This window comes from Macaca nemestrina, chromosome 16, assembly GCF_043159975.1.
Source record: "Macaca nemestrina isolate mMacNem1 chromosome 16, mMacNem.hap1, whole genome shotgun sequence".
NCBI lineage: Eukaryota > Metazoa > Chordata > Mammalia > Primates > Cercopithecidae > Macaca > Macaca nemestrina.
The window spans coordinates 40,564,374-41,141,089 of record NC_092140.1 but is presented as its reverse complement, the minus strand read 5'-3'; the positions used below and the strand labels follow the sequence as shown (position 1 = coordinate 41,141,089).

The window sequence follows — 576,716 nt, the reverse complement described above, 5'->3', positions numbered from 1 at the left end:
TAAATCTTTTAAGATTCAATTTGTCTAGCCTGCCATATAAGGCCTAACCTTGCTGGAGACTTAGAATTATGGCTTTATTTTAGTCCACAACTAAGCCAGACAGCAGATATCCCTTCAATGATGTTTTACAGTAGAATCAATTAGAAAATATTCTGATTTTCAGAACTAGCCCCCAAAAGTGATATTACTAAGGCAGGTATCTATCATGCCAATAATGTCTATAGCACATTAACAATGTAAACACATGCATTGTTCCTTTTTATTTTCGTATCTGTGATTATTTTAAAGGAATGATTAAAAATATTAAGTAAACTATTAGAACCTAAGAAATGTCTTAGGATTTAATGATTTTTTTTTAGCCTAACAATCTTTCTTCTTACCATCAAAAAAAAAAAAAGTCATTATCTTTCTCAAACAAATAAATCAGAACTCTAAGCACTATCTCCCTCACAGGAGACATGGCTTCTGCTTCCAAAATCTCTGCCTTTCTAATCAAATATTTCTCTCTAGGTCTTTCCTTTTTCTTGATACTAGTTTGCTGCTATAAATAAGATTCCTTCTAACTTTATGGAAATTAAAGAATTCATGTTTTTTCATTGCAAGTGTTAGAAATCTTCCTGTTATCGACACTTCTCAAAAGAAGACATTTATGCAGCCGAAACATGAAAAAATGCTTATCACTGGCCACCAGAGAAATGCAAATCAAAACCACAATGAGATACCATCTCACACCAGTTAGAATGGTGATCATTAAAAAGTCAGGAAACAACAGGTGCTGGAGAGGATGTGGAGAAATAGGAACACTTTTACACTGTTGGTAGGACTGTAAACTAGTTCAACCATTGTGGAAGACAGTATGGTGATTCCTCAAGGATCTAGAACTAGAAATACCATTTGACCCAGCCATCCCATTACTGGGGATATAACCAAAGGATTATAAATTATGCTGCCATAAAGACATATGCACATGTATGTTTATTGCAGCACTATTCACAATAGCAAAGACTTGGAACCAACCCAAACGTCCATCAATGATAGACTGGATTAAGAAAATGTGGCACATATACACCATGGAATACGATGCAGCCATAAAAAAGGATGAGTTCGTGTCCTTTGTAGGGACATGGATGAAACTGGAAACCATCATTCTCAGCAAACTATCACAAGGACAGAAAACCAAACACCGCATGTTCTCACTCATAGGTGAGAACTGAACAATGAGAACACTTGGACACAGGAAGGGGAACATCACACACCAGGGCCTGTCGTGGAGTAGGGGGAGAGGGTAGAGATAGCGTTAGGAGATATACCTAATGTACATGACGAGTTAATGGGTGCAGCACACCAACATGGCACATGTATACATATGTAACAAACCTGCACATTGTGCACATGTACCCTAGAACTTAGAGTATATTATTTTTAAAAAAAGAAATCTTCCTGTTATCTATTTTCAGGCAATGAGCTTTATTAAAAAATCACATTGCATATTCAACTACTGTGGAAAGAAGTCTGATGGCTCCAATTGAGCTACGTGTAGAACTTAAAGCAGCTCACTTATCCTATTTGGGTTCAATATATTTATCCCATAAATGACCCACTCCTGCATCAAGGAATGATTTAAGAGATACCACATATCTTTGAAATATTTCTATTTATGCATTACACTAAGCCTTTAGGAATATTAGCTATTGTTAAATTAGTGTTGATCTAATGAACAAAATCTCCTAAGTCACAATGTGTTTAAAATACAGGATATATCTCGAATACCTATTCTCAGACATCAGGAGACACTGGAAGTACAGAACTGAATCTGCATCTCACCTAGATGTTAACCCCTTGAGGGCAGGAACTAGACTTGCTTGCCGTCGGTCACCTGCAAAGGGCCCTGCACGTAGCAGACACTCTGCTTGTTGAGCGGATGTATAAAAGAACGTCCCCAGAGGTAACCACTTTGATACACAAAGGGAGGGGCTGCTTTCTGCTATGTTGAACGGTGAACACTGGCTAAGACACTTGTCCAAACAAAAAGAGGCTTTGAATTACAGAATAACCTCTGTTAACCCATACTAGGATGTTAAGCTGCTTTTGAAAGCAGGTTCCTTTGTTAACCACCCCCTGAGCCTAGTCCAGAGCCTGGCACACAGCAGTTGTTTGTTAAATTGAATTGACTCAGTAAAAGCCATTTAGTGTCGATAAAAATAAATGTATTAATGCAGTGCTCCAACCTGTTTTAAAAACTGCTTTCTAATTTCACATTATTTTTTAATTAGGTATTACATGCACATGATACAAAATCCAAAACGTATAAAGGGGAATATAGTTGTATTAGCCCATTCTCACACTGCTATAAAAATACTACCCAGGACAGGGTAACTTATAAAGGAAAGTGGTTTAAGTGACTCCGTTCAGCATGGCTGGGAAGGCCTCAGGAAACTTACAATCATGGCAGAAGACACAGGGGAAGCCAACACACCCTTCTTCACGAGGCTGCAGGAAGGCAAATGAATGCGGGGGGAGCTACCACGCACTTATAAAACCATCAGATCTTGCGAGAACTCACTCACTAACACGAGAGCAGCATGGGGGAACTGCCCCCATGATTCAATTACCTCCACCTGCTCTCTCCCTTAACACGTGGGAATCATAGGGATTACAATTCAAGATGAGATTTTAGGTGAGGACTCAGCCAAACCACATCAATAGTGAGGAGTGAGTCTCCATTACCCTCAATCCCGGGTATCCAGAACTCATCCTAAGAGAGAAAACCTGGAAACACCGTTTTATAAAGAAAGTGTGTTTTGTCGTAGTTATTGTTGTTGTTACTGTTGTTGTCTTAAGCAGCAAGGAAAACTAATGCTTTTTCTTTCAGCACTTTTATCCTCAACTTTTTCTTAGTCTATTTAGATCTGTAAAATAATTTCTCTTGTAAGACAAATAAAATTATACAAACAGAAATCTGCAAACAATATTAATAAGACAGGCAGCAAATCTAAAAGCCATCCACCTGAGACCAAACGGGCCTACTGTGATTTCTCCTCCAAGATCCACAGGAATCACACTGCTATCAGTATCACTGTGGCTAGCTCTTACCTCTAACAACCATATACCAATTAGCTGTGATATAAATTTGCATTGGAAGTTTTCCATGTTTCCAAGGTTATTTGTCAGAGAAAGCATCAGATGTCTAGGACCTCTCTTAAGCAGTAGTTTAAGGACCTTTTCTTAAGCAGTAGTTTTAAAAAATTGTGAGTGGTTTGCTGCATTTTCTAATCTAGTAGGTAGGGATAAAAAACTCAGACTACGAATAAAGATTGAGGATTAAGATCAACAACAGACATTTATATTGACAGCATTTCCTGGTGCTTCAAATCAGCTGCTCCTATTTTCTGTTTGTTTTGCTTTGTTTCATTAGATTTGAACTTTTCACCTATATATAGGAGAAAAATTTTACTAAAGCACAGAAGAAAATGTATGTTCTTGTCTGCTAAATAAACACAGACATACACACACACACACACACAAAAATGTTTTTTGGCCCATGGGAAAGCAGTAGCTTTACTAACACCATTTGTGATTTTACATTGAGTTTTAGTGACTTTAGTAAAATTCTATAGTGTTCCGTATACGTTCAGCAACCTTTAAGATGATTTTCAAGAAGGAAAACAGAAATGGAAAAGGAAGAAGTTAACATTAAAATATTTTGGAGACAATGACAAATGCATCTTATATGAAGATTTATGAAACATTTCATACCACGCCTGCCTGTTCCACACTACCCTGTAGCACTGGCCTCAACCAGAGATGATTATGTTTTAGGCATTAGATGGGCATTAAATTGTCTTTGGATGTATTTGAGGACCTGCGATTTCTCAGGTAACACTTCATGCTAAATTAAATAAGAGAATACTACAAGCAGATCATCTCAGACATTATGAGCTTGCAAATCAATTCTTCAACTCAGGGTGCTGTTTTGTTCTCTGAGCAGTTGGTGTAAAGTGCTACATAATGTGAACAATCACCTACTAAAACTTGCATGCACATGCCTAACGCAGATTTTTCCAAAATACGTGATAATGCATACTGTATATTAGAATGTAAGACAGAGCCCTTAACATTACCCCTGGGATATCTCTCTCTTTTTCTTCTTTCTTTCAGACAGCAATGGTCTTTGCTTCAGGTTCTCTAGTTTTAAAATGTTTTATAAATTATTTCAACTTTGAGAAAGCGAATCAGATTAAATCCAAAAAGGAAAAAGGGAGATAGTTGCATTTACACATTTCTGGAAACTGGCAGCAAGATAAATCCAATGCGACAAATCTCTGTGGGCTATTAAGTGAATTTTGTTATGGAAAGCACACATAAGGCATGCCTAATGAGAATATGTAGGGTGCTGGGTTTTAAGAAACGGGCTATTATTTATGAATACTAGGTGGTATCCAAAAGAAATGCATTTAAGGATTTAAACACTGATTTCTCCAGGGCCTGGACTTTGCTTGAGGCATTACTCAAGTTGGAAAACAAGAGACAACATGGTATATGTGTGAGCCTTCAAATAATCACGCATTTTATAGAGGACGATCTATAAGTCTTTAAAGCCTCTGGGCTTTTCATTTTACTAAACAAGATCCTCCTTTGGGATTGTCAAGGAGAAAATCTGTGCCATAATGGAAAGAGCTCTGTCCTGTGAGTCAGAAATTTTGAATGCAAATCCAGCTGCAGGGCCACAGTTTCTTTATCTATAAACTATGTACGATAATACTCATCCTGCTCACTTCACGATGTCCTTGTGAGGACCAGTGTAATCATGCACTGGAAAGAGATTTTGGACCTTGAGTGCTTTAGACATGTAAAATGTTAGCAGTACTAATATCTGGGAAATCATTATGACCATTTAGGATTTCCACTATGTCAAAATCACCACATGGCCAGAGTCTGGATGGGCAAGCTCTACTGGCCCAGGGGAAGCAGACAATCCAACTTCATGGATAAGAAGACCAATGGGGCAGAGCTGCCAGAATCATATTCATATGGAAGCTTTACTTGCTTCCACTAGATTGTCTGCAAATCAGATCCTACTTTGTTCATCTTCGTATCCCCCACGTCCAGCAGTTAACCCTCCCTCCAAATGACTGTGAATGAAGTTAGATGAGTGAGATGTCTGCTACGAGCTAAGAACTATGTTGGGTATTTTGATAGATACATGAATCAGAGTTCAAACAGAGAAGGAGAACCACTAGGAAACACATACATACTAAGGGATTTATACAGGGCTTTGGCTCTGCTTCATTGTGGGAGGATGTTAAACAGAACGCAGAGGCTGTTGCTTCTGTGTTTGGTGCTGAAGCCTGAAGTCGGCAGGACAGGCACACAGGAAGAAAAGACAGACAGCTGCAAAGAGGGGAACCGGGACAAAATGGAACCCATAAAGATGAGTGGAGTCTGCGAAGGTGGACCAGAAGCCATATCAGTGTCTCACCACCCCCAAGACTCCACCTTTAATGAGGAGGGTGTTCTGCGGGTGAAGCTTATCCTCATCCTGTAACTAAACACACACCTGCCTGGAAGAGAACGAAGTCAAAGAAGGAGACCCAGAAGACCCAAATATGCAACCAGGACGCCAAAAGGTAGGTGACAATGTGTGTGAGCTGCAACACCAGCCCCAAAAACATGACTGCAGTTTCACTTGTGTCTTCCAAATCTCATACAAAATGTCCCTCGAAGTCCACACACCATGCAGCGGAGGGAATTCTGGGAAGTAGGTGGGAAGCGTCTGCTAGTTGTCTGGCACTTTTAATACACCTTGGAATCCTACAACTCTGTAGAACTGTTGTTTTCTCTGTTTCAAAGGTGAAATCTCTATAATCCTGCTTAGGTAACCTTCCTGGAGCGCGGAGCACACCCATCTCTGGCTTTGCAGTTTATGCCCTTTTCCTACATTTCCATACCTACAGAGCAGCCAGAGTCTTCATACAAGTCCTCAGCTTGGCTTAAAGTAAAGAAACTGTAATACACACACACACACACACACACACACGTGTGCGTATGATGGAATACTACTGAGACATAAAAAGGAAGGAATTAATGGCATTCACAGCAACCCGGATGGGACTAGAGACTATTATTCTAAGTGAAGTAACTCAGGAATGGAAAACCAAACATCACATGTTCTCACTCATAAGTGGGAGCTAAGCTATGAGGATGCAGAGGCATAAGAATGATAAAATGGTCTCTGTGGCCTCAGGGGAAAATGAAAATAGGGGGTGAGGGATAAAAGGCTACCAGTTGGATTCAGTGTATAATACTCAGGTGACGGGTGTACCAAAATCTCACAAATCACCACTAAAGAACTTACTCATGTAACCAAATACCACCTGTTCCCTAAAAACCTATGGAAATTTTTTTAAAAGTATTTCTCAAGGCAGTGCTGAGGAAAATTCACAGCATCCAGAAAGAGTTTCTATCAGTTTCCCCATTCCCAACAGTGACATCGGGACAGAACTGACAACAGATTCTCGTTCACATTGTCCCTGCAGCAGTACCAGGGAGGAATGAATTAAGAGCCCTAGAGAGCACACCGTTGGAAGAGTGGAAAAAGGTGGAAACGGCTGATGGAGCCCTCCAAGCCTGCACTCTTAAAGCTGGGTTTTGATGTCTCACCTGAAAAGTTCTCAGTACACTCAAGAAACGGGTAATAAGGAGCCACTGTGTGCCTGCATTACCTGGCCATGTCTACACAGCAAGCAGGCTGCTGCCCCTTCGCAAGGTGAGCAGCAAGGCAGCATTATGTTATACCATCCAGAGGACACTTCTGCTTTACCTGGAGTCTCTCCAGCATGCTGCCTTCTGAGAACCAGCTCATTCTCCTTAGCATTCTAGTCACTCCTGCTGAGGCATTTTACAATTCCTGGGTTCTTCAAAGTACACCTGCTCCTACATCCATTTCCAGTGGCGATGCCTCTCTCAGGCATGCTCCTCTGGCATCTCCTTAGGCTAGCAGTTATTTCGGAAAGTCGCATTTAATTTCATCACAGAGTAGTTTTGTGGGGTTTTTGTTTTGTTTTTGTTTTTTGTTTTGTTTTGTTTTGTTTGAGACGGAGTCTCACTCTGTCGCCCAGGCTGGAGTGCTGTGGCGCTATCTCGGCTCACTGCAAGCTCCGCCTCCCGGGTTCACGTCATTCTCCTGCCTCAGCCTCCCGGGTAGCTGGGACTACAGGCGCCCGCCACAACGCCCGGCTAATTTTTTGTATTTTTAGTGGAGACGGGGTTTCACCGTGTTAGCCAGCATGGTCTCGATTTCCTGACCTCATGATTCACCCACCTTGGCCTCCCAAAGTGCTGGGATTACAGGCATGAGCCACTGCGCCCGGCCATCACAGAGTAGTTTTAAAGTTTGAATCTAACAATGAAGATAGAGAAGGTGCTGTGGGAAGAAAAATACATGAATCTGTGAATTTGAGGTTTATCAATTTTTCAGGAATTTTTTATTTTTAGATATACTTTGTACATTATATGTACGGATAGTATTCTACAAGAGTGTGAGTTTCAAAGTCTTTCACATACTTAAATCTAAGAAAATTAACTAAAATCTATGTCAATTTTTACATCTCTTTTTGCTGTTAATTGTGTGCATGAACTGAGTGAGAAATAGAATCAATTCTATTTCATTTTAGAATTACCATGTCTTCCTTCCATCCAAGACTGGCCTTGGGCAAATTGGGAAGTAGAGAAAGTTGAGTACTTCAGAGCTCTCCAAATCTGCATCCTGCCACAAGGCATTCTAGAACTCAAAAGCCAGAAACTTCTGAACCTAAATTTAATTTCTGCAGTGCCCAATCTCTCTGAGTCTCTCTATAACAGCAAAAAAATAGATTAATAAATTCATATATGAGAGTTTATAGTTACAAAAGCTGATAGCACAACTGCTTTAAACAGAAACTTACAAAGTCTTAACATAAGTAAGTGACTGGTAGAGGGTTTTCAAGATTTTCTGAAGAGCAAACGAGGTAAATGTTTTGTTAAAGGGGCCAAGGAAAGTCAGTCACCCAGACAAAAAAGAAATTTTGCATGTTTAATTAGGGCAAAAATGGAAATTATACAGAAAAGCATTGTGGTCATAAAGTAAATAAAATGCCTCTCATGGCAAAATGCACTTTTATGTTAGTCTCCTTTAGGTAAAACATTATTTCCATGCCGTAATATCTTTAGAGAAGGGTAGAAATCACCTTTTCCATTTCTATTCCTATTTCATGTTAGAGTTTTTTCCAAGGTCGTTAAAATGAAAGAATGACAGTAGACTTTCTTATCAACAGCTTGTTCCAACAGATACAATACATGGGTAGGGGATCAAAAAGAGCATGAGAAGCATTTTCTGCCAACATTGTAGAAAATATTGAACATCTGCTGTATCTGGGATCCTGGGAGTTGTAATTATAATTTTTTGAAATCTGTACACAAGAGTTATAAATATTAGAACTATAGCCTGTGAAAGCCATGAAATATTTAACTTGTTTGGCAGGCTTAAGCAAAACTCATAAACTTAATTTAAGCAAGCCAAACACTATAGTTTTACCCATTTTATATCTTTCATGTCATTAGTTAGATAAATTAAAGCAAGCTATAAAGCAGCATAGAAATTGCCAACTGGAAGTCCTGTGGGTATACCAAAAAAGATGTGTTTTAAGAACTAACTCATTTTACTAATAGTTTGCTTTTTACCTTTCCCAGTTATCCACCCATGCCCAAGACTTGACTCTTTGGTTTGGGGAAGCGGAAGGAGGAGCTGCTGGTAGGAAATGGCTTCCGGAGAAGTAAAGAGAAGTGCAGGCATCAGACACTTTAAGCAGGTTCACGACGGCCACAGTGAGACCCAAAGGCCACTGGTAATTTCTACATGTGTCAATTCAAATCTGTCAAAAACTCATATGCCAGCCTGAGTGAAAACCTTTCAAGCTCAAAAACAAAGGCCTGGTAAACAGCTCCGTGCTGCTGCAGAAGGTATCTCGAGAGACCAAGGGAGCAGAGGGGAGCCAGGTTTCCATCGTGTTAGTTCTGTGGCCTGGGGATACCTCGGAGACTTGTCCTCAGAAAGGAATACAGGCTGGAATATATCAGGCTGTGTCCACCATACAGATAGATACCTTGATATTTACCTGGGACAGTGATAACCAAGCCAATTTCAGTGCCTATTTCAAAGTTAAGAGTACTATCCAATTAGCCTCAAATTTCTCCATTTATACCCACACCATGCTCTCTATCCTATTCCCAACCCCAGGATGCTCCACAATGAGAAACTAAGGATAACAACATTCACATTTGTAGATTCTGCATGAGGAAAGTAATAGATGATGATACTATTTATTTTATATACTTTATTTATATATCTTTTTGCAATTGAACGTCAAAGCAACCCCTTTTATGTCTGTGCATGTGACTTTTGCAGATTAAAAAAATAGTCACAGAAAAGTGACAAAGTATGCCCATGACCACACAGCTGACAATACTAAGCCTGGCCCTGAGGTCTCCTGAGACTTGGACCAACGTTTTGGCCACAAGGGAGGCAGTCAATTCACAGAACATCTGCTCTGACAGGAGACTGAAGAAGGAATGAGTTAAGGGACTCCAAGTCCAGAGTAAGCCTGTGGATGGATGGTGCTTCCAGGACTCACAGCTTCCCTTCCCTCTGGCCCTTCTTTATGCCTTGGTGTTTTTCAGATTCAGTATCTCTATTAAAACTTCCTACTCCTCTTTCCTGGCCTTGTCTCCCTCTCTTAACCCCTACAAAGGACTGAAACTGGCTGTCAGCTCTGGGGCTTGCCACCATCATAGCAGCCTTTGTTAACAAGTTAAGAATCTACAGGAATCCCCTCTTTGCTGTCTCTACAATCTGTACAAGAGAGCAATCAAATGGATCAGCTGGAAACCCCTAGCTGTGAATGAATAAAAGAGCAAATGAATAGGAAAGTTCAAAGGAAATATTTCACTGAAATATCCTGCTGGTCCCACTTTATTCTGCATTTAAGAAAATAATACCCATGCCCAAACAGCCTCTTTCTCCCTGAAGTAGAGGGTTGATATCACACAGACTGTCTACACAGGGGAACCAATTCAAGGCAGAACTGAAAGTTCTAATTCAATCCAGTCAGCCCATGTCATGTGTCTGGGGCCAGTCCAACAGGGCTTAGAATGTGATTTGAAAGAGCCAATGTGAGTTGTCAGTGGCCACACAAGCAGGAATTGATGCCTCAGGTTTACTTGGATGGGGAGTGAGTATGAAGGTTTTGTGTCAGCCTCCTGTGTGCCAGGCATATATGTTTCTAAATTCACTTTGCAACAAACTCATCAGATAGATTTTGATATTAGTATTCTCTTTTAAACAGACATTCACCCATTTCTTTAAGACGAAAAAACCAGTAAGTGGAAAATATAAATATTGTGTGCAAATCTACAGCAAACATAAATTTTAGGGTGAATCTACCTTTTTTTTTTTTTTTTTTTTTTTTTTTTTTGAGATGGAGCCTTGCTCTATCACCCGGGCTGGAGTGCAGTGGCATCATCTCGGCTCACAGCAACCTCCGTGTCCCAGGTTCAAGAGATTCTCCTGCCTCAGCCTCCTGAGTAGCTAGGATTATAGGCATACATCACCACACCCTGCTTATTTTTGTATTTTTAGTAGAGATGGGGTTTCCCCATGTTGGCCAGGCTGGTCTCGAACTCCTGACCTCAGGTGATCTTCCTGCCTCAGCCTCCCAAAGTGCTGGGATTACAGGTGTGAGCCACCGCACCCGGCCTGAATCGATCTTTAACTCAGTTTTGAGAATGGTGATTTTCTAGGCCTCCCTTAATCTGGACACAGAGCTGTGGAGAAGAATGAGCTAATGAGGCTGTCTAGTTCTTCCCATAATCCTGGGGCAGCCAGGAAGATGCTAAAAACAACCCGAGTTCTAGTTCTAAGGGAATGCCCTTGCAGGGGTAATGTGGGCTGGAGTTCCCTCTTCAGTTCCCCACTCCAGTCCTCAAAAAGACCCACATACCACGGAGTGCATGGTCCCCACTCTAGCAACCGAGTGACAGGGAGCATGATAAGGCCGGAAGAACAACAGCCCATATCTTTCATCTTCTTTCTCATGAATAAAGCCAAAGCAGAAGCAGAATCAAAGCTCAAAAATTGCTATAACATGGAAATTAAAAGACCTAAGTGATGCGATTTGACATTATTTTTCGTTCATAAAGAAAACTTTGGAATTTCCAAACATCGGAAATGCCAAAGCATTCAACTCAGTGCCCACTCCTAGTTGAAACTTCATGTCGGCTGCCTGGTACTGAGTCTTCTCGCCCACAGGAGGGTATCGCCTCTGATTAGACTGACAGGTAGAACGTCTTGAGGGTCAGAGCCACTGGCAAGCTCCAGGAACAAACAGGGCAGGAGTTTTTAACAAGACCTGCAGCTTGTGAGCAGGGAGGCTCCTGGGCGCTAACACCTCGCCACTTTCATTCTCTGGCTGCACCCAGGCTGTGCAGACTCAGGGAATCTTTCCAGGGCAGTCGTATGAGAGGGAAAGCTGTTACCTCTCCAAGATTTCATAGTGACAGGAGGCAGCTCCACTAGGATTCCTGATCAAGCCACCAGGTCTGGTGGGAACTGCTTTTTCCACTAAGATTTCTGGGCTTGTTTACATGTGTTTTATTCAGAGCTACAGTAATCTGTTCACAAGAGACAGAAATCCTGGTAAATCAGTCCTTAAAGCTTGTTGACATTTGTCCACTTGGCAGATCATAAAAGCCCCTTGAAAATCACAGGAGTAAATGTGTAAACCGCTTTACCAAATTATATGATGTAAACGCCAAGTGAAAGAGTTCTGCAGGATAAGATCGCTGAATTGTGACTGTCTTCCGAATGTAACTTTATTTTGGTCTCGGGTTACATGTGAGGTGTTGCCAAAATCAACTGAAAGAGAGACAAAGACATATGAATTCAGCCCAAAAGCTGGCTTTTAAGTTCTCTGTCTTCAAAAAGACTGGAGATTCTTTATGAGATGTAGTTTTGCATAAACAGTCTTTGTTAACAAAAGTTTTCCCCAAATATCAGTTAAATTTTAACTAGTTCCCTGTAAATGTTATATGAGTGCCAGAAATAACCTCGGCATTTTTGAAGAAAAAAGTAGAACTAGAGAAAACTTCATGGCATAAACACACAGATAAAATACACACTGCAATCGTTGCTGGTAATCAGACCATAGGGGCCTGAGAGTTCATGATTACTGGCAACGCTTTCCGAAGACTATCTCCAGAGAGATTTCTCAGAAGACTGGAAGAGGATTGTCATAGAATAATCATGCATGAAAGCAATTACAAGTGCTCGGTCCTTGTGACAGCACAGGTAAATCTGCACCTGAAGCTATTCTGTCTGATTTGAGGTTTATTCCAGCATCTTTGAGAAATCGGGTCCAAAGTTTAAAGCCCTTTTTAGATATCATAATCATCTCTATAGATTCCACTTTAAACCTTTCACCTCCATTGCCTAACAATTGCTTGTATCTGAATCTTCCACAGAGACGGCACATTAGTTTCCCTACATCTTTCTAATTTTACACAATGTACTGAATATTTCGCTGGAAGTGAGAAGCGAGATCCAAAGAGGAAAGCAGAGGAAAGGTGGTAGGGAACGGGAGAGGGAGGAAAAATGGAAATACATTTTACAATGTATAGCTAGGTAAGGAATTCCGTTAATATTCATGTGTAACAGTAAAGCTAATGGTGAGGAACAGCGCCAGGTCTCCAGGTGATCAAGAGCCCTTCACATGTGGAGAGCTTTTGTGGACAGGAGGAATGTGAGATTTCCCGTGAGAGGAGCCTGGATGGGGCTTCTGACGATTCCCTCTTTACTGGGGTGAGGGTTATAAATGTTCTTAGGAAGTACATTTAGACATCCTGGAGGGGATACTAAGGGTTCTTAAGACCTGTGGCTCTGTTCTCCTACAATTTATGGACTGCGGGCACATGTCACAACACCACAGAATCTTACACTGATGAGGGGCCTTACGGGGGAAGCAGTTCAATATTCTATTGAGTACATACACCCCCTCCCAGCATTTTCACTCAAGCCTCCTTCAGCCTGTACTGTGGAGGTGGGGAACGCCCTTTGCCCAAAGCAGTCCTTTTTGTCTTGGATGGCTCGGACTCTCCTAAATCTATTTTTTTTCCTGAAATAATCATTGTATTTTCTACTTACTGGACTTCGTTCTATTTCCTCAAGAAACTGAAGAACAAATGCAATTCCTCTTCTTGCTGAAATGTAAAGCAGCAGACAGGGCTCTGTAACCAGCAGTCACGTATTATTTTGGTAGATTTTTCTTTGCCATTCTTTTCCATTAAGGAGAAGAGGGAACAGTGTGCATGTAGGGGACAGAGGGAGACAGTATGCATGTAGGGGACATGTATGCATGTAGGGGACATGCATGGGGACATGTATATATGCATGCATGTAGGGGACATGTATGCATTATGGGACATGTATGCATTAAAGAAGAGGGAACAGTATGCATGTAGGGGACAGAAAGAGGAGACGGAAAGAGGTTACCTAGGCACCTTGGTTTGGGGACTCTGTGTCATGTCTCAGCAATACCAAATCCCCAGGGGTCCTTATGGAGAAGAACCCTTTGCAGATTTCTAACATGTCAATTGCGCTACCTCTACTGACAGAAGAGATTTTTAATTTAGTCCAAATGATATGTTCCACTTACCCTCCATTCACTCCACATGTTTGCAGAGTGCCAAATATGTGCCAGTGCAGTTCTATGCTGAGTTCAGGAAAGTTTAATGGTGATTGAGACACAACCCTTGTCTTCAAGGAGCTGACTGTCCAGAGCAAAATCTAGATGAGTTAACAGACAGGTCTAGTACATCATAGGACCATAAGAGCCCATGGATAAGGCTCCAATTCAGTCATGAGTAGGCCTAGAAGAACTGTTGTCTGAGGGGAGAACTAAGCAGTAGGCAAGCAAAAGGAACAGTAGTAGAATACCTCCCAACGAAAGAGCCAAGCTTTCATAAAAGGCCAGAGATGGCAGAGAGTGTGACATATCACAGGTACTGTGTAGACCATAAGGTAGGTAGGAACAAGGGTTTGCCAATACCATACAAATACATCTCCGCCTATAGGACATGTGTGTGGTGTTGTAGTCTACACACAAGATTTTATGTACTAAATTGTGTGCTTATGTTTAAGTTATACTTGTATATTAAGGACTAAAATAAAGTTCACACATTCAGAAATCTGATCACTAAGATACAAAGTAGAATAAAGTGTCCTTGACTGTGAAAGTCACAGTCCAGTGGAAACAATATTTTTAAACTTGCATGTTGTCAGAAGCTGGTTATCTAGGTTTGTGAGAGAGTTTTAAATTGTTTGGAGTAATTGGGTTGAGTAGATAGATTTCTGAGACAGAAACCCAAAATAGAAGTCTCTAGTAAAGGTCCGCAATGTTTTCTCTCCTCTTAATCAAAAATAGTAATTCCTATCCTTTAATGGTAATTTAAAATTAAAATTCATTTTGATCAGTGATTAGCTCAATGACCATTTCTTATATTGACCTTTCAGTCTCCACAGAGCTAAAAAAGATAAGGAGTTGAACTGGGTTGCAGGGGAGGCTGATGTGCTTAGAGTGTGGAAATGGCAAGGAATGGGCTGTAAGAAGCTCTGTGAGAAAATTCTGAAAAGGAAGCAAGCCATCACTGGCAGTTAAATGTTTACTAAGAAGGAAGGGCTAGTAGATTCAAATAAGGAAGTACATTTGATTAAAGAAAATTGTTCTGAATTCTACTTAAACTTCTGCCTGCTCCAATTCAAGGAATGTTTTCCTGAGATCCTCTTAATTCAAACCAAGGTTTCTCACCTTGGCACTATTGACATTTTGGGCTGGATAATTCTTTGTTTTGCGGGGTGGGAGAGGGAGCTGTCCTCTGCATTATAGGATGTGTAACATCCCTGGCCTCTAGCCACTAGATTCAAGTAGTACTCCTACACATATATCAGTTTCAACAAACAAAAATGCTTCAAACATAGCAGGATGTCCCATGAAGGGGGTGAAAATTAACCCACTTTGAGAATCAGTGATTTTAACTAACAGGGATAAGGAGCCAGAACACAGTCAAAGAATTTAATGAGCTACTGAAGAAGATTCTTATTGCAAAAATTATTGTAATTCTGCTATGGTAAATTATAACTGTTTTCTAAAACTTTTAACATGAATAATCTACAATCTGTTTGACACACGCGCGCACACATACACACACGTGGATTTTTTCCTAGCCATCTTTATATTGTGTTAGTGCTAAAAAATAAGTTGTGCACTCTGTAATATAAGAGTTAAATGGATTTCCAAATCAGCTTCCTGGGGTTTCAGAATAATTTCATGTTACCATATCAGTGCAGAAAAAAAAAAATGTATCTCATCAAAACTATTCCAGAAGCACCTCATTTTGATAGGAAAGTACTTTGTGATGATTACCTAATAGGCAGCATTTGTTGAAACGCTTTTAATAGACCTTTTTTATCACATGCAAAAGAATTTCAATGCTAGTTCAGTCTCCTGTTTCATTCTGTCATGAATCAATTTGTAGAGACATTTAGAAGTCAATAATCCACTGCAGCTTTGATGACAGGTGATTAATTTCTACATTTTAGAGACATAATAAGATTTAGCAATAAAAAGGCCTTGAAGTAACCTACCGAACAGCTTTAATCTCAGTCTTGGGACTGTTGCTAAATATGAATGCTTGTACACAAATGTGAATGATTTAAGTTAGTAGGTTTTATTGCAGACTCCTTGTGTTTTCATATTAATCTTGCTTTACAATCAGGCTATCCATACAATCAATTCATGTTGGATATTTTTTCCCAACACAATGCTTGAAGGGAGGAGGGGGCTAACAAATTATTTACACACAAAGGGTTTGTTCTACAAAAGAAGTCATTTTACGTACTTATTGCTGAGGGGATGACTGATTTTATTGGTGTAGCATGGAAAAAGTAAAAAGAAGTGAAGGTGGCCTTCAAAAGATTCTGACAGATACGTTCAAGGAATGGCTGGTGATGAATGCTGAACCACAGCTAACACTTCCTTCCAAATAATCAGCTGCTCTCCCGTTCATAATGTCTTTCTTTTCATCTTTCTTATTTGAAAATTGACAGAGGCCTCAAAGTAGTTTCTAATTCTTATCAAACGATTTCTATGAATGTAAGCGCTCATAAAAAGAGTGAAGTTAATGTAATCTGAAAAGAAGGGTTTCTCTTCTGCTGCCACTGGGGGATGGTAAACACCCCAATGTGGAAGTTTATTTAAAAATAAATATATAAATCAAGGCAGATGAATTCAGTGTTCTACATAATTTATCACTCCTGACCAACAAATGGAATGTTCTTAGAAAACACTAAGTATTCCTAAGGCAGATGTTCCAGGTTCAGCCGGCTTGTGCCTGTGCTTGTTAAATCTTGGGAGCTTGAGGTTTTGCTTTGTTCTGACATGTTTTCGATGTCAGTGGAGGATCCTTGCTAAAAGTCTTCGTGGAAGACATTTTTTCTTTCAGAAGAAACTGACGAAAGAAGAGGTGGCTGCTTGACACACGTACAAAAACAGAGAAGACAGCGTGCTTCTGGGGAAGATCCAAGAACAGGACATGGAGGCAAAAATGAGACTTCTCAGAAGAACACCCAACAGAACAGAAACCAGACTCACCTCCCAGCGCCGTGCCCTCTCTTTCCTCAACCACCATGATCACGATCTTACTTTTCTCATTATTCTCCTTTTTCAAACATTAGACATCTGTTATTATCCATCATTATTTTCTCTTTTTTAATTTAAATTTGGCATGTCTCCTATTCAAGTGTTTCTTAAAACAGTTCCTTCTTCCATATTCCCTGAGTTAGGGCACCAAGCTAGGTATCTAACTAGGGAATCTTCACAGCTCGCCAAGCGGGCTTTGCTGCCTCCAGTCTTACCCTGACCACCCCCCATCTACCCTCAATGCTGCTGCCAGACTAACCTTCCCACAGGACTCCATGCTTGTCTGTTTGCCTTTTGTGTGTGTTCACACATTCCAGGAGCACATCTGAGCAATTAACACATGCTGGGCACTGTGGTGGGAACTGGGAGTTTGAAGATGAAGACATGGTGTCTTAAATTAAATAGCTCGAAATCTATCCAGAGAGACAGACACATAAATAACTAGCAGAGTGGTAAGTGCTATAAGATTTCTGTGAGTATGTACAGCTGAAGCTGTTATTAATACCTCCTAAGGAGAAGGCATCAGCCTGAAACCTGCCAAATTTTACCAGGAAGAGACGGACTATGCAGACAGAGCAAGCAATTCAATAAATACACAGAGTCATTCTTAAAATAGACAGAAGATAGATGATAGGTAGGTAGGTAGGTAGGTAGGTAGGTAGGTAGATAGATAGATGATAGAGAGATAGAGAGATAGAGATAAAGAATATCTTCTTGATTTGTTTTCTCTCTGTGTGTCTTCCTCTCTCATCCCATTTTATTCCTTATCTCTTGCAAATTTCGTGAAACACTACTCTCTCTGTTTGCTGCTTTCCCACTTACTCTCCAGTTACCACTTCACTAACACTCTTTCTCCACTTAGAAGGTAGGTAATCTCCTAGATGTCAAATCAAAAATATCCTTTTCCATTCTTATCTTCCTGAACTACTTTTGCATTTAAAACTCTTTATATATGTGTGTGTGTGTGTGTGTGTTTGTGTGTGTGTGTGTCCTCATTTTTAAAACTCTACTTTCTTGGCTTTGACACACACTCAAGTTTTCTTATATGCCTTCTTCTACCTCTAAGGCTCCTTTATGGGCCTCTGCTTTTTTATCTACCTTTAAAGGTTGAGTTTATGAAGGATCTATTCTCATTGTACACACCTTACTTTGGAAGGGAGGGTGGACATCATTCTTTTGGTGATAAACAGTACTCATTACCATTCTCCATCAGTCTCCAACCCAGACCTCCCTCCTGAAGTAAGAATCATTTTATCTAACCACCTGGAGAACAGCTCATGATATTGTATCTACCTATCCATAGAACATCTGTCAATGGGCCACAACATATTGTTTCTAAAGGGAAGGGTAGAAAGACAAAAATAAAAAATAGCTATAAGCATGTTTCATCTAGACTAATCAGATCCAGTAAGCAAAAACGTGGTCTGTAAAGCAAGGAACACATTCAGGAGTTACACAGATGTTCCAATGAGATACACTAGTATATATATCTAACTATAGTGTGTGTCTATGTAATCTAGGTATCAATAATAATTTTATTTATTAGAGTATAGGATTAAAAAGGTCTGGAGCCCACTAAAATGAAACACAGTTTCTATAAAGACAAGGCTGTGGGTTCAGTTGAGGTGGAGGGAATTATTTTACTCTTTAAATGACAAGATCTTCTATTACTAGGTTTTTTACTGCTCAAGAATCAAAAGCTCTAAATTCATATCCTAAACTTGACTGTTATCCTTTCTACATAAAACTTTATTTTTTTATTTCAGGATATCCTCTGAGTTGCAGAAACTAAATTGTAGAGATATCACAAAACTTGACAATCCCATGAGTATTTGATCCCAACACAAAATATTCAGGGTAACGCTCCACCTTCTCTCACTGGTCTTTCAACACTTCTTCTTGGCAAAAAAAAAAAAAAAAAAAAGTCGCTTTAAAGATACACAAACAGACAAACACACACACACATACACACAATTGATTATTATTATCACAACAGTTTTAGAGGAAACAGAGGAACAGAGAAAATAAGTAATTTGCTCAAAGCTTGTCTGGATTCAGATCAGTCCACCAGATGTCTCAGCTTTTACACAATTAAGAGAGAGAAAGAAAACAGAAGCTATAAACATGAGAATATACATACACTAAATTTATTCTTCCTTGGGGCCCAGACTAAAATTACATCTCCACTGCCCTCCACCCCTTACCCCAACTCTAGGGGAAGATTTCTTCAATATTTCCCTACATTCAGTGTTCATTCCTAACCCCAGTCCTTTGATCAATCTATTTCTACCACCCTCAAATGCCTTTTACCTTCTCTTCCCTGTCCAAATCCTTTCCTTGCTTCAAGCTAACTATACCTTGACTAGAAACTTCTTTGGCAATATGATAAATCTTACCATTTTTAGTTCCTTGTTCTTGAGTTATTTTCATGTATTCAGTTTTTCCCCACTACAGTGCAATTATCATGAAGACAAACAGCTGTCTTATGTGTTTCTTCTTCTCCATGACTTCATGACTGGCTATCTAATATATTATCAAAAAAATACTTGTCTGAATGGATAACTAGATGGAGGACAGTAAGGAGTAGTAAAATAAATAAATAAAAAATAGTAAGAAATAAAGAATCTTATACAAGTAAATTTTGAACTTATGGGTTAAAGCATTTAAAAAGCTCATCACATACAGATAGAAATAGGACTCTTCTAATAGTTTCAAAAGCTTCATAAAATAGTTTTTTTAATTGTCCCAGCCTCCATGAAGCTGATATAAATAAAGAAGAGAAGTTAACTTTGATAGAGCACTTACTGTGTGCAAGGCCTCCACTGTGTACTTTGAAATACAATATCTCAGTCATGCTGTACAACAGTCCTGCAAAGCATTATTACCCCACTTCTACAAGTGATAGAACTAACATTCAGAGAGGATAGGATTGAACATCCCCAAGATTAGACGGCCATTAAGTAGAGGAGCTGTACTTTGAACTCAGGCCCAAATGAATCCCCAGCTTATCTTTTTCTGTTAGTCTTTCTTTATACATTATAAGGTAACGTTTTCATCCCTGGCTGTTTTGTAAAGCTACATCAACACTAGCTCTGCTTTTCTAAATATATGTGAAGAGCAGAAGAACGACCACATGGTTCTTGTACTTCCTCTGGTGGTTTAACCATGAACAATCAGCATCAACATTCATTCCAATCTCTACAAATACCCAGAATCTCTGCACTCTGCACCTATCATTGTATATGCCAAGGTCCCACTCTGGAGGGTAAAATTGCCAAAAACGCATATACAATCCAGAGGTTACCGCTGCAGAGACACATTCTCCAATACTCAATATACAAACATAAGAAAATAGACTTTGTCTGAAGTTGCTTTAATGAAAGGGAGCATTGGAAACCATGCTGAGGCAGCTTCCTGAAAACCTTGGAAAGGGCCTCAATCCTGTGAGCCACTGTTTCCTCAGCTGTGACATGGGTAGAATAACTAAAGGTCAATCAAAATAATTTTTAAAAGGCAACTGGAAAATAGTAGGTATTTAATAAATATTGTTTTCCATACTCATTGACAGAAATAATTCTCAATAGACATAATAAGAGTGCATAAGAAGAAAACCAACACAAATTATTTGGTTGGTGTAAAAGTAATTGTGGTTTGGGCAGTACTGTCAATGGCAAAATTGCAATTACTTTTGCACCAACTGTATTAGTCCATTCTCACACTGCTAAGAAAGACATACCCAAGACTGGGTAATTAATAAAGGAAAGAGGTTTAATTGACTCACAGTTCAGCATAACTGAGGAGGCCTCAGGAAACTTATAATCATGGTGTAAGGGGAAGCAAACATGTCCTTCTTCACATGGTGGCAGTAAGGAGAAGTGCAGGGGAACGGCCCTTTATAAAACCATCAGATCTCATGAGACCTATTCACTATCATGGGAAGAGCACAGGAGAAACGTGCCCCTTTGATTCAATTACCTCCCACTTGGTTCCTCCCATGACACATGGAGATTATGGGAGCTACAATTCAAGATGAGATTTGGGTGGGGACACAGCCAAACCATATCACCGACCTAATAGAATGCAGACATAATTTGACTAAGGTATAACTTTGACTGTTACTATAATAGATGAAAGGGCTGGGTGTGTTGGCTCACACCTGTAATCTCAGCTACTCAGGATGATGAGGTGGGAGCATGTCTCAAGTCCAGGAGTTTGAGGCTGTAATGAACTATGATCATGCCACTGCACTCCAGCCTGTGCAACAAAACGAAGCTCCTTCTCAAAAAAAAAAAAAAAAAAAAAAAAAAAAAGAGATGAAAAAATCAGAACACGTATAAATATGATAGAATTATAGATTATCAAGAACTGTAAAGACAGAAAATTCTTAATTTGATGGGTATTGAAAGAATAAATTACTTGTTCCAACTTCTTGCTTTTATTCTTCAATTATGTGCTGTCATAAATGTATCATGTATAGATACAACATAGATAAGAGGCAAGGAAAATTATTTAAAAACATAACTAGCCTTATTGTCCACTCTTGCAATTTTTCCTGATTTTAGGTACCAAAAACATATAACAAAGATGAAAACGCCACTGAGACAAAAGGGTAATTGTTTGCTGTGTTAACTTCAAAGAGCTATTGCAGCACAGCAACATCTGTAATAAAACGACGGATGCCTGTTTTTTCACCAATGTCAAATCATCATAAAATACTGAGGAGAAGGGAGGAATCAAATCTTGCAGTCCTCGAAATCTGATATGAAGTCTATAACCAACCCTGTGCAAGATGGGTAGCTTTTACAAGAGGACAAACACATTGTAAGGGAATGAATCAAAGCAAAGGATTAGATAATTGAAGAGGTGACAGCACATCAGATCGCAGGTGGCAGAGTGAGGTATGGAACAGGAGTTGCCTGCCCAGTAACACACAAGAAGAGTTACGACATTTATGCATTTTCATTTCTACAGGTGGGAACCTCAAATCATTCCATGGGCTAGCCTCTGAGTACCTCTAATCCAAGCCTGCCAAGGATCAGTTGATATACTCCTGTATCGTCAGAGATGGACCCAACATATTTCCAACAATATTTCTTTGGTCCTAACAAGGCACATTTTAAGTCTAAATAACCTGTAAATTCAAACCTTATTTTTTATGGTTAAGATACATGCCCTTGCAGGCTCTATTGTACACAGCCATACATCCAGGAAATATCATTTGACCACCTACTCTGTGCCAGGCTGTGTAAGATAATTCTCCTATGATTTCCCATTCAATTTTAACAGGCATGCTCTGCTGTGCATGCTGTTGTCTATTTTTAGTAGATGAAGAACTAAGAATCAAAAACATTAAGAGACTTACCCAAGAAGATATACTTTAGAATGCTTTTCCCCCGTAAAATAGTAGGTTTGATTGCAACTGCAGCATCAAAAGGCAGCAGGGCTAGAATATGCTTACTTTGCACATGAGCTGAGAGCCCTAGAGCCAGAGCCTTCTCTTTCCTCCCATGCCTCTGGATAAGGATCTCACGTGCTAGAAGTTCTCAGCCAACCCTGGCAGCTTTCGGCAACATTTTTCCCATGTTATTTCAGACAATGGGTTTGTCCTTTTTAAAGACAAAATCGAATTTCTTATTTTCCAACTTTATATTCTGCTATATTTTACAATTTTTCAAGTTTTTCTTTTCTTAGTCATTAGCAAATGAAATAGCAGCATATGGCTAAAAGGCCTAAGGATAAGCTTTCACCCCAAAGAAGGACAAATAATCCTAAAAAAAAAAAAAAAAAAAAAAAAAAAAAGATTATTATCCCCTACTAACAGATCTCTATTCCAATTTTAAGTTATCTCCTTGACCTTAAAGACAATACTCTGTGGGAGTGAGAAACCTAAGACCAACGCTCTTCATAAGCCAGTTGAGTTATGAATTTAAAATTTCCCACAAAATGGCAATAAATCCAGATCTAAAGACAGTTTAAGAAAGTTACAGAAAATGTTACTCTCTCATACCAAAAGGTTTTCAGTCCTTAAATAATTTAATTGTTTAAAATCTAAGGTCTTCATATAATCCAGCAATCCCACTACTGGATAGATATCTACTCAAAGGAAACAAAATTCATATATCAAAAAGATGCCTGCACCTATATGTTTATTGCAGCACATTCACAATAGCAAAGATATGGAATCAACTTAAGTGTCCATCAAGAGATGATTGGGTAAAGGAAATGTGTCATATATACACAACGGAATATTATTCAGCCATGAAAAACGAGTGAAATCATGTCTTTTGCATGGCCATTGTCTTAAGTGAAACCACTCAGAAACAGAAAGTCAAATACCACATGTTCTCATATATAAGTTGGAGCTAAACAATGTGTACACATGGGCATAGAGTGTAGAATGATAGATATTGGAGACCTGGATGGGTGGAAGCATGGTTTGGGTGTGTGGGATGAGAAATTATTTAATTGGTGCAATGAACTTCTTTTTTTTTTTTTTTTTTTTTGAGACAGTCTCACTCTGTCACCCAGGCTGGAGTATAGCAGCACAAATCTCGGCTCACTGCAACCTCTGCCTCCCGGGTTCAAGCGATTCTCCTGCCTCAGCCTCCCAAGTAGCTGGGATTACAGGCGTGCACCATCACACCCAGCTAATTTTTGTGTTTTCAGTAGAGACGGGGTTTCACCATGTGGGCCAGGCTAGTCTCAAACTCCTGATCTCAAGTGACCTGCCTACCTTGGCCTCCCAAAGTGGTGGGATTACAGGCATGAACCACTGCACCCAGCCTAGCCAATACAATGAACATTAGTTGGGCACATTAGCTGGGCGCAGCGGCTCACGCTGGTAATCCCAGCACTTTGGGAGGCCCAGGCGGGCAGGTCATTTGAGATCAGGAGTTCGAGACCAGCCTGGACCACATGGTGAAACCCCGTCTCTACTAAAAATACAAAAATTAGCTGGGTGTGATGGTGCACGCCTGTAATCCCAGCTACTTGGGAGGCTGAGGCAGGAGAGTCACTTGAACCCGGGAGGCGGAGGTTGCAGTGAGCCGAGATTTGTGCCGCTATACTCCAGCCTGGGTGACAGAGTGAGACTGTCTCAAAAATAAAAAAAATTTTAAAAAAAAAGAGAAGTTTATTGACTTCAAGAGGCATCTGGGAGCACCTCACTTAATCTTAAAAAGGCATAAAGGGAATGCTACTACAGACTTAATCTTAAAGACAAAGTGCTCCAAATTTTTGGTAGGATTCAATGTAGGAAGTCACGTTGAATAAGAACCAAATCTTGAAATAAATAAGATAAAATTAGTACCCCTTCTACCTCCAATCATGCAACCAAAGACCTGCCACACATAACTGGGCACTTTGTAGTCTCACCTAAAAAAAACGTAAGATCCTTAACTGAGATATTTGAAAAATTCATGTCACGTTTTCACTTCAGAAGAAACCTTGTCCATCCAGCTTGTCCATCTTGGCTTCAGAACACATTTATCTAATAGTAAGCTCTTTTCAACTCATTTCATTCTGAAAGTCAGGTAGAAGTTGGCTGGAGTTAGGATAGTTTCTCCTTAGTCCTTAGGATTAATCTGGTCATTTTTCTGTTAGGAAAACATTCATTTCAATAGAACAGATTTTAGAACTTGATTCAACAACCCTAAAGCATGGCTGGAATTCCAAGATCCCTCTGGGGAAAAATGGGGCTTTATAATAATAACTTCAGAAGACAAGAGTAACTACTGTTTATCCATCACCTACGGGATGTTAGTGGGTGATAATATTGAATAGACTCACGGTGCAGTGAAAATGGGCCAATTTTGAAGCCAGTCAATAAGTGACTTTTTCTCTGCTATTTCCCGGAGAATAGAACAAAAATCTAACACATAGCAGGCCCTCAATACATATCTAAGAACAAATTAATGGATCTGTTTCAACCTCTTCATTTTACATACGACACACAGAAACTAAGAAATTTATCCTTGATTATTAACAAAGTGAAACTCAGAATCTCTAGATTTTCTTCTTTGTCACATTGTGACTTTACCTGTTTTTATTTGTGGGTTTGCTTGTTTTGTTTTTGACGTTTAGGAAATTTAAGCCTGTATTGATTTACCTCAAAGTGCCATAGCACAGAGCTTTCTAAATGTTTTGAATTACAGACGTACCTGGTGTGTGTATTAAAAATAAAGGTTCCCAGACTTCTACCTGGAGATTCTACTTCTGTATCTCTGACCAGGCAAGCCTGGGAAACACGACCTAGCCAGTTCTCTGGAGGAGAGGGCTCTCTGTTTGCTCATCACCAGCACACCTAGTTCAAGCCAGCGAGGAGAGGGTGAGGAGATACTCAGTCTGCTCAGCTGGATGTAGGAATACAGGATGCTTTGTTTATTACTGGTAAGTCAAAGGACACTGAAGAGAGCACCAAGAGAGGTGATTTTGAGGGCAGAAAGCACCTGGGAGATACAGCACTCACCTTTGATTCATTAATTAAATTTGCAGAAAGGCAACTGCCCAAGAGGTCCTGCAGCTGCACATGCTTCCCTCTACCTTTTCATGAGAAAGAAAAAATGACCTCAGGGCAGACTAATGGAGGGTTTGTCTTCTTCCAGAAACTAAGTTTCAGCACCACTGATCAGTATTCAGCCCGCTCTTTCTTTCCTTTTCTTCCTTTCTTCCTTCCTTTCTTTCTTTCTTTCTTTCTTTCTTTCTTTCTTTCTTCCTTCCTTCCTTCCTTTCTTTCTTTCTTTCTTTCTTTTTCTTTTCTTTCTTTTTTTAACAGAGTTTTACTATTGTTGCCCAGGCTGGCATGCAATGGTGCGATCATACCTCTTGCAATCTCCGCCTCCCGGGTTCAAGTAATTCTCCTGCCTCAGCCTCCCAAGTAGCTGGGATTACAGGCATGCAACACCATACCTGCCTAATTTTGTATTTTTAGTAGAGACGGGGTTTCTCCATGTTGGTCAAACTGGTCTCTTAACTCCTGACCTCAAGTGATCCACCTGCCTCAACCTCCCAAATTGCTGGGATTACAGGTGTGAGTCACCGCCCCCGGCCAAATTCAGCCACTTCCATGTTCCATACCACTGACATGGCCATGTTTTCCTAGCTACCATTGATCAGAAAAAGTTCAAATATAAATATTTATTCGTGCACGAATGAATGAGAAGGGTTCTGTCTTCTATCATTAGTACTATTGTATATGAATTCATTTTGATAGCCCTTTTCTGGAGTCAACATCCTTTCCTTTCTGAGATATGTATAATATAACCTGAATTATTGTGGATATTAGAAGAGAAAAACAAGAAGAAACAGTGACAAAATAGGAGTAAATACAGGATTTTGCATGCAAAAATGCTAAAAAGCCCTGAGAAAAACAAAACATCGTGAGGAAAATTAAATCAGGCATTATAATTGCAATCTAGTCTCTATCAGTGAAGAAGGAGGTAGATGTAAAGCCAGCAGATGTACTTAAGAGGGATTATTATGTTTTTATGAACTAAGCTAATGTAATCCTGGATTGCAAATTCCATGAACACCATAATTGCTGAATGCAAGTTTCATAAGGGCAAAGTCGATGTCAGCCTGTCACATGGTGGACACTCAATAAATATTGGATGGATGAATGGATGGATGGATGGATGGATGGATGGATGGATGATCTTGGATATTTGAGAGAAGGACAAGGACATCCCTGCAAATATTCTGAGCTCTTTCCATCTCCACAAGCCAAACTGTTTTAAGTCTCTGAAACCATGGTGAGATACAGAAGACAGTACTTACAAGGTGGAAGTCAGTATTCCTTTTCATAAAATCAACAATCAATAATACATTGGAAAACCAATGTATTATTCTATGAGGGCTGCTGTAGTAAAGTGCCAGAAACTTGGTGACTTAAACAACAGAAATGTATTGTCTCACAGTTCTGGAGATGAGAAGTCTGAGATCAAGCTGTTGGCAGAGTTGGTTCCTTGTAAGGGCTATGGGGAAGAATCTGTCTGATGTCTCTTTTCTGGTGGCTTGCTGACAATCTTTGGCATTCCTTGGCTTATATACACATCACCCAATCTCTGAGTTTTCATATGGTGCTTTCTGTGTGTGTGTGTCTCCACCTTTCCCCTTTCTTATAAGGACACAAGTCATATTGGATTACGGCCCACCCTACAAGACCTCATTGTACCTTGATTACCTTTGTAAAGACCCTATCTGAGGTTCTGACAATTAGAACTTCAGTGTGTGAATAGGGGTGGGGGGACATAAATCCACCCATAGCAACCAGTTACCAAAATAAGTGCCACATAGAATGCATAGCATCTGCAACAAAACGAAAGTAAATTATTGTTTAAGCTTTTCACTGAAGGGGAGAGGATATCCCAGTAACAAAGAGAGAGTAAATAAAAATTAGTACAAATAACTCATTGTTACTTAGCCATTTCTAAAATGCAATTCAAATTCTCTTCATTTAATTACTATTAGTTTAGTGAGTGTACTTTTTAAGAATATAAACACACAGTTCTAGTGCAAAAATATTTCTTAGTAGAATTACTTCCCATATCACTTCCCTCTCATCTTCTTTTATATTTAACAACTAAATTCCTCCAACACAGTGGTTTTTAAGAAGCTAGCTGCCATGGTTGGAAAATAAATATCACATATAGTATTGCATGTATTTTGGAGAGATGTCAATCCAAACTAAATGGAAAGTTCTAGCTTTTGAAAAGATAATGTTCTAAGAAAATTTACTTACCCAAACAGTTCATTTCCTGACGATGATGAACAACTGAGATTGTGCTATTTATAGAAGTGGTTTAACTGAATATATACAAATGATAAAGTTCAGCTCATTTTATGTGAGAAAAAGTACCTTTAGGAAGAATAAAAAGGAAAATACTAAAATAATATCCAACAAATTTTTTAAAAACTTAGATATTCTTTATAAGTTACATCCACTGGGAGTCTGGTAAACATCAAGAGTAAAAGATCAAATTCACTGTTATAGCAACAGTCATAGTATTTGGCATTTTTGCTCTATGAAAGGGGCATCGAACATATCCTCTGAGCATACTAGACTTGAAAAAGAGAAAATTAAGGGGGCTAAATGTTAAGTCCTACAGTTAGAAAGCTCAAGAGAAATATAGTTACAATCACACAGGCACACATTCTAAAGGGGAAAACAGGCTCCAAATGTGAAGAAGCTTTAGGGAAAAAATTTATTTCACTGTTCAACAATTATAATTCTTCCTGAAGGGAAGGAAAGAAGTTTAAATCAAGAAGCCTTTGATATAAAAATCAAGAACTCATGTGTAGTCACACTAATAAATAGAATTCTACAGATAGATAACCAGACAAAGGATTATACTGAAACAGAAAATACTCCTTGACCCTTTCTGGGTCCTCACAACAGGGATGCCTCACACAGCCAGCAGCTCCCTACCCCTCATGGGAGGAGGAGCACACAGGTGAGCAGATGCAAGAGCCAGAACAAGCACTTTTGGGTTACAGCAGGAGCAAAACTCCATGCAGTCCAACAGCAGCATCTAGGGAGTTACCCACGACCCCTGAAGCCCCAGAGGACGTGTGTTACAGTGTACTCCTTTACCTTTGCTCTCTGTAGACAGCTTAAGTGTTAACATCTCAGTGGAGTGTCAGTGTGACAGCCTTTTGTATCCACACCCGAGTCCTTGTCTGGCACCCAGGAGGAATGAGGTTGCATGAACAAATTAAAGGATGATGAATGCAAAGGATTTTATTGCCAATGAACATGGCTCTCAGTGGGAAGGGAAGCTGGAAGGGGGATGGAGCAGGAAGATGGTCTTCCCCTGGAGTCCAGTGAGGGACTCTTCTCCAAAGTCCGGATGTCAAGTCGTCCCTCCGAAGTCAAGCTGCTTCTCTCTGAGGTCCAGCTGCTTCTTGTCTTCTCTCTTTCTATGCCTTCTGCCAGTTGGGTCAGGGGTTTTTTGGGTACAGGATTGGGGGCAAGTCCAATTATTTTGGATGTAATATTATCTTGGTGATCCATGGCATACCAAAGTGAGTTTGAAAGTCAAAGATAATTCACAGGTATTCAATATTAAAGCAACTGGTGATAAAGAATAAAGAAGAATGGGTTTTATTTTTGTGTTCTCACTCATACGTGGAAGCTAAAAATTAAAACAATTGAACTCATGAAGATAGAGTAAAATGATGGTTTCCAGAGGCTGGGAAGGGCAAGGAATAAGAGAGAGTGGAGATAGCTAATGAGTGCAAAAATATAGTTAGAATGAATAAGATCTGGTATTGGATAGCACAACAGGATGACTAAGTCAACCATAATTTATTATATATTTTAAAATAACTAAAAGAGTGAAATTGGAATGTTCCTAACACAAAGAAATGTTAAATGCTTGAGGTGATGGATACTCCAGTTATCTCCATGGGATCACTATACATGTGTGCCTGTATCAAAACATTACATGCACCCCATAAATATATACACCAGCTATGTACCAATAAAAATCAAAAATTAAGGGGCCAGGCATGGTGGCTCACATGCCTGTAATCCCAGCACTTTGGGAGGCCAAGGAGGGCAGATCACGAGGTGAGGAGATCGAGACCATCCTGGCTAACACAGTGAAACCCTGTCTCTACTAAAAATACAAAAACTAAAATAAAATAAAATTAGCCAGGTGTGGTGGCACGCACCTGTAGTCCCAGCTACTCGGGAGGCTGAGGCAGAAGAATCACTTGAACCTAGGAGGCAGAGGTTGCAGTGAGCCAAGATCGTGCCACTGCACTCCAGCCTGGGTGAAAGAGCAAGAGTCCATCTGAAAAATAAAAAACAAAAATTAAAAAAAAAACCACACACACAATAAAAAGAATGAAGAAGGGTTTAGAGGGAAAGATTACAAGTTCAGTTGCTAGACCTTTATTTTGAGGGAAAAAATCTGCATTTTACATATTTGATATATTCATTACATAGTAGGGTTTACCACATGTATTAGCCCATTTTCACACTGCTGTAAAGACACAGCCAAGATTGGGTAATTTATAATATAAAGAAAAGAGGTTTAGTTGACTGGGTCCATGTAGCTGGGGAGGCCTCAGCAAACTTACAATCATGGCAGAAAGGGAAGAGGCACATCTTACATGGCAGCAGGTGAAAGAGTGAGCAAGAGCAGGAAAAGCTGCCTTTTAAAACCATCAGATCTTGTGAGAACTCACTCACTATCACGAAAACAGCATGGGGGAAAACGCCCCTATGATCCAATCATCCCCCATCTGGTCCCTCCCTCAACATGTGGGATTATGGGGATTGCAATTCGAGATGAGATTTGGGTGAGGACACAGAGTCAAACCATATCACCACATAACTCCATTTATAAGGATTCTTTAGCTTTAAAAAAGATTAAAAACATATGGATTTGAATGAAGGTTTTTGCATAGTTATTCCAATTCCATTTTTAAAAGGTGAAAAGGAGGTGCTTATACAGTTATGTGATTTTTATCTATATACCAAATCAGTGTCAAACATAGATATTTTAGGCTGTGGCTTGTGACCCTAGCCTTGTGCTCAGATCCCTTGAACACACATAGCAAAGAACATCATGAATCACTAAACTTCTAACCTGGTAAGGACCTTAAGTTTCTCCTAGTCCAAACCTTTGATTGTGCAAGAAACTGAGTCTCAGATTTTGCCATGGCTCCCATAGTTAGTGTGGTGACAGACGCCAGATTAGAATCTAAGAGGGAAAACCCTAATCTGGCATGAGGCCCACTGCTACAGCCCACCCCAACGTGGAATGCTAAATCTGGCAGTAAAATTGATAGCATCTGATGACACTTTGAAAATAAATTGCATTTTCTATTTTAAAAAATCAATTGTATTACTTTATTCAATCCTCATGACTTCATTAATTAGGAACAAGTTTCCCCCTGTACAGATAAGAAAACTAAAACTTACAGGAAAAAAGTAATCTGCCTAAAGTCACATAGCCAGTAAGTGTTAAACTTGAACTCAGACCTTGAAATTCCAAGGTCTTTTCTCTAATACCTCCAATTATAAGAGAAATAAAATTAAGCACACACACAGATATACTTCATTAATGCTATTTTTAGGAATTAAATGCTAAATTTCACATACGATCTTTTGCAAGACAGCAAAAAATAAACAAAATATACAAGGTTTGTATATCCTGGTAAAATCAGAATTTTAAAAACTGCTTACCTAATACATTTACCTTGACCTCATAGATTACCTTTAATACTACTCTTGCCCTGATATATTTGACCTCTATTCATAGAAAATGAAATGCAGCTGTATGGATTGATTTTTAGATCTCTTTATTCAAAGTAAAAGATGAGCCAAAATCAAATTTTAGTATGTCTAATATTTATGCTTGCAAAGACAGTCTAGCAAGTGTCAACTTTGGGTGTATATTAGCATTATGGAAGATCAGCAGGTATTGGGTGAAAAGGCCATCATCAAGAAGACAGTCCCATATAACAATAAACATAGCTCCAGAGAAGCATCATTTTAAAAGTACACACAACACTCAGACTTTAATTATATTCACAGTATTCTTTAAGTTAATTTTTCTAAAATGTATAAAACTAATTATTTTTCAAAACCAAGTTTCAGACAACTTTCTTCTTATTCATAGGTTGAGGTAATCAGCCAATATGGTAGAAAGAAGAATGAATGATATTCTAAGCGACATGGCTCATGTTATCACAGGCAAAGACTTAACAGTTACTTGTCTCCTTCCAAATCTGGCTCTATCACTTGCTATCTGTGTGACAGTGGCCCTGTCACTCAGCTTCATTATGCCTCAGTTTCCTCATTTGTTAAATAGGGATAGTAATAGTTTCACCTACCTCATAGAGTTGTTATTAGGATCAAATTAATATTCATAAGGCAGGCAGAAAAATATTTAGTACAAAGTAAGTGTTTGACAAGTGTTTGTCAATGAAGCAAGCTATGCAAGTGTAGACAAGTTACTTAACTTGTCTGGGCCTAGATTACATTCTTTATAATATGAAGAGATTGCACAGCCTCTAATCTGCTGAAGTTAAATCCTGATTAGTCATATATCTGAAACTATTGAATATCTTTCTCTGAATGACTAGGCAAATTTTGCTTCCAACATATGTGGATGTCAAGTCACCTCTGGGGAATAATTAGAGGAGGAAACGGTGTAATGTAATGAGAAAAAAGAGGTAAAGCCAAAGGGAAGAGTGGAGTTGTTGGAAATTAAATATTGGGAGGCTGGATTGTGGGGTTGTGCTTTGAAGCTTGAACTTTAGGGGCAGTTTGGCCTTGGTCAAATCCAGCTTCTAACCTGTATGACCACTGAGAGATTCCTTAATATCTCTGAGTCTCACAATCCACATGTCTATTATGGTACAATAGTAGTCCTTACTTCACAAGTAGTTGCTAATAAGAGTATGCGTATAAAGCATAAGGCTTGGAACTAGTAAAAATGTAATAACTTGTTTGGGTGGTGACTAAAATCATGATGATCGTGATGTCTGTAAGAAAATTTAGCAATTTTCTAACTAATCTCCTATCAATTCACAAATTGTTATAAATATAAAAGTTATATCAAGTGTGAGAGGAGAGGCTTAGCTCCACTGAATTCCTATTTCAATGGTCAAGTTTACCACATTTAAGTTATGTAAATATAACATGAAAGTAAAAAAAAAAAAAAATGCTATCACGATTTATCGCTTTCATTTAAAACTCTTTCATTTAAATATCCACAATTTTAAAGTTTTCAAATGGAATTTTTAAAATAACCAATAAGGTATTCAGTGATTTCGTTTTAAGTTAAAGAGAAACAGAGCGTTATGAATCACTTGAGGACGTGTGATTGCACAGTGACAGGAATCTAGTGCAAGACATCCAGTTCTTCAGGTGTGAAGATGCTTCTGCTAGGCATTATTATCAATGTGATTGGTGCAGCCCAAATAAATAGAATTACTAACAATTTTGCAAGCTGAAGAGATTTTACTAGGCCAAATAAGTTGTTTAACTATTTTCAAGGCTATCCATAAGCATTATATTAAATCCATAAGAATGTCTTTAGGGGAAAAAATTATGCTCAAAGCTAATTTTATATATTTATTTGTAATGCTTATGAAAGTTTTAATATTGTTTTCTATTTGGATTTAACTATATTACTCTTTTGGTAAAGTATGGTAAATGCTATTAAAAAATTAAATAATGTACAAAAGAAGATAAAAATTATTCCAAAACCTGACACACAGAAATAATCTGTTGACACTTTGAGAAATAATGTTATCTCTCTCTCAAACATATATGCACATATGAATTACGTGTGTATGGTTTTACATTACTTATATCATGCCAAATGGTATTCTTTAGCATGTTTTTCTCTCAAAAATATCATATGGTCCTTTTTCTTGTCACAATAAATATGAATCCATACCATCATTTTCTTTGCAATATTATAGCCACTAATACACATTAGCTACATTTTCTTAAATCGATCACTGATGAGCACTTAAAACATTCTTATGTAATCATTTTGTGGAACATGATTACCTTCTTTCTCTGGTAATCCTTCAGGCCAATTAAAAAGTATTTAAAGAAAATATTTTAAAAAAAATAAAGATCCCATTCATAGCAGCAATTTAGACATTTAACATGTTATATATTCACATAATACATATTTTAAAATATTTTTATTCTCCAAAATATATACATAAAGAAATGTCTAGATCCTACAATAAGAAAACTATAAAACTCCACTATAGGACAATTCTTGAAAAAATGGAAAAGTAAACCTTGTCTTAGACATGAAGATTCAATGTTGTTATAAAGTCAGTTCTACCTAAATCAACTCATAAATTTAGTATGATCCCATTTTAAATCCCAGAGGACATTTTGGTGATTTGAAATGTTATCTAAAAAATAAAGATGCTGGAATATTGAGAATATTTAAGACAATTCTTAGGCCAGGCACAGTGGCTCACACCTGTAATCCCAGCACTTTGGGAGGCTGAGGTGAGCAGACTACCTGAGATCAGAAGTTGGAGAGCAGCCTGGCCAACATGGTGAAACCCTGAATCTACTAAAAATACATATATATATAAAAAATTAGCCAGGCATGATGGTGGGCACCTATAATCACAGCTACCCCATAGGCTGATGCAGGAAAATTGCTTGAACCCGGGTGGCGGAGGTTGCAGTGAGCCAATATCTCGCTACTGCACTCCAGCCTGGGCAACAAGAGTGAAACTCTGTCTCAAAAGAAAAAAAAAAAGGAGTAGGAGGAAGAGAAGTAGGATGCAGACAGGAAAATGGGAGAAGAAAAAGCACAAGAACAAGAAGGATAAGGAGGAGGAAAATGTTTTATAAGATATTGGAATGCATTGTATAGTTATCGTGATTAAAACTATGTGCCATGTGGTACTGGCATAAGATTATGTGGTAAGATCAATGAAACAGAATACACATTCCAGGAAGTACATAAGTGATTTATTGTACAACAAAGGTGTCAATTCAAATCAAATCTGAACTATTCAATGAATAGGGAAAGTTGTAATTGTTTATAAAAAATTAAATTAAGGTAGATACCAACCTCATGCCATACGCTATAACACATTTCAGATAAATCAAATATTTGAATTTCTAGAATAAACCTACAAAAGTAAACTGTGATGAGCTATTACATAATTTTTAAATAGGAGACATCTTTTAAACATGTCACAACAGATGGAAATCGTAAAAGGAATGAATGTATCTGTTTGACCATGTAAAATTTAAATTTTCTGTATGACTTTTTAAAAAAACTAGCATTTATAATGTTGAAAGTCAAACCACAAGCTGATACCATTTGGACAGCATTTGTTCCTTTGAAAGAAGGCTTTTACCTACTACCATTGCCAAAAAGTTGTTTTATAGAGCCTCAAAAATCTCAATACAGGTGCACCCTTGACCCCACACCAACTATATCTGTTATTTTTTAAAACTGCTTGGTTTCTTCAGTTCTTCCAAATAAGCCATCACCTGTTGCCTGCTGTTAATGAATTGTTGTTTTAACAACTATATAACAATGTAAACCTATTTGATATAGTCTTATTTTATCATTTCAGTAAACCTAACATCTGACGCTGACATTCTAAAAAGGTATCTCTTTAGTCTCTTAAGAAATATTGAGAAAGGGTTTCTGTTTTACCTGAGATAAGCTTCCTTAAAGGTACAAGGGTCCCTGCTGTAGTTATTACTAACTGATACACAATTTCAGCACAAAACACTTCCTGGGCTGCCTCAACTCTAAGATAGAATGCATAATAGAAGAGAAAATAGAATAGCCTTTAATAATGGCTATCTATATTTTGTTTCCCCATCACTGGCAGAAAAAAAAGTCAATAATGTACATTAATATTTTCTATATTTTAAAGTTTGAGTGAATGCATGTAGATCATTTGAAACAGTGTTAGCACCCTACAAGCATCCAATAAATGTGGGTTGTTAATATCATCATTAGTAATTATTATTTATCCAAATCAAGACAGAAGCACCATAGAGGCAAGAAACGATTACCTACGCCCTATCAAATGAACAGTATATGTGTATCCATCGGAGATCGGCACTGAAGTGAGGAAACAGACAATGGCTCTGAGCTGCAGGTGCCAGGGGACAATTAATGGTGTCTCACCAGTAATATCATGGCACTGTGCAAAGGATTTGGGGTGGGGGTGTCCACTGATGTTCTTACCAAAGCATGTTTAAATTGTTCTCTCATGTCACAGTGCAATGCTCGTCATGACCAAGGGAGAATACAAGGAAGAGAACAGGGGCGCTCCGGGTGTAGAAACAATGGGGCCCAGTAACTGATAAGGCGGGCAACTAGCATCTTTAGGGCAACCAAGAAGGATGCTATTTAGAGAGAACTTTGTGCAAGTGAAACAGGTGGTCCAGGGCAGAGGGTGTGAGGCAAGAGCCATCTTGGGCTTTCCAATGAGACCCCAGGCTAGACCAAAACAAAAGCTATGTTTATATAGTCCCTTACTATGTTTATAACCCCCTTACTATGTTGATATAGGGTTAAAGGTCCTCATCTGTTCTTTATGGTAGAGGGACCGGAAATGAATATTAGAACCTACCGTATTTCATTTAGTGTATGTTATATATTCCGTAGAACTTGGATGTTTTTCAGAATGTAGTTTCAGCCTATCTCAACAGATCAAAACACCCTGGTCTTTTTCAAAAATCCCTGAATTAAAAAACAAATACAAATCAAAACTCTGGTACCCTGAATGGACAAAATCGAAAACAAGGACATACTTCCAAATGATAAGTTAACAAACTTACTGCAACCTGGGTATGCTAATATTGGATAAGGATCTCTTAATGTAAGGCATCTGGAAATTCCTGATGACTTAATAGATTTGTCTGGTTTTGGTCATACATTTGCTTCAAACTGTTCTTCTGTACCACAGATAAAGGAAGATTCCAGACACAATATTTAATTAGTACCTAATTAAGAGCATCAACACGATAAGTGATGCAGGTTCTGGCCCCACTGTTTGTACCTGGATATGGGTAAACAGTTCTAGTGAATCTTGGCTGTCTGACAGCTCTCAGCTGTCACTGGCACTACATAACCCAGGGAAGGTGCTGACGCTCCTTGGCAAGTGTACACTAGTAAACATTCAAAGCAGTTGGAGAAATCCAATCACACCAAGTAAACCACTGAAGAGAAAATATGGGAGTCTGGATCCAGCAACATATTCCTACATATGTGCTTCATATTCAGCCTAAGTCATTATTCCAGTCATCTGAGTTAATCAATGCCTTTCCACATGTAACTGAGGCATCAACTATTCCAAGGGTATCTTTAAGAATATGTTCACCCAGATAGAGTCAGTACAACTGCCAAAAACCAAATGCTATGTTCAACTGATGCAAGTAGAATTCTTGATGAACTGCAATTATCAAATTGACTTGCCTCTGGGGAGCAACCTGCCTTATTCCAAGCCGCCAAGGGAATAACATCACTATGACACCTTGAAATATCTGGGATTATTAATTTTTTTTTTTTTACCACTAACCAACTTTTTTAAAAAGGAAAACTGTGTGACTAAACTTCTTGTACTTTCTTACACACTAACCAATTGTGTGACCTTAGACTGGCCATCTAACCTTTCTGGACCTCAGTTTCTTCACCTATAAAATAAGAGAATTAGCCCGAGTACTTTCTATAAGCTCTTTCAGTTCTAAAATATGATTTGGTGCTACGTATTTATATAGCTTATTCTTTCTGCAGATTTCAAAATCTCTCCAGAGACTCTCATTAGTATTCTTAATATTGCGGTGAGGAAGGCAAGTGGCAAGGTTTATTATCCCCATTTTTTAAAAAAGAGACAATGAGACATTTTGCTGACACAGCACTCTTGACCAAGTAAGGACTACAAGTTAGGTGTCCTGATACTAATTAAGAACTCTGTTAAGCCACTTTGCTACTAAACTAAATAGAAAGGCTCTGATGAATAAAATATTCTGTGCTCATGGAAGGAAAATATAGTTTGATCATCTTACAGAGACGTAATGATTTAAAACAATGATTTCCAAACGGTAACCCATACAATATTCTGGGTAGTTTACTCAGGTCTCATTGCCATGTCGCTATACATATTTTCTCTTTTCTGAGACAAGTATCAAAATGTGAGTCTACTAACGTGGGAGCGTGTTAAAGAATATCTTCGAAAAAAAGTAAGAAGAGTGTCTGAGGTAATAATAATTAAATTTCCGATAGAATATTTGCAGAAAATAAGCTATATAGTCCATATTAATATATTGAAGTGTTAACTTAAACTCAATCATACATATCAATAGAATGAGATTATCATCCAATAAATAATTCAAAACATTTTTAATAATAGTATCTTTATTAAGAACTATGAAGAGTCTAAGATTTTACCATATTTGCATGCTAGCAGGTTAACCTGTCATCATTTCATAGATGCTGGCAGAAGACACAATACCCCTAGGTTAGAGACAAAGGATGTTACTATCAGTAACATCAATAGCCAGAGTATCATTATTTTTGCTTTGGTTTGCCAAATCCCAGTCCCCATAGAGTGATGCAAAGAGGGACAGGTGACCCTGCTCATGCATAACATTGCATTAGAGGAGAGAAGACCTCAGCTCAGGGATCCTGAATCATTTATTGTAATAAACAGTAAGCTTGTCTGCCCTTTTCTCCAGGAGGTGATACTATCTCTAACTCCTAAGGCTGTTCACCTATACAAACACGCCTGAAACGATAATCCAAAACAAAATCAGTCAACGCTTCTGTCTGCAAAAAGTGCAGAAGTACAAGAGACTCACAGAGAAAATCTCCTATTTTCTGATTTCATTGCACTATCTGTATATCTGAGAATTCTTAAGTACTCAACATAAATAATGTAAACAATATTGAGGAAGAATAGGATATCCCCCTCCCCTCCTCACCCCATACTCTTACTGGATGTCTCCTTGATTCTCCTCCATCCCGATAGTTCAAAAAATCCAAAGCCAAAAAGTAACTTCTTTGGTTCACACTTTTCTGCCTTACTTTCATTCATTTCCACTTATTAAAGCGGGAGCCACATGTGTGGTGGGTAAGCATGCCCTCTAGAGTCAGGTGTAGCAGAAAAATCCTGGAAATGCTGCCCACTAGTTGTAGGGTTTTGGCTTGGTTCTTCAAGTCCTCCGTATCTCAGCTTTCTCATCTGTAAAAGGAGGGTGATAACATCTACTTCTTAAAGTTTGGGGGAAGATTAAATCAGTTCTTCTATAGGAAGCTCATAAAACAGTGCCTGGCACATGCACATTTGATAAAGCTTCTGTTAATCAATAAACTTTTTTTAGGTTAGCTAGGAAAGCTTATTCATCAGCAAACTACTTACCAAATTGCCAAAGTTAACGATATATTACTAAATCATTGACAACATTAGGGGAAACATGTAGATAATGAATAGTGCACTTTTTTAGAATCTACATATCATTCCTAGTTTGTTCTTATGAACTGAGGGAGAAAGAAGGGAAAAAATTAATCTACTTCAAATATTATAAAGAAAATTATTTTAGAATAGTTTATTGTATTAGATATATCTCCTTAATAAATGAGCATTTCCTTCTGTGTTTGAGATTTAAAATTGCTAATTTTGTTTTTTAAAAGATTGTGAGATTATGATGCATAAGCTGTGACCTTCCTCTCTGTATAGAAAAAGTCTAGTTTCATGGAAATATAAATTATTATTTTAAGTGGAAATGTGAACGCCTTAAATGTGGTACAATGAGGAGTTTTTATTTTTATACAAAGAAATAGAAAACAAGAAGTAAATAAATGGCAATGACATTTTGAAAATGACATTTCAGAATATTTAAAGGACCACAAGAACAGTAAGTACATCTTGTGTGCAACTGTCTTTGAAGTTCTAATCTCAGTTCATGCCACTAAATCATCAAGGAAGATTATTTTTAACTTGTTATATAAAGGCTTTAGGAAAAAAATCAAGAACTGCTCTCTGAGTATGAAATGTCAAGCAGAAAGAAGTATTTGTACATTCTGAGTGTACTAAGGTGATATATGTGTGGATCATGGAGAATTAATTTGTCCCAAATTTTCCAAAAGAGTAAGAAAAGATTTACAGAACAGGAACGACACATTTTCCTAAACATTTTCTTTGAGATGCTTTGGAATATTTGCGTGTGGTTAAACCACAGTACAGATTTATCTAATCAACAAAATATTGTCACTGGAAACTCGACGTGAACCTGAGAAGAGGCCCCTCTGGGAAGAACACCAGCATCCCTATAGTCCCAGAGAAGAGCTTTAACACCAGACAGAGGAAGGACTCTGCAATCCCTCTGCAACCCCAATCGGTTTGCTCCTTTCTGCAAGTCTTTTTCCTCTCGCCTTTCTCTCCCACCTTTCTCACATTTTCCTCTTGCCACCTCTCTCAAGAACACACACAGATCTCTATATTCTTACCTCTCTTAATCTAATCTATCTCTTTGCCTACAATTAAAATTTTCAGGGTGCCTTCCTTTCACCTACAATAAATAATAACATGTATAATAAGTACTTTCTCCACATACTGAATTTCATCAAATTATTGGTCAACATTTTGACTATAAACATTCCCTTACTTTGGGTCAGCGTGAGATCCTGCATTCATCATCTTTCTTCCAAGAGAGTGAATTGCTCTTTCAGTAGTACACTGTCTACCTTTCTTTAATCATGTCTTGAAATTTTTATTTTTATAATGGGAAACATAAATGGTGCCATCTCTGCAGTTGGGGAGAAAATGGAAAGATCCAAATTTCTCTCACACTTTAATGTGGGTGAGCCATGATCTACTTGTTAAAATTCTTGGATTGCTAATAAAAGTCATAATATACCAAATGGTGGTAATTTGGATGAAACAAGCATATCAATCATTGAGGAATGGGCTCATGGCTCTTTATCTGGGCAGAATCATTAAGTAGAATTTATGATATATAATGTATACTATTAAGCAGCTTCCATTAAACTTGCCTGCCAAACTCATTCCATATAGAGACATTTCTGAAAGAAAGATGTATGCAAGAGCGCCACCTATAGTAAAACTTCCACATTTGTTTTACAATGTTAAAACCCACAAAAATACTAGATTTTGAAGAGAAGATTTTAAAGGCAAGAATAATATCCAAGAAATGAGATTTATGGTTTAATGTTTAAATAAAAAACCACCACAAAAAAAGAAATGGTAAAAAGTTTATTTCAATAAAAATATGAATAAGACAAGACTTTTTCTGTTTAAGGAAGAAATTGCTCTGATTTTCCCGATAATTTAAACCACAGGAATAGTCTTTCTTCTAATTTAAATAAATAATAATTCAAATACAAGCATTATAATTTTTACTATTTTTTAAATATTCTCTATTTTGCTTTGTAACTGTGCTTTTCGCAAACTGCTTTTTTTTGAAACCTGGAAACAATAGCTATTTAAAGCACAAGTAAACTTCTTTCTGATGTTTAATTTTTCAGAAAATACATCCCTTAAGCACTTTACTTCAGCATATATGTAAGAGAATGCTAAGGAAATGGTGACTAGAAGTACTGCTGGAGAAATGTCCTTTAGGAGTTGATATCCACAGAAATTTAATCTTAAATACTTGTTACTTTGACCTAAAAGCTAATTATGAGGGAGTTGAGCCAAAAAGTGAGATGAATAAAAAGAAATTTCATTGGTATTACGGAGATAGTTGCCAGAAACAGCTTACAAATCATGAATCTACGCAGAGATGAAAAGCTGAGTCTAAATTATTATTCGACTGGGTCCTTAAATCAATGGAGAGCAAAAAATGATTGCAGTGGACACTGAATTTTCAACTATAAAGAGTCAACATGGCGGCATGCCCAACGGTGTTTGACTGCGGGTCGTTGAGAGAGCGAGAGCTCTTTGCTTTTTCATCTCTAAAAAGAGTATGGTTTTGTGTTGTTGTTGTTTTTTTAAACAAACAAACAACAACAACCTAAAAACACCTAAGCTAAAATAAATCGTTGCTGCAGATCACATAGGAAGCTGCTCAGCTCTCTGACCAAGTGTGGCTTGGCAGGAAGCAAACCACGAGGGGCCGATGCCCTGCAGGTCCCCCTCATTATCTCACACTCGGGCCCTTTGACTTTTCGTGGGCCCATTGTTCATTTTGGTGAGGCTGGATTTTAAGTAGATTCAGGGCTCGTCAAGCAAGGTGCCAAACAGAACACTACAAACTGATGTCCTGTGTTTGCAGAGCTGGAGGAGCTGGGACAGCAGCCGCTTTCCCAGCATGCACTGAGACAGTGCTTCATCCTTGCCCTGGGAGGCCGCTTCCCAGGATGAGAGGGTAATTCTCTCACTATAGCCCATTCAATCTTCAGCCTCTCGGCTGACGCTGCCAACAGAAGTGCCAATTAATGCCAATTACAATGGTGACTTTTCTGATATGGGCACCTACTCATATAGGCCATCAAACAGCCATCATATATTAATGACTGTCAGTCATTACCAATATGGGCGAAGTTTGAACTAGTGACCTAGAGGAGAACTGCTCTTTATCCTACTTCCAACTCCCTGAACCGTCCAATTCCCCTCCCCCTTTCTTGGCCAATGTTCTTAATTATAGTTTTGTACCTGAATAATGAATGTGCTACATTTTGACAGTGACAATTGCTGAAACTGTGACAGCAGAAATGCAGTTACTGTCTGCCATTTAGCTATCCCTGTCACAGCCTTCAGGCCAGTGAGGTCCAGCTCACACCTTCAGGGGGCACTACTATGTCCTTTGTCATTTAATCGAATGCATTTTTTATTTGTCTTTACTACTCCTTAGAAATAAGGAGAGCATTTTTATGCAGATAAATGTGTCATGAACTTCCATGCAGATGCTGCCATTAGTTGTTTCTTATCTGCTCATTATTTTGTATAGCCTTATGAGACAGAAACTCCCCGTACAATTAAATATGCTGCAAATTAATCTGGAAGTGCACCTTTCTGTTTCAAAAAGGAAAAGCAAGTTAAACACAATAAACATCCTAAATGATAGAAAACTGTCCAGTTCCTTTTGTAAACACATCCCTTAACCTTTCTTTTCTTTAATCTCCTTTTAATCTAGTCTGGGGTGCAAACCCCTAAATGACCCATTGCTGTCTGCTGTCTGATGTGGGTGTTACCATGTTTTCAGAGACTCTGAGACTCACCTCATTTAATTCTCAGCACTGCAGCCTGCAGCAGTCAGGGCATCTATTTCATGTTTGCATTACTCCTAAATTTGGGGGAAAACATTTAGGAGAAAGAAACTGTTACTAAGCCCCTCACTCTACCTTCCAAGGAGCCAGAATGAAGACTCAGCAGTTGCCCACATACCTCACACGTCAGAAGAGCAAAAGAAGTAACCAAATGTAAAATACATCGTGTTTCCAACTCCTTACTCTTTCTCTGAAAGCAGCACCAAAAGAAAATTTGTGGAAAAATATTCTAGGATTATACTTAACTACTTTACATCCATCATATGTTTTTTAAAAAATAGTAATTCCTTTTAAAATATTTAATTCCAACACATCCATTTGGAGGTAAAGTTCATGTAATCTGCCCTGTTCACCTAGTGAGGTAGTGGCAAATTTAAGATTAAAACTCAAACCCAAGGGCTTTTAACTCTTTTCTGAGGCCATTTATGTTTGCAATCCCAGCAAGCGCTTCTGGGTACCACACATACATAATTCCATGCAATTGGCAACTTGCAAAGAAAATATAATTAGCATCGTTCTGCAAAGAAGGAAAGGTAAACCCCAGGGAGATAAGGAAACTGCCCAAGAGACCACAGTGTTTAAGTGGCAGTACAAGGATTGGAATCCAGGCATGGCTGTCTCCAAGGAACAGGATTATTCGACATATCACGTGACTTTTAGTCTTATGGCGATTTATTTGAGAAGCAGCTCAACGTTCCTTAGGCCAATTCAAATCACTGTGCAAAATCCTCAGGCAGCCTCTGAATCTTTGAGATGTAAAGTCACTCCAGGTTACCCTAAAGTAAATCAGGACAGGCAGCATCCAATACTAACCAGAGCGATGTGGTTGGGGCTGTGTCTCCACCAAAATCTCATCTTGCATTGTAGCTCCCACAATTCCCATGTGTCATGGGAGGAACCCAGTGGGAGATAATTGAATCATGGGGTCAGTTTACCCTATACTGTTCTTGTGGTAGTGAATAAGCCTCATGAAATCTGATTGTTTTATAAGGGCTTTCCCCTTTCGCTAAGCTCTCAATCTCTTTTTTTTTTTTTTTTTTTTTTTTTTTTTGAGACGGAGTCTCGCTCTGTCGCCCAGGCTGGAGTGCAGTGGCCGGATCTCAGCTCACTGCAAGCTCCGCCTCCCGGGTTCCCGCCATTCTCCTGTCTCAGCCTCCTGAGTAGCTGGGACTACAGGCGCCCGCCACCTCGCCCGGCTAGTTTTTTGTATTTTTTAGTAGAGACGGGGTTTCACCGTGTTAGCCAGGATGGTCTCGATCTCCTGACCTAGTGATCCGCCCGTCTGGGCCTCCCAAAGTGCTGGGATTACAGGCTTGAGCCACCGCGCCCGGCCGCCTCTCAATCTCTTGTCTGCCACTGTGTAAGACATGCCTTCGCCTTCCGCCATGATTGTGAGGCCTCCCCAGTCACATGAAACTGTGAGTCCATTAAACCTCTTTTTATTTATAAATTACCCAGTTTCAGGTATGTCTTTATTATCAGCATTAAAGCAAACAAATACATACAGGTAGCAGAAAACACTCTGGTTTACATTTTTGCTCAGTGTTGCTGATGCCATAAACAAAAGAGACTGAAAGGCAGGAAATGCAGTGTTGTGTTTTCCTTCAACACTCCAAGAACATAAATCCAAAAGGGCACCATCTAATAAGACTTTAACTAAAATATAGTCATATTATCACTATTATTAGAGACCATTCACTGTTGTCTACTGAGAGCTTTCCATACATTATATGCTATTAATTCTAACAAAATGTATTATTATCCTGTTTGATGGATGAGTAAACTGAGACTCAGCCAAATTCAGCAAGTTGGCCAAATATACTAAGCTTAAGTGAGGAGCTGGGCCCAGGATTCTCAAACTCCAAAGCTCTATTTCACTGCACTGCTTCCCAACAAGATTTTTGTTCACATAACTTTCTGCATTTATTTATTTTGGGGGAGAAGGGACAGAACAAAGTCCCAGGAAGGTGTTTCTAAATAGGCTAAGGAATCTATCTGCAGCTCAAGGGAATAACAGGTGGAAAAGTATACGGAAAAATATTCTTGAAAGCATCAACCACAGGAGAAAAAATATCAAAAATATCCTAAGATGACTCTTTTATCTTGGCAGCTTATTTTAAATGACAAAGACATTTCCAACCTTGAGAGAAGATTGGGTAAAAAAAAAAAAAAAAAAAAAACCAGTATACACACAGTAAACAGACTACAGAGGTCTAGAAAAATAAATAAATACAAGCAATCTCTGTCCAACCCCACCTGCTTCTCAAAATAGTAACTCCGTCAGCTTGCCTGCAAGATAGAAGAAACTTCCTCAAAGACAAGTCATTGGTTTTTGAAAACCACATGTTGAGCAGTCCCTTGTACCATGCAGAACAAGCCTAGACACAGCATTTCCTATAGGTGAAACATATTAAGACTCGAGAATCCCTCCAAGTATTGCATAAATATATATACATATGAAACTTTATAAATCATCCTGGAGATAACTTTTTCCTTAACACTAAAATGCTAATCCTTGATGAGGCAGAACTACTTCAAAGGGCACAGCATTATAGCACTATGAGACCATTCTGGACCAAATACAAAGAAGTTAGCCTGGAAGATAAGCAATTTTAAGGTCACAGTAGGAAAACATCTAAGAGTCCAGGGATCATAAATAGTACAGGGGTGGAAATGCAAAGTCATGAAAGATGAAAGGAAATAATAAAATGTTTGTGATTTCAGGAAATTTGACTTTGAGGAAATGTGCCACACCCTAAGGAATTCACTAATAAAAAATCCACTGCTGAAAAGCAGGCATTACTTGTTGGTACAACTGAAACCAAACAGCTTCTGACTTTGTGGGACACAATTTCAACAATTTCTGATATCTTCTCTTTAGCAATGACTAAAGATAGCTTTTAAAAGGACAAAAATTTTATTTTTATTTTTGCTTTCTTTTTTTTTAGTGACAGTCTTGCTCTGTCACCCAGGCTGGTGTGCAGTGGCATGATCACAGCTCACTGCAACCTCAGACTCCTGGGCTCAAGTTATCCTCCAGTCTTAGCCTCCCAAGTAGCTAGGACTACTTGGCCTGGCTAATTTTTTAATTTTTTATAGAGACACAGTCTCACTATAACAACAAAATTTTAATGTCTCACTCTTGAAGCCAGACAAGAAAATAAATAAGGATGGGGATTTTTTTTAAAGAACATCATGAAAAGATGGGAACATTGAGAATGAAAAAGAAGACTAAATAAGGTGCCAAACAAACTAGTTTAAATTTAAGACAAAAAATAAAATGTAAAGATTGAGCTGTGTACATGAGTCTTCTCTGTTCCCACTCGTAGGAAAACTAGCAATCCCTCATCTTTTAAGACCGTCCCCTAACTACAAATCTTATCTCAAAGAGTTTTTTCTCATTGGCCTACATTTTTCTTTCTAAATTTGACTGTATTTTCCTTTCTCTGGCTACATTTGGAATGCTACTATTTCAATTTTAAACAGTTTGTATGCAAGATGTTGTTTTATGTAAAGAAGGAAAAAGATTGACAAATCTAAACCAAACAGGGAAGAATTATAAATATTTTGCCTCACTATTGCAGCTTTCTCCATATGCCTCAAATGAACATTTCTAATCAAGCTCTGCTTCTGCAGAAAGCTTACCAACAAAATACATCTTTATTTGTATGTAACATGTGTAAATGTAATTAGCTTTTTTAAAAGAAACAATTGAAATACGATGTTTATGGAAAGAAACTGATTTTTTTTTTTCAAATGAAATCTGAAACTGCAGAAGATATTGACAGACTGAAGGCTGGGTCCGTTGCCAGAAGCTGGTTAGGAAGCTGGTATGAAGGTCACTAATTTCATTCTGTTTTATTTCAGTGGGACCTAGAAACAAAGAACACAGTTTTAAATAGACAGTGAGGAGGGATGGGTTATTAAACTAGTGCTTTACCATCAGTGTTGTGTAGTTTTTAAAAATAGAAAACAGTATTTTACCAAAACATATGTTCTAAATTTTATCATAAAAGTATAATGGCTGAGAACAAGATAAGGAAATAGCATTTGTAGCAGTGACTGGTTTTTATTTTTGCAATGTTTCTTGCATTTTCCTATTTCCCAAAACGATTATAATTTGTAGCAAATCAGCTGATGTTTTTTGACCTGAATGTCTGGGTTGTGTAGAGGGTACTCTGGGAAATTTCTGTACTTTCTCCACTTACTTCAACAGCCTCTCTCAGATATTGTCTTTTGTTTTGTCAGGTTCATTTTTCTCATTAATTAACAATGGAATCACACTAAGGCAATCCATTTCTCCACAACAGTTACTCATAAGTGATTTTTTAATAAGATTAACTTGTTTAGAGAAGGGAAAGAGTATTATACGTGATATAAATAACAACAAAACTATTTGTATTGTTTTTGTCTTTTATTAGAGCAAATAACTCGGAGTAAACTCATAAATGACCTGAGTTGTGTGATATGCATGAAATTACTACACACAGTAGAATTATAGTTTAAAGAGATGTCATTAAAATCTAAATACACAACCTTAGAACTTGTACTTAGTTTTCCTTTAAAAAATGCTTTTTTCAAACTGAGAATTCATTTTAAAACATACATTATCCTGCTGATACACATACACACCCACCCACCCACACACACACACACACACACACACACACAGGTGGACTGAGAGGATAAATCTAGTAAACAGCACAAAAGGAAATTAGCTGAAAAATAAATTAGTCAAAAAAAAACAAAAGAAGTTCTAAAGTGTTCTAGTGAATAAACACAAATCCAAAAGATAAGAAAGAGGCGTAAATATCAAATAGGACCTCCAAAGCTCCATCAGTCTCAAGTTGCCATAGGTTCTCTGTTACCTGAGTTACCACCAGGCCCGGGCAACGTCAAGAACCCTCTCATATTACCAGGGCCAAACCCAACCTTTCAGAGACAGTATGGCCAGCTCGGGCTCTAAAACTACAATCCACTGAGGGCCTGTCTTCCCCAGAAGAGAGAAGAGAGTGCCTATGTTTCCTTTTTGTCTAGAAAACTCTTCACTAAACAACTGCTTTCAAAACCACCAGTCAGAGAACAGCATTACCTGGTCCTATGGACTGAATGTTTGTCCTCCCAAAACTCTTACGTTGAAACCCCAATCCCCATTGTCATGGTATTTCGAGGTGGGGTCTTCAGTAGGTAATTAGGTAACAAGGGTAATCACTCATGATGGGAGTGGTGCTCTTTTTTTATTTATTTATTTTTCTTTTTTTGAGACAGAGTCTCACTCTGTTGCCCAGGTTGGAGTGCAGTGGTGCAATCTCGGCTCACTGCAACCTCCACTTCCCAGGTTGAAGTGATTCTCCTGCCTCAGCCCCCTGAGTAGCTGGGATTACAGGCATGTGCCACCACACCCAGCTGATTTTTGTACTTTTAGTAGAGATGGGGTTTCACCATGTTGGCCAGGCTGGTCTCAAACTCCTGACCTCAGGTGATCCACCCACCTGGGCCTCCCAAAGTGCTGGAATTATAGGCATGAGCCACTGAGCCCAGCCAGGAGTGGTGCTCTTAAAAGAAGATAACTTTGGCATGCTCTCTCTCTCTTTCACGCACACACGTACACACACACACACACTCTCTCTCTCTATTTTTCTCTCTGCTATGTGAGGCACAGCAAGAAGGTAGCTGTCTGTAAGCGAGGAAGGTAGTCCTCACCAAAACCCAACCATGCTGGCACTCTGATCTTGGTTCCCGTCTCCAGAACTGTGAGAAATAAATGTTAGTTGAGTATGTCACTCAGTTGATAGTATTCTTTTTCCAGCACCCTAAACTAAGATCTTTGGTTTGACACACCAGTGAAGGGTTAATTTTTAACCTATCTACACTATCCCCCACTACCAGCACTTTTTCAAATATTAGCTGAAAACTCCCTCTTGGCAGCTGCCAGACCTATGGGACATCTGGTGTTCTTGAGACTGAAGGCTAAGAATCACGGTTTCCCTTGTCCCTCACTGGGCTCAAGGCTGCGCTTGCTCCATGTTGTCCCAAGACTGTAACTGCAATTGCTGTAGCTTGCAGCAGTTCCTCTGACATAACTCCACCTTCCTGCTGTGTAGTTAGCAGAACTGAACAGTTCCTGGCACGACTCTTGCCACATAAGAGGGCTGGGTATATCTCTGTAGTGTTTGCTTTTTATGCTGATCCCACTGAAATCTTACATTCTCGTAGCTCCTTCTTTGTCCCCTCTTCTAATGACTCACTTCACAATGCCAGGATTTTTACTAGCCCAGATGAGGGGGCTTGCGGGGGGTGTTTCACTGCCTTGGAGGCAGCAGCAGAGAGAACAGCTCAGCAAGGCCTGCATGTGCAAGTTCTACCATCTTACTTCTTCTGGCTCTTAAAATCGTAAGGTACGATATTTACCAGCTTACTTTAAATAAGGACAAGCACCTATAAGCACTTTGGGAGGCCGAGGCAGGCAGATTGCTTGAGCCCAGGAGACCAGCCTGGGCAACATGGCAAAACCCCGTCTCTACCACAAAATACATAAAAGTACCCGGGTGTGGTGATGCACACCTGTAGTCCCAGCTACTAGGAAGGCTGAGGTAGCAGAATCACCTGAGCGCGGGAGGTCAAGGCTACAGTGAGCCAGGATCGCACCACTGTGCTTCAGTCTGGGTGACAGGATCAGACCCTGTCTCAAAAAATAATAAATAAATAAGGCTACCTTCCCCATCATATCTGTGGAGTACAAGGTCCCTTAGGCTTTCTTCTGCAAGCCCCTAAGCTTTTCTTGCTCCTGAAATACATTTTTATATGATCCCCAGAGCACCCCGTCACTAGCTTCGCTGCTCATCTAATCTAAGATAGCAGGCACATTCTGTAGGCCTCATAGCTCTGGGGTACCCAAAATAATTTATCTTCTCATTTTCTTCTGGTACCCACTTAGCTATCAGATTGCATGTTTTTACACAGGAATGTTAATCAATTTATTGTCCAAAATGTCCTTGCTGACAAGAAGAAAATGTCCCTACCATAGGGGAAAAATTCATCAAAAATTTTAAAGGATCCCAGTGCTTTTATAACACAGTTATATAACAGCTTATAACCTCTTTGGAAATTTACACACATGCACACACACACGCACGCACACACAAGGAACCATCACAATGCCAGTGACTAGAATCTATAATCAGCATTGATAATCTCTTAAACTTTTTATTTGTTGTATATTAAATTCATGAAAGAATATTACAGTGGCACTGCATCTCATGATTTTAACATATGAGGCACTCACTTACATATCTTGCTTTTCAGAATTTCTGATTAAATGTTTTAATTTAAATGGAAAATAATATTTAATGTAATATCCAGCCTAAAGTGTCCCTGAAGCTTCAATTGCAAACAATCATAATAAAGAATGTTCTTGTTTAATCTACAAAATAAGTACATTTGATTTTAATTACTTGGATAATGACCAAGCAAGTACATCAGGCACATCCCTTCCAAGAGATAATGAAAGACACAGAGGAGCAAACAATATTCCTGCGAACAGACCATCACATTCTGACTCTGAGGATGACTCTACTAATGAAAATCTGTCTTTACAAATGACTCATCTTCTGAAGACTGTTCTGAAGATGTTGGAAATCAGAATGATGCATGTGAAAATGAAATTAATCAATATGAAGATGGGGAACAGCAGTCTATCACAGAAGGGCTGTTTGATAATAATGAAATTGAGAAAACAGTCAGTGGTAGAGAAACAAATGAAAGCACAGGAAATGTCAATGATAATAATGAATGAGTAACTAATTCTTGAAATTCAAGAGGAAGAGTTAACAAACAAAGACAAATCATCATACAGGCAAATGACAAAGACATGAAACTACATTTGCTTTTGAGTTTATTCCAAGTTTCTAAGGATATCAAAACACTAATATGGTAGTAAATTTAACAGGAAGAGAGGTGTAAAATTTTCAGAACTTTATATCAACTGGAAAGCTACAAGAGTGTCCAGTTTGGCTGAAGCAACAGAGCATAAGACGCAGCAGTGGGAGATAAGACTAAAAAGTTCTACTGGATTTCCAGGAGGCATTTGAAATGTCAGTATGAATCCTCTTCTTTAATTGCCCTTGCTTGTTTTTAGATCACATTTGTTCCAAACCTACAGTCCTACCCTAGTCCGCTTTAGCTTGTCACAACAGTATGAGAATTCTGTCACTCTGTCTTCAGCTTCAGTTCTAAATGTAGAACTGAGTCTTTAAAATGAGTCTTTAAAACTTCAGTCTTTAAAATGTAGATTTTCAAGATCTCAATTGCATGGTGTTTATCAATTTCATCTCCCTCATAAGTTCTATTATTTGTAATACAAATGGAAAATTCACACAACTATGTAATGGTACCTGGAGGAGTTATAGTTTCCCTGCACATCTGAAAGGCAGATGCCTTTGGACTGTTTTGAACGCTGTCTACTTGATTCTTACATACCATGTAAATAATCTGTTCTCTATGCCATAAATATTCCCTTTTCTCACTACAAAATTCTACACTTCAAAAGAATCATTTGAAACCAAGGCTGTTTAGCCTAGTAAGCTATGGTTTAACTCAGCCATGCCCTCTAAATCTTAGGTACACTGGCCAACAGTTCCTATTTGCTCATACTTTCACAATTGCATATAGCATAGACTTTAGTTTTTTGTTTATTTCTTTTGTTTTTTTTTTTGTTCTCCAAACCTAACACATTACATTTGGATGTCATTTCTTCTTGTCCTATGACTGATTTCCTCAGGCTAGACTTCACTCAACCTAAATCCCAGCATTTAACAAGTAACAAGTGTAAAAAAGTGAAGGGAAATTACACTGGATCCCAATCAACATAGGAACTGGGATGGAGAAGAGAGAAGAGCAGTAGATAACCACATTACTGTGTGCAAATATGACTTTAATTCAATTATTTTAATTCAATTTTTAAAATACATTGTAGGAGACATTTAAATTAAGAACTGAAACATTGCAATTGGATTTGGCATTTAGATCATTTGTTAGATTTCCTAGGTCATTTCTGTGAAGTTGTAAAAGCATAAACCGGGTAGCAGTGTGTCCAAGCATGAATGAGAAGTGAAGGAGTAGGGATAGGAAGTATGGCCAACTGTTTCAGGACATTTCAAGACAAAGTAAAGAAGAGAGCTAAAACTGTCATTAGAAGATCAGGTGAGGACTTTCTACAGAATGAGAAATCATTGAAAGCATATATAAGCTGATAAGAAGAAGCAAACAGATAGAGAAATATTAAAGATACAAGGGAATGGTGAAGCAGATGATGGAACACTTCCTCTGTACCAGTCCCTGGAAAGGGTACTGGCTATTTAAGATGAATAAGCACTTAGCTGCCTCTAAGAAACTGAGGGGCTAAGAGTCGAGAAAGATGACATCTGTACAAGGTGTTACAAGAGCATGGAGGGCATTAGCACCGTCAAGAAGAGTCCGGAAATCTTCACAAAGGAAGTTAGACCAGTAGAGGACAAAAGTGAAGGAAAATTGTAGGCAAAGAAAATAGTAAGTGAAGGGTGGAGTGGAGTGGATGGATATAATATTTGGCGAATGTATTTAATAGAAAATAATCTATGTGGGTAAATGCTGAAAAAAATGGAGTGAAAAGATACATTGGGGCCAGAGAGTAAAAAATGTGTACGTTGTTTTAAAGAGTTTGAAATCAAGCTTACATTCATTTATTCTTGAAACATTCTGAGAAGGGGTACTTTCATGTTCCATTTTATTTGGCTTTGTGTAGTTTTTTTGGTTTTTGTTTTGTTTTGTTTTGTTTTGTTTTTTTTGAGACGGAGTCTCACGCTGTTGCCCAGGCTGGAGTGTAGTGGCGCGATCTCGGCTCACTGCAAGCTCCGCCTCCCGGGTTCACGCCATTCTCCTGCCTCAGCCTCCTGAGTAGCTGGGACTACAGGCGCCCGCCACCGCGCCCAGCTAATTTTTTGTATTTTTAGTAGAGACGGGGTTTCACTGTGGTCTCGATCTCCTGACCTTGTGATCCGCCCGCCTCGGCCTCCCAAAGTGCTGGGATTACAGGCTTGAGCCACCGCGCCCGGCGGCTTTGTGTAGTTTTAATGCTCACTTTGATCATGCAGTATTTATGTAATAAAATAGTTAAAAGAAAAATAAAATTAAAAGCATCTATCAAATTTCTACCATTTGCCAGGCATTGGGCAAAAAATATAAACAAAATGAAATCTTTACCTTCCAGAAAGAAACAATATGAAAGATAAATAGTCGGGCAGGACCAAGTGACTTGCTTTGGCCAATGAAATGTAGGTGGACAGGATATGTGACGTGTGCCCACGTGGAAGCATTTAATTGCCGCTGTTTCATTGTCCAGCCTACTCTTTCCTTGCCATAGAAAACAAGAGAGAGGGCTAGGCACAGTGGCTCACGCCTGTAATCCCAACAGTTTGGGAGGCTGAGGTGGGCGGAATACCTGAAGTTGGGAGTTCCAGACCAGCCTGGCCAACATGGTGAAACCCCGTCTCTACTAAAAATACAAAAGAATTAGCTGGGCATGGTGGCACGCACCTGTAATCCCAGCTAATCAATCAGGAGGCTGAGGTAGGAGAATCGCTTGAACCTGGGAGGCAGAGGTTGCAGTGAGTCAAGATTGTGCCACTGCACTCCAGTCTGGGAGACAAGGCAAGATTGTGTCTCAGAAAAAAAAAAAAAGAAAAGAAAAAGAAAAAGAAAACATGAGAGGACACTTAAATCAGGAAGAGATATAACATTAAAGCAGCCTGGAATGTTAGATCAACACTGGTAGAATGGCACACTTTGTATAAGTGAGAAAGAAACTATAGTGGATTAAGCCACAGAGATTTGGGGTTTGTTATTGCAGCATAACAATCTATCCTGATGGATACACTGGGGCAACATCTAAATCTTAGAGGTGATCTGTCCTATATTTTTGGCATGAAATTTGTTAAATGCTTCATTGGTTTTCACCAGTCATGAAGTACTCTGGATTTCTGGCAAATAAATATTGGAAACCAGTGTTTTTTCAATACATAAATCCTCAATTCATATAGAAGTTTACATTTTTTTCCAGACTTACAAACTTACAGATATTGCCAGAGTTGATATTATTGTGAGATACGCAGGGAATACTCACTTTAACACCAACACAGTCCTTAACCTTCCCTCTAACCTTATTTCTCACAACTCTCATCACAAACCTTGTGCTCCAGGAAACTAAACAAATGGATTTTACCACATATGGTTCCTTCTTCTGTTTGTTAATGTATACTATTTCTTTTGCCTAGAATGCCTTTTACCTATCATCTAATATCCAAAGCCAATAAATCACTTTTTTCATAAAGTATTTCCTTGCTCCTTTACACACATACACACACACACACACACACACACAGAGAGAGAGAGAGAGAGAGAGAGAGAGAGAGAGAGAGAGAGAGATTTCCCACAGGCAAAGGAAAGAAGAAATGATGAAATTAAATTTTATCCAATACCTCATTATATGCCTGGCACTATATGTGGTATTTGATGTACATCCTTGAACTCCTTGATCACTTTATCTGCTTCTTTTGTAGTATTTAAAACTCTATACCTAAATGTTATATATTTTTTTGTACCTTAATCACTTTCTTTTTTTTTTCTTTTGAGACAGAAGTCCCGCTCTGTCACCGAGGCTGAAGTGCAGTGGCGCAATCTTGGCTCACTGCGACCTCCAGCAATTCTCCTGCCTCAGCCTCTCTAGTAGCTGGGATTACAGGTGCACTCCACCACGCCCAGCTACTTTTTTTGGATTTTTAGTAGAGATGGGGTTTCACCATGTTGGCCAGCCTGGTCTCAAGCCCCTGACCTCAGGCAATCTGCCCACCTCGGCCTCCTAAAGTGCTGGGATTACAGACATGAGCCACTGCGCCCAGCCCTTAATCACTTTTAAGAATAAAATCAGTGTCATTTACAGAGACCAGAGTGAGAGCTGGCATATAGTAGACTCTCAATAACTTTTTTTAATGAATGAACTTCAAATATCTTTTTAAGGTCTTCTGCATATATTTATATGTAAGCTGGTTCTGAAAGGGAAGAAACCTGATTAGAAATTAATATAATCCTTTGCCTCTGCTATTATGCTTGATTTCCTGGCTTTCAAACATTCCAATGCCAGGCTGCAGGATTGATTTAAAACCCCATTGCCCAAAAAGAAGCAGAGGGAGCTGGGACCCAATAACCAAGGTCCCTTTTCCTTGTAAAGACATTTAGGGATTTTATCTGTTTCTCATATCTCAAGAACATGATTACTTAACTATCATAAAGTAAGACACACTGTACCAATGACCAATCAGAAGACATGGGTAAAATTGTGGGAGGAAGCCCAGGGAAACAGTCAAACAGCTTTAGGCTTCACAGGACACTAATTAATCATTTTGGCTAGAAAGCCCCTCTCCCCATGGAGCATAGTGTCTTCCAAAGAAGATTTGGATGAAACATTTCACCAGATGGATCCAGTACCTACATTAAGACTCTGCCACCCACACCCTTATGTATTCATTTATTTCTCCATAAAATATTTGAGAGTGTGTTGAGGTAGCAGAACCTGTACTAACAGTGGACTAAGAAATATGTTGTACGACAATTCGCCTCCAATTTTCATAGCTGAGTGTAAACGAAAATGGAGGCTCCTAATTAACGTTATGTCATCAAATAAACATCAAGCAATTCGGAGTGATTTAGATTTCACTTTTACTCTTTTTGACCTAAGAACTAGGGTGGCAGGATGACACTGGCACGCTAATCCTGCAAAAACTCAGGGCCTGTTTTGCACTGAGTTACTCATGTTTAGAGAAATAGACATCTGCTTGACTTCAAAATCACAGGGTCAAAAAAAGTCTTTAGAGTACACATTGCCTCTAGTCATTGCAGTGTAGTTAAATTATAAGTTACATAATAAGTATTGCCATTTTATAGACACCTACACTACAGGTATTATTTCCTCATTGCAGAGATGAGGAAAGTGAGGCTTCGAGAAGTTGAGTTACCCAAAGTTATTTGTCTTTTAGTGGGCAGAATTAATATTCAAATCCAGGTCTTCTATATCAAGAGCCCAGGCTCCTTCGAGAACTACACTTCAGCTTATAGCACAGTGCTGCATCCTAGGTTTTGTTTAGAAGTTACATACATATATAAATATTCAAGAAACAGGTTGGACTTATAAAGAAGACATACTTTTTTTAAAAAGATTTCAAAAACAACCTTCTGCTAAGAACAAACTGTGATAAAAGAACTCAGGCACAAAATTTTAGGTTTTTTTTACCTTACAAATTAATAAATATCAGCTTTGTTTTCCGGTCTTTATAGCAAAGGTTAAAATAAATGTTGATAAATTAAGACTATTAACACAGACTGGTAATAGCCTGGATAGCAATTTAGTGACATTACCATCTTACACTTTAATGAAATAAAAACTTGAATTGATTGTGTAAGGAAAGACTCTCTTGTTTATTCCAATCTTAATATTACGGTTGATAATTTCACCAGCAGCCCTGATGAAAATATACCTGATATAACAACACCACAGGAAACTAATGATTGTCATGAATCTGTTTGTCGCTAAGTACAAAGATACAGACTCATCAATCTTTTAAAAATTACTAAAAGCAAACAAGTGATCAGGACAAATGAATTATTACGTTATCATTGTTTCTATGTCTTCTACTTTATTTTTATTACCTTATTTCCTGGGGAAAGTGGCCAAAATATCTTTCAAATATTTGTATTTAATTTTAACCTTTACTATCTTAACTCCACAGAAGATTTTAAAGACTAAATCTCAGAAAACTGTCTATTGTCATTGTGAAATAGCTCTTTAATCTTTTATTTTCCTCTTCATCAAAAGATAATCAGTAGTCACCTGATAAATAATACCAGTATTATTTATCATTTCTTAACACAATGTTTTGCCTATTTTTAGGACTTTAAAACTTGACTGTAAATTATTATTCAAATTGAAAAGTATGCATATATGGCCATGTTTTTTTAAAATTTACTCCAGTAAATTATCCAGAAAGTTCTATTGCTCCCATCACCTCTGAAGAAAACAAAACTAAACAAAATCAAACAAAAACATCTTACTGAAAGATAGTTGCAGGCATTTAGCTAACTGCCTCTATTGTAAACTTTTCTTTTTTATGAATGCATAATCCAAATATAACCAATTTGTCGTAAACAGAAACTAAATCTATGCATGTTGCATTCAGATGAATAGGAGAGGCAGGTCATCAAACTACTGTTAAATGAAAATCAGAATATTTTTTATTTTATTACAATATTTATCCTTGTTGTTATAGAATTCAACATTTTCATAATCTTAGACTTGATCATGTTTCCTATACTCACGGGATAGAAAGCATTGAAATATACAGAATCTTCTCTAGTTCATTCAACTTCAATCACATTGGAACTAACAAGACTTCATAAGTAGAGTTACATAAAACATAGCATGACAGCAGTCACGAGTACAGATTTGGAGGTAGGGGACAGACTCCTCCCAATATGATATAGCATTTTAACATTTGGCTTCTAGTGTCAAATAAACAGTTTTGAAATCTAGTCATGGTAGTTAACAGCCAGGTTAAGTCACTTAACCTCTTTGCCCCTCGGCTTCCTGGTCTGTATCATGGGAATAGTAAAAGCATCAACCTCAAAGTCCTGTTGTGAAGATTAAAGGAGATAAGATGTGTAAGTGATTAGTCCAGGGCCTGGCAAATATGAAGCACCCAATACACATTAGTATTGTTGTTTCTAAAGACACAACCATGTGTGTGGACACAGTTAGAATTTCTTTTTCTTTTTCTTTTTTTTTTTTTTTTTTTTTGAGACAGGGTCTCACTCTGTCACCCAGGCTAGAGTGAAATGGTGCAATCTTGGCTCACTGCAGCCTCTGCCTCCTGGGTTCAAGCAATTCTCCTGCCTCAGCCTCCCAAGTAGCTGGGATTACAGGTGCCCAACACCACGACCGGCTAGTTTTTGTATTTTTAGTAGAGACGGGGTTTCACCATGTTGGCCAGGCTGGTCCTGAACTCCTGACCTCAAGTGATCCACCCACCTCAGTCTCCCAGAGTGCTGGGATTCCTCCCAGAGTGCACAGTGGCATGAGCCACCATGCCTGGCCCAACACATTAAGAATTTCAAACTGGGATTAGAGCCATGAGAATTTCCCTAATCTTAGTAAATCTACATAACTAGGACAGTTAAAATTCTGGCTAATTGGAAAACTCAGGAAAGGATTCTAAATTAGTGACTTTTGCAAGATTATTGATAACCATAACATTGCTCAAGAATTTGAGCCAAAAATTTAGTATTCTTATTTTGACCCACTGTTGGATCCTTACTCATTCCCACTACTAGTCAACTGCCATTTGTCTCTCATTTTAAAATTAGTTGTTTGGCTGTTTTTCCTTGATCAATCCAATGTTCATTTTTGGTATGTGAGATCCTTAATACTTACCTCACTAATTCTCAATCTCAGGGCTGTGAGACCCTGGGAGACTACTAGGTCTCATAAGAGAGTAGAAATTCCTTATGCCCACCCATGGTATTGTTCTTTAACTAAACAAATAGTATGTCTTCATATATAGGCACTATTTTTCAAATGTACATAGATGTTGCTTTGGTTGACAACGTATACTAATCCCTCTCTTGACAACAAAGTGGTCATGAATTCCTAAGAGTTTTAACTTTAGGAATGTCTCCTATTCTTCTGAACTTAACATGCAAAGATTCAGTTTCTGTTCATGACAAATTGGCTGTATTTGGATTATGCATTAATAAAAAAGAAAAGTTTACAATAGAGGCAGTTAGCTAAATGTCTGCAACTATCTTTCAGTAAGGTATTTTTGCTTAATTTTGTTTAGTTTTGTTTTCTTCAGAGACATTAACTTTAGAGACATTAGAGTAATATCTCTATAATCTTTCCTCAGTTTTCCATTCACACTGGTGCTGTCCTGAACCAGACCCTCACGTCCAAACTATACTTTTCCAGCATTCTTCCAACTGGTTCTCCAGACCTCAATATGGCTCAACTCTGGTGTGTTTCACATTGTCACTTAGTTCATGACTCAGTTCCTCCCTCTCAAAAATGAATTATAAATCTAGTCACTCACAAGATCATTGGGAGAATGTAATGAATGGATTGTGAAAGTGTTTTATATAAAAATCTCTGAAGATATTAATTATTGCTATGAGCAATTCTGATCTTAGCCAGGAGTGATTCATTTATTCAACGAAAATGTATCAATGCTTATTAGATATGTACAAAATGGTACGCAAAGTGCTAGTGACAAAAATATCAATGAAACACAGTCCCTAGCCTTGAAGAAGCACAAAATCAATGTAGTGGAAATCCTTTATAGTATATGTCCAGCCCAGGCACTGGTTTTCCCTGCCCTGAGAACTGTTCCACATTCACAGGGTGGTCCTGTACAGACAGATAGAGATTGTGTGACTCCGTTCCCCTGGACAAAGTGGACTGAACTGGGATAGACATCTGAAGCCTGATTGACCCACAAGCTGTGCTTTCTTTAGAGAATCTGAACTGAGATTCTGAGACAGCCAGTCAGTCACTGTCAGTGGTTAGAACTGCAAATCCTATAAATTTTGAGTTGTCATGTCTTGGGACAGAGAAGCCAAGAGGCTTCTTGGCAGAAAAAGAAGAATCAATCTAACAAGAAAAAAGATACCTGAGTTTCTGGAGATTTTTTATTACTTAGTTTGAAAGGCGGGACACAGTGACTCATACCTGTAATCCCAGCACTTTGGGAGGCTGAGGCAGGCAGATCACAAGGTCAGGAGATCGAGACCATCCTGGTTAACATGGTGAAACCCCATCTCTACTAAAAATACAAAAAAATTAGCCAGGCATGGTGGTGGGTGCCTGTAGTCCCAGCTACTCGGGAGGCTAAGGCAGGAGAATGGCGTGAACCTGGGAGGCAGAGCTTGCAGTGAGCCGAGATCGCGCCACTGCACTCCAGCCTGGGCGACAGAGCAAGACTCCATCTCAAAAAAAAAAAAAAAAAAAAAAAAAAAAAAAGCATATAATTAATACCAATCCAACACTACTATAATAAAGGCATATAGAACAAGCTTTGGAAGCCCAGAGATGGCCGCCAATAGCTGACTTTAGGATTGTTTTACAGAGGAGATGAGATTTGAGTTGCTATCTATTGCCATATCTTCTAGATTATGTGATCTGCCCACCAAAAGAGCCTTTCTCCAGCTCCCACGCTTCACTCATGCCCCACTGTATTAGTCTGTTTTCATACTGCTATAAAGAACTGCCCAAGACTGGGTAATTTATAAAGGAAAGAGGTTTAATTAACTCACAGTGCAGCATGGCTAGGGAAGCCTCAGGAAACTTACAATCATAGCAAAAGATGAAGGTGAAGCAAATCACCTTCTTCACAAGGCAGCAAGAGGGAGAAGTGCCAAGCAAAGGGAAAAGAACCCTTTTTTAAACCATCTGATCTCATGAAAACTCACTCATTATCACGAGAACAGCATAGGGGAAGCTGCCCCCATGATTCAGTTACCTGCACCTGGTCTCTCCCTTGACTCATGAAGATTATGAGGATTGCAATTCCAGATGAGATTTGGGTGGGGACACAAAGCTCGACCATATCACCTACCCTCATGAAATGGATAGTTCCAAGCCCTGGCTCGAGCATGCATTGTCACAACTTTTTTAATTGGACCATATCAACTTGAACTCCAATATGCAACACTGTCAAAAGACTTCTGACAAGCAAGAGGACTAGGTCACCAGTTCTGTTTTAATTACTTGCCCAAGATCATACAATCTTTAAGAGGTTTTGAACATAAACATTCTGATTCCAAATATACTTTTCCTGCCATTGTGGGGTAGTGCAGAGCTCCTGTGAGGAGGTCAAGTGGCTATGGAGACACAGATTGAAGAATCTTGCAGAGCCTCATTGTCTACAGACTCAAGTCCAAATGCTTTGGCATGGTGTTTAAAATCCTCCACAATCTGGTTTCGATCGGTCATTTCCATCTATCCCCACACATGTCCACCGCATCAGACGTTGGACAGCTTCTAAACTTGCCACCCATTTTCATGCCTGCCTTCATATTACTCTCTGAGAGCATGGCCTTTAACCCATTGCATGTATCTGCCAAGCCTTCTCCATCTACACACAGGCCTATTTCATTAGTCCCTACTCTGCCGACTTTGCACTTTAGTCATTCTTCTAAAATAGTAGTTAACCACAAGTTCTCATTCCTCATTAGATTGGGAACCTGTGCCAAATAAGCATCTCTCCAGAATCACAGTCAAACACATCTACCCAGGAAACAGGTAAAAGCAGAGACAGCCTTATAGAGAAAGAAAATGGGCATGATCTGAGGTGTTCCTAAAGACCATGCCAGCAGCAAAATATTCTTCCCATTCGAGTAGCATGGTGCCTGAAAATCACACTATTAGGGATTTATTTCTTTGGGTCTAGCATTACTTGGTCTTCAATTAATAAGAAAATGTTTAAATAATCTAAGTATAAATTAATTTAGAATACATTTCCTCTGTGACAAAAGGAGCTAAGCCATAGATGGAGCAGGTGCATAAGAAATGAGGTATAGAAAAGAGAGGAAAGGTCAAAGAAAGGGGACATTCAGATAGCAAAATAAAAATATACACTTGGCAGGGCTTAAGAGTCATACATTTAATTAATTAGAAAAGCAGCAACAGACATCACTATCACCGCTATCATGAGGATTTCGTTTCCTTCTCTCAAAGAATTTACTGCAATTGAAGGTTGAAATGTCATTTCAATTGATTTTTAATACATGACAACTTACATTTCCTTTTGCCATCTTGTTGTTGCAATTGAGAAGGCACTGGCAATAGCATTAATAGATGAGAAAGTCCAATATACCCATTTTGTAAAAATAATTTGATAATGTAATAGAAGTCAATTCAGTTTTTGGTCAGTTAGCACAAGAGACGCTAAATACCCATCACTTAGTTCCTCACGCTTACAAACAGCCTACGGTTCTTTTTTACAGCAGCAACATGAAATGTGATAAAGCCTATGAGACCAAGGAGAGAAAGAAGCTCAACCCCAGTTTTGCTTTGCCATTAACCTGGGATAAAATATCAATCACATTGTTTAATCTGTAGGTAGGTTTCTTCATCTGCAAAATTGGGGTAATACTCCTGTTCCCCTTCAAATATCAGAAAGTGAGACATAGCTAGTTCAGTGTTTTAACACATAGAAACTGACCAATTTTATGATAAACAAGGTGAGTAAGATACATTCTTGGTCACAAAATGGCCTCATGACAAAAACTGTTTTATAAACAAATATGCATAATCTTTAATTTTCTAAAAGAAGGCATATCAAAAACAGTTTTAAAAGCAAATACTGGCAAACCTCCAGCATGCTTGGGTCTGTGGTGACCTGTGCATTCCTACACTGCTCGACAGAACAGTATTGAAATAGTTGAGGGTTTGTCCTGCTCCATCCAGAGTAAGGTTATAGAAATTTCAGACAATTGCTTGAAAAAAATGGAAAAAAAAGAAGAAAAGAAAAGAAAACACACTTCATGACTTCACATATAAAATAAAGATTTGTTTTCATTTTATCTTTTCTTCTGGAATCAATGCTGGTTTTTTGTTTGGGTTTGATTTGTTTTCTTTAGTCTTTTCTTTTTTAGAGACAGCACCTGTTGCCCAGGCTGGAGTGCATTGATGCCATCATGGCTCATGGTAGCGTCAAATTCCTGGGCTCAAGCAATCCTCCTACCTCATCCTCCCAAGTAGCTGGGACTACAGGCATGCAGTACCATGCTCAGCTAATGTTTCTTGTGTTTTCAATGGGCACAGGGTCTTGCTTGTTGCCCAAGCTGGCCTTGAACTCCTAGTCTCAAGGGATCTTACCATCTCAGCCTCAATTTCAAGTTTTAACAGTTTCAATTAACAGTATACCAGTAGTAAATTTGTTTCTAGGACTATAAAGATCTAGCCTCATTACAGCAACAATAATAATAACAACATCAGGAAACAAAACATGTACTTTTCTCACATGATTCCATTTAATTCACACATTTAGTTTTACAGGTAAGGAAATGGGGAGTTAAAGAGTTTAAATAACTTGGTCACAGTCACACAGTCAGTGGAATCACAAAACTCAAAGCTATACTAAAGCCTCACTATGTCCAGCGTGGCCACAGTGTTTCTGTCATTGGTGGGCTTTCCTTCTGACCTAGGCTGTTAGAGAACACATATCTCAGCTAGACTCGTCATAGCAACTAAGATGTAGGCACCAGAGTACATAATACCAGACCAACCTGCCTTCCACTCCATGTTTTGTGGTGTTCAATTCCTAAGCTGACTGTGGGTCACATTATGAGCATTTTCTTCCAGAAACTACAGTTCTTCATTTCCAGGCACTATTCTTTTGGTATCTATTTCCAGCCTTTGTGTTGTAAAAGAATACCCCACTGCTGGCTGTGTGCAAAGGGAACTGTAAAATACATGATTACAGGTCTGAATATCAAACAAACTCCACGTGAAATACACTTTAAAGGAAAAATATGCACATATTAACCACCTATACAGAATTACAACCTTCTTCTCTTTTACAATGTTGGCTATTATAATTGACCAGCTATATTGCAACAGTATTTAAATACTGTAACATTCCAAGAACAATTCCTTTTCCCTGTTAGGTCCCTCTAATTTTTTGTTTCTGCCAGCACATTCCATGTCAGTTAACAACTATACTCTCTACATAATTCTAAAATATTGAACTGTATGCTAAATAAGTAAAATATTTTAAGATAATGTCTTGAGGGAATAGTATTTCATATTATAACTCAATATGCCCTAAGGTAATTATTCAGATATCAATATGCAAAATAGCAGTATGCTGTAGCGCCCTATATTTCTTTTTATTTTGCTTCTTTCTAGCAAGCAATAGATTTAAAGATACAAAAAAAAATTAAAGGAAAAGTTTGCAGTTGATTTTATTAACAAGATTGTTTGCCTAGGGAGAGAGAAATTTCACTTGGTCCTTTCCTAATTATTCATGTAAATTAAATTCTACAAGTGAAGAAAATTCATAAAAGTCATACTTACTCATCTGAGAGGGAGATATGGCATATGAATGGGGCCTATAACCTCGGAAGGTGAAATGTAGAAAATATCACAAGCAACTCCCACATTAAGTTAAGTGAACCAAAAAAAAGGAGATTCTTGGTGTGAAGGAGACTTCAAGGATATCCTCCCTAATCGCCGCTTAATAGTCTCAAATCTCTGACACAGGAAACAAATCAAGAATTCAGAGAACATGGAATTATAAGTCACTTATATTTGATATCAAATGTAAGCACTACTAGAAACATTTTAAATTGTTTAAAACTTTTAAATATAATTTTTGAAGAGAAAGCAAAAATTGTAATTTAAATTTTTAAGACATCTGTATGTTTCACATCCTACAAAAACTACGCATTTTTGTGTGTTTTCTGAAATTCACACTGTTTTTTCCTCCTAAACCTATGTTAGGATGAAATTAAACAATAAACTACTACAGACTTGTATGCTAACACTCAATACTCAAAATGAACTCAAATCATTCAACAAATATTTATTTAATGCCTTTTATGTGCAAGGCATTGTAGTAGAGAACACAAGAGCATTTCTCATTTAGATATAAACAGTTTAATCAATCTTTTCACAAAGGACCTAATCATTAAATGGAAAGTATGTCCACCATTCATGAGAATTTCAGTTTCCATCTTTTCAGGATACAGTTAACAACTGTGGGCTAGGTGCAGTGGCTCATACCTGTAATCCCAACACTTTGGGAGGCCGAGGTGGGCAGATCATGAGGTCAGAAGATTGAGACCATCCTGGACAACATGGTAAAACCCTGTCTCTACTAAAAATACAAAAATTAGCCCAGGTGTGGTGGCACACACCTGTAGTCCCAGCTACTCAGGAGGATGAGGCAGGAGAATCACCTGAACCCAGGAGGCAGAGGCTGCAGTGAGCCAAGATCATGCCACTGCACTCTAGCCTGGGCAACAGAGCAAGACTCTGTCTCAGAAACAAACAAAAAAAAAAGTGCAGGAAGAACAAAGCAGAACTGGTGAGTAGTTGAATATAGAGAATAAAGATAGAGAAAACAAAGATAAAGCCAAAGATAAAGTCAAGGAAAAAACTGAGACAGGGACAGAAATTAGGAGACAGCAATGAGACCAAGATGACAATTTAAGCATCATATATGTTGAGCCTGAAGTAATAGCCAGCTATCCCAGGACAGAGGTATGAGAGGTAGCTGAAGGTATTTGACAATACTTTTAGATATCTAAGAGATCATCTTAAGATAGATAGTGAGAAAGAAAGTACAGAAGTACTTACAGCTAAAAGACCACCATTGATTCTGACTAGAAGGACAGGACTGGTAGCTTTATACCAATGTCCAATATGCACATGAAAAGATGCTCTTCAGTAATCAATAGGGAAATGCAAATTAAAACCACAATGAGATACCACCTCATACTCATTACAATGGCAATTAGAAATATATATATATATATATATACACACACACACACATACATATGTATATATAAAATTTAAAAAGAAAACAGAAAACAACAAGTGTAATGGCAAGGATGTGGAGAAATTAGAACCTCGTGCAATGCTCGTGGAAATGTAAAATGGTATATCTGCTGTGGAAAACAGTTTGGTGGTGGTTCCTCAAAAAATTAAACATACAATTATCATATAATCCAGCAATTCCACTACAAGGCAAATCCCCAAAAGAATTGAAAAAACAGGGACTTGAAAGATATGTGTATGCCAATGCTCATAGCAGCATTATTCACGATAGCAAAAAGGTAGAAAGTACCACTGACAGGTAAATGGATAAATAAAAGGTGATGTATACATACAATGCAATATTAACTACAAAAATGGAGTGGAATTCTGATACATGTTACGACATGAATGAACTCTCCAGGCATTGTGCTTAGTGAAGTAAACAAGATACAAAATGACAAATATTGTATAATTCCACTGATATGAGGTATTTAAAATAGGCAAATTCATAGAGACAGAAAGAATAGAGGTTGACAGTTGTGGGGAGAGTGGAATGGGAATCATTGTTTAATGAGGACAGAGATTTTTTTTCTTTTTGCTATGACAAAAAAGTTCTGGAAATGGATAGTGGTGATGGTTGCATAACACTGTGAATGGGCTTAATACCAAGAGAGTTGGGGGCTGCACGATGGAGGAAGAACAGATCAGCAAAGTTGTGAGAGAAGAAACTAGACTACAGGGATCATGAAGTGGATATGTAAGAATGAACTGGGGTTCACACATGGTACTCACTTGAGAAACTGGTATACTCAGTGAACCTAACAGGAAAACTACAAATATTGCCCTCAAACACAGCAAACTATATATAATAAATCTTGTGAATAGAAAATGAGCATGTCAGCTAAACCCCCTGCCTGGACTTGGAGATACAGAGTTAATATTTGTGGTCTCTGCACTTAAGCGTTTACTGTCTGTTGGAGAATCCTGATCCCAGGGCCAATTTTATTTTTCCATTAATAATCAGCATTTACTGAGCACCTACTGTACATCAAGCCCACAGCTAGTCATTAGAGGTGATAGCGATTACGTATAAGGCAGATAACTATCAACAAGGCAAGACTTCAGGAGAACAGTAAGACTCCTTCCTCCTTGCCCAAATGGTATGGTCTGAATGTGTCCCCCCCAAAACTTATATGTTGAAACTTAATTGCCAATGTGATAGTATTATCAAGAGGTGGGGCCTTTAGGAGGTGATTAAGTCATGAGAGCAAATCCTTTATGAACAGTATCTGTGACCTCACAAAAGAGATGTTATGGAGCCATTTGCCCCTTCTGCTAGTAAGGATGCAACAAAGCACCATCTACAAAGCAGAGAGCAGACCCTTACCAGACACCAAACCTGCCAGCACCTTGATCTTAGACTTCCCAGCCTCTAGAACTATGAGCAATAAATTTCTGTTGCTTATAAATTACCCAGCCTAAGGTATTTCGTTATAGCAGCCAAAATGGACTAAGACATCAAGCCTCCTCAAAAGATAATTGAAGCCCCCAAATTATTAAGACTTTTAGACCACAATCATAATAAAAACTCAAAATTCGGCTGGGCATGGTAGCTCATACCTGTAATCCCACAACTTTGGGAGGCCGAGGTGGTACTTCACTTGAACCTAGGAGTTGAAGACCAGCCTGGGGAACATGGAAAAATCCCATCTCTACAAAATATACAAAAATTAGCCAAGTGTGGTAGCATGCACCTGTAGTCCCAGCTACTTGGGAGGCTGAGGTGGAAGGGTTGTTTGAGCCTGGAAGGTCAAGGCTGCAGTGAGCCACGATTGTGCCTCTGTACTCTAGCCTGGGTGACAGAGTGACACTTTATCTCAATAAAATAGCAATAATAAATAATTTTTAAATTTTCTCCTGAGTTACAAATGTCAGATATCAGGCTTCCTGAAAAACAAAAAAATTCAGAAGATTCTACTTTTCACTTTTACCCAAGGCTGGCAAAATGATTCAGCAATGTTTAAACAGTCTAAAAATTAAATGGCTGTGAAAGAAACTAAATTAACTATGCTAAATACTTTCTACATACTACCTCCTTTGATCCCTACAACAATCCTATGAGGTAGATATCTCAAATTTTCAAAATATCAAATTAAACACAATAATAAATAGCAGACAGCTACTAAAACATCTATTTTTCTTTGAAGAGTATTCAGCAGTTTCATGGATCAGAAGGGAACCATAATCTCAGCTCTCGTGTTTTGGTGTGCCACTAATTTCTTTCATACTCTACAACCTACTTGTTTTCAAAACTCAAACGACTGATATTTTTATAAAACCTTTCATTTTCGGTAAAAATGTAAGAGAATTATACTTGTTCTTTTTCCTTTTTTTTTTTTTTTGCATCCTATGTTTGCATTATTTCTTGAAAGTTTAGTGATAGACACTGCCTCTTAAAATTTAGTTATTCATTCAGTAAATTGTTTCTAAATAATTACTATTTATTTTTTCAAGGAACTTTCATTTCTTGAGCATCTACTATATACCAAGCACCGTATTTGATGCTTGGTAAGAGGAAATTAAGGGAGAGAAGAAAAGGCAATAGAGACAAAAAGAAAAGGCCCAGTCTTTCTTCCCTTAAGGATCTACCAGTTTAGTAAGAAAAATAGTTATGGCCGGGCGCGGTGGCTCAAGCCTGTAATCCCAGCACTTTGGGAGGCCGAGACGGGTGGATCACGAGGTCAGGAGATCGAGACCATCCTGGCTAACACGGTGAAACCCCGTCTCTACTAAAAATACAAAAAACTAGCCGGGCGAGATGGCAGGCGCCTGTAGTCCCAGCTACTCGGGAGGCTGAGGCAGGAGAATGGCGTAAACCCCGGAGGCGGAGCTTGCAGTGAGCTGAGATCCGGCCACTGCACTCCAGCCCGGGCGACACAGCGAGACTCCGTCTCAAAAAAAAAAAAAAAAAAAAAAAAAAAAAAAAAAAAAGAAAAATAGTTATGTATAGCTAGTTATAATACAGTGTGACATGAGCTGGAGCACAGAAATGTAAGTGATTATGGGAGCCCAGGGATAAAGTAATTAATGATCTCTATGAGAAAGGCATACTACTAGATATTGGGAGCTTCAAGGATGTAAAAGAATATGTCCCTGCTTTCCAAAAGCTTATAACTCTGTAATAAAATTAAATACATACACAAATAACTACTTCAAGTTGGTAGTTCTAAGAACCTTTAGAGTGATTAAAAAATAGAAGGTACTAGGATTGCCCTCACATCTGGTGAGGAGGAATAATAATACTGCCCTTTATGGAATACAAGCATCAGGCATCTTGCTGAAATCTTCATACACATAATTTTCAAATTGTGGGGGTTGACAACTGTAGCAGATAGCTTCTAATAGGGCTGCTCAATTATCCCCACCTTCTGAAACTCCATATTCTGGTGTGATTCTCCTCTGCCTGAGTGCAGGCAGTATCTGAGACTTTCTTCTAGTCATTAGAATATGGCAGAAGTGGAACGTCATTTCCCCAATCATAACATGTAAGATTGTAATATCGGTCTTGCTAGGAGAGCCTTTCCACCTTGCTGACTTTGAAGAAACAAGAGGCCACATGGTAAAGGAGCTGAGAGTAGCCTTCAGCCTCCACCAAGCAAGAAACTGATGGTCCTCAGGCCAAAAGGAACTGAATTCTGCCAACAATCATGTAAGCTTAGAGACAGATCCTCCCCCTGTCAAGCCTTGAGTGAGACCACAGCCCTAGCTGGCCCTTTGATTGTGGCTTTCAGAAGAGTTCCCAAAGCACAAAACTTAGCAATGCTATGTCTGGACTCCTGACCCAGAGAAGCCGTGACCTAATGGACATTTGTCGTTTTAAGCCATGAAGTTTGTGGTAATATTTCTATATAGCAATAGACATTAATACAGTACTGTTATGCCCTTTTTCTTCATTTTTTTTTTTTTGAGGTTATGCCCTTTTTCAAATGGAGGAACAAGTTTTGAGCGGCTGAGATCACAAAGAATCAGAAATCAAGCCCAAATCCATTCTGAGACAAACCCTATTATATAGCCTTACAGAAAATGTTATGAAAAAGCAGATATGTGCCCTAAGTCGTAAAGCAGGTAAAGATGGGGGAGGCCATTTCTGGTTGATGGAATGTTTTAAGTGAAGGTCAGAGACAAGGGCATATGTGCCATGTTTCACAATGAATGTTCCCTTTTACCAGAACAAAATACATCTATGTAACCATGGTTTCCCAGATTTCCCCAGTCTGTGGATAAAAAGGTGTTACTTTATCAGTAATAATACAAATATCACTGACTCTTGTCTACATATGCTGGACACTAAGCCTCCAGTTCACAGGCAAGTGTTTCTAGAACAACCAAGGGAATGTCCTCTTATGTTTTATATGTGCTTGTCTCTGAGAGTCACAGGGTCTTTCTAGCCACTGTTGGTACTCCACAGCAAGTGCTAAACAAAAGAAAAGAATGAATATAAAACACATTTCAAAGGAAGTGTAATTATGAATACGAACAGATTGAATATACAAAAACATGAAAAAAGGAAAAAGATCATTCAGATTTCAAGACTGGTGATGAAGAAGACAGTCAAGAGGAGAAGCTGGATGGAAAGGAAAGGTTCCAGCAGGATTGAGGTTCCAGCAGAATTGAGGTTCCAGCAGGAAATTCACAGAGAACCATAAGCCAGTAATTGGATCTAGGGCAAAGAAGTGAGAACTACTCCAAAAGGTTGATAGTTTTCTCAGTGTATGGGATCAACAAGGAAATGAGTTTAAAGAAGAGAAAACTATAAACTATAAATAATATGAGTCTATATATGCATATGTAATATGCATACACACACACACACACACACACACACATATAACCATAGGAAGATGAAAGAGAAAAAGATTTAGATTCCTGATATCTGTAATAAACAGGAACATTATGGTTAACTCTTCAACATCCCTTCCATCCCAGATGATTAATCGAGGCCACACGGACTAATGAATTCCCCTGGTAACTAATATACATTTTCTATATTGACTCAATCATGTTGAAGGGAAGAATTTATATTTCTAAGTTGGGAGAGGTTTTCTAGATAAGCCCAAAGCTACATGCAGCAACAATTATCATTAGAAGCCACCTTGCAACCATGAGTGCAGCAGGTACAAGCAAAAAGCCAACTCAAGTGGGAAGGAGAAAATACCAGTTTATGAGAAAGCAAAGTCACAGCTCTAACATGCTCTGTCTAGATTCTAGCCTCCTCTGGGCTTTTTCTTATATAAAATGATATGTTTTCTTATCATTTAAAACCATTTTCTGAAGACAAAATCTTTCTGACCAATAAAATTGTGCAATTAAAAGAATTCAAATATTGTAGACAAGGCCAACTATAAGAAAATTGGCTTTCACCAGTTGAGTAGACCGTATCCTGATTCATCATTATTTACCCCTGCTCCTCCTGAAAGAAGATTACATTTTCCTAGACCTTGGCATGTGACTGCCCGTGCCTCCTGCAACAGAAATACACATCGTACCTTGGATGTGAGTGGACAATGAAATGTCAGTGGATGGGCATATGTTACAAATGAGTAGGTACCTTAAGAGTCATCACAAGTTTTCCATGGTTTTCCTTATCCTTTCCACCTGCCACATCCCAAATTGGGGCTGTCTATCACCTAAGTTCTGAATGAGAAGACAAATAGCGAGAGCCCAACAGAGCTGAGGAGAGAGAGCCATAGAAGTAGCACCCCACCCACAAGTGACAATACATTACATGTGTAAAAAATAAATATTCTTTTTTTATGTGACTGATACTTTTAGGTGGTTTGTCACTGCAGCAAAGCTGCTAATGCACCAATAACAGACCCATAAGGCAGTCTTTCTATATTGGCTATGCCAAAAGGCAGATCCAAAGGGATTAAGAAATGATGGAGTGGGGAGGAGGGGGGATAGTTCCTCTTCCACTTAGAATGTTGAAAGCCCCAGAGCATGTCATTCACCCTAACAAAGAGAAAATCTTGACTAACATACAAAAGACATAACTTTCCTTGGGTCCATCAGAGAATCACAGGGCAATAATGTAAACTAGATTCAAAGGTTTACAGCCTCCTCCAATAAGAGACATGACCCACAAAAATTTGGCAGAGCAGGAGAGGAAGCAAGCAATAAGTGGGTGGTAGTAATGAGCTCCCCCAATTAACAATGGTAAGAGGAAAGCCAAGGCTCAGATGAGGAAAGCAATTGAAGCAAGCACCTCACTGCTCTACCATGTTCAGTTTCCTAACAGAGTAATTGTACTCAAGCATATTGAGAGAACTTGCAAATGGGATTTCCCAGCCACTGACAGGAATCTTTGCAAACAGATACCTCTTAAAAGAAGACATACTAATGGTCAACAAGCATATGAAAAAATGCTTAACATCATTAATCATCAGAGAAATGCAAATTAAAACCACATGAAGATATCATCTTATACCAGAGTAGCTATTACTAAAAAGACAAAAAACAACACATATTGGCATGGATGTGGGGAAAGGGAATTGCTTATCCACTGTTGGTGGGAATGTAAATTAGTAAACCATCTATAGAAAACAGTATGGCAATTTCTCAAAGAAATAAAAAGAGAACTACCATTCAAGCTAGCAATCCCACTAGGGGACATCTACCCAAAGAAAAAGAAATCATTATATCAAAAAGACACCTGCACTCATATGTTTATTTCAGCACTATTCACAGCAGCAAAGTTATGGAATCAATCTAAGTGTCCACTAGTGCTTGACTGGATAAAGAAAATGTGGTATATATACACCCTGGAATACTAAACAGCCATAAAGAGTGAAATCGTGTATTTTGCAGCAGCATGGATGGAACTGGATGCCATTACCCTAAGAGAAATAACTCAAAAACAGAAAATTATATACTGCATGTTCTCATTTATAAGTAGGAGCTAAACAATAGCTACATATGAACATAAAGATGGAAATAATAGACTCTGAGGACTCCAAAAGGGAGGAGGGAAGAAGGAGAGTGAGGGTTAAAAAATTACTTGTAGGGACAATGTTCACTATTTGACTGATAGGCACACTGGAACCCAAACCTCACCATTATGCAATAATATATTACAAATCTGAACATGTATTCCCTGAATCTAAATTTTTTAAAAGTTTAAAACAGAGAAGTTTAAAACAAAAGACAGTGTGACTTTGAATAATCAGAGAGAATGGAAAAGAGAATGTTCACAGAGCAGAGATGCAGATGCAAAATGGGGTACAATTATCAAAAAGAAAGGCAAATTCTGCAAACACTACAACATGAAGCATGACAACAAATCTAGGCAAGAAGCTACAGCAAGTGACTAAAAGGCTGTCTGAGAGTTCCTAGGATACAATTTGAGTTAACCAAGAATATATAATACTTACATCATTTCTTTATTGAATAAGATATACTAGTGGGTCAGCAAAATTCATTGATATACTTGAACTTTAAGGAAAGCATGTGACAAATTCTTTCCTGAAATTCACATGCATAAGATGGACCTATATGAACTAGAATAAGAAGAGTATAAGAGCTTCAAGAAACAGATTATAAGAGTTTGAAAGAAAGAGTGGTTCCTATTAAAAAAAAAAAAAAAAGATTCCAGGGAAGTAACTATGTATGGGGAGACGCCAGTCAATTAGGGCAAGAAATTAGTGTAATCACTATCAGGATAACCTTAATAACAATAGCAATAATGTGTTGAGCACTTATTACATGCCAGTTCTGGTGCTAAGCATTTCTTTCATACATTAGCTTGTTTAGTCTTCACCACAATCTTTTTAGGTAAATTTATTTTCCCTTTTACAAACAAGGAAACTGAGGCTCAGAGAGGTTAAATAATCTGCCCAAAATAATACAGCTAGTAGCTGCAAGAATGGAGGCTATATGCTGGGTCTTAGCCAAACAGTGTGCTATTAAATGTCATGCCATACTTTAGATAATGCTAGGCACATATTCCAAATAAGACAGAATAGTGCCAGGCAATGTGGAGAAACCAACATAGACCTGATCTGAAAAGGAAGAAGCCTAGAGAAACAGGAAGCAGTGGAAAGCCTCTGGTATAACAGGCAGAAGGAGTGGATGACAAGACTGAAATAAGCAAGGAAACAGGAGACAAGTTGTAGGGACTTTTTAGTGTGAGAATAGAGACAGAACATAGTGGTTTGAATTGTGGTTCATAAGGCAGATTAAAAGAATGGTGTGACTTAATTTTCTTCTAACAAATACATTTGAAATTGTACCTCCAGGCTGGGCATGGTGGCTCATGTCTGTAATCCCAGCACTTTGGGAGACCAAGGTGGGTGGATCACTTGAGGTCAGGAGTTCAAGACCAGCCCAGCCAACAGGGTGAAACCCCAACTTTATTGAAAACACAAAAAATTAGCCAGGCATGGTGGTGCACACCTGTAATCCCAGCTACTGGGGAGGCTAAGGAAGGAGAATCACTTGAACCCGGGAGGCAGAGGTTGCAGTGAGTCAAGATTGGACCATTGCTCTCCAGCCTGGGCAACAAGAGCAAAACTCTGTCTCAAAAAAAAAAAAAAAAAAAAAAAAAAAAAGTAATTGCATCTCTATGGAAGTTTGTACCAATCCAGTTGGCACCCTCAGTATTGCTGGAGGAAATAAACAGACTGGTTGGCAAAGAGTCTTCCAAGGCTGGTGGCATAGACATTTCTGCAGCCTTTCCTTTAAGAACTTTATGACGCTTACCAACCTCCTGATTAAACATTTGGTGTTCTTCACAAATCTCAAATTTTCTTCATCGATCAAACAAGGCAAAATATCATACAAAGGTTAACATTTTTCAATATGTACTCTATTAATCTTATTTCTTTCATTTATACCATTTAAACAGTGGCAATTTATTTGTATAAACTTTAAACTGTAAAAGATACTGCTACTATGTGTTGTGAAACATCGCAGTAACCTAAGCATAGAATTTTTTTCCAAACTTAATGTACAGCAATATATCCTATTTAAATAACAAATCTGGAATTTGAGGAAGCAATTAAAGTTTATGAGAGCAAATAAGAAAAAGTTCAAAAGCAACAGAGCTTTTTAAGTTTCTGTGGCAAATACACACAGATATTAATATGGTCAAATAATCCGAAGATAGCACTATAAATGGAGAGGTAATATTATATGCTTGTATACAATATAATGTGTGTGTGCTTTACAAATTTTGGGTTCAAACAGTGCAAAGGAAATGCTATTTTTATCTAAACCTATGGAAACAGTTGGTCACCTGCTGTGTCCAAGGAGAGCCTAAAGTTTTCTGTCATTTATAAGCAGTCTCTTGACTTAAATATAAAATCATTGGCTTACACAGTGAATCATTATAAATCTCTCACAAGCTTTTAAACCAATCAGTCAAGCTTAGAATGCGGTGATTTGGAGAATCATAGCTCTGAGGCTTTGGGGCCTCACTGTGCAAGGGTAATAAATGTAAATGATTTTGTAACTTGTAGAAACATAGGTTAGTTCGCTCCTTACCTCCCAAGGAGCAACTGGGTTTGACTAAGGAGGTTTACTGTGATCCCAGGGAAAAAAAAAAAAATCTATTATGTCATTTTCTTTCCTGAATCCTGGGGAAAAGAATAACATGAAAAGCAGTTAATCTGTTAAGCACACAAAGCTTACTATATAGAAAACTGCCACTCAAAAAAATCTGGATTCCTTATGTAATTTCTGCCCTACCCAGTAAGAAAGGAGTCTTTCTAAAGCAACAGTCTGTAAGCAGTGCTGTTTACCCAGTTTTTCCTGCTCCGGGCAACAGAATCTAAACTCCAACAATTAGAGACTATTCAAGTGTCAGCTCCATTCTCAACAACAACAACAACAAAATTATCTTGTAGTCTTCATGAAATAAAAGTCAAAAATTTGAAAATAAATCATATGCAGAGTTTGGATGATTAGTTTTTTCAATTTGAAGCTTAATTTCATGGGCACAGCAAAAGGATTTACTGAGAATAATAAAACCATTTAAAAATGAGAATTAGATACATACTATCATATAATTAACTAAAGCTTCATTATATACAACAAAACTATAAATGATGTAAAGTGAGGTTTTGATTGTACTTATTTCTCCTCACTAGAGACCTGGTAAAATCTCTTTATCCAAAACGGATAATAAAATATAGCCTTTGCAGGTCTGGTCGGGATTTGTCATCTGGTGTTGTTTTATTGCTGTTATTGGTCTTTGTGTCCATGGTCGTGCTCGGCTAGTGTCATCTGCAAGGTCATACTGTCATCGTGCAGAACACTTATTACTTAGCCTTTGTTTCCTTTCTCAATGTTCAGGTTTCAAACAAACACATTTCTCACACAGGCTTTGCCAAATTTTTTTCTACGCATCACCTCTGCCTTCACTAGTCCATCTGAGCCCTCAGGTGCCCACTGCTGCCTTCTGCATGCTTTATCTTCATGCAATGCTGAAGCAAAGAAGGCAGTTCTAATATCCTTTTAGTAGGATACCTAACTGAAGTCCAAATGGCAAGGAGGAAAAAAAAAGTCTGGAGACTCACAGTGGGGAAAAATATAGGTAACATAAGACGTTCTAATATAAAATGTCTTTCCCCACCCTTCACCTTCTCCTTGGCTCCTGCTGTACTTGTTTGGAGAATACTCCTGTTTAACCATTTTGTGTCCAATATCATGTAAGGTAAGCTCACAAATGGCAAAGTCTAAAAGGTGTATCGTGCTTTATTTCATCAATGATTTCTACTTTAACTGGGAGAAGAACGTTTGGAGAGGGTAGGTCCTGAACCAGCTGAAAAGGAGCATTTCAGGACAGTGTATGAACGACATTTAAAGATAGACATGTATGGTCATGGTGTATGAATATACAACACCCTCTCCAGTTACTACATTTTTCTTGATTTGCTTTTAAAACTATAATGGAACTTCTTATATTCAAGGCACAGAAGCTAGCATGACATACAATAAATCTTCATTCCTATAGAAAAATCAATATTGCCTATATCAAAATAAATTTTTTTCTTTAAAAAGTTGTTATAATGGTAGATTAAAAGTGATTACTACTAGAATGCAAGTAATTAAAAACAAGCAGAAGTTGAATGAAAATTGGTTCAAGAAAACAATTTAGCAAGGGAATTTAAGAATAAGATAGAACATTTGGGATACAGTCTTACAGTTTGACCTCATTTCCCTATTTTATCATCCCAAATGAAATAAAAAAATAAAAACTACGTATATTGGTGAAAACATTTATTGGCATATGAATGGTTGTCAATTTCATTGTTTATTGGAACCCTGAAACTTTGAAAAATGTTTTCTTAAGCTGCATAGATTACTTATATAAAATATTGATAATAGTAAACTTATTAGGTACTGAAAAGTCTATTAATGCTGCTTTTCCATCTATGCAAATATATTTCAAGAGAAAGTGGGTCCAAACAAGATCTTATGACAGATTCTCATTGAATAAGCAAAAAATAAATTGTCACTATGGTAAAACAATGGAATGAGCTTATAAGAAATTATGGAATGCCTTGTCTTAGAAATCTTTTCCGAAAGTCAATTTTTGTTTATTTTTTAAAAAAGAATAATTAATTTTCTGGAATTAATAAAATGCCTGAGCAAATGATTGCTCCAAGATCCCTCAGAAATAATTCTAGCATTGCCTTCTTTTTTGTTTTTGTTTTTATTTTGTGTATGTGTATGTGTACAGACATGGAGTAAATGAGCCCTAGTGTTTTTCAGTAGTTACATTATTACTAAAAGTTATATATATACTAAATATCCCACTAAGGTTTTATGTCTCTGAATTGAGCTTTACATTTCTTGGTCAAGTTTCCAACCATTATTATGTACAATGATCCAGTTACATAGTTTATGAGTTAATTTATTAACATTAATTATTGTTCATGTAAAGCTAGAAAATGCAATCTTTAAAAAAACTAAGTTTAAATATAATATTACAGAGCCAATATTTTAACAGTAACATGAATCAGGTAATAAATAGCTCCCTTTGATCATTGTTTTTAAAGTCTCTTGAACCACGCTTTGATTAGTTCTATTTAATATTTAACATCTGGTTAGTCAATTTCAATCTGCAGGAAACACTGCTGGAAAAATTCTATGCTGACTAAATACATTTATAATACTACAAAGCTGACATGTAATTGATTTTAGTTCCCATAAAAGGATTATGTTAACTTTCCTTAATCTATATGTTTGTATTTTGTACAATCTAGTGAATTCACACCAGGGATGCTAAGTTTTTATTTCTTATCAATATTTTATGTAAAACTGATAGGATTATACTTTAGTCTAAGTACCACTCTCCAATTTTTTCCTTGAAAACAAAATAACATTATAAAAAATATTACATCACAGCTATAGCACTAATGCAATAGTGGTTTACTGGCCACTGCAGTACCTCAATTCCTTGAAAGGAATACTACAGTGAAACATTTCTTATAGGCTATCAAACCCCAGAAACATTGTTACATTTAAAAACAAATGTTAAAGTTGTATTTCCCACAGCTTTGGGTTTGTTTGTTTGTTTGTTCAGTTAAGTATCGTGCAATGGGAAATTGAGGCTTTTGTCATCATTAAATAAAGCAATGTTTGGAAATATTTGTTTAAGTCCGTGTTTTGGCCATTAGTCATTTAATATTATTTTATATATTGCATACTTAGGTGTGTAAGTATGCCAAATTTCTAATGAATAGCCATTTCTAAGTAAGCTATTAATTTTATAAGAAAGAAATTGTGGTTTTATCATTGTAACATTGACCCTACTGTCAGAGGAGGTTTATTTTTTAGATAAGCAAAACCTACTTTTAGTCATTAGTTTTAAATGCCCATGTGTTGAAATTGGTGGGTTTTCTTTCAGTTTCTTTTGTGTGAGTGAAAGGTGGGTAAAAACAAAATGTAATACAGAAATTGTGAAGACAAAGTCCAAATCTCAACTTTCTCTCTAATGTTTTCTACATATGATCTCATTATAGCCATAACAAGTTTGAAAGACACTAACTATGGAAAGAAGGATTATATGAAGCAACATTAAAAGTGTAATAAAACATTCCATTCTAAAGAAAACATCAGCAGGGCACAGTGGCTCATGCCTGTAATCCCAGCACTTTGGGAGGCCAAGTCGGGTGGATCACCTGAAGTCAGGAGTTTCAGATCGGCCTGGCCAACATGGCGAAACTCCGTCTCTACTAAAAATACAAAAATTAGCCAGGCATGGTGGCGTGCACCTGTAATCCCAGTTATTTGGGAGGCTGAGACAGGAAAATCGCTTGAACCCAAGAGGCGGATGTTGGAGTGAGCCAAGTTCGTGCCACTGAACTCCAGCCTGGGCAATAGAGCAAGACTCTGCCTCAAAAAAAAAAAAGAAAGGAAGAGAGAGTGAGAGGAAAGAAGGAAGGAAGGAAGGAAGGAAGGAAGGAAGGAAGGAAGGAAGGAAGGAAGGAAGGAAGGAAGGAAGGAAGAAGGAAGGAAGGAAGGAAGGAAGGAAGGAAGGAAGGAAGGAAGGAAGGAAGGAAGGAAGGAAGGAAGGAAGGAAGGAAGGGTGGGTCACCAAAAATTGCAATATCTCGCATTAAATACAACAAGAGAAATAAAGATCTTTTGGCAATCACAGTGGTTGGCTTTCCCAACTCTACCCAGGTTTCAAACCATAGGTCTGCAATAAACCATGTGTTCTACGTGTGTCTTGGATACTTACAGTGTTTGAACCAGTACTGAGCATGGGCTTGATTAATAACTAACAAATATTATACTTGATAAATATTAATGGACAGGGTGCAGTGAAAGCTTGTATATACCAAGTAATTGTTTTTTAATGCACAGAGTAAAAGATAATTTAAGGTCAATAAATATTATTTATCTAAATTCAATATTTGCTTTCTTCTAATACAATTATAATATGTTGCTAAAATAAAATTGGTTATATTGCTGAAATAAAATCATTTTTTGTTGTAAGGACTTTGGCTTTTATTCTGGATGAAATAGAAAGTATTGGAGAGTATTGGAGAGCCAAGTAATGACATTATCTGGTAAATATTTTTTCACCATGGCCACTATATTGAGGATAGACCAAATGAGGCAAAAGTAGTAGAGAGACAAGTTAGGAGGCTATTGAAATGATCTGGGAAAAAGATGATCTTGAACTGGACCAGGGATGAAGTAAAAGAACTAAAACGTAGTTAGACCGAGGGTGAACCCTAATGTAAATTATGAACTTTGCATGATAATGATGTGTCAATGTAAGTTCATCAGTTGTAACAAATGCACCACTCTGGTAGTGGATGTTGATAACTGGGGAGCTACGCAGTTGTGGGAGCTGGGAGTATATGAGAAATCCCTCCACCTTCCATTCAGTTTTGCTGTAAACCTAAATCTGTGTTAAAAGCTAAAGGCCATTTTTTAAAAAGTGGTTAGACTCTGCATACATACTTTGCAGACAGCAGTGAAATATTTGGTCAGAGAGAAGACATAGATCAAAAGAGAGAGAGGAACTCAGGCTGACTCTGAGGACTTTGAACACACAGGAAGATTGAAATTGAGGTGTCTGGTAGGCATCAAGTAGACTGAGAAGGCAGTTGGACATACAGGTCTGGAGTCCGGGAAGCCACAACCAACTGTAAGAACTGCTGAACGTGACAGATCTGTGAAGTCTCACCCTTCTGGAAAGTTTACCAATATGTCTGGGGCCAAGGTCATTCCATACATCTAGAAAGCTTATACAATTGGTTAAAACATGGAGATATGGGTGGATACTATATTCACCTTAAACTATAATGACTGTCAATTCAAGTCCTAATTCAACTGTCACCTAATGTGTTGGTGTTCAGGAACCTCAAAACAGGAAAGCAAAAGAGAGCCTTTATTTATTTCCTTACTTATTCATTTGTTTTTAATTGACAAATTAAAATTATATGTATTTATCATGTACAACAAGATAATACTGTTTTAAAATATGTGTAGATTGTGAAATAGCTAAATTGAGCTAATTAACATCTGCATTACTTCCCATACTTAACATTTGTGGGGTGAGAACACTTAAAATCTATTCTCACAGCAATTTTCAAGAATATAATGAGAGCAGACATTTTTACACAGTTACATTCCTTCTGACATCTTGTGGGATTTTCTGGAAGTATATAAAATGGCAAATACATTTGAGGTAATTCCATTCTATTTTAACAATATTTATTGAGCATTTGTGATGGGATGGTTGCCAAGAGACCTACAAATTAAATAGAAATCCCATAAATTTTGCAAAAATATAAAATATTATAGCTCTCAAGATACCTATAGTCTAAAGGGGAAATATACACAAAATAAGGAGATATGCTTCAAAGGCAGTGGTTTTTAAACTTTAATGTGCATAAGCATCTCTGCGTCCAACCCCAGAGATTCTTTTGGTGGATCTGGAGAGAGGCCTAGTAATTTAACAAAATTCCATGTGATTCTAATGAAGATAGTCTGTGGCTGTAAATAATAGGACCAACTCTCAAATGTATCCAATGAAAACTATCCTTATTAATTTATAATGTTATATGTCTAACCCAGATACAAAGTGGGGGTACCTTATATTGGAGATCTCAGTAAGGTTGGCTCAAATTCCAAAGCCTGGCCCTATGAAAGTCTAAGACCCCCTTAAAGATCTCCATTTATTCTAAGGAAGTAAATTTTCACCCTTATGCTCAATTCTCCCTCTCAGAAATCTGACTCTATCTGTAGATGACCCTTGAACAACAGGGGTTTGAATTGCACTGGTCCAATTACAGGCAGATTTTCTTTTGCCTCTGCCACCCCTAAGACAGTAAGATACCAACTCCTCTTTTTCTTCCTCCTCCTCAGCCTATTCAATATGAAGACAGCAAGGATGAAGACATTCATGATGATCTACTTCCAGTTCATGCATAGTAAATATATTTTCCTTACGATTTTCTTAATAATATTTTCTTTTCTCTAGGTTACTTTATCGTAAGAATGCAATATATAATAGATATAAATAATATCCAAAATATGTGTTAATCAACTATGTGTTTGGTAAGACTTCCAGTCAAAGGTTGGTTATTAGTATTTAAGTTTGGGGAGGTTTAAAATTTGCATTCGGATTTTTGACTATGGCAGTGGCAGAGGTGGTAGCTGGCATCCCTAACCCTTGTTTTGTTCAAGCGTTAATTGTATACTGTTTCTTTTCTGCACCGTTTTTACAAAAATGTGAGCCTCCCTCCCGTATCACCCTGAAATATACACACACACACACACACACACACAGTGTTAAAAGGCAGAATAGACTTTACTAAAATGTTGGGGGAAATGTTGAGACAAAAAAAGAGTGGACTGTAAAAATGGTATTAACTTCCAATTCAGCATTAGATATCAGAAACTGGCTCCAAGCTTTACTAGAATTACATGATGTAATAGCTCTAAACCAGAAGTGAGTAATATTTTAAATTAATGTTTTATGGAGATATAGAAATATCAGGTTATTCTCTGGAATTATCTCTTACTAAGCTAATAGAAACAGAAATTACTGTGACTCCTTGGTCTTGAAGGACAGGTGACATTTTAGGACTTTTCTATTCTTCATCAGCATCTATGAATCTATGGGTAGTTACTACTGTTTGCTTAGAACTTTTCTCTAAGGCTCCCTAAAACAATATATTTACATATGATATGCCCTGAGCTTGAAACTTGCAGCAGTAAGCAGTTCATTTAAAATTTGGGGACCTAAGAGACTAAACAGGAAGTCAGAGGAGCCGTATGCTATGGAACTGCTAAACCAACAAAGGATAATTTCAGGAGCTTGTCAGAGAACTCTGTACATATGATACCCATTCCAGCCTAATTTACAGTCCCCAGGGCAAGAGAGAAAAGGTCTCCAGGCTCCTCTCTTTGGTATGGATATTGCCTCACCCTGATACAAAAAGCAATATAAAGTTATACTGCACATAAAAATATAAACACACCAACTACATAATCAAATTCAGTTATCCATTAGTGATCTACACAATGTGCTGATGTGTTATTGTTCTTCAAATGATTAGACAAATCAGGAGAGAGAGAATCCTTGGGAAGAGCTCCAGAGAGGAACAGAAATCTGAAGCAGAGAAAAGATGGGCATACATTTATAAGGAGAAATGGAGACTAAAACTGGAAGTTGATGATACACCGGTGAAGAATGACAGGGATATTTACCTGATTGAAGCACCTGTGCATTATTGACAATGAGGTTGGATAATTTGTAGAGATGCAAGTGGTTCTTCAAGAACGTTAGAGGTTTCATTTCAAGCACATAATTAGGAGACAGAAGATGATCATTTTAGAGCTTGGGGAGGATTCAATTCAAAATATAAAAGTGAGTAACTTAATTTTTAAAAGAAAGCTGCATTGTGTTGTAAAGGTGGACTAGTGGAATATGCTAGTGCCTCAATGAGACTAATGAACAATAAATGAATACACAATTATTATAGTTGTCCATATGATGATAATAGCTAATGTCTACTGAGAGTGTATTATGTGCCAGGCAAAGTTATAAATAGCTTTACATGTATCACCTTGCTTATTTCCCTCTACGACCTGTTCAGATAGGCAGCATTATTGTAACTTTTTTACTGATGAGGAAATTGAAGCATGAGGTCGTTAAATCACATACCTAAGTTTGCATAGTAAATGAAAGAACTGGGATTTGAACCCAAGCAGTCAGGCTCGTAAGTCTTATCTATTAGCTACTATAACTCACTGCAGGATGCATAGCAAAATATAAAGAGATAAAAAAAAATAGAGCTCATAAGCATTACCAACAAGAACTGTAAATATTTACGGGTCAAATGAGAGAAAGGAGCTGAAGATGACTCCAAAGTTTCCCGTGTAAAGAACAGGAAAGATTGATAGTGTGTTTGATTACTATTTAAGTTTTAAAAGAGTATTAGTGACACAATAATAGAGAGAACTGATGATGTATTTGTCAATCAATAGATGAAGATCATTTCTTTTAATGTAAAAATTTTTCCACATTGAGAAAAAAAAATAGATGAGGAGTTGATTGTGCCTCTTAGTAGGTATATTTAACGTACTGTAGCTATTTTTCATGTGAGATAATCCTCTGTATTTATGTAACACCCTTCTTCTAAGGAGCTCAAAGCATTTTACCACAATGCATTACCTTATTCATCCTCATAACATCCCCTTTTAAGAAAGGAAGTGTCAAGTATAATGACCACAATTTTACAGATGGGAACACTAAGACAAATGAAGTTTCTGACTTGCCAAGATCACAGACAACCCTGTAGCAAAACTAAGTATAGAATTTGTGCTTCTTGAAATTTAAAATTCTTTCCAATCTCTTCTCAATGGTATATCTTAAATTTGCCTTAACATTTAGCATTACTTTATAAATTCACATATTTGGAATCATGTTATAATCTCGTATTATATGAGTAGTGTGCATCATGAATTTGGTAATTAAATTTAATAACTCTATAAAATGCAAAAAATCAATGCTTCATCCTTTTACAAAATCAAAACTTTCCTTCTCAATTAGGCATTTAATATGCCTGGTTTAAACTCTAAAGAAGTTTTGATATGTATAAGAACCCTTTCTGAGAAAATGCTGTCTTTTTCTTGAAGAAATTTTGGCATTTAGAAGCCCAAAATTATCAATAAATAATAAAGATAAGATGATACACACAAACACACATACACACACACACACACACACACACACACACAGGTAATGGAGCAAAAAATTCAGTGGTTTGTTTAAAGGAACTTCCATATTTTCTCCAGATATAGGAGGACAAACACCAATGCCCTTAAATCTTAGGAAAATTTTTTAACTAAAAAATTATGTTACAGTACACTTCTATATCAATGAAGATTTCCATCTCTTTTTAAATTTACTTCATTATGAATATAACACAAAAGCAATTTATAATTATATATTTAGATGTTCAAGTCTTAAAAAAAGAGAGAAAAGAAAAAAGTGTCAACTTAATTTTTTTTAAAGCTGATAGAATATGTTCATTTTCAAAGTCCTTTAAAAACAATCCTTACATACACTAGTGAGTGGTAAACATGGTGTGTGGTTCAAGGTGAACTACATCCGCAAGACTACCTAAGATCAAAAGCTCAATCATTGGCTTACACAATTTAAGGCAGTTATGCATTTTACTTTTCCTCCTTCAGTTGCAGAAGCTCCACCCTTGAGATGTGTAAAGGCTTTGTTTATTTATTTTATTTTATTTTTTAACCAGCAAATACATATTCATAGGGTGCATAATGATGTTTTGATACATGTAATGTAAAGCTATCAGATCTCTATCAGTTCAAAAAATGAACTGGAATAGCTTTTTCAGTGACAACCTATGAAAAGAACAAAAATGATGAAAAACAGAAGATGTACAACTATGTGCTGAAAATTATGTCAAACCAGATTCACCATTATCCCCAAAGACAGAGGACTATTTGGGGAGCTAAGCTGTATTTCAGGTTTATACCATCTTCTATAACAAGCACAAGGCCCTATAGATAAATACCTCATATCTTTTTCTACTGTAAGACTGACATCAGGAACTCCAATTAACATTTATGACTAATGGCCAACCATTTCCTAAATCAAAATAAAAATTCTAAATAATCAATGTGAGTTTTCTGAATGAATCAAATTATTATTACATGCTTTGGGTTTTATAAAATGCCAAACTCAATAGTCTCAAAATTGGCCCTACGTAATAGGAACTTCATTTAATAACACAAACAACATAATGTAAATTCACTTTTTTATCCAACAAATATGTGTTGAACACTTGCTACATGTCAAGCATCGCTGAGAGCAATGAGGATAAAGCAATGAACAAAAATGAAGTCACTAATTTCTTGGTGCTCACACTCTAGAGAACGAAGATAGAAAATAATTAACAATTAAGTAATAATAATATGTAATATGTCTAGTGGTGACAATAGTTGAAAAGAAAAGCACACAGCTAAGGAATCAGGGTAGCAGAGGATGGAAATGGACATAACATCCTCGTGTTGCTTGAGTTAGGTCAACTCTGGAAACAATCTAAGGAAACCTAAGTTATTCAAAGAAACATTTTGTATTATACCTTGCCCTATTAGACAGCTCAGGAAAATACAGAATAGTTGGAAAAACACAACTGTTCTGCCATGTTGTTTGCTTCCGAAATTTCTTCCCTTCTTCCCCATGAAGATGATAACCATTCTGTCCTTTCATTCATTCTGTAAAAGCTTATTGAGGACCTACTATATTTGAGACCTATGTACAAGGCCGTGTGTTCAGGACTGTGTATGTTGAATGAGATCCAGATTTTGTCCTCAAGGCAATTGTACTTTCATGGGAAAAAAAAAAAAGACACAAAACTAATTTGATCTAGATATGTGACATAACTGCTACAAGAAATATAAAGAATTGAATAATTAATCTCACCTAAAGGATTCAAGAAAAGTTTCAGAGACAAAGTGACATCTGCATGGGGCCATGGAAGATGAGAAGGATTTAGGGCACATAAACAGCACAAGTAGAGATGTGAGAAAGACTGTGTGACCCTCGTTGGGACCAGAAGCACCGGAAATAGCTGGAGATTGGCCTGAGAAAGTAAGTTGAGGACAGATCCTGAAAGGACTCAAGTGAATCAATTTAAACTTTATCCGGTTGGCAATTGGTGATCCACCAAATATTTTTGAGCCAACAAAAGACACTAAGAAAAATGTCTCTGGCAGCAAGGCAGTAGCGGCATAGAAGAAAGAAAACAATACAGTGAAATCGAGTGTTCGCTCTTGCAGGGGAAATGATAAAGGACTAAATGGAAACAGTGGAAATAGGAATTGAAAGGATGGAATGACTGAGACTGAAACAAGTTGGTGACAAACATGGAACAGGGGAAATGTCTTTTTATACATGCAACAAAATATTCCAAATCAGAAGTGGAAACAAGTAAGAACCTCAAATTTTTTCTGGAATCAATTCAAATATAAACACGCTGCTTGGAAAGCAAACATAGCTTTCCACCTAATGAAGTATATATTGAGATCCTAATGGGATCAACCAGTGTTGAGATCCAACACTGGTAACCTCTGTTTGGAATGAAAATGTAAAGCCTCAAGCCAACCATTTCCTCCAAAATAAAATATAATAAGCTGCTGAAGTCAGTATAAAATGCAGAGATTAATTATGTAGCACAATCTAAAAATGTTATGGGGCACTCGTGATTAACATGAGCTCTTGAATAATTGGTGGACACTACTTAGCCCATCTTAGATTTAATATCTTTGACTTTTCTGTTCACGGAAATAGATGGAGAGTCAAATGACGGGATCAGTCTTTCCACTTACCTGAAAACAACTACTCAGTCAAGAATCATTTTCTCTCTAGTTTCAAATTCTCAGAAAGAATAGGTATTTTTAACTTCCTATTAGAAGAGTTTCCCAAAAACTAATGATTTTCAATGTCAAAGAGTTCTTCTGCCTAAATTACTCCTGGTAACTTACTCTTTTATATCATTTTAAATAATTCCACTATCACCTTTTTAACTTTCAAATATTTGTAGAATCTTATAATATACTCCGTAGTCATTACTTGCTGAGCTATATATTTGTCTACTTAAATCTTTACTTATAACTTAATCCTTTCCTTCTCTTAATCATCACAATTGCTTTCTCCTGGGCTAGCTCCAATTTTTCTTCAAATTATTGGTACTGGAATGCCTAAAGTCTAACAAAGTATTTCAGGCTTAGACTGTATCTAGACATTTCCTTTTTATTTATTTATCATTTTGCCTATGTATATGATTTGTTGTATACTGTTGCCCCTATACTCACTTGACCAGGGACAAATATACTTCATACCTTAAAGATAATCATGACTCCCAAATTTAATAAAGATGTTTATTTCTATACAGCACTTACTATTATGAGCCTTAAAACATCCACCATCTGCATTAGTGAAGTAAGTTAGTTGAACTTATTTCGTTTTTGTTTTCCTTCAATTTTATTTTAGCATCATATTTTCCTTCTTGGTCTTTGTAAAAATTGACTCAACTGAATTATTTTGTTTCCTAAAGTCTGTATCACCTGGTAGAAATGCATATGTTCCCAAAATTATTTTGTATGTTTTTCCTTTCATAGTGTATTCTGCCTAAATTAGTATATTGTGTCTGTTATGCTAGTTATTGTGGTTTAAAAATAATAGTATTTATTCAAGTTTTAACAAAATATTTGGATCTATTGCCAGCATTATTATTAATATACGCTATTATTTCAAATAGCAACCTATGCAAAGATGAAGACAGCATTTTCAGAAGGAATTTTTAAAAGAAAAAAAGCAGCCTTTATTTAGATAGTAAAACTTTCACACTTTCTTTTCTTTATTATTTTTCTTTCCATTTTCTCTGACTGCCAGGAATTTCATGTGTGTTAATGCACGTTTCTAAAATTGCTAGCCATTTGATAGTAGTAAATTTCAGACAGCAGTTAGCCAATTGGTGAAATTTGAATTGAATAAGCTCTGTAAATTAGATAATAGTGCTGTACTAACCGTTAACTTCCTGATTGTGCTAGTATACTGTGACTATGTAAGATAATGTTTTTGTTTTTAGGAAATACATACAGAAGCATTTAGGGAGAAAAAGGTATTATGCCTACAACTTATTCCCAAATGGTTTTGAATAAAACACATACATACATATATGTAGAGAGACAGAGAGAGCTATAAAAACAAACAGGGAGGTCACAGTGGCTCAGGCCTGCAATCCCAGCACTTTGGGAGGCCAAGGTGGGCAGATCACAAAGCCAAGAGATCAAGACCACCCTGGCCAACATAGTGAAACCCCATCTCTACTAAAAATACAAAAATTGGCCAGGCGTGGTGGCATGTGCCTGTAGCCCCAGCTGCTCGGGAGGCTAAGGCAGGAGAATCGCTTGAGCCCAGAAGGCAGAGGTTGTAGCGAGCCAAGATCATGCCACTGTACTCCAGCCTGGCGACAGAGTGAGACTATGTCTCAAAAAATAAATAAATAAATAAATAAGTAGACAGGGAATGGAGAGAATGATTAAGCAAATGCAGAAAAATGTGAACATTACAGAAATATGAGAATTCTTTATACTAATGTATGCAACTTTTCTGAAAGTCTGAAATCATTTACTATTATTTCAAAGATAACTTTTTAAAATAGTTGTATTTTGTTGGTAAGTTGTATTTATACAATGTTTTCATGTACTACACTATCTCACTAAATCCTTCTCATAGACTTTTTCTTTCTCTTTTTCCTAATAAAGGAAACAGGCTCAGAGAGTGTCAGAACTGGAAATAAAAGACTTCTAACTTGAAGTACATGGTTCTACACACCACTACGATTCTCTTTAATTAAAAAAATACTCAAATCAATTACCTTGAGGCATTTTAAGTGTTTTACATCATTAAGAAACATTTTGTAAATAATTCTTCAAATAAATGAATTCAGCCTTGTTTCTCCACATCCGAAGTCATCAGAGATTAAAAGCTTATCGAAAGCCTGTGGAAACTATCACAGTCTCATTAGATCCATCCACTCTGCTACTCATCTCCCCTCACTCTCATCCACATCCCCTTCCTGATCACTGTTTCCTGGACTGGGATCACAAAGATGCATATATTCAGATTCTCCGTGAAATCTAATCAAAAAGCAACTTGCAGGAAGAGTGAAATACAACAGGTCCTTGCATAATGTCGTTTCCCCCAATGTCGTTTTGTTATAACCTTGATGAGGGAAAAAAAAAACAAAATCAGTTTCCAACCAGGGCCACTGTCTGTGTAGAGTTTCATGTTTTTTCAATGTCTGCATGGGTTTTTCTCCAGGTACTCCGGTTTCCTCCCACATCTCAAAGATGTGTCCGTTAGGTGTACTGGCCTGTCTACCTGGTCTCAATCTGAGTGAGTGTGGGTGCGCGTGTAAGTGCACCTGCTGTGATGGGATGGTGTCCTGTCCAGGGCTGGTGCCCACCTTGTGCTCTGAGCTTACAGGATGGGCTCTGGCCACCTCTCCCCTGAACTGGAGTAAGTGGTTTGAAAAACGAATTAATGAATACATACAAATTATTATAAAATAAATATTCATCGTGTTCACAGTAATCATACAAATGCACGACAATAAACAAGGTGATACGAAAGCACTCAGCGAGCCCTCCATCGCATATTAATGTTTGTTTGTGAATTGTGTAGAGGGAGGAGGTGCGCCTGACAATGTTCTCTTTGCAAACACTTATTTCTTGTTTTAACCCACCACCAAGACCACCACCACGACTCACTGATTCACCAAAAATGGGATAATTATCTTACTTGTTTTTATTATTTTTTAAAAACCTATGTATGGCTCACATACATTTCAATGTTTAATTTTAGAAGTGTTCCGGGTCTTTATTTAGAAGTTTGGTGATGTTTCTGTGACCAGAAATATGATGTAGCAACTTAACTCTTGTTACATCAATTAGCCTTTGGTAAGTAAGTCATTCTGCTTAAAGTCGCAGTTTCCAAGTACCTATGGGCAACATCAAGTGAGGGCTTACTGTATATTAAATTGAGGAAGTGGCATTCTTCTGGTTTCTTTCTGACCCTAACATGACTGAATGGCATCCTAGTTTCTTGAAAGAATAGGGACTGTCCCAAGAGTGATCTCATCCAGGCTACTTCATACCCTTTAATTAACTCTGAGCTTCAGTGGCCTGAAAAAGTAACCACAACTCCACACGTCTCTCCAGGATTCATTTACACGCTGGAAGAATACATATAAATAGACTTTTACTCAGACTTACTGACTTTGGCATGTCATGCCTTAGTTTCAATAATTATTTTCATCTCTTTTTCCTGAGTTTTTCTATACTTTTTCTTTAACAATTTAACCACTTCCCAATCATTTCTTTTTTCTTTTTTTCTTTTTTTTTTTTTTTCTGTTCACTTTTTACCCAGTACACACTGATTCCAATAAGCTCAACTATCTTGGCATTTTACACACTTTGGAGGCAGAATAAATGATTAGTCCTGACAGATTGGATTTTATTACAAAGAAAACTACTTTTCTTCTGTTTAAAAACTACTCACCAGTTAACTAGTTAAAGCTCTTTCCTTTTCTCTCTAGAAGATTGACCCCGAACTGACAACAAAAACGTAGGTGAGATATTTAGATCTTAAGTGAGTGGTCAGTTAAGTGTCTGGAGAAGTAAAAGGACAGAGAGCATATTTGGTATGCTAATGAATCTATTTACTTCAGAGAAAGTGACAAAAACATCAATCAAATCAGAAGAGGCTATTAAGGACTGTTAACTCCCTTTCAGATGAGCAATGATTTCCACTGGGATTTAAATAAATATTCATGAAAAGGACCAATGACAAAAATTTCACCAAAAATCACACCATAGTAAGGTTTCTACACAGCTGATGACCTGACTTGCTTGGCTCCCAATTTTGTAAGAGTTTTGAATATTTCTAGCATGTTCTTCTTTAAAAAAAAAAAAAAAAAAAAAAAAGGAGATTGGCATTCTTTTTATATCTTAAACCTAAAATACCTTTACCTAAAATTATGCTCTTGTGGTATCTCTAATTCTCAAAAACTTGAACAGCATCTTCTCCAAACATAAAAATTGCACTATTGCTAATGCATTAGTATTAATCAGAGTGTACTATAATTTAAAAAACAAAACCTGGGGAAGAATAAGAAAAATAAGGAAGCAGTATAAAGCCATAATTTAAATTCATATGCAAATTATGTAAAGAGGAATTTTATTGAACAAGTCAAGGGTTGGGTGCCTTTTCCGTGTTTACCACCACCTGGTGACAGCTCTGTGCAAGTTTACTATAAATACCCCGAAATAAAATCCCATTAGTAAAGTCCAGTTCAATTCAGTTTATTGTAGTAAATATCTACTGAGGTACTACTATATTTTTAGGACTGGTGTAGACTGTTAAGAACACAAGAATATTGCATAGGGACCTTATCTTAAAAGGGCTTATAATCAAGATGGAAAGGCAAACAAATAAAAGAAGCAATTCTTAGGCAACATAGACCAACATTAAGTAAACACTAAATGTAAAAGAAAAAGAAAGAAACCAAATGTAGGCCTGAAGTTTCAAGTGTCTAGATGAAGAGGAACTTGAGATAGAGTTTAGAACAATTGGAAGAAGGTAGATTATAAAGGTAAATTAAAATCAAGAAGATGTTAGACTTGTTGTATGAGGTATTGGGAAGCCTGGAGATGTATTAGTCACATGATTAACATAACAAAAGTAGGATTTTAGGATGATTCATCCAGAAGTTTCCAATGTGGACAAGACCAAAGAAATGGAGACCATTTCAGAACTAGTACTCCAACTATGAAATCCTGAGGTTTGCTTTTCAGAAGTTAGTTGTTAACTGATGATAGCATTATATAGTACTTCTCTATTTTTAGTTCTCTACAAAAGAGTAGTTTCACCTCAAAGAAATCCTCATGAAAATTAGTCTTGATAGGAATTCATATTCAACTAATTGAGTTCCTTCTAACTGCCAGTCACACTGGTAGACACTTGCACATACATTATCACATTTAATTCTCATAGCAACTGCGTGAAGTTGTTTATCTAGAAATTCTAATTAATTATATTGTAATGAAAATGCAACTGCCAAATATTAATCAAGTATTCATTGAATTAATTAGACATATATTGTTTGATTTCTAATCCTATATTGCTCCACTGCCCAGATTCCAATTTTCCTTTTAATAGACATTAATAGCACAAAGTAACAAAAAGAGTATTCAATGTCAAATAATGCACATGAATAAAATGTCTCCGTGAAAACAGAAATATATTTTGGGGGATGGAAGAACCAAGTTACAAACTGAGCTCAACCTCAAGCAAATCACTAAATTTTCTTGAGGCTTAGTTACTTTATCTGTCACATGAATTAATTATTTTCATCAAGTCTATCTTTTGGGGTTGTCGTAGAGGTCAAACAAAGTATTGGTAAAAGTTATTTACTAAACAGAAGGATGCAAATTAGAGGTGGGACACTGTGGCTCATACCTGTAATCCCAGCACTTTGGGAGACTGAGGCAGGCAGATCACTTGAGCTCAGCCTGGGCAAAATGGCAAAACCCCATCTCTACTAAAAATACAAAAATTACTCAGGCATGGTAGCACGTCCTGTAATCCCAGCTACTTGGGAGGCTGAGGCACAGGAATTGCTGGAACCCGGAGGCAGATGTTGCAGTGAGCTGAGATTATACCACTGTACTCCAGCAAGACTGCCTCAGAAAAGAAGAATGCAAATCAAAGGTTTAAAAGAAGGGAAAGATGATATTTTTCTCTGGGTCCCTCTTCTTCTCCTTTCATTTTTAAAATATTTGCCTAAGAAGGCTCAGAGGATAAAGAGAGGTGGCAGGAAGAGGGACTCTCAGTTTCCATCACCTGGGAGACCCTATGGTCCTCATCAGTGTCCACCATCCATCCATTTTCTTCTTAGTTCCCCTAAGTCTATGCCCAGATACATCCCCGCACCTAAAACTGTCAACTTGCTATTAATGACTGTTTAATAGCAACTTGCTATTCATGATTGCTTAGTCATTAATAGCAAGTTGGCAGTCTTAGTTGCAGGGATGTATCACTATTATAACTCTTGGCTTTAGCCTTTAGTCACTGAAACTTGTCAGTGAATTGAGAAGTCCTTTAAACAGGCAGAAGAACATAGATTGAGCATATACCAGGATATTAACTGCAAATGTGAGTTGAGTTTACCTGTAAAGTCTACTTCTTTCAAAACAGGATCTTAACAAAAAGCTGTAAAGTCATTTGGAACAAAACCCACAAAGAGCTTACCTAACAGTTAATTGTACATGTCTATATCATTAAAAGTTAACCCAAGCATCACCAGAGCGTGGGTGTGATATTAAAGACCAACCCTTCATTTCTGGGAAACCAGTGAAGCAGTAACCAGCAGAAGCTCAGGTTATATCTCTGTCCTTGAACCTGGTCCTCTTTTTTTTTTTTTTTTTTTTTTTTTTTCCCGAGATGGAGTCTTGCTCTGTCACCCAGGCTGGAGTGCAATGTGCAATCTCGGCTCACTGCAACCTCCACCTCGGGGGTTCAAGCAATTCTCCTGCCTCAGTCACTCAAGTAGCTGGGATTACAGGCACCTGCCACCACACCTGGCTAATGTTGGCCAGGCTGATCTCAAACTCCTGACCTCTTGATCTACCCACCTCGGCCTCCCAAAGTGCTGGGATTACAGGCATGAGCCACCGTGCCCGGCCTGGTCCTCTTTTTCCAAGTCTTACTCTTGCTTATTTACCTAGTACTGTTCCCTTCTTCATTTCATTCTGGACAGCTCACTTCCATCTTGATGCTGGCACGTTAAAATTGGAGAGGTGTCAGTCTTTCTATGTGCAATTGCTCACAAATTTTTCTCTCTGAACCACACAAAGTTACTAATTGTATTTCACTGTTACTTCTGTTCAAATTCAATCTAATGAATCTGTGCAGTACAAGAACTATATAAGTTTCACCTCCCCTTGTTATTCTTTCAGTATAAATGCATATAAATGGTCCTTAAGATAACCTTTGGCCATCATGTCGCTGGGTGAGAAAGCTTGGGAGACCTCTGTAGCTTTAGGTATGCTAAGAAATATCTCATCAGAGGTTCTCATCTACCATTCAAGGTTTCCATCCAAGACTGTATGCTCCCCCATTCCATACAAGGGTTGCCCTGCACCTTCCAACTTGCTATGAGCTGCTAACCACTGAATGTTGCCTCAATTTGGCCTATAGCCAGGGTGAACTGTTCTATTTCACATGGATTGAACTATATAAAGGTTTTATGTATTTGGAACTGTGAAGTAGACCCCTTATCTTCCTCAACTTTACGTGAACCCTCCCACTGTCACTATAACAAATGCCATTTATGAAGCCAACACCTATGGTACTGTGCTTAAACCTTCCAAATATGAGATTGAACAACGTGGAATAATCATCTTATAGGCCAAATAGAGGCAATTTATTATGATCAACGTAATTTCTTTTATTCAAAACCCTCAACAACCATAAAAAGTAGCATAATCATCCCCATTTTAGAGCTGGAAAAACTAGAACCCAGACTGATAAGTAACTAGGCCATGATCAGACCCCTGGGGAAGTAGTGGAGCCCAGTTTAGAAATAACTACAGAGATTAAGATGACAGATAGGAGGTAGGACTAGCTTGCAGCTCCCCATCAGACAGAGAGAGCAGTGTGTGAAGACTCACACTGTGAACTTTTGCTTCAAGAACTACTGTAGGAACATACCAGGAAAGCCTAGAGAATCTACAGACCCTTTGAAGGAACTGGACCACTTCTGCAGGCTTCCTGAGACGCAAAAAACAATCTGTGAGTCTGCTTGCCTTCTCAGCAGGGAGGCTGGTGGTCTGGGGCAAGTTTTCAGCCCTGGTCACCAGCTGCCTGGAAATAGACTTGGTGCTGTTGGGAGGGCATAGTGGAAGTGATACTGGACTTTGAGGACTGTGGGCTGTGTGGGAGCAGGGTGAGGCCTGTGACTGCCAGCTTTCCCCCACTTCCCTGGTGACCCGTAGAACTCAGCAGAGGCAGCCATAATTCTCCTGGGAATATAATTCCACTGGACTGGGAGTCACACACCCATCCCCCACAGCAGCCACAGCAAGACCCACGCAGGGAGATTCTGAGTTCAGACATGCCTAGCCCTGCCCCCACCTGGTGATCTTTCTCTAGTTGTGCTGGTAGCCAAAGACAAAGGTCATAATCTCTTGGGAGCTCTATGGCCCTGTCCACCACCTAAGAAACCTGATTGATTACCTAACCAGGTGTCCCTAGGGCAAGTCTGCATCCTCCCTATAGGACTGCAGCTGATGCGCTCTTGAAAGTGCCACCTCCTGGCTGGAGGACAATCAACACAAAACTGGACCACTAAACAAAAACACAACCAAGGACACTCACAGAGTCCACTTCACCCCCTGTTACCTCCACTGGAACAGGTGCTGGTATCCATGGCTGCAAGACCTAAAGACAGATCACACCACAGGACTCTTTGCCATCACTCCCCAGTGCCAGCCAGAAGCTCGGTAGCTCCACTGGGTGGCTAGACCTACAAGAGCAAAACAATCACTGCAGGTCAGCTCACAGGAAGCCCTATTCCTAGGAGAAGGGGAAGAGCACCACATTAGGGAGCACCCCATGGGACAAAATAATCTGAACAGCAGCCCTTGAATCCCAGATCTTCCCTCTGACAGTCTCCCCAAATGAGAAGGAACCAGAAAAACAATTCTAGTAAAATGACAAAACAAGGTTCTTTACCACCCTGAAAAGATGATACCAGCTCACCAACAATGGAACCAAACCAAGGTAAAATCTCTGAATTGCCAGAAAAAGAATTCAGAAGATTGATTATTAAGCTAAAAGGAGACACCAGGGAAAGAGAAGTCTAACTTAAATCAAAAACATGCCTGGGTGCAGTGGCTCACACCTGTAATCCCAGCACTTTGAGAGGCTGAGGCGTGTGGATCACCTGAGGTCAGGAGTTCAAGACCAGCCTGGCCGACATGGTGAAACTCCAACTCTACTAAAAATACAAAAATTAGCTGGGTGTGGTGGTGCATGCCTGTAGTCTCAGCTACTCAGGAGGCTGAGGCAGGAGAATCACTTGAACCAGGGAAGCAGAGGTTGCAGTGAGCCAAGATTGTGAGACTGCACTCCAGCCTGGGTGACAGAGCAATACTTCATCTCATAAAAAAAAAAGAAATCAAAAACATGATACAGGATATGCAATGAAAATTCTTCAGTGAAATAGATAACATAAATAAAAAACAATCACAACTTCTGGAAATCAAGAACACACTTAGAGAAATGCAAAATGCACTGGAAATTCTCAGCAATCGAATCTAACAAACAGAAGAAAGAACGTCTGAGCTCAAAGACTCGACTTTCAAATTAACCCAATCCATCAAAGACAAAGAAAAATGAATTTAAAAAAATGAACAAAGCCTCCAAGAAGTTTGGAACTGTGTTAAAGGTCCAAATCTAAGAATAATTGGTATTCTCAAGGAAGAAGAGAAATCTAAAAGTTTGGAAAACATATTTGAGGGAATAATCAAGGAAAACTTCCCTGGCCTTGCTAGAGATCTAGATGTGCAAATACAAGAAGCTCAAAGAAGACCTGAGAAATTCATCACAAAAAAGATAATCGCCTGGGCAAATAGTCAGCAGGTTATCTAAAGTCAAGAAAAAGGAAAGAATCTTAAAAGCTGTGAAGCAAAAGCATCAGGTAACCTACAAAAGAAAACCTATTAGATTAATGGCAGATTTCTAAGCATAAACTCTACAAGCTAGAAGGGTTTGGGGTCCTATTGTTAGCCTCCTTAAACAAAACAATTATCAGCCAAGAATTTTGCATCCAGCAAAACTAAGCTTCCAAAATGAAGAAAAGATAGTCTTTTTCAGAGAAAGACTGAGAGAATTCGCCACTACCAAGCCAGCACTACAAAAACTGCTAAAAGGAGCTCTAAATCTTAAAACAAATCCTTGAAATACACCAAAATAGATTTATGCTCCTTAAAGCATAAATCTCACAGGGCCTATAAAATAGTAATACAATGAAGAAAAAAAAGGTATTCAGGAAACAAATAGTACAATGAATAGAATAGTACCTCACATCTCATAACTAACATTGAATGTAAATGGCCTAAATTCTCCACTTAAAACATGCAGAATGGCAGAATGGATAAGAATTCACCAAACATTTATCTATCTGCTGTTTTCAAGAGACTCAGCTGACACATAAGGACTCAAATAAACTTAAGGTGAAGGAGTAGAAAAATGTATTCCATGCAAACATGAGCAGGAGTAGCTATTCTTATATGAGACAAAACAAACTTTAAAACAACGGCAGTTAAAAAGGACAAAGAGGGACATTATATAATGATAAAAGGAATAGTCCAACAGAACAATAACACAATTCTAAACATACATGCACCTAACACTGGAGCACCCAAATTTATAAAACAATTACTACAGCAACACAATAATAGTGGGGAACTTTAATACTTCACTGACAGCACTAGGCAGGTCATCAAGACAGAAAGTCAACAAAGAAACAATGGACTTAAACTATATCCCACAACAAAAGGATTCAACAGATATGTATAGAACATTTTACCCAACAACTGCAGAATATACATTCTACTCATCAGCACATGGAACATTCTTCAAGATAGACTATGTGATAGGCCACAAAACAAGTCTTAGTAAATTTTAAAAATCAAAACTATATCAAGTACTCTCTCAGACCACAGTGATATAAAATTGGAAACCAACTTTAAAAGGAATGCTCAAAACCATGCAAATACATGGAAATTAAATACCTGCTCATGAATGATCATTCAGTCAACAATGAAATCGAGATGGAAATTTAAAAATTCTTTCAACTGAACGATAATAGTCACACAACTTATCAAAACCCCTGAAATACAACAAAAGCAGTGCTAAGAGGAAAGTTCATAGCATTAAATGCCTACATCAAAAAGTCTGAAAGAGCAAAAATATACAATCTAAGGTAACACCTCACAGAACTGGAAAAACAAGAACAATCCAAACCCAAACCCAGTAGAAGAAAAGAAATAACAAAGATCAGAGCAGAACTAAATGAAATTGAAACAAACAAACAAACAGATAAAAGCAATACAAAATATAAATAAAACAAAAAGCTGGTTCTTCAAAAAGATAAATCAAATTGATAGACCATTAGCAAGATTAACCAAGAAAAGGAAAGAGAAGATCCAAATAAGCTCAATTAGAAAAGAAATGAGAGACATTACAACTGATACCACATAAATAAAAATGATTATTCAAGGATACTGTGAACAGCTTTACACATATAAACTAGAAAACTTAGAGGTGATAAATTCCTGGAAATATACAACCCTCCTAGATTAAACCAGAAAGATATAGAATCTCTGAAGAGACCAATAACTATCAGTGAGATTGAAACGGTAATTTTTCAAAAATGCCAACAAAAAAGTCCAGGATCAGATGGATTCACAGCTGAATTATATCAAACATACAAGGAAGAATTGGTACCAATCCTATTGACACTACTCCAGAAGATACAGAAAGAGGGAATTCTCCCTAAATCATTCTATGAAGCCAGTGTCATGATAATACTAAAGCCAGGGAAAGACATAACAAAAAAAGAAAACTACAGACCAATATTCCTGATGAACATAGATGCAAAAATATTCAATAAAATACTAGTGAACTGAATCCAACAGCATAACAAAAAGATAATCCACCATGATCAAGTGGCTTTCATACCAGGGATGCAGGGACGATCTAACATAAGTCAACAAATGTGATACACAGCATAAAGAGAATTAAAAACAAAAATCACATGATCATCTCAATAGATGCAGAAAAAGCATTTGACAAAATCCAGCATCCCTTTATTACTAAAACACTTAGCAAAATAGGCATAGAAGGGACATACCTTAAGGTAATAAAAGCCATTTATGACAAACCCACAGCCAACATCATACTGAATGGGGAAAAGTTGAAAGCATTCCTCCTGAGAAATGGAATAAGACAAAGATTCCCACTTTCACCACATCTATTCAACATAGTACTGAAAGTCCTAGCCAGAGCAATCAGACAAGAGAAGAAATAAAGGGCATCTAAGTCAGTAAACAGGAAGTCAAACTGTCGGTATTTGCTGATATGATTGCATACCTAGAAAACCCTAAAGACTCATCCAAAAAGCTCCTAGAACTGGTCAATAAATTCAGCAAAGTTTCAGGACACAAAATTAGTGCACAAATCAGTAACTCTGCTACACACCAACAGTGTGAAAACTGAGAATCAAATCAAGAACTCAACACACTATAGCTGCAAAAAATATAAAATATTTAGGAATATACCTAACCAAGGAAGTCAAAGTCCTCTACAAGGAAAACTACAAAATGCTGCTGAAAGAAATTACTGATGACACATACATCAGTACGGAAACATATCCCATGTCCATGGGTGAATAGAATCAATACTGTGAAAATGACCATACTGCCAAAAACAATCTACAAATTCAATGCAATTCCCATCAAAATATCACCATCATTCTTCACAGAACTACAAAAAAAATCCTAAAATTCATATGGAACCAAAAAAGAGCCTGCATAGCCAAAGCAAGACTAAACAAAAAGAACAAATATGGAAGCATCACATTACCCAACTTCAAACTATACTATAAGGCCTTAGTCACCAAAACATGAGTATGATACTGGTATACAAATAGGTACAAAGACCAATGGAACAGAATAGAGAATCTAGAAATAAAGACAAATACTTACAGCCAACTGCTCTTCAACAAAGCAAACAACAAGATAAAGTGGGGAAAGGATACCCTATTTAACAGATGGTGCTGGGATAATTGGCGAGCCATATGTAGAAGAATGAAACTAGATCCTCATGTCTCACCTTATACAAAAATCAACTCAAGATGGATCAAGGACTTCAACCTAAGACCTGAAATCATAAAGATTCTAGAAGATAACTTCAGAAAAACCCTTCTAGACATTGGCTTAGGCAAAGAATGCGTGACCAAGAACCCAAAAGCAAATGCAACAAAAACAAAGATAAATAGAGGAGACTTAAATAAACTAAAAGACTTCTGCACAGCATATGGCCAACAAGCGTATGGAAAAATGTTCATCACTAATTATCAGGGAAATGCAAATCAAAACCACAATGCACTATCACGTCACTCTTGAAAGAATGGCCATAATCAAAAAATCAAAAAATAATACATGTTGGCATAGATGTGGTGAAAAGGGAACACTTATACATTGTTAGTGGGAATGTAAACTAGTACGACCACTATGAAAAACAGTGTGGAGCTTCCTTAAACAACTGAAAGTAGATCTACCATTTGATCCAGCAATCTCACTACTAGGTATCTACCCAGAGGAAAAGAAGTCATTATACAAAAATGAAGTCATTGTACAAAAAAAAAAAAAAAAAAAAAACTGCACACATACGTTTATAGCAGCACAATTTGCAATTGTGAAAATATAGAACCAGCCCAAATGTCCATCAATCAACAAGTGGATAAAGAAAATAGAATACCACTCAGCCATAAAAAGGAGTGACATAATGGCATTTGCAGCAAGCTGAATGGAACTGGAATCTGTTATTCTAAGTGAAGTAACTCAAGAATGGAAAACCAGACATCATATGTTCTCACTCATATATGGGAGCTAAGCTATGAGGACGCAAAAGCATGAGAATGATACACTGGACTTTGGGGACTCAGGGAAAAGGGTGGGGTCATGAGGGATAAAAGACTACACATCAGGTACAGTGTATATTGCCCAGGTGATGGGTGCACTATAATCTCGCAAATCACAACTAAAGAACTTATTCATGTAACAAAATATCACCTGTTTCCCAAAAACCTATTGAAATAAAAAACTAAAAATATTTTTTATATTTAAAATAAAAAAAATAGCTAAAAATCTAAAATAACTGCCAAAGCAGCAGCATCACACCTAAACCTAGAAAGATAGATTTTGCAGGTAGATGAAGGTGTAGGGAAATCCCTGAGAGTAACTATATGTAAAGAACATAAACCATATACTGAAAAATGAAACTGGACCACTACCTACCACCATGTATAAAAATTAACTCAAGATGTATTAAAGAATTCAATGTAAGATCTCAAACTATAGAAATCCTAGAAGAAAACCGAGGAAATACCCTTCTCAATATTGGTCTTGGCAAAGAACTTATGGTTCAGTCCTCAAAAGCAATTGCAACAAAAACAAAAATTGATAAATGGGACCTAATTAAACTAAAGAACTTCTGCACAGCAAGAGAAACAGACAACCTACAGAATGGGAGAGAATATTCAAACTATGCATCTGACAAAGGCCTAATTCCAGAACCTATAAGGAACTTAAACAATTAACAAGGAAAAAACAAATAACTCTATTAAAAATGGGCAAATGGCATGAACAGACACTTCTCAAAAGAAGATATATAAGTGACCAATAAATATATGAAAAACTGCTCATCTTCACTAATCATCAGAGAAACGCAGATCAAAACCACAATGAGATACCATCTCACACCAGTCAAAATGGCTTTTGTTAAAAGGTAAAAACATAACAGATGTTGGCAAGGTTACAGAGTAAAGGAGACACATACATTGCTGGTGGGAATGTAAATTAGTCCAGCCATTGTATGGAGCAGTTTCAATATTTCTCAAAGAACTAAGAGTTTAACTACCATTTGATCCAGAAATCCCATTACTGGGTATATATATAAAGGAAAATAAATCATTCTACCAAAAGGACACTGCACCTGTATGTTCATCACAGTGCTATTCACAATGGCAAAAACATGGAATCAACTGAGGAACCCATCAACGGTTGATGAGACAAAGAAAATGTGGTACATTTACACCATGGAATACTATGCAGCCATAAGAAAGAATGAAATAATGTCCTTTGCAGCTACACAGTTGCCATTGGAGGCCATTATCCTAAGAGAACCAATGTAGAAACAGAAAACCAAATGCTGCATGTTCTCACTAATAAGTGGGAGCTAAACATCATGTACTCATGGGCATAAAGATGGCAGCAATAGACACTGAGAACTACCAGAGGAAGGAGAGAGGAAGGAGGGATAGGGCTGGAAAACTACCTATGCTCACTACCTGGGTGATGGGTTCAATCATACCCCAAGCCTCAGCATCATGCAATATACCTTTATGACAAATCTGCACATGTAACTCCTGATTCTAAAATAAAAGCTGAAAAATAAAGAATATAGGCTAAAAACCAACACGAAGATGATAACACAGAGACAAGTAATAACAAACCTTAAGAACTCTTCTATGAATGACAAAAATACACTCTTCTTCCTCTCCACCTAAGACAGAACAGAAAGAAAAAGGAATAGATTACATTACAAAATTAGCTTGAAAATAAAGAAAAATATCCTAGCAATTTAGTTTTTTTTTTTTTTTTTGGAAACAGAGTCTCGCACTGTTGCCTGAGTTAGAGTGCCATGACGCAATCTCAGCTCACTGCAACCTCTGCCTCCCAGGTTCAAGCAATTCTCCTGCCTCAGCCTCCTGAGTAGCTGGGATTACAGGCACCCACCACCACACCCGGCTAATTTTTTGTATTTCTAGTAGATACAGGGTTTCACTATGTTGACCAAGCTGGTCTCGAACTCCTGACCTCATGAGGAAAGTCTTCTTTATGAAATTAGTTGACTCATACTCTTTTTCCTTTAAAATGGGTAATATCAGGAAACCTAAATAGAAATAAATAGCCAAATGACTTTTTAAAATCTTAATAGGCTGGCTTCCCAATACAACTCATAAGTTGGGACAGCAGAATGGGAAAATGTAGAGAGCCTGGGAACCTGTTGGCATTGCTGAGGTGCCATTCTGATCCTAACTTGTCTGTCCCATGACTGCCCCTAATAGAGAACTTACAATTGAGCAGTGCAGCTCTGGGGCAAAGGCAGAAGAAAAGAATTGGGTAAGTTAAGTCTATGCTGTGGGAGAAAACAGAACCCAAAAAGAGGAACATCAAGGTTAGAAAATGTAAAGGACGAATATCTGTTAAGACTGAATGAAAGTATAATATCTTGATAACGTCTAAATTCAGTGAAATGCTGGGCCAGTCTTCAGTAAGAGAGAAAGCAGAACATTTGACCCAGGCACTATGCTATGAAGGGCACAGGATTCTTTCTCAAAGCTACTATTAATACACTGAAGGCCACTGTCATGATGTCAATGATGAACTGCACACAAACACATTTCCATCTAATGAGATACTACACTTTCATTCATTCACTGTGCTTCATTCACTGAGCTTTCTCTTCTTCTTCTTTTTTTTTTTTTTTTTTTTTTTTTTTTTGAAAACCATAGAGATAAATTCAATTTTTTTTCTTTTTTTGAGATGGAGTCTTGCTCTGTCTCCCAGATTGGGGTGCAGTGTCATGATCTCGGCTCACTGCAACCTCCGCCTCCCAGGTTCAAGGGAGCTCCCAAGTAGCTGGGATTATAGGCGCCCACCACCATGCCTGGCTAATTTTTGTATTTTTAGTAAAGACTGGGTTTCACCCTGCTGGCCAGGCTGGTCTCAAACTCCTGACCTCAAGTGATCCACCCGCCTTGGCCTCCCAAAGTGCTGGGGTTACAGGCATGAGCCAACATGCCTGGCCAAATTCAAGATATTTTTTAAATGAAAAATCATCTATAAACATTCTGATCTAAACTAAAATAACTATTTTCATATTCTAAATTTCCTTTCCATAGTTAATTTGGGTCATTGTGACCATTGTGAACATAAAGCTTTCTTTCTACGTTTTTCTACTTATACCATAAACATATCTGTATGTTTATAATTGCCACTTTAAATGTTGTCATCTGCAAGGTTTTAAACTAGAAACTAGGGTTTATTCTGAATACTCAGCTGAACAATTGAAAGCATTTTTTTTTTATTTTTTTAAAGCTCTGAATCCCAGTAAAGAGATCTGTGGTAGGCATTTGCTCAGGATTCATTTGCCCTTCTGCAAGGACCATAGTACAAGAGCCATCTCCTTTTGGAACACCGACCTGCTCCTACCTAAGCCCATTTGGTTGAGGTAGGGTTGACCCCGGCCTAGGAGTTGGGTAGTGACTGGATTGGATGAACTGACTGCATGGGGGAAAAAATCATGTGACCCTACTCAGTCCAGTGAGAAACAATCTTTTGGAAGAAAAGTTCTTTATCTGCTGGATTTGAAGCTAGTGGAGTATAGGCCTGAATTTACTAAGGGTCACCACAGGCAAGTTTTTGTCTGGCATTCCAGTTAACATAAAAGAGTAGATTTGGACAAGGGTTACGGAAAAGGAGAAGAAAAAAAGGCCAACCTCTATTTGACCTTTTTTGAGTCACTGAATGCAGCTGTGCCTGATTTTTCAAATATTTGAGCCAACAAATTCCCTTTAAGGTTTAAGCTAATTTGAGTTAGACTTCTATTACTTGGAGCCAAAATAGTCTTGAATGATACTATATTTAAGAAACTAGACATGAAAACAATAATGAAGAGGCTATCTAAGCTTAGAGTCTTTCATGTAGGGAATATATAACAACCTTCTCTGTTCATACATTCATTTCACCTTTCACCAAGGACTATAGTTTGGATATTCATCCCCTCCAAAACTCATGTTGAAATTCGATCCCCAATGTTGGAGATAGGGCCTAATGAGAGGTGTTTGGGTGATGGGGGCAGATCCCTTGTGAATAGATGAATGCCCTCCCTGAGATGGGAGAGAGTGAGTGAGTTCTCTATTAGTTACCACAAGAACTGGTTGTTGAAAAGAGTGTGCCTGGCACCACCTCCTTCTCTTTCTTGCTTCCCTTGTGATCCCTGCACATGCTGGCTCCCCTTTACCTTCCACCGTGAGTGGAGGCAGCCTGAGGCCCTCACCAAAGGCAAATACTGGTGCCGTACTTCTTCTACAGTCTGCAGAACTGTGAGCCAGACAAACTTCTCTTTATAAATCGCCCAGCCTCAGGTACTCCTTTATAGCAACACTAAATGGAATAAGGCACCCAGATATAAATTAAATATGATAAATGGGTTCTAAAACTTGAAATTTATCAAATGCAGAGTTGTGTTATCTTGAGGTTCATCAAGTGACTGAGTGAGACTGCAGAGCTAGCTGGGCTATTCCAGGGTTTGGCTGCAGAATCCAAATCCAACCTTTTTCTAGCTGCTGCTTGCTGCTCCCTGCTCCCTGATAGGAGTTGTCCACTCTCCCTTACATATTGCGGGGACAGGATAAGTGGCAGTGATTTGAGGGTTCTGCTGCTTAGTTGGAAACTTTTGTTGATCTGATCCAAGATGCATGGGTTAGAAGAATACTGGGGATGCAGGGACCTGTCTAAGGACTCTCCTCCCTGACCCAGGCCTCTCCTCCCCTCCCTCCCTTTCTCCCTTATTAGAAAAGAATTTTAGTTGAGAACAGGACTGGACAGAAGAATACACCCAATTGGCTCTATCTCAGGGTTTTTCTGCTGTTGAATTTGTTATCTCTTATCCTGTTGCAGACATATTAAAAATATATATGTATGTGTGTACATATATATGTATGCATGTATATGTGTGTGTGTGTATGATCTAATTTAGTCCTAAGTTGATATAAGGCAAGTCCTATTCATATGGCCATTTTATAGATGAGAAAATTATTGAACATCAATAGAAATGACCCCGGATGCTCCACTTTGAGCCCCTCATTTTACACATGAGGACTGGGAGCCATGAGTGGTCACAGCTGGTCCAAAAACATCCAGCGAGTTGGTAACAAGCTCAGAGATTGAGCTCAGACCCAGGATTCTGTTCTTCTTTCCTTCCCTAATGCTCACTATGGTCTTTGTTTTTCTGACTCATAGCTTAAAAACAGATATAGAAATTGGGGGAAATTAATATTTGACAATGAAAAATAGAGATAGCATGCAAACTTCAAAAACAGTGAGGAAGGAATAAGAAATTGGGGGAACAGGCCATTTTGGAGTTCGGCAAAAGACAGGAGAGAGAAGATCCAGACAGACCCTCCTTGGAAAGGAGAAGAAACAGAGCTCATGTTCTTACTTTTGACTGCCATATTTATGATCTCCCCTTCCAGGTTCAAAAATAACCTTGATGGAGAAAATAACCACGAAAAAACAAACTCAAAGATGGTTAAGAAATGAAATTTTTACCATTGAAAGAAATGAGAATAAATGTCAAAAGAGGTAGTATTTTCCTGATTATTAAATAACTTCTAGCAAGACAGTCGGAAATAGGTAAGTGCAAGCAGTGGACTTACGATTGGGTAGAAATCAGGGATTATGAGATGAACGTGATTTTGAAAATCAAAATAACAGAGATAGTGGGTAATTTACTCACCTAATTAAGGCTCAAGTTAAGCTCAAGCCAGTACTTGCATGATGCCTACGGTGAGTGACTGGGGTCAATCTGTGTGCTCTCCTACTCCATCCCATCATAAGGAAATGCATTAAAAGAAAGAAATGGTCAGTTTCTCATCTTTCTTAATGCATCACACGGATCAGATCCAAGCACAAATCTCTCTTAAAGAGCTTGGGTAAGCACCACAGGGTGCCGAGTAAAACAGACACAAAGAACCCCAAGGTGGCTTATTTAACTCACTAATTGTTAACTGGTGGGAGGTGGGCAATGGCAGGGAGTGGGAATGGGCCCGCCTTCTGCATGAATGAATTCAGCACATGGAATTCATGTTCATATTTACATTTATAGCTTACAGAATTTCTATGTCATTGACCCCAAGCTGATAAACATAATTACAAAGTTCATTTTAATTTCACAGACTTGGCCAATCTCATCAGTCTCCCCATTAGGTTTTCATATTAAAAGAAAGAGGAGAAAAATGAGAAAGCATATGTTTATAGCCAAGAATAAATATAACAATAATAAAGGAAATAAAAAAGGAAAACGAATCTTGGCACAGTTACTTAAATTTTTCCACCTTTCTCATATGGATGGTTTCCAAGTTCTACCATTTCAAAGAAAACACCTCATCGAAGAACATGTAATTGCATGTTGTTTCCATTCTTTAAATGGGGGAAATGAAGCCTTTTCACATTCACATCATCAGCTGTGCCCCAGGAAACCTTCCATTCTTTCCAAATTAGTTTTTGTATCATTAAACCAATCAGCATTAGGTGCTTAGGATTATTTTCTGGAATAAACCCTGAATCATTACCTATACCATGTATGTAATAAAATCAAATAATGACATCATTATTAGCACATGAGCACTGACCCTAAGTGACCAGGACCAAAAGAAATCAGGGCAGTCCTAATAAGAATCAGGCAGGATGCCTAATGAAAATCAAACAGCAAGCCTAATAAGAAACAATGTATTTTGCCTCTCTTTCAAATTCACTTTTGATTTGCTTTTCATGAGAATCCCTGTTTGAAGTGGAGCTCCCACAGGCTAGAATTCTCAGGGCTAACTCTGAGATGAGTAACTCCCAGGTGGTTCTCTGGGCCATTTGATCTAAGACAAGAACCACTCACTCATGCAGCAAGTATTTGTTGGGCATTTACCATAACCATAGGATTCATCGTGGCTGTTTTTTATTCAACAAACTTTTATTGAGCGCCTAGTTCAAGCAGGGGAGGGCGCTAGGCTCAAAAGCAGAAAGAATAAGAGATGTCATAGACGTTACTTACAGCGTATTCATTGTATGCCAAACACAAATACATATTCATTACTGATTAATAATTTAATATTCCCAGCAGCTCCGTGAGGAAGTGCATGCTTTACCCCATTTTACAAGTATAGAAAATAAGGTTCATACCGATTAACAGACTTACCTGAGGTCATACTGCTAGGGAAGGGAGAAGGTGGTGGGGAAAATCCAATCTGTCACCATCTCAACCAGTACCTTAGATTCAGCTTGAATCATTTGTGATTGCTGATATTCCGCCTGTTTTGGACCTACAGATGACAATTGTATTCCCTCTCACCCAGAACAACTCAGAGTATGGTAGGGAAGATAGAAACGTAAACAAAGCACCAGAATAAAGGATGGCTTGCAGTCTGATGATCATCCATATCACCATATGCACGCACCAGCCCTCTCCACTATCCTGTGGCCTTATCTGCAAGGCCAAATATCTTCACTTTCTGTCCCCACCTAAAATCCAGCCATGATAAGAGAGCACATAATGCGCTCATCTGTGCTTGTCTTTATCCTATTCTAACTAAGACTCCAACCACCCTTGTCATAACTCTCATAGGCTAGGTACAGAAAAGGTGCAGGTTTGTCAGTATTTGCCCTGCCCAAGAACAAGATGCAAATATCCCAGACAGAAAAGACCTGGTGTGTGTCAAAGGAAACCAAGGATAAGCACATGGAAGATACCAAATAGAATTTTTGCAATATTATTTTATACAGAATGTTAAAAGCTTGATCATATGATCAGACTCCAGGTTCATGCCATTAAAAGTAATGGCAAAAACCACAGTTACTTTTGCACCAACCTAACTAAAAATGCATGAACCCTGAGGGAAAATCAGGAACTTATTTCTCTCTGAGGATGATTCCCTATATATGTTACGTGTGTAAAAATCGATAGGATTGGTTGATTACCATAATTATTGCAGAGACTTCATCTTTTGCTTTCAAGACTATCAGCCCCTTGAAAGCAAGGGCCATACCTTTTAATTCTGAATTTTTCACACATTAATTGCACATACTGAAAGTTGCTTGGTTGGTTTGAGTCTCTAACAGTATTTGTAACTACTAGAGAGATAAACCAAGTAAGAAGTTGTGCCTGTAGCCTTGATGTTTGTTAATCAAAAAAGGGCTGAGTTGCAGGAAACAATGTTTTATCAGTCAACCATTAAAAATATTCCACACAGTATTAGACCTATGCAGAGGCACAACTGACCAACATGAAATACTTCATCTCTTTGGACAACATATCCCGTAAATTATGGCAAGAAAATGGTATTTTATGAGAGCCAGGCAACCTCATTTTCTAGGCAGCACATTTCATTCGTATTGCAGTTATTAATAGGTCACTTACAGGATTCATAACTGGTGCCACTGAGTGAAGGTACCCACACATGAACAATCACCGTGGCAAAGAGTAGTATATCTCTGTTCTTTCCAGAGCAGTAACTTTATCAAAACTATCACAGATGTCCTTTGAACTCCACTCTGACATTCGCTAATTGGATTTTAGGTTGTGTTCGCCAGAGTTCCTATAAGACTTTTTTTTTAACTTGAAAACTTTCAAAATCTCCTTTTCAACTAATGAATTTTGCCTACCGACATTAGCATTTCCTCCATGGACTATTGCATGTAAAAGTGCCTGGTGGTGCTTTTGTAACTCTCACATCAGCTAGTCTCTTGCATGAGCAAACATATTCAATATGTTTAAAATTAGAAGTTGAAGAATACACAGGATGAGATGTCACTATAAAGTGAGCTAGGACAGATAATTAAGGATTAAAATCTAAACCATTACCTCTCGTGGAAGGTAGAGCAAGAAGCATGGATGTCTCATCTCCTTAGAGAAATACAGATACAATGTATCAGATAAGGTATTCTGTAGTTTTCATTACAAAGTTAATATTTATTTTACAGCATTGAGTTTATCTTACCAACATATCTCATTCAGAAATAGAAGAATTTCTTGATTTACCACATTAAAGTAAATATTGCTGTGAGATACGTGTTAAATTTTTAATAAAACCACCCTATCTTTGTTGGATCAAAGAAAGCTGCTTCAGCTGAGATACAAACAAAACCAAATAAAAATACATAATTTCAAATACTGAGCATCACCACACATGTTGACCAGCCTGCCCAGGACAATTGCAGTTTTATGTGGCTGAGCATTTTAGAGCTTCAACTAAGTTTATTATAAGTCATAATCTCAGAGCTAAAAACTTCCAATCACCTGTGCCTGTAATGCTGACCCACAGGAGAGCACTTCAGAACTGCATGTTCCTCGTGCCTGAACCATGCCCCCAAAAAGGTACAAAAGTGAAATTCAATTTAATTAGATTTACAAATATCATCCTTTGCCTGTGTGGGTATATTTGTAATACAGAAGATTTATTAGCATGGTGTGTTTTCTCTCTACAGGATAGAGTTAGATGTAAAAACTTAGTTTGTTTTCACTGATCCATATTCCTTAAGTTAGCAATAAAAATTCTATTACCAAAAAGCAAAAATAACTGATATAGTGATCCTGATTTTTCTCCTTGTATCAAGGAGAATGACGAGTCAGCAAGCCTAGGAAAGGCAATTATCCCCCTTTCCACCTCTTCATGAAGTGGTTCTCCAGCAGCCTATAGTTAAGTCTCATGGAATCTCTTTCTCATCCTGAAATATGGATAGAGGGTAGGTACAGCACATGACAAAATGATCACAGAAAAGAAGATTGCTTCAAATCTTCAGGTTTAGAAGAATAAAGTCAAATCTTCAAAATTACAGCACATAAATCAAATAAGTACATTTGGGACAATATAACACCTTGGCCTGGCCTCATCTCTACTGCTCCCTACAATAGAAAAGCACCATGACCTAAAACTACACACTTTGCCTCCAGACTACCATGCATTTGCACCTCAGCTCTGTCATTTATTAGCTGTGTGACCTTGAGGAAATTGTATAACCTCTCTGTGCCAGAATTTTCTCATCTAGAAAATGGAGATAATAATCATATCTATCTCCAAGGGTTAATATAATAATTAAATAAGTTAACGTTTGGTAAGCTCCTAGACAGAGTCTGGCACATAATAAATGACACTGTATAAGTTTTATTAAATAAAGTAAAATATTGGTTCTGCTGGCTCTCTTTATTTATATGACCAGAGAAATTCAAATATTGCCTCTTCCTCTAACTCCATGATTTTTCTGTCCCCCTTTGTCCAACTCATTAACATTTTAATCACAAGCAGAGATATTTTTTCTCTTAATTAAAAGAAAAGCTAACATTTCGTAAACATTCCATATGTGCCAGGCAATTATCTGTTAATTATCTCATTCAGTCCTCATAAAATCCAATGAAGTGGATGCTGTTATTATCCCCATTTGACAGATGAAGAAATGAAGGCACTGAAAAACTAGGTAAAGTGTGTATGATAACATACTTATTACGGAGCAGAATCAGGATTTGAATCCAGGCAGTGTTGAAATTTGTTTCACAGAAAGAATATATGCCACAGTACAAAAATATTCCCTAATGAATTTATGGTTTAAAGAATTACAAAAAATGTTTTAAAAATATCCCTTCTACACCAGTCAAGCTCACTGTGTATCAGCTAACACCCAGACAACCTGCAAATCCATTAGAATGATTGATCGTTGTGTTAAAACCACTGAATTTGGGGATGGCTTCTTTTACAGTATGCTTATAGCAACAGTTCATAAATACAGGATTTGTGTGTGTGTATATATACATATGTGTGTGTGTGTGTGTATAAATATATAATTTTTTTTTTTTTTTTTTGAGATGGAGTCTCATTCTGTCACCTAGGCTGGAGTGCAGTGGAGCAATCTCGGCTCACTGCAACCTCCACCTCCCAGGTTCAAGCAATTCTCCTGCCTCAGCCTGCTGAATAGCTGGGATCACAGGCGCACGCCGCCATGCCCCGCTAATTTTTGTATTTTAGTAGAGACGTGTTGCCCAAGTTGGTCTCAAACTCCTGAGCTCAGGTAATCCACCCTCCTCGGCCTCCCAAAGTGCTGGGATTACAGGCATGTAATCCTTTTGTATACTTTTGATAAATGAAACCAAAACCAAATTTGAAAATGTCTTGAAACAATGAAACAAAGAAATATTGAATGCTTACATAATTTTGGTAGCAAGAGAGAGATGTTATGTTGACTGAATGCAACACAAAGCTTTTCCTTAAAAAAAAAAAAAAATCCTTTTCCTCTTTAATGTCTAGTTCTGTATTTCAGTTAACACACTTTTGTAATCAACAACAAAGTAAAACTGCATATCTTACATAAGATCCAGAATTCCATGAAGTCAAAGAAAGTGCTTTGATAAAACTGTTCATACAGGTATGCAAAGACAGTAACCAAAACAAAGTTAAACCAGTCAACAATTGGAGAGGAGAAACATCAATAAGTATGATGACACAAGTGTTTCCAAAGAGACACATTCAAATGTCAAAGGCTTAAGGGATACTCTTGCAAAAACTGATAAAACTCTTGAGTAATTTTACAAAGATGACTTTTTTCATGATTGCACTATGCAAATAAACCAAGACAGCAACTCCTCCTCCAGGGGGCAGAGCTGAGCTATCTAAGCACAAGTAGAATTCTGTCCAAAACAGGGAAAAATTTGATTCATCTTTTGATATTTAGTTGAAAATAAAATTTATATTTGGTTAAATATAAGAACAATTGTGCATATTTTTATAATTCTTAATTTTCTTTTTTAAGATAAAGCCTCACTCAAGTCATTTTTTCCTAATCTGACTTTTGCCAGGATGTGTTTTTTTGTTTGTTTGTTTGTTTGTTTTTCAGGCTGGAGTGTGATGGTGTGATCTCAGCTCACTGTAGCCTCAAACTCCTGGCCTCAAGTGATCCTCCCACCTCAGACTGTCTAGTAGCTAGGACTTTAGGTGCACGTCATGACACTTGGCTAATTTTTTTTTTTTTTTTTTTTTTTTTTTTTTGTAGAGATGGGGGTCTTGTTATGTTGCTCAGGCTGGTCTCGAACTCCCGGGCTCAAGCAATCTGCCCACCTCGGCCTTCCAAAGTGTTGGCCTTAGAGACACGAGCTGCTGTGCGTGACTAACCAGCATTTTTAAATGGATTAACTTTCAGAAGACTTTTTCTCTCCAGTATCAATCATCCTCAGACAATGAGGTAAGGAGAACTTTCTACATTTCTTTGAGAGCTTCCAATAAGTAAGCCCATCTAAGTCACAAAAAGATTAAAACAAGAGTAATTCTGCTATCTGGTGGCAAAACAGATAAACAACAAGAGCAACAAGGGATTGGATACCAAAGAAGGGGTCTAAGTCTTTATTACATTTCTTTAAAATGACACAGTTTCTGATTTCAGCTAAAAAGAAACAACTTAAATTTTGTCAAAGAATTATTAACATTAGGGATAAAGGATAGAAACTGAAAGGCTAGAATATTATTAAATACTATGTGCTATGTACTCTGGAAACTTTGCATTTCATTTAAGAATAAATTTGAATCATTAAGACCTTCCTTCACCAATCAAGAACTCTCCAAACCAATTCAATTGCCACAAAGATAAACTGGCCAATTTTCCATTGTTATATAAGTATTTCTTCTGACTTAGAACCATACAAAATGAATTTTAGAGGAGGAAGAGATCTTAAACATCATCTAGGACATTCTTGTTTTACAGACGACAAGACAGAATCCAGAGTTAAGTGACTTGTCTAAGACCATACAACCTGTCAGAGTCAATGTAGGGTCTAGAATCTACGTCTCTCAACCAAAGGCCAACAGCATTCTTCCCTTTCTGTACGCTGAGAAATAGTACTATTGTTACCAAAGAGAATTCAGTCAAAGCCCATTTCACCTCACCTGTTCTCCTCAATGAGCCTATTTCTTCCATTTGAAAAGGGGTGGAATAGATATGTCAATGGTGAGTTTCATACTGTTTTCCATACTTAACAGAAGAGTGCCTTAAACCCACAGAGCAGGGCTGCAGGGAAAGCAGTCTGTGGATTTCATCCGCCTCTCACTGCCACAGCCAGCACTCCGGTGCTGAACGCAGACTACACAATGGTTCTCAAAGTGTGGTCCCTGGACCAGCATCATTAACATCAACGAGAATGTGTTAGAAATGCACATTCTTGGGTCCTATCTCTAAACTACTGGATGAGAGACTCTGAGAGTGGGACCCCTAACAATGTGTGTTTTAACAAGCCCTTTGGGTAATTCTGAGGCATTAAAACCTGAGAACTACTAGTGTATATAACCAATATAGTGGCTACCTAACTAGAGTCTGGTGGTGTTCCACCTGAGAGGTGGTGGCTGTGATATAGAAGTGCTGGCTTGCTTGGCAAGTGTGTTTTGTTACTTAAATTTTGAAGCACTCACACAAAACTTCCCTGATAGCAGTTGTTTCTATTTGCTAGTGGGAGCCCATTCCTGCTTTTATTCAAGATTTGGGGGATTTTTTTGTTTTGTTTTGCCTTATTCTCCACAGAATATGTGTCTTCCTATCAATGCAGAAATAGATGATCAGAAGGGAGGAGAAATGTCATAGGAGCGCAGAGACCAGTACAAAAGGCATCTCTATTGCCTTCTCTTTCTCTCCTTTTTCTACCTCCTCCACCTCTGGTTCCATCTCTGCCCTCTGAGCCACGACCATCTCTTCAACCACAATTGACTCTCTTGTCTCCATAAATGCTGCTTATGTGCCCCTGTTCCTTCAGCTCCCATGACCGCCACCTCTGCCCCTTTTCACTTCACTTTTTCACTGCCGTAATATTCACATTTTGGCTGCCAATTTGACTACACAATCACTTAGCTTCAGAAGATCGAGTAATCTCATTACCTACAAGAGACTTAAGCCTAGTCAGGTCCATCTATTACAGATCAGAAGACACCCAGGTTTGAGAAAGTTAAACAAATTATTTAGTATTATTCAGCTCTTCCAATTAGATAGATAAGGTTATATTTTTTTCACTTATGTAGATGTTTTACTTGAATCCAGCACTTTAGCACCTCAGTAGCATGTTAAAGCTTGGTTTTGTCCTTATATAGGTATTCTTCCTAGCTTAGATTCATCAAAAATTTTTTCTAAGCCTGCCTTTTATATTTTCAACCAGGATTTATTACGAATAGTCAGAAGCCTAAAGTACTTAGTCCGCCTGAGACTTTTTTTGAGGCCGAGGTGGGTGGATCACCTGAGGCCAGGAGTTTGAGAACAGCCTGACCAACATGGAGAATCCCCGTCTCTACTAAAAACACAAAAATTAGCTGGGCACGGTGGCAAGCACCTGTAATCCCAGCTACTCGGGAGGCTGAGGCAGGAGAATCGCTTGAACCTGGGATGTGGAGGTTGCAGTGAGCCGAGATCACTCCTCTGTCTGCACTCCAGCCTGGGCAACAGAGTGAGACTCTCTGTCTCAAAAAAAAAAAAAAAAAAGAAGGAAGGAAAAACGTAAAATAACATGTCAGATACCAGTAAGCACCATGGAGAAACTGAAGCAGGGAAGGAGAATACAGAGTGTTAGGGAAGATTACAGTTTTAAGTAGGGTGGTCAAGAAAGGTCATTAAGAGGGGTCATCAAGATATTTTAATATCTTTGGAGGCTCTCATGTGTTTTGCTAAAACGTCAAGCATGTGTTTGACAGCACTAACCTCTTAGGTAATTTTTGTTGAGGAGTCACTAAAAACCATTTGTTTAGCCATACGTTCTGGAATTTTCTAGAATTTAATATCACACTTATTGGCTTGTACTTTCCTAAATTTGCCCTTTATTTTCTCAGCATCTGTGGTAATATCAGAGATGCCAGTAAGAAAACACAACTACTGGCGTATAAAAATAGATAGAAAACGTAGTGTCACTTCAGAACTATTTGCTTCCCAATGCAGAAAAATACCATGGAAGTTACCATTTAGAAAACATGTTTTGCCCTTCTATGCCCTTATCTACTGAAAGAAAAAATATCAGTGTTTATTATTATTATAGCCAGCTTCACAATCTACTAAAAACTCAGCAATAAACTGTGAAATGGCCACATGGATAGAAGAGAAAAATTGTGGGAGGAAAACAGGCTGAACCTTTATAACATCCTTTACAGAGAACTGTATTCACCTTTTTGTCCCAGCCTCAACCAGTAAAGGCATAATTTATTTATCTGGAGCACCTCAAGTCAGATATAGTGTCTGCATTGTCCGGGAGATATCTTTTTATGCCGTTTTATGGCTTGGTTCACACAGGAACAATGAGTTCAAGTAATCTGGCCAAGGTCATATGCCGAGAGTTTCTGGTTTTGTCTATTTTGAAACAGGAGAACTTAATGGTTTCTTCTTTTTATTGTACTCACCAGAATCCATTGTCTCTCTCTTTACTTCTCTGCCCGATTTTACAGAAAAAAAGAAGAAAAGAAGTCTTGAAATCCTTAACTGCTTTAACTGTTTTGGTCATTTTAGTTCTTCCAAATTTGGCAGTAACACAAATTGCTTGACATCTAATATCACTTAGTCACTGTAAAATGTTTATAAAAATGAGGCATCATTGTTTCCAGAAAAAAAAAAAAGCGGGCGGTGGGGGGGAATGCTGTGGGGATGCTTGGTAAAACAAAAAAAAAAGTCCTGTAGAATAAACAGTATCTTTGAGTCAGATTTCCCAGGGATTTATGCAAAATTTGATGATGTAGCTTTGTTTGGAGAAGATTTCTGGTGATGAGCCAAAAAACTTCCAACTGTGCAATAGAAAATCTTATTTTTTGCTTTCTTTCTATTTAGCGATTTTTCAAAATGATTGCTTCTGATTCCTAATTGTCTAATTGTCTTACTGCACCAAATTAGAACCTTACTTCTAGAGTTCTTTCTCCAGTCCAAAATTCTCTCCTTTATTTTTTCCTGGTTTTTTAGAACTAGTCCTGGATTCAAATCCTGTCTTCTTTAGTTATGTGCTGGGTGCCGTGTGTGACATGAGCCAGTTATTTACCTCTCTGAAACTTACTTTCTGCTAAAATAGCCACAGATAGTACAAAAACTCTTTAGATGGGTTATTTTGAGAATCAGATAATAAATATGACATTACTGACAGTAATTGTTAAATCAGTGTTAGTTTCTTTCTCACCAAAAATTTGCCTCGTTTGCTTAAAACAATGTTTCCTGTTACAAAAGTATTATGAGATAATTGTCAGAAATCTAGAAAATAGAAATAAGTAAAATGAATAAAATTTAAATTATTCATATTCCTAATAACCAAGGATAATCAGGTTAACAGATTGGGTGTATCTTTCCAATCTTTTCTTCTACAGGTACATATAGTACTTACTTTTTTGTTATCACTACCTTAACTCATTATTAAAGTATAACATACATACAAAAAGTGAATAAAGCAATGACTTTTCACAGTGAACACACCCAATATCACTAGTTTTTGATGTGCTTTTGGACTTAATGCATGGGGGCCATGATGGTGTAGCAGAGGGTTGGAGCCAGGCTCTGAAGCCATAGGCCTGAGGTTGAATACTGCCCAGCAATTTCCTAGTGATGTGATCCAGGATACATTATTTAACTGTTCTAGGTCTCCGTTACCTCATCTGTTGAATAATCATCATTTCCCCCATTATGAAGATTAAATGAGTTAATGTAAATAATTTCCTTAAAATAATGTGAGACATATAGCACACATCCAATAGGGAGAGTAATTATTAATACTGTGCAATATCTGGAGAACTTTTTCTCTCACAATAATTAAACTTTCCCTCATGTGCATGAGAGTCATTTTTTTTCTTTAGGAATTTGGTTAGCTCCCTGAATATCTTCTCTGCTTTCCTCATTTGCAATTAGCTAAATAGAAAGCAATCGTGATCTCACCATAAGCCTCATGTTTACATTTGAGATCAGACGCCCTCACCCGGTACAAAGACCTCAAAGCAGCCCCAAATACACCCTAACCCATCTTTCCAAGCATAAATCCTTTTGTTGCCTTCTATAAGCGCTCCTAAATCAAATTGCTCACTTACCTTTAAATACATCTTGTTCTCTTCCATCTCTGGCTTTTAGGGCTTCCATCTCCCTGCCTCCTGGAAATGCCTTTTTCGATCATGTTTTCCAAACTCCCCACATCCCTTTAGGTAGAGCTTCCTCTCACCTCTGAATTTAGTATTGCCCCCAGTTGGCAATCCCCATGCACTGCCATATTAATATCGTAGCAGTTCACATGTGTATTTGGCACTTATAAAACACCTTCACATACAGAGTCTCTTTTGATCTGCCCAATAATCTGATGGGATAAATAAAGCTGTGATTATTATCCTCACTTTAGCATCAAGGAAACTGACTCTTTGTCATGAAAACATATCCAGCCTAGAATGAAAGTTCCTCCAGACTGAAGACATTATATTTCTCTTCGTTTTCTTGACCACAAGACATATTTACTCAGGAACTGATGATCTCCTACCCAAATAATTGTTATCAATACAAATAGCAAATTTTTTGTGTCTTCTGCATATCTCTGGGCTAAACACATACGGTTATCATTTATTTATTCAACAAGATGTTAAATGTCTACTATGCGCCAAGCACTGCGTTCCATCTGTGTGTGCTAGGGGCTTGTTTGTGTGCCTGTCTTCCGGTTATGTGAAAGAGTACTGGATTACATGCTAAAAGAACCAAATTCAACTACTACCTCTCTGACATACATACATGCAGACTTCCCTTGTTCATTTCTGGACCTCAATTTCCTCATCTACAATAGGAAGATAATAATCTCTGATCTGACTACATTGCAAGATTATTATGAAGATTATTATTATTATGAAGATTAAATAAGGTGTGCAAGTGCTTCAAACACTTTATAAAATATAATAGCATCAGTGTTATGCATTTGTTATGACATGGTCCAAAAATCCAGTTAAGAAGACAAGAAATGTACATAAGAAGACAAGTTACAACATAAAATGGCCTGTGCAAATGTTTAATAGAATGGTGGAAGGTGTAAATATATAACAACTTGGAAAATAAGAAGGTAACAACTGTGCCTTTAAATTCGGAAGATTAAAACATTTTTCCAAATCTTAGTTTGTCCTCCATTTTATTAATGTTTAAATCATGAAAATATTAATTATTCTTGTGGGAATTAACTGTCAACCAGAAATAAGATTGTCTATTTGGATTTTTTAAATGTTTCTAATACCCTGTATTACTGTGGCAGTACTTCACCCAGGCTCATTTCATTCTTCTACACCTATTCCAATGGAATTGCAAGAGTTATTGCCCCCCCGGACTTCCGAGGTGGAAAGAATAGGAGAAAATGTAAGGAAGCTGCTCTTTGATCTCCGCGTACATCAATTACAGGTAATAAATCCCCCAGCAGTTGAAGCTAAGACAGAATCTCAAAAGCACGTGGACTTTTCCTATTAGAAAATATAAACCAAATAGTGACTATTTGTTGTTTAGATTTATTTTGTGAGTAATGTAACTGAAGAAACAACCCAGCATTGAAGGATGTATCATTTTTAATCTCAGCACTTTTAGCTACTGCCAACACCAGATAGAGTATCTTATTGCAATAATTCAAGGATTTCTCTATTAGTTTCTCTAAGCCCTTAAAGCAAATGAAGCTCTTATGATATAAAACACCTTCTTTCGCTATTTTTTTTCTCAGCTCTCAAGCCTAAATGCATTTCAGGGTAGAATTTTAAATGAACTAGATAAATGAAATTCTATCTAACTGTATTAATTTTTGACACTCTTTTTATGATTCTTTTAAAAAGAACATAGAAACGAATTGCAGCTCGGGCTGCTGTACAGTCATGATGAATAGCATGCTACAAATATTTTTTTTTTCAAACTTTTGAAAGAACAATTTAGATTTTTAATCTCTTAGGTGGGTTTACAAACACCCTACATCGATAACTGACCAAGGAGCTATGAATGAGGTTTCTTAAACAAAGAAAAGCATTCGTCTACTAAAGGAAGCATTTTCATACTTTTTCTCCCTATTGTTTAACCTTTTGTTCCCATCACAAATATCTACACGTAGTTTTATCTCTGACCTTGAGGGACTGTGTAGTTTTATCGAGGCTTCCTTTTAGATCATAGATGACCTTCAGCTGGTATCATTGAGCTCTGACCTGCCTCAGTGATCTGCTCACACAAAATACATATGCTGAGCAGTGCTGGTGGGTGCAGTAGGGGTAAGTGAATTATTTACAAAAATTTGAGTTGACACCTTTTATCAAATGTGGAAAGATGAAGACAAAACAGCTGCTATTGCTGTCGTAAGCAATCTGCTGGTGATTGAATAAAAGTGTCAAGAAAATGGCTGCTTGATGGCCTTTTGTTCTCCCTCATCCAGCTTGATGTTAGTTTGAGCTGTCAGTTAGGAATCACGGCAGTGTGATTTATCAATAGACTGAGTGACCTTCTATTTTAGCTTGTGATAGAACTAGAAGACAGCACCCTCTACTGCGAATACACAGCACTTCCTCTTAGTGTGCCATTAGTCCGAGTGGTTGGTTTGCACTTGCTAGAAGCAACTTATCCTTATGATAATTACGGCTTTTAAATTTTTGTCCTGTTTCAATTGCCTCCACACATTTATTAAAAATTAGTAAAATCCAAAAAACCTTCAAGCATATTTCTATACCTTCCAGCAAACTAATTTAGAAAATCAGTATTTGAGATAAAATGCTTCCTCCTCGCTAATTAAACTGCAGAATAAGGAAACATTATCTTTGATAGCAAACTGAATCTTTAAACAGTGTTTGGATTATATTGATATTAATAACCCATTTGCATTAACTCAAATTGTTTTATAGTCTCTATATAAAGAAGGATTTAGACTTGGTTTTTTGCCATAATATTGTGAACTCCTCAGGGAAAGATATTATTACCAATCAGAGCTTTGTGGATCCTTGAGTGATATGAAATCATAGTGGACCAAAATCTTATAAATGAACATTTCTTCTGCCATCATGTAGAATATCATTATGCATTTTTAAAGTAGGCTTTTCTGTTTAGTAGATATTTATTTGTTCCCAACCTCAAATGAGGTGAAAGTAAATTACGAGAAAAAGAATATTATAGCAGCTATTGAAAAGGAAGTATTGAGCATATTTAAATGAATTAAAACAGTCTTGTCTGATTTCCAATAGCACATAATCTTTTAATGTTCAGATCTAATTTGCTACAATGTGTAGCAAATTTTAGTTCTTTAAAAAACTGTTTATATATTTACATACATGCTATTTCACATGCAGTTTTTTTAACATTTCATAGTAACTTTGTATTTTAACTTCTCATCTTATATTTTTAAATTAAATGTGAAAATCACTGTTAGTATTATTTTGTTGGCTGTGAAACACACTTAACTACTTAAAGATACAATATGGGACCATGTCTTTCTCCAGTCTGTCTGAGATGTAGTTTGCATTGCACCATAGATTAGAGCGCACCAGGTTAGGAGTATACAAAAATACATACCTAACTAGTTCACAAAATTTTCACTTTGTATTCAATGCCTTTCCTTCCCTGATTCAATTCAGACCATTAGGTATTTACCTCATTCTCACTTAAATCCACAGAAGCACTACAAACAGATCCAAACTTAGGGTTCAGACCTCAATTCTTCGCCTGAGCTTTGACTTTTTCTTTTCCACCCTGATATACATACACACCGTGACTTGTTCGTAAAAGCTCTGCAGCAAAGTTGAATAATATGTAAATTTTATGTTGTAATGAATTAGGTCCTAAGATCTCTAAAGGTCAGACACCTGGTATAATACATCACATTCTTTAATATCAACTACAAAATAACTGTAATAAATTTTTCCAACACCACATCCTCACACACTGTTACCCACAAGGAAGCACCAAAGGAAATGTGTCATTTGTCAAAACATGCAGAAAAACTGGCATGTGTACAAGTCACTTTAAAAGTAATGCTCAGGTTAGAAATAGCTTTCCAAATGACTGTTTTGTGGTTAAACAAAGAAAAACACATTAATACTTAACTAAAATTATCTCCTGATACGCAAAAAGAAAAATAAATAAATAACAATCTGGGATACACGATAAAATGGTTTTAATTAGTTACAGAATAATGTATAATTCACAGGCAAAGAGCCTTATTTGATTATCCTTAAGGAAAAATTTAACAGGTCTGGAAATTTACGCATGGATGAGTGAGTGAGCTATTATAAAAATGTATAGCTATCTGAGTTATAGAAATTTGATAGTTGCTATTAAAATAAAAATATTTATTTCTTTTATAATGCTATTTGCAAGCTTTAATTACAAGTCTCTATTATAAGAACATGTCCATTATCAAGAGAAGGAAAAAAGATTTACCTGCAAATAAAACAGACTTTGGGGATTTAAAAAAATACAAACTCATATCACTTCATGTTCTCATTCCCATCCACACCATGTCTGTATTCTCCAGTAGTGTATTTTGTTAACTTAAGATACAAGTGAAATGGGTGTGTATGCAGAAATGTCCCACTAGGATTTCTAGAGTGGATCCAGCTAGGTCTCTGATATGTTATTTTTAATGTTATTTAAGGTATGTCCTTAAAATATACACTGTAAGTGATTATTTTACATATACCCTCTGGTTTGGCAATAAGTTTTTTGATAGAGATTAAAACTGTATTTGCAAAACCACTGAATATATTTATCAATTTAAATAATATGTGTGCTTTAAACTTAAATATGCTTAGGGAAAGACTGTGACCACTTTAACAACCAGTTTCATTTTTTCCATTATATTCGATAATAGTTTTGTTAGCATGTACATATGGTATCAGTCAATAGTCACAAAATGAAGTGGAAATGTTGTCAAGATCATTAACAGGCACCCCATAAGTTAAAAAAAAAAAAATGAAACCAGCAGTTTTAGTATTTGAAAGTTCTGGAAAATTGCCAAAATCCCACCCTTTTTAGTGCATATACACAAAGTCAGCCAAAATATTCATAACCTTTATTGCCAAATCTAAAATGGACTTTCTGAGCTGGGGCAAATGTGTTGGCATGAACTCCCCCAACAAACAGCTGAACACCTGTTTTCTTGCTCCAAACAAACCCAAGGTAAATCTCATTAGACAAACTGAAGAAAGTAAAGAGATCAAGAGCGAACCTTCCGGTGTTTTAATTAATTTGTTCAAAATGGGCAAAGAACAAAGGAGCAATTTAAGGAAAAGAAACATATAGTAATCACAGGAAGGTAATTTAAAGTACATTGACCCCCCAAACATGTTTTAGACCATAACACATAACGCTCATGAAGCTGTAGTAAGAAGGACATGCTCATAGTTCGCTGGTAGAAGTATACATTTCTTTACCTTTCTGGAATGATTTAGTAGTAGGTATCTGCTAGGCAATTTGTCAGTAAGAGCCATTCGTTCTTTCATTCAACAAAGGATTATTAAGTGCTTGATTTGTGCCTGACAGTGAAGAAAACAGGCAAAAACTCCTGCCCTCGTGGAGCTGATATTCTGATGAGGAGATGCAGACAATTAACAAGCAAATAATTAAATAGCCAGCATGCCAGATGATGGTAAGAGGTATGGAGAAATTATTTGTATTTGCAGGGGAGGTGGCATAGATGTCTGGCTACTTCAAATAGAATGATTAAGGGTAGAATCAACCAAAAAGGTGTAATCTGAGCAAAGACTAGAAAGAAGTGAAGGTTATATTGAGGGGAGGAGCCCCAGCTATGGTTGATCTCAGAACCCTGCCTATACTATAGTCCACGCGATCAGCTGGGCGCATTGCTAGTCAGTATTGTCAGGGAGACCCCCAACCATCATGCTTTCTGCTCTGATGACCATATGGCAGATCTGCTACCTTAAATGTCCCTCTACTAGGGAACCCAATCCCACCTCAGTGGGGCAGGCATCCTGTCCCGGGGATGTCAGCAGTCCTCAGTGCTGACAGGTAGCCAGGCCACAGGGGTGGGGCAGACAGCAGGACATAGATAGCCATTTGTAAGCCTCTGGGCAGAGGGATCCCTGCCCACGATGACATCCCCATGAGACTGCAACTTGTCCTCACCCTTCCTATCATGGCTCTAGTGCTCTCGGAAAAAAAGTCACATTAGTGCTCTTCATCTATCCTAGTGAATTAAGCAGGAATCAAAACCAAATATGTTTGAAGTTATTAATCAGTTGTTTATACTGTAATAGAAATATTCAGTGAAAAGGCAGGATTGCAATTTGTATTTACAATTTTTACATATACAGATGTGCACGGAAAACAGATACAATAGAATGACACTAATGTATGAGCAATAGTTACGAAGCACGGGTCAGCAAACTATGGCCCAAGGCACCAAATCTGACCCAGTGTCTGTTTTTGTGCATAAAGTTTTATTGAAAGACAGCCCATTCATGTAACTGCTTTCGCGCACCACAGAGTTGAATTGTTGCAGCAGAGACTATATGGCTTACCAAGTCTAAAATACTATCTGGCCTCAAAAAAAAGCTTGCAGGTCCCTGGTCTGTAGATTTGGATTACAGACATTTTAATTTCCTCCCTATGTCTCTGTCTTTTCTGTCTTTTCTGCAGATAAAAATATATGGTGGTTATAGTCAGAAACAAAAGGTATATAAATAATTCTGTTCATTTCCATTGTTCTGGGAATATGCTATTAAAGAATGAATGGTTACTATCAAATCCAGTTTGGTCATCATCCATAGTTAAATAGCTCATAATGGGGGCTATAAAATTACCATTTATGTCACAAACATTTGTTGTTAGCATTACTATGTTTCAGGCACTGCTCTAAGTGACTTACAACTGTAAACTTATCCAATCCTCATAACAATTCTATGAGATAGAAATTATTATTATTTTTTAATTTATTTATTATTATTATACTTTAAGTTCTAGGGTACATGTGCGTAACGTGCAGGTTTGTTACATATGTATACTTATGCCATGTTGCTGTGCTGCACCCATCAACTCGTCAGCACCCATCAACTCGTCATTTACATCAGGTATAACTCCCAATGCAATCCCTCCCCCCTCCCCCCTCCCCATGATAGGCCCCGGTGTGTGATGTTCCCCTTCCTGAGTCCAAGTGATCTCATTGTTCAGTTCCCACCTATGAGTGAGAACATGCGGTGTTTGGTTTTCTGTTCTTGTGATAGTTTGCTAAGAATGATGGTTTCCAGCTGCATCCATGTCCCTACAAAGGACACAAACTCATCCTTTTTGATGGCTGCATAGTATTCCATGGTGTATATGTGCCACATTTTCTTAATCCAGTCTGTCACTGATGGATATTTGGGTTGATTCCAAGTCTTTGCTATTGTGAATAGTGCTGCAATAAACATACGTGTGCATGTGTCTTTATAGCAGCATGATTTATAATCCTTTGGGTATATACCCAGTAATGGGATGTCTGGGTCAACTGGCACAAGACAGGGATGCCCGCTCTCACCACTCCTATTCAACATGGTGTTGGAAGTTCTGGCTAGGGCAATTAGGCAAGAGAAAGAAATCAAGGGTATTCAGTTAGGAAAAGAAGAAGTCAAATTGTCCCTCTTTGCAGATGACATGATTGTATATTTAGAAAACCCCATTGTCTCAGCCCAAAATCTCCTTAAGCTGATAAGCAACTTCAGAAATTATTATTATCCTCGCTCACAGATGAGGAAACTGAGAAACAGGGGAGTTAAATAATTCACCCCTGGACACAGAACACATGCCCATTCATTGGAGCCAGTGTTCAAATCCAAGCCGTCTGGAGCCAAGTCTACACTACACCTTGTGACTGTTTAATTCTTGCATCACTTTCTTACAAGGAAGATGTTCTTTGTTTAGGGTAAAAATTAGTTTTCTCAAGTTAATAGCAAAAGTTCAAAAACTTTTGCGGAGGCTGAAAGGGGGAAGAGGTGAGTGGGAGAGAGAACAGAAGGAAGAATGTAGGAGATTACATTTTCATAGTTCAGACTTGTATTTATTTATTTATTTATTTATTTATTTATTTATTTATTTATTTGTGAGAAGGAGTTTCGCTCTTGTTGCCCAGGCTGGAGTGCAATGGCGCGATCTCAGCTCACGGCAACCTCTGCCTCCCAGGTTCAAATGATCCTCCTGCCTCATACTCCCAAGTAGCTGGGATTACAGGCATGCACAACCACGCCTGGCTAATTTTGTATTTTAGTAGGGACGGGGTTTCTCCATGTTGGTCAGGCTGGTCTCGAACTCCCGACCTCAGCTGATCCACCCGCCTCAGCCTTCCAAAGTGCTGGGATTATAGGCGTAAGCCACCACGCCCAGCCAGTTCACACTATTTTTAGGATAAGTCATGAAAAGGAGTCTGCTAAGTGTTCCCTAAAGAAAAAGAACCAATAGGATATGTGTGGAAAGACAGAGAGAGAGAGAGATACAGAGAGGGAGAAAAGAAATGAAGGAATTGACTCATACGATTATGGAGGAGACTGTCAGGTCTGAATTCTACAGGGTAGGCCAGCAGACTGGAAACCCAGGGAAAAGCTGATGCAGCTTGAATCCAAAAGCAGTCTGGAGGCAGAATTGCTTCTTTTTCCAGTGACCTCAGCCTTTTTCTCTTAAGGCCTTCAACTGATTGGACAAGGCCACCACATGATGCAGGGTAGTCTGCTTAGTAAAGTCTATTGACTTATGTGTTAATTTCATGTAAAAAAAACACCTTCACAGCAACACCTACACTGATGTTCGACCAAATATCTGCCTGCCATGACCTAGCTAAGTTTATACAAAAGTAACCATCACATCTGGGTAAACAAACCGGAGAAAGGGAAAGAAAAGAAAGAGGACAAAGGCAGACAGCTGTAGTGCAATGTGGGATTCGGGAAAGAAGCACACACTCCTCTTCCCTCAAGGAGTCTACAGGCTATTAGGAGGAACAGACAAGCTGGCAGGAAAGGTACAGCTGTAGGTGGGGTCATGCCGTGACTCTAAACTGGGATGTGGACACATCTGAGTATAGGTAGCCAGTGGGTGGACAGGCAGCCTGGGGAATTGGCTTGAGGGTTTAGCTTAGAGGTGAGGGGAGATGGTGGGTGGGGGAGAAGTTGGGAAGAGCAACAAGGAGGCCATAATCTAATCCCTGATCTTGTGCTGCAGGCAAAAGCAGAAAGCCCTGTCTCCAGAAGGCATTCCATGACCCTCCACAGCACCAGCCATGCCACTTTGGTGAACAGAGGTCCACGTCATGCAGAAGAGGAACCCGGGGGGCCCTTGCTTCAGCTCCCACGGTGAAGATTCCGAAGACCTAAACCACTTTTAGGTCTTAAGGGCTTGTAGCTTAGGGAGGTTTAGGAAACAAGACGCACTGCATTCTCACAGTAGTACCAGTGGGGTCTCAAACGAGTGTCAAATAGGGGTTTAAGCAACAGACGTGGCTGAGATCAGATGGGAGGTTACTGAACATGAGCACATGTCAGACTTACCTGGAAAATGTCCACAACAACTGATGAGCCTGTATGGAGCTTATTAGGGATTTGGGGTTGGTTTAATGCTCCTATCACCCCATTAGTACACATAGGCTTAGAAAACTTTGGTGATAGAGCACTCTGTGATACCTGTTTCTGTTTTGTCTTATTTTGTTTTGTTGTGGAGGTTTTGTTTGTTTGGTTGGTTCTGGGTTTTTTTGAGTCAAGGTCTTGCTCTGTCACCCAGGCTAGAGTGCAGTGGCGTAATCATGGCTCACTGCAGCCTCAACCTCTTGGGCTCGAGTAATCTTCCCACTTCGGCCTCCTGAGTAGCCAAGACTACAGATGAGTGCCACCACTCTTGGCTAATTATTTTATTTTTTTTGTAGAGACAGGGTCTTGCTATGTTGCCCAGGCTGGTCTCAAACTCTTGGCTGCAAGTAGTCCTCCAATCTCAGCTTCCCAAAGCCTTGCAATTCCAGGCGTGAGCTACCACACCTGACCTGTGATGCCTGTTTTGATGAACTCATGCACAGTGTGGAGCAGAGGCAAGGTGCCCTGAGAGGCCTTTGGAGTTTGGACAACTGCATGTAATTCTGGGGAACTTGAGCATGGAACATGCAGGGGAGTGAAGGCTGAGTGACAATCATTGCTTTTCTGGGTTTGTAGACCTTTTCAGATTGAGTTTTTGTATTAGTCCATTTTCACACTGCTGATAAAAACATATCCGAGGCTGGACAATTTACAAAAGAAAGAGGTTTATTGGACTTACAGTTCCATGTGGCTGGGGAAGCCTCAGAATCATGGCAGAAGGCAAGGAGAAGCAAGTCACATCTTACGTGGATGATGGCAGGCAAAGAGAGAGAGAGCTTGTGCAGGGGAACTCCTCTTTTTAAAACCAACAGATCTCATGAGACTTATTCACCATCATGAGTACGGCATGGGAAAGACTTGCTGCCACAATTCAATTACCTCCCACCAGGCCCCTGCCACAACACGGGGGAATTCAAGATGAGAGCTAGGTGGGGACACAGCCAAACCATACCCATCTTTTTCAGATTGAATCAACAAACTACAATGATTCTTCCTTCCCTCTCCTTCCACCCACTACTCTCCCCATTCCGTCACTGCAAATTTGTATTCCTTAATGTTCGTCCTACTCCCAGAGAAAATTTCTGTATTCATTTGCAGATCAGTAATTACCAAATGTGTTTGATTGGAAACAAAAGTAGAATGTAAGCACCATGTTGGTCAGGCTGGTCTCGAACTCCCGACCTCAGGTGATCCGCCCACCTCGGCCTCCCAAAGTGCTGGGATTAAAGGTGTGTGCGTCAGGGCAGGGATTTTGTTTTCTGTTGCTCACTATTTTACCCCGGGTTCTTGACAGAGAGTAGGCAGACAAGATATGTTGCGAAGACAAAAGAAAATAAAAGTGAGCTCAGTCTCCTTTTATGTTGGATATCAGTAACTACTTATCACACAGAGGGAAACCCAGAAGATGTAAAATTGCTTATCAGAGTGCCTGGCACATGGTAAGGTATCAGCAAATGCCAGCTGTTTTTACTTATATAAAGAAAAATAAAATCCAGAAAAAATATTAAGTTGCTAGGAATGTAGTAGGGGCCAGATTATGAGGGGTCTCTGTATTAAGATGTTTAAATTTTATCCAAAGGCATAAAGTGTTACTTTCAGAGAACTTTAAGCAAAGGAATACATGGTATGAGTTACATTTTAAGGTGACTTTTCTTGTAGCAATATGAAGACCAAACTGAAGTGGAATTTTGAAAAGTCAGGACAATAGAAAGACAGCAGATTGGAGAGGCATTGGGGAGGTAAAATCAGCAGGCGTTGTTAAGCAATTCAAGGAAAAGAAGAAAAAAGGCTCAGTGAGAGAAAATGCAGCATGAGCACTTTAGGCTTAAGAGAGAATTTCCGGGAGGCTGAGGCAGGAGAATCGCTTGAGCCCAGGTGGTGGAGGTTGCAGTGAATCGAGATGGCACCACTGCACTCCAGCCTGGACAACAGAGTGAGTGTCCATCGCCAGAGAAAAAAGAGAAAGAGAATTTCCACAAATATATAAACGGTTTACCAAGAAAGCTCATGCAATCTTCTTTCCTGAAGTTCTCTAAAAATGAGATGAAGCCCTCTTTCTTCCGTACCTGAAGGCTTGGGCTTCATCCAAAGTTGATGCACTCTTTTGATGCTATGATTTCAACAAAAAAAATCAAAAAGCAGGTATAACAGTGTATTGAAATAATGTGTAGTATTTGTAAGGCTTTAATGATATACACAGTTTGTCTTTACATCTCCATATATTGTTTTTATTTACTTACAGAACTTTTCCATTCACCTTTAAGTATGCTATTATTCTCTGCCCGTGATTTCTTTCCAATCATGTTCTCATTATATCTCATCACTTTACAACAATGACATTGCTGCACAGTGACTTCATTACTGTAAAGAAACAATATGAGTTTACAGCTGAAAAAATATATAATTAAAAGCATAAATTACGGCTGCTGTCAAGAAAACAGACATTAACACTGAAACTTAGAACATAATGCAGAAATAGGTTAGGTTCATGCTACCTGAAATCATTGTGAACCTTGAATGTTTTGTCTACAAATAACTCACCCAAAAGTTATTTCATCTTTTTAAACAATGAAACTGGGTGAATCACCCTATATTGCCTCTTTTCAGGTCTTTTCTCCTCCTAATACATGCCACACTGATATTAAAATATGTTATGAGAATTATTGAAGGCCACTGAAAGAGATTTTAGTATAAACTAGCTTGCGTTAAAAACCAAAGCAATTATAAATACATACACTAATAGAAGTCTTTAACCTTGTAAAAAGTCCAAGGAAACTTATCCAACATCTAAAATATATGATGTTTTAACTGCCATCTGCTAGGTAAAATTACAACCATATCAACTTTTTAATTGGGTACAATTTTAGTCCTGGGAATCTCTTAACAGACATATTTTTGCCTGAAATGATGGGCCTCAGAGACAGAGATCCAGGAGAGAGCTGTGTACAAATAAAGGGTGCTTGGCCATTTTATTGGGGATATTGGAGTGGAAATCTATAATTAATTCAAGGAGCTGGAATAGATGAGCTCAAAGATTACCTATCACTTAGAGATTTCCAAATCTATAGAAAACACACACACATACACACCCTGAAAACACCGACACTCCAAAATAACCTTCCTTCCCAAAACTTCAATGTTTTCTTCTGTGTGTATCTGTGTGTTTGTATCTATATCTACATATCTATATTTAGGTAGATACATGTAAGGACATATATATCTATATGACTTCTAGATTCTTGAGTACTTTAATTATACATCTATATGTATAAATAGATATACACATAATAAAATTGGGCACACTGACTCATCAATATTTCAGAGCTTTTATCTACATATAATCCTATAGGAAAATAAAATTATATAAAGAAAATGTATCTAAGAGCTTGTATTCCTAAATATATTAGCAAGATCAAGTCTCCTCTGCTCTCTGAGAACTGCAATAGGACAATCACTCTGGTGTGGTTCCAATATAAGAAAACACAACATTTTTCCATTGTTTTCTTTTTATTTGTATATAGTAATCTACTACATATTTCCTAATTATTGACGATTTTTGCAGACAGAAAACTAAGAGGATCATGGCTATCAGATACAAAGAAATATTTTCCTAATATCAAATACAGACTATTGTTCCTATATTTCATTATTTCACTGCTAAAGCATCTGCATATGTGATAAACAAGCAGACTCTTTGAAGAGTGATTTGTCATGTTTACCAAAACGTGAGGTCTAATTTCTGTTAAAATATTTTTCAATATTTTTAATGAATTTTAATAAAGGTTTATCAGGCGCTTGTTATGGTGCAGAACTTTTATTAAATTCTGTGATCCATAAAACGTTTTTTTGAATGACACATAGTTTAGTTTTTCATTTAGAGGCTATAAAAGTGTTCACAAAAGTTATGTTGAAAAAAAGTGATTGAAAGTGCTAAAACACTGTACAGAATATAAAATCCTTTCATAGACTTTTTATGACACATGAAACATGAGTCTTAAAGGTTTAATGTTACTGACTTTTATACAAGGCTTTTTAATTCTTGATTCCAGTTATGGTTCTGCAAATGAACTGTGACATTAAAAGGAATCAGGCTGGAACTGCCTGGGCTCACTTTCTAGATGAGCTCTGACTGGCCAAGAGGGGTTTGCTCTAGGACCCACCACCCACAACTGATTAACACCCACTTGCTTTTGTGGAGCAGAGGAGTGAGACTGCTTAACAGATTCCCTCCTACCTAAATTCAGTATTAATGTTGGGGAGGGCTCGTAGGTTACTATTAGCAAATACGAAGTGTGAAGGATGACCATGTCTTGATCCTTGTTTCTTTAATTCTGTACACTATTTACTGCTATCATTGTAATGTTGTCTTGGTGAAATATGGAACCGATATTGCTGTCTGTCCCGTTATAATAATGAATAGAAATTCAGTTTGGCTCTACCTTTGGGAGTTTCAAGTCAAGGTACTGACTGGTCCAGTACAGAAGACAAATTTACCATGTTCTGTTCATTTAAAGCATTGTATTCAACCAAATGAAGTTGCCATTTTTGTAGTTAAAACAATTAAAACCTTCAATTTCTTATGACTCACTTTAATTTTCCAACACTGAAAAACTACTGTTTCAAAAGCCACAGTGGTGGTTTGTGCTAAGATAAGAATAGAACAATGTGTGATGAATCAAATCACTATAAGAAGTTGATTTTGATCATTTAGATTAGATTTCAGAATAATATGCTTGACTTAAATTATCTGGAGTAGGAACTCAACATAACCCATCATTTTGTATATATAGACACCGTCCTTGTTGGTTAATTTCCTAAAGGAATCACAGAAACCCCCAGGTTCTATCTGTTGATATTGTACTGCAAAAGTCACTTAGGCAAGAGCTTGAATATATCGAAAAGAATGAAAAAAGTATGGTATTGAATAAGTCCATACCATAGAAACTCTAGACAGCAATAGTAGTTCTACAGTTCACCACAACAAGATTGCAATGATAGAAGTAAACAGTGTTGATCATGAAGGAAACAAGGATCAAGGCATGGTAATCCTTCACACTTTGTATCTGCTAATAGTAATCTATGTGCCCTCCCCAAAATCAATCATCAATGGTCTACACTAAAAGACTGAAATAAAATATCTGTGCCATATATGTTATTCATTATTCATCTGTTTGTTTTGATTTTTCCCTTTCTTATTTCAGAATTATTTTAATATGAAAAGGACTAGACATTGGATTTCTCAAAATGAGTCATAACTTAATATCCTGAATGTAACCAAAAGAATGATCAAATATAATAAAAATTTCTACTTCTTTGTAATCCGTGATGTTTCTAATACGAAGCATGTGATTCTAATTTAGCAAAATTTATAAAATAATTTCTTTCTCTCTACATCTTAGCAATAGACATTTAAAACCAAAGGCTTACACATTTTATAATACTTTTAGTGTACTTCAAAAATTATTGAAAGACATATTTTTGATACATTACTATATAGTGCATTAAAGACCTATTTTTTCATTAACTTACATGATTTTATGTATTATCCATTTGTAGCCCAGTTTATTATATATACTGTGTCTGTAAGATATTAAAACTGCATTTCAGCTAGAATATTCTGCATTAAGACTATACCTTAAGACAGATTTGCTGTTCTCTCAGGTATTCTAAATTAATATATGTTTACTAAATTGCCAAATGATTTCTATACTGTATGATCTTTGAGTATTCCTTTCTGTCTATTGCCCTAAAGATGCACAATATAAAATTCAAAATACTTAGTCCACTAAAGCCAATTGCTAACAAACAAACATCCTTCCTGACAGTCAAGAAACCATAAGAAAGCTGTCCAGAAGGAGAGAAGCTTCTGAGGTACGTGGATAGAACTTTAAGCAAGCCAAAGGGAGCAGGGAGGAGACTTTACAAGTTTCAGACATATTAAAGACATTTTTAGAGCCATCAAACATTGCTAATTTAGAAATGAAAAAGGATAAGCTAAATAAATGAAAAAGCTAACTTTTTGAAAAACAGTTTCCAAACAGATATTTTCTCAAAATCATATTTTAATCATTCAGTAGCTATTGTATGTATTTCTTCTTTTAGGATATTTTTATATGGCTACTGTTGGCTGTCACTGGATTTTAATATTATGAGTAGGGTGGCTCCAAGAGACCTGTGTTACTTTCAATTGGAGGCAGCAAGAGCAGATATGTGATCCTATGCGGCCATTCCCCATCAGCAGTTGTTTAGAAGCCACAGTTGATATGGCAGAGCTAACCAATGGAAGAACTCTGGTTCCTTGGGCCACTGCACGGCAAAGAACTGCTCAGAAGAGTCACCTGACCTACTTTGCAATTTGCATGAGAAAGAAATAAACCCTGTTATATGAAATCACTAATAGTTCAGGATTTGTTTCTTCTACTAAGCCTAGTTTATCTTGACAATACTCTCATACAAGCTAGATAACACCATCTTCAATTTCTTCCTCTTATTCACTCACTACATCACATCAGTCCACACATGCATTTAGCTTCTCTAACTACTGAGCTAAGTTCAACTATTGCTATTATAAACCTGGATAACATAGCAAGACCCCACTGCTACAAATAATTAAAAATTAGCCAGGCATGGAGGTGCACGCCTGTAGTCCTAGCTACTTGGGAGGCTGAGGTGGAAGGATCACCTGAGCTAAGGAGTTTAAGGCTGCAGTGAGCTATGATCACGCCACTGACCTCCAAGAGAAAGACCGTGTCTCAAAAAATATACTTTATTTTAATTTTTAAGAAATTGTCTTTATTTCTAAGTTGCTGTTATAATACTGAGACCTGTTATAATAGCCTCCTAATTGGTTTCTCTGCTTGCAGACATCTCTTGCCCTCCATTACCCTCCATATCAATCCCTCTAAGTGTCAACTAGGTTATCCTTCTAAAGTTCAAAACTAATTGAGCCATTCACCTGCTTAAAAACATTCCTGAGTTTACCTTTCTACCTCATTTCCTACAACATTGCCTTTTGTGCTCACCATGGAAAACTCCTCATCTTCCACAAACACGCCAAACTTTTCACACTTCTCTGGTTAGTGTCTACTCCCTCTAAACTGATGGCCCACCTCACTCTCCTTTTCTCAGCTTGGCAGCCTCCCACGATAAAGCATTTGTTGGCACAAATCGGTGGAATGAATCACACCTTCTGCTCGTGCTCTGCAAATCGCTCTGCTATAACAGTAGTAATAACTAATATTTATTGAAGACTTACTTTTTATCAGGCACTTAAACACTTTCTACATAGAGTGTTGCATTTAATTCTCACAAAAAGCCTATGAGGTGGCTATTACTATTATGCCCATTTTACAAATGAGGAAACTAAGGATTGGACTGAGTAGCCAACCCATGTTTTTACACAGCTAGTAGGTGATAGAACCGGCATAAGAACTTATCTCAGTTGGACACATGAATATCAGATTTATGCACTTAACCACTATGCTTCTTGGTCCCCATTCAAGACCAAAATGTCTTGGCCCAGTACACCGCCTCTAATCTCTTTTCCTACCTTTCCTCCCGTATACCCAGTAATTTAGCTGTATTAAGCATTCACGTGCTTAGCATATTATTTCCTCATCCCCTTTTCTCAATTCCTCGTGTTGAATGAATGCCTCCCTCACTGCTTCCTACACACATCTGTTGGAGCATGGACTACCCTGTGCCCTAACCATTGGTGCAATTTTCTCTTTTGCTCTCATCACCAAAGAGCTACTTGAGGGCTGACATTATGCTTAGTCTCTATCCCAAGCACCTGCCTTGTCTGGCTTGCAGCAAGCTCTCAATAAATGCGTTTGAGTGAATGAATGAATGAATGAATGAATGATGTAGATTTTAATATTCACATTTTATCATTATTAAAAACTTGGTCTTCCAAGTTGTTAACTTTTTATTTTTGAGTAAAGGACATTTTTTGTCCCTTTTAAATAACTTCCTGATGAAAGATTCCATTTGTGAGTTATATTACAATTCCATTCAATGTTGTATTTCTTAATTCATTATTTATTTCACTCATATATGAATGAGCAGATATATATTACAGAAAATTAAAGCCCCGTAGTGAGAATGAAACTGAAATTTTCTCCTAAACTTTTGATTAGAAAACTTAAATTTCAAAACTTAATCTTGAAATATAACATTTTCAATTTTATCATTTCTCTTGTAGTTTCCCAAAGGATCTAATAGTCACCTAAGAAAACAATAATCATCGTGATCTAAATGTATTGAGCTTATTATATGTGCCAATCTCCGTTTTCATGTTTTACATTAAGTAGTTCATATATTCCCCATAGCAACTCTACAAGATTGATGTTATTATTATCTCCATTTTACAGATGAAGAAACTGAGTAACTTTGAGATTAAGTAACTAATTTAATGTCACACAGCTAGTGAAAACAGAATGTGAAGGTTATTTTCAAATTCGAAGTCATCTTAGATGAGTATTTCAAAGATGAAGTTTTTCATGTTAATGCCTATACTTCCAAACTAATAAGAATGATAAAATGTAAGTAGCCCATATTTAAGCTATGAGAGAATTATAGGGGAGATAGATAAAAGATTCTCACATATTGCATTTGGTCCTGATTGCATATCCTATGATGTCTTGGTGTAGTGCACTCCATGAACTCCCCTCTCCTACAGTACACATATGAAAAGATAGATTTGTAAAGAGATTTCTTTCTTATTCCAGCCTCAATATTCACATTGCTGAAGCTTTTGACTAGTTGGCTGAGTTGATGGAGCTCGTATTCAGAGATTCAGGAGGACTAAAACCTTACGATTAATTTTATTATTTTGTGGATCACTCAAAATTATGGTGATTTGCTGATCATGCATTGTATATAAATACTGCCTCTGATCCTGTCTTTAAAGATCTTATGATCTAGCATGAAAAATAAATAATCAGAATGCAAGACACTAAAACATATAGGGTACAAGTAGAATTTCAGTTAGACCCTCAAGTAGAAGAGAAATTTCAACAAGTAACCATAGGGAATATAAATCTGGCCAAGGGCAATAAGGTGGAGGCTAGACACTTGAGGGAGAGCCAGAGAACAGATGGGCTGATACATGGAGTATGTGAAGGGAAAGACTGGAAATCAAGAAGGGAAGATCTTTGAGTCCCATTATATAGGGCCTTGAATAAGAAGCTAATAAGTTAATGGGACTCTTTAGGAATTGGAAAGTTGATGAAGGTTTCAGAAAGATATTTTCTGGCAAAACTATCTAATAGAAGAGTAAAAAGAGAAGCCAGAGACTAGAAATTATGAGGCTGTTGCAATACATCAAATTGTTCAATAATAAGGACTTAAAGGAGATGGGGAGAATAATCAAATTTACAAGATGGTGTGAAAACAGAAGCTATAGGCCTTGTAACAAATCATGTGTGAGGGAGAACACTCAAAGTTTCAAGTCTTGTTGATCTTGGGACTATTGATGGCTTTATTCAGAATAGAAAACACAACAGCAGAAAAAAGCTCCACGTGAAGGATGACTTCCATATCTGGACATGTTATATTCTGTGGGGCAGGGACTGTCCAGTGGAGATGCCTAAGTGGCAGGACCAGACTTCAGAAGAGAGTCCGTGCTAAAAATATACGTTTCTAGGAAGTGACTTGAAACCACAAGACCCTAACAGATGCCCAATAAAGAAAAGGCAGCTGATAGAACGCAAATGTTAAGGAAGTGACGAAGAAGCCTCCAGAAAAAGAGCAGGCAGCAGGGAGAAGACTAAAATGAAAGGAACAGAGTCACAAAAAACAAGGCAGTAGAAAGTTTACATAAGAGCAAACAGGGCACCATGGCTAACACCCTGTAATCCTAGCACTTTAGGAGGCTGAGGTGGACAAAGCACTTGAACCCAGGAGTTTGAGAAAGTTTACATAAGAGAGTTAAATTTTGCAAAAACATCTAGGGAGAATTATAAGGAAGATGTGAGTGAAATGAAGTGCGGATCAGATGGAACATGAGGACAAGATATAATCTGGGACTGCCTGGGCAAACCAAGGCATAGGGTCAGCCTTATTATAATTGAACAAGTAATTGGTGAATTGCAAGAGACTTTCAACTTGACAAAATCAACCAAAGTGCGATGTTTCTGGCAGCACTGGGTATCCAGGCTCTCTTGCAGAGCTCCTTCCCATTTCTTGTCCCTCAAAGAAGATGAAGATCTGGAAACAGAAAAATAAGGTAAAAACTAAGAAGTTGATATTAACTATTCTTTAAAGAAAAAGAAAATAAGAAATTTATCACTTCAATAGGAATTTATTGAGTGGTTGTCCTACGTAAGACTGTAGACAATACAAATTAGAATAAAAAGTGGTCTCTGTCCTTGGAGAACTAATTACCTATTTAGGGAAAGAATGTGCTTATAGTTAGAAATATAAGAGTCATTTAAATAAAATTCAGAAAACTAAAATCAATACAGAAAATGAATTAAAGAGAAAGGAGAGTTTTTAAATTATTATTATTATTATTATTATTGAGATGGAGTTTCGCTCTTATTGCCCAGGCTAGAGTGCAATGGCACAATCTCGGTTCACCACAACCTCCACCTCCTGGGTTCAAGCAATTCTTCTGCCTCAGCCTCCCAAGTAGTTGGGATTACAGGCATGCGTCACCATGCCTGGCTAATTTTGTATTTTTAGTACAGACAGGGTTTCTCCATGTTGGTCAGGCTGGTCTCAAACTCCCAACCTCAAGTGATCCACCCGCCTTGGCCTCCCAAAGTGCTGGGATTACAGGCATGAGCCACCGGGCCCAGCTTAAAAATTTTTTAAGAATTTCAAAATCATCCAAGCAGAATTAAAGAACATGTTTGAGAGAAAAATGAACAGGCCCCCCAGGGCACGGTGACTCACACCTGTAATCCCAGCACTTTGGGAGGCCAAGGTGGTCGGATAAGGAAGTCGGGAGATCAAGACCATCCTGGCTAACACGGTGAAACCCCGTCTTCACTAAAAATACAAAAAATTAGCCAGGTGTGGAGGCACGCACCTGTAGTCCTGGCTACTCAGGAGGCTGAGGAAGGAGAATGGCTTGAACCCGGGAGGCGGAAGACTCTGTCTGACAGCTTTGAAGAGAGCAGTGGATCTCCCAACATGGAGGTTGAGATCTGAGAAGGGACAGACTCCCTGCTCAAGTGGGTCCCTGACCCCTGAGTAGCCTAACTGGGAGACATCCCCCACTAGGGGCAGTCTGACACCCCACACCTCACAGGGAGGAGTACACCCCTGAGAGGAAGTTTCCAAAGCAAGAATCAGACAGGTACACTCGCTGTTCAGAAATATTCTATCTTCTGCAGCCTCTGCTGCTGATACCCAGGCAAACAGGGTCTGGAGTGGACCTCAAGCAATCTCCAACAGACCTACAGCTGAGGGTCCTGACTGTTAGAAGGAAAACTATCAAACAGGAAGGACACCTACACCAAAACCCCATCAGTACATCACCATCATCAAAGACCAAAGGCAGATAAAACCACAAAGATGGGGAAAAAGCAGGGCAGAAAAGCTGGAAATTCAAAAAATAAGAGCGCATCTCCCCCGGCAAAGGAGCGCAGCTCATCGCCAGCAACGGATCAAAGCTGGACGGAGAATGACTTTGACAAGATGAGAGAAGAAGGCTTCAGTCCATCAAATTTCTCAGAGCTAAAGGAGGAATTACGTACCCAGCGCAAAGAAACTAAAAATCTTGAAAAAAAAGTGGAAGAATTGATGGCTAGAGTAATTAATGCAGAGAAGGTCATAAACGAAATGAAAGAGATGAAAACCATGACACGAGAAATACGTGACAAATGCACAAGCTTCAGTAACCGACTCGATCAACTGGAAGAAAGAGTATCAGCGATTGAGGATCAAATGAATGAAATGAAGCGAGAAGACAAACCAAAAGAACAAAGAAGAAAAAGAAATGAACAAAGCCTGCAAGAAGTATGGGATTATGTAAAAAGACCAAATCTACGTCTGATTGGGGTGCCTGAAAGTGAGGGGGAAAATGGAACCAAGTTGGAAAACACTCTTCAGGATATCATCCAGGAGAACTTCCCCAACCTAGTAGGGCAGGCCAACATTCAAATCCAGGAAATACAGAGAACGCCACAAAGATACTCCTCGAGAAGAGCAACTCCAAGACACATAATTGCCAGATTCACCAAAGTTGAAATGAAGGAAAAAATCTTAAGGGCAGCCAGAGAGAAAGGTCGGGTTACCCACAAAGGGAAACCCATCAGACTAACAGCAGATCTCTCGGCAGAAACTCTCCAAGCCAGAAGAGAGTGGGGGCCAATATTCAACATTCTTAAAGAAAAGAATTTTAAACCCAGAATTTCATATCCAGCCAAACTAAGTTTCATAAGTGAAGGAGAAATAAAATCCTTTACAGATAAGCAAATGCTTAGAGATTTTGTCACCACTAGACCTGCCTTACAAGAGACCCTGAAGGAAGCACTAAACATGGAAAGGAACAACCGGTACCAGCCATTGCAAAAACATGCCAAAATGTAAAGACCATCGAGGCTAGGAAGAAACTGCATCAACTAACGAGCAAAATAACCAGTTAATATCATAATGGCAGGATCAAGTTCACACATAACAATCTTAACCTTAAATGTAAATGGACTAAATGCTCCAATTAAAAGACACAAACTGGCAAACTGGATAAAGAGTCAAGACCCATCAGTCTGCTGTATTCAGGAGACCCATCTCACACGCAGAGACATACATAGGCTCAAAATAAAGGGATGGAGGAAGATTTACCAAGCAAATGGAGAACAAAAAAAAGCGGGGGTTGCAATACTAGTCTCTGATAAAACAGACTTTAAACCATCAAAGATCAAAAGAGACAAAGAAGGCCATTACATAATGGTAAAGGGATCAATTCAACAAGAAGAGCTAACTATCCTAAATATATATGCACCCAATACAGGAGCACCCAGATTCATAAAGCAAGTCCTTAGAGACTTACAAAGAGACTTAGACTCCCATACAATAATAATGGGAGACTTCAACACTCCACTGTCAACATTAGACAGATCAACGAGACAGAAAGTTAACAAGGATATCCAGGAATTGAACTCATCTCTGCAGCAAGCAGACCTAATAGACATCTATAGAACTCTCCACCCCAAATCAACAGAATATACATTCTTCTTAGCACCACATTGTACTTACTCCAAAATCGACCACGTAATTGGAAGTAAAGCACTCCTCAGCAAATGTACAAGAACAGAAATTATAACAAACTGTCTCTCAGACCACAGTGCAATCAAACTAGAACTCAGGACTAAGAAACTCAATCAAAACCGCTCAACTACATGGAAACTGAACAACCTGCTCCTGAATGACTACTGGGTACATAACGAAATGAAGGCAGAAATAAAGATGTTCTTTGAAACCAATGAGAACAAAGATACAACATACCAGAATCTCTGGGACACATTTAAAGCAGTGTGTAGAGGGAAATTTATAGCACTAAATGCCCACAAGAGAAAGCAGGAAAGATCTAAAATTGACACTCTAACATCGCAATTAAAAGAACTAGAGAAGCAAGAGCAAACACATTCGAAAGCTAGCAGAAGGCTAGAAATAACTAAGATCAGAGCAGAACTGAAGGAGATAGAGACACAAAAAACTCTCCAAAAAATCAATGAATCCAGGAGTTGGTTTTTTGAAAAGATCAACAAAATTGACAGACCACTAGCAAGACTAATAAAGAAGAAAAGAGAGAAGAATCAAATAGACGCAATTAAAAATGATAAAGGGGATATCACCACCGACCCCACAGAAATACAAAATACCATCAGAGAATACTATAAACACCTCTACGCAAATAAACTGGAAAATCTAGAAGAAATGGATAATTTCCTGGACACTTACACTCTTCCAAGACTAAACCAGGAAGAAGTTGAATCCCTGAATAGATCAATAGCAGGCTCTGAAATTGAGGCAATAATTAATAGCCTACCAACCAAAAAAAGTCCAGGACCAGATGGATTCACAGCTGAATTCTACCAGAGATACAAGGAGGAGTTGGTACCATTCCTTCTGAAACTATTCCAATCAATAGAAAAAGAGAGAATCCTCCCTAACTCATTTTATGAGGCCAACATCATCCTGATACCAAAGCCTGGCAGAGACACAACAAAAAAAGAGAATTTTAGACCAATATCCCTGATGAACATCGATGCAAAAATCCTCAATAAAATACTGGCAAACCGGATTCAGCAACACATCAAAAAGCTTATCCACCATGATCAAGTGGGCTTCATCCCTGGGATGCAAGGCTGGTTCAACATTCGCAAATCAATAAACATAATCCAGCATATAAACAGAACCAAAGACAAGAACCACATGATTATCTCAATAGATGCAGAAAAGGCTTTTGACAAAATTCAACAGCCCTTCATGCTAAAAACGCTCAATAAATTCGGTATTGATGGAACGTACCTCAAAATAATAAGAGCTATTTATGACAAACCCACAGCCAATATCATACTGAATGGGCAAAAACTGGAAAAATTCCCTTTGAAAACTGGCACAAGACAGGGATGCCCTCTCTCACCACTCCTATTCAACATAGTGTTGGAAGTTCTGGCTAGGGCAATTAGGCAAGAGAAAGAAATCAAGGGTATTCAGTTAGGAAAAGAAGAAGTCAAACTGTCCCTGTTTGCAGATGACATGATTGTATATTTAGAAAACCCCATTGTCTCAGCCCAAAATCTCCTTAAGCTGATAAGCAACTTCAGCAAAGTCTCAGGATACAAAATTAATGTGCAAAAATCACAAGCATTCTTATATACCAGTAACAGACAAACAGAGAGCCAAATCATGAAGGAACTTCCATTCACAATTGCTTCAAAGAGAATAAAATACCTAGGAATCCAACTGACAAGGGATGTAAAGGACCTCTTCAAGGAGAACTACAAACCACTGCTCAGTGAAATAAAAGAGGACACAAACCAATGGAAGAACATACCATGCTCATGGATAGGAAGAATCAATATCGTGAAAATGGCCATACTGCCCAAGGTAATTTATAGATTCAATGCCATCCCCATCAAGCTACCAATGAGTTTCTTCACAGAATTGGAAGAAACTGCTTTAAAGTTCATATGGAACCAAAAAAGAGCCCGCATCTCCAAGACAATCCTAAGTCAAAAGAACAAAGCTGGAGGCATCACGCTACCTGACTTCAAACTATACTACAAGGCTACAGTAACCAAAACAGCATGGTACTGGTACCAAAACAGAGATATAGACCAATGGAACAGAAGAGAGTCCTCAGAAATAATACCACACATCTACAGCCATCTGATCTTTGACAAACCTGAGAGAAACAAGAAATGGGGAAAGGATTCCCTATTTAATATATGGTGCTGGGAAAATTGGCTAGCCATAAGTAGAAAGCTGAAACTGGATCCTTTCCTTACTCCTTATACGAAAATTAATTCAAGATGGATTAGAGACTTAAATGTTAGACCTAATACCATAAAAATCCTAGAGGAAAACCTAGGTAGTACCATTCAGGACATAGGCATGGGCAACGACTTCATGTCTAAAACACCAAAAGCAATGGCAGCAAAAGCCAAAATTGACAAATGGGATCTCATTAAACTAAAGAGCTTCTGCACAGCAAAAGAAACTACCATCAGAGCGAACAGGCAACCTACAGAGTGGGAGAAAATTTTTGCAATCTACTCATCTGACAAAGGGCTAATATCCAGAACCTACAAAGAACTCAAACAAATTTACAAGAAAAAAACAAACAACCCCATCAAAAAGTGGGCAAAGGATATGAACAGACATTTCTCAAAAGAAGACATTCATACAGCCAACAGACACATGAAAAAATGCTCATCATCACTGGCCATCAAAGAAATGCAAATCAAAACCACAATGAGATACCATCTCACACCAGTTAGAATGGCGATCATTAAAAAGTCAGGAAACAACAGGTGCTGGAGAGGATGTGGAGAAATAGGAACACTTTTACACTGTTGGTGGGATTGTAAACTAGTTCAACCATTATGGAAAACAGTATGGCGATTCCTCAAGGATCTAGAACTAGATGTACCATATGACCCAGCCATCCCATTACTGGGTATATACCCAAAGGATTATAAATTATGCTGCTATAAAGACACATGCACACGTATGTTTATTGCAGCACTATTCACAATAGCAAAGACTTGGAATCAACCCAAATGTCCATCAGTGACAGATTGGATTAAGAAAATGTGGCACATATACACCATGGAATACTATGCAGCCATCAAAAAGGATGAGTTTGTGTCCTTTGTAGGGACATGGATGCAGCTGGAAACCATCATTCTTAGCAAACTATCACAAGAACAGAAAACCAAACACCGCATGTTCTCACTCATAGGTGGGAACTGAACAACGAGATCACTTGGACTCAGGAAGGGGAACACCACACACCGGGGCCTATCATGGGGAGGGGGAAGGGGGGAGGGATTGCACTGGGAGTTATACCTGATGTAAATGACGAGTTGATGGGTGCAGCACACCAACATGGCACAAGTATACATATGTAACAAACCTGCACGTTATGCACATGTACCCTACAACTTAAAGTATAATAATAATAAATAAATTTAAAAAAAAAAAAAAAAAAGAATTTCAAAATCATCCAAGCAGAATTAAAGAACATGTTTGAGAGAAAAATGAACAGGCCCCCCAGGGCACGGTGACTCACACCTGTAATCCCAGCACTTTGGGAGGCCAAGGTGGTCGGATAAGGAAGTCGGGAGATCAAGACCATCCTGGCTAACACGGTGAAACCCCGTCTTCACTAAAAATACAAAAAATTAGCCAGGTGTGGAGGCACGCACCTGTAGTCCTGGCTACTCAGGAGGCTGAGGAAGGAGAATGGCTTGAACCCGGGAGGCGGAAGTTGCAGTGAGCTGAGATCATGCCACTGCACTCCAGCCTGGGTGACAAAGCGAGACTCTGTCTCAAAAAAAAAAAAGAAAAAAAAAGTAACTTGAGCCAGATAGATAACATGCATAAAGGAATTTTAGAAGATAGATATGCCACATTATCTTGAGTTGCCATGTTATCATATTGTCCTCATTAACAGCAAAAACAATAGCATGAGCACCTACCACCTGCTGTAACAAGGGCACTTGGTATGTGACATAATTAACTAACTGAACATTAAATTGCATAGAACCATTAAACCTAAAATATGATTTGGGAATGTTAGGATCTTTATATTTAAAGTAAAATCCTCTGCAAATGATTTAGTCTATAAGCTAGTCATGAATGTTCAACTGTTCATATCACACAACTGACTAGGTTTTAGAATGTGTCAACGAAGTTTGCATATCCACGGGAGGTAAAAAGTAATAATCCCTCAATTACTAGGGATCCCTAATGAAAAATGAAAAAAAAAAAATTGGTGGTGTTAAATCAAGTCAGAAAAATGCTTCCAACTTTCTAGACTTATTTTGGCAAAGGGCGAATAAATAAATTAAATGGTTAGTAAATACATCTGGGATGCAAAGCAGCAATGCAAATAACAACCCATTTTTTATAATTAAAGCTTAGCTAAACTATCATTTGGTCACAATGATAATTTTTTATAGAACTATAAATACCAACAGGGGATTTGTAGAGAAAAATTGCCTTGCAGCGTTTTTGAAAAAAATTAATGCATATTCAATATTGATCTTGAATTGTGCATGTTAAACTGTGCCTCTCAAGTAAAATATTCTTGAAGAAGTCAATAATATGCCATAATTTCATATGACACTAATAAAATAACGAAAATGACAATTCATTTTTGTTTACTTGTCTATGACTTACTGGATGGATAAATTTTGTTAAAAGAGGAAGCACAAACTTGGTGCATAGTAGGCATATTTATAAAACAATTGTGATTGATTTTTGGGGTCACTTTCCTAACAGAGAACATGAAACAATCAATCTCTTGGAATTCCTTCCTGAAAAGTGTTTTTATAGCCATTGATATATGTGATGAATTTCAGAGGACCAAAGCCACATATATTAAGTAGTTTGTTTGTTCCCTAAGATATAATAGAATAATGGTGTTGCAAATAAAGTCCAAGGAAGCTAAAAATATGCAAAACAGTGCCATTATAATGACTTTATATGTAACACTACTAATTCTATTAACTCAAAATTGCTGAAATTAGTAACACTAAAGCTGTTTTCTTGTACTCAAGGGACACTTGTAAGGGAAAAAAAAATATTGAACAGTGAGATAGCCAAGTGAAGTTTTAGATTCAAAAAAAAACGCAGAGCAAATAAGAACTATTTTCCATCTAATCCAATTTTGCTGTTCATCCATTATGAGAATGCAATGAATCAAGGACTTAGGTTTACTCAATACACCAATGAGATTTGCAGTAACTAGTTTGCACAAGAAAATACAAAATGTTTGTATTTTATATCTTAAGAAAATAAATCTGAACTTGATTTATATCTTAAGAAAATAAATCTGAACTTGATTCTCCCGGTGTCTGTTATTTTCTAGTCATCATTCAAATTCTTAGAAAGGTATGTTAACCCTTTCAAGACACTGATAATCCATTTAGACTGTAGTAGAAACAGTTAAGGTGCCACTTAAACCCACAAACTTGCAGCCCAGGAATTCCTTAGATGGTGAGAATTCCTCTGAGGCACATATTTTCTGGAGAAAATACTGTTTGTCCACAGTGTGAGTTTAACTATGAAGTATAGAGAGCTGGAATGTTAAACAGAATAGTAACTTAGGTTAAAAAATATATATACTAATTAAAAAAAATTAGAGTTGGTTCATCTATGGAAAACTAGGACTTAAAAGCAAAAGGAAGATCTAGCCCCTTCTTGCTTTATTGGAGTCTTCCAAAAAAAAGCCAAAATCCAAGTTAGTAAATCTTTTCCATTACCATGTTAAAAAAATTTTTAACTCAAAATGGAGCATAGAACTAAATGTGAAAACTAAAACTAGAAAACATCCAAAAGAAAATTTAGGGGGAAAAATCTCTGTGACCCTAGCTTAGGCAAAGATTTTTTAGATACGACACAAAAGGCAGGATCTGTAAAAGAAAAAGAAAAATAATAAATCAGACTTCATTAATATTAAAATTTTCTGCTCTTTAAAAGATGCTGTAAAGAGACAGAAAAGACAGATCAACATTCATCTGGAGAAAATATTTGCAAAACGTAATTTGATAAAGAAGAACTCATTTCCAGATATATAAAAAACTCTTGAAAATAGAAAACAATGTAGCTTTTAAATAGGCAAAAGATTTGAATAGACATTCACCAGAGAAGATATACTTACTGCAAATAAGCACACAAAAAGATGGTAATTATTATTAGTCGCTAGAGAAATCCGAACTAAAACCACAGTAAGATACCACTAGATACCTATTAGAATGTCTAAAATTTTAAAGACTAACCATACCAAGTGTCAACAAAATTATGGAGTAACTGGAACTTTCATACACTGCCAACGGGAATAGAAAATGGTACAACCACTTCAGATACAGTTTGGTAGTCTGTTAAAATGTTAAATAGACACCTGCCATATGATCCAGCCATTGTATCCTTCTATTTACCAAAGAGAAATTAAAACTTATGTCTGTACAAAAACTTGTACATGAGTGTTCATAGTTTTATTTGTAATTGAAATATGTCATTATTATCATTTCTACGTTACCACAGAGGAAACTTGAATTCACATGGATTAAGTAAAGTGCTCAAAATTCAAAACAACCCAAATGTCCCCCAATAGGATAATATATTCATACAATACAAACCTGCCACAAAGAGATATACTGCCGATGCACAGAATGACACGGATAAATCTCAAAATGATTATGTTGTGTCAAAGAACCCAGATAAAAAAAGAGTATGTGCTGTGTGATCCCATTTATATAAAACTCCAGAAAATGCAAGCTAATCTAGAGTGACAGAAAGTAGATCAGCCATTTCTGGGACAGAGCTAAAGACAGTAGGAGAGTTTGGGAGAAAAGATATGAGGAGAAAGTACAAAAGGGGATAAGGAAATATTTGGGTGTGATTGACATGATTATCATCTTGATTGTGATGATGGCTCCACAGGTCAAAACTTTTCCAGTAGTATACTTTAAATATATGTATTATATTGTATACTAATTATATCTCAATAAAGCCTTTTCTTTTTTTTTTTTTTTTTTTTTGAGATGGAATCTGGCTCTGTTGCCCAGGCTGGAGTGCAGTGGCGTGATCTCGGCTCACTGCAAGCTCCGCCTCCTGGGTTCACGCCATTCTCCTGCCTCAGTCTCCCTAATAGCTGGGACTACAGGCGCCAGCCACCATGCCCAGCTAAATTTTTTGTATTTTTAGTACAGACGGGGTTTCACCATGTTAACCAGGATGGTCTCCATCTCCTGACCTGGAGATCCGCCCGTCTCGGCCTCCCAAAGTGTTGGGATTACAGGCGTGAGCCACCGTGCCCAGCCAATAAAGCCATTTTTTAATGAAGTTCTAATTCCTTTTTTGCTTTACTGGAATCTTTCAGACCAAGGAAAATACAAGTAAGTAGAAAATATTTTCATCATAAACTACTGAGTTTAGTCTGTTTAATGGAATCTGAATTCACAGCATCTTACTTTCAAATTTCTTGGTACATATGGCACTCCCATTACTGATCTCACATTCTCAAGTGAATTTTACAGTTCTTGTTTGTGCACCTAGGAATCTTAACTGGTTTTTAAAAGCTAATCTTTAAAGCTAATTTAAATGTTTGATTTGCACCATTTCAATTAAGTCTCATGATAATGCCATGAAGTACACATCATCACTATTATTTCTATTTTACAATACAGGAAATTGGGACTTATAAGTTAATTGCTCAAGGTCACATAGCCAGTAGTTCCTAGAGCCAGGATTTGAATTCAAGTCATGGGAAACTAGAGTTGCATGTGCCTAAATCCAATGTTATGTTGCTTCAGTGTAGTCCAAGACTGTGTGGTCATGTGATCATTGATTTGCCACTAGGAAGAAGTAGAGAAAAGGAATGTTAATTTCCTATATCTGCCAAAATAAAATAAGAAAAACTAGGTACCTCAAAACAATAGAAATTTATTGTCTCACAGTTCGGGAAGCTAGAAGTCTGAAGCGAAGGTGTTAGCAGAGCACGCTGTGTTTCTGATGACTCTAGGGAGGATCTTTCCTTGCCTCCTCTACTTTCTGGAGTTTGCTGGCAATCCTTAACATTCCTTGGCATGTAGACTCATTATTCCAGTCACATAGGCATCTTCTCCTTGTGCCTCTTCACATCATCTTCTCTGTATGCAATATCTCTTTCCCAGTCCAAATTTCCCTCTTTTTAAGGATCTTAGTCATAAAGGATTAGGACCCATCCTAATAACTTCATTTTGACTACCTCTGCAAAGACCCTATTTCCAAATAAGGTCGTATTCTGAGCTACTGAGTATTAGGACTTCAACATTTCTATCTGGAAGAACATACTTCAACCTATAACAAGAGGTAACAGAAAACAGAGCTAAAGGATGTGAGAAAACTGTAAGATTTGCTTTATAACAATGAACTGGTTCCTGATCTTAAACACTGGTAGAACCTATTGTGGATCCATAAAACTGTAAGAATGAGTTTGCAATCAACCAGCTACCTGGAAATTTATAGGAAAAGAATGCATCATAGGCGACTTTCTTACTTAAAGCCCTAGTTTTCTGTACAATGTTCTGATTTTTACAAATTATAATATCACTAGTTGGGCGTATAGTGGCTTCATTCTTTTATTAATTCTATAGATAGTAATTGAGCCCTTTATTATATGCCAGGAATAGTGCTGGCTACTGGGGATAGAGTTGAGACATTCAGAGTCTAGCAGAAAGGCAGATAAGTCTATCAAGTGCAATAGTGTGAAAAAGGCCGTCATAGAGATTTACATAGAATGCTATTGGGTCCAAAATAAAACAAATTACTCTACTTGAAAAGGAGGTAATTAATGATGAAGGAAAACCTGCGACAATTTTTAAAAGACTTGGAGCAGCCTTCCAGGCAGCAAAAGTTGGAAGGGGCATTTCAGAATGTGTAAAGTTAACATGGCCCAAACAACCCTTATTCTTTCCCCCAAACCCTCCCCACATCAGTCAACAGCAACTTCATCTTTCCAATTGCTCAGAACAGAAGACTTGGACTCATTTTTGCCTCCTCTCCTTCTCTCATACCTTTATCCAACCCATCAGGAAAGACAGTTGTCTCTGCCTTCAAAATTTATCCACAATCTGATGACTTTTCACCAACACTGCTGTTCAAAGCTACTATCATCTTGCATTTGGAATTGAAGCCTTCCTAGCCTTGCTGCTTCTAGTTTTGCCACCCTCTATAGTCCTTTCTCAACACAGCATCCCGCATTACCACTTCAAAATGTAAGTCAGATCATGGTGGTCCTCTGCAATGACTCCCCATTTCACTGAGACTAAAAGCCAAAGCCCTTACAATGGTCTAGAAGGCTTTCAAGATTAGGCCCTTCTACCTTCCTCTTTCCCTTCCCTGCCACCATTGTCTCTTAGACTCCTTCATCCTACTCATTGCTATCCAGTCACATGGGTCTCCTTGCTATTCCTAGGACAGGACAAGCATATTCCCATACCAGGGTCTGTGCACTGGCTGTTCCTCTGCTGGAATACTTTTCTTCCAGATACCCACGTGGCTAATTCCCTCTCCTTCTTCAAGTCTTACTCAAATGTCACCTACCCCAAATACCCTATACGAAATTGCATCTCACCTTTACCACCAAACTACCACCTCACATTCTCAATTCCTGCTGTAACCTCATCATAGTACTTATTATTATTATTATTTTTTTTTTTTTTTTAAAGACTGAGTCTCACTCTGTCACCCAGGCTGGACTGTAGTGGCATGATCTCAGCTCACTGCAACCTCCACTCCCCGGGAACAAGTGATTCTCCCACCTCAACCTCCTGAGTAGCTGGGATTACAGGCGTGTGCCACCACGCCTGGCTAATTTTTGCATTTTTAGTAGAGACGGGGTTTCACCATGTTGGCCAGGCTGGTCTCAAACTCCTGACCTCAGGTGATCTGCCCGCCTTGGCCTCCAAAAGGGCTGGGATTACAGGCATGAGCCACTGTACCCAGCCTCCTTCTAACATGCTGTAATTTATTTATCAATGACGCTCATTGCTAGTCAATCTTCCTTCAGCAGAATATAATCCCCATGAGGGTAGAGATCTTTGCTCTCTTCATAGATGTCTTCTAGAAACAGAGGCTGTTACATAATAAATATTCACCTTTTTCAAAATAAATGAAAATCTCATTGAAATGAGAAAGAAAGGAATTCCATTGACTGCAAATAATTGTTGTCACCAGAGCATTAGGAGCATGCAGGATAAGTGCAGAAGGGAAAATTGGATTTGCAGAGGATCCTTCTGTGCTCTGTTAACAAGAACCATTGATTAGATTTATACAGAGAATGAACATGCTCATATTTGCATATTATATCACTCTGACAATCATGTAAATTAACCATCCCCCACTTTCAATGTTCACCAAAATCAAATTTCTAAAATGGTTTTTATGGTATCATAAACCTGTCCCTTTCTGAGTGCAATAGAAGCATAATTCTTCAGAGTACACACCCTGGAAGAGACCGCCTGGGTCTAAATCCATTTCCACCAATAGCTATAGGACCTGGAGCAAATTACTCAGCTTCTTTTGCCTCATCTGTAATTAAAATATGTTGTTTTAAGGCTTAAAGAGTCTAAATAAGTAAAACACTTAGAACAGTAACCTGGACAGAGTAAGAACTGTATAGTTTATTTTTTAACATAGTGTAACTCTGCAGTGGCTAGAAGCAAGATTTTTGTTCTCTCAATAGTCTCTACAACAAGTAATATTTAAGTTAATCCGGCCAGCAAACCTGTCATAGATAATAGATATTTTTTAATACTAAAAGAATAAAAAAAGTTGGCAGAGTTAAAGTTTTAAAAAAGAAAAAAAATTCATAGATCTTTTATAAAGGATTTTTTATAAAAATATAATTGCATCTTTCCTTCAATAGTTTTGAATTTTCTAAATTGAGTCAGCCTTTTATGCTTAAGTATTTGTGGTATTTTCATATATTTTAAATTAGAAAAACTTAAAGACACTATTATTGAAATTAACACTTCAAAGAGTAAGTATTCTGTTGTGTTTTGATTTTACTTTTGTCTCAGATTTCCACAAATTCCAATCTCGATTAGCAATATTCATTAAAGTACCCACTGCTTGTTTTATTATTTATAATTTAGTGTCTTTCCGTTCAACAAAGAGGCACATTGTCTTCTAGCTGAGACACCTGGAAAGGTGGGTGAAGTACAAAGACCATGATTCAAAAGTCTGCAGTGCAGTCAACAAGCAATTACTTTCGCATGTGATAGGAGACTGTCAGCTTCAAACACAGGACATTCTTTGGGAAGATTAGTCCAAATTACATTTTATTACCTTGGCCCACTTGAATGGCCTAAACTTCATCTATTTCTTATTTTAATGGAATTCCAACTGGGGCATTAATATATTGTTTATGACATGTTTGGAGTTCTTGTGTTATCAGCATGCATTCATGAGAGAAGCTTCAAACAGTATCAGATAACAGTGAGCTGGATGTTGGATGTTGTACAGCACAGGGGATTTTATCATCTTGTTGAACCAGTGGCAGTGATTAAATTAAACTGTCTGAACAAAGCTTTTGCATGTCAGACTGTTGAATGGCAAAATGAAAGAGTGACACACTTCAAAGATCAGAAGAAGGAAGAGAGGGCTAGAAAGACATAGTTATGTAATCCCTTATTGAGGAACATTCAGAAACAACATCAACAATTAAGAACAGTTTCCATTTTACTTCATCTTTAAATTTTTCAGTGTCATTTCATTCATCTTCCAAGTACATTTCCCCACCTCCTTTCTCACATTACATATTTAATTTAATTTGGAACGTTGGCTGAATAATGAGATAGTTTCAGGGTTTTCGCTTATTCTGTTTCTTTGTGAAAGGAGGGTTTTTAATCCGTTTTAATTTCTAATTTTTCCCTAAATATTTCCAAATGATATATTATCAGAAGAAAATCTCAAGGAGATTATGATGTTTCCATAATTTACAAGCACAATTTTTATTCACAGCTAAAAGTACATGGGTGATTTTTTCCCGCACTTCAAAAACAAAATTAATAATTTGAAATAAAAAATTAATGGATGGAACTAAGATTGTTTTTATAAACTGAAATATTGTGATATGTAAACTCTCTGAAGAAGTTCATGAACAGAAAGTTTTCATACATCTGGGGTACAAAGTAACCTTATAGAAATCCACATGTTTCCCATCCACAAGATTTTTAAATCAACAAACAGTTCTGACATTTATTTATTATTATCTTTGCTAGTTTAAAAAAATGGTTTGTTAGTATTAAGAAAAATGTCATTTCCTCTCAAACAAAATAAAACTGGGAAAAAATCCAGGAAAAGTAAATTACGTTTCAGTGCTGTTTCCATTACAAAGTCTACATAGCTTCATTTCTGAATTATTGGCTAGATTGGTGGTTTCCTCTTTATTTAAGTCTCTAAGTAAAGCACTCAGAAATATTTAACTAACTTCAGTGTGCCATAGTACTTACAAAAGATAGGTTTTCAGATGCTATTACCCCATTGTAAATGTATCCACTTCCACTTTTACTTCAATTGTGATTTATACAATTCTCAGAACTGTAAAATAATGTCCATTTTGAAATAAATCCTGGTTCTTAGTAATGTATCTTTGCAATTCAGTTTTTATTTATTTATTTATTTATTTTTGACGGAGTCTCCTTCTGTCACCCAGGCTGGAGTGCAGTGGCACGATCTCAGTTCAATGCAAGCTCCGCCTCCCGGGTTCATGGGATTCTCCTGTCTCAGCCTCAAGTAGCTGGGACTACAGTAGTTGCACCACCGTGCCCCACTAATTTTTTTGTATTTTTAGTAGAGATGGGGTTTCACCATGTTAGCCAGGCTGGTCTCGAACTCCTGACATCAAATGATCCATCTGCCTTGGCCTCCCAAACTGCTGGGATTACAGGTGTGAGCCACCACACCTGGCCAAAAACGCATAAGTACAATATTATTCAGCATAAAAAGGAATGAAGTTCTGACACATGCTACAATAGAGTGAACCTGGAAAAGCTTATGCTAAGTAAAATAAGCCAGACACCAAAAGATACACATTGTATGATTCCACTTATTTGAAATATCTACAATAAGCAAATTCACAGAGACAAAAAAATAGATTAGAAGTTATCAAGGACTATACAGTATGGGAGAATAGTTATCAGAGACTATTGATTGGAATAAGCAATAATGGGGAGTTATTGTTTAATGGCTACCGAATTTCTCTTTGGAAAGATGGACACATCTGGAAATAATTAGTGATGATGACTGCACAGAGTTGTGAATGTAATTAATGCCAGGGAATTGTACACTTAAAAGTGATTCAGGTGGAATATTTTGTTGTATATATTTTACCACAATAAAAATTTACAGGCCAGGAACAGTGGCTCACACCTGTAATCCCAATACTTTAGGAGGCCGAGGCGGGTGGATCACCTGAAGTCAGGAGTTCGAGACCAACATGACCAACATGGAGAAATCTCATCTCTACTAAAAATACAAAATTAGCCAGGCATGGTGGCATGCACCTGTTATCCTGGCTACTCGGAAGGCTGAGGCAAGAGAATCACTTGAACCTGGGAGGTGGAGGTTGTGGTGAGCCGAGGTCACGCCGTTACACTCCAGCTTAGGGAAAAAATAAATAAATAAAAAATAAAAAACAATTGTAGTCCACAATTACTTATCCACAATTCCAAAATCTAAAAAATTCTGAGATCAGACTTGTTTTTTGGAACTCATTTGATGGCAGAATTGGACTTGATCTGAATTCATTTGGCTGAAAAACATGACCTACATTGAAGTGAGTCTATTTAATGTCATTTTATTGTATTTGGTGCTAATATCCATTTGTTTTGCTCCATAAACATTAACACGTTTGATTATAGGATGCTACCCCAGACCCCACTGAGATGTTTCATAATATATGGCATATATTCCTTTTTACCTTTCTACAATTTAAAATATTTAGAATTCCAAAGCTCAAAAGATTTTGAACCGGTAGAAGTTTTTGTGCTCTCCACTCATCAAAAATCACCATTTATGATGGCTAAAATATTTTTCCCCCAAACTGTAATATCATCCTGGAGGGATCATTTTTCCTAAAGGTTTTAAAAGTTCAACTTGGCAAGGAAATGACAGTTACTAAATATTTCACTGACTATCTCAGGAAAGTTATTAGAGATGATGGAGGAGAAGGTGGGTATGTTTCTACAGAGGTAGCAAGAGGAAGGTCCTTTTGATGGAAGAGTTCTTTACCTTGATTGTGGTGGTGGTTACAAGAACCTACACACGTGATAAAATGGCTATAGAACTATCTGTAGATAACATAGAACTATACACACACATTGTACCAATGTCAGTTTCCTGGTTTCGATATTGAACTATAGATATATAAGATGTAGTCACTGGGGGAAACTGGGTGAAGGATGCATAGGAACCCTCTTTTCTTAGTCCATTTGGGTTTCTATAACAAAATATCATAAACTGGGTGGCTTATAAACAAAAGTTATTTATTTCTCACTGTTCTGGAGGCTGGCAAATCCAAAATCAAGGCATAGTAGATCTGGCATCCATTGAGGGCCTGCTTTCTGGTCTGTAGATGGTAACTTTTACTGTGTTCTCAAGTGGCAGAAGGGGTGAACAAGCTTTCTGGGGACTCTTTTAAAAGGGCATTAATCCTATTCATGAAGGCTCTGCTCCCATGACCTAATCACCTCCCAAAGGCCCCACCCGCTAATGCCATCTCAGGGGTTGAGATTTCAACATACGAATTCGGAGAACACAAACTTTCAGATTGTAACAACTCTGTACTATCTTTGCAACTTTGTAATTTTTTTCAAAATAAAAGGTAAGAAAAAAAAATCCACAAGGCAAGGAAATGACAGCTCACTTTTCAATGAGTCTGAACGCTTTGCTTACTGTCTCAAAATGCTTTGCTTACTGTCTTCACTTTCTCAGCTCCTCCAGGCATCCTGAGGGGAAGATGTAAAGAATCAGAGCCAGAGGATAAATGGTGACTCTGCGGGTCCCAGAAACCCTTCAAGATCTTTGAAAATAAGGCCTATTATATCATTCACCATGTGTAGCCCTATTCCTATACTACAGGTAATCTATAGGCTAGCCCTTTGGACAATTTCAGTATTAAGGTCTTAAAAGAGTCTCCAACTCTGCAGTACAGGGACTTCCTGTATTAATTATACCGAGACAACTTGTTGCTGTGATTTACCCTTGGCTCTACCCTCCATATTTAACTTGAGTCTAAACTGTGTGAAGACTTCCATCCAAGAAATGAGGTATTTTTAATGTTTGCATAGCTACCAAACTCGTTTTTTTCCTCTGAAATACCACTTTCCTATGAAAAGGTATGCTTTTTTTTTTTATCACATTAGTTATACCAAAACCTTGTGTATCATCTACTTATTATATTTACATTCTTTATTAAATTTCTCTGATTACTCTTCTTTCAAAAAGCTAAGAATCCCTTAAAAATTCTAAATTGTATAATTTTATTTAAAATAATTTAATATTAAAAATAAGAAGGAAAAAATCTAACACAGCATAAAGAATGAGGAAGGAGTGGCAAGTGAAAAAGAATGAAACTCTCAAAGAACTCTAAAAGGATTTTCTAAAATAAAAGATTAGCAAATTCATCTAAAGACTTCCCAGTTTCCACATGGGAGTGCCTATAAGATTCTACAGCCAAAAGAATCACCCCAAACACAACTGAAAAACAAATTGACAAATAGTAGTATCATTGTCAGTGAATTAAATAAGTAATACAGTGCAGTTCAGTTTTTAATTCTTTAAACTCTAAATTTTTTTGTTTATATTTTCTTTGGAAAAAAAAATCAGCATAGGACTAATTATTAGTTTCCATAAGAAAAAGAGCCAAGTCCAATGATATGCAAACTGGAACCAAAAATTGCAAACCATATCATTACCACAATATTTAATGCACCATTATTTGGAATGTAGAAAAATTATAATCAACCTAAATGTCCATCAAAGCGGATAGAATATTGTTTAGCAGTTCAGAAAGAAAAAGTTCCATATATACTTATTAACATGGAGAGATGTCCGTGGCTTATTACAGGACTAAACACAATTTTTCAATAAATATGTATCATATAATCCTATTCTTGCAAGAAAAAAAGAGGATTTTATGATGTGTGTGTATTTGTGCGTATATACATACATTTAATTATGGCATATGAATAGACAAAAGGGCAGAATGATAAGCACCCTGTTGTTAACATTGATTGTCTCTGTGCATTGAAATTGGAGAGTACATTAGTTATTGATTGTTGTAAAAAAATTATCCCCAAATACTGTAGCTAAAAACAACAAACATTTATTATCTCACAGTTTCTGTGGATCAGAAACCAGGCAGTCGCTTAGCTGGGTGGTTCGAGGCAGAGTTGCTCACAGAATGCATACAAGGTGTTGGCTGTGTCACTTCAAGACTCCCCTTCCCAGAGGAGGCCCCACTGTTGGTCAGCTTCAGAAGATCTACTTCCAAGCTCATTCCCCAGGGCTGCCTCAGTTCTCCACATGGCCCCTTATCTCCCAGGATCTCTCTTCTCCATGTGGACTCTTCAGAGCATAGTGAGAGCCAGGTGTGGTGGCTCACATCTGTAATACCAACACTTTGGGATGCCAAGGCAGGCGGGTAACTTGAGGCCAGGAGTTCGAGACCAGCCTGGGAAACATGACAAAACCCCGTCTCTACTGAAAACACAAAAATTAGCCCCACACATGTAGTCCCAGCTACTCGGGAGGCTGAGGCAGGAGAATCCACTTTAACATCCCCCACCAAAGTGATACACTTGTTACAACTGATGAACCTACATTGACACATCATCATCACCCCAAATCCATAGTTTACATTATACTTCACCCTTGGGGCTATACATTTTATGGGTTTGGACAAATGTACCACATGTATCCAGCAGTACAGTATCATACAGAATAGTTTCACTGTCCTAAAAATCCTCTTCCCTTCTTCCTAATTTCTTTGGGTTTTTTTTGTTTTGTTTTGAGGCAAAGTCTCACTCTGTCACCCAGGATGGAGTGCAGTGGTGTGATCTCGGCTCACTGCAACCTCTGACTCCCAGGTTCAAGCAATTCTCCTGCCTCAGCCTCCCTAATAGCTGGTAACACAGGTGCATACCACCATGCCCAGCTAATTTTTGTATTTTTAGTAGACACGGGTTTTCACCATGTTGGGCAGGATGGTCTCAAACTCCTGACCTCAGGTGATCTGCCTGCCTAAGCCTCCCAAAGTGCTGGGTAATTACAGGTGTGAGCCACGGCATCCAGCCCCTTCTTCCTAATTTCTGACAGTCACTGATCTTTTTTACTGGCTCCATAGTTTTGCCTTTTCCAGAATGCCATATAGGTGGAATCCTAAGTATGTAGACTTTTCAGATTAGAGCCAGACTTTTACTTAGTAATAGGCATTTAAGTTTCCTCCATGTCTTTTCATGACTTGATAGCTCATTCCTTTTCAGCACTGAACAACATTCCACTATTTGTCCATTCACCTCCTGAAGGTCATCTCAGTTGTTTCCAAGTTTTGGGAATTATAAATAAAGCTGCTATAAACATCTGTGTGTAGTTTTTTTGTGTGTATACATACATTTTCAACATTTTGGGGTAAATAACAAGGAGGAAGATTGCTTGATTGTATATATGATATACGTATGTTTAATTTTGTAAGAAACTTCCTTCCAAAGTGTCTGTAACACTTTACATTTATATGGTCAACTAGACTTATATACTTACACAGGATTAAAAAAAATTCAACACCAATTTAAAAGAATCTGATGCAAATATTTTGTGTAATACCCAAATAGTTCAATTGATAATATTTTTTGTTAGCAGTTTTCATTACTCCAGGGCAAATTGAGATGAATGAACATCTAGTAAGTAATGAGTGATGTGTATGAATAAATCAATTCAGGAGAGACTTTTTAATCATTTTAACTATTGAAAGAAATTTATGTTATTATTAGCAATCATTATTAGGGATATAACAACACACAAACAGAAGTTTTCATCTTTCTGGGGACTTAGAAACATTTAATATCTAATCCTCCCTGTGTCTACTAGAGTTTACTCTTTATACTTGGTGTTTTCATCAATATAATATTTTGTCACAGTGCTATTCTTTAGTCAGCAATGACTTTTCTGGAGGGGCAGTGCAAAGTGGTGCTTAGGAGCATAGACTCTGGAGTCAGATTGCATGAGTTTAAATCCCAGCCCGGTCATTTCCCTTAGGCAAGTTATTTAACCTGCCTGTGTCAGTTTTCTCATTCATAAACATGGGGGAATTAGAATAACAATATATACTCTCGTAAGATTTTTTTAAGGACTAAATTATTTAATACACCCAAAACTCATAGAATAATACCTTGCATATAGTTGTAACTCAATAGTTGTCACTCAATAGTTGTCAGACATTATAGTTATAATTATTACCTACATCAAACTTATGAGAAGCATTAACGTAAGCAGATTTAACGTGAAAACACTTAGTTACAAATTAGAAGCATGGCCCCTGATATGGTTTACTCTGTGTCCTCACCCAAATCTCATCTCGAACTGTAATCTCCACATGTCAAGGGAGGGACTTGGTGGGAGGTGATTGGATCATGGGGGCGGTTTCATGATAGTGAGGGAATTCTCATGAGATCTGATGGTTTAAAAGTGGCAGTTTCTCCCACCCTGTCTCTCCTGCGGCTATGTAAGAAGTGCCTTGCTTCCTCTTCACTTTCTGCCATGATTGTAAGTTTCCTGAGGCCTTTCCAGTCATGCAAAACTGTGAGTCAGTTAAACCTCTTTTGACAACAGAAGTCTTGAAACAGTGTTATGAATGGAAGTAAAAGGAGGGAGAGTCCAACGAGCTTTTAGTTTTGGCACTCTGTCTCCCTTAATTACAAGTTGATGTGCCCTGAACATTGTACCTATTGGCTTCTTCATTTTTCTCCAACATTTTGAGGAAGAAGCCTTCATAGACCAAAAGGAAATACAATGAAGTTTAAAGATGAAAAGGCATATGGACCTTTACACATGTTGTTTCCTCTATTTGGACGCTCCCTTTTTTTTAACCAAAGCTCTATGTATATGGCAAACTTGATTTTCAGGTCTTATTTAAAATTCACTGGCTCCAGAAAAAAACTTTCCAGATCCCTCCAAAATAGATATGTGTTCACTTCTCTTATGGCAGTTATACACATATGTGTTGCTATAAAGAATGCCTGAGGTGGAGTAATTTATTTTTAAAAAAAAAAAAGACGTTTATTGACTTGTGCTTCTGCAGACTATACAAGAAGCAGAGTGCTGGCATCTACTTCTGATGAGCGCTTCAGCCGCTTTCACTCACAGAGGAAGGTAAAGGGGACCCAGTGTGTGCAGAGATCACATTACGAGAAAGGCGGTGAGAGAGATAAGGGGATGCCAAGCTCTTTTTAACAACCAGTTCTCACAGGAACTAATAGAGTGAGAACTTAACTCATCGCTATGAGGATGGCACCAAGACATTCCTGAAAGATCTGCCTCCATGGCTCCACCACCTCCCAACAGGCCCCACCTCCAATATTGGAGACCAAATTTCAACATGAGGTTTTGCGGGACAGACATCCAAACTATAGCACACACTGAATTGGAATAGCTTATTTTTAGTCTTTACTAGTTTGTGAGCTCCTCCGGAATAAAAGTTTCTACTCCTCTTTGTATCTGCACTGACATCTGTCATGCCTTGTACACTGGAGGAACTCAATAAATACTGGTCAAATGTATGAATGAACAAAAGCAAGGACTTCAAGGAGGCAAAAAGATGATTCTTCAGTCCTTTCTTGTTCTTTTTGTTTTGCTTTGACTTGGAACTGAGCACACCCTGATCCTTTGTCCCTTAGAAGTAGAGCTAATGTTAGGTCCAGAGAAAAAGGTGGTACGAAGCTGGCTGTAAAGAGCCCTTCTGGTCCAGGCAACCTGGAAGAGAGTTCTCAGCAGAACCCAACCATGCTGGCACCCTGATCTCAGACTTCCAGCCTCTAGATCTGTGAGAAATACATTTGTGTTGTGTATAAGCCACCAAGTCTATGGTATTCTGTTCTAGCAGCCCAAACAGACTAAGACAGCAGGTGAACAGGTATAGATCAAATAGAGGAATGAAAACTCCAACCATGGACACTCAGTTAAAGCTCACTTTTACAGAGAGAAGATCTGTCCTCTACTGCCACAGTGGATAAGGGCAAATTAGGAATAAGAAAGGAACAATCTTTAGAGCAGAAAGAAAGCTGGGCTGTCCACTGGGTAAGTTCTTTTCCTGCCTGCCAAGCAGGCCAATCTGTGAGACCAGTCTGAAAATACACAGGCAAAATGGCAGAGAAGCTGTCCATCCCTTGTTATCATTGTTATTGCTGTTAAAAATAGCTTTCAGTCATTCAGCATATTTATGGAAGGAGTTGGTTTCCGAATTAGAGATAAGCAAATACCACTATATTCCATTTATGGAAATCAGAGCCGAGCAGTTAAATGCACTGAAAGAGACCATTTTCTTGCTCAATAGATCTAAGGAATTCTTAGCTTTTAAATTCAGTTTTATCAGATTGAAGGAAGTATTATTGGAGAATAGAGGAGATTAAATGTCAAGACTAAGGCCATATCTACATACAGCAATTAAGTTAGCCAAAGTGAAGTGAACCCAATATGCTTTGTTGTTTCCATGATGAAGCTGTGCAGTGATCAACCATGTCAACTGTTCATTGATCCAACTTAGTCTCTTAGAAACAATCCAGTCAGCTCTGTAGTAATCCAGTGACTTTGGTTATAATTCTAAATTTGTTGTCTTTGGTTTTCCTTTAAAACTTCATAAGGAAACACAATTCAGTTAAAATGGCCAAATCTCTTGAAGACTGAAAACTAACTTAAAATACAGGATTTCTGCAAACTACAGATGCTTTCCAGAAACGACTGGTTACTTAAACATACTCATTAAGGTTCACATTTTTGTTTTAATTACTGAACTTTTCTTATGTTATGTATTTTTCTTTGCGTGTATAGTTTTATCATGTTTGTCAAATTGCCTAATGAGCAAAATGGGTTTTGGCAACATTTTGCCGACCTTTTTATATAGCATGATGAACATACAGTTCTCACACATAGCATAACAGTAGAAACAAGTGTCCAACAACTAATAACATGTATGACCATAGTTATGAATAGACCACATAAATAGACTGTCCATTTTCCTGTTCCCATTTTTGAATGTATAGTTTAATTTTACTGCCTTTGATGTCAACCCTTAATTTCTCCTCTAGTCTTCTTTACTCCACATCATCTTGCTTTTCCCATTTTCTCACTTGCCTACATGCATGCAAAAGAAATTCATAATAAGAGCCAGCATTTACGTTCTTTATGCTACAGGAACTGTGTTATTTTCTTTATAGACCATATCTTTTTCCCCAGTAACCCTAAAGAGAGCTAATATTATTATCATATCTATGTAAGACATGAAGATGCTAGGACTGACTAAGATTTAGCTATTTATTCAAGTTTGCACAGGCAGGGTGTTTAGATTATTGTTCAGCAAATCCTCTCTTCCCTTCCCACTGTTACAGAGTAGACATCTCTGCATTATTGATGTTGTACTTGACCATAGAATTTGCTTGGGTCCATGCAATGTTAGCAGACATGATGTGAGCAGAGGCCTTCAATATGCGTCATGAGTTTGGCTTGTCTCTTTCATTCTGGAAGATCTGTCATGAGAGGATCATGTTCCACGTGAATGCTGCTTCTTCATTGTAAGCCACATAATGAAATATAGACAGCAGAACTCGTTCCCTAGGAAGTCAATGATCCCAGGAGTATCAAGACTCATAGTGTAAACCTGAGTTAAACCCTGTAGCCTAGAAACCAGAGCCTAGCTGAGCCAAGTTGCCACTGACTTGCAGTCCTGTGAGCAAGGGAATCAGTGTCAGTTGTTTGATGTTGTTGAAATTAGGGTCATTTTGTCGCTAGGAACTGAATGTTTGTCTACCCACAAAACTCATATGTGAAAGCCTTAATCTCCAATGTGATGGTACTTCGAGGTGGGGGCTTTTGGAGATAACTTGGTAATGACGGTGGAGCCCTCATGACTGGGATTTGTGCATTTATAATAACACAAGTAAAGTGATCTCTCTATCTCCACCATGTGAGGATGCAGCAAGAAGGCTGCTATCTGCAAACCAAGAAGAGAGCCCTCACCAGGAACTACATTGGTCCACACCTTGATCTTGGACGTCCCAGCCTTCAGGACCATAAGAAATAAATCTCTGTTGCTTAAGCCGCAGTCTATGGTATTTTGTTATAACAGCCCAACTGACTAAAACACTAGTGGTGCAGCATTTTTGAGGAGATATTAGATAGTAAGTTGTAGAGCAGGGATGCAAACTGTATCTATCAGATACCAGAACAGAAGCACTCACATCTTGCTTGATACTGCCTATGTGTGAAATGATAGAATAGGGAATTGAACACAAGATATATAGCTTCAAAGTCTGAGGATTATAGGTTAAGTGATTTTTAATAGTAAAAAGGAACCTAACCCAAGACAATGATTAGGGAAGATCCTGGCCTTAAAAGCATCTTGGGAAAGGAGATAATATCTATGATGAAGGGCCTCCCATGCTCAGACTTCACACCCACACCTCTTCTTCCACCCTCCTGACCCAACCTGCACCTGTGGATACCACTGAGAGGACAGAACCAATATATATTGGTTCTGGCCCAAGGAAAGCACACTGCTCTAGAAAAATCCTGGAGTCACTATTTTGCATATTTTTTTCATCTTTCACTTTGAAGGACTAAAGAATACTTCTGCACATATTTCCACTGGTTGCAAGGATCCAGAAAACCACTTATGAGTCAGTATTTTACAAATGTTCAAATGTAAGTGGATTCTTTTTGATAGCAACATCACTTTCTGATGGGATAGGGACCCAGAAATTCACAACAGTGGTTTTCATTAAAGAGCATTCTTGGCACTTTTTATGGCAAAAATTATTAGCACTTGTCTTGTGACAAAATTCCAAGCCAAGAAATGATATCATACCTGTTTATGCTCCTCCCACGATTTCAATGTCATTCTTCTTGCTTTCTTCCTTGAAACAATGTGATATTACTATGAATGCCTAATTCACTTCCAAAGTCAGTGAGCCATGGTTTCTGTTTTCTTAATACCAAGGCTTTTAGAGTTTTAATTAACTAATCATTATAAAGCAATTGTATGAAAGGAAATATAGTATTTATAACATTGATATCAACTGATTTTATAATACTTAAAGTCAGTAAGATCAGTAAAAGAGACAAATTAGGAAACCTGCTAGTTCTGCTGCAGTTCCAACACTTATGATATTTTCAATAGTTTTTGCCAGGATTGAGGCTTCTCTAAGGAAGACTTACTGCTTAATCTAGATTTTAGTTTCACTTGATTAAAGACAGAAGCACTTTAGAGCAAGAATGAGTAAGCCTAGATTTTATTTTACTTTGGGCTGCTAAATTTATTGATATCATGCATGAACCTGGGATTTATTATAATGCCTGAAATCATACCTTCCCAGAGGGTGAAAGTCCTCCCTAACTCATATTAGTCATCGTGTGTGTGTGTGTGTATGTGTGTGCCCGCCCGCATGTGTAGACAGTGAGACAGAGACAGAGATAGAGAAGTAGAGAGAGAGAAAGACAGAGATTTTAAGAAATTAGCTCGAGAAATTGTGGTGGTTGGGAAGCCAGAAGTCGTCAGATCAGGCTGGCAGGTTGCGGACTCTAGTAGGAGTTGATGTTGAAGTCTTCAGTCTGAAAGCAGTCTGGAGGTAGAATTCTTTTCTCTTTGAGGTATTTCAGTTTTTCTCTTAAGGCCTTCACCTAATTGGAGGAGGTTTACCCACTTTATAGAGGGTAATCTCGTTCACTCAAAGTGTAGTGATTTAAATGTTAATAACATCTAAAAGAATCTTCGCAGCAATATCTAGACTTGTGTTCGACAAAATTATTGGGTGCCATAGGCTAGGCAAGTTGACATATAAAATTAACCATCATTCTCATTGATCACCAAAGTGGGATAAATGTATTACAGGAGGTGCTCTGGACAATCACATAACATGGAGAAAAAAAAATCCTTTTTACATTTATTTTTGTCCAAAAAATTTATTTTCACCAATATTTAATGCATGGATTGACACTAATACTTTGCTCAATCCACATATGAGATGTTACATGTCATTATCAGCATTTAGGGTGTCCTATAAGAACAACGTGGGAGTTCAAGGCAGAGTCTACTTTTCAAGTTTATCTAGGACACCGTGGCAGACTGTATAATGGCCCCTCAAAGACATTGATGTCCTAATCCCTAGAACCTGTGAATATATTACTTCATATGGTATATTATTCAGAATTCTCCAGATAAACAAAACCAACTGGTTATAGATATAGATATAGATACATTTACGATGAGGAACTGGCTCATGTGATTATGGAGGCTGAGAAGTTCCATGATCTGCAGTCTGCAAGCTGGAGACCCAGGAAAGCCAGTGGTATAAATCAGTCTGAGCCCCGAGGCTCGAGAACCAGGGTAGTTGATGGTGGAAATCCCAGTCTGAGAGCAGGAGAAGTTGAAATGAGATGTCCCATCTCAAGTGTTTAGGCATAAAAAAGGGGGCAGATTCGTTGATCTTCCACCTTTTGTTCTTTCCAGGCCCTCAATAGATTGGATGATGACACCCACACTGAGGAGGACAATCTACTTTACCCAGTCCACCAATTCAAGTGTTAACCTTATTTGGAAACACTTTCATAGAAACACTCAGAAATACTATTCAATCTGGGCACCTCATGTCCCAGTGAAGTTGGCACATAAAATTAACTATCACACATGGCAAAAGGAATTTTGGAAATATGACTGAGTTAAAATTTTTGAAATGGGGAGATATTCCTGCATTACTTGGGTAAGCCCAATGTAATCACAATTCATTGTAAAAGGAGTGCAGGAGGATACAGAATCAGGAAAGAATGGTGACAGTGGAAGTGGAAATTGGAGTGATATCATTTAAAAACAGAAGAAGAAGCCACAAGCCAAGAAATACAGGTGGCCGTTAGAAGCTGTAAAAGGCAGGGAAACACAGCCTCTCCTAGAGCTTCTAGAAAAGCTGCAGCTCTGTTAGCACCTTGATTTTAGCCCAGTTTGATCCATGTCTTTAAAAGCAGTGTATTAACAATAGAAAAAGTAGATATTTCTTGCAAAATTTTAGTGCAACCTCTACATCATTTTTTACAGGGATTTAAAAACATACACCATGATTTTAAATAAGCACTACACATCTGCAGTTACTAGCTAGTATCTCTGTGAGTTATTTCAGTTATGGCAGCCATTAATCACGTATCAAAAAAACTTCAGGCTCTTGCCCTCTCATCATGTGATGCCCTCTGACAAGTTATGATGCAACATGAAGGTCCTCACCAGATGCTGTTGCCATGGTAGTGGACTCCCATAATTGTGAGCTAAATTATGAGCTCTTTTCTTTAAAAAGCAAAAATCAAAAGACTTCAGAATCATTTCTTCAAATTATTTAATTACAAATGGGTAAGTCAAATTTCAAAAATAATATTACATATCCATTTGCATTGACAACCTGTCTTAGTCAATTTGTGCTGCTATGAAGAAATAACTGAGGCTGCATAATTTATAAAGAAAAGAGGTTTATTTGGCTCACTGTTCTGCAGGCTATACAAGAAGCATAGCAATGGCATCTCCTCAGCCTTTGGTGAGGACTTCAGGCTGCATCCACTCACAGCAGAAGGGAGCCAGTGTCTGCAGAGATCATGTAGAGAAAGGCGGAAGATAACAGGCTCTTATTAACAAACAGTTCTTGAGTGAACTAATAGAGTAAGAACTCACTTATTACCACGAGGATGGCACCAGCCATTCATGAGAAATATGCCCCCATGATTGAAACACCTCCCAAAAGGTCCCCACCTCCAACACTGGGATCAAATTTCAACACGAGGTTTGTCAGGGTCAAACAAACCAAACTGTAGCAGAGCCTAACTCTATTAGTCCATTTTCACTCTGCTATGAAGAAATACCTGAGACTGGGTAATTTTAAAGGAAAGAGGTTTAATTGACTTACAGTTCCTCATGGCTGGGGAGTCCTCAGGAAACATAATTACGGCAGAAGGCACCTCTTCACAGGGCAGCAGTAGAGAGAATAAGTGCTGAGTGAAGGGGGAAGCCCTTTATAAAACCATCAGATCTTGTAAGAACTCACTCACTATAATGAGAACAGTATGGGGAAAACCACCCCTATGATTCAACTATCTCCACCTGGTCCTGCCCTTGATATGTGGGAATTATTACAATTCAAGGTAAAATTTGGGTGGGGACACAGAGCCAAACTAAATAACTAACACACTACAAAACCATCGCTAAGAATACTGGTTGATGTAGTTTGTATATTTGTCCCCGCCCAAATCTCATGTTGAATTGTAATCCCCAGTGTTGTAGGTGGGGTCTTCTGGGAGTGATTGAATCATGGCTGTGGATTTCTCATAAACGGTTTAGTACCATCCCCTTGGTGCTGGCCTCATGATAGTGAGTGAGTTCTTGAGACATCTGGTTGTTTAAAAGTGTGTGGCACTTCCTTCCACCTCTCTTGCTCCTGCTCCGGCCATGTGATGTGCCTGCCTCCCTTTTACCTTCTTCTATCATTGTAAACTTCCTGAGGCCTCTGCAGAAGCTAAGCAGGTGCCAGCACCATGCTTCCTGTAAAGCCTGCAGAACCATGAGCCAATTAAATCTCTTTTCTTTGTAAATTACCCAGTCTCAGGTATTTCTTTATAGCAATACAAAAATGGCATAATACAGAAAATTGGTACCCAGGAGTGGGGCCTTGCTATGAAGATGCCTGAAAATGTGGAAGCAACTTTGGAACCAGGTAACAAGTAGAGGTTGGAAGAGTGTGGAGGCCTTAGAAGAAGACAGGAAATTAAGGGAGAGTTTGGACTTTCTGAGACTGGTCAAATGATTGTAAACAAAATGTTGATAGTTATATCAAGAGTGAAGTCCAAGCTGCTGAAGTCTCAAATGGAAATGAGGAACTTGTTGGGAACTAGAACAAAGGTCACCCTTGTTATGCCTTAGCAAAGAACCTGGTTGTGTTGTGTTCATGCCCTAGGGATCTGTGAAAGTTTGAACTAAAGAGTGATGATTTATAGCATCTGGCAGAAGAAATTTCCAAGCAGCAAAATATTTAACATGGGGCCCGGCTCCTTCTAATCACCTATACTCAGAAGTGGGAGCAAAGAAATGACTTAGAGTTGGAATTTATAGTTAAACAGAAAGCAGAGCATAAAAGCTTGGAAAATTTGCAGCCTAGTCACACGGCAGAGAAAGAAAAAGCATTTTTGGGAGAGGAATTCAAGCTGACTGTGAAGCAAGCACTTGCTAGAGAAATCTGCATAGCTAAAAGGAAGCCAAGTGCTAACAGCCAAGACAATGGGAAAAACGTCTGGAAGGCATTTTGGAGATTTGCATGGCAGCCCCTCCTATCACAGGCCCTGAGGCCTAAGAGGAAAGAATGGTTTTGTGGGCCAGACCCAGGGCCTCACTGCCCTGCAAAGCCTTAGGACACTGCTCCCTGCATCCTGGCCCCTTGGCTCAATTCAGGGCTCAAAGGTTCCCAGATACAGCTCAGGCTGCTGCTTCAGAGGGTGTGAGCTATTTGCCTTGATGGCTTCTGTGTGATGTTGTCTGTAGGCATACAGTGCAAGAGTGAATGAGGCTCAGCAGCCTCCATGTACATTTCAGAAGATGTATGAAAAAGCCCACCTGCCCAGGCAGAAGCCTGCTGCAGGGGCACAACCCTCATGGAGAACCTCCACTAGGGCACTGTGGAGGGGAAATGGAGGCCCTACACAGAGTCCCCACTGGGGCACTGTTTAGGGGAGATGTGAGAAGGGGACCACTGTCCTCCAGACCCCAGAACGGTAGATCCACTGGCAGCTTGCCCCCTGCACCCAGAAAAGCTTCAGGCACTCAACAACCTATGAGAGCAGCTGAACCCTGCAAAGCCACAGGGGCAAAGCTGCCCAAGGCTTGACAGCCCACTTTTTGCACCAGCGTGCCCTGGATGTGGAACATGGAGTGAAAGAAGATTATTTTGGAACTTTAAGATTTAATGATGAACCTGCTAGTTTCATACTTGCATGGGGTGTGTATCTCTTGTCTTTTGGCTGATTTCTCCCTTTTGGAATGAAAATGGTTACTCAATGCCTATACCCCCATTATATCTTGGAAGTAAATAACTTGTTTTTGATTCTACAGGCTCAGAGATGGAAGGGACTTGCCTTGTCTCAGAAGGGACTTTGGACTTCTGAGTTAGTGCTGAAATGAATTAAGACTTTGGGAGATTATTTGGAGGATGTGATTGTATTTTGCCATTTGAGAAAATCATGAGATTTGAGGTTGGTTCAGGGCAAAATGATATAGTTTGGGTGTTTGTCCCTACTCAAATCTCATGTTAAAAGGTAATCCCCAGTATTGGATATGGGGCCTGATAGGAGGTGTTTGGATCATGGAGGCAGATCCCTCATGGATGGCTTGGACCATCCCCTTGGTAATCAGTGAACTCTTACTCTGAGTTGAGATGAGATCTTGTCATTTAAAGGTGTGTGACAGCTCCCCCTGAGCCCCCGCACTCTCTCTTGCTCCTCCTTTCACCACATGACATGAAAGCTCTTGCTTTACCTTCTTCCAGGAGTAAAAGCTCCCTGAGGCCTCCCCAGAAGCTGAGCAGATGCCACACCATGCTTGTAAAGCCTGCAGAACCATAAGGCAATTAAACTTCTTTTTAAAAATAAATTATCCAGTCTCAGGTATTTCTTTATAGCAATGCAAGAATGGCTTAACACACTGGCTTAATGTCACCCACCAAGCAGTTCCTCTGGTCAGGGCAGAATTGGGGGCAAATATTCTCACAATTAGAGACCCAGAAGCCTTTAGAATGTGCCAGGGGAGGAATGAGGAGTGAATGACCAAAGGCTGGTTGGTACATACCTAATTTTATTTTGACCTACAGATTATCACCCGTGGGTATGAGTGGTCCTGGCTGTGGCTGCTGATTTCCATGGAAAATGGGCAAATTATGATTATACCAAGGCAATGTGACAAGGAGAAAAGAAAGTAAACCAACACCCTCAGACTCCCCTAACATACATACACTTGTTAAGATCATCTTCCCCCTCCTTCGGCCTTTCTCAGTTAGTTGGTGCTATGATCTGAATGTGTTCTCCAAAACTAATATGTTAAATCCTAACCTCCAAGATGATGGTATTAAGAGGTTGGGCCTTTGGGAGGTGATTAGGTCATGAGGGATGTGCCCTCATTATTGAAAATAGTACCCCCATAAAACAGGCCTGAGGGAACTCATTTACTCCTCCATCCTGTGAGGACACAGGGAGAAGAGGGCCCTCATCAGACTCCAGAATCTGTTGGCACCTTGATCTTGGACTTCGTAGCCTCCAGAAGTGTGAGAAATAAATTTCTGCTTTTTATGAGCCACCAGTCTATGATATTCTATTATAGAAGCCTGAGTAGACTAAAACAGGAAGGAAGGCTTCTAATTGCTTCTTAATATCCAAATCAAAAGCCTCTATTCCTTTCTTCCATGAGCCAATTAAAGATTTGATACCTGTACTGTATAACTCCTTTCTTGGCTACACCACCCAGATTTACTTGCTACCTTTTAACCATCTTTAGTTTTCCTCAGCATCTTTTGTGTCCTGAGGCAGAGAGTCTCAAACTTTAATGATTATGAGAAAAATATTGGCAGCTTATTAAAAATATAGAATCCTTATTCCAAAACTCTGATTCAGTAGATGTGATGGTTAATACTGTCAACTTGATTGGATTGAAGGATGTAAAGTATTGATCCTGGGCGTGTCTGTGAGGGTGTTGCCAAAGGAGGTTAGCATTTGAGTCAGTGGGCTAGGAAAGGCAGACCCACCCTTACTCTGGGTAGGTACCATCTAATCAACTGCCACTGTAGCTAGAATATAAAGCAGGCAGAAAAACATGAAAAGACTAGACTGGCCTAGCCTTCCAGCCTACATCTTTCTCACGTGCTGGATCCTTCCTGCCCTCAAATATCAGACACCAGGCTTTTCAGTTTTGGAACTTGGACTGGCTCTCCTTGCTCCTCAGCTTGCAGACAGCCTATTGCAGGAACTTGTGATCGTGTAAATTAATACTTAATAAACTCTCCTTTATATATATCTATCTACCCTATTACTTCTGTCCCTCTAGAGAACCCTGACTAATACAATCTGTATGAATAGGGTTCAGGAATCTATATTTTCAGCATTTCCTTTCCTGCTATGGTCTTCAAGCCTAGATTTTCACTCGGTAAAAATACTTCTGTAATTTTATCTATGTGTTTGACCTCAACTTCTATTAAGATGAATCCTAATTCTATATTTACATTTACGTTAGAGCTCTAAATCTGCATTTCCAACCGTTAAACTCTCCTTCTCTAATTTTAAAGCTAACACCTCACACTCATGCGGTTTCAGAAAGAAATCCATTGGCCTCCCCCAAAACCTGTTTTTATTCCTATCTGCCTTAACTCTGCTAATTCTTTCCAATTACTTGTGCTCCAAAACCTCAGAAAATCTCAGTCATTACTGTTTTTCGACCCAAGTGAATGTTTGTAACCATTCTCTCCTTTCCATTTCCAGGAGAGGCTGAAACTATCTTTCACCTGATCTTGCCAGCATCCTAGTCTTTACTAGTCTTTATTCTCCAGCCAACCCACTATGCAGCTACCAGATTAATCTTCCTTAGGAACAATACTGGTTCTCGAAAACTTTGATGAGTCTTTTTCATCAAATTAAATTCAAACACCTAAGCTTGTAATCAACCTCTTCCTCTGGGGCTCTAAAGTTTCCCTCCAACTTCTCCCAAGTATGTATCCTCTTCCTAATTGTCCTACAAGCAGGACATTAACCATTTGTCAGCCATAAGTATGACAAGTATTTTTTCTTCTGTTTTGCTTTCTGTAGATTTTTATGACACTTTTGTGTCTGCCCAGAAGTTTGAAACTGTTATATTGTCAAATTTGTCAACCTTTACTTTTTCTTTTTTTGCTTCAAGCTTTTTGTTTGTTTGTTCAAGGTTTTTGTAGGCCATCCTGGAGAATATTATCTTGTTTTATATTATTCTTGTATGTGTCCTGTGTTAGACCTTAGATGATACCTTTCTTTGTTTTCTTTTTCTTCTTTTTTTTTTTTTTTGTAACAGAGTCTTCCTCTGTTGCCCAGTCTGAAGTGAAGTAGGGTTATCTCAGCTCACTGCAACCTCCACCTCCTGAGTTCAAGCAATTCTCATGCCTCAGCCTCCCAAGCTGGGATTGCAGGCGTGTGCCACCGTACTTGGCTAATTTTTGTATTTTTAGTAAAGACAGGGTTTCACCATGTTGGCCAGGCTGGTCTCAAATTCCTGGCCTCAAGTGATCCACCTGCCTCAGCCTCCCCAAATGCTGAGATTACAGGTGTGAGCCACTGCATCTGGCCTAAATTTCTCAATGGTAATAATGTTCTTATTTACAGATATAGTGGATGTATTAATGAACACCTACTGTGAGCCATTATTATTTTTATTCATGTTAACATCACACAACAAAAATCACACAGCTAGTCATCCTGGTGGAGCCAGGGCTATTATCTAGGCAGTTTGACTCCAGAAACCTGGCTCCAAACCACTACCTTACGCTGCCCTCTCATGTGTGGAAAAATAATGGGCACTCAACAAGTACTTGTTGAATAAGTGAAATTTAATCCAGGCAAGGAGGGTTAGTATTTCTGACCTAAACACAGTTTCTCAGAAGACTGCACAGTGTTTAAGAGGTCACGAGAAATGGCTGGCTAACCATAAAAAACAAAAAACAAACAAACAAAAAACCACGAAAGAACCCCAAACTGAGACTCCAAGTCGGAAGGCTCATCGAGCGCACCAGTTTTCATGCACCTGGTTGGCTAAGAGGGAAATCTCAGATGATGAATGGAGGGGAACACACAAAAAAAGTGGGATCCAAAGCAATGGGCAGTTTTCCACATCATTATAGCCGTATTTTGTAACAATTTCTTTGGCAACTGACAGCAGGCATTTAAATCAGCTATTTCCTCCTCAGAATTCCTCTCCAAAGAATAATAATGGCCTCTGCAACTCTGAAGGAAATGTAGCCCTTACTCGGATACAATCTTATCTGGGAAATTGCCATGGTATTCGTCACAGCTGTCACTGCACTGAGCCCATTAAAGATGTGCTGAGTGTAGATCCACAGGGTCCTGTGCTCGAAGGAGCCCTGCTACACATTCTTCCCAGGTTTCAGCAGGAAGACAAAAACCACTCAGTGTGCTGGGGGCAGAGGCTCCTCAGAGCTGGGTCAGCACGAGAGAGCCATTCATATAGCCCTAAAGAAGTTACTCTATGGCTCAGGTTGTAGATATAGAAAGAAACTTGCAGTGACACCATTGAGAAGGGCAGAACACAAGAAATAATTTACTCAAAAAGCCCAGATTTTTATTTCTTTATTTGGAGAGCAAAAGGAGAGGTGAAGACCTAAAACGTTGGGGTGAGGGCGTTGGCCTTGAGACTTTGCACCGGAGTTCTTTTCAGTTGGTTTTAGTTGAATAATGAGCTGCTGCAACCTCCATTCTTTACAGTGTTAAAGCTGAAAGTCTAATCCTTGATGACATATCATTTAAGAAACTGGAGCACGGACTGACCGGGGTCCCACATTTAGCATCCAGTAGGACCTGAGGTGCCGGAAGTAAGACCAGTAGGACTTTCTAAAATTTGGTTCTGCAAGGAAATAATGCTCCTGCAAATCCAATGTAATGTTTCTTCATACAAAGTACCCCAGATCAGATTCTCTTTCATTCTAACATTTATATTTGTTTTTAACCCACAGTTGCCTTTACAAAGAAACAGGCATGAAAAATAGCCTTCCACTCAATATGCCAAGGAAGATAATTTACTCAGAAATTACATTGTCCTGAAAACTAATTTACTGCGCAGCTTAAATGTGAGCAGCTTATTCCCAGAAAGTTATTGTCTCACCTTGACTCAAAATAAAATCAAGTATCTTTGCCATCCACAGCACAGAGTTTTCTAAGCTAGAGAGCCCGGGACTGCGTATAACTTACTCTCGAAGATGGCAAGCCACTTGGAAGTCACTGTGGATGTGCTTTACATCCACCCTTCTCAGACCACAAGACCCTCCCTAGATCCCTGAGGATTGTGGGCATTCCCGGCACACTCCTGAGTTTTACTTTTTTGTTTTGCTGGGGAGGAGGCAGTTAGGCAAAGGTAGGAGAGAAGCGAGTTCAGGTAACACCACCACCGTGATAACTATCATGAAATTTCATCAATTCTTTCACTGCTTTCTGTTTGCTCACCTAAATCTCCCTGTCTCTCTCTATTGTACTTGCATTGTAAGAGAAGAAGCCATGTCTGTGTTCCCACCACCATTCCTGACCTGGAGAGAACATTCAACGAATGTTTGTGGACTGAATGAATGATGGGACTTTACTCCATTTCATCACTTCCCATTTTCCATTCTCCATTTTCCCCCCTTTTTTTGCTGATGGTTCACTCTTTATTTTTTTGAAAGCCAGTTCTAAGATAAACAGTAGCAAAAGCAATAGCTGATATAAAAAGACTTAGTTTCTTTGAACTGGTTTTTATTCTACAATCTAATATTACGTTATTAAATTATGTTACTGTTTCCTAACACATTTTCCTTTGTGTAACTAACTTATTACCATTTTGCTCCTTGTAGGAGAAAAGATAATTTTCTCTTTGATTGTAATAAACTAGAGTAAGGGTACGATTGTCTATGCAGCTCTACTCAAATTCCTAGTAAAGTTGTGTAATTACAAATGTCTCTGAAGAATGACTGTTGATAAATGACAATGGCACACAAATGCAATGGAAAAAAAAAACATATTGGAATTACTGGCATGCTAAGAAAAGCTATATACTGTATTTAATTTTGTGCTATATTTACCTAGTCCTCACAGTTTTTATCTTTCTTTTTTTTTTTAAAGAGAACATTTTGAGTTTACAGCCATGATTTTATCACTTTTTAAGCTTATATTATTATCCCTACCTGCAATATGTCATAGTTAAGTATATTTCAATTGTACCCCCAGTTAAATCCATGTGTAACATAAAAAATAATTCTGTATTAATTTTAAAGTATATTAAATACTACCTTTTATGTAAAGATCTGCATTAAAAGAGAGTATAGCAGTATTCTAAAGGCAATGAAACTCCATCATTTATATCTTAATTGAGCTGTTTGGACATAGATGTACTTATATAAACACAAACTAATTTAAAGTTTTCTTTTTTAATTTTAAGCTTAATATGATTAAATTAGTTATGGAATAATCAGTTGTACTATAATCATATTCTACTGTTCAAACTGAAATGAAATATACCTCCCTTTATTAAAAAAAGTCTGCAGAATTGATTAAATAGATGACAATGTAATTTCCATTACAAGTGCTTTTTCTGCCATCTAGTGGAAAAATGAAATCTATGAGGATTCATAATTTATACTTTTTAATTCTATTGTCTCTTAAACTATTTAGGAACGGCTTATTGGAAATCTCAAGAAAAGAAAACAAAATGTTGCACTCCCTCTCTGTTTCTGATTTGGTCTGCAGGTAGCCCAGCTGTGGATCACCTTGAGCATTCCTCATGTTGCCAAATAAACTAAATACAGAAAAAGGTAGAGGGAACTCTCTTTTAGTTAATTAGTTGTGGGGAGGTGAGTTGTTTATTTTTAAAGACTATGCATTTGCCCAGGCTTTTTCAAGGGCTGCCTTACTCTCTGTTTTCTCCCTGTGGAAATATTTTTTTAACCATTTAAATACCAGCTCAAAGGAAATTCCCTTGCAAAAAACTCCCTTGGTTCCCGGTGGAATGAACTCCCATGGCTTGCTAACTATAACTCCAGTTCCTATTCAACGATTACACCATCCTGCCAAGTTCTATGTTGTAATTTGGTGAGTCTGTCTCACTTGATTGTGAACATCTTGAGGACAGGGAACATGTGCTGTTCATCTGTCTAGTCTGTGGCACTATTCCAGGTGATGAATATATGAACACACTTGTTGCATATATCATTTTAAATACATAGAACTGGAGCCTACTAAAAGCCATTTCTAATACAGGTCAGCCAGGTCTTATATGGGCTATTCTGGCGTGTATACATAGATTTCAGAGCTGGGATTTGGCTAAACTTCCTAGCTCGGATTATTGGTTCACTTTATCAACCCTTTTTTCCTCCAGTATGTACTAGGTAATATATGCTGTTGACAATTCCAAGAAGTGGAAAAGCTAGCTGCCATCCTCATATATGAAGGCCCTGATGGGTGCCTTTCTCTCTATGTTCCTGGAATGATCTGTACTTTCTTCTATCATGGTGCTTACTCCTGTACTCCATGTATTGTCTCCATGAGCTCCTTGAGGATGAGAAGACTGTCTTATTCATTTGTATTTTCAGCAACTAATATACTGTCTGCATATAGCAGAGGCTCAGTAAATATTTGTTGAATAAAGAATCATGAAAGATACAAAGAATTGTAAAGGATAAAAAAAGAAGTATTAGATAGTGTGTTGTCTTAAAGGAGCTTAGGCATCATTTAGGGAAATAATTACTTAAATATTCTGACCAGAATGTTCTATAGTTAATAGACATTAAATACATTTTTGTTAAATTAATGAAATGAAAGTCACCTTCTATTTCCAGGAAAAATGCTAAACACTTATGCTCTGTCCTCTGGAAGAGCATAATCAAGTGTGAAGCAATGAAAATGTTCACCAGTACTTACATTATTCAGCATGTTGTGTTTCCTGCCAATGTATTAGACATCCCACCATAAACTGGTGTAGTTAGAAATGGCTTCCCACAGGAGGAAGATCTTTGTCAAGAACAAAGATAGTAAGTAGTAAGCTTAAAGGTAGTAAGCTGAAAGGTTAGATTGCCACATTTTCATAGATGCTGGCGAAGAAGGCGAGATTCCTGGGTCAGAAACAAAAGACTTTATTACTCACAGCACAACAAGCGCCATGAGCTTCATGTTCACAATTTTTTCTCCTTGTCCTCCAAGTCCCATAGGGGTGATAAAAAGCAGCCTCCAAGATGTTGCACATGCTGAATTTGTATCACAGCAGAGGAACCCCAACCCAAGGAAACCCCAGTTCTCTAAAGGGAGCTTTTAGAAAACCTGTCCAATCTTTGTCCTGGAGGGAGCCATTATACCAGTATCCTGGTCAGAAAACAAATCTGCTCTACGCCCTGGTGAAAGACACTATCTCTGTGTTTCAAGGTTGTTTGCTACACAAACATCCTTGAAAAGATAGTCCAGGACAAAAGCTATCAACATCTTCTCAGAAGATGGATAGAAATACAAGAGATCCATGGAGAACTTTCTCTTGACAGTTTTAATTTGGTTCTTGAAGGCTGAGTTTGATTTGGTCAAGTAATAGGAAAAGAACAGATGTTCTAAGAGGGAGATATTTTTTTCTTTTCTTTTCTTTTTTTTTTTTTTTTTTTTGAAACAGAGTCTCACTCTGTCGCCCAGGTTGGAGTGTAGAGGTGCGCTCTCGGCTCATTGCAACCTCTGTCTCCAAGGTTCAAGCGATTCTTCTGCCTCAGCCTACAGGCATGCACCACCACACCCAGCTAACTTTTTTGTATTTTTAGTATAGACGGAGTTTCACCATGTTGGCCAGACTGGTCTTGAACTTTTGACCTCAAATGATCCACCTGTCTCAGCCTCCCAAAGTGCTAGGATTACAGGCGTTAGCCACTGCACCCAGCTGGAAGAATTTTATGTGCGCATATTTATTTCATGACAGATCTCTTTGGGCCTCAATTTCTTCATCTGTGAAACTAGAATATTAATACCTACTTTATAAGGTTGCTATGAAAACTATATGAGGTAATGTGTGTAACGTACGTATAGCATCCAGCCCGGTGGCTGGAATGTAGCAGATGTCAAATTGTTAGTTCTCTTCCATTTTTACCTGAACATATGGAATGTGACTCTGCAGACTTCCCTGATATTAATAAAAAGGGAGAGATGGGAGGCATTTAACTAGACCTTTCACAAATTTTTTAACTGAGCATCTACTATGTGCCAGGTGCCAGGCTAGACATCACGACTGCCCTCTTGAAGCTTATCGTATGCTTTATGGGAGAAATAGAGGAGGACAGAATTGTCTTGCTTCTAGCACATAAACTTGTAGAGGGCACACCTCCAAAGTTTTATGACAATCCATGTGATAGAAAGCTAGGGAATTACAAAGACATAGGGAAAGCATTAACCTAAAATAGTAAGTCAACAATATGCTTTCCCAGATCACACTGAGAAAAGGGATACTAGTAATTGCAGCAGGAATTGTTCATGTGAACATTATTGCTACCAATATGTGATTGTTTAGCCATCCATTTGATAAATATTTATTATGACGACATGTTGTACTTTGTTGTAGTGAATACTCAATACATCTTTTTTAAGGATGTTGTGCATTGTGAGAGGTGCTGGAATTCCCTTGAGGGTGAGTTGGCTCCGGGGATAAGGAATTAATTTTGCACAAGTTGGTGTCAATGTTCATCTTTATATGGATGAAGAGAGGTGTGAGAATCTGGGAGATACTGTGAATAAGATGTGTGATTTCAAGATGATTAGAGTATTGATTTATGGGATGATCCTAAATTAGACCATGAATAAGGAAAGTTGTTAAAATTTTTTATTTGTGAAGAAGGTACACAATTATTTGCTTTATTATAGACTATGTTTATGCTTCAAATATTTTATGGAAATAAAATAGTAATTTGTTTTGTTTTGAAGACAGGTTCTTGCTCTGTTGCCCAGGCTGGAGTGCCGTGGCGTGATCATAGCTCACTGTATCCTCCAACTCCTAGGCTCAAGCGATCCTTGTGCTTCAGCCTCTCAAGTAGCTGGGACTACAGACACACAACACTGTGCCCGGCTAATTTTTTTGTAATTTTGTAGAGATGGATTCTTACTTTGTTGTGCAGGCTGGTTTGAACTGGCTTCAAGCAATCATCCCATCTTGGCCTCCCAAGTGTTGGGATTACAGGCATGAGCCATCCCATTCAGTCTGTAATTTTTCTGAGAGAAAATAGTTAGAAGGACTATCCGTGCTTTGAGGGTGAGACTTGATCATATGACTGCTGTGTTAAATTAGATGCATTAGAATAGATATGAAAAGGCAATTCTAATTGGTTTTTCTAGAAGAACTATGGTAATAGCACCGTTTTCCTACCTCATTTCCAGCACAGTGCAGACTTAATTCGTTATTTGTTTAGAATCTACACTCTGGGCTAGATTGTGAAAAATGCACAGGCTGCCTGACAGCTGAGTGATGGAGGCTAACCAGGAGGGAAAGCAAATAACCTTTGAAATGGGAAGCTGAAGACAAGCTGCAAACTAAACCAAAGACAGGAGTGCTTCCTCTATAGTTCCTATTATTCAGGGATCATGAGATGGGCTTTAGTCAATGCTAAGATCTGGCTTCTTGTTAGGTGGCTTAGAGGAGTGATGGGACCAGCAAACAATTCAAAGGACCTCACCCCCCACCCCGCACCGCCACCCCCGACCATTGCTCTCTCCCCCTCCCCTACTACGCTGTGCTGTCTATGGGCTGCATTCCTTCAAGTTAAATGGTACCTGTGGGATTTGCATCTCTCCAGAGTGATGGGGGCTAACGAGAAGGGGAAGTAACGTCTCAGTATGTCTGATCTGCATTTATGAGAAACAAAGCTTGGCACATAGTGCTGAAAGTGGGAGAAGACTTGAGAAATCCCAAGTGAGAAAGCATCTTCTGGCTGGGCACGGTGCCTCACGCCTGTAATCCCAGCACTTGGGAGGCCGAGGCAGATGGATCACCTGAGGTCAGGAGTTCAAGACCAGACTGGCCAACATGCTGAAACTCCGTCTCTACTAAAAATACAAAAAGTAGCCAGGTGTGGTGGCTCATATCTGTAATCCCCGCTACTTGAGAGACTGAGACAGGAGAATAACTCGAACCCAGGAAGCGGAGGCTGCAGTGAGCCAAGATCGTGCCATTGCACTCCAGCCTGGGCGACAAAGTAACACACTGTCTCAAAAAAAAAAAAAAAAAAAAAAGAATCTCTTGAACCTGGGAGGCGGAGGTAGAAGTAAGCTGAGACTGCGCCACTGCACTCCAGCCTGGGCGACCGAGCAAGACTCCTCTCAAAAAAAAAAAAAAAAAAAAAAGCCTCTTCTGTCTCCCATAAATTAGTTCCCCTAGGGGCTCCCTAGTTAACCAGATTTACTGCTAAATCTCATCATAGATTCTCAAACCTTTCCAAACTGATGAAAGTAACAATGCAGGGATCATCATAATTCATCACAATTATTTATATCTAAGTCATGCTAATGTCTGTTACCTTGAAAGGTCAGGTTAATACCAGTTTTCCCTAAAATCCTAGGGCTCCCAGGGTCTTGCATTTTAACGTGAGTGGTATTTTTGTGAACTTAAAACACTTTTGTCTTTGTTCTATGCAAAATGCCTCCCTCCCTCCCTCTGTCTGTCTCTGAACTTGGCCTTGATTGATAAAATCCATTTCTATTAGGTAAAGCTGGTGAAAGCAGGAATGGTGTTTATCCAGGGCTTAAATTAAATCTTACAGCGCTCTTTCTCTGACCGCCCCTAGCTCCCTACAGTTTTCCATAGGTGGACTTCCAAGGAAGCTTTCATTTAGTCAGTTGTTTGCTCCTGTTTTACATGATGGTTCTCGGTGTTCAGAAGGAACAAAGATCACGGATATTCCCATTTGGGTTTATCAGAAGCAACTGAGAACGAGCTCTTTTTATGTTGAAAATAGAGATTTAAAATTTATTCATAATCTTTACTTTTTCTCCCAACACATTCTCATCCATCCCTGTGGGCTCCTTTCTCTAATTAGCTATGCAAGTCTTGACACTAAAATTTAGCTACATATTAATCTTTCATTTTTACTAGTATGGTGTCTTTATCTTCCTTCCTATATAAGCACAGTATATGCTTATACTTAAATACATTATATACATTATATGTTTCCAAAAATGAGTACATTAACGTGACAACCTAAAAAACATTGTCTAATTCTATTGATAAGAAAAAAAAAAAGTACATCTTAAATATGTCACTTCACAACCACTAAGCCACTCCTGAAATGAAGTTACTAGGTAGGTCTAATTTATACAAAACAAAAAGGAGTTGAACATTTATGAAGCTCCTACTATGTGCCAAGTGGTATACTATGGATTTTACATCCATCGTCTCCATTTAATCTTCACAATGCTGTGAGCTGTTATGCTGTTATTGTCAGACTTGGAGAGGGCACGAGTTCAAGCCTCCTGTCTGGCACCAAAGCCTGAGCTGCCTACTAAATTATATTAGAGTCGACAGGATTCTTGGGGATTATCTAAGATAGTGGTTTTCCAAAGTATGGGATGGGTATGAAATGAGGTGGTACACAGGGACATTGCATTTAAAATGCATTAAATACCATAGTGAAGAAGTTGATTTCAATCCTCTTCTCATCCTTCTGGTAACATCTAGAGGAAATGCAGTTCTGTGTTCTGACACTCGCTCATCTGCTTTACTTTTTTTTTTTTTTTGAGACAGAGTCTCTGTCACCCAGGCTGGAGTGCAGTGGCATGATCTCAGATCACTGCAACCTCCGCCTCCCAGGTTCAAGTGATTCTCCTGCCTCAGCCTCCTGAGTAGCCAGGATTACAGCTGTGCACCACGATGCCTGGCTAATTTTTGTATTTTTAGTAGGTGGGGTTTCACCATGTTGGTCAGGCTGGTCTCAAACTCCTGACCTCAGGTGATCCACCCGCCTCAGCCTCCCAAAGTGATGGGATTACAGGTATGAACCACCACGCCCGGTACTCATCTGCTTTTCTATAGAAGGAAAAGTAGGTGTTAGGATCATAGCTTTAAAAGACAATACCTAGCAAAGATATAATTCCATATTTAATTGTAATTATTTTTACAGCTATGGGGAAATAATGCTGGTTTTCCACTTAAGTAGTCATGGATATTTTAATTCTCAAAGTGCATGCAAAATAAAGGTATTGCTGTTACAATAAAAAGGTGGTTTGCTAGTAGGAGAGTAGGTAGATTCACTTCTAAAAAAACAGGTGAAATATATATGTGAAAGTAAAACTATCTGAACAACCTCTTTAAAGGCTTTTGATAAAACTTTCCAAGTGTACATCTGGTGATTTACTGCTTTAGGTAATCAGAGGTCACAGTATGGACTGCTTCTGATATAACATGCATGGATGTTCCCTCAGCTACTGGGGAGCCATAAAATACCTCAATATTCTGGCCTTTTGGCTGGAACCGCCATCTTTCCATAATTCGCCAAAATGACAAACACAAAGGGAAAGAAGAGAGGCACCTGATATATGTTCTCCAGGCCTTTTAGAAAACAAGGAGTTGCCCCTTTGGCCAGGTATATGCGAAATCTACAAGAAAGGTGATGTTGGAGACATCAAGGGAATGGTTACTCTTCAGGTGTTAAACCATGGCAAAACTGGAAGAGTCTGTAGTGTTATCCAGCAGGCTCCTGACAGTGTTATCAACAAACAAGTTAAGGGCAAGATTCTTGCCAAGAGAACTAAGAACACATTAAGTACTCTAAGAGCTGAGACAGCTTCCTGAAACATGTGAAGGAAGATTATCAGAAAAAGAAGTCAAAGAGAAAGGTACTTAGGTGCAACTGAAGCACCAGCCTGCTCCACCCAGAGAAGCACTTTGTGAGAACCAGTGGGAAGGAGTCTGAGCTGCTGGAACCTATTCCCAATGAATTCAAGGCATAATAGGTGTTAAAATAAAAGACCTCTGAACTGTTAAAAAAAAAAAAAAAATCTGCCCTATTCTAATGGACAGTGTCACTTGTTAACAGATTTCCTGAGACTGCTATTTAGGGCTGTCACATGCATCATCTTTTTTACAACATTTACAATACTCCAATCTGGTATATATGAGCCCCAAGAGGGAATTTCATAAGAGATGCTGTTGTTGTTAGAACTGGGTTTCTCTAGTATAGCACCTCTGGAAAGGGAATGACTTTAACCTGTTATTTCTTTACATTGTTGTAATTAAAAAGCAGTAATATAGATCTGCTGAGATGCTACAAAACTTCACCAGCCTACCATCATCAATGATATATTCCGTAAGAATGGGACCATCCTGGGAAAGAGAAGCATCTGTCACTAGTCTTCTATTAAATTCTCAGCATCTACATCCAGCGCTTCAACTACCACTTTGGCCATCTGATTTTCAATCTCCTTCATCTCCTTTGCCAACTATGCCTCTTCATCCCATGAGATGATGTATAGTAACAGGCACTAAGGTGTGTGGGCTCCAGACTCAGTTTGCCAGCATTCAAATCCTGGCTCTACCACTTCTGAGATTTAAGTTATATACCACTTCGTGCCTCAGCTTCCTGACCTGTAATAGGATGATGCTATCTATCCCTTGTGGTTGCTGTAAGCCTAAAGGTTAAACAATGTGATCTATTAAAAGACCAAAACCAGTGCCTTGCATGCAGCAAGTTATCAATGTTAGTTATTTTCCAACCACGTGGTACATGTTGTTTCCTGGATGCCCAGTCTATCCATTCATTCAGCCAACATGTATTTATTGAGCATTTATTACGTGCTAAGCACTGTTCAAGATACTTAAGCTACACCGATGGAAACAACACAGAAAAATCCCCGCCCTTGTGGGACTTTTGGGTAGTGGTGTATTTGCTTATATTAATAGATATAACTAAGCAAATTGTATACTATGTTAGAGAGTGGTAATGCTGTAGGACAAAAAATGGAGATGGGCAATGGTCTTTGGAAGATTGGCAAGGTTTAAGATTTAATATATATGTTAAACACAATATTCTTTAAATAAAAATCATTTTTTCCAGGAAAATTATATTCCCTTCTTGATTTCTGTTTGCTGCTATCTTTGTTACCCAGGTTTAGAAACTCAGTCACCTTATTTTCTTCTCTATTTTCCCCATAACCTGCCATTAAGTCCCATGTTTTTTATTTTTTGTAGTGTCTCTTGAACCTACTCAGATGTGAGCATTGAGGCCTGGGTTACTGTCATAGTGTTCTAACTAGTCTCTGCTTCTAACCTCTCCCTGCTCAAATCAAGCCTACATGTCACTAGCGAAACAACTCCCAAAACAAGCTTGACCATGTCTCCTTCTTTCTCTAATGCCTAAGGAATTAAAGTCAAACTTTAAAAAAACAGTTTAAAAGCTGGCAATTCCACTTCTGTGTGTACACTCCGAAGAACTGACAAGGACCTGAACAGTTATTTGTATACGAATGTCCATAACATTGTGGCTATTGTGAATAGCCTTTTCAGAATAGACAAAAGGTAGAAACAACCCAAATGTCCACCATATATATAAAAGAATACCATCCTTAAAGAGGAAATCTGGATACATGTTATAACATGGACAGATCTTGAAGACATGCTGTATAAAATAAGACAAACACAAAAGGACAAATATGATTCCACTTAGATGAGGTATCTAGAATAGTCAAATTCATTGACAAAAAAGTAGGAAACTGTTTATCAGGGGCTGGGAGGAGGAAGCAATGGGGAGTTATTGCTAAATAGGTACAGAGTTTCAGTTTAGGATAATAAGAACGTTCTAGAGATGGACAATAGTGACAGTTACAATACAGTATGAATATTCTGGATGTCACTGAACTATGAAACTTAAAAACGGTTAAAAAGGGCTGGGCATTGTAGCTCATGCCTATAATCCCAGCACTTTGGGAAGTTGAAGTGGGCAGATCACCTGAGGTCAGGAGTTTGAGACCAGCCTGGCCAACATGGTGAAACTCCGCCTCTACTAAAAACACAAAAAATTAGCCAGGTGTGGTGGCAGGTGCCTGTAATCCCAGCTACTTGGGAGGCTGAGGCAGGAGAACAGTTTGAACCCAGGAGGCAGAGGCTGCGGTGAGCCAAGATCATGCCACTGCACTCCAGCCTGGGCGACAGAGTGAGACTCCACCTCAAAAAAAAAAAAAAAAAAAGGTTAAAATGGTAAATTTTATGTTCTGTATCTTTTGTCCTATAGAATCACAAGTTGAATTAACAAAAGCATATATTAAAACAAAAGTACAGGCCAATACCACCAAAATGGTTTTATTTTTGTCACTGACAACAAGCACAACACTGCAATTGTATCATTATTTTGTTTAGTTTCTTAAATATTACTTAAGTGTGCATTAAAAATATGTTTACATTTTTAAAATGTGACACATTAAAGAAGTCCTCTGTAAACACGATCCCTTCACAATGTATTTTCCTGCTTTGTTTCATTCATAAATAACTTAATCTACAAAGTCATAAATAATACTATCAACTCTTATGGTCTGGAAGTATATACAAATTTTGGAGTTTGACAAAAGTATTATTTATGATTTTATAAATAACACATAGTATTTGTAGTGTTTATTATCAAATGACTTTTTACAAATTCCTACTGTCTCCTCAACCTGTTTCACCAGTAACAGACCTTCCAAGTTTACTTGGTAAAGATGCCAGACATTTAAAGAGTCAAAATGGTCAAAATTCTAGATTAAAAAAAAAAAATAGCAGAGAAGGTTGCTATTTAAGTATTACTAAATCTTAATAAAACCTCTTCAGCTTGTCTGAAAAACAAAAAATGCTACTAAAGAGTGAATGCTTGTACAATCATATAAATGGTACCCAACAAAATCTAAAATTTAAGAAATAATAACATCAGATTAAATCCATATTAGTTTTGCAAAAAAAAAACTCCACTGAGATTCTGTTACAGGAACAGAATCAATACTATTCTACATTTTATAAAATTTGTTTTTGAATCTTCACTTGATGAGTTAAAATTTTAAGGGCAAAAATAATGACAAACAAAAACCCATACTTAAGATTCCTAATACAGAACATTTGATTGTTTAGTTTTGTTTAATGACTGCAAATCCTTATTTCTTCAAAAAATAGCAAATATCTTTTGAAACACATCACCCATCTAATAATTTATTAAATAACCATTCAAGATTTATTAGGTAAGCACTAAAATTACTTTTATGTAATAAAAGTAACTAGGAATTTTGCATGTTTGCTATGTTTCATTTTACAAGTTATTTTTTTAGTCCTCTATAGGGTATAAAACTTTAAGAAAACATTCTCAACTAACATTCTCATTAGATGTAAATGACTCAAATTACAAATAATACTAACCTAAGCATTGTCATTACTTTTAAAATCCAAGTTTCTCAAAGTTTAATTTTTTACTCAATACAAAAATGACCTGGTTCACATTATTAGCTGCCCAACAAACTGTTTAAAAAACTAAAAATTCTTTGTTAAGGAGCAGATTACAAGAAATGTTTTCCATGCTCTTATTTTAAAAAACAAGATTCTGATATAATAATGAATCTAAATCAAAATTCACGAATGGTGGCTGAAATCCTGTCAGCTTTCAGCCCAATACAATATAAATCCACAGTTACAATGCATAAACAATTCAAAATTAAAGTTTATAATGGAAATGTCAACAAGTCATAACTACTACACATTACTACTGATGGGTTCTACTATACTTCAACCAGGCACAGCAGATGTGCACATCTGATAGACAGACTGCTTAGAAAATTAAAGCCATCAGAGCTATAAATAAGGAATATATAAATATGAACATAGCAATGCCAAAGCATTAGAGCCATTAAAAAAAAGTGAATAAGATGTGATGTAAACACATCTGATAGTTCTCTCTGTAAGTCACTTTCCACTGATTTATAAAGCTACGGTTTTATAATTCTTTTAAAAAGGAAAATTTTTCTACACTGCTGCATGCAGTAATTTCATTGTACATTCTCAACTACAATGCCATCTTCAAATCCTCTCGCACAGCTTGACATATCTCATCAGAATTTCTCCAGAAAGTCAGCTTGTCATATTTTCAGCAGCCTAGAACAAGAAAGTAAGATTCATTACAATAAAACCATGCAAAAAGAGGCATCATGAAGATAAATTTGTCAATACTGCACTGTCATTAACAAACAACTATTCCCCATATAACAGAACCACTTTTATCATGGTAATGCAGTGCTTTTCATGTTTTGCTATACATCAGGACTACCTTTTGAATGTACAGCTAACAGTCCACAGGCTAACAGTGGAATAAAATAATGGTTAAAAGCATATAAAACATAATGCTACTTGAAACATTAACCTATGGCAGACCTGTTCCCACAGACTTCATTAGTTTGTCTGTTTCTGTATGTTTCATTTTAGTAAAAGGGATTAAGAATGAAAAAGACCTTTCATGCTACAAGGCGGAGAGAACAAGAGCAAAAGATGAATAATGAACATCTTATCTAATCCTGTCTCATCTACACCCTAACTACTATTCTTTCCTAGGTGATTCTGAAGAAATTCCAAGATACCATATCATCAATAAATGCTTTGATACGTTATTTCTAGAGACTTAAACAAATCACCATACTATTTATTATCCTACCTAAAAAATTTCTTAGTGTCAATACAAAAAGATATAATTTTAAATAAGTTTAAGTTTAGAAATACGTATTAGTCTTTTAATTCATTTACCTTTCCAACTCCTTTTTATAAGACCTACTTACACAGAGACACATCACAGATTTACACTAAAGTATTAGTATTTTACTAACAGTCCAGGACATCTATAAGAGAAAGGGCAAGGGTTAGTCCACAGGACTCCACCATAATGGTATAACTTAAGACAATGGGGTACTAAAATAGAAGATACAGGAAAGTAGGTTGTGCTCAGAACTGCTCAAATTAAAATATGTAGATGATGCTTACACATAAATCCTAGCACTACGGAGATAATATAAAAATTCAATGTCAATAAAGAATCACTAATGAAATGCACTTAATTAACAGTCCTATTTATGCTGCGGGAGATGCGCATAAGGAGATGCTCATTACTGCTGTTGAGTAACTTATGTAATTAGGGAGATACATAGCTAGCTACTTTTACTATAAATGACTTAGACCACATCAATATACAAATCTGTGAAAGTAAAAAGCAAAAAAATTAACAAAAAAGTTACTATTTTCTACACAGTCAACCAAAGAGGAAAAGAAAAAAGCAATGTCTGAGACTAACAGTTTTTTGCAACATTTCAAGATACCCTTGATTTGTTATTCTACATATTCCAAAAAAGAGACAATAAATACCATACAGTGAAATTCTAAATACCAGGAATTCTAGATAAAAATAGAACACAGCAGGAACAATTTCTCTTTACCTTAATTTTAAAACCAAAAGATATTAACAAAAAAAAAAAAAAAAAAAAAGAGAGAGAGAGAGAAGTTCATGAGCAGCAATCACACAAGGCAAGGAGAAGAACCTTATGGGTGTAAAGCCAATAAAAGGGTGGTCAAGGAAAGGCAGATGTGGCTCAGCGTAGCTCTAAATCCACCAGCTCCCCAAGTCTGTCCCAAATGGCAATAAGAGAGAACAGACTTTAATCCAGGGAGAAGCAAACTGATGAGTTATTCTTTTTCAATTCACTGAAATCACGTATAACACTTTTACTTTTAAAATAGCATGATGGGCCGGGCGCGGTGGCTCAAGCCTGTAATCCCAGCACTTTGGGAGGCCGAGACGGGCGGATCACGAGGTCAGGAGATCGAGACCATCCTGGCTAACACGGTGAAACCCCGTCTCTACTAAAAATACAAAAAACTAGCCGGGCGAGGCGGCGGGCGCCTGTAGTTCCAGCTACTCGGGAGGCTGAGGCAGGAGAATGGCGTGAACCCGGGAGGCGGAGCTTGCAGTGAGCTGAGATCCGGCCACTGCACTCCAGCCTGGGCGACAGAGTGAGACTCCGTCTCAAAAAAAAAAAAAAAAAATAGCATGATACTATCTGGAATGATGTTCACCAAACATTATTGCAGGTTATCTCTTTGGTAATCTTGAGTGATTTCTTTTTATTTTTTGTATTTTCTGAATTAAATATCTTAAAATTATAAGGATGCATTACTTTCATAAAAATTATACAGATTATGTAAATTACTTCAAAAAAAAAAAAAGTTCTAATAAACACTTGTTTGCTAGAAACTCCCTAGTTGTTGCTGTTGTTATTTTTCACTCTGTTGCCCAGGCTAGAATGCAGTGGCACAATCAAAGCTTACTGCAGCCTCAAATGCCTGAGCTCAGGCCATCCTGAATAACCAGAACTCCAGGTCTGTACCACCATATCCAGCTAATTAAAATAAATGTTTTGTAGAGACGGAGTCTCGCCATGTTGCCCAAGGCAGTCTTAAACTCCTGGCTTCAAGTGATCCTTCTGCTTTGGCCTCCCAAAGTGCTGGTATTACAGGTGTGAGCCAGCACGCCTAGCTGAAACACCCTGGTTTTATTGAGATGTTGCTATACTGTTTCTAGATCATAGGAGAAATGCATTTTAAGAGGCTTCGTGTATATAAGAGACAGATTTTCCATTCAAATAGTCAACACTTTCTGATTCTGTGTATCTTAATTACTGATTTTTACCTCCCACATCTCATTATGGCCTACTGGATGCAGAATAACCAGTATGCTAAAAGCTGAAAAAGCTGCGTTAAATTGGCATTTCTGAACTGCCTATCCTAATATCTCAGCTTATATTTTGCCTAAGAAAATGCTATGCCAAAGCACTTGTCAGTCACCTGCCTCAGATAGGTTTATTTGACTCTGTTTCTCTTACACGCACTCAAACTGTAGTACAAAAGTATCTTCCTATTATATTAATTCCCTTTCAAACTCAAGCACAGTAAAACAAAAACTCTTACAGTTGTGGCAGATGTGTACTAAATAATTCCTTCCCTCAAAAATTTTGGAAATACACTGATAAAATACTATAATACTCTTTTTTATTTTTATTAAAAGAGTTATTCGATAATATTAAGTCAGGGAATGTGCCCATGCTAAAGCCCAATGACTGTTTTGTTTCTAACAACAACTTCATCTTTTCCTAAACTGCTGGCTCAGGTATTCTTGAGATTTTACTGGAGGAGAAAACTTAGTAGTTAAGTAAACAGCTCTGAAGTCAGAGAGCCCAAGTTCAAATCTCAAGTCAATCACTAACTGTAAAGCTCTTGAGGTAAGTAAATTAGTCACCATAAGCTGCAGTTTCCTTAGCAGTAAACTACTAACAGTAGCATAGGATGAGTATCCCTTGTTGGAAATGCTTGGGACCAGAACTGTTTCTGATTTCAGATGTCCTGAAATTTTGGAAAATTTGCATTAAAGTTGTCCCTTGGTATCCATGGTGAATTATTAGTTTCAGGACTCCCCATGTCACCCACCACATAGATACTAAAGTCCGCAGATGCTCAAATGCTTTATATAAAAGGGCATAGTATTTGCATATAACCCACACGTATACTCCCATATACTTTACATCATCTCTGGATTCGTTGTGATACCTAATACAATGCAAACGCTATGTAAATAGTTGTTATCCTGTATTGTTTAGGGAGTCATGACAAGAAAAAAAGTCTGTACATTTTTAGTACAGACACAACCATCTTTCCCCTTGTTCCCCAAATACTTTTGATCCACAGCTGGTTGAATCCATGGATACAGAACCCACAAATATAAGAGGACTGACTGTACTTGTTGACTGAGCATCCCTAATTAGAAAATCTGAAATGCTCCAATAAGGATTTCCTTTGAGTGTCATGTTGGTACTCAAAGTATGTCAGATTTTGGAGCATGTTGGATTTTCAGATTACGAATGCTCAAACTGTAGTAGTTATCACTGTTGTAATGATAGAGATAATGCCAGTAAAGCCTGTAGAACATACGGTCTAGCATGAGAAAAGTATTCATATAAATATCAGCTATTCTTGTTATTCAGTTATTTTTCTTTCTGCCATATGAAAGCCATAGGTTTGAGTTAAAAAAGAAACTTCTGTATCTAAATAGGGGACAAGTGCTGATAGCCAAGATAATGGGTAAAAGGCCTAGACAGCATTTCAGAGATCTAAGAGGCAGCCCTTCTCATGACAGGCTCCGAGGCCTAGTATCAGGACCTAGAGCAAAGGTCATGCATGTTATGCTTTAGCAAAGAACTTGGCTGCATTGTGTCCATGTCTTAGGGTTCTGTGGAAGTCTGGACTTGAGAGTGATTTAGAGTATCTGGTGGAAGAAATTTCTAAGCAGCAAAGTGTTCAATATGTCACATGGCTGCTTCTGACAGCATATGCTCAGCTGCATGAGCAAAGAAATAACCTAAGGCTGGAACTTATACTTAAAGGGGAAGCGGAGCATAAAAGTTTAGAAAATGTGCAACCTGTCCATGTGGTAGAAAAGAAAAGCCCATTTTCAGGAGAACTCAAGGGGGTTGCAAAGTAACCACTTGCTAGAGAAATTTCCAAATCTAAATAGGAGACAAGTGCTGACAGCCAAGATAATGGGTAAAAGGCCTAGACAACATTTCTGAGACCTAAGAGGCAGCCCTTGCCATTACAGGCCCTGAGACCTAGGATAGAATGGTTTTATGGACCAGGCTCAGGGCCCTGCAGCCCTCCACAGCCTTGGGACATTGTTCCTTGCATCCCAGACACTCCAGCTCCAGCCATGACTCAAAGTGGCCCAGGTATAGCTCAGGACTCTGCTTCAGAGGATCCAAGCCATAAGCCCTGGTGACTTCCATGTGGTGTCAAGCCTGTGGGTGCACAGAGTACAAGGGCTGAGGCTTGGCAGCCTCCACCTAGATTTCAGAGGATGTATGGAAAAGCCTGGGTATCTAAGCATAAGTCTGCTTCAGGGGTGGAGCCCTCATGGAGAACCTCTACTAGGGTAGTGCAGAGGGGAAATATGGAGTTGGAGCCCCCACACGAAGTCCTCACTGGGGCATTGCCTAATGGAGCTGTGAGAAGAGGGCCACCATCCTCCAACCCCAGAATGGTAGATCCACTGACAGCTTGTACCCTGAGCCATGAAAAGCTGTAGGCACTCAACAATGCCAGCCCATAAGAGCAGTTGCGGGGGCTTAACCCTGTAAAGCTACAGGGGCAGAGCTTCTTAAGGCCTTGGGAGCACACCCCTCCCACCAGTGTGTCCTGCATGTGAGACACAGAGTCAAAGGAGATTGTTTTGGAGCTTTAAGATTTAATGACTGCCCTGCTGGGTTTGGAACTTGTTTGGGGCCTGTAGCCTCTTTCATTTGGCTAATTTCCGCCGCTTTGGGGATGGAAATGTTTACCCAATGTCTATAATCCCATTGTATCTTGGAAGTAAATAACTTGTTTTAGATTTTATAGGCTCATAGGTGGAAGGGACTTGCCTTGTCTCAGAACTTTGGACTTTTGAGTTATTGTTGGAATGAGTTAAGACTTTGGGGGACTGTTGGGAAGGCATGATTGTATGTTGCAATGTGAGAAGAACACATGAGATCTGGGAAGGGCCAGCGAGGGAATGATAGTTTGGATGTGCGTCCCCACCCAAATTTCACTTTGAAATGTAATCCCCAATGTTGGAGGTGGGGCATGGTGGGAGTTGACTGATTCATGGGGGCAGATCCCTCATGAATGGTTTAGCACCATTCGCTTGGTGCTGTACTCACTATAGTGAGTGAATTCTTAAGAGTTCTGATTACATAAAGCTATGTGGCACCTCACTCTCTCGCTCCTGCTTTTGCAACATGACGTGCCTTCTCCCCCTTTGCCTTCCACAATGATTGTAACCTTCCTGAGGCCTCCCCAGAAGCAGATGCCACTATGCTTTCTATGCAGCCTGTAAAACCATGAGCCAATTATACTTCTTTTCTTTACAAATTATCTGGTCTCAGGTTTGTTTATTTATTTATTTATTTTAAGACAAAGTCTTCCTAGGTCGCCCAGGATGGAGTGCAGTGGCGCGAATCTCGGCTCACTGCCACCTCCACCTCTTGGGTTCAAGTGATTCTCTTGCCTCAGCCTTCTGAGCAGCTGGGATTACAGGTGCCTGCCATAATGCCTGGCTAATTTTTATATTTTTAGTAGAGATGGGTTTCACTATGCTGGCCAGGCTGGTCTTGAACTCTTGACCTCAAGTGCTCTGCCCAACTCAGCCTCCCAAAGTAATGGGTGTCAAGCCTGTACTGGCTTGAGCTACCAAGCCCAGCAGGTATTTCTTTATATCAATTCAAGAATGGACTAATACAGAGTCTACCATAAAAGTGAGGATAGTAGTTACTAGAGGGGAGTGCAAGAGGGAAAGGTTAGTGATTGGGGAGGGGGCAGAAGGGGGATTATCTGGTGCTGGCAGTGATGGTTGCATAGATATTCTCTATATGATACATTTTAGCTCTATAAATGTGGTTTACCCTTTTTAGTTAGATTCAATAATCAAGAGATTTTAAAAAGCACAAAAACAAACCTAAAGAACTCATTGGAAAATAATCAGAAAGATATGTAAATTGCATGTTTTAAATAGTTGTTTTCTTAAAGGTAAGAAAAAAGAGAATTCACTTTGTATCAGGTATCAGAAGGTTTTGTTTGTTTGTTTTCCCCTCCATTGACTGTCTTTTCTGTGAGCCCACATTTTGGACAAGTTTTAAGATGAACTAACTTAAAGTTTCAGTATTCAAAGTGAGTTAGTGCTAAATAAAAAGGGAAATAAAATCACAAGCTTTTAAATCAGAAAGTCTGTGCAAGAGAGAATAGGATATGTTTTTAGTTGCCAGTCTGAGCAATTAAAAGGTGGTTAATTTGAATTTGAAAAAAGGTGGCCCTCTGGGAGCCTGGTGGCAGCAGCAGCCCTCTGGTCCCTGAGGCACTCTTGGAGTCACTTTTTCCTTTTCTTGAAGGATAACACATGGGCTCACAGCTGAGCAGCTCTATCAGCCACTTTCCTGTCTGAGGAATCCCAGTAATCTGACAGCCTTCTTTCACTTCATCCTGTCCAAGCTGGTAGTGTTTGTGCTGAGATGGCTGACTGGCTCTATCACATACCTAATCTCTTCACAAAAGTCTAGCCACACTCTTAGCCCTGTCTCCAGAACATGTTATTCAGAGAGGCTGAGAATTTTCTAAACTCTCAAATGCTAGTTCCTTTTCTCTTAGCAGGTCCTTACTCAATTGCTCATTTGTGTCACATTATTAAGCAACAAAAAGAAATCAGGCTACACCTTCCACAATTTGCTTGGAAATTTCCTCAAAGAAATATCCAAGTTCATTTTTACATATTCTATTTTCCTTCCAGCCACATTTTGTCACTTTCTTTTTTTTTTTTTTTTTTTTGAGATGGAGTTTCGCTCTTGTTGCCCAGGTTGGAGTGCAATGTTGCAATCTTGGCTCACTGCAAACTCTGCCTCCTGGGTTCAAGTGATTCTCCTGCTTCGGCCACCCAAGTAGCTGGGATTACAGGCATGTGCCACCACAACTGGCTAATTTTGTATTTTTAGTAGAGACAGAGTTTCATTATGTTGGTCAGGCTGGTTTTGAACTCCTGACATCAGGTGATCCACCCACCCTGGCCTCCCATAGTGCTGGGATTACAGGCGTAAGCCACTGTGCCTGGCCCATTCTGTCACTTTCTAACAAAGATCACCTTTCTTTTAGTGTCCAATAAATGTTCCCCATTTCCATCTGGGTCTTCACTAAAAGTGCTTTTAACATTTATATTTCTAGCAACATTCTGATCCTAATGTTAGTCTCAAAAAAGCCCTGAAGCTTTCTCTATAGCTCTCTTCTCTTCTTTCTGAGCCCTCACCAGAATTGCCTGAACATTCCCAGTTCTACAAACAGTTCCTCTTCAAGGAAATCTAGTCTTTTTCTATCAAGCACCTTAAAACTGTCCAGTCTCTATCCAATACCTAATTCCAAAGCCACATCCTCACTTTTAAGTATTTGTTACAGCAACACCCCACTTCCCAGTACCAAAATCTGTATCAGATTTCTGGGACTGCCATAACAAAGTAACCACATTAGGTGGGTTAAAACAACAAAAATCTATTTACAGTTTGAAGGCCAGAAATGCATACATATTATACATAATTAATCAAGGTATTAGCTGGGTCATGCTCTCTGACAGTTTTAGGGGAGTATCCTTCCTTGCCTCTTTCTAGCTTCTTGTGGCCACAGAAAATCCTTAACTTTCCTTGGCTATTTGTGTCCAAATTTCTCTTGTCTTATAAGGCTACCAATCATTGGGTTGGGATCTACACTAATCTAGGATGACCTCATCTTAATTTGATTATATCTGCAAAGGCATTATTTCTAACTAAGGTCATATGTATTGGGACCAGGGGTTAGGACTTGAATATACCTCTTCTGGAGCAGGCACAATTTTACTCAACAAATAGCACAATTCTAAAAACAGAGACTTCTAGGAAAATGTAACATGGTCCATGGTAGTAGTAATTTCTTTTTTGAGATGGAGTCTCGCTCTGTCACCCAGGCTGGAGTGCAGTGGCGCCATCCCGGGTCACTGCAAGCTCCGCCTCCCAGGTTCATGCCATTCTCCTGCCTCAGCCTCCTGAGAGCTGGGACTACAAGCGCCCATCACTATGCCTGCCTAACTTTTTTGTATTTTTAGTTGAGACGGGGTTTCACCATGTTAGCCAGGATGTTCTCGATCTCCTGACCTTGTGATCTGCCAGCCTCAGCCTCCCAAAGTGCTGGGATTACAGGCGTGCGCCACCGTGCTCAGACTGGTAGTAGTAATTTTTATGATATGAACATACGCTATTAAGCTCCTGGTCTCCTGGTGGTGTTGGATGTTAGTTTAACCTTGTTTAGCCAGGATGTTTCCCATAACTTCATCATTAATCATTTTTCTAAATAAAAACATCTTTATTTAGAATGAACTAATAGGAATCTCCAACCTTTAGTGCTTCAGTAGCCTTGCGAAGCTCCTTAATAACCGACGATAAAGCTTCTGGGTTAATTCCTTGTTCACAAAGCCGTACACAAATAGACAGAGTTTCCATATCTAAGCCAGTATTCAAAATTCTTGAAATCTCAAGCAGAACTGAAAAAACAAAAAGAAACTTTTTAAAAAAGGCTTACATCATTTAAAAATATGCATATAGTACTTTCATTAATTTACATATCACTGCACAATACCAAGGAATTAGCATAGCATCCCAGATTTTGGAAATCTGCATGTAATACTTTCTTGCCTTTACTTAGTTTTAGAAACTTTTAAATATAAACTTAGACTTCCCTTCACATAACTGCCTTTTACATCTTGGTATATATTCTGGCACTCATTTAATATCTAACACATATCTACCATACTTAGGATAATTCTGAACGCTTGCTTATTTTTTAGTATTCTTTTAAAATGTAGTTTAACTAGTTAGTTGCATATTGTGCCATTTTATGGAAACGCTACATTTAACTGCTCTGTTACTTTAAAAGTTAGGCTGCTCTCATGTTTCCCCCATTCAAATATTGATAAGAATCTGTACATACTAAATTTTATTTCATTAGGATACATTTCTAGAAGTACAACTCTTCAGTCAGTAATATACATATTTGCTGAACTGACGTGCAATAGTCAAAAAAAAGTAATGTACATATTTAAGGCTTTAAAAGTGTTTAGAAACTTTTATGACAATTTGACAGCGTAAATCATGTCTGTTGAATCTAATAATAAAAATGAAACTTTATATTTTTTTAAACTTCATTTGTATAGTACTACATTTTATTGTAGTTGATAGAACTCTTTGTCTTTTTTTTTTTTTTTTTTTTTTTGAGATGGAGTCTCGCTCTGTCACCGAGGCTGGAGTGCAGTGGCCCGATCTCAGTTCACTGCAAGCCCCGCCTCCCGGGTTTACGCCATTCTCCTGCCTCAGCCTCCCGAGTAGCTGGGACTACAGGGGCCCGCCACCTCGCCTGGCTAGCTTTTGTATTTTTTAGTACAGACGGGGTTTCACCGTGTTAGTCAGGATGGTCTCGATCTCCTGACCTCGTGATCCACCCGACTCGGCCTCCCAAAGTGCTGGGATTACAGGCTTGAGCCACCGCACCCGGCCAGAACTCTTTAACATGAGAAGCACAAACAGAGAAAGTTGGTTTCCAAAGTGATTTTCTGAATCCCTTCCATTACAGGTTGTAAGTACACTGGTTCCACTGAATTTTGTTTTATGATTGCTTCCCGGAGAGTATTTAGAATATTTTAAGTCAACTGTCAACATATTATTTACTGTTTCCTATATCATTTCCCCTTGGCATTATGCTTAGAAAGTTATTCCTCACGCAAAGATTATATCCACCAGTATTCTCTTCCAGCACTTGAAAGTTTATTTCCCAATACCCCCCATAAGTATTTATCTCCCTGGAGTTTGGGTGGAAAATAGGATCTAACTTTTCCTCCCAGAAATGAGCCAGTTGCCCCAGTAAAATTTATTGAATGACCTAAGTTTTCCCTACCCAATTGAGATGCCACCTTTATCCATAGTAAATTCCCATATACCTACAAATTTGTTACATGTCTATCTTTTGTAAAGGCAACCATTTAATTACTAACTTTATATTGCATGTAGTAGGGTAAACATTCCATTATCTTTCATTTATATAAGCCCTTTTATTCTTTGGATGAACTTAAAATTTTTCATCAATTCTAAAAACAAATTCAAATTGGATTCTGATTAACTGTATAAAAACTACATATTATTTTGGGAGAATGGACAAGTTATCAATATTTAGTCACCCATTAATTTAAGTCTAAGTCTTTCTGAAAATTCTTACAGTATTTATCATGTTCATGAGATAGGTCCCTCCCACTTTTTTCATATCAGATATTCACTTTCATCCCTAGAAGTTCAATTTGAATCGGGCGCAGTGGCTCACGTCTGTAATCCCAACACTTTGGGAGGCCAAGGTGGGCAGATCACCTGAGGTCGGGAGTTTGAGACCAGCCTGATCAACATGGAGAAACCCTGTCTCTACTAAAAATACAAAATTAGCCGGGCAAGATGGTACATGTCTTTAATCCCAGCTACTTGTGAGACTGAGGCAGGAGACTTGCTCGAACCCGGAAAGTAAAGGCTGCGGTGAGCCGAGATTGCGCCATTGCACTCCAGCCTGGGTAACAAGAGCAACTCTGTCTCAAAAGAAAAACAAACAAAAAAAGTAGTTCAATATGAGTGTTAAAAAAAAATGTCTTCCATGCGTCTGCTAAACTGTTTGGAGATATAGAATATAGTTCTGATGCCCTTGTCTGCTAATTCTAACATCTGTGTGATCGGGGGGATGTTTATTACAATTGACTGAATTTTTCACGTCATGGGTCACACTGTTCTGCCTTGCATACCTGGTAATCTTTGACTAGATGCCATGTACTCAGAATTTTACTTAGGTACAGGATATTTTTGTATTTCTATATTCTTGAGCTTTAGAATGAGATACCGTTATCTGGAAATGGTTTGATTCTTTCAGGTATTACTTCTTAGATCTGTTAGGCAGGACCAGAGCCCTGTTTAGCATAGGACTAATTATTCCCCTTACGACTGAGGTAAGAATTCTGAGTACTCTATCCAATGTCTCATGAATTACAAAGATTTCCATTCTGGCTGGTAGTTACAGGTACTATCCTCAGCCCTGTGTAAGCATGGTGCACTGTTCACTCCAGTCGTTCTAGATGGTACCCTCCCAGTTTTCTGAGTACTTTCCTCACACATCTGCTAATCAGTGCTCTGAATACTTAAGGGGCACACTTCTACAGATCTCCAGCATTTTTTCTGTGCAGTTCTCCCCTCTCAGGTACTGTTATTCAAACTCTACCTGCCTTGGTCTCCTGGGTCTTCTAAACTCCTTCAGTCTTCTAAATTCACTTTAGTGTGTCCACTGGGTTCCGCCTGGGTTCTCCCTGCTATACTGAGGCCTGGAACTCTCTGAAGGCAGTGAGCTGGGGCAACCCAAGAAATCACTTTGCTTGTTTCCTGTCTCTAAGGGATCACTGTACTCTGATGCCTGATGTCCAGTGTCCTGAAAACCATTGTTCTGTATGCTTATGAGTTTACTTGGTTGTTTCAAGCAGAAGCATAAATCTAATCTCTGTTACTCCATCTTGGCTGGAAGATGACAGCCCTTCCCATTTTAATTTCTTCAGTTCTGATATTCCGGTTTACTGATACTTTGCTCTTCAGCTGTATCCAGCTGGTTATTCACAATATCTGCTGAATTTATTTCAATACCTTTTAAGATTTCCAATTTCTCCCCATAATCACTTGTTTTATAACTAAATGCTTATTTATAGTGACTAATTTCACAGCTGTTGATCCTGCCTTCATCTATTTAAGGCTATATTCTTAAACTGTATTTGAGATTGCTCTATTATCTCTATTTCTTGAAGTATAAGCAAGCAGCAAAAGATAGTGGTTAGGAGTGTGATCTCTAGAGCCAGACTACCTGTGTTCAAATTCTAGCTGTAGTATTTAGTAGGCAAGTTACTCTCTCTGTGCCTTATTTCACCATTCTCTAAAGTGAGGATAAGAGTACCTATTTTAAAGGATTAGTGTGAGAATTAAAGGATACACTGAGAATGGTATCCGTTTGTTTTGCTGAAACTGCCTTGCGGTCCTTTGGAATGATGCTTGACATACGGTAGGGCTCAATAAAAGAGTTCCCTGTTACTACCACTTTCCCTCTTTTTCATTTTCCATGTTAGTTGCTCATGGTTTTCATCTACCTTACGTGCTTTGTCATTCTTGGCTGAAAACTCATCCTCCATAGATTTATTTTAGTTGTCCTGGACTGGTGACACATTCTAAGATAGGACGCTGTACCCTAGCCTTAGGCCTCCAGATCAGGCCTTGTAGTATTTTTGGTTCAGATCCAAAAAACACATGGACGGTGCTTCTCAATCTCTGGCTGTGACAAATGGCACATTTCTGACTTCCAGCTTCCGTGAGGCAGGGTAGCATGCTTTGTCAGGTTCTATTCCCGACAATTCCCTGTTGTGGTTCCCATGTGCTCCTTTCTTTTGGGGGAAACCTCTCTTTTCCTAATCAACGGAGACTTCCCTTCTTGCTTTTGAACAGGTCTATCCTGATACATTTTCTTACTATTTCCTATTATTTTTATATTCTTAGAGTTTCAGCAAGTGCTCAATCTACCATACTGAATCTTCACTTTATTTTTGACTGTCTTCATAAATGGATTCTACTTAGCCCTTGTACATTCTAAGTGGTTACCATCAGTATACTGGAACATTACATATTACACTTTTTAATCACCAGTCACCTTGATGAATTCTATGATGCTTCTAACAGTTTTTCAGTTGATTCTCTCCCTTCTCTGTCCAGTTTGTTCTCTTCATGGTAGACCCCCCACCTATAAAGGCTATGCTTATTCCTGACTTCATGCCTTTGTTCATGCTTTCCTCCTCTGCCTTTTCTCCTCCCTTCGTATAACTCAATGCTGTTTTCTTAGTTCATCTCATCTCCGGTATTTCTTCTTTAAGCCTTCTTTTCAAATGGACACCTATTTTTACTTCCTATTTTCACAAATCACCTGTAATCAAAAACTATTTCTTTAGTGCCCACTATATGATTAGTACAGGTTGAACACTCCTAATCCCAAAATCTGAAATGTGAAATGCTCCAAAATCCAAAACTTTTTAAGTACTGACATAACACCATAGTGGAAAATTCCACAGCTCATATAATGGATCAAAGTCAAAATGCAGGTGCTCAATACACAGCTCATTCGGCATCCCTGAGGGAATAAAACAAAATTACCTTCAGGCTATGTGTATAAGGCATATATAAAACATAAATGAATTCTGTGTTTGGACTTGGGTCCCATCCCCAAGATATCTCATTATGTATGTGAAAATATTAAAAAAAAAAAATCTGAAAGCCAAAACATGTCCCAAGGTTTTTGGATGAGGGATAATCAACCTGTAACTGTATGTATTTTGTGCCTATTATGCTACTGCTGCAAATACAGTTACGAACAAGGTAGATATGGTCCCGGTCCTCACAGATATTAGTCCAGGAGGAGAGATAGACATTAAAGTAATAACTGATTCCAGATATAAGTAAAATAAAGAAAAAGAGTGGAATACTTCTGAAACAAATTACAAGGGCATCTTACCAAGTTTGGAAGGACACAGTGTTTAGCAAAGACTTGTCTGAAGAAGTTACAATTTCACTTAGACATCAAAGGTGAGAAGAAATCAACCAGACTAATACAGAGGCAGGAGGAAGGGTGATGGGTGAGAGCAAAGAAAACAGCTTGTGTGATGGTTCCTACACTAGAGGGAACTTAATAAATTCACAGACCTGAACTGCTATTGTGAAGGCAATGTAATTAATGGGGTGAATGGGTATAAAATATGAGATAAGTCCTAGTGAAGATCTTAGAACTGTGGAAAGCTATTGGAAGATATAAAATAGGAACATGAATAGATCAAATTTGCAATTTAAGGACTTTTTGGCTGAGTATCAAATGAATCTTTAAAAAGTCCAGTTATATCACAATTTTGATAAAAGACGGGTGGGTAGTATGATCAGGAGATATTTAGCCAACCTGAAATGAGTCAAGAATTGAAAGAGCTTAGTGAAGAACAGGAGGCAGAGGAGGTGAGAAAGCAAGACAGACTTCCAGATTTCTTTCTCAAATGTGCAACTGGATTGATGGTGGTAGCATGGACTACCTGTTTCTTTTGCTGGCACTGCCTTGCAGTGCTAGTCAGATGGAATATATATACCATAGATTCTCTTAACTCCTTTCTCTATAATGTGTTTCCTTTTTTTTTTTTTGAGATGGAGTCTAGCTCTGTCACCCAGTCTGCAGTGCAGTGGCGCAATCTCGGCTCACAGCAACCTTTGCCTCCCAGGTTCAAGCGATTCTCCTGCCTCAGCCTCCCAAGCAGCTGGGAATACAGGTGCCTGAGCTTACTACTACAAATATATATACTACTATATATATATGCACACACTACTATATGTATGTATAGATATATATACTATATATAGTAGTGTATATGTATATAGTACTACTATATATATACTAAAGTACTGTATATATATAGTACTACTATATATATACTATATATAAGTACTAAAGTATAGTACTACTTTATATATATATTTAAAGTAGTGCTACAGGCCGGGCACAGTGGCTCAAGTCTATAATCCCAGCACTTTGGAAGGCCGAGGCAGGTGGATCACCTGAGGTGAGGAGTTCGAGACCAGCCTGGCCAACATGGTGAAACCCTGTGTCTACTAAAAATACAAAAATTAGCCAGGCATGGTGGCGGCCGCCTATAATCCCAGTTACTCCAGAGACTGAGGCAGGAGAATTGGGTCCTATCCCCAGCTTGAACCTGGGAGGCAGAGGTTGCAGTAAGCCAAGATCACGCCACTACACTCCAGCCAGACTCAGTCTCAAAAAAAAAAGTAAGTGTTATGATAAAGACTCTCGTAAGGAATAACTATCAAAATTAAAATTCAGATGCATAGGATGATTTGAGAGGAAAACAAAAATTAAAGTATAAAGCAATCAACAGAGAATACCTAACATATCAAAAAACTGAAAAGCAAAGGAGGCAACCATACACAGTGGGTTGGGCGGGGGGTGTTGTTGAAAAGGCACAACTATTTTAAGAGAATGCAGAATTTTAAGGATATAAGGATGAAAGCAAAGATCTCATGCAGACCGTATTCTAAATAGGCAGGGATAGTTCTTTTCAGAGTGAGCTACACAGATAACTGATTAATACAAAGTCAGCCTGCTGCCTCCCATGTCTTTAACAAAATCCTTCCATTTCATGATCAAAACGCAAATGTAGCCAAGAGTTCTGCAATTCATATGACTTAAAGGGGGGTTCACAAATCCTGCCATTGAGGGGAGAAATGGTACTCAAAGTTTTGAAAATTTCACTTTTGATCTCATGGGTTGATTTAAATAGTGTGAAACACCACATCCCCTCTCCTTCATTTTTTGTTTTACTTCACTTTTTCATGTTCTTATTCTCTCTATAATCTTCATTTTACACCAGGTTTTCTCAGAAAAGATCTTGATGATGTAGCCAACACAAATCATCAGTTCTCAATTGTACATCAGTGGTTCCACCAGAGAGAAAATGTGAGTTTTCTATTCAAATAGGATCCTACGACCATATACATAAGGAACCTAAGTACAGCTAACATAAGAAAACAGGCTAGAAGTGAGGTCTTATACTCTACCTTTTTCCAAGGAAACATACAAGATAGTAAATTTTTATACACACAGACAGACACACACACACACATACACATGCATAAATTCACTTACAAAATAAAACTAGTAAGTGTTGATACATCGAAAAGGATAGAAAAATAGGCTGAATATTAACATTCTCAGAAAAACAGCAAGGTAGATACTGAACAAGTGAAAAATTAGATGCAAAGTCTCTAAAAATGTAATTCTTTGAAAAGGAACGAGCAGCCAGTGCAGAAAAAGCCAGCAGCCCTTCTGCAGGGGCTATGTAAGAAAATGAGGCCGGGGGTGGTGGCTCACACCTGTAATCCTAGCACTTTGGGAGCCCAGGTGGGTGGATCACCTGAAGTCAAGAGTTCGAGACCAACCTGGCCAACATGGTGAAACTCCGTCTCTACTAAAAATAAAAAAAAATTAGCCGGGTGTGGTAGCGGGCACCTGTAATACCAGCTACTCCGGAGGCTGAGGCTGGGAAGAGTTGCCTGAACACAGGAGGCGGAGATTGCAGTGAGCTGAGGTTGCGCCACTGCACTCCAGCCTGGGCAACCACAGCATGACTCCATCTCAAAAAAAAAAAAAAAAAAAAAAAGCCTACAGTGAAGGAGAAAGAGATACAGGAGTGAGAATTTCATAGGGTTATCTTTTAACAGAGAGGGAAGCTGACTTAAGTAGCCTCTGGAAAACGTCTAGGCCCACTGCAAATGACATTTAACATCGATCAAACACTCATAATACAGGTGGATGTGAGTAAAAAGGAGACAAAGGAGACTACGAGAGATGACATCGGAAATAATATAAAAATAATTGATCATCTTTGATACATTTTTACATGGTTGTCTTATTTAAATATTCACAACTCTTGGAGGCAGGATTTTATTTTAAACAAACAGGCTCAATGTTTAAGTATCTAGTCCAAGCTCACCACAGGGTTATAAAGTGGCATTAGAGAGTAGAGAGAAGGTAACCGGCAAGACACTAATTTCGTGTTCTGCAACGCTTGTGTAGGCTCCAGGGCTTGTGTAGGCTCCAGAGCTTGTGTAGGCTCCAGGGCCGAAAACAGGCGACACCCATAGCACTTGGGCACTGGCGTCACCCGCTTCAAGAGGAAACTAGGATAATTCTGACGAAGGGGGGAACTTAATCATTCGCAGGATATTAAAGGCCGCCTACTTAAGTGCGAAGAACACGAGGCATAGCGGTGACCAAACACCTGGCCCCTGTCCCCGCCAGGATCCCAACCTTGGGGATCCCAACCTTGGGGACCCCCGAAGCGCCCTGCGCGGGAATCCGGTGGGACGCGGCGCGCAGGAGGGAACGGGTGTACTGGGTGGGGTGGGCGTGGCGCTGTCACCGCAGGAGATCGGGCGGGTAGGGCGGACCTGGGACGCGGGATAGAAGGGGCGCGGCATTCGCGCGAGAGGGACGCGGTGAGCAACCGGCTGACTAGGGGGCCGCAACGTCTGGCGCGCGCGACAAACTACGCAGCGGCGGAGACAACTCTCAAGGGATAGGGCCATCAGTCCTGCGGCCCTGGCAGGTCCCTTCCAAAGATCTTCGAAGATGCCGTTTGGGGCACGAAGGGGACCTGAAGTCCTCCCCAGGCTCAGCTCCGCCTGGGGGCCTTGGCTCTGGGAAGGCAGGCAAGGTAAAAGGAGCGCAACTGACACTCACCGTCCATGGTCTCCCGCACCGCATTCAGATTCGCCGCCGCGGCCGCCGCCGCCCCCCCAGCGCCGCTGCTACTCGCCATGGCTAAGGCCGAGGGAGGCGGGAGAAGGGCCTGACCCGGAACTGGAGCGCCTTCCTCTCTCCCTGGCAATCACACGGCGCGCCTCCGCTCACGCCGGGCAGGCTCCGCCCCTCGCGCTCGCCGCCGGCGTGAGGCTGCGTTGATTTGAATTTGGAGCCTCGTTCCTCTGCGCGGAACGTGGAGCGAGGAGTTGCTATTCGAATTTTCTACGCGGCCTCCGTGCAATTGGTTGGTTCGCGGATGGCGGGACGACGCGATTGGCCAGTCGCTCACAAGCCCCGTGCCCTGGTTGGCCCAAGACAGCGCGGAAGCGGGGAGTTAAAGAGTCTGTGCCTGACGTGGAAGCTGGCTTGGCCCCCGGGAGCTCCCTGTAGTCGGTATTGGGGGCTTCGTTTTCTACGCACCGGTAGGTAGGTTTTTTATGGTCCCTGACCTTTCCTCCTGTCTGAATGGAGAGGTTTCTTTTCCCAGCTCCTGACTTGCCTGCCCGCTGGCCCCTGGTGAATGGGAGCAGTCAGGGAGTAGGTGTGGAAGACAGGGGCACCAGAAAGAGTGGCCACGTAGGGTGGGGGGCGACGCCTCCTCGGCGCTCCGTCCGAGGAAGCCGGCTGCATCTCAACCTTACAGAAGTAGACTCTTCTCCACCCCACCCGGCCAAGTTGTAGCCTCCTTTGATTGGAAATAATGCAGAGTCGCTTTCTATCCTGGGAGGGGTGAGGGGGAGGTCTTGGCGAAAGGAGGATTTTTGGAGGAAAGGGGACTCAAGGCAGTTAATTTCCTAGCCCCTGTCAATCATACTTCTCTGGCTAGGACTCATGTGTAAGAAAGGCACAAGCTTCTGCATCTCTTACCTGCTTGCTACAAAGAATTGTTTAATAGCAACTGTAGTTGGATGGGGTATCCGAAGAATGTTCATAGTGTTGAGACGTGAGATGATGAATTTTAAAAAAATTGTAGCTATAAGTCCTTTAGTTGAGAAGAGATTTGTGCCTGTTGTAACCTTTAGATCTGAATTCATATTTGATTGCTGCGTATAAGCCACTTCACTTCTCTGAGCTTGTTAATTCTTTCACAGAATAATATCACTAATAACTTACTGCTATAGCTTTCAAGGTTATTTCGAGGATCAGTTGAGAACATTTATATGTGATACTTTTTTCATAAGCTGTATCATAGCCCCAAGAGTGTTAGGTTTTGAGTTGTTTTTGTGACACATTTGTCGAATACATTTTAATAGGTAAAATTAATATCTATGGGACTTTGTAATTTTAACATATGTACTCTTGATTTCTCTTTAGTTTTCTCTCTGTGCTATGGGAGATGTCAAGGAATCTAAAATGCAAATAACACCAGAAACTCCAGGAAGGATCCCTGTTTTAAATCCTTTTGAAAGTCCTAGTGATTATTCTAATCTCCATGAACAAACTCTCGCCAGTCCTTCTGTTTTTAAATCAACAAAATTACCAGTAAGTTATTCCTGACTAGTGTTTACAACTAATTTTAAATGTAAATAATTACAAATAATTTTAAATGTAAACATCTGTCTTTACAAGGTAAGGAGGAAATACATGATGGAGCATATATAACTGCAATGTACTTTTAAAAATTGTAGTGTTCATTATAATCTAGTGGTTAGGTTAATAAGTTAGCTAGAAGTTTTTTTTTTTTTTAAGTTCAAGAACAACATATGTTAGCTTCCTGCAGTTGTGGGTGTAGCTACATTCTGTGGTTGATGATATAGCTGCTAATACGTTAGAGAAGAAGCTGCATCATCTAATATTCTGTTCTCACTTACCTGGCAAACATTATTTGAGTGTTGCTATGTGTCAGATACAATGCTAAGCAGGGATTACGCTGTGAACAAGTTAGGATCATTAGGCACAAATCCTTAAGGAGGTTATACTCCAATGTAGGAGTCACAAACTTTCTGTTAGGGGCCAGACAGTAAATATTTAAGCTTTACTGATCATTTGATCTCTGTCACAACTACTCACTTCTGTCTTGAATCACAAAAGCAGCCATAGGCAATGTGTAAAGAGATAAATGTTACTCTGTTCCAATACAGCTTTATTTATGGACACATTTGAATTTCATATAATTTTCACATGTCACAAGATTTTTTTTTTTGTTTTTTTCTCCAACCATTTAAAACTGTCAAAATAATTCTTAGCTTGCTATCTATTATAAAAAGAAACTAACCCCTATTTTAATGTGTTAGACTAGACTATTACTCATCTAATACTAGACGAGTAATATCAGGACAGTGTGATAGGTGATTAGTGCTTAGCACACTATCATATTACTACTACTACTACTCAATAGTAATATGAAGGAAAAGTGTTTTTCGGGATATTAGAAAAGGCTTCATCACTTTATCTTTTTTTTTTTTTTTTGGTAGAGATGGGATTTCACCATGTTGGCCAGGCTGATCTCGAACTCCTGGCCTCATGTGATCCACCCACCTCAGCCTCCCAAAGTGCTGGGATTACAGGCATGAGCCACCATGCCCGGGTCACTTTATCTTATTTTACTGTTACTTGCTACACTGGATAAGTTCTTTTGACCTTGGATCTTTCAACCTACCAAGTTACTTAGAAAAACTGCAAATAGGGTGGCTGTTTCTGCTACACTTTCATATAAGTTTTACAATGAGCAGGTATGTACTAGTGGAAGGTCGAGCAGTTTATATTGAGTCATTTCATCAATCTGACCTTATGATTTCTAATTGAATCATATTAAAATTTATCTCTTGGTCTTACTAACAATAAATAATAGATTTACGGCAGCTTAATTCTCAAAGTTGGAATGTATGGCATCTTGCATTTTTAGGACTGAATTTGCCTAGAATATATTTCTAATTACAGATTAGGATTTGGATAAACCTTTGATTCAGTTGGATGGTTGAGTACAGAAAGGCAGCACTGGTTGCCATTCATAATTATTTTAAGAATCAACTATGTTATGAGCTTTTGCAGCCATCTCCAAAGTGACTAAGGACTTTGTTTAATTCCAGTTCCTTCTTAGTGAAAGTAAAGATTTTTGATAACTGTAAGAGATTTTTAGTTTTACATGGGCTTAGTGTATCACACTGATGAGTGTTAATTATGAAAGTTTTGTATCTTCATTACTCTGTTGTGATTTTTTCTAGTATTATGTAATTCCAACCCAGGTGGAATATTTTGTTATTTTAAAAGACATGCAGACTGGGCGCTGTGGCTCATGCTGTAATCCCAGCACTACCAAGGTGGGCTGATGACTTGAAGTCAGGAGTTTGAGACCAGCCTGGCCAACATGGTGAAATCCTGTCTCTACTGAAAAAAAAAAACCCAAAAATTAGCTGGGCATGGTGGTGGGCGCCTGTAATCGCAGCTACTCAGGAGGTTGAGGCAGGAGAATTGCTTGAACACGGGAGGTGGAGGTTACAGTGAGCTGAGATTACACCATTGCACTCCAACCTGGGTGACAGAACGAGACTCTATCTTAAAAAAAGAGAGAGAGAGATACAATTAAGTCAGTTGATCTAATATGATATGATTACCCTTTGCCATTTAATTTCATGGTAAAGTCAAATTTTAAAATACAAGCTTTAAAATATTTTTGTATTATAAACACATTGGTTAGCATTTTGATGAACTATTTTAGTTTGCCTTTACTCATAAGCTCACTTTCTTTTGTTAAGACTCCAGGGAAATTTAGATGGTCTATTGATCAACTAGCTGTAATAAATCCTGTAGAAATAGACCCAGAAGATATTCATCGTCAAGCTTTATACTTAAGTCATTCTCGGTAAGTTTTCCTTTCTTGCACTTAAGTGTAATAACACTCTCAAGTGAAGAGAGGTAGGAAATTCTAAATGTTGAGTATTTTTCTATGTAAAGATACCAGGGAGAAAAAATTTTGATGCAGATTTCTCCTATCTAAATGAATGAGTTCAAAGAACTACATTCAGAAAGATTTTCTTGCCAACAGTTCGAGATCTGGGTAGATACCTTTTTCTTTTACAGGTTACCTTTTCCCTCTGCTACTGAGGGGACAGCTCTATACCCCTAGCACTCAGTAAAGAGAAGAGCATTTTGAAATTTGCACTTTTCTACATGGTTGTGGCTTCTGCCATTAACTTGTTTTAGTTTGTCTTTTTGATAGTTTGGGGTGAAGCAAAATGCTGTTTCATTGTTATCTATGTTTGGGGAAACCTAAAATCCCCTTAAAGAGTTAAGTAGGCTTTGAGTGGAAGGGTATCCATTAGCAACAGAGCAGTTTTTAGACATCATCCAACTGTAACAATTCACTTGGAATCTGAATTACATTTTCTAGAATTCTGCATATCACCCAGTGCAGTCTTACTTGTCACTGTGTTGTTTAGGTTTCAAAGCACTAAGGTACTGCAGATTTAGTTTTTTATTACAAAGTATAAGGTCATATTATTCATTTGTAGTTTTAGGGACTCTTGTTTATATGTCTTATAGTCTGATTTTTTAATATTTGAAAAAAATCAAATACATGGTATGACCAGATTTTAATTTGCTGTCCTAAGGTAGACACGTTGTTAGTCCAAAATAAAGGATAATCCTTTTCCCTTTGACTTAAGAATTCAGTCACACAAAGTTGCACACATATTGAAATGTTCTGGTGAATACTTACTGGCTTTTCTCCTCCATCTTTTTGCTTGGTAACATGATGACCATTCATTCATAAAATTAATGTCCATCCAGAGTGTTAATAGGAAGGGAACAGAATGAGGATAAAGCATGAAAGAATTTTAACTTCAATTTAAATAATACCTTTGAGGCTGGATGTAGTGGCTCACATCTGTAATCCCAGCACGTTGGGAGGCTGAGGCAGGCAGATCACTTGAGGTCAGGAGTCCAAGACCAGCCTGGCCAACATGGTGAAACCCCATCTCTACTAAACATACAAAAACATTTAGCCGGGCGCAGTGGTACACACCTGTAGTCCCAGCTACTCGGGGGACTAAGGCAGGCGAATCGCTTGAACCTGGGATGAAAAGGTTGCAGTGAGCTGAGATTGTGCCATTGTACTCTAGCCTGGGGGACAGAGCAAGACTCCATCTCAAAAAATAAATAAATAAATAAATAAATAATACCTTTGAAAGAGAAAGTGAGAATATCTAAAAACAAAGTCACAATTAGTGACTCATTTTTTGTTTCACACGAACTTAATTATGCTTAATTATTTTGTCTCATTTTTTCAATATATTGAATGATGGACAATTATTATATTGATCAGTCAAGAGATATTGAGTACTGTGAGGGACTGTAAGAAACACTGAAGAAGTGCAGGATGTTAAGAGTCAAGAGTCAAAAATATAATTAGAACAAAGTTGTAACACAACGCTTCTGTACTTACTACTAAATGATATATTGTCTGCAAAGGTTTATAAAGATAATCTTGGTGTCTCTTAGTACATAGATTTATTATATAGAAGAAGGGAAAAGAGTGGGAAAATATTCTAATTTAATTTAATTTATTAATATAATTCAATGAATGGTTATGGCTTCTACCAAGGATTGTCAATATATTCTTAACAGAGCATCTTGTTTCATCCTTAGAAACAGGCAGTGTCTTTCAGTATTTCTTCTTACATATTAGCCCTCTACTTCAATTTTTCCCATCCTATTCATGCCACCATCCACACAGAAAATTATAACTGTAAAGCACACCAGTGTAAGCCAGTGAGTCTTGGCCACGTAGGTGACCAGTCCGGAGGTCCCCTTTCCTTTGCCACCCTGCAAAGGCTCAACATTCAGGCCACACCTGTACCCATATGCATCATACTGGTGTATGCTGGTCAGGGTGCTCTCCCCTGGATGGCTTCTTAGAATCCTCTTTGATCTGACTCTAGAATATTTGGCCACATTGATTTTTACTGTTTCCAGCAATCACCTGAGTATTTCAGGTTCTCAAAGTCCCTCTGATGAAGTAGCAAAAGGTTTCTGAACGCAGTAATCCTAGTTCAGAGCTTACTTGCTATTTGCTAAGCTTATTATGTGCTGCCATTTTGACCTGGTTAAGACCATGACAAGATCAAGAGAACCATTGATAAGATGAAGAGCCATAAGATGAAGAGCCATTTTGTTATCCTCAAAATGGCTACTGTTCAAGCTGGGATGTGTGGGTTGATACTGTAGTTTATTTTCTCATAATTCTCCCACTTGAAAAATCTACTTAATTTCTGAAATGTGTACATTCTCATATGAGCTTTATTAAGCCATGAGCAAGTTTATATGTAAAAAAAAATTCACACCCTGGAATACTGTGTAGCCACGAAAAGAATGAGATCGTGTCCTTTGCATGGACATGGATGCAGCTGGAGGCCATTATTCTTAGCAAACTAACACAGGAACAGAAAACCAAACACCTCATGTTCTCACTTAGAAGTGGGAGCTAAATGATGAGAGCACGTGGACATATAGAGGAGAACAGTACACACTGGGGCTGGTGGAGGGTGGAGGGTGGGAGGAGGGAGATCAGGAAAAATAACTGATGGATTCTAGGCTTAATACCTGGGTGATGAAATAATCTGTACAACAGACCCCCATGACACAAGTTTACCTGTATAACAAACCTGTATTTGTACCCCTGAACTTAAAGAAAAAATTCTGAGACAAAATAATTGTAAATTATAAAAAAAATATGTCTTACCAATTTATTGATGGAAGGCAAGCATTCTTTCCTGTAATAGAATAAAGAAGTGGTCCTGGAAGGCTAACTGCTGAGTCCTTGGCAAGTATATGCTTTGTGCTTGGGACCCGAAATTTTATATTAAATCTTGTAGCTGAGAAGTTTATGTTGCAGTAATTGCAGATTGTATCAAAGTGAAAAAAAGAATTCATTTGGAAAAAATGTTATATTGTCAATGTTTTATTTCAGATTTAATATTTTTGACTGTTTAGAACTGTGATAACTATCCTCATCTATTTTACAGTAAAAGTTGATTCTAAAATTATTGCCATGATAAACTTGTTATAATTGAAGAGAAAAAATTTGGACAATTTTTAGATGTATGTTGAATTAAATACTTCTTAACTTGTATTAAGGGACAAAGTTTATCAAATTTATATTTTTAAAAGCAATTTAATATCAATGTAAGTCTTTTGAAATAAAGCATCATTCCATTCAAACTTTGAATGGAAAAGAGGGATGTAAGCCTAATAGCCAACTGTTGAATTTCAGAATACTGCTATTTACTAAATGTTACAAGATACCACCAGTATTTATTATAAAGTGAGCTTAACATTTGCCAGTTTGCAGTGGAGGGAGATTATTTCTTTGAAAGGTTATTATTTTAAATGTTCATAAGCTTAAGTAATAGCATGGTTATTTTTCTTCTTTATCTTTGTATAGAATAGATAAAGATGTGGAAGACAAAAGACAAAAAGCCATTGAAGAGGTAACTTAAACTGTTACTGATCATTAAACCAGTTAAGCATCAATTCTGCATGTACATCACTTCTTTTAGGAAGACATTCTTCAAATCCTTCACTGTCCCATCTCCCCACAAAGCCCTTCACAGTCCCAACTACATAAAGCACCCTTCTGTACTGTCCTAAGACCTATAATTTCCAGCTGTCCCAGTACCTTGCATAGTACTTGTATACTATTGTAATGATCAGTTTAGTGTTTCTCTCCCCTAGATGCAATCTTTTTTGGCCAATACTGTACTTCATCCTTTCATTCTCAGGACCTAGCACAATCTGTCTTCCTTGTGCCTTCAAAATATTGATTAGCACAAATTTGTTTCAAGTTGGAGTTTACGTAGAGGAAGTTGAATATTCTCAGGCCTTCAGAGTCTAGATTGGCATTGGGAATGGCTTTATCTTTTTTTGTTAATACTTTGGATTTTTAAGACATTCATGAAATAAAATCTCTTACTGTTAAGCAGGAAAGGTATAGGTAGGCTTTTAAAAAAATAAAAATAAGTTTTTTGCTTTTTTTCTGTCTGTTCAACTGCCTCTCTTAGGATCTAAATAAGGGTTATTATTATTATTTTTCGTTTTTGAGATGGAGTTTCACTCTTGTTGCCCAGGCTGGAGTGCAATGGTGTGATCTCGGTTCACCGCAACCTCCGCCTCCCAGGCTCAAGTGATTCTCCTGCCTCAGTCTCCCGAGTAGCTGGGATTACAGGCATGCACCACCACACCTGGCTAATTTTGTATTTTTAGTAGGGGCGGGGTTTCTCCATCTTGATCAGGCTGGTCTCAAACTCCCAACATCAGATGATTTGCCTGCCTTGGCCTTCCCAAGTGCTGGGATTACAGGCGTGAGCCACTGTGCCTGGCCCAGCATCTAAGTAAGGGTTATTTACCTAGTTCTTTCCTCAGAAAGTCTTTATGTGATGGCAGCATTTCTGATTTTTCCTTTTCCGCCCCTCTAGCCCCCTCAACCCTCCTCTATTCCTTAGCCATACTTGGCTCTTCTGTACCCCAAAAGACTGTTTACTCCAGCCAAACATTACCTACTTATTTATCTATCTAGTAACTGCACAGTTTTCATTCTGACTCAATCACTTGGTTCTTCCCCACCTGAATATTCTCAGACTCTCAAAATTTCCAACATTTTAGAAAAATGCTTTCTTTAAGAATCCTTAATTTTAAAGGGAAACCCAGCAGGTAAACTTAAGAAAATATGTTTCTTTTCAATATATATTTTTGAAAATAGAATAACCATATGCTTATAGTAAAAACAAAAAGAAAAAATATAAAAAGCCTCCTGTTTCCCCATCCCCCTTCATGAGGGTAATGACTATAACATTCCTTATGTATACTTTCAGATTAATTTTGTGTATTTAATAGCATATGTCCTTAAAATATTTTTGACAAATAGGATTATCATTCTCATACTGCATCGTCCTTTTTTTGCTTCATGATTTTTCTTAGAAATTTTTGATAACCAGCATATACAGATTTTTACATTCTCTTAGCAACAGCATAGTAACCTAGCCCCTATTGACAGATGTTTAAATTGTGTTTATTATTTTTCTGTCACAAATAATGCTGCAGTGATTTGAATATGTATCTTTATATTCTTGAAATGGACTTAGTAAGTCAGAGGCTTTGGGAATTTTCAGTTTCGGTAGATTTTACCATATTACCTCCTAAAAGGTTATACCACTTTATACTCCTGATTACAGTGTGACGCTGCTCAATTTTCCATATCTCCAATATTGATTATTATCAGAGTTCTTAATTTATTCTACTCTTATTACTTTAAAAATGACCTTTTTTGTGTTTGTATTTCTTTACTTTTGAGTTAATTTATGCATCACTTTGTAAGTTTATCTGTCCTTTAATTTTTTTTCTGGTAATTGTCTTTGTCTGCCCCGGTCCACCTTTTTTTTTTTTTTTTTTTTTTTTAATCTTTTCGTCGTAGATTCATGGGTAATTTAGTTAAGAAAATTGGCTCTTTGTCATATGTGTAGCAAAATATGAAGAAAATGTGTTTGGTTACTTGCAAAACCTAGGGAAGGGAAAATACTGCGTTAGAAATGAAAGAGGAAAGAAAAGTATCCAAATGCTCTATCTCCATTTGAATATACTGGCCAGTAGTGTGCTGGTAAATGTTTAACAACTGGCTCTCTGGTCATGGAAGGAGTATGATTTATAGCGACTGCTGCTATCCGTAGTGTAAGTACTCCAACCATGGCCAATTTCAAGCTACTGGTGTGACATCACTGAATGGAAAAGGAAGAATAGTGTGGCACACCATTATATTTAGGAATTCCACCGTATAGCTACAAAAGACATTATTAACCTCAAGAGCACAGATGTTGATAAATGTATAAAATAATTAGCAAGTGGTGAGTTTTGAATATTTGTTACCTTTATTTTTAATATATTTAATTGAAAGTTTACATAATTTTATTTTTAATATTGGTTTTAACAACTGGTGCACAGAATTCTTGAAAATTTAATAATTAGATCTTGAGAGCCAGAACAAACAAGCCAGCTTCAGTGCCACCATTCATACTGGCCTCCTTGCATATGTCTGTCTTAATATATTCCTTCCCTTTTCATCCTTTTTTTTGTAACCCCATCAAAAAAAACCTGGGAAAGAAATTTAAAATACTTTGTCTATGATTAATCCTCTTAGTTTAGTTTGCAAGTTTCAAATTTAACTGGTTGATTTGAAATATTAAGATTCCTCTTCTTATATACTTTAAATTTCTTCCATTTTCCCTTTGGTCATTTGTGCTTTTAAGTATTAAAATTTTTGCATACAATTATAAAGTTAGTATATAACATGTTTAATAGTTATTTGGAAAAACACAGGTACTTTCTCACATTTTGGGCGGAATTTATGCCTAATTGTATGACTTTAATTTTCCTAGTTTTTCACTAAAGATGTCATCGTACCGTCTCCTTGGACTGATCATGAAGGGAAACAGCTTTCACAATATCATTCCAATAAATGTGAGTGTACTAAAAATGATATGAATAAAAATCAAAGTGCCAGTGTATCTGCTTTGTAAGGAGCTTGCTTTAAAATTCTGGATAACATAGAATTTAACTCCATTTAGGGTTGGAATTAAAAATTTGACTAAAATTTATTGAATTTTTTTTTAGCTGTTCTATTCTGAATTTAACTTTTTCTTCATGACTATTGTGAATGTCAGTTAAAATGATGGTTATAGAGAATCCATAGATGAAGAAATAGTTGGTATTGAATATAGAGATGAGTTGTTAATGACTTTAGCAGTATTTTGAAGGTTAATATTTTAAATAAAACCCTAAATTGTGTTACCTTTTGCTAATTTGCTGATTTCTTATAAAGGTAAAGAAAGGATGAAGACTTAATATTACCTCTGGGACAGTGTATTATTGCTGAGTATTTGCAAAATTACTAAGGAAATTAAAGGGAAGCCTGTAAGCTTATCAAATATCTTTCTACCTCTAGGCATTGGTTGTCATATATTTGTTCTCACTGCTCTTCGGGTTCAAAGGCAGTATTCAGGCATCACTTGTATATATGCATCCCTCATCACAGTGGAATTACACTGTCTATTGTAGTACACCTTAATTATGCTCTCAGTATAAAAGGAAATATTTGTTCCATTCTTTATCCAAAAAAAAAAGCATAATAATACAACAATAATAGGTAAGCTGGGTTAGTACTTTCTCTATGCCTGGACAGTGCTAAGTGCTTTCAGTAATTTCTTATAACTCATATGAACTAGGTACAGTTATTGGCCCCATTTTATAGATAAGAAAACCTAGTTTTAGAAAGGTGAGAGCATTTGTCCAGGGTTACAGAGATGATAAAAGTGAGAAAACCTGGATTCAAAATGAGGCATTCTCATCAGATACTGTATTCTTAGCCATTATGAATTAATGGTAGCATGCAGTAGTAGATGGAAATCTGGATTGTAAAACTTCCCACTTATATAAACCAAAGAGGTGACTTTGATCAAATTATTCAATCTCTTTGTAAAATAAAAGGATTGAACTAGAGTTGTCCGTTGTCATCCCTCCTAGCTCTAAAATTTGTGTGTCCAAGGTGACATTCTCATAGATACTAGTTTTTCACCCCCAGATTCTTTACTACTGGATTTTTTCAACAGATGAATCAACCTTCTTAAGTGATTTTTTTAAATAACATTTTGTATTCCAAGTATCCTGTTTTAGTTCAAGTGATGCAGGATCTGGAAGATGCTAAAAATAGTTTAGACTCTTCGAAACCTAATCAAGCCCACAATAACAGTGCGGTGGTTAATAGGATAGGCTCCAGAGCTGTGCTGTTTACTGTGTTGTTGGGAGACAATTCTCCATAGGCCTACATTTCTGCACACCTTTCATGGGGCGGCATGGACAGGTTCTGTTCCGAACTATCTTTTCAAGGGTGTTCGTCTTGTGAACATCCTTGGAAGGCAGAGATACCGTGTCCCACCAGGGCAGAGGGTAAGTTTGTTTTGCTGTCCAGTATAAGAAAGATGATGTCTCCCTCTAGAGCAGATTTGTTTGCAGTCTCTTACAAAAGAATGGGATTTCCTAAGCTATGTGTGAAAACCCACTGTGTGTCCACCAACCACCTGGATATTTTAATTTAGAATTTTTTAAGAGAGCACCCCTCCCATGATTAGGAGAGACACAAGATGGAAATAAAAATTTTATTACTTACAAGTCCTAGGAGTACACAGCATGCCTGAACACGACACATGGAGGTCAGGGAGAGAGAGAAAGGGACCCATGGGCCAACGCCTTTATTGGGTCCAGGGCATTATCCAAACAGAGTTTTAGTTGGTGGGTTTAAAGCAAGCAGTCTTGCATTGAGGAGGTCACACAGTGACGGAGAGGTAGTCACTGTGGCATGTCTGTATAGTCCATGTGAGGTATGAGGGTCGGGGGGTCAGTCAGGTAGACCATATGTAGCTGTCCCGTAGGGAGGTGGTTAGCAGGAGAAATTTATATAAGGCGGATATCTGGATCAACCACATTGAGGTATAGAACTGGAAACTGTGTCAGGGGTGAATGAGCCCTGCTTTTTGTATGAGACAGTCCAACTTGTATGCACAATACAAGAATTCACTGCCCTGGGCTGTTTCATGTCACCTTCTTGGCACTCGTGGGCAAAGGGAATTAATAGGAACGTTAAGTTCATGCTGCCTGCTGTGCTGAAAATAATGAAGTCCTTTGTCTTTGCCCCCAGAAGCCTCATGTCTGTAGCCAGCACCAGTGGAACTTTGACATGTTCACCTGTTAGTTGGCAAGTTGGGTAGAATCTTAGACCCTTCATAGTTCTTGACAGTTGTGGCCACGTGTGACTATTTAAATTTAAAGTTAAATTTAAAAATGGAGTTCCCCATTCACAATATTCACATTTCAGGTGCTCAATGGCCATGTGGATATCGAGTAGTATACATAGAGAACATTTCCATCGTCCCAGAAAACGTTCTATTGGGTGCTACTTTAGGGCCAAGGTTGGCAGCCCTTAACTGTAAAGGACTCAATAATAAATACTTAAGCCTTTACTGACCACACAGTTTCTATTGGAACCACTCCACTCTACTGCTGTACCACAGAAGCAGTCACTGACAATATGTAAATGAATGTAAGTGTGTACTGGTAAAACCGTATTTACAAAAATAGGTGAAAGGCCAGATTTGTACCGTGAAGCATAGTTTGCTGACCCTTACTCTAGTGTAGTATTATCTATGTTTGAATTGTACCCAGAAAAGCTCACTAACTGTGTGACTTTAGGTGAGTTCCTTAGCTTTTCTGTGCCTCAGTTTCCTTATCTATAAAGTGATGGTTACTGTGGTGCCTCTAAGATCATGTACCTAGCACATGGTAAGTGTTTGGTTATTTACCTAAAGATTAACAAAGAAAATGATGAATGAGGGGAAAAGTGGTTTTGTTTATACATGTTAGCTTGTGCTGGTAGCATTTACTATTATTAATATTTATGCAGCAAGGTGCTTCAGCGCATATACTCATGTGGTTTTTTTTATGGACTTGAGTGAGAATTTCCCTGGGATATATATGCAGGTAGAGGATTTCTGAGTTATAGGATATATCTTTACCTAATCTGACTACATAGTATTAGAGTGCTCTCTAGAATATCTGCACAGTCTGCACAGCCCCAGCAGTCCCTAGGGTTCCTGTGTCCCAGCATCCCTGCCTGCCCTTGGCATTATCCAGCTTTTACATCTTTGCCTTTCCTATAGGTTATTTGACATTCTAAATGATTGTTTCAGTTTTCCTTCTGTCTTCATAGACTAATGACCTTTTAAATTTCATAGAAAATGTCTATTTGTATTTCATTGATATGTTTCAGTTGGAGTTGTTAACCTTTTTTTTTCCTGTTAATTTCTAAGATATCATATATATTGCAGTTATATTGCTCTTAAACATTTCAAATGTTATCTCCCATTCTGTCATATGTATATTAATGTTTGTTCTTGATATCCTGGGTTGCACAGAAATTCTTATTTTGGTGCAATCAAATCCATCGATTTTTTTTCCTCATTTGATTGTGGTCTTAAATTTGTCTAAGCCCTTCTAGGGGAAACAACCAAAACACTTGGAATAGAGTTGAAAAGTGATATGATAATGTTGCTGTAGGTGTCTTTCTGGTCTGAAGAGGGCAAGGAAGGCATGCTGACAGAAGATAAAATTTAAGCTGAGATTTGAGTCAGACTCTTGAAATGCAGGGGAGAAAAGGCAGGGAGGAGAGAGCATAAGATAATACCTAGAGATGAGAGAGATACCTGTTTCTGGTTTGTTTGTTTTAGGTACTCAAATAATATTTAGTTAGATGGCAACCATGCTAAAGAAATAGATATGGTTTCGAAGGGCTTTGTAAGCCATTGAAGCGTTTAGATTTTATCCTAAAGACTATTGCAGGGTTTTAGGCAGAGAGAGTATTGATTACATCTGTCTTGTAGAAGGTCACTCTGCATGCGATGACAAAGTCATCTGCATCCAAAATTTTCTTTATTTACCCATTTTGATAGTATTTAACAGGGAACTTTAACTTATTCAGCAACCCACTTACCCATTTTAAAATTTAGGATTGTTAGGTTACTGTACTCTATTTTGTTGTTTTATTTTAGAATTCCTGAGTTGTTTCTGGTTTTGGGGGCGGGGGGGGGGGGCGATTGTTTAGTCCCCTTGCTTTTTCTTCCTTTTTATCTTGCTTATATTAGTCTTTTTTGACATGGTTTTAGTTTTTGAGTTTTTTTAATCTGGAGATTTTTCACCTTATAAAACTTTAGAGTTAAAATAATTTGCACCCATATTTTTAACTCTTGCTGTGAAAGAAACTGTATGGTTTTATGGATGAAATTTCAGGTTTTGTCCAAATAATCTGGCATTTTAATCTGTTGAGGACATTGAGGATAGATAAAAGGTATCCCTGACCTTTTAAGGTTGACATCATGAAGAGTAACCATCATTTCCTTAAAAAAAATATATTACTTTGGGATTCATCAGTCCTACTATTGCATATATATCCAAAGGAACTGAAATTAGTATTTCAAAGAGATATCTGCACTCTCATATTTATTGCTGCACATTAATCACAACAGCCAAGATATGGAATCAACTTAAGTGTCCATCAACAGATGAATGGATTTTTAAAAATGTATATATACACACATATATATGTGTGTATATATGTGTGTGTATATATGTATATACACACACACACACACAGTGGAATACTATTCAGCCTTATAAAAGGAAGTTTTGTCATTTGTGACAACATATCTGAATCTAGAGGGCATTATGCTAAGTGAAAAAAGCCAGGCACAGAAAGACAAATACTGAATGATTTCATTTATATGTAGAATCTAAAAAAGTCAGACTCTTAGAAGTAGAGAATAGAGGGGTGGTTACCAGACAGTAGGGAGGAGGGGTTGTGGGGGAGATATTGGTCAAAGGGTACAAAGTTTCAGTTAGACAGGAGGAATAAGTTCTGGTGATCTGTTGGCACAGGCAGGTAACTATAGCTGCTAATGAGGTGTCATATATTTCAAAATTGCTGAAACTGGATTTTAATTGTTCCCACTACAAAGAAATGAAAAATGTTTGAGGCAATGGATATGTTAATTAGCCTGATTTTCTCTTGTCACAGTGTATACATGTATTGAAACATCACATTGTACCCCATAAATATATACAATTATTTAAAGAAAAATGTAAAAAAAGTATTGCTTGGTGCCTCCTTATTTGCTGTGGTAATCCTTTAGTTTTATCCTTGTATTCCCTCAAAGGTAAAAAAATAATAGAAACATGCCAAAATATATACTTATATATGCAGATTTTTTTTAATGTTGCAAAGTAAGTTCCCACTTTCTTAATTTTTTACTCTGGAAAAAGTAATGCTAAAGCAAATGAAGAGTATAAAATGTAGGATTTTTCACTTAAAATATCTTACAGGCACTAACGTAAACAGTGACTCTCCAGTTGGAAACAAGCTGACCATTCATTCTGAGAAAAGCAATGGTGAGTATGAATACAATTTGAAAAGAAGTATGTTCCATATTAAGCTAAATTGGATTGTAAACCCAGTTCAGGTTGTAACACTTTACTCTGGAATTGAATTGTTTCCTTTTTTTTTTTAAATTTATTTTTATTTTTTTGAGACAGGGTCTTACTATCACCCTGGCTGGAGTGCAATGGTACAATCAAGAGCTCACTGCAACCTTGACCTCCCGAGCTCCAGTGATCCTCCCACCTCAGCCTCCTCAGTAGCTAGGACTACAGGCGCCCGCCACCACACCTGGCTAATTTTTGTATTTTTTGTAGGAGACAGCGTTTCGCCATGTTGCCCAGGCTGGTCTCGAACTCCTGGGCTCGAGCGATCCACCCGCTTTGGCTCCCCGAAGTGCTAGGATTACAGGCGTGAGCCAGCAAGCCTGGCCTGTTTGGATTTTTTGAATGAGCTGCATAATAACCATATGAGAGCTGACCTTTACAAATAAGTATAGTAGAACAGGTGCATCCAGCCGTGTTTTAGAAATGGCTGTAGTGTTTTGTTTTCTTGTTCAAAGCATGTGAATTGATTTCTGGTCTTGGAAAGCATTCTTTTGAAAATTGGTTAATGTGAGAAATCTCCCCCCAGATATAGGCTGGCTTCCTTTTCAAGTGCCAGTACCAGAGCCAGGAGTTAACTTTTACTATTAACACGTTTACACTAGTGGCAGAGAGTGTGGGAAACCACTTCTAGAAAGATGTGGCAGGGTATGTAATAGAATGCAGAAATAGAATAATTCCATAATTCCGTGTGGCTCGAACATCACGGGGAGATGGTTGACTGGGCAGCACATGCTGAATTGCATATCGTATACTTCCATTGATTTATCCCATGTTTGAATTTATTTATTTATTTGCTTGTTTCCAGCTGCTTGTCAGACATTGCTGTCTCTTCCTGTGGATTTTAATTTAGAAAATATATTAGGTAAATACTGTATTTGTTTAAACCTTTAATAACTTGAACCAAAGGTTTCGTTTGGCTGGCTTTTTGTAAATGGTAACATGGGAAATAAAAGAAGTGGGGAAACTGTCCTGAAATTTCTCTTTTTCTTGAACATGGTTTGAATTAGCCTTATTATCATAATGAACTTTATTACTATAGACAGAAACTATAAACAGAAACTATAGACAGAAACTATAAACATTTGATTGGTATTATACTCACAATGTAGCACTTAAAAACTAAGGAATAATTTAAGATGTAAAACATCACATATGCAATTAAACTCCCTCTTTTGGGGAAAAAATTCAAACATGAAGTGCATGCTGGCTTCTGAAAAGTTGAGTAACAGAAGTATAATTGCTCTTTAAAATGACTAGCTTTGCCTTTTCTCCTATTATTAAATATAGGTGACTATTTTAGAGCTGATGAATTTGCAGATCAATCTCCTGGAAACCTCAGTTCTTCATCCCTCAGAAGAAAGCTGTTTTTAGATGGGAACGGAAGCATCTCTGACTCCTTACCTTCAGCTTCTCCCAGAAGTCCTCATAGTGGTGTTCAAACATCACTTGAGATGTTTTATTCAATAGATTTGTCTCCTGTAAAGTGTAGGAGCCCCTTGCAGACACCAAGTTCGGTGAGAAGTATACTAAAAAGCAGTTGGGTAATTTGCTGTCAAGCTTGTCCAACCCACATTATTTTGTTGTTGTTCTATCTTTGGCTTTCCGCAGCCTGAAGCCATGGTTTTTGGTTTCTGTCTCTAGTAATAAGTGGAAAAGAGGGAAGAGGAAGGGCCTTTACTGGCCCAACCAGAAACAGAAACTAAGAACTCATGACTGTATTCTCTCCCCTGGACACCCCTGTGAGATGTAGTTGGACCGAGCTGCCCAGATTGCTTTCAGAAGGAGGGATGGTTGTCTTTTGAGTATTATGCTTCACAGAAACTAACTCTAGTTCATATGTTATCATTAGTCATAGGGATGTTTAGGTCAGACTCTCCAATTTTGTATTTAGATGTGTACAGGATGACTGGATTTATCATGAGTCTCAAGGAAATTCAGCATAGGTTATTTACTAACGTATGTGAGATTTACAGTATATTACAACTGGCTTGGCATTAACAGTAAATTATTTAAACGTTTTTCACAGATGGTTGTTTAGTGTGAAACTTAATGGTTTGTTCAAATACAATGTGTTTATATTTTGACTAACATATTCAGTACTATTTCAGAATTTTTGTAGCAATCTTCTTAGTTGTCCTTGTTGCAAGGTGTCTTTTGGTGGTTCTTGTGAACTCTTCCTAGTTTATAAGTGTGTTTTGAAGACCATGATAAATAGCATGCAGCATAAGAGTTAAGGAAGAGAACCATACACATTTATTTACTATCTAATTTTATTACAGGGGCAGTTTTCTTCTAGCCCTATTCAGGCTAGTGCAAAAAAATACAGCTTGGGAAGCATAACTAGTCCTTCACCTGTTTCTTCACCCACTTTCTCACCAATTGAATTTCAGATAGGAAAGACCCCACTCTCAGGTATGTCTCATACTGAAATACCTAGTTAAAAGTTTTATACTATCAATATTTGTTATTACAGAGATTCTTTTAATTTGTCATAATGATAGAGCTCAAAATGATCACTAACCTTCTAATATTTAGAAACTTTAAATTTTAAATAAAAGAACAATTTACCTTCAAAGGCTGAAATTCTCAACCAATTTCTACTGTAGTGTTAAATACGGTTACTTTAATTAGCAATATATACATCAAACACTATCAAAAGAAATATAGCAATTTTAGAGGCAAGTTGGTTTCATATGCCTTCTGACCTGTAGGTTTAGACTTTGGTAATATTCACATTTTGTATAGGTATATTTGATTAAGGTTTTTAATGTAAACATGATGTGTGGAAATTTACACATTTCTCTTTGCAATACATGAATTTCTCTTTGAAAAAATTATAGCACTTTTTGAAAACTACTCACAGTTTTTAAAAACTTCTTAGTACAAAAAATTGGAAAAGTGAAAACTCTATTTTGCTTGTCTTTGTGTATATATGCATATACACATACGGTTGCTACATGTATATACATGTATATAGATGGTTCTAGATCCTGCTGTTTTCACAAAGCATTCTATGAGTATTTTCATAGATTGTTCAAGTCATTTATAATTGTCTCAAAGCACAACTTTGAATTGCTATATATTTCATATGAATGCATCATTTGTTTTCAACCACTGATAAACATTTAAATTTTTCTAAGTTTTCTTTGTCACAAAACTAATATCTTTATGTATACATGATATTATACATGTTTATATCCTTAGATTAAATTCTCAGAAGTGAACTTATTTGGTCAAAGTGGGTGAATGTTTTTAAGGCTTTTGATGAATCTTGCCAAAGTTTCCTCATAAAAGTTTGTACCAATTGAAATTTTCATCAGTGGTTTGTAAGAAAGTCATTTTTTCCCAGCGAGAATCACTGCTATGATTTTTGATGTTTACAAATTTGGCATATTACAAAAAGATCTCTCACTGCTTTACATTTTGTATTTTTGGTCACTAATGACATTAAGCTCTTCCCAAACATTTATTGTCATTTATGGTTTTTAGGGGGAATTGTTAGTTCAAACCAATGTTACTATTAAATGAATGACCTTCCTTTGCTTTAACTTTCATATTTTTATTATTTTATGTGGCTGAACACTTTTCATTTGCATGTTTACCATTGGAAAGGTTGTTTATGTGCTTCTGTCCATTTTTAAAACTTTTTATTAAGCTAATTAAGTTACAAAAAGTATTTTTTAAAGTTTTAAAGCATTTTTATCATTCTGATTATCATTGTTAGGCTCTTTATTGTTGCAGATATTTTCCAGTTTTTTGTTTGTTTTTTCGTGTTGCTTATGGCATTTTACATAAACACATGTATTTTCACATTTTTCATTTGCCAGGTACAGCTGTTAAGTTGTAGGTTTCAGCTGATTTGCTAGGGATTTTCATTGTATATGAACAATTTTAGTACAATAGCAATATACTCATAAGCAAATAATTCTCAGTGAGTAAAATAATTTAATTAAAAGAGAAAGTGACCAGATGCGATGGCTCACACCTGTAATCCCAGCACTTTGGGAGGCTGAAGCCAGTGAATTGCTTGAGCCCAGGAGTTCAAGACAAGCCTGGGCAACATGGTGAAACCCCATCTCTACAAAAAAAAAAAAAAAAAACAAAACAGAAATTAGCCAGGCATGGTGGAACGCCTGTAGTTCCAGCTAACTTGGGGCTGAGGTGGGAGGATCACCTCAGAGTGAGCCTGGGTGACAGAGTGAGACCATATTTTTAAAAAAGAAGAAAAAAAAGACAGTGCCAAAGAAATTATTTTTTAAGAGCCTCATCCTGCTTATTAAGACACATCCATTTGTGCTATTGTTTTTGACATCAGAATTTCACTTTGGTAAACAATACAACTGTTAGAGAAATAGTTTTTCCTGGCATGAAACATGATTACCATTTAGTACTGACTTTTCCATTTTCATGTTTTTATGACATGATTTTTTTCCCTTCCCACCTTTCAGAACAACGGAAGTTTACTGTTCATTCTCCTGATGCTTCATCTGGAACAAATTCTAATGGGATTACCAATCCGTGTATCAGAAGTCCTTATATAGATGGCTGCTCGCCAATTAAAAATTGGTCTCCTATGAGACTTGAGATGTATAGAGGTGGTACTCAGTATCGGACCTCACTGATTCAGATACCTTTTACTCTTGAGACTCAAGGTGAAGATGAGGAAGATAAAGAGACTATTCCTTCCACAGATGTCTCATCACCAGCCATGGATGCTGCGGGAATACACCTACAGCAGTTTAGTAGTGAGGCTTCTACACATGGTACACATTTGGTTGTGACTGCCGTGTCTGTTACACAAAATCAGTCCAGTGTTTCCGAGAAAGAATTAGCACTGTTGCAGGATGTTGAAAGGGAAAAAGACAATAACACTGTGGAAATGGTTGATCCTATAGAGATAGCAGATGAGAACACTTGGATTAAGGAGCCGGTTGATAATGGCAGTTTACCCATGACTGATTTTGTGAGTGGCATTGCCTTCAGTATTGAAAACTCTCATATGTGCATGTCACCTCTTGCTGAAAGCAGTGTCATTCCTTGTGAAAGCAGTAACATTCAGGTAAGGTATTTAGTATTCTATAGCCCCTTCCTCACTGCCTTGGTGTTCTTTATCCTTTCTTTTGTAAGATTATAGTGTAAGAAAGATAATGGATTAAACATGAGGACTATTATATAATATTTTTTAAAAATATCAATACCAAGTGATATGAGTAAATTTATTTTAATATGACTGATAAGTCATATTTTATATTCATATTAACTGATATTTATATGGAGTAGGAAAAGATGATGGCAGAAAAGGAATTAGCCTGCTCTAGAGAAATAATTCCTGCTAGCATCAGGCAGAATTCATCACTGTTTTATGTGGATCCAGTCCCCCAAAACATGCAAGGTCTGGTATAGTATTTGTATTCTAAAACTAAAATCATTTTTGTTTTTCCTTTATGTGATTTAGGGGGGATAAACAGAGTTTAGAGCACCTTTTTTTTGGTGGGGGGGTTTGAGATGGGGTCTCACTCTGTCACCCGGGCTGGAGTGCAGTGGCGTGAACTTGGCTCAGTGCAGCCTCCACCTTCCGGGTTCAAGGGATTCTCCTGCCTCAGCCATCTGAGTAGTTGGGATTACAGGCGTGAGCCACCGTGCCCGACCTTAGAGTTTTTTTATGTATGCATTTTTGTACCTTTCTTTTAGAAATGTGATTTATAGCAACATTTTTCATGAAATTATACATTTCCAATTTTGCAATGTCTCCAACAACTGGAAAACTTGATTCATTTGACATACATATACTTCATAATCAGCACTTTGGAAAGGCATTTGTTCCATTCATTTTTGTGTTCTTTGAGCTGAGAATTTTGAAGGAACTTCAAATATCAGAAGGGGATAGCAATAACATCTAACACTGATGTAGCATTACTATATGCCAAGTCCTATTCTGAGACCTTTACATGTTTTAATTTGTTGAATCTTTACAGCAATCTTGTGAGGTATGTGTACTGTTATCCCTGTTTTACAGATGAGGAAACTGAGGGTCAGAGAGGTTAAGTAAATTACCTAAAGTTTCTATACAAGTAGTAAGTGGAAGAGCTGAGATTTGATCCTGGCAGTCTGGCTTTAGAGTCCATGTTGTTTAATCCAAAAGTTAATACTGACTCATAATAATAGCTAATACTCACATGGTATTTTGATATACCAGGCATTCTTCTAACTACTTTATTAATTCATTTAATTCTCACACCAACCCTATAAGGCTTTGGTGGTGTCAGTTTTGGCATGCTGAAGTTAAAACTCCGGGAAGGATTCTAAATGACCCAAAATTAAATATAGTATTTTGCTCATATTTTTATGCTTCTGTTGCCTATCCTGACTTACAGCTTCATTGCTCAAAAAAGATTATACTAGAATCACTTTTACATATTTTTGCTTCTCTGAAGTTGGTTTCATAAATAGAAAAAAGCACATACAGGCTTAAAAGTATATGCCTTAAAGGCATTGTTTGCTTCTTTTACTCTCTGCCTTTTTTTCACTTTCTCTCTCTCTTTTTAGCAGAGCATTTATAGAGGAATTACAAAAATACTTTTGTTGAAATACACCTTAATCATCATCCAATCCAACTAACCTTTGGAAGCTGTGGGTAGCATATTCTCCCATAATTGTCACTACTAACTTGTCAAACAATCTATACTTGATTACACTTGCAGGGATATTCCATTCATTTTTTAACTTCTCTTACTAGATAATAGATATCGTCATCTGTCAAATGGTGATCTGTTTTATAATTGAGGGAACTGAGGCATGCAAGAGGGGGTAGAATCTGAGCCCTGATAGGAGTACCCACAGTAACTCCTCCATGTTTAAAGGCCAGGGTGCCAGGATGGGTGTGGGTGCAAATGTATTTAGTTGAGGGGCGAGCATGGCATTAAAGAACATGGGCTTGGGAAACCGTAGTGGCAGATTTCAGTTTATAGCCCAGCTCCATTAGCTTTATAAATCCCAGAAAGTGACAGTTTCTTTCAGCTTGTTTACTCTTCTTTAAATGGGGATAATAATAGGATTACAGGATATTAGCATGATCATTGTGATTAATATAATAGTAAACAGTGCCTGAACACTGTTGGTGGGAATATGAATTAGTACAACTATTATGGAATTTCCTCAAAAAACTAAAAATAGAACTACCATGTGATCTAGCAATCCCACTAGTAGGTATATATCCAAAGGAAAGGAAATCAGTATGTCAAAGAGATACCTGCACTCCAGTGTTTATTGCTGCACTATTCATAATAGCCAGAATATGGAATCAACCTAAGTGTCCATTAATAGATGAATGGATAAAGAAAATGTGGTATACACAATGGAATACTACTCAGCCATAAAAAAGAATGAAATCCTTACATTTGCAGCAACACGGATGAACTGGAGGACATTAAGTGAAATAAGCCAGGCACAGAAAGATAAATACCACATGTTCTCACTTCTATATGAGGAAGCTAAAAAGGCTGATTTCATAGAAGAGTGTAGAATAGTGGTGGGTAGTAGAGGATGAGAAGGGTAGGGGGAGCAGGGATAGGGAGAGGTTGGTTAATGGATACAAAAGTACAGCTTGATAGGAGTACATTCTAGTGTTCTATAACACTATAGGGTGAGTGTAATTAACAATTTATGGTATATTTTCAAATAGCTTGAAGAGCAGATTTTGAAAGTTCCCAACACAATGATAAATGTTTGAGTTAATGGATATGCTAATTACCCCAATTTGATCATTACACATTGTAAACATATCAAACTATCACATACATCATAAATGTGTGTAATTGTGTATCAGTTTAAAATAATAATGAAAGCAAAAACGTAAGTAGTAACGGGAGGCAAGGTCCTCTGAATGGTAACAAACAAGGGGGACTGAGAATGATGAGGGAAGGGCTAAAGTGCTGGGCCCAGATGTCAAGGAATGTTATCACAGGGCACAACTGTTGCCAATTAAATGTTTTAAAAGACAATAACGTCTGATTTATGTGGTAGAAAAATAAATTTAGTAACAAAGTGCATGTTAGATGACTGACATAGAGACACCATTTAAAGGCACCATTGCCCAACTGGAATGTAAAGTTTGCAATGAGAACCAAGTTTGAATTCGAGTTCTTTTATTTCCAGGCTGTGGGATCTTAAGGCAAGATTTACATAGCAGTGAATAGAACACGACTTCTTAATTTGTATCCCCTCATCCTTCTTAGCTATAAAGTGAGATTGATGCCTATCTTGATGCCTGTGGGGGATAACAAGGTATCTGTTGCCTGGTTGGTATGTATTAGGCACTGACATTAGCAGAAGTCTAGATGAGAGACAGTGAAGTCAGCCACCATCTCAACTTGGCTCCCATGGATCCTGCTCTTCCCATAGTGTGGGACAAACTCCCTACATGCCTTACTTCTGCTGTACTAATGAGTAACTTTTCCTTCCATATATATCCAGTTACATATTAGTATTGCATTATAAGCCAGCTATTTGGCAGTGATGAATATTAGAAGGAAGAACTATTGGCAGAATCTCTGGGAGCAATCTGACATTTATGTTTTTGATCAAGTAGCTATTGAATGATAGCAGAACAAGGCTTTCCCCCAAAAATGCTATACGTCACAAGACTTTTGTTCTAATGGAACATGACCTCCAGTAGTAAGCAGATGTGTATCCAGATATGTATCAGGATTATAACTGATAGACTGCATTTTCTCGGCTAGTCTGTACCTTTGTGAGGGAAACAAAATGAGAGTCAGCTTTTTCCTTCCCTCTGATGCTAACTTGCAGGGAGGGCTTAAATGCAAAGTGATTCCCTTGTGGATTGCTTTCTTTGGTGCTCAGCATTATACAGGTAAATGGAGTGTTGTGCAGTGAACAGAACCTGGACTGAGGTCTCACATCTTCATCACCTCATCACTGGATGACACTGTGAAAGTTAACCTTTCTAAGCCTTAATTTCCTTCTCTAGTAAAGTAATAGGGTTGTCGAAAGGAGAAAAAGATATTAAATATATACAGATAGTGCCTGGCCTTTTTAGAGACACTCAATAAGTGTTATATATGTCAAGCTGGAAATTGGCTAGAATCTTTCTTTTTTGTTCTTTTGCACTGAAAAAGTGTATCTTAGGATGCTACAATTTTTATTAATATGAAAAACTGAATTAACATCTAGAGCCATTATATATGTGGCATGATTGTGAACAACTAGGTGTGAATATAGTATAACCTTTTTAAAGGCAGCATGCCTTTTTGGTAGATTTTATTTAGAGCTGCGTCCAAGCCATTTAGAGACAAGCCTGGAAAATGCCTTGGAAGGTGAAGTTAGTTGTAATACTCATTGTCGTCTACTAGGTATGATCACAAAGTAACAGGAAAGCATTTTGTCAGTAGACTATTCACTGATTCTTAAGGAAGTTACAAGATATATTTCATTGGAAGGAATTATAAAATGACTACAATAATCAGTACTATGCAGAACTACCTTTTATAGTTGTGCATTACTTTTGAATTTTGTTCAACATGATCATGTTAGGATCGTTCAGATGTAGTGAGTGACAGTTTATAGTGGTTTACTTATTTAAATATTTGACTTTTAAGTTCCTCACAATATATTTTTTTCTTTTTTCTCCTGTCAGATGGATAGTGGCTATAATACGCAGAATTGTGGAAGCAATATTACGGATACAATTGGGGCAGAAAGTTACTGCAAAGAAAGTGATGCACAAACCTGTGAAGTTGAGAGTATATCTCAAGCATTTAATATGAAGGTACAGAGAAAATATAGAGAAAACCTAATATTGTTTAGATTAGAAATATAAAATAATTTCAATTATTAGACAATAGTACTATTGAGAAACTATATGAAATTTAAAACACTGAAAGGTAAAGCCTATTTTCTTGAAATCCAATAGCCTTGAAATATTTTGTTTACTCTGAATATAGTAACACAAGTATCTTACTACAGAGTGTGCAAAGGTAGCATATATTTGATGAGGGCATTCACTGAACCCTCCAGATGGTTATATATTCCTACTTGAAGAAACTCATAATTTCAGGCACTAGTCAGGACAGTCTTTAATTTTATATTCCAATTTCTTTTGTATTTTATTTTTTTGTAGAGACACGGCCTACTGTGTTGCCCAGGCTGGTCTCAAACTCCTGGTGTCAAGCAGTCTTCCTGCCTCAGCCTCTCAAAGTGCTGGGATTACAGGCATGAGCCAACATGCACAGCCTTGTATGCCATTTCTTCTTTTTCTTTTTTTCTTTGAGACAGGGTCTTATTCTAAGTCACCCAGGCTGGAGTGCAGTCGTAGAATCATAGATCACTGCAGCCTTGAACTGCTGGGTTCAAGCAATCCTCCTGCCTCACCCTCCTGAGTAGCTAGAACTACCGGTGTGAACCACCTCGCACTGCTGTTGTATGCCAGTTTCTTATAAAATACTATAAATATCAGCAAAATGTGCAACCAAAGTTTGATAGGGAGGCCACCTTAGTTTTCCCTTCTGTTGTATGTAGTACGAGCAAATTGCCTTTCTGTTGTAAGTAGTATCAGAGAAGGTCTCTTCTAAAATTAACCTGAACAAAATCCATCCTGTTTCAGATGTAGTTATCTATCTAAACATAAGTAGAGATACATGGAGGATTTTTTAAAATTTTATTATTATTTTTTGAGACGGGGTCTCATTCTGTCACCCAGGCTAGAGTGTAGTGGCATGACCACAGCCCACTCCCAGACTCAAGCAGTCTTACCACCTAAGCCTACCGACTAGCTTGGGACTACAGGCATGTGCCACCACACCCAGCTTTTAAAAATTTTTTGTAGGGACAGGGTCTCACTATGTTGCCAGGGCTAGTCTCAAACTCCTGGGCTCATGCGATCCTCCCACCTTGGCCTCTCAAAGCGTTGGAATTCTTTTTGATACAGAATATTGATTTATAAAATACTGCATCTTTACTGTACCTTCAGAGTTCAGCTAAAGAAACGTGCTTTTAGGTTTTAAAAACAGTTCCGATAATTGCATCCTTGAGTGGTCCTACTTAAACTGAAAACGAGGTGTTGTCTTCTTTTCCACAGGAAGACCACACAACACAGAGGTGTTGGATGAAAACAGCAAGTCCTTTTCAGTGCAGCAGTCCATAGAATAAGAATCAAAGACTAAGCTTAAGAGTTCCTCACATATATCGTTGTGCACAGGATCAATGTGATGGTGATTGGGGAAAAAATTACTTCAAGTAACATTTTTCGCTTTCCCTCCGTAATGTGAAAAATCAAGGGCTTACTGACATAGGAACAACGGAAATGCTCCTGGAACTTCAAGTTGCTGAATTATAAATTTATTTTTTATCAATAAATATTTTTATACTTTACATTGAGTGATGTGTTTAACAACAAATTGTGACAGAGCTGAGTGCTCCTATCTGACAGGGTCAATGAACTACTTATTAAGCCTTCCTGATAGCACTGAATTTAGCAGTTCTGAGAACATGTGAAGAAACTATGTTAAAACTGAAGGCCCTATATATTTTTACATAAAAGCTTGAACATACAGATGAATTATAACCCAGAAATCTTAGATATAAAACTTATCGAAGATACAAAAAAGGAAATTAAACAGGTTTCCTGAAATGTTAGTTCTTAAACTGTTCACCTCTGTGGGGAAAATTCTTAGTTCCTGTGATAACTGTTCTAGTTACTACTTTTAAATATGTAAATACTGGAAAGGTAGTACTAGCGACATCATCACATGTATTGTTATCTATGGGGCAAATGTGTGGTGCCCAGAATAATATACCTCATGCCTAGGGTAGGGACATCCTTTCCAGCTCAAACGTGGGTAGGGATGTGGGAGAATAAGAGTGTGGGAGAACGAAGAGAAAAAGGGGCTCGGAGAGTGGAGTTCCTGTAGGGCATAGGCCTGTGAAGTAACACTGGGGCAGATATGTATGTTATATACAACTATTTTTTTAAAAAAAACTTATATCCATGTTGGGAGTAGATGCGTATATAAGAGTTTGGAAATACTATCTTTGGAGAATGTATTTTTGTATTTATAAATCAACTTTTAAAAACTGTCTCATTCAAAAAGGAATAATTCATATGTACCCCTAGGAAATAAAGACCTATGTTATCAATGTGTCATTTTCTTCTTTCCTCCTCAACTGTACCCTGAAATATTACTGCTGACCTGCAGAAAATGTGTCGCATTAGGTACCTGGCTCATCTTCAACACACTAACCATGAACACCACAAGAGTCTCACTCTTGTCGCTCAGGCTGAACTCCAGTGGTGCGATCTCGGCTCACTGCAACGTCCGCCTCCCAGGTTAAAGTGATTCTCCTGCCTCAGCCTCCCAAGTAGCTGGGATTACAGGCGTCTGCCACTACACCCAGCTAAGTTTTTGTATTTTTAGTAGAGATGGGGTTTTACCATGTTGGCCAGGCTGGTCTCGAACTCCTGATATCAGGTGATCCACCCATCTCGGCCTCCCAAAATGCTAGGATTACAGGCGTGAGCCACTGCACCTAGCCGGCAAAGTTTTTTAAATGGTTGGCAGGGGTGGGGAGAATCAAATGAGTAATGTTTTGTGACATCAAAATTATAATGACGTGCTGCATAACTTTTGGTCAACAATGGCCAAATATATCATGATGATCCCGTAAGATTTCAATGGAGCTGAAAAATTCCTATTGCCTGGGGACACAGCCATGGTAACATCATAGTGAAATTACGTAGCCTAAGTGTACAGTGTTTATAAGAGCCTACAGTAGTGCACAGTAATATAGGCCTTCACATTCACTAACCACTTACTGACTCACCCAGAGCCAGCTTCCAGTCCTGCCAACTTGTTCATGGTAAATGTCCTAAATAGGTATACCATTTTATATCTTACATATACCTATATATTTTTTTTTACTGTACCTTTTCTATGTTTAGATATGTTTAGATATACAAATACTTAGCACTGTGTTACAACTGCCTACAGCAATCAGTACAGTAATATGCCATATAGGTTTATAGGTTAGGAGCCATAGGTTGTCCCATATAGGATACCAGAGGGTATACCATCTAGGTTTGTGTAATTACATCATGATTTTCACACAATGATGTAATTGCCAAGTGACATGTCTCAGAACGTATCCCCGTCATTAAGTGACACATGACTATATATGAAACTTAACAAATCAGGCTTTGTTGGAACACAGTCATGTTGATTTGTTTATGTATTGTATATGGCTCCTTACACACTATCAACGGCAGAGTTGTGTACTATAGTTGCAATACAGACCATAGCCAACAAAGTCTAAAATGTTCCAGCACTCACAGAAAAGGTTTTTTGACTCCTACTCTTAGTGTCATTGACCCATTTTACTTGGACCAAAGACTACTCAAGTCTATTTTCCTCCAACTGACACAAGTTTCTGTCTCAATGTATGGAGGTTTTCCTCAGTAATAGGAAACTGGAAAAATTAGTCAACATTTACTGAGTGCCTAAATGACTACCTATTTGGTATACCTGCTGATTTACTTGCCAGGCTTTTCTCACTATACTGCAAGCTCCTTGAAGACAGAGTTTACTTGAGTGGAACCTGACACACCGTAAGTGCTTTAGAAATTGAATAAATAAGCCAAGTAAAACGTTTTAAGGCAACCCTATCCCAAAATATTCCTGAAGGCATTAATTTAATCATTACCAATCTCTGTGATTAGCAAAGGAAGTAGTTTGGCACACCAAATTTTATTAATAATACTTATTTTAATCTGTTCCCTTTAGTATGCCTTTATACAGTTCCCCTCGTGTACATACACTGATACAACTACAATTTAAAAGCCACTAATTATCTGTTTTTTATTTTGTAAGTAACAAGATACAGACATTTGAATGCCAATGTCTTATTCTGGAGAGACACTGGAGCTGAAGTTCAACAATGATGATCACACTTATTACCTGGTAATAAAAACAACCATCTTTCCAGTCAGGTCAAAATATACTGCTTCTTGCCTTTCTACCAATTCCCAAACATTCACAGTTGTTCAAGGACCACTAATAAAATACAGGAAGCTTTTAAAGACAGTAAGAGAATACTTAGTGTAAATTAGGTGAATTAAAGATGGCAAAGGAGATTACATCCTCAACACTGACAGCTTCCAAGACTTAGAAAAGAAGATTGTTCCTTGCTTCTAAGATTGTTCTATTTTCCTCTGTAGGAAAATGAAAGTTTTTTCCTACAAATATTAAATAATCAGAGTACTTATGCAAAATTAATCTGCTCCTCAATGAGATGAGCACTCCATTTAAATGATCTTTACAGATCCCTGAAGTTGCTATCCTGTCACTGTATTTAAGTGATGGATATTCAATTGAATTATTCTGCATAAATAATTCTGTTCAACCCAGAAGTAAAGCAGTATGATGGGACAGATACAGTCAACCATTCAATAAAAATGCAAATGTCTGAAATTATTAAAATGTACTTAAAAGTAACAAACTGTATCACACACTTAGGCTTAGAAGTGTTCTTTCAAGTTTTTTCTTTTAAAAATAAAACCAGTCTTTGAAGATTTCTGTTGAATATAGCTATTTTCCAAGCTTTATCTTCTTTTTCTCTGGTCCATTAAGGTCTGTGTTTGAAGTATCGGTAGGAATGCTTATTCCTGGTATCTAAGATAATGCAAATGGGGGGAAATAAGGTGATTTAAAGGATAAAATACATCTCATCCTCATCTTCCCCTTCCCCACTGCCAGTTTCAAATTTAAAAGGATGTAGTGGTAGGGAGGGGAAAGGGGGCTAATTAAAGGTTTTATACACAGAATGTATTTTACAAAGTAACAGTGGTTCAAAAATGCAGAAGGTAGACATGGTCTCAATAGGTGAGAAGCATGTCATTTAGGAAGTGTTCTTTTTAACTATAAAACAGCCTTCCCCATGGGGAGCCACTGTGATCGACAGAATCAGAGGTTTCAAGTGTGCTGGGGAAGGACAAAGGTTAAGAACCAGTATCTTAGGTGAAAAACCTACACTTCATCTTCAAAGTGCAGAGTTCAAAACTTCTAGACAGAAAAGACTAGGCAGGAGAATGGAAGATCTTTTTATTTTGCCACCAAAGACCTGAGCAGAATCTCAGATGTCTAGAATCCCGTGGCCTAAAGAAATCAATGAGAAAACAGGATTTGCTATGCAAATATTTGGTTTCTACACTACTTATAGGGTTCCCTCTAACATTAAACAGAAATAACTATGTCCCTCTCTCTGACAAAATATGTACTGTTTGTTCCATCACAACAAGGAAATATTAAGTTTGGCCTTACCTGTGGTTCTACCAGGGACATTCGGATTTTCTGATGCTGAAGATTAGATGAGTCTAACATGATTTTCACTTTAACTTTATCAAATACATGGAACACTGTATCTTCTATTTTAAGTGAAGGTATCTAAACAAAACACATTTTATCATTCTTAATTGCTTCCTTACATTTGAGGCTTTGTTCTAACCCTTTACAATTTATCTTACATAGTGAAAGTTTAAATATAAAAATTAGTAAGCATCTACGTGTTCAACATAACAAAGGCCAGAAACCTAGTAGTCTCACATAAATATGACCTATTTATGTGCATACTTTCTCCTTCATTAAGATAGTTCTAATATATATATGTTCATTAAAACCTTGGTGATTAATTTATCAACTCACTAATAAATAGGAAATTTTTAGTTTAGTAGAGGAACACAAAGGTACTTTGGCCAGTTTATTGTTCAAATATTCTCTCAGGGCTGTGGTTCTCCTAAGGTGAATAGGGAGTATGTGTGTCACATAAGAAACACTGGAAGTAAGTTAAAAAAAAAAAAAAGTTTCTTCCCTGAGTTGTAAATAGTCATTTATTCCTTTACTTTATTGGTGCATGTAGGGCAAAACTTTACATGGTATAAAAGAAAAAATCAAAGACAACAATTGCATATGAGAAGATATATAGTGGTGGGAAATTGGGAGTAAAACCATAGCTTAGTTGGCAAAATTAAATGTAGATTTCCTGGCATGTATTTGGAGATCTGGATAAATTCTTCAGGGTACAAAAAATAATTTTATGCTTTATGGGTGCCATTTATGAACTCCCAAAGAAAAAGTGCCCCCAGAAAAGAAAACAAACATGAGAAATACTGTACCTCATCATCATAAATAAGCCGTGGGTTTGGTTTGTCCTTTTCTTCAAAAAAGACTGTCCCTTCTAAACCATACTTTGGAATTAATACCACAATGGCATTCTTTCTTACAAATAAAATATAGGCTTCTTCACTTACTATTCCTTTGCTTTTGAAAAATAACTGTAAAATAACATACAACTTATTTAGTCTTAAAATATTTTGAAATTAACAAAGAAATTGAAATTAAATTAAAAATGAACAAAACTTCATCTTTTCTAGCAGTATCGACAGAAGGCAAATACCTGGGTATGAAAAGCCACTGATGCACGTTGGGCATATTGAGCCATTTTGTGCCGGAAATTTAGATTTTTACATATATCTGCAAGCTTGTGTTTGTCTGTCAACTCTGGATAAGTACAGTCAGCCCCAACAGCCACAGCCAAAAGCCGATGAACGATGACATCTGCGTATCTAGACAGATGAAGGAGAAATAAGAACCGTAGTATGTCAGTACTAATATGTGCTTTTAAAATTCAAAATTAACTATTTTCTATCTCCTTTAATTTCATAAAAAAAATACCTTCTGATGGGTGAAGTAAAATGTGTGTATATTGGAGATGCTAAGCCATAGTGATGAAAATCATTATCCATTCCAGAACAGAAGTACACAGCCTGCATCATACAGCGAGTGGCTAATATTCTCAACAGAGTGTTTAGATATGGAAAAGTAGGAGATTCGGCCCGATCCAAAGACTCAGCCAAAGACTTGGCTGTATCAGTCTTGATTTCCAAATTCTGTAAACAAAAAGAAAGGAAGAGCACCATATTAAACATTTCTAAGTCAGTATCATTATGTCTTCAAAATATAACTGATCTGACTGAACAAACATCATGTTTTCGTTATTTTCCTTCCCTTCAAAGTAGAAGTAATAGCCAGAAACAAAACTGTACTGGTCACTACAGTTCCATTAGAACAATGTTGGGATTCATCAAATTTAGCTGCCTTGTTCTACCCTAGGAAGATGAGTCAAATATACATCTCTTCTCTTAGGTCTTTGGAAGAAGTAAGATAATGAAGGAAAAAAAATTCCTATTTACAGAATAAGCCTTGGAGCAGAGGAGTGAGAAGCTGATTCAATTCCTATGAATCTGGAGAAGCTGGGCATGCATGCCATAAAGGTCTGATCCAAAAATCAGAAACCAATGCCATCATGTTAGACTAATGCTCTGCAGTCCAACATTACTGCTCCCTCTCTTCTAGATGAGAAAGATAGGGCCTAACTAGGTAATCCAAGGAAAAGCAATGTAAGCCATAGTTACCCAAGGGGTAAGCACCCATAAATGAAAATCTACTAACAAGAAGCAGTGGGTATACAGGGCTGAAAAAATGTGCTCTTTCTATAGTTTCCTCTTTTCCATGTATGGAATAAATATACTTTTCTTACGAACATGAAATGTAAAGGATTTAACTGAGTTGAAGTAAAAAAACCCAAAAAAACCCAAAAATAAAAACAAAAACAAAATACATTATTTGTAAAGTTAAGCGGTTGACAGGAGCCATGAAGCAACATAGACATATGAAACATGCATAAAGGCAAGGAAATATGGAAGAGTTTTATATGACCAGGACGCTACATATATCTTAGTCTAAACATCTGGCTTTAGCATACGGTGAAAAACATTAGGCTGGGTGCGGTGGTTCATACCTGCAATCCCAGCACAGCACTTTGGGAGGCTGAGATGAGACAATTACTTGAGTCCAGGAGTTTGAGACCAGCCTGGGCAACATAGTGAAAACCTATCTCTACCACAAAAATACAAAAAATTAGCCACTCATGGTGGTGTGCGCCTGCAGTCCCAGCTCCTCCAGAGGCTGAGGCAGGAGGAGGGCTTAGGACTGGGAGATGGAGGGTGCAGTGAGCCGAGATCGTGCCACCGTACTGCAGTCTGGGTGACAGTGAGACCCTATCCCCCCCAAAAAAAAAACAAAAGAAAAAAGAACTGTTGGCATATTCTTGTTATTAACAAACAATAAAACCTTTATGGAAATATGAATGTAAATTATTTAGAACAACAGGTAGATGAAAACACAAATAGATGATTTTTCAAACTATAGGACCTTACCCTTGACCTAGCTGCCTTAACAAGAATTTCATAATTTGACGGAGGTGGAGCAGGATGTTTTCGAAGCAGAGCATGTTCAGAAAATTCCTCGTGAATTTTTTTTGCAACAGAAATATTGGCAAGTAACATAAATTCTTCAACCATGGAATTTGTTTCCCTGCCAATGGAAAAAGCATTAAACAAAACAAAAAAAGAATCTGAGACTTCTATATATCATATTTTTTCACAGGTTACCTTTGTTACAAAGAAGATAATAAGAGCATTTCCTATGTAAACATTCATATGTCTGTGTACATCTGTATTTTAAATAACTTACGATTCTTTCATCTCTCAGTTACTCTGCTAACAATCTCTTATTATGCAACTACTGCATGAGTAAACCTTACATGCTAGAGCAAATCTTACATGCTAGAGGAGACTATACAAATTGCACTCAACCAGTTGCAGTGGCTCACACCTGTAATCCCAGCACTTTGGGAGGCTGAGGCGGGCAAATTATTTGAGCCCAGGAGTTCGAGACCAGTCTTGCCAACATGGCGAAACCCCGACTCTACTAAAAATATAAAAAAATTAGCCAGGTCTGGTGGCACATGCCTGTAGTCCCAGGTACTCAAGAGGCCGAGGCATGAGAATCACTTGAACTCAGGAGGTGGAGGTTGCAGTGAGCCGAGATTGCATCACTGCACTCCAGCCTGGGTGACAGAGCAAGGCTCTGGGTCAAAAAACAACAACAAAATTGCACTCAAAAACAGAAGCTTTACTACTCTATTTATATATAAAATGAAAACAAGCATTTTTACTAGGTCCAAAAATATTTTTATTTAATTGTAAATCAATAAAGTTTACAAGAATTAAAAGCTATTTAGATCATATAAATTTTGGCTTAAAAACCAAAATTTTTAACAATAAATTACTCAAATGAAGAGGCCATATTTATAATAGCTAATTTCGATACTTCTAATGGGTCAGTCAGTGTGCTATAAGTACATCCCGCCCTCAACACACACACACCCCCCTACACACTGTTTTACAGATGAGAAAACTGAGGATATGTTCATTATTCTCTTGCTCAAGGTGAGAGTTATTAGCAGTATGAGAATTTGAGTTCACACAATCTGACTTCAAAACTCTCAACCAATCTGATACTGCTGTCATTCTCTATATAGTTATTCACATCCATTTTCAGGTTAGTTTAGAAAATGATCCATCTTCTGTCGATACAGTGCTTTCTGTCTTGCAAGTCAATGAACACATAGTATTAACCTTTCATTCAGGTTTCATCTTGTAACTTCTTAACAATATTTCTAAACTATATTCATTTAAAAAATATTAGAAAGACCTCCAATCATATGGGGACATCTTAGAAATGTGTTCTTTCTTCTTCTTGGTAAGAAGAAATGACGGGCGTTTTACTTTGGCAAAGCTAGTGTCAACCTTTTGCTCATAAAAGCTCTTAGTACTGGGCTCATTATTAGCATTAACATTAGACATACATAGAAGTTCTACTATAAGGGATTTTTAGATATTATAATAGCACTAAAGCACATATTGGTTCTAAGTAAAAAATTTGAGTATATTCCCATTTTTAACCCTTGGTCATCTATTAGAAAAGTGCATATGCATGTTGAATTCCAGAATTATCTTAATATAAATAAGAGGCAGGGAAAGAGGCCTAAACTCTGATTTAACAAAAAAATTCTTGTTTCCTACATCTTAACTAAATCAATAAACAACAATAGCTAACATCACCCTCACAGCACCCTATGAGGTAGGTGCCATTATCAGTCATAGGCAATTTACAGACAAATAAATTGTGGCATACAGAGGTCATATAACTACTTTAGTTCGCGATATAATAGTAGTAACAGCAGAGGCATCCAAACCTAGGGAGTCTGGCTTCAGAGCCCACGATCTTCACCGTTATTCTACCCTACTATCTATCCTACTATCCATTATTCTATCCTACCCCCCATCTTTCTGGCACCAGGGACTGGTTTCATGGAAAACAATTCTTCTATGCGACGAGGGGAGGAAAGGATGGTTTCATCAGGCATTAGATTCTCATAAGAAGTGTGCAACCTAGATCCCTCCTATGCACAGTTCACAATAGGGCTGGCGCTCCAATGAGAATCCAATGCTGCCACTGATCTGACAGAAGGCGGATCTCAGGTGGTAATGCTCATACCCCAGGGGCTGGGAACCCCTGCACTATAGTATATTCTACTTTAGAAATTAATCAGGGTAATCTTTTTTTATCTTACTATAACTATTACTAGTCAAGTTCTAATACATCACACATCAAAGCAAACAAATTCAAATTGAAAGTTCTTATATTACACGACTAAACGCAGTTTTACAGAAGAAAAACCGAGCTTAAATTTACTTTTCTGTCCTTCGTAAGCCAAATAATGTAGAAATCATGACCCTAATCGTTATTTTGTATATAAATGTTTTAGTTATTAGTACTTATAGTAGACATGACATTTAAAATAAAAAATCTTATCTACTGCCCATCAAAAAAAATTACAAACCTAAGTTCCTTGGTCTGCAGATCTATAGGATCATGAGTTTCACTGTCCATGTGGAATCGAACTTCAGGAGAAGATAGAGTCAAAGCCCTAAATAAAAATTAAAGAGAAAAATTATAGTCAAGCAAGCCAATAAAAGACAAAATTATAGAAATACTCTTTTAAAAAAGACAACGACTACAGCAAGTATGTAATAGTTGCTCTTCTGAAGGCTTTATGACATCTGCTGTTTCATGTTCTATTTTCATGAACAGCTCAGTAGATTTAAAATGCATTTAACAAGAGAGGACAATAGCAACACAAGGAAATCTGAATCTCTGTGCTTCTAAGGGCTTATGTATCTTCTGTATCCAAACAATGAGTTCTTATTGAGCTACATAGGTTTTTAATCACTTTTATATATAAAGAAGGGGATTTGGCTGTATTTAATTTACTACAGAGAACAGTTATTGGGGCAGGGGACAATAAAGAGGGACAAAAGGGAAGCTGCTGTGGGTAGCTTAATAACACCAGGAGATCCACAGTTCAAAAGTATCCTCCACAAAGATTCCTCCACAAAGATTACACCAACAGAGAAGCAACTGATAACCTACTATCACTAATATGTTACAAGTAGCGATGGCTATTAATATTTGAGTGCTAAGTGTCAGATAAACAATTCATGCTCAGGACTTTACACACATGGTTCATTTAATGAGCTGGCAAGCTCTCCTTTGGAAAGTAAATCCCCATATGGCAAGGCAAGTCTAATGTTTCTTATACCTTGACATAACTTTCATGAGGTCAGCTCTAAATCAACCTAAAACTAAAAATTTTAATGAGGCTGGGCAACCTTGAACAATCATGGAGAAGGAAAAGAAGGGGAGGAGAAAAATTAAAATAAGATGGAGCAAGTTAAGTGAAATACAAAGTCTAAGTCCTTGTCTTCCTCAATTCCTCATCTGTATTAAAAGAACTATAGTAGGAATACATACTAAAAAGAGAATCTCAAAAATATTCCTTTCTTGCCTTGTAGCAGGCAAGAAATAAGGCTCTACATCAGGTCTGATATGTATTTATTAATGTATTTTGACATAAAAAGGTATACTTATCACATTTTGATCATTTTTCCTCATAGAACACCTAAAATGTTTTGTCTACCCATGAGTATTAATACTTTAAGAAGGCAAAAGATAGTTTTCTTTTTTTTTTTCAATTCTCCCTAAGACTAAAATGATTCAATGATGTTTTCCCAGTAGGAAACCATCTACTAACCAAATTAAAAATACAGACTGTTGAAATTTAAAAAATCCTTTCCAGTTTTAAAAAGCTATGTTACAAATGCAAATTCTTACTTTAAAACTATTAAAATAAATACAGCTTCAATTTACATTTTACATTGCTTAAAAAAAAAACTCTGTGTTTTGTGTCACACACAAAAAATTAATTATCTTCTTCTTGTATCCAAGTGACTAGCTTGTGTGAAAGTTTTGCTCAAATTTAATACCGTCCACTGGGTTTTAGCACACTCAAATGATCCTTCCAGTTTCAAGTTGCATATTTAAGATCACATAAAAAATTCCCTGAAAACGGAGGTGTTAGTAGACATAGGTACATAACTACCTCAAACACTATCCAACAGAACATTCGACAGTGATGGAAATGTTCTATGTGTGCCCTGTCCAATACGATAGTCATTAGTCACATGTGGCTACCGATCACTTGAAATATGGCTGGTAGGACCAGAGCAAGATGGCCAAATAGGAGCAGCTCCAGCCTCCAGCTCCCGGCGCGAGCGACACAGAGGACAGGTGATTTCTGCATTTTCAACTGAGGTACTGGGTTCATCTCACTGGGGAGTCTGGAAAATCAGTGCTGGTCAGCTGGTGCAGCCCCAACAGCGAGAGCTGAAGCAGGGCGAGCCATCACCTCACCTGGGAAGCACAAGGGGGAAGGGAATCTCTTTTCCTAGCCAAGGGAAACTGAGACACACAACACCTGGAAAACTGGGCAACTCCCACCCTAATACTGCGCTTCACCAAAGGTCTTAGCAAACAGCACACCAGGAGATTATATCCCACACCTGGACGGGAGGGTCCCACACCCACGGAGCCTCCCTCGTTGCTAGCACAGCAGTCTGAGATCTAATTGCAAGACAGCAGCGAGGATGGGGGAGAGGCGCCTGCCATTGCTGAGGCTTAAGTAGGTAAACAAAGCCATGGGGAAGCTCAAACTGGGTGGAGCCCACCGCAGCTCAAGCGGGCCTGCCTGTCTTTGTAGACTCCATCTCTGGGGACAGGGCATAGCTCAACAAAAAGCAGTAGAAACCTCGGCAGAGGTAAATGACCCTATCTGACAGTTTTGGAGAGAGCAGTGGATCTCCCAGCACAGAGGCTGAGATTTGAGAATGGACAGACTGCCTGCTCAAGTGGGTCCCTGATCCCTGAGTAGCCTAACTGGGAGACATCCCCCACTAGGGGCAGACCGACACCTCACACCTCACACAGCAGGGTACACCCCTGAGACGAAGCTTCCAGAGCAAGAATCAGACAGCAACATTCGCTGTTCAGCAATATTCTATATTCTGTAGCCTCCACTGCTGATACCCAGGCAAACAGGGTCTGGAGTGGACCTCAAGCAATCTCCAACAGACCTACAGCTGAGGGTCCTGACTGTTAGAAGGAAAACTAACAAACAGAAAGGACACCCACACCAAAACCCCATCAGTTGGTCACCATCATCAAAGACCAAAGGCAGATAAAACCACAAAGATGGGGAAAAAGCAGGGCAGAAAAGCTGGAAATTCAAAAAATCAGAGCGCATCTCCCCCTCCAAAGGAACGCAGCTCATCGCCAGCAACGGATCAAAGCTGGACGGAGAATGACTTTGACGAGCTGAGAGAAGAAGGCTTCAGTCCATCAAACTTCTCAGAGCTAAAGGAGGAACTACATAACCAGCACAAAGAAACTAAAAATCTTGAAAAAAGAATGGAAGAATGGATAACTAGAATAATCAATGCAGAGAAGGCCATAAACGAACTGACAGAGATAAAAACCATGACACGAGAAATAGGTGACAAATGCACAAGCTTCACTAACCGATCGATCAATTGGAAGAAAGAGTATCAATGATTGAAGATCAAATGAATGAAATGAAGTGAGAAGAGAAGTCTAGAGAAAAAAAGAGGAAAAAGAAATGAACAAAGCCTCCAAGAAATATGGGATTATATGTGAAAAGACCAAATCTACATCTGATTGGTGTGCCTGAAAGTGAGGGGGAAAATGGAACCAAGTTGGAAAACACTCTTCAGGATATCATCCAGGAGAACTTCCCCAAACTAGTAAGGCAGGCCAACATTCAAATTCAGGAAATACAGAGAAGGCCACAAAGATACTCCTCGAGAAGAGCAACTCCAAGACACATAATTGTCAGATTCACCAAAGCTGAAATGAAGGAAAAAATGTTAAGGGCAGCCACAGAGAAAGGTCGGGTTACCCACAAAGGGAGCCCATCAGACTAACAGCAGATCTCTCGGCAGAAACTCTCCAAGCCAGAAGAGAGTGGGGGCCGATATTCAACATTCTTAAAGAAAAGAATTTTCAACCCAGAATTTCATATTCAGCCAAACTAAGTTTCATAAGTGAAGGAGAAATAAAATCCTTTACAGACAAGCAAATGCTTAGAAATTTTATTACAACCAGGCCTGCCCTACAAGAGACCCTGAAGGAAGCACTAAACATGGAAAGGAACAACCAGTACCAGCCATTGCAAAAACATGCCAAAATGTAAAGACCATCGATGCTAGGAAAAAACTGCATCAACTAATGAGCGAAATAACCAGTTAATATCACAATGACAGGATCAAGTTCACACATAACAATCTTAACCTTAAATGTAAATGGACTAAATGCTCCAATTAAAAGACACAGACTGGCAAATTGGATAAAGAGTCAAGACCCATCAGTTTGCTGTATTCAGGAGACCCATCTCACGTGCAGAGACACACATAGGCTCAAAATAAAGGGATGGAGGAAGATCTACCAAGCAAATGGAGAACAAAAAAAAGCAGGGGTTGCAATACTAGTCTCTGATAAAACAGACTTCAAGCCATCAAAGATCAAAAGAGACAAAGAAGGCCATTACATAATGGTAAAGGGATCAATTCAACAGGAAGAGCTAACTATCCTAAATATATATGCACCCAATACAGGAGCACCCAGATTCATAAAGCAAGTCCTTAGAGACTTACAAAGAGACTTAGACTCCCATACAATAATAATGGGAGACTTCAACACCCCACTGTCAACATTAGACAGATCAACAAGACAGAAAGTTAACAAGGATATCCAGGAATTGAACTCAACTCTGCACCAAGAGGACCTAATAGACATCCACAGAACTCTCCACCCCAAATCAACAGAATATACATTCTTCTCAGCACCACATCACACTTATTCCAAAATTGACCACATAGCTGGAAGGAAACCACTCCTCAGCAAATGTAAAAGAACAGAAATTATAACAAACTGTCTCTCAGACCACAGTGCAACCAAACTAGAACTCAGGACTAAGAAACTCAATCAAAACTGCTCAATTACATGGAAACTGAACAAGCTGCTCCTGAATGACTACTGGGTACATAACGAAATGAAAGCAGAAATAAAGATGTTCTTTGAAACCAATGAGAACAAAGATACAACATACCAGAATCTCTGGGACACATTTAAAGCAATGTGTAGAGGGAAATTTATAGCACTAAACTCCCACAAAAGAAAGCAGGAAAGATCTAAAATTGACACCCTAACATCACAATTAAAAGAACTAGAGAAGCAAGAGCAAACACATTCAAAAGCTAGCAGAAGGCAAGAAATAACTAAGATCAGAGCAGAACCGAAGGAGACAGAGACACAAAAAAACCCTCAAAAAAATCAATGAATCCAGGAACTGGTTTTTCGAAAAGATCAACAAAATTGACAGACCGCTAGCAAGACTAATAAAGAAGAAAACACAGAATAATCAAATAGACGCAATCAAAAATGATAAAGGGGATATCACCACCAACCCCACAGAAATACAAACTACCACCAGAGAATACTATAAACACCTCTGCGCAAATCAACTAGAAAACCTAGAAGAAATGGATAATTTCCTGGACACTTACACTCTCCTAAGACTAAACCAGGAAGAAGCTGAATCCCTGAAAAGACCAATAGCAGGCTCTGAAATTGAGGCAATAATTAATAGCCTACCAACCATAAAAAGTCCAGGACCAGACGGATTCACAGCCGGATTCTACCAGAGGTACAAGGAGGAGCTGGTACCATTCCTTCTGAAACTATTCCAATCAATAGAAAAAGAGAGAATCCTCCCTAACTCATTTTATGAGGCCAACATCATCCTGATACCAAAGCCTGGCAGAGACACAACAAAAAAAGAGAATTTCATACCAATATCCCTGATGAACATCGATGCAAAAATCCTCAATAAAATACTGGCAAACCGAATCCAGCAGCATATCAAAAAGCTTATCCACCATGATCAAGTGGGCTTCATCCCTGGGATGCAAGGCTGGTTCAACATACGCAAATCAATAAACGTAATCCAGCATATAAACAGAACCAAAGACAAAAACCACGATTATCTCAATAGATGCAGAAAAGGCCTTTGACAAAATTCAACAGCCCTTCATGCTAAAAACTCTCAATAAATTCGGTATTGATAGAACGTACCTCAAAATAATAAGAGCTATTTATGACAAACCCACAGCCAATATCATACTGAATGGGCAAAAACTGGAAACATTCCCTTTGAAAACTGGCACAAGACAGGGGTCCCCTCTCTCACCACTCCTATTCAACATAGTGTTGGAAGTTCTGGCTAGGGCAATCAGGCAAGAGAAAAAAATCAAGGGTATTCAGTTAGGAAAAGAAGTCAAATTGTCCCTGTTTGCAGATGACATGATTGTATATTTAGAAAACCCTATTGTCTCAGTCCAAAATCTCCTTAAGCTGATAAGCAACTTCAGCAAAGTCTCAGGATACAAAATTAATGTGCAAAAATCACAAGCATTCTTATACACCAGTAACAGACAAACAGAGAGCCAAACCATGAATGAACTTCCATTCACAATTGTTTCAAAGAGAATAAAAGACCTAGGAATCCAACTTACAAGGGATGTAAAGGACCTCTTCAAGGAGAACTACAAACCACTGCTCAGTGAAATAAAAGAGGACACAAACAAATGGAAGAACATACCATGCTCATGGATAGGAAGAATCAATATCGTGAAAATGGCCATACTGCCCAAGGTAATTTATAGATTCAATGCCATCCCCCATCAAGCTACCAATTACTTTCTTCACAGAATTGGAAAAAACTGCTTTAAAGTTCATATGGAACCAAAAAAGAGCCTGCATCTCCAAGACAATCCTAAGTCAAAAGAACAAAGCTGGAGGCATCATGTTACCTGACTTCAAACTATACTACAAGGCTACAGTAACCAAAACAGCATGCTACTGGTACCAAAACAGAGATATAGACCAATGGAACAGAACAGAGCCCTCAGAAATAATACCACACATCTACAGCCATCTGATCTTTGACAAACCTGAGAAAAACAAGAAATGGGGAAAGGATTGCCTATTTAATAAACGGTGCTGGGAAAATTGGCTACCATAAGTAGAAAGCTGAAACTGGATCCTTTCCTTACTCCTTACACGAAAATGAATTCAAGATGGATTAGAGACTTAAATGTTAGACCTAATACCATAAAAACTCTAGAAGAAAACCTAGGTAATACCATTCAGGACATAGGCATAGGTAAGGACTTCCTGTCTAAAACACCCAAAGCAATGGCAACAAAAGCCAAAATTGACAAATGGGATCTAACTAAACTAAAGAGCTTCTGCACAGCAAAAGAAACTACCATCAGAGTGAACAGGCAACCTACAGAATGGGAGAAAATTTTTGCAATCTACTCATCTGACAAAGGGCTTATATCCAGAACCTACAAAGAACTCAAACAAATTTACAAGAAAAAAACAAACAACCCCATCAAAAAGTGGGCAAAGGATATGAACAGACACTTCTCAAAAGAAGACTTTCATACAGCCAACAGACACATGAAAAAATGCTCATCATCACTCGCCATCAGAGAAATGCAAATCAAAACCACAATGAGATACCATCTCACACAAGTTAGAATGGCAATCATTAAAAAAATCAGGAAGCAACAGGTGCTGGAGAGGATGTGGAGAAATAGGAACACTTTTACACTGTTGGTGGGATTGTAAACTAGTTCAACCATTGTGGAAAACAGTATGGCGATTCCTCAAGGATCTAGAACTAGAAATACCATTTGACCCAGCCATCGCATTACTGGGTATATACCCAAAGGATTATAAATCATGCTGCTATAAAGACACATGCACACGTATGTTTATTGCGGCACTATTCACAATAGCAAAGACTTGGAATCAACCCAAATGTCCATCAGTGACAGACTGGACTAAGAAAATGTGGCACATATACACCATGGAATCCTATGCAGTCATAAAAAAGGATGAGTTCGTGTCCTTTGTAGGGACATGGGTGCAGCTGGAAACCATCATTCTCAGCAAACTTTCGCAAGAACAGAAAACCAAACACCACATGTTCTCACTCATAGGTGGGAATTGAACAATGAGATCACTTGGACATGGGAAGGGGAACATCACACATCGGGGCCTATTATGGGGAGCAGGGAGGAAGGAGGGATGGCATTGGGAGTTACTGATGTAAATGACGAGTTGATGGGTGCTCACGAGTTGGGTGCAGCACACCAACATGGCACAAGTATACATATGTAGCAAACCTGCACGTTGTGCATATGTACCCTAGAACTTAAATAAAAAAAAAAAAAGAAAGAAAGAAAGAAATATGACTAGTAATGCTAAGGAACTAAGTTGTTAATTTTATTCATTTTAATGAATTTAAATAGGCACATCTTATGAAATGACACAAAGGTACAATCCGCACTCACCACACCTTTAGTAACTGCTTGTGACCCTATCCTAGGTGGACTTGGGAACTCTGAGATGAACATCTGGAAGAGTCATATACTTGGTTTCCTCTGATAATCAACAACATCTTTTAAGAGTCAAATTTCTCTTAACTGGTTTCCTTCAATATGCCTGAGTTAATACTCTATACCTTATGCCTTTTGTAGTTAGGCAAAAGCCATGCCCTAACAGCTAAAAGACTCAGATCTGTTACTAGTCAGACCTTTGGGAAGACTCCTTTTATGCACTTTTAATTGCCTAAAAAATGAGGAGGCTGAATTAAATAATTTCTAAAATTTAAAGTGCAAGGAGGACCTAATCTCCATTTATTTAAACCTCTGAAACCCAATGTCCAATCTGGAAACTTATTTCTAATTAAAATTAGAAACAATTTACAGAGTCTTAGGGAGTTCTTGCCTTCCTGGAATTTCTTCAGTATCTTTAACTCAAACACAATTTTTTAACACAACAAATTACAAGGATGGAACTCTTGAACAAACATCAGTCCAGAATCAAGTTGCTAACACTTAAAAGGAAGCTAGAGGCTGGGCACAGTGGCTCACACCTGTAATCCCAACACTTTGGGAGGCCAAGGCGGGTGGATCACCTGAGGTCACGAGTTCAAGACTAGCCTAGCCAACAAGGCGAAACTCCGGCTCTACTAACAATACAAAAATTAGCTGGGCGTGGTGATGGGCACCTGTAATCCCAGCTACTCGGGAGGCTGAGACAGGAGAATCACTTGAATTCGGGAGGTGGAGGTTACAGTGAGCCGAGATTGTGCCACTGCACTCCAGCGTGGGTGACAGAGTGAAACTCCGTTTCAAATAAATAAATGAATGAATGAATGAATGAATGGAAGCTAGAAGAAACAGAAGTCTCTATTCACCCTTTTAAATAATTCATTATTGCCTATGATCAAACAATGTAAAGAGTATAAAAATTATCTTAATACTATGAAAAACAAAATATACCCTTTTTCAATCCTTCTTTTCTTCAGAATTTTGGCCAGTTTATTCAGTCCACGGAGACTAGTGGTAATATCATCATTCATGTTTGCTGAATCAATTCTCAACTGAGCTTCAGCATATGTCAGAGATGCCTAAAAAAGAAATTGTATGTTATATAATTCTTATAAATGATAGAAAAATAGTTTTCAATATGTCCTCCTACTTTAACTACATAAAATCCATGATTTCAGAAAACCTAAAATCAGTAACGAAATAGAAATTCTTAGCTATGATACAATACTTCACATTGATGATTTCTGGTTCATTAATTCTTATCTGAGGCATTATACAACATAAACAAACATATTTTAAAAGGTAAAATGGCAATGTTGTTAGCAAATAAACTTTAAACTTTACTTGTATATTCCAGTTACTGTATAAATACCCAGATAATGCTAAAACATAAAGGTTAGATGGATTCTTCCTCTGATAACAAATGTGAAATCCTTTCCAGATGATCATTATTCTCCCGCAAATAATTAAGACTGCAGGAGGTGAGACATCATGTTTTACAGGAAATCTAATAAATACCCAAATTAAGCTTGTAAAAACCAGACAAATCATAGTAGAAAAGAGTTAAATCCCCAATGATAAACAATGCAAATATACAAATAACTGCTTCTGTTCCTATTTCTCTCAGAGAAATCCACCATTTTTTTCTTTTTTTTTTTTTTTTTCTTGCTTAAAGAGTAGCTTCATAAGTGAAAAGAAGAAAGAGCATAACAGAGTTAGATAACGCAGGTCCGGTCAGATTCCTGGGATAGCCAACTCATCTACTAAGAGTTTCCCCTCTGAAAGAGGTTTTATGTTATATGTTCACCAGGTTTGTTTTCTTATCATTTTGTTATACCGACCAAGTCTTAAAGAACTAAAAGTCTTTCTTACTTAAAAGTACAAACTGTGATGGCTTAAATAATTCACACATCACTCTTTATCAGTCTAACAGTTTTCTTTGCAACCACTAGCTAGCAGAACAGCAAGGATGCCAAAGGGCCAGAAAAAACAGGTTAAGTTTAGAAAACAGATCATTAGAAGATAAGCGGCTTGGCAAACCTTGAAGAAACATGTAGGGCAAAATAAGACAGAACATAAAGGATTCTTGGGAGAAGCACAAAAAAAAAAGGAAAAGGACAAGAAAGACAACCTGGCTCCATTCCAAAGAAACAAGATCTCAGGCTCGTTCTACTGAAATCCAACAGTGAATTAAACATCGTTTCTGTGAGAAAATGTGAAGAAAGAAGCAGTGTACCTGCTAACTTTTAAAACACTAACTATTTGTAAGTAGGAACAGCTTCAATTACTAAGGTTCTTGACTTAAGGCATAAAACCACCAGTTGGTCTTCTCAAGTATATATACTTTGTAAGTTTCTGAATATAGGACAACTGCAACATGAACTAGTTTCTGAATCATATTAAAAATTAAGCAGATAACTGGAAAAAAAAAAAAAACCTTCTTAATTTTGCTATAACAATGCCCCCATTCTATCCTGAAGGCACAGACCTAGCACTTGTTTTTCTGCCTACAAAGACTCTTCCTCCCCCATTCAAACTGAAATACATTTATCTGTACCCACTTTACATGTTCAAAAGAGCATCTAGCTTGATTGAAAAATTCTCAAGAAGTGGGCAGCAATCTCAAATTTAGGTGATGGCACCGGGGCTGGGGCTGGTTACTTTGGCCTGGTATTAGCTAGGTCAAGAAAGCTGGCAATAAGACTCTGGTGGCCTGTTCCGCATTCTTCTCCGAGAGTAGGTAGCAAAAGAGCCAAATGAGTTTTAGTGTAAATTTAAGTGCATCTGTACGTGTGTAAGCACGTGCCTGCAGCTGTGAACTTTTTTAGACCATGTTTATATCACAGGCATTTATATGTATACGTTTTTTCTATTTTAGGTTAATATACATATAAACTATTATACATAACATCCCTTTTCAAATATATATTTTTACATATGTGTATATATACATATACACGAATCTTTTAAAAATTTAACTTTAGTTTTCAAAAAAGTACCAAAAAGTTTAAAAATTAGAGATTATTAGCCATGAAACGAACCTTTGAATTAATAACACTTTTGGTAAACTTCGTTTTTAAGATCTCAGCGTTGTGATTCATTTCCCAAATACATGAAAATGCCAGCCTATGAAGGAAAATACAGAGTATTTCTTAATGGGAATTGGGTTAAAGTAGTAAATACAATGTCTTCAAGGAAAAACAAACATGCAGAAATACCTGTCAACATCACATTTTAAGGAACACAAGTTAGAGCTAAGCAACTCTGGAACCATGTCAATCCTCTGCAAAAGATAAAAATAGAACCACAGATTACTTAGCTGTATCCATACATTTATTTGAGGTTCTATTCTCAAATAATATTAATTAAACAAGGAAAGAAAAGTGTTCTGGTTGCTTATAAATAGGATAATTGAGAAAAGATCAAATGAAAGGAATGTTTCTATAAAAGTACTTACACAAAATTGTTAAGGAAGGAAAGCTATGAAGGAAAATTGGACTTCATGCCAATTAATCTAAGTTTAAGTCCTCTATACTAACGACCCAGCTGTCCTCTGAAAGTTTTAAATCTCTGGTCTGTGTAAGTTTATACTTGATAACTGACACTCTATGACTGGACCTTTCTCCAATGCTTAATACAAACTACAAGGTGTTTTTAAAATACCAAAAAAAGAAAAGAGAAACTAAACTTTTATGGAAATCACTGAGACTAAGTTTAACCTTCCCCTTGACTTTCACAATACTTTACTTGTTATTTGAACCACTTGGTAACAAAAATTTTCTATATATTTAGTGATTTAAAGCCACCTTATTCCATGTATTTTTCTTAGCTAATTCATGGCTGTTTAAAAATCCTTAGGTGTCCATGATTGCTAAATGTTTTAATTCAATACATTTACCTTTTCACAAAGATACACAGTTGTTCCTCTTCTGGCTGATTCTTGATCCAAGGCATTTCCTGGCCTAATAAAATGGCTCACATCAGCAATATGAACACCAACCTTAAAAAGATAAAAATAAAAGGATGTCAATATGCTTGATTGGGTAAATGTACCTCATGGGAGTTTCAGTAAGAAAAAGTTTAGCTAAATTCAAAAAAGACTCAGTCACCTCTGCCATTTCAACTTCTGACACATGGCCAATAGTCTGCAGCTATAATTACACTTCACAAGAGTAATTAACAAGCAAATTCTATTCTAGGTCAAAAGAAAATGAACTCAGAACAGAACTACATTTAGGTAAGGACACGATTACATATTTATACCTCCAAATTTCCATTTTCGAGTTCTCTACAATGTAGAGCGTCGTCTATATCAGTACATCCTGGTGGGTCTACACTACAAATACACAGATGCCTCAGGTCTTCTCGGTTTTTCATGTCCTAGAAGACGTGAAATTATAAACAAATAAATTATTTCCAAAGCACAACTACAACATATTAATAGCTCTTGTGAAACCAGTAATACTTATACAAAAACAATTTAGCTGTATTTTCTTGATGACAATCACATTTCTTTTTCCTGCACTGGAGCAGAGAGACGCCACATATGATTTGTAACTAATGGTTTCCTTCCCTTTGAAACATTTAACATATGCAAGTGTCTGTCCCATAGACAAACTTACCTTTCAATGAAGAAGCAAACGACTTCTTCTGCAATTCCTAAAAATGCTAGACCCAACAAAATGCAGGGAAAGAGGGCCCGTGGTGTCTACATATTTAAAAACACATACAGAAATTAAACAAAACTAGGGAAGATATAATAATTTATAAAGTCACAAATTACTTTCAACTTACCTTTTCAGTAATGCTCCAGGGCATCTTTGGCAGAAAACTAAGAACAGCCTGTGAAAAAGGCTGGTGGGGAACATCGTGTTCAAGTAACAGAACTTCTGTTTCAGTCTCTTTCTCTCCAACATCGCCTAAATTTCTCACAAAGTGTCCCTGAAACCAAGAGGCATTGTTAGAAATGCCTATGTTATAGTAAATTTACATCTCATCATATTAAATTCTTCAGCATTTACATATCATCTCAGTATTCCTAAATATTTCCATAACGACTTCTGAAAAATGACTCTTTGGTACATTAGACAAGACTTCTCAACTGATTTATGATGGAAACTTCGTAAGGGTCCAGCTCTTACATTCTAAAGCATCTATTTCTCATTAACGTTCAAATTTAAAATGTGCTTCCAATATAATCTTTTCAAAATTTGTTGATTAGAATCTGTATAGAACTCAGTTTTCATAGCCATGATTAATAAAAGTCATTGGTTTAAAAATTTACATAAAAGAGGCCAGGCACAGTGGCTAACGCCTGTAATCTCAGCATTTTGGGAGGCTAAGGCGGGTGGATCACTTGAGGCCAGTTCAAGACCAGCCTGGCCAACAGGACGAAACCCCGTCTTCCCTAAAAATTAGCTGGGTGCGGTAGCACACACCTGTAGTCCCAGCTGAGAGGCTGAGACACAAGAATCACTTGAACCTGGGAGGTGGAGCGTGCAGTGGGCCAAGATCACGCCACTGCACTCCAGCCGGGGCAACAGGGTGAGACTCTCTCTCAAAAAGAAGAAATTTACATAAAAGTAACCACATGATTTACACTGGAATTTCATAAAATTAATTAGCAAAGTAAATATGCTACTTACCAGGTCACTTTGTGAAATATCTCTAAATTTCAGTACAAATCCTACATAGAAGTGATTCCATTTTTATTAAAAGCAGAAATACTATTCACAAAATTTGAATTAAACATCCGCAAATAAAATTAATACTTTAAGCTTACATTTGGATATCTGGAATTTCTGGGCCAACCATCAATAGCAACAATGATTCTCCGTCCTTCTAATGCAGAAGCCTGTCTGGTTTCTATGCGAATCCGAGGGATTCTCTTCTCAGCAGGTGTAAAGAGATGTCTTCTTGACTAGCAAAAATTAGGAATAAAGATTTTACACACAAAAAATCCGAGGATGGAGGCAAAAGAACGGCTGTAAGTTCTACTAAATGTTTATTCTTTTTTTTATTACACAGTAAATGCTCTTTACTCACCTCCTTAATGTCAGACTTGGAAAGCATGCCACAATATGGTCTCCAGTTCCTTTTTATTATTCCTACAACTCTGCCTGTAGGCTTCAACATTTTCTCGCTTACAGCAGTCTTAAGCTGAGATATAAAAGTAATAATGTTCAGTTATATTCCTCTAAGTATTAGGCAATTTCCTTTCAAAATCAAAATACATACACGGATACTAATCCATTCAGGCAGTAAATTATGACATAAGACTACAGAATGCTGATGTTTCAAAATTCTAGACAAGAACATGCCAAACCAAACCACAGACATTCTCTCTTGATAATAAAGCACTACAAAACAATTAAAAAGCAAAAACAAATAAATAAATATAACTGAATACATATGTTAGAACTCAGCACTTTTCAGGATTAACATGAAGATTTACTGACTAAAATAGACACACAGGTCTGCGAATTAGACTAGGCTTTGAGTACTAGTTTGCGTAAATTAGCTATGTGGTATGGTGACTAGTTCCCTTTGGACCTTTATTTGTTCATTCTAAAGGTTCTTCCTTATACAAAATAAAAACCCAAATAAAGAGTGTCTGCTATTAGAAATAACAAAAGTTCCTATGGTATTTCACCTCTTAATACTATCCAAAGGCCTGGACTCTCCATGGATAATTATACAATGAGACTTCAGAGCAATGAATATAAATGACGGAAAAAGAAGAATATAAAAACTATTATATGTATTCCAACTATTTATATTACTGTAATTATAAAATACAGAAATAAAAAGGTCATATCAAGTAGACTTAGTTCATATCATAAGAAAAAACTGAAAGTATTCTCTTCATAATAAATATGGTACCAGATAAGTTGCCCAAATATAATGGCCCAGAAGTACATCTATTATGTTAAGGGAATTTCACCTAAAGCATTTCTAAAACATTTCCTAAAACATTACTTAAAGCATTTCAGAAAATTTTAAATTTGTATTTGTTTAAACCTAAGTCAAATAATATACTTGAATGTTATAAATTTTCAGTTTCATACTTGTATTAACTCATACTCGTATTAACAGTCTGTTTACATTTAAACCCATTTATTTGAGCAAATTAAGACAATAAAACTACATAGAAGATAAAAAAAACATGTATATGACACGTGTTAAATATCAAAACTATAATTTTATGCAATAAGTCTGAAAGCAATGAAACCTGTTGTCTTCCAAAGCTGACATATTAATACAAAGCTGCACAGACAAAAAAAAATCCTGCTTAGATTCATACCATTCGTTCTCTCTCTTCTTCTTTCTCCACATCTTCTTCATTTTGACCTTCATCTTGTAAAACAACAGAAGATGGTGCTACCCACTGACTCTTGGGGAGAAGCTCCACAGCCACAATATCTTCGTGAACAGCTCTGTTTAAATGTTTCAGTCCCTGTAAGATTATCTGTTTAAAACAACAGAGGGCATGAGCCCAAATATTTTTAATGGCAATATATTAAAGGGAAGATCATCTAACAGATATTTACATACATTCTGAATGCCTCTATGGAATCTCTATTCCTCCTTTATAGATTTTCTTTCTCTATTGTGTACCTAATTTCACAACCTTAATTTCTCAATAGCAGGTAGAAAAAACGTAAGTCAGAATATACAGCTTGTGTTCACGGCTCCATCATTAACTTACGCTGGTACCAAGAGACTTTGGAAAAATTATTTATGCTCTCTAAATCTCAAGGTCCTGATTGGTCAAATAAGAGTACGCTACCTAGTTTTTTATAGGTTGGGTTGAACATTAAATGAAATGCCATGCGCAAAGATTTTAAAAACTACCTGACAAATCATGAGCACTGTTAAAAAAAAAAAAAAAAAAGAAAGAAAAAAGTTACCATTTGCTTTAGAGTATGTGAAGCCTCATATGTTATGCAAATAGTATTTACCATTAACTGGTCATAATATATAAAATAGCATCTTTATTTTAGTGTATAAGAAATTTATTTATATACTTGCCTCTTTATTTTCTTCATTGTCACCATGAATCCATACTGTAGCTTCTAAGTAATTTTCCCTGCTGGCTCTAAATGTTCCTTGAAGGTATGTACCAGATTTTATGCCTTGCTGTAGCTTACTTAAGGGAAGATGCTCTGAAAATATTATTTTTCCACTTTCTATTTCATTCTATGAAATAAGCAAACCAAAAGATGCCGCTAATAAGTCTTCTGTTCACTCAATACACAACTATTATTAATATCAGAGAATTTTTGAAATCTACATTATGGTATACACAACTCTGAATAGGAGAAAATATAGTAGCTTTTCTCATAGGCCAGTGCTAACAAAAACAGCTTTCTATGATGAAGTATTCATTTTGTGATCTCTAATATGGTAGCCACTAGACATAAGTTTCTCTTGGGCACTTGAAAGATAGATAGTACCACCAAGAAATTGAATTTTTAATACATACTAAATTTAAACAGTCACAAATAACTAAGTGGCTACGTATTAGGGCAATACTTAATCTGTATTTCAAAAATCAAACTCAACTTTTATCTTTCATTTCCTTTCGGTTTCATAAAGTATTATAAAAGTAAGAAGGGATGACAGAAATGTAAAGATTGGATTTACATATAATGTCCTATCACTTAAAACCTATTTCTGTAACAAGGGCTACCATTTATACTTACCATACCTATGTGCCAGGGACTGAGATGAAAATTGTATTAATGCCACAGTTATCATCTTATTTAATCCTTACAACAATATTATGAAGTCATTATTGCTAAACATTACATATTTATATATAAGAAAATGAAGGCTCAGAATTTAATTATTCCCTTAGCACTCCTTCTCACATCAGCTATTGCAATGACTCCTTTACTCACTTCTCTGCCTCTAATCTTTCCTGGATAAAATGCATAATCTTACATATTGACACGAGAGTGGTCTTACAAATAAATACCATTTCTGATCATTCTCTCCTGCTCCACCAATCCACATTCATATACCCTTGCTTTTTCTTAGCCTGACATATAAGAAAGGGATCTCAGAATCCTTTCCTCTTCATAGCAGCCCTTCTGAGAGATCTTTATAAATCAATTGAAAAATTACTAACCTACAGAATAAGTTATAGGTCTTTACTATCTGGACACTCCCCTCCCTCTTCTTCTCTCTGCCTGCAGCGCCTGCCACTTCTGTATTTGTCAACAGCTACTCTTTATTCACAAATCAGCCATGGATTCCATTCATTTTTTCCTCAACCAAACAGTGCTACCATGTACCAGGCCCTACTCAGGTTAAAGGAAATATATCTATTTTAGAAAGTTGTCTTTTAGGAATTGCATTTCAATAAGCCTATGACATCCACTCTTGTTTATAACACAACTATTCCAAATCCAGCTTACCCACCGACATTCCAATTTTTAAATTTGGTATCTATGTGCCTAATATTCCAAAGTGGCTATTTTAATATTTTTACTTTTCAAAAACAAAACAAAACAAAAACATACCACTTCTTCAGATAAACAAGCAAGACGATCTATGAGTTCAGGGTTAGCAGTTAGGCTCTTTACATATTCTTCACCTGAAAAAATAAGTTTATGTTGTTTTTGATAGTGTTTTTTTCCTTAGATACGAAAAAGATGGATAGTCTTGTTTGCGACAGTATACATGTCATTCTTTCATTCATTAAAAGACAGTCTCACTCTGTCTCTCAGGCTGGAGTGCAGCAGTGCAATGACACATCACTACAGCCTAGAATCCCTGGGCTCAAGCTATCTTCATGCCTTAGCCTCCTGAGTAGCTGGGACTATAGTTACACACTACCATGCATGGCTCTCTCTTTTTTTTTTTTTTTCTGTAGAGACATAGTCTTCCTATGTTGCCCAGGCTGGTCTTGAACGCCTGGTCTCAAGCAAGCCTCTTGCCCTGACCTCCCAAAGTGTTGGGATTACAGCACCTGGCCTCAATTTATTTAAGAAACAAAATCCAAAAATCTGTTGATGTGATCATGCCTAAAGCAGAGGCAGGCGTTCCAGTGTATTTATGAGATTTCATCGCTAAACCAGTTGCAAATACTGAGGGGAAAATTAACAACCACTGGGCACCACAACATATTTAGCTTAAAAACTATGTGAAATTTAAAAATACAAAAATATCACATGAAGTTACATAGGACTACGAAAATACTAAAGTGAACATCTGACTATAGGTCTGATGATTATTTTTCCACGTATTTGCAAACATGCACTAAGTACTTCTACATCTAGACTTACAAGTGAAAGCTGGTATTCCTTCTTCTACAGCTTTCTCTTTGTTTTTCCTGTCATTTGTTATGAAGATAACTTGCAGGTGGTTGTCTGCTGACATTTTCTTCAAATGTTCATTGTACCATTTTGCTGCTACTCGAATAGCTCTATCATTCCTGTCATTAGCATTTTCTCCCTGCTCTTGTTCTACATAGGTTTCTCTAAATGGAAAGGAAAGGAAAATACGAAACAAAAGGAAATCAGTAGACACAAGGATATGTGAAAACTTTTAGCACATACATGCTTAACCACTAACCCAGAAAAAGTCAATGGTATATCTTTTCTCTGGAATGTATTCAGATGTACACCTCAGAGAAGAAATTAAGATTCCTATAATTAAGTTTTTAAGAAACAATTTGCTTGGAAAAGAAGAAAATTATGTTATTAATGGGACAAGAAAAAGACTAATAGAATTTCTTTTCCTAAAAAGAAAAATTCAAGATCAGAATTTATACTTTAGGTTGAGACACTAAATAAGTTTATTGAGATAAAATTATAATACAATTTCACAGGTCTGATAATCAGATTTCACTCACACTGTAGGTTAATAGCAATTTCTAAAAGCTACAAATAGTATAATTAGATCATTTATAATCAGAATTCTACAGTCATTAATAAATAATGCATGTAAATTATCCATGGTAAACACTAATAGCTGAAGTTATGTAGAGACTGAAAAGCCAGGTATATTAATAGATATTACATATTTCTTCTATCTAAACTCCCAAATGTCAATACATTCGTCTATTTCTTTAAATCTGTTCATCAATGCCAGGTTTAAGTACAACAGCAAAGTTCACTACAATAGCTTCCAGTACTTAATGGTAATAGATTTCAATTTTATAATTTGATTGATTTATATTAATAGTTTTAGAATTATTTTATTCCTCATCGTTGAATGCACTTGCTAATGCTTTTTTTTTTTTTTGAAACGGAGTCTTGCTCTGCAGCTCAGGCTGGAGTGCAGTGGCACGATCTCAGCTTACTGCAACCTCTACCTCCGAGTTCAAGCGATCCTCCCAAATCAGCCTCGCAAGCAGCTGGGACTAGAAGCATGTACCACCACAACCAGCTAATTTGGCTAGGCTGGTCTGGAACTCCTGGCCTCAAGTGATCTGCCCATCTCAACCTCCCAAAGTGCCAGGATTACAGACATAAGCCACCACGCCCAGCTGCTAATGCTTAAAGCTTATCAGTGAAAGACAGAGTCATCAATTTTTGAATTGGTTTTAAAGGTGGGTCTTTCTGCACTGAAAAACAAGTGATGTTCCTATTTCTGGATTTCAAGGAGGTACTAACAATAAGAAGCCTACAAGGGCTTTACTGGTATTCTTTACAAGGACACTGAAGTTTGAAATATAAGAATCAAGAAAGTTGATAAATTAAGGTTTTTAAAAATGTGCATAATCTGACGGAATTTCATTACCAGAATCCTACACACTAATCCAATGGTTCTCAATTGAGTGAATTCGCTCCCCCAGGGCATTTTGCATCATTACAACTGAGTGGTGGTGGTGGTGGGGGTAAGGGGTGGTGATTCTGCCAAAGAGGCTAGGAACACTGTTAAACATCCTACAATGTATAAAACAGCCTTCCCACCACACACAAAAAAATTCAGTTCAAAATATCTATAATGCCAAGATTGAGAAGCCCTGATCCAATCCAATAAAAGTACCATAAATACCCATCATAGATTATTTACGTAATATAACATAATAGGCAATATCTTATTTTCTGAGACCACACACTGAGTTCAAAGGTCTTGAATCTAAAAGCACAACAAAGAATTCTATTCCTGGCCAGGCGTGGTGGCTCATGCCTGTAATCCCAGGACTTTGGGAGGCTGCGGTGGGCAGATCACGAGGTCAGGAATTTGAGACCCGCCTGACCAACATGGTGAAACCCTGTCTCTACTAAAAAAACAAAAATTAGCCGGGCATAGTGGTACCTGCCTGTAATCCCAGCTACTCAGGAGACTGAGGAAGGAGAAACGCTTGAACTTGGGAGGTGGAGGTTGCAGTGAGCCGAGATCATGCCATGCACTCCAGCCTAGGCGGCAGAGTGAGACTGTGTCTCAAAAAAAAAAAAAAAAAAAAGAATTATATTCCTTAACCTAATCTTGCTCAATGTAATCTGCTGCAAAGTATTAAACTTTTTAAAAGACCATTAAGAATAAATATACTTTCTATTTCTAAACAAAATAGAAACTTCACAAACTCATACATTTTATTGCCCTGTTCTTCACATTATATGGCATTCCAGGAACTTAGGCAAATCTCATCTTCCAAGATTCTACGGTCTAACTCAAGCTAAAACCAATTCAAAATGAAAACATTTTGGAAATAAAATTACCTACTGTAGTCTAGGAGTCAGCAGGCCTTGGTTTTAGGCTTGAGCCCATCAATGCCTGTGTGACCTTAGAGATTCACTTAGCATTATCTTCTGCACAGCGATGTAAGAATCAAATAGGGTATGAAATCTATCACTTATCTACTGACAATGTCACAAATTACTCACAGGAACCCTCTTTCCAATTTAGCTAATTCTGTGGTTTCCTGATATTTAACTTAGCAATATTCCTCCTACCTATGGTGCTCATTAGTGAAAGTATAGAAATGCTTCTCTTGGTTATTAGTCACATCTCGGATACGTTTATATACGGGGGCACTGCGATTTCTCACTTCTTGAAGAACTGTTTGTAGCACAATTACATTCCTGATGGCAGGGTCCTCAAGAACATCAATCTTAAAAAAAGAAAGTAAGTTAATTTTTCCTATATTCATTTGTAAGTAGTTTCTGTCAAACACAAAATCCCGTTTTATGTTGGGCATAAATACTTTATGTTTTAAATACACTGAATAAGTTAAGCCAAGAAGCTATTTGGCTATAGAAAACAATAGTCACTAAATCCTTCAGATCTATTTAAAAAGCACACTTAAACAGACCAATCCAAGACTTCGTAGAATTAAGGGTATTAATAAAGAAATACGTTGGCTCACATAGTTTTTGTTCGTAGGCACTTACAAGCTGCCTGGGAGTCGCAGGCTGGAGGCCACAGAAGCCCAGGTCCCCAGCCTCCAGGCACTTACAATCTAAGGCAGAAGAGACACCAGGAGTTAGAAAAATAACGTGTCTAAAATACGACTCCAAGAACTACATTTTTTAAAGCACAAGGAAAAGAACCTCGGCCTGCGGAACAGACAGCTTGGGTCCCCAGGGGGTTTCCCTTCCCCTAGATCTGAGACACTGCCAAAGACCCTCCTCCCTGAGCCTCAGTTTCCCTACGTGTCATATCCCCTTGTCCCGGTCGGGCCTCGCTGTCCGCGGTTCGCCCGCCCACGCACCTGGTGCAGTAACACATTAGTGTCAGGCAGCAAGTAGTGCGGCTGCGGGCAGAGGCTGCTCGCCGGGTCCTGGGGCTGCGGCTCCAGGGCCGGCCCCTCGTGCGCCCCGCCACACGCTGCGCACCCGGGCGCACCGCAGCCGATGTCGTCTCGCAGGTAGTGCTCGCGCACGATCTTCATCACGCCGCCCGCCCGGGTCTTTTTTAAGAACGTCTTGGACTTGAGCATCTTGCCTCGCCGCGCAGAATCCTAACCCCAGCAGTGCTCTTCCAGCAAAAGTCTTCAAGCTAGGACACAACTATGCCTCATCCAGAAGTCCTCTCTTTTCCGTTCCTGGATATTAGTAACACTTCTCGCGGGAAATGTCGAGACAAAAGTTGATTGGCTCTCTGACGGCCGCGATTGGGCGAAAGTGAGGAGGGGCGACAAAGCAAGGCGAGGAGCCATTTCCGCCCGTAGCCTAGGCGGGGCTCGCTTCTGGACTCCACCTCCCATCGTGTATTGCTTTCCGCGCCTCGGAACATCCGGGAGAGCTGACTTCCGGCGGCTTGTGGGAGTGCTGCTTCTATCGTCCTTACGGGTGCGGAGATGGTTGTCTTGGTTACTGGTCCTAACGGTCCCCTGTCCTGAAATCCCTTGTTGAGGGCCTGCAACCTTGAGCTTCCGACCGGAGACGCCTTTGGTCCCTCGAAGTATCTGCACTGGCCTCTGGTCAAGCGTTCAGTGTGGAGTAATTGACTCTTTCGAGGTAACTAGCGACTATCATCCCTTTGCCGCGTGGGGCAAGGAATCCCCCGACCTGCCAAGTTTGGGGCTTAATTTTCGCGCTGAGTGTGTAGGCAGTCCCCGTTTCGGGTCCTTTGTAATCGAGGAGAGGATTTGTCTTTGAATTCACTTTTTCTTACCCATTTCCCTTCAAAAAGGAGGGAGGCCGATCTTAGTATAGTTCTCGCTGTTTCCACTCCATACACCTTTCCTTATCATTCAGTTTAGAAAAACTGAAATATTTAATAGCATAATTTGTTATATCATGAGATATTAAAACAAGGTAGTTGCTAACATTCTTATGAAAGAGTAAGAAGTTATATTTAGAATTTCTTTAACTTTTGTTATACCCTGTTGTTTTCATTCTGCTATCTATAAAAAATGTTTTTGTCTCCCTGTTTTCCCTATTTAAAAACTTTCAGTGATGACTCATTGCCTATAGAATAAAATCCAACCATATTTTGACATTATGAGGCCCTCCAGTCTTGATCGTTGAGGGTGTGTGTGTGTGTGTGTGTGTGTGTGTGTGTGTTTTGGGGGTGGGGGGGAATGGAAGGAGTAACTATTCCAAGACTTGGCTTTATTTTTTTACTTCCACTCACGTATCGTTAATAACTGCATGATTTCTCCTCTTTACTATGCCTGTCCAAGTCTTTCAAGAGTCTAAGTGCTACCTCCGTGTAACCTTTCCCTGACCTTCTCAGTCGTGATTTCTGTTATCTTTGAGCATGTGTTGCTCTTAGTAGTGCCATTCTTGATTATAATGGGCTTTTTTCTTCACCTTGTACATTTCTTTGTTTCGTCCAAATAAGATTCCTCCCCCCAGGAACTGTTGTTTTTTGTTTGTTTGTTTTGTTTCTTTAAAGTTCCTCGAAGACTGAGTTCGTAGTAGGAATTAATGTGTTTGATTTGAGCACTAACTTACTGCAATAATCTGTTCTAGATTAGGGGTGCACTAAATTGCCTAATATTTATTTAAGGAACCCTTAGTCTCTCTTCAATACGGTCCATGATTTCTGCAGTTAATTTTTAAGTTAATGTTGTTTTTTAACCTACAGAATACTAAAATCGAATTAGAGAAGAAAACTGATCCATAATAATAAAAATGTCTCGAAAAATTTCAAAGGAGTCAAAAAAAGTGAACATCTCTAGTTCTCTAGAATCTGAAGATATTAGTTTAGAAACAACAGTTCCTACGGACGATATTTCCTCATCAGAAGAGCGAGAGGGTAAAGTCAAAATCACCAGGCAGCTAATTGAACGAAAAGAACTACTTCATAATATTCAGTTACTAAAAATTGAGCTATCCCAGAAAACTATGATGATCGACAATTTGAAAGTGGATTATCTTACAAAGGTAAGATCAGGTTTAAATTTTGTTTTCTGTATGCTTTATTGTCTTCAAATGGCAGGTAAATAAGAATTAAATACACACACACATTATCTGAACTTGAAATGATACATTTATATTTCTTGACAAGTATAGCCTTTAAATAATTTTGGTGTTCATAGAAGTAGAGAATAGAATGGTGGTTACCAAGGGCTGATGTGGTTGGGGTAAAGGAGGATTGGGGAGATGTTGGTCAAAGGATACATTATTACAGTTGAATAGGAGGAATACATTCAAGAGATCTATTGTGCAGCATGGTGACTATAGTTAATGACATTGTAATCTTGAAAAACACATCAGATGTTAAGTGTTCTCATTACTAAAATAACTATGTGAGGTAGAACATTTGTTAATTAGCTAGAGTTAACCATTTCACAATGTACATATATTTCAAAACATTATGTTGTACCTGACAAATACAGTTTTATCTGTCAGTTGGATCACCTGAGGTCAGCAGTTTGAGACCAACCTGGCCAACATTGTGAAACCCCAGCTCTACTGAAAAAAAAAAAAAAGCCAGCCGTGATGGCAGGTGCCTGTAATCCCAGCTGCTCAGGAGTCTTGAGGCGGGAGGCTGAGGCAGGAGAATCGCTTGAGCCCAGGAGGTGGAGTTTGCAGTGAGCCACGATCGCGCCGCTGCACTTCAGCCTGGGCAACAGAGCAAGACTATCTCAAAAACTAATAATAATAATAATAATAATTGGAGGCCAGATGCAGTGGCCAACACCGGTAATCCCAGCACTTTGGATGCTGAGGCCAGTGGATTGCTGTCAAGCTCAGGAGTTCGAGACCACCCTGGGCAACATGGTAGACCACCTTGCTACTAAAAAAATAAAATAAAATAAAATAAAATAAAATAGCCCTGCGTGGTGGTGCTCCACCTATGGGTCCCGCTACTCCCGAGGCTGAGGCAGGAGAATCACTTGAATCCAGGGGCAGAGATTACAGTGAGCTGAGGTCGTGTCACTGCACTCCAGCCTGAGTGACAGAGCAAGACCCTAGCTCAAAATGATAATAATTTGAATATTGAAATATGGAGTGATTTAAAGGTAGATATGGATTAATTACTTTTGTAGACTCAGTTTTAAAAATCTAGCACATATGAGGTATATTTTCTCTTTTTTTTTTTTTTTTTGAGACAGTCTTGCTCTGTCGCCCAGGCTGGAGTGCAGTGGCGCAATCTGGGCTCATTGCAACCTCTGCCTCTTGGGTTCAAGCAATTCTCCTGCCTCAGCCTCCCACATAGCTGGGATTACAGGTGCTCACCACCACGCCCGGGTAATTTTTTTTGTATTTTTAGTAGGGATGGAGTTTCACCATGTTGGCCAGGCTGGTCTGGAACTCCTGACCTCAGGTGATCCACCCATCTCGGCCTCCCAAAGTGGAAGTATATTTCCTTAGATGTATTTTCTTACCATGTTGTTTGCTACTTCATTTAGCACTAACTGATATGACTGATTTGATAGGGAGAATCAAAATTACAATTTTTTTTTTTTTTCCTGAGATAGAGTCTAATTCTGTTGCCCAGGTTGGAGTGCAGTGGTGTGACCTCGGCTCGCTGCAACCTCCTCCTCCCAGATTCAAGTGATTCTCCTGCCTCAGCCTCCTGAGTAGCTGGGATTACAGGCGCCTGCCACCATGCCTGGCTAATTTTTGTATTTTTAATAGAGACAGGGTTTTTTGCCGTGTCGGCCAGGCTGATCTCGAACTCCTGGCTTTACGTGATCCGCCTCCCTCTGCCTTCCAAAGTGCTGGGATTACAGGCGTGAGCCACCGCACCTGACCAGCCAAAATTATAATTATCTTTGCTCTGGAAATTTGGTTTCTTTGGTACATTTCTTTTGCTACATACTGTGTCTGTCTATTTTATAGTTACTTTGTCATAATAAGATGCATAAATTCAGATTCCATAATCATTAGCAAACGATGTTTGCCATACAAATTAAAGATGTTCTAGTCATTGTTTTTTGTCCTTGTGTGGTTATCGACAGTTATAGGATTTGATGTAAGATTTATAAAGTTGTCACTAGCTATGAGAACTTTACAGCGATTTCAGAAAGACCAAAGAGTTCTTTCCTACTGTCACTGAGAACATCTTTGCTTTCCCATGGTAAACCCATCATCTTTCCTCTTGGTCCAGCTCTTTCTACCTGCACATTTTATTGTTTCACTTAGACTATCTCACTTGATAAGTCTGTCTCCTATTTTAGTTCTTGACTATGTATGCCAACTTACTTCAGTATCCTGCCACTGAAAAATTTCTTGATCATGCCTCTCATAGTTACCCAAAGCCTCAATCTTGATGAAGTAAAGGACCAGTTTAGGTAAACTTTTAAAAAATACACGAATGGCTAACATTTATTGAGTGCTTATGCTGTGCCAGACATTGTTCTAAGAACCTTTAAGTGTTGCCTCATTTAAGCCTCATAGCAACCCTGTGAAAGATAGGTACTTTTAGGGGAAGAGGCTTTCCCTGAACCATTATATTAAATGAATCATACAGTAAGTTAGATAGTACCGGTTACTTAGTGTCTTAGTCCATTTGGTCAGCTATAACAAAATACCATAGACTGGGTAGCTTATAAACAACAAAAATTTATTTTGCACAGATCTGGAAGCAAGACAGTCCAAGATAAGGGTGCTCATATGGTAAGGTTCTGATGGGGGCACTCTCCCAGGTTGCATACTTCTTACTGTGTCCTCCTATGGCACAAAGGCAAGCTGGCTCTCTGGGATCACTTTTATAAGGGCACTAATCCCAACAATGAGGGTTCTACCCTTATAACCTAATCATCCCAAAGGCCCCCACTTCCTGCTACTCACATTGGTGATTAGGTTTCAATATACGAATTTTGAGGGGACACAGAAAATAAGCCCACAGTAAGTATTAGCTGTTGTTGTTATCAACTAACATAGTATCCTTATCTGTTTCATCCCTTTCATTTTCTGTGCCTTTTATGGCCATCAGACTGAATTTGTTTGTTATTTGTGAATAGACTATGAGGTCCGTGAGGACAAGGATGTTTTTGTATTCATGGTTGTATTTCCAGCACTTAGAACAGCGCCTGCCACAAAATAAGTGCCCAGCTGTTTTTTAAATGAATGACTGAACCCCATTTTGCTCAGATAAAACAAAACCACTAGGTGGTTAATAGCATACCCAAGGCCATTCAGATGAAAGTGATAGAACCAGATAGGATTCAAACCTAGGAGGTCTAAAGCCTATACTCTACACAAGTGAAGCTCCAAACACTTTCTTTTAGGTACCATATACAGTCACCTCCCTAGTCTTGGTCACTTGGTAGTTTATCCATGCATCCAGTGGTTTCCCATCCGTATTCCCTTACTCTTTTTGCATTTCACGTGAACTCCATCTACCGTCACCTCTCCAGATCTTTGGTGCAACTCATTGAATCAACCTGAGGTTATCTCCCACTCATTAATTCACCCACTCAGTCAGCAAATATTTTATTAAGTGCCGCCTATATGCCATATCCAGACTTACATTTTATTCGGCCACCTCTTTTATTATTTGTCTTCAGCTTGCATTATGCTTGGTTGTCAACGGCTTTGCTTCTTTTTAGGTGTAAGCTTTATATTATAGAAATGTTGGCTGATTCGTGACAGGCTCTCTAGTGTAACAAATCCAAATTACAGTTCTAGGTGCACACAGTTTGGGTTTTGAATTCCAGCCTTACTAAATTCCTTAACTTGTTTATTCCCTGAATTCCTATAAACTGATAATAGTATTTATTCCATGGAATTATTGGGAGGATTTATCAATGTATGTAAGCTCATACATGCCTGGTATATACTAATAATATACTTACTATTTACATATTATTTTATTTGTAGCTGTACTTACTCAGCACAGTATTATTATTTTTCTACTTCCATGGTGCTTAATGTAGTTTTGTTGTGGTTTTCTAGTTTGGCTGAAAATGAGGAAGATTAAATTAGTCATTTTCCTGAGTTTGACACATAATCATCATTGATCCCTGGAAGGCCACTGTTTATCTAATGTATTTATTCTTTTTATTCCTATAGCTCATTCCCTTCTTCTGTTTCTTAATGCAAACATTTTAATGTTTTGTTTACGTGTATTGAGAATGTGTATCTTTTATTTTAACTTTACAGAAAGGTAAATTGTATGCTTTGTTTTTGTTCTCATCTCTTTTTCTACTCAGCACTGTTTTTGAAATTATCTGTTACTTTGTGTACATCTAGTCCTTTGCTTCCAACTGTTATATAATTTTTGTGTGCATCTACCAGTCTATCTACTCCTACATTGCTAGGCATCCAGATTGCCTCCAGCTCCTTGCCAACACATGCAGCATTAGACATTTCTCTTCTGGACCTCTGTGAGCATGTTTTGACATATATAAACATCTGCTTCATTCAAGTGTACTGCCAGGTTCTCTCCAAAATAGCTATCCTGCTGTATATTAGTGGAGTTTTTTCTCTATCAAATGAGCACTCAGGATTTTCTGCTTGAAGACCCCTTAGGAATAAGATGTTTGCTCTCAAATATATCAAGAAATACCTATTGTAGAGTTAGCCTTCCATAATTTATTGAACCTAAAGCACCTCTATTGTAAGATTCATCATTACATGCATTGCTAAGGTTAAAAACTGCCAGTTGAATTATTAAGTGCCTTAGATTGTAAAATGCATTCCAATTTTAGAGATGTTACAGTGTGAGAAAGTGTAGGTCTAGAGTTGATGAAAGAATATTTTAAAAATATTAAAGAATATGTATATGTGCATTGTGTGTGTGTGTGTGTGTGTGTATATATATATATATATAAACAACCCCTGGGAATACCACCTTAGACAGGCAAACAGCACTACACACATTACATATATATTTTTCACTTATTTATGTATAAATGAGTATGTGACATATTTCTTTTTATGTTTTGAAATAACACCTTTATTCGTATGTGTTATTATATGTTTAGTTATGTCTTGTCTTTTGTCTGTATGTGTGAAGCACTCCAGATGAACAGAAAGTGCTACACTGTTTCTTGTGAGCCTTGATTCTAAAGCTAGTACACTCCACTGCATTTTGTCTCTCTGGTCAATTGTGAGGACTCAGAAGTATATTGGACTCCTGGTGTTAGACCTATTTGTTTTTTGGTGTTTCAGTGAGGTCCAGCTCTAGAAGAAAGCAAAGAAAGTTCATGGGATATTTTGAAATGAACAGGGCCCCCAAAATCCTAATGGATCTGGTAACACCATGTGGTCTTTGGTTCAAATCTGTCTGGTCACATCCTCTCTGAATTTTTAAGCAAAGAAGAAAGGGGCTCAATTTGGTAGTGCCGCCATATACTTTTTTCTTTTAATTTTTTTTTTTTTTTTTTGAGATGGAGGCTCACTCTATCGCCCAGGCTGGAGTGCAGTGACATGATAGCAGCTCACTACAACCTTCACCTCCTGTGTTCAAGCGATTCTTGTGCCTCAGCCTCCCGAGTAACTGGGACTGCAGGCCCGCACCACCACGCCCAGCTAATTTTTGTATTTTTGGTAGAGATGGGGGTTTCACTATGTTGGCCAGGCTGGTCTTGAACTCCTGGCCTCAAGCGATCCACCCTCTTCGGCTTCCCAAAGTGCAGGTGTGAAGCCACTGCACCCAGCCATGCCATACACTTTTTAGCCTGGGCAGGAAACCTAAAGCCTAGGTCTTGAAAGAATGGTATTTTTAGTTGGTCATTCATTCACCAAAGCTTATTGAGCATCATTTGCTAACATTATGAAAAATACATTTTCCTCACTAGACTATAACTCCATGATAATGGTTGGAAGTCACAGGAAAGGTAGATTTCTGCTCAACGTAAGCCTGTTACTGCTATTAACATTGAAATGGCCTTATCTTAAGTTTCTGAGCTTCCTGTCATTGGAAGCATTTAAGTAGTCCTGAATAGTCAACTGTTAATAAATAATATAGATATTTCTATTTTGGAAAGAGATTGAACCAACTGCCCAGGGCTTCAGGGATTAAGTTCAGCAGTTAATACCAGAGACTTGGAAAATGGTGATTGCTGGTAACAGAGACCTAGAAACCACGGCTTAAGCAAGAGAAGGATTTTGTTTCTTTGGTATAACAAAAATCCAAAAATAGGTAATTTAGTAGACCTCATATGATTACTCCTTGATCACATTAGGAACCCAGGCTCATTTCAACCTCAGCTATTTTTAACACGCGCTTTTCACCTGAAATCATAAGATAGCTCATCTGCCTCCAATAGTGTGTACATGTAACAGACAATAATAAGGAGAAGAGTAGTGGAAAAGGGGGCATGTGCCAAATGAGTCAATCCTCTTTAAAGAGTTCTTCCAGAAGTTCAAGCCAGTGGCCTCAAATGACTAATATTAAATAGCATGACCACCCCTTCCTACACAGGATGGGAAGCTAACTGGACATGTTGTTACTAATAAAAACCAGAGTATGTTAGAAAGAAGGGAAGGTTTGATGTTGGGCGGCAAGTAAGTTTTTTCTTCCACCCATCAAAATCTTTTCAGTTAGAAAATATTTGAATCTAATGTGTCCCACTCCATTATGGCAGCAATACAAATGTTTATGGATACATGGCTTTATGTACTAGGAATAGTCTTGGCCATATTCATTTGATTTCTCCATGTCTAAAAACAGAACAAGCAGATCCAGGAAAACTTTAAAAGCACTTCCCACTCAGCTGCTTGTTAACTGAAAGAATGTAAAAAAGCTACTCAGAAGAGTAGCTATTCGGGCCAAACTTCCTGATACTAGAGAATTGTTAGCTTTGCACTTTTATTTCCATCTATTGCTGCCTAGATTTCCTTCCTTATTGTACTTCTTTATTCCTTTCCTCTTCTCTGTTCTTGCCTTTCAAATTTTTAGACAGGGTCTCACTGTGTTACCCAGGCTGGAGTGTGGTGGCATGATCACAGCTAACTGCAGCCTCAAATTCCTGGGCTCAAGCAATCCTCTCATCTCAGTCTTTTGAGCAGCTGAGACTATAGGCGTGCACCACCACACCCAGCTAATTTTTTTTATTTTTTGTAGAAATAGGGTCTCACTATGTTGCACAGGCTAGTCTCAAACTCCTGGCTTCAAGCAGTCCTCCCACGTTGGCCCCCCAAAGTGCTAAGTTTACAGCTTGAGCCACAGAATTGAGTTCTTTCAATTTTTTAAATGCCCCAAACTCTTTTTGTTTATGTCATTAGAGATCTGTGGGTTCCTTATTACTTGGGAAATGGATGCATTTCCCAGCTTGTCCCTGAGGTATGGGAGTTAATTTAGAAGTTAATTGAAATTGTAAAAGTTGAAACCCTGAAAAAAATGTGGTTTTTTTTGTTTTGTTTTTTGTTTTTTTTTTCCTTGTGATACAGGTTGTTTCTTATCTGAAATGCTTGGGACCAGAAGTATTTCAGATTTTTGAATTTCTTTTTTTAAATTTGGGAATATTTGTGTTACACCAGTTGAGCATCCCAGATCTGAAAATCTGAAATCCAAAATGGCCCACTGAGCATTTCCTTTGAGTGTCATAGTGACGCTCAAAAAGTTTCAGACTTTGGAGCATTTTGAATTTCAGATTTTAGGGTTTGGGATGCTCAACATATAGCAGTATCCTTGATATGGGAAATAGTAATTATGAAGAATGTGTTTATTTTATATTTTATTTTGATTTAAGTTATTTATTGAGATGTTGCTGGATGTATGCCAATGAATATGACAGAGGTCCTCTTTTTTATGGCCAAGACAGAAAATATTTTACGCTTTATAGGCTACCTATGCCCCATCAGATTTTCCTCATGGGCTGGATTTAGCCCATCACCATTTTTTAACTCTTGCTTTAGACTATAGTCAGAAAAGCTATTGGCAAATTTTAGCAGTTAGAGTTACATGTCCTGATTTCTGTATTCAAAATGGCACTAAAATAATAGACTAAGGGCAGACAAGACAGAAGCAGAAGAGTTATTAGGTTGTTGCCTAATGTTAGATTCCTGTTTTTGGCTTATTTAACTGGGGCCATTTATAAGAATGGAAGGCTGGGAGAAAACTGATCTGGGAGGGAAAATACATGAATAAGTTCAGTTTTGAAGATGTAACTTATAGATTCCTAAATGTAATTGTCAGTTAGAGTTTAGGAGGCATCCATCACACACACACACAAACTCACACAGATAGGAGTCCATCACATACACATTCTTAGGTAGGTAGGTAGGTAGGTAGGTAGGTAGGTAGGTAGATAGATAGATAGATAGATAGATAGATAGATAGATAGATAGATAGAAAGAAATATACATCAGCATATAGGTGACACCTCAAGCCATGGGTTTGTATGATATTTCCTAGGGAGAATAGAGGGCTATAAAGTAAGTCAAAGGGGTAGTCCAACATTCAGAAATGATGTAGCGGAAGAGAAACCAGCTGAGGAGCCTAGAAAGCTTAAGAGTATTTAGTGAGTTAATAAAATTAGAGTAGAGTATCATGGAAGCTAAAAGAGAGTGCAAGCCATGCTGTCAAATAAGATAAATATGTAGGAAAAAACAATGGACAGGGCATTATGGATTCTAACAAGAATAGTTTCACTGGAATAGTATGGGGTAAAAACTATATTGCAGTTTTGCTCTGAAGACCAACAGAGAAATGGTGCTGTAGCAAAGAGAATGATGTGATCAAGGGAGCATTTGCTTGGCGATAGAATGATTCGGTAGAGAAGAGGGACTTGACGATGCAAGAGGAGGGGTTCACTTGCATATATTATGGGTTGGCTGTGAAATTCATCTATTTTTGTTTGTTTGTTCATTTGTTTTAGACAGAGTCTCGCTCTGTTGCCCAGGCTGGAGTGCAGTGGCACCATCTCGGCTCACTGGAAGCTCCACCGCCCGGGTTCAAGTGATTCTCCTGCCTCAGCCTCCCGAGTAGCTAGGACTCCACCTCGCCCGGCTAATTTTTTGTATTTTTAGTAGAGACAGGGTTTTACCATGTTAGCCAGGATGGTCTCGGTCTCCTGACCTCATGATCCGCCCACCTCAGCCTCCCAAAGTGCTGGGATTGCAGGTATGAGCCACCGCACCCGGCCCGAAATTCATGTATTTTAAGGGGCAAACAGTAATTGTCTTGGTTGAAGCAAAGGGAATAAGGAATTTTCTAAATAGACTAAGAGCAAAATCCAAGTGCTTGAGAAAGCACAGCATACTTGGGGGATGGCAAACACTTATTTGGGCTGAAATGGAGTTTCCTTTTAAGCTCGCGACAAAAGTGGTTGACTAGATCAAGAAATACCACAGTATTACGCCACTGTGTTTAGAATTTATTCTGAAGACAGGATCCTCTGAAGAATTTAAAACTAGGAAAATAATTTGTTTTTTTGAAACGGAGTCTTGCTCTGTCACCCAGGCTAGAGCGCAGTGGTGCCATCTCGGCTCACTACAACTTCCGTCTCCCAGCTTCAAGTGATTCTCCTGCCTCAGCCTCCTGAGTAGATGGAGCTACAGGGGCCCACCACCACACCCAGCTAATTTTTGTATTTTTTTTAGTAGAGATGGAGTTTCACCATGCTGGCCAGTCTGATCTTGAACTCCTGACCTCAAGTGATCCGCCCACCTTGGCCTCCCAAAGTGCTGGGATTACAGGCCTGAGCCACCGCACCCAGCAGAAAATAAATTTTTGAGCATTTTTTAAACATAAGATAAAGGAATATAGATTTGGAGACTGACAAAACTGGTGGCAGGAGGCCGGGCGCGGTGGCTCACGCCTGTAATCCCAGCACTTTGGGAGGGTAAGGTGGACTGATCACTTGAGGTCAGGAGTTCGAGCTTGGCCAACATGGCAAAATCCCTTCTCTACTAAAAATACAAATATTAACTGGGTGTGGTGGGGCCTGGCTGTAATCCCGGCTATTGGGGAGGCTGCAGCAGGAGAATCACTTGAGCCTGGCAGGAGGAGGTGGCAGTGAGCCAAAGTTGTACCACTGCACTCTTGCCTGGGTGACAGAGTGAGACCCCATCTCAAAAAACAAACATAAAAACTGAAGGCAGGAAAACCAATGAAGAAGTTCTTATAATAGTCCAGGTGAGAGATGATAAGGGTCTAACTGAAGACTTTTCAGTAGGTATTAAAGAGGATGATACTGTTTTGACAGCTATTCATGAAGTAAACTCAACAACAAAATACTGATTTCTGATCAGAATCAGGAGTTAGGGAGAACTAAGGTATCAAACACGAGTCAGGTTTTTTTGTGCTTTTTTTGTTGTTGTTGTTGTTGCTTTAGAGGCCGGAGATACGGGGAATACAGGATTAGGTGAGGTTGATTATTCCTTTTGTTTTGGATATTTATAGCATCACCTTTGTGATGATCCATTGAAGATGTGCAGTAGTCAGATACATAGATCTGGAATATAAATTCAGTGCCTGCCGTGGAAATAATTACTCGAGCAAGGCACCAACATGAAATCCCAGTGGTCAGTGAGCTTCTCAGTGAGAATGAATTAAGAGAGAGGAAAAAAAAAAGTCTTAATGACAGCTTGACCAAAAAAAAAAATTTATGAGGCAGCAGTTTCAAACTATAGCATAACAGTCTTTGTGGATACAACCATTTTTAAAAAATCTCAACCCTATTTTGTGTTCTGTTATTGTTGTTTTGAGATAGGGCCTCTCTCTGTTGTCTAGGCTGTAGTGCAGTGGCAAGATTATGGCTCACTGCAGCCTCAATCTCCTGGGCTCAAGCAATCCTCATACCTCAGCCTCTGAAGTAGTTGGGACTATAGGCACACACCACCACATGCAGCTAATTTTAAAAAATTGTTTTGTAGAGATGAGGTCTCACATTGTTGCCCAGGCTGGTCTCGAACTCCTGGGCTCAAGTAAGCCTCTCATCTTGGCCTCCCGAAGTGCTGGAATTATAGGCGTGAGCCCCTGTGCCTGGTGCCTTTATCCATTTTTAGCCTGTTTCTTTTAAGTGTCTTTAAAATATGTTTATTATTGAAACTGAAATTTTTTCTTTATGACAAATTTGAAAATTGAACATGTAATTGATCTTTTTCTCTTTATTAAGATTGAAGAGTTGGAGGAGAAACTTAATGACGCACTTCACCAGAAGCAGCTACTAACATTGAGATTAGACAACCAATTGGCTTTTCAACAGAAAGATGCCAGGTAAGAAATGTTTTTTTAAAAAAACGATATCTAGTTAGCAATTAAAAGTAATTTTATTGCCTGTTCATGTTTGTGATTGTAAGCTAAAATAGAGAAATTTTAAGTCAGAGATAGCAATAATTTTTACACCTAGACCACAAAAAAAGTAGGATACTTGATACAATACATAAAATACAAAAAGTCAAAATTCAACATTCATTCAACAAACAATTGGTCAGTATAAACCATATATGATAAAGGAAGCTCTCTGAACTGACCACCATTAACCTTTCTTCTTTTACTCAACATACTGATTGATTCTCATGGCCCTTTGGACTTTCCTGGCTTGAAGTACTTTCTATTATTCCTGCATACTTTCTCTAGCTCAGTTGTGGGCTTATCAAGCTTAAATATGCCTATGGCAATTATACTTATGTAATGTAATTAAAAATTATATATAAATCAAATTCTTTGGAAAGGTTCAATAAAAGGAACTAAAAAAATTATGAAATTAAATATGGCTGGGCGCGGTGGCTCAAGCCTGTAATCTCAGCACTTTGGGAGGCTGAGACGGGCGGATCACGAGGTCAGGAGATCGAGACCATCCTGGCTAACACGGTGAAACCCTGTCTCTACTAAAAAATACAAAAAACTAGCCGTGCGAGGTGACGGGCGCCTGTAGTCCCAGCTACTCGGGAGGCTGAGGCAGGAGAATGGCGTGAACCCGGGAGGCGGAGCTTGCAGTGAACCAAGATTGCGCCACTGTACTCCAGCCTGGGCGACAGAGCGAGACTCCGTCTCAAAAAAAAAAAGAAATTAAATATAAGCAACACAAGTTTTAAGATTGAGAGCAAATATCAAATCCATAAAAGATACCTTCATTGGTTTCTTCCTAAGTATCTTTTAGGATCTCATGCCATTGTAAAGAAATTGAACTTGGATTTACACAAAATCAAAGCATACCTCTGTATTCAAAGTATCTGGATCCTATGTAAAAATGTGAATGTTTAGTTCTATGTTTTAGTTACAGGTAAATGTGTAAAATAGGTATATTTTCCCTTTTTAAGATTTTACTAAACTGATATTGTAAAAAATTATCAGACCTTTTTATCAGCCACTATTACATTAGATTAGTGGACCTCAAACTTTAGTATGTATCAGAAACACTTGGAGGGCTTGTTAAAAAAGACTACTGGATCCCACCTTCAGAGTTTCTGATTTGGGAGGGGTCCTGAGAATTTGCATTTTTACGGGGTTCCCAGGTGATGCGGATGGTGCTGGTCCAGGAACAATACTTTGAGAACCACTGTATTCGATTATAGGTCTTCTACTCTAATTCTATAAGACACCTATCAGATTCAGTGATGCTGTTGAGAGGGCAGTTAGGAGTCTATTGTAATAAGATATCTGATGGTGGTTAAAAAAAAAAAAAAAGGTTGGATTCTGAATATATTTTGGAGGCAGAGCTGATGGATTCAATGTGAGGCTTAAGAGAAAAGGGGGAATCAAGGATTACATCAAAAATTTTGGCCTGAACAAATGAAAAAATGGAATTTCTGTCAGCTAAGAAGGAGGAAATCATGGTAGAAAAAGTTTTTGTGAGTAAAAAGCAGGAGTTCAGTTTGGGACATGGTAAGTTAGAGTTTTCTTGTTAGAAATCCATGTGGAGGTATATGAAAAGTCTGGTCTAGAGGTACAAATCTGGGTATCATTAGGGTATAGACAGTATTCAAGTCATGAGACTAGATGAATTCCCCACGGAAGAGTGCATACAGACAGAGGACCAAGTACTCCAACATTAATACAGAGCAGAAAAGGAGACTGAGAAGGAACCACAGTAAAATAGAAGAAAAATGAACAATATGGTGTCTTGGAAGCCAAGTGATGAAAATGTGTCAAGGAAAGAAAAATGAATTGTATCAAACTCTATCATTAGATCATGGATGAAAAGAGCTAAGAACTGATCATTTGCAATTCAGATGTCATTGTGATTTCATTAGAGACAGTAAAAATATGATCATCATGGGTTTAAGAGGAAAGGCTTTGGAGACAATAAGTATAGACAACTTTTGAGCAAGTTTGCTCCAAGGGGTGGCTAACAAAGGGGAAAGTGTAATGAGGTCAAGAGTTGTGGTTGTGTTTGTTCATTTGTTTTAAGATTGAAATAACAGCATGTTTGTTAATGGGATTGATACAGTAGGGAAGGGGAAAATCAGTGATGTGATTTGACTGTGTCCCCACCCAAATCTCATCTTGAATTATAGCTCCCATAATTCCTACATGTCATGGGAGGGACCTGATGGGAGGTAATTGAATCATGGAGGTGGTCTTTCCCATGCTGTTCTCTTGATAGTGAATAAGTCTCACAAGATCTGATGGTTTTATAAATGGGAGTTCCCCTGCACAAGCACTCTTGTCTGCCACCATGTAAGACGTGCCTTTGCTTCTCCTTTGCCTTCCGCCATGATTGTGAGACCTCCCCTGCCACGTGGAACTCTGAGTCCATTAAACCTCTTTCCTTTATAAATTACCCAGTCTTGGGTATGTCTTTATTAGCAGCATGAGAACAGATTAATAATATCAGATTGTCCCTTCATGATCACAGTCTTTCAGTAGACAACTAACAATAATATCTGCTACATGTATTCTTTGAGAATGATGAGTATGTGCAGATTACTGTTTTCATTACCTCATTGGTTGAGTGAATACTTTATGGTGGTTCAGTGTTACCATCTTAAAGAGGTATCCTTGAAGCATCAGGATAAAAGGGAAATGAAAATTAGTAAGTAAAGTCCTTGATGTTTAACATTAAACCTTAAGCAGAAAAAATGCATAATTTTATGATTTGAATTTCTAAAGTTATTCTTTAAGAATATCAATTCTCTGTTTAGTAATTTATATGGCTACACATTTAATAATTAGTATGGAATTGTCATTTCATATTTAACTGGTTACTATGAGTAAGCATTTTGCTGGAGTAAGTAAATAATACTGTCAGGCTTCTCATTTCCTAATTTTATGTTGATATAAATAGGAAACTGTGAGAAAATTAAATCTCAAAGACTTTTTCAAAGCCTGCCATAAATTCTCTCTAATGTAGCAAATATCAAGAATTAATGAAACAAGAAATGGAAACCATTTTGTTGAGACAGAAACAACTGGAAGAGACAAATCTTCAGCTAAGAGAAAAAGCTGGAGATGTTCGTCGAAACCTGCGTGACTTTGAGTTGACAGAAGACCAATATATTAAATTAAAAGCTTTTCCTGAAGATCAGCTTTCTATTCCTGAATATGTATCTGTAAGTATCATCCATTTTTAACTATAGCATATATTTTCAGACTAAAATTTACCATTTATGTAGTAGCAATTACTTTTGAAGTACCCAATTGATACATTATTTTATGGCTATGGATGGTGAATGGTCTTGAGATCCAAATTTTAAAGGATCATGACCATTGATCTCCAAATTCAAGCATAAATAGGTTTTGAAGTTAATGACTGAATAGTCCATAGAAATGAATTATCATGAACTGGTGGTTTCTTACATTCTCAAAATGAAAAATTATAAACAACAGAGTAGTTATTGCCAGGGGTTGGTTGGGGATAGTGGGAGAGAGGAGTTGGCGTGATTATAAAGGGATAGGATGAGAAAGAACTTTGTGGTGAGAGATTGGCTCAAGATCTTGAGCTGGTTACACAAATCTGAAACAGCTAAGATTAATCAATGGCAGTGGTCTCAAATATTTTGGTGTCAGCATTCATTTACACTCTAAAAATTATTGAGGACCCCAATGTGTGTTTTTTTTATGAGCTGTGTCCATTAGTATTTACCATACTAGAATTTTAAACTAATAAATTTTTTAAACACAAGAATATATAAGTACACAATTCCATTGGCCTTAAGAGTGATAATGTCATCATATATCATGTAGCCACTGGCAAACTCCACTGAACAGTCATGAGAGAATGAAAATGAAACAGGGAAAAAATCTTAATAATTACTAGGAAAGTTGTTTTGATCTTGTGAATTTCCTGAAAGGATCTCAGAGTGGCGGGCGGGCCAGAGTCCAGAAGTCCCAAAACCATATATTGAGAACTGCTGCTTTTTAATATATAGATTTCATTTTACCCTAAGAGGCTTGAATTTTTTCATCTGTAAAAAGGAATAACAGTGCCTTTCTGTTGGGGATAATTGTAAAGACTATGACGGTGTATGTAAAATGTTTATGAGCATAGTGCTTATAAGATAGTAAACACATAAAAATGTTACCTATTGTTTTTCCTCTAGTGGTGGTTGCTATTCTTAGTTCTCATTGGGAAAAGATTTTCAGATTAGTGATGTCTGATAAAATGAAGTTCCTTTTTTGTTCAGCTGTTTTTTTTCTTTTTAAGGCTCAAATACAGTTTTTCTATCCAAAGTGTACTGTCCAAAACAAATACCTCAAATTCTGTTTTTGAGGCTTCATTTACAGTAGATATAAAGTATCACACTGGTGGCAGTTACACATATTTTTGCTGTTTGTTTTCTTAATATTCCTTCTTACATGTTTTCTTTTCACAAACAATATTATCGTTAACTAATTTAATTATATGCAGATTCTTTTTGTTGAAGGCTAATATTAAGATTTGCCTCTTACCAAATAATGGTATTCTTGTAATACAGTCATATGTTAAGGAGTTTCGGACGGCATGCCTATATGAGAAATAGCCCCTAATTACTCTCCTAATTTGCTGATGATTTCTTAGTTTTATAGGACCTTGTCAGATGGAACACTTTTTTTTCCTGAGATAGGGCAGGAAAATTCCTCTGAGAGAAGTATGTGTGGAAAGAGAGACCTGAATTAAATGGAAGTAGTGACGTGAAAGATACTTCTTGATCCATTCTGATTAGACTTCCACTGCAGGGACAGCAGTAAATAAAGCTTTGCCAAGAGCCTGGGATGAAAATAAAGAAAACGCTTTACCTCTTCATCAAGTATTTATTGAGTGCTTATCATATTTTTAGGCACTGGAAATAGAGCAGTGTATAAACCAGACAGAAATCCCTGCCCTCATGAAGCTTATGTCGAAGTGGAGCAACACAGCCATTAACTTAAAAGTTAAATATGTAGAATATCTGTTTGTCAAAGGTGCTATAGAGAAAAGAGCATGGGTGAGAAATAGGGAGTGCTACTTTAAATTTGGTAGGGAAATCAGGGAGGGCTTTAATAGTAAGGTGATATTTGGTCAGAGACCTATAGGGAGACAAGGCATGAGCCATGCATTTATATGGGGGAAGAACTTCTCTAGCAGAAGAAACAGCAAGAGCAAGACTCCTGAATATTTGTGATATGTTCCGGAAGTTTACAAGCAGATAGTGTGGAGTGAGCAGTAGTAGATGAGTAGTAATGGAGTGTCAGTAGAAGGGAGGAAGGACTGTCAAAGATAGGAAGTTATAAATCATCTGGCCCTTGAGGGAAGTTAATTGAACATTAAGGCTTGATAGAAAGTATTAGTGGCTAGGTTCCATTAATTACTGTCTTGTTGTAGTTTTGTAAGCATGTCTCTTTATTACTGATAAGTGAGAGCACTACAAATTAGCAAATTTTAATCGTAATTTGGATTTAAGACTGCTTATTAATTTAATTTCTTTTTCAAGGTTCGGTTCTATGAACTAATGAATCCATTAAGAAAGGAAATCTGTGAACTACAAGTGAAAAAGAATATCCTAGCAGAAGAATTAAGTACAAACAAAAGCCAGCTGAAACAGCTGACAGAGGTTCGTATGGTTTTGATTGCTAGTGGGAAGAAGCTTCAACTTTTTCTATAGAGTCCCTCAAGATTTGTGATAAGGAATATAAAAGTCAGTGATTGAAAAATGGGACTATGGGATGGTGACTGCTACAGTTCTTAAGTAATGGGAAGGAGGTTAAATTGGAAGTAGTCATCTTAAAAATTGACAAGACAAGTCTATGATATTGACATATCCCATAGTTGAGCTTTTATTGTTGCAAGTCATTTTTATAATCAACTGCTTTTGAAATCCTAATATGGGCTATACCTGAAAATTGCTGTATATACTCAGATGATGCATATGCATGTAAGTATTTAATAATTTGTCTCTATTTTTAACATCACTTTGTCAGGAAATTTAGGCAAGAAACAAGAAATGTAGGCCAATGTATGCAGGGGATCTCTTGCAGGTGCCATAAGAAAGAAGAAAAAGAGAATACTTTTACTTTGAACTAAAGTGCCTCATAGGTTCTGGTTTGCCTAAGACAGCTGCCATTATTCCTGTGAATAAATATTAATAGCACCCCTTTATTTTCAAAAGTATCTCAGCCTAGACAATGAATATAGTAATCCTAAATCAACATTTACATAGAAGGGTGGACTAATCATTAACTTGATTATATTATTAACCAGATATCCTAGATTACTCTTGTATTTATAGTCTGCTAACAAAAAAATAATGGTAGATTGATTCATTCTACCATGTAACAGTTGGAAATGGGTGGCTGTTTTTCTTCAAAGATTTCATTCTTCTAAAAGGAAAACACTTGTAGTTTACAAATGAGGTCTGCTGTAGTTCTCCATTACAAGTTAGCCTTGTTTGTGATATGAGATGGAGCTACTGTCCTTTTATTACTTACGTGGCTTCTTTGTCAAGTGCAGTTAACTCTCATAATATTTATTCTGAGCATGTGTACTGATACTAGCATTAACCCCAGTGATGTGCATGGTGCTGTGCTAGGTGCTTGCAGTGAACCCAAGAGAGGCAATGCCTGCCCTTCTAGAGTTTACTTTCTAGCAGGTTAGAATTAGAACATTAGATGATATTTTGACACTCTCATTTACTGTGTGACCATAACCAGGTCATATAATGTTAACTGTTCTATCAAATGGATAAAATAATACTGTTTGTTCATTTATTTAATTGCATTGCCTATGTTTCCCTTTCAGAGTAAAAACGTGATTTTAGCAAAGTTGCATACAAACATTTATGTCCTATTTTAAGGGCAGTTTTTATCAATGATATTATCCAGAAACAGATAATTATAATGTAATTTGTATTTTTAATGCTCTACTTTGCTGCACTATTAGTCCTAGAGAGAATTTACTTAAGTCTTGCCATAGAATCAATATTACAGACCAAACAAGAAGGCTCAGCTTCCTTCCTGTCCTCTGAGGAGCTGTGATATCAGCAGGAGCAATTAGAGGGGCAGATGTGCCCCCCACTCCAAACTTCAGTTGTTTTCCTTTCTTCTCTTAGCATGTCATATTGTGCAGGTAAACTGTTTTGCACATTTAGAAAGATAGTTCAATTTTTTAAAAAAATTCAACTGTAGTCAAAATAGTAGAGAACAGAGAAGGCCTCAGTTTGGCCACTTTCTAATTTTGCAGCCTTGGGCAAATCATTTATACTCTATTGCAGGATGGTTTTGGTGGTACAGGGGTTATTGGGGAAGAGGCAGTTAGACGAGGTTTTAGAGTTGGTTCTACACACCTTATAGTACCTCAGCATCCCTCAAGGACTTCTTATTGTGTAGTAGGAGGGCTGGAGGAGCTCTCTATCCTTGTTTTTATCAAGCCACCCTTTTTAAAATAACTTTAATATTTGGGATTTCTCAGCGTGATTTCTCTTGAACACAGATAACTCAGACCATCCTTAGAGTTTGTGGTTTTTCTGCTCTGTCAAGGACCTGGTACAGGTCAACTTGCCAAACACTAGGAAAAAGGTAAATATTTTTAAATAAAAATATTTTTAAATAAAAAGCAAAGCCAGTATCATTAAACAGCTTTATTTATTTATTTAAACAGGAGTCTTGCTCTGTCACCCCCGCTGGAGTGCAGTGGTGCCATCTTTGCTCATTGCAACCTCCACCTCCTGGGTTCAAGTGATTCTTGTGCTTCAGCCTCCCAAGTAGCTGGGCTTACAGGCATGTGTCACCACGCCTGGCTAATTTATGTATTTTTAGTAGAGATAGAATTTCGCCATTTTGGCCAGACGGGTCTGGAACTCCTGGCCTCAAGAGATCCACCGCCTCAAGAGATTGGCCTCCCAAAGTGCTGGGATTATAGGCGTGAGCCACCGCACCTGGCCAAACAGGATGTAGTAAACAATAAATAGTAGTACTCAATATTAAAATAAATGTCACATATTCTGGAGTTTATTTTTTGAAATGGTTCATTAAATTATTTACTGCTATTTATTTGAGGAATTAAAAGACAGTTTCTCGTCTCTGCAACATAACAATTAAAAAAAAAATTCAACTGTAGTCAAAATAGTAGAGAACACAGTCCTGTCTCCCATCTTAACAGCTTCTCCCTCCGTAAAATAGGGATGATAACACGTAATACCTACCACACGTCATTATTATAAAGAATGAAATTCTTTCAATAAATGTTTATCCTGCATTTACTATACGGCATGCATTATTCTTGGTACTTGGGATACCTTGTTAAACAAAGCAGTAATCCCTGCTATCATGGAGTTTATATTTTTAAAGGATATCTGTGAGATGTGTATTGTATTTTAAAAGGGAAAGCAAACAATAGCAAATCATGTAGTGTGACAGAAGTTGATAAATGCAATAGAAAAAAGAAAAAAATAGTTCAAGATAAGGCGAATTGAGTGCTATATGGAGAGCAGGGAAGAGAGCATTGTCAGAATTGTATAAGGTTGGCTAGTAGGTCTCATTAAGCAGCGTGTAGAAGTTTACAAAGCCTTGAGGAAGTGAGAGAGAGAACAAGGCTGTCTTCCTTGAGACAGCTCAGGGAAGAGCTTCTAGATAGCAGGAACAGCCAATGCAAAGGCAAGAGGGTACTTTGGTATTTGTGGAAGATTGAGGAGCGTAATATGACTGGTATGCTTGAAGGGAGGAGGAGAATAGTTGTAGTTAAGATCAGAGAGGTAATGAGTCTGTTGAGGTCATCATACAGACTTCGATTTTAACCTTAAAAGAAATGAAAAGTTGCAGGATTTTGGAAAGAGGTCTGACATAATCTGACATATACAGTTGACTGTTGAACAACATGGGTTTGAACTGTGTAGGTTTATTTACACATTTTTTTTTTCAATAGATATACTGGAAAATTTTTTGGAAGTTTGTGACAATTTGAAAAAACTCACATATGAACTATGTAGCCTAGAAATATAGAAAAAATTTAAGAAAAAGTTATGTAATGAATGCATAAAATACATGTAGGTACTATATTTTATCATTTACTACCATAAAATTTACACAGATCTATTATCAAAAGTTAAAATTTATCAAAGCATGCATACAAACACACCTTACATGGTGCTATTTTCAGTAGAAACAAATGAAACAAATGTAAAGATGCAGTCTTAAGTCATAACTGCATAAAATTAACTGTAGTACATACTTTACTACTGCAATAATTTCTTAGCATCCTCCTGGCTATTCTGGTAGACTCAAGGGTTTGGGATATCCGCTTAAAACACTGTATGATGCTAATCATCCCCACGTGAGCAGTTCTCCAGTAAAATGTGAATCACAATAAAAAGTGATTTCTTGCAGTTCTGGCATATTATTTTTCGTCATGTTTAGTGCAGGACTGTAAGCCTTGGATAACACCATGGGAACCATACGAAGTGTCACCAGTGATGCTGGAAGAGCTCTCAAGCAGCAGAGAAAATTTATGACATTGTAAGAAAAAGTTAAATTGCTTAAATTGCAGATTGAGGTCTGCACCTGTTGGGTTGCCCTTTGGACAGACCATTAATCTTGTAAACAGATTATGTAAAACTTAGAGCATCCATAATACAGTACAGTTCTGTAAATGTATTTTCTGAGGATTTTTTAAAAATATTCTTTCTCTAGCTTTTATTGTAAGAATACAGTATATAGTACATATAATATAGAAAATATTTGCTAATAGACTATATTATAGTAAGACTTCCAGTCAACAGTAGGCTATTTGTAGTTAAGTTTTCAGTGAGTTAAAAGTTACACATGGATTTTTTTTTGACTGTATGGGAGTTGGTACCCCAACCCCTATATCGTTCAAGAGTCAAGTCTATTTAAAGTATCATTCTAGTTGGTACATAGTAGACCGTCAACAAATGTTTCATTTATTGAATTTCTTTTAATGAGTATTTTAAAACTTTCCTATTGTCCTGGATAATGTTTTTTAAAGAAAGTTCTCTCCTGAGAATAGACTGTAGAGCTGTAAGTATGGAAACAGAGAAACTTGTTAAGAGGTTGTTGTAATCTAGGTGAGAGATTATTGTGTTTCAGATCCAGATGGTAGCAAGGGAAGTGGTAGATTCTGGATTTATATTAAAAGTGGAGCCAATAGAAAAAAGGTAGAGTCATGAATTGGATGGAGGATGTTAAAGAAAGATAGGAGTCAAATTAACTCTGAAAAATGTTGGTTTGAATAACTGGAAGGATAGATTTCTGTTCAGCTGAGATGGGTAGATTGTGAATGAGGCTGACTTGAGTGCAAAAGAGTGTGGATCTTAGACATGTTGAGTTTGAGAGATCTGTTAGATGTACAGTCAAAGATATGTGGATGTACAGGTGGTGAACTTTAGAAGATAAACATTCAAGAGTCATCAGCATAAAGATGACATTTAAAGCCAAGATGAGATTACCAAAGGAGAGTGAGTGCAGAGAAGAGAAGACGACCACAGCTTGAGCTCCAGGGCACTTCAACATTGCAATGTGGGAGAGAGAAGGAGGAGTTACCAGTGAAATAGGGAAATTAAGAGAATTTTATGTCCGGGAAATCAAAGGGCAAAAGTTTGTCAAGGAAAAGAGAGTGACTAGCTGTTTCAAATGCTGTTGATAGGTACAGTTAGATGAAGACTAAGAATTGACACTGTGTTTAACAAGGTCATTGAAAACCTTGTCAGGAGTAGTTCTGGAGGAGGGATAGGGTCAACAGTTTGATTACAGTGTTTGAGAGTGAATGGAGGAAATGAATTGGACATAGAGTATAGACAACTCTTTCTGAGTAACACTACTGTGTAGAGGAACAAAGAGAGTTGGCAATTACAGGAAACATGGAGTCAGGGAAGGCTTGTTTTTTGTTTTTTTGTTTTTTTCCTTAAGATAGGAGAGATCACAACTGATGTATTTAAAATCACATTGTAACCGTAAGAATTTTCTCATTGTCCACAACAGCAGAAGGACATTCATGTAATTGTTAACCAATAATGTAGGCAGTACTGTTGGATACCCAGTTATAACTATGTTTAAGGCTCCCCACTTTAGTATCCATGTAATAAAAAGAGCCTTTTTTTATTATAATACATGTTTCTGTAATTATGATATTTGGGGAAACTATTAGAACACTGGGGTGTTTGTTGATTGAATTACTCCTAATTAATTCTGTGGGACTTTCTTAATATCTAGATAGTGGTTTAAAAAATAATAATTTAGTGAAGTGAGATAATTTATCTCTTTTTTTTTTTTTTTTTGTTGAGACGGAGTCTCGCTCTGTCGCCCGGGCTGGAGTGCAGTGGCCGGATCTCAGCTCACTGCAAGCTCCGCCTCCCGGGTTTACGCCATTCTCCTGCCTCAGCCTCCCGTGTAGCTGGGACTACAGGCGCCCGCCACCTCGCCCGGCTAATTTTTTGTATTTTTAGTAGAGACGGGGTTTCACCGTGTTAGCCAGGATGGTCTCGATCTCCTGACCTCGTGATCCGCCCGTCTCAGCCTCCCAAAGTGCTGGGATTACAGGCTTGAGCCGCCGCGCCCGGCCGATAATTTATCTCTTAATAGCTAGAGTTTTAATTATGTCACAAAAAGTTGAATTTCGATTTAAAAAACAACTGAAGAATATATTTGTAAGTGGGTAAGGAAGATAGAGAATGTTATGATCACTAGAGGAGGGTTTACAAAAAGATCTGGGTTATTTAAATGGGGCTGGGGGAAGTTGAAGAGGTGATTGGACACTGTCAGGTTACTGAGGTTCAGTTGTCATCAGTGAGAACCATTGTCTCTAGGACTTTTAAAACTAATCACAAACCCCTAATTTATGAAAGTGCTAAATGAAATTGTCAGTTTTTCAGTTGAAGGTTTCTGTTTTTTCTCTTGTTACTTGGAATGTTCTTATCTGAGTGTTTTTTACCCAGTGGTATTTCATGTTTCTTTCCTCTTCAGTCTGTGGGCTGTGTATATATACTTACTGTTGGCCTGAAGCAGACAATAAAAACACAGAAATGCCCATTATATCCAAAGGAAGTAGCAAGAAAATTTCGACTTTTCCAATGGTGTCATTAATTTTAAGTTTCTTGACCCAAAAGAGTAAATTTTCCTTTTAACTATAATAGGAGAAAAAGTAATATATTTTCCTCACCCATTGCGAGGTTTATGGCTGAGACCCCAATAATAAAAGAGTAACAAGAGAAAAGCATAACAAATGTATATATAAATTTATATGTATAATTTAATATAAATTTTACGTGACATGGGAGCCTTCAGAAATGAGAATTAAAAGACCCGGGGAAAATGTATTTTTGTGGATAGTCATGCATAAGTATGATTGGAAGACAAAAGAGTATGATCTGATGGTAATCAACTGGGAGAATTTAGCAAGGCTTGTTTGTTCACATTCTTCTTGGCCTGTGTGTGTGACATTCCTTCCCATTGGGTATAGGGCGGGACACCTGTCACCTTAGGGGAGAGGGGAGGGAGAAAGAGAGTGACCTTCCTAGGTTTGATGACCTGCCTCAAGGGAGAAAGGGGAAAGGGAAATTTTATTTCTGTGGCCCACTTCAAGAGAGATGGGTTGGGAGAAGGTCAGGGAGACCACCCTGTTTCTGCAGTTTTCTTAATTTTCCTTCAGGTTAAAATACTCAGTATGCCAGGGTGCCATGTTTCAAGGTGTCTGTTCTAAGTCCTTACAGAGGAATGAATATTTTATTTTGTAGTGAGTAAATCGAAAATATATCCAGTGAAAATGTGTTCACTGATTCTAAGTTTTCCTAAATTTGACAAATAAAAGGAAGTGTTACGTTGTTCAATAAGCGGTAAGATACACTGCCATAGTATGTTTTGGGAGAAGGTCCATGGTATTAGTAGCTGCAACCACTATAAAGTTACTAGATTTTTTTTTTTTTGAGTCAGACTCACGCTCTTGTCACCTAGGCTGCAGTGCAGTGGTATAATCACGCCTCACTGCAACCTTTGCTTTCCGGGTTCAAGCGATTCTCCTGCCTCAGCCTCCCAAGTAGCTGGGATTACAGGCGCCCGCCACCACACCCGGCTGTTTTTTTTGAGATGGAGTCTTGCTCTGTCGCCCAGGCTGGCGTACAGTGGCGCAATCTTGGCTCACTGCAAACTCTGCCTCCCAGGTTCACGCCATTCTCCTACCTCGACCTCCTGAGTACCTGGGACGACAGGCACAGGCCACCATGCCCGGCTAATTTTTTGTATTTTTAGTAGAGACGGAGTTTCACCATGTTAGCCTGGATGGTCTCGATCTCCTGACCTCGTGATCCGCCTGCCTCGGCCTCCCAAAGTGTTGGGATTACAGGTGTGAGCCAACACGCCCGGTGTGAAGTTACTAATTTTTAATAAGACATGATCCACATTTTTCATATGACATTCAAAAGATCTTCATAAAGTGATTCAACAAATATTTTATTCTTCAGCTTATACTTATCTAAGGTTGGATATCTTAAGATAAGCAACATTATTCTTATTAATGACTTTATGTAATTTTAAAGTTGGATACAACATACGCTTTTGGAAAAAAACATGACTGGATGGTGTTCACCCAAGAATTCTAAGGGACTTAAAGGATGAACCTGAAACTGCAGCACATGTGTAATACTGTTACCAAATATAGCACTTGAAGTAGGTGTAATTGCTTGAAAGCTGGTAAATTGCCTGCCTGACTCTAGAAACTAAGGACCTCCACATTTACAAACTGATAAAAGCACACTTTTATGCTTACTGAGCTTGTGTAATGCATGAAGATTAGGATCAGTGAATACTTAGGCAAGTTAAACCTGCAGGGGAAGGTCAACAGAGTAGTATAAATGGACAAATTATATTTCACCTGTATATAAAGAGAAAATAGAGAACAAATTACATGGACTTTCAAAAAGCCATTGACAGGGTTTTTAATTCTAGTTTTTAAAAATTGGCAGACTTTAAAAATTACAGTGAATAACGTAACATTAAATTTACTACATTAACCATTTTCATGTATACAATTCAGTAGTGTTAAGTATACTGACATTGTTGTGCAACAGATCTTCAGTACTTTTGTATGTTGCAACACTGAAAACTGTACCCACTAGACACTAATTCTCCCTCTCCCCTCTCCCTAGTCATTGGTAACCATTTTTTAACTTTGTTTCTATGATTTTGATTAGATTCTTCATATGAGTAGGATCCTAGAGTGTTTGCCTCTTTGTGATTGGTTTCAATTAGCATAATGTCCTCAAGGTTTATCCATGTTGTAGCATGTGACAGAATTTTCTTTCTTTTTTTTTTATTGTACTTTAAGTTCTGGGGTACATATGCACAACGTGCAGGTATTGTTACGTAGGTGTACTCCTGCCATGGTGGTTTGCTGCACCCATCAACCCGTCATCTACATTAGGTATTTCCCTTGATGCTATCCCTCCCGTAGCCCCCCACCCATTGGCAGGCCCCAGTATGTGATGTTCCCCTCCCTGTGTCCAAGTGTTCTCATTGTTCAACTCCCACTTATGAGTAAGGACATGTGGTGTTTGGTTTTCTGTCCTTGGGATGGTTTGCTAAGAATAATGGTTTCTAGCTTCATCCATGTCCCTGCAAAGGACATGAACTCATCGTTTTTTATGGCTGCATAGTATTCCGTGGCATATATGTGCCACATTTTCTTTAGTCTATCATTGATGGGCATATGGGTTGGTTCCAAGTCTTTGCTATTGTGAACAGTGCCGCAGTAAACATACGTGTGCATGTGTCTTTATAGTAGCATGATTTATAATCCTTTGGGTATATACCCAGTAATGGAATTGCTGGGTCAGGTGGTATTTCTAGTTCTAGATCCTTGAGGAATCACCACGCTGTCTTCCACAATTGTCTGTCACAATTAGGTTGAACTAATTTATGCTCTTTTTTTTTCTTCTTTTTTAAGTTTGCGTAATGTTCCATTGTGTGTATATACCACATTTGCTTTATCCATTCATCTATAAATAGATTTCTGAATTGCTTCTACCTCTTGGGAGAAATGGACAGACTTTGTAAGAAGTGTTACCATGAATTCTCAGGGAATTGTTTTCTCTTTAGTAGTTGAAGGATAAGAGCCAAAAAAAAAAAAAAGGAATAAAAAAGAACTAAATGAAAAACAAAAATAGAAGTATTCTTCAGATAGAACTGTTAAGTCCAATCTTATTCATTATTTAACATTTTAATACATTTATTGGGCTGGGCACAGTGGCTCTCGCCTGTAATCTCAGCACTTTGAGAGGCCAAGGTGGGCAGATCACCTGATGTCAAGAGTTTGAGACTAGCCTGGTTAATATGGTAAAACTCCGTCTCTCCTAAAAATACATAAATTAGTCAGGTGTGGTGGCAAACACGTGTAGTCCCAGCTACTCAGGAGACTAAGGCAGGAGAATCGCTTGATCCCAGGAGGCGGAGGTTGCAGTGAGCCAAGATTGTGCCACTGCACTCCAACCTAGGCAACAGAGCAAGACTCTGTCTCCAAAAAAAAAAAAAAAAAAAAAAAAATTTAATACATTTATTGATGAGGAAGCACAAAGTATAATCTCAAGTTTGTAAAGTTTTTCTGAGCAGTAGAACAATAGACTAGTAGGGCAAATTGGAGGAAGATCTCAAAAGGTAAGTGGACTGATTATAAATGAATGTGTTTTCTTTTTAATAACTATCAGTCAGCTTATATTCCCTAAATTAGCATGTTCAAAATTGATCACCTGCCCCAGAGTGTAATTTTTTTTGCCATTTTATTATAGAAATTTTCAAATATAACTTGAATTTTACAATGACACCAGTACATTTATCACTAAATTTCTGCCATTAACATTTTTATTGTATTTGTTTTATCAAATATCTCTCCATCTAGCCATCTGCCAGTCACATTTAATTTTATGAGAAAATGCTGAACTTTTTTTCCATTTGTCAGTAATTTCTTCGTTTTAATTACTGAGTGATGTTACATTGAATGGCTCTAGTTATTTACCGTTTGATGGGCATTTTGAGTTATTTCCAATTCAGAGACTTTACAAACAAAGCTCTGAGAACATTTGAGTAGGGTTTTTTGTGTGGACATGTTTTTGTTTCTCTTAAGTACTTAAGTGTGGAATTTTTTACTTCTAGAATTTCAGTTTGGTTATTTATTACAGCTTTTATTTATCTGCTGTTTGTTTACTTATTATGAACATATTTTCCTTTATACCACTGAGAATTGTTAAAATAGGAGCTTTAAAATTCTTGTCTGCTAATTCCAAACACTGGGTCACCTTGGAGTTGATCTCTGTTGATTGCCTTTTCTTTGAGAAATGAGTCACATGTTCCTCTTTCCTCAGATGTCAAGTAACTTAAAATTGTTCAGACCATTAAGTAAATGTAGATGAGAACATTGTGACTATTATGTTGTTGAGACGCTGCATTTTATGTACCTCTAAACAGTGGTGATGTTTTTGTTTTAGCAGGAAATTACTTCGTTGTACTCAAACAGCATACATACTCTGTCTATTGGGCAGCAGTTCAAATTTCAGTTCAATTTTTTTGGTCTTAGTAGGGCTGCTTAGAGTCTGTCCTACACATGTGTTGTTTAGAGGGTAGCCAGATACTCAGGCAGAAATTACCCAAAGAATTCAGTTTCCCCTCTCTGGCTGTCTGAAATTTCCTCCTCATTTAGAGCAGCTGCAGTTCCCGTAAACTCTGTCTTCTGATTCTCCAACCTAGAAAGACCAAAGATTTTCTGATGCACCTTGATCCATCCAACCTGGCACAGAATGGGACTGGCCTCAGGCTAAGCGCTACTAAACAAAAACAAAAAATACTAGGAAACTCACCTAAATGCTGAAAATGATAGCAATAATGACAATTCCATAGTGGTTTACTAAGAGAAACTAAGGTATTTGTTAGGCATATCTCAGAGTTTTGAGACCGGCAATTAAGAAAACAAACTTTCCATTTTGCTTTAAAAGTTTATTCTCTACAGAAAGTTCATGAATCTGGGGGAAAAAAAATTATTCTCAATCTTTCCATTTTACTTTATGGATCTCTTATCCAAAATGGTCTTAATTTTTTTCACCACTTGGTGGCAGTGTATGTCCATCTTTTTTTTTTTTTACTTAAACCTGTTGGGGGCTATTTGGAAATTCTGGTTATTTTTGACTTAGAGACCCAAAGCTTTACATTTAGTTACCTTATTTTAATTTATATTCATTATTTCATATAAAATGCCTGCAATCAACCAGATAGTATTTTTTTCTAGTAAAATTTAATATATTTAGAACTTGGAGAATGGAGTATCAAAACAAAAATTTGTGTTCCATAATATGTATTCAGATATATCTCAGTTATTGCACTAATTTCATAATTATGCCTACCAGAAATGTTGAGAATTTTAAATTCTGTTTAAACCAAAAACATTCAGGATTTTAAATTCTGTTAAAGCCACATTAAATCATTAAAGCCACACAATTACACAGTTAATTTGACTCTGCTTTTGTTTGTGTGAGATGAAAACTGTTAAAGAAATTTAATAGAAGGTTTTTTTTTTGAGGGGTGGGGGTTGGGGGGAGACGGAGTTTCGCTCTTGCCCAGGCTGGAGTGCAATGGCATGATTTTGGCTCACTGCAACCTCTGCCTCCCGGGTTTAAGCGATTCTCCTGCCTCAGCCTCCTGAGTAGCTGGGAGTACAGGCATGCGCTACCATGCCTGGCTAATTTTTGTATTTTTAGTAGAGGGGAATTCACCATGTTGGTCAGGCTGGTCTTGAACTCCTAACCTCAAGTGATCCTCCCACCTTGGCCTCTCTAAGTATTGGGATTACAGGCGTGAGCCACTGCACTTGGCCAGAATGTGATTCTTGACCTTTAAAAAGAAATTACTCTTTCTGAAGTGGCAGTTTTAGTGGATTTCTGGGATTTCCTTTTGTAATTTTTTCCAGATCTTTAGTTAGTTGGAAATAACGTCTAGATACTATTATAACACTGGAAAATAGGGCTCATCTTTTACTTCAAGTCTGGAGTTTATTTACAAGTGCCAGTAATGTAGTTTAATTCTAGCATATTTTGAGCTATATTATGTATATGATCTTGTGTATGGTACTTTATGTTTGTAAAAGTGCTTATAGATAACTTTATTTCCTACTTATGAATTTTCTCTATTAGCAGGTCAAAATTTTGGTTGATCACATGCAACTCAGCTGTGTGTTGCTGTTTTGCCATTATAGAGTTAGTTCAGTATGCTTTTTCATTTCAAAAAGATGTCATGTTAGAGATATAGTGTAAGGCATTAGTGAGTCCACACTTAATAAAATTATTACATTTCATGAGGAAATGGTGAAATATTTTTCTCTTATGAGAACTTTAGTAACTAGGAAGCAAGAAGAGTTTTGTCAAGATAACTTCCTTGTTTTGAAACTTACATTCTTTAAAAAATTCTGCAAGATTATCTTGAGGTTCATCTTAAGTATTCATGCGTAATTCAGTGAATTTTATTTGTATGAAAATCAGTTATTTCATTGATGAAACATTTGTTTATTAAAATTTTTATATTTTAGGGGGTATTAACTGTTTTCTGAGATTTCTTTTTATCTTATCCAAGTGATGAGCTTAAAGTTTCTTTATAAGGTACATCTTTATGAAGATACCCATCAGTTATAATTATACTAGAATGCTTAACAGATTTATTAGTAAACGGTGATAGATTTGCCTCTTTATATTAAATTTAAAGTGCATAAGCACTGCTTAAAATTTAGATTCATAGCCACCGACATGGGTTCTATTTTGGTCTGAGGTGGAACTAAAAACATCAATTTTTTTTTTTTTTGAGACAGAGTCTCGTTCTGTTGCCCAGGCTGGAGTGCAGTGGCATGATCTCAGCTCACTGCAAGCGCCGCCTCCCGGGTTCACGCCATTCTCCTGCCTCAGCCTCTCGATTAGCTGGGACTACAGGTGCCCGCCACCATGCCCGGCTAATTTTTTGTATTTTTTTAGTAGAGACGGGGTTTCACTGTGGTTAGCCGGGATAGTATTGATCTCCTGACCTCATGCTCCACCTGCCTCGGCCTCCCAAAGTGCTGGGATTACAGGTGTGAGCCACTGCTTTCTGGCCAGAACCTCAATTTTTAATAAACAACCCAAGATTCTAATGTGGCAGGTTCATGGATCATGACTACAAATCATTTTTTAAAGTTATTTTTGTTAACTTTTTGAGATTTAAAAATAACCTTAAATTTTTAATTATATTTCACGATTTGAAATTTATATATTGACTGGGCTCCATGAGTCATGCCTGTAATCCCAGCACTCTGGGAGCCTGACGTGGGTGGATCGCCTGAGGTCAGGAGTTCAAAAACAGCCTGAACATCGTGAAACCCCGTCTCTACTAAAATAGAAAAGTCACCTGGGTGTGGTGGCAGGCACCTGTAGTCCCAGCTACTTGGGAGGCTGAGGCAGGAGAATCACTTGAACCCAGGAGGTGGAGATTCAGTGAGCCGAGATCGCACCATTGCTCTCCAGCCTGGGTGACAGAACGAAACTCCGTCTCAAAAAAAAAAGAGAGAGAGAAATGTATATATTAATGCCATTTCTTGCCTCCAATATAAAATTAATATATTTTAATGTATTTAACAAATTCAAGAATATAATTGGAGTCATACACTATTATGTTACAACTTGGACTTACTAAAATCCATCTCTTGCCTATACCTCTAAAATCTCTAAAAAATTGCTCCTTCACAAACCTGTTAGGTTTTTACAAATAACACAAATGACTTATGGATAAAAGTGCATGAGGGGAAAAAATTCATGGGAAAGCTAAAATGAATGCAATTTTAAGTATGACATTATTGGGAAGAAGCTTCATTTAGCTGATTGTTTTATACATGCCGTATGAAGAGACGTAATCTTTTAAAGAGTAATGAGACTTTTTTTGTCCTTTGCTACTGTGTGTATAATCTTTAGTAAATCTAGGAGCTTTTAAATTTTAGGGGCATCGTTTTGAAGGGCTTATTGGGTTTTGAGATGAAATTTTGAACCCAGTGGCCAAAAGGGTGTATCACTACATTATGGCAGGGGAAAACTCAGGAGGAAACTTAACCAAATACCTTGGTTTAAATCCAGAGATACCATGATAACTTCGTTCTCTTGATCTGCATAGTGTTTCTCAAGCCAGATTCCACAGATATGTTTTGGAGTATCTAAGAGTTCTTTCTGATAATTTTTAATTTTATGATTTAATTTTTTTAATGACCTCAGAAATTAATAGATGCATATGATGGTTCATCACGATGAGTAATTTATAATAGAGTACTATCACTATGATGTCATTGCCCATGTTTGCATTTAATTTTGTCATGGCATTAGCACCACAGATGACAGTTTAATAAAGCAGTAGTCAACTGTCCAGGCACAGTAGCTCACGGCTGTAATCCTAGCACTTTGGGAGGCCGAGTCAGGAGGGTTGCTTGAGCTCAGGAGTTCTAGACCACCCTGCCCAACCTGGTGAAACCCTGTCTCTACCAAAAATACAAAATCTCCAGCCTGACCAACATGGTAAAACCCTATCTGTATTGAAAAATACAAAAAACTAGCTGGGTGTGGTGGTGCAGGCCTGTAGTCCTAGCTACTCGGGAGGATGAGGTGAGAGAATTGCTTGAACCTGGGAGGCAGAGGTTGCAGTGAGCCAAGATTGTGCCACTGCACTCCAGCCTGGGTGACAGAATGAGACCCTGTCTCAAAAAACTACCAAAAAAAAAAACCCCAAAACCAAAAACTTCGCCCGGTGTCGTGGCTCACATCTGTGATCCCAGGTAGGAGGATTGCTTGAGCCTGGGGTAGGGGTGGGGGAGCAGAGGTTGCAGTGAGCCAAGATTGCACCACTGTATTCCAGCCTGTGTGACAAGGTGAGACTCCACCTCAAAAAAAAGAAAAAGAAAAGAAAAAAAGAAAAATAAGAAAGAAATAGCCATCAACTTAATTTGTAGGTTAGGTATTTCAGCCAGATAAAGGCCAGGTGCTATCATGCATTGCTATGAATAAAAGTTTCACAGTTCAAATAGAGAAAAATGATGGCAATATAGTCATCACACTACTGAGCATAGTCTTGCCAAACTCAAAATTAAATGAACTCCTGCTAATTTTACTGTTTTAATGTTAAATTATATAGTCAACATTACTGAATAGAATAAGATTGCTGTTTAGGCTTAGTTGAAAGGAGGAAGTAAAGGAATTCTAGGGGATGAAAATGTGAATGCATTTCATTTTTTCTTTCTTTTCCAGTTCAAATTATCCCTCTCTCAGCTGTCTTCTGGCAGGCAGCTGGATCTGAGTGGAAGTCTTGGGCTTTGGGAAAGCTAGTGTTCCAGTTACATATTGCTGCATAACAAAATCACCCTAAAACTTGCTGTCTCAAAATAATTTATTTGTCACAGCTCTGAAGGTTGTTAGGTTCAGCTGAGTTTTTCTTACTTCACTGAGACTGGGGTCATCTGAAGTCTTTAGTCACCGGTTTGGAGCCAGGATGATATGACCAAAACATCACTCCCTTTCCATTTGACCTCTTCATGTGATCAGTTTGGGCGTCCTTCAACATGGCAGTCTCAGGGCATGGCGGCTGGCCTCCTCCAAAGCAAGCATTCAAGAAACTCAGACGAAACTTAAAGACTTCTTAGGATGTAACTTCAAAATCCCAGAAAATTGCTTCTCCCACATTCTTTTGGTTAAGCAGATCATTAAGAGGAATAGACGCACTTCTTAATTAGAAAATAGCTTCCTGCATACAAGGGAAGAAGTCGATAGAGACCGTCTTGGAGATAGGCTACCAAAATTTGAGATTTCTCTCCCCTGACTTGAGTGAAAGCCTAGAAAATGTGAGAGAGCCCCAAGCAAGGGCAGAACAGATTGTCAGCAGAGCTCGGCCTATACAAATCTGTGGATTACTCCCTTTACTCCTCACCCCAAATAAGGTGGATAAAGTCTCCTTTGCCTCCAACAGGTGAGGGAATGGATGTACAGTGTTCTGTTAAAAGAAGGACTCTCACATTGACCTTCAAACCAAGCCCATCTCTATTTGTTTATAGGAAATATGCTTAATGCAAATTGATAAAGATTGAAAAATGGGCCAGGTGCGGTGGCTCACGCCTGTAATCCCAGCACTCTGGGAGGCTGAGGCGGATGGATCACCTGAGGTCTGGAGTTCGAGACCAACCTGGCCAACATGGTGAACCCCGTCTCTACTAAAAATACAAAAATTAGCTGGGCGTGGTGGCAGGTGCCTGTAATCCCAGCTACTTGGGAGGCTGAGGCAGGAGAATTGCTTGAACCCAGGAGGTGGAGGTTGCATTGGGCTGAGATTGCACCACTGCACTCCAGCCTAGGTGACAAAGCAAGACTCTGTCTCAAAAAAAAAAAAGAAAAATAATTACTTAAATAATTTTAAGAAAAAAATTATATAATAAATTTTAAGTACAGATTATATAGTTTCTATTTTTTATCATAATTTAGTGAAACCAGAGATAAAAGGTGAGGAGGAATAAACTTAACGTGGCAATTAGAAACATATCTTTTGGATCAAACAGGAAAGAAAAACTGAAAGCAATTAAAATGAGAACATTTTTGGATCAAAATTCTTAGACACATTTAAAGGAAAGGAAATCTTTAAAAAGATTTAAAGGAAAGGAAATCTTTAGATTTGCCAAAGGAAAATCTATAGCCTTGAAATGCCTTTATTATTTAAAAACAGATAAAAAATAAAGATGTAGTACTCATCTTGAGAAAGCTGGAAAAAGATAAGTAGAAGTAAGGTGTTTGGAATTAATTGACATGAAGTAAGGGAAAATACATACAATTCTGTGGCAATAAGCTTGAAAACAGAAAGGAAAGTGATTGTGCCAACAAAATATAGTTTACTAAAATTGACAGAAGTGAGAACTTGAATTAGAACAGTTACCATAGAGGTATTACAAAAATGAGTAAAAGTGTACAACTGATAAAATTACCAGCAGGTTCACAGATAGATTACCCCAAATGGGTTCACAGTTGATTTAAAAAGAGACAGCTAGTTCCACTTACTTATACTCTACCAACTATTGAAAAAGAAATTTTGAGAAAGAGACTTCAAAAGCAAAATAAAACATTAAGGCCAATTTTACTGACTACTACAGATGTAAAAATTTGAAATAAAATGTTAACAAATGAACTTTACCGTTGTATCAAAAGAATAATACTTATGATTAAACAGAATATATTCCAGCACAGAAAGCATAATCCATTGCATCAGCAAATTAAGGGGGAATAGCTTCATGAACATATGGACATATCAGATGCAACAGCAATTAGTGTTGAACACTTAAGATTTTATCGCTTTCTTCATATGAGCTTGTTACCTTATGAATGAAATATTTCCCCCCACATTCATCTCTAGCAAGAAAATAAATTGATTCATATGAAGAAAACGAAAATCTTGAAACATGGAAGCATCATAACGTAAGTAAGACAAGCTCATTAAAATAGCAATTTTTATGATTAACATATTAATCAAATGTAGTTAAGTTATAGTCTCATTTTTTTCCTGATAATTTGTAGGCGTTGTTGGAGGGAAGAAGTGTGGTATAGGACTTTATCCTTTCTATCAACTTTGTTAATACTTTTTAATTTTTATTGATCTGTATTTCCAGACAAGCTCTCAGTCTGTCATTCAGGCGGGAGTGCAGTGGCATGATTACACCTCACTGCAGCCTTGAACTGCTGGGCTTAAGCCATTCTCCCACATCAGCCGCTTGAGTAGCTGGGACTACAGGCATGTACCATCACACTGTTACTACTGTTAAGGCTTATCTCAGTTACTCAAAAGGCATGGGAAACCATACTTTTCTTGCATTGATAAATTTGGGGGTTAATAAGTGATACTTTTAAGATAGTTTAGCAACTTGGTCTCTTTAACATTAAGACTTAAATTTGTTTGGTTCAAACATATTTGGGTCAATGCCTGTTGAGAAGCCAGTATTTCAAATTTGTTATGGTAGTTTGCTGAATAAAATGTTGGCTATAAAAGTTGCCTCCCAGTACATCAGTGTAGCATTTTGCAGTGGTGGAGTCTGCTAGACCCATGAGCTAGGGGGTGATGTCTTAATACTCGTAATAGAGTGTGTAATACAATAATGACCACATAAAAATAAATGAGCCAGTGAATCAGTGTACACACTCTGCAGAAGCATCAGGTAAATCCAGAAAAGTTGACTTGCTAGAGCAATAAGTAGGAGAGACAGAATCTGAACCCATGTTTGTTATTCCAATCTAGGGTCCACCACGTGTGATGAAAGTTACCTTTCTTCATTCTTGAGTTTTGTTGGGCGTGGTGGCTCACGCCTATAATCCCACTTTGGGAGGCTGTAATCGCAGCACTTTCAGGGCTGAGGCGGGCGGATTCCTTGAGTCCAGGAGTTCAAGACTACTCTGGACAACATGGCAAAACCCTTTCTCTACTAAAAATACAAAAAACTAACCGAGCATGGTGGCATGCCTGTAGTCGCAGCTACTCGGGAGGCTGAGTTGGGAGGATCATCTGAGCTTGGGAGGTTGAGGCTGCAGTAAGCCGAGATTGTGCCAGTGCCCTCCAGCCTGGGCAACAGAGTGAGACCCTGTCTCAAAAAAAAAAAAAAAAAATTACGGAATTATTTTTTTCTTTAAAAAAAAAAAAAGCCTCGGCCAGGCGCAGTGGCTCACGCTTGTAATCCTAACACTTTGGGAGGCCGAGGCGGGTGGATCACGAGGTCAGGAGACCGAGGAGACCATCCTGGCTAACACGGTGAAACCCTGTCTCTACTAAAATAGAAAACATTAGCCGGGCGTGGTGTCAGGCACCTGTAGTAATCGGGAGGCTGAGGCAGGAGAATGGCATGAACCCGGGAGGCGGAGCTTGCACTGAACCGAGATCACGCCACCGCACTCCAGCCTGAGCGACAGAGCAAGACTGTGTCTCAAAAAAAAAGGCCTTAAATATTTATTTGAATTCACATTTATTCAAATGGATATAGTTGAAATTTTAGCATGTAATAGGAATTGTTAAGATTTTCATTTTAACGCATAGTAGACTTTACCACTTCAGATTTTGTCTGTCGTTAGAAGTCAAAATTCTTTTTGAAAAATTTCTTGAAGATCTCAACTATGACAAGAGTTGTCTCTGGCAGCAAAACAGACTTCATTGTGACTTCAAGGGACAGCCTATAGCAGTCAAAACTTAATTAAGTTTCTTGTTCTTTTGAGTATTTAATTGCTTGGATTATTGATAATGTGAAACTTGAGGGAATTCTGACAAGTGAATTCTTAGTTTTCCAGAATAGCTAACCAACTGTTTCTTACCATTCACTGAACTGTTGTCCAATGTAAACTGCTTCAGATTTGAACCTTAAGGTAAATGTCACTATATCCTATTTCCAATTTCCGTAGTTGTCCTCCACACAGGCAGGAGTTCTTCATTTATTAAAGATTTATTTTGAGACATAGGTTACTGCTTTCTTCTCAGTTTACATCATGGGAGAGACAAAAGACTTCAATGAAGTTTAGAAATTCATTACATCCATAGTAATTGCCTTTTATTGAGAACAGACATTGAGACTTGACTGTTATTGGCCCATTTACTATGATGTAGAAATTTTCTGTTAGAAAGGGCTGATGACTGGAAATTTTATGTGTCTATTTCTTTATGTTTGAAAAGTTTACTTTTTTTGCTTCTTTTGTTTTAGTCTATTTAATGTCCTCTTTTGTTCCTCTTCTTCCGCAGACATTAATTGCAAACCTTCTATGTAATAGGCAGAGTATTAGTTACTAGGATTATAGAAAACTTCCTTAAAGTTTTCCTTATGATGTGGGAGACAAGTAATGGCTGCCCACAGCACATGTGATACATTTTTCTGACAGGTAAGAATCAGGTGTTGTGAAAAAAATAGGATAAACTCTAGGTTAGAGCTGGAGCTTAGTCTTCCCACAAGCGTTGATGCTAAGCTCAAGCCACGGAAGGATGCAGAGGAGGATACAAAATAGTCTTTTCTACTCTCCATAGCTTTAACCACGGTTCTACGTAGTCATGGGGTTTATTTTGAGGGAAGATGCTAGTTTTCCTGTTTCCAATGCTATGTCTTACTCTATTTTAATTGCTCACAATAAGTGCAGGAGATTTTTAAATTCAAAATACAAAAGTAATAATTTTATTTAAGGGGAAATTTTCCAGTTGAAAAATTGTAAATAAAGTGCTGGTCGAATATATGCATTTCTATACTGCGCTTATACTTGCTTCTGTTTATACTTGCACATGGTATTTATATTTAAAGAAGATTTATAAATATATACATATATGATATATATGCTATATATATAATATGAATAATACTACACTCTGTATATTCTCCTATGGAACTGCTCTCTGAAAATCCTGAATATTTCAGGGTCAGATTATCTTTATCGTTTTAGATCTTTGCAGTTGCACTCACAGAAAACACTGCTTCTTTGGGAACTCGTCATCTGGATACCCCACCTTACAGTATTTCTCATTTGCAGACCACTGGGACATTCCTCTTTGTTTAATGAAAGCCTTGCTCTAGATTTAGTCTTCCTTTCCACTTCAGCTGCTACCTAGGTTACTCATGTGATTAATTCATCTGTAGCCTTGGCCTTGAATTTTATTGATCTCATCTCTAGTGATTGCCTTTTCTCCACTTTAACATTCAGTCTTATAGCCCACATTTGGTTCCTTGTCACCCAGAACTGAGTTACTTCTGAAGTTATCAATTCACTTTGATCCACTAAACATCCTATTTCCTATATTTTTATGTTTTCCCATTGTCTGCTTTCAACTTGTCTTTAACAGAATTTCCAATCCATATTATTTATTTCTTTATCAATCCTTTCCTAAATTTATTTTCTTCCCTCACCACGTTATCAGTCTTAAACTTTTTTTTTTTTTTTGCCAGTATCCTCTAATTCCTCTCCCAGCTTTCTTTTTATCAAACCAGACTGAAAAACTCTCAACTCTTTATTTTTCTAGCTGAGCACTACTGGCAAAAATCACACAAGCAGTAACAAGCACTGTCAGTTTATTGTTATCAGCCTCAAATGGACCCACACAATTGGTCATAATTCTATTATTTCTAGTTCTCTCATTTTTCGCAGAGGTTACTAAGGCAACCAGCCACTCTTCTTACATCTCCAGTTTTCCAGATTTCTTGTCACATTCAGCAGATGACTTGGCATTTCATTTCACAGAGAAAGTGGAAATCCTCAGATGAGAACTCCCACGGTGTCCTTCCACCAAATCTACTCACATCTGTACTCATTCTGGTTTGTTTGTTCTTACTGTTTATAATGGAAAGAGTCTTGCCCTCAAGGGGTGGGAAAATTGTATGCCTTTAGAAACCAGGTGGATAATATAAATTTGTGAAGCCTTAGGGTAAGAGTAGGCTGTGGCCTGTAGCAAATTGATAAGAGCTATCTAAAATATTCAAGTTGTTAATACTCTGTATCAGCTGGAAAAAAGCCTGCCTTGATGAACATGGCCTCTGATCTAAGACTAATCTCCACATCTAAGCTGTGGATCCCATATCCTGAAGCCTTTTTCAGGAGTATGCTTCATTCCCCTGAATATGCCCCCTTTTCTCCAACAGTAATTCATCTTTTGCTATTAGTTGTTTCTTATCAATATTTGAATATTGTCAAGCTTGTTTCATCTTTTAAAACCTTCATTGACCCTGTTTTCTTCTCTAGCTACTAGATTTTCTCCACTTTTACTGTTAAACTGTAGAAAGAGTTGCCTACTGATTTGGATTTGACAAGCTTAGGTTAGAGTCCTCACTCTACTGCTTAGGAGCTCTGAGACTTTCCAAGCCTCAGTTTTTTTCATCTGTGAAGCTGGGGATAATTTTTATATCCCATCATAAATTTAAGTATTATGTCAGACAATGTATATAAAATAGCCAAAAACAAACATGTACTGACTATTTAGATATATTTGTTTTAGTCCCTGGCACTCCACCTTCTGCCCCTACCCCTGAATACTCTAAAGGCTTTTTGTTGGTTCTCAGTAGTATTTCTTAGTACCAATCAGTAGTGTTTCTCAATATTATTGACTGCTTCAAAGCACTGTCTTCCACTGTTTTTCCTGACACACACCCTGGTTTACCCATTGTTTCTGCGAATACTCCTTTGGGTTTTTTGGGATATCTGTTTTTTGCCCATCCTTTAATGTTTATATTCCTTGTATTTATTTTCCTCCAAATTCCGTCATGGCGTTTGTACAGTTATTAAAGTTGAACTGTTAATTTGGCTGTGATCTCTTTGGAAGCCAAAGCAAAGAGGAAGCATTCTAACAATATTAATATATAGTTAATCAGCATTTACTATGTTAGGCATTTTTATAAGTACTTTACATGTATTACTTGATATATGCCTCACGAGAACTCTGAGGTAGGAGACCAGAATAGAGAGGTAAACTAACATGTGCAGAGTCTTACTGCAGGAATTCAATTTTAGACAGTTGAATTCTGGAGCTTGCCTTCCTAGCCATAACACTATACTCTCTTCCAAAACAGTGACCTGATTAATGGTGTTTAGAAGGGTAACACGTTCTTCAGAAGAACTAGAGATTCTTGTAGGACTTAGGTCCGAAATGATGTATGTGATGATCCTTCAGGAGGTGATAGCGTATCCTCAGCTGTAATCCCATAATAAGTACCATGGTAACATTCCATTCTCATGGAAAACTTCAGTGTAGAACAAGAACATAATACCATACCAAAGCAAAACACACTGAATATAGTTTTTCCATAATTTCTTCTTTTAAATAGCCCTTCGATAGAAATTTGGGGACTGAAATATCAAAGTTATATTTAGTAGTTTAAAAAGGACAGAATTGTCTTACTCATCTTTGTATCTGTAGTGCCTCATCCAGAACCAATCACACAGAAATGATCCAGTCAGTATGTGTGGAGTGAATAGGACCTGATTTAGCTGGTCAGCTACTTAAGCAGTAATGACTTAACACAGGATGCATTTAACATGCCAGCTTCTGAAGGTGGAGCTGATTTGTTGCAAGATTTGATGAGTTCAAAGAAAGAAAATAAGTAGGAATTTAGTCCCATCTCCTTCCCTTCCCAGCTTCCCATATTTAATCATTTCTTTATTGGCCTTTATTTCATTCTTATTATATACCTGGCAATGTTTAAAGTGGTGGAGGTCCAGCAGTGAGCAAGACAAAATCCCCACCCTTAAGATGTTTACACTTTGGTGAGATAAAGAGAAAACTAATATGATGGTAATGATACAGTGAGATCAGTGCTCTGAAGAGACAACATTTAGATTATATGCAGGTATTCAGGCAGTGGGAACAGGTTAGAAGCAGCATTAGTGGGTTCAGAGAACTTCAGATCTCCATTAGGGTTGGAAGGTGAAGTGTGAATATTAGGAATGGTGAGAAATGGGGCTTGTAGTAAGCAGCACCAGATTGTAAAGAACCTTGTGACCAACTTTAAGGTTTTTACTTCCATTGTTCTTCCCATATCAGCAATGCCTTTCTTACATGCTGCTGGCATGGGGAGAGTAGAGGGAAGAACAGTGTAAAGATGTGTTTCCAGGGTCACACGATTCCTTTTTTGATGAATACCAAAATTGGAACTGCGTGATTAATCTCTTCAGTAATGATTTTTCATTGTAGATACTGATATCCATATGACTTTTCATCTCTAAATTGTAAACTCAAGAAGAGGAAGTGTATTTTATTCGCTTCTGTATCTTTAGCATCTGATAGTAGTAACTCAGTAAATGTTTTTTAAAAGCCATTTAATATTTGTAGTCATTTATGTTTTAGCCTAGTAACTAAAACATAGTTGTTGTATTTTTTAATTTGAAAAACAGTTTAAGTTTTAAACAACTGAGTTTACAGACCACTGTGAACTTAAGATTACTTGCCTTTGAGTAGGGAAAAATTACTAAATTTAAAAATCGAGGATTTTTTTTGTTGTTTAATTACAAGGACGATCACAGCTTGACAGAAGACTTCAATACAGAATTTGGTCAACTATTTTAAGTGTTTAGTCTGAAATGTGTTATTATTCTTTTGATTTATAGACATATGAGGAAGATAGAAAAAACTACTCTGAAGTTCAAATTAGATGTCAACGTTTGGCCTTAGAATTAGCAGACACAAAACAGTTAATTCAGCAAGGTGACTACCGCCAAGAGAACTATGATAAAGTCAAGAGGTAAGTAGTTAAAATGGCTGTGGTAGTAGTTCTCCATTTTAACGTGCATCAAAGTCACCTGAGTTTTTACCAACAATCGTTAATTTTACCTTTTACCTTATTCTTCTTTACACAAGTGCATGCAGTTTTAGCAGTTTGTTGGGTTTATGTTGTATTTTTATATTGGTTGTTTTTGTTTTATTTAGGTGTCACTGCTGTCTTAAAATGTAAACAAAGATAGAAACCCAGTAAAATCACACGTGTGTAAATATTTTTTCAGGGTTGTTTGATGATTGTTTTTATGTAATGGAATCAATTTAAATGCTTAACAGCTTTCCCGGAAGTTTTTTTCAGCTGTTCCTTCCTGACAGAAGACACATACTCTCTCAAAAAAAAAAAAAAACAAAAGACACTTTCTGAGAATATATTTCCTAATATTTGCTACTAGGTAGCCATAACAAATACCTTTGTTTAACGAATATTCTTTTCTGTTGTTTGTTCGGTAATTTAATGAGCTACTACTTAGCTGTGTGTCCCTGGTACATCTCTTTTCATTCTGAGCCTAAGTTTCATCTTTTATGAGATGTTGCTAATACAGATAGCTGCACTATATAAACTAAGATCAAATAAATATTTATGAAAGCCTTTAAATATATATGTACTGTGTATCTAATATAAATGGAATGACCTTACCTTAATTGTTCACTCCACCTGAAATAATTCTTAAAATGTGGTAGTCACTCAGTGAATATTTGTTAAATGAATGAATGATTTAAATTGCATAATTTAAATTATAAATTACATAATATATGTGAATTTGCAAAGATTTGTGCATAGAAGATTGGCATTTCTACTCCCATTATGATTGACACATGGTATTTCTTATATATGTGGTGTTATGCCAAAATATGATAATTATTGGAGCTTTAAATCCTTGAGAGCTCTGCTCAGTGGGCTCTGGAATAAAGCTGGAGTTCAAAAGAAGCATTTAAAAATAAAGTAGAGGCATGGTGGCACATGCCTTTAGTCCCAGCTGCATGGGAGGTTGAGGTGGGAGGACTGCTTAAGCCCAGAAGTTCATGGCTGCAGTGAGCTATGATCATGCCACTGCTCTCCAGCATGGTGGCAGAGTGAAACCCCATCTTTTAAAAATATAAAATAAAAAAGAATAATAATTAAATAGATTGTGATGCTAAGATGATACCAGTTGGTATTTTGATGTCCCCACTGCCGCTATCAATGACTGATACAATACAAAAAGGGAAAACTAAAATGCGCAGTCATCAGAATAATCCACCAGGGCCATGGATGCTCAAGGAAACAAGATGAGTCATGAGTTGTTAATTACTGAATTTGGGTGATGGGAGCATGGGTGTTCATTATATCACCTCTATTTTTACATATGTTTTCATTTACTATAATAAAAGCTTAGGAAGGAAAAATGTAGCCTTGATCAAAAAGGTTGATAAGCATCTTTATGGTAGAAATTAATAGGAAAACAAGAAAGGACTCAAACTATCACCCTTTTTAGTTCACTCAGTAGAAGAAATGAGTTTAAAAACAGACAGGTCATGAAATACAAGATAAACTGGGGAAGAAAAAACAAGCCTTTTATGCCCTGGGTAAATTCTCACAAATGTACAAAAGAAACAGGTGTGTGGATGTTAATTGTGTCATTATTGAAATAAATTCAAATGCTTTTCAGAAGCAGAATGGAAAATAAATTGAGATTTATCCTGCAATATATTTTTTTGTAGCAGTTAAAATCATTAAATCAGATGTGAATGTATCACTTTTTTTACTAGCAGTTCCTTATTTTCTGGCATAACATAAAGTTCCTAGTTTTGGTTTTTGTTTGTTCATTTTGTAATTTCATTGCCTCAGCTTTTTCTCTAAGAAATCTTGATCTCTTTTAGTGGGGAATGCTATTTAGAAATTAAGATTTGGATGCTGTGGTCATGGCTACATTGGTCATTATTTCTAGGCCCTTTGAGTAGGCAGAGACAGTGGAGGGAGAATGAGGAGGAGGCTTAACACACTATGGATGAGATCATACTGATACTTCTTTTTTTTTTTGAGACGGAGTCTCACTTTGTCACCCAGGCTGGAGTGCAGTGGCATGATCTTGGCTCACTGCAACCTCTGCCTCCCAGGTTCAAGTGATTCTCCTGCCTCAGCCTCCCGAGTAGCTGGGACTACAGGTGTGCACCACCATGCCCAGCTAATATATATTTTTTGTTTGTTTGTTTGTTTGTTTTTGTTAGTAGAGACACGGTTTCACCATGTTGGCCATGGTTGGCCAGACTGGCCTTGAACTCCTGACCTCAGGTAATCTGCCCACCTTGGCCTCCTAAAGTGCTGATATTACAGGCATGAGCCACTGCACCCAGCCCACGTTGATACTTCTAATTCCAATTCAACACTGCAACAGCCAGTTTGAAGAGGTGCCAACTGGCTAAATATGGCAAACTTGAAATAAATAGTGACAATGATGAATTATAGTCCATTGAATAGAATAAGAGTTTTTAAGTGCAGGCTAATAATAAATACAGAAAGGGATCTTAAAATTTTTTTTAATATATCATCTTTACCACTTTTTAAGTGTACAGTTCAGTGGTAATAAATATATTTATATCCTTTTTGGGAAAGAGGATCTTTATGGTTGAATGCCAACCAATAAATGTATATGCATGTAAGAATGACCATTTTGTAGCCGCATAATAATATTGATTCAGAATCATCATTGGAACATAAAACCATCAAGTAAAAGTATGTTAGGGAATAGGATATTTACACAAAGCATCTCTTCACAATTATTAATTTTAAAGGGCAAAAGGATACCTTTATAGTTAAACTCTGGCAGATGCTACCTTAACCTAGTGATCAAAGTTACTATCACCAATAATGGGATAAACTGACATCACATACCTCAGTACATCTTCATATAATACACTGAGAATGCATTTCTCTATCTGAGAATCATTTCTGTAGTATTCCTGCCCAAGTGCCTAACCTGAATCTAATAGTAAAGAAACTTCTGACAAGTGAAAATTAAGGAACATTCTATGATGCAGTTAGCCTGTGCTCTATAAAAAGTCATAAAACACCAGGAAAACTAAGAACTCTTAAAGGTTAAAGGAGACGAAAACCACATGACATCTAGCTGCATGGTAATAGATTACAATGTTATGATAATAGATGCTTGGATTACCATTATGGTGATAGATCCTTGGCTCAGGGAAAAAAATATTTCACAAAGGGCATTTTGGGAGATAATTGACAAAATTTGAAAATGGATTGTATATTAGATAATAATATTGTCTTAGGGCTAAGTCTCCTGAGTGTGATAATTATACTGTGATTATATAAGAGGCTATCTTTAATCTTAGTAAATTCACACTGATTTATTTAAGGATAAAGGGACCTAATGTCTCAGTTGAGGAAACAAGTGCACATGTATGAGTATGTGTGTGTCGGTATATATACACATGTAGATACATGACCCTTGGCCAACAGGGGGTCCACTTATATTCAGGTTTTTATCAGCGTAACACCAGCTGAAAATACAATTTTCATGGGATGTGAAACCTTAATATACAGAGGACTGACTGACTGACTGGTGGGATCTGCAACAACTGCAGGACTTCAGCGTGTACAGATTTGCGTATTCAGGTTGTGGGGGTGGGTCTGGAACCCATTCTCTACATATACCATTAGACAGCTGCACATATTCACATATATTAACAAGAGAGAGGAATTGAAGAAATATAACAAAGTAATATTTAGTTAATATTACAAAACAAATACAACAGTATTAATGATTGGTAAGTAAAAGTATTAAAAAGAACCAGGCTGAGTACAGCGTGTCATGTCTATAATCCTAGTGCTTTCAGAAGCGCAGGCAGGAGGGTCACTTGAGCCCAGGATTTTAAGACTAGCCACGGCAAGACAGCAAGACCGTCTTTCCAAAAACAAAAACAAAAAAATTAAATCAGTCAGGCACATGGTGGCATGAACCTGTAGTCCTGGCTATCTGGCAGGCTGAGGCAGGAGGATCACTTGAGTGCAGTAGTTCCAGTCCAGCCTGGGTGACAACAGTGAGACCCCCATCTCATTAAAAAAAAAAAATGTATAAAAAATGGTTTTTTTTTAAATTGCATGTAAAAGCACAAAATGAAATTTTAATTTTTTAAATTAAAAATAATCTAAACATTCTAAAAATAAAAAAGCACAAAATACTTGTAGTAATATGTATCAGAATAGAAATACTGATAGTCATCTTTACTTATTGGGTTTGTATGTGATTGTTATTTTGTGCTTTGCTCAGCTTTTCTTCAATAAATATAATATTTTGTTAACTAGAGGAAAAGAAAGCTTTCTAAACGTTTTTGAAAAGCTGATGCAAAGGAAAACAATTCCTAACAGCCCTCTCTTTGGAAATACCAGGTGGGTCAGTGAAATAAAGTGCAAAGGCACTACTGACTGCAGGGAAGTAGTTAAGAGTTAGTAAATCGATTTCTCTGCTCATTTTTAAAAATGTCTGTTGTAGGTTTTAGTCCAATTCTTGCTATAACTTTTTTGGGGAACTTGTCTTAAAATGGAAATTAAAATTTAGGTAATCATAAACAGTTTGTGAATGAAATAGTCACAATAATGCCTGCCTACGTATCTACTATGCAATCGGAATGATAAGTTGTGGTTTTTTACCTTAACTGAACTGAAAGCCTAGAGCCGTGTATACATTCTTTAAAAGTTTTGACCTCAAGATAAGATTGAAGATGACTAATGAAAAAATACCAAATGTATGTTAGTAAGTTTTATTATTATGTAGTTTATATATTTATTCCTTAAAGGTAATAAATTGATTTTTATGTATTTGAATAAGGTCTGAAACAGAGTCCCTTCTAAATCTGAAAAGTAGATACTTTATAGTTCATGGAATTACACTCAAGCCCCATTGCTAGTGTCTCTATTCAGCATCTTCATGCATAGTCAACCCTTTTAAAGTGTTAACTGTAAAAGGGGATGTAAAATTTACATGTCTGTTGGAATTTTTTAATAGTGAACGTGATGCACTTGAGCAGGAAGTAATTGAGCTTAGGAGAAAACATGAAATACTTGAAGCCTCTCACATAATTCAAACAAAAGAACGAAGTGAATTATCAAAAGAGGTAAGCTTATGAATAGAGTCACTTATATTGAATTGTATAGTATTAGTGAAAAAAATAGCCCGGAGTAGATTTGAGGCAGAGACTTTTTTTTGTTATGTAGTTCCTCCCAAAAAGAGACTTTTTTTTTTTATTTTTTAACTTTTACTTTTTTTTTTTTTTGACAGGAGTCTTACCCTGTTGGCCAGGCTGTAGTACAGTGGTGTGATCTTAAGAGGCTCACTGCAACCTCTGCCTCCCAGGTTCAAACGATTCTCCTGCCTCAGCCTCCTGAGTAGCTGGGATTGCAGGCATGTGCCACGATGCCCTGCTAATTTTTGCATTTTTAGTAGAGACAGGGTTTCATCATGTTGGGCAGGCTGGTCTCGAACTCCTGACCTCAAATGATCTACCTGCCTTGGCCTCCCAAAGTGCTGGGATTACAGGCATGAGCAACCATGCCCAGCCCCAAAAAGAGACTTTTAGTAGCTATTTTTATATTTTTAAAAGTTGCATGCCAAGAATTAGCCCTTTTTAAAAGGAAAATTTTCATGGAATGAAAACATGAAGGAAAGAAATTAATACAGTCAACATTGAAAAGTAAGATGGTATCACTCTGGATACTTTTTGTTTCTACATGTATGTAGGTAGCCACGTTACAGCAGACTGTTACTCTACTACAAAAGGATAAAGAATATCTCAATCGCCAAAATATGGAGCTTAGCGTTCGCTGTGCTCACGAAGAGGATCGCCTTGAAAGACTTCAAACTCAACTTGAAGAAACCAAAAAGGCTAGAGAAGAGATGTATGAAAAATACATAGCATCCAGGCAAGATTTACATTATTTCCCACATAAATAGATATCAGTTAACACATTTTCTTTGAGGGAGCTCTTGGCTTTGGGGAAGATTAGTGATTTTTTTTTAAGGTCTATAGGACAATATTAAGATAAGACCTAATTTTATTTTATTTTATTTTATTTTATTTTATTTTATTTTATTTTTTGATTTTGACATTTCTGCTTTCTGTTTGCATATATTTACGTGGTGTAATTTTCCCATGTGCCTTTATTTTAAAACTTTGTCATTTGGTTTTAGGCACGTTTCTTGAATATAGTAACGAGCTGATGTATCTGTTAGGATAATTTGGATTGCAAATAATGCAGAAGAATTTAAAAAATGAAGTGAGATATGTTTGCTTTTTTTCTTTTTTAATTATACTTTACGTTCTGGGGTGCATGTGCAAAATGTGCAGTTTTGTTACATAGGTATACACGTGTCATGGTGGTTTGCTGCACCCATCCACCCGTCACCTACGTTAGGTATTTCTCCTAATGTTATCCCTCCCCTAGTCCCCCACTCCCCGACAGGCCCCAGTGTGTGATGTTCCCCTCCCTGTGTCCATGTGTTCTCATTGATCGACTCCCACTTATGAGTGAGAACAAGACAGTGTTTGGTTTTCTGTTCTTGTGATAGTTTGCTGAGAATGATGTTTTCCAGCTTCATCCATGTCCCTACAAAGGACATGAACTCATCCTTTTTTATGGCTATATAGTATTCCATGGTGTATATGTGCCACATTTTCTTTATCCAGTCTATTATTGAAGGACATTTGCGTCAGTTCCAAGTCTTTGCTATTGTGAACAGTGCTGCAGTAAACGTACGTGTGCATGTGTCTTTATAGTAGAATGATTTATAATCCTTTGGACATATACCCAGTAATGGGATTGCTGGGTCAAATGATAGTTCTAGTTCTAGATCCTTGAGGAATTGCCATACTGTCTTCCACAATGGTTGAACTAATTTACGCTCCCACCAACACTGTAAAAGCATTCCTGTTTCTCCACATGCTCTCCAGCATCTCTGTTTCCCGACTTTTTAATGATTGCCATTCCAACTGGAATGAGATGGTATCTCATTGTGGTTTTGATTTGCATTTCTTTAATGATCAGTGATGATGAGCATTTGTTCATATGTCTGTTGGCTACGTAAATGTTTTCTTTTGAGAAGTGTCTATATCCTTTGCCCACTTTTTGATGGGATTGTTTTTTTCTTGTAAATTTATTTAAGTTCTTTGTAGATTCAGGATATTAGCCCTTTGTCAGATGGATAGATTGCAAGAATTTTCTCCCGTTCTGGAGTTTCCCTGTTCACTCTGATGATAGTTTCTTTCACTGTGCAGAAGCTCTTTAGTTTAATTAGATCCCATTTATCAATTTTGGCTTTTGGGGCCGTTGCTTTTGGTGTTTTAGACATGAAGTCTTCGCCCATGCCTACATCCTGAATGGTATTGCCCAGGTTTTCTTGTAGGATTTTTATAATCCTAAGTCTTATGTTTAAGTCTTTGATTCATCTTGAGTTGATTTTTGTTTAAGGTGTGAGGAAGGGGTCAGTTTCAGTTTTCTGCATATGGCTAGCCAGTTTTCCCAACAACATTTATTAAATAGGGAATCTTTTCCCCATTGCTTGTTTGTGTCAGATTTGTCAAAGATCAGATGGTTATAGATGTGTGGTGTTATTTTTGAGGCCTTTGTTCTGTTCCATTGGTCTATATATCTGTTTTGGTACCAGTACCATGCTGTTTTTGTTACTGTAGCCTTGTAGTGTAGTTTGAAGTCAGGTAATGGGATGCCTCCAGCTTTGTTCTTCTTGCCCAGAATTGTCTTGGCTATGTGGGCTCTTTTTTGGTTCCATATGAACTTTAAAGTAGTTTTTCCCAATTCTGTGGAGAAAGTCATTGGTAGTTTGATGGGGATAGCATTGAATGTATAAATTTGGGCGTTATGGCCATTTTCACAATATTGATTCTTCCCATCCATGAGCATGGAATGTTTTTCCATTTGTTTATGTCCCCTCGTATTTCTTTGGGCAGTGGTTTGTAGTTCTCCTTGAAAAGGTCCTTCATATCCCTTGTAAGTTGTATTCCTAGGTATTTTATTCTCTTAGTAGCAATTGTGAATGGGAATTTATTCATGATTTGGCTCGCGGTCTGTTATTGGTGCATAGGAATGCTTGTGATTTTTGCACATTAATTTTGTATCCTGAGACTTTGCTGAAGTTGCTTATCAGCATAAATAGATTTTAGACTGAGACGATGGGGTTTTCCAAATATACAATCGTGTCATCTGCAAACAGAGACAAGTTGACTTTCTCTCTTCCTAGTTGAATACCCTTTATTTCTTTCTCTTTCCTGATGGCCCTGGCCAGAACTTCCAATACTGTGTTGAATAGGAGGGGTGAGAGAGGGCATGCTTGTCTCGTGCCAGTTTTCAAAGGGAATGCTTCCAGTTTTTGCCCATTCGATATGATACTGGCTGTAGGTTTGTCATAAATAGCTCTTATTATTTTGAGATACATTCCATCGATACCCAGTTTATTGAGAGTTTTTAGCATGAAGGGGTGGTAAATTTTGTCAAAGGCCTTTTCTGCATCTATTGAGATAATCGTGGTTTTTGTGATTGGTTCTGTTTATGTGATGGATTACGTTTATTGATTTGTGTATGTTGAACCAGCCTTGCATCCCAGGTATGAAGCCAATTTGATCGTGGTGGATAAGCTTTTTGATATGCTGCTGGATTTGGTTTGCCAGTATTTTATTGAGGATTTTTGCATCAATGTTCATCAGGGATATTGGCCTGAAATTTTCTTTTTTTGTTGTGTCTCTGCCAGGTTTTGGTATCAGGATGATGCTGGCCTCATAAAATGAGTTGGGGAGGATTCCCTCTTTTTCTGTTGTTTGGAATAGTTTCAGAAGGAATGGTACCAGCTCCTCCTTGTACCTCTGGTAGAATTCGTCTGGGAATCTGTGTCATCCTGGTTTTTTTTTTTTTTTTTTCGGTTGGTAGGCTATTACTGCCTCAATTTCGGAACTTGTTATTAGTTTATTCAGGGATTCGACTTCTTCCTGGTTTAGACTTGGGAGGGTGTATGTGTCCAGGAATTTATCCATTTCTTTTAGATTTTCTAGTTTATTTGCATAGTGGTGTTTATAGTATTCTCTGATGGTAGTTTTTATTTCTGTGGTATCAGTGGTGATCTCCCCTTTTTCATTTTTTGTTGTGTCCGTTTGGTTCTTCTCTCCCTTCTTCTTTATTAGTCTAGCTAGCGGTCTGTCTATTTTGTTGGTCTTTACAAAAAAAACAGCTCCTGGATTCATTGATTTTTTGAAGGGTTTTTCGTGTCTCTATCTCCTTCAGTTCTGCTCTGATCTTAGTTATTTCTTGTCTTCTGCTAGATTTTGAATTTGTTTGCTCTTGCTTCTCTAGTCCTTTTAATTTTGATGTTAGGGTGTCAATTTTAGATCTTTCCTGCCTCCTCTTGTGGGCATTTAGTGCTATAAATTTCCCTCTACACACTGCTTTACATGTGGCCCAGAGATTCTGGTACATTGTGTCTTCGTTCTCATTGGTTTTAAAGAACATCTTTATTTTTGCCTTCATTTTGTTGTTTACCCAGTAGTCATTCAGGAGCAGATTGTTCAGTTTCCATGTAGTTGTGCGCTTTTGAGTGAGTTTATTAATCCTGAGTTCTAGTTTGATTGCACTGTGGTCTGAGAGACAGTTTGTTATGATTTCCATTCTTTTGCATTGCTGAGGAGTGTTTTACTTCCAATTATGTGGTCAATTTTAGAGTAAGTATGATGTGGTGTTGAGAAGAATGTATATTCTGTTGATTTGGGGTGGAGAGTTCTGTAGATGTCTATTAGGTCTGCTTGGTCCAGATCTGAGTTCAAGTCCTGAATATCCTTGTTAATTTTCTGTCTCATTGATCAGTCTAATATTGATGGTGGGGTGTTAAAGTCTCCCACCATTGTTGCATGGGAATCTAGGTCTGTTTGTAGGTCTCTAAGAACTTCCTTTATGAATCTGGGTGCTCCTGTATTGGGTGCATATATATTTAGGATAGTTAGCTCTTCTAGCTGCATTGATCTCTTTACTATTATGTAATGCCCTTCTTTGTCTCTTTTGATCTTTGTTGGTTTAGAGTCTGTTTTATCAGAGATTAGAATGGCAATTCCTGCTTTTTTTTTTTTTTTCCTGCTTTCCATTTGCTTGGTAAATATTCCTCCATCCCTTTATTTTGAGCCTTTATGTGTCTTTGCACGTGAGATGTGTCTCCTGAATACAGCATACTCATAGGTCTTGACTCTTTATCCAATTTGCCAGTCTGTGTCTTTTAATTGGGGCATTTAGCCTGTTTACGTTTAAGGTTAATATTGTTATGTGTAAATTTGATCCTGTCATGATGCTAGCTGGTTGTATTGCCCGTTAGTTGATGCAGTTTCTTCATAGTGTTGATGGTCTTTACAATTTGGTTATGTTTTTGCAGTGGCTGGTACCAGTTGTTCCTTTCCATGTTTAGTGCTTCCTCCAGGAGCTCTTATAAGGCAGGCCTGGTGGTGACAGAATCTCTCAGGATTTGCTTGTCTGTAAAGGATTTTATTTCTCCTTCCCTTACAAAGCTTAGTTTGGCTGGATATGAAATTCTGGGCTGAAAATTCTTTTCTTTAAAAATGTTGAATATTGGCCCCCACTCTCTTCTGGCTTGTAGGGTTTCTGCAGAGAGATCCACTGTTAGTCTGATGGGCTTCCTTCCTTTTGTGGGTAACCCGACCTTTCTCTCTGGCTGCTCTTAACATTTTTTCCTTCATTTCAACCTTGGTGAATCTGACGATTATGTGTGTTGGGGCTGCTCTTCTCAAGGAGTATCTTTGTGTATCTTGGGGTTGCTCTTCTCAAGGAATATCTTTGTGATGTTCTCTGTATTTCCTAGATTTGAGTGTTGGCCTGTCTTGCTAGGTTGGGGAAGTTCCCTTGGATAATATCCTGAAGTGTTTTCCAACTTGGTTCCATTCTCCCCATCACTTTCGGGTACACCAATCAAACGTAGATTTGGGCTTTTCAAGTAGTCCCATATTTCTTGGAGGCTTTGTTCATTCCTTTTTATTATTTTGTCTCTAATTTTGTCTTCTCTTCTTATTTCATTAAGTTGATCTTCAGTCACTGATATCCTTTCTTCCACTTGATCGATTTGGCTATTGAAACTTGTGTGTGCTTCATGAAGTTCTCATGCTGTGTTTTTCAGCTCCATCAGGTTATTTATGTTCTTCTCTACACTGATTATTCTAGTTAGCAATTTGTCTATCCTTTTTTTCAAGGTCCTTAGCTTCCTTGCATTGGGTTAGAACATGCTCCTTTAGCTCGGAGGAGTTTGTTATTACCCACCTTCTGAAGCCTACTTCTGTCAATTCGTGAAACTCATTCACTGTCCAGTTTTGTTCCCCTGTTAGCGATGAGTTGTTGTCCTTTGGAGGAAAAGAGGCATTCTGGTTTTTTGAACTTTCAGCCTTTTTGCACTGGTGTCTCCCCATCTTTGTGGATTTATCTACTATTCGTCTTTGATGTTGGTAACCTTCAGATGGGTCTTTGAGTGTCTTTGAGTAGACGTGCTATTCCTTTCTGTTTGTTAATTTTCCTTCTGACAGGCCCCTTTGCTGCTGACCTGCTGGAGTTTGCTGAAGGTCCACTGCCAACCCTGTTTGCCTGGGTATCACCAGCAGAGGCTGCAGAACAGCAAAGATTGTTGCCTGATCTTTCCTCTGGAAGCTTCTTCCCAGAGGGGCACCTGCCAGATGCCAGCCAGAGCTCTCCTGTATGAGGTGTCTGCTGGCCCCTACTGGGAGGTATCTCCCAGTTGGGATACATGGGGATCAGGGACCCACTTGAGGAGGCAATCTGACCCTTAGCAAGCTTGAACGCTGTGCCGGGACATCCACTGCTCTCTTCAGAAACTGTTGGGCAGGGACATTTAAGTCTGCTGAAGCTGCACCCACAGGCACCCCTTTCCCCAGGTGCTCTGTCCCAGGGAGATGGGGGTTTTATCTGTCTATTTTATTTTCTTATATGATATACCTTTCTAGTTGGTTTTTTAAAAGACACTGTGGCTTTTTTCAGCAATACCAAAAGCCTATTTCTTTTAGATAGATAAATATATGCTATGACTGTTTTTTTATTTGTGACATAATTTTTTAAATTCCTATGACTAATATCTCTATGGAAGTATGTTTTAAAGGAAAGTATGAAAGTATCTCTATAGAAGTATATTTTGGAAGAAAATCTCAGTATGCTAATGATTTCCTATGTGAAATGTAAAAGAATTATGAGGAGGTAGTATCACATTCTGTTTTAACTTATATGCCCTTCGATGAGACTCCCTATGTTTTGGTCCTGCCTTCTTTCTTCTACTAGATGTGTAGAAGTTACTAAAGTACCTTAATACTAATAACTTTTATAACCCTTGAATTATTCTTATCAACATACCAAAAACAAATATGCTGGGTGCAGCGGCTCACACCTGTAATCCCAGCACTTTGTGAGGCCAAGGCCGGAGGATTGCTCGAGGCCAGAAGTTTGAGACCAGCCTGGGCAACATAGAAAATCCTGTCTCTATAAAAAAAGTTTTTAAATTATCAAGGCACAATGTCAAGCACCTGTAGTCCTGCTTACTCGGGAGGCTGGGGCAGGAAGATGGCTTGAGCCCAGGAGATCAGGGTTACATGATTAATGCGCCACTGTACTTCATCCTGAGTTACAGAGCAAGGCATTATCTCTTTAAGAAAAAAAGAAAAAATACTAAAACACAACAAATTTTATCTTAAAGGTAAAGGTAAATTTTACTTTTAAAGAGTTCACAGATTCATAATTTTTTCCTAGCCTGTAGTAGTTTTTCATACCCTATATAATACTTTGACTTGGCTAACAGATCCTGGTGTGGCTGTGGTTGTCATGCTTGGAAGCAAAGGATTCATAGACTCAGAGTCATTTCATTTTTATATTTTTGTAATATTATTCATCTCTCAACATCATCCTACCAGATTATTATTTTAAAATGAAGGACATTCTCAATTTTAAAATAAGCTTCAACCATATGCATTAAAACTACTAGAAAAGTGTTTTGGAAGATGAATAGTTATCCCACATGAATTACTAAGTTTTCATATAGTAATTAAGTCTTTTGGAAAATAATGTTTAACAGGTTGAAATCTTAGATCATACTAGTTAGGAACAGTATTTTTAGGAATTATAAAATTTTATACTTAATAGTTAAGTTTTTCAGGTAACATAGTTTATAGAGCATACTCGATGAAAGGTATTAAAATCTTATATAGAGTACAAAAGCCTATTTGTTTCAAAAGAAAATTTATGGTTGTTCCTTTTGTCTCCTTCAGAGACCATTATAAAACAGAATATGAAAATAAACTACATGATGAACTAGAACAAATCAGATTGAAAACCAACCAAGAAATTGATCAACTTCGAAATGCCTCTAGGGAAATGTATGAACGAGAAAACAGGTAAAAAACAAAATGCTTGTGTGGTATCTTATTTATCTTGGGAGGTTATAGAAGCTTTATTGAAATTAAATGCTATTTCTATTATATAATGTCTTTTTGAATACATTAAAGAAAACTTGTCATAAATAGAAATCTAAATATAATGAGAACGTGAAAGTTGTAAAGCCTTAGAACAAGATTTACTAGACTAACCTTTTTGCTCTGTTATTCCTGTTATGTCTTTTTTTTTTTTTTTTTTTTTTAAGATGGAGTCTCACTGCACTGGAGTGCAGTGGTGTGATCTCGGCTCACTGCAAGCTCCGCCTCCTGGGTTCACACCATTCTCCTGCCTCAGTCTCCTGAGTAGCTGGGACTACAGGCGCCTGCCAGTACACCCGGCTATTTTTTGTATTTTTAGTAGAGATGGGGTTAGTCAGGATGGTCTCGATCTCCTGGCCTCGTGATCTACCTGCCTCGGCCTCCCAAAGTGCTGGGATTGCAGGCATGAGCCACCGTGCTCAGCCTCCTGTTATGTCTTTTTTTTACACTAGTGACTTCTCTTTTTGCATTTGCTTCAGTTCAGATTGAAGACAGATGAAAAGTAAAGAGTACTGAAATACCAGTTCTTCCTGTATTATACCAACAATTTCTCCTGGAAACTTTTTAAAACTAGAATAGTAATTTGAAATATACACATGCCTCATTTAGCTGCTGGCTGTGAAAGATGTCATATTAGGTAATCCTGAAGTAGTATCGTTTTCATTCATGCAGTTACTTTTAGATCAGTAAATATTAGGCTCACCTGGTTAGTGATTGGCAGAATTCGGGAAAAATAAATACTATTTATTTCAGTGGCAGATATTTTTATGCCATTGTTATAGAGTGGTTTTTGAAAGTTTATATTTTAATAAGAAAATTATTTTGAAATTGACTTGTGATACTAGTTTATCAGCACTGATTTGCTTATATGATATTTTGATTGTTGTCGGCAAGGCTTTAAATCAGACTTAATCTGTAATAGCATTGTAACATGTCATTTCTACTAAGAATATAGTAGCAGAAAATTTGGTACGTCCACCCCTCAATTCCAGAGAAAAAAGCTGCTGTATTATAGTATTTATAAGTTGGCTACTACTATAAAAACTATATATGTAGAATCATCCTTTGGTAATAAATTAGCAAAGATATTTTTTAAATTACTGTTAAATTGTTATTTAATGTAGCAGGTTGGTAGAGATGTTTATGCTATTGCCTCTGAGGGGTATGATTTTGTTCTTGGGTTTCTTTGTTCTTGGGTAAAAATGTTTGTGATGATAAGAGAGTAGATATACAGTTTATGACAGAACTTTTTTAGGATTTTTGCTAAATATGACTTAGTAGAAAGTCATAAAAATGACTTTCCTGAAAATCAGATTATTATTTTCCTCATAAATTTGGCTTGCATAGATCTTTTCTACCTGTTTGATCTTTTTTGAAAGTCTGCATAGAAGTATATGCCAAAGGAAATTAACATGAACTTCACTGAATGCAAAATAAATCATTCATTTGTGCATTCAACAAATATTTTGTGATTATACTCTTCTGTTTTTTCTTGTTCTTCTCTTATTTGAGCTTTAAAATAATTATGTCATTTATAATCTAGGATTATATTTTCAATGAAAATAGCAAAGAATTTCAAAATATGAAAATTCTAAGTGATCATTCAGTACTATCTTAGCAGTAGACAAACTAAAAATATGCTTTGGGCACCAGCAAATACGTACGCATACCAGGAGAAAGTATACATGTTCTTAAAAAATGTTTTGACATATTAATTTTTAAACTAACATTTTTTATCTTGGAAAGAATAACACTTCTGCATTTGTTTACATTTAGTTTATATTTTAATATTTGAATATCCAATTACTAGTAGGAGCACCATAGTCTTTTCTGTGAATAAGGCTTTTGAAGTCCTAAGCTAGCCTTCATATGTTGAATCCTGAGAAAATAATTGTTCCAAGTAGCTCAAAGAAATATTGGACCACTCTTTAAATAGCATTATTTTTTACTTTAGTTACTATGTTATGATTGTTCTGTTTTTTGACCATATATGTTCGTATGTATGTGTATAAAATAAAAGATGTTCAGAGAAAATTTCCTAATGTTCATTAAATAAATAATTATAAAGAAGTAGAATAATGCAGCACTACAGAAATGTCCTTGAGACTCTTTCTGCTTAACTCCTTTCTTCCATAACTGCTATTCTGTTATGCTAATAACTTCCTTGCTTCTCCTTATACTTTTATTATCTGTGTTTCCAGTAAATAAACATCTCCGCACAATATAGTTTAGTTTTTCATATTATATTAGTATCTTATATAAATGGAATTATGCTGTATACATATATATTTTTTGTGACTTCTTCACGTAACCTTATGATTTTAAGATTCATTTGCTTTTGCACTTAGTTGTCACTTCATGTTCATAACAAAAGTATGACAGTTTTATGAATGTACATGCTTAGGGCAGCAGAGTTATTAAGAGATTGGAGAGAGAATTCCAAAGACATTCTTTATCTTTGGCAAAATTTTACTTCGTCCCAGCCCTACATTAGAAAGGAGGATCCTGTACCTTGTGATTTACTTGCTCTTAGAGTTCAAAATGCAGACTAAAAGAAGAGGTATTTACCTATTATATGCTAAGCTTTATGTTGGAAAGTTTTACATTTGCACCCTGATGTAATTTCCAGAGCAACAAATTAATGTATTTTGCAAATATTTATTGAAACCTACCATATGCCAGCTAAATGCTAGACATCATAGATAGTGGTGACCTTTGTCTTCACAAAGCTGGTAGTCTAATGGAGGGTAAAGACAAATAGAGAAACAATTATCCTAAGTTATGATGATGGTGGACAAAATGATAGGATAAAAGATGAGACCATCTGTGTATCTAACCTAGTATTGGAAGGAATTGGGGAAGACTTCACAAATGAAGAACTGCCCCTTTTGACTGAAACTACTATTAAAAGTAAAACTTCAGACACATTAAATTTAAAGTTTAATTGAGCAATGAATGATTTGCAAATCAGGCAGCCTCCAGAATCACAGCAGATTCAGAGAGACTCCAGGGGTGCCTCGTGGTCACAACAAATTTGTAGACAAAAAAAGTAAAGTGACATACAGAAATCAGAAGTGAGATACAGAAACAGCTGGATTGGTTATAGGTTGATGTTTAACTTATTTGAACACTCAGCAGTGTATGAATGGTTGAAGTATGGCTGCTGGGGTTGGCCAAGATTCAGCTGTTGTTCCAGGAACATACCCCCAAGTTAGGTTTTCTATCTTGTCTGCCTATTAAGTTAGATTGCAGTTCATCAATAAAGACTCAAATATAGAAGTACAGAATCTTTCTTAAGGCCATATTTAGTTTGCTTTAACACTATGAATTAAGGAAAGGGAATTGGGAGAATCAATATATAGCATATATAAAAGCCTGAAAGTAGGATAAAATTAAGCTTTTTGAACAAATTAATTCGGTATGGCTGAAGGATAGACTGAGAGGCAGGGAGTTAAAAGAGATGAAAGAGAAGCAGCAAATGGGCCCAAAGAATGCATTTGGACCATTATGTAAGACCTATGGAGAACAATTAAAAGATTTTAAGAAGAGGCATGAAATGATCTGATTTTATATCCAGAGATCACTGTAATGTAGAGAATAGATTGGAATGGCATAAGCCTGTTAGAGAGGCTCTACTTTTAGAGGTTATTTCCATTATCCAGATGAAAGGTGATAATGGAACTGGATTAGTAGCAGTAAAGATGAGAGAAATGGGCCAAGTTGGAAAATTATCTAGGAGATAGAGCCAACAGGACTCAGTTACTAGATAGGATTGGTGGGATGAGAACTCATTAAGGATGTCAGCGAGGTTTCTGAATTAAACAGCTGCGTAGGTAGTGATACAGTTTTTAAAACACTAGAAAATACAAAGCTTTAATAGGAAAACATGATCAATTTAGTTGTTTCACTTGAAGTGTCTGTGGGATATACAAATAAAAGAGTTGACTGTAGAAGAATCTAAACCTCAAGAGAAAGATCTGGGGATTAGAGAGGCCTGTGATATAGATAGTATTATTTCTGTTTTACAAATAAGTACTGTTGGTTCTGTGGTTCAATTCTGTTGTGGATTTAATAGGCTTTTGTTGACTGATACAATAACTTTAAAATGTATGGGAACTTTCTATGGTTATTCCTAAGCAATCCACATAGCCATATAAACTTTGGTATGTAATCTTCTTGAAAATTTCCTAATTTTTTTAGGTTTTTGCTGTTCTTTAAAAAAAAATATTTAAAGTTTATCCCATTGTAACATAAATGTGGTTGGTAGGGGTAGGTTGGTAAGGCTGTGTGGGGAAACAACCAACAGAGCCGTTTCTGGAAGTAGGAAAACTGAAAGCAGATGTCCTTGTCTCCAGTGTTCTTCTGGCCCCCTATCCACATCAGAATGGACACTACCTAACCAGGGGATTCCTGGGATTGGGACTGCCCTGTGGATGCCCCAGCCAGCCAAGGACTCAGAACTGATCGGATGTACACTGAGGCTAGAGTGGACAGTTGCCACCAGGTGGTGCCAAATTGCAGCCTGAGCCCAGATGAATTTGAATTGCCCAAGACACCTAACTAACTAGTTGTACAGGCTTGCCTTTATCGTTTTAATCTCACAGTAATCCAACCCTTTGTTTTATGTTACTGAATCTTTGGGGATCATAGTTTCTTCATTACGGGAGATTTAACTGTAGTTAGAGCTTGTATCATACTAATCTTCCACATAGTAAAAAGTAAATTGTAATTTATTTCTTTTGAAATCGTTGAACTTAAAATGGCTAAAGAACGAATTTTATTATTTCCTGTTATAAAACATGAAATTCATAAGTTTACACATTTAGGGTTGTGTGTGTGTGTTTAGGTAAATTAATCTTTTGCTTTGGCCTGAGATGTATGATTGTGTTAATTACTGGTATTTTATCAAAGTGTGCTGTTACAATGAGTTGAAATGGATGAAGTACTTACACTTGCATATTTATATTTGGTCTCCTTATCTCTCCCCCAATAAACTTTTTTTTTTTTTTTTTTTTTTTTTGATGGAGTCTTGCTCTGTCACCCAGGCTGGAGTACAGTGATGTGATCTCAGCTCACTGCAAACTTCACCTCCCGGGTTCAAGCGATTCTCCTGTCTCAGCCTCCTAAGTAGCTGGGATCACAAGTGCACACCACCACGCCCGGCTAATTTTCATATTTTTAGTATTGATGGGGTTTCACCATGTGTTGGCCAGGCTGGTCTCAAATGCCTAATCTCAGGTAGTCTGCCTGCCTCGGCCTCCGAAAGTGCTGTGATTACAGGCGTGAGCCACCATGCCCAGCCCCAATAAACATTTTCTAAAGAAACTGAAATGATGATTAGTGAAATGTATTTTAATTTTCTTTCTATACATCAGAGAATGTTAAAAGAATACTTTTTCTTTTCTATTTTTTAATATGGAAAAGGCACATGGAACTTACTCTATCCAATCTTGGTATCTGACCTGTAGTCATTCCAGTAGTTCTTGAAGTTAAAGTATTGAGAGAAAAGAAAGAGAGTAGAAGATATAAAGACTAAGAAAAGGGCAATTATAAACCAAGAGGGAACTTGGATATTTAGATATATCAAACATACTGTAGCTGAAATTATAATATGTATGAATGCTTTGGTCCAGTTTGTGAATTAGGCTCTTTGTCTTTTCTGTATATTCTAGTTACCTAAAATTCCACTTTGGAGCTGTGGGAAATGAATGAAAGGTACTACTACAGTGCTGAGATGTATTATATTAATAACTTATTGCTTAGTAGGTATTATGTGACAGAAATGTTATGGGACCCTCTTATGCATTTGGAAATAAGACATTATTCCATGAGTGGGAGTGTATTACGAAAGAGATTTGGATCAAAAGACTGAACTTGATCCTGATTCTACCACTTATTAGCTCAGCGGATAAGTCACTTAATATTCCTGAAGTTTAATTTCTTCTTTTATAAAATGAGCTAATAGGCCAGGCGTGGTGGCTAACACCTGTAACACCAACACTTTGGGAGGCTCAGGCAGATGGATTGCTTGAGTCCAGGAGTTTGAGACCAGGCTGGGCAAAATGGCAGAACCCCATCTCTAGTGAAAATACAAAAAAATTAGCCAGGCATGGTGGCACAGGCCTGTAGTCCTACTAAGGAGGTTGAGGTGGGAGGATCACCTGGGCTTGGGAGGTCAAGGTTGCACTGAGCCAAGATCATGCCATTTGCACTCCAGCCTGGGCAACTGAAGTGAGACCCTGTCTCAAAAAATAATAATAACTACTAATAATACTTCTTAGGGTGGCCCGTGAGGTCTAAATGAGATAATATATGCAAAATGTACATTATAAATTATAGACATAAATGAGTTATTTTGGTACCTTGTGCCTATGTAGAATACTTGAAGAAAATGTTTTTATCTATTATGTTGACAATTTAAGGAAAATCACCATTATATAAAAGTCAACTGATAATATTATGGGATTATTTATCATTAGAAGATACTAATACAAAATACATATTCTTAAGTGTTTATCTCCATAGCATTTAACAAATTTTCTTAAATGACATGATATAGACATAGAGGGTCTACATGCCATTCTTTTCTGTCTAAATTTCTGCATAAGATGGCTAGCTTATGTTTCCTAATTAGGTTATGAGATAATAAGGTAAAGGGAGATAAATTCAGCTGATAAAGTTTTTCCATAAAGTAAAACTACTTTTATTTAAGGTGGTCTTGTTACTGTAAACACAGAAAGAGCTATTGTGAGTGGTGCTATAAAAAAGATAAGATTAGAGGCATTCATTATGCTCTCAGTGCAGTACGGACTCTGGAAACTGAAATAGCTTTACAATTGTTTGAAAAGGGGTAGGCAGTAGAGAAAAAGAGATTGAAAAGATGTTTTTAAGTGCAACAATTAGTATTGCTTTAGTGATTTTATTTTCCTGCCATATCAATAAAAACCATCTTGACCACAATTTATCTTCCAAAAGTACTCAAGAAGAAACTTTAATGATATAAACTTGAAATTTGTGTAGAATCTTAGAGTGATATTAAACAACTTTGAATCTTGAATCTATTTACAAAGGTTCTTTGAGTATATGTAACATATTACAATGGTGAATTTAACTATTGTTCAGAGGTTCCATTCATCATTTTAAAGGTGTATGTCCTCGTTAGTGCTTAAGCACATAAACAAACCTCTTTTGTTCATATCTTATCAGATAGCTCTATAATGTTTTAAGTTCTTCTAGGGAAAAATTTAAATAATTACTTTGTCTTTTCAGTTAGATAATTCTTGAAGTGTATGGCTCTGCAGACAACTCTCTCAGCATCTTCTCAAATATTTTAAATTAATTTTTATTAGTAGTTATCTTTTATTGTTAACTATATTCTTTACTCCTGTAGATGTTTACAACATGTGTTCACTGCTTGGTTAATAATACTTAAAATTTTCAAGCTCTGTAGGGTTCCAGATATGAAGCAAGGTAAGTTCAGGTTGCATAGGAATTTAGATTTACCTTTGTGGTGTAGTTCGTTGTGTGGTGGGAGAGGCTGGTAAAGTAAGATTGGGCCAGATTTTAAAGGTTCTGGTGTCAGTGGAGAATGTCCAGAGGTTTTATAGTAGGACGGAAACATGACTTACTCATTTTTTATGACTAAGGTTGCAATGCGGGGTGGATTATAGTTGAAGAAAGCCTAGAAGCAGGGAGATCACGTAGGAGGCTATTGCACAGTTTAGGTGATGAAAATGAGAAATAGAAAGAGAAAGACGGTTGAATGTAAAGAATAGGTAGGAGAATTGGCAAGATCTGGTGATTGACAAGAAGTGAACCCCAGGAATGACTCCATCTTTTCTACCTCAGTAGTCTCGGAGTGATTGGTGATAAGGCATGGCCATTAGCTCCAGATTGCAGACTTTTTGAGACAGAGTTTCACTCTTGTCGTCCAGGCTGGAGTGCAATGGCATGATCTCGGCTCATTGCAACCTCTGCCTCCCGGGATCAAGTGATTCTCCTGCCTCAGCCTCCCAAGTAACTGGGATTACAGACATGCGCCACTACGCCCAGCTAATTTTTGTACTTTTAGTAGAGACAGGATTTCGCCATGTTGGTCAGGCTGGTCTGGAACTCCTGACCTCGGGAGTTCACCCACCTCAGCCTCCCACAGCCTCCCAAAGTGCTGGGATTACAGGCATGAGCTACCGCGCCCAGCCTAATTTCTGATCTTTTACAGATGTGGCAGCCCTGACCAAGCTCAAAAGTGCTTATCTGAGATCACACAGCTTTTTACTAGAGATGTTTCTCTGCTGTGCCCCACATTTCACTCCCCTTAGCCCTCACAGTAGTAGAAGGAACCCTAAGCTGCTGAAGGCCCTCCAACAGTCTTCTGTGTTTTCACTAGGATGCCATTAAAAATAGTATCACTTTCATTTTATACAATAAAAAATTTGAGGAAACATTGCTGTAATTATCAACCTTTAAATGAACATTACATTTTAATTTACATTTTCATATTTAGGTAGCATACTAACCATAGCTATTATTTATTGAGTACTTATGCATCAAGCATTGTACTCAACACTTCACATACATTGTAGAAAAGAATCAAACACATTTTATGAAGTTTAGATATTAATATCCCTATTTTACAAGTAAGGAAATTGAGACATCAACTGTGACTTTTCTGTGATTATTACAAATGTTTTGTTGGTAAAAACTAGATACATTTGACTGCAATGCAGTGCACACTCCCATTTAACTGGTTAGGGCTATGTAAACTGATCAAAGATTTCCTATCAGAACTATAATTTTTGAACGTAATTTACTTAAAATAGAAATTCTGTCTTTTTTATTATTATACTTAAGGTTCCAGAATACATGTGCAGAACATGCAGGTTTGTTACATAGGTATACACATGCCATGGTGGTTTGCTGCACCCATTAACCCGTCATCTACATTAGGTATTTCTCCTAATGCTCTCCCTCCCCTAGCCCTTCACCCCCTGACAGGCCCCAGTGTGTGATGTTTCCCTCCCTGTTTCCATGTGTTCTCATTGTTTGGCTCCCACTTATGAGTGAGAACATGCAGTGTTTTGGTTTTCTGTTCCTGTGTTAGTTTGCTGAGAACAGTGAAGAAACTCTGTCTTTTAAGAGAATTTGTAAACCATATTCCATGCTTGAGGGCTGAGTATGGATCATTAGAGCTTTATAAAAGCGTTTATAATTTTATGTATACACATACACACACACACATACACACACACACACACACACACACACGAAGTCTTACTGTTTTGCCCAGGCTGAGTCTTGAACTCCTGAGCTCAGGTGATCCTCCCCCCAACCTCAGCCTCCCAAAGTGCTAGGATTACAGGTGTGAGCCACCATTCTCAGACAAGCATTTATAATTTTTGAAGTTGGCAAAGAGGCCTTTATTTTTCTTTTCTTTTTTAAGTTTATTTTACTTTAAGTTCTGTGACACAAGTGCAGAATGTGTAGGCTTGTTGCATAGGTGTACAGGTGCCATGGTAGTTTGCCACACCTATCAGTGGGTCATCTAGGTTTTAAGCCCCACATGCATTAGCTATTTGTCCTAATGCTTTCCCTCCCCTTGCCGCCTAACCCCCAATTGGCCCCAGTGTGTGGTGTTCCCCTCCCTGTGTCTGTGTGTTCTCATTGTTCAACTCCCATTTATGAGTGAGAATATGTAGTGTTTGGTTTTCTGTTCCTGTATTAGTTTGCTGAGGATGATGGTTTCTAGCTTCATATCCATGTCTCTGCAAAGGACATGATCTCATTCCTTTTTATGGCTGCATAGTATTCCATGGTGTATATGTACCACATTTTCGTTATCCAGTCTATCATTGATGGGCATTTGGATTGATTCCATGCCTTTGCTATTGTAAATAGTGCTGCAATAAATATACGTGTCCATGTGTCTTTTTATAGTAGAGTGACTTATATTCCTTTTAGTATACTCCTAGTAATGGGATTGCTGGGTCAAGTGGTATTTCTTGTTGTAGATCCTTGAGGAATTGCTACACTGTTTTCCACAATGGCTGAACTAATTTACATTCCCACCAACAGTGTGGAAGCATTCCTGCTTCTCACCAGCATCTATGGTTTCTTGATTTTTTAATGATCACCATTCTGACTGGCGTGAGATGGTATCATTGTGGTTTTGATTTGCATTTCTCTAATGATCAGTGATGATGAGCTTTTTTCATGTTTGTTGGCCACATAAATGTCTTCTTTTGAGAAGTGTCTGTTCATATCCACTATCAAGCCTTTGCCCCGCTCCCCAATACTACTACAACAAAGATGTTTTTACCAAAGCCCCTAAGATCTTCATGTTGCCCAAATCCAGTAGTCTTATTCTGTTCTTACTGTTCTTGACCTTACTAGCAGTAAGTAACACAGTTGATCACTCCCTACTCCTGGGAACACATTCTTTAGCTTCCATAGTGTCACACACTATAAATTTTTCTCTTCCTCATTAGCTGTACCTACTCATTCTCTTTGTTGATTCCTCCTCATCTTCTTGACAACTTTTGCAGCTGCCTCCATGGCATTTCCACTTGGTTATCTATTAATAATATGCATCCTAATATGTTCAGAAGCAAATTTCTGTTCCATTCTACCTCCTAATTGTGCTCCACCTTCAGTCTCACCCAGCTCAATTAAAGACAGCTCGCCGGGCGCGGTGGCTCACGCCTGTAATCCCAGCACTTTGGGAGGCCGAGGCGGGCGGATCACAAGGTCAGGAGATCGAGACCACGGTGAAACCCCGTCTCTACTAAAAATACAAAAAAAATTAGCCGGGCGCGGTTGTGGGCGCCTGTAGTCCCAGCTACTCGGGAGCCTGAGGCAGGAGAATGGCGTGAACCCGGGAGGTGGAGCTTGCAGTGAGCCGAGATCCGGCCACTGCACTCCAGCCTGGGCGACAGAGCGAGACTCCGTCTCAAAAAAAAAAAAAGTAAAAAAAAAAAATAAAAAATAAAAAAAAATAAAGACAGCTCTATTCTTCCACTTGCCCAGACCAAAAACCTGAAGTCATCTTTTTTCACATTCCATATTCTGTTTATTAGCAAATCCTTTTGGATTTATGATATCTATCTCATGCATATTACCTTGGTTCAAGTCACCATTATCTCTTGCCTAAAAATTACTGCAGTAGCCTCTTAAGCGGTCCCCAGCTTTCTTCCTTGCCTTCTTCAGTCTCTTAGCACAGTTCTTGTTAAATGATAAGTCAAGTTGGATCATTCCTCTACTCAAATAAAAAGGCTCCCCATCATTAAACTTAGTAAAACTTTAAATGATTACATTGGCCTGTGATACTACCTGATCAGTATTCAGTTACCCTATCCTCATTTAGGACTTTCTTCTGGTTACTCGCATAGTCATGCTGGCCTCCTGTTCTTTTACCTGTAGGCGTGCTCCTACCTCAGGTCCTTTGTATTCACAGTTTCCACTACTTAACCATCTACTCCTGATGATACACCTGTTCTTGTGGTCTTTTCTGACTTTGTTCTGTGTTGTCTTTGCTTTGTTTTTCCTAAAGCGCTTACAGTCTATCAAAATACTACGTAGTCATTTACTTTGCAGTTTTTTTCCTACTACAATGTGATCTCCATGAGAGTAGGAGTTTTCATGTATCCTTCAGTCCTGGACTCCCAAGTACCAGTGCCTGGTATGCAGTAAATGCTCAGTATACATAATATTTATTGAATGAAAGAATGAATTGGTACTACTTTTTAGAAATTAGGTGGCTGTAGATGAAAACCTATTCAAAGGTTTATAATGGATTTGATCAGGACTGAGTGTAGTGACAGATATATAGTAGTCACTCAGTTAACCATCTACCAGCTTCATTCTGTTTCATTTTGATATGTTACCTTTTATCCTGTCAGCTACTTTGTAAACCTTAACACATTAATGGATTTAAGCAAATATTTTGCATTTTTGTACTTAAATTTTTTTATAATTTTTCAACCATAATTTGGATTTGGTGTTTACTTTGTGCCTAAGTTTTCATATCTAGAAACAAACAGAAATCTGCTTGAGCACCAACTGTCTTCAGTCCATTTTATGCTGCTATAACAGGATACCTGAGACTGGGTAATTTATAGTGAACAGAAGTTTATTGGCTCACAGGTCTGGAGGCTGGTAAGTGCAATATCTACGTGCTGGCATCTGGCAAGAGCTTTCTTACTACATTATCACATGGTGTAAGGCAAGAAGGTGGAAGATAGAGCTGGGGGAGCCAAACCCACCCTTTTATAATGGCACCAGTCCTACTCTCATGGCCTAATCACCATTATCAGGTCCTACCTCTTAATACTGTTAGAATGCCAGTTAAATTTCAACTTGAGTTTTGGAGGACACAAACTTTTAAACCAAGGCACCAACTATAATAAAAGGATAGGAAAGTGTAGCATTTTCAGTCAACAATGATCTCAAAAAGTTTCTACTCTTAAAATGTGTAGCTTCTCCCGAGAAATTTTATTAAATAAGATTTCCACTTTGCTTATTTCATTTTTATGTCCTACTTATTAACTTTTCAGTCATCTATGATAAAGGTAAAACTACCAGTCATTGAATAGAAACAACATAATGTACATGCAACCCTTCTATTTTATGCCATCTTAAAATCAAAGGCATCAGATATGGAAATGAGCAGTTTTATGTTGTCTCCAGGAAGACACTGGAGATAGAGACAGTAAATTCAAACACTTTTCCTATAAATAAGCCTGTCATATAAAACAGCCTATTTTAATCCTTTGTTGTTCTAACTAGAAAAATATATTTACTTCTATTAGCCAAAAATATTTTTACATGAAGACAGAAGGAAGAGTTCAGATTGCTTAGTTAAACCTACTGAGCTCTTCTGACAGCCATGGTTTTTTGTTTGTTTGTTTGTTTTTGTTTTTTCACTATTTATGTTTGGTAAATTTTAAGTTCTGAGGCATTAGGGATGTTTATTCAGGCTGAGACGTACTCCTCGCATTGCCAAACTTTGATTTGATACTGTTCGATTTTCAAAGATTCCTAAAGTTTTTCTCATGACATTTTTCTTACCACTTTTCAGATATAAATATAGATTTAGCCTATTGGTACTGTGAAATTTATCATCTAGTAGCAGGAAAATACATTCTACCCTGTTGTTATGAATGTTTTATAATGAGGTTTTCAAGTTTCAGTTGTGAGCTGCTGTTGAATAAACTTCTGTATATTAAATTATCTGCTGTACAAAGGGCACTATATTGTGTATGAACTATGTCTATTTTATTAGAATATTAAAACCTTTAAGTAAATGATTAAGAACTTAACTCTTTAAGTTTCTCATTTGAATGTTACAATTTAATTAACCATATCTCTTGGTTTGTCTAAGAAAGTACTGATTTATGCCTGTTCTGGCATAATTTTTAGTAGCACCCTCTTTTATTCTAAAAAGTGCCCCAGGTTGAAAAATACATTATTTGAACACTCTAGTTATAAAAGTAGGATACTCACTTTCCCTTTGCATTTCACACAGTATTAAGATTTCTTTTCTTCAGTCTTTCCTCTCAGTATGTCTCCAAAACAACATAGGGTGAATGGGAGAAATACGTATGTGAATATGGGAGATACATAGAGTTGCTAGGAAACAACATGAAAGAATGATGAAAAACACAGTGTTGGAATCTAATGTTAACTTTATACAGGTATTTTAAGGATGATATATTCAGATTTTTGTATTTTGAAACATTTTCTTTGTTATAATTACATTTGATTATACACTTGGTTTGGACTTCTAAAACTTGAGCTTCATTAGCTTGTACATGCTGCAGATAGCTTCTATCAATTTTTCAAGTTTCTCTTTTGAAGAACATTTGAATTCCTGTAATTTGTTCCATAATTGTATTTCTGTTATATTTTCTAATGCATTTAACATTTAGAAATGGATTATTTATTAGTTATATGAAAGTTACTGTCTTACCTGTGGAAGGAATACATCTAGCTTTTTATCAAATAGTTTATTTTTAAAAAAGCATGTTACATACTGTGGGCCATAAAAGCTAATGTATAATATATTCACAATTCTTTCAAGGCTTATTTTGATTTCACATCTATTGGTGCCTTGAGGTGGTCATATAATATAAATCTAATAGTGTCAGAATTTCTCAAGGAGAAAACATCTGTGAAGCAAAGGAAATTTTAAGAGGCAGCGTAGTGTGATTCACACCACAGACTCTGGAGCCAAATTGTTTGGGTGCACATTTGGGCTCCGTAGCATACTTCTTGTGTGACTTTAAGCTAATACTTAACCTCTTTGTGTTTTAGTCTTATCATTTGTAAAATGGAGGTAATGATACAACTGCTTTGTGGGATTGTTGAGACAGTTAAATGAGTTATGATATGTAAAGTGCTTAGAACGGCTTCTGGCACATGGTAAACAGTATGCTATTGCTATTATTGTCAGTGGAAGAATACATTCAGTTTATCTCTCTCAGACTTCATATGAAACCTGTGAATTGGTAATATTAAAGGAAGTATTTGTTATAAGGAATTATGCTGCTTTTTTGCTAAAGAATGCAGGTTATGGACTGGATATGGAAGGTGTGGTACTTGATAAGGAGATTGGGATTACACAGAAATGTTACCCACAAACACCCTTGAGAGGACCTGTTGGTAGAAGCCTTAGCTTCTTCTGGTCCATTCCCCAGTTCATTTCTGTTTTCTCTTTCTGAATTGCTTTACCTATTTGTCCTTCAAGGCCCAACTTACATGTCACTTTTTAAAAGTGTTTCACTTTATTCACCTACCTCTCTTACTCCAGAAAAGAATAATCAACTCCTCTTTGTGGCCATAGAATTTTGTTTATGCCTTAACATAGCACTTCACATAGTACCCTCTAATCATACTTCAACATGCCTTAACATAGTACCCTCTAATCATACCTCCTTTCACAAGCCCTGATGTTAGCTTGTTCTAGGTTTTATTTCATTCCGTGTGTCTTGTTTTTATTTCTAATGTCCATTGTTGCAAGAAAGGAAATGTCAGGGACTGAAGCGTCTCCATCTACCAATTGAGCATTCGTGATTCATTAGTCCTGTAAATGTGATCTACTTGTAATTCTGCTGCCAAAATAACATTTAGAATAATGAGGCTATATTTGAGAAATGAACATTGAAACCAGTTTGTGGTGATTTACTGACTAAAATATTTAGATCATTTAGAAATGAAAAATGTATAAATGTTTAATATAGTTTGAGAATTTTATTCTATCTTTAACATTAATTTTTCATGTTTCAGTTTGAGAATAGATTATTTTTGAAGGTTGTTGCAATCAGGATGGCATCAGAAAATAACAATATGTCATTTTTTGACAGCTACTTTAGAATGTACTTCTGCTTATATAATAACCCACAAAAGTAGTTTATTTTATTTTCTATAAGAGTTACCTGTCCTCCAACAAGAAACTGCTTTATTTCTGGCTTATAAACTGTTTTACTGACAAATCTCTAATGGTTGACATTTTAAAATTTTTAAATTTGTTGTTAATATTGATGGCAGCAGTGGCCTATCTGGAGCAACTGCTGTAAAGATGCCAGCTGCAGTGGGGCAGGCGCGGCCGGGGCTGCATGCTCCACTGAGCCGGCAGGAGCCAGAAACAGGCAGAAACCCAGACCCCTTCGAGTTGGAGAGGCGGGAGCCCTCCCAGGCGCTGCTGCAGCGGCCCAGCCACAGCTGCGGACCCAGGCATTCCTTCACTCTCGTCGGCCTAGGGAGCCCTCTTCCCCTGCAGGCTCAGAAAGGCCTGTTCCCGCTGCCTGGCCTCTCCCTACTCCCAGCGCCCACTGTGATTTCGGAGCAAAGTTGAGGCCAAGCCTGGGAACTGTTGCAGGTGTGCCCGCTCTTGGGGCAGTGCTGACACCCCAGCCTTCTGCCACCTCGGCGTCCTCCAGACTTTGGACACTGACAAGCACGGGAGGGAGACCAGCCAAAGTGGGGGATGAGGGCGGCTTGGTGCAGGCCTGCAGGTGCCCTTTGGCACTCCAGCCCAGGCGCCGGGTTACAGCTGGTTGATGGTGGCAGGAGGCAGGCAGGTTCCTGGACAGAAAGGAGTGTGTCCCCGGTGAAGCCCCACCTCAAGCCAGGGGTGGCCTGGAGCATGGGAGCTGTGCCACCAGTTTCACAGAACAGAGTGAGAACTTACAGTACTTTTTTCCCCCGGCCTACCTATTGTCACCTATGTACTTCCTCCCCACTGAAGCCCACAAAAACCTCGGGCTCTGGCAGACGTCTGGACTTCAGAGAGGAGCTACCAACTGTGGGTCTCCTCTCAGTCAGGAGCTGAGCAGACATTGGGATGGCCTGCCTGCAGATAGGAGCCACCCACTCTGGATCTCCTGAGAGCTGTACTGCCGCTCAATAAAGCACCTCTTTGCCTTACTCATGCTCCAGTTGTCTCTGTACCTCATTCTTCCTGGACACAGGACAAGAACTTGGGACCTGCTTAATGGTGGGACTGAAAGAGCCGTAACACAAACAGGGCTGAAACACGCCCCTCACTTACCACATTGCAACAAGACGAGAAGTGGGAAGGAGAGAAGAGCTGCAGCCCTTTGGGGAGCCCAGACCTAGGAGCTCCCTGAGCAAGGGCTCTGACACCTGTTTGGGGCTCTGCAGTTCCTGGCATCTCCAGGCTTCCGGGCACTACTGCATTCCCCGGTGCCAGCAGTGGAAGCAACTTTCAGTATGCCTGTCCGTTCACAGCCTCACAGGGAGCCTGGAGCCAGCGCCTGGAGCTGCCTACCCCACTACAGCCTGTGTGCCCGGCTGTGCGCAGTGGTTGAACCCTGCACTCACTCACTTGCTCACGCACCCCTTGCTGCTCTGCACTTGGCTTGCCCTCGGCAGGTGTGGGATCCCGGCTGGTAGAGCATAAGCCGAGTACAGTCTGTGAGGCCGAGTGGGTGGAAAAAGCCCAGTGGGCCTGAGCATAACTCAGACAAAGGCGCCACTGGCCACAAAGGTTTCTAGCTGACAAAGCGACACCCCAAGGATCCTGTGACAACATCACCATGCGAAAGACTAGATTGAGTACTGGTACAGCAAGTATAAGTACTGAGCATTTCTATCCAATATTCAGTAGATAAGTTTATTAAAACTTTATGGCTTTCACGACTCCCTACTCACATTCTATATGAATAATAAAAAATAATAATTTCCAATCCTGTTTTTCATGAGAATAGTGTGGCATGATGTAAAAAGCCCTGGCTTTGGAGTAAGAAATAACTGGATTCAAATTATGGTCCTCTTAGACTGTGTGACTTGAGGGCTAGGTACATGAGCTCTCTAAACTTCAGTTTACTCAGCTATAAAGTAGGTTATAAAATACAACATAAGGGCTTTGTAGGGATTAGTTGAGCAAAATCATTTGTATTACATTCTTGTTATTTATGTTGTAACTGCTAGAGAAGGAGATTTTTTAAAAAATAGGTGACTATCTGAAAGAAACTTACGGTTGGTGTTTTTCTTGATTCAAAGTTTCATATTGATTAAAAGGCAAACATTTTGATCTTTGGAAGCTCATGGCTAGCTGTGTAATTTCCCAACTAGTCATTGTTATCTTCCAGCTTCCCTTAACTGACACTAAATGTATTTTTTCTATCAATTTCAGTTCCTTCCTACTGTCCTCACAACTGTTAAATAGATGACTTTTCCAATACCCTAGCCTCGTACTTCCTTGAGCCCTACATAAATATTGACCTTCATCTCAACTCTACTTAATTTAGCCATACTGATTTTCATACACTATCTTGTTAGCCACCAAAATTCTGCCACTGAAAAGTTCTGTTCTACCTCCAAATCACCATTCTCCAGTCTTCCATCTTGCTTGTACAACTATTACACTTTGACTTAATCTGTCATATCTTATCAGGACCTCTAATTCTTTGTCCCTTCTGCTTTATCCTATCTGTCAACCTGTGTTTCCTTCCTTTTCCTTCCTATATAACTGAGACTTCCAAGTTCTTCATTTCAACGATTCTTTTGCTCATATCCCAAACCGCACTTTTATTTTGATTATCCACAATATATCTTTTACTTAAAATATTTTGTGGGACATTTATTAACCTTCCAAAACCTCAGTTTTCTAGTGGATAATATATGAGTAATTACACCTATCTCATTGGCTTCTGGTAAGGAATACATAAATTATATACAAACTGCTTAGCCTATCCTTTGACCCATGCTGAGAAGGGTGGTGTGACATCGAGATAGACCATATTTGCACCTACACTGGTGTATCTCGCACTTCAAGACACTCAATCAAGCCAGGCAGATTTATATAGTGTACACTTTGGGTCCCCAACTTCTCAGATGGGTCCTTAAGATTGTCAGATAGTCCATCTTTAAGAAAGTACATGGATAAATCACACATTTGAAGTAACTGAAATGCATGTTTAAATTTTAGAAATCTCCGAGAAGCAAGGGATAATGCTGTAACTGAAAAGGAACGAGCTGTGATGGCTGAAAAGGATGCTTTAGAAAAACATGATCAGCTCTTAGACAGGTAAGCATCATGAAAATAGAAATGTTAAAACTCGAACCATTATGGTTTCTGTTATATATTCATTTAGAAAATGTATTTTAAAGAGAATAATTTTCATTTCAGTATATGCAATTATTGTATATGTTGACAATGAGGTATAGAATAGTTCAGTTACTCCAGAGAGTGTCCTTATGGCCCTTCAGTCCTTCTTAATCACTACTACTTAAGAGGCACCACTTTCTGATTTCTGTCACCACAGGTTAGTTTTGCTCCTCTTAGACTAAAAATACTCTGTGTCCAGGTTCTTTCATTCCACTTTGTTGTTGTATCAGTAGTTCATTCCTTATTATTGCTGAGTATGAATATATTTTATTCACTTGTCAATGGTCATTTTGGTGGTTTCCAGTTTGTTACTATCATGCATAAAGCTGCCATATAATTTTTTGAAAGTGTGTTTTTATTTATCTTGGCTAAATACCTAGGAGTGGCATTGTTAATCATCGGGTTGATAAATGTTTTACTTTTTAAAAACCTGCCAGTGGTAACACCAAAGTGATTGTACCATTGTATAATTCCTAGTTTTTTGTTTGTTTGTTTGTTTGTTTTTTCAAAATCTGTATGTTCTAAAGTATGTGTGTTGGAAGGAGAGTATCAGAGAGAATGATATATCTTTAATTTACCAATAGAAAATGATATTTATTTTTAGTAGCCTTGTTAAGAGTAAAATAACTGATAGGCATTATGGTAAATATCATTACTTCATTAAACATCCTACACTTTCAATTGTTTGACTATATAGAGCGTAAACAGTGGCTACCTTATTTTTTTAACTTTTCATTTTGAAATCACTTCAGAAAAGTTGCTAAAATGGTGTGAAAGTTTCTGCATACCCTTCACATACTAATAAACTTTTGAAATTTAGTTCAATGGGTCTTTTAGTTGTTAAATGAAGACCAGATTAATTTGAGATATAAGCAATACATAAAACTAAAGTTTAAGGCGAGTCTTCATATAACTAACCTGTTGTAAAAATATTTTAGAATGACTCAAATTGTGATACTTCTGAATTCACATCAACTTTATAAACTTGGCCTATGGAAGAATTTTAATAAATGTTATATTGAAGAAGTCATTCCTATAATGTGGAAGTATGTCTTACTCTCAACATCAGTGACTCATGCCTGTAATCCCAGCACTTTTGGAAGGCTGAGGCGGGTGGATAACTTGAGGCTCGGAGTTTGAGACCAGGTTGGGCAACATGGTGAAACCCCATCTCTATGAAAAATGCAAAAATTAGCAGTGCGTGATGGTGCATGCCTGTGATCCCAGCTACTCAGGAGGCCGAGGCACGAGAATCACTTGAACCCAGGAGGCAGAGATTGCTGTGAGCAGAGATCATGCCACTGCACTCCAGCCTGGGCAACAGAGTGAGACTCTTTTCTCAAAAAAATTTTTTTTAGTTTATCTAAAAAAAGTAAAGATCATAGTATAAAAGATCATGGTATATAAATCAGCTCCTTTCATTAGAGTTCCTATAAAGCCTTCATGTTTTATATTTCATTATGTGTAACCCTTCCAGTTACAAAACTGTGTGATGTCCCCTAAAGATTCATTTGACTTTGTGTTGATGTCAGTTTTTAATGTGTAGTTTTAGGAGTGTATATTTTTAGGGATGGCTCTAGAATAAGATTTATGGGCAAACTAATAAGGTTTAAAAGAAAGCATAAGATATTACCTAGTAAATCAGAACTTATATTCTTCACTTGATAGCTACTGTGTGGTTTTGTAAAGTTGGAGAGAATAGTAAATCTGACCATAAAATTGACCAATTTATATTTATCATAAGCTCTGTTATGTCCTACGCTCTTAACCTAAATCCTTCTGATCCTACTTGTCCATACATTTGCAGCTGATATTCACCTAAAGGCCATGCAGTACTCTAATACCTAAAAGTATCTGTTAAATAATAGAGGATTCAATTATTTAATGTTTGTAAAGCACTTAGAACAGTGCCTTCCTATGATAACTACTATTATCATAGAATAATTTGTCCAATTTAGTTTTGTTGTGAAACTTTATTGAATTTTGTTCTTCACAAGTTGATATCTTTCTAATGAATTTTCCACTAAAATTTTAGATAAACTGGAAGACCTCATTTTCAAACTGCCAGATAAGAGGAAGCTTATTTATTCATAATTCTTTGAAGTCATAGTAAAGCCTTGCTTATTTAGAGCCTAATTTTCAGCCAACCTTAAATATTTATGATAGTTTTAAAATCAAGACAAGGGAAAAAAAGTCTTTGTAGATACTACTAAAAATAACCCTTGAGCAGCAAATAGAGCTAATGCTCAGGACTGTAAAGAACTATACAGAACCAGAGACTTATGGATAAATGAGTAAATGAATGAGAATAATATCTGGGAATGTAAAACTCAAAATAAGCTTAGGCTTTAACAAAATGCTTAAAATAGCTAAAGTTACTTATCTGTTTTTTAAGATATAATATCAATAAATGAAGGGAAAAGTATCCCTGCTTAGGATCATAATGTTGATAAATGATATTTTTAAAAGTAGAATTCTAGATGTATCATCAATTTAATTCTTTCTTAATTAATATATAAATTAAGTGTAATTCATGCCAAAATTTTCAAATGACTTTGTGAAACTTGACAGAGCAACACTAAAAATTCTTTTTCACAATTATCATGGCTATTCTTGTACATGTACTCTTCCACATAAATATTTATAACTATATTTTTTACATTATGCCTTTTCTTCATCTGAAGTTAAATTTTGGGGTAGTGTACATAGAGAACTAATTTTATTTTTCATGAAAATGTCAGTTTCCTTAAGTTAAACTATACATTTAATGTAAGCCAAATAGAACCCAAAGATATTTTTTTAAAAACCAGACAAATAAGTTTTGTAGCTTATATGGAAAAATTAAGTAAGTGCATTTCTAGATAAGAACAATGAATTGTGACAGGTCACTAGGGTAGCCAACTAGGGGAAAAAGAAAATTGAGATCCATACCTCATAACTTACACTGAGATAAATTTCATATGGATCAGAGATTTAAATGTAAAACCATTAAAAACCTAAGATGCCATAGGGGAATGTTTTTATAATGTTTAATTACAAAAGGCCTTTGCAACTTAGGAGTTATAGAAGTAATAAATTGATAAACTTGATTCCCTACAAATGGAAAATGTTGGTGTGGCATTACTGCCATAAGGAAAGTCAAAAAACAAATGCAAATGCAATCTTAGAAAAAATACTTGCAATATCTGTCACAGTCATGTCATTAAATTCATATTAAAACTATCCCTATTTTCAGCTGGGCATGGTGGCTCATGCCTGTAATCCCAGCACTTTGGGAGGCCGAAGCAGTTGAATCACCTGAGGTCCGGAGTTCAAAACCAACCTGGCCAATATGGCAAAACCCTGTCTCTACTAAAAATGCAAAATATTAGCCGGGCATGGTGGCACATACCTGTAATCCCAGCTACTTGGGAGGCTGAGGCAGGAGAGTTGCTTGAACGGAACTTGGGAGGCGGAGGTTGCAATGAGCTGAGATTGCACCATTGCACTCCGGCCTGGGCAACAAGAGTGAAACTCTGTCTCAAAAAAAAAAAAAAAAAAAAAAAAAAAAGCCTGTTTTCCACTAAAAACCAAAAGGTTGATAATACATTGTGTTTGCGTGGGTATGGAAAAACAGGCAATCTTAACATTGTTAGTGGGATTTTAAATTGGTACAACTAATATGGAGAGTAATTCAGTAATACCTATCAAAAGTACAAATGCACATAGCTGGTGTGTGTGTGTGTGTGTGTGTGTGTGTGTGTGTGTGTATGGAATGTATGTATGTGAGACGGAGTCTCACTCTGTTGCCCAGTCTGGAGTGCAGTGGCACAGTCTCCGCTCACTGCAGCCTCTGCCTCCCTGTTTCAAGCGATTCTCGTGCTTCAGCCCCCTGAGTAGCTGGGATTACAGGTGCGTGCCACCACACCCGGCTAATTTGTGTATTTTTAGTAAAGACGGAGTTTTGCCATGTTGCCCAGTCTGGTCTCAAATTCATGACCTCAAGTGATCTGCCTGCCTCAGCCTCCCAAAATGCTGGGATTACAGGCTTGAGCCACTACACCGAGCCACACATTGCTCTTGATCAATAAATTTTATTTCTAATAAGTTATCCTGCAGGTATACTTGCTAGGTTCAAAATGCTATATATACCACCTTATGTACTGTAGCATAGTTGACATTTAGGCAGTAGTTAAAAGAATTGTAATTCATGAAAACATTTACAGAATACAACAGTGTAGTTCTACAAAAGGAAGTAAGTGGCTCTTTATATCAGGACCAGGAAAAATCTATTAACATTTATTGCTTCTGGAGAAGGAAATTGGGTGTTGGGTGGTTGGTGGACAGATAGAGATTTTGTACCTCATAAATATGTATCCTCCTTTGTACCTCATACATATTGAAACTTACAATGTGTTTTTTTTCTTTTTTGTGTATTTTTAATTAAATTTAAACAAAGAGTGATTATTAAGAATTCTTACATACAAGTTTCAAATCATAGTTACCGAGAAACTTCAGAAATTACGTTTTTAATACTCCTGGTGAACAATGGGAGTGAATAAAGGGAGTCAACAAATGCCATCTTGTTTTCATAAAAGGGAAGAAGATAGTAGATTCTTGCAACTATTAAGGAACATATTGATATATTACATTACATATCATATTTTGATAAATTATAAATAATTTAATGCAATCTTATATAAACTTTAAGCAAATTACTTGACTTTTTTTAACTATAATGGATGTAAATACTTTGATGAACCTTTGTTTTTTCCATCTTCAGATACGTGTGATGATTCTAACCATTTAGGATTGCTTTGAGCCTTAGATATTTTATATATATATATATATATATATATATATTTTTTTTTTTTTTTTTTTGGAGACAGAGTCTCGCTCTGTCACCCAGGCTGGAGTGTAGTGGCCGGATCTCAGCTCACTGCAAGCTCCGCCTCCCGGGTTTACGCCATTCTCCTGCCTCAGCCTCCCGAGTAGCTGGGACTACAGGCGCCCGCCACCTCGCAGATACAATATATTTTAAGTGTATGACATAGATTATGCTCGGTAAGCAGCCATGCTTGCAGTGGTTTTTAAGATTGCTATTGAAATAAGCAAGTATCACCAAGAGTTAGGATGGGTTCTCTAAGAATAAATCAAAGAAGACTACATTTCAATTTTTAAGAGATATATTGCAGGGGTAAAGCATGGAAATGCGTTAGATAGGAAACAAGGGATTTGATAAGACTTTCCATGACATCCTTTTAAACAATATGGGGAAAATACGGGGACAGTTCAAGGCCAGGTAAATGGATTAGTAACTGTTGAAGGGCTTTATCCAAATGTTGTTAGAAAATCATTAATTAAGAAGTGGGTATATGATGCTCATCTGTAATATCCTGCAGTACTATATTTCTGCATTTTTGTCAGTGATTTCAGGAAAAATTAAAACTACATTTAACAAAGTTGATGTAAAACAGAGAAGAATAACAAATTAATTGAATAATGAAGTAAGGATCTAATAGATCTTTTCAGGGAGAATTAATGAACTGAATGAATTTTAATAGGAATAAATGTAAGATCATGCAGTTGGGTCCAGAAAACCTATGATTTATTGGTTTTATAGGCTTAGACGTGAAATGTGAAAATGACCTGGAAGGTTTGAATATGGAGATATTATCCTACAGTAATAGAAGTTATATGTTGAATGTCATCTGTAATTACCTTATAGAACTATGCTGATACCTGGGCACCCAAGCTTTAAACTAAAAGGTTTTCAGAGGAATACGCCATAACTGCAAAAAGATTCAAAAGTGCCCTATTAGTGATAGGCTATAACTACCTACAAATATTTTAAGCGTTCACATATGAAAGAGCTGGATTTCTTACTTGGCAAGACCTAAAGCAGTAGAATAGGGATCACTGGGTGATCACTGCAAGAAAGTGTGAAGATAGTAGGACTTTTCAGAATGCCTTAGCATCGAACACATTCTCTATCAGTAGTATTCAGGCAGAAGCCAAATTCAGTAGAAATGTGCTTGTAAAGATTGAAGCATCAAGTGGGCAGCTTGATGAGTTTAAAGCCCCCTTTCATCCTGATGTGACAACCATGTAAAAGAGTTGATACGCTCATTAAGTTACCATGCAAAAGAAATGGTGAACCCAAGCTCATTATGAGAATATTATTTAAAAGATTTCTGTAGTTCACTTTCCTCGTGTTTTTTTAGGAGTGTGTGTGTGTGTGTGACAGCAGAGAGACAGAGAATCTACTGAAGTTATTTTGAGTATAGAGTGTCTATGTTGCCTATGTGTTTAAACTCATATATTTTGGGAATATCGTATATATTTTGTATATAGTGAAACTTAAGGAAAAATATTCTGTTTTATTTTTCAGAGGTTAAATTTTTAATATTCAAATATGTGATGCTGGCTTCCTTTGTCACTTCCTATGTTTTAATCTTTATGTGGAATGTGATTTCCCTGAATCATGCTTAAGTAAAGCCTCTGGCATGCCTATACATAATGTTCTAGTCAGGTATAATTAGCCTCATCTTTTTCATTTATGTTAGAAGTTTTTATTATCAAATGCCACATTTTTTTGATTAAACAACTTGTGTTGTTATAAAGAGAAATGTATGGAAACGGCGTGCCATTTTTCAAACGAATGAAAATGGCTTTTTACTCAAAGACTTTACTTTTTCTACAAAGGAAAGTACTTTTCTCAGGCAAATAAAAGACCCATATATGTCCCAATTCAAGCTGAACAATTTGATAAGTAACAAGTACCAGTTTTCGTGAACATGAACAGTTATTATGTCATGTTCTGTTGCTTTGAATGTCTGCATGCACTCCTAAGATTGTTTCTGCCAAAAAGTGGAAATTTTAAAATTCAGTGTTTGTAGTAGAATAAATTGAATACACTGTTACATTTGTGGGCTACTACATAGAATCCTGTGTTTGGATCTAAAATGTAAGGTTGCAATTCAAAATTAATTTTAATAGTAAACTTTTTTCAGTTATGGTTTGTTTTAGATAAAAAAATGTGTTCTATGCAAGGTACAGTGGCTCACACCTGTAATCCAGGCACTTTGGGAGGCCAAGGTGAGAGGATCACTTGAGCCCAGGAGTTTCAGACCAGCCTGGGCAACATAGTGAAACCTAATCTCTACAAAAAATGTAATAATTATTATATATAAGATATATATTATGTACATGTATGTTATGTATTTTAAAGTAATTTTCATTGTAAGTATTTTTAAGTAAATATTGTTTGAAATTATGTTTTCAATCCCAACTTCTCTGGTAATGGTAGGAGTTTTGTCCTCATTTTATACTGGTACAAGGCCAAAGCAAGAAGGCATGCAAAATGAGATGAGCAGAGTAAGTGATTTTTATGTCATATTGGGCTAGTTTAAAGTTTGATAAAGAAACCAGCTGTCCTGAATTTCCATTCAGTGGTTTTTTTTTTCATATTTCTATATACTTTTATCTTTATATTTTAATCTGCTACCAGGCTAGAGTGCAGTGGCATGATCTTGGCTCACTGCAGCCTCCACCTCCCAGGGTTCAAGCAGTTCTCATGCTTCAGCCTACTGAGTAGCTGGGACTACAGGTGTGTGCCACCACACCCCGCTAATTTTTGTATTTTTGGTAGATATGGGGGTTTCGCCATGTTGGTCAGGCAGGTCTCAAACTCCTGACCTCAAGTGATCAGAAAAAATGCAGCAATTGTTGAAGCCAAAAATATGGCAATAGAATAAGATGGCAAAAACTGATGAGAGAAACTATATATGAAAATGATAGTACAGAAATAAAAAGGAATGAAAGAGAAATAGTATTTAGGGTCAGGGAAGTTCTGGAAAACCATGTTGGTAATTTGAGGCTGGATGTTTATAAAACAGAAAAAAGAATAAAGTGATGAAAACAGAGAAAAAGTAATTGACATGGAGGACAGCCAGTATATATTCACCTTCAGTGTGTCAAGGGAAGAAAACAACAAAATGGAACAGGAAAAAAAAAACATTTAGAGATACAATAGAAGAAAACATTTTCTGAAATAAGGAATCTGCAATTTAGAAGAACTCATCACATTCTGGGTAGTGGGAAGAGGATGGGAAACAGCAGTGTCGTAAATCTAAGTGAAGTTACAGAACATGAATGTTAAAGGAAGAGAATTAGAAGTATCTGGGCAGAATAAGTAAGTCATTTACTAAGGAAAAAATAAGTCTAAGCTGCATGCAGTGGCGTGCCTATAGACCCAGGTACTCAGGAGGCTGAGGCGAGAGAATCGCTCAAGTCCAGGAGTTGAGGACCAGCCTAGGCAACATAGTGGGATGCCCACCTCAAATAAACAAATAAATTAATTTATTTGAGCTCAACGTTTTCTTCCATAATAATACTTTATTCATTTAGCAATATTTATTAACCACCAAGCACCATTTTCAGGCACTGTGATTAAGGATTTAACAGGATGAAAGGCTCTCTGTCTTAATGGAACTTGTATTTCTGTGATGTAAATCAGAAAATATACAAATAACAAAATAAATAATTTTTAGAGAGTAGCAATTATTTGAAATATATGAAATAGGGTATGATTCAGGGAGGTGCGCAGTCTGAAAGATGAGAAGGAACCAGTCATGTGAGGTCCCATGAAACATATTACATATGGCCTTCCTGAAAAACCTGTTGGAAATTGTAACTTCACATGGATTGAGATGTCAAGGTAAAGAAGAACTGGCAGTGAACATTTAGTGTAAAATGTAATCTTAATGACCTTTATCATTTTGGTTACAAAACATTGTAATCATAATTGTTAACAAGAAATTATAACGTAAAAATAATAGTAGTGGCAAAATAGCAGAAACTTGCAACTAAAATTAGGGAATTGATGGTAAGAGAAATAGTGTTTGTACGTATTATATATATAATGTTCTCAAATTTCATGAAATAATAGTTTTATGAAGAAATATATGTTTTAACATATCACTTAAAACTATAAATGGAACAGGCCATATATTTTGCGTACTACTGGAGGAGGGGGAAAAAAATCAATCACAGGCTGTATAACAAAGGACAGATAGCAAAGCAAACACCAAAGAAGTAAAAAAACAGAGACCCTAAATTAAGATGGAGGAAGGCTAAACATATCTTTTCTAATAGCAATTGTAAATGTGACAAACACACCTTGTATTTAGGAAAAGAAATACAGTTGGGGTCAAAAATGAAACTTCTTCCACATTAGTAAGTGACTCAGGGCCGGGCACTGTGGCTTGTACCTGTAATCCCAGCACGTTGGGAGGCCGAGGCGGGTGGATCACAGGTCAGGAGATCGAGACCATCCTGGCTAACACGGTGAAACCCCATCTCTACTAAAAATGAAAAAAAAAAAAAAAAAAATTAGCCGGGCGTGGTGGCGGGTGCCTGTAGTCCCAACTACTCAGGAGGCTGAGGCAGGAGAATGGCATGAATCCGGGAAGCACAGCTTGCAATGAGCGGAGAGCTCGCCAGTTCACTCCAGCCTGGGCGACAGAGCAAGACTCCGTCCCCAAAAAAAAAAAGAAAGTGACTGAGGATTTTTAAAGATGGAAAAAAGGCAAAATAATACAGAATTAAACTATTCTAAAATAATTTATTGCAGATTGTCTTAAAATAATAACTCAGAACCTTGAGAATCCCTCTGTAATGACATTATGTACACGATAAAGATATGCTCAGAAATCTTTACATGTCAGATTTCCAAGAGGGAAAGTGCTTATTTTCCTATTCTGAGTTCCATGCCCGGCCAAGGCAGCTCAACTGTTGCCAGAGGCGATGGTTACATTTTAAAAACATGGTTTAAGGGTATGTATACTGTCTAGATAAAGTTCTAAATAAAGAGCATGCTGAACAGATAATTTCAGTTAATTGCTTACTATGGTTTATGCTTCAAAACTATTTGATGAAGCAAAGAAACTAAACTCGGAAAATATAAACAAGTTGGAATCATGTTAATTCATAAGCACTTACTAACTAAATCCTGCTTAAGGCCACATTAAAGTTACAATTATAGATATATATTGAAGTGTGTGACTCATAAATTAGCTTAAAAATCAGGTTCATTCATCTTACAGACCTTGTTTGAGAGTGAGGAGGATGGGGTGTTCCATGATCTTTTCTAAGTCTAGCCAGCTGCCTCCCAAATGTGTAATTTGGGGTTACACGTTGAGAAAGTAGACTGAATCAATACAAATATGTAAGTGTTACTAGAAAAAGAACTCAATTACATGTTCTTCTGATTACTCATCAATAGCATCAAAAGGAAATGATATGGATGAAGGAAACATATGTGTGCACATTTTTTAAGATGTTTCTTATAAATCTAGCGTCATAGTTGGTCATTATACTTGTGAACTGAAAACCAGAGAAAGTAAGAGCGTAAGTTGTGTGTGTGCGCATGTGTGTGCATGTGTGTGTGTTCATACAGCTTTCTGTATAGGCTGCTGCTCTGTTGCTTTAGGGGGAAATTTTCATAGATTTACATTTGGTAAATATACTCACATCCAAAAAAAGATGTATGAAAAATTGGAATGCCAGCGAACTAAATCAACTCATAAAAACTAAAGTTAAGGGTAAGATTATTTTCCACGATTATTTTAAAATATGATGTTTACTGGAAGGGAAGTCCAGAGAATTACCACAGATGAAGTGTGAGTGTATTTCTCCCACTTGTAAATGAGCTCTTATTTCCTACAGTGTATATTCTGGTCCACAATGAGTCATTTTCAACATGTTTCAGTTTAACTTCTAATACATTTTTAAACTTGGCAGGCATATTTAGATGAACATTACTTCCAGTTTTAGAGACTCCTTCTAAATTATACTTCAGTGTTGTAGTCATCATGAACAGTTCTTTCAGTAAAAGGAAACAGGATTGATTGGAAATGTATGTTTTGGAGGAGCAAAAAAAATGGTTACCGTTTTTAAATTTTGTTACTACATAAACCCTCTTAACATTATTTTAAAAAGTTGCAGTTGTGAGGCCCTTTTATGGATAGAAGATACTAATTTAGAGAAGAGAATATATGATGTATCCTAGATAATAGTAAAGTTAACATTTATTAAACTTTTAGTATGCCTAGCACTGTTTAACTGTTCTATACGTATTAACTATTTTAATACCTGCGTAATAGGCAGTAGTGTGTTTTCTGTAAGCCATTCAGGCCATGTTTCTATTAGAAAATGTGAAGCCCAGCACACATCTGGATATGTAACTAAAACTTCATGAGTGTTTGTAAAAACTACAATTTATATAGAGAATTTTACATATTGCCAGCTCTGAATAAGTATTTAATAATTACCTCATATAAATTTATGCAATCCTGTGAATCTTCTGGCAGATTTCATTGGCCAACCTGTCTACCGTTATCTTTTAAATATTCTTGGTTTTTGTTACTATAATTTTTACACTGTGCCTTATTATTTTTAACACTTTAAAAGTTCATAAAAATTTAGTTTGAAAACTGCTTCAAGATCATTGCAAACCTTGCATTCATTTTGCAAATGAGGAGACAAGTCTGAAGAGGTAATACAGTTTGTCCTCAGTTACACTGTTACTAGAAATGGAGCCATAATTACACATCTGTTCTCTTTGTTCCCATCCCAGTTGTTCTTTCTGCCACACCATTATGTTATACTTAGTAAATAGTATATGAAGCATAATATGTGTGAAGTTGAACATCAGTACGTATATTTTTGTTCTCAAATATACACATCAAAAACAACAAAATTTATACTGTATTTCATAGGGTTGCAATGATAAATTGCCAAAATTTGGTGGCAAAACGACAGAAATTTATTCTCCATTTTATTTTATTATTTATTTATTTATTTATTATTATTATTATACTTTAAGTTCTAAGATACATGTGCATAACGTGCAGGTTTGTTACATATGTATACTTGTGCCATGTTGCTGTGCTGCACCCATCAACTCGTCAGCACCCATCAACTCGTCCTTTACATCAGGTATAACTCCCAATGCAATCCCTCCCCCCTACCCCCTCCCCATGATAGGCCCCGGTGTGTGATGTTCCCCTTCCCGAGTCCAAGTGATCTCATTGTTCAGTTCCCACCTATGAGTGAGAACATGCGGTGTTTGGTTTTCTGTTCTTGTGATAGTTTGCTAAGAATGATGGTTTCCAGCTGCATCCATGTCCCTACAAAGGACACAAACTCATCCTTTTTTATGGCTGCATAGTATTCCATGGTGTATATGTGCCACATTTTCTTAATCCAGTCTGTCACTGATGGACATTTGGGTTGATTCCAAGTCTTTGCTATTGTGAATAGTGCCGCAATAAACAAACGTGTGCATGTGTCTTTATAGCAGCATGATTTATAATCCTTTGGGTATATACCCAGTAATGGGATGGCTGGGTCATATGGTACATCTAGTTCTAGATCTTTGAGGAATCGCCATACTGTTTTCCATAATGGTTGAACTAGTTTACAATCCCACCAACCACTGCTCAGTGAAATAAAAGAGGACACAAACAAATGGAAGAACATACCATGCTCATGGATAGGAAGAATCAATATCGTGAAAATGGCCATACTGCCCAAGGTTATTTATAGATTCAATGCCATCCCCATCAAGCTACCAATGAGTTTCTTCACAGAATAGGAAAAAAACTGCTTTAAAGTTCATATGGAACCAAAAAAGAGCCCGCATCTCCAAGGCAATCCTAAGTCAAAAGAACAAAGCTGGAGGCATCACGCTACCTGACTTCAAACTATACTACAAGGCTACAGTAACCAAAACAGCATGGTACTGGTACCAAAACAGAGATATAGACCAATGGAACAGAACCGAGTCCTCAGAAATATTCTCCATTTTAGAGACCAGAACTCTGAAACTAAGATGTTGACATGGCTTTACTCTCTCCTAAGACTCTAGGGGTAATCCTTTGATTGCTTCTTCCAGCTTCTGGGGGGCCCCCAGGCATTCCTTGGCTTCCTTGGCTTGTAACTACATTACTCTAGTCTCTGCCTCTGTCTTCATGTGGCCTTCTCCTCTGTGTGCCTCATATATGGATACATCTGATTGCATGTATGGCCCACTCAGATAATTCAGGACAGGTCTCTCATCTCAAGATACTTAACTTAATCACATCTGCAAAGACCCTTTTTCCAAATAAGGTAATAGTCACAGCTTTTGGGAGTTAGGACATGGACTTCTCTTTTTTGGCAAAGTTGGGGGCACCATTCAACCTACCACATACACCTTTTAATTCATGTGAGTTATATTTGCTTGAATTCTTCAATAAGGTTAACATTTTATTTTGAAATTGTTCAACTAGAATTTTCTAATTTTAGGAGTTACTGAAATTCTATGATATTTCTTTGGACTGTCTTTTCAACCTACTAATGTGTCATTTGCCAAACTGTTAGCTGTTGAACAAAATCATACCTTAGAGATTCTAGACTCTGCCATATCATCTATGATGTGTATTTATTATGACTTTAAAATCTTCCTGTGTGACTTTTAATAACATTCTTTAAGAACATCATGACAGTGACATTAGGATTAAAGAAACAGAGTAGTTATACATTTTTAACAGATACAGTGTAAATACCTAGCATTTTGACAAGCTATGTTAGCTTCATTTAGGCCATTTACTTGCTAAAAATTAAATTTTGCTCTACTGTATTTGAGATCCTTTAGATTTGGGATGCTCTCATGATGACTGTTTCATGTTTTATTTTCATTCCTTATTTTTTTCATTCAAGTCATTCCTGATTTTAATAAATGTTTATGCATAATATGTATCTTTGTATTATATATCCCAGTTGTATGATCATTTAGTTTCTGCTTCTGTAGAAATCATTATTACTAGATGTGAAGATATGCTGAATTCATTTTAGCCGTTGAAAGTATATTACTGTAAATGAAAGGAAAAACAACCAATATATTATATAAGTCTGTGCTTCATACAGTTATTGATATGGTTTGGGTCTGTGTCCCCACCCAAATCTCACCTTGTAGCTCCCATTATGTGTTGTGGGAGGGACCGGGTGGGAGATAATTGAATCATGGGGGGTTGGGTCTTTCCCATGCTGTTCTTGTGATAGTAAATAAGTCTAACAAGATCTGGTGGTTTTAAAAATGGGAGCTTCCCTGCACAAGCTCTCTCTCATTGCCTACCACCATCCACAAAAGATGTGACTTGCTCCTCCTTGCCTTCACAAGGAGGCCTTCTCAGCCTTGTGGAACTGTAAGTCCATTAAACCTCTTTTTTTGTAAATTATCCAGTCTCAGGTATGTCTTTATCAGCAACATGAAAATGGACTAATACAGTTATTAATAGAATTAAATGAAATTCATTATTTAATTTTAAGTACTCAACAAATATTAGCTATTATTATTACCATCATCTAGTTAGTTGATTTTTAAAGTAAGATGTGTCTATGTTCTCTTTTCAGCACCATAAAGGTAGAGCAGTCTCTGACTAGATCTGGTAAAAAATATTTCATGCAGATGAGTAAACTTCGCTATTACAGTGAGCTCTCTAAAGAAAAAGTCCCCTTTCCTTACTTACTGTATATTCTAATTGTTAGCAACTCATACAATTGGGATTTTTCTTGCATCTTTTTGTAAATTATAAAAAAAACCATGTGTTTTAAAATTGATGTTTTTTAAAACTTCAAGGTAGTGTGTTTTCATTTTATAAATGGGAAGTGTCTATATTATAGAAAAAGAAAAAGTCCCCTTTCCTTACTTACTGTATATTCTAATTGTTAGCAACTCATACAATTGGGATTTTTCTTGCATCTTTTTGTAAATTATAAAAAAAACCGTGTGTTTTAAAATTGATGTTTTTTAAAACTTCAAGGTAGTGTGTTTTCATTTTATAAATGGGAAGTGTCTATATTATATGTAAAAAGTAGAAAATTAGTTTATGCATCTTCAAATAGCAAAGCTTACGTGACCGTCACATATCTATTATTAAAATTCAAATGTTTTAATTCACTTGGACCCCAAATGTGAATTTCTCTTGGCTAGATTATTCATAGATTCTCTGCATGTAATGATGCCTATGATTTCTAAAATTCTTTTTGTCTAAAATCATGAAGATGGCAGATGCACAAAATAATACATCTCCGGGCTGTGCATGGTGGTTCACGCCTGTAATCCCAACATGTTAGGAGGCTGAGGCAGGAGGATTACTGGAGGCCAGAGTTTCAGGAACAGCCTGGGCAACAAAGTGAGACCCCATCTCTGCACACACACACAAAAATTAACCACACACAGTGGCTTGTGCCTATAATCTCAGCTACTCAGGAGGCTGAGGTTGAAGGATCCCTTGAGCCTTGGTGTTTGAGGCTGCACTGAGCTAAGATGGTGCCACTATGCTCCTGCCTGAGCAACAGAGCAAAACTCTGTCTCTTTATTAAAAAAATAAAAAGAGAAAGAAAGAATATTTCTCCTTGCCTGCAGGCGAGAATGCACCCAGATCATTCTAGTCTGATAGGCTATCCATATGCAAACCTGTAAAGGAACTCACATACCTGTAAAGGTACTCACGTACCTGTAAATGACAATGAAATGTTAGCTTCAAAATAGTTTATGGAAGTAGTTTACAGGAAAGTCAAGGTATAGTAAATAACCTATCATTTATAAGAATGGAATGTTCTGTATGTTGGTGTAACAAAACATGTCTATTCTTTTGTGTCATGTTTTGCCGTTGGTTAAACCATACATTTGATCAAGTAGTAAGTCAGCAGATACTTCAGCTTGGTATCCCGTATAACCAATATCACCTCTTCGTTATAGAAACAACCTCTTCCATGGCTGGGTGCAGCAACTCATTCCTGTAATCCCAACACTTTAGGAGGCCATGGTGGGAAGATCACTAGAGGCTAGGAGTTTGAAACCAGGCTGGGCAACATAGTGAGACCCCAGCTCTACCAAAATTTTTTTAAAAAATTTTTTTAAAGACAAAACTACTACTTCCCATTATTGTCTGTACCCTAACTAAATATTAAGCATTCCACTTGTAAGAAAGTTATTAGCTCTGATCGCCTCTCTTTATTCTTATGTATGAGTTTTCATTCCACAAATTTTAGACAGTGTTTACAAAGTGTAAGTTATACAAAGGTATAGCTAAAGGTTGTGGCTACTTAACCATACATATATCTCTCTCTCTCTCTTTAATGATAGAGACCACTAGAGCAGTATTGACTTAAATGGCTCAAATATTTCATGAGCTTTCAATAAAAAAGACTAGCAATAGTAATTTTGAGTTTATTTAGGTAGGATTATGAAAAAAGTTATCTTTTTTCTTTTTATAAATTTTGTTTGTAAAAATTATAATTTAATTGTATAAGCACTTTTATGAATTTTTAATTGCAGATAACATCTGATAAATGTTATAAATTTGTTCCCACATAATTGTACATGACATACAATTCCATATAGCTAAACTCATTTTCCATTACCATTTTATAATAGAACCTAATGGAAATTAATTAACATGACTGCCTTTTTCCTGTGAGAATTGAGTCTCCATAGCCCATTCTATGAACTGTTCTCTGCCTTCCTTAATTCTTTAATGTATAGATGAACCTAACATTCCCTTCCTGTCGATTTCAGATGTTTAATGTTGCTTGCCTTGTTTCCTTTTATTTTAAATGAGAGCCGACATTATGAGCTCAGCACTTAACTGAGTACATCAAAGGCAAAAGAGAAACATATCTCTCCCCATGGTTTCAGATGAGAATCTGGAGAAAAATATGTACGTGTGCTCAGATTTCTCTTTGTTGGAGTATGGACTATGGAAAGAGAAATAAAATGCCAAAGTATCTCTCTAAACTTTTCGTATGGTGGGCTAGAAATTGTTCAAGTCAATATTTATTGAACCTTTGTACATGACACACTGTAGAGAATTTTAAAAATTAAAACAATTTCTGTTTTGAAAGAGCTGAAATACATATATACATATTTATATTTTAAAGCAAAATTTTATATATGTTAAGAAGTCTGTTGTAGCCTGTGAATGTCCCTATCTGTTTTGGGAGTGGCCTTTTAGAAGAGGTGGTACATGAGACAAGCATTTGAAGTGTGAAATTTGACATGCAGATATGAAAGAAGACTATTCCAAAAATGTTATAAACCTAAATATAGAAGAAACAAAGTAAAAGAATTGTCAAAAAACAACAGATAATTCATTCACCTGATTCAGAGTGTACAAGTAGAAAAGAGATAAGGATAGACAGTTTCATTTTTTGGTAGAATGTCAGAATAAAGAGCTTTTATTTACTTCAGTGGGCAGTGAGGGCTGACATGATGAGATTTACGTTTTAGAGAATTAGCTTGGCAGTAATATATGTATATGTATTTATGGTAATTCAAGATGCCCTGAATAGGAGTGCCTGAAGTCCAGATGATTGGTAACTATGGCCTGAATTGGATGGTGGCATAGAGAATAAAGATGGGAAAATTGGTTTTAGAAATACAAGTTGGAGGTGATGGGGGGTAGAGATTTTTCCACCTGTTCTCTACTGCCATCCTTCATCCCTCACAAAGAAAAGAAATTTTTAGTGCGTTTAGATCATATTCCAAAATATAGTTTGGGCCATGCTTCTAGTCAAGTGGTGTCTGTCTGTCTGTCTGTCTCTCTCTCTCTTTCTGTTTCTCTCTCTCTCTCTTTCGAGACAGAGTCTTGCTCTGTCACCCAGGCTGGAGTACAGTGGCGTGATCTCAGCTCACTGCAACCTCCGCCTCCTGGGTTCAAGTGATTCTCCTGCCTCAGCCTCCCGAGTAGCTGGGATTACAGGTGCCCACCACCTTACCCGGCTAATTTTTGTATTTTTAGTAGAGACAGGGTTTCATCATGTTGGCCAGGCTGGTCTCGAACTCCTGACCTTGTGATCCACCCGCCTCGGCCTCCTAAAGTGCTGGGATTACAGGCGTGAGCCTCCGCACCCAGCCTCAAGTGGTCTTTCTCTAAAAGATTACAGTCATGATTAGAGCTTCCCCTTCCACGTCATCTGTTCCTAGCTCTGGCAAAACGGGGTGGAGCTCACTTGTACCACTTCTCAGTCTTCTGCATTATATACATGCTAATGTATGTAGACTCCAGGAGCCAACCAGTGTTAAGATGGTGTTGGGCCTTAATGTCCTCTCTTAAACCTACTACTCTTAGTTGGAGTTTTTACTACAAGCGCAGCTAATAATGTAGTCACAATTTTATTTCCAATTTGCTACTGTCCCCTTTTTCAAAAGCCTCATGGTAAGGGGATGCTTGTTTTAATAAAGCATTTAGACAATTTTTTAACTCACCCTAATATCATTTAATAGCACCCAGTCCCTGTATCACCACTAACAGATGGATCCTGTTACAATAGAGGCAATATAATTTACGTTTAAGAGTACAGTTTCTGGAGGGTAAATAGCCTAGGAGGTTATGATCCCAGCTCTATTGTTCCTGGGTGCATGACTTTAGGGAAGTTACTTAACCTCTATGTCTCAATTTCCTCATGTATTAAATATAATAATAGTAACTTATAGAATTGTGAGGAATAAATAAGTGTTATAGCGTTTGTTACATAATGTGTTAAATATTAGCTATTGTGATTATTACAGGATGCAGTAACTGACAATAATTGAAAGCATCTTGGAGATTTATCAATGATTCCTACAGAATTTTCTGGGTTGTTTGAGATGATAGTGATTTCATTATCAGAAATAGGACTTTCAGAAAGCAGAAGTGATTCATGTGTTAATGAAGGCTATAATTTTGATTTAGGAATTGTACTTGAAGTGCTAAAGCACCATTTAGGTATAGAAATAGAGTTGACAAATAAGAATAAGGATCTCGAACCTGGGAGAAATAACAAGCCTATAAATAAAGATTTGGGGTATATCAACAATGCTGAACCCTGTAGTAAGTGCCCTGAAATTGGGGAAGAGGTTTAATAATTGCTGTGGAGCAATATTGTGCTAAATGTTTTAGGAGTTTTGTTTGTTTAATTAATTTTATTCTCAATTTTTATTTCTCATAATTGCTTTGTGTGAGGAAATTAAGGCTCAAGGAGGTTTTCTGAAAATGCCATGGCTGGAGTTTACAAATAAATTACAAAAACTTTAAGTAACTTTAGCAAGATTACAGGATACAAGTTACTATGAAAAAAATTTAATTGTATTTCTGTATGTTAGCGCTATGCATGTAAGAATTGGAAATTTTCTAAAATAAACCTTTTCAATAGCAGAAAAATATCAAATACTTAGGGATAAAATTAACAAAATATGAAGCAAGTACAGGACCTGTACACTGAAAACTAGCAAATATTGCTGAGAAAAAAACAAGGAAAACCTAAATAAGTGGAGCAAGATATCATGTTCATAGATTTGAACACTTAATTTTGCTGTAATGTCAGATTTTCCCAAACCAACGTAAATATTAAGTGCAACTCTGATCAAAAACTCAACAGACTTTTTTGTAGTCTAATCAGCTAACCTAAAATTTACATAGAAATCGAAAGGACCAGAATATCCGAAACAATTTTGAAAAAGAGAGATGAAGGTGCCTAGTGAGGAAATGATAATCTTTTCAGCAAATCTTGCTAAACCATTTAGATATCCATATATAAAAAAGTACACCTCCACCCCTACTTCGTACCTACAAAATTAATTTGTAATTCATATATCTAAATGTAAGATCAAAAACTAGAAAATAAAGGGAAACCCTTAGAAACCTTGAGTTATCAAAGGTTGCATAAATAGGACATAAAGAACATGAACCATCAAGAAAAACTTGTTTCCTTTTTTTTTTTTTTTTTGAGCTGGAGTTTCGCTCTTGTTGCCCAGGCTGGAGTGCCCAGGCAGTGGGCGCGATCTCTGCTCACTGCAACCTCCGACTCCCCAGTTCAAGTGATTCTCCTGCCTCAGCCTCACAAGTAGCTGGGATTTCAGGCATGCACCACCACGCCCGGCTAATTTTGTGTTTTTAGTAGAGGTGAGGTTTCACCATGTTGGTCAGGCTGGTCTGACCTCAGGCCATCCACTCGCTTTGGCCTCCCAAAGTGCTGGGATTACAGGTGTGAGCCACCACACCTGACCTAAGAAAAACTTGATATTTCAACTTGGCTGTAGTTAGGGGACAAAAAGAAAAACTCGTTAAATTGTACTTGTTCAAAATTTTTTTAAAAATTGCTCTTCCGTTAATAAAGGAGAAAGACAAGCCATAGTCTTGAGGAAAATATTTGAAAACCACATATCTAATAAAGGGCTTACATCCAAAACTCTTGCAACTTAAGGAGACAAGCTACTCAATTTAAAATTTTTTAAAATGGCCAAAGGATTTGAACAGTTACTTCATGAAAGTAGAAATACAGATGACCAATAAGCACAAGAAAAGATGCTAAACATTATTAATCATCAGGAAAATGGAAATTATACTGAAATTCATTACCGCTACAACCACTACAATGGCTAGATTTTAAAACACTGAATATTACCAAGTGTTGGTAAGGTTGTCAGTTAACTGGAATGTCCACACATTGCTTATGTGAATGCAGAATCACAGTCACTTTGGAAAACAGTTTGACAGTTTTTTAGAAGGTTAAACATAAACTTAGTATAAGACCCAGCATTCCTACTTCTAGTTATTTACTCAAGAGAAATGAAAACCCTATATACATGTAAAGACTTCTGTGTAAATGTTTATAGCCGCTATATTTCTAATGTCCCCAAACTGAAACAACTAGTGCATCAAACTAAATTTGAGTTTATACATGCCATGGAATACTACATAGCAATAAAGAAGGAGGATACTCTTTATACATGGAAAATATTTTTATTATAAAAGTCTATGTTGAAAGAAGACAAACACAAAAGACTACATAGTGTTTGATTCCATTTATATGACATAATAGAAAAGGCAAAACTAATGACACAGATCCAATCAACAGTTGCCAAGAACCAGGGGTGGAATGAGAGAACTGACTGAAAAGTAGCAGCACAGAAAGTTTTGGGGGGTGATGGGAATGATATGATCGTAGTCATGGTTGCATGACCATAAACATTTGTTGAAACTTACGAACTTGCACACTTAAAATTGGTAAATTTCGTATGTAAATTATGTTCCAGTAAAACTGGTTTTTTAAATGACTTAAGTGGCTGTTTATTTTTTAGAGCAGTTTTAGGTTCACTGCAAAATTGAAAGGAGGTACAGATTGCTCATATAACCCCTACCCCTACATATGTATGGCCTACCCCATTATGAACATACCCCACCAGAGTGCTACGTTTGCTACAATTGATGAATCTACACTGACAAATCATTATCACCCAAACTCTATAGTTTTCATTAGGGTTCACTCTTGGTCCAACTACTTTTTAATTCCTTCATCTCTGGTCCAAGTTCACTCTTGGGGTTGTACATTCTATATGTTTGGACAAATCTGTAATGCATATATCTATCAATGTAGTATCATTCAGAATAGTTTCATTACTGTATTATTTTACTGTCTCCTTAACTTTTTCAAAATGTCAGAATCATACAGTTTGTAATCTTTTCATGCTGTCTTTTTTTACTTAGTCGTGTGTGTTTAAGGTTTCTCCCTGGCTTTTCATGACTTCATAGCTCATATCTTTCAGTGCCGAATAATATTCTATTGCTGAGATGTATCACAGTTCATCTGTTCACCTACTGAAGGACATCTTGTTTGCTTCCAGGTTATGGCAGTTATGAATAAATCTGCTATAAACATCCTTGTGCAGTTTTTTGTGTAGATAAGTGTTTAACTCTTTTGGGCAAGTATTCAAAGAGTATGATTGTTGGATCTTATGGTAAGAGTGCTTAGTTTTTTGTAAGAGACCACAAAGTGTGTCAGTGTAGTGTGGGGGAAAAAAAAAAGAAGAAGAAACCACTAAACTGTTTTCCAAAGTGGCTATATCGGTATGCATCACCACCGGCAGTGAATGAGAATTCCTGTCACTCCACATCTTTGCCAGCATTTGGCATTGCCAGTGTTCTGGATTTGCGCTATTCTAATACATGTATAGTGGTATCTCATTGTTGTTTTAACTTATATTTCCCTGATGACATATGATGTAGAGCATCTTTTCATGTGTTTATTGGCCATCTGTGTATCTTCTTTGGTGATGTGGCTGTTAAGGTCTTTAGCCCATTTTTTAATAGGGTTGTTTGTTTTCTTGTTGAGTTTTTAAAGTTCTTTGTATGTTTTGGATAACAACCCTTCGTGAGATAGGTATTTTGCAAGTATTTTCTCCCAGTCTGGGGTTTTTATTTTCCTTCTCTTGATGGTGTCTTTCATGGTGCAGAAACTTTAATGAAGTCCAGTTTATTCTTTTTTTCATGGATTATGCATTTGTTGTTTTGTCTAAAAAGTTATGGCGCAGACCAAGGTTATCTAGATTGGTCTTATGTGTTATCCTTAGGAGTTTCATAATTTTGCATTTCACATTTAGGTATGTGATTTATTTTTAGTTAATTTTTGCAAAGGTGTAAGGTCTGTGTTCAGATTCTTTTGCATATGGTTGTCCTATTGCTCTAGCAATGTATGTTGAAAAGACTGTCTTTCCACCAGTATTCCCTTTGTCTTTTTATCAAACATCAGTTGACTGTGCGGGTCTATTACAGGGCTCTCTATTCCATTATCTATTTGTCTGTTCTTTTGCCAATACCACACTGTCCTGTTTCTGTAACTTTATAGTAAGTCTCAAAGTTGGATAGTGTCAGTCTGCCAGCTTGGTTCTCTTTCCACATAATATTGGCTATTCTGGGTCTTTTGCCTTTCCATATTAACTTTAGAATCAGTTTGTCAATATCCACAACATAGCTTGCTGGGATTTTGATTGGGATTACATTGAATCTATAAATCATTCTTGGAAGAACTGACATCTTCACAATATTGAGTCTTCTTACCCATATACGTAGAGTATTTTTACATTATTTAGTTCTTCGATTTTTTATCAGAGTTTTAAGTTTTCCTCATATAGATCTTGTACGTATTATTTTAAATTTATACCTAAATATTTCGTTTTAAGGGGTGTTAATATAAATGTTTTTGTGTTTTAATTTGAAATTTCACTTGTTCGTGCAGACATACAGGAAAGTGATTGGCCTTTGTATATTGCCCTCGTATCCTGCAACATTGCTATAATCACTTACTAGTTCCAATAGTTTTTGGCCAATTCTTTCAGATTTTCGACATAAACAGTCATGTCATCTGCATACACAGACATTTTTATTTCTTCCTTCCCAATATACTTTTTCTTATCTTTTCTTATTGCAATTAGCATCAACTTTGAGTATGATGTTGAAAAGTTCCTGATCGTAGTTGGACAACTTCAAGTTTCTTACCATTAAGATGTTAATTGTAGGATTTTTCTGTTATTTTTTATCAAGTTGAGAAACTTCCCACTATTCCTAGTTTACCGAGAGTTTGTATCAGTAGATGTCAGATTTTGTCAAATGCTTTCTCTACATCTATTGACAGAATCATGTGGTTTTTTTCTTCCTCAGCTTGTCGATGTGATGGGTCACATTAATTGATTTTCAAATTTTGAACCAGCCTTGCATAACTGGGATAAATCCCACTTGGTTGTGGTGTATAGTTCTTTTTATGCATGAATTGTTTTGATTTGTCAATAATTCGTTGAAGGCTTTTGCATCAATATTTATGAGAGATGTTGGTCTCGATTTTTTTTCTTGTAATGTTGTCTGATTTTGGTATTTGAGTGATGCTGGCCTCATATAATAAATTAGACAGTATTCCTTCTGCTTTTAGCCTCTGGTCGATACTCTAGAGAACTGGTATAATTTCTTCCTTAAATATTTGGTAGAATTTACCAGTGAACCTATCTGGGCCTGTCCTTCTGCTTTGGAGGGTTTAAATTATTGATTAAATATTTTAAAATACATGTAGGCCTCTTCAGATTCTCTGTTTCTTCTTGTGTCAGTTTTAGCAGATTGTGTCTTTCAAGGAATTGGTCCATTTTGTCTAATTTATGAAGTTCGTGAGCACAGAGTTGTTCATAGTATTCTTTTGATTGTCTTTTTAGTATCCATGGGATCTGTAATAATGACCACTGTTTCATTTCTTTTTCTTCCTTTCTTTTTTTTTTTTTTTTTTTTATTTTATTTTATTTTATTTTGAGATGGAGTTTTGCTCTTGTTGCAAAGGCTGGAGTACAGTGGCACAATCTTGGCTCATCGCAACATCTGCCTCTTGGGTTCAAATGATTTTCCTGCCTCAGCCTCCCGAGTAGCTGGGATTACAGGCATGCACCACCATGCCTGGTTAATTTTGTATTTTTAGTAGAAGTGGGGTTTCTCCATGTTGGTCAGGCTGGTCTTGAACTCCTGACCTCAGGTGATCTGCCCACCTCAGCCTCCCAAAATGCTGGTATTACAGGTGTGAGTCACCATGCCTGGCCTTCATTTCTGCTATTAGTAATTTAGGTTCTCTCTTTCTCTTAGTGTAGTTAAAGTTTTACTTAAAGTTTTACTGGTTTTATTGATTTTTTTTTTTTTCCCCAAGAACCCTCTTTAGATTTCATTGGCTTTCTTTATTGATTTTTGTGGTAATTATTTTCTTAGTGCTTACTTTGGATTTAATTTACTCTTTTTTTCTAGTTTCCTAAGGTAGAAGTTTAGATGATTGATTTTAGATCTTTCTTCTTTTCTAATATATGTATTTAATGCTATGCATTTTCCAAGCACTGCTTTTGCTGCATTCCACAAGTTGTATTTTTATTTTTATTTAGTTTAAGATATTTTCTAATTTCTCTTGCGTTTTCTTCTTTGATGTATGTGTCATTTAGAAGTGTATTGTTTAATATCCACATATTTTAGAATCTTCCAGTTATCTTTTTATTATTGATTTCTAGTTTAATTACATTGTAGTTTGAGAGTAGAGAGCATCTGATTTTTATTCTTTTAACTTTATTCATGTGTGTTTATAGCCTAGGATGCCATCTGTCTTCTGCATATGTTTTGTGTGAGCTTTAAAAGAATGTGTATTCTGCCATTGTTGATAAATTGTGATTATAACCAGTTGATTGATGGTGTTGAATTCTACTATGTCTTTAATGATTTTCTGCCTACTGGATATGTCCATTTCTAATACTGGCGTGTTGAAGTCTTCACCTATAGTAGTAGATTCATATATTTCTTCTTGCAGTTGTATCAGTTTTGACTGATGTATTTTGACATTCTGTTCTTGGTCATATAAATGTTAAGGATTATTATATCTCCTTGGAAAATGGACCCCTTTGTCATTATCAATGCCCCTCTTTATCCTTGATAACTTTTCTTGCTCTGAAGTCTGTTCTGTCTGAAATTAATACAAGCTACTCACAGTTTTTTTTGAGTAGTATTATAATGGTATATTTTTCTCCATACACTTTTAATCTATATGTATCTTTATATTTAAAGTGCATTTCTTGTAGGCAATGTATAGTTGGATTTTTTTGAATCTAGCTCTTAATTGGTGAATTTAGAACATTTACATACAATGTGATTATTGATATACTGTAGTTAGATTTGCATCTACCATATTTATTACTGTTTTCTATTTTTTCCCTCATTCTTTGTTTTTATTTTTCATTCTTTTTCCTTTTTGGTTTTAATTGGCATTTTGTTGTTGGGCACATAAATGGTAGGAATTGTTATATTTTCTGGGAGGAAGAACTTCAAAAAGGAAAGTTTGAAAATGTAAGCTAAGTGTGATAATTGAGAAGGTTAAAGTGTTTTTTGTATCAGGAAATCAAGGAGATTTACAATCCTCCCAACCAGAGAAGGAATGTTCTGAGTTAGGAGTGTAGGGAAAGAAAGAAAATTAGAATATAAGCAATTTTAAGGTGGAGAGGAGGGAATTGAAATAAACCTTTGTTGGATAGATCTTGACCTTAGTGAAAAGGAAGTCATCAAATGACGATGAAGAGGGCTCCAAATGACCTGAGAGTCTTAATAAAAGAAGGCAGTTTTTAGAAGGACAACTATAGAGAATACAGTAATCTAATACATTTGGAATAAAAGAATTCCAAGCAGCAATAAGAGCTAGGTCATGGACTTGCTTAGTATGGCATCCCTGATTTTCCACAGCTCCTCTTAATTCAAATCAGAGGTCGACGAACTATGGCCTATAGGCCAAACCCAGCCTACTATCTGTTTTTGGACAGTCTGCAGGCTAAGATTGGTTTGTGTGGTTTTTTTTTTAATTATGAGGGGGAAATCAAAATAAAAATAAATACTTAATGACACATGAAAATTATATGAAATGCAGATGTTAGTGTATATAAAGTTTTATTGGAACATAAACTCATTTGTTTACATATTGTCTGTGGCTGCTTTTATGCTACAACTGCACAGTTGAGTTGTTGCAACAGAAACTTTATGGCCCACGAAGCCTAAAATACTTGCTCTTTGGTCTTTTACAAAACATGTTTGCATGCTAGCTTTTAGCAGCATCAGTTAAGCAGCACTGATAATTGTCTGTCTGTTTCTTGGAGACCATTCACAAATCTAAATAGACGGGTCACCGTTTATCAATGCTTTCGAGATATCAGCATGTATCTCTTTCTTATGCATCTCTTTAACAGGGTAGAAAAATTATGACTTTGAATGCGTAGCTCTGTTTCTTGGTAAGGATAAGATGTTACATTCCACTGAGTGGAAGAAAAATCAAATTCTGTGCTTCAAAAATTCCAATATTTTAAAGTATTAGAACATCTCATGGTTTATAGAAAAGCATGGAACGTGGTAAGACATCTTGGCCAGACTAAAAATTGGAACTCTGCAGCCAGGAAAACTTACAAAGTCACCTATTATTTTTCTTATGACAAGCTTTAAAACAAAATGCTTTGGCAAACTTGAATGTCTAATTTAATTTAACAGACACATAGTGTTTACTGTGCCAATACAGTTTTAAGCGTTTTACCAATATTAACTCATTTAATTGTCCTAATTACCTAATGAGAGTATCACTATTACACTCATTTTATAATCATGGAAGCTGAGACACAGGTAGTAAAGAGTGGTATGGAGTTTGAACTCATGTAGTCTGGCTTCAGAACCCTTGCTTAATATAGTTATTTGTGAATAACCTCTGAATCTAAAATAAAAAATGAAACTATAAAAAATAAGTATTTAAAGTCACATTACATTAAAAAAAATACTTCAATCTCATGAAGCTTGAAGATTACATGAGACCCTTTTTGTTTTAGAGTCCTTACTATATATGTATGTGTTTGACTTCTAGGTTCAGGGGATACATGTGCAGATTTGTTACTTAGGTAAATTGTGTGTTGCTGAGGTTTGTTGTACAAATAATCCCATCACCCAGGTAGTGAGCGTAGTACCCGGTAGGTAGTTTTCCAACCCATGCCACCCTTCCACCTCAAGTAGTTCCCAGTGTGTATTGTCCTCATTTTTGTGTTTATGTGTATTCAGTGTTTAGCTCAGGCTTACATGTGAGAATATACAGTATTTGGTTTTTGTTTCTACATTAGTTCACTTAGGATAATGGCCTCCAGCTGCATCCATGTTGCTGCAGAGGACATGATTTCATTCTTTTTTATGGTTGAATAGTATTCCATGGTATGTATGTGCTGCATTTTTTTTATCCAGTCCACCATTGATGAGCATCTAGGTTGATTCCATGTCTTTGCTTTTGTGAATAATGCCACAGTGAACATATGAGTGCATGTGTCTTTTTGTTAGCATGATCTATCTTCCTTTGAATACCTTTCCAATACCCAGTAATGGGATTGCTGGATTGAATGGTAGCTTTAAGTTCTTTGAGAAATCTCAACACTGCTTTCCATAGTGTCTGAACTAATTGACGTTTCTACGAGCAGTGTATAAGTGTTCCCTTTTCTCCACGACCTCACCAACATCTGCTATTTTTTGACTTTTTAATAATAGACATTCTGACTGTTGTGAGATGGTAGCTCTTGGTTTTAATTTGCATTTCTCTAATAATTAGTGATGCTAGAGTTTTTTCATGTATTTATTGGCTGCATGTATGTCTTCTTTTGAGAAATATCTGTTCATATTCTTTGCCTTTTTTTAACGGAATTGTTTGTTTTTAGCTTGTTGAATTGTTTACGTTCCTTATTGATTCTGGATATTAGACCTCTGTTGGATGCATATGTTGTGAATATTTTCTCCCATTTTATAGATTGCCTATTTACTCTGTTGATCATTTCTTTTGCTATGCAGAAGCTCCTTAGTTTAATTAGCTCCCACTTACCAATTTATGTTTTTGTTGTAGTTGCTTTTGGGGACTTAGTCATAAATTCTTTCCCAAGACCGATGTCCAAGGCTTACAAGAACATTATTTCCTAGAAAGTTTTCTTCTAGGGATTTTATAGTTCTGGGTCTTACATTTAAGTCTTTATTCCATCTTGAGTTGATTTTTGTATTTGGTATATAGAAGGGGTCCGGTCTCAATCTTCTGCATATGACTAGCCAGTTATCCTAGCAACATTTATTGAATAGGGAGTTCTTTCCTCATTGCTTGTTATTGTTGACTTTGTCAAAGATCAGATGGTTGCAGGTGTTTGGCTTTATGTCTGCGTTCTCTGTCCTGTTCCATTGGTCTGTGTGTCTGGTTTTGTACTAGTACCATGCTGTTTTGGTTATGGTAGCCTTGTACTTTGAAGTCAGGTATTGTGGTGTCTCTAGCTTTGGTTTTTGTTGTTGTTTTGTTTTTTTGGTTCTTGTTTTTGTTTTTGCTCAGCATTGCTTTGACCCTTTTTTGGTTCCATATGAATTTTAGAATAGTTTTTTCTCATTCTGTGAAAATGATGTTGGTAATTTGATAGGAATAACATTTAATTTACTTTCTTTGGGCCGTATGGCCATTTTAGCATTGTTGATTCTTCCTATCCATGAGCAAGGAATGTTTTTCCGTTTTTTAGTGTTATCTCTGAATTTCTTTGAGCTGTATTTAGTGATTCTTATTGTAGAGATGTTTCGTGCAGTACCTTTGGAATCATCTAGTAGTTTTCACTTCATTTTCACTGCTTTTCAAATTTTTTCACTGTTTGAATCCCTAGATGATACTGTGACTGAATTTTTATTTTTAGCCACAATGTCTATTTAGATAAATTTTTTTTCCATTTGTTCTTTTGATGTGTTCGTGATCCTAGAAATTTGACTACTTATGTGCAGATTTCGGCTTTCCTACTTACTTGGGCAAGTTATTAACTTCTCTGAGTCTCAGAATCTTTATCTCTAAAAAGAGAATAATTGCTTGCCCACTTTCACCACTGTGATTCAATGTAGTATGAGAATTCCCAGCTAAAGCAACCAGACAAGAAAAAGAAATAAAAGGCAATCAAATTGTTAAGGGAGAAGTCAAATTATCCTTGTTATTAAATAATAGGATTTTTTTTTTAAACAAAGCAAAACGTTTCAGGAATTTGCATGTCATCCATGTTTCTATATGCCAACAGTGAACATTCTGAAAAAGAAACTAAGAAAGTATTCCCATTTACCTAGGAATTAAAGCTGCAAATAAAATTAAATACCTAGGAATTAAAGAAGTGGCTGGGTGCAGTGGCTCATGCCTGTAATCCCACACTTTGGGGGGCTGAGACGGGCAGATCACGAGGTCAGGAGTTTGAGACCAGCCTGGCCAACATGGTGAAACCCCGTTTCTACTAAAAATACAAAAATTAGCCAGGCGTTGTGGTGTGCATCTGTAATCGCAGCTACTTGGGAGGCTGAGACAGGAGAGTCGCTTGAACCCATGAGGCAGAGGTTGCAGTGAGCCAAGGTCATGCCATTTCACTCCAGCCTAGGCGTCTTGAAAAAGAAGAAAAAAATAAAAAAGAAGTAAAAGATCTTTACAATGAAAACTGTAAAACACTGGTGCAAGACATTGAGGAGAACACACAAAAGATGGAAAGATTTATTCCACGTTCATGGATTGGAAGAATCAATGTTGTTAAAATGTCCATACTTACCTAGAGCAGTCTACAGATTCAATGCAATCCCTCTCAATATACCAATGACATTCTTCACAGGAGTAGAAAAAAAAAATTCTAAAATATATATGGAACCACAGTAGACCCACAATAGCCAAAGCTATCCTATGCAAAAAGAACAAAACTGGAGGAATCACATTGCCTGACTTCAAAATATACTACAGTGCTGTAGTAACCAAAACGGCATGGTACCAGTGTAAAAACAGACACACTGGAAAAAAATAGAGAAATCAGAAACAAATCCATACATCTCCAGTGAACTTATTTTTGAGAAAGATGCCAGGAACATACATTGGGGAAAGGACAGTCTCTTCAATAGATGATACTGGGAAAACTGGATGTCCATATGCAGAAGAATAAAATTAGACCTCTATCTCTTGCCATATACAAGAGTAAAATCAACATGGGTCAAAGACTTACATCTAAGACCTCAAACTATAAAACTACTAAAACATTGGAGAAACTCTCTAGGACATTGTTCTGAGCAAAATTTTCTTGAGTAATACCCCACAAGCACAGGCAGCCAAAGCAAAAATGGACAAACGGGATAATATCAAGTAAAAAAAGCCCCTGCGTAGCAAAGGAAACAATCAACAAAGTGAAGAGACAACCCACAAAATGGGAGAAAATATTTGCAAACAATCCATCTGACAAGGAATTAATAACCAGAATATATAAGGAGCTCAAACAATTCAGTAGGAAAAAAAATCTAATAATCCAATTTTTAAATGGGCAAAAGATCTAAATAGACATTTCTCAGAAGAAGGCATACATATGGTAAACAGGGTTATGGAAGGGTACTCAACATCACTGATCATCAGAGAAATGCAAATCAAAACTGCAGTGAGACATCATCTCACCCCAGTTAAAAGGGCATTTATCCAAAAGACAAGCAATAACAAATGCTGACGAGGATGTGGAGAACCCTCATACACTGTTGGTGGGAATGTAACTTAGTACAACCACTATGGAGAACAGTTTAGAGGTTCCTCAAAAAACTAAAAGTAGATTTATGCTGGATCATATGGTAGCTTTATGCTGGATCAGTGATTGCTGGATCATATGGTAGCTTTATTTTTAGTTTTTTGTATATCCCAAAAGAAAGGAAATCAGTATATCAAACAAATACCTGCACTTCCATACTTATTGCAGTAGTATTTACAGTAGCCAAGACTTGGAAGCAACCCAAGTGTCCATCAGCAGATACTGAATAAAGAAAATGTGGTACGTATACACAATGGAGTATTCTTCAGCCATAAAAAAGAATGAAATTCTGTCATTTGCAACAACATGAATGGAACTGGAGGTCATTATGTTAAGTAAAATAAGCCAGGCACAATAAGAAAAACTTTGCATGTTCTCACTTGTTTGTGGGAGCTAAAAATTAAAACAGCTGAACTCATAGAGATAGAGAGTAGAATGATGGTAACCAGAGACAGTTACCGGAAGGGTAGTTGGGAGAACGGTGGATGGGTAATGGGTACAAAAATAATAGGAAGGTGGAATAAGATGTATTTGGAAGCACAACATGGTGACTACAGTCAGTAACAATTTAATTGTACATTTTTTTTTAGACAGTCTCTCTCTGGCTTTATACTGCGTCAGTGATTGCTGGATCTTATGGTAGCTCTAGCCCTGGCTGGAGTATAGTGGCGTGATCTTGGCCCGCTGCAAACCACCACCTCCCAGGTTCAAGTGATTGTCCTGCCTCAGCCTCCTGAGTAGCTGGGATTACAGGCATGTGCCACCACACCAGCTAATTTTTTTCTATTCTTAGTAGAGAAAGGCTTTCACCATTTTGGCCAGGCTGATCTCGAACTCCTGACCTCAAATAATCCGCCCACCTCAGCCTCCAAAACTTCTGGGACTACAAGCATGAGCCACCGCGCCTGGCCTAATTGTACATTTTAAAATAACTAGACCAGGTGTGGTGGATCACATCTGTAATCCAAGCATTTTGGGAGGCTGAGGCGGGGGGATCACTTGAGGTCAGCCTGGCCAACATTGCAAAACCCCATCTCTACTAAAAATACACATACGTACCTACATACATACTTACATACATACATGCATAAAATAACTAAAATAGTATATTAGATTGTTTGTAACACAAAGGATAAATCCTTGAAGTAATGGATACCTCATTTACCCTGATGGAATTATTACACATTGTATGCCTGTATCAGAATATCCCATATACCTACTATGTACCTATAAAAATTAAAGATTTTTTGAAAAGAATAATCCTAAATTCTGTGTTAGTGCTTTGGAGATGATTAAATGAAAAAACTATTTATACATGTATATGACAGTAAATAAAAGCGCTCAAATGTTAGACTCCTTTCCTTTTGTATTGGTCTGTACACATCCTGATAGGCATCATGCCAATTCAAGTTTCCTCTTAGTATAGTAAACGCCTTTAAAGTTCATCACTGGCTTTTTTTTAATATCACAAGCCTCTCACAACCCACTTAGTCATGGTTACAATAGAAAGCGAGAGAAGAGGAATAAGGGACAGAGCAATAATAAAAGCACCAAATTTCAGCCAGCCTAGAGAGGAAGAGCAACACTTTCTGCGGGGGAGGACATGAGAAAAGTGTAGGGAGAAAAGCAAGGCCCAGGAGGATGTTTGAGAGAAGACATTTCTTCGGAATAATAATGTCAGATGTTAAAAATTGGAGTTTGTTTAATTAGATTAATGCTTACAGAGTTGCTTTGATTATATTAGGCTCTTTATTATTTCTTTTTTATCCTGAAATGTTAGAGATGGTTAAATAGATACCAAAGTGTGTAGACTTTTTCTGAAACTTTTAAACTTTCTCATTTTATAAACAGTTGTAGAAAATAAAAATATAATTATAACATAATATGTTTACTGAGTACCTAACATAAGATTATATTTACTCTCTATTTCTTTGAATATCCCAAGATAGAATTTAACAGAAATACTAATAAGTAATTATTTAGTCCATTAAGTCTAATTAGACAGAAATAAGAGGTGGGGAAATAGTGATTTAGTTCTTACTATGTTACGTTTTTCTTCTTTACTTCTGTTTTATATGCCCTTATGATAGACTTTATTACATTCTTGTAGGTAGGCTAGTGAGTCACACATAGATTCCTAAAATTGTATATAAAATTTGTAATAATTTTAACTTGTTACAGAACTCAGATACAGCCTGTCATATCACAATACTTTTGCTCCCTTTTTTGCATTTCTTTTTTGTAAGTGTTTTTAGAATGTTGTCATGTCTCCTTCTACCACCTTAGCCCTTATCCAAACTGTATATTTTTTGAAAGTTTAATTTACTTTTTTGTAGTTTGGTCACACCTAACCTATAATCATTTTGGTTTCTCTTTTCTTCACTCTCTGTAATTTGTTTTCATCTTTTACTGACACCTAAACCTGGAAACAATAATCTTAGTTCACTGGTTTTTTCATACTTCAGTAAGAGACTGCCCCTCATCAAATTGGTATTTAATATTTTAATGTTTTCTATCCTGGCTTGAACCTATTTAGCATTCTAATTTTATAACACCTAAAAACCTCATGGTTACTATGACTCCATTCATTCACTCAGTAAGCATTAACAGTTAGTAATATTCTGGATATACCATTATCTCATTAAGAGCTTATAATATGCCAGAATATATACGAAATCTTAGGAATCCAAAGATGGATTAGACAAGATTCCTGCACTCGAGTAACTTATATTTTAATTGTACAGTGTGTTGTTGTGAACATTTTACTTGTGTTAACTCACATTATCATCCAGAACTCAACACGCTCAAGTTTTCCCCCAAGGATTTTGATTCAGAAGGTCTCAGGCAGAACCATGGCATCTAGAGTTCTTTGAAGTTCCACAAGTAATTCTGATGGTCCTCCCTGGTTAGGCTAGATAAAGTCAACCTCAGGAGTCATCCTCATCCTTAGAAAAGAAAAAAATGTTGCTAATGATCCAGCTTTACTACAAGACCACCTAGGCTTAAAGACCCATGACTCTGGTTGCTGTATTCAGGAGTTTTTTGGAGTATTCCTTAACCCATTTCAGAACATTAATTTGGATAAATTAGCGTTTATAGGGCTTGCCTGTTATTAGGAAGTTGATCTAAACAAATGACTTTTACATCCCTTTTTACCTTTTACAATATGTATGTTAACCATAGTAAATTTCTTTTCTTGAGCTATATATTACTGAAAAATAGGACAAAAGCATGATTAGCCTCCATCCTGCTATTAATACTTTACGCTATTCATCATAAAAGCATCCCTCCAAAAGTGCTTTTTCTAATGACTTTTTAAGATTCAGTTTATATGTTCTGATTTTTTTTTCTTTAATGTAGACTAACACTGAGATATACATTAAAAGCAGCGTGAAATAGAGTTTTGAGTGCTATGAAGCACTAATATAATAAATACTCTTGGTTCAGAGGATAATTCAAGCTGAATTTTAAGTGTTTGTTGTCATGTTGACACAAAAGGGAAAACAGACCCAATCAAACACTGTTATAAAATGTTTTACTCTAATTTTATCTCATACATGCTTTTATTTTATGACAACATTCCTTTCCTTACATTTGTTTCAGTTAAGTACTCTTCACATACCTGTAGTACCTATTTTTTTGCCTTTATAAGATGACCAGATATTACTACATGTTGTTTATTAATGACACATATTTTATTTGATCGTGATATGATGGATGCATTGAATTACTCCAAATACATGCTTGAAATTCTTATAAATCCATGGTACAGTTGTCAAACATACTCAGCGTTTTTAACTCAGCAAAAAAAGACCTCTCACATTCATTTAAGAATTAGCTTCTAAGCCAAAAATGACAGATGTAGTATTGCAGCTGAGAAGTGAACTGGTTGAAGAAATCATCTAAATGGCAGAAACGTTTGGAGAAATACCCAAACTCCTTTTAAATTCCTTTCTCATGTTCTTTATGCATCATTGTTGCAACATTAATGTTGGCTTTATAAGTTTTCCCTACCTTCTTGCTTTTCAATTTGGAAAATTTCATAGTTGGAAGGGAAACACCTGTGTAGAGAACTGTACAGATAACTGTGTTACTCTATAGTTTTTCATTTTTTTTTTTCCAACTTACTGGACATCTTTGGGCTCTATAATTTTATATGTACATTTTTTAATTAATTGCTCCCCTAATTTTCATCAAAAATAATTTTGATTCAGTATCTAGGTATATATTTAAAATTTTTTAAATATACAGATAACTATAAAGCAAAAGAAAACAGTTGGTAGAACAGTAAGTAGCAGTAATGCGCAAAAGTAAAATCTGTAAGATAACATTTTGTATTTTAATAACATGAAAGTAATTTCTGATATATTCTCTGTAAGTTATGATATATATATGTGTGAATGTAGTTTTATAGTTTTTGAAATACATAAAACTTGGATACTTCTGGTTTTCTTAAAGTCAATTAGAAGTTATAGATCGGGTATAATAAGGTAGGTGTGCTTATTTTTGTATTCTGACATCTTTCAAATGTTTTCAGGATATAAAAAATAACCAAAGACCTATACCCTATACTAGACACTGATGTGGTAATACCTCATCTCTGTCTAGCTAATAACACTTTGTTGTGAGAAGTAAAAGATATATCTAAGCCAAAATTATTTAAATGGAAAGTACTTAATTTTTTTATTTTTTAAATTTCTCATATAAAAAATTTTTTGAGTTGCGTTCAGTAAAATTAATTTTAAGTTGAATCATGTAATGTAAAAACAACTAATTTTCTCCTCTCACCTCTCGTTTCCCAGATACCTTTACCTATATGGTATATTATTTATTATTTCTTTAGGATGTACACTTCCTTTCTTTTTATATAACTCAGTGTCCTTGTGTGATTTTAGATATATCCATGATTCGTATCTAAATATGTATGTAATGAGTCAAGTTTTTATTTTTAAAAGAAGCACATCAGAATGTATGGACACAAATGAGAATACCCTCCACCAAGGTCAATACGGTAGAAGCCCGTATGCTTTTTCCAACTGTTCTGGTATTGCTCAGTTCACTTATTTTACAGCACAGTTCTTGGAATAACTTTTCATTTTATTTTTTTATTTTATTTTTTTTTTTTTTGAGACGGAGTCTCGCTCTGTCGCCCAGGCTGGAGTGCAGTGCCGCAATCTCGGCTCACTACAAGCTCCGCCTCCCGGGTTCACGCCATTCTCCGGCCTCAGCCTCCCGAGTAGCTGGGACTACAGGCGCCCGCCACTGCGCCCGGCTAATTTTTTCTATTTTTAGTAGAGACGGGGTTTCACCATGGTCTCGATCTCCTGACCTTGTGATCCGCCCGCCTCGGCCTTCCAAAGTGCTGGGATTACAGGCGTGAGCCACCGCGCCCGGCCATAACTTTTCATTTTAACAGTCTTCTTCCTTCAAAGATGAGTTTTGTTTTTGGAAATTCAGCCATTCAGAGTAAAGCCCATTGCACTTGGTGGGTGAATAAACTGGGTATACTGTTTGTTGTGAACAATGGGTGAGAAGTTGGGGAGAGGTTAACTATTTAAAAATGAAAGAATTGTTGAGAATGGAAAATCATGAGGACAATTGAAAATCTTATTTTTGAAGGAGGTTTAATAACATAAGATTTTTAAGTTATAATATTGAGGGAAGGATAGCAAATTCTACATGAAAGCATAATTCATATGTAATATGCATAGCAAACATTTATAGAGAATAATATCAAATATTGGCGAGGATATGCAGAAATCATATTTCATACACTTAGAGTTTCATTTTAAATTGATGTAGCCATTTGGAAAGAAAAATGGCAGTATCAAAATTTAAAATCTTTTGACAGAATTTCACTTCATGGTATCTTTCTTAAACATTTACTTGTGCATGGGAGGCAATTCTTAGGATGATCTTTGAAGCTCTGTATATGATGCTTTGAAGCATTTTGAAATAATCTAAATGTTAATCAGTTTAGAATTAAATTATTTGGAATTAATTAAATGGTTATGTCCACATTGTGCTCTGTTACACAGCAAATGAAAAGAATGAGGTATAGACATGGAAAAAACAGATCCCAGGACAGTCTACATGAAAAAAAGGAAGTTACAGAGAAGAATATGTGTGATATGCTATTTGTTTTTAAAAAAAAAGAAAACTGATACATCAATTGATATGTGATATGCATGCATGTTTTAAAGAAAAACCTCTTAGATACACAGAAAACTAATAACAGTGATTATCTCTCAAAGGAGAAATGGAATTGAGAGTAGTGATAGAGGTCTGGGCCAGGTGCAGTGACCCACACCTGTAATCCCAGCACTTTGGGAGGCTGAGATGGGAGGATGGCTTGAGCCTAGGATTTCGAGACCAGCCTAGGCAACATAGTGAGACCCTGTATCTACAAAAAAGAAAAAAAAGAAGAAGAAGAAGTCTGTAATCTTTATTTGTAATGTTTGGAGTTTTTAGCCTCACAGTGGATTTGATAAATTATTTATAGAATTGAAAATATATTTGAAAATATTTACTTGTACAGAGAAGAAAATTTATGAAAATATAAACGGCTTATCCTTATGAGCAAGACTGAATTCTCAGTTGACTAGACACATCAGCTTCTGTCCTTGTCAACTCCAATTTCTTACAACTGAATCTACCAAAGACTGAATCTATCTGGAGATTCAGGCCCATCTTTGTTTCACAGTTCTTTCAAGTGTAGAAAGTTTATCAATCTCTGCCCCACTTACTTGTGGAATTTAAAACTAAATTTTCCTGCTCACACAAAAAACTTATCAGTCTATCTCTGACTACCTACTTCTGTGTATTCTTCTAAGCTACAATATTCTCTCTTTATTGACCCATCTCTCCATATTTCAACATAAAGTTGAAAGTATCTTTCAGCGCTTTGTTATTAATTTGCCTAATAACTGAATACTAAAAATCTTTCCATGAACCTTTACTGGTACTGGAAATCTTGTGACTTTGCTTAACTTCTTTTGCCAGTCTGCCTTGGGGCAGGGTCTTACTTCCCATACTCTTTATCTGTACACAGTTGTCCTGCCACATACAGATAAATGCTTTGCCTCAACTACTGCACTGTCTTACTTCCAACCTGGACCGGTTGTTAAATTTCTTAATGCAAGTACCATATTCTGGCCCTGGTCATTACATGAACCTCACCACTGAGTTTTACTACTTTTTAGGTATTCTGCCTTAGAATGCCTGTTTACCGAACAAGATTTGATAACTGGGTTCAGAATTTTTAATGTAGTACAAGCCATGAACATTTTGTGTACAGAATTCAAAAATCAGTTGTTTCTCATTGAAATAAAAAAGTGAGCTTAAATAAGCAGTTAAAATGGGTTAAATATGGGTCTTTCACTGTATTACTTTTACTCAATATTGACTTTGTTAATAAGAGTTGGGAATAAACCATATACATGCGTGGCTCAATACATCAAGTCTAACAAGTAAAACTTCCCCTGTAGGGTCTACATGTAAAGACTGCCAATGTAAATTTTGTTATGAAAACCTGTTATCTGATGTTTTATCTAGTATTTTTATTAACAAATACATTTTCCTATTTGTGAGACTCCAGTGTCACATTGATGTCTGTCCGGTGGTTATTTCTCAGCGTCACAGAACATGTCCTGCTACTGGGAGTTTAATTACTTTCTTTGTAACTCACTGTGTAATAGCTGATTTTCACCTTTTAACACTTTTTCTCCCTGTACTTCCAACCCCAGAAGTGCTGTTGCAGTGAATGTTCCTTCAGAGCAAACCATTAGTTCTAGCCCTTTCTGTTTTTTTAAAGTAGTATGTGATATATGGTTGGGTCTTATGAAAACTAAAAACCCAGTTACAAATGTAGCATAAAGACAAATGAAGCCAAATTTTGGGCCTGGGGATGAGATGGTTGTGAGAATAGGTGGAGATTCTGTGTGGAAAATATGACCTCTTAAGGTTACTATGCTAATAAATTAGAATATCAAACATGAAGTTGTTAATGTATGAATAATACTGACTTACCTCAAATAAGATGTTCAGATTGAGAGTATGAGATGAGAAGTCTGAGTCAACAAAGTAAAATGTGTTGGGTTATATTAGCAAAACAAGTTAAGTGGGAGTTACCTGAAACTAGCTCCTGGGCATCATCAGTTCCTCACTGTTGGAGCTACTTTTGTAGCTATGTTTGTTCAACGTTTTCAGAGTTCAGTTTAACAAAATAATTACACAGACTTAATAATATGAGGCAGATCCTTTCACTTACGTAAACAATATGGGAATAGACTAGTCCGTTAGAATTACCATTTCATTTTACGAAACTTCAATTTATGAAACTTACTATATTCAAATTTTTAGGAGATAATTCTTGTTACCACCTAGATGGTTTATTGTTTAACTTCTGTTAAATTTTCTATATTCTTTTTTTTTTTTTTTTTTTTTTTTTTTTGAGACGGAGTCTCGCTCTGTCACCCAGGCTGGAGTGCAGTGGCCGGATCTCAGCTCACCGCAAGCTCCGCCTCCCGGGTTTGCGCCATTCTCCTGCCTCAGCCTTCCGAGTAGCTGGGACTACAGGCGCCTGCCACCTCGCCCGGCTAAGTTTTTTTTTGTATTTTTAGTAGAGACGGGGTTTCACTGTGTTAGCCAGGATGGTCTCGATCTCCTGACCTCGTGATCCGCCCGTCTCGGCCTCCCAAAGTGCTGGGATTACAGGCTTGAGCCACCGCGCCCGGCCATAAATTTTCTATATTCTAAGTGTCTAAATACTGTTTACTGTTTAGCTTTTCAATATAAGGAAATAATATTAGTGCTAAAAGTAACTTTCAGGTGCCATGTAATGAATAGAAACCGGTGATGCTAAAAGCTAAGTCTTTAATTACCTATTTGGAGTTGGCATTGATATCCGAAGCAACAACATCCTGAATCCATAAAAAGGCAAAATTTGCAGTTTAATCTTTTTAGGATAAATTATCTTAAAGATGATTTAAAGATAATCACATTCTAAATTACTTTTCCAGAATTTATTTCATAATATGGTCTATGTATGTCCTAGTCTCACATACAAAGAAGGTATTGATTTCACACATTTAATACATCTATATTTATAAAACAACTTGCCTCAAAGAGTACAGGGACATTTTTATGTCATAAAATGTTGAATTAATAAATATTTTTAGTAAAAGGTATTTTTTTTACCACTTCACACACTCTAGGATGCATAATCAAAAGGCAGACAAAGATCAGTGTTGTTGAGAATGTGGAGAAATTGGCACCCTTGTTATTGCTGACAGGAATGTAAAATGGTGCAACCATGTTGGAAAAAAGTTGGGCAGTTTCTCAAAAAGTTAAAAATAGAGTGACATATGACATAGCAATTCTGTTCCTAGGTATATAACCAAGAGAAATGAATTCATGTTTACACAAAAACTTGTACATAAATGTTCATGGTAGCATTATTCATCATAGCCCAAAATCAGAAACAACCCAAATGTCCATCAACTGATGATGGATAAGCAAAATGTGATATAGTTATACAATTGAATGTTACTCGGTTATAAAAAGGAATGAAATGTTGATTCATGCTACAACATGAATGAACCTTGAAAACACCAGAAGGCCACATATTATATGATTCCATTTATATGAAATGTTCAGAGTAAGCAAACTTTTAGAGACAAAAAGTAGATCAGTGGTTGCCAGGCCTGGATGAGGAGGAGAATAGGGAGTGACTAATGAACATGGGGATTTTTTAAGGTAATTAAAATGTTTTTAATTAGATAATGGTGTGCAACTTTGTAAATAAGCTAAAAACCACAGAATTGTGTATGTTAAAAGAGTGAATTTTATGATATATGAATTATGTCTCAGTAAATAATTTATCAGTGTTTGTTTTTCTATATAAAAAGGTATTTTTTAATAAAATTATAAAAAGTTTTATATAATTAATACCAGGATTTTCCAAAAAAGTTAATCACAAAAACTGACATTCACTTTAAAGCTTTACTGTATATTAATGTGAAATGTGCATTGTATGGAACTTACACCCATCTGAGAGTTGAAGTAGCCCATGGTGTGTATCTAATGCCTATCTTCTCTAATTATATTTTGAATGGTATTTTGACTCACTGACAGGAGTGAAATAGCCTTTAAAAAGCATTTTAAAGTTTATCTTACCTCAGAAATGTCAGTTATGAATATTATGTAATAGCAGAAAGACTATCACTGTGAAGTGACTATGCTCTCTGCTTCACTGCCCTGCACGTAACTCACATTTCTTCTCCCTAGAATGCTTCCCACCCCTTACCTCCTCCTGCCTTACACACACACACACACACACACACACACACACACCCTCCACACAAACCAAGTTAGGTCTCCTTCATATATGTTCCCATTGATCCTAGAGATTACCCTATTGAAGCACTTACTATACTCCATTGAATTTTCATGTTTATTTGCCTGTTCTCCCCAGAAAACTGTAAGTTATTTTTAAAAGCAATATTTTATCTACCAATATATACACATTACCTAGCATACTGACTAGCTCAATAAATATTTGAATAAATGAATTTTAATAACATACCTAGCATTATACTGGGTTCATAATAGCTCCCTGAAAAGATATAGTGTATCTGTATTTTACTTTTCTGTTAGAACACAATCAACCTTAAGCATTTTCAAATTTATAGTATGTGGTGATTTATATGTTAAGTGGAAATGTTTTTATTATTAGTTATACCTGTGGAATGAGGAGAATGTTCCTTATCTGAGTTGTAATAGCCTACTTGTAGGCCTATATTTATCTTCACAGTTTGTACATTTTTTTCTTGTAATATCAAAATATATGTATATTTACTAAGTTTATTTTGCAAATGTTTCAAGAATTTGTAGTTTAATGTGCATATTTCATTGCTTTCTTCTCCATCTGACATTATTTAGATTTAGGATGAAATAGCAAGCTAGGAAACAATGCCATAGACTTAAGAAGGCCTATGAAAAGTGTAGAAATTAAATCATTCCAAGCAATGTAACTGAAATTTGTTCTTGCCATTTACAAAATAATAGGAAATAATTATTTTGGGGTAGAAGGAATGAAAATGAGGGTAGAATGGTAAAAGTTAATTGATATGTTCACTGGAATTACATATTTTCATACATACACCTACCTAAATTCTTTATAAAAGCTTTGCTGAATAAATATAAATTATTAACTGCACAAATATAGGGGAGTAGAAAATGTAGAAGTAAGGTTTATGAGTATATAAATCATTGAGACTGCTTTCTTTAGAGTGTCATAACCATTCTGCTTCTTTCAGGTACAGAGAACTACAACTTAGTACAGAAAGCAAAGTAACAGAATTTCTCCATCAAAGTAAATTAAAATCTTTTGAAAGTGAGCGTGTTCAACTTCTACAAGAGGAAACGGCAAGAAATCTTACACAGTGTCAATTGGAATGTGAAAAATATCAGAAAAAATTGGAGGTACATGTACAAGCTTTTCTTTCCACATTAGCATGCCATGTAAAGTCCCTAAGTGCAAGATTTATATTGAGCTTTGTTTCTCCTATAGGATGTGGCACTATCCTGCAAAAAAAAAAAGGAAATATGTATTTCAGAAAGATGTATACTGAAAAGGAATGGAATTGTTAGGAAACAAAAATAAGAAAAATCTCATTCACAATAGCAACCAAAAATATATAATGACTTGGAATATTTTTAATAAGAACAGTGCAGAATCTATATGAAGAAAACTATAGAACTTCACTGACATGTGAAATGAAACACCATGTTTCTGGAAGGGAATGAAGTATACATTTTTTTCAGTTTTCATCAAATAATATATGTTTCTATCTAATCAGATGCCAGCGTATTTTTTAACTGAAAATAATTCTATAGTACAACTGGAAAGAAAAACAAATACAGAATAGTCAATATTTTTAAAAGTACTTTTTAAAAAGAAATAATGGAAATGTGTATCACATTTTAAAGTGTGTTCTGAGGCAAGAATAATCAAGCTGCACACAAAATTAGTTCACAAATGTTATAAAATGCAAAGCCCCAAAACATATTTACATAAATTTAAGAATTTATACATGGTAAAGGTCACATTTCAAATCAATAGGGAAAGTGTGGATTGGACAATAAATGATGCTGTGATAATCATTTGAATATTTAGAGAAAATAGTTGACTCAATACCTCATACCATACAGCAAACTTAAACTCAGATGGATTACTAGGGTGCATATAGATATATAATATATATTATATACATATAGTGTGTGTGTGTGTGTGTGTGTAGCTATGAAAGTATTAGAAGTAAATACAGATGAGCCAGGTGCAGTGAGTCACGCCTGTAATCCCAGCACTTTTGGAGACTGAGGTTGGTGGATCACCTGAGGTCAGGAGTTCTAGACCAGCCTGGCCAACATAGTGAAACCTCATCTACTACTTAAAAACTGTGGAAGTTAGGTGTGGTGGCACACACCTGTAGTCCCAGCTACTTGGGGGTTGAGGCAGGGAGGACTGCTTAAGCCCAGGAGGTCGAGGCTGCAGTGAGCTGAGACGACATCACTGCACTCTGGCCTGGGCAACAGAGCAAGACTCTGTCAAAAAAATTTTTTAAAGTAAATACAGATGAAATTATATCTTATGTTTACTTTGGGAATTAATCTGTTAATCTGATGAAGGCAAGGAAAGAAATTATATAGGAAAAATAAAAGCTGAATTTATTTTTTAAATTCATAAAATTTAAAATTCATAAATTCATAAAATTCATAAATTTGTAAAATTTATATTTAAAATTAATATTTAAAATAATATGAATAATATTAAAGGCAAAATAGAAACTGAAAAACACTCTTTGTGTTATATATGACAGAGGGCTTATGTCCTTCATTTTAAAAGATATTTTATCAAGGAGACATACTTTCCCCTTCTACATAAATAAGTGGGGAAAAAAAGGAATGGACCATTTCCAAGAAATGAAATGCAAATTGCTAACAAATAAATAAATGAACATATGAATTCTCACTGATAATTAACGAAATATAAATTTAAACTTTTTTTTAACCTTTAGATAGGTCTGTGTGTTGTTTTTAAAGTGCTGGCAAGAGTACCCTTCAGTGGGAAATCTCATGAGTCAGAAAATGAAACAGCCCTTCTGGACATTATGGTAATCTGTGTTAAAGGCCTTAGAAGGTTGACCACATTGTGAATTTTAGCTCCAGATCAACTGCAAGAACAAACCAGCAATCCTAAGAGGACCCGCAGACCCTCTGAAGGAAGCGGACTGCTCCTGCAGGACCCGAGAGACACCCCAAATATTCTGAGAGGTGGAAAGCCTCAGGCAAGTTTTCAAGCCCAACTCACCCTGGGCCTGGAAACAGACTAGGGGCTGTTGTGGGGAGGGCACTGGGGGTGAGACCAGCCCTTCAGTTTTCATGGGAGCTGGATGAGGCCTGTGACTGGTGGCTTTCCCCAACTTCCCTGACAACCTGCATGACTCAGCAAAGGCAGCTATAATCCTCGTAGGTACACAACTCCAGTGACCTAGGAATCTCATTCCCCTTCCCCATATTAGCTGCAGCAAGACTGACCTAAGGGTAGTCTGAGCTCTGACACAGCTAGCCCTGCCCCCACCTGATGGTCCTTCCCTACCCACCCTGGTAGCAAAAGACAAAGGACATATAATCTTGGGAGTTCCAGGGCCCCACCCACTGCTGGTCCCTTTCCATACAGCTGATGCTTTCTGGAAAGCACCACCTCCTTGCAGAAGGCCAACCAGCACAAAAATGGAGCATTAAACCACCAAAGCTAAGAACCCTCATGGAGTCCATTGCACCCTCTGCCACTCCACCGGAATAGGTGCTGGTATCCATGATGGAGAGACCCACAGACAGTTCACATCACAAGACTGTGCAGAAACCCCCAGTACCAGCCTGGAGCTGAGTAGACTCGCTGGGTGGCTAGACCCAGAAGAGCGACAACAATCACTGCAGTTCGGCTCACAGGAAGCCACATCCACAGGAAAAGGGGGAGAGTACTACATCAAGGGAACACCTCGTGGGACAAAAGAATCTGAACAACAGCCTTCAGCCCTTGACTTTCCCTCTGACAGAGCCTACCCAAATGAGAAGGAACCAGAAAACCAACCCTAGTAATATAACAAAACGAGGCTCTTCAGCGCCCCCCAAAATCACTAGTTCACCAGCAATGGATCCAAACCAAGAAAGCCCTGATTTACCTGAAAAAGAATTTAAGAGGTTAGTTATTAAGCTAATCAGGGAGGAACCAGAGAAAGGTGAAGTCCAGTGCAAGGAAATCCAAAAAAAATGGTACAAGAAGTGAAGGGAAAAATATTCAAGGAAATAGCTAAAAGAAAAACAATCAAAAATTCAGTAAACTTTGGACATGCTTTTAGAAATGCGAAATGCTCTGGAAAGTCTCAGCCATAGAATTGAACAAGTAGAAGAAAAAAATTCAGAACTTGAAGACATGGTCTTTGAATTAACACAATCCAACAGAGACAAAGAAAAAAGAATATGAAAATATGAACAAAGCCTCCAAGAAGTGTGGGATTATGTTAAACAACCAAACCTAAGAATAATCGGTGTTCCTGAGGAAGAAGACAGTTCTAAAAGCTTGGAAAACGTATTTGGGGGAATAATTGAGGAAAACTTCCCTGGCCTTGCTAGAGACCTAGACATACAAATACAAGAAGCACAAAGAACACCTGGGGAATACATTGCAAAAAGATTTTCACTTAGGCACATTGCCATCAGGTTATCCAAAGTTAAGACGAAGGAAAGAATCTTAAGAGCTGTGACAGCAGATTTCTCAGCAAAAGCCTGCAAGCTAGAAAGGATTGGAGGGTCCTATCTTCAGCCTCCTCAAACAAAACAATTATAAGCCAATAATTTTGTATCTAGCGAAACTAAGCATCATAAATGAAGGAAAGATACACTCATTTTCAGATAAACAAATGCTGAGAGAATTCACTGTTACCAAGCCACCACTACAAGAACAGCTAAAAGGAGCTCTAAATCTTGAAACAAATCCTGGAAACACATCAAAACAAAATCTCTTTAAAACATAAATCACACAGGACCTATAAAACAAAAATATAAGTTAAAAATCAAAACAATAAAAAGTAGACAGTCAACAAAGAGCATGATGAATGCAATGGTACCTCACATTTCAATGCTAGCATTGGATGTAAATGGCCTAAATGCTCCACTTAAAAAAGGTACAGAACCGCAGAATGGATGAGAACTCACAAACTATCTGCTGCCTTCAGGAGACACACCTAACAAATAAGGACTCACATAAACTTAAAGTAAAGGGGTGGAAAAAGGCATTTTATGCAAATGGACACCAAAAGCAAGCAGGGGTAGCTATTCTTGTATCAGACAAAAAAAACTTTAAAGCAACAGTGGTTGAAAGAGACAAAGAGGGACATTGTATAATGGTAAAAGGCCTTGTCCAACAGGAAAATATCACAATGCATCTAATACTGGAGCTCCCAAATTTATAAAACAATTACTAATAGACCTAAGAAGTGAGATAGACAGCAACACAATAATAGTGGAGGACTTCAGTACTCCACTGACAGCATTAGACAGGTCTTCAAGACAGAAAGTCCACAAAGAAACAATGGATTTAACTGGATTTAAACTGTACCTTGGAATAAATGAACATAATAGATATAAACAGAACATTTCATCCAACAACTGCAGAATACACATTCTATTCAACAGCACATGGAACTTTCTCCATGATAGACCATATGATAGGCCATAAAATGAGCCTCAATAAATTTAAGAAAATTGAAATTATATCAAGCACTCTGTCAGACTGCAGTGGAATAAAACTGGAAATCAACTCTAGAAGGAACCTTCAAAACCACACAAATACATGGAAGTTAAATAACCTGCTCCTGAATGAGCATTGGGTCAAAAATGAAATCAAGATGGAAATTTAAAAATTGTTTGAACTGAATGACAATAATGACACAACCTATCCAAACCTCTGGAATACAGCTAAGGCAAAGCTAAGAGGAAGGTTCATGGCCCTAAACACCTACATCAAAAAGTCTGAAAGAGCACAAACAGACAATGTAAGGTCACACCTGAAGGAACTAGAGAAACAAGAATAAACCAAACCCAGCAGAAGAAAGGATCAGAGCAGAACTAAATGAAATTTGAACAACAACAACAACAAAAATACACAAGATAAATGAAACAAAAAGCTGGTTTTTTGAAAAGATAAATAAAATTGATAGATCATTCCAGGCATGGTGGTTCATGCCTATAATCCCAGCACTTTGGGAGGCTGAGGTGGGCAGATCACCTGAGGTCGGGAGTTTGAGTCCAGCCTGACCAACATGGAGAAACCCCGTCTCTACTAAAAATGCAAAAAAAAAAAAAAAAAAAAAAAAAAAAAAGCTGGGCATGGTGGATTGGTGGATGGTGGTGCATGCCTGTAATCCCAGCTACTCAGGAGGCTGAGGTAGGAGAATTGCTGGAACTTGGGAGGCGGAGGTTGCAGTGAGCAGAAACTGCACCATTGCACTCCAGCCAGGGCAACAAGTGAAACTCCATCTCAAAAAAAAAAAAAAAAAAAAAAGACCATTAACAAAATTAACCAAGAAAAGAAGAAAATCCAAGTAACCTCACTGAGAAATGAAACAGGAGATATTACAACTGACACCACTGAAATACAAAAGATTATTCAAGGCTATTGTGAATACCATTACACATATAAACTAGAAAACCTAAAAGAGATGGATAAATTCCTTGAAAAAATGCAACCCTCCTAGCTTAAATCAAGAAGAATTAGATACCCTGAAAAGACCAATAACAAGCAGCAAGATTGAAACGGTAATTTAAAAATTACCAAAAATAAAGTCCAGGACCAGATGGATTCGCAGCAGAATTCCACCAGACATTCAAAGAAGAATTGGTACCAATCCTTTTGACACTATTTCACGAGATAGAGAAAGAAGGAACCCTCCCTAATTCATTCTATGAAGCCAGCATCATCATAATACCAAAACCAGGAAAGGATACAACCGAAAAAGAAAACTACAGACCAATATCTTTGATGAACATAAATGCTAAAATCCTTAACAAATACTAGCTAACTGAATCTAACAACATATCAAAAAGATAGTCCATCATGACCAAGTAGATTTCATACCAGGGATGCTGGGATGGTTTAATGTATGCAAGTCAATAGATGTGATACACCACATAAACAGAATTAAAAACAAAAATTATATCTCAATAGATGCAGAAAAAGCATTAGACAAAACCCAGCATCGCTTTATGATTGAAACCCTCAGCAAAATCGTCATACCTTAACATGGTAAAAGCCATCTATGACAGACCTACAGCCAACATAATACTGAATGGGAAAAAGTTGAAAGCATTCTTCCTGAGGACTGAAACAAGACAAGGATGCCCATTCTCACCACTCCTCCTCATCATAGTACTGGAAGTCCTAGCCAGAGCAATCAAACAAGAAAGAAATAAAGGGCATCCAAATCAGTAAAGAGGAAGTCAAACTGTCCTTGTTTGCTGACCATATAATCGTTTACCTTGAAAACCCTAGGGACTACTCCAGAAAGCTCCTAGAACTGATAAAACAATTCAGCAAAGTTTCCGAATCCAAGATTGATGCACACAAATCGGTAGTTTTTTAATACACCAACAGCAACCAAACAGAGTCAAATCAAGAGCTCAACTCCTTTTACTATAGCTGCAAAAAATATATAAAATACTTAGGAATATTCCTAACAAAGGAGTCAAAAAACCTTTACAAGAAAAACTACAAAACACTGCTGAAAGAAATCGTAGATGACACAAACGAATGGAAACACATCCCATGCTCACGGATGTGTAGAATCAGTATTGTGAAAATGACCATACTGCCAAAAGAATCTACAAATTCAGTGAAACCCCCATCAAAATACCACCATCATTCTTCACAGAGTTAGAAAAAAACAATTCTAAAATTCATGTGGAATCAAAAAAGAGCCCACACAGCAAAACAAGACTAAGCAAAAAGAACAAATCTGGAGGCATCACACTACCTGATTTCAAACTATACTATAAGGCCATAGTCACCAAAACAGTGTGGTACTGGTACAAAAATAGGCACATTGACCAATGGAACAGAATAGAGAACCCAGAAATAAACCCAAATACTTGCAGCCAACTGATCTATAACAAAGCAAACAAAAACATAAAGTGGGGAAAGAGCACCCTTTTCAACAAATGGTGCTGGGATAATTGGCTAGCCTCATATAGGAGAATGAAATTGGATTCTCATCTCTCACCTTAATACAAAAATCAACTCAAGATGGATTAAGGACTTAAACCTAAGACCCAAAACTATAAAAATTCTAGAAGCTAACATCAGAAAAACCCATCTAGGCATTGGCTTAGGCAAGGATTCCATGACCAGAAACCCAAAAGCAATTGCAATAAAATCAAAGCTGGCCAGGTGCAGTGGCTCATGCCTGTAATCCCAGCACTTTGGGAGGCCAAGGCAGGCAGATCACATGAGGTTGGGAATTCAAGACTAGCCTGACTAACATGGAGAAACCCTATCTCTACTAAAAATACAAAATTAGCCAGGAGTGGTTGCACATGCCTGTAATCCCAGCTACTCGGGAGGCTGAGGCAGGAGAATCGCTTGAACCCGGGAGGTAGAGGTTGCGGTGAGTCGAGATCGTGCCATTCCACTGCAGCCTGGGCAACCAGAGCAAAACTCTGTCTCAAAACAATAAACAAACAAAGCTAAATAGCTGGGACCTGATTAAAGAGCTTTTGCACAGCAAAAGGAACAATCAACAGAGTAAACAGACAGCCCACAAAATGGGAGAAAATCTTCACAATCTACATCTGACAAAGGACGAATATCCAGAATCTACAGTGAACTCAAATCAGTAAGAAAAAAAAACAGTCCCGTCAAAAAGTGGGCTAAGGACATGAATAGACAGTTCTCAAAAGAAGATATACAAATGGCCAGTAAACATGAAAAAATGCTCAATATCACTAATGATTGGGGAAATGCAAAACAAAACCACGATATAATACCCCCTTACTCCTGCAAGAATGGCCATAATCAAAGAATCAAAAAACAGTAGGCTGGACAAGGTGGCTCACGCCTGTAATCCCAACACTTTGGGAGAGCGAGGCAGGTGGATCACCTGAGGTCAGGAGTTCGAGATCAGCCTGGCCAACATGGTGAAACCCTGTCTCTACTAAAAATACAAAAATGAGCTAGGCATGGTGGCGGGTGCCTGTAATCTCAGCTACTCGGGGGACTGAGGCAGGAGAATCACTGGAACCCGGAAGGAAGAGGTTGCAGTGAGCCAAGATCGTGCCACTACACTCCAGCCTGGGTGACAAGAGCAAGACACCTTCTTAAAAAAAAAAAAAAAAAAAAAAAAAAAAAAACGGTAGATGTTGGCACGGATGCGGGGATTAGGGAACACTTCTACACTTCTGGTGGGAATTTAATCTAGTACAGCTGCTATGGAAGACAGTGTGGAGATTCCTTAAAGAACTAGAAGAAGAACTACCATTTGATCCAGCAGTCCCACTACTGGGCATCTACCCAGAGGAAAATAAGTCATTATTTGAAAAAGATACTTGCACACACATTTATAGCAGCACAATTCACAATTGCAAAATGCCCATCAATCGAGTGGATAAAGAAACTGTGATATATATATATATATATATATGGAATACTACTCAGCCATAGACATGAATGAAGTAACAGCATTTGCAATGACCTAGATGAGACTAGAGACTATTATTCTAAGGGAAGTAACTCAGGAATGGAAAACCAAATGTCACAAGTTCTCACTGATATGTGGGAGCTAAGCTATAAGGATGCAAAGGCATAAGAATGATACAATGGACTTCGGGTACTTGGGGGGAAGAGTGGAATGGGGGCAAGGGGTAAAAGACTACATACATGGTGCAGTGCATACTGCTCGGGTGATGGGTGCACCAGGGTCTCACAAATTACCGCTAAAGAGCTTACTTGTGTAACCAAATACCACCTGCACCCCCAATAACTTACGGAAAAATAAATAAATAAGGGCCATGTGGCTTTAAAAAAAAAGAAATTGATTGTTGGCATAGGATCCTGTAGTCTCTGCATCAGTAGGCAATATACCAAGTGGGTGGTATTACTCTTTCTTCAGCTTTTAAATATTAAGTAAACCCCCAAAATAAAATGGAAAGGAAAAAAAAAGCTGATCCAGTAATTTTACTTGAAGGAATTTTATCTAAGAAAATAGAGATACGTTTATATAATAGGTTTATATAAATGATGCATGTCGCAGCATTATTTATTATGTAAAAATTGGAACTAACAAGTGTCCAACAGTAGATGAAGTTTTCAATTAGCATATTATAAATAGTGTATTTTGCTGTGTCCATGCACTGCATGTTCTTGGGTATTTTAGATTTGGGGAATAGGCTAATTAAAAACATGGAATGAAGGATGCAGTTGTGAAATTAGTATAGTCTTGACTATGGTTTACATGTTCAGTAAAAATCAATATACATAGAAAAACATTCAAAGGAAATAAACCCTTTTTTTTTTTTTTTTTTTGGAGACAGTCTCACTCTGTCTCCCAGGCTGGAATGCAGTGTCACAATCTCGACTCACTTCGACCTCTGCCTCCCCAGTTTAAGCCATCCTCCCACCTCAGCCTCCTGAGTAGCTAAGATTGCAGGCATGCACCACCACACCTAGCTAATGTTTTTATATTTTTAGTGGAGATGGGATTTCACCATGTTGGCCAGGCTCGCCTTGAGCTCCTGACCTCAAGTGATCCCCCTGCCTCAGCCTCCCAAAGTGCTAGGATTACAGGCATGAGCCACCGTGCCCAGCCAAACATATCCAGACACTAAAGTTTATTTATAAATGGTGTAATTATGGGTGATTTTTATTTCTTCATTCTCCCCCCTAGACTAAGGCCTTTTTAAAAATATGTTACTAGGTCTCAGCCAGAGCCTGGCATATAGTTAATTGAATTGATAGTATGCAATACTTTGTAACTGAGCATCTATTAGGCAGTAAGCATGTGCTGGGCCCGATTACACACACAAATTTTAAGAATTGATTCCTATCTTCAAGAAACTAAGAATTTTGAACAGGGCTTTGAATAGAACTTTCTGTAATGATGGAAATGTTCTATATCTGCACTATCCAGTTCAGTAGCCACTTGCCATGTGTGGTCATTTAGCACTTGAAATATGGCTAGTGCACTGAGGAATCAAGCTTCTTTAGTTAATCTTAAATCTAAAATTAGCTACATGTATTTAGTGGCTCTGGTATTGGACTGCAAGCTCTAGACAATTAACCAGAGCATCCTCATCCTTACTGTTGGGCAGTGGTAGAATTTGAAAGCTTTTCTCCTTAGTTTTATCATAAAAGAAAAACAGAAGGTCTTTTCTGCCCAGATAGAATCTCTTCTAGTGGTATTGGGTAGGGATTGGCTTGTGGGCTTTAGGCCCGACAGACCTAAGATTTGAACCCAGTTACTCACCACACTCTGGATAAATTACTCATTTTCTTTGGGAATAATAATAGCAACTGCTTCATAATGTTGTTATATCTGTTTGACTCAAATAAAACAACCATTTATGCTCAGTACCAATTCATAGAAATCCTCAAAATGTTGTTTTGATGCTATAGAATTTTGTTTTAGTTAAGTTGGGAAATGCTAGGAAAATGAAAGTCTCTTTTCCCAAAAGATAATTATTTGTTGGGTAAAAGATAATTTTTTTTTCACTTTTCAGATCCCACAATAGTGTGCCCACTAATAAACTCAAGCATTTTAATCTTCCAATTTTCCTTTCTGTATATGAAGGTTTATTTTACAGTTACAAAAATATGAAATTATAGGTCATTAAACAGAAACTACAATGCAAAGAAACAAAGTTATTCAATTAGAAGCCTTTCTCAATTGAATATCAGATATTAGTTTCCCCTAAATTGTAATGCAATTCAATTACAGGATAAATATCGTAAAATACAACTGGTTTGTCTTTAATTTGAAAATACATATGTTGCATCCGTTTGTCATTTATCCAAAATATCAAAAAAAATTTTTTTTTTTTTTTTTTTTTTTTTTTTTTTTTGAGGAGGAGGAGGAGTCCTGCTCTGTCACCCTGGCTGGAGTGCAGTGGCGCCATCTCGGCCCACTACAACCTCCATCTCCCAGGTTCAAGTGATTCTTGTGCCTCAGCCTTTCAAATAACTGAGACTACAGGTGCACACCACCACAACCAGCTGATTTTTGTGTTTTTAGTAGAGATGGAGTTTTGCCATGTTGGCCATGCTGATCTCAAACTCCTGACCTCAGGTGATCCACTTGCCTCATCCTGCCAACGTGCTGGGATTACAAGTGTGAGTCACCATGCCTGGCAAAGTATTTCTTTTTTAATGGCATTCTATTTTAAGACCACATAATATAGAAAATACACTTATAATACTAGGTGACGATATCCCTTTACACAGCTATATGCTCTAGATTTTTTTTAATGTATAAGGTGAGAATAAGAGATTTTTGAAGAAATACACCGTAAAGTTAAGGGGTCGTTAACTAAGAAATCAGCCTTACTCATTTTAATGTTTTATTTCTACTTTTTTGTTCTAGAGAAGTTATATTGTTTAATATCGCACAACTAGTAAGTGACTGAACTGTGATTAGACCTTAACACCTGACCAACCTCACTTTAAAACCCATACCTTTTTTTTTTTTTTTTTTTATTGAGACGGAGTCTCGCTCTGTCACCCAGGCTGGAGTGCAATGGAGTGATCTCAGCTCACCGCAACCTCTGTCTCCCAGGTTAAAGTGATTCTCCTGCCTCAGTCTCCTGAGTAGCTGGGATTACATGCGTGCACCACAATGCCTGGCTAATTTTTGTATTTTTAGTGGAGACGGGGTTTCACCATGTTGGCCAGTCTGGTCTTGAACTCCTGACCTCATGATCTGCCCATCTTGGCCTCCCAAAGTGCTGGGATTACAGGCGTGAGCCACCACACCCAGCCTAAATCCCATACTTTTAACCACCACAATATCTAATAATATTTATTACAGTAATTTCTCCAAGATTACACTTCTGGAAAGTACTCTGATTAGTGAAACTAATTAAAGGGCCTCAGAAAATAAAGCCTTAGTGAAAAACGTAAAAAATATATTAAATATATATGTATGTTTAAAAAGACATAAGCAAAATGGGTAGATGGTGTCTACATCTGAATCAAATCAACGTTCAGTATTTAAAACTTTTTTCATGTACTTTCTTCAGAAAAATGCTGTAGAGTCATAATCTGTTGCAGGTGATTCTCCCACACATCCTTTTTTATTCCATTTAGCTGGTTACAAACAAAATTGATTTTATAACCTCCAAAAAATTTCAACTTGCAGTTTGCAAAGGACTCTCATAGACCTGTCCACTTGGTCTCTGGATGCAGGTGACTAGTAATTACTATGCTTTGTTTAAAGGTCTTATATGGAAAAACACGTTTCTAAAACATGTTATGGTTCTAAAGATTCTGGTTGATAAAACTGAGTCTTGAGGGAATTTCTTAACATTGTGTGCCCCTATTAAACTGAAGGCTTGGGAAGACAGGGATTATTCGTTTATCATTGTGTCAGCAGTGCTTAACATAGTGCCTCTCTCATAATGAATTCTCAGTAAATACTTGATGAATGAATGGTTTGATTTTTTTTTTTTTTTTTCATTTGGAAATATGTTTAATCTAGTCAATTGATTTACCACAAGGGTATAGGTCTTGAGTAAGAAATCAGATTTTCCATGGATTTTACCAAGGAGATAAGACTGGATTCCGCACCTAGTAGACAATATTTTTCTTATTTGTTTATTTTTTTTAAATATAAAAGACAACTTAAAGAAAGAAAAAGTAAACTTCCCATAATTAAAAGGTAAACAAACAAAAGCAACAACAACAAAAAAGCCCAATGCCTGGGTACAGCAGCTTGAGGTCCTAATTTAGTAGGTCTAGAATGGCATCTGGGCTTCAAACCTGCACGTTATGCACATGTACCCTACAACTTAAAGTACAATAATAATAAATAAATTAAAAAAAAAAAAAAAAAGAAAGAAAAGTTATTCTGTGCTGTCCAAGATGGTAAGTACCAACCCAGCCACATGTGACAGTTGAGCATTGGAAATGTGCCTACCGTTACTAGGCAACTAAATTCTTAATACTATTTAATTAGTTTAAATTTAAATGTATATAGCCGCATGTCACTAGTGGCTACCATACTGGACAGTGTAGTTCCAGAAGATCACATTTCCACCTACACATTAAATCACCTAAAGAGTTTCAGAATGGTTTGATTAAGAATAATATAGTATCATCATTTGAATCTTTTGTGGGAGGGTGGGGTTCTTGAAAGTATTTTTAAGACAATTCTCATTTATAATTAATTTATAAAGAAGTAATTTCATGACGGTAAAGATAATGGACTTTTTTGGGCTTTTACCCAATATTCTCATTGATTGTTAACTTGGGGATGATTTATTTTTGCTTAATTATTAATTGGCAAGGGCTCCCAAAATGTTGGTTTTATATATTTGTCTCTGTTTAAGGCAAAATTATGATTTTGTATTATCATTATTTAATCTTTGTATTATCATTCAGTTAATACATGTACTATTCAAAGGAAGGAAAATTTTACTGTGAGAACTTTATATTTAATGGATTCCTAAAATTAATGGGCTTATTTTATGTATCCATGTTTAAACTGAAATGTTCATGTATTGATTTTTACTAAAACAAATCTTTAATATTATAGCCTACCATGGGTCCAATAGTCAAGTTCTCTTTGGCTTTTCAGAAGCTGTAGTAGGTTTACTTATAACAGCCACTCAGACAAATCCACAAAAACAGAAAATTCTGTAATATGGGGCACTAGTGGTATTGGGAGATACCCCACATCAGTAGTTTCTCAGGATCTCTCTTTTCATGTTATGAAGATATTTTTTAAATTATATCTCTCATAATATTTTTAAAATCTCTTCTTAAAATAATACCTTATAAAATATCCCATCTTCAACATTTTGATTCTTTATCCCTAATCATTTCCCCTGTTTTTCTTCGTGTGGTGTTTTTGCTGGGGGAAGTGGGGTACAAATGAAAAAGTGTCAGCTGTGCTGTGGGAATAGTCATTTAACACTGCCTTTACTGGTTCTCTCTTTTGACAGTGGAATTAGTATCATCAGCTTCTTAATGAATTACATCCCAATGTAATGAACTCCACATAAGCTCCAGATAATTTCACTGAGCGGTGATTTTTTTATAATGAATTAACGAGTTTCTAGAAAACACATTCCCAACAAGCAAGAATAAAGAAGAAATAATCTAAAACACATTTTGTTTTTTCTGACCCAACCAGAGCCACTGGAAATCACCATAAAAATGTTGTTCCCATTTTATTCCTTCTCCACTCTCCAAAGGAATGAATATGGAGAGTGAGGGATAATGTTTTGTTTACTTTAGGGGAAAGTTTTGCTGAAAATTGAAGGAAATGACCTGAAGTGAATTAAGGAAAATTATAATTTCTGCTCATTGAGAACTGTAAATAGGTTTTCCTTCTGCCTTTTACCACATCACAGAAAACACATAATCATACACATTTTGTAATGTGAACTTTATGTCATTAGAGAAAATAGTTATCTTTAAAAGTGTTTAATTGTAGACAATTCAAGATAATTAAATTAGTGGAACTCTATTTGCGTGAACTATTTCATGCAGAATTGTCATATATTTCTTACAGTAGCAATAGTACTTTTCAACACTATGTTCTAGGTACTCTGCTAAGCACTGTAAATTTATCATCTCATTTAATTTCTTTCAACAGTGTTTTAAGGTCAGCCTATAAAGAATAAGTAATTGCCTAAGATCACAGCTAATAAGTGTCAAAGCCATATTGAAATCCAAATTTTTCTGGCTCCAAACCATATTCTTCACTGTAGTAGTCTGTTGCCTCTCAGGAAACAGTATATTACTTACGCTGTATTAGGAAGTGAGTGTAATACCACTCCATAATTTAGTCTGTAATAGTAAGTAAACGTTCTAGGTAATTGGAATTTAAGCATTAAAACATTTCCTTATCACTAGAGGCATCTTTTTAGTTAATTTATTGTTGTCATCATGGTGTTTCCTTCAATGAATCACCATTGGAGTGTAGGATTTTTTGCTTGTATACAAAATGACTCCAATTTCCTTGCCTTTTGCATCTCATTTTTAATGTATTTTAATTGTTCACAAAGGCATTTTCTGATACTGCCTCAAGCAGCACTTCACATTTGCCTTTTTATTTCCTGCTTTGAATTTATGGCTGTTCAGAAAACCAAAAATATTATTAAGATCATAGTTTGGGTAGATTCAGTAAGCTCTGATGGAAAATTGAAGGATTTATTGTCAGCATATCGTTTTTACAAACAACTTTGTAAGCCTCTGTCAGATAGTTTTGATTGCCAGGTAAATGACCTCTATGTAAATATGACATTGTATTTTTTTAAATTCTAACAAGCAAATGCTAATATTACTCCTATAATTATTCCTAATTTTAAATTCATTTTTTATCCAGCTTATAAAATAAGGATAAGGTACTTCATAATTTTCAGCTAAAAACAACTGAATTATTTACCTTAGAAATAAATATATTTAATTTCCTCATTAGTCATCTTAATTGAGCTACTTTCTCTTAATATTTAAATAATAAAAAAGCCCTGTGTATGTCTTCACATCGTGTTTTTGTCTTAACTGTGCACCTATTTAATTCTGCCTTTGTAATTCTTCTCTTTCACTATTAGGTTTTAACCAAAGAATTTTATAGTCTCCAAGCCTCTTCTGAAAAACGCATTACTGAACTTCAAGCACAGAACTCGGAGCATCAAGCAAGGCTAGACATTTATGAGAAACTGGAAAAAGAGCTTGATGAAATAATAATGCAAACTGCAGAAAGTAAGTCTCCCCACACACACACGGGCAACTTTTTTTTCTGGCAACAAAGGAAGCCTGACATTATTTCTATAACTACTTTGGGACCAGGCACTGTGTAATCTTAGCACTTTGGACAGCCAAGGTGGGCAAATCACTTGAGGTCAGGAGTTCGAGACCAGCCTGGCCAACATGAAGAGACCCTGTCTCTACTAAAAATACAAAAAAAAATTTACCCAGGAGTGATATTGGGTAATCCCAGCTACTCCAGAGGCTGAGGCAGGAGAATTGCTTGAACCCGGAAGGCAGAGGTTGCGTTGAGCCAAAATCATGCCACTGTACTCCAGCCCAGACAACAGAACAAAACTGTCTCAAAAAAAAAAAGAATAAAACTACTTTGCTATATTTTCTTAAAATATAATTGGTGACTATTTCTAAATAAAATTCTGTATTTCAAATATTTGTTCATCTTCATCTCAGAAATTGCAGTCAAAAAAGAAACAAGTTAAATATGATAGCTTTTATCTTTTTTATTTTTTATCTAATTCACTTATTCTGGAAGTGTTAAGTATTTACATCTGTCAGGAACTAGGGATTAGGAATTCATGGAAATAATTCCCATCTCAAGGGGTTTCTAATCTACTGGGAGAGATGAACATAATAACAAATAATTAGAGTAGCAAGATAAATGCTATAAGCAAGAAATATGCAGTTCTCAGTGGAAATACAAAAGAGATCATTAATTAATCCCACCTTTAAAGGAGGCGAGGAATATCTAAGAGGGGAGATGACACTGGAATTAGTCTTTTTTTTTTTTTTTTGAGATGGAGTTTCGCTCTTGTTGCCCAGGCTGGAGGCTGGAGTGCAATGGTGCGATCTCAGCTCACCTCAACCTCTGCCTCCGGGTTTCAAGTGATTCTCCTGCCTCAGCCTCCGAGTCACTGGGATTACAGGCATGCACCACCACACCCACCTAATTTTGTATTTTTAGTAGAGACAGGGTTTCTCCATGTTGGTTAGGCTAGTCTCAAACTACCGACCTCAGGTGATCCGCCCGCCTCGGCCTCCCAAATGCTGGGATTATAGACGGCCACCGTGCCCGGCCTTGGAATGAGTCTTGAACTACAAATAGAAATTCATTTGATGGTATTGTGTTATAATCTTTGATCTTTAATTTCTATTTTCCGTTTTTCTTGTTTTCCCCTCTTGTTACGTTATCTTCCTGTCTTATCCCTAACATTAATAAATATTTTAAATTAACATTTCACCGTTGGCTGTGATGTTTGCTACAGTACATTATTTGTGTTCAAAAGTCAGATAACTGTGGCATTCTTATAAAAATGGGATTAAACTTCAATTGAAGTTGAATTTGAATCTAGGTAGGGTTCTAATTATTTTAGGCACATTTTCACATAAGGACTGTATTTACTTGTAGGCCAATGTAAGAAAAACTTTTATTTCTTTCCTATCATTGTCCTATTTCCCATTTCCAAGGTCAGTGTCTGATAACTGCAATAGATTTTAAATTTATCTTCAGTTTCTTCACTGGAGTTCAAGTAATCTTTGTAACATTCAAATTTTCATATCATATGCCTGCTTTAATGACTTTTATTGTCTTCATTAAGACAGTAAAGTCAAATTTCTTTACATGACTTTGTGATTAGCCTCATGTTTACCTTTCTACTTTTCATATCTTGCTATTCCCCTCCATGTCATATTATTGTCTTGAAAGTTTCATACTCTTTCTTATCTCCATAACTTTGCATATGTTCCTTTGTCTAAACAAATTAGGAATAGAAGGAAACTTCCTCAGTCTGAAAAAGGGCATTTATAAAAACCAATAGCTAAAATTGTACTTAATGGTGAAATATTAAATGCTTTCCACATTAAGGGGGAGAGTAAGACAGGGATTCCTATTTTCATGATTTATATGATTTATATTAAGCACTGTATTTGAATTCCTAATCTGTGAGATAAGGATAAGAGAAGATATAAAATATATAAAAATCAGAAAGGAATAATAAGAATGTGTTTTCAGATTACCAAACAACTACTAAAACTGGTAAGTGAATATAGCAGGATATACAGTCATTACCCAAAAATATACTAGAAGTAAACAATTGGAGAAGTAAGTAGCAGCAAAAAACACAAAATACTTAGGAATAAATTTAAGCCAAAAAACCCTACAGATCATTGCTAAGAGAAAAGAATCACTCCCCCCAAAATCACGAAATATATTGTGAATTCTATCAATTTAGTGTTCTTCTAGTCACAGTGGCAGCAGGCTTTTTTGTATTTCATTCATATGGAATGCAAAGGACTGGCATATCCAAAGCAATCTTGAAAAAAGTTGAAGCCCTATGTGGTGGTACACTCCTATAGTCCCAGCTACCTGGGAGGCTGAGGCAGGAGGATTGCTTGAGCTTAGAGGTTAAAGCCTGTAGAGTGCGATGATCGTGCCTGTGAATACCCACTGAACTCCAGCCTGGGCAACATGGCGCGACCTTCTCTCCCCCACAAAAAAAAAAGAACAAATTGGAAGAATTGCACTACCTGTTTTCAAGATTTACTATAAAGCTTCAATATCAGGCTAATATAGTACTGGCTTAAGGAAAGACAAATACAGCAATGAAACAGACTAGAAAACCCAGAAACAGATCCATACTTAAATAATAATTTCATTTTTAACAACGCAGCAAAGCAAATAAATGGAGAAAGGAAAGTTTGTTCAGTAAATGGTACTAAAAAAAATGGACATCTTTATGGAAATAAACTTCCATACACCAATATTAATCTGAGACGATACCTAAATGGAATAGCTGAAACTATAAATATGTAACAGAAAACATAGGTGAGTATCTTTACAACTTGGGGTACATTAAGACCTTTTTTGACATGGCCCTTAAAAGTAATTATCATAACAGAAAAATTGATAAACTAGATATTATCAAAATTTAAAACTTTTATTCAAAAGACACCATTAAGAAATGAATAGCCAAGCACAGGCTCAAAGAAAATAACCACAATTTTATGTCTGACAAAGGAATGATATCCAAAATAAGAAAATATTGAGGAGAAAATATTCACAAAACATAGATTAGACAAAAAAAAAAAAAAAAAGATATCCAAGCGTGGTGGGCTGAAAAACATCCTTCTAGAGATGTCCGTGTCCTGTTGGGCGTAGTGACTCGTGCCTGTAATTCCAGCACTATGGGAGGCCGAGACATGTGGATGTCTTGAGCTCAGGAGTTCAAGACTAGCCTGACACAGTGAGACCCCATCTCTAAAAAGAGAGAGAGAGAGAAGGGGAGGGAGGGAGGGAGGGAGGGAGGGAGGGAGGGAGGGAAGGAAGGAAGGAAGGAGGGAGGGAGGGAGGGAGGGAGGGAGGGAGGGAGGGAGGGAGGGAAGGAAGGAAGGAAGGAAGGAAGGAAGGAAGGAAAGAAGGAAGGGGAAAGAGAAAGAAAAGAAGGAAAAAAGGGAAGGAAGGAAGGGAAGGGAATAAGGAAGAAAGGAAGGAAAGAAACACAGGGAAAGAAAAAGAAAGAAAAGAAAGGAAGGAAAGAAAAGAGAAAAGAAAAGAAAAATGTCCATGTCCTAGTCTTTGGAACCTCTGAAAGCTGGAAAAGGCAAGAAAACAGATTTTACCATAGAACCTCCAGACAGAACCAGCCCTACAAAGCATTGACTTCAGGTCAGTGAGGCTGATTTTTGGACTTATGGCCTCTAGAGCTATCAAATAATAAATTTGTATTGTTTAAACCATAAAGTCTGGCAATCTGTTACGCTACCAGTAGGAAATTAATATACCAGAATATATATTTAAAAATTTTTTATAACTCAGTGATAAAAAAAAAAATAGTCCTATTTAAAACATGGGCAAAATGTTTAAACACTTCGCAAAGGAAGACATGTGAATGACAAGTAAGCATAATAAAAGTATTCAACATTACTAGTCATGAGGGAAAAGCAGATTTTTTTTTTTTTTTTTTTTTTTTTTTTTTTTTGAGACAGAGTCTCACGCTGTTGCCCAGGCTGGAGTGCAGTGGTGCGATCTCGGCTCACTGCAAGCTCCGCCTCCCGGGTTCCCTCCATTCTCCTGCCTCAGCCTCCTGAGTAGCTGGGACTACAGGCGCCCGCCACCGCGCCCGGCTAATTTTTTGTATTTTTAGTAGAGACGGGGTTTCACTGTGGTCTCGATCTCCTGACCTTGTGATCCGCCCACCTCGGCCTCCCAAAGTGCTGGGATTACAGGCTTGAGCCACCGCGCCCGGCCGGAAAAGCAGATTAAAGTCCCAGTGAGATACCACTGTATACACACAATAATGGCTGAAATTAGAAAGACTGACTATACCAAATGTTGGTGAGAAGTGGAGCAACTGGCAGTTTCTTACAAAATGATCAAACAACCTAATCAGTGATCCAGCATTTCCACTACTTACCTAAGAGAGAAGGCATATACACATTAAAATATTTCCACTAGAATGTTCATGGGAAATTTATTCATAGTAGTCAAAAGCTGGCAACAACCCAGGTGTTGGCCGGGCGCGGTGGCTCAAGCCTGTAATCCTAGCACTTTGGGAGGCCGAGACGGGCGGATCACGAGGTCAGGAGATCGAGACCATCCTGGTTAATATGGTGAAACCCCGTCTCTACTAAAAAGTACAAAAAACTAGCCGGGCAAGGTGGCGGGCGCCTGTAGTCCCAGCTACTTGGGAGGCTGAGGCAAGAGAATGGCGTGAACCCGGGAGGCGGAGCTTGCAGTGAGCTGAGATCTGGCCACTGCACTCCAGCCTGGGTGACAGAGCGAAACTCCGTCTCAAAAAAAAAAAAAAAACAACCCAGGTGTTTATCTCAAAGGAAAATGGTTAATAAAACCATTATACATTCATGTAGTAGAATACTTCTCCTCACTGAAAAGAAACAATTGACTTAACATCATGGATGAATCTGAAAAACATAAAGTATACTTTATATACTATGATTATAGTATATAGTATGCTTATACTGTATGTTTATATAAAGTTCTAAAAGAGGCAAAAGTATGATGAAAAAAATCAAGGGGTAGGCGGTAAAAAAAAATTTTTTTAATTTTTAAAAAGACAAAAATCAGAACTGTAGTTGTCTCTAAAGATGATTGTCACCAAGAATTAACTGAGAAAAGTGACATGGAACTTTCCAAGGTATTCAAATGTTCTATATCTTGATAGGGTTTGTGTTACACGTGTGTATACATTTCAAAACTTTTACGTTTCAAAACTCGTTGAATGGTAGACTTTAAAAATAAAATTTATACATGGTAAAAGTTACAAATCTTATTTTTTGGAAAATAACTAAATACATATTGAACTATAATTGATGATTTGCATGTTAAACTGTTGAGGAGTGAAGTGTGCAAATGTCCATAGCTTTCTTTGAAATGCATCAAAAAAACAGATTCATGGAAACAGGGATGGATATATGTGTAATAAACACATAGTATGTTTGATTTAGAATGCAGATGTTGGAGCTAGGCGCAGTGGCTCACGCCCTTAATCCCAGCACTTTGGGAGACCAAGGCAGGATGATTGCTTGAGCCCAGAAGTTCAGGGCCAGCCTGGGCAACATGGCAAGACCCCATCTGTACAAAAAAATAAAAAATGAACCAGGCATGGTGGTGCCAGCTACATGGGAAGGTGAGGTGGAATGGTCACCTGAGCCCCGAACATCAAGGCTGCAGTAACTGTGTTCGTGCCACTGCACTCCAGTCTGGGTGACAGAGTGAGACCCTGTCTCAAAAAAAAAAAAAAAATTGCAGATGTTGAGTATATGGATGTATACTGTACAGTTTTTTCAGTGTGTCCATGTGTATAAATATTTTCTTAAAATCTTCAGAATATAGAAATTAATTTTTGTTATGGTAGTGTCTAAACCAATTTCAAATAAAATAGATTTACTAGAAGATCAATAACTAGGTTCTCTATCAGTTCACATTGGAAATTAAAATACACCTTATCCTTTTAATGAATACTTATCAATTAACTAAAATTTCAAACAAGTGAGCACAGACTTGTTTTAGTACTACATTGTATACAATTTCCAAAGGCTTGCCATTTAATTCAGGTAATTTCAGCTGACATGAAGGTGATTAGGCTTCATTTATTAAGGTGTAACCATAGCAAATTAAAGTATCTTATTGATACCTGTATTGCTTTCTGTAATCAAATAAGTATTATTTGGATATTTGAGTTTAGTTTTCAAAGATTTCATCAAGTTGTTAAAAGTACAAGTATTGCCTAAAAGCTAAATAAACTCAAATTAGAAAAAAAACAAAACAAAACAAAACCCTAGATTTCTAGTTGTTAAATTCAGTTACCTGCTACGCATCCTCATCATACTTATAACCTCCACTAGGCATTTGTCAAATTTCTCAGAACTCCCTTCTCTTTGCTTCTTGAATCACCTGCCTTTGTTTATTTTCCATCACTTAACTACTTTCTCGATAATCTTATCCCTTTCCACAACTTCAGTTACTATCAATAGGCTAGTAATTTCTATAGTTAGAGACAGGAGCTCACTGTGTTGCCCAGTCTGGAGTGCAGTGGTACAATCGTAGCTCACTGCAGTCACAAACTCCTGGGTTCAAGTGATCCCCCTGCCTCATCCTTCCAAGTAGCTGGGACTACAGACACATGCCATCGTGCCCAGCTAATTATTTTTTGTAGAGACATGGTCTCACTATGTTGCCCAAAGTGATCTCAAACTTCTGGCCTCAAGCGATCCTCCTGCGTTGGCCTCCCAAAACACTGGGTTTATAGGTATGAGCCACCATGCACAGCTGAAAAATTAACATTATTTGCGTTTCCTCTTTCTTCCCTGAAACTTCCTAATTTTTCTGTGCAGTTGCTCTCTGTATTAGCAGCTTTCACATCTCAGATTTTATCACCTGTGGATTGAAAATATTGGGGAAAAAGTAATAAAAAATAATACATTTTTAAAAATACAGTATAACTATATATATAGCATGTACAATGTGGTAGGTATTGTAAGTGATGCAGGCAAGGTTTAAAGTGTATGTGAAGGTGTAGATATGTTATATGCAGATATAACATTTTATATAAGGGACTTAATCATCTGTGGATTTTGGTATCCTCAGAGTTCCTGGAACCAATCCCCCAGGGATACTAAAGGACGACCAACTGTATTTTTGATCTGTTAGTAAACTTTTATCTAATCATCCTACTAGCTTTTATCAACCTTTATTCCTCCTTCATTCAAACTAGAGTGCCTCATCTCACTCACACCTGCTCAGTTGTCTAGAATCCAAGTTCTTTTCTTCACTGCTATTATGGACTAGATCTCAACTGGTATTATAATTTGTTAGGAATTCTCTGTGCCAGTATTCTAAGCCATCCTCTTCCCCATTATTGGAATTTTTAAAATGATATCTGAATCAACAACAAAAATCAATTGGTCATGCCACCTTCTTGTATTATAGTTTCTTATTGATGTTAGAATAAAATCCAGACTACTCAGCCTAACAAACAAGACTTTAGTTCCATTCACTATTGGAACTTAGTCTGCCTTTCTACTACCACCGTTCTCCAGACCAAATTCAACCACTTTCCTCACAATTACTAAAACTTCACATATCTTACAAGTCTGTGCTTCTGCACATGGACTTCTCTCCTATTCCTTCACTGAATCTCAGTCTCCCCATATCTACCCTATACCTTGTAGCATGGGAAATAGTGGCACTCAGATGCAGTTGCTCTGTGCTCTGCTTCTAAGACATGTTGTTCAGATCTCTTTAATAGCGTTGTTCAGATCTCTTTAGTAGCATTGACCAAGTTGTATAATACATTGTTTTTGTAATTAATCCCTGCTAGAATAGTTATCCCATGATTTATTAATCCATTAAGTATTAAACTCACATTTAGCATGTCCATTAATATCTAACTTACGGGTTTTTGAGATGTAAACTAAATTTACCCTTCTGCCCTCTGAATTTAGAACAATTAAGGAGAGACAAGAGTCAGTTACATATCTAAATATTAGCTCTAGTTCTAGTAGAGCTGATTTGGAGAACTCATCTTGGATCTGGACTTATCTGATAGCTGATCATAGTGTTGGTAATGGCGTGTATCATCTCTTCCATGTGTCCCAACTAGTAATTCTTCCTCAGAAAGCTAATCCTGATTCACCATGAAAGATAGGTACAAAATTAAAAGAAAACAGTTAATGAATGTTTCTAAAATCTTTACTACAGAAGGGCCAATCAACAAATGTATGCATATTACATTGATAGGCATGCAGATGATGAAACATCATTATGGTTGTAAAATATGTGGCTTTGTTTTAATTCTGAAATATTCCTGAAAGTGGTTTATCTTTTTAACATTAAAATAACGGTTGCTGATAAATAATATTATAAAAGTTTTTGTATGTCATTGACTGCTTTTACTTGAGCTGTTAAAACTATAGCCTTTGATGAAATTTTTTTTTTGGTGTTTTGGGGGGTTTTTTTGATGATGAAATATTTTTTGGTCGAGTGTGGTGGCTCACACCTGTAATCCCAGCACTTTGGGAGGCTGAGGCGGGCAGATCACCTGAGGGCGGGCAGATCACCTGAGGTCGGGAGTTTGAGACCAGCCTGGCCAACATGGCGAAACCCTGTCTCTACTAAAAATACCAAAAAAAATTAGCCAGGCTTGGTGGTGGGCACCTGTAATCCCAGCTACTGGGGAGGCTGAGGCAGGAGAATCACTTGAACCTGGGAGGCAGAGGTCGTCGTGAGCAGAAATAACACCATTACACTCCAGCCTGGGCAACAAGAGCAAAACTCCATCTCAAAAAAAAATATGTGTGTATATATATATTTTTTTAATCCCAACTTGCAGTAAAATGTCATTGCATTTCAAGTTTTTTAGCCAGAAGATGTTAACTTGTTAAAATTCCTTTTGGGAAGTGGCATGACAATAGCAGAATTTAAAAGTAAATTATTTTCACAGAATTTTTTTACATTTAAAAAAGAGTAAGGCCATCAATACATGCTTAGAGCTGCACAGTTTTTAATAGAGTAACCTACATAAGTACATAATTTTATTGTTGCAAATTAAAATAAAGTTGTTCTGATAAAATAATATTTGTCCTAATTTAAAAATCATTTATTTTATCAAGAACAGAATTGATGACTTTGATATGTTATCATTATTTGTTATATTATATAGTATATTTCATGCAAAAAGCCTTTGAGTCCTTCAGAATAATATATGTATCATTATACTATTTAACAAGAAAACCTAATGTGATATGATGCAATCCCTTATACATTGCAAAAATAAATGGAGCAAATTCAAGCAAGGATATACTTTAAGAAATATGCTTCTACTTACAAATGGGCTGTTTAAGATTACATATTAGCCCTTTCTAATGTTTTTATGCTCCTTAATTTATTATAACCTCTTTTATTTTCATTTCTGCCATGTTTTTAAAGGAAAAATTAAGTTATCTCACATTATATACTTGAATATTTTCCAGTTGAAAATGAAGATGAGGCTGAAAGGGTTCTTTTTTCCTATGGCTATGGTGCTAATGTTCCCACAACAGCCAAAAGACGACTAAAGCAAAGGTAAAATCAATATATATTTATTTTATTTTTCTACTCAAGCTGAATGTAATTACATTTGTGCTTTCTGATAATGTGCTGAGTTCAGTGACAAAGTCCTTTATTCTTACTCTGCATAAATATTAAATTTCTCACAAAATAAAACAGTAATAATCATGTATTTCATAGATATTTAAATAAATTTAATGGTTTGTAGAATAGAAGTGTACATAAGAATTTCTGTAGAATTAGATTTGATGATGAGGACCTCATTTTTATTTTCACATTAATTTCAGATGAGCTACAAATGCTTTGTATCAACAATATTCAGATTAAAATTAATTATGCTTCTTTTTGCTTTCTCTCATTTTTATTCACCTGCCTACATTCCTTGACATACATGTTAGGGAGAGTGATAAGGGGAGTTAATGCATATATTGTGATTGAAACTATAAAAGGCTTTATGAAAACCAGGAGAATATTTGGAAGATCCACTAGTTATCTTGTGAGATACTGCTTAAAAGTACTATCAGCCCTCTATATCCATGGGTTTCACATGTGTGAATTCAATCAACCGCTGATCAAAAATATTTGAGAAAAGAATGGATGATTGCATCTATGGTGAACATGCGCAGACTTTTTTTCATGTCATTATTCTATAACACAATACAGTTATTCACATAGCATTTACATTTTGTTAGGTATGATAAGTAATCTAGAGGTGATTTAAAGTATATGGGAGGATATACATAGGTTATATGCAAATATTATACCAATTGTATGTAAGGGACTTGAGCACTCATGGATTTTGGTATCCACAGGAGGTGGGGAGTGTACACTGGAACCAGTAATCCCGTGGATAGCAACAGACAACTGTACACTAACAGAAAATTGTACCTACATTAATCGGGTTTCCAGTTGACCTGCCTGATTTTTATTCTTAACTCCTCTCTTGCACCAAAATTTATCCTACTTTGCAAAAACATCTCACTGCCCCATTCACTACCACATCAAATCCATCAAATCTAAATATTTCTTTCTTTTTTTTTTTTTTTTTTTTTTTTTTTGAGACGGAATCTCGCTCTGTCGCCCAGGCTGGAGTGCAGTGGCCAGATCTCAGCTCACTGCAAGCTCCGCCTCCCGGGTTTACGCCATTCTCCTGCCTCAGTCTCCCGAGTAGCTGGGACTACAGGCGCCCGCCACCTCGCCCGGCTAGTTTTTTGTATTTTTTAGTAGAGATGGGGTTTCACCGTGTTAGCCAGGATGGTCTCGATCTCCTGACCTCGTGATCCGCCCGTCTCGGCCTCCCAAAATGCTGGGATTACAGGCTTGAGCCACCGCGCCCGGCCAAATCTAAATATTTCTTTCAGACTTCCAAGCTCCTCCATAATGTAGCTCTACCTCTCCAGCCTTATTTGCCTCTCTACCCAAAATGCAGTGGATATACCTATTTCTCTGCCTATAAAACATCTGTTTTCTCTGTACCACACAGTAGAGCATTTCTCTTATCTCATTAGCTATCATTTCCTGTATAATTTACCTATCTAGATGGAAAGTTCTTCAAGGTCAGCAGCTACTTTTTTTATTTTTATTTTTTTATTTATTTTTTTTTTGAGACAGAGTCTCACTCTGTCACCCAGGCCTGGATTATAGTAACACAGTCTCAGCTCACTGCAACCTCCACCTCCCGGGTTCAAGCAATTCTCCTGCCTCAGTCTCCCAAGTAGCTGGGACTACAGGCATGCACCACCACACCCTGCTAATTTTTGTATTTTTATTAGAAACGGGGTTTCACCATGTTGGCCAGGCTAGTCTTGAACTCCTGGCCTTGGCCTCAAGTGATCCAACTGCCTCCGCCTTCCAAAGTGCTGGAAACACAGGAGTGATTCACCACGCCTGGTCTGGCAACTACATCTTTTTTTTTGTTGTTTTGTTTGTTTGTTTGTTTGTTTGTTTGAGACAGAGTCTCACTGTGTCTCCCAGGCTAGAGTGTAGTGGCACGATCTCAGCTCGCTGCAACTTCCACCTCCCGGGTTCAAGCAATTCTCCTGTCTTAGACTCCCAAGTAGCTGGGACTATAGGCGTGTGTCGCCATGCCTGGCTAATTTTTGTATTTTTAGTAAAGACAGGGTTTCACCATATTAGCCAGGCTGGTCTCAAACTCCTGACCTCAAGTGATCCACCCGCCTTGGCCTCCCAAAGTGCTGGGATTACAGGCATGAGCTACCACGCCCTGCCAGCTACATCTTACTCTTGTTTATTTATCACTTTCTCTATCTAGCTCAGTGCAGGATACCTAGTAAAATTGTTTCTTCATCAGAGCATTTGAGAATTCAAAGTTGCTTTTCTTGTGTGAACTGATTTAGACATTTAGAGACACTAAGAAAATGACTAATTATACACTAAGAAAATGACTCAGAAAATAGAACGTCTGTGTGGCTATCTAAAATGATGTAACCTCATTAATATAGTGGTGAATGAAAAAAAATAAAGTGATGTAGGATATAAAGACCACTTTATAGAAAACAAGAAAAGAAAGTTAGTTCTAAGCCATGCTTAGAACTTATGGCTCTCACCAGTTAAACTAAATATATGCCAAATTTTGATCAAGGCTAGACTAATAGAAAGTATCAATTTGTAGCTGGAATGTTTAATTCTGTCTGGTGAGGATTCAGATATTTCAGAATTATGTATTATTTTTTAAAAAATCAATCCCATTCCCATTTCCTCCAAAAGTCACAACAGGTAACCTAGGGTATTTTGTAATTTTCAGCATATCTGTTTCTTAGTCCAATGTTGCCTAAGGAAGAATAGAACATAGTTTTGTGGGTTAGAAACTTATCAGTGGTAAATGATAGGTAAAATACTAAAACTTGAAATTTAAAGGGAAAGGTCACGTTCTCTTCTCTATTTTGGCTTCTGAATCCTTCAAAAGAATCTTCGTTACAAGAATAAATGGGGCTGGGTGCAGTGACTCACACCTGTATTCCCAACACTTTGGGAGGCCAATATAGGCAGATTGCTTAAGTCCAGGAGTTTGAGAACAGCCTGGGCAACATGGTGAAACCCCATCTCTACAAAAAATACAAAACTTAGCCGGGCCTGGGGACACGTGCCTGTAGTCCCAGCTATCCTACTCAGGAGGCTGAGGTGAGAGGATTACCTGAGCCCAGGAGGTCGAGGCAGCAGTGAACCGTGATTGTCCCCCTACACTTCAGCTTAGATAGCAGAGTGAGACCTTGTCTCCAAAAAGAATAAAAGAAAAGAATTCTACTGTTAGAAGTTCACTTTTCTTAGCCCCAAATACTGAGTTTTTTCAAAATTGCAAGCTATTATTGCTGTTGCACCTTACTATTTTTTTAAGAATTTTTTAAAATAGAGGTTGGTTTTTAATATTTAAAGTGAGGATTTAAGGAACCACAACTGATTCATACTCGAAATAATGTTAACTGTCCAAATATCCTAAAGATTCTATCACTGAGCTATCTATGTGCCTTGAACATGTGCCTAATGGGCATGCTATTAATATCTCCTGCCAGCTGGTGCCAGGCATTCTTCTCATGGTGAGCCAGAGGGTTATTTTGAGGAAGTGCTTCTCAGGTCATCTAAGCTGAATGACGGGAAAGTAAGGCTAGATATCCAAAGAGAACATTTATGCATTCCTTCATGCATTCAACAACTTTTATTGAGTGCTTACTGTATGCACAAAATTGATCAGTGGCACTAAAGATCCCAGGTTAGGGTCTGACACATTTCTGAAGTTTGCAAAGTCCACATTTGAGATCATAATGGATATTTGTGAAGAAGGCAGTGGCTTTGTGCTCTTTTTATGTTTATTTAAGATAAAAGCATTATAACCTTTGAGAGAATTATATTTAATCCTTCACATTTGAAATTAAAGGATTGGAGCCAGACGTGCTGGCATGCACCTGTAATCCCAGCTCTGGGAAGCCTGAGGCAGAAGGATCACTCGAGACTAGCAGTTTGAAGCTGTAGTACACTGTAATTGCACCTGTGACTAGCCACTGCACTCCAGTCTGGGCAACATAGAGAGACTCCCATCTCTCAAAAAAAGAAACGAAAAAAATCAATGGAAACTTAAGGTGAATGATAAAACAACTCAGTCAGAATAGTAAATGAAATATATGCAAAATAAAGTTTTCATTGTACATCAGCCTACACCAAAATGTATTAAAGTTTCAAAAGAACTTATTTTCCAACTAGTACACAATAGATTCCATTCATACTAAATTTGGTTTAAAATCTTATATATTGAACAACCAGAATTAGATATTTTAGGGTAACATTTAATTGAAAGGAGGTTTCTGATTTGTTATAACAGTAATGTTTATTTTATTTTATTTTATTTTTATTTTTTTGAAGTTGGAGTCTTGCTCACTCTGTCACCCAGGCTGGAGTGCAGTGGCATGATCTTGGTTCACTACAACCTCCGCCTCCCAGGTTCAAGCAATTCTCCTGCCTCAGCCTCCCAAGTAGCTGGGACTACAGGCGCACACCACCACGCCTGGCTAATTGTTTGTATTTTAGTAGAGACAGGGTTTCACTGTGTTGCCCAGGCTGGTCTCAAGTGATCTCAAACTCCTAAACTCAGGCAATCGGCCCACCTCAGCCTCCCAAAGTACAAAGATTACAGGCATGAGCCACCATGCCCACCCATGTTTATTTTATAAAATTGGAAAATTACTGGTAATCTTACCATCCAAAATAACCACTCGGAAATGCACACAGATTTATATACTTTCTTACTTATTTAGGATATTATTGCTTGTAATTTAATAGTTTAATTTATTATCATAGAATTCCATTCTAAACATTTTCTTATGTCATTGTGTATTCTTCAGAAAGGTCATTTTTAATGGTTATCCAAAACATTAATTTTTAGGACTTCTGTTTTTGAGTGCTATATTTTCGTTAATAAATTGTATAGTTACTGAAAATTATCATTAGTTGCCGATTGCAACCCAGGCAGTACCACAAAATTAAAAATGAGAGAATGGATTTGAAGTGCCTGACAGAGTAGATCTTCAGTAAGTGCTAGGTTGTTACACCTTGATGTGTTCTTAAAGTAAATTACATAGTTAATTTTAGACGAAAAGCCAGGGTTCTGAAATCTTTTACTAGGCACAATTTGAGTTTTCATGTAAGACAATATTGTTTTAAAATTGTACAGAAGCCTCTTGAAATAATTAGTAGGGATACCCCTCAAACATGAAACTTTCTTTAATATTAGTCCGTTTTTAAGAGTCTCACTCTGTTACCCAGGTTGGAATGCAGTGGTGCCATCATAGCTCACTCTTATCTCAAACTCCTGGGCTGAAGCGATTCTTTTTTCTGCCCTCCTGAGTAGCTGGGCACCCTGTACCTAGCTAATTTTTTATTTTTTATTTTTTGTAGAGACAGGGTCTTGCTGTGTTGCCCAGGCTGTTCTTGAACTCCTGGCCTCAAGCAATCATCCCACCTCAGCCTCCAAAAGTTCTGGAATTACAGGCTTGAGTCACCATACCCAGCCAATTTTTTTAAAACTCTTTCTGGGACACAATTATAGAAAGTTACAAGGGCTTATACAATTAAAGTACATTAAAATAAAATGGGCTCTCCTTGACTAAACTTGAAAATCTGGATTGTTTTGAAAATAGTGAACAAGATTTTCTGGTTACATGTTTTGGTTATGCCCTTTAACCTGCCACACTAAATGGTAACACCCAGGCACTAACGTGGTCTTTGTATATGCCTCTGTGTTTTGGCTAATCTGAATGTGGAGACTGTTCTGATGTTCTTAAACCTTTCAAATTGTAAGATTTACTGCATACTATAGTTTCTCTAGTTTTATAAAAAGCTTTAAGTTAAAACTTTCAGTTTACTGAGCTTCATAATAAAAAAAAATAAAGCAGAGGAAACTAACAAAACTTTATGTATGATAAACATGTTTTCCTTTCCTTTATTCTCATATATATGAGTTCTCATTTTTGTCCTTGGGAAAAGTTGTACTCATTTCATTTGGGATGGCTTTAGGAATAGTTCTTTAAAAAGTTGCTGCTATTCTATTCCTGACAAATTTGGAAGTGTAAGCCTATAGAAGAAACTAGAGAAAGTCTCATATAACTACAGATAATCAGCATGAGATCACTATTTAGTCCTCAGTCATTTCCAGCTGAGCAGGTAGTATAAGGACCAACATTAAGCTTTTTGAAAGTGGGATCCTTCTGGCACATGTCCCCTTCTTTACACCCATCTTCCATGCTGTGCTAGTAGAGATAGAACTCTGATCTACTGAAACTGAGAAAGATCAAATAACTAATAATCATGCCTCACATATTCTTGTTCATTTGGAGATTTGGTAATAGTAAGACACCATACCAATATGAAGAACCCAGAACAGAGCATCAGTCCTCCATTGTGCTTCGATATCTCAGATATAAACAAAACTCGGCATGTCCACATTGGCTAAGCTGAAAATGTTAGGAAATTGTATGTAGTAATCAGAAATACAGACTACCATGGACAGAGCCAAGACCAATAACCTATATTTGGCATCAAGAAGTGCTAAGAGAGCTAAAAGGTAACCCTTAGGGAATACTAATTTGACCAAGAAACAGGTGAAATTTTTGTTTAATATTTGGGTATACAACCAATATACTGATGATGTTAGTTTCTAGATGATATCAAACTTAATCTTGGTATAAGTGAAAATCATATGGCAATTAATGTATTAATAATTACAAAGAAGTATGGTACCTACTTAAGTGTCCCAATAGATAGCTTATAAAAGCATTGCTTTCTTGAGAAATTCAGTACATTCTACACCAAAAAAATAGCCTTTAGCAAGAGTCATTTTTCCTGACTTATTCATAGTTATTCTTCTTAAAGATCTTAGCAGGGCCAGGCATGGTGGCTCACGCCTATAATCCCAGCACTTAGGGATTCTGAGGCAGGTGAATCACCTGAGGTCAGGAGTTCAAGACCAGCCTGGCCAACATAGCAAAACCCCATCTCTGCTAAAAAGACAAAAATTAGCTGGCATGGTGATGGGTGCCTGTAATCCCAGCTACTCTGGAGGCTGAGGCAGGAGAATTGCTTGAACCCAGGAGGCAGAGGTTGCAGTGAGCCCAGGTCATGCCATTGCACTCCAGCCTGGGTGACAAGAGCAAAACTCTGACTCAAAAAATTTAAAAAGATAAAGATCTTAGGACTTGTTTTCATTGTATGTTCATTGTGTTGAGGAGGCATAAACTCGGCTGTAGTTAAGCAGTTCTTCATCTGTCTTGTTTTGAATTTCATTTAAACACTCTTGTTTCTTCCCACTTGTAAGATCCCAGACTTCTAAAGAGGATCCACCTATAGCACCAAATCACTCACCAAAGCAATATGCCCACTTAAAGTTTTAGAAGGTTGAATATAGAAGTGGTGAATTGGTATCTAAGACGTTTGCCTTCTTATTAACTTTATGCACTTTTTAATTGCTAGTTCAATGCTTAATATTGAGCATTAGTTGTATTTTATTGTTTTTCTTTAATTGCCCATTATTAGCAATAGGTGTACCTTAATGTTGAGGTGCTGCAACCTCAGAATATGGTTTCTAACAATGTGTTCATTTGAACAAAATGCACTTAAAACAAAATCAGTCAAGAGGTACTTATGGCTGTGCACATGTCTTATGCCTATAATCCCAGCACGGTAGGAGGCTGAGGTGGGAGGATCACCCGAACCCAGGAGTTGGAGACTAGCCTGGGTAACAATGTGAGACACAGCCTCTACAGAAATTTTAAAAATGAGCCAATCATCCTAATGCCCCTGTGGTCCCAGCTATGTGGGAGGCTGAGCTGGGTCACTTGAGCCCAGGAGGTCAAGGCTGCAGTAGCCATGTTTGCACCACTGCACTCTAGCCTGGGCAATAGAGTGAGACCCTGCCAAAAAAAAAAAAAGGAGAAGAAGATTTATTAAGTACCCACTCTGATCAGCTCTATAGTTAGATACCACAGGGGATAAGACTCCTGTCATTTTATGAGTTGCATCTGTTTAGGGAGAAATGATTAACATACATGAAAGAATATATAAACTTTAGTACCATATCATATGTTGGGCTAGGCTGTGTCAGTCAGAGGAATAGAGATCAGTAAAGGCTGGCACAGTCAGAAATGGAGGAAGTGGAACTCAAAGGGAGCCTTTAAAGAAAATCTTCAGACTGGAGGACCAACAAAAGGCAGTGAAAGGAACACAGAAAACGTATTTCTGAGACATTAAGTAGAGTAGACATCAATGGCAAATAAGGTTGGTTCCAGTGAGATTATAGAGGGCCTTGATATTTTTAAATAATTTAGAGATAGAGTAAAACTAACCATGAAGGTCAGATTTGAAAGCGGATGGGAAAAGGATATAGACATCAGTTCACTATGTAAAAAATACAGATGTCTGACAAACATACGAGACAATGCTTCACCTCACAAATAAAGAAATTTAATTTAAAGCAGGATTTTATGTTTATAAAGTTAGCAAAACTTCCAAAGATCGACAATGCTCCATATTGGTTGGATTATGAAGAAACAGGAGGTAGGAGTGAACGTTCATTCACTCAATAGATAATTTCTAAATACCTCCTTTGTGCCAGGTATTTATTGTTGAACTGTAACAGCTTTTTATATTTTCTGGATTCACGTTTCTTAACTGATATGTGATAAGAAATTTTTCTTCCATTCTGCAGATTGTCTTTTCACTGTCTTTTTTCCTTTTTTCTTTCTCTCTTTTGTTTTTTTGTTTTGTTTTGTTTTGTTTTGTTTTGCGACAGAGTCTCACTCTGTTGCCCAGGCTGGAGTGCAGTGGCACGATTTCAGCTCACTGCAAGCTCCGCCTCCCGGGTTCAAGCAATTCTCCTGCCTCAGCCTCCCGAGTAGCTGGGATTACAGGCACCTGCCACCACGCCCAGCTAATTTTTGTATTTTTAGTAGAGACGGGGTTTCACCATGTTGGCCAGGCTGGTCTCAAACTCCTGACCTCAAGTGATCTGCCCACCTCGGCCTCCCAAAGTGCTGGGATTATAGGCGTGAGTCACCGTACCCAGCCCTTTTTTCTTTTTCGTGACAAAACTAAAATTGTTAAGATATTTTTACTTTCTTAATGGTGCATTTTGAAGCCCAGAATTTTTAAATTTTGATGCAGTCCAGTTCATCCAATTTTTTTATTAGTTATGCTTTTGCTGCCCTGAGAAACCTTTGCTAAATCTAAGTTTGCAAAGATTTACTCATATGTTTTCTTCTAAAAGTTTATAGTTTTATCGTCTGTATTTAGGTCTTTGATCCATTTTAGTTAATTTTTTGGTATCATATGAGGTAAGGGCTTTGCACTGTTTATTAATGTGGCTACTAGAAAATTTTAAATTACATGTGTGGCTTGCATTATATTTCCATTGGACAAAGCTGACCTAGACCAGTGGTCTCCAAACTTTTTGATACAAATCTTCATTGGGAAAAAACTTCAGTACACACTCAGCAATATGTCTTTATGTATTCATATTTACAGATTATGTATGCATGTGCTATCATATGAATAGCATGTACATAATGATATAAAACCTACACAGAAAATGAAAACTTAAGATAATTTAACATTAAAATAAATGTAAGTAAAAGTTCCCACAGTTCAACAAATAATTTTGCACATAACTGCTTTTAAAGACCACTGATCTAGATTATGATCATGACCTCCTAAATGACTGTAGTCTAATTCCTTCTGCAGGCCATCCTGCACACTGCTGATAGAGTACTCATTCTCAAGTGCGGACCAGATCATGTTATGCCTAACCAACTTCAGGATAAAATGCAAACATATGAGGCTTTTCATAACATATATCTGCCTGTATCTCTCCAGCTTCAACCCTCACCATGCACCATGTATTATTGATCTATACTATACTACTTAGAATTTTCCCTAGCACTTCATCCCTTACATATGCATTTCCCTCTACCTAAAATGCTGTTTCTCTGTTTCTTCACCAGATTAGTTAGTGTTAGTTTTTATTCCTTAGTGGTATGCCTTTTCTTAGCATTTAACATACTACAGTAATTTTTAAATTTGCCTAGATGTTCCCAGTAGATATTAGGTATTCTCAGTGCCTATGCAGATTATAGGTTTTTAATACATGTTTCTTAAAAGGAAGTGTTCATGAGTATTTTTCAAATGAATTAATATGTTTCTTCTGATTATCACCCTGCTTCTCTGTAGTCATTGATGTTCATCACCAAGAAAAAAATTAGTAATTTCCTTTATTTATTTATTTTTTATTATTATTATTATTATTATTTTTTTTTTTTTTTTTTTTTTTTTTTTGAGATGGAGTCTCGCTCTGTCGCCCAGGCTGGAGTGCAGTGACCGGATCTCGGCTCACTGCAAGCTCCGCCTCCCGGGTTCACGCCGTTCTCCTGCCTCAGCCTCCCCAGTAGCTGGGACTACAGGCGCCGCCACCTCGCCCGGCTCATTTTTTGTATTTTTAGTAGAGACGGGGTTTCACCGTGTCAGCCAGGATGATCTCGATCTCCTGACCTCGTGATCCACCCGTCTCGGCCTCCCAAAGTGCGGGGATTACAGGCGTGAGCCACCGCGCCCGGCTTTATTTATTTATTTATTTTAAACAGAGTCTCACTCGGTTGCTAGACTGGAGTGCAGTGGCACGATCTTGGCTCACTGCTTACTGCAACCACTGCCTTCCGGGTTCAATAGATTCTTGTGCCTCAGCGTTCCAAGTAGCTGGGATTAAAGACATGTGCCACCACACATAATTTTTGTGTTGTTAGTAGAGATGGGGTTTTGCCATGTTGGCCAGGCTGGTCTCAAACTTCTGGCCTCAAGTGATCTGCCTGCCTTGGCCTAATTTTTTTTACCGTTTTTGTTTTACTATAAGTATTATAATGATGAAAACAATTATATTTCTTGTTTCTGCTGTGTTCTTTTGCTTAAATGTATCTTGTTTATATTTCTTTTCATTAAATCTTAATGTAATCTCTTATATCCTTAATATAATCTTAATAAATCTGAGTATAATCTTTTAATGAAAGATTTTATATTATCTTTTATTCTTTTCTGTGTGTGTGTGTTTGTACTACATTAGTGGGCTAAATGGGTCTTTTAGGGCAACTGAGAACTTTAATACCTTTTCTAATATATATATGAGGAAATGTGTTTTACTGTCCTTACAACTGACTTAGAGGTGGTTTTTAAAATGTAAACTCCATATATACTGGAGACCAATTGTACCATGTTATCTTCTACATTATTATCATTATGCATCATAAATGACATCAACAATCATACTAATACTCATGGTCCTTCCCATCACCATGAATTCTCAAAAAAATTTTCTCAGCAAAATTGTACTATAAACTGGTAATCAAAGCACTGTAGAGCATATTTGTGAGCAGTCTGAAGATACCATAGATACTTTCCTTCTGTTTGGAGTTGATTTTCCTTACTTGGAATCCCCCAGTCAAAATCAGGGAAATTCTTGTTTGAAGAAAGTAGTCCTGGTGTTAAGGCTTAAGCACTAGCATACCAAGAATTTCTTTTTTTTGAGACGAAGTCTCACTCTTGTCCCCCAGGCTGGAGTGCGATGGCGCCATCTCGGCTCATTGCAACCTCCGCCTCCCAGGTTCAAGTGATTCTGCTGCCGCAGTCTCCTGAGTCGCTGGGATTACAGGTGCCTGCCATCACGCCCAGCTAATTTTTGTGTATTTAGCAGAGATGGGGTTTCTCCATGTTGGCCAGGCTGGTCTCAAACTCCTGACCTCAGGTGATCCCCCCGCCTCAACCTCCCAAAGTGCTGGGATTACAGGCGTGAGCCACCTCACCCAGCAAGAATTTCTTGAGTCAGTGTTTTATGACATATTTTTATTGGTAAGTGGTACCACCATATCTTTATAAGAACATTATGCAATTCCCAAACAAAATAAAAATGCTCAAACCAAATGAACAATTTAATATTATTAAACTTGATGTCTTCAAATCATTATCTTCTTCAGATTGTTGGTAATATGTGGCATCTCATTATTTTCTTACATCTTTTTGTCTTCCATTTCATTCATTTGTAACTCTATTTCTGTGTAATTGCATTTGATTGTGTTTATTGTTCTATATTGAGTATACCCATACATGTTCTGTACCTTCAACATGTATTTATTGAAAAATTACCATGTTTAAGTGACCCTAGTGTGAAGTTCTATGGGAGATAGAAAGATGAAAAAAGTTACATCTGACATATATGAAGGGTAAGAAAGAATAAAAATATGAATAAAGATAGTGCTTAAGATTTTTTAATTAACCTAATAAAAATAGAGCTAATGATAAACCGATGCTTGCAAACATGTAATAGAATCAACAGATTCAAAATACAAAATTCACATTAAGGCTTATTTTATTTGTAGAAATTTTGTTATTTTAGGGTCAAACTAGAGAGAACTTGGTATATTTATATTGGGAAATGAAGAACGGTATTGTCATAAACTGTAAACTCCTTAAAAATTTATAAACAGAGAAAGTAGATTAGTGGTTCCCTAAAGTTGAATTTGAGGAGCGAAGGAGGAAGTTGGAATGTGGGGAGGATGGAGAGTGACTGGTAATGGACACAGAATTTCTTCTTGAGATAATGAAAATACTCTAAAATTATAGTGATAGTGGCACAACTTTAAATATACTAAAAAACATTGAATTGTTTACTTTAAGTGGGTGAACTTTATGATATTTAAGTTGCATATCAGTAAAATTGTATGTCAGTAAAGTTTTTATTTAAAAAAAAAAATAGTGGTTGTCAAAAAATGAGGACTGTATGCTTTTTCCGTCTCTAATGCCGGTTGAAAGGATAGAATTTTAGATCTAAACAAGCAACTCAAATCACTATATAAACTTTTGCCAGAACCTATCTTTTTTATTTGGTACGAGTGCTTAGAAATAGATGTTTAGGATGATACCTAACACTATTTTTTTATTATTATTATTATCATTATTTTTAGAGACAGGATCTCACTGTGTCACCCCAGGCTGGATTGCAGTGACACAATCCTAGTTCACTGTAACCTCAAACTCTTGGGCTCAAGTGGTCCCCCATCTCAGCCTCCCAAGTAGCTGGGACCACAGGCATGCACCACCATGCCCAGCTAATTTTTATATTTTTTGTAGAGACAGGGTCTCACCATGTTGCCCATACTGGTCTTGAACTCCTGGCCTCAAGTGATCCTCCTGCCTCAGCCTCCCAGAGTGCTGGGATTACAGGCATGAGCCACTGCACCTGGTCTTAACATTTTTTTAGAGTGTTGTCTGCATTTCTTTATCTGATATTGGGAAATATTAAAATACAATAGAATTATTTCTGCCCTATGATTTTATTTAAACCACCATTATTTTACTTTTTGTCATTATAAAACATTCCATCTAGGATTCCATGAATTCTACAATTCACAAATTAGTAGGTTAACCTAGTATAAAACATGAAAATACAATAAATATGAAAATGTTAAGTTACTGGAAATGCAGAGAGGGTCTTTGGAGCAACATGTCTTCTCAAAATTATTAGCAGTTCTTTAAAGAAAGATGCCACTTCCTCCCACCATAGTTAGAAGGAATAGATTTTATTCTTATAATTGTTTCTTAAAAGTAGAATTGAGATGTTTCACATGTAATTTTAAATACTAAAGGTCAGTGCAATAACTTATGGTAATGTAGAGTATCAGAGGGAGTGATTTTTTTTTTTAGTACAGAAGCTTAGCCTTTACTATAGACATTCTCTAAGTTTTGTATATCTTTTTCATCTCTACTTTCAATTAAAAACCTCATTTTTGTTTTATATTATAACGTGCATTATGTTGTTTGAAGTAAACTCTGATACTTCTCAAAGTGATAAGCTAATTATTGTTTATTATATTTCAACTAATTTTCTGATTTGTAATTGGAAAATATTTATAAAAGGGGAGACAAGCTGTAAATTGCTGTATTGTGGTCTTTTCAAGCAAGTATTATAATGTTAACTCTCCGCTTTTATAGCAAGGGCTAAAAACCGTTACTGCAGTAATCAGTATATCACGGTTATGTCATGGAGATTTTAATGTTGTTACTCTCATAATTCTGAGTTGTGGGGTATTGGTCTTCCACTACTGGTGCCTGAAAATATTATTTGACTCTGTATTCTTTCTGTTAATATTTAAGTATAATTAGGAAATGATGTCTATTTTCAAGTACACAAACACATTTTGAATATTTTGGGCAGTATTTCACTTTTAAGCATTAATTTTCTCATTTCATTTGCCTAGTGTTCACTTGGCAAGAAGAGTGCTTCAACTGGAAAAACAAAACTCGCTGATTTTAAAAGACCTGGAACATCGAAAGGACCAAGTAACACAGCTTTCACAAGAGGTAAAGAACTTAAACAAAAGAAACCCATATGAAGAATCACAGTATTCATTTTAATTCTTTGACTCTTTTGTTTATTTTTCTGAGCAGTTTTAAAATAAGCTGTTTGCTAGTACAAAATGATTTCACAATTTATGAAACTAACTGAATGTTAAGGCCATGTAAAACAACTTACAGTGTATGGCAAAACTGAAAACAAAAGGAAGATTAAATGCCCAGACTAAGTATAAATGCAGACTAGACAGACAAAGCTTTGATTTCTGAGAATATCAACTGGTAAAACAAGTTTGGCAAACTTTGGTGACATTTTCAGTTTTTTACTAGTAAATCATTTTTAAAATAGGATTTTAAAATAGAGGTTTTTACCTCTGTGTTTAATGAAAAATCACTCCTCTGTTAAATTTAACTTTGTTTACACTTAGAAAATCAGGTTCATATTGCTTCTTTTTCTTGGCCTTATGTCATTTAAACTATGTAAATATATATGTATGCATTTTACATAGCATTTTTAATCATCTTCTGATGTCAAGATCTAATTATATTTTTCCGTACTTTTGAAATTCGAGTCGTAAAACAATTTAAACCGAAGGTACTGCTTCGCTAATGTTCCTTTTATTTATTTAATATTCCTGAGTGTCAACATAAGAAGTTTTTCTTTTTTCCTTCTTTTTTTTTTTTTTTTTTGTTGTTGTTGTTGTTGTTGTTGAGACAGGGTCTGGCTTTATCACCCAGACTGGAGTTTAGTGGCATGATCACAGTTCATTGCAACCTCCGCCTCCCAGGGTCAAGTGCTCCTCCCACCCCAGCCTCCTGAGTAGCTGGGACTATAGCTATGCACTACCATGCCTGGCTAATCTTTATATTTTTTTAGTGCAGTCAGGGTTTCACCATGTTGCCCAGGCTAGTCTTGAACTTCTGGGCTCAAGCGATCCACCTGCCTACGGCCTCTGAAAGTACTGGGATTAGAGATGTGCCACTTCACCCAGCCAAGAAGTTAATATTTTAAAAGTTTTGAAAACTATTTCTCTTATAATAAAGGGTTTTTTAAAGTCATATGTTAAATAACATTAATATATGTCATGTATTACTTGTTTTCTTAAGGATCTGTTTATAATCTTTACAGTGTCTTTTATACTATAACATTGGAGGATCTTTATCCTCAAATTTCAAAAGACCAGAAATACTTCATTTTATTGCAGTGCCTGACACATAGTTAATGCTCGGGGTAGACACAGTGGTGCGGTGGTAAATGTTAACAACCAGCTTTCCAAGAGGGATATGAGGGAGAGCTTGATTTGTAACATTGGCTTGTATCTGTTGTATAAATATTCCCACCATGACTAACTTCAGACTACCAACCTAAGGTTACTGAAGATGGAGTAAAGATTGTCAGCAGCATACCAGTACTTAATGTTCACAGCATACAGATACAACAGACATAGACTCAAGACTCAAGAGCACAACAGACTCAAGAGCACAGATGATAGTAAAATAATTTTAAATTGACAAGTTTGATTATTTTTACCTTTGTTTTTAATAAAATGTATTTTACTATAAATTTAAATAATTTAGTTTTTAATGCTAGTTGTGTTTGATAGCCAGCTCACAAAATCCCTAAAAACTTTCAGGATTCATTTGTACTTCATTCTTTTCATTGCTGAGTAATTTCTTTTTTTTTTATTATACTTTAAGTTCTAGGGTACATATGCACAACGTGCAGGTTTGTTACGTATATATACATGTGCCATATTGGTGTGCTGCACCCATTAACGCATCATTTATGTTAGGTATATCTCCTAATGCCATCCCTCCTCCCTACCCCCTCCCCACAGTAGGACCCAGTGTATGATGCTCCCCTTCCTGTGTCCAAGTGATCTCATTGTTCAATTCCCACTTATGAGTGAGAACATGCGGTATTTGGTTTTCTGTTCTTGCGATAGTTTGCTGAGAATGATGGTTTCCAGCTGCATCCATGTCCCTACAAAGGACCTGAACTCATCCTTTTTTATGGCTGCATAGTATTCCATGGTGTATATGTACCACATTTTCTTAATCCAGCCTGTCACTGATGGACATTTGGGTTGATTCCAAGTCTTTGCTATTGTGAATAGTGCTGCAATAAACATACGAGTGCATGTGTCTTTATAGCAGCATGACTTATAATCCTTCGGGTATATCCCCAGTAATGGGATGGCTGGGTCAAATGGTATTTCTAGTTCTAGATCTCTGAGGAATCGCCACACTGTTTTCCACAATGGTTGAACTAGTTTACAGTCCCACCAACAGTGTAGAAGTGTTCCTATTTCTCCACATCCTCTCCATCACCTGTTGTTTCCTGATTTTTTAATGATTGCCATTCTAACTGGTGTGAGATGGTATCTCATTGTGGTTTTGATTTGCATTTCTCTGATGGCAAGTGATGATGAGCATTTTTTCATGTGTCTGTTGGCTGTATGAAAGTCTTCTTTTGAGAAGTGTCTGTTCATATCCTTTGCCCACTTTTTGATGGGGTTGTTTTTTTTCTTGTAAATTTGTTTGAGTTCTTTATAGGTTCTGGATATTAGCCCTTTGTCAGATGAGTAGATTGCAAACATTTTCTCCCATTCTGTAGGTTGCCTGTTCACTCTGATGGTAGTTTCTTTTGCTGTGCAGAAGCTCTTTAGTTTAATTACATACCATTTGTCAATTTTGGCTTTTGTTGCCATTGCTTTTGGTGTTTTAGGCATGAAGTCCTTGCCCATGCAGTTCGAATCCCATCCTCATCAGCTACGGAAGCCCTGTGGTCTGAGCTGAGTAATTTCATTGTGTGGAGGTACCACAGTTTGTTTATCCATTCACTTGTTGATGGACATTGGGGTCATTTCCAGTTTTTGGAATAAAGCTCATATGAACATCCATGTACAAGTCTTTATATGAAATAATAGAGAAGTCCTACAAGCTGCTGCAAGCCAACTCCAGCACACTGCTAGCTGGAAGCAGAAAAGATAAATAAATGAATAACTTAAACAAATGAACCTCTGTTTGCTAATATATTGTAGATCCCTCATGTTGGCTTTAATTTCACAATAATTCTCAAAAATATTTTTTAAAAGTAAAATATTAAATTACATGCCTTCCTGAGCATTGAGCATTTCAGTTAATTGAAATAAGAATTTCTAAATGTGGACTGGATGCAGTGGCTCATGCCTATTATCCCAGCACTTTCGGAGGCCAAGGCAGGAGGGTCACATGAGCTGACGAGTTTGAGCCTTGGCTACAAATTAAGATCTGCCATCTCTAAAAATAAAGAAGCCGGGTGCACTGGCTCATGCCTTTAATTCCAGCCCTTTGGGAGGCCAAGGCAGGCGGATCACTTGAGGTCAAGAGCTCAAGACCAGCCTGGCCAACATGGCGGAACCCTGTCTCTACTAAAAATACAAAAATTAGCTGGGCATGATGGCACATGCCTGTAATTCCTGCTACCTAGGAGGCTGAGGCCCGAGAATCACTTGAGCTTGGGAGGTGGAGGTTGCAGTGAGCTGAGATTGTGCCATTGTACTCCAGCCTGGGCAACAGAGGGAAACTCTGTCTCAAACATAAAAAGAAAGAATTTCTAAATGTGAACACACGTCTATACATTGTTCGGAGAAAACATAAGAAATTAAGTGTTAAATGCTCCTATAATTAAGTATAATTTGCATGAAACCATTTTTAAATAATCTATTTCTTATATTGAGAAAAATACTTAAATGCTGAAATATTTATGATATGAGATGGTATGGTGCCTGGAATTTGCTTTAAAATATTTCATGAGAAAAGGAGGAAGGGCTCAACAAATGAAACAAGAATCACAAAATGTTAATAATGTTTGAAGTTGGATGACATGTACATACAGGTTTAGTACTCAGTTCTGGACTTTTGTGTATGTTTGAAAATATTTCATAAGACATTTGGAGAAAGAATCAGTAATCCTGTATTAAAGGATCCATACCAACTTCAGTATATAACTTTTCCCTTAAGATTGAAAATAAAATATTTAAAGTATTCCATGGATTTTACTTTTTTCTGCTTCACAAAAATTATATCATTTACTCTTAAAATAATTATATAAACTAGCTGAATGATTAGTATTAGATTGCTGTTATAACAATAGACTATTCATAATAGATGGTGAAATAATACAGAAGGAAGTTATCTCAGGATCTTTACTCTTTATTTTATGTTATTTGTTTATTTATTTTTGAGACAGAGTCTCGCTCTCTTGCCCAGGCTAGAGTGCAGTAGTGCATTCTTGGCTCACTGCAACTCTGCCTTCCAGTTTCAAGTGATTCTCCTGCATCAGCCTCCCGAGTAGCTGGTATAGCAGGTGCACAACACCACGCCAGGCTAATTTTTTGTATTTTTAGTAGAGACAGGGTTTCACCATATTGGCTAGGCTGGTTCAGGATCTCTATTCTTTGGATCAGTTTAAATATTTAAATCAGTTTGGCCTTTTTGATAATACACAGATGAAATACAAATAACTAATGTTAGAATTACCATTGAGTTAAATGCTATTCAGATTATGTCTGAGGTTATACGTAAGTGAATGGACAAAATGACAATGCTAAGTAATACCCAAAATAAAAACAGATACTCCCCTTTTTAGCAGCTTTATTGAGGTATAATTGATATACAGTAAATTGCACATTTAAGGTATAGTGCAGTTTAACATTTGGCACATGAATATACCCATGAAACTATCACCAAAATGAAGGTAATGAACACATACATCTCCCCAAAAGTTTCCATATGCCCCTTTGGAATTCTTCCCTCCCAGTCTTTCCCATCTCAGTCCCTAAGCAACTACTGATTTACTTTCAGTTACTGTAGATTAGTTTGTTTGTTTTTTATTGAGACAGAGTCTCACTCTATTGCCCAGAATGGAGTACAGTGGTACGATCTTGGCTCACCACAACCTCAGCCTCCCGGGTTCAAGCAATTCTCCTGCCTCAGCCTCCCAAGTAGCTGGGACTATAGGCGTGTGCCACATTCCCGGCTTTGTATTTTTAGTAGAGATGGGGTTTCACTCTGTTGGCCAGGCTGGTCTCGAACTCCTGACCTCGTGATCCACCTGCCTTGGCCTCTCCAAGTGCTGGGATTACAGGCGTGAGCCACCACACCCAGCCTAGTTTGTGTTTCCTAGACTTTTATATAAGAGGAGTCATACAGTATACATATACTTTTGTTAATCTGTCTTCTTTCATTCTGCATAATTATTTCAAGATTTATTCGTACTTCGCTTCTTTCATTACTGAGTAACATTTCATTGTGTGGTTGTACCACAGTTTGTTTTTCCATTCACTTGTTGATGGACATTGGGGTCATTTCCAGTTTTTTTTAAATAAAGCTCATATGAACATTCACATATAAGTCTTTGTATGGATGTATGCTTTCATTTCTCTTGGGTAAATATCTAGGAGTAGACTAGCTGGATCATATGGTAGGTGTCTATTTGACATCTTAAGAAACTGCTAATCTGTTTTCCCAGATGTTTGTACCATTTTACATTTCCATCAATAATGTATGAAAGTTCCAATTTTTCTACATCCTTGCCTTGATATGGTTAGTTTTTTTTTCTCTATAATGGGTGTGTGGTGGCATATTAGTGTGGTTTTAATTTGCATTTCCCTAATGACGAACGATTTTGAGGATCTTCTCATTTGAGTTTCTTCTTGCCCTCTGTTTGTCTTCTTGGGAGAAGTGTCTCCTCACATTTTTTGTCTGTTTTATCAGATTGTCCTCTTATTCTTGAGTTTTGAGTATTATTTATGTGTTCTAAATACAAGTCATTTATCAGATACATGATTTACAAATATTTTCTCCCACCCTGTGGCTTATCTTTTCACCTCTTAATGATGTTTTTTTATTTATTTTTAGAGACAGAGTCTCACTTTGTCACCCAGGCTGGAGTGCAGTGGTATAATCATAGCTCATTGCAGCCTTAACTCTTGGCCTCAATAGCCTCAAACTATTGGGAGCCTTAGCATTCCAACTACTAGGACTACAGTTACCTACAACCACCCCTGGCTAATTTTTTTGTGTGTTTTGTAGAGATGGGGTCTCGCTATGTTGCTCAGGTTGTCTCAAACTCTTGGGCTCAAGTAATCTTCCCACCTTGGCCTCCCAAAGTGCTGGGATTACAGGTGTGAGCCATCCCACCCAGCCAACAATGTCTTTTGAAGAGATGCTTTTATCAAGTACAGTTCATCACTTTGTTCTTTTAGGGATTGTGTTTCGGTGTTGTATTTTAAATATCTTTGCCTAACCTAGGGTTATAAGGGGTTTTGTATATGTTTTTTTCTAGCTGTTTCATAGTTTTAGGTCTGTGATTCATTTTTCGTTTAATTTTTATATCGAGTGGAAGATATAGATTGAAATTGATGTTTGCATAATTGAAACCCAACTGTTCTGGCATCATTTATTGAAAAACAATTGATCATTTATGTGTGAAACTGTTCTCAACTCTCTGTTCCAGTTATCTGTCTGTCTTTATGTCAGTACCACACTGTCTTGATTGCTGTAGCTTTATAATATCTGGAAATCAGATAGTATTGTTCCTCCAATGCTGTTCATTTCAAAGTTGTTTAGCTGGTTTTTTCTTTGCATTTCTATATGAATTCTATCATCAGTTTGTTAATGTTTTTCAAAAACTAGCTGTGATTTTGGTTGACATTATGTAAGTTGAAAATATAGATGAAGCAGAGAAAATTGACATCTTAATATTGAATATTCTGACCCATGAACACACTGCATCTTTACCCTTATTTAGATCTTCTTTAATTTATCTTACTACTATTATTTTTCAGTTTTCACTGTGTAACTAAAAACTGTCAACTGTTGGATGTCTTTTACTGTCAAATTTTTACAGCGAAAACTACTAAAATAGTAGTATTAGCAAGGTGTATGTTTTTCCATCCTTCTTTTTACCCGTCTGACAAAGTATGATTTTCAATTGGAGATTTTTTTGGAACCCTTAACATCTAATATATTTGTTGATATGGTTATGTTCATTTCAATATGTGACCTTTTGTGTCTGGTTTCTTTTACTGAGCATACTGTTTTTGATGTTCATCCATATTGTAGCATGTAGCCAGTACTTTATCCCTTATTACGGTGGAATAATATTCTGTTGTGTATATTTACCTTAATTTGTTTATTCATTCATCCTTTGATGAACATTTAGGTTATTTCCAACTTTTTGACTATTATAAAAAGTGCTGCTATGAACACACAAATACAAGCAAATGTAGGAGTACCTGTTTTAATGTCTTTTAAGTGTGTACCTGGGAATGGATTTGCTGGGCTCACCTTTGTTTTTTAGAAAGATATTTTCACTGGGTAAAGAATTTGAGGTTGACTTTTCTCTCCCTCTCTCTCTTTTTCAGTAGTTGAAAGATGTTGCTTCACTCTCTTCTAGTTTGCATCGTTTCTGCCAAGATATTGCTTCATCCTTATCTTTGTTCCTCTCTAGGTAATGTGTATTTATTTAGCTGCTTTTAAGAGATTTTTAGTCACTGACTTTAAGCAATTTGATTATCATTTGACTTGCTGCAGTTTTCTTCATTTTTTTCTATGCATGGGTTTTGTTGAACATCTTACATATGTGAGTTTATCAAATTTATAAATTTCTTAAATTTTTAAATACTTCTATCCTCTCATTTTCCTTTGGGGACTTCAATTAGACATATATTAGGCTGCTTAAAGTTATTCTACAACAGAACAAATGATGTTCTCTTCAGTTTTTTTTTCAGTCTTTTTTCTGCTTTTCTTTTGGATAGCTTCTTTTACTATGTCTTCCAGTTCACTAGTCTTTTCTTTACCACTATATAATCTGCTTTCAGTTTAATCCAGTTTTTATCTCATATGTTGTAGTTTTCATTTCCAGAAATTCAAATTGTATCTTCTTTGTGTCTTTTAGGTCTCTCCTTAACATTCTCAAACTTTATTTTCTGGAACATGTGAAATATATTTTCAGTAACTTTTTTTTGTATTCTTGTCTACTAATTCTATTATTTTGTCATTTCATGGCTGGCTTCAATAAAGTTGATTTATCTCATTATATATCACATTGTTCAGCTTCTTTGCATACGTAGTAATTATTTACTGGATGCCAGACCTTGTAAATTTAACCTTGGTGCTAGATATTTTGTATTCCTATATGCTTTTGTTAGCTTTTTTATGGAACATAATTAGGTTTCTTGGAAACAGTTTGATTCTTCCAAATCTTGCTTTTAAGCTTTTCTAGGCGGAAAAGGGTTTATCGTAAGGCCAATTTCTCCCCCATTACTGTAACAAAACTCTTTCAGTATTCCATGTCCTGTAAATTATAAGGTTTTCTACTTTGGCTGATGGAAATAAGCACTATGCCTTGCCCATGTTCACTTCAGAGATTGTTCCCACCAATCTTGTCTGTAGTTTTGTCTCCTGTCTTTATACATATGCAGTGTTCTGTGCCAGGTGAATACTTAAGGGGCACTATCTGTAAATTGTCAGAGTACTGTCTCTTTGCAGCTCCCTTTTCTTCAATAGTCTCCCATATGAACTGTAACCACCTTGGTTTTTACTTGTATCAACAGCTCCTTAACTCAGAGAGTTTGACAGGCTCTGCCTTAATTCTCCTTCCCAGCACCGCAGCTTGAAAGCTGTCTCTAGGCAATAAACTCAGACAGTCATAGAGTTTACCTTGTTTGTTTCCTATGTGTCAGGAATCACCGTCCTTCATTGCTTGATGGCCAATGTCTTTCAACCATTGTTTTATTAGTTGGTCCAGTATAAAAGAGAAAAAAAGTTATTCCTTTTTGTGTACTTGTACATACCCCCTAATTCTCAAGTAACCACCAAGTTTAGTTAAGAATCAGGTCTCGGTGTGGAGTTTGTTAAACAGTAGAAAATCCAGAATCATAAAGCGTGCCACATTATTGCCAACAAGAATTGGTCTTTCTTAGCTGCCTTAAACACGTGCTGTCCTTCTAGTTATTCAGTAAATATTTATCAATTTCCTGCTATATTCAACAACTGATGACAAAATAGACATGGTTTTTCACTTCTAACATAACCAACCTTATTAACAAAGGACTTATTTTCTACTGTAAGCACTCAGAGATTTATCTTTTACAACTAACTTAATTTCAGGAAGCTTGTCTAGAAAATGGGACATGCGCAGTCATCAGTGACCACACGGCAAGGTTTAGCTACCTGGAATTTGGTACCTAGAAGGCATTGCTAGATTTGAAAGAGGTTTCAAGATGCATAGGTAAAATAAAGTAGACCTATAGGTACTAACTTTGAAAGAAATTTATAATGTATTGATGATTTTTCAAAAAACAAATTGCAGGATAATTTCTGATTCTCTGAGTTTTAGTATATTTATGTGTGTGCATGTGCACAGCATATACAGAGAGGATGGGATTGTGTTTCTATTTAAACATAGAAAATGAAAAAAATCTGAAAATATGTCATGCAAAGGGGACACAAATAACACTAATCATGCATTAGCAATATAAAATAAGCTTTATTGCTGTAAAGTAAGTACTTGAAGGAATAAAACATTTATCTCTGCCGTTTGAGTTGCCTGACCCATTCTTCTGCCTCTAACAACTGCTAGGAGTGTTCTTCCGGCATCCCCAGTGAGCCCAGTGTCTTGGAAAGAGTCTGTGGCACATGCAACTCATAGGACCCCACCTCAACATTTTAAAGGAGGAGACTTACATAGCTACCATGTGGCCCTAAACAAACTAGATCTGATTAAATTTCAAGGTCAACCATACTTCTAAGACTTCAATGACATTAAAAAAAAAAAAAAAAAAAAACCCTCCACTATTTTTTGTACCACTAAGAAGAAGAGTGGAGGATGCTGCTAATTAAACTATGATACAGTGCTTTGTTATTACTTTAATTTTTTCATTTTAGACATACTTTCTTTTAGACTTTAGGCAGTGATTTTTTATCCTATATTGCACAACTCTGTTGCTGTGTTTTTCTTCTGTTTCAATGCCGAATCCATTGTGATCTTTTTAGATACTTAAATGACAATTGTACTCAGCCTATGAAGGACTAGCCATACTCCAAACTCAATTGAAATAATAATATGAACAGCCAAGACCGATTTTTTCATGCATGGGCTTTATCAACAGCAACTATAAGATGTATCTTATTTTCTTAGAAGACATTAAAAACAGTATGATTTGTAGGGCTCCTTTGCCTTTCAAAATGTTTGTCTGTTATTAAAAATCCTTTAGTAGGCTGGGCGCAGTGGGTCACATCTGTAATCCCATCATTTTGAGAGACCAAGGCGGGTAGATAACTTGAGGCCAGGAGTTCGAGACCTGCCTGGCCAACATGTTGAAACCCTGTCTCTACTAAAAATACAAAAATCATCTGGGTGTGGTGGCATGCACATATAGTCCCACCTACTTGGGAGGCGGAGGCAAGAGAATCGCTTGAGCCTGGGAGGCAGAGGTTAGAGTGAGCCAAGATTGTGTCACTGCACTCCAGCCCAGGTGATAGAGCAAGACTCTGTCTCAAAGAAAAATATCATTTAGTAAAGAACAGTGGCATGTATTTCATTACTAGAAACACAAGGCTTAAAAAATAACATTTAGATGAGATACTACATTACCTGAATTTTTTTAATTTAGCAAGTGAACTTTAATTCATCAGCCCATCAAAAGTCTTTCTCTTACTAGAATAATAGTAGAATAACAGTCACCAGAACCTGGGAAGGTGAAGATGGGGAATGAGGAGAGGGTGGTTAATGTACAAATATAAAGTTAGATAGAAGGAATAAGTTGTAGTGTTTAATTGTACAATAGGATGACTTTTTTTACAATAATTTATTGTATATTTCAAAATAGCTAGAAGATTCTAAATGTTCCTAATACAAAGAAATGACAAATGTTTAAGGTTATTGATGTCCTAAATATCCCGATTTGATTGTTATATATTATATGACTGTATAAAAATATCACATATACCCTATATGTGTAATTATTATTTATCAATTTAAAAACTAATAATTTTTAAAAAGTCTTTCCCCTATCCAAAACTGTCCTCTGTGCTGTCAATCGTGACTTATTTTTAAATGCCTGTTGCCTACAAGACAATGTCCAGATTCTTTAGCGTGGCATAGATGGCCAATTTGATTCTAATCTACTTCTCATCCTCATCTTCTGTCATCTCCCCTCTTCCCAAATCTTCACGTGCTGTCTCCTCCCACCACTTTGTTACCTTTGTACTTCTCAGTCTCATTTGTTGACTCCTTTTTCTCTGATTATGTCTTAAGTGTTGACGTGCCCCAGGGTTCTGTCTTGTTTGTTTAGAGGAAAAGGGGAAAAAAACAAGAACTTTGAAGTTAGGCAGACTGGTTATATGACTTTAGGCAAGTTATCTTTTGTAAGCCTCAATTTTCCAAAGTATGAGTGGCAATAATAATATAATATTGCATGTTTGCCCCAAAATGAGAGAGGGTTCAATCTAAGATAAGCACTTAGCACACTAACTGGCATATGTTAATCACTTGGTAAATGTAGGATCTTATTTCTGTTCTAGAGTTACATTCATTTTTCTCTTGCTGGCCATAGTATTAATAGAATAAGTATTTTTCTTGTAAATCTGGCAATTTTTAAAGGAAATAACAGTTCCAGAGTTGGAGTAAATAATGATTTTGCCTATATAGGAGTATTCAGAATAAGCCTGGCGTGGTGACTCATGTCTATAATCCTAACACTTTGGGAGACTGAAGCAGGGGTATCACCTGAGGTCAGGAGTTGAAGACCAGCCTGGCCAACATGGTGAAACCCTGTCTCTACTGAGAATACAAAAATTAGCCAGGCGTGGTGGTGGGCATCTGTAATCCCAGCTACTTGGGAGACTGAGGCATGAGAATCGGTTGAACCCAGGAGACGGAGGTTGTAGTGAGCCGAGATCGCACCACTGCAGCACTCCAGCCTAGGTGACACAGCAAGACTCTGTCTCAAGAAAAAAAAAAAAAAAAAAAATTCAGAATAAACAATAAAATGAATTTTAACACAATAGCAAAATTTTTAATGATAATTTAAATAATTTCTGTGACGAGGTATGTGGTACTAAAACTGCAATTCTGAAGAATAATCAACTGCTCTTATCAAATATAGAAGTGTATTTAATTGCATACAAACTAAGCATTTTAGGAGAAATGTGAAAAACTGCATTTTTATTTTATTTATTTTTTAATTAATACAAGTATTCATTGGTGAATAGTGTTTATATAATCATAACATAAACAGTGAATGTTCTTTTTTAATTTCAACTTTTATTTTAGATTCAGGGATACATGAGCAGGTTTATTATCTGGGTTTTTTGTTGGTTGGTTTTTTTGAAATGGAGTCTCACTCTGTCGCCCAGGCTGGAGCGCAGTAGCACAATCTCGGCTCACTGTAACCTCTGCCTCCCTGGTTCAGGTGATTCTCCTGCCTCAGCCTCTCAAGTAGCTGGGATTACAGACTCCTGCTACAGTGCTCGGCTAATTTTTGTATTTCTCTGGGTATATTATGTGATGGTAAAGTTTGGAGTTTAATTGATACTGTCACCCAGGTAGTAAGCATAGTACCTAATAGTTAGTTTTTCAACCCTTGGCCCCCTGTCCCTCATCCCATTGCTAGTTCCCAGTGTCTGTTGTTCCCATCGTTCCCATCTTTATGTCCATATATATATGCAATGTTTAGTTCCCACTTAATAAGTAAAAATATGGAGTATTTGGTTTTCTGTTTCTGCATTAAATCACTTAGGGTAATGGCCTCCAGCTGCATCCATGTTGCTGCAAAGGACACAATTTCATTCTTTTTTATTGCTGCATAGTGTCCCATGGTGTATATGTATGACAATTTCTTTATCCAATCCATTGTTTATGGGCACCTAGGATGATTGCATGTCTTCATTATTGTAAATAGTGCTGTGATGAGCATGCCAGTACATGTGTTTGGTAGAATGATTTATGTTCCTTTGGGTTTATATCCAGTAATGGGATTGCTAGGTTGAATGGTGGCTCTGTTTTAAGTTCTTTGAGAAATCTCCAAACTTCTTTCCACAATGGCTGAACTAACTTATGTTCCTACCAACAATATACAGGCATTCCCTTTTCTCCTCAGCCTCACCAGTTTTGACTTTTTAATAAAAGTTATTCTGACTGGTATGAGATGGTACCTCATTGTGGTTTTGATATGCATTTTTCTGATGATTAGTGATGATGAGCATTTTTTGAAAAACTGTATTTTTAAAACAAAGAAAAGCTTCAAATTAACCAGAATTGTTATATTCAAATTAGAGAACATGAATTACTGACAAAATGAGTTTGTTGAATCAAAAAGCCAAAGTTAAGCAATAACAATACATAAGACAAAAATGAACATAAACATTTAAGAGTAATGATATCATAGCCTATTATCAATTTTCAGTAAATATTATAACAAAAATGATTATATGAATATATACGTATAAATAAAAATAGCTAGTAATTTTGAGAGCCTCCTTAATGCCAGTCATAGCACTTTATGAAACCACAGAAGTTCTGCTTGGGTTAACTGTACTTTCCAGAACATGAAACCCCTGAGTTGGCCAGTGTGTCCAGACTTCTTGAGGCCTGAAAGGAGCTCTCCAGTTGAGTGAGCTTCCATTAGGTTGGCAAGTGTATTAGTCAATTCTCACACTGCTAATAAAGACATACCTGAGACTGGGTAATCAATAAAGGAAAGAGGTTTCATTGACTCATACTTCTGTAGGGCTGAGGAGGCCTCAGGAAACTTAAAGTTGTGGTGAAAGGGGAAGCAAACATGTCCTTCTTCACTGGGTGGCAGCAAGAAGTGCCAAGCAAAGGGGGAAAAGCCCCTTACAAAAACCATCAGACCTTGTGAGAATTCACTCACTATCATGAGAACAGCATGAGGGTAACTGCCCCCATGATTAATTACCTCCCACCGGGTCCTTCCCACAACATGTGGGGATTTTGGAAACTACAATTCAGGGTGAGATCTGGACGGGGACACAATGCCTAACCATATCATTCTGTACCTGGACCCTCCCAAATCTCATGTCCTCATATTTCAAAACACAATCATGCCTTTCCAACAGTCCCCCAAAGTCTTAACTCATTCCAACATTAACCCAAAAGTCCAAGGCCAAAGTCTCATCTGAGACAAGGCAAGTCCCTTCCGCCTATGAGCCTGCAAAATTAAAAGCAAATTAATTACTTCCTAGATACAGTGGGGGTACAGGCATTGGGTAAATACACCCATTTCAAATGGTAGAAGCTGACCAAAACAAAGGGGCTACAGGCCCCATTTTAAGTCCAAAATCCAACAGGACAGTCAAATCTTAAAGCTCCAAAATGACCTCCTTTGACTCCAGGTCTCACATCCAGGTCACATTGATGCAAGAGGTGGGCTCCCGCAGTCTTGGGCAGCTCTGCCCTTGTGGCTTTGCATGGTTCAGCCCCGCTCCTGGCTGTTTTCATGGGCTGGCAGTGTCTACAACATTTTCAGGCAGACAGTGCAAGCTGTTAGTAGAGCTACCATTATGGGGTCTGAAAGCAGTGGCCCCCTCTTCTCACAGCTCCACTAGGCAGTGTCCTAGTGTGGACTTTTTGTGGGTGCTCCAACCCCACATTTCCCTTCTGCACTGCCCTAGCAGAGGTTCTCCGTGAGAGCTCTGCCCTTGGAGCAAACTTCTGCCTGAACATCCAGGAGATTTCATACATCCTCTGAAATCTAGGCAGAGGTTCCCAAACCTCAGTTCTTAACTTCTGTGCACCCACCCGCAGGCCCAACACCATGTGGAAGCTGCCAAAGCTTGGGGTTTGCGCCACCTGAAGCAAAGGCCAGAGCTGTACATTGGGCCCTTTTAGCCATGGCTGGAGCTGAAGCAGCTGGGATGCAGGGCACCATGTCCTGAAGCTGCATAGAGCAGGGGGTCCCTGGGCCTGGCCCCAGGAAACCATTTTTATCTCCTAGGGCTCCAGGCTTGTGATTGGAGGGGCTGCTGTGAAGGTCTCTGACATGTCCTGGAGACATTTTCACCATTGTCTTGGCAATTAACATTTGGCTCCTTGTTACATAGGCAGATTTCTACAGGAGGCTCAAATTTCTCTCCAGAAAATGAGGTTTTCTTTTCTATCGTATTGTCAGGCTGCAAATTTTCCAAACTTTTGTGCTCTACTTCCTCTTGAATGCCTTGCCGCTTAGAAATTTCTTCCCCTAGAGTGTAAATTAGTTCAACCATGTGGAAGACAGTGTGGCGATTCCTCAAGGATCTAGAACCAGAAATACCATTTGACCCAGCAATCCCATTATTGGGTATATACCCAAAGGATTATAAATCATTCTGATATAAAGACACGTGCACACGTATGTTTACTGCGGCACTGTTCACAATAGCAAAGACTTGGAACCAACCCAAATAGGCTGGTTAAAGAAAATGAGGCACATATACACCATGGACTACTATGTAGCCATAAAAAAGTTCATGTCGGCCGGGCGCGGTGGCTCAAGCCTGTAATCCCAGCACTTTGGGAGGCCGAGACGGGCGGATCACAAGGTCAGGAGATCGAGACCATCCTGGCGAACACGGTGAAACCCCGTCTCTACTAAAAATACATAAAAAACTAGCCGAGCGAGGTGGCGGGCGCCTGTAGTCCCAGCTACTCGGGAGGCTGAGGCAGGAGAATGGCGTGAACCCGGGAGGCGGAGCTTGCAGTGAGCTGAGATCCGGCCACTGCACTCTAGCCTGGGCGACAGAGCGAGCCTCTGTCTCACAAAAAAAAAAAAAAAAAAAAAAAAAGTTCATGTCCTTTGCAGGAACATGGATAAAACTGGAAACCATCATTCTCAGCAAACTAACACAGGAACAGAAAACCAAACACCACGTGTTCTCACTCATAAGTGGAAATTGAACAGTGAGAATACATGGACATGGGGAGGGGAACATCACACACTGGGGCCTGTCTGGGGTTGGGGAGCTAGGGGAGGGATAGCATTAGGATAAATACCTAATGTAGATGACAGGTTGATGGGTGCAGCAAACCACCATGGCACATGTATACCTATGTAACAAACCTGCACATTCTGCACATGTATCCCAAAACTTATAATTTTAAAAAAAAAAAAGAAAGAAATTTCTTACCCCAGATACCCTAAATCATCTCTCTCAAGTTCAAAGTTCTACAGATCTCTAAGGCAGCAGCAAAATGCCACCGGTCTCTTTGCATAGCAAGAGTGACCTTTACTCTAGTTCCCAAGAAGTTCCTCATCTCCATCTGAAACTACCTCAGTCAGCCTGGACCTTTTTGTCCATATCACCATCAGCATTTTGGTCAAAGGTCTAGGAAGTTCAACCAGTCTCTAGGAAGCTCCAAACTTTCCCACATTTTCCTATCTTCTTCTGAGCCCTCCAAACTGTTCTAACCTCTGCCAGTTATTCAGTTCCAAAGTCACTTCCACATTTTCAGGTATCTTTACATCAGCGCCCCACTATCCAGTACTGATTTACTGTATTAAGCTGTTCTCATGCTGCTAATAAAGACATACCTGAGACTGCGTAATCTATAAAAGAAAGGTTTAATTGATTCACAGTTCCACGGGGCTGGGGAAACCTCAGGAAACTTACAGTCATGGTGGAAGGGTAAGCAAACATGTCTTTCTTCACATGGTGGCAGCAAGGAGAAGTGCAGAGCAAAGGGGGAAGAGCCCCTTATAAAACCATCAGATCCTGTGAGAACTCACTGTCACGAGAACAGCATGAGTGTAACCATGCCCATGATTAATTACCTCCCACTGGGTTCTTCTGATGGGAACTACAGTTCAGGATGAACTTTGGATGGGAACACAAAGCCTAACCATATCAACAATTACATCAAAGAAGAATCAAAGAATTTGCAAAAATGATTCAAATACAATCAGTCTACTCTTAGGTTCCTGATGGATGTGTTATTAGCTATATTTAACATATTGAAGAAAAACAGAGAACATACTGAATACTGTAATATATGGTATGATTACTCTTGAAATCACATTTTCACTAAGTGATTAAGCTTTTGGAAAACTGGCCACAAAGTTGACCTAAGACTGATTTGGAAGATTGGGGCTGATTTGAATGTAAATATAATCCTTTATCATTAAAAATGTAACTAGTACCTAGACAAATAGCAATTTCTAGCCAGGCTAGAGTGCATTGGCACGATCTCGGCTCATTGCAACCTCCGCTTCCTGGGCTCAAGCAATTCTCCTGCCTCAGCTTCCTCAGTAGCTGGGATTACAGGTGTGTGCCACCACGCCCGGCTAATTTTTTGTATTTTTAGTAGAGACAGGGTTTCACCATGTTGGCCAGGCTGGTCTCAAACTCCTGACCTCAGGTGATCTGCCCGCCTCGGCCTCCCAAAGTGCTGGAATTACAGGCGTGAGACACCACACCCAGCCCACAAATAGCTTTTATACTTTTTTGACCATGACCTATAGTATGAAGTGTACCTTACATAGCAAGCCAGTGCCCAAATATGTGTTGTGTATTTGTGTGTGTGTATCTGAAACAATATCCTTAACATGTGGAATACATTCTATTAGTTGCTATTCTGTTCTGTTTCTTTTTTATTATTTCCTCTTTTGTTTTAACACTGTCAGCAACCTATGTGTGAAAACATTCATTTGGACAAATGTGTAATATTTTCTTCTTGTGGAAACCTTGATGAAAAATGGGCTTTGGAATTGAAAAAGAAAGGTGAAAAAGTAAGAATGATTATAAAGGATGATAGAGAAATATGGAGTCATCCGATGTGACTGTTGTATAAATATCTAGAATGCTTCCCAGATATGTTTGTCTACTGTGTATAGGAGCAAGCTAATCCAACCTCTATATCATTTTGAATTAATACTGTGTACTGCTGAAATAACTGTTATATATCCCCATATTTTTGGCCTGTCCCTTTTCTGCCCCTTTGAGCACTCTTTGAACAAATTGACTGTGGTTTTCTCAGTTGGTTGGAATTAGTATCATTTACAAATTTGAATAATAGTCTGTACTGTATTCCTCCAAATTATTTATAGTACACCTATATGGCTAAGACTCAGAGAACCCCAATACTTTCATTCTTTATCTAGAGAGGTGTTTAGACTACATCTTCACAAAAAGGTACCCCTCCAATTCAATAGTGATTTGCTTTGAAAAACAAATCTTATTTTGAACTTCATTGACTTTTTTGAAGGTCTCCTATTTATGTGTTAACATTTTAATCACTCAGTTACATAGTTCTTGAGGAACTGCAGTAAATAGCAAGAATTCCCATTGCAGAAACCGTGTTACTTTTTCTCAAATAAATTTGTTTATTTATGGCTTTTTATACGCAGAGCACTTGCCTTAGAATAATTTATAAAAGTAGTGTTACTGTAAACTGTTCTAGCCCATCATGCCATTTAGCTCATCATAAGAAATAAAGTGTATTTAGTAATAATGTTTGTTAAGTGTTAGGCAATACTAATATCAAGTTCATTCTTTCAACAAATATTTATTGAGTACCTATTATGGGCCAGGCATTTGTTCTAGATTCTGGGAATGATTAGTGAATAAGACACAAAAATTCCTGCCCTTTGGTACTCATACTGGAGTTGGGGAGAAACAGAGATTTTTTTGTCAAGTGAAATATATACTCATTTAGAACCTGATGGGTTATATGAAGAAAAACAAGCAATGAAGAAGATTGTGAACAGTTCATACTGCCTGTAGTTCCCAGCCCAGTGGGGATGTAGGAGACTCAAAGTGAGTGCCATGGTTTTTAAGTTTCTTCTGAAAGTGGCCAAATCAGCAAGGAAAAAGGCATTAGACCTATAGATGCTACATGAATGTAGGCATTCAGGCAAAATGTAATCAGGTATCTCTAGTATGGAAGAATCGTTGTAAAGCATATTTCTTTATGGATAATTAATCACATTTATTTATCATTTGTGTGTGTGCGTGTGTACAGAGACGTCAGTGCATGCATACACATGCCTTTGATACACCTTCTTTGTCTTTGGGTCTCAGGGGAGAGGGATTCTTTTCTGTTCACATTCTGGGTTATTTTTAATATTGCTTTATTTTCTGTTATTGGGAAGCAGTAACAAGTATCGCCTGAACATGATTCTGGAAGCAGACTCACTGGATTCAAATCTCAGCTCTGGCGATTACTAGCTGTGTAAACTTGGAAAAGTTTTTTAACTTCTTTTGGTTTCGGTGTCCTCATTTGTAAAATGTTAAGTTCCAAATAAAGCGACTTTCATTGAAATATTTCCTCAGAAAATCCAGGGGTTTATTTTTTTAGAAACAGATTGTGTCTTGTAACATCTAAGGGGTGGAAAAACAAGACAGAAGAGAAAAGGTAACATTTAAAAATAGGCAAAGACAATCTGAAAGGGCTACGTACTGTATGATTCCAACTATATAACATGCTGGAAAAGACAAAACTATGGAGTCAGTAAAACAGCAGTTGCCAAAAGTTAGGAAGACTCCACCATGCCTGGCTGGTGTCATGCCTCTATGGGGTTTAGACAGATACATGACATGTGTCTGCCATTATGTTATCACAGAGCAGTTTCACTGCCCTAAAAATCCTGTGTTCTGCCTCCCAGGCTCAAGCAATTCTCATGCATCAGCCCTCCGAGTAGCTGGGACTACAGGCGTGCACCACCACACCTGGCTAATTTTTGTATTCTTAGTAGAGAGGGGTTTCACCATGTTGGCCAGGCTGGTCTTGTTGGCCAGGCCACAAGTGCGCCGCTTGCCTCGGCCTCCCCAGGTGCATGAGCCACTGCACCCAGCTTTAATTTATTTAAATTTCTTTCTTTCTTTCTTTCTTTCTTTCTTTTTTTTTTTTTTTTTTTTTTTGAGATGGAGTCGTGCTCTGTTGCATAGTCTGGAGTGCAGTGGCACAATCTCGGCTCACTGCAACCTCTGTCTCCTCGGTTCAAGCAGTTCTCCCAGGTTCAAGCGATTATCCCACCTCAGCCTCCCAAGTAGCTGGGATTACAGGCACACACCACCATGCCAAGCTAATTTTTGTATTTTTAGTAGAGACAGGGTTTTGCCATGTTGGCCAACCTGGTCTCAAACTCCTGACCTCAGGTGATCCCACCTGCCTTGGCCTCCCAAAGTGCTGGGATTACAAGCATGAGCCACCATGCCCAGCCCACCTTTAATTTCTTTATGTTGGTTTTCACCTTTCTCTCATATCTCCTTGAGTAACTTACTAGTCAACCTTTTAAATTATTTATTTAGTATTTCAAATTATTTATCTAGTATTATCTTGGTTTGGATCCACTGCTGGAGAGTTGGTGCGACCTTTTGGGGTTGTTACGGAATCCTGTTTTTTCATATTGCCAGAATTATTCTTCTGGTTTCTTCTCATTCGCATAGACTATTTTGTCTACCCGAATGAGAAGGAACTGGTTTATTTCTAATTCAACTGGTTTTTTACCCATCGGGGATGTGACTTTATAGTTTGTTACCTAGCTTTGACTCAGTGCTTTCAGTGTGAAGACTCTGTATGAGTTCCTTAGTTATAGAGAATCTTTGTGTGATGGCTTTCTCAGATGCTGTGATAGTAGTGATGTGCTGGATTTGTGAGCAGGTTCGCTGTCTCCTGTGGGGCTGGAATGGCAGAGGTCTCATGAAGCTTCTCTCATTCCCAAGTGATGTGCCCTTAAGAAAAAAAAAAAAAAAATCCCCAGTATTTTATTCACATGGTTGAACAGTGCAAGCTTCAGGCCAATAGGAGGTGCCCATAGGTAAAAACCAGCTTCCACTAAAGCAGGTGGGTAAATGCCACACTTAATAGTGAGCAGAGCTCCCAACCTTGACAGAAGTAGCTGGGGAAGGTCTATGAAATGCACTGAGGTCTTTTCAGGGAGAAGAGAGGGAGCCACCACAGCTCTCCTTCCAGGCCAACAGGAAAGTAATCCGCCTCCCAGGCACACTCCTGACCTGCTGTTCCAGCTGTTCACATCCGAAAAGCATCTCTTTTCATCTGCAGGAATACTGATGTTCCATGTAGACCTTCCCCTATGAGCCCAGCACTGTTCCTGTGCCTCTGCTGAAGAAAAACTTCCCACAAGTGGAAAGTTCAGGGACTCAAGGCCTGCAGACTGGTTTCTTTTGTCCCACACGGTGCCTCCGTAATGTGCGGCACTTCCCCTTTACCTAGAGGGCCAGACTACTGTGAATCTTGCTACTCTTCTGGGTTTAGCTGCCTAGTGGGGCTCCCACACTCCAGGACGGTACTGGAGAATATCTGCCAAGGATCCAGTGATGTGAACTGTCCTCTAGTCTCTCAGCAGCGGGTACCAGCACCAGTTCTGATGGGGGTAGGAGAAGAGTGAACGTAGACTCTGAGATTTCCTTAGTGTTGGCTTTCTCAGATGCCAGCAGTAGCAGTAATGTACTGGGCACATGGACAGACTCAAGACCTCCTGGTTAGCCAAGGTGATCCAGGCAATGGCAACAGCTGAGGGCACACAGAAGTTTTCTCCTTCCTGAATGCTGCCTTCAGGTGTCATAATGGGCTGTGCCTGGCTACCAGCCAGGAGGTGGTGCTTGCAAAAGAGTACCAGGTGCAATGGTAGTAGTGGAATTTGCGCTTGCCTTATATTACCCAGGGCAGGCACTCTGGGGTCTCAGGCAATGGGTGGGACTGTGGAGCCTCCAAATAGCTCTGTCCATTGTGTTATCCTACCAGGACTCATACAGTGGCAAAGCCCGGTGAGGGCTGGACCAGGCAAGTCCTCACTCAGGCTCCTCAGGTACAAGCACAAGCAGTGTCCCCGGTGGGGATCAGAGAGCAGCTTTTTGGCCACTGGGGTAATGTTCCAGGGAGGAGCAGAGCTGCCTCTGGTGCACAGAAGAATCCATACAGGGAGTGGGGGCAGCGGGGAGTAGCAGGAGACAGTAAGGCCCACTCAGCTCCCATGCACTTGGCACAGCAAGTCCCATACCCGCAGTATTCTGCTAACAGCAACTAGCTGTGTTCCAGGCAGTCTACACTTAGAACACAAAACTGCCCCCAAACAATAAGCCTTCCTGCCGGTGATAAAAACCAGGCTTTCAGGCCATGCCTATCCACCTGTGAAGCAGGGACTTCCAGCTTCTGCACTATAGCACACTTCATGCCATCCCCCTGGTTCTGGCCAACAGGGTTAGTCTCCACTTAAAATCATATTGCAAATCTCAGGAGTTCTTTTCAACTGTGACTACAGCCTGAGTGAGCGGGCAGACTCCTGTGTGTTCCCCTGTGAGGTAGGATCAGGAATGGCTTTCCTCTATCCCCGCTGGAGTCTGGTAGTGCATGCAAAGCACATCCTGATGCGACTCCTCGCGTATTCCCCACGCTCGCTAAATCGGCTCCCACACTGAGTAGGAGTAAGGCCTTCCCCTGTGGCCTGGGCTGCCCAATTCCGCTGTGGGAGTGTGTGTTCCGGTGGCTGAGTCTCCCCGTCTTATGCCCTGGAGATTGTTTTCCATCTGGTTCACAGTTATAGGCTGTTGCCACCACTTCTTTCAAAGGATCTGTGGGTTTTTTTTCAGTTCTTCTGTTAAATTCTTTTGATGCTTCTTGTACAAAGAAGTTCACAGTGTGAATCTCTACACATACTTTGTTTTTCTAAGTAGGAGAGGTATGCTAACACTGTCTGTAGTCCACCATCATGTCTGGGTATCCTGCTTACAGTACTCCCAGTATCTGCAGGTCACAGAGCCACAGAGGCTGTGGCAGAGCTACCCGGATCCTCTAGGATTGGAGGAAACAGAGCAATGGAGACAGGACCTGAAGTTGGGAGGGCAGATGCTCAGAAATTATTATTAACTGTTATCACTCTGTTACTTATTTTTGAGGTTGTTCTGATATGAAATTACATATAAAGTAATATTTTATTTTAATTATGTTGGACATAACATTTATCTTCCATATGAATGGCTGATTCGTTACATGGACAAAACATTTCACTTTCATTGTAGTTATAGCTCTGTGTCTAACCTTGCCAAGTGCTTAATCCAGGAAGTCTTGGTTATGGTTCATTCTGGAAAAAAAAATCAGTTAACATGGATCCAGACAGTATGCTAGTATTTGTTATTTAAATCATGCTCGTATAGGTGCAAATACCAGGTCATATAAATGTGTATGTTTGTGTGTGTGTGTGTGTGTGTGTGTGTTTGTGTGTGTGTACACATTACCAAATGCCAGCCACCGCTGAAGTGGGAAAAGCAATGACTTATTTATAAATTAAATTCTGTTTATACATCAAACAAATAAGGTAATTGCTTAAATTTTTTACCTACCGGTTGTTCCTTAAAAACTCATGAGTGACTATACATTGTTTCATTTAAGAGCTATTTGAAAATCACAATGCAAATTATTTATACACACAAAGACACACACATACATACACACATCCCAATCAGCAATGTTATACAATTGAACCACATTAAATTAATTTCTCAAAGGTAGCTTTGAAGGAGAAAGAAGTTGCAAACACTTGAACTCAAATTCTGTTCTCTAACTCTAATTTCTGGTCCTTCCAGCTCTCCTAGTTCTTTCATTCCCACTAAATTTGTGCTTTATTTGGACTCATTACAAGTCCCTGTCTCATAAAACCCTGCCATATTTTTCCAATCTGTCAAGCCTCTCCTGGTTTTACTTTTCTTCCTACCTATCCTTAGACTTTATCAACCATCTGAGTACTAGAATTCACCATCTCTCCAGATTGCTTTGTGGTCAAATTTATACATCAGGCTTTTCCTTGACAATTTCTACCTTTAGCATATTATCTTACGGTCTGGTAGTTAGCCTATAAATAGTTAATGGAAGAAAGGAGAGAGAAAGAGAAAATTCTTAGGTTTTGCAGTAACAATACTGAAAACCTCTTGTGGAAATCTGTGTGACTCTTCCTGCTTGGAAGCATTATAAATTCATGTTATTGAATTATCAACTAGGCCCTTAACTACTGTTGCCCAGTGTTTTTATTTTTCTATCTCCATCGCAGATCATTTCCAATCCCAAAGCCATCAGTTCTATTATTTGTCTCCTTTTCCTCTACAATTGGGTCATCTAAACTTATTTTCACCTGAGGATTTTTCAGTATCTTTCCTTACCCTTTTTCTCCTTTTTAGTACCCCTTTCAAAGTGTGTGTGTGTGTGTGGCCAAATGCCAACCACCACTGACGCACATACATACATGGGGGAAGTGGTATTGGCATAGGCTACTTTCAAAAGTTAATACCCTATCTTTGTACTTAATATATTCTTCTCCCACGTCAGCTACACTCTCCTCAGTGGTCATTAATGACCTCTGAAGAGCCAGCATTTTCTTCTCAGAGCCTATACAATTTGATCTATCTATGGCATGATATTATAGATATTCTAGAAATTCTGTCCTGTTTTAGCATTACAACACAATTCTCCCTGCCTCTCGTCCTCTAACTCTGATGGCTCTTTAGTCTATTTAGCTGCTGTCTTCATCTTCTAGCCCTTAAATGTAGGTGTCCCTCGGGTGTCTGCCCTTTTCTGTGTTCTTACACCTCAGGAGAGATTCTAAAACATGAGAAGAAGTCTAGAATCAAGCCCAGTGAGTTTAAGAATCATCAAAAATTCTAGCTGGAAGAAAAAAACAATAACCCCATCAAAAAGCAGGCTAAGGACATGAATAGACAATTCTCAAAAGAAGATATACAAATGGCCAGTAAACATGAAAAAAATGCTCAATATCACTAATGATCAGGGAGATGCAAATCAAAACCAAAATGAGATACCACCTCCTGCAAGAATGGCATAATGAAAAAATCAAAAAATAATAGATATTGGCATGGATGTGGTGAAAAGGGAAAACTTTTTCACTGCTGGTGAGAATATAAACTAGTACAACCAATATGAAAAACAGTGTGTAGCTTCCTTGAAGAACCAAAAGTAGATCTACCATTTGATCCAGCAATCCCACTACTAGGTATCTGCCCAGAAAAAAAGAAGTCATTATACAAAAAAGATACTTGCACACTTATGTTCATAGAAGCACAATTCGCAATTGCAAAAATATGGAACCAGCTCAAATGCCCATCAATCAATGAGTGGATAAAGAAAATGTGGTATGTATATATACCATGGAATATTACTCAGTCATAAAAAGGAATGAAATAAAAGCATTCACAGCAACCTGGATAGACCATTATTCTAAGTGAAGTAATTCAAGAATGGAAAACCAAACATCATATGCTCTCACTTACATGTTGCAGCTAAGCTATGAGAATGCAAAGGTGTAAGAATGATACAGTGGACTTTGGGGACTCATAGGGAAGGATGGGAGCAGGGTGGGGGATACAAGGCTACACACTGGGTACAGTGTACACTGCTCAGGTGATGGGTACACCAGAATCTCAGAAATCCTGACTAAAGAACTTAGTCATCTAACCAAACGCCATCTGTTCCCCAAAAACTATCGAAATTTAAAAAATAATAATAAAATTCTAAGCCCAGCTACTTGGGAGGCCAAGATGGAAGGATCACTGGAGGCCAGGAGTTCAAGGCCAGCCTGGGCAGTATAGCAAGACCCTATCTCTAAAAAAAGAAAAAAAAAATTACAAAACTTAGCTGAATGCAGTGGCGCACACCTATAGTCCCAACTACTTGGGAGGCAAAAGTGGGAGGAGGATTGTTTGAACCTGGGAGGCAGAGGTTGCAGTGAGCCATGATTGTGCCACAGCACTCCAGCCTGAGCAACAGAGTGAGATCCTATCTCGGTGGGGGAAAAAAAGAAAGAAAGAAAAAAACAATTAGCCAGTTGTGGCATGCACTATAGTTTCAGCTACCTGAGAGTCTGAAGTGGGAAAATCCCTTGAGCTGAGGAGTTTGAGGCTGAAATGCCACCACACTTCAGCCTGGGCAACAGAGTAAGACCTTGCCTCTTAAAAAAAAAAAAAAATCACCTGAGATTCTTATTTAAAATGTAAAGCATAGGCTTCTAGATTCTGCCCTCAGAGATTGTGATTAAGTAAGTCTAGAATGAAGCCCAGAAATCTGGATTTTTAACAAGCTCTGCAGTGAACTATGATTCTACCACTGCACTCCAACCTGGATGACAAAGCAAGACCCTAGCTCAAGAAAAAAAAAAATAGTAATGCAAGGTTGCAGTTTGAAGTAATAATGTTCTACAGTTCTATCTACTTGAATGACTTCAGTCATCACTTCCATGCTGGTTACTATTAAGTATTTTAACATCCCATTCATGGATTTCTCCTTACTTGGACCACATTTTGTGGATCTTAAGACCAAAAGCGGAGCTGATAATCAACTAGCATGTCCTTGCTTTTAGTTATTGAAATAATAAAATACTAGCAAAAACACTGGTAAATAGCTCTACACTAAGATCCCACTGTCAATTCCACCACAGTCTCGTCTGTCCTGGCCCCTGTCCTGAGAGCTGCCTGTAATCCAGCGACAAGGAGGTCATACCTGACACACACAGTTTCACCAGTATGCTAATTGGTTGAAATGTATCAGTTAAATATTACCTCTTTTAAAGATGATAATATAATCACGTTGGAACATGAGAGAAGGAACTGGTTTTGGTGGGGAGGATTATACGTTCAAGACATAAAATGATCTACATATTAGTTTGGATGGACTGGCCTACATCAAGTCCAAGATCACTAGGACTGTATTCTTCAAATCTGGCTGATTATCAGAATCTGAGACCCAACCTTGAGAAATTTTGATTCAATAGGAGTGGGGCCCACCAGAATCACTAGTAGGACCCAAAAATCACTTTTTTTTTTTTTTGGTTTGTTTTTCTGGGTCTTTTGAGACAGTCTTTCTCTGTCACCCAGGCTGGAGTACAGTGGCATGATCTCAGCTCACTGCAACCACCTCCTGGATTCAAGCAATTCTTGTGCCCTCATCCTCCCAAGAAGCTGGGATTGCAGGCATGAGCCACCACACCAGGCTAATTTTTATATTTTTAGTAGAGATGGGGTTTTGCCATGTTGGCCAGGCCTCGAATTCCTGACCTCAAGCAATCCACCCACCTTGGCTTCCCAAAGTACTGGGATTACAGGCATGAACCACTGTGCCCAGCCAGAAATCGCTGTGTTTTTTTTTTTTTTTTACATTTTCCCCAGCAGTTGAGAACATAGAGAAGTTGTACCAAAGTGTTGCCCCTCTCTTGGACCTCAAGTAGGCATTTTTTCATTCATAGCATGATTAAAAAGATTAAGCAAGGATATGTGACTGGTTCTGTACAAACTACCACCACTGCTAGAAAGTATCACTTGCATATATTTTATAGACAGAAAGCAACTCAATGTTAAATTCCATTCAGCAGTATTCATTTTATTCCTGGCAATAAAGAACTTCATTTCTAGTTTCTGTGAAAGTAAACTCCCCAAGGAAAAAAACTCCACATGTAGGAAAAACATGCAGCAAAATGTAGTCACCTTTATATTATTTATTTGAATTTTAAGAGAAAATTTGTAATTTCAGATTATCATTTAAGTTAAATTAGTATTTGAATCAAAAGATATACTGATGTTTTAATCAGGTGTTACTTTTCTCTGAATCATTTGTACAGGTTATTGAAACAAAGGAAGAATAACACTTCTGTAAAATGTTGTGTCATGGGTTTAATCCAGAGTCACTTATTACGTATATGATTCCTGAGTCACTAATTACTAAGGCTTTCCTATAAGGAAAAGATTACTAACAATAGGCAATGTGAGCAATTGCAAAACTTTTTGAATAGTAATTATTATAGTTACAGAAAGATTTTTGAAAACTCTATTGAAGGAATTGAATTCTAATTACATTTATTTATTTATTTATTTATTTTTATTTTTTTTTTTTTGTTGAGACGGAGTCTCGCTCTGTCGCCCAGGCTGGAGTGCAGTGGCCGGATCTCAGCTCACTGCAAGCTCTGCCTCCCGGGTTCACGCCATTCTCCTGCCTCAGTCTCCCGAGTAGCTGGGACTACAGGCGCCCGCCAACTCGCCCGGCTAGTTTTTTGTATTTTTTAGTAGAGATGGGGTTTCACCGTGTTAGCCAGGATGGTCTCGATCTACTGACCTCGTGATCCGCCCGTCTCGGCCTCCCAAAGTGCTGGGATTACAGGCTTGAGCCACCGCGCCCGGCCTCTAATTACATTTATTTCAAACATGGAAATTAGCAACACTTTTTATTCAGAGACATGTGCTTTTTTCCTGACGAATGAAAATCAACTTTGGGGATTTAGAAGCCTACAAACAGGTTTATAAAGAAATATATCTGTAACACTAACAGCAGTATCATAGTATTTATTGTCCAGAGTAAGGAGGTTATAGGTTTTATGTTAAAGATACCTTCTGAAAGTAAGGTTTCTGGTCCTTAACTTTGTTTGTATTAAAACCTTTAGCCGGGCATGGTGGGTGGTACATGCCTGTGGTCCTGGCGACTCAAGAGGCTGAAGTAGGAGGATCACTTGAGCCTGGGAGGTCGAGGCTGCAGTGAGCTGTGGTCACGCCACTGCACTCTAGCCTAGGCAACAGAGTGAGATCCTGTCTCAAAAAAATATATGTATATATTAAAACCTAATATATGTAACTACTTTCATGAAAAAATTGAACTAAAATAATTGAGACTGCTGCTATATGTTTTGTACAATTGAACTTAGATTTGGTATGTTTTAAACAGCTCATTCTAGACAGAAGTTAACTACAATTCATAAATGTTCTTAGTTATTCCCTGCCACCCTTTCCCCACACACACACTTGGACTATTCTGCACTTTGAAACACAAAGCAACTTGTCAGTTCAGTTTATTCAGTTAGGGTCAGTTCTGTGAAAACAAAGCCAAGGCAATTGTTTGATTTAATTGACTAGAGAAACTGGTTATACAGGTTAGTAGCACTTAGTTTTATTTTTGTCCTTCTGCATATTTGAATGTTCATAAAGTAACTTAGTAGAATAATAAGATTCCAGTGACATTGTAATAGATTTTAAAGAACGATTACCAAAGCAAAGAAAAAAATCGTGCTAAAACCAAACTATAGAAACTATTCATGGTATTTTTTTCTTTATGGCTCCACTTTCACTATAATGAAATGTGTTCCCCCAAAAAAGTAGTCTTCTTTTCTTTCACTATTCATTTCCTCCTCCTTTTTTTTTTTTTTTTTCGGGATTTTTTTTTTCCTGGGCTGTAGTTAATATAGCTATCAGAAAATTTCCTGTACAGTTTAGATGAATAAATGCTTTTACAGAATAGTTCTCTATGTGCAAGCAGACATCCTCTAACAGTTGGTCAGCCCCCTCTTGGCTTTAGTGTCCTCCTTACCCAGCCAACCTCATGGCCGATAATTTTAACAATGTTCTCATTACTATCCTTGATTCTTTCTGCCTCCCACCATACTTTCCACGATATCCATCGCACTGTTCCCTGCTCCTTCAGCTCCTGGACTTCTGATCACTCATTATTTTATTAAAATTAGTGGAAAACCAAAAATTGAAATGCTAAAGTATACTCTTAGGTCTTAATACTTTAAAAGTATATAGATCTCATGAACATAATTCATTTGAGGAAAAAAATACAAATCATTTCTTGTCCCAGGAAAACAGTAAATCTTTAATGGAACTTTTTAGCAATTATGACAAAAAGAATGGAAAAATGTTTAAACATATATAAAAGGCTAGAAGTTTCTCACCAAAGAGTATTTAAAGGTCATAGAATAGTTAGGAATTCTGTCATTTTGTTTTGTGTAATAAATACTCCCTTCCTTACCCCTTCACCCTAATAATAGATATCCACCATTTGGTTGTAATTATCCAACTATAGAATACCTTTTTCAAGAACTCATTATATACCAAAGTAGAAGCTTGCTGACACTGATAATGCTTTATTTAGTTTTGTTGTGACATGCAATTACCATTTGCTTAGAAAAAAAAAAAGAAAAGAAAAACAAGTAAATTTTTTAGAACTATGGTTGAGTATATATACGTTGATAAAAATCCTTTGGGAGAAAACTTTTGTCTTGTGTGTTAAGAGCATTAAATAGTTATACCCCTTAGCCTAGTGTGTCTTCTATCCTGAAAAAAAAATTAACAAAGCAAATACTAACTTAAGAAAAAAAACTACAGTACTGAAAATGTTTGTTGTAATATTGTTTATACTGACATAAATTATGTAATTTTTAATATATTATTTATATTGACTTATTGATAACATTCTAAATGTCTGTTACTATACATAGTGTAAATTATGATACATTGGCTTTGGCAGGCAGTTTTGTAAACACTAATAATATAAATACCATACTCTTAACAATCTGGAAAAATGATTCTGGTATAGTTTATGTGAAAAGGCACAACATAAAATTGTATATAGTACACTAGCAATGAACAGTCTGACAAAGGAAATTAAGAAAACAATTCCATGTACAATAGCATCAAAAAGAAAAAAAATACAAACAGGCGTGATGACTCTGGACTTTGAAAGGCCAAGGCCAGGAGAATTGCTTTAGCTCAGGAGTTTGAGCCCATCCTGGGCAACACAGGGAGACTTCGTCTCAATAAAAAATAAAGTTAGCCGGGTTAGCCAGGCGTGGTGGCTCATGCTTGTAGTCCCAGCTACTTGGGAGGCTGAGGTGGGAGGATTACTTGCGCCCGGGAGGTAGGCTGCAGTGAGTCATGATTTGCCACTGCACTCCAGACTAGGTGACAGAGTGAGACCCCATCTCAAAAAAAAAAAAAAAAAAAAGGAAGAAGAAAATGTTTTGGAGTAAATTAACTGAATGGACACAAGACATCCCATATTCATGGATTAGAAGATTTAATGTTGTTAGGATGATAATACTACCCAAAACATTCTACAAATTAGATGCAGTCCCTATCAAAATCCCAATGACATTTTTTACAGAAATAGAAAAACTCATCCTAAAATTTATGTGAAATTTCAAGGAACCCCCAAATGGCCAAAACAATCTTTAAAAGGAAAAACAAAGTTGTAGCACTCATATTTCCAGATTTCTGAAGTTACTGTAAAGCTACAGTCAGCAAAACAGTGTACAGTTAGAATAAGGATGGACATAAAGACCCATGGAATATTAATAGAATAGAGCCCAGAAATAAACCCTTGCCTATATGGCCAATGGTTTTCAACAAGAGTGTCAGGACTATTTAGTGAAGAAAGGCCGGTCTTTTCAACAAATGGGACTGGTAAAACTGAGTATCTACATGCAAAAGAATGAAGTTGGACCTTTACCTTACACCATATTCAAAAACTAACTCAAACTGGATCAGAGACCTAAATTTAAGCCTTAAAGATATAAAATTCATAGAAGAAAACATAGGAGAAAATCATGACCTTGGATTTGGCAATTTCTCCAAAAAGACAGGCACAAAAACATAAAGTAGATAAATTGAACTTCATAATTATAAAAACTTGTTTATTAAAGGAGATTTATCAGCCAGGCCCAATGGCTTATGCCTGTAGTCCCAGCTACTCAGAACTCTGAGGCAAGGGGATTTCTCGAATCCAGGAGGCAGAGGTTGCAGTGAGCCGAGATCACACCACTGCACTCCAGCCTGGGTGACAGAGCAAGACTCCGTCTCAAAACAAGTAAGTAAAGAAGTAAATAAGATTATCAAGAAAGTGAAAAGGCAACCCACAAAATGGAAGAAAATATTTTCAAATTATATATCTAATAAGACTGTATTATTAAGAATATATAAAGAACTCCTACAGCTCAGCAACAACAAGGAAAACCACAATTAAAATATAAGCAAAAGACTTGGGAAGACTTCTCTCCAAAGAAGATATACAAATGCCCAGTATGCACATGAAATAATGTGCATTGGCCAGGATGTGGAGAAATTGAAATCAAATTTCTTGCTGGTAGAAATGTAAAATCGTATCACCACTGTGGAGCCGTTGCAGTTCCTCAAAAAGTTAAATATGGTATTACCACATGACCTAACAGTTCTACTCCACTTCTAGGTAGCTACCCAACAGAAGTGAAACAAGAACTCAACATATACAGTATTTGTGCACCAATGTTCATAACAGCTTTACTCACAATAGCCAAAAAGTGGAAACAACACAAGTGTTCATCAAGAGATCAGTGGATAAATACAATGTACTATAAACATACAGTGGACTATTATTTACCAGTAAGAGAACTGAAGTTCTGATACATGATACAACATAGATGAACTTTGAAAATGTCACACTAAGTGAAATAAGCAGACAGCGAAGGACAAATATTGTATTATTCCACTTCTGTGAGGTATCTGAAATAGGTAGATTCACAGAGGCAGAAAGTAAGATACAGGTTTCTAGGGCCAGGAGGGAGGAGAAAATGGGGAGTTTTTGTTTAATGGGTACAGAGTTTCCGTATGGGCTGATGAAAGTGTTCTGGAAATAGAAGTGGTAGCTATTCAACATTATGAATGTACTTAATACCACTGAATTGTACACTTTTCACAGGATTAAAATGGTAAATTTTACATTATATTTTAAACCACATTTGTCAAAAATTTATACCTAATGATTTGGATATCTAAATTATGTGTTTGTAAAACAAAGAAGGGAATATGAAGAAATGAAAAAATTACTGAATTATGGTGTGAATATTTTTAGTAGAAATAAAGCTCAAATATTTATTAAGATATATTTTGTCGTATAGCTTTTCAGACGAAGACAAATACTAAGAAAATTTAAGTTTATGCATTCTCAAAATTGCTATTAATATTTAATTTAAAATTTTTTCAGCCAGGCGAGGTGGCTCACACCCATAATCCCAGCACTTTGGGAGGCTGAGGCAGGCGGATCACCTGAGGCCAGGAGTTCAAGACCAGCCTGGCCAACATGGTGAAACCCCATCTCTGCTAAAATTATAAAAATTAGTGGGACTTGGTGGCAGGTGCTTGTAATCCCAGCTACTCGGAAAGCTGAGGTAGGAGAATCACTTGAACCTGGAAGGCGAAGGTTGCAGTGAGCCGAGATCGCACCACTGCACTTTAGCCTGAGTGACAGAGCGAGACTCTGTCTTAAAAAAAAACAAAAAGAAACAAAAAAAAATTCTCATTTGTAGTTGCTATTAAGAGCTTTATTGATCCACTCTTAAAACCTTCAAATTTACATAGGAAAAACTTCAGAATAATTCATGTCAAAGGAATTTCTGTACTATATTTATGCTAGAGCATTTTGAATGATTTTATTTTGTTGTCACATTTTCTAGATTTTAATAAAACCTGTGTTTATTTAGCTTGACAGAGCCAATTCGCTATTAAACCAGACTCAACAGCCTTACAGGTATCTCATTGAATCAGTGCGTCAGAGAGATTCTAAGATTGATTCACTGACGGAATCCATTGCACAACTTGAGAAAGATGTCAGGTAAACCATCTACAAATCTTTCATTTGAATAATAAAGACATTGTTACTATATTGCTGCTGTAGATGAATTTGGGTTGTAAATCGTGAACAGAAAATTTGAATAATGAAGGTGATCTTAAATGTAATGAATATTAAACTTTTCTTAGAAAAACTAAGGTCACATCACATCAGGTGTTCACATTCCACCTGTGATCAGATGTCTTAGCATGGAAATAACAATGTTACACTTAGGAGCATTACATTCCATCTGTCCTAGAGGACACAACCACTATTGGTCCTTGTTTCCCTGGAACTCTTTAGTGTGATATAGATTGACCAAAGGGAGAGGAGGAATAAAACCAGATCCATTTGTGTCATTAAAATGGCTTTTTAAACAGAAATAAAATTTACGTTTACTTAGATTTATGTTGATTTTTCCAAGGAATTTTTAGGCTTTTCTTCTGACCTTTTACATGAAAGTAACTTTTAAGTGAAAATAAATAAATTTCTTTCACTTCCTTAATTTGTAATTGTTTTTGTATGAGATCTTATCCAAAGAAAATTTGCTATGACCATTTTGGTTTTTTAAACTGAAATAAAAGAATGAAGATATGTGTAAATGAAACAGTTTTACTTGTGGATAGATGGTTAGTTTGCTTAGTTATTAGATTTCTAAGATTATAAGAATAATTTAGATTTTTATGGGTAAATTATTAACTGATTATAAATGTAAAAGCAGAGAATTAGGTGGGAATAGAAATGGCTAAATCAAGGAATTGGAAAACAATAAGGAGAAGATGTTTGTTAAATCCAGGTTTCCTAAAGTATGCAAACAAAAATATAAAACTAATGGTAACTAATTGCAAAGTATAAATGTTATTTTTAATGAATCATAATAATTACCTTCTTTCATTTCTGCCTCACCAAAATAGTTGGTCTAGAACTTTATTCCTGTTCTTAATTTTTTTATGATTTGTTTATATAATTGAGGAGCACATTTATACTTACATGTCAAAATAAGTTTGTTTCTAGATTAATTTTAAAGTTAAAATTCTGTATACAACCTACAATAATAAATTAATTGTTCTATAAATAGTTCTTGGGGACAATAGAAATTATGTCTTTCACAATTCAGTGGGCACCTGGTTATCTTAGGGAAATTGAAGAAAGAACCCCAAATAGAATTTTTTCTTCCTATGTTACATATTTCTGTTAAATTTGAATCTTTTATGGCCAGGAGCAGTGACTCACACCTGTAATCCCAGCACTTTGGGAGGCCAAGGCAGGTGGATCACCTGAGGTCAGGAGTTCTAGACCATCCTGGCCAACATAGTGAAACCCTGTCTCAACTACAAATACAAAAGTTAACTGAGCATGGTGGTGCATGCCTGTAGTCCCAGCCACTCTGGAGGCTGAGACGGGAGAATCGCTTGAACCGGGGAGACGGAGGTTACAGTGAGCTGAGATCATTTCACTGCACTTCAGCTTGGGCAACAGAGTGAGACTCTGTCTCAAAAAAATTAAAATTAAAATTAAATTATGAATCTTTTTTTTTTTTTTTTTTAACCGGAGTCTCACTCCATCACCCAGGCTGGAGTGCAATGACACGATCTCTGCTCACTATAACCTCTGCCTCCTGGGTTCAAGTGATTCTCCTGCCTCAGCCTCCTGAGGAGCTGGGATTACAGGCACACGCCACCACACCTAGCTAATTTTTGTATTTTTAGTAGAGACGGGGTTTCACCATGTTGGTCAGGCTGGTCTCTAACTCCTGAACTCGTGATCCGCCCACCTCGACCTCCCAAAGTTCTAGGATTAAAGGCATGAGATGCCATGCCCGGCCTTGAGATTTGAATCTTTTATATGTCGTATTTTACTGTTATATTCTTGTGATGGGGAAGTATATAAAACTCCTGAGGAAAAAAATTACTTCTTTCACAGTTATCTCCAAATAAATTTGAGGATTTATTTTACTAAGAATTAAGGTAGTTTAAAATGCTTAATATAGAGAAAATAATAGCTAGCTGTAGGAGAAAATTATAAAGATGAACAAATTCAGCCATAGATAAATTAAGCAACTTGTCCTCTCAGAACATACAACATTGTGATAGAGTCAGAATTCAAATTTATATCTGTCTGCTTGCTAATTCTATTCTCCTAACCATTAGGTTATACTGCCCCTCTATGTTCTATTTTGAATAAGGGATATTATTTCTGTAACTAAAATAATTAAGGAAGAGAACAAAAAAATAGTGTATCATAGTGATTAAAAGTAGCACTTTAATGAGTTGATCGTTGTTGAAGCAGGGTGATAGATATATCAGGGTTTGCTATTACATATTTTCTCTTCTGAAATATTCTATTATAAAGTTTTTTTAAAAACAGATTTTAAAAGGAAGTTTTCAAATTCAACTCAGTACTTAGTTTTGAGTTAGGGCAAGTACAATTTAAATTCTCTGTACCTCTGTTGTCCAATAGAACTTTCTATAATGATAAAAATATTCCATATCTGTGCTGTCCAGTATGGTAGCCACTAGCTAGCCACATGTAGATGTTGACCATTTGTTTTGCGTTTTTTTTTGTTGTTGTTGTTGTTGTTGTTGTTTCCTTTTTTTGAGACGGAGTCTCGCTCTGTCACCCGACTGGAGTGCAATGGCGCGATCTCGGCTCACTGCAAGCTCCACCTCCCAGGTTCAAGCGATTCTCCTGTCTCAGCCTCCCGTTTACCTGGGATTACAAGCACCCACCACCACACCCGGCTAATTTTTGTATTTTTAGTAAAGATGGGGTTTTACCGTGTTGGCCAGGGTGTTCTTGAACTCCTGACCTCAAATGATCTGCAGGCCTTGACCTCCCAAAGTGCTGGGATTACAGGCGTGAGCCACCACACCCAACCTGAGCATTTGAAATGTGGCTACTGTTACTGAGGAACTAAATTTTTAATTCTATTAAAATTGAATTGTTAAAATTATATTGTCTTTAATTTTATTAAGATTAAATTTAAATTAATGTTAATTTTATTTTATTAAAATTGAAGATAATTTTAATTGCTCTAGTGGCTAATGGCTGTAGTATTCCACAGTACATCCAGTTTCCTCATATGTGAAATGAAAGTGGTGCTGAGGCAGGCAGATTGCCTGAGCCCAAGAGTTCGAGATCAGCCTGGACAACATGGCAAAACCATGTTTGGTTTTGTCTCTACAAAAAATACGGAAAAATTAGCTGGTGTGATGGCACACTCCTGTAGTCCTGGCTACTTGGGAGGCTGAGGTGGGATGATGACTTAAACCTGGGAGGTGGAGGTTGCAATGAGCAACTGCACTCCAGCCTGGGTGACAAAGCAGAACTCTGTCTCAAAAAAAAAAAAAAAAAAAAAAAGAGAGTGGTGCTAACAGCACCTGATTGATAGGGTTGTTCTGAGGAATAAATGATATAATCTTCATAATATATATAGATAAAATAGTGTCTAAACATTATATTCAACAGTGTTCAATAAATGCCATTCTTAGTACTTACCATACATGTAACAAATTTTTGGTTGAAAATTATATTAAAGGCCAGGCGCGGTGGCTCAAGCCTGTAATCCCAGCACTTTGGGAGGCGGAGATGGGCGGATCACGAGGTCAGAAGACCATCCTGGCTAACACGGTGAAACCCCGTCTCTACTAAAAAATACAAGAAACTAGCCGGGCAAGGTGGCGGGCACCTGTAGTCCCAGCTACTCGGGAGGCTAAGGCAGGAGAATGGCGTAAACCCGGGAGGCGGAGCTTGCAGTGAGATCCGGCCACTGCACTCCAGCCTGGGCGACAGATCGAGACTCCGTCTAAAAAAAAGAAAAAGAAAAAAAAAGAAAAAGAAAATTATATTAAAAATGAGAAATAACATTTCTCAAAATATGTTGAATTTGAACAAAAATTAAGACTCCCCCAATAACAGCAACAGTTTTCATAAAGGCCATGTCATTTATGGAATTAATTACCAAGAAAAATTTTGTACTAAACATGAGTCCTTTAATGTTGTCTTGTGTTGCATAAATTCATTGTGTGATATTTTAGTACATTCTGAACTGATAATTCACAGGTTATGAAATCTTATTCTTAATTGAAGCAACTACCTTCTAAAGTGAAAGGTTATTAATACTTTCAGTAGTTTAGTTATGACATTTGAGATGCTGCTATAGGGGTACCCTGGTTGCATGAATGAAATGCTGTGATGTAACAATGCCATTAAAAAGTCAGCTCGGCCAGTCATTCAGATATGGTAGGATAGATCACAGTTCTGTATACCCACATTCCTTCATCCCTACTCTAAGCAGATGGCATTTCAAATCCTGGAGTAGAATTATCCTGGGCTTTAAATACACATCAGGCTGGTTTCTGTCCTTACGGTAAATGTGTCTGTAAAATTAGATATTAATATGAACCTGAAGGGGTAGTTGTGAAAATTTAGGAACATATATAAAGCTTTGGCACATAGGAGAATCTCAGTAAATGTTACTTCCGTCCCCTTGTCTTTTATTTGAAATGTAAACATTAATGATGGCCCATCCAAAAGCATTATCAAGTTATTATGTTCCTTAGAAGACATAAACAGGAAAATTCCTATTCCTCTTTGCTAAGTGTCGAGGTTAGTTGTAAAAAATATTTACATCAATTTATGACTTTTAAATGTTTTTCTAATTCAATAAAAACTCTTTGAATAACTGAATAATTGTATGCTTTTCTTAGAAAATTAAACAATACCACTATACCATACTTATCCCTTGAAAATGAACTATGTATACAATATATTCAATTTCTAGAAAGGCTAGAGTAAATATGCACTAAAATGAAATCATTATAAACACATTAAAAGCTAACATTTGAGATGTTACTATTAACTGCTTTAAATTCCCCTATTGTTAAAGTAATGCTTTATTCTAAAAGTAGTACTGATAACTTTCTTCCACCAAGTCACAAGAGACAGTCTGCATAATACAGTTTGATCTCTACTTCAGAAAGGAAGGAAGCTTGGAAAGAGAATAATTAGCATAATTTTCTTTGCCTGTTGTCAGTTCTTAGTTTATTCTTAACTGGTAAAGAAAAGACTACATTGTCAACTTCTCTTACAAAGCTACCCGAGAGTATATTGATCCAGGAAGTTAAGGAACAATATATCAGGAATGTTTTCATATTGCAGGTGAAACAGAGCCATAAACATGAATTTCTAAGTAATAATTAACAGTGAATTCAACAATTATGGGTGTAATATACCATTCAAGATAGATGTGCTTATAAGGAGATTTGTTTTGTAGTTGTTTTATGAGTCATTCGTAGAAGCTTTGTACTTTCAAAGGTAAGTTTCCACTGTTATGAAATATGTCTTATGAAGACTAAAATTCTATTGAGTAAATACATACTAGAAGAAGAGTGAATATGATAATCATCATACTCAGTTTTAGAGACCCACATGTTGAAGGTCGTCTCCCTGTGGTCGAGTATATTATAAAGAAGACAAAATATATATCCAGAGGCCGGGCGCGGTGGCTCAAGCCTGTAATCCCAGCACTTTGGGAGGCCGAGACGGGCGGATCACGAGGTCAGGAGATCGAGACCATCCTGGCTGATACGGTGAAACCCCGTCTCTACTAAAAAAATACAAAAAATTAGCCGGGCGAGGTGGCAGGCGCCTGTAGTCCCAGCTACTCGGGAGGCTGAGGCAGGAGAATGGCGTGAACCCGGGAGGCAGAGCTTGCAGTGAGCTGAGATCCGGCCGCTGCATTCCAGCCTGGGCGGCAGAGCGAGACTCCGTCTCAAAAAAAAAAAAAAAAAAATATATATATATATATATATATCTCCAGATATTGTAATCACAGCAATATTGTCTGGGAAGTCCACATAGTTTGTAATAAACTCATGTCTTACAGGTACAACATGATTGTTCTGTAAGCCAGCTTATCCCCCCACCATTTATTCCATGTATATACGGTTGTTTTGCTATTTAATTATAGAATACTTTATTTTTGAAAAGTTAAACATGACAATATAAAAGCATTTGTAAAGAATTATCCAGTCAAAATCCTTTAATTACCTCGACATTCCATTCCGATTACACTACATTTTCTTTAGAAGAGCCTGTTGGTATTTGAGACAGAGAGTGAGTGTGTGTGTGTGTGTGTGTGTGTGCAGTGAATGTGAGTATATGCTTAAATACCGTGGTTGTTAGTGTATAAGTTTACATGTATATGAACATAGACACATATGTGTTCCTTAAAAATTCCTAGTCCTATTTACTGGATATTTAAATTTGAAAAAATATTTTACCTTCAAAGTGATTCCAGCTAAAGATAGATTAGAATTCTAGAGTTAGAGAAACAAGTGATCCTTGCCATGCTTTGGAGATTCTAGCAGAACATGGCACTCAGTTTCCTTTATACTGTTTTGTTCTTTTTCAACTCCTCAGCTCTTGTAGGATCTCTGGCACCTAACTCTAAAAGTCAGTTTGTTTTTTCAGCTGAGCTGCTTACCTTTATTGACATTTAATTACTATTTTACTCTGATGCCTATTTTTTTATCTAAATTAGTAATGCTGTATAACATTTATATAGAGTTTTATGAGTTCAACACTTTATATAATCATTCACATAGCCCTTTGACATACATGAGTATTATGTTCCACTTTACAGATATAAAAACTGAGGTTCAGTGGGGTGGTATGTGTTATGCTTTGCACCATACATTTGAGTCTGAGTCAGTGGCACAGTTGGAAACAAGTCAGAATTGCGTCTAGTCCGTCTTCTCAGAGGACAAACTATGGTGCTTCCTTCTCGATTACTTGGAAGGAGAAGAATATGGGCTTTCCCTCTTAAATCCTTCGAATTAGCAGTTGTTCCAGAATGCCTACTACTGTTTCTTGAATTAAAAAAAAAAAAAAAAAAAAAAAAAAGTCTGCCCAATATTATTCTAAAAATTAGTGACTTTCCTTTATTTATTTATGTTTTTTTTTAGAGAGAGCCTCACTCTGTCTCCCAGGCTGGAATACAGTGGAGAATCATAGCTCGCTGCAGCCTCGAACTCCTGGGCTCAAGCGATCCTCCTACCTCATCCTTTGATGTAGCTGGGACTAAAGGTGCATGTCTCCACACCTGGCTAACATTTTTTTTTTTAAGAGATGGAGTCTCTCTATGTTGCCCAGACTAGTCTCGAACTCCTGGACTCATGGACTCATGCAGTTCTCCAACCTGGACCTCCCAAAGTGATAGGATTATAGGCATGAGCCAGTGTTCCCTGCCTCCATTTTCTTAAAGTAGAACTTAAGTAGAACTTTAAAAATGTTTTTACCTGCCAGGTGCAGTGGCTCACGCCTATAATCCTAGCACTTTGGGAGGCCGAGGTGGGTGGATCACGTGAGGTCAGGAATTCCAGACCAGCCTGGCCAGCATGGTGAAACCCCATCTCTACTAAAAATACAAAAATTAGCCGGGCATGGTGGCACACACCTGTAGTCCCAGCCACTCAGGAGGCTGAGGCAGGAAAATCAGTTGAACCCAGGAGGCAGAGGTTGCAGTGAGCCGAGATCACGCCAGTGCACTCCAGCCTGGGCGACAGAGCAAGACTCCGTCTCAAAAAAAAAAAAAAAAAAAAAAAAATGTTTTTTACCTATTTAAAACAATTCTTGTTAGTTTTACCCTCACAAATTTTTTCTTTTTTTTTATTGTAATCATTCATTAGATAATTGCCACCGTGCCCAGCCAGAAATTGAAAATTGAACTAATAATTTGGAAACAAACGTTCTTTTTTCAAGTTTATCACAGACTAAATACCTGATTCACTTACTTAACTCAATTATATACCTGATAATTTAGTTTGTGGTAAATCATAAAATATTACTTTCAGTTTTAAGGATAAATGTTTTAATTTGACTTCTAGTATCTTGTGTTGTAATAGTGTGCTGACATATACTACTTCTTACCTTTTATGTTTCACTTTATCTTTGTACATTTTAGTAGTAAATAGTCATCTTTACAACATTAATTTTATGCCTATACTAGGCAGGAAAGCATTCTCAGACAACATGTCAGTTACATTGTCAAATGGATTCTTAAGAGAAGAAAAGCTGGGCGCAGTGATGTATGCCTGTAGTCCCGGATACTAGGAGGCTGAAGCAGGAAGATTGCTTGAGCCCAGGAGTTTGAGGCTGTAGTTCATTGTTACCATGTCTGTGAATAACCACTGCACTCCAGCCTGGGTAACATAGCAATAGTCCATCTGTTAAAAAAAAAAAGAGAGAGAGAGAAAGAAAGAGAGAAAGAAAAGAGGAGAGGGAAGGAAGAAAAGAGAAAAGAAAGGAAAATAAAAGAGAAAGAATCTTCTGACAAAATAGGCCATTCATTAGGCCAAACATTTTAGTGGCTAGTCTGGAATATTTATGGATTATAAATTTATCTTTAATTCAAACCATCAGATTCGTGTTTATTCTTTTAATATTTGCCATTTATTAACTCTACACTAACATAATGACTTTTTAAAACTTGAGTGTTTTTTTTTTCAGCAACTTAAATAAAGAAAAATCAGCTTTACTACAGACGAAGAATCAAATGGCATTAGATTTAGAGCAACTTCTAAATCATCGTGAGGTATTTTTCCTATTTTGTTATAATTTTAATCATTTTAGGCTTTTTTAAAAACTGCTATCAGGTTAAAATTATTGGATCCCAGTTGTGCATGTTCATTAATGACTTACTTATGTCTCACTGTAATTTTGTCCTTTTTTATTCAACTTTTGATATACTTCTTAGAGTTAATTCTTATTCCTAGAATGCCCCTTCTTGTTTTGTTGATATCTGTCACTGAATTTCCCCGTATTATTTAATAATAATCTGTTTTATCTTATTCTGCAACTAGACAGTAAATTTCCTTAGTGTGCCTCTTGTCTTCTTTATCAGTGTTGCCCAGTGCCTATAGTAGGTAGAGTATTTGTGTGGAGCTTTAAAGTTCATAAAATTATTTTCTTTTCTTCATTTGCTCCCCACCAAAATTCTTTTAGAGTAAATATAATTCCTATTGTATAGATGGAGAAATGAGTTTTAAGTGGCTTGCCCATGGCAGTTAGTAACTAAGAGATAAGTCCTGTTTTGTTTTGTTTTTTTCCTTTAAGTAAGGTTTATTGAGGTATAATCTACAAAGAATAAAATTCACCTTTTTTAGCAGACATGTCTGTGATTTTTGACAGATGCACACAGTTGCATCAGCACCACCACAATCAATATATAAAATAGTTCCATTACTCAAAAAAATTCCCTCATTACCCCTTTTTAGCTGACCCTTTTCCTCAATCCCCAGCCCTATCAACCACTGGTCTATTTTCCGTACCTATTGTTTACCTTTTGCAAAATGCTATAGAAGTGAAATTATCAGTATATAGCCTTTTGAGTCTGGCTTTTCTCAGTTATAATAATACATTTGCAATTCATCTATATTGTTGCAATATAGATGTATAATATATTGACCTCAAGTGATCCGCCTGCCTCAGCCTCCCAAAGTGCTGGGATTACAGGTGTGAGCCTGTATATACATCTATATTGGTCATATGTTTCCTTTTTATTGCTGAGTAATAAGCCATTATATGGATGTAACCCAGTTTGTTAATTCATTCACAGTTGATGGACATTTGAGTTGTTTCCATTTGAGGACATCTCCAAATAAAATAACTGTAAACAATTATGTACACGTTTATATAAACGTAAGTTTCTATTTCTCTTGGGTAAACACCCAGGAACGTGATTACTGGGTTGTATGGCAGGTGTATGTTTAAGTTTATAAGAAACTGTCAAAATTTTCCAAAGTTACTATATTTTTGCATTCCCCCTCTACGATGAATGCGAGTTCCATTTTCTCTGCATCCTCACGAACCATTGGTTTTTTTAATACAAATCCTATTTTCTACTGAACTGAACTATGACTACCTCATCTTAGCCATCTTTTTACCACTTTGTTATTCTAATAGAAAAAGAAACTTTTTTTTTTTTTTTTTTTTTTTTTTTTGAGGCAGTGTCTCACTCTGTCACCCAGGCTGGAGTGCAGTGGTGTGATCTCGGCTCACAGGAACCTCTGCCTTCCAGAGTTCAAGCGAATCTCTTGGCTTAGCCTCCTGAGTACCCGGGATTACAGGTGCATTCCCCCATGCCGTCTAATTTTTGTGTTTTTAATAGAGACTGGGTTTCGACATGGTTGGCCAGGCTGATCTTAAACTCCTGACCTCAAGTGATCCACCTGCCTCAGCCTCCCAAAGTGCTGAGATTACAGGTGTGAGCCACTGCGCCTGACCAGAAAACGAAACATTTAAAACATATCATTGGTTTACGAGTATCCTCATACTAGTCTGGGAGAGGTATACCACATGTTGGGAAGAAATTATTGGAAGAATATTGTTAAGAGAGGGAACTGGAAACTATTACTGGAAGCAGTTCCAAGGTATATATCCTAGAGATGGTGTCAGAAGAACTGGAGGATTGTCTGTATCTGAGAAATGGCATTGGAGTGAGTTTTCTTAAAGGTGTCTTCTATGTGATGGGTGAAAAGGATAAGTGTCCCTGGACTAGAGTGTAATTATAACATTTAGGTAGATAAGTCAATGTAACAACAGGTTACAGAGCTAGGAAAAGCTTCTCTGAAGATATTTATTCTTTCTTCTGAGTTCTGACATTCTAGACCTTATCCATCACTGCTACTATCACTTATGTCCTAGGATTCTGCTTTCAAGTAATTGTCTCTTCACTGTGGAAACCTGATTCATTCACTATGTGAAATTTTCACAAGTGTTTTTGAAATTAAATACTTAAGAGTAGTAACTACAGATGACCAGCCATATCAACTACATTTTTTTAAAGCTAGATATTAATTTTTTTTTCAGAATGGCAGTTCTCATTTGATTTTAAGGGGATGTGCTACACTGAAAAATATATGAGGAGTTCCAACACTTGGAATCACATTACTTGTGAGTCCAAATAAGGACCAAAAAAGTTTGCTTGGTGGATTGAGAAGAAAATATGTGTCAGCATGCAAATTAAATTCTAACAGAGCTGGGCACAATATCACACACCTGTTGTCCCAGGTAGTCTGGAGGCTAAGACAGGAGAATCACTTGAGCACAGGAGTTTGAGACTGTAGTGCACTCTTATCTCACCTGTGAATAACCACTGCATTCCAGCCTGAACAACGTAGTGCAGCCCTATCTTTTAAAAAACAAAGAAAGAGAAACAGGGAGGGAGGGTGAGACGGAAGGAGGAAGAAAGGAAGCGAGGGAAGGAGGGAGAAATTTAAACACTAGCAAGATGAAACTACTCATTAATTGCCTACTACTACATGTCATTACTGATATTTGCATGGATGCATATTTAGATAATTGTCAGTTTTTTATGTATTTGACAGTGTATCTTTATTTTGGCAATGATATTTTAATAATTTAACATTGTATAGCTTTTGATGATACCAAACATCTAAAAGCAACTTTTTTTGTTTTAAAGCAAAGTAAAAATTAAAGCTTAGTAAAAACAAATCTGATGTTATTAATCATTTTCTAAGAAACCATTTACTACCAACTTACATCATATATGCACATGCAAAGGCCTCTGCAAATTGCTTATATGGAAATAAAACAGCTGGTGTGACCCCCTAGAGATGCTTAGCCATTCACTTGAACATTAACCTGATGAAACAAAGGGTCCATAGGATTGATTTATTCACTTGATTGTTCGGAGGATCATGTCCTCATAATAGTCAATAGATAACTGTTGGATAAGAATAATTCTGATATTTTTTTGAAAATGAAAATCAGAGCTGGGACTAGGGTGAGGCAAGCAAGGCATCTAGGACATATGATGTAAGGAGGTGCCTACTCTCAGAGTGGGCAAAGAGCATGGATGGCCCCTGGGAGCCACTGCCTCTACCTAAGGCCACTAGCTTGCCTCACCCTGGTCAAGACCCTGGGAAAATTATCTGATACCAGTCATGGTTTTAATCAGTTAAATTTGGGCAGTGTAAATGAGTGATTTGAAAAGAGACCAAATGAACCTTTTCAAGTTTCTTATTTTCTTTTTTGCATGGGACAGCTCTTGCTCTAACGTTGTTTCGTTTTGTTTTGTTTTGAGATGGAGTCTTGCTCTGTCACCCAGGCTGGAGTGCAGTGGCACTATCTCAGCTCACTGCAACCTCCACATCCCTGGTTCAAGCAATTCCCCTGCCTCAGCCCCCCAGGTAGCTGGGATTAACAGGCACACGCCACCACGCCTGGCTAATTTTTTTGTATTTTCAGTAGAGATGGGTTTTCACCATGTTGGCTAGACTGGTCTCCAACTCCTAACCTCAGGCAATCTGCCTGCCTCAGCCTCCCAAAGTGCTGGGATTACAGGCATGAGCCACTGCACCCAGCCTAGCTCTAACTTTTTTTAGCAGTGTCACTTAGTTCTGAGTAGGCTGTATGTGTTCATGTAGTATGAAGTAAGATCACCAGTTCATTTACATAATTCCAAAATATTTATTAAACAGAAAAAACAAGTAGGACAATTCTAGGTTGACAATTCAAAAACATTTGGGGCATGACCACAGAGAGTTTTTATTTCCTATATTAGTGTTAGCTCAAATATATTAGCTTAAAAGTATCTTCTCTCATATTAAGAGTTAGGATGTGGTGTGACAGTTTCCAGGAATGTGTATTGATATCTTACAATTGTGTATTTCTTGAACTATGAGTGGTATATTTGGTGGTTTTTAGTCTTAACTTTCTTTGAGAGAAAATATATTAGACTACTAATTTCAGAATGATATAATGTGAAGAGCAGGTGGGTATAGAGAGAAATAGGATATTTTAGGTTGACTTTTCATACTACAAAGCTCAACTGGGTTGGGTAAATGGTTAAAGGATTTACACAACAAATACTAACTTTAAAATGTGCATAAATTGAATTGAGAGCCTATACCTGCCCACACTTCTCCATTCTAAATTCTCCAGGTTTTGTCCCTATATTCAGTAAAATGTTCATAAAGCAGAGGGGAAAAGGGCAAAATATCTCTCCTCACAGAATTTCTTTTATTAAAGAACAATTTAATGTCATGTCTTCTGCTTTTGCAGAAGATCAAAACAAAGTGTGATCTCTCTTGGTTTTGTAAAACTATTTAAGGCAGTCTACTAAGTACATCCACATAAATGACATAATCTAATCTTCACTACAGTCCACTGATAAATATCATTATCCTCATTGTTAGAGATGAAACTGATGCTGATAAGAGTTAAATAACTCGACTGTGATTACATAGTCAAAACTAAAAGTAATTCATTTTTTTCCCCGAAACAAAACTAATGTTCTTTTTCCTTAGTCTCATTTAGACAGAAAAAAAACTCATGAAGAATTATTGCTTATATTCCAGGAAAATTTTTTCCTCTGGGCGTGAAGTTATATTCCTCTTTCTTGTTTTCATAAAATGAAAACTTTGTAATTTAATGTGTTTCCTTTTTGTCTTCATTGCCAGAAAACTCAGAGCTGAATATCTTGTACCAGGTGTTATAATCTTTTTTTTCCTCTTTCGCTTTTGAAACCTCAGAATAACTTTATCTGTTTCCTTCAGGTGGGTTATAATCTATCTTACTCTAAAATGTCTTCACTTGTACTCAGATTAAGACCTCTTAGGTGTCAATAAAATATAAACCTTAAATAATTAGATATTAAAAAGAGGTAAACAGAAAAGATGAACTGATAGGATCTTACTTTTAGATAACAGTAGCAGGACTTCAAATAAACCATTCATTTTGAAAAGATTTCGAGTATGAGAAATGTGATTTCAGGCCCAATGCAGTGGTTCACACTTGTAATCCCAGCACTCAAAAAGGCCAAGGTGGGAGGAACGCTTGAGGCTAGGTGTTCAAGACCAGCCTGGACAACCTAGCAAGACCCCATCTTCACAAAAAAATCAGAATTTAGCTGGGCATGGTGGTGCACGTCTGTGTTCCCAGCTACTAGGGAAGCTGAAGCAGAGAGATAGCTTGAGCCCAGGAGGTTAAGGCTGCAGTGAATTATAATCACATCACGGCCCTCCAGCTTGAGTGACAGCAAGACTGTCTTTAAAAAAAAAAAAAAGAAAGAAATGTGACTCCTTAAAATGGCTTCTAGCCTGAGCTTATCACTCGGTAGTCTTCATTAATTGCATTTAGTTTTCATCTGTTTTTATCCATTTATCTTTGCCTTAATGAAACAAGATTTACTGATTACCTTTGGAAATTCTAATTCTGCTTTTCTTTGTGTATATTTTATCCATGTGTCCTTAGAATATAAGCTTTTGAGAGTAAGAAAAGCATCCTTCATCAGCCAAATGCCTAATAGAATACTGAGTTCAGTTGTAAGAAGCCCTTTTCTCATGGCTCTTGGAGCTGTATAAGGGCAGTGGGAAGAACACCATTTAGGAAGCTATTCCAGTATTTCAGTGAGTGATGGTGGTGTCTTGAACTAGATTGGTGATGATGAGGTAAAACAAAAATAGACCGATTTGAAAGCTTTTTAAGAAGCATAATCACAGGGCTTGGTGATTGAGTACATTAGGGACTGATTAAGAGAGGACGAATGAGAATTGATGCCTAGGTTTTTGGCTTGTGTCTTTAGTGGTGCTACGAAGAACCTAGAAGAAAGAATTTGGGGAAGAAAAGTTTAAGAAAATATCTAAGTGGATATATACACTAGAGAGTTGGAAATGTAGGTTCTTGTGCCCAAGAAAGAGAATTCATCTGGTGATAGAAATATGAAAGTCACAACATAAAGATGTTACTTTACATAGAAATAGAGAAAATGAACCAGTGAGACTATATAGAGTGAGAACAGAAGAAGACTTGTGACAGAATCGTGATAACTACCAGCATTTAAGGGAAGGGCATAGGAAAAAGTGCTTACACAAAGAAGAGTGAGGAGTGACCAGCATCAGTGAGGAGCATCAGGAAGAGAGTAGAGTCCCTAAAGCCCAGGGAGAAGCATTCATAACAGAGCCATTGTTCGCAGTGACATGTGCTCTCAAGAGGTCAGGCCAAAGAAAGATTTTTTAAAAAGAGTGATTTGGATTTAATAGGACGCTAAAGGGCTGGGCATGGTGGCTCATGCCTGTAATCCCAGCACTTGGGGAGGCTGAGGCAGGCAGATCACTTGAGCTCAGGAGTTCAAGACCAGCCTGGCCAACATGGCAATACCCCATCTCTACAAAAGATACATAAATTAGCCAGGCTTGAGGGCATGCACCTGTAGTCCCGGCTACTTGGGAGGCTGAGGTGGGAAGATCTGGGAGAATTGCTTGAGCCCAGGAGGTGGAGGTTGCAGTGAGCCAAGATTGTACCACTGCACTCCAGCCTGGGTGGCAGAGTCAGAGCCCTGTCCAAAAAAAAAAAAAAAGAAGAAGATGCTAAAGCAGTTCCAGTGGAGCTGGAGCTAAAAAGCAGATTGCCATGAAAAATAGGCAGGCCTTAGAATATTTGAAGAAGAAAAGATAGGACAATTGAGGAAGGGGCATGAGATCAAGAGCTTTTACTAGGCCAAGCACGGTGGCTCACACCTGTAATCCCAACACTTTGGGAGACAGAGGTGGGTGGATTCCTTAAGGCCAGGAGTTCGAGACCAACCTGGCCAACATGGTAAAACCCCATCTGTACTAAAAACAAAAAAATTCACCGGGCGTGGTGGCAGAAGCCTGTAGTCCCCGCTACTCGGGAGCCTGCGCCAGGAGAATCACTTGAACCCAGGAGGTGGAGGTTGCAGTGAACTGTGATCATGCCACTATACTCCATCTTGGGTGACAGAGCAAGACTCTGTCTCAAAAAAAAAAAAAAAAAAGAGCTTTTGCCTCTCAAAGCTAGAGATTACCCAATTTAAATAGTGACAGGAAGAAGCAAAATAGAGACATTAAAAGTACAAAAAAGAAAGGGATAATCAGTTGAACAAAAGTGATAGGAAAGGAGGAGATTCATAGCAAAGTCATGGGAATCAGCTTTAGACCACCAGTGTTACCTTTTCCATTTTGAAGAGTAGAAAAAAGAATTATGTGAAAACAGAAGTAAGTTTATAGGTTTAGTGGTATTTACTTATCTATCATTTGAGACTGGGCACGGTGGCTCCTACCTGTACCCAGCACTTAGGAAGGCCAAGACAGGCAGATCGCTTGAGCTCAAGAGTTCAAGACCAGCCTGGGCAACATGGTGAAACTGTCTCTACAAAAAATATGAAAATTAGCCAGGCATAGTGGTACACATCCCAGCTACTTAGGAAGCTGAGGTGAGAGGATTGCTTGGACCTGAGAGGTTGAGGCTTTAGTGAGTGGTGATCGCACCACTACAGTCCAGGCTGGGTAACAGACTAGACCCTATCTAAAAAAACACTAAAAATTAAAAAAATTATCTGTCCTTTGAAGCCCTCCCTAACTCAGGAAAGAAAAAATACACCCTTTTCTACCTCATTCCTATAACTTTTTAAATATTTCTGTTAATGTTCATATTACTGTGTGATTATGCATCTGTCTTACCCATTAGATTGACAAATTCCTTTTTGTGTCTTAGCCTTTAGCACAATATTTAGCAGATAATAAATACTCATTCAAATGTTTGTTAAACTAATGGTTCTTCTCAATCTTCAATAATATAAAGCTGTCAAATAGAAAGCTTTAGAAACTGTCATCAAAAAATAAGTGTCACTCTGATACTGATACTATTTTAGCTGAAGAAAGCACAGAAGCTCTCCTGTATCCAAGAGCAGTTTTAGAGATCTATCTGAAAGTAGGCCATAGGAAGTCATATCTGAAAGGTTTGTCTGCAGTAGAGCTACTTCCTAAAACCTTGGAGATGGTAGTTATAGGCACAGCAACCTCTATGGTTATCACACTTATATAGAATAATATAAATTTGTAGAATATAAAACATCTGTTTTGGCTGGGCAGGGTAGCTCAGGCCTCTGATCCCATCACTTTGGGAGGCCAAGGTAGGAGGATTACTTGAGTCTAGAAATTTGAGACCAGCCTGGGCAACAAAGCAAGACCCCTAGCATGGTGGCACAAACCTGTAGACCCAGCTACTTGGTTGGCTGTTGTGGGAGGATCCTTTAAGCCCAGGAAGTCAAGGCTGCAGTGAGTCATTATTGCACCACTGCACTCCTGCCTGGGCAACAGAGTGAGACTGTATCAAAGAAAAAAGAAAAATTTGTTTCTGAGACCTGGGATGTCTTCTACCCTCTCATTGCAGTGGTTTTGCCAATAACATCTCTCAGGGCCCACAGTCATTTCAGTTAGTATTTAACCAGAATTAATCAACCACTCCTTACTAAGTACTTAGAATGTGCAAGGCCCCATACTTACCTGAATGTTACACTAATTCTTATTATCCTGGATAACTTTCTTCTTACAGCACTATATGTCACATAATGAAAAGAAAACAAACCCTGCAGTTAGCCAGGTTTCTTGAAAGTGAAATGACAGTATAATTATCATTCTCTGATGGTATGTTTATGTTCCCGGATTCTAACTCATATGTTCTTTGCGATTTCTCGGAAGATTTCAGGGATATTTCAGCATCCCAAGTGCCCCTTAGGCAATCCACTTCATAAGAAGTTCCAACAAATTACATTTTTCTTTATGTGTGTCACTCTTTTGGTTCATACTTAACTGCTTTGAAATTTTCTTAAGAGTATCTTTTTACATGTTTTTCTTACGTACCTATGTAGTTAAATTTTAGAGTCAGCATGCTTAAAAAAAGAAAAAAAAAACTACTGAGTGGGTAAATTAATTTTTCTTTAATTGAAAATATGCTTCTTTCTCAGATTCATACATACATTTCTTATCATAGTGGTGCTCTTCAAGTTAAATTGTTTTTGATTTGTTGGATATAAATAAGTATTTTAAAGAAAGATAATTATTATAGTGAAAACCAAAAACACACATGTATGATACAAGTCATATTTTCCCTATAAAGTTTTAGAAAGCTTTTTTTCCATGTGAGGATGTGTGAATTCAGGTCTGAGGAAATTTAGGTAATAAAATGTTGCAAAAAATACTGCAAATGTTGAATTTATACACATACTTTATGTATGATAAAGCTAAAGCTATTGTATTGACACTAAGAATATATCTTGAATTTTTATAATATTTTTCTATCAAACTCTAAAGTGCTTTCAGATGAATTATGTTATACTGCCCTACTTAGGAACCAGTTACAACTTGCTTTCAAATAAGTGTATCTGGGATTAAGGAATCAGAGAAAGGAAAAGTTTTAAATTAGTCTTCTCTGTTGAAAATTGGCCTTTTGTTTTCTAGTATTCAAGAGGGAATTAGGCTTTTTACCCAAAATACATAATTTTCAGTAAATAATAAGTTTGTTTAATAATGATATATTACCTTGTAGTTTTTTATATTCATTTATTTTATTTAAGCCTCACAACAACTCAGTCTCACCACCCATTTCACAGAGGCAGCAGCTGAATCACAGTTGTTCATTCTGTAAAATGTTAATTCTCCTCAGTTTTGAGTTGTGTAAAAGACATTTGAATTTCTTTTAGACTGTGCTCTCTGGACCATTATGTTTATATAGACTTGTATAGATCCTAATAGAACTATGTCAAAATTGTTTTGGTTTTTGTAAGTATTTTGATTTCTTCTTTAATCTTTTCATTATCTTCTTTTAAATTATAAATATCTTTGTTGTATATTACAAGTGAAGTTCAGTCTTGTGTGACCCAATATATTAGTAGCTCATCATAAAAATATTTTATCTGTGCATATATACCCTTTTAACATTTTGTATCACATTGTCACATCTATTATGTAACATATAGACCTAGCATTTTTTAGGGTTTTTTTTTTTTAAGAATGAAATGTGTATTTTCCCACTGCATTTTAGAAGCTTGTGATATGTTTTCTGTTAAATTATAAGTACATTTCTCGGACCTTTTTTTATCAGTAAGGAACAAATAAATGACTTCTCTTGCTATGATTTCTAACCCTGTGCTTGTATGACTGTCTTAGAATAGTAGCAGCTTATAACAAACCAAACAATTCCGAGACGTAAGGAGACACACACACACAAAAAAAAACTACAAAACTGTAAAATAAATCTCTGAAAATATTTGGTGGCCAGGAGACAATATTAACAATTATATGAGATAATTATAGTCATAATTCTGTTAGATACCATATTGGCAAAATCTTGCTGTAAACTTAGTCACTGATCCCATATCAAGGAGCTGACACTAAGAGAAGGCTGGAATACAGCATGGAGAAGGTACAGGCACTGGAGTGAGTCATACTCTGAAAATGAGTGCTCTAAGTGGAGGGTAGGGTTTAAAGTCTGAAGTTGATGCTGAAAATCAACGAGAATATGAATCAAAACCCATCAGATAATACTGAAATAGTAAAGGCCAGGGTCCAGCACAGTGGCTCACACCTATAATCCCAGCACTTTGGGAGGCTGAGGCAGGAGGATTGCTTGGAGCCCAGGAGTTGTATACTAGCCTGGTCAACATAATGAGACTCCGTCTCTATAAAAAAAATTGTTTTAATAAATAATTAGCCAAATGTGGTAGCTCGTGCCTATAGTCCCAGCTTCATGGCAGGCTGAGGTGGAAGGATCACTTGAGCCCGGGAGTTCAAGGGTGTAGTGAGCTGTGCTTGTACCACTGCACTCCAGCCTGGGCAAGAGTGAGACCCTATCTCAAAAACAAAAAAGAAAAAAATTTTTAATAAAAAGGTTAAGGCCAGAAACTAGACAGCAACCAGATGACTACTGTTAATAGAAGGGAAAGCAATTGCACTTGGTCACAAAGCCAGGCATCAAGAGAACATGAATGTCAGAAAGCAGAGCAGGCCAAGTAGTGAGAAGTCCAGGGTAATCAGTAATGAGATGCGCAAAAGGGTCTGAGCAAACCAATCAGAACAGAATCAAGGTTCCCACACTCCTGTTTTAAGTCAACAATAGCAGTAGATTTTAATTCAGGAACCTACTTCAGTATGTTAATAATAGCTTCTCTCTGGATCACTGTTGAGAATTACCCTAAGATCATATCCATGATTGTGCAAGAATGTTTCAGGTAATTAGTTATGTCCTGGAAGCTGTAACAGCCCACTTGTCTCTCCTTTGCTATCATTCGTGTAAAAGCATGAGCTCTCAATAAGCCTTCAGTCATAGACAGGGTATAGCTCCAAAAATGTTTCTGTCATCTTAAATGTATTAGAATAAGAAGTAGATACCCTGCTCTGCTCTAGTCAGTACTTCTTTCTTCCGTTCTAGGCCCAAAAATTTTCAATGTAAGGAAAACAGGATGATTAAAGAATTCTTTTCAGTCATAAGAGAGATGAATGAAACTGGGGATGTTTAGAGAAGATAAGACTTAGTGACAGATAAGAAATTCAAAGTAGGCACGTAAAACAGGCAGTAAGAGACTTGTTATACATGTCTCCAAAGTCCACAATTAAACCGCAGGCTAGAAGCTATGAGGAGACACATCCTGTTTTGTTGTTCTACTCCTTTTTTTTTTGAAATGGGAGTGTTTTGGTTTTATAGTTGAGTAAGGAAAACCTAGATTAATAACTAATTTGTCTTCATTTTTAAAACCTGGGCTAGGTGGCCATAGAGTCAGAGGGGATTTCTTAATTGTATAGAGAGACTGGGTTAAATAACTTGAAGATCTCTTCTAAATCTGAAATTTTGTGTGTCACAGACCTTAATAGAAGGTATCTGCATTATTGTATAATGATAGCTTTGACCCCAGAAAGACCTTATGTAATTTGAATGCTGTTTCACTTCTTAGTAGCTAAATGAACATGGTTAATTTTCTTGAGCCTTCTTTTTATTATTTATTTTTATTTAGAATTTTTTTTCCTTTTTTTTTTTTTTTGAGAAGGGGTCTTGCTGTGTTGCCCAGGCTGGTCTCAAACTCATGGACTCAAGCAATCCACCTGCCTTGGCCTCCCAAAGTGCTGGGATTATAGGCGTGAGCTACCACACCCGGCCTTCTTGAGTTTTTTTGTTTGTTTGTTTGTTTTTTGAGGCAGAGTCTCGCTCTATCGCCAGGCTGGAGCACAGTGGTGCGATCTCAGCTCACTGCAACCTCCACCTCCCGGGTTCATGTGATTCTCCTGCCTCAGCCTCCCAAGTAGCTGGGACTACAGGCACCCGCCACCACGCCTGGCTAATTATTTTTAGTAGAGATGGGGTTTCACCATGTTGGCCAGGATGGTCTCAATCTCTTGACCTCGTGATCCGCCCGCCTCTGCCTCCCGAAGTGCTGGGATTACAGGCGTGAGCCACCGTGCCCAGCCCTTCTTGAGTCTTTGAAGCCTCAGTTTCTTCTCTTCAAAATTAAAGTAATATCAAAATTCAAGTAATATCTAATAGTAATATCTACCTCTTAGTATTTGAGGGTGAGTTAAATTATTATAATGTAAGATACTCAGCACAAAGCCTGGTACATTGTAGATACTTAGTGAACATTCACTTCTGTCCCCTCTCTTCCTCCCTCCAGACCTAAAATTTGTATATACTTCTTTTGAGGCAAAGAGACAATCCCAGGGTGATGTTACCCTATAAGTGGAAGCAAGTAGTTAGGGAGATGGAGAGGCTGTAGATAACAGCAGTTTGCAGTTGCAGATGTTAATACTCTTCTACAATTTGCCGTACAAAATCTGTTTTGTCCTTTATTTGGAGTATAGTGGTATTGCATTCAAAGTAACTTTTAAAAAAAATACATTAAATTTGCTTTAATAGTAGTTTAAAATTCTTGTTGAGCACTTAGAGTATAGAATGGATGATTTTGAATTAAAGTTATATTTTTTAAACTATTTTTAATTGTGTTAAATAGGATAATGATATTTTGCTATTTTAAAAAATATTTATCTGTTAAGAATTCCCACTGAAGTATTTACAAGTGAAATTATCTGAGGCCAGGCACGGTGGTTCACACCTCTAATCCCAGCATTTTGGGAGGCTGAGGCGGGCAGATTGCTTGAGGTCAGGAGTTCAAGACCAACCTGGCCAACATGGTGAAACCCTGTCTCTACTAAAAATACAAAAAGTAACCAGAAGTGTGGTGGCACACCCTTGTAATCCCAGCTACTCGGGAGGCTGAGGCAGGAGAATCGCTTGAACCCAGGAGGGGAAGGTTGCACTGAGCGGAGATCATGCCACTGCACTCCAGCCTGGGTGACAGAGTGAGTCTCCATCTCAAAAAAAAAAGAAAAAAGAAAAGAAAAAGAAAAATTATCTGAGATCTAGAATATGTGTACGTATATATCAGGGGGAAAATCTGGTAAGGAAATAGATAAAACAGTGTTGACAAAACATCATGGTAGTTCCTCAAACAATTAAACATAGAGTTACATATAACCCAGCAGCTCTACACCCAGGTATGTACACAAATGAAATTAAAACGTGCCGGGCGCGGTGGCTCACGCCTGTAATCCCAGCACTTTGGGAGGCCGAGGCGGGCGGATCACAAGGTCAGGAGATCGAGACCACGGTGAAACCCCGTCTCTACTAAAAATACAAAAAATTAGCCGGGCGCGGTTGTGGGCGCCTGTAGTCCCAGCTACTCGGGAGGCTGAGGCAGGAGAATGGCGTGAACCCGGGAGGCGGAGCTTGCAGTGAGCCGAGATCGCGCCACTGCACTCCAGCCTGGGTGACAGAGCGAGACTCCGTCTCAAAAAAAAAAAAAAAAAAAAGAAATTAAAACGTATCCACACAAAAATTTACACACAAAACTTTTCACTGTTTCAAAATGTGTCAGTGTTTATGAGTGCAACATTATTCATAGTAACCAAAAAGTAGAAATAACCCAAATGTCCTTCAGCTGATGAGTAAACAAAACTTGGTATATCCATGCAGTGGAATATGATTTTGCCATAGAAGGAAGGAAGGATAGATGTTACAACATGGATGAACTTTAAAAACATTATACTAAGTGAAAGAAGCCAGTCACAAAAAAAAAACAGACAGTATATGATTCCATTCATGTGAACTGTCTAGAACTGGGAATTCTACAAGGACAAAAAGTAGATTGATTAGTGACAGCTTAGGGCTAGAGTGGTGGGGGCATGGCATGATAGAAGCATATGGTTAAAGCAATCAGAGTTTCTTGGGTTTTGGTTTGTTTTTGTTTTTGTTTTTTTGAGATGATGGAAATGTTTTAAAATTGTGGTAATTGTTGCATGTGTCCGTGAATATACTAAAAACTATTGAATTATACACTTCAAGTGGATTAACCGTGTGGTATGTGAATTATATCTCAGGAACACTATTTTAGAAAAGAAAATATTGACAAAATGTTGATCATTGAAGTTGGGCAGTGGAAACTGGGGACTCAGTATTCTGTCCCCTCCATTTTTGTGTCATTGAAAATTTCCATCATAAAATGCTTTATTAAAAAAATACGCAGCCAAGCACAGTGGCTTATGCCTGTAATCCCAGCACTTTGGGAGGCTGATACAGGTGGATCACTTGGGGTCAAGAGTTCAAAATCAGCCTGGCCAACATGGTGAAACCTCGTGTACACTAAAAATATAAAAATTAGCTGGGTGTGGTGGCACACACCTGTCCCAGCTACTCTGGAGGCTGAGGCAGGAGAATCATTTGAACCCAGGAGACAGAGGTTGCAGTGAGCAGAGATTGCACCACTGCATTCCAGCCTGGGCAACCAAGCAAGACTCCTTCTCAAAAAAAAAAAAAAGGGGGGGGGCCAGGCGCAGTAGCTTACACCTGTAATCACAGCACTTTGGGAGGCCGAGGCAGGTGGATCACCTGAGACCAGGAGTTCGAACCAGCCTGGCCAACATGGTGAAACCCTGTCTACTAAAAATACGAAAATTAGCCAGGCGTGGTGGCGTGCACCTGTAGTCCCAGCTACTCGGGAGGCTGAGGCAGGAGAATCGCTTGAACCTGGGAGGCAGAGGTTGCAGTGAGCCAAGATCGTGCCACTACACTCCAGCCTGAGTGACAGAGCGAGACTCCACCTCAAAAAAAATAAAATAAAATAAACCCTTTTAAATGAAGTTTAAAGCCGGGCACAGTGGCTCACACCTGTAATACCAGCACTTTGGAAGGCCAGGGTGGGTGGATCACCCAAGGTCAAGAGTTTGAAACCAGCCTGGCCAACATGGTAAAACCCCGTCTGTACTGAAAACACAAAAATTAGCCGGGCGTGGTGGCACACGCCTGTAATCCCAGCTACTCAGGAGACTGAGGCAGGAGAATCGTTTGAACCTGGGAGATGGAGGTTGCAGTGAGCCAAGATCATGCCACTGCACTCCAGCCTGAGCAACAGAGCAAGACTCCGTCTCAAATAAATAAATAAATATATATATATATATAAAATATCCAAAATATATATGTATTTGGTTTAAAACAAGGCTGGTTTTACCTTGTGTTACTTCAAGAGAGATGCACAGTTATATGACTTACTAGTCACGATGCATTTTTATTCCTATATGAAAGCATTTCCATTTAACCTCCAGTGGAGCACATAGTTTGCATTATGCTTGTCAAAGTTATTTTCATCCAGAAATGCTATCTATGTGTCCCCTTGCCTACATCTTTGCAGAGTTTACAACTTTCAGCAATTTATTGGCATCAACTATGCAGTACTGTTAAGCAGCTGCTGTACAGCTAAGCTGTTTTAATATGCTACCACTTATGCAAATAGTTAAATATCCAAGATACATGCTTTTGGATTCAAAAGAACAGTGTATCTCTCTCATAGAGATTGTTTATGCAATCATCATCATCATCATCTGGAAATTTCACAAGAACATTCTTGCCCTTAACTCTTCAGTTTGAAAAGTAATTATTACACTGCAACATAGTTTTTGATATTTAGTTTTCTTTTAGTTTTATTTCAAGTTTCAATTGTATAATCAGATGCAGTTCTTCATTTGTTAATGTTAATGAATAGTTCGTTCATTCATATAGTAATAGTAACTTTATTATGTATTTGATATACTAGAATTACAACATGTACTGTTAATTTTCTGAAAGTTAGTATAAAAGCATATCAGATTTTATCAGACTACATTATAGAATAGTATTGAAATGTTTCAGCTGGCCAGATTTGGTAGCTCACGCCTGTAATCCCAGCACTTTGGGAGGCTGAGGCAGGTGGATTACTTGAGTCCAGGAATTCAAGACCAGCCTGGGCGACGACCCCCATCTCAATTTTTTTTTCTTTTCTTTGAGATGGAGTCTCACTCTGTCACCCAGGATGGAGTGCAGTGGCACGATCTCAGCTCACTGCAACCTCTGCCTCCCGGGTTCACGCCATTCTCCTGCCTCAGCCTCCCGAATAGCTGGGACTACAGGTGCCGGCCATCTCGCCAGGCTGATTTTTTGTATTTTTAGTAGAGAGGGGGTTTCACCATGTTAGCCAGGATGGTCTCGATTTCCTGACCTCGTGATCCACCCGCCTCAGCCTCCCAAAGTGCTGGGATTACAGGCATCAGCCACCACGTCCAGCCCCCCATCTCAATTTTTTTAAAACTGTCTCAGCTGGGCACAATGGCTCACACTTTTAATCCCAGAGCTTTAGTAAGGCCTAGATGGGAAAATAGCTTAAGCTCGGGAGTTCGAGGCTGCAGTGAGCTACAATCGCACCACTGCAGTCCAGCCTGGGCACCAGAGTGAGACCCTCTCTCAATCAATCAATCAATGTCTTAAACAAGTGGTAAAAGGAAAAGAGGATTTAGGCAAGGCACTTTTACAGTTTTTGAATTTTACAATGAACAAGTAATATTTCTATAAATTTAAAACAGAATTTTAAAAATATTTTGAAGATAACTTTCTAAATTAATGAAGCACCTGCCAGGCATAGGCTAGAATTGCCAGAATGAAACAAGGCTCTAGATTAGAACACTGCATTTTGTCATTTTGAGAAGGGAGCTTACTTTCTGCCTGAGAACCCTTGGGTAAATCCTGCTACACAAATGATTGCATCCATGTACACAGAGATTGTACTCAACAGTGTCATTAAGATGAATAGCCCCACTTTGGGTGGCCGAGGCAGGCAAATGACTTGAAATCACAAGTTTGAGACCAGCCTACGCAACATGGTGAAACCCCATCTCCACAAAAGTAAAAAATAAATTAGCCAGGCATGGTGGCGCATGCCTGTAGTTCCAGCTGCTAAGGAGGCTGAGATGGGAGGATTGCTTGAGACTGGGAGGCAGAGGTTGCAGTAAGCCGAAATCGCACCATTGCACTCCAGCCTGGGTGATAGAGCCAGACTTTGTCTCAGGAAAAAAAAAAAAGCCATACAGCAGAGAGAAAGCATGTGACCTGGTCCTTTATTCATAAATGGGATCACACAACCAAAAACTATCAGAAACTGGAGAAAAAGCATAGAAGGAAAAAAATAGCAATAAACAGATAAACTGCCCCCCTTTCCCAGAGGGAAAAACAAATTCTGGATCAGAAAAGAACTTCCAAATTATTATAATTAATTTATTCAGAAATATTTGGAAAAGTAGTATTTCCGTAATATAAAAATCAGTGGGCCAGATACAGTGGCTCACACCTGTAATCCCCACATTTTGAGAGGCCAAGGCAAGTGGATTGCTTGAGTTCGGCCTGGGCAACATGGCAAAACCCCGTTTCTACAAAAAAAAAAAAATACAAAAATAATTAGCCGGTCATGGTTGGTGCATGCCTGTAGTCCCAGCTACTCAGGAGGCTAAAGTGGGAGGATCACTTGAGCCCAGGAGGCAGAGGTTGCTGTGAGCCAAGATTGTGCCACTGCACTCCAGCCTGGGCAACAGAGCAAAACCTGTCTCCAAAAAATAAAAATAAAAAAAGTTGGTGATATTTTGAAAAATCATGAAAATCCAAATCATGAAATAAAAAAGTATAAGTAAAAATGCCAATAGAGGGATATAGGAAAAGTTAAGAAACCCTCCAAAAACTTAGAAAAGCATAAAAAGATGGAAAGCCAAGGGACATAGAAGATTCTCGCAAGAAAGAAATTACCTACAAGGAAATAAAGAATCAGTATGGCATCAGAGTTTTCAGAAATTTGATTTTAGAAGACAGAGCAGTAATACCATGAAAGTACAACACTTCTTTTACAGCACCAGCGCCCTCTCAGAACATTAATAAATTGTATGCCATCAAATAACAAACAGAACGAGGGAGGAAGGAGTTCAAGACTAGCCTGGGTAACAAAGTCTCTACAGAAAGTTAAAAAGTTAGCTGGGGACAGTGGCAGGTGCCTGTGGTGCCAGCGGCTCAGAAGGCTGAAGCAGTAGGATCCCTTGAGCCCTGGAGTGAAGGCACTGCAGTGAGCCATATTTGTGCCTGAGCAACAGAGCAAGACCCTGTCTCAACAAAAAGAAAGAAAGGGAGGTAGAAGCCGGAGGCGGAGAAGGGAGAGAAAGAGAGGGAAGTGCAAGAAATAATGGAACTTGCCAAAGTGTACAATAAAAAGAAATTTCAGTCTTAAAAGCAGTCAGTACAGAATTGATCTCAGCAAACAACACGATTAAGAGGCTAGATAATATTAGGTAATAAGGAAAAAGGCATACATTGTTTCTATCAATGAGAAAACAAAAGGGCAGAAACTCTGAAAAGAGGAGAAAAAAAAAGTTGAAGTACAAATAGGAACCTAAATCAATGGCATGACTTTTGAGCAGTAAAGTATAAGAAAAAGAATCCAGTCGAACTTAGTACTTAAAACATTCTGCTTTGAGCATCACAGTTTCCTTTTCTGTAGTCACATTCTCTGCAGTAAGCAATATTTACAAATAATGAGACGATGCTACAAATAAACCCACAGACCAATCAGAAAAATGATAATTATAGAAGAGGAAAGTAGAATCAAAAGGTAGGGGAATGAGACGCCAAACTCAAATGCAAACAGTGAGAGCGGAATCTGAAATAGGAGATGAAGCCAATGCCCAGAAGCCAGACACAGGATAAGAACCAAACCAAGTTAGAAGCAAAGCAGAGAGCTTCAAACTGATTTCATCTTACCAAAGGATTTCTCTTCATAGTAACAGAAATGTTTTCTAATTATTGCTCGTTATGTTTGTTTATTTCCTGTTTGCTTTGTCAGTTTGTGAATTGGGATCTCATGAATAATGATCATTTCATTGTTAATAGTAACATCAATTAGGATAGGACAATTTACGTCAAAAAAGGTCAGTATAAGACATATTCAAATATTTTCATGGCTATGAACACTTAATATAATAAAGAAGTTCTTGCGGCCAGGTGCGGTGGCCCACACCTATAATCCCAGCATTTTGGGAGGCCAAGGTGGGTGGATCATGAGGTCAGGAGTTCAAGACCAGCCTGGCCAAGATGGTGAAACCCCATCTCTACTAAAAATACAAAAAATTAGCCGGGCGTGGTAGTGGGCACCTGTAATCCCAGCTACTCGGGAGACTGAAGCAGAGAATTGCTTAAACCCGGGAGGCAGAGGTTGCAGTGAGCCGAGATCACACCACTGCACTCCAACCTGGGCGACAGAACGAGACTCCATCTCAAAAAAAAAAAAAAAGTTCTTTCTAATTTTTCCCTTTAGCATGATCCTACGCCTATCTCCAGTAATATAGCCAGAAAAATGCCTCAGTCATTAAAGAGTAAAACACTAAAACAGTGTGGCATGGGTGCATAAATAGACAGACCGTGGAAACAGAGTTTTAAAGTCCATGAATAAATAATATACTTATGGCAGTTTAGTACCTTATTTGGCATTCAGTACCTGATGTTGTTATAGGAGAGCCATCTTGAGGGGACAGTTGTTGGATTCATATGTTTCACCATAAGCCAGGATAAACTTTAAACAGATCAAAGATCTATATGTTTGAGAAAGAAAAGAGGTCGGGTGCAGTGGCTCATGCCTGTAATCCCAGCACTTTGGGAGGCCGAGGCGGGTGGATCATGAGGTCAGGCGTTCAAGACCAGCCTGGCCAAGATGGTGAAACCCCGTCTCTATTAAAAAGACAAAAATTAGCTGGGCAGGGTGATAGGCACTTGTAATCCCAGCTACTCTGGAGGCTGAGGCAGAGAGTTGCTTGAACCCGGGAAACAGAGGTTGCAGTGAGCTGAGATCTTGCCACTGCACTCCAGCCTGGGCAACAGATTGAGACTCCATCTCAAGAAAAAGAAAAGAAAAGAAAAACCATAAAAGTAACTTAAGAAAATATAGGAAGAAAACGTGGAGACGACCATAGAAGAAAAGATTGACATATTCTGCTACATCACAATCAAATGTTCTTCATAACAAAAAAAGGGGAAGGGAGTCATAAACAAAGTCAAGTAAGAGATAAACTGGAAAAATTGACACTCATATTAAAGACAAAGGGCTAATTTCCCTAACATATAAAGAGCTCCTTGAAAGGTATAAGAAAATGACTCCTGTAATCCCAGCACTTTGGGAGGCCAAGGCGGGCGGATCACAAGGTCAGGAGATCGAGACCACGGTGAAACCCCGTCTCTACTAAAAATACAAAAAATTAGCCGGGCGCGGTGACGGGCGCCTGTAGTCCCAGCTACTCAGGAGGCTGAGGCAGGAGAATGGCATGAACCCGGGAGGCGGAGCTTGCAGTGAGCCGAGATCGCGCCACTGCACTCCAGCCTGGGCGACAGAGTGAGACTCCGTCTCAAAAAAAAAAAAGAAAAAAGAAAATGACCACTCAGTAGAAAAATGGGCCAAAGTGATCAACTGGAAAAAAAAAAAAAAAACTGCTTAACTTCGCTGTAGAAGGAATGCAAAATAAACATACCCAAACAGTTACCAGACTGGCAAAAATCCTAAAAGGTAACAGAAGCTTACATTTTATCAATTATAAAACTAAAGCTCATTGAATTAAATTAGGCAGCCTAAGTTTAACCAATAATAGTGTCAAGAATAGATGTGTCATTTGCTAATAGCTTCGTACTAAAATAGTACCACTACATGTGCTTGGCCAGGTGCAGTGGCTCATGTCTATAATCCCAGCACTTTGGGAGGCCAAGGCTGGAGAATCACTTGAGGCCAGGAGTGAGAGACCAGCCTGAACAACATAGTAAGACCTCATCTCTACCAAAAATTTAAAAATTAGCTGGGTGTGGTGGCATGCGCCTGTAGTCCTAGCTACTCAGGAGGCTGAAGCAGTACAATAGCTTGAATGAACTGTAATCACACCATAGCACTCTAGCATGGACATCAGAGCAAGACCCTGTCTCTAAAAAAAAAGAAATTAAAGTGGGATTTTCTTTGTTCAAATTTACCATAGATATAAATTGGATCATTATGTAAGCCAAACATAATAAAATTGAAAATGTGTTCTAAATGTTATTTTGGTACCCACTCTAGCTGTGTTATCCTAATAAGAATTTTACAGAATTTTGCTGCTTTTAAAGTGTTCTCTGCCTGGATTTCAGAAACTGCTAATATTTTTTGTATAGTCACTTTAATAAAAGTGGTACTGTGACAACACCCCAAACCGGGGTGATCTTAGGTAAAGCAAAGATGTGAATTTCCCTTCTAATCTCCTAACCAACATCAGGGATGGTTTGTTTACTGTAACTGCTTCTATACCAACAACAGAGGGAAGCCAAAGAGAAACAGAATTATGGCCTCCTCTAGGACACTTGGGGGCCAAAACCCTCTGCTTACCACACTCTGGATTCCTTCCTTTTCTCCCTCCTCACCTGGCCCTTCCTCCCTGCCTCCCCCAACAAGTATGAGAGAATAAACTCCCCTTTACCTTATTTATCTGTAGAATACTGCTAGATTGTTTTGGAGGGGATTTTTGCTGTTATTTTATCTTCATGCCAAAGATACAAAAGTTATGGCTAATAAAGAGATGTTCTTTCAGATAGAAAGTTTTTCTTTTCATAGGCTTTCCCTTCTACTTATCTTGGTAAGTAGAATAGGAGCTGAAATCTACCATAACACCATACCCATCTGACATCAAATCAATAATTATATACTTCACCGTAGAGGAGCATATAAATGAAACAACATAATCTAGAAAGCAAAAAGAGCCCCCAAATGGCCCAAATAATCATATATCAGATTGGCAATGTCTGCAGGTATAGGCATTCTCATGTACATTGGCCAAGCCAGGCCCACTACTACAGAAGGGAGAAAGGATTCTGGCACCGTTTCTTCTGACACCTGTCGTGGCCCTAAAATCTATTAAGGTTATATGGCTTAAACTCAGCAACACTGCTTTAAGATACCCACTCAAGTTAGATGGTTCTAAATAGAACTAATGACAGCCAGAGGATAAAAGCCTGTAGGAACTTGCTCCAACACAGAGCTGGTGTCTATAAACAGATTAGTAGAAGAGAGCAGAACATGGTTCTATCACCATAACTTTTGTGTTTTGACATGAAGATACAATAAAATAAGAGGAAAAAATTACCTGTTACATAGCCTACCACTGTTCTGTTCTGATAAATAAAGATAAAGGAGAGTTTAGCCTGCCATCTCTCCATTTACTTGTATATGATGTATCAATTTAGTAATTAATCATAAATACCCACTAACTAGTGTTATATACTAAAGATTTGTCTATGGATATGAAAGACAGATACACTTGGGAGAAAGAACGGGTGAAAATTTTGATCTCTTCAGAAAGTTCATCACAATTAATGCTTAGTTCAAAGGGCAGCTGCAACCAACCCCACTTATCATTTGTAAAAGGATAAGGGATAATACAACTAAAGAAATCCTGAATCTGTATTAAACTTAGTGTTCAACTGCGGACTAGTAGCCAAGATTGGATTCTTTTTCTCTACCATCTTTATATAAGACTTCAAAGGAAATGGGACAGTTTAAAAGAAAGAAGAGAACAAGTTAAATGCTTAAATGATCTACTCAGTAAATATATATAGAACATCTACAGTGGAAGGTAACTATGGCAGTGGTTCCCAAATTTGTCTATTAGAATCACTTGAGATCTTCAAAAATTCCAAAATACAAAAAAATTAGCCGGGCGTGTTGGCGTGCGCCTGTAGTCCCAGCTATTCAGGCACTGAGGCAGGAGGATGGCTTGAGCCCGGGAGGTAGAGGCTGCAGTGAGCTGAGACCATGCCACTGCAGTCCAGCCTAGGTGACAGTGAGATCCTATCTTAAAAAAAAAAAAAAAAATCCAAAGCCCAGGCCACACTCCGCAGCAGTTACCTCACAATCTCTGGGGTTGGGACACAGTCATCACTGGCAATATTTGAAGCTCCACAGGTGATTCCAGTGTGCAGAAAAACATGGAAACCACTGGACTATAGAATGTTGTAATTGTCAGTTATCATATTAAATGAGTATTAATTATTATAAGATTCATGTGCATGATCGTAATTACTATTTTATTTTCACAATTTATGTGTGCAGTATAATTATTTCTTCTACTTAAAAGTATTTTAATATTATTATTAGTCTGCTTGCTAAAAATCACACTTGCTACTTTCTTCTGTTTTCATATATCAACAGGAATTGGCAGCAATGAAACAGATTCTCGTTACGATGCATAGTAAACATTCTGAGAACAGCTTACTTCTCACTAAAACAGTATCAAAAAATGTGACAGAAAATCAGAAATCAAAGACTTTGAATGTGCCTAAAGAGCATGAAGACAATATATTTACACCTAAGCCAACACTCTTTGTAAGTACAATTTTTAAAACTCATATTTTTAATATTCCTGATTCTTACTAAATGTATTTTACTTAATTTTTTCCTTTCACATTTATGAAGTGAATAGATTCCACAAATACGTTTTATGAAAAGGCCTTGAAGGATTTGCATTAATCCATTTTCTGAATGTGTATATTACCTATCTTATAGATGATAGTATATTTTGCTCTAATTCCTCATAAAGTGTGAAATCAATTAACTGAAATGCATTGTTAGCTAAAAATGTATGTGCACAGAAATTAAAGAAAAAGAAATAAGAAAAATTTGGATTAAAAGCAGGTAAAATGCCATAAATATGTACAGTTATGTGCCAATTTTTAAAAATAGAGAAAATAAATTAGGAAATATTGAAAACTATATATTTTAACAAATAATAAGAATCAAGATTAAAAGGCAAGAGAATTAAAATAGGAGTAACATTATTAAATATTCCGTTTTACTTCAAATGATTTCTCAATCATACTTTCATTTCTGAGGAGAAACATGATTTATATCTGCTAAACATGGAGACTCAAAACCAGAAAGATTTTCTCTGTGATATTTTGATTCAGTGAGTCCCCAGAATCTTCATTTTTTTTAACTCCCGAGATGAGTATAATAATCAGTCAAATATGAGAACTTCTGATCTCAGTCATTTTATTATACGTGCAGATAATGCTACTCAAGATTAATAGGATGAAAGAGTTTTTTAGTGATTATGTAATTCAACCTCCCCTTTTTAAAAAATGAAAGTTACAGTTTAGATCAAATAAGGGACAATTGGGCAGGCGTGGTGGCTCACACCTCTAATCCCAGCACTTTGGGAAGTCGAAGTGGGAGGATCACCTGAGGTCAGGAGTTCAAGACCAGGCTGGCCAACATAGTGAAACCCTGTCTCTACTAAAAATACAAAAAGTACCTGGGTGTAGTAGCACATACCTGTAGTCCCAGCTACTTGGAAGACTGAGGCAGGAGAATCGTAGGTGCGGTGGCACCACTGCACTCCCCGCCTGGGCAACAGAGTGAAACTCCACCTCAAAAAATAAAATAAAATAGGGACAATTATTTAAGGATACGTGTGGCAGTAATGAAGACTAAGCTGACAGGCGGGAGAAAACAGGATGGTTCAGTTAACTAGCCTGGACACAAGGCGGCCGAGTCCATGCATCTTTTCCTCTGGAGTACATCAGCTTCTCTTTGTTTCTCCCCTAGTTTCTGCTTACTCATATTTTCCACTTCCTCATTAACTTGCTCACAGCCCTTTGTCTTGAAATAGGTTTCTGTACATCCTTTCTGCATCTACTCTCTTATAATGTAGTTCTCCCTGTATTTTCCAAGGCTAAAAATCTAATTGCCATAGCTCATTCTTGTTGGGTGATACCCCTTTTTGGCAAGACTTCCTAAGGTTATTACCCAGCCTACAGAATGGCTGCCCTTAATGGTGAGCAGGAGTCACACAGTTCCAAATACAGCTGCTGAGGACTGTTTATTAAGGGCTATGGCTAGGCAAGTTTTGCTCAGAAAGTGGGCAGAGATTATGGCAGACACTATGCTGTATCTATTATAATCTATAGGAAGAAAGCAGATTGAATACATACACATTAATAGGAAATAGGGTCAGATGAAAACCACAAGATACAGCTGAATACTTAAAGCCTGTCAGCACTCTCTGATCTGCCTTTCTGATCCTGCTCTGCTCCAGGCAGTGGCACTATTCCTTCTGACCCTGACCTTCTACATTTCTGGCTTTAGCTTAGTAACCTGATTGTGATTTCCTGGAATACCAGCTATAATCAGTACATGAGTAACAATAAGATTTCCCCAGTACCTCCAGATAAGGTTATAGAGTGGTGATAAAATTAAGAAGATTCAATATTAGTTGGGTAGTTCTTCCTTCCTTATTTTTGCTTATCTGGATTTTTTATTTTATTCTACAATAAAATTCTTTTTAAATAATAATTAGGGAAATTTTTTTCAAAAGAGGTACAAGCTCAGCTATGTCCTAATGAAAACTAAGAGGTAATGCTATAAACAAGTCAAATCAAGACTATAAGCTAATGCAGACTTAGTAATGTGAACCGACTAGGTAACCTGGGGCAAATCATTACCTGTTCCAAGTGTGTTCTTATCTATAAAATTAAGTGAGAGGTTATAATGAAAAGAGTTCTGGACTCCTTTTATTCTAACATGCTATGATTCTCTTCAGGCATCATTTGTAGTTATTCTTTTGAATATTTTCAATTTTCCTTAAGAATACTTTTTTATATTTTCTCTGAACTTATTGATAAGGAATTTACCATGCCAGTATTTGAAGTAAGAGCTAATCATTTTATAATCTCATGGTTTTATACCTAAAATGAAAACATTTCTAAATCCAGATCCTTTGGCTGAAAGTATTTACTGTAGGTATTTCCCCCTGATATTAAATTCAGTGATGGATGGGTGGATGGATGAGCGTTTCCATATGCATTGGCAGTATGAGGCGAGCCACACAAAACTACCATTAACTGGGCAATGGAGTGGGAACAGTGCTATTATGTAGAGGAGGAGAAATAAGAGCCTGACTTTTTTTTTTTTTTTTTTTTTTTTTTTTGACACTTAGGTCTTCCTCTGAAGATTTTGTTTGTTTGTTTTTGAGATGGAGTCTGTCACTCTGTTGCCTAGGCTGAAGTGCAGTGGCGCAATCTCAGCTTACTGCAACCTCCACCTCCCAGGTTCAAGCGATTCTCCTGCCTCAGCCTCCTGCAGGTTACAGGCGTGTGCCACCACGCCAGGCTGATTTTTGTGTTTTTAGTAGAGGCGAGAGTTCACCATGTTGGTCAGGCTGGTCTTGAACTCCTGACCTCATGATCTGCTGACATCGGCCTCCCAAAGTGTTGGGATTACAGGTATGAGCCACCACACCTGACAAGACATTTTTTTAATGTGCTTTTTTGTATGTATACAAATGTTTTACAGTGTACATGTGATATTTATATATGAAGGCAACCTCAAAAGTTCCTTTTTTAGAAGAACTCTGGCCTTTGAAATGACACATGTGGCAGAATTGTTGTTCAGGCACTTAGTGTACCAACAAAAACTAATTGAACCACAGAATGTAAGTACCTTAAGGACAGAAACTGTATTCCTTTTGTTTTGCATAGCAGCTGAACAAAGCAGATACTCAATAAATATTTGCTGAGGAGAATAAAAAGCAGTTATTTGTCTCCCCAGTTTAGTTATGTTCTTAGCTGTTAAAACTCTAAACTGGGTGTGGAACTTTAATGTTAAAGTGAACTACAGGGAGAATGAAAGCTTCGCCTCCAATGACTCTAGTTAGTGCTACTTCTGCCACAGGCAGCTTCAGTCTTCTTTATTCAGAAACACCCAGTTCATTCCCACTCATCACCTACTTTCTCTCTTAAGGTAGCTTTTTGCTGTGCTATCCCTTTTTTCCCAGTCTCACTTATCTCTTTCTTAGAAAAACCTAGAGCTATTCTAACCTGATTTAGAACAACTTTCCTCCTTCCTTTCTGAGCAGTATGGGACTCTTTTGCTGCTTTTCTGCTGCCATCCCATTCGGAAAATAGAATTTATATTCAGGATTCACATCGTGGTCATTATTTTCTCAAAACCTTATTTAAAATACAGATACTAGCAACTCTGCTTTTAGTCTTTTCACCAAGTAGATTGTAAGCATTAAAACAAAAAAAGAGCTTGAGAGCATTGGCTCACACCTGTAATCCCAGCACTTTGAGAGGCTGAGGCAGACAGATCAGCTGACGTCAGGAGTTCGAGACCAGCCTGGCCAACATACTGAAACCCCGTCTCTACTAAAAATACCAAAATTATCGAGGCGGGCGGATCACAAGTTCAGGAGATCAAGACCACGGTGAAACCCCGTCTCTACTAAAAATACAAAAAATTAGCCGGGCGCGGTGGCGGGCGCCTGTAGTCCCAGCTACTCAGGAGGCTGAGGCAGGAGAATGGTGTGAACCCGGGAGGCGGAGCTTGCAGTGAGCCGAGATCGCGCCACTGCACTCCAGCCTGGGCGACAGAGCGAGACTCCGTCTCAAAAAAAAAAAAAAAAAAACCAAAATTATCCAGGTGTGGTGGTGCATGCCTGTAGTCCCAGCTACCTGGGAGGCTGAGACGGGAGAATCGTTTGGACCTGGGAGGTGGAGGTTGCAGTGAGCCGAGATCATTCCTCCACACTCCAGCTTGGATGACAGAGCAAGACTCTGTCTTAAACAAACAAACAAAAAAAGCCTTAGACTCTAAGTAGGGTAGCAAACAGTACGACTCTGCAGCTCCAGTGTATAGTGTGTGAAGTGTCTGATTTCTGGTGAGTTTATGATGTAGTTCAGGCCTTGATTTGTATTTATCTCGTTGGCTAGCATATGTTGGATAGACAGATTAAGTTTATATAATTGATATATAAGTGGTTATATGAACGACATGATTCCATAGAAGTGGTTTGGAAAGCTACATGTCATCTGGAAAGAAAATTTTTTTTTTTTTTCAGACGGACTCTCACGCTGTCGCCCAAGCTAGAGGGCAGTGGCACAGTCTTGGCTCACTGCAACCTCTGCCTCCTGGGTTCAAGTAGTTCTCCTGTCTCAGCCTCCTAGTAGTTGGGATTACAGGAACATGCCACCATGCCCACTAATTTTTTTTTTTTTTTTTGTAGAGATGGGGTTTTACCATGTTGGCCAGGCTGGTCTCCAAACTCCTGACCTCAGATGATCCACCCACCTCAGCCTCCCAAACTGCTGGATTACAGATGTGAGCCACCACACCCTGCCTGGAAGGAAAATTAGTGTAGTCAATTCAAGAAGTGTTTACTGACTTGACTATATGCAAGAGCCTGTGATGATGATTAAGATAGCATCAGCATACAGGATCAAACTTATTAAACAATAACATAAGGCAAAATCAGTTAGCCTACTTTTTTTGTTTTGTTTTTGGGACAGGGTCTTGCTGTGTCACCCAGGCTGGAGTGCAGTGGCATGAACACGGCTAACTGCAGCCTCAACCTCCCAGGCTCAAGTGATCCTCCCAACTCAGCCTCCCAAATAGCTGAGACCACATGTGCACACCACCACACCAAGCTAAATTTTTTTATTTTTTGTAGAGACAGGATCTCACTGCATTGCTCAGGCTGGTCTTGAACTCCTGGGCTCAAGCAATCCTCCCATCATAGCTATAATCTCAAAGTGCTGGGATTATAGCCATGAGCCACTGCACCTGACCTGGGTATCCTACTTTAACGGAAATACAGATTGCTATGAAAATTCAAAGAAAGAATAGACACTGTGGTTTTGGAGGACTCTAGGTTGCCCTGTCAGAAAGGATTTGAGCTTGGCTTAAAAGAATGCATGGATTTTGACAAGTGAAGATCAGCATTATTTAGAAATTCCAAGAGCAAAGAAAATATTTTATTGGCCAGGCATGGTGGCTTACGCCTGTAATCCCAACACTTTGGGAGGCGGAGGTGGGCTGCTCACCTGAGGTCAGGAGTTCAAGACCATCCTGGCCAACGTGGTGAAACCCCATCTCTACTAAAAATACAAAAATTAGCCAGGTGTGGTGGCAGGCACGCGTAATCCCAGCTACTCAGGAGGCTGAGACAGGTGAATCGCTTGAACCCAGGAGGCGGAGGTTGCAGTGAGCTGATATTGTGCCACTGCACTCCAGCCTGGGTGACAGAATGAGATTCTGTCTCAAAAAAAAAAAAAAAGAAAAAGAAAAGAAAATATGGTCTTCACAAAATATTTTCTAACTTGTGCTCCTTTTTAGTTGTTGAAGAATAGGATGTCTAATACGTCTTTTCTATATCTAGACTTTATTCCTTTCTGACTATATTCTTACGTCTGACTTTAGCCAATTCACTATCTATTCATCCTTTCCCTTAGTACAAAGGGAAATAAAAGTAGATAGGTTATACCTAGTCACATTAATAGAGACAGAAAGTAGAATGGTGGTTGCCAGGAGCTAGGGGGTATGGGAATTTATTGTTTAACAAGTAGAGAGTTTCAGTCAAGCAAGATGAAAAGAGTTCTATGGATGGATAGTAGTGATCGTTGCATCATAATGTGAATGTATGTAATACCACTGATCTGTACATTTAAAAATCGTTGGCTGGGCATGGTGGCTCACACCTGTAATCCCAGCACTTTGGGAGGCCGAGGTGGGTGGATCAGGAGTTCGAGACCAGCCTGACCAACATGGAGAAACCCCGTCTCTACTAAAAGTACAAAAATTAGCCAGGCATGGTAGCGCATGCCTGTAATCCCAGCTACTCGGGAGGCTGAGGCAGGAGAATCGCTTGAACCCAGGAGGGGGAGGTTGCAATGAGCCGATACCGCACCACTGCACTCCAACCTGGGCAACAAGAGTGAAACTCCATCTCAAAGAAAAATAAAAATAAATAAAAATAGTTAAAGTAATAAATGTTATGTTGTATGTATTTTACCAGAATCTTCTTTTTAAAAACGTTTTAAAGCCTGGGCAAAAACTTTTGTGAGACCCTGCCTCTACAAAAAAAAAAAAAAATGTTTTTTAAATTAGCCAGGCATGGTGGTATGTGCCTGTGGTGCTAAGCTACTTGGGAGTCTGAGGCAGGAGGATCACATGAGCCCAGTGAGCCATGTTCACGCCACTGCCCTCAGGCCTGGGTGACAGAGCAAGACCCTGTCTCAAAATAAAATATATAAAATGATGAAATATAATATAAAATAAAAAATAAACTGAAAATTTTAATTTAATTTAAAAGTAAGTAGATAGGTTATAAAAATAGTTTTTCTCATTTGTTCATGAGGGAAAGTTTATAATTTTATCAAAATGGAATGTAGCAGTTATTTATAAGATAGTAATATAATGAGTATAATTGGTTGTATTTAGACAAGTGACAAGGATGCCACACTAGGGTAGCGTCATCACAGAGTCATGTCCTAACACTGTGCCTCCCAACATTTCTTTTTTTTTTTTTTTTTTTTTTTTTTTTTTTTTTTTTTTTTTTTGAGACGGAGTCTCACGCTGTTGCCCAGGCTGGAGTGCAGTGGCGCGATCTCGGCTCACTGCAAGCTCCGCCTCCCGGGTTCCCGCCATTCTCCTGCCTCAGCCTCCTGAGTAGCTGGGACTACAGGCGCCCGCCACCGCGCCCGGCTAATTTTTTGTATTTTTAGTAGAGACGGGGTTTCACTGTGGTCTCGATCTCCTGACCTTGTGATCCGCCCGCCTCGGCCTCCCAAAGTGCTGGGATTACAGGCTTGAGCCACTGCGCCCGGCCGCCTCCCAACATTTCTTATAACACATGTGGAAAATTAGAATAGAATATTTATATGACACAACAGGATAGCTGAACTTTGCTGGTAGACTGAAGGGACTCCAGCCACCCCAGACACTGAGGGCTGAGAAGATCAGAAGCGCCGCATACCTGTAACACTTCTGTGTCATAGTTGTGTTTGGAAGCTCTGGTCTCACTGTTTTTTTCTTTTGAGATGGAGTCTTGCTCTGTCCCCCAGGCTGGAGTGCAGTGGTACAAACTCAGCTCACTACAACCTCCACCTCCTGGGTTCAAGCTATTCTCCCACCTCGGCCTCCTGAGTAGCTGGGATTACAGGGACACGCCACCATGCCCAGCTAATTTTTGTATATTTAATGAAGGCGAGGTTTCACCATATTGGCCATGCTGGTCTCAAACTCCTGACCTCAAGTGATCTGCCCACCTAGGCCTCCCAAAGTGCTGGGATTACAGGAATGAGCCATTGGGCCTGGCCTGGTCTCACTCTTTTATGTTTAATGTAGACTCATCTCACCAAAGTATGACCAGACCTCAAAATATCTAGCTGTTTACATGTACATTTTTAAATATTCATTTTTTAATTTCTAGTGTCAGGAACACTAATTGTAACCTCTTCCTGATGTTATTTAATTTAGCTGGTAAGCTAAACTAAAAGTCAGGAATTTTTTGGTGAACATGGAATGAAGCTGACTGATCTCAGACAGCTTCACATCTTGTTAGTGGTAAAGCCACATCAACTGTCTTAAACTCACTTAAGTTGGGCCCTGCCTGTGAGGACTTCTCAATATTTATTTATTTGATTTCCAGTTTAGAACTTTTTTGGAAAACGAATTATATCTACCAGACATAGACTTTTTTTCCTTAGAGAAGTAGTACTGGTTAAACACTAATAGATTGTTAATTGCTAGCTCTTTTTTTATATTACAGGAGTTATTCACCAGGCTTATTATGTCTGCATTTGTCAGTCATCATTGTTTCTAATTTTAACAAACTTTCTCAATGGGTTATAATGCCCATGTTATATATTAATGTTTTAACTGGCTAATTCTGGATGACACAGCAGTATCTATCTTATCAGTTATTTGTTTCCAAAATCACCTTGTAACATAGTAAATTACTTCTGGTAAGTTTCCAGTTAGTCTTGTCATTTGTTTCTACAATGGCTTTGTGCTCTCTTTCCTAAATCTGGAATATAGTATACTTTAGGCCCTGTTAATACTTTACTAACAATTTAAGGTTTTTATTAATGTGTATGCATATATATGTGTGTGTATATATATTTTATGTGTATGTAAAATATATATGCATATATATTTATATACATATCTATAAAGCACTTCATATTATGAAGCCTATAAGCCTTATATTTAAAATAAGGACCCTACTCAGTTAAATGGTTAATCCCATTAATACCTGAAGCAGAATGTAAAATTTTGTCATATAAAGCACCATCTTATGGATATAAAGGGAAGTATCTTTAATAAAATAGAAAAAAGAACCACTACTGATCAAACAGCTAAAAGAATGGAATTATCAAAATAAAAAGCAGTTAATTTTTTTTTTTTTTTTTTTTGAGATGGAGTCTCACTCTGTCACCCAGGCTAGAGTGCAGTGGCACAATCTTGGCTCACTGCAACCTTCACCTCCTGGGTTCAAGCACTTCTCCAAAAATCAATTAACTATACATCTGAATTATTTTGCTGTGCCCATTTTAACAATCAGTTACCACGAGCCAGCAAACTCTATTGTATATTCTTTGTTTGCTTGTTTTTTTTGTTTACCTTTTTTAAAAAATGTCAAAACTAGGCCAGGCACAGTGGCTCACACCTGTAACCCCAGCACTTTGGGAGGCCAAGGCGGGCAGATCACCTGAGGTCAGGAGTTCAAGACCAGCCTGACCAACATGGAGAAATCTCGTCTCTACTAAAAATACAAAATTAGCCAGGCGTGGTGGCGCATGCCTGTAATCCCAGCTACTCGGGAGGCTGAGGCAGGAGAATCGCTTGAACCCAGGAGGCGGAGGTTGCAGTGAGCCAAGATTGCACAATTGCGCTCTGGGTGACAAGAACAAAACCACATCTCAAAAAAAAAAAAAAAAAAGTCAAAACCATTCTTAGCATGCAGCCCGTACAAAAACAGACCATGGACCATAGTTTACTGGTCCATGATGTATCTCAGGAGTTGATAAAAAGCTTAGAAACTTCTAGTGTCTGGAACTTAGGGCTATCACTAATGGCTAGCACATTACTGACTAAAATATCTGGAAATGAAGATTATACATTTTATGAAAGTCAGAAAGAAACTTTTCAGAAGCAGTGTTATCTACTTGGAATCTGTTCAAATTTTGGTAGTGAGACTTACATGCTAATGTAGTTGAGAAATCACTGTGACATATTCTATGCTAATGTAATTAACAGAGAACCTGAATTTCAGACAATAATATAACTGAAGGAAAAAGTTCACTAATCGAAGGATTGAAAATATCTTTGAATGATATAAGTAAATTTGAGTTCATACAGCAAAATATGCTGTTTCCATGCCTTACTGGTTAATTACCATTTCCACTCAAAAATCAGGCTGTTGCTTAGAATCATAAGTACTACCCCTGATGCTTGTCAAGGGTGATGTTGCCTGATTAGTTGGAAACATATTATTGCATTACTGTAGTAGAATTTTCTTTTGTCTTGCATACTAGAAAGGCTTGAATTGACTCACATGAAACCTTATGTCCAGACTTAAATAGATCCAAAAGGCTTTTGTCATAGCAGAACCAAACATTCATTCATTCATTGAAAAATGTTTATTGAGCACTTACTTTGTGCCAAGTACTATTCCAAAAAGTAGAGATATAAACAATTCCTGCCTCTGTGGACCTTACATTTGTGGATAGAGATAGACTATAAACCAACAAACAAAAAAATAAATAAATTGAGTAAGATGTGAAAACATGACAAATGCTATGGAAAAAAATATATGAGGTAACTAAGAAGTCCTCGATTTGCCCACTTTGCAAAATTAATAAATGGCTAGAACCTGTGCTTTAACCACTGTACTATATGGTGCTCAAACCACAAAAATCAAAGGAGGCATGACATCGAACACCTACGGCTGGCGAGACACTCCTGCATGCTGAAGATACAACATGAGATAAGATAAATGGTATAAACTAAGAGCGTAAGAGTCAGCATCTTTAGGAATTGTGTCCCACTGCTAGTTCAGCAGCTTTAGCAAATTGTTCAGTCTCTCACATACAGGCCTGGAGATAACTATTTCAGGACAAGTATGTGGCCCTATGAAGTCATCAGGAACCTAGGTTCCCTCTTCCTTTCTCTTGAACCATCCTTAGAGTGTGGCATCTGTTCTTAGAATCACAGTATGGTTGCTCTGGCCACAGCCATCATGTCTGCATTTTAAGCAGGAAATGAGAAAACGGGAGGAAAATAGTCTCTCTTTCCAAAGGAGTTTTTCTGTAAGTCCTACCAGACGTCTTCAACTTATATGCCATTGGCCAAAACTTAGTCATGTGGCCACACCTAGCAGCAAGGAAGGCTGATAAATTTTTTTTTTTTTTTTTTTTTTTTTTTTTGAGACGGAGTCTTGCTCTGTCGCCCAGGCTGGAGTGCAGTGGCCGGATCTCAGCTCACTGCAAGCTCTGCCTCCCGGGTTTACGCCATTCTCCTGCCTCGGCCTCCCGAGTAGCTGGGACTACAGGCGCCCGCCACCTCGCCCGGCTAGTTTTTTTGTATTTTTTAGTAGAGACGGGGTTTCACCGTGTTCGCCAGGGTGGTCTCGATCTCCTGACCTCGTGATCCGCCCGCCTCGGCCTCCCAAAGTGCTGGGATTACAGGCTTGAGCCACCGCGCCCGGCCGATAAATGTTTTATACAGGATGAATCTGTTGCTTTACTGATAAAATCAGAGTTCTGTTATTAAGAAGGGGGAAATAGATACAGGCTAGACAGCCAGCAACCTCTGCACTTGAGCTCAGCCAAAAGGCCGAGACGTGATCCCAGCAGCCTCTGTAACAGGATTTGATTCATTTTTATATTCCCAGAACCTAACACAAGGACTGGCACAGAGTAGTTGGTCAAATAAATGCTATTAAACTAATCTCAAGTACAAACAATTTAGTTCATGTTGGAGAGTGTCAAGAAACAGGATTAGATACGTAAGTATGGGCCAGATCCTAAAGGGGCCGGTCTTCTAAGTGAAATGTGGTTAGAACATGACAGTGAAGGTAAAGTTCACCCAAAATAACCTGGGAATAAGGAACATATCTTAGTCCTAGGGGAACAGACTTTGAAATTAAAATGGTTGTGATAAAACATCTGAAAAGTTACCCTATGAAGTAGCAAGGCAGTTAATCCCCAAGACACAAGGTACACTTGACTGTGGCAAATCTGTCTCATTAACACATCTAGGGAGAAAACATATTAGGGGTGGGAGTAATGGTCTCCAATGTAACAGACACACATAAAAGGAGAGTAAGGAAGAACTATCTGCCATTGAAATTCTTATACTGCCCTTTCTGAGTATTAAGATTCTTTTTTAATGCCAAAGTTTTTATTTACCTTCTCCCTGTAAACACAGAGTAGTAGTAAAAATTTTAGTATCAGCTGATTGAGGAAATGCGAATGTACAAAGCAATTCTGCACCCTTTGGTGTCATCCTGAGGATCTGTAGCTTAGTCTATAGCAGTTGCTTTCACTTTTTTTGTCCAGGAGTCACAGTTAAGAAAACCATTTACATTATGACCTAGTGATGATCACACAGTTTCTCAAAACAGAACTTACCCCCACTGTGGCCAATACTCAGATATTTTCTGTGCTGGTTTTTTTTGTTTGTTTGTTTTCTCAATTCTGGTCTTTTACCTACTAGAGTTCATTACCCGTGGGTTGGGACCTGCAATTTAAAGAACAATGGCAGCCGGGTGCAGTGGCTTACGCCTGTAATCCCAGCACTTTGGAAGACCGAGGCAGGCGAATCACCTGAGGTCAGGAGTTCCAGACCAGCCTGGCCAACATGGTGAAACCCTGTCTCTACTAAAAATACAAAAATTAGCCGGGTGTGGTGGTGCATGCCTATAATCCCAGCTACTCAGGAGGCTGAGGCAGAATTGCTTGAACCCAGGAGGCAGAGGTTGCAGTGAGCCGAGATTAACTGCACTCCAGCCTGGGCAACAGAGTGAGACTTCGTCTCAAAATAAATAAACAAAATAAAGAACAACGGCATACATGTCCTTCTATGACCAAGAATAGTGAGAGCCCTAGACTTTTAGCTGGCTCACCTTTCCCAGTCACCCAAATCTATCTGATCGTTTAAGAATCATGCAGTTCCCTAGTTTTACTCTGACTTTTCCTTATCTTAACAACAAATAAAAAGCTGAGCCAGAAAATCACCTTTTCTTTTCTTTTTTTTTTTTTTTTTTTATTTGAGACAAGAGTTTTTCACTCTTGTTGCCCAGGCTGGAGTGCAGTGGCATGATCTCGGCTCACTGCAACTTCCACCTCCCGGGTTCAAGCAATTCTCCTGCCTCAGCCTCCCAAGTAGCTGGGATTACAGGTGCCTGCCACCACACCCGGCTAATTTTTGTATTCTTAGTAGAGAAGGGGTTTCGCCATGTTGGCCAAGCTGTTCTCAAACTCCTGACCTCAGGTGATCCCCCCGTCTTGGCCTCCCAAAGTGCTGGGATTACAGGCATGAGTCACCGCACCCAGCCAACTTTTCTTAAATACCTAATAGAAGTGAGGTCACAGGGCAAACTGCTGCCCCCAAAAGTGGACAGGTAGGCCAATACAGACAATGATGATGTATTAGAGCAAAAACTTCCATGATGGGAACCAGTGCTGGGGTAGGAAAACCTGAATGTAACTGCTGGAAGTTAGGTATGGACACGTCTGAAAGTTAAAAACTCCAGTCATAGAAGTAATCCCCACACTCTTGTGAGTTTTAACTTTGGAAGCTTGACCTAGTTCTTACAGTAAATATTGGGAGAAAATCCCCTTCCATTTCCAGCAGTGGGAGGGAAAAGAGGACATTTTGAAAGATGTTAGAGAACTCAGTTCTCAATTCTCAACAAGGTCTCCCCTCAGGAGAAACTGTTTAACTAGAAGCTACCCTGCTGGGGCTTTATCAAAGCCTAACTGACCTGAGAAAAACACAATACCCAATCCAGCCCGCCTAGCCATCATGGCCCACCTAAGAAGGCAAAAAACTGAGAAGCATGTGTGAAGTTCACATTCCAGAGGCACACTGTCACTGAAAGACTGAGACCTAATCATAGGACCATAGGATGCCTTCCCTACCCCCACGCCTTACCACCACATTACCAAAGGCCCATTTATAGCAGTTTGTTTTACCCAGTACAGTATGTCCAATTATCAGGAAAAACTTAACCAGGTAGACTAAAAGCTAAAAAAAAACAGTTTGAAGAGACAGTGCAAGCATCAGAACCAGAGTCAACTGTGCCATAAATGTTGGAATTACCAGACAGAGAACCTAAAACAACTATGATTAGAATGCCAAGGGCTGCAATAGATAAAGTAGACAACATGCAAGAACAGATGGGCACTGTGAGCAGAAAGATGAAAATCCTAAGAAAGAACCCCACAAAAGGAGAAATACTAGAGATCAAAACCGCTATAACAGAAATGACAAATGCTGGCCGGGCATGGTGGCTCACACCTGTAATCCCAATACTTTGGGAGGCCAAGGCGGGCAGATCATCTGAGATCAGGAGGTCGAGACTAGCCTGACCAACATAGTGAAACCCCATCTCTACTAAAAATACAAAAATTAGCCAGGTGTGATGGAGGGCACCTGTAATTCTAGCTAATCGGGAGCCTGAGGCAGGAAAATTGCTTGAACCTGGGAGACTGAGGTTTCAGTGAGTCGAGATCACACCACTGCATTCCAGCCTGGACAACAGAGTGAGACTCCATCTCAAAAACACAAATAAATGACAAATGCCTTTGATAATCTGATTAGTACAGTGGACATAGCTGAGGAAGGAATCTCTAACCTTGAGAATATTTCAGGCCAGGCACAGTGGTTCATGCCTGTAATCCCAGCACTTTGGAAGGGTGAGAGAATCACTTGAACCCAGGAGTTCAAGTTCCAGACCAACCTTCGCAACATAAGAGACCCTGTCTACACACACACACACACACACACACACACACACACAGAGCCAGGTGCTGTGGTGCACACCTGTGGTCCTAGCTACTCAGAGAGGTGAAGTGGGAGGATCGCTTGAGCCCAGAAGGTCAAGGCTGCAGTGAGCCATGATCATGCCACTGCACTCTAGGCTGGGCAACAGAGCAGGACCCTGTGTCCACCAAAAAAAATAATAATAATAATAATAAGGGTATTTTAACAGAAACCTCTAAAAAAGAGAATATCCAAGGACTAAAGGATGACTACAAAAGCTATAGCATATATTTAATGAGAATATTAGAAGGAGAAGGAAGAAAGAAAGGAAGAGATATTTGAAACAATAATGACAGAATTCCCCCCAAGCTAATGTCAGACACCAAACCACAGACCCAGAGAACTCTGAGAACATCAAGAAAGATAAATGCAAAAAGAAAAAAAAAACTACACTTAGGCATATCATTTGCATATCATTTTCAAACTACAGAACATTGAGATAAAGACAAAATCCTAGCCTGGGCAACATGGCGAAACCCCAATCTCTATAAAAAATATAAAAATTGCCGGGCGCGGTGGCTCACGCCTATAATCCTAGCACTTTGGGAGGCCGAGGCGGGTGGATCACAAGGTCAGGAGTTCGAGACCAGCATGGCCAACATGGTGAAACCCCGTCTCCACTAAAAATACAAAAATTAGCTGGGTGTGGTAGCGCATGCCTGTAATCCCAGCTAATCCGGAGGCTGAGGCAGGAGAACTGCTTGTCCTGGGACCCGGGAAGCAGAGGTTGCAGTAAGCCAAGACCACGCCATTGCACTCCAGCCTGGGCAACAAGAATGAAACTCTGTCTCAAAAAAAAAAAATACATTTTATATATATATGTATTAGCTGAGAGTAATGGTATGCACCCATATTCCCAGGTACTCAGGAGGGTGAGGCGGGACGATCACTTGAGCCCAGGAGGTTGAGGCTATAGTTAGCCATGATCACACCACACCAGCCTGGGTGACAGAGCGAGAGCCTATCTCAAAAAGAAGAAAAAAAATCCTGAAAGAATCCGGAGGAAAATAACACCTTACCTATAGAGAAGCAAAGATAAGGATTACAGCTGACTTCTCAGAAACAATGCAAGCAAGAAAAGAGTGGAGTGAAACATTTAAAGTTATGAAAGAACAAAACCACCAACCTAAAATTCTGTACCCTGAAAAATTATTCTTTTCAGAAGTGAAAGAAAAATAGACTTTCCCAGAGAAACAAAAATTGGAGGAATTTAATCCATAACTTTTCAAAACAGAAAGCATTAGGTCCAGATGGGTTCACTGTTGAATCCCTCCCCTCCCCTCCCCTCCCACTTTTTCCTCCTTAGTAGCTGGGACTACAGGCACATGCCACCATGCCCAGCTAAAATTGCACCTATTCTCTACAATCTCTTTCATTGGATAGAAGCAGAGAGAATACTTCCCAGCTCATTTTGCAAGGCCAGCATTGCCCTAATTGCAAAATCAAACAAAGATATTAGAGGAAAACAAAACTACAGACCAGTATCTCTCATGAATGTAGATACAAAAATCTATGAGGATTTCAAGGGCAGTGAAAATATTACGTGATACTATATATTATACTATAATGGTGGATGCCTGTCTATAGACATTTGTCCAAACCCATAAAATGCATAGTACCAAGAGTGAACCCAAATGCAAACTGTGGACCTTGGGTGATAATGACATGTCAGTATAGGCTCATCAGTTGTAACAAATGTACCATTGGGCTAAGGGATATTAATAATGGAGGAGGCTGTGCGTGTGTGGAGCCAGAGGGTATGTGGGATATCTCTGTACCTTCCTCTCAATTGTTTTTTGAGACAGTCTTGCTCTATTGCCCAGGCTTGAGTGTAGTGGCATGATCACAGCTCACTTCAGCCTTGACCTCCTGGGCTCAAGTGATCTCCTTTCCCACCCCCCCCCGCCCCCCGACATAATGTCTTGCTCTGTCACCTAGACTGGAGTGCAGTGGCACAATCTCAGCTCACTGCAACCTCCACCTCCCAGCTTCAATTATCCTGTCTCAGGCTCCTGAGTAGCTGGGATTATAGGTGTGCATTACCATGCCTGGCTAATTTTTTGTATTTTTAGTAGAGATAGGGTTTCACCATGTCGGCCAGGCTGGTCTCAAACTCCTGACCTCAAGTGATCCACCTTCCTTGGCCTCCCAAAGTGCTGGTATTACAGGCATGAGCCACCGTACCCATCGTCAAGTGATCTCACCTCCACTTCCCGTGTTAACTGAGACTACAGGTGCATGCCACCATGCCTGGCTAATTTGTTTTTTCTTTTCTTGGAGATGGGGTCCCACTATGTTGCCCAGGCTAGTCTCGAACTCCTGGGCCTAAGCAGTCCTCTCACCTCAGCCTCCCAAAGTCCTGGGATTATAAGCATGAGCTACCGTGCCCAGCCAAAATACAGTGAAGTTCTGAATGTTTTATTCTGTAATTCACCTCCCCTACTTTTTTCTTTCTATTCTGTACAGCCTGTCTCCTTTTAGGCTGAAATGATTGAGCAATAAACGCAAGAAATAATCTGGTAAATACTTAGAAATTCCTAAGATCCAAAACACAATAATTTGGATATAGTAATTATTTAATAAATATCTATTGAGTGAATGAATATTATCTATAAATGAGACAACTAAAAAGAAGTCATGTCATTGATTTTTTATAATTCTCTTTGAAAATAAAATCAATTTGTAAAATAATTACATACCCAGAAAATTTTAAGTATAGGCTTTGAGCAAGAAAACACAGATGTATGTTTTTTCTACCACATACCTACCAGGTGGGAGATTATTTACAGCAAAAGACAAAGTCTTTGCCCTTAAGTATCCTTTCTGAATTAAGAAAAGCAATTTTTTAGTAGAGTTTACATATAAAAAACCTCAATGTATCTAGTTCTCTGAATTGCCTCTCTTGTCCTCCTTGTAAGCATTTTATTGGATTTTTTTTTTTTAAACAGACTAAAAAAGAAGCACCTGAGTGGTCTAAGAAACAAAAGATGAAGACCTAGTGTTGTGGATGGGAAGCACCTGTAGACCGTTATTTACTCCTGAAGTTCTTTTTCTGATGGAAAACAAAATTCATCTTAATCATGTACTCAGCATTTTTTAAATAACAATGTTTATTTGAACTAGTGTTAAATTAACAAATTTAGTATAATCAAAATGTATAAAGAACAAATAATATACTTTATATTTGTTTTTTTCTATTTTATAAAATAAATATATATGCTATGGTTTAAATTTTGGAGCTTTTTTAAATGTTCAGTGCATTTTAAGTGTGTGGCTTATAAATATTTTGGTGAGGGCCGGGCGCGGTGGCTCAGGCCTGTAATCCCAGCACTTTGGGAGGCCGAGACGGGCGGATCACGAGGTCAGGAGATCGAGACCATCCTGGCTAACACCGTGAAACCCCGTCTCTACTAAAAATACAAAAAACTAGCCGGGCGAGGTGGCGGGCGCCTGTAGTCCCAGCTACTCCGGAGGCTGAGGCAGGAGAATGGCGTAAAACCGGGAGGCGGAGCTTGCAGTGAGCTGAGATCCGGCCACTGCACTCCAGCCCGGGCTACAGAGCAAGACTCCGTCTCAAAAAAAAAAAAAAAAAAAATATTTTGGTGAGTGTTTTTCTATACTACATAAATTCTGAGTTTAAATGTCATACACAAATACCAAGGCACTTTGCATTTTTAAAAATTAAGAATCATTTGTGAAGTCTACTACAAGGTACTTCAAATGCCCAGTAATGGTGGTCAGATAACAGATTGTTGACTCTTTTTTGAAGTTCTGTTTTTTTTCTTATATTTTATACTACTATTAGCCAATAAAATCTGGCAGAAAGTCTGTTATTCCATTGGTAAAGTGAAAGTTTGGTGGAAAGTCTGTTGCTACATCAGTCGTAACAGATGCAGTATGGATCAGATTTCCAGTCAGTGAGAAAAAAGAAAATCAATAGGATTTTCTTTTGTCATAAAATATGCTCCATTTTTCATTGAAGCTGTATACTTTAAAAGAAAGGAAGGAGGCAAGAGAGAAAAAAAGGAAAGAAATATGTATATACACACATACATATATATGCATGTCCAGGTTTTTCAACCACAATTGACATTTTTTTGTTTTTTGAGATGAAGTCTCGCTCTGTCGCCAGGCTGGAGTGCAGTGGCGTAATCTCAGCTCACTGCAGCCTCCACCTTCCAGGTTCAAGCAATTCTCCTGTCTCAGCCTCCTGAGTAGCTGGGATTACAGGCACCCGCTACCATGCTCGGCTGATTTTTGTATTTTTAGTAGAGACAGGGTTTCACCATGTTGGCCAGGCTGGTCTGGAACTCCTGACCTCCAGTGATCCACCTGCCTCAGCCTCCCAAAGTGCTGGGATTATAGGCATGAGCCACCACACCCTGTCCACTATTGACATTTTGGGCTGGATAATTCTTTCTTAAGGGTGCACATAGGGTAAATCCTATGCATGTTATAATATATACCAGCATCCCTGACCTTCAGCACTAGCTGCCAGTAACATCCCCACCACAACGCTATTTTTTTGCTTTTTGGTTTTTTTTCTTTTAGAGACAGGGTCTCCCTATGTTGCCCAGGCTGGTCTTGAACTCATGGGCTCAAGCAGTCCTCCCTCCTCGGCCTCTCAAAGCACTGGGATGACAGGCGTGAGCCACGTCACCTGGTCCCACCCCCAGTTTTGACAAGCCAAAAATGTCCTGGATGGAGACTAGGGTTCCTTCCAGCTCTTGGCCATTGTGAATTATCTTACTTTTTAACCCTTACCTCATCTTCTCCTGGTCATGGATTTTCTATTTATCTGTTTATCTATTTATCTATCTATCTAGAAACAGGGTCTTACACTGTCACCCAGGCTGGAGTGCAGTGGCATGATCATAGCTCAATATAGCCTCAAACTCCTGGGCAAAATGGATCCTCCCACCTTAGCCTCCCAAACAGCTGGAACTACAGGTGCATACCACCACACCTGGCTAGTTTTTTAAAAACTTTATTTTAGAGACAGGGGTCTCAGTGTGTTGCTCAGGCTGGGCTCAAGTGATTTTACTACCTCAGCTACCCAGTAGCTGAGATTACAGGTGTGAGTCACCACACCTAGCTCTTACTTAAAAATAAAAAAATTAAGCATAACATTCTTATTTTTTTCTTGATAAATGTTTTATGAAATGTTGCCCAAATACAAGCATAATAATAGCTACCATTATCAAGCTCATTCTATCAGTCAGTTGCTGTGTTACATGTTTTCTACTCTTTATTTAATCTTCACAGTAACTCTGCCAAGTAAGCATTATCTTCATTTTTATTTTTTTTTTTTTTTTTTTGAGACGGAGTCTCGCTCTGTCACCCAGGCTGGAGTGCAGTGGCCGGATCTCAGCTCACTGCAAGCTCTGCCTCCCAGGTTTACGCCATTCTCCTGCCTCAGCCTCCCGAGTAGCTGGGACTACAGGAGCCTGCCACCTCGCCCGGCTAGTTTTTTTGTATTTTTTAGTAGAGACGGGGTTTCACCGTGTTAGTCAGGATGGTCTCGATCTCCTGACCTCGTGATCCGCCCGCCTCGGCCTCCCAAAGTGCTGGGATTACAGGCTTGAGCCACCACGCCCGGCATTATCTTCATTTTTAAAATGAGAAAAACCAAGACTCAGTAAGGGTAACTAAATGGCCCAAGATCAGACACATGATAAATAGAAGTGGATTTGAACCAAGTCCATCTGATTACAATGGCTACGCCCTTTCCAGTACACGACGCTGCTTCTCATTGCTTGCTGCTTATGCCTGGCTCCCACGCTCACTTCAATAGCAAGAAGCGCGGGGGAAATCTTTATTTTATTTTATTTTATTTTTTTGAGACAGTGTCTCGCTCTGTCGCCCAGGCTGGAGTGCAGTGGTGTGATCTCGGCTCACTGCAAGCTCTACCACCCGGGTTTACACCATTCTCCTGCCTCGGCTTCCCAAGTAGCTGGGACTACAGGTGCCCGCCACCACGCCCGGCTAATTTTTTGTATTTTTAGTAGAGATGGGATTTCACCGTGTTAGCCAGGATGGTCTTGATCTCCTGACTTCGTGATCCGCCCGCCTTGGCCTCCCAAAGTGCTGGGATTACAGGCGTGAGCCACCGTGCCTGGCCTATTTTAATTTTTTTAGAGACAGTCTCACTTTGTTGCCCAGGCTGGTATCAAACTACTGGCCTCAAGCAATCCTCCCGCTTCAGTCTCCAGAGTGAGTAGCTGGGATTGCAGGCACGAGCCACCCTCCCAGCAAAAATTTGTTCTATCACCTTTTCTTTGTGGGTAGGGGGGCTATGGGACTTAGCATAGTTGCATTGTTTTTGCTCAAGACAAGTTCATGGTTCTGAAACCTTTTTTTTTTTTTTTGCAGAAGCTTAGCATTCCCATACTGGTAGTTGAACCCAGACCGCCTGGGTGAAAAACCAGGAATCCTAAGACCATGTGACAGATGACTCTACTCCTAAAGAACTCCATGACTCTTATAATAGTTCTTACCGGGTTAACAGGATATACTCAGCTTTTCAGAACCAACTAAATGGCTTGTATTCACTTTATTGATTCATACATTCTTTCACTGAACAAACAAGAAAAATCTAAAATGTGTAAGGCATTCAAACAATGATTATCTTCATCTCAAATGAAAAAGAATTCTGTGATACCACAAACACCAAAAGAAGGAGTTTACTCTCATCATCCTCAGTATAGAAATTTCTAAAAAGAAGTATCAGCTAGTGACCCAAGTATTCCAAATGCAATATATATATAAAGAAGATGCCACTTGTGCTGATTTCAATAAGTCATATTTGGATAATCATCCATCAGGAATGTTAAGAAAGATTCCCACACTTGGGGGAGGTTGAAGTTGTTAATGAGCCAGATTTCTCTCTCTCTCTCTCTCTCTCTCTCTCTCTCTCTCTCTCTCTCTCTCTCTATATATATATATATATATATATATATACACAAACCATATATATATATGGTTTTTTTGTTTTGTTTTGTTTCTTGAGTTGGAGTCTCGCTCTGCCACCCAGGCTGGAGTGCAGTGGCACGATCTCGGCTCACTGCAACCTTTGCCTGCTGGGTTCAAGTGATTCTCCTGCCTCAGCCTCCTGGGTTGCTGGGACTACAGCGTGTGCCACCATGGCTGGCTAATTTTTGTGTATTTTTAGTAGAAACGGGATTTCACATTGGCCAGGCTGGTCTCGAACTCCTGACCTCAAGTGATCCATCCGCCTCAGCCTCCCAAAGCGCTGGGATTACAGACATGAGCCACCTGCCTGGCCAGAAAGGCTATTATATTATATAGCTTTATGGTAGGCTTCTGTGGGCCTCTTAGATTTAACAAAGGTAAGAATTATTTGAAAAAACATTTCACTTTTATTAAAAATACTGCTGTTTGAAAAAGGTGCTTCTCCAGTGGCATTCAGTATTGGTGGCCTGGCATGGTAGGTACTACCGAATGAAGAATGTACTATATATTTATAGGTCATACTTATACAGACATGTATATATATTTATATAAGATCTACCTATCTTAGGATGAAAACTTGGGGGAAAAAGCTGCTGCTCATATCTAAAATGTCCTCAAGTGAAACTGATGTCAGGAATTTCTTTTCCCTTGTGTAATCTTACAGGATAAAAATTTAGGTTATTGCAACTTTCCCACTAATATTGGATAGGCTAGCAGTGGATATTAGCCTATCCAATATCAGTGGGAAATATATTTTATTTTTATAAAAATTTTAAAAATTAATAAATACTATAAATGCTCCAAAGAAAGACTTCCTAAGGCTTAGAGGTCACAAACAAAGCTAGCCAACTAGTACCAAAAGTCTCCCATGATAACATTTACTTTGGTTGATTTACAGAGCACATAGTCCAGTCCTCAGCTTTACAGGCTCAGGAATTTAATTTTATTAGTGCACTAAAGATGACACGTCTTTCAGGAGCGTGCCCATATTTACTGGTGCATAGATCATAATGTTTATGTATTACTTCTGAGAGAAAAGTAAAACATACAGAATATGACTTACTGGAATCAGCACACCTGGCATCTTCTCTCCCTGTCTCCCCCCGGCTTCTGCCATACTATACACTCACACTTTTTTCTCCTTCATCTTCTTCTACCCGGTCATAAAACACTGAATTTTTCAGAGCTTTTTTCCCCCTAAACCTATTCATTTCATTCTGTACTTACTCTCAGGTAATTTCTACACCCTGGTTTCAGCTACTAAATGTCAATATTTGCAAATGTACATCTCCAGTTCAGACTGTTCCTTTTTTTTTTTTTTTTTTTTTTTTTTTTTGAGACGGAGTCTCACGCTGTTGCCCAGGCTGGAGTGCAGTGGCGCGATCTCGGCTCACTGCAAGCTCCGCCTCCCGGGTTCCCGCCATTCTCCTGCCTCAGCCTCCTGAGTAGCTGGGACTACAGGCGCCCGCCACCGCGCCCGGCTAATTTTTTTGTATTTTTTTTTTTAGTAGAGACGGGGTTTCACTGTGGTCTCGATCTCCTGACCTTGTGATCCGCCCGCCTTGGCCTCCCAAAGTGCTGGGATTACAGGCTTGAGCCACCGCGCCCGGCCCAGACTGTTCCTTTTAACCACCTGCCTACTTGACATTTCTACTTGGATGTCCCATTGTGACCTCAAACTTAACATGTGTAAAACTGAACTCACCAACTTTCTCCTCCAATGTTTCCAATTTCAATAAATGGTACCACCATTTATTTACTCAGTGACTTATACTACAAAACCAGGAGTCATCCAAGACCCTTCCCTTGTTGACTACCAGCATTCAATTACTAAGCCCTGTTGATCTGCCTCATAAATATTTTTTTTTACTTTTGATTATGAAAATTTCTGGCCGGGTGTGGCGGCTCATGCCTGTAATTCCAGCACTTTGGGAGGCCAAGGCGGGAGGATCACCTGACATCAGGAGTTCGAGACCAGCCTGACGTCAGGAGTTCGAGACCAGCCTGGCCAACGTGGCAAAACCACGTGGCAAAACCACGTTGTATTTTCGGTCGAAACTACTAATACAAAATACATCCAGCTAATACAAAAATTAATTATCTTAATTTTCTAAAATGCCCAGTCATTTTAGAAAATGAGTAGGCATTTTCAGTAGGCATTTCAGTAGGCATTTTTTGTATTTTCAGTAGAGACTACTGAAAATGTAGAGACTACTGAAATGAAGAGACTACTGAAAATGCCTACTGAAAATGCCTACTCATTTTCTCTACTACTGAAAATGTAGAGACTACTGAAAATGCCTACTCATTACAAAATACAAAATGCCACAGGTGGCACACGCCTGTGATCCCAGCTACTCGGGAGGCTGAGGCAGGCGAATCGTTTGAAACCGGGAAGTGGAGGCTGCTGTGAGCCCAGATTGTGCCACTGCACTCCAGCCTGGGTGACAGAGTGAGACTCTGTCTCAAAAACAAAGAAAAGATAAAAGAAAATTTTCAAATATACAAAACGGCAAAGAAAAAGTCAAGACAGGATATATTCACTGTCTTGATTGTGGTAATGGTTTAATGGATATATACCTATGTCAATGTTTATCAAATTGTACATTTTAAAATGTGCAGTTCTGTTCTGTTTTGTTTTTTTGAGGTGAAGTCTCACTCTGTCACTCAGGCTGGAGTGCAATGGCATGATCTCAGTTAACTGCAACTCCGCCTTCCAGGTTCAAGCAATTCTCCTGCCTCAGCCTCCTGAGTAGCTGGGATTACGGGCGTCTGCCACCACACCTGGCTAATTTTTGTATTTTTGGTAGAGACAGGGTTTCACTATGTTGGCCTGGCTGGTCTTGAACTCCTGGCCTTAAATGATCTATCCACTTCAGCCTCCCAAAGTGCTAAGATTACAGGTGTGAGCTACCGCACCCAGCCAAAATGTGCAGTTTATTATATGTCAGTTGCACCTCAGTAAAGATGTTTTTTGAGGCTGGGCGCGGTGGCTCACTGCTGTAATCCCACCACTTTGGGAGGCCAAGTCGGGTAGATCACGAGGTCAGGAGATCAAGACCATTCTGGCTAACACGGTGAAACCCTGTCTCTACTAAAAATTTTACAAAAAAGAAAAAAAAAGTTAGCCAGGCGTGGTGGCGGGCACCTGTAGTCCCAGCTACTCGGGAGGCTGAGGCAGGAGAATGGTGTAAACCTGGGAGGCAGAGCTTGCAGTGAGCTGAGATCCAGCCACTGCACTCCAGCCTGGGAGACAGAGCAAGACTCCCTCTCAAAAAAAAAAAAAAAAAAAAAAAAAAAGATGTTTTTTGAAAGAAGGAAAGAGGGCGGGCGGGCAGGCAGGCAGGCAGCATCTAGAAAGCCCTGATGAAACAAATGACTTAAACATCAATGAATGCTAAAACAATTAGATAAAAGGATAACAGGGAATATTATATCAGGCCATAACCACCTATAATCACTAGTCAACCTTAGCATCATTAAAATGAGACAACCAGACATTATGTGCCTCCTGATGTGATGTGATGTAATGTGAAGTATAAAGCAATACCTGTATAGTATTCTTGTCAAAAAATTTTTAAAGATTGTAGCTGAATCAAATCAAGTCTTCAGATCCAACTTCCAATCTACAGGCAAAACAAGAAAGAGAAAATCAAAGTAAAAGACACCAGGAGGAAGCAATTGACTAAATCCAGAACATGGAACATTCTGGACACTGGGAAGGACAATTGTTTTTAGGCCTTCCTTATTTTGAGGCATTTTTAATAGAGCTATGAAATAATGTTTTTAAAGAGAGGGAAAAACTCATGAGTTCCTACTGATATATCCAATTCTAATTTAAAATTTAAAGATTTCAATTCTCTGATTTTATATGTGTGTTTCACTTCCTGTGTGTGAATTGTTGTCACCACCTTAGCTCAAGCCATCATGTCCTCCCTAGGATTCTCCGGTAGTCTCCTAACTGGTCTTCCTAAATCTACTCATGCCTTTCTCTACAGCAAAGAATGGATTTTTTTTTTTTACACTGTGATTTTTGATTTAGAATTTAATCTACAGTTTATACAAGAGATTTATAAGACACGAACTTTGGAAAACAGAACAAAATGCAATTGAGGTATAAGAGCACAGTATGTCATGTTTCAATATATATAATTCAAAAATTTTAAATGATCAGATAGATGAGCCTTGCTTTTTACTAAACCCATGTAAAATATTTGTTTCTTGCATAGGAGGTAGAGAAAAACTATTCCTTAATGCAATCACCACAAATTTTTATCATAACATTGTATATCACCAACAAATATTTAAAGTATTAACTATTTTGATCATAATGAATGTTTGCAATAGTTGCGGAATGATATTTCACTTACTGCCTTCACAGACTATTAAGTTCAGAAATAACTTAAAAGCTACTGTATTGGCATAACATCATCAAGATAAACAAATATTTCTAAATAGATGGATAAAAACATATGTTTTATTGCCCTCAGCCCATAGCTCCCAAAGGTATCTTAAATTTAGCCAATCCTTTTAGCTCTTGCATTTTGTATATGCTATGCTTCCTTTTTTTTACTTTTATTTTTATTTTTTTTTATTGAGACGGAGTCTCACTCTGTCCCCCAGGCTGGAGTGCAGTGGCACAATCTCCACTCACTGCAACCTCCGTTTCCTGGGTTCAAGCGATTCTCCTGCCTCAGCCTCCCGAGTAGCTGGGATTACAAGCACCCACCACCACACCCAGCAAATTTTTAGTAGAGAAGGGGTTTCACCACATTGGCCAGGCTGGTCTCAAACTCCTGACCTCAGGTGATCCACCCGCCTCAGCCTCCCAAAGTGCTGGGATTACGGGCATGAGTCACCACATCCGGCACTTCCTTTATATTTAAGGAGGGCATCTATAGCTGAGAAGTTCGCCAGATTTTTTAAATGTCACAAATAGAAAGAAATGCAATGAATAGAACAGAATAAAAATAACTGTCTTCTTAACCCAGAAGCAACAGAAAATATCCAAGCACTTTTCTTCTAATAATGGAAATGCATACGTGTCCCTTAATAAGGAAAAAAAAAAAAGTCTTAAGCTCTAAACATTTAAATTATTCAGTTCCATGGCTTATAATACAGCAGTTATGTTCCTTATTGATAGCATCATAAAAACTAATAAGTAGTTTCAAGCACAAATATATAGTAAAAGCACAATTTTATCTTAATTTTCTAAAATGCCCAGTCATATAAAATACAGAGATCAAGAACAGAGAAACAAAATTTTTAATTACCATTTTTTCATTCAAAAAAATCAAAACTTAATTCCAATAAATGAAGAGGAATGTTAGCTGATTAAAAAAAAAAAAAAAAAAGAAACCTGGCTGGGAGCAGTGGCTCATGCCTGTAATCCCAGCACTTTGGGAGGCTGAGTGGACAGACTTGAGGTCAGGAGTTCGAGACCAGCCTGGCCAACATGGCAAAACCCCATCTCTACTAAAAATATAAATAGTTTCAGCTACCTGGGAGGCTGAGGCAGGAGAATCATGTGAACCCGGAAGGTGGAGGCTGCAGTAAGCCAAGATGGTGCCACTGCACTCTAGCCTGGGTAATACAGCGAGAAAAAAAAGAAAAGACAAAGGGACATAATATTAACTTTGGGCTGTTTAGTTTGCGGGGATAGTTCCTGTCTCCTGAACCCTGAACCCTGGAGAAAAATGCAACAAATCTAAAAAGCAGTAGAATAACCCCAAAGGTGTGTTCACGAATGTTTAACAATCAGCTCCCAGGGAAAAAAAGACCCTGATTTTCATAGTGTGGCCTAGATTTTCATGGCAGGATGGAATGAATGAATACTCCCACTATGGCCAGCATAGAGCTACCAAAATGGGGCTAGGAAGAGGTGCTCACACTCAGCTCTCTGGGCTACACCATTCCAGCAAACACTGCCCAGGCCACAGGGTACGGCCCCTGCCTAATCCAAACCCAAACTTCTTTTGAACTCCTCCATGGTATTCAGTGGCCTTTTTTGAATTCCTTAAACTCTTCCAACTGTTTTTTCTCAGGATCCTTACCACATTCTGCCTCCTCTACTTAGAATACTGCCTACCTAGAATACTAACCTCGCCTAAGTCTTCCTCATCCTCTAGATCTCAGGTTTCTGATATACACACACACAAAGCGAGAAATCGGATCGCAATATAAAATGTTGGGGGTTTTGGGGGGTTTTTTGTTTTGTTTTGTTTTGTTTTTCAGACAGGGTCTCACTCTGTTGCCCAGGCTGGGGTGCAGTGGTACATTTATGGCACACTGCAGTCTTAATCTCTGGGTCTCAAGCGATCCTCCCACTTCAGCCTCTCAAGTAGCGGGATCACAGGTGCCTGCCATCGTGCCCAGCTAAGTTTTTGTTTGTTTTTTTAGAAACACAGCCTCATTATGATACCCAGGCTGGTCTTGAATTCCTAGACTCAAGTGATCCTCCCACCTCAGCCTCCCAAAGTGTTGGGCTAACAGGTGTGAGCCACCAAGCCCCATCTAAAATGTATTTCTTAACCAGGTACAATGGCACACCTGTAGTCCCAGCTACTTGGGAGGCTGAGGCAGGAGAATTACTTGAGCCCAGGAGTTCCAGCCTGCACAACATACAAGACCTTGTCTCTATAAAAATAATTAAATTAAATAAAAGCATTTCTTATTATAGTTCATGGCCAAAAACAAGCTTTTAAAGACCACTGCCCTAGACACTGCCAAGATATGCATTCTCCTCCAGACTTTCGTTTTATAGATTTCAGATTGGCAACCCCCATCCACCTCTGTCATCACCACATTGTTCCACATGTGCTAATTTCTTCTAGACCTGGAAGCCAGTGAACCTGCTTTCCACGTGACTGCATACCTCTGCTCTAAACCAATAAATGATGACTTCATAGTTTCACTCACAGACGATTGTTTTTCCCCGGTTCTTCCATGTTACATGTAATACCTTCAAGCCTCATACCAGCAACACAAATTATATTTCATTTGTTTCCAGTGTGGCTATTGTAATGTGATCTGGAGTAATCATTCAGTAATCATTCAGACTTCAAATATTTTAACATCCCTCTGAAAAAAGAATGTACTTAGGACATGAATCCATTGGTCAGAAAAAGAAAAGAAAAATGAAAGAAATTTTTAAAAAGAATGTACCTCATATCTCAACCAAGTCATTGAAATACAATTGAAATGCCATTTTAAAACGTCATTAAAGTCATTCTAATCACCTTACAAACATTGTCTTTAAATAACAGGGTTTATTTATATCGTTGGTATTTATTTCCATTGACATCATTTTCAAGAAAGCACTATAAAATTCTCCAAGGCCATGTACTTTTCAGATAGCTATTTCTCTCTCTCTCTCTCTCCTATCTCTCCTTTTCTCTCCCTCTCGCTTTCTATTTTTGAAAAAGCTTTTTAAAATTTCTTTAATTAACAAATTGGTACCTGAATCAGAATAATGGATCTGTTTTTGTTTCTTCTCTAACTTTGTTACTTTATGTCATGTAATTATTGAATACTGAATATCTTTTCTATATCTAATCATGCTTTATCTTCTCTTTAACAACTGTAAAACAATTAGATAATCGAAAATTAAATCTCTATCCCCTAAACTTTCAAAGTTCACAGCATATGTAATTTTCTGAATGCCATCTGTTAGTGCTTTATTAAGCAAGTTGTGAATGTTATGTAGCAAACATGTAGCAGAAATGTCACCAACATTTTAAATTGTGCTCTAAAATATGTATAGGCATTATACACTAGTGATGACTTCTCTCTCATTACTGTCCTCACTTATTTGTAATACTGCAATCAGAGTCGTAATGTGTCTCTTTTACTTTCAGTTCCTGCCATTTATTTCTGGTATGATCATCTTGATTTACTATTATTAGCATGATGGGGTCATTATCATTACCTGTTACTAGCACAGTTCCAGGAATGTACTATCCATTCTATAAAATGTTAATTTCTTTCTTCTGGCATTTTCTAAATATATATATATAGTATATTTACATACATATTCAAATGCTTATATATAAAGATATATTCGAAAGGCTCAGCCAGGCGCAGTGGCTCACATCTGTAATCCCAGCACTTTGGGAGGCCGAGGCAGGCGGATCACGTGAGGTCAGGAGTTCAAGACCAACCTGGCCAACACAGTGAAACCCCATCTCTACTAAAAATACAAAAATTAGCTGGGCATGATGGCATGCGTCTATGGTCCCAGCTACTTGGGAGGCTGAGGCAGGAGAATTGCTTGAACCCAGATGCAGAGGTTGCAGTGAGCCAAAATCACACCACTGCACTCCAGCCTAGGAGACAGAGCGAGACTCCATCATAAAAATAAAAAAAAAATTTAAAAAAAAAAAGGCTTTTATTAATACCAGGAGCTAGAACAAAGCTATGATGCTAGGGACCTCGAACAAATAATGAAAACATTTATCTAATTCTTATTACCTTTAGTGACTAAAAGAAAGATAAAATGCTGTGTCCATTAGATCAAACTCTAGGAGAGCAAAGAACATGTCTGTGATATTGACTGCTGGTATCCTCAGAGCTTAGAACAACAAATACACACTACAAGACGGCCGAATCAATGAATCAGTGGGCAAGCAGGAACTGCAGCCAGGTCTTTACTTGTGCAGCACTGATGCCCACAGCTATGAATTTGTGTTAATCATAGAATTAATTGCTGTGTCCATCCAGGTAACCAAAATTAATTATATGGCCAAATACACCAGAAAATGTTTGTCCATGTAGGATCTTTTTTAAATTTTTATTTATTTATATTGAGACGGAGTCTCACTCTGTTGCCCAGGCTGGAGTGCAGTGGCACGATCTCGGCTCACTGCAAGCTCCGCCTTCCGGGTTCATGCCATTCTCCTGCCTCAGCCTCCCGAGTAGCTGGGACTACAGGCACCCCACACCACGCCCGGCTAATTTTTTTTTTTTTTTTTTTTTGTAGAGACAAGGTTTCACTGTGTTAGCCAGAATGGTCTCGATCTCCTGACTTCATGATCCTCCTGCCTCAGCCTCCCAAAGTGCTGGGATTACAAGCGTGAGCCACCAGGCCCAGCTGATTTTTATTTTTTTAAATAGGGACAGGGTCTCACTCCATCACCCAGTCTGGAGTGCAGTAGTGCGATCATGGCTCACTGCAGCCTTGAACTCCTGGGCTCAAGCAACTCTCCTGCCTTGGCCTCCCAAGTAGCTAGGACTACAGGCCCATGCCACCACACCCAGCTGATTTTTCATTTTTTGTAGAGACGGGTCTCACTGTGTTGCCCAGGCTGGTCTCAAATTCCTGGCTTCATGGGATCCTCCTGCCTTGGCCTCCCAAAGAGCTGGGATTACAGGCATAAGCCACTCCACCCAGTCCATGTGGAATCTTTTTTACTTTTTTTTTTTTTTTTGAGACGGAGTCTCGCTGTGTCGCCCAGGCTGGAGTGCAGTGGCCGGATCTCAGCTCACTGCAAGCTCTGCCTCCCGGGTTTTTACGCCATTCTCCTGCCTCAGCCTCCCGAGTAGCCGGGACTACAGGCGCCCGCCACCTCGCCCGGCTAGTTTTTTTGTATTTTTTAGTAGAGACGGGGTTTCACCGTGTTAGCCAGGATGGTCTCGAACTCCTGACCTCGTGATCCGCCCGTCTCGGCCTCCCAAAGTGCTGGGATTACAGGCTTGAGCCACCGCGCCCAGCCTACTTTTTTCATTTTATTTTTGATTTCTTTTTTTTTTATAGAAACAGGATCTCCCTATGTTGCCCAGGCTGCTCTTGAACTCCTAGGTTCAAGGGATCCTCCTGCCTTGGCCTCCTAAAGTGCTGGAATTACAGGAGTGAGCCACCACACCTGGTCCCATGTGGGGTCTTTAGTCACAGATTCTTTATGGACCTGTTCTTTCAAAAAAGGTGTAATAAAATTTAGCATGTGAGTGTTCTAGCAAACAGTCATACAGATAGGTGAATTGAGCTTAAAAATTTTTTTGATTTTTTTGTTTTTTGTTTTTTGTTTTTTTTTTGTTTTGTTTTGAAACGGAGTCTCACTCTGTTACCAGGCTGGAGTGCAGTGTCGTGATCTCAGCTCACTGCAACCTCTGACTCCCTGGTTCAAGTGATTCTTCTGCCTCAGCCTCCCAAGTAGCTGGGACTATAGGCACATGCCACCACGCCCAGCTAATTTTTGTATTTTTAGTAGAGACGGGGTTTCACCATGTTGTCCAGGCTGGTCTCAATCTCTTGACCTCGTGATCCGCCTACCTTGGCCTCCCAAAGTGCTGAGATGACAGGTGTGAGCCACAGCACATGGCCAAAAAAATTGATTCTTATTTATTTTGGTTTTATACGATCGGGGGTAAATGGCCATAGGCAGAAATATACAGAATTATAGAATGTTGGTATGATTTTTTTTGTCATCTCAATAATCTTAAATTTGTTGGGGGTTTTTTGTTGTTGTTGTTGTTTTGTTTGTTTGTTTGTTTTTTGAGACAGAGTCTTGCTCTGTCACCCAGGCTGGAGTGCAGTGGTGCGATCTTGGCTTACTGCAACCTCTGCCTTCCGGGTTCAAGCGATTCTCCTGCCTCAGCCTCCCGAGTAGCTGGGATTATAGGTGCATACCACCAGGCCTGGCCAATTTTTGTATTTTTAGTAGAGATGGGGTTTCACCATGTTGGCCAGGCTTGTCTCGAACTCCTGACCTCAAGTGATCTGCCTGCGTTGGCCTCCCAAAGTGCTGAGATTACAGGCATCAGCCACCATGCCCGGCCCTAGATTTGTTTTTTAAATACCTCGATTGTATAATGTATTCAATATGTAGATATATAATTTCTTAAATTAATATTCTGAGGCTTAGTGTTCGGCCTCTCCCCTTATACCCCCACATCACTCTACAGTCCATTTCTCTGCTTTATTTTCTTTAGAGCAATATCTGTAATTTTCTTCTTTCTTTTTTATTTGCTTATTGCCTATCCTATCTAAAAAGAATATAATACATTCCATGAAAGCCAACAGTCTTATCTCTGTCGCTGCTGTATCCCCAGCACACAGAACAATTGACTCCCCTGTCAAATTTTGTTCAATGGTAGGAAGAAAGAAAAGAAGGGAAGTGACATTTACTTTTAATTTTTTTCGTATTGAATTTTTGTTGGAAACAAATTTTAATAACTAATTAGATAATCCTTTCTCCTCCCACATTCCCCAGAAAAGCAAGGAAGGTCATTTTCTAGTTCCTTATTGCTAGACACTGAAACAGCTCTGTATCTTAACATATTTTTTCTCTGATCTCAGAAAAAGACAAGTTTCTTCCTTCCAAGATTAGCCCCTCTATGCTTGTTGCACTCTTTATATTGAGATGCATGGGCAGCAGTGAGATGATCCCTGAAGAGTGTAGATTGAGAAAAGCAGGAGGGCCAAGACAAAATCCCAACAGACACCAACAGCTGAGGAAACACAGAAAGGACACAAGGGAAAACAGGGAAAGGAGACCCTCCTTCACTCTCATTTACCTGTTACAACCTGGTTCCTTCCTCAACTACTGAACCAAAACTATTCTCCCAAAGCTCGCTGGCTCTGCCTGCCACTACTGAGCTGCCAAGCTTTTGTCTCTCTCTTCTTCCAGTGTAAATGCTCTTTTCCCTCAGCCCTTCCCGTCAAGTCAGTCTTCAATGTTCAGCTGTGAACATGTTTTGCCTTGTTTTTCTCTACTCTTCTTTGAGATAGAAAGTATTAGAGGGAAAGCCAGGCACGGTGGCTCATGCCTGTAATCCCAGTGCTTAGGGAAGCCTAGGTGGGAGGATCTTTTGAGGCCAGGAGTTTGAGGCCAGCCTGGGCAATGTAGCAAGACCCTACCTCTACAAAAAATTTTAAAAATTAGCCAGGTATGGTGGTGTGTGCATGTAGTCTCAGGTACTTGGGAGGCTGAGGGGAGAGGATTGCTTGAGCCTGGGTGGTAGAGGATGCAGTGAGCTATGATCCTGTGACGACACTTCAGCCTGGGCAACAGAGGGAAACCTTGTCTCTAAAAAGGAAAAGAAAAGAGAAAATAAGAGGAGAAGGGAAGGGAAGGGGAAGGGGAAGGAGAAAGGGGAAAGAGAAAAGAAAGAAAGGAAAAGGTGCAGCAAGCCACCGTGGCACGTGTATACCTATGCACGTGTATACCTATCCTTTAAAGGACTGACTTGTGTAGTTCTTTTTCCTGTACATTTTTTCTCTAAAAAGGAAGCAGCCACCAGCCTAGTCTATTCCTGGGACAGGTCTTTGCTCCCTGTGTTGCAGGTCTTCATCATCCCCTGGGACTAGTGGGTAAGTCAAAGACACATTGGGGGTGCAAGTGGGGGTGCTTCAAGCCCATTTGGCCTTCACACTAAACTATGACCTCCAACATTTTAAATTTAAAAGTAATGTTTTAAACCTCTCTTTCGTCTTCCACTGCCTGAAAAGAGAGGTGCTATTTGTTGAACTCTTGACATCTCTACAACAGTAAACATAATTTGAAAGAAATGAAATCTGTATACTGGGTCTCTGTCCCCCAGGCTGGAGTACAGTGGTGTGATCATGGCTCACTGTGGCCTCCAGCTCCTCAGCTCAAGCCATTCTCCTGCTTTGGGGTCCTGAGTAGCTGGGACTACAGGCATGAGCCACCACGCCTGGCTAATTTGTTTTTTGTGTTTTTTGTGTTTTTTTTTTTTTTTTTGCGGAACTGGGGTCTCACTGTGTTGCCTAGGCTGGTCTTGAACTCCTAGGCTTAAGCAATCTTCCCGCCTCAGCCTCCCAAAGTGCTGAGATTGTAGACATGAGCCTCCTCACCTGGCCTCATATCTTGATTTATTGTAATATGTTCTTTTCACCCTTCCTCTTCTCAAGATACCTTTCTAGTCTCTGTTCAAACATAGCGTTCCTCCCAAGAGTCAGTGAAGACTAATTTATTTAACCAAAAAGTCTCCACCAGTTTGGAAAAATAGGTATCAATAAATTCTAATTGTTGTACAACTGTATTTTTTAATTTTCTTTTTTTTCTATTTTTTTTTTTTTTGAGACAGAGTCTCACTCTGTTGCCCAGTCTGGAGTGCACTGACATGATCTCGGCTCACTACAGCCTCCACCTCCTGGGTTCAAGTGATCCTCCTGCCTCAGCCTCCCAAGGAGCTGAGACCACAAGCATGAACCACCACACCCAGCTAATTTTTTTGCTATTTTTTTTAGTAGAGGCAGCATCTCGCCATGTTGCCCAAGCTAAATTGTTTTTTTTTTTTAAAGATTTAAGTGCTGAAAAGTATTTTTTGAATGAATTAGAGATTAATCCATCAATTACTGTCATGCATTTTCTTTTCTTTTTTCTTTTGAGGCGGCGTTTTGCTCTTGTTGCCCAGGCTGGAGTGCCTTGGCACAATCTCGGCTCACCACAACCTCCGTCTCCCAGGTTCTAGCAATTCTCCTGCCTCAGCCTCCCAAGTAGCTGGGATCACAGGCGCCCGCCACCACGCCCAGCTAATTTTTTGTATTTTTAGTAGAGATGGGGTTTCACCATATTGGCCAGGCTGGTCTTGAACTCCTGACCTCAGGTGATTCACCCACCTTGGCCTCCCAAAGTGCTGGGATTACAGGCATGAACCACTGCGCCCAGCTGTCATGCATTTTCATGAATGATTCCCAAATCTTCCTCTGTAGCCTTTACAACCCCTGAAGTCTTTTCTACCTCAATTCCTGTTACTAATTATTTACAGAATATTTCCTCTTAAATTTTTTTTCATTGCTCTACTGCCCTACATATTTTTTAAATGCTTTTTAACTTTTTTTTTTTTTTTTTTTTTTTCTGAGACAGAGTCTGGCTCTGTCGCCCAGGCTGGAGTACAGTGGCCAGATCTCAGCTCACTGCAAGCTCCGCCTCCCAGATTCATGCCATTCTCCTGCCTCAGACTCCCGAGTAGCTGGGACTACAGGCGTCCGCCACCTCGCCCCGCTAGTTTTTTGTATTTTTTAATAGACACGGGGTTTCACCGTGTTAGCCAGGATGGTCTAGATCTCCTGACCTCATGATCCACCCGTCTCGGCCTCCCAATGTTCTGGGATTACAGGCTTGAGCCACCGTGCCCGGCCAACATTTTTTATTTTTTATTTTTATTTTTATTTATTTATTTATTTATTTATTTATTTTGAGACGGAGTCTGGCTCTGTCACCCAGGCTGGAGTACAGAGGCGCCATCTTGCCTCACTGCAAGCTCCGCCTCCCGGGTTGAAGCAATTCTCCTGCCTCAGCCTCCCGAGTAGCTGGGATTACAGCACCTGCCACCACATCCAGCTGATTTTTGTATTTTTAGTAGAAACAGTGTTTCACCATGTTGGCCAGGCTAGTCTTGAACTCCCAACCTCAGGTGATCTGCCCACCTCAGCCTCCCAAAGTGCTGGGATTACAGGTGTGAGCCACCATGCCCAGCCAACTTTTTTTTTTTAAATAGTGATGGGAGTCTCACTATTCTTCCCAGGGAGGACTTGAACTCCTGAGATCAAGAGATCCTCCTGCCGCAGCCTCCAAGTATCTGGACTTTAGGTGGACCTCATAAAAACTTTTTTTTTATTTTGAGACAGGATCTTACTCTGTTGCCGAGACTGGAGTACGGCGGCATGATCATGGCTCACTGCAGCCTCAACCTCCTGGGTTCAAGTGATCTTCTCACCTCAGGCTCCCAACAAGCTGGGACTACAAGCGTGTGCCACCACATCTGGCAATTTTTTTTTTTTTTTTTTTTTTTTTTTTTTTTAGTGAAAACAGGGTCTCACCAAGTTGCCCAGCCTGGTCTAAGTCCTGAGCTCAAACAGTCCTCCCACCTCAGTCTCCTGAGTAGCTGAAACCACAGGTGCATGCCACCATGCCAGCTAATTTTTTAAGATTTTTGTAGAGATGAGGTCTTACTACGTCACCCAGGCTGGTAATAAACTCCTCGGCTCAAGCAATCCTCCCACCTTGGCCTCCAAAAGTGTTGGGATTACAGGCATGAGCCACAGAGCCCGGCCTAGAAACTTCTTATTTTGACTTAATATCAGAGTTACAAAAAAGTTGCAAGAATCATGCAAATAATTCTCATTTGCTCTTTGCTGAGATTCTCCAAATGTTTGCATTTTATCATTTTATCCTTTTCCTTGTCTCTTGTTTATTCCCCTGAGCCTTTTAAGAGTACTTTGCAGATACGATTTTACTTTACTGATAATGTTTCAATGAGCATTTCCTAAGAATAAGATCGTTCTTTTACGTAAACATAGTACAATGATCAAAATCAGGAAATTAACATTGATACAATACAATTATCTAATCTAAAGATGCTATTGAGATTTCCCCAGCTGCCCTAATATGCCCTCTGTTGAGAAGTCAGTCTCAGATTACTCATTGCATTCAGCGGTCATGCCTCTTACACCTTCTTTAATCTAGAATAATTCTTCCATCTGTCTTTTCTAACATTGGTATTTTTGGAGTACATGGCAGTTATTTTGTGGACTATCCATCAGCTAAGTATTTCCTTGATCCTATATCCATTGGCATTAATGTGTCTCTGGAAGCTATGGTGATTAAAAGTAATCCCTTTTCTGTGTCTTCATATTTCCAGTTTTGTATTCCAGCACCACCTCTTACTACATGTGTGACCACTAAGCCGTAGTTGCTCATCTTTAAAATTCAAAAAATTAGGCTGGGCTTTGCGAGTCATGCCTATAATTCCAACACCTTGTGGAGCTCAGACAGGAGGATCCCTTGAGCCCAGGATTTGAAGACCAGCCTGAGCAACATAGTAAGACCCTGTTTCTATAAAAAATAAAAATTAGCCCAGTGTGGTGGTGCACTCCTATAATCCCAGCTACATGGAAGGCTGAGGTCAGAGAATGACTTGAGCCTAGGGGTTGGAGGCTGTGGTGTGAGCTGTGATCGGGTCACTGCACTCCAGGCAGGGTGACAGAATCCATTCTGTCTTGGGTGGGGGGGTGTGGAAATTGTAATAATCGTACCTGCCTAATAGGTTATAGAGAGCATTAAACGCAGTGACATATGAAAAAGAAGTTATCCAGCCTGGCTTGGTGGCTCACACCTGTAATCCCAGCACTTTGGGAGGCCAAGCTGGGCGGATCACGAGGTCAGGAGATCAAGACCATCCTGGCTAAATCTGTCTCTACTAAAAAATACAAAAAATTAGCTGGGCATGGTGGCACCTGCCTGTAGTACCAGCTACTCGGGAAGCTGAGGCAGGAGAGTCGCTTGAGTCAGGAAGTGGAGGTTGCAGTGAGCTGAGATCGCGCCATTGCACTCCAGCCTAGGTGACAGAGCAAGACTCTGTCTCAAAATAAATAAATAAATAAAAATTAAGAAAAAACAAGGCCAGGCACATGATGGCTCACGCCTGTAATCCCAGCACTGTGAGAGGCCGAGGCAGGTGGATCACCTGAGGTCGGGAGTTCCAGACCAGCCTGACCAAGTGGGAGAAACCCCCATCTCTACGAAAAATACAAAATTAGCCGGGCGTGGTGACGCATGCCTGTAATTCCAGCTACCCAGGAGGCTAAGGCAGGAGAAACACTTGAACCTGGGAGGCAGAGGTTGCGTTGAGCCAAGATCGCGCCACTGCACTCTCCAGCCTCGGCAACAAGAGTGAAACTCTGCCTGAAAAATAAATAAATAGGAATTTATCCAATGCATGTCACAAAATCATTTGCTTTTTGTGTGCTTTGGCTTCTCAACTCCTCACGACTTGGCCACCCTTACATAGATGTATTCTAGTTTGCCCTATGTAGTCACCAGCTATTTGGGAGGCTGAGATGGAATGTAGAGGCTGCAGTGAGCTGAGATCACGCCACTGCACTCCAGCCTGGGCAAAAAGAGTGAAACTCCATCTCAAAAAAAAAAAAAAAAAATTGTCGAGGAAGAACTCAATAGGAAGCCTTGTGACAAAAGTGAAACATTTCTTTATAAGTTGAAATCAATCACTCTCTGGGTCGGTTATTTCAAAGAGCTATAAATAAATTGTTAGGAACATTCAGCTAGATTTTAAAAAGTGACGCTTGGAGCCCTCGTGCCCACCACACCACCATAAAAAAATAATAATAATAAACAACAAAAAATAAAAAGAAATAAATTGTACAGGCTTGTGGGCTAATTCACTCTCACCATCTTATTCCACAGAATAACTAAAGATGAAACCCCCTTCCTTTTGCAATCTCCATCCCCTCCCCCACCCCTGGAGGGGATGGGAGGAGAAAAAGAATAACCAAAGATTTTTCTCTCGTGCCTCTGGCATCCCCCCAGGCTACCAATTTAATAGCACTGTTTCTTTCTAAGTGCTTGTCTTAGTTTATCACAACTCATTCGTATTGAAATAACATTGGTCTCTAGTGGTTATTACTTTCCTTCTTACAAATCACTTGTTTAATAATCTATTCTAGTATCTTAATAGAGGTGGATTCAAGCAATAGTGAGAAGCTTCCAAAATCCTGGTATCTTTCTAACCATGTCACTGAGTTGCTATGTGACCTAGGGAAGGTCACTCTTTTAACCTAGACGTTTCCTTTAAAACAATGAGAAAATTTGATCTACCACTTATTAAGCTCACTGTGCCAACTACCTTTATTTATTTTTGCCACAATCTGTGCAGTAAATATTCTCCCTGTTTTACAGATGAGAATACTGAGGCTGAGATACATTTAAAACCTTACCTAAAGTCACTCATTATAAGTGGTGGAGCTGCTAGATATATAGACTCACAGTGGTAAATTTTTGCAAACTCCTTATGCTGCGATTGACTTTAGGACACTCTACGGCCATTAACTGTAATCTTATACCAAATGGTACAGCCTTAAAAAATAGACTTGCTTTTTTAGAATTAAAAAAAAAAAAATAGATTTGCTTGAGGATCTAAGTGCTCCCTACTCAACTAAAAGACAGCAATTCCCAAAGTGTTTTTGAAGGAACACTAGTTCCGCCAATAGCCTCAGGATAAAACAGCTGTACTGTCAAATGTTTGACATACGTTTCATACTATTGTGATTCTTTTGGAGATTTAAAGGGCTCTGTAAAGCGCTTTAGAATATTCTTGAGTCACAGAGCTCGAGTTTCCTAAAGCACGTTTAACATAAGCTGTTACAAGATGGTAAAGTTTTTTTGTTTTTGTTTTTGTTTTTCTTTTTACTCATTGGGACTTCAAGAATGTTTATCCAGAGAAACAATGAGATTTAAAAATGTGTATTCTTAGCTGGGCCCAGTGACTCATGCCTGTAATCCCAGCACTTTGGGAGACTGAGGTGGGCGAATCGCTCGAGCCCAGGAGTTTGAGACCATCATGGCAAAACCCTGTCTCTACCAAAAATAAAAAAAATAGCCAGGCGTGGTGGCACACACCTGTAGTTCCAGCTACTCAGGAGGCTGAGATGGAAGGATCACCTGAGCCCGGGAGGTCAAGGCTGTGGTGAGCCGTGATGGTGCCATTGCACTCCAGCCTGGGTGACAGAGTGAGAACCTGTCTCAAAACACACACACACACACACACACACACACACACACACACGAGTTCCTGGGAAAGCAAAATGTAGGGGTGTGTATCTAACCTAATGGTCTGCAACCTGGCCTACTGTGGGAAGCTGGAAGAGTTCAAGGAGAGTATTCTGGCTGATAAATCCCTAACTACTAGCACTGACCAGGACAGCAGAACGGCATGCACTGGGCATGCTCAGCTGTACATACAGGAATTGTTGAATTTTTGTTGCACCTTGGAGTGCCAGTGAATGATAAAGGTGATGCAGGTTGATCTCCTCTCATATTGCGGCTTCTGCTGGCTGGGAGGAGATTGTAAAAACCCTTGTGGGAAAAGGTGCTCAAGTGAATGCTGTCAATCAAAATGGCTACACTCCCCTACATTATGCAGCTTTCAAAAATAGGCATGAGATTGCTGTCATGTTACTAGAAGGCAGGGCTAATCCTCATGCTAAGGACCATTATGAGGCTACAGCATTGCACTGGGCAGCAGCCAAGGGGTTTGGTGAGCATCTAGGTTGGGGACACATCCACATGCCAGAAGAGTGGTGCACCCAAACTCCATGGGAACAGAAGCTCCTATGCTCGGGACCCTGCTGGACCTCACCCTATGTATCTCTTCAGATGCCCATTCATCTATACCTTTATAGTATCCTTTATAATAAACTGGTAAACAAGAAAACACACACACACACACACACACACACACACACACACACACACCCAAAAACAAACAAAAATAGCTGGGCGTGGTGGCACATGCCTATAGTTACAGCTACTTGGGAGGCTGAGGCAGGAGAATCACTTGAGCCCAGGAGGTCGAGGCTGCAGTGAGCCATGATCACACCAGACCCCTGTGCTCCAGGCTGGAGGATAGAGTAAGAACTTGTCTCAAAAACAGCAACAGCAACAACCAACCAACCAACAAAAACAAAACAAAACAAAAAAAACATTTATTCTTATTTAAATCTCCATACTATTTGGATAATGCTTTAATTTTTAAAATAGGCCTACTCCTGTCCTGGTGTGTCCATTATATGACCTTCACCACAGCCTAGCTAGAGTTGTGCTATTAGCCCGATTTTACATTTGTAGGGAAAGGTGTGAGTTGTTAAGGAATGTACTCAACACCTTACAGCTGGAGAAAGGTGAAACTGAAACTCAAATTCAAATTTTCGCAAACCAAATTCAGTACTCTTTCACGTAACCACCTGTAATGTCTAATTTTCTGCCGTTGATCACTTTAAAAGCTTGCTGACATTTTTTAAAACAAGCAATTTTGAGAAAAAGTAAAGGTTATATTAAAAATATAAGGTCACCAGCTGGGCGCAGTGGCTCATGCTGTAATCCCAGCACTTTGGGAGGCCAAGATGGGTGGATCTCACCTGAGGTCAGGAGTTTGAGACAGCCTGACCAGTATAGTGAAACCCCACCTCTAGTAAAAATACAAAATTAGCCAGGTGTGGTGGCCCATGCCTGTAATCCCAGCTACTTGGGAGGCTGAGGCAGGAGAATCACTTGAAGCTGGGAGACAGAGGTTACAGTGAGCCAAGATCATGCCATTGCACTCCAGCCTGGGCAATAAGAGCAAAATTCCGTCTCAAAAAATAAATAAAAATAAATAAATAAAAATATATATGATATATATGATTATCTTTACAACAGTTTTAATAGTAAAAACCATATTTGAGATTTTTCCCTTTTAACGTGACTCCTTAGCATCAGCAGTTTAGGGTTTGGAATGGAAAACAGTCTATACCTTACTATGTTTGAGTCTTGGGGGAAAACAATCTGATCCTGGAAAAAACAAATTAGCCCACAGCTATACCTGTTTACCTAGTCAATGTGTGTTTGTTCTGTTTGAAGATACTTCAAAAGTAACAATTGTAAAAGAGATTACTGCTTTGATCAGAGAATCTGAATCCCCTTTGTTTGACCATGAATAATTGGTCTTTGTGATGTTAATGTTTATTTTAAGGAATATCAGATCTGTAAATGCACCTTAATTACAGGCAAGCAGTTTTGGAGGGAATTTGTGACAGCATTTTATGGAAAGTCTTTCCTAGTTCCCCTTCAAATCTAATTACAGTAGAAAGATTGTTTTAGGCCAAGCAGCAAAAAGCTATAATTATTAGTGCTTCCATTAACGTTCATGTAGGTCAAAAAAGTTATCTTATTGAAGAATAAGATTTAAATCTTAAAAATGCTTAATTTTTCCCTATAAAGCAAAGAACAACATGCAGAGCCTTAACTGAGATGTCCTTGCTAATCTGTTCACCGTAATTATGCTGGCAGCTCAGGAGGCTGTTTTACGAAGACTTCACATTTAGAAACAGCACATGGGAATCCACAACTCAAACAATCTCTAATTCCCACATTTTATTTTTAAATTTGCAACCAACAGTCCAGTTAGAGTACATAAGTACCATATGGAGGGATAAATTTTTTTTCAGTTCTTCTATGTGCATTTTGTGATTTTGTGGTATTAGGCTGAGTTTTTTGTTGTAAGAAGACATATGTATTTATTTTGTCTGTTTGTGTGTGTGATTTTTGTTTGTTTGTTTGTTCTGTTTTGAGAAGGAGTCTTGCTCTGTCACCAGACTGGAGTATAGTGGCGCGATCTCGGCTCACTGCAACCTCCACCTCCTGGGTTCAAGTGATTCTCCTGCCTCAGCCTCCCGAGTAGCTGAGACTACAGATACAAGCCACCATGCCTGGCTAATTTTTGTATTTTTAGTAGAGACGGGGTTTCACCATGTTGGCCAGGATGGTCTCGATCTCTTGACCTCATGATCCACCTTCCTCAGCCCCCCAGAGTGCTGGGATTACAGGTGTGAGCCACCGTACCCGGCAGAAGATATATGTTAATACAGAATGTTAGATGTTGCTGAAGATGTGAGGAAACAGAATTGCTAAACTGCAGATAGGGTGATTTAGTTAGATATGAGGAAGAATTTCTCAACAGCAGAGTGAAATCTTATGTGGAGGTGGTTTGAAAGTTGCATCTTTTATGAAATAGTATGTGGCAAAGCCTGGGCACACAGCAAGGCCTGTTCTAAGAGGAAGCTTTCAATTGATTGCATTTGTTACTGTACATGGTATTAAGTCCCAGAATGGGATTTTTCTACTCACCTGGTTACAGTGCTAATAATGACCACCATTCAGCATTTTATACACCAAGTACTTACCAACTGCTACCTTCCAAGCATTTTTTTTTCAATATTATGTTAACATTTAAACTTATCATTTAAAGAGCTATGAATAGAGCCAGCCTTGCCTGCGTATGAGGAAAAATGATATCTCTGAGGTTTAAAGCATACTGAATTAACACATTCCAAGTCATTTCTTTTTTTCTTTTTTTTCTTTTTTTTTTTTGAGACGGAGTCTTGCTCTGTCACCCAGGCTGGAGTGCAGTGGCCGGATCTCAGCTCACTACAAGCTCCGCCTCCCGGGTTCACGCCATTCTCCTGCCTCAGCCTCCCGAGTAGCTGGGACTACAGGCGCCCGCCACCGCGCCCGGCTAGTTTTTTGTATTTTTAGTAGAGACGGGGTTTCACCGTGTTAGCCAGGATGGTCTCGATCTCCTGACCTCGTGATCCACCCGCCTCGGCCTCCCAAAGTGCTGGGATTACAGGCTTGAGCCACCGCGCCCGGCCCCAAGTCATTTCTTCTTCTTCTTCTTCTTCTTCTTCTTCTTCTTCTTCTTCTTCTTCTTCTTCTTCTTCTTCTTCTTCTTCTTCTTCTTCTTCTTCTTCTCCTTCTCCTTCTCCTTCTCCTTCTCCTTCTCCTTCTCCTTCTCCTTCTCCTTCTCCTTCTCCTTCTCCTTCTCCTTCTCCTTCTCCTTCTCCTTCTCCTTCTCCTTCTCCTTCTCCTTCTCCTTCTCCTTCTCCTTCTCCTTCTCCTTCTCCTTCTCCTTCTCCTTCTTTCTCCTTCTCCTTCTCCTTCTCCTTCTCCTTCTCCTTCTCCTTCTCCTTCTCCTTCTCCTTCTCCTTCTCCTTCTCCTTTCTTCTTCTTTCTTTCGTTTTTTTTTGTTTGTTTGTTTTGTTTTGTTTTTTGGTTTTTGGTTTTTGGTTTTTTTTCCTAATTATGGCAGCAATTAGCTTTGCAGCATTGCATTCATTCCAAACAGCAGGGACGGAAAACAATAATCCTGTTTACCTGAAGCTGGAGAGAGTGTACCCAGCTTCGTTCCCTCCCCAGCCTAATCTAAATGCTTTGCTAGGTGCCATCCCACACAATAGAGTGTGACTGAGTCACTAGCAAACACTCTCCCTCACCTGGTTAATTCATTTGTCACTGTAAACCTCTGCAAGGTCAAGAAATAACAGATAACAGGTCATTTCCAACTTAATAAGGTGGCACGTTTTACTTACATTCATTTAAAAGATAGAGCCCTCAGATATATGAAAACTTGTTAAAAAGAAATTGTTCGATCTGTTAAAATTATCACAGGGAAAATAACAGAACTCCCTTGGATTGTTCTTGACAATTAATGGAATAGAAAGGTGGCGATTGTAAATGTCTTTTTTTTTTTTCTTTGCAGTAATGGAGAAAAGTAAATTATTAAATGGACACGTTATTTATGTTTGAAAAAAAGCTGCATCTCACACTAGGAAAATAGGTTACAGGCAATTTTGCATTACAATGTGAACATATCATTAGTTTTAATTTTCCACACCAAAGATTTTAGGGTAATTTGCTTTCATTAGAATGGAGTAGTTTCTCCTCTACGTACATTATCTTTCAAACCTCTGTTGCCTCCATGAGAGGTTTTAGTTCTTTTTTTCTTAATTTGCAAGAAAAATAGTCTTGATTTTTCTAAGTATCTAACTATTACGGCAAAAGTTTTATTGCATACAACAAGAGCTGAAACACAGGGTGAACCCACTGCAAATGTGCCATAACCATTGCATAATGCCAAATATCATAATATGTGAAGGTATACCACCACAGTTTGACATGTTTTAGTGTTGTAGGGCACTAAGTGTACACAGTGTATTTCTCTACTGTAAAATGTAGGCTACTATAGAGGAAGAACAGTAATCAGTTACACATTAACCATAAAAGGTCATTTCTTGCAGCAAATGATATGTTGATGAAGCAATATTTGTCAGTAGACCTGAGTCTTATTACTGAATGACGCTCATGAAGAAAACCATTGTCTAGTGGGACATCATCATATATGCAAATCATCCATTTGTTTAGGATGGTTTAAATATCAAGTCTTTATCTTCACTTCTGTAATGTAACTCACTGACTTTTCAGCTAATCAATCCCTGATGCCACATTTTTCTGTTAACTTACTATGTTGCACATTCAAACAATGATTAATCTCCTAATGTTAACTATGCGATAAGAAAAATATTAAAAGAAAATGAATGACGTATTCACTTGTGTTACAAAATTGTCTACAAACTAGTTTCCCAGCATGAGCTGTGGTTTATATTCAAACTTAAATAACTTGTCTGTGTAACCTTATCTTCCAGGTACTTCCTGCAAACTCCATACATTATGCAATCAAGCCCATAAATATAGGTAGAAGTTACCTTGAATGGCTGAAACGGAGTTAACCACACACATGTAGTTAGAGCGTTATCATTTCTTCCATAAACCTCTCCCATTTAAGGGATTTACCAAGCTATCATAAAAAATGTGTTATTGCCTGTATCTTTGCAAAACATGAGTTCCTATGAAGTGACTTGCCAGCCTGGGTAACAAAGAGAGACCTTGTCTGTACAAAAACCTTTAAAAATTAGCCAGACAGACGCGGTGGCATGCGCCTGTAGTCCTTGCTACACTCAGGAGGCTGAGGCAAGAGGACTGCTTGAGCCCAGGAGTTCCACGCTGCAGTGAGCTATGATTGCGCCACTGCACGGCAGCTTAGGTACCAAAGAAAGACCCCATCTTAAAAAAAATGTGACTTGGCTTCTTCTTTTTTTTTTTTTTTTTTTGACAGAGTCTTGCTCTGTCATCCAAGCTGGAATGCAGTGGCATAGTCTTGGCTCACTGCAACCTCCGTCTCCCAGGTTCAAGCGTTTCTCCTGCCTCAACCTCCGGAGTAGCCAGGACCACAGGAGACCGCCACCACGTCTGGCTAATTTTTGTATTTTTAGTAGAAACAGGGTTTTACCATATTGGCCAGGCTGGTCTCGAACTCATGACCTCGTAATCCACCTGCCTCAGCCTCCCAAAGTGCTGGGATTACAGGTGTGAGCCACCGCACCCGGCTGACTTGGCTTCTTAAACATTAAACATACTGGACTTTGTTGCCACATGTCACAATGGCCAGTGTGTTTGTATACTGATATCACTGAATTGAGGTGGCACTGGTATTAAGTATTCTCTCTTTAGTTTTTCTAAATGTCTGAAAAATTAGCATATTATAATTCCAATGATGACATATTACCAGGGTCATACAAACACACACATTTAACCACCTCACCAAACAAACAAGGTGAAGTGTAAAATAAGATGCTTTATGGAGGAAAAAAATGAATATACCTAATCAAATATTCATGGTGGAAGGGATAGAGATTTTCCAGAGATATATCAACTGAAAATAATTGGGCAGGAAAATTGAAAGGATCAGATTTCCTTTCCTAAACTGACTTTGTAAAATGCTACATAGCAAGCATCACATTGATCATTCTGCTGGTTTATTTTCAGGCGCTGCTGCCAGTAGCTTTATATCTTGCAGCATCTGTGGAGTAGATTAAGAAACTAAACTCAGTTATTGTGAGGGTCGAACATTTTTTAAACAAGTAAACACAAGGCCTTTCTTTCTCTTTGTATCTTTATTTTATTTTATTTGCATTATTGTTTTTTAATTTATTATTCATTTTTTAAAATAGAGACAAGGTCTTGCTATGTTGGCCTGGCTGGTCTCAAACTCGTGGCCTCAAGCAACCCTCTTGCCTCAGCCACCGACACTGCTGGGATTACAAGTGTGAGTCACTATGTCTGGCCCATTTATTGATTTCTTTTTTACAGACAGGATCTTGCTTTCTCACCCAGCCCAAGTGCAGTGGTGAGATCATAGTTTACTGCAGCCTCAACCTCCTGGGTTCAAGAGTTCCTCCCGCCTCAGCCTCATAAGTAGTTGTGACTACATGGATTTCTCATTATTACAAACACCGTCTAATGTAAAAACTTGTTTTTTTTTTTTTTTAAGATGGAGTCTTGATCTTGTCACCCAGGCTGAAGTGCAATGGCATGATCTCGGTTCACTGTAACCTCTGCCTTCCGACCTCAAGTGATCCGCCTGCCTCAGCCTCCCAAAGTGCTGGGATTACAGGCATGAGCAATGGCACCCTGCCAGTAAATTGTTAACAATTGTGTGTTAGCCATTCTAGACAATGTATATTTCATATAAATTATTTACATAAATGGCACCATGAAATATGTGTTACCTAGTGACTTTTTTCCCCACTTGTTTTGCCTTTAGAGATCTTCTTTTTCTTTTTCTTTGAGATGGAGTCTCACTCTGCCAGCAGGCTATAGTGCAGTGGCACGATCTCGGCTCACTACAACCTCTGCCTCCCTGTTCAAGTGATTCTCCTGCCTCAGTCTCCCGAGTAGCTGGGACTACAGGCACGAGCCACCACACCCAGCTAATTTTTGTATTTCTAGTAGAGATGAGGTTTCGCCATCTTGGCCAGGCTGGTCTTGAACTCCTGACCTCATGATCCACCCGCCTGGGCCTCCCAAAGTGCTGGGTTTACAGGCGTGAGGCACCGTTCCCAGCCTAGAGATCATCTTGTGTCAGTACAGATATAGCCACTTTACTATGTTAAAATTGCTGAATAGGACGGGTGTGTTGGCTCCCCCCTGTAATCCCAGCACTTTGGGAGGCTGAGGCGGGCGAATCACGAGATCAGGAGTTCAAGACCAGCCTGGCCAACATAGTGAAACCCCACCTCTACTAAAAATACAAAAATTAGCTGGGCGTGGTGGCACGTGCCTGTAATCCCAGCTACTCGGGAGGCTGAGGCAGGAGAATGGCTTGAACCCAGGAGGTGGAGGTTGCAATGAGCTGAGACCATGCCACTGCACTCCAGCCTGGTGACAGAGCAAGACTCCATCTCCAAAAAAAAAATTGCTGAATAGTAGTACATGGTGTGGATGTACTAGAGTTCACTTAGTCATTTACTTCATCATTACATACTTACTGTTGGATATTTAGATGGCTGCTGATTTGTCATTATTACAAACAGTGCTGCAATAATTCTGCTATGCCTTTCTTTGTGCACATTTGAATAATTTTAAGGAATAAATTCTTAAAAGTGGAATGCCAAAGTGTATGACACTTTTATGTGTATGTGTGTGTTCATATACATACTATATATTTTTATATATACATATAATATATATTTATACATACTATATATTTTTATATATACATACAATATATATTTATGTATACATACAATATATTTATATACTATATATTTATAAATACAATATATATTTATATATACAATATATACTATATAAATATATAGTACATAAATATATATATTTTTATATATATATATAAACGCTCAAGTGATTCACCCACCTCAGCCTCCCAAAGTGCTAGGACTACAGGTGTGAGTCACCACAACCAGCCAAAATTTTATATTTAATAGATCCATGAAATTGCCCTCTGCACAGATATATATTTTACAAAGTCCACAAGAGGTTATATTTTTACTAACATTATGAAACTTTCAGTTTCCTCTACAGCCTCCTGGAATCTTTCTCATTTTTGTACATCAGTTGAACAAAGTGCTATTCCATTACTGTTTTAATTTACATTTTCCTGATACTCAGGGGGCTGGCGATCTTTTCATATGTTTATTGGCCACTTGTATGTCTTTTTGGTGAATTGCCTACTTACTCCTATTGCCTAATTTTTTGTTTGTTGGATTATCTTTTTTTTTTTTTTTTTCTTTTGAGATGGAGTTTTGCTCTTGTTGCCCAGGCTGGAGTGCAGTGGCGCGATCTTGGCTGACCACAACCTCCACCTCCCGGGTTTAAGCAATTCTCCTGCCTCAGCCTGCCTAGTAGCTGGGATTATAGGCACCCACCACCACACCAGGCTAATTTTTTTTTTTTGGAGATGGAGTCTAGCTCTGTCATCAGGCTGGAGTGCAGTGGCACGATCTCGGCTCACTGCAACCTCCACCTCCTGGGTTTAGGTCATTCTCCCGCCTCAGCCTCCCGAGAAGCTGGGATTACAGGCATGTGCCACCATGCCCAGCTAATTTTTTTGTATTTTTAGTAGAGACGGTGTTTCACCATGTTGGCCAGGATGGTCTCGATCTCTTGACCTTGTGATCTGCCTGCCTCAGCTTCCCAAAGTTCTGGGATTACAGATGAGAGCCACTGCACCAGGCTAATTTTTGTATTTTCAGTAGAGATAGGGGTTCTCCATATTGGGCAGGCTGGTCTCCAACTCCTGACCTCAGGTGATCCTCCTGCCTCAGCCTCCCAAAGTGCTGGGATTATAGGCCTGAGCCACCACACCCAGCCAGATTATCTTTTTCTTTAAATAGCTTTTTAAAGAATGTCTTTTGTAATTGTGAATATTAATCTTTTGCTGCAAATAATTTCTCCTAGTCACTTACTATTTTAGGAACTTGAGGGAGAGGGGTCACTTGTCTTTTAACTTTTTTTTTGGCAGGGAACAGAGTCTCACTCTGTCACCCAGGCTGGAGAGAGTGGTGAGATCACAGCTCACTGTAGCCTCAACCTGCTAGGCTCAAGCAATCCTCCTGCCTCAGCCTCCCAAGTAGCTAGGACTACAGGCATGAGTCACTGCACTATGTCTTTTAACTTTATGATCACACTGATTCACAAGACTTTCCATTATGTTAGAAATTCTCCTGGTCTTTATTACATCAATTATTTACACAGCATGGGGAAATCTGATTTGATCCATTTATGGGCTAATTGTTCTGATCAATTTATGTAATCTGTGTTGAACCCTAAGCACCGTGCCAGTTTTTGGCCGGAATTCCCTCTGCTTTCGTCCTATCTACCATTTTGCAGCTTGCAGAGTCTTGTGCTTTCTTTAAGGATTAATCCAAGTATCAAAGTCCACAGGGATCTCTCTCTTCCTGGTTCACCATGCGTTTGGGACATGATAAAGTTTTGTATTTTGCATGTGTAGATATTGTAACTTAAACTAGACGGGATTCTATTCAAGTGAAGCAGCTTCCTTTTGTCTGGACTCTGCGTTTTTACTCATAGAAGTCCAGTACGTATCTGTTGGTTGTTTTAAAAATACTTTGTCATAGGAAAATCTTCAATGACTCCTTTCTTCCTCATACATACACGCTGTGGGCAATTTGCATCGGCATCTCTTCAATCATCCTTTGTGTGTGCTCTGTCTTCTGTTGAGGTGTCTCATTAGGCCACCCTGCTCCTTACCTCTGGGGTTCCAAACCTCAACAATAATGTTGTGAAGTATGTTAAGGATCCCATTTCCTCAAAACCTTCTGGTGGCATAAAAAGAAGAATCTAGTATTTTTCACATTTGAAAGATATATCTTTAAAGTCCAACTGGCGCCTGGCATGGGTCTATATTTCATGCTACCTCAGATCTGCTTTCTCAAACACAACTGCAGTGCGCGATGTCGGGATTTAATGGTGCCTAAGATCAGACCCCATGATCCTTGACAGCAGGTTTTTTGGCTTTTCAGAATTAAAGATAACACCAGGTCTGGGGCGGTGGCTCACACCTGTAATCCCAGCACTTTGGGAGGCCAAGGTGGGCGGATTACGACGTCAGGAGTTCAAGACCAGCCTGGCCAACATAGTGAAACCTCGTCTCTATTAAAGATACAAAAAGTACCCGGGCATGGTGGCACACGCCTGTAGTCCCAGCTACTTGGGAGGCTGAGGCAGGAGAATCGCTTGAACCCTGGAGGTGGAGATTGCAGCAAGCTGAGATCGCGCCACTGCACTATAGCTTGGGCAACAAGTGAGACTTCGTCAAAAAATAAAAAAATAAGAAAAACTAATCAAAACTACATTAAAATAAAATTGGTATTTTATTGTGTGAGGTGTGCATATTATTACCACTGCCTCTACTATGTTTACCTTTTTTTTTTTTTGAGACAGAGTATCTCTCTTGTTGCCCAGGCTGGAGTGCAGTGGCATGTTCTCAGCTCATTGCAACCTCCGCCTCCCGGGTTCAAGTGATTCCCCTGCCTCATCCTCCTTAGTAGCTGGGATTACAAGTGCCCACTACCACATCCAGCTAATTTTTTTGTAGTTTTAGTAGAGATGGGGTTTCACCATGTTGGCTGGGCTGGTCTCGAACTCCTGACCTCAAGTGAGCCACCTGCCTTGGCCTCCCAAAGTGCTGGGATTATAGGCGTGAGCCACTGTGCCCGGTCTATCCTGATATTTTTTAAAGACATTAAGGCAGTAATGTTCTTTCTGACATTTTAGTTTAAAGCTCTGGAGCCTCGTGTGTGTGTGTGTGTGTGTGTGTGTGTGTGTGTGTGTGTGTGTGTAGTCTTCATTGACATACATTCAAAGCATTTAGTGTGCTGCATGGCAGAAACTGCACACCATGGGAGTAGAATAAAAACAAGTTTGGGGGCCGGGCACGGTGGCTCAAGCCTGTAATCCCAGCACTTTGAGAGGCCGAGGCGGGCGGATCACGAGGTCAGGAGATCCAGACCATCCAGGCTAACACGGTGAAACCCCGTCTCTACTAAAAAATACAAAAAACTAGCCGGGCGAGGTGACGGGCGCCTGTAGCCCCAGCTATTCGGGAGGCTGAGGCAGGAGAATGGCGTAAACCCGGGAGGCGGAGCTTGCAGTGAGCTGAGATCCGGCCACTGCACTCCAGCCTGGGCAACAGAGGGAGACTCCGTCTCAAAAACAAAAAACAAAAAAACAAAAACCAGTTTGGTAAGTGTGGTAACTGTGGTGGTACCCAAGACATCAAGGCCATCATGACAGAGAAATGACGAGACAGAGGAAAGTGAGGTGTTTGAACTGAGATGGAATTGCTTCTGTGGATTAGTGCTAGGTTTTCTTCAAGTGAACTTTCAACCTTCTACAAATATAAATCCTCGAAGACCAGTCCTAGACAGCAGAATTTCATCTGTTAAAATAAAGTCCCCAAACATTTATTCCTTTTATTGTTTTTAGTTTTATTTCAAAATGATTTCAAACCTACAGAAAAAGTTGCAAGAATAATACAAAAATTCCCATTCTTTTTTTTTTTTTTTTTTTTTTTTTTTTTGAGACGGAGTCTTGCTCTTTCATCCAGGCTGGAGTGCACTGGCGCGATCTCGGCTCACTACAACCTCTGCCTCCCGCGTTCAAGCGATTCTCCTACCTCAGCCTCCGGAGTAGCTGGGATTACAGGCACACACCACCATATCTGGCTAAACTTCTTTTTTTTTTTTTTTTTTGAGAATTCCCATATACTTTCATCCTGATTTGCCAATCATTAATATTTTGCTACATCTGCATCTCTGTTTGTGTGTGTGTTTATATCTCTCAGTATGTATACAATACACTCTCACAGACACTCACACACACAAACTTTTTTCTCCTGATTTACAGTTAATTGTTCACATTATAGCCTTTACCTCCTTTGAATAATCAGGGTGTGTATACTTAAAAAGAAAGGATATTCTCTTATAGAACTACTTATTTTTATTTTATTTGGTTGGTTGAATTTTTTTTTTTTTTTTTTTTTTTTTTTTGAGACAGTCTCACTGTCACGCAGGCTGGAGCACAGTGGCACCATCTCGGCTCACTGCAAGCTCCGCCTCCCAAGTTCGAGCAATTCTCCTGTATCAGCCTCTAGAGCAGCTGGGATTACAGGCACCCACCCCGACTCTCAGCCAATTTTTGTATTTTTTAGTAGAGATGGGGTTTCACCATGTTGACCAGGCTGATCTCGAACTCCTGACGTCAAGTGATCCACCCATCTCAGACTCCCAAAGTGCCTGAATTACAGGCATGAGACACCCTCTTACATAACTAGTTATATTGTCAAGTTCAGTCATGTAGTATTGGTTTATTATCAAATATACAGTTCATACTCAAATTTGGCTAATTACCCCAAAATATTTATTGTGTCCCTCATCTAGAACCAAACCCAGGATTACCCATTTCTTTAAAAAGGAACAGTGCCTGGCTGGGCGCGGTGGCTCACGCCTGTAATCCTAGCACTTTGGAAGGCCAAAGCAGGTGGATCACCTGAGGTCAGGAGTTCAAGACCAGCCTGACCAACATGGCGAAACTCTGTCTCTACTAAAAATATAAAAATTAGCCAGGTGTGGTGGTGCATGCCTGTAATCCCAACTAGTTGGGAGGCTGAGGCAGGAAAATCACTTGAACCTGGGAGGCAGAGGTTGCAGTGAGCTGAGATTGCTCCACTGCACTCCAGGATGGGCGACAGAGGGAGACTCTGTCTCAAACAAACAAACAAACAAAAAACAAAACAAAACAAAATAGTCCCTGAACTTTTCTTTTTCTCTTACAACATCTGCATTTTTTTCTTTTTTCTTTTTCATTCTTTTTTGTTTTTCTTTTTTTTTTGGAGATGGAGTCTCACTCTGTCGCCCAGGCTGGAGTGCAGTGGCACAATCTCGGCTCACTGCAAGCTGCTCCTCCTCCCGGGTTCACGCCGTTCTCCTGCCTCAGTCTCCCAAGTAGCTGGGACTACAGGCGCCTGCCACCATGCCTGGCTAATTTTTTGTATTTTTAGTAGACACGGGGTTTCACCATGTTAGCCAGGGTGGTCTCAACCTCCTGACCTTGTGATCCACCCTCCTTGGCCTCCCAAAGTGCTGGGATTACAGGCATGAGCCACCGTGTCTGGCCAACATCTACATTTTTTTTCGAAGGGTGGAGGCCGCTCTTTCATAGAATGTTCCTCAATCGGGGTTTGTCTTATCTCTCCTCATGATTAGATTCAGGTTATGCTTTTTTTTTTTTTTTTTTTTTTAGAAATTTATGTACATAAATTCCTTATTATTTCTCAGTTCACATCAGGATATTGATTTTGCATCCTTCTCAGTTCACATTGGGAAACTCATAATGTGGCAAACTCATAATGTGACAAGGACAAACTCAGTTTGTCCTTTTTAAAAAAAATCTTTCATTAGAGGGATAGTATTTCACTCTGTTGCCTAGGCTAGAGTGCAGTGGTATGATCTAAGCTCACTGCAGCCTTGGACTTCTGGGCTTAAGCGAACCTCCTGCCTTAGCCTCCCAAGTAGCTCGGACTACAGGTGCACACTACCATGCCTGGCAATTTCTTTTTTTGGTTTATTTTTTGTAAAGATGAGATCTCAGTGTGTTGCCCAGGCTGGTCTTGAACTCCTAGGCTCAAGCAATCCTCCTGCCTCAGCCTCTCAAAGCATTAAGATTACAGGCATGAACTACTGCACCCAGCCAGATTGTCCTATTGATGGTGATATTGATTTTGATCATTTGTTTAAGGTAGTGTAGGCCAGGCTCTTCCATTGTTACTATTTGTTTCCATTGAAATTAATACCTCATCTATGGGGGAAATACCTTAAGACTATGTAAATATAGGCCGGGCGCGGTGGCTCAAGCCTGTAATCCCAGCACTTTGGGAGGCCGAGACGGGCGGATCACGAGGTCAGGAGATCGAGACCATCCTGGCTAACACAATGAAACCCCGTCTCCACTAAAAATACAAAAAAATTAGCCGGGCGTGGTGGCGGCGCCTGTAGTCCCAGCTACTCGGGAGGCTGAGGCAGGAGAATGGCGGGAACCCGGGAGGCGGAGCTTGCAGTGAGCCGAGATCGCGCCACTGCACTCCAGCCTGGGCGACAGAGCGAGACTCCGCCTCAAAAAAAAAAAAAAAAGACTATGTAAATATAGCCTGTTCCTCTTCTGAATTTCATCCAGTCATTTTGGTATCCATTGATTCTTGCCTGAATTAATACTATGATGGTTGCAAAATGGTGATTTTTCTTTTTCTTTTCTTTTCTTTACTTTTTTTTTTTTTTTTTTTTTTTTGAGACAGGGTCTTGCTCTGTCACCAGGCTGGAGTGCAGTGGTGCTATCTCAGTTCACTACAACCTCCGATTCCCTGGTTCAAATGATTCTCCTGCCTCAGCCTCCCGATTAGCTGGGATTACAGGCACATGCCACCACGACCAGCTAATTTTTGTATTTTTAGTAGAGACAGGGTGTCACCATGTTGGCCAGGATGGTCTCGATCACCTGACCTTGTGATCTGCCCACCTCAGCCTCCCAAAGTGCTGGATTACAGGCGTGAGCCATTTTTCTAACTCTATTATTTCTTCTACATTGCTAGTTGACATTCTATCAAACTTTTATTTTTAATTTATTTACTTTGAAACAGGGTCTTGTTCTGTCACCCAGGCTGGAGTGCAGGGATGTGACCATCATAGCTCACTGAAGCCCTGACCTCCCGAACTCAAGCAATCCTCCCAACGTTAGCCTCCTGAGTAGCTGGGACAATAGGCAAATGCCACCAATCCAGCTAATTTATGTATTTATTTTTATTTTGGAGAGATGGGGGTCTCACTATATTGCCCAGGCTGGTCTTGAACTTTTGGGTTCAAGCGATCCTCCCACCCGGGCCTCCCAAAATGCTGGGATCAGAGGCATGAGCCATTGTGCCTAACCTCAAACTTTTATTTTTAATTTTACCTCTTATGTCTATTATGAATAAGATGGGGTTCACCAAGTATTGATTGCCTATTTTGTATGGGACCCTAGGAAGCATCAGGAGGAACACAAAGATAAGATCATTTGTTCCCTACAGGGCCACTTGACTTGTTTGGGGCGACAGGTATAAGGCAGATGGTGAGAAGTGCTTTACTGGGGATACAAAGGGAAAGAGAAGAAAACAACAGAGAGGGTAATTCTTTCTGGGGGAGCTGGTGTGACCCTGGGAGAAAGGTAGGCTTACAGCCGGGCCTTGTGGTGTATATGGTCTCACTCTGTCTCCCAGGTTGGAATGCAGTGGTATGACTTCGGTTCACTGCAGCCTCTGCCTCCCGGGCTCCAGCAATTCTCCTCCTTCAGCCTCCCAAGTAGCTGGGACCAAAGGTGCATGCCACCACACCCGGCTATTTTTTGTACTTTCAGTAGAGACGGGGTTTTGCCAAGTTTGCCAGGTTGGTCTTAAACCCCTGACCTCAAGTGATCCACCCGCCTCGGCCTCCCAAAGTGCTGGAATTATGGGCGTGAGTCACCATGCCCAGCCTGAGACTGGGTAATTGATAAAGGAAAAAGGTTTAATGGACTCAAAATTCCACATGGCTGGGGAGGCCTCACAGTCATGGCAGAAGATTAAGGAGGAGCAAAGGGACTTATTACATGGTGGCGGGCAAGAGAGAACTCATGAGAGGGAACTCCCCTTTATAAAACCATCGGACCTCATGAGACTTATTCACTATTACAAAAACAGCATGGGAAAGACCCGTTCCCATGATTCAATTACCTCCTACCGGGTTTCTCCCACGACACGTGGGAATTATGGGAGCTACAATTCAAGATGAGATTAAGGTGGAGACGCAGCCAAATCATATCAATGACATATGTACTCAAAGAAAGGCATTAGGGTTGGAGGAAACCCGAGGGGCTTTTGGGAAATTACAAATAATCCATATGGTTAGAGCCTAAGGTTCATGGGAGAAGAGCAGGGGAGGGATAGTGAGCTACAAAGTTGGGAAGATAGGCTGGGGTCAGCACAAGGTCCCAGGCTGAGGAGTTTGAACTTCCTTCCTCACTGAGGAAAGCAGTGAAACGTATCTGAGAAGTGAGGTTACCTATCAGTTGATGCTTACAGTGCTTAGGGCAGGGACTATATCTTATTCATCTTTGTATTTCTAAGACCTGCAACAGTGCTCTGCACAGACCACTGCTGAACACAGAGTGTTCAAAAAATATTTGCAGGTACCAATCTGCCGAATAATTTAGAATAAAGACTGGCGTATATGTATGTTTTATGTGTGAGTTGTAGTCACGACAGTGGGGAGCTGGGGGGTGGGTCCTTAGAAATTCAGCTGTCTACTGAATTTTTAATAGAAAATGTTTTGTTTTTGAAACAGGGTCTTACTCTGTTGCCCAGGCTGGAATGCAGTGGCATAATCATGGCTCACTGTAACCTCAAACTCCTGAGTTCAAACAGTCCTCTTGCCTCAGCTTCCCAAGTAGCTGGGACTACAGGCGTGTGCCACCACACCTGGCTAGTTTCTTCTTTTTACACGTTGCAGAGACTGGGGTCTTGCTATGTTGCCCAGGCTGGTCTTGAACTCCTGGTTTTAAGCAATCCTCCCACTTCAGCCTTTCAAAGCATTGGGATAACAGGTGTGAGCCATCTTGCTGCGCCTCTAGAATATGTTTTAAATATCATGTTCGTAGACAAACACCCCCACCCTCCCTCTACTTTAATTTCTGAAATCTCAGTAACCAAATTTGGGAATAACTTTTGAACAACTTTATGTTCCAAAAAAGAGAACAAGGCTCTTAGAGAAGCAATAGTATGAGCTGGGCATGGTGGCTCAAGCCTGTAATCTCAGAACTTTGAGAGGCTGAGGCAGGAGGATTGCTTGAGTGCAGAAGTTCGAGACCATCCTGGGCCACATGGAGAAACCCCGTTTCTACAAAAAATTAAAAAATTTAGCTTGACATGGTGGGGCCTGTGGCCCCACCTACTGGAGAAGCTGAGGTGGGAGGATCATTTGAACCCAGGAGGTTGGAGCTGCAGTAAGCCATGTTTGCATCACTGCACTCCAGCCTAAGCAACAGAGCAAGACCCTGTCTCAAAAAAAAAAAAAAAAAAAAAAAGAGAGAGAGAAAGAGAAAGGTAACATCCCATTTGAAACTATTTCATGCCAAATCTTCTATGTGAGTATTTTAGAATTTAAAAAACCAAACACAAACACCTCTTTAAAGATGCATATAAACTTTACCTGGTTTTAAGAGTCTATGCATTTTGTCATGCCAAATCTTCTATGTGAGTATTTTAGAATTTAAAAAACCAAACACAAACACCTCTTTAAAGATGCATATAAACTTTACCTGGTTTTAAGAGTCTATGCATTTTGTCAAAATAGTGTAAACAGCCTATTTTATTTAATATGAGAAAACAGAGCAACAAAGTAAAATGAGAACCCAAAATAACAGAGTAAAAATAATTGTAGAGGAAGTCTTGCTGATCACTTAGGAAATGAATTAAAGCATATTTACATTTCAGACATTCCCTATATTATCCCTTTTGAACTTCAGACTCCCCTTTGTAATCTCTCTTCAGCTTCTTCATTCTGCAGTGAAATTCCTGAAAATCTAGCAGCTTGGTTAAGAAAGCTTACATGTTTTCCCAGTACAGAGTATTGGCAAGTTGTAGCTACACTTTACTGGCTTCAAATGGAAAATCATTTGATAATCACCTACTACAGTTCCAATTAACCCTTAAATGTAGGAAAGTAATATTTATGTTTTCATTTAAAATATTTATTCTGATTACAAATGGAATACATAGCAATTGTAGAAAATCTAGAAAATACTGAAAAGTATCCAGAAGAGAATAACGACCCATAATTTATTTATTTTTTTTTTTTAGATGGAGTCTCGCTCTGTCGCCCAGGATGGAGTACAGTGGCGCAATCTCGGCTCACTGCAACCTCTGCCTTCCGGGTTCAAGTGATTCTCCTGTCTCAGTCTCCTGAGTAGCTGGGATTACAGGCACACATCACCATGCCCGGCTAATTTTTGTATTTTCAGTAGGGATGGGGTTTCCCCATGTTGGCCAGGCTGGTCTTGAACTCTTGACCTCAGGTGATCCACCCACGTTGGCCTCCCTTTGGGATTACAGGCGTGAGCCACTGTGCCCAGCAGTGACCTATAATTTAACCATCCAATGAAGGCCACCAAAATACATCCATGTTTGGTATTTTCTTTTCATCTTTGTGGGTACATATTGATAAAACTCCCTTCTTTCACTACACATAGCATGAATGTTTTCCTGTGTCACTAAATATTCCTTAATATGAATTTTCCCCCTTTTTTTTCCAACTACTCAACTTTTTGGTAGCATAACAGTAGCCATGGTATGGATATATTGCTTAACTACTCCCCTGTTGTTGGACACCTAACCTAGGTTATTTCCAATTTTATTTTTATTTAAATTAATTATTATTATTTGAGACAGGGTCTTGCTCTGTCACCCAGGCTGGAGTGCAGTGGTGTGATCATAGCTCACAGTAACCTTGAACTCCTGGGCTCAAGTAATCCTCCTACCTCAGCCTTCCAAGTAGCTGGGACTACCTGCATACATCACCATGCCTAATTCATTTTAAACATTTTTGTAGAGATAGGGGTCTCACTATGTTGCTCAAGCTGGTCTCCAGCTCCTGGCCTCAAGCAATCCTCCCACCTTAGCCTCCCAAAGGGCTGGGATTATAGGTGTGAGCCACCATGCCTGGCCCAATTTTATATATAAAATTTATATATATATATAAAATATATATATACACACACACATACAGGTATATATATACACACACATATATCTTTATATATAATTTTGGGCCAGGCATGGTGGCTGGCCCAATTTTATATATAAAGATATATGTGTGTGTATATATATACCTGTACGTGTGTATGGTGGGCCAGGCATGTATATATATATATATACACAATACAGACATATACACACACACACATACACCTTTCCTAAAAGAGAAATTATCTATCATTTTCAAAGTTATTTACATTTTAGCCTTTTTCATACTTATTGTCAAATTGCCCTTCCCCAAAGTTGTAAAGTTTACGCAAGAAGAACTCGCATTGCTCTTAGGCACAACTTTTACACACTTCATCTATAAATCAACATCTAAAAGAGTATTTCCGTGTGACCCATGCACACACAGTTCATTTGAGCATTCACAGGGTGTTCCCCACAGCCTGGTACCATTACAGCTTTTGTCATCACATGAACAGCAATTGGCTCAAAACACTACCCATTGTGATGCTGATGATGAGACCTCCCTAATGTTCTAAAAGATTGTTTGGTGTAACCACTTTAGCTCAGACCTTTCTCTTAACCTTGCCTATCATGTTTCGAGTCAAAATTTAAATACTGTACAGTTTAAGCTACAATATGCTTGGCCTATAACTTGGTTCCAGGCGTTTATATTTATGTCACTTTTGTCTACTTATTATACTAACAAGGTGGAAAAAGCAATCCCAGTCTCTCCAAAAGGTAAAACTCTCCTGTTTTTTGGATATTAGTAGAGTTTTAAAATTAGGCTAGATAAATTATAGTATCCTTAGGATTAAGCGCATAAAGGGAGTTTTATGAAATATTTTAAGAAGAACATGTTTAAAAATCCAAACTGAAATATAAAATGTAATTTCTTGAGAACTGGAGGCAAGAGACATTACAAAAATAAAATATTAAGTTGTTGTCTTAAGACATAATTTTAATTAATATAAATAGATGTATTTAGTCTTATTTAAATTGCATATTTTTTCATCACAAAAACAATGAACAGAGCATCTTCTTTCTCGTCTCGTAATCTTTTGAGTCAAAATGCTTTAAATTCCAACTAATCTCAGTTGAAGCTTCTATTTATCAGGCTATTTCCTTAATGACTTTTTTTCTGATATGTGGCTTTAAGTGGTTGCCGTTAATGAAAAAATACAAAGACTACAGATGTGAAATGTTTGAGAGGACAATAATTACAATAGTTTTAAGTTTTCACTGATACAGATTCTAACGGGGGTGGACAATCAATGACTACCAAACAGTCACTTTAATTAAATAATCTTACCCTAGAGAAGTGTGTGCTCCCGTATAAAACTTTATTTTTCATGTTTATTCTTGTTCTTTTTCCTGTGGCCCAAGATCACTTGGCAATTTGATACTGATTTAGCAGAAATAAATATTCTATGAATATTTTTCTACTCGAAGTGAATACAGTTTTATTGGCTGTGATACTCTATACCTCTTAATTTCGAGCTCTCTCTGACATTTCAGTTGTTTGCCAAACAACTGAATTTAGATTTGCCAAACAACTGAATTTAGATATTCCTTTTGCCGTGTCGTTGTGTGAACATTGCCCTAGTGATAGCTTCATATTTCCCTCATCTCATCATTCAGAAGCTATTTATCTATTTTTTTCCACTGCCTCCTTCAAACCCCCTCCCCCATCACTGAATGCCTGTTCAGCCCCCGCATATTCATCCGTATTTATTCCCGTAAAGATAGTGACACTTATGGTTTATTCTAAGACTAAATCTGTGTTGCCCAGTGACTAAGGACTTAAGCATGCACACTGCTTCTATGCTTACCCTCCTACCTTACTTGAGCACTCAACATTTTTATTTCATTCCCTCAGAATCCCCTGTTTTGGCACAGTTCACTTAACACACCACTGCCAGGCCACTAATTGATTTCTGAAACCTGACATTTGTTTTTTGTTTTCTCCCATCTTCCCTAATGGTACAGCACTACTAAGCGGGAAGGAATGCAAAGAACTAGAAAGTTCAAAGTAATTGAGGATCTGTCCATTCACTCTGTCTGGCTTCATGCCAATGTAGAACCTGGAACATTTGAAAAATATTTATCAAGTTTTAACCCTTTTTACTAAGTCGATGAAACAGGTTTGCAGCTGTAGCATTTATGTTAAAAGTAACAGCAGGGAAGCTTGGTTGAACATGTTCTTTATATGCTCAGAATCACATGGCAAATGTCTCCGAAAAGGATTACTTTCCAATTTCCGTACTATTGTACAGTGCTAAGCTAGTTATTTTCTGTGAGATTGCAGAGCAGGGCATTTCAGAGAAACTATTACTTAAAAGTGGCAGCCCTATTTCATGAATCTTTATGCCTGAAATGAAATTTTAAAAGGTGCTACTGTATTGGAGCAAAAAGGAATATATTCAGTTACTATAAGAACCCCAACGCTAGCTTCATATCTATATTCATTATGAAAAGTGGAAATATGAAACAACAAGACTAAAAATATTAAAAACAATATTAGTTGTGTGTGTTTTTTTCTTTTTTTGCAATGAAAAAGCTTTTGTAAATGAAAGCATGTTAAAAAGTGGTGTGAAATTATGGAAGCATTTCCAGTAAAATACAGGGATTTTATTGCAGTGAAAACTTAGATTGAAATACCAGGCCACTGAAGCTCTCGTAAAAAGAAAGACAAAAGGAAAGGTCTAGATAGGTTTAAAAGCACATTAAGATACAGCTACCAAATGTATTAAATCTAAGTTAGATTTAGCTTAAAGTTACAAGAGCACAAAAGTTCTATTAAGAATTATCTACATCACATTTAGGTTTGATGTGATCAGAATTAAGTAACTAACAATCTTTCAGAGCTCAATTTTTTAAAAGAGTTACATTAAATCCCATCCTAATTCTATAATCTGTTTCTAAGCTAATTAATTACATGATCGGTTTGATATTAGAGAAAAGCAAGACAGCTTTTTAAAGATGAAGGTGGACAGCATGGGGCTGTTTGGTTAGAGAAAAACTTGCAAAAAGCACTTATTAAATAATACTTTGGTAACATGAAAGTAGTCATCAGTCATTCTCTGAAGGCAGTGGTCACAGTTAGTAGAAATGAATCATGTATCAACAGGAAGAGAAGGAAAAGGAGAAAAACCTAGTTTACAGCATAATTTTATATGTTCTAATAATAAATACATTTCTTTATGTGCTTATTAATTTTCTACCCATTGAAAATGAGATCCATACCTTTGATAGATATGCTCTTTGAAGTGAACGTTTTTTTCAAATACTTTTTTTTTAAAGCTGTTTTACTCTGAAGCGATGAGTAGGCTGTCGTATATGTAAAACTGTCTAATGGTATACTGTGCTGTCAACATATGTACATTTGTAGTAATATCACAAGCATTTTTATTGCAGTTTATTGTTCCGTCCTCCCAATAAGCCAGATAAAATCATGTACAAGAACATTAAGGATTAAGGGAAGTGGTTTCCTTAGGTGATTCCTGGCAAAAATTCACCCTCCCATTATAACAACATAGTAAATGGACGGTAATATATTTGGCTATTACCTTCCAACAAATTTGGATTCCCAGTTTTCAGTGTCTATGTGTCTATGTTTGTGGCTTTCTGGTTGTCTCTTCGTAGGAAAAGGTGCCACAATGTGAGGTAAATGTGCTAGGTTTCTGTTTTGTAAATATTAAAGTCCATTTTTTTCACATACAGTGCTAGCAAAAATAAGTCAAAGATGTAATGTCTATTTAAGTACACATTTGAGCCAGTCGTGCTTAAATTAGATTCCATGCTTCGGCTAGAATCAACATGGCTTAAATATTAGAAACTTCAAAATTCATGTGGCCCAAGCCCTCCTCCCCACACACGGATAGGAGGTACAAATGTGTGGGAAAACGTCTAGCAATTAAAATCCTGAAGGAGTGGGAAAAACTCAGGCTTTTATGCGAGGATTTGAAAATAACGCTTCCCATCAAATCTTTTATTCAGGCATTCTGAATTTGCCTTGTTAAATGGATACAGTCACTGCTAAAGATACATGAGACAAGAGCTGTTTTAAATTTGTTTATCACACCGCCCCTAGTTTTCTGCTAAAGAGAAGTATATTTCGGATATTTAAAAGTACACACTCATTAGACAAATCTCTAAAAGCCTCAGCGCCCCCACCTAGCTGCCTTCTGGGTTTCAGCTTTTGAGTTTCAGGTCCTTGCACAACACCTAAGACGTGCAATACTCTTTTTCTTCCTAATCCTGGCAGAGAACAGTGCGAAGAGCTCTCCCTCCGCGTCTCCACCCTAATTCCCCCTCTTCCCAGATTCCACCCGCTCCGCTACTTCCCTCCGCCCCCAGCTCCGCCAGCCCAATCTGTCAGAGAAGTTGTGTACAAACTGCGCGGCCGCCCTGCGCGCGAAGCTCGTGGCCCGAGAGGGGTGCGGTCGGGCCGGCGGAGGCGGGGCCCTGGCTGCCTCTCTCCCTGCTCATAGGCTGGCCGCTCAGGCCCGGCCGGCCTTGAGGCCTCGGGATTCGCGGCGGCGCTGCCAATCAGGCGAGCGGGCCCCGCCCCCCCGGAGTTGGGTGAAATAGAGGCGGGCGTCAAGTGTCAGTAGTCGTGGGGCAGGTACGCGCGCTCGCAGTTCTCTCGCTGAGGTCGGCGGTGGCGGGAGCGGGCTCTGGAGAGCCTGAGAGCGCAGTGGGGCGGGGCGGGAGAAAGTGGCCGCCCGTAGGACGTTGGCGTTTACGTGTGGAAGAGCGGAAGAGTTTTGCTTTTCGTGCGCGCCTTCGAAAACTGCCTGCCGCTGTCGAGGGGTCCACCCGAAACCTCTCCCCTCCTCCGACCGCAGCCCCGCACCGAGCTCGCCGCCCCAAGCCAGGGTGGGCGAGGTGGGAAGTGCGCCCGACCCGCGCCCGGAGCCGCGCTCCCGAGTGCCCATGGCTACGCGGGTGCTGAGCATGAGCGCCCGCCTGGGACCCGTGCCCCAGCCGCCGGCGCCGCAGGACGAGCCCGTGTTCGCGCAGCTCAAGCCCGTGCTGGGCGCCGCAAATCCGGCCCGCGACGCGGCGCTCTTCCCTGGCGAGGAGCTGAAGCACGCGCACCACCGCTCGCAGGCGCAGCCCGCGCCCGCGCAGGCCCCGCAGCCGGCCCAGCCGCCCGCTGCCGGCCCGCGGCTGCCTCCCGAGGAGCTAGTCCAGGTAGGAAGAGCCGCTCCCCTCCCACCACTGCACTCCCGGGCCCGGGCGTGTCCCGTCGCTGCGACGCGCGGGCGACAGGGGCCGCTCCAGGCTGGGGCGTGCGTCGGGGCGCACCGGAGCCGGTGCTGGGTGGGCAGCCCCGCCCTGCACGCCTGGCCGGGGACCCGCGTTTCGCTGAGAGTAAATGAGGGGTCGGGAGGGGGGAAGGATAGAGGGGAATCTGCCCCGGCGGCTTGGCCTGGGAGAGATCAGAGGGAGGGAACTGGGTGCTCACACGCACCTTAGTTGTTTTTCTTACACTTGAGGGACGAAACCTTGTACCTTACGCTCAGTTTTACTTAAATTACGTCTTCACCTTTACCGCTCCCCAGTGCCAAGGCATTGGAGCTCCCCCATCCCCATCGTCTCGGGTTAAGTAGAAACGCAAATTGGGGTGCTGGGGAGAGGTTGCTCAAGATTTCATAGCCGGTGGCTCAACCTGCTTTAGAAGCGATCGCGGGCCGCGTTTGGAAAATGAGAGTTAGGAAAGCTAAGGTTGTGTTGGAGCGCTTATTTTTCCTTAAAAAAAAAAAAGACCGGGGGTGTTGTTTTCTTCGTGTGCGCGTAAATTTCCTCCCGGAGCCGCGTTGAAAGCTGGCAGTTGGCTTTTACACTTGCCCAGCAGCCGAATTAGAGCAACCGCCTGTTTCTTTCGCCCACGCAGGGAGTCATATAGCCCAGAAAAAAACTTCCCGGGACTTTTAGCCTGTCCCAAGGAAAAAAAAATTGGAAACATACCCACATGCAAACAGCTGGAAGAGCTAAAATCAGAAACCACTAACCGCCGCGGGAGCGCAGTGCACGAAAGGGTTTAGTTCAGTTTATTTCAAGACACTTCATTTAGTAGCCCTTTGGCGTATCGCATATTTGCTACCCAGCGCCTACTCCGTGGGGTCTGTCAGGGTCCTGCTGTGAGAGGGCAGTGGCATTTGTCAGAGATGTGACTCACATGACGTGAGCGTTAATTTTTATTTTTAAATCGTGTCTATCCGGGAAACCCCGTCCGGATCCACACCAAGGTCCGAGATGAAACGCATTTGAAATGAAGTAGTAGCAGAAAATGACTGTCTTATTTACCGATTAAGGTGCCAAGCTAATACTATGCGCCATTCCATCTAGTTGGTTTTCTTATCTTTCGAAATTTCCTTTTTCAGTGTTAAAAAATGTAGGCTTAAGTTATACTAGGAGAGAAGATAGCTGGAAAAAGCTTGAGGCGACTTGTTACGAGCTGATTTAAAAGCCTAGAAAAGAGATCATCGTTTGAAAAGTATTTGGTTATTTCAGTTTGTCAATTTTCTGCTCTGGAGGCACAAGAAGATAAGGGATGACTGAGCTTTTTACAGAGTAGGGGGGAATGTAGCATTGGCCCACTGAGGAGGACATGATAAATGTTTTGCTGATGACTGTGCTAGGGATACAGCAGCCTCCCCACCCACGGGCTCCTTAGCAGCACTCTAGCAAGGGAGTGATTTTCCCCTAGGTAATTAAAGATCTGTTTTAGATAGGGGTATGAATAGGAACATTTCATTATCATATTAACCAATTACAGGATCTGCTGATTAAAATCAACCTTTAGGTCAAATATTGAATGTGAAATTGTTTTGTTTCAGTGGATACAAGGTTTTGCTTAGAACATTGTATTTCTCATTGAACTGTAAACAAGAAGAGACACAGAAGTAGCCAAAGAATATTTTTTATATTACTTTTGAAGTGTCTAGCCAAATAAACCTTTGCAATATTTTAAAGGTTTGCATGGTTTTTTCTGTAAAAAAACAAAGCAAAACAAAAAACACGCTTTTTAATGTTTATGACTTAAACAGAATTGAGGTAGTTTGGCAACATTTCAATAGTGTACTCTAATTGCAAATTTAACTGTGTAATGGGGCAGGGAATCCTGCTTGTACAGGGGTGATACCTTGTTATTGCATCCGAAAGGAATGTTTTGTTTGCTTTCTTTTTTTTTTTCTTGATTTGCGTCTTTCACTTTTGGGGGTGATTGGGGGAGCAGTTTTACCAGTTACACAGTTTCATAAGGTTTTGGTCAACCAATTATTACACAATCGACAAAATAAGCCTGATATGTTTATAAGCAACACTGAGGAGTTTGCCCGAGTACCTTATACAGGGATTGGGGGAATTTTTAGTAGGCGCCGATTGTTTGTCCTTCCCAAGATGGTGAATCAGGTGGATTATGCATGTTTGTATCTCTTCTTTTTTAGACAAGATGTGAAATGGAGAAGTATCTGACACCTCAGCTTCCTCCAGTTCCTATAATTCCAGAGCATAAAAAGTATAGACGAGACAGTGCCTCAGTCGTAGACCAGTTCTTCACTGACACTGAAGGGTTACCTTACAGTATCAACATGAACGTCTTCCTCCCTGACATCACTCACCTGAGAACTGGCCTCTACAAATCCCAGAGACCGTGCGTAACACACATCAAGACAGAACCTGTTGCCATTTTCAGCCACCAGAGTGAAACGACTGCCCCTCCTCCGGCCCCGACCCAGGCCCTCCCTGAGTTCACCAGTATATTCAGCTCCCACCAGACCGCAGCTCCAGAGGTGAACAATATTTTCATCAAACAAGAACTTCCTACACCAGATCTTCATCTTTCTGTCCCTCCCCAGCAGGGCCACCTGTACCAGCTACTGAATACACCGGATCTAGATATGCCCAGTTCTACAAACCAGACAGCAGCAATGGACACTCTTAATGTTTCTATGTCAGCTGCCATGGCAGGCCTTAACACACACACCTCTGCTGTTCCGCAGACTGCAGTGAAACAATTCCAGGGCATGCCCCCTTGCACATACACAATGCCAAGTCAGTTTCTTCCACAACAGGCCACTTATTTTCCCCCGTCACCACCAAGCTCAGAGCCTGGAAGTCCAGATAGACAAGCAGAGATGCTCCAGAATTTAACCCCACCTCCATCCTATGCTGCTACAATTGCTTCTAAACTGGCAATTCACAATCCAAATTTACCCACCACCCTGCCAGTTAACTCACAGAACATCCAGCCTGTCAGATACAATAGAAGGAGTAATCCCGATTTGGAGAAACGACGCATCCACTACTGCGATTACCCTGGTATGTGCTCTTACCTGGTTGAAGCATCAATAGGTTGTGTGTGTGTGTGTGTGTGTGTGTGTGTGTGTGTGTGTGACTTTAAAATGGCAATTGAATAAATTGCAGTTTTTAATTCTAAATTAAGTGCCCCAGAAAGAGATTAAAGTAGGGTAGGGGAAAATAAGGTTTGGTAGTGAAGTGGAGGTTGTAGGCAGCTAGCGTGATGGTAGGTACAAGGCTGTCTACAGGATAGATTTAAGAATGGTTTTGATGGCATGTGAGCATATGCTCAGTTTTGAATGAGATACATGGCCCAAAGTGTAAATTGAAGACAATACATGGAATAGATCTACAAGTTACTGGGAAAGCTAGTTTATGATTAATACATGATAAAATTTATTGACTTTGATACATGATATGGCATGACGTGCTAAATGAAAAAACAAATGTGGGAGTACAGAAAATTACAGTCATCTTGGATAATGGCTTAGCATTGTCAGCTCTAGAGCCATTAAAATTTTCCAAAAAACATATAGTAACTCTTAAATTACGGAAGTACAGCACCTACTGGAATATAAACACAAATTTTCCATTTGTAGTTTGGCTTGATTATCTGCATTCTTTCCTGTTAAAGTGATACATAAAACAAATCACTTTATGCCTTTAACAGGGTAATGGGGGAGGACTCTTTAAAAAACTTTTAAATCTGAAGCTTCAAATAATCTCATCTAGCATGAGAGATTTCTTCTTTAAAGCCAGATTTTAAACACTGAATCATCAAATGTAAAGATTTCAAAAGGATCTCCAAAATGACATGCTGTTCTCCTTTATTTTAGGTTGCACAAAAGTTTATACAAAGTCTTCTCATTTAAAAGCTCACCTGAGGACTCACACTGGTATGTAATTTTCTTGTTAATTCTGTGAGTTGTGTAAATAGTGTAAGTGGTATTCATCCTTTTAAAAGCTAACACGTGTTTGATCTCTTCTTCTGTCAACTTTTTTTTTTTTTTTTTTTTTAAATAAATAGCCTACCTTTTCAGCACGGGTTTGGCTCAGAATTCAGTTCCATGAGAAATCTGGTTCCAGGAAGGCCGGTGATCTTCCCTCATTAAGGCCTTCTTGCCCTGTCACCGCTCATAGAATTGATTACCCAAAAACGTAAACAACGATGTTTACTAATGGATTTTAAAACTTGTAATGGCAGTGTTTTGAAGAAAAAAAAAAACTCATTTTCTTCCATAACACGTAATTTTGCTCTGAGAAAGCCATTTTAAACTCTTAAAAACTTTCCCATTGAGCATGTACAGCATAATTGGTGAAAACATTATCTTTAGTTTCACCTATAGGTTAAAATATCTGTGGTTAGTATGTTTTCTGTGCTTGATGAAAGGTAGGGCTGAAATTGCAGTGTTAAAATCAGGTGGTCAGAAATGGGTTAGAAGCCCCAGCCCAAACTTGGTATGTATGAGAGACTTCATCTTTATTCTAGCTTACATTTCATTGTTGTTTACTTGTGCTTTTAAATTTAGCCACTCTACTTTTGTATTTGCAGTCACTTTTTTTTGACACTGAGTGTTGCTCTGTCGCCAGGCTGTAGTGCAGTGTTGTGATCTCAGCTCACTGCAACCCCTGCCTCCCACGTTCAAGCGATTCTCCTGCCTCAGCCTCCTGAGTAGCTGGGATTACAGGCCCCCACCACCACGCCCAGCTGATTTTTGTATTTCTAGTAGAGATGGGGTTTCACCATGTTGGCCAGGCTGGTCTTAAACTCCTGACCTCTGCCTTGGCCTCCCAAAGTGCTGGAATTACAGGCGGAAGCCACTGCGCCCAATCAGCACTTTTAAGAACTTTTACATTTTAAAATTATATCAGAAGCCATTTTAAGATGAAACCAGGTGGCATACTTTAAAGGCCCCCAAATACTCCAAATATTTTCAAATATATAGATGGTTACTAATTGCGATTTTCTTGAAAGAGCAGCCCTAAAGGAAAGAACTTACATAAAGTGATTGTTTTTTTCCCTCAATAAATACAGCCTTACCTAAAGTTCAAAGAATAAGTTTGCTAATAAAAGCAATGACCTAGCAAAATGTATTATTCCATCATTGCTATGGAAACCAAAGTATTCAACAGTTCCTTTGAATGGGTTGTTGGATTAGTGTGACTTGAATCTCCCCAGGCTAGATGTTACTATGGAAATTGAGTTTTGATAAATGAAGTAGTTATCTCTAACTGCTGCATTAAAAAGTAAAAGCCTTTGAACAAAGGTCAGTGCTGAGATAGAGCCCTAAGAGGAATATGGTTGCAGACATTTTGTATGCATGTTAGGAAGCATTGCTTGATATCCCAGTGATAAACACTACTTATTAAAATCTGATGACAGTGTAGTAGATTCCAGGGCTTTCTGAGAAACTGCTTTTAAGGAAAAGACATCTTTTGTATTTATCTATGAGATGAGCAGGCTGTTTTGGCCTGAGGTTTTTGCATAGAGACAAACTGATTACATAAGAGGAAGGATCCTTCATAAGCAGCCCAAGGTAGAAATTTTTATAGTTAAACACAAATGAATTAAGCATGTTATAAAAACTCCAACTTAAAGTTTTCAAGATACAAATGACAAGTGCCAGTAAAATATTCCATATAGTAATACCAAAATGTCCTTTTACAGAATATAAATGGAAATATAAAGACATTTGAGCTGTTGTTTTTTTCTCTTGGAAGTCCTTGAAACGAGAGATAGGAGGGAACACATTTTCATGGGGTTAAAGTCTCCTCATAAAAGAGCACAATTGCATATAACGATGTAATCAGCTACTTATTGCAGGGATGTAGTCAAACCCATATCTGAATAGCCTTTCACCCCCTGTCAGGGTTTAGTGCCCTGAATGCTTATACCTGCGATTCAGGAACTTGACCTGCTGGCAGATACATTTAATCGTGGGTTGTCTTAACAGTGCTTGTACTAATAAAAACAGACCAAAAAGGCGGCCTGGTTTGGGTCCCTTGCATCAGCTTTTTCACCTGACCATAAACATTGTGGCCTTCAACATCTAATGAATGAGAACATGTAATCCAGTTTAATAAAGTTTTGTTTGATAGTCTTTCAAATGCCTTGGGGAGGGTTTGTAGCAGACTTGTTCATCTGGCTAAACCTGTTCTTGGGTAATCATAGAGCATTGAGGTTGTTTTCTCCTCATTTCTAGTTTCTAGACAATGCCTTTTAAAATTACCTGTTCTCTCATTGCATCCTCCCCACCCATGCCCGCCTGTTGTTTTTAAATTAATGTATCTGAAGCCAGCAAAGGTGTTTTTTCTTTTTTTTTCTTCCCTTTAAGGCCCAGGTGGAACAGTTAGAACAGTTTTTCTAAATTAATTCTCTTATATAATAGCTTTTTTGGGTTTTCTTTCTGTCCTCCTCCTCCCTCTTGGACCATTTATCAGAGGACTTTAAAAACCACACAACAGTTGTATTTGATGACATAAAATACTCTTTAAATGATTGCCGTTTTACAGGCAGAATGTGAAGCACCCTAGCATTTCTTTGGAAAATAATTGTAATTGCTTTAAAATGTCAAGTTACCTTATGTTTTAAAAATAATTTAAGCAATGAAAACAGCCTACATCTGAGTGTAATTACTTCTTCCGGATTTTTAGATTGTAAATGCTTCTTTAACTTGGGTTGCAAATTGAACCTAAGCAAATAATAGTCTTAACAAAACAGAACTTTTTAAGTAATCTGAGATGACAGAGTAGATGATATATCAGTTTCTTAAACCAGAGGTATAGCATTCAAGTCTTCTAAGTTCATATACTTTGATTTCTTTATCAGGACATCACATATAAATAATACAAAGTTCTGTCTTCTTTGTGTGATTAGACAATACTGGAAACATAATTTGCTTCTATTCTAGAGAATAATTATATTTATTTACATCTGTACATACATAATATAGCATAAGGCCTGTAGAAGCACCCCTTACAGATGTGGATGTTTGCATGTGTTATTTGTAATATGTGTGTGTATACATTTATGCCTTTGGTGAGAAATAATTATGACTGCTTCTAGGCAACAATGTCAATGAGTGGTATATTTCCAATTCAAAATACTTGTACTTTTAACAGCATTTAAATGAACTTTCTACTGAAGTTTATATGCTTCATGATGTCTACAAGGGGCGGAACACATTGCCATCACTCTAAAGTTGTTCCCAAGTACCTAAGAGTCACATACTGTTTTGTCTTTATAAATCAACATGACTGATGCACTGTCTATTGCAGCCAGTATTACATGGTGGCATACCTTACTTTTTTCTTTAATATCATAATGAATATTTAAAATAATGTCAAGTTTGCAAAGGTTTGAGGCCGAAAGAAGTTAAAATCAGTAGGAAAAAATATTGACTGTATCCTCAAACAAAACTTTGTAGAAATTTAAAAAGTTCTTTCTGGAGAAAACATTCTGAAAAAGTAAGCCACGAACTCCACACAGAATGTTTGAAGTCCTAGCGGTTCTCTTCATGTGCGTGGATATGCACTTAACCTTAGAGAATATGCTAAAGCTGTTGGGAAATCAGGGTACGGTAACGTTTCTAGATTTTTTTTTTTTCCGCCAGTTTCAGCTATCTGGAACAGGGCAGGAAATTAGCATTTGTACAAAGAAAGTCTTTGAACAACGCACACACTTGGCTCAAGTATTCCTCAGACCCAGACTCCGTGTGCTGCCTATTCTGTGTATACTAAGTGATCCCAGAGTGGTTTACTAGAGATTGACAGTGGAAAAGGACAATTTGAAACATGCCCATAAGAGAAAATGGAAACATTGTACAAATAACATAGGAACACAAAATGGACTCTTTTTTTTTTGTGAGATGAAGTCTCGCTCTTGTCCCCAGGCTGGAGTGCAATGGTGTGATCTCGGCTCACTGCAACCTCCACCTCCTGGGTTCAAGCGATTCTCCTGCCTCAGCCTCCCGAGTAGCTGGGATTACAGGTGCCTGCCACCACGCCTGGCTAATTTTTGTATTTTTAGTACAGACGGGGTTTCACCATGTTGGCCAGGCTGGTCTTGAACTCCTGAGCTAGGTGATCCACCGGCCTCAGCCTCCCAAAGTGCTGGGATTACAGGCGTGAGCCACTGTGCCTGGCGCACAAAATGGACTCTTAAAGCACTGTGTTCAAGATTCCCTGTTTAGGAAAGAGTTCCACATTAAGTCCTGGAAAGACTTTTTAGTGGAAGCCCGGTTTGTAAAGGGGTTACATTCCCATTTTCTGCCTTACTGTCTTTTGCAGAAGACTTTATTGCCTACTGACGTGTGTAGTAAGATGTTATTAGGTATACTTTATATAAATCTCTACTTGAGATTTGCTGCTGAATATATTGAGTTTCAGTTTGGGTACTAAAAAATCCTTAGGTATGAATTTCTTTTCTAGGGCCTGGCGCAGTGGCTCACACCTGTAATTCTAGTACTTGGGAGGCCGAGGCAGGTGGATCACCTGAATTCAGGGGGGGGTTCGAGACCAGCCTGGCCAACATGGTGAAACCCCATCTCCACTAAAAATACAAAAATTAGCCAGGTGTGGTGGCACATGCCTGTAGTCCCAGTTACTCAGGAGGCTGAGGCAAGATACTTGCTTGAACCCAGGAGGTAGAGGTTGCGGTGAGCTGAGATCATGCTCCTGCACTCCAGCCTGAGCTACAGAGTGAGACTCCATTTCAAAAAAAAAAATTTCCTTTCTAGGTCTTTGCTCCCAAGTCATTTTTCATGGAATATATTAAGTATAGCTTTTGATTTTAAAATCTCAATAATATTTGGCTGGGCCTGGTGGCTCACACCTGTAATCCTAGCTCTTTTTTTTTTTTTTGAGAGGGAGTCTCGCTGTGTCGCCCAGGCTAGAGTGCAGTGGCCGGATCTCAGCTCACTGCAAGCTCCGCCTCCCGGGTTTACGCCATTCTCCTGCCTCAGCCTCCCGAGTAGCTGGGACTACAGGCGCCCGCCACCTCGCCCGGCTAAGTTTTTGTATTTTTTAGTAGAGACGGGGTTTCACCGTGTCAGCCAGGATGAATCCTAGCTCTTTGGGAGGCAGAGGCAGGTGGATCACCTGAGTTCAGGGGTTCGAGACCAGCCTGACTAACATAGTGAAACCCTGTCTCGACTAAAAATACAAAAATTAGCTGGGCATGGTGTCTCATGCCTATAGTCCCAGCTACTTGGGAGGCTGATGCAGTAGACTCGTTCGAACCCAGGAGGTGGAGGTTGCGATGAGCTGAGATCATGTCACTACACTCCAGCCTGGACAACAGAGCGAGACTCTGTCTCAAAAAAATAAAATAATAATAATCGATAATATTGACAATAAAGATATTTTCATTGTAGGTACTTACTAAAAGGAACATTCAATGTTCTGAACATTAGTTACTTTTTTATTTTTTTGTGGAACTGTGGGAACAGGGTAAAAGGCTTTTTAGGAAAACTGTATACAAAGGTTTTCACTTTGGGCCTTAATGGATGGAGATCTTACAATGTGAATCGAGAAATATATTAATAGTGGTTACATGTGTAACCTGTTTTATTGGTAGAGGTAACCCAGGCAAAAACTTTTTTCAGGAAGAGATTTAGGACTCAATGGTTTTTTGAGTCTCTATTTGAAACCTATTTCAGAGGAAGTATCACATTTGTGTTAGATTAGATTTTATTAAACATTCTTTTCATTCTTTTCAGTTTTTTCATTTGCAGCTTTGAAATTTATTTTCTGTATTGATAATTTCAAACAGAATTTTTTTTTTTTTTTAAGTAGTAGCTTAAGAGACTTGCTGGTTCAGACCCCAGGAAAGGTATTTATGAGCATGAAAGCTCTTAGAAGCAATTTCTTTTTAATGACTCACTGGGAAGATTAAACTTTGCTTTTAGGACTTGTTCTTTCATCTGAAAAACATTTACATAGGAAATTGATTAAACATTGTTTAGAGATGATAAAGCTTATCAAAGGTTAAGAAGTATAATTTGATTCAGCAAATATTTTTTACTGGTTTTGTGGAGAATCCAAATACGAATAATCTCTTCTGGCCCTTTTATTCTTAACCTAGTGGGAGAAGATCGTTCATAAATAGACTAAATAGAATTGCTGGAGTGGAGATAGAAGTAATTAGTCTTGAAAGTAGAGAGTAATGTTTTTAAAAAATAATAATACAGTCACCCAAGAATTTGTCAGATATTTTTGGTCCTATAGAATGTAGTAGCTGTTTACTTGATGACCTACATCATTTCTGGTGAAAGATTAGAAATAATGTGTCCTACTTTAGTAAAAGTATCTCCGTAGCAGCGTTCCTAGTCTGTTAGCCAGTATTATTTATATTCAAAGATCTCAAACAACAGCTCTTACTAAGGATAAATTACAGTTTTAGAAGGACACAGTAGGTAACTTTTACCAAAAAATATCTATACAGAAGAAGAAATTTATTTTTGGCTACTTTATGAAAAGGTAAACCTTTACGAGTTGGGAGGAGACCTACTAATCAGGGTCACCATGTGAAGTGCAAATTAAAGGGAAAGTTATCTAGTACTCATTCCATACTGGGAAAATATGAAAATAGAGGATTTTTCTGTTTTGCTTCCCAAAAAAAGGTGAAATTCTTCGACACTTTTTAATGTCAGTGTGAACTCCCATAGTAAGAAAGTGAATCCGAGTGTTGTCTCGTTGTCAGGAGACTTGAAGAATTGGTATTTCATTTCATTAACTCTATTAATGACGGGATAGTCTTCATTAATGTTTACTGGGAACCCTGAGGAGAAGTAGCAGTAGTTCAGGAGTCCAGAGATTCCAGACATCTGCTAGGATGTAGACTGTAAGTGTAACCCCTGACATCGTGTTCCCACCAATAGGTGGGAACCCTCTTTGGGTTTGGCAGATTAGTGCTTTCTGACCCTGGGAGAAGTCCCCTCACTGCCTTTGACCAGCACTAGGGCTCTAGTATGGCTTGGCTTTCCTGAAGTCCAGTCCAGTTCTACGTAGGAAAATTTGTTTATACAGAGTTTATTTATCCCTGTATAACTTCAGAATGGACAATAACTGATTCTGATTATTTTCTCCGGAAGAGGCTCAAAACATGGTTCTCACCTAAAAGCATATTATCTGATTACCCTCAGTGGTCCTAGGCAGGGCAAAGCCCTGCTGCAGGAGGGTCCACAGAAGAAGAAAAAGCTGACAGCCTCAAAAGAACCTTTTATGCCTTCCCTCCTTTTCATTAATCAGAATAACTGAGTTGTTTTCAAGATGCATTAGGGAAAGTGTGGCATTACAGCAGGAATAGAAGATAGTCTCTGCCCTTGAAGAACTTTAAAAGCTGGTTAAGGAGGCAAAATACAAGTATTCGAAGCCTTCCTAAAGCAGTATATGTGCAGGTGCAAATCGATAGCTCAACAGAAATTTAAGTGATGGGGATACAGAAAAGTGAAATGATTTCTCCTGGCCTGTTCAGAGGCTTTCTAGAAGGGGTGAGGTATCGGACTTTAAAGAAAGTGATAAACATGAATTGAGGAGAAAAGGAAAGGAATTCCTCTTTCATTGTTTTTTTTGTTTGTTTGTTTTTCGTTTTTTGGCAATCAGCTTCCCTAGGTTGAATGGGCACAATATTGATGGTGTTATCTGGTAAATAATTAGATGCATTTACAAATGCTAATCATACTAATCTTTGATATGGGCCTTCTGTTCCAAGTATAGGAAATCTGTGACAATGAGTTTTAATAGAAGGTGTTTGGATGGAAAATTACCGGCATAGATATAAAAATATGAATTAGTGAGCTAAAATCATCCTACTTTATCTCTTTTCTTAGATATCTAAATCATTCTCCTATGAATTTCTTTAATAAGTGTTTCCTATTTTTTTCCCTTTTGGTTTTTAGAAGCAAATCTAATAGCCTGTTTCAGAGACTAAATTTCGTAAGTCTCAAATGATGGGAAAAATCTAATTATTATTGAATTGCATGAAAATATTTTTCTCTTGAAATAAGAGCTCATTTTGAGCTTCAAGGACTCTTAAGTTCTAAGAGTTTAGATTAGGTTGAAATAATTTATTCTACTTTAAAAGTTTACATTGTTTAGGTTCCCAGAACAAGATACAGATTTTTAAGTTCTTTGAGGCCAGAAACTAAGTCTTATTTGTGTTTTGCAAGGCATTTAGTACAAGTTACACCTTCACTAATAAACAGTGACTTTAATTCTCATGGTATTTTAGTTTTTATTGATCGAGTTGTCTTTTAGTCACCAGAAAGGAAACCGATGTGCAAATTTGCTACAATAAACTTAAAAAAATTATCTAAAATAACTTTTAAGATAAATATTTCCATCAGTGATTTTTGTTCTTTCGTTAGAAGAATCTATGTAGAACATTTTAGGGTAAGGCCTTGGTTTGAGTCTATTGAATGTGTTCAGCAGAGCAGAGAAACTTCCCATTCCATTGTGATAGGTTCAGAAGTCATTTTAAAATCTGTTCAGAGGGGGGAAAAAAAAGACAATTTTCAGTTTGTTGCTGAGGATTTTTAAAATGGCTTACAAACATGTTCCACTAACCCACTGAAATTCAGTTACCCTGGGGGAAAGGAGCTATTGTTAGGTGTTAGGTGATACCTGGGAATTGCCAATACCTGACTGAACAGTGCTCAGGACCCCGCAGGTCCCACAGAGGCTGGCTCTGCCAAGTTGTGCCCTGTGTTTCAGATCATCTGGGGTGCAAGGCCTGCTGTGATTCCATTAAGCCATTCCTTGGCTGACCTTCACAAGTGGCTTTAGAATATGGAAATAAATTTGAACAATATGTATGTGTTCCTTAAATCATTCAAAGAGAGTGTATTAGTGTTTGCTAATGGAAGATTTAAGTGGGACATTAAGGAAAAGTGGCAGACCGGGATTCTTAATGTGGAGCTCATCGTTTTGCTTCTAACTCACGGGGTTATTGTGAGGAAGCGAGAGAATGAGAAGCACCTCGCTCTGGAGTATGTGCTCCATGGCTGCTGGTGCCTGCTCCCTTTTCTTTTTGCTGGTAATGTTTCTGCTTAACATTTTTGTAAAGTATGTTAATGACTTTATCAGCATGGATAGTATGTATGTTTAACTTGAACATAGTTTTCAAAGATTAGAGATTCTAGCAAAATACTCCTGTAATTTAAAAACAGAATGAGAAAACACATACTTTGAGATAAAGTTGGAGCTTGTTTTCTGTGCTGTACAAACTTGTCACTTTTTTCTTTTTGCCTTTGGAAAGTTTCACGTTAACAGCATGAGAACTTAAAAATACAGTTGATGTTGAAAGAGCTTAACTAAATATTTTAAATTGGTGGTATTGGAAAGAGATTCTGTAAAAATCCAATTAAACTTTTGAAAGCTCTATCCTGTTGAAATATAACTTAAAGGAAGTCAGTTTGGTTTCCCAGAAGTACTGTGCATAGTGTTTCTGGCTGAGGAAGAAAGGCCCAAGTCTGCTGTTTGGCCAGAAATTGGGTACCAGCTTCCTCTACGATGTTTTACTTGAATGGTGTTGACACTTGAACAAATCCCATAGAAACTGCCCCAAGTGGGGGATAGTTGTCCTTACTTTTATGGTAAGACTTGGCCCCAGTAACTAACATTCCAGACACTGGTAGTATTCTTGGCTGAATAATCTATAGATGTGCATAAATTGAGAGCAAAACCCCAAATGTTTTAGAAACTTTAATGGCTACCGTATTTCAAGCAATCAGTAAAGTAAACTTTAAAAAATACTGGTGCAGTTTATTGCTTCATAGCCAATAAAAATAGTGAACAAAAAGAGTCTAGTGTCCCTTGTTTCTTACATAAACTCTGAAAATTCAGTTCTGCTATTTAATTATTAAATTCAAAAGACTAGAATGATTTCTTTTAAAATTGGGAGCACTATAGGAATTTTTTTCCTTGTCTCAGACATCAGAAACAGCTTTTTCTTTCCATTAAATGACAGTAAAGTATTTAACCAATATGTTTGTTTCTGTGGTTTATTTTTCACAGGGAACAAAAACTAATAGTACTGTGCAAAATTATTTTTTGTGATGATTTACATCCATAAATGTGATATCTATATTTACTACTGGTGTTAAAATATTTTTATATATCAAATATTTTATGTGATTGTAAGTGCAAGAACGTGATCTATACTTTGTTTCATAAAAGGCTTGAATGTCTTAGGTTAAATTTCTGGTTTGAATTTCCTATGAGGGGAGGAAAAATTCTAGAATTGAGATGTGCGTTTTTAAAGTGGATTGATAGGAATCAGAAAGGGAATTAAAACCAAAACTGTCTGAGTCAGAGGCAGAGGAGAGAAGAGAGGAAGTATGGCACAGCAGTTCCATACCATGGGAAATGCAGGTGAAATCTGAAGGGAAGGAAATTGGGACCACTTTCATGTGGTCTGTTTTGGCACTTTCTTCTTTGTCCCTATGGGATTTTGTCTGAGAGTCAGAGTGGTTATCAGGACAACGAAAATATTAACCACAAATTGTAGAAATCTCAGTTGATGAGGACAGGGTCTTTTAAAGTTTAGACTGACTTAGTTAATCCTACAACTTCCTGAACATGATACTGCTAAATTAGGCAGAAAGGTTGTGCAGTTTCTGTTTCGTCAGAACTAAACAAGTGTTCAAAGCAACTCTGAGGTTGCTCCCTCTCAGAAGAAAAGATTTTTGTAAGAGAGTTTAAGAGGTAAAAAGGTATCTGTATAAAACTCAGCAGTAAGCCAATAATACTTTAATGTACAAATTTATCTCACAGATTCTTATCAAAAAAATAAAATTCAGGCCGGGCGCGGTGGCTCAAGCCTGTAATCCCAGCACTTTGGGAGGCCGAGACGGGCGGATCACAAGGTCAGGAGATCGAGACCATCCTGGCTAACACGGTGAAACCCCGTCTCTACTAAAAAATACAAAAAACTAGCCGGGCGAGGTGGCGGCGCCTGTAGTCCCAGCTACTCGGGAGGCTGAGGCAGGAGAATGGCGTGAACCCGGGAGGCGGAGCTTGCAGTGAGCTGAGATCCGGCCACTGCACTCCAGCCTGGGTGACAGAGCGAGACTCCGTCTCAAAAAATAAATAAATAAATAAATAAATAAATAAATAAAATAAAATAAAATTCATAGAAAATCATAAAATCATAAATGTAGGAACTGCTAGTTAATGCTCACTGAAAGAACGTTTTGGTATTTATTCCTACTGGAATACATGATCTCCAGTAGGATTCATTCACCAACAGTGAATTAAGACTACATTATGAATATTTAGTAGTTTTGAAAGTTAAACAGCTGGCAAAGTTTGGAGAGCATTAGGAATAATATACATTACAGGATGGGAGGGAGGAACATACCAACTCACTACTCAAGGGAAGAGAACTGTGGACGAATGGAATGGGTAGGTTGAACAATTTCAGACTTTTAGAGGTATATTACACATGTAAGCTCCATGAGGCCAGCCATTTCTATTTTGTTAACCGTTGTATCGCAAGTATTTGGGACAGTTCCTGGCCTATAATAGATGCTTGGCGAATTGTTTATAGAATGAATTTTGGGCGCAACACTTGACAAAGGAAAACTAAATACAAGTCAACAAATGTCACAGTTGTTACAGTTGTTTCATGGTCTAACCTTTTTACCAATGTGAAGTTATCAGTACCAGAGTGTTTTGCTTCAGTCTGCAAAAAGAGGGTGTGAAGATGTGTGTGAATCTCAAAGAGTGAATGCCCTAATAGTCCATTTTGGAGGCCATGTGTTCAAGTGAACTGATTTATGAGCTGCAAGCTTCAACCTGGCTAATTTAGAAACATCTAATACCAGTTTCTGGTTAAGCAATTGTGGTACATGAAATTCATTGTATAGGTGATTCGTGCAACAGCTTCTGAATTTTTTCCTCCCTCATCCACCTTACAGCCATTAGTCCTATAATAATTTAATTTGGGTTTGTTGGTATAGAAACTGTATTTGCACAATAATGATAAAGCCACTCAGGCTCATCTAGTCATTTCCTGGATTTATGTGTGTAGGAGTACATAAAAATAAGGGCACTGAATCATTTCGCATTTGCCTAAAATTGCTTTTCTTCAGTTGTTCAAAGGTACACAAAATGCTTTTTTCTTTATAAGGTAAAAAATACTTGGAGGTTATAAGAAATAACTCTTAACTAGCTTACTCTGAGTGGCTTTGATATGTATTTACTCATAATGGAATTCATGAGCTTTCCTTCCTTCGCTTGGCCAAGATTTTTTTTCTTTGAAATTCCTTCTCCAGTGTTATCTAGGATGTTTGCATTACAAGCAGGCCGCCTCACCTCCTTTGTTCGTTGTCACAGGTGAAAAGCCATACAAGTGCACCTGGGAAGGCTGTGACTGGAGGTTCGCGCGATCGGATGAGCTGACCCGCCACTACCGGAAGCACACAGGCGCCAAGCCCTTCCAGTGCGGGGTGTGCAACCGCAGTTTCTCGCGCTCCGACCACCTGGCCCTGCACATGAAGAGGCACCAGAACTGAGCGCTGCCCATGCCACCCGACCCGTTCCAGGTCCCCGGGCTCCCTTTCAAACAACAAACCTAACTGTTCCTATATATATATATATAAAAAAAAAAAAAAGAAAAGAAAACAACAAAAACTGGAAATGTATATTTTGTATATTTGAGAAAACAGGGAATACATTGTATTAATACCAAAGTGTTTGGTCATTTTAAGAATCTGGAATGCTTGCTGTAATGTATATGGCTTTACTCAAGCAGATCTCATCTCATGACAGGCAGCCACATCTCAACATGGGTAAGGGGTGGGGGTGGAGGGGAGTGTGTGCAGCATTTTTACCTAGGCACCGTCATTTAATGTGACAGTGTTCAGTAAACAAATCAGTTGGCAGGCACCAGAAGAAGAATGGATTGTATGTCAAGATTTTACTTGGCATTGAGTAGTTTTTTTCAATAGTAGATAATTCCTTAGAGGTATACAGTGTACCTGGCAATTCACAAATAGCCATTGAACAAATGTGTGGGTTTTTAAAATATATATACATATATGAGTTGCCTATATTTGCTATTCAAAATTTTGTAAATATGCAAATCAGCTTTATAGGTTTATTACAAGTTTTTTAGGATTCTTTTGGGGAAAAGTCATAATTCTTTTGAAAATAACCGTAAATACACTTACAGTTAGAATTTGTGGTAAGATACCTCTCAACATTACCAAAATCATTTCTTTAGAGGGAAGGAATAATCATTCAAATGAACTTTAAAAAAGCAAATTTCATGCACTGATTAAAATAGGATTATTTTAAATACAAAAGGCGTTTTATATGAATTATAAACTGAAGAGCTTAAAGATAGTTACAAAATACAAAAGTTCAACCTCTTACAATAAGCTAAACGCAATGTCATTTTTAAAAAGAAGGACTTATGATGTCGTTTTCACATATGACAATGTTGCATTTACGATGCAGTTTCATGTACCGAAACGTTGAATTGATGATGCAGTTTTCATATATCAAGATGTTCGCTCCTGCAGTACTGTTGGTTAAATGACAATTTATGTGGATTTTGCATGTAATATACAGTGAGACACAGTAATTTTATCTAAATTACAGTGCAGTTTAATCTCAATACTGACTCAGTGTCTGCTTTTAAATATAAATGATATGTTGAAAACTTAAGGAAGCAAGTGCTACATATATGCAATATAAAATAGTAATGTGATGCTGATGCTGTTAACCAAAGGGCAGAATAAATAAGCAAAATGCCAAAAGGGGTCTTAATTGAAATGAAAATTTAATTTTGTTTTTAAAATATTGTTTATCTTTATTTATTTTGTGGTAATATAGTAAGTTTTTTTAGAAGACAATTTTCATAACTTGATAAATTATAGTTTTGTTTGTTAGAAAAGTTGCTCTTAAAACATGTAAATAGATGACAAACGATGTAAATAATTTTGTAAGAGGCTTCAAAATGTTTATACGTGGAAACACACCTACATGAAAAGCATAAATTGGTTGCTGTTTTGCTTCTTTTTCCCTCTTATTTTTGTATTGTGGTCATTTCCTATGCAAATAATGGAGCAAACAGCTGTATAGTTGTAGAATTTTTTGAGAGAATGAGATGTTTATATATTAACGACATTTTTTTTTGGAAAATAAAAAGTGCCTAAAAGATGTATGTTGTGCTTTTCTTCTTTACCTGCAATAAAGGGTCTGATCAGGGCAGTTAGTGAGAAATCAATTCCACACATTTGTAGAAGAGCCACAGTGAACCCGTATGTACTTAAGACAGGGATTTATTTTTTGAGACGGAGTCTCGCTCTGTCACCCAGGCTTGAGTGCAGTGGCGCTCACTGCAACCTCCGCCTCCCAGGTTCAAGTGATTCTCCTGCCTCAGCCTCCCGAGTAGCTGAGATTACAGGCCTACGCCACCACGCCTGGCTAATTTTTGTATTTTTAGTAGAGACAGGGTTTCACCATATTGGCCAGTCTGGTCTTGTGAACTCCTGACCTCATGATCCACTCGCCTCAGCCTCCCAAAAGTGCTAGGATTACAGGCATGAGCCACTGCGCCCAGCTGGGGGATTTATTTTTTAAATATAATTGGCATAAAGGGAGTCACAATTCACGAATCTGGCCACATAATGCACGAGACCACCGTCAGCATCCTTGGTTGAAAACAGCATACAGTTAACTTGCATGTCCTAGTCTGGAGATTTTGTCGTCAGAGGAAAGCAAAGCAAGAATTGGTATAACAGTTAAAAAAAAATTTATAATTTGGTTTTATTCCGCAGCAACAAGTACACCTAGAACCTACATCTTGGTTTCTTTTTTTTTTTTTTTTTCTTTTTTTTGAGACTATCACACAGGCTGGAGTGCAGTGGCGTAATCTTGGCTCACAGCAACCTCCACCTCGGGTTCAAGGGATTGTCCTGCTTCAGCCTTCTGAGTAGTTGGGGTTACAGGCACGTACCACCATGCCCAGCTAATTTTTGTATTTTTTGTAGACATGGGATTTCACCATGTTGGCCAGTCTGGTCTCAAACTCCTGACCTCAAGTGATCCACCCTCCTTGGCCTCCCAAAGCACTGGGATTACAGGTTTCAGCCACCATGCCCGGCCTAGGTCTCGTTTTTATTTTTACTTTTAATTATACTTTAAGTTCTGGTGTACATGTGCAGAATGTGCAGGTTTGTTACATAGGTATACACATGCCATGGTGGTTTGCTGCACCCATCAACCCGTCATCAACATTAGGTATTTCTCCTAATGCTCTCCCTCCCCCAGCCCCCAACCCCCTGACAGGCCCCAGTGTGTGATGTTCCCCTTCCTGTGTCCATGTGTTCTCATTGTTCAATTCCCACTTATGAGTGAGAACATGCAGTGTTTGGTTTTCTGTTCTTGTGTTAGTTTGCTGAGAACGACGGTTTCCTAGATCTTGGTTTCTTTTTTTTTTTTTTTTTTTTTTTTTTTGAGACGGAGTCTCGCTCTGTCGCCCAGGCTGGAGTGCAGTGGCCAGATCTCAGCTCACTGCAAGCTCTGCCTCCCGGGTTCCCGCCATTCTCCTGCCTCAGCCTCCCGAGTAGCTGGGACCACAGGCGCCGCCACCTCGCCCGGCTAATTTTTTGTGTTTTTAGTAGAGACGGGGTTTCGCCGTGTTAGCCAGGATGGTCTCGATCTCCTGACCTTGTGATCCGCCCGACTCGGCCTCCCAAAGTGCTGGGATTACAGGCTTGAGCCACCGTGCCCGGCCGATCTTGGTTTCTAATACCATTGTCCAATTTTTTAAAAAATGAGCTCCTTAGAGAAACAGCTGATTCTAAGACTGGAGTGGGAAACATGCAAGTCCAGAGCATCCTGTAGTGTAAGAAAGTGATATATCAGAAGGAATATAGGAAGCGATGAAAAAGAAAACCCGGCTGGATACGGTGGCTCACACCTGTAATCCCAGCACTTTGGGAGGCCAAGGCGGGCAGATAACCTGAGGTCAGGAGTTCAAGACCAGCCTGGCCAACATGGTGAAACGCCGTCTCTACTAAAAATACAAAAAGTAGCCAGGTGTGGTGGCAGGCGCCTGTAATCCCAGCTACTTGGGAGGCTGAGGCAGGACAATCGCTTGAACCCAGGAGGCAGAGGTTGCAGTGAGCCGAGATTGCGCCACTGCACTCCAGCCTAGGGTACAAGAGCAAGACTTCCTCTCAAAAAAAAAAAAAAAAAAAAGAAAAGAAAAAGAAAAAGAAAACCCTACAATAATGGGGGTATGTCAGCAACAAAGTAAAGCAGGATTGCATTATAACATAGTATAAAACTATCCCTTTGTCTGTACTGACACAAATGGTTGCATAAACAGAAGAGAGAGATCTTTGCAGAATGATTCCAAGTATGTTTTTAAGATACTTCATCCTCAAAGAGGGGAAGAAAACTGTCTATCTTCAGTGTGGGCTACATATAGTGACTTCCTTCCAAAGATTACCTTGTGGAAAGGAGGAGAGGAGGAAGAGCAGCTTTACAGTGGAGAAGTCTGCCCACACCCACCTCAACCAGTTGATCAAGGTCCACCTCAGCAGTGATAAGTCACGCTGATAGTGTGTACCCTTGATATGATGTGATGAAAATAGAACTTTGCTTCTCCTTCTGAAAACCTGTACCCCAGCATGATCATGAGAAACACATCAGACAAACCTCAATTGAGGGATATTCCACAAAATACCTGATCAGTATTCCTCAAACTATCAGGCCATCAAACACAAAGTCTGACAGATTGTCAAAGTCAAGAGACATGACGATACAATGTCATGTGGCATGTGGATGGGATTCTAGAACAGAAAAAGGGCACTGGGCGAGAATGGAGGAATTTGAATAAAGTATAGAATTTCACTAATGTATCTTTTCTTTCTTTTTTTTTTTTGAGATGGAGTCTCGCTCTGTAGCCCAGGCGGGAATGCAGTGGTGTGACCTTGGCTCACTGCAACCTCTGCCTCCTGGGTTCAAGTGATCCTTTCACTTCAGCACCTCCCCGCCCGCCTGCCCGAGTAGCTGGGATTACAAGTGTGCGTCACTCGGCTAGTTTTTGTATTTTTCGTAGAGACAGGGTTTTACCATGTTGGCCAGGCTGGTCTTGAACTCCTGACCTCAAGTGATCTGCCCACCTTCGCCTCCTAAAATCCTGGGATTATAGGTGTGAGCCACCACGCCCCTTTCGGCTGTAATGTGCCCATATTGATTCATTAATTGTGACAAATGTATCATACTAATATAAGCTTTAATAGGGGAAACTGGGGATGGGGTTAGAAGAATTCTATTATCTGCAATACTTCAGTAAATCTACAACTACTAAAATAAAAATGTTAGTTAAAAAAAAGTGAAGAAAGGCCAGGCATGGTGGCTCACGCCTGTATTCCCAGCACTTTGGGAGGCCAAGGTGGGCAGATCACGTGAGGTCAGGAGTTCAAGACCAGCCTGGCCAACATGGCGAAACCCCATCTCTACTAAAAATAGAAAAAGTAGCCGGGCATGGTGGCAGGCACCTGTAATCCCAGCTACTCAGGAGGCTGAGGCAGGAGAATCACTTGAACCCAGGAGGCAGAGGTTGCAGTGAGCCAAGATCGCTCCACCGCACTCCAGCCTGGGGGACAAGAGCAAGACTTCCTTTCAAGAAAAATAAATAAATAAAGTGAAGAAAAATCAGTAGTATCACTATTACATATTCTCACAATAAATGTTATGGGGGAGGGATCCCCAATGTTCTCAGATCTGAAGTAAAAACTGCAGTTATGTATTTTGGCAACATGTTTATTCAGTCTCATTATTTGACTACTTACTCTTCCCAATCATTGGAGTAATATCTAGCTCAAGAATATTACACACTTTATTCCTTTGCCACAACTTTTTCCCTCCCTCCCTCCCTTCCTTTCCTTCCTTCCTTCCTTCCTTCCTTCCTTCCTTCCTTCCTTCCTTCCTTCCTTCCTTCCTTCCTTCCTTCCTCTTTTCTTTCTTTTCTTTTCTTCCCTTTTATTTCTTTTTCTTTTTCAGATAGAGTCTTGCTCTGTTACCCAGGCTGGAGTGCATGGCATGACCATGGCTCACTCCAGCCTTGACCTCCCAGGTTCAAGCAGTCCTCCCATCTAAGCCTCCCAAGTACCTAGAACTACAGGTGTGAGCCATCATGCCTGGCTAATTTTGTGTGTGTGTGGAGACGGGAGCCTCCCTATGTTGCCCAGGCTGGTCTTGAACTCCTGGGATCAAGGAATCCTTCTATCTTGGCTTCCCAGCTTGTGATTACAGGTGTGAGCTACCGTGCCCACCCCTGCCCTGAAACTTCTTAGATTCTTTTTGTGTTTCAGCTCTAATTGATTGATAAGGAGATGTCAAAAAAATTACTTCCTATTTCTGTGTGAATTGACTTAAACCACTGCAACAATTGAATATATCTAATGTTTGCCAAATTTCCTCTCATATTGCACTGTTGATACAGTGTTGGTGTTGGATTTTTGATAAGGTGTGTGAACATGAAACTGTGATTATAATGCAAGCAAACATGTAATGCCTTGTGTATTTTTAAACAGTATTATTGAGTTTTCAAGGGAAAATGATTTTCAAAAGGCAACTATGCCTAACCAACTTTTCAAAGTTGCAAATAATTTAATTGCTTATCATTGTTACACTCATTAAATGACTATCTGGGTTCAAACATATTCTGACTGTTTATCTGTAAGCAAGCTACAGCAATTAGACAAAAATTGAGCAATATACCAGGTTCCAAGTGCAATTATGTGACTTGATTTCAAATAAGTAATGTTTTGGGGTTAACTATCTTCAGTTAATTTTTATTCTCCCCACTTCTAAGTTATCTTGTTCTGCTTCATTTTGTCATTTCATTCTTACATTGCAGCTCACATTAAGTGTGTCACTTTATGGCATCCAATTAGAGAATCCTTAGATAAACATGACCTGGCCTGCCTACATAAAAATATTTTTAAAAATCTAGCTAAATTCCTTTTCCTATCTGTAACTAAGCCCACCAGACCTTTTTGGATTAACTCGTGGGCTGTAACGTAACAAAGAAGGGCTTTATTCTCTATTACTAAATCTGGTCCCTACTTTGAAGTTAACCAAATTCTATCTTTGGTTAGATTCTTGACTACAGTGTGAAACTAATCAATGGGAGATTTTTTAAAAATTACTCACACTGAAGTGATAGGTGACAAAACCTGGAAATTTATAACTGTTTTAACAGTGACTATTAAGACAAAAAACACAGTGGCTCATGCCTGTAATCCCAGCACTTTGGGAAGTCAAGGCACGAGGACTGCTTGGGCCTACGAGACCCTGTCTCTATAAAAACTAAAAAACGAGCCTGGCGTGTGCTGCGTGCTTGTAGACTCAGCTACTTGGAGACTGAGTGGGAGGATCTCTTGAGCTCAGGAGGTTGAGATTGCAGTGAGCTGTGTTCACACCACTGTACTCCAGCCTGAGCAACAGAATAAGACCTCAGCTTAAAAAAAAAAAAAAAAGAAAGAAAGAAAGAAAGAAAAGCACAATAAATCCCATTAAAGTTATATATGATTGGAAGAGTTTTGTTACGTGAAAACTCAGAAGTTTCATTTTTGTTTGTAAATCAGCAATCTTTATTCCATCTGTCCCTTTCAGTGCATGTCGTCCCATGAAGGCATTTGGTATTATATAAATGGTAATATTCTTAAATATGAAGGTTAAAGCTTAACGCTATTTGGTACCCAAAGACATTGAATGACTATATATATATATATATGCATATACATATATATGCATATATCCACTCACAGAATCTCGCCAATTGGAACTTGGCGTACTGCCCAATTTTTGTCTAATTGCTATAGTTTGTTTACAAAGAAACAGTAGGAATATATAGATATTGAATAGAAACTCGTATAGACTTCTAGGTAAAGATCTAGCCTTCAGAACTATTTAACAGCTACTTTCATGAAGGAAACAACCCCCAAATCACTTTGTTTCAACCAGCAAGATCTTGCCCAGGACAAAATTGGATGAATAAAGATGACAGTGTCCAAACTCCTGAGTACTGTCCCAGGAACCTCCAAAGACATGCCATGGAGTCAAGTGGTGGCACCTCTTGCTATCTAAAGTTTCAAGAGACCTTCACCCATTGTAAGCATCTAACGCAGGATTTCTTTCAAATGAATTCCTCAGACACACTTGTAGGAAAAGGGCCCTATGGTTAAACAAGGGCCTGCCAAATCTAGAAGATTCACAACACATGCTGGAATAATAAAGTCTCTGAGGTGTTCTGCAATAAATAAACTTAAACTAAAAAAAAAAAGACTGTTAACAGTTTAAGTTGTTAATTCTTTAGTTCCCCACTTCTCTTCAAACCCCAACAAAAACACACTTTGAATAGGGAATACTCAGTTAGTCCCCACCCAGTGGAAGAGTGAGGATTTAAAGGCTTATTTTCTGGAGAGGGGAAAGATACAGCATTTCTAAACTGAATAAACAAGCCCCAGTTTCTAGCACGGTGGCTCATGCCTGTAATTCCAGCACTTTGGGAGGCCAAGTCAGGAGGATCATAAGAGGTCAGGTGTTCGGCCGGGCGCGGTGGCTCAAGCCTGTAATCCCAGCACTTTGGGAGGCCGAGACGGGTGGATCACGAGGACAGGAGATCAAGACCATCCTGGCTAACACGGTGAAACCCCGTCTCTACTAAAAAATACAAAAAACTGGCCGGGCGCGGTGGCTCAAGCCTGTAATCCCAGCACTTTGAGAGGCCGAGTCGGGCGGATCACGAGGTCAGGAGATCGAGACCATCCTGGTTAACACGGTGAAACCCCGTCTCTACTAAAAAATACAAAAAACTAGCCGGCCGAGGTGGCGGACGCCTGTAGTCCCAGCTACTCGAGAGGCGGACGCAGGAGAATGGCGTGAACCCGGGAGGCGGAGCTTGCAGTGAGCTGAGATCCGGCCACTGCACTCCAGCCTGGGTGACAGCGCGAGACTCCGTCTCAAAACAACAACAACAACAAAAAAAAAACAAAAAAAAAAAAACAAAAAACTAGCCGGGCGAGGTGGCGGGCGCCTGTAGTCCCAGCTACTTGGGAGGCTGAGGCAGGAGAATGGCGTAAACCTGGGAGGCAGAGCTTGCAGTGAGCTGAGATCCGGCCACTGCACTCCAGCCTGGGCGACAGAGCGAGACTCCGTCTCAAAAAAAAAAAAAACAAACAAACAAAAAAAAAGAGGTCAGGTGTTCAAGACCAACCTGGCCAACATGATGAAACCCTGTCTCT

The 576,716-nt window shown here is 38.1% G+C and overlaps 5 protein-coding genes, 1 long non-coding RNA gene, 1 other non-coding gene and 1 pseudogene across 24 annotated transcripts; 5 read left to right on the top strand and 3 right to left on the bottom strand.

The window, feature by feature from the left end:
- The first annotated feature begins 61,981 nt into the window (after window positions 1-61,981).
- LOC112426663 (small nucleolar RNA SNORA9) lies at window positions 61,982-62,112 on the top strand. The gene has a single exon (XR_003018053.1). It is a non-coding gene; the product is annotated as a small nucleolar RNA SNORA9 (small nucleolar RNA).
- Window positions 62,113-183,868: 121,756 nt separating this feature from the next.
- Window positions 183,869-204,394, bottom strand: LOC105481760 (mitotic spindle organizing protein 1). The gene is made up of 3 exons (XM_011741494.2): window positions 204,186-204,394; window positions 195,185-195,330; window positions 183,869-186,308 (listed from the first exon to the last, which is right to left on the bottom strand). Exons 1-3 carry the CDS (start codon window positions 204,262-204,264, stop codon window positions 186,285-186,287), a joined length of 249 nt encoding a protein of 82 aa, XP_011739796.1. The 5' UTR covers window positions 204,265-204,394; the 3' UTR covers window positions 183,869-186,284.
- Window positions 204,395-204,503: 109 nt separating this feature from the next.
- LOC105481761 (BORA aurora kinase A activator) lies at window positions 204,504-231,704 on the top strand. 6 transcript variants are annotated; one of them, XM_011741495.3, is made up of 12 exons: window positions 204,504-204,670; window positions 205,563-205,730; window positions 207,944-208,050; window positions 211,630-211,675; window positions 214,613-214,694; window positions 220,161-220,226; window positions 221,125-221,181; window positions 221,607-221,833; window positions 222,599-222,731; window positions 224,768-225,378; window positions 229,972-230,103; window positions 231,412-231,704. In XM_011741495.3, exons 2-12 carry the CDS (start codon window positions 205,578-205,580, stop codon window positions 231,475-231,477), a joined length of 1,680 nt encoding a protein of 559 aa, XP_011739797.2. In that variant the 5' UTR covers window positions 204,504-204,670; window positions 205,563-205,577; the 3' UTR covers window positions 231,478-231,704. The 6 variants fall into 6 exon arrangements, with proteins under 6 accessions (XP_011739797.2, XP_070937348.1, XP_070937349.1 ...); XM_071081247.1 differs by having other exon boundaries at window positions 204,504-204,674; XM_071081248.1 differs by lacking the exon at window positions 221,125-221,181.
- A 3,087-nt stretch (window positions 231,705-234,791) lies between these two features.
- Window positions 234,792-263,195, bottom strand: LOC105481762 (DIS3 homolog, exosome endoribonuclease and 3'-5' exoribonuclease). Of its 3 annotated transcripts, none has more exons than XM_011741497.3 (21): window positions 262,838-263,195; window positions 262,518-262,585; window positions 259,461-259,654; window positions 258,696-258,769; window positions 257,200-257,367; window positions 256,472-256,636; window positions 255,214-255,327; window positions 254,951-255,088; window positions 253,963-254,109; window positions 253,432-253,548; window positions 253,067-253,168; window positions 252,387-252,451; window positions 252,210-252,294; window positions 250,120-250,247; window positions 241,131-241,217; window positions 238,600-238,756; window positions 237,056-237,270; window positions 236,778-236,946; window positions 236,497-236,655; window positions 235,646-235,768; window positions 234,792-234,997 (listed from the first exon to the last, which is right to left on the bottom strand). In XM_011741497.3, exons 1-21 carry the CDS (start codon window positions 263,063-263,065, stop codon window positions 234,914-234,916), a joined length of 2,787 nt encoding a protein of 928 aa, XP_011739799.2. In that variant the 5' UTR covers window positions 263,066-263,195; the 3' UTR covers window positions 234,792-234,913. The 3 variants fall into 3 exon arrangements, with proteins under 3 accessions (XP_011739799.2, XP_011739798.2, XP_011739801.2); XM_011741496.3 differs by lacking the exon at window positions 262,518-262,585 and adding an exon at window positions 262,080-262,237; XM_011741499.3 differs by lacking the exon at window positions 262,838-263,195 and adding an exon at window positions 262,080-262,237 and having other exon boundaries at window positions 262,518-262,626.
- Window positions 263,196-263,276: 81 nt separating this feature from the next.
- Window positions 263,277-545,733, top strand: LOC105481764 (progesterone immunomodulatory binding factor 1). Of its 10 annotated transcripts, none has more exons than XM_071081241.1 (18): window positions 263,277-263,585; window positions 264,661-264,959; window positions 276,035-276,135; window positions 279,215-279,413; window positions 281,754-281,873; window positions 306,384-306,517; window positions 311,559-311,667; window positions 312,291-312,472; window positions 319,870-319,995; window positions 338,519-338,617; window positions 380,978-381,143; window positions 396,543-396,693; window positions 406,186-406,276; window positions 420,559-420,661; window positions 453,937-454,067; window positions 462,576-462,660; window positions 486,490-486,663; window positions 545,233-545,726. In XM_071081241.1, exons 2-18 carry the CDS (start codon window positions 264,708-264,710, stop codon window positions 545,314-545,316), a joined length of 2,307 nt encoding a protein of 768 aa, XP_070937342.1. In that variant the 5' UTR covers window positions 263,277-263,585; window positions 264,661-264,707; the 3' UTR covers window positions 545,317-545,726. The 10 variants fall into 10 exon arrangements, 8 of the variants coding, with proteins under 8 accessions (XP_070937342.1, XP_070937344.1, XP_070937343.1 ...); XM_071081243.1 differs by lacking the exon at window positions 545,233-545,726 and adding an exon at window positions 533,818-533,844; XM_071081242.1 differs by lacking the exon at window positions 545,233-545,726 and adding an exon at window positions 507,538-507,713.
- LOC139359091 (uncharacterized) lies at window positions 439,857-441,790 on the bottom strand. Its single transcript, XR_011614740.1, has 3 exons — window positions 441,653-441,790; window positions 441,178-441,370; window positions 439,857-440,017 (listed from the first exon to the last, which is right to left on the bottom strand). It is a non-coding gene; the product is annotated as an uncharacterized lncRNA (long non-coding RNA).
- LOC139359090 (26S proteasome non-ATPase regulatory subunit 10 pseudogene) lies at window positions 525,664-529,945 on the top strand (annotated as a pseudogene).
- A 668-nt stretch (window positions 545,734-546,401) lies between the features above and the next one.
- LOC105481759 (KLF transcription factor 5) lies at window positions 546,402-568,077 on the top strand. Of its 2 annotated transcripts, none has more exons than XM_011741493.3 (4): window positions 546,402-546,873; window positions 553,590-554,463; window positions 555,279-555,338; window positions 567,781-568,077. In XM_011741493.3, the coding sequence occupies exons 2-4, from the start codon at window positions 553,602-553,604 to the stop codon at window positions 567,957-567,959; spliced, it is 1,101 nt and encodes a 366-aa protein (XP_011739795.1). In that variant the 5' UTR covers window positions 546,402-546,873; window positions 553,590-553,601; the 3' UTR covers window positions 567,960-568,077. The 2 variants fall into 2 exon arrangements, with proteins under 2 accessions (XP_011739795.1, XP_011739794.1); XM_011741492.2 differs by lacking the exon at window positions 546,402-546,873 and adding an exon at window positions 550,740-551,331.
- The last annotated feature ends 8,639 nt before the right edge of the window (window positions 568,078-576,716 follow it).

Excerpts from the sequence above, each read along its gene's own strand:
- LOC105481760 (XM_011741494.2), bottom strand. The coding sequence starts at position 204,264 with ATGGCGAGTAGCAGCGGCGCTGGGGGGGCGGCGGCGGCCGCGGCGGCG. Across the intron at positions 195,331-204,185 it reads GGTGCGGGAGACCATGGACG|TTCTGCTTGAGATTTCAAGA; the intron begins GTGAGTGTCAGT and ends TTGTTTTTTCAG. Across the intron at positions 186,309-195,184 it reads AGGCTACTGAAGCACTAAAG|GCTGCTGAAAATATGACAAG; the intron begins GTTGGAGATTCC and ends TTCTTGTTCTAG.
- LOC105481761 (XM_011741495.3), top strand. The coding sequence starts at position 205,578 with ATGGGAGATGTCAAGGAATCTAAAATGCAAATAACACCAGAAACTCCA. Across the intron at positions 221,182-221,606 it reads TAATTTAGAAAATATATTAG|GTGACTATTTTAGAGCTGAT; the intron begins GTAAATACTGTA and ends TATTAAATATAG. Across the intron at positions 222,732-224,767 it reads AGGAAAGACCCCACTCTCAG|AACAACGGAAGTTTACTGTT; the intron begins GTATGTCTCATA and ends CCCACCTTTCAG.
- LOC105481762 (XM_011741496.3), bottom strand. The coding sequence starts at position 263,065 with ATGCTCAAGTCCAAGACGTTCTTAAAAAAGACCCGGGCGGGCGGCGTG. Across the intron at positions 255,328-256,471 it reads AAGAAGAGAGAGAACGAATG|CTTAAGACTGCTGTAAGCGA; the intron begins GTATGAATCTAA and ends TTTATATCTCAG. Across the intron at positions 237,271-238,599 it reads TTAAGGCAGCTAGGTCAAGG|AATTTGGAAATCAAGACTGA; the intron begins GTAAGGTCCTAT and ends TTTTGTTTACAG.
- LOC105481764 (XM_071081241.1), top strand. The coding sequence starts at position 264,708 with ATGTCTCGAAAAATTTCAAAGGAGTCAAAAAAAGTGAACATCTCTAGT. Across the intron at positions 279,414-281,753 it reads CTATTCCTGAATATGTATCT|GTTCGGTTCTATGAACTAAT; the intron begins GTAAGTATCATC and ends TTCTTTTTCAAG. Across the intron at positions 281,874-306,383 it reads AGCTGAAACAGCTGACAGAG|ACATATGAGGAAGATAGAAA; the intron begins GTTCGTATGGTT and ends TTTGATTTATAG.
- LOC105481759 (XM_011741492.2), top strand. The coding sequence starts at position 551,071 with ATGGCTACGCGGGTGCTGAGCATGAGCGCCCGCCTGGGACCCGTGCCC. Across the intron at positions 551,332-553,589 it reads CTCCCGAGGAGCTAGTCCAG|ACAAGATGTGAAATGGAGAA; the intron begins GTAGGAAGAGCC and ends CTTCTTTTTTAG. Across the intron at positions 554,464-555,278 it reads CCACTACTGCGATTACCCTG|GTTGCACAAAAGTTTATACA; the intron begins GTATGTGCTCTT and ends CCTTTATTTTAG.